Source organism: Pongo pygmaeus, chromosome 5 (genome assembly GCF_028885625.2).
Source record: "Pongo pygmaeus isolate AG05252 chromosome 5, NHGRI_mPonPyg2-v2.0_pri, whole genome shotgun sequence".
NCBI classification, from domain to species: Eukaryota; Metazoa; Chordata; class Mammalia; order Primates; family Hominidae; genus Pongo; species Pongo pygmaeus.
The window spans coordinates 94,735,232-95,311,947 of record NC_072378.2 but is presented as its reverse complement, the minus strand read 5'-3'; the positions used below and the strand labels follow the sequence as shown (position 1 = coordinate 95,311,947).

General features: G+C 35.0%; 1 protein-coding gene, 2 long non-coding RNA genes and 1 pseudogene across 4 annotated transcripts; 3 read left to right on the top strand and 1 right to left on the bottom strand.

Annotated features, from left to right (window-relative positions):
• Positions 1 to 49,360: 49,360 nt before the first annotated feature.
• MANEA (mannosidase endo-alpha) lies at positions 49,361 to 81,248 on the bottom strand. The gene is made up of 5 exons (XM_054492471.2): positions 81,084 to 81,248; positions 71,537 to 72,118; positions 61,658 to 61,767; positions 53,925 to 54,001; positions 49,361 to 53,091 (listed from the first exon to the last, which is right to left on the bottom strand). The coding sequence occupies exons 2-5, from the start codon at positions 72,078 to 72,080 to the stop codon at positions 52,434 to 52,436; spliced, it is 1,389 nt and encodes a 462-aa protein (XP_054348446.1). The 5' UTR covers positions 72,081 to 72,118; positions 81,084 to 81,248; the 3' UTR covers positions 49,361 to 52,433.
• A 60,200-nt stretch (positions 81,249 to 141,448) lies between these two features.
• LOC134739741 (uncharacterized) lies at positions 141,449 to 227,502 on the top strand. Of its 2 annotated transcripts, none has more exons than XR_010126749.1 (4): positions 141,449 to 141,492; positions 146,676 to 146,730; positions 175,981 to 176,103; positions 215,553 to 227,502. It is a non-coding gene; the product is annotated as an uncharacterized LOC134739741 (long non-coding RNA). The 2 variants fall into 2 exon arrangements; XR_010126750.1 differs by having other exon boundaries at positions 214,521 to 227,502.
• A 69,728-nt stretch (positions 227,503 to 297,230) lies between these two features.
• LOC134739742 (uncharacterized) lies at positions 297,231 to 557,029 on the top strand. Its single transcript, XR_010126751.1, has 6 exons — positions 297,231 to 297,285; positions 410,368 to 410,391; positions 422,568 to 422,666; positions 497,204 to 497,316; positions 521,562 to 521,679; positions 556,906 to 557,029. It is a non-coding gene; the product is annotated as an uncharacterized LOC134739742 (long non-coding RNA).
• A 12,357-nt stretch (positions 557,030 to 569,386) lies between these two features.
• LOC129039087 (glyceraldehyde-3-phosphate dehydrogenase-like) lies at positions 569,387 to 569,895 on the top strand (annotated as a pseudogene).
• The last annotated feature ends 6,821 nt before the right edge of the window (positions 569,896 to 576,716 follow it).

The window sequence follows — 576,716 nt, the reverse complement described above, 5'->3', positions numbered from 1 at the left end:
TGGCTTTCCCTCCTGTTTCCCTGTTACCCTCTGACTGGTATGGCACTCCTCTTCCCTGATAATATTTCTGAAAATAATCTACCTGCCTATTAGAAGGTACATCTTGGACTTTATTTCAAGACGGATACCTTGAATATGACATTCTCCCTGATGATCTCAATGGAAAGCAATCACTTCTTCTTTCTTATCTATTGCAGTAGGTATTTTACGCTATTTTTTTATGTCTCTTTGTACTTGGCTATACAATTGTTTAAAGTGGAAATTGTGTGCTATTCATTTTGATGAGCACGATATTATCACACTGTTTTTCATATTATAGGTTTTCAATCATTTTCTGGAGGAAGATATATATTTAAAATTACTTGAAAGTAGATGACATAGCCAATACATATGCGTGTTATCTAAAAACTTGATAAATACTTTTTTTTAAATGTGCACACAACAAATAGTTGGTCAATGAGACAAATCAAATTCAAATTGTTTAAAACTAAATTCTCAGAAAGGATGCAAACTGTGTCCACCTGGGTTTTAGGAAGCATCTTTTCTGGAAAATTATAGCCATAGATTTATGGAGAACTTTCAGGGATTTTATGAATTTATGGAGCCTAAGCATCTTGGGAAGATCATCTGATCCTGTGTCTATGAGATATCAGGACAAAGAAAATAACTTAGAAAATAATCAGATTATTATAGAAATAAAAAGCATTATCTTAATCAACCACATCATTTCCCTTTGTCCTGTTTTATAATGTTTGGCAATAATAATGAATAGTTCCTAACAAAAATATCCTACTTATCAATTGGTTAATCAAGTTTCCCAAATTCCCCCAAAGTTAATACCTTTCATTTAAAAAATTTGTAAGTTATGGTTGCCCCTTTTCTCATTTGATTTTCTTGAAATAAATCTCCCACACACAGTAGCCAAAATAATTTTTAAATATATATCAGATCATGTCATAACCCTGCTTAAAACAATGGCATGTCAGAATCAGTTTCCCTCTTTACCCTGAACTCACAGCCCTGCATGATCTGACATTTACTTGCCACTCCCACCTTTCACAGCATTCTCACTCTGATTACTCCGCTAGTCACACAACCTGACATTCTTTAACACTGAAAACCTTTTTATTTCCAGGACTTCGCCCTGTATCTGGAATGCTCTTCTCCTATCTTTTTGCATGTCTGAGTCAGTATTATTCTTTAAGTAACAGCTCACTGTTACTTTCTTAAGATAATTCTTCCCTGATCACCATATCTAGTAGAACTAAACTCAATAGTTTCTTTCATAGCACTTTTTACATTATGACTTTGTTTATTGTTTCATTATTTATCTGTTTATTATCAGCTTTCCTAGTCTCTGTACTTCCCTCTTCTCCCCCAACCAGGCCAATAAAAACAGGGACCTTGTCTTTTGCATGCATTGCTATGTCTGTAATGCTTTTCCCATAACAGTAATATTCAATCCATTTCTGCTCAATAAACTAACAAGAAACAGTATAGCATTGTAGGGAAAGCATGGGCTTTGAAGTCAGACTGTCTGGCTTTGAATAATCTCTCCACTGCTCACTATAGTGACAAAAGACTTGACCTCACTGTGCCTCAGTAAAATGAAAATGATAAAAGGACCAACTTCATAACACCGTGTGAAGATTAAATGCGCAGAACTGGTCCAGAACAACAAGGACTCAATAAGCATTAGCAATTATGCAGGATGGATTAAAAAAGAAGAAAAGAAAATAAACAAAATAAATGTAAAGAAGATAACATAGCTTTATTTAATCAGATGAGAGGTGCCTGTATCTCCACCAATCATTTGTAAAATTAGGGACTCTGCTAGGTAGGGCATGTAGGCAGGGAGGAAGGAGAGTGGGAGTGGTACTTTTTGCTTATTTCATGTAGAAAGGAACAATTTTAAATTCCTCCTTCAGTACAGCCCCTGAGGAAACTGACTCTGATCACATGATCATTTAGAAATGGCTAAGAAAAACTTCTAGGGGGTGGCGGTTAATGTTCTTGGAGCATCACATCATAATGACATGTGGGATTCTTCCGGAAAAAGGAGGAAGGTGGGGAGATGCTAGCATTTCCTAAGCTTAACTCATGAAAAGATTGGATTGTTTTCCAAAAGATGCTTTGTACAGAAAAAAAATGAAACCAGAAGCAACTAATTATGCTAAGTTTAAGATTAGTTTTCATTTTTCCAGAGTCTTGAAATTAAGATTGGATAGTAAGGTTAAAATCAGTAACAGAAAACAAGATTACATATTTTATACATCTGAGTTATAGTGTATAAATTTTGAAATTCTAGACACACACTGTATTAGTCAAAGGCCTATGTTCTCCAAAGAAAGAAACAGAACCAATAGGAGATACAAGTGTGGAGATATAAGTGTGTGTCTGTGTGTGTGTGGAGAGAGAGAGAGTTTATGAAAATTGGCTTAGGCAACTATGGAGGTCAAGAAGTCCCATTAGCTGCCATCTGTAAGCTGAAGGACCAGGAAAGCCCATCATGTCATTCATTCTAAGTCCCAAGGCCTGATAACCAGGGGAGATGAAGTCATATCTCCCAGTCTGAGTCAGAAGGCCTGAGAACTTGGAAAGTGGGGATGGAGAAAAGGTGGTGGCAGGGGACATTGGTGTAAGCCTCAGCATCTAAAGGCTGGCAAGAATCAGGAGCTCCTATGTTTGAGGGCAGGAAAAGATAGATATACTAGCTCCAGAAGAGAGAGAATTTGCCCTTCTTCCTACTTTTTGGCCTTTTTGGGCCCTCAACAGATTGATGGTGCCCATTCAAGGTGGTGAGGGTGGATCTCTTTACGCAGTCTACTAATTCAAATTCTATTCTCTTCCAGAAACACCCTCATAGGCACTCCCAGAAATAATGTTTTACTAACTATCTGGGCATTCCTTAGTTCAGTCAAGTTGACACATAAAATTAACCATCTCAAACATGCAAACACACTCATTTACAACAGTTCTTAACAGTATTTAAAGAAATACTGCAAATGAAATTGACCAATCATGCCATGTCTGTCACTAAGAAGAGATTTGCAGAAGGATTGCAAAGATAGTACAGATACTTCATAGAACCCACACCCCATATTAACATCTTAGTTTTGTTACAATTGATATATTCAGATTTTGCTATTTTTTACCTTTTTTTTTTTTTTTGGAGAATTCTGAGTTTCCTCATTGCGTTTAGATGTCGTGTCTTTTTAGGCTTCTCTTGGCTGTGACAGTTTTTCAGATTTTTGTTGGTTTTGATGACCTTGACAGTTTGAAGAATACTGGTCAGGTATTTTGTAAAATGTCCACATTAAGTATTTATCTTATGTTTTTCTCATGATTATATTAAGGTTTTGGATTTTGGGGTGGAAGGGCCATTCTCATCACATCATATCAAGAATACATACTATCATCAACATTACTTATCACTATTAATGTTGTCCTTCTGCACCTGCCTAAAGGAATGATTGTGAGGTTTCTGCATCATAAATTTACCTCTTTTTTTCCTCCCTTTTCACACAGTAACCTACATAATAAAGTCACTGTCTGTAACCCACACTTAAGGATTAGGGAGTACCTACGTGTGTGCGGAATGTCTGCGTAAATCACTTGGAATTCCTCTGCATAGGGGATTTGTCTGTTTTCCTCCATTGACTTACTTTTTTCATTATTTATTTATATAAATTTGAATTATATTATAGTTTGGATTGAATTCAATATTACTTTTTAAAAAATTCAAATTATTCAAGCTTTACTCAGTGGGAACTATTTCAGCTAGTTCCTGTGTCCCTTTAACATACCCCTCATTATTTTTTGGAAAGCCCTTTTTGTCTTTCTGGCACTACAAGATGCTCCAGGATCATCTTGTATAAGTCCTGCCCCAGGCCTAGATAGTTATGTATTTCTTCAAAAAGCAGATGTTTTCCTCTATTGAAGAATTGTATTAGAAACCAAAATCTGGATGGTAGGTGTGATCACTGCTGCTAGGCTATCATGATTTTAGGTTCTCTCAGCTTTTAGGACAAGAAAATGTGTGTGTTTGTACTAGCCAATATATTTACAGGTATACATGAATATTTCCATATGTCACACTTGTGTCTATATTAAGTTAAATATGAATTCACATTGATGTCTCAAACTCCAATTATCAGGTGGATACTTTTAGATTCCTCCTCTTGCTTATCTGTTATCTCCCACCCCAACAATGAGAAATCTAGCTCTCATTAAATGCCATTCGTTAATACAGTCATTCAATTTCAGTATACATGTAAAGCATTATAATAATTCTTAACCTAATCTACCATATGAAATAACTTTCTTAACTAGAGTACAGTGTTGATGTGTGGCTTCTTTGCTTTTAGTCTTCCTACACTCTTTTCCAAAATGGCTTAAGTCAGCAACTTTTCACCCCACCCTCTTCAATAAAGTTATTTCATGTATTAGTAATAGATTATTTTGTTACCTTCTTCATTATATCTTGTAATCTTTTCATTAGGTTGGTGCCGAAGTCATTACGTTTTTTGTTATTACTTTTATTTTATTTTTAAAATTAGCATAGGTAAAGTCTTAATCTGTGCTATAAATTTTATGGGTTGAAACAAGTGCATAGTTTCATATATCAACATTACAGTATAAAACAGAATAGCTTCACCTCCCTAAACATTTTCATTCCCTGTTCTTCAAAGATTCAGCTCTCTTCCACCACCATCCAACTCCTGGTAACCACTAATCTTCTTACTGTTTATATAGTTTTATCCTGTGCAGAATGTCATATAATTCAAATAATACAGTATGTTGCCTTTTTAAACAGGTCTCTTTCACTTAGTAATATGTATTTAAGATCCATCCATGTTTTTGTGTGGCTTAATAGCTTATGCCCTTTATAGTTGATTAGTATTCCATTGTAACAATATAAAATAGTTTGTTTATCCATTTGTTTATTGAAGGACATCTGGGTTGCTTCCAGCTTTGAGTAGTTAGGAATAAGGTTGCTATAGATATTTGTGTCCAGGTATTTGTGTGGATATACATTTTCAAATCACTTAGGTAAACTTAAAGGAGTCTGATTGCTGAGTTGTATGTTAAAATTATGTTCAGCTTTGTAGGAAACTGACATTTTCCAACATGGCTACACCATGTTGCATTCCCACCAGTTATTAAGGAGAATTCATATTGATCTACACCTCTCCAGCATTTTGAATTGTCACTTTTTTAGATTTTAGCTATTCTAATGGCATATATGATATTTCATTGTTGTTTTAATTTGGGTTTCCCTAATCTTGATGTTAATTTGGATTTTTCTTAAAATATTGAGCAACTTTTCATATATTTCCTATCTGTATACTTTTTTGATAAGGTCTCTGTTCAGATCTTTTGCCCATAACTTAATTAACTTATATTTTAGCTTTAAGAGTTATTTGAATATTTAGCTCTATTTTATCATGTACACGTTTTGCAAATACTTTATCCTAGTCTATGTCCTCATCTTTAATTCTCTCAACAATGCCTTTCACAAAGAACTTTTACACTTTTAATCAAGTCCAAAACATCAATTTTTTAATTTTATGATTCATTATTTTCATGTTACAGCTAAAAATTAACCATCAAACTTAGGGTCACATAGATTTTCTTATATATTTTCTTTTATAATTTTATAATTTTTATTTTATATTTAGAATATACTTTTTATGTCAGTTATACATCAATACAATTTTTTGTTTGGTTGTTTTCTGGGGGATTTTTGTTGTTTTTGTCAAGATGAGTCTTGTTTTTCAAGACATTTTTGCCAAGTGCATAACTCCTAGAGATTGAACCGGATAAAAGACAGGCTGTCTTCTGCTCCAAGCTAGCCTGAACCGAGCAAGATCAAAACTCTGGTAACATTTTTTTCTCCTTCCCATATTCTGGTAACTGCCAGGATACAGGATACATCTTCGTGTTATCAGCCCTTGAGTATCAGTCTGTTATGTCTCCCTCAGGATGCCAATATCTCTGGGTCTCTGGTAAATTTGAGGACCCCTGAAATTTTGGGTTTATTTTTTGAGACTATCATGGTGAGGAAGGTGACAAAGGACAGATTTGTTTGTATGTGGCATACTTTCAAACTCTTAGGACCATAATGCTTGAAGCATAATACTATACATGGATTTTTATGCCAAATTTTATGTCTTTTATAAGGTAACTTGAATTGATTATATAAACTAAAATTCTTCTGTTCTTGTGCAAATCTTACTTAAATAATTGATAACCAGGAAACCAGATTCATAGACTCCTTGGAAACCACAGCATGGTTATCAGAAATGCAGGCAGTTGGGCATAGCTGATATTTGAAAAGCCAGATTTATTATACAGCCAATTTTAATGTTGAAGTACTCTCCCTTGGGTTGAAAATTAGATTTTGTTAATTAAAATCCCATTTATCTAAATTGTATTAGGTTTCCTACAAATCTGAAATGTGAAAAACTGCAAGTGATACTGACATTATAAAGCCAAGTCTGCACAGGATTTGGTGAGTTATAATTTTCAGATGTGTCCTTGGCCTAGACCTCCTTATGAGGAAAATAAGCATATAATAAAAGACAAAATAAAGTCCAACATTACACTCTGAGAAGACACACAATTTAGAAGCAAGTGGATATCACCATATTGATAAATCCTTATCCTGAATTATTTTGCAGTGGATATTTGAAAGCAGTAAAATGTTATGATAAATGAAAGTTCTGAAACCAGATTTATGGGTTTGTATCTCAGCTCCAAAAATGACTGGATCATTGATGTTGTATATGTTACTTAATCTCTCTGTGCCCCATTTTCTTAACTAATATGTAGCCATAATGTATCAGGGAACCTGCCCTGATGGTCACATAGGTTCTTTTCTATTTTCCTTAAGCATCAGCCGGCTTGAGAAATAAAGGGACAGAGTACAAAGAGAGAAATTTTAAAGCTAGGCATCCAGGGGAGACATCACATGTCGGTAGGTTCCATGATGCCCCACAAGCTGCAAAAACCAGTAAGTTTTTATTAGGGATTTTCAAAAGGGGAGGGAGTGTGCGAATAGGTGTGGGTCACAGACATCAAGTAATTTACAAGGTAATAGAATATCACAAGGCAAATGGAGGCAGGGCAAGATCACAGGACCACAGGACTGGGCCGAAATTAAAATTGCTAATGCAGTTTTGAGCACCGTTGTTATTGATAACATCTTATCAGGAGACAGGGTTTTGAGAGAAACCGGTCTGACCAAAAATTTATTAGGCAGGAATTTCCTCTTCCTAATAAGCCCTGGGAGCACTATGGGAGACTGGGGTCTATCTCACCCCTACAGCCTCGACCATAGAAGACGGGCACACCTAGGGGGGCCATCTATAGGCCTATACCCCCAGGCACGTATTCTCTTTCCCAGGGATGTTCCTTGCTGAGAAAAAGAGTTCAGCGATATTTCTCCCATTTGCTTTTGAAAGAAGAGAAATATGGCTCTGTTCTGCCTGGCTCACCGGCGGTCAGAGTTTCAGGTTATCTCTCTTATTCCCTGAACAATTGCTGTTATCCTCTTCTTTTTTCAAGGTGCCTAGATTTCATATTTGTTCAAACACACATGCTCTACAATTTGTGCAGTTAATGCAATTATCACATGGTCCTGAGGTGACATACATCTTCCTCAGCTGACAGGATTAAGAGATTAAACTAAAGACAGGCATAGGAAATCACAAGAGTATTGATTGGGGAAGTGATAAGTGTCCATGAAATCTTCACAATTTGTTTAGAGATTGCAGTAAAGACAGGCATAAGAAATTATAAAAGTATTAATTTGGGGAACTAATAAATGTCCAGGAAATCTTCACAATCCACGTTCTTCTGCCATGGCTTCAGCTGGTCCGTCCATTTGGGGTCCCTGACTTCCTACAACAATAATGGGTTCAATTGCGGCCTCTGCTCACAGGAAAATACCTCACTAGTGTAATTTAGTGCTAATTTGGTAGGAATGAGTTTCTTCCTTCACCCTTATTTTCATCAGGATGTCCAAATTCCCTCCAGGTCTCTTCAGGGGAAGCTTACAAGTGTCCAGGACTCTTGAAGATCAGGTGTTCACTGTTGATAGTAATGCAGGATTTTTTGCTCCTTAGCTCAGCTAAAATCTGTGTTCTTGTCTCATGATCAGGAAAATTAGGCAAGCGGACACATGGAAAAGTGAGGAGAGCAGAATGTATTAAAAGAAAGCTCTTAACAAAAAAAGAGGCTGTCCTGCCAACATGTTCCCACCTCACAGGCTGAATACCAGACCACCACACATGAGCTGAAGAGACCCGGCTCCTACTCCTACATAAGGTGTGAATTCCTGGTGACTCCACCCCATTCTTCCAGTGTGCATACAGGCTGTTAGTTTGAGCCACTCCATATTGATTTATTTCCCTCACTGTGCATGATGTGAAGGGATAGAATTTTTCTCCATGGTCAGGTTTAGGCAAGTCCCCTGTGCAGGTTCCCTCCTCAGCCTCCTACATCTATCAATAGGTTGGAAGACAGGGGTCCACAGTTCACCACAGTTTTATCTCAGGGGTTGCCCAAATCATTTTGTCATTCCTGTTTAATTGTCACATTTCTTTTTCTTCCTCATTTCCACAGACCAGTTTTATTTAAGGAAAAATCTATGTATCCAAAGAAAACCATCTTCTTCAGTTTAGATTGGCAGTTTCTTTCCACCTTTTTTTTTCTTTTCTGTAAGATGGAGGGAGGAAAATTGGCCTTTGGGTGTGAACCCAAACATATCTGAGACAGATCTCAATCAACTGGGAACGTTTATTTTGCCAAGGTTAAGGACGCACCTGTGACACGGCCTCAGGAAGTCCTGATGACATATGCCCAAAGTGGTCAGGGCACAGTTTGGTTTTGTACATTTTAGGGAGACATGAGACATCAATCAGTATATAGAAGATGTATGCTGATTTGTTCTGGAAAGGCAGGACAATTCAAAGCAAGGTAGGAGGCTTCCAGGTCATAGGGAGATAAGAGATAAATGGTTGCATTCTTTTGAGTCTCTGATTAGCCTTGAACTGAATATACAATTTACATGTGAGAGAAGGGTAGAGGCATAGTCATATATGCTTTAGTCTGGCTTAGTGAAACAATAGGCTAAAGGAAGTAATCAGATATGCCTTTGTCTCAGTTGAATAGAGGGATGAGTTTGGGTTCTGTCAGTCCTTTGTCCACAAGGAATTTCCTTGTGGGAGAATTGTGAGGGAGGTATGTAACTTTCCTTTATTTTCGTAGCTATCTTATTTTGGAATAAAATGGGAGGCAGGTTTGCCTGACTCAGTTCCCAACTTGGATTTTCCCTTTGTATTAGTGTTTTTGGGGTCCCTAGATTTATTTTTCTTTCACATTTCCCACCTTTTCTTTTGAAAATCTTTCAGAGAAAGCATTTTAGATGAAATTGAGTCTCTGGTCTCAGGTTTTTTCCTGATCTCTCATGCATAGAATGGTTTATCCCTAAATGGGTATATCCCATGTTATTAGGGAAGCTCATTTTTAGCAGGTTGTAAAGTCTCACATCCTGAAAAGAAACAATAGGAGGAGGAAGAGAGAAAAGCAACAACAAACAAACAAATAAACAAAAAGTAAAGAACAATTATAGAAAATAGATATAGGCCATATTATTCTGAAGTCCACACATCAGTAGGCAGGTGTAAAGATGGTTTATGAAGGTAAATAGGTTGCTATTTTTTTTTTTATCTTCAACTATTATTTTAAGTTCAGGTGTACATGTGCATGACAGGCAGGTTTGTTGCATAAGTAAACGTGTTTCATAGTGATTTGCTGCAAGGATCATTACATCACCCAGGTATTAAGCCCAGCATTCATTTGTTGTTCTTCCTGATGCTCTCCCTTCCCCACCCCACCAACAGGCTTCAGTGGGTGTAGTTCCCCCTCTTGTGTCCATGTATTCTCATCACTCAGCTGCCACTTATAAGAGAGAACATGTGGTGTTTGATTTTCTATCCGTGCCTCAGTCTGCTGAGGATAATAACTTCCAGCATCATCCATGTCCTTGCAAAGGACATGATCTCACTCATTTTTATGGCTGCATAGTATTCCATAGTGTATATGTACCATATTTTATTTTTACAGTGTATCATTGATGGGCATTTAGGTTGAATCCATGTCTTTGCTATTGTGAATAGTGCTGTAATGAACATATGTGTGTATGTAACTTTATTATAGAATGATTTATATTCCTTTGGGTGTATACCTAGAAATGAGACTGCTGGTCTAATGGTATTTATGCCTCTAGATCTTTGAAGAATTTCTACAATGTCTTCCACAATGGTTGAACTAATTTACACTCTCATCAATGGTGTAAAAGTGTTCCTTTTTCTCTGCAACCTTATCAGTATCTGTTATTTCTAGACTTTTTAATAATAGCCATACTGACTGGCATGAGATGGTATGTCATTGTGGTTTTGATTTGTATTTGTCTAGCAGTCAGTGATATTGATGTTGAGCTCTTTCATATTTTTTTGGCCACATGTATGTCTTCTTTTGAGAAGTGTCTGTTCATGTACTTTGCCCACTATTTAATGGGGTTATTTGTTTTTTTCTTGTAAATTTGTTTAATTTCTTTGTAGATGCTGAATATTAGACCTTTGTTAGAAGAATAGATTGTGAAAATATTCTCCCATGATGTAGGTTGTCTGTTCTATCTAATAATAGTTTCTTTTGCTGTACCAAATCTCTTCAGTTTAGTTAGATGCCATTTGGCAATTTTTGCTTTTGTTGCAATTGTTTTCAGTGTTTTCATCGTGAAATCTTCACCTGTGCCTATGTCCTGAATGGTGTTGCCTAGATTTTCTTCTAAGATTATTATAGTTTTAGGTTTTATGTTTGTCTTTAATCCATCTTGCATTAATTTTTGTATATGGTGTAAGGAAGAGGTCCAGTTTCAATTTTCTGCATATGGCTAGCCAGTTCTCCCAGCACCATTTATTAAATAGGGAATACTTTCCCCAATGCTTGTTTTTGTCAGGTTTGTCAAAAATCAGATGGTTATAGGGTACGTTCTTATTTCTGAGTTCTCTATTTTGTTCCATTGGTCTATGTGTCTGCTTTTGTACCAGTACCATGCTGTTTTTGTTGCTGTAGCCTTGTAGTGTAGTTTGAAGTCAGGTAACATGATGCCTCCAGCTTTGAACTTCTTGCTTAGAATTGTGTTGGATATTCAGGCTCATTTTTAGTTCCATATGAATTTCAAAATAGTTTTTTTCTAATTTTGTGAAGAATATCAATGGTAGTTTAACATGAATAACATTGAATTATAAATTACTTTGAGCATTATGGCCATTTTTATGATATTGATTTTTCCTATCCATTAGCATGTAATGTTTTTCCATTTGTTTCTGTCCTCTCTGATATCCTTGAGCAGTAGGTTGTAGTTGTCCTTGAAGAGGTCCTTCACTTCTTTTGTTAGCTGTATTCTTAGGTATTCTATTCTTTTTGTAGCAACTGTGAATGGGAGTTCATTCATGATTTGGCTCTTTTCTTGCCTGTTATTGGTTGAAGGAATGCTAGTGATTTTTGCAATTGATTTACTCTCCTGAGACTTTGCTGAAGTTGCTTATCAGCTTAAGAAGCTTTTGGGCTGAGACAATGGGGTTTTCTAACTATAGGATTATGTCATCTGCAAACGCCACAAAGATAGTCTGACTTTCTATCTTCCTATTTGTATAACTTTATTTATTTTTTTTTTTGCCTGCCTTATTACCCTGGCAAGAGTTTCCAATACTATATTCAGTAGGAGTGGTGACAGAGTGCATCCTTGCATGACAGTTTTCATGGGGAATTCTTCTAGCTTTTGCTTATTCAGCATGATATTGGCTGTGGTTTTGTCATATATGGCTCTTATTATTTTGAGTTATGCTCCTTCAATACCTAGCTTATAAATAGTTTTTAACATAAAGGGATGTTGAATTTTATCAAAGTACTTTTCTGTGTCTACTGAGATAAACATGTGGTTTTTGTCTTTCTGTTTATGTGATGTATTACATTTATTTATTTGCGTATGCTGAACCAACCTTGCATCCCAGGGATGAAGCCAACTTGATTGTGGTGCATACGCTTTTTGTTGTGCTGCTGGATTCAGTTTGCCAGTATTTTATTGAGGATTTTGCTGTCAATGTTCATCAAGAATACTGGCCTGAACTTTTCTTTTTTGTTGTTCTATCTCCACCAGGTTTTGGTATCAGGATGATGCTGGCCTCATAGGATGAGTTAGGGAGTATTCACTCCTTTGTGTTTTCTTTTCTTTTTTTTTTTTTTTTTTGGAATAGTTGCAGTAGGAATGGTACCAGCCCTTCTTTGTGCCTCTGGTAGAATTCAGCTGTGAATCTGTCTAGTCATTGGCTTCTTTTGGTTGGTAGGCTAGTTATTACTGCCTCAATTTTAGAACTCATTATTGGCCTTTTCAGGACTGAATTTCTTCCGGTTTTGTGTTGAGAGAGTGTATGTGTCCAGGAATTTATCCATTTCATCTAAATTCTCTAGTTATGTGCACAGAGGTATTTACAGTATTCTCTGACAGTTGTTTGTATTTCTGTGGGGTCAGTGGTAATATCCTCCTTATCATTTCTGATTGTGTTTATTTGATTCTTCTCTCTTTTCTTCTTTATTATTCTAGCTAGTGGTCTATTTTATTAACTTTTTCAAAATACAGTGTTTGGATTCATTTATCTTTTGAAGGGTTTTTCATGTCTCTATCTCCTTCAGTTCAGCTCTGATCTTGATTATTTCTTGTCTTCTGCAAGCTTTGGGGCTTGTTTGCTATTAGTTCTCTAGTTCTTTAATTATGATGTTAGTATGTTAACTTGAGCTCTTTCTACCTTTTTGATGTGGGCATTTAGTGCTACAAATTTCCCTCTTAACACTGCTTTATTTAGCTGCATTCCAGAGATTCTGGCATTTGTCTCTTTGTTCTCATTAGTTTCAAAGAACTTCTTGACTTTTGACTTAATTTCATTCTTTACCAGAGTCATTCATAGCAGGTTATTCAATTTTCATGTAACTGTGTGGTTATGAATGAGTTTCTTAATCTTAAGTTGCAACATGATTGCTCTGTGATCTGAGAGATTGTTTGTTATGATTTCAGTTCTTTTGCATTTGCTGAGGAGTATTTTCTGATTATGAAATCAATTTTAGAGTAAGTGTCATGTGGCAATGAGAAGAACGTATATTATGTTATTTTGGGATGAAGATTTCTGTAGATACCTATCAGGCCCACGTGATCTAGAGCTGAGTTCAGGTCCTGAATATTTTTGTTAATTTTCTGTGTAGATGCTCTGTCTAATATTGTCAGTGGGGTGTTAAAAGTTTCCCACTATTATTTTGTGGGAGTCTAAGTCTCTTTGTATGTCCTTTAGAACTTGCTTTATAAATCTGATTTCTCCTGTATTGAGTGTATATATATTTAGGAGAGTTAGTTCTTCTTGTTGAATTGAACTCTTTACCAATATGTAATGCCCTTCTTTTTTTTTTTTTTTTTTTTTTTTTTTTTGAGATGGAGTGTCATTCTGTTTCCCAGGCTGAAGTGCAGTGGTGCAATCTTGGCTCACTACAACCTTCGCCCCCGGGTTCAAGCAATTCTCCTGCCTCAGACTCCCTACTAGCTGGGATTAAAGGCATGCACCACCATACCCAGCTAATTTCTGTATTTTTAGTAGAGATGGGGTTTTGCCCTGTTGGCCAGGCTGGTCTCAAACTCCACCTCAAGTGATCCACCCACCTCGGCCTCCCAAAGTACTGGGATTACAGGTGTGAGCTACTGCACCCAGACTCTTCTTTGTCTTCTTTGATCTTTGTTGGTTTAAGTCTATTTTGTCAGAAACTAGGATTGTAACCCCTGTTTTTCTGTTTGTTTGTTTTCTAATTCCTTGGCAAATTTTTCTACATCCCTTTATTTTGAGCCTATGTGTGCCTTTTCATGTGAGTAGGATCTCTTGAAGACAGCATACTGATGGGCCTTGGTTCTTTATCCAGTTTGCCATACTGTGCCTTTTAATTGGGGCATTTAGCCCATTTAAATTTAAGATCGGTATTTTTATGTGTGAATTTGATCCCGACAACATGATGCTAGCTTGTTATTTTGCAGATTTGTTTATGTAGTTGCTGCATAGTGTCACTGGTCTTCACACTTCAGTGAGTTTTTGTAGTGGCTGGTAATGGTTTTTCTTTTCCATATTTAGTGCTTCCTTCAGGAGTGCTTGCTAGGTAGGCCTGGTGGTGATGAATTCCCTAGCCTTTGCTTCTCTGAAAAGGATCTTATTTCTCCTTTGCTTATAAAGCTTAGTTCGGCTGGATATATGAAATTTGGGGTTGAAAATTCTTTTTTTTAAGAATGTTGAATATTGGTCCCCAATCTCTTTTGTCTTGTAGGAATTCTGCTGCGAGGTCCACTGGTTATTCTGATGGGGTTACCTTTGTAGGTGACCTGGCCTTTCTCTCTGGCTGTCCTTAATATTTTTTCTTTCATTTCCACCTTGGATAATCTCATGATTATGTGTATTGGGGTTGATCTTCTCAGAGTATCTTACTGGGATTCTCTACATTTCCTAAATTTGAATGTTGGCCTGTCTTGCTAGGTTGAGGAAGTTCTCCTGGATGATATCCTGAAGTATGTTTTCCAGCTTGGTTCCATTCTCCCTGTCTCTTTCAGGTATCCCAATCAATAGTAGGTTTGGTCTTTTTACATATCCCATATATCTCATAGGTTTTGTTCATTCCTTTTTGTTCTTTTTTTTTCCCTATTCTTGTCTGCCTGTCTTATTCCAGAATGATAGTCTTCAAGCTCTGAGATTCTTTCCTCTACTTGGTCTATTCTGCTATTGATGCTTATGATTGCATCATGAAGTTCTTATGTTGTGTTTTTAGCTCCATCAGGTCAGCTGTATTCTCTCTAAGCTGGCTATTCTGGCTATCAGCTCCTGTACTGTTTTATCATGATTCTTAGCTTTTTTTTTTTTTGCATTGGGTTACAACATGCTGCTTTAGCTCAGTGAATTTCATTATTAGCCACCTTCTGAAACTTACTTCTGTCAATTCAGCCATCTCAGCCTCAGCCCAGTTCTTTGCTCTTGCTGAACAGGTGTTGCAGTCATTTGGAAGAGAATAGGCACTCTGGCATTTTTGTGTTGATTCTTCCTCATCTTTGTGGACTAACCCATCTTTGATCTTTGAGGTTGCTGACCTTTAAATGGGGTTTTTTGGGTCTTTTTGTTTGATGTTGCTGTTGGTGTTTTCCGTTTGTTTTTTCTTCTTTTAGAATCAGGCCACTCTTTCATAGCACTGCTGCAGTTTATTGGGTGTTTACTCCAGATCCTAGGTGTCTCATTTATTCCCATACTTGGAGGTATCACCAATGAAGGCTGTGAAATGGCACAGATGGCACCCTGCTCCTTTCTCCGGAAGCTCCATTCCAGGGGGTACTGAACTATTGTCAGCCGAATGTATTTGTAGGAGGTGACTGGAGACCCCTGTTGTGAGGTCTCACCTATTCTGGAGGAACAGAATCTGGAACCCACTTAAAGAAGTAGTCTGGCTCCTTTTTGGTATATCAGGTGTGCTGCACTAGGGAGAGGGAGAATCCTTCCTTTTCTGGACCATTTGGATTCTCCAAACCTGGCAGGCTGGAATGGCTGAGTCAATAGAACTTCACAGATGGCAGCTGCCCCTTTCCATGGGAGCTCCATTCCAGGTAGTGTTCAGAGCTCTGTTCATACAACCCTGGCTAGAGTGGCCGAAGCCCTCACAGGGAGGTCCTGCCCAGTGAAAAGGAATGAATTGGGGCCCTGCTTTAAAAAGCAGTCTGGTCACAATCCGGCAAAGTAATTGTGCTGTACTGTGGGTGATGCTTCCTTGTCTGGACCATTTGGATTCTCCAAATCTGGTGGGCTGGAATGGCCAAGTTGACCAAACCACAGAGATGGTGGTGACCTCTCTCCCCAGAAACTCAGTCCTTTCTCAGGCAGACTCCAGCCTGTTGCCATTGGCTGACTGCAATTCCAATCCATTAGGTCTTAACTTATGAGGTGCCATGGAAGTGAGGCCCAGAGAACAATGCTGCCTGGTTCCCTGGATTCAGCCCCCTTCCTAGGGATACATACAGACAGATTTCCTGCCTTGTCAGGAATCTTAGGGTGGAGTATGTAAGACTCCTGGGTCTCTGTGTGTGCCTGAGTGACTACTCTGCCGAAACTCCATACAGCTCTGTTTATCAGACCTAAGGCCTTGGTGGCGTGAGGTCACGAGGGGATCTCCTGATCCACAGGTTGCAAAGATCCATGGGAGGACCCCTGCTTTCCTGAGCAGAGTTGCATAATCACTCACCACTTCCCTTGGATGAGGGTGGGAAGTTGACTCTGACTCTGTGCCACCTGTAGGTGGGCCATCACACCACCATGCTTTTCTTCATTCATCATAGGTCGAGTGGTTTGCCTAGTCAATCCCAATGCAAGAACCTGAAACACACAATTCTTTCCCAAACAGTCTAGCTCCAGAGTCTGGACTCATAACCGCTTCACCATGCTCCATCCACTGGATGTACACTTTTGCTTCATGAATTGTTTTCCTGAGCTGCTGTCCACAGTGTCCCCAGTGTCTGCCAGAAGGTCACCAAAGTTGCTAATATTTTCTTCAGAAGTTTTTCTAGCTTCAGTTCACAGGGTTTTAAAAAAGCACATCTTAAGTTTTAGTAATTTCAATTATGGATAAATGGGGAAAAAGAAATAAAAGAAGGAAATAATTAAACTGTAGAAAATAATAAAAAATGAAAAACATTAGGCAAGACAAGAGTCTAATAATAGGTGTACTATAGTTTATTTTGAAATATAATTCTTCTCTCTCCAATCCCTGTTTTCATTAATGACAAATCATAGGACAAAGTTATGTCTAAAATACATGTTAGTCTTATCATACTTGGCCTGAATATTTGCATAGAGTCAGCAAGAATAATCATTTGCTATATAGGCTCTTTTTAATGGCTCTGCTGGAACTTTATTTAATAAGGAATCTCAGATTAGACTTTAGTGCCTTGAGCCCAGCCTGTGCCTGCAAATACCTGTATTAATTGGGTGAATTCCTCACCACAAAGTCTCAAAATGACTTGGGGAGCATGGACTGGTCAGAAAGTGATGCTCTTTATTCACCACAGGTCAGGAAACTGTACAGGGGCTGTGTAGAAAAGGTATGAGGTCAGCTTTCCCAAGGGTCTTTTATTGGCTCTGTAAGTCAACTCAGATCCCATAAAGCAATGTGTTTATATCTGAAAGTATGCCATTAAAATTAAAGTCCTTCAGGGGCTTTGCGGTCAATAAAAAAACAGATTCTTATTGAACTTATGTAAATAACTGTACTGCAATACATGAAGTATACTTGCAGATAGTTTTCAAACTTTGAAGAAATACGGTAGAGAGAATTATTCTTCAGATTTTGTGCACAGGACTGTAGTTTACCCAATTGTTAAAAGCCGTAAATAGCTCACAGACAAAGGGTTTTCTGGACTCTGAAACAAAAGAATTACCAATATTTCAAACAAAGTCATAAAGAGGATTATTTCAATCTTCCATTAGTTTTAGTCTATGTAATTAACTCCTCGTCTACTTCATGTTTATGAACACATTAGCTCTCTATGGGAGTCTTGGAAGTTTTTCCTCTATTCTCAGGTCACAATCTCCAAAGTTATCAGAAACCTGCATTCAAGAGCATCTGTCAGAGTCCTATAGCTGATTATAAAAACATTTATTGAAAAAGAGAAAAGTAAAACAACCGTGGATTACAAGAGTCTCAAAACAGTCAAGGTTAAACATACAATTCACAAGGAAATTTTGTTACTTCTGTGACATACAATGATCTTATATAATAATTATAATTACTACTAAAAATGTATGCTAAGACATATTAGAATCACAGGAACCTCATGCAATTCTGGAACACACACTAATAACACATTTATATGAATATAATCCAAATAAGGTTAAACCTCATTTCATATTTGACAATACAATAGCCTGAAATCCAAATGAAACATATTCAGCTTTGTTATAATAAAATGATTTTATTTGACAATGATTTTATTATATCAAGCAAGCCAAATATCTCTCTTTTGGACTTCAAGGGGACCTAACATCAAAGTTAACGAGGACCAAAGTTAGAGTTTGATTTTGGAAAGTTTGTCAAATATAAATAGCTTAAAACACTTGATATCACAAAGTAGAATCACAAGTTATTGTAAAATAAGTCATTAATTTAGCCAAAGTGATAAGTCAAAGATTTTTAAAAAAGGCAAAAATCTCATTCTTCGAGAGAGGAGGCTTTATTTCCCAAACAATAATCCCTAATAATAAAGACAGCATGAGGCCAATTAAACCCATCTCTCAAAATTTTATAAACAAAATCTATTAAATTTTAATCATCTTGGTCATAAGATATGATTTCCATAAATCTTTTTATAATCTTTATAGTTATTTATTAAGGAGTGGGTTAACGCTCGAAGAAAACCTTGTTAATCTGACACATGGGCCCAAATGTTGGTTTTGCGTCACTGTGCCTTTGAAAGTAAGTTAATTTATTTGAAAACAGAACGAATTTTATGTCTCAAAATTGGCCCTTACAATCTTACACCCACCTCTTCCACGACAGTCTCTGGGCCTTGAAGATTTGAATAGCTTTAAATTCTGACCCTATGTCTCACAAACACAGTTTATTTTGGTTGGCATCTTTTATTGGGTCTAAAGATGAGGCTTTAACTACTGTCATTGTTTAAGATTTAGCAGGATTTGTTGTTTTTTTTAAACCCAGGAGTCAAAGCGCTGTAACTTAATGGCAGAGGACTTTGAAAGCAAATACAGAAAATTACATGGATATAATAACCTTAATTAATTTTTTTTCTTTTTTTATTATTATTATACTTTAAGTTTTAGGGTACAAGTGCACAATGTGCAGGTTAGTTACATATGTATACATGTGCCATGCTGGTGTGCTGCACCCATTAACTCATCATTTAGCATTAGATATATCTCCTAATGCTATCCCTTACCTTAATTAATTTTTTAATCTCAGTTTTTTTAAACAAATCAAAACTTAGTAACAATGACATAGGAATTATTCTGATAAATGGTTAGGCCAGTTACCAAAAGGCAAAAGAAAAGACATGCAGTGATTGCTGTTCTCCACAGGGAGTCCATTTAGTTAACCTGCAAATCAAAACTAAGGAAAAGGGTATTTGAGTTAGTTAAACATAGGAGGAATGTTTCCTGGGTCGTAAGTGAAAATTTTCAGATTCATAGAACAATTTCAAGCCAAGAGCACAGAATGTTATGTTGGAAGAAAACATTTCCTTTAGATCTTTAAGATAAAACATTTTTAGCATCAGACCACAACAGCACTTAGAACCTAAGGGAGAAAGAAAAAAAATTACAGAAGCTAAAAATGAGTTGAAGAAGATAGTTATTATTTCAGGCTTTTTTAAAGGTGAGAGACTGCTGAAAACAGCAAGACACAATAAAAGTTTAACTTTGCTTTAAAAAATAAATGTCTTGTCATTTTATTAAGATGTGCTGCAACTGTGAGAGCAGAGGACCACATATAGAATTAGAGAAAATAACAAGATTGATTAATACTTCTATATGTAATTTCCACTATATGTTAATACCCAGAGCCCAGTGACTGATAGACACATAGTAAGAGTTCAACAGACTTATGTTACTACCTAATCACAATCACCCCTGTGATAACACAGGGTTATTTTTTTAATTTGAAAGTTCAGAAAATATTATGAATCTCCTGGCTAGAGATACGCCAAAAAGGAGAACTCGATTGACCATTTGAGACAGCAACCAATAATAAAGAGACTAAAAAACAGAGTGAAACAGGGTTTGAAGGAAAGAAGGCAGAAAATTTCTGAATGCATTCTTTAACTGACTTTTATTTTCTCACCAAATATCAGTGCCTTGATGTCAGATCCAGGAAAAACACAATCAGTTCTGCTCGGGAACCCACATATATTTTGCTAAGTGCCAATGGAAAGTTATTCAACGAACAGCAAGAAAGGCAACTTGCTTGACTTTGAGTATCAGTCTCTCTAGAGCCTGGAGCTGACACTGGATGTTCCAGATGGTGCCAAGTCAAGGATTTACTGCAGGAACCAGGTAGGAAGGCCTCTAACATGTTTTTTGTTTGTTTGTTTGTTTTTGTCGTTGTTTTTTTCCAGCCCAAGTAATTTGCAAGTCTCTTCTGGGTAAAGCAAATTTAAAAAAGAGAAGGAAAATTATTTTACAGTATTAATTGATGGCAATCAACCAGACAAATAACTGTAGCTAAAAGATTGAACCCCCCCCCCCCGCCACTTATATATTCAGTCAGTTTTGTAACTTATGTTTTATTTCTTAAGCCATACTTGGGTCAGTTTTACATGTGTTTATAAACTAGAGTCGTACATTTTACTTAAACAGATTATCAAGCCCACATCTTTTCCTTAAATTTTCATAAAACTCTAGGATAGTCTCTTGGGCTATCTTGAGGCTAAAGTGACTTGATCATATTTTTAAATTTGTTTTCAATAAACATGCAGATTTTTTTGCAAGGAAACTCAGCTTGATTTTTACATAATAATAGTCTATTGCATATGATTTACATGTTAACTATTATGCTGTTACTCTATTTGCTATAATTAAAGTTAGCATTTTATTATAAAATCCTATTACCTAAGTTTTACAGCATGACAGTAAATATTCCCTGAAGCTAATAATAACCTATCCAATTATTTGCATTTATTTTTTATATATTGAAATGTAAATTTGTTTCTGGGTATTTTCTCAAAGTATGGGGATGGTAAAAAGTTTAGAAAGTTTCATATGTGTTTTATTTTAATTTCTTAGTTTTAAGTTAAGGTTTACTCCGGTTTTATTATTATTGAGCATTTTCGTTAACTGTTGCTTTATCTTTACTAAAATTAGTTTGGGTCATATATATTTGAAGTAGTATTTTCTATATGAAAACCACCTTTACCATCTGTGGTACCATCTTTACCTCATCATTTGTGTGGGCTCTGAACAATCCAACTAGTTCTGAGTAGTGTTCTTGTAGCAGAGATAGACCTTTTCAGAACTTTGCTAAGGGCCAACACTCAGCCAGTCTTAAAAATTTACAGACACAAGGACAACTCCAATGCACAAATGTCACTTACTTTCACTTTCCAAAACATAAACCATGTCCACTCTCTCTTGTAAATCCACCTTTCCTACCTTTGAAGGAAATATTCTAAAAAGAATTTGTGATAACATGGATTCATTGTCAAGAGGCCTAAGTCCTAGCTGGCAGTCTGTCCAAGAAAAAAATCTTTTGACTTCTGTAAAATTCAGTTCACAGTATGAAGGTTTTGACCAGATAATTTATTGTCTTGTTTTGTTTTAAAATTTTCAGATTCTAAGAGTTAAAATTTCAATGTCAAAAAACCTGTGTCTAAGTCCCAAATCTATTCTGATTAACTCTGTTAGCTGGCCAATTAACTTTCCTGAGGTTAGATTTCTCATCTGTGAAACAAGATATTGATGGCAGCGGTGGGCTGTCTGGAGCGGTCACTGCCATCACACCAGCTGCAGTGGGAGGCAAGGTTGTTGGCGGCAGGAGTGGCTGCAGGAGCAGCAGTGGTAACAGTGCCCTGTGCCCTGCATCCCTGAGGCAAGCAACTACACCACCCCCACTCTCGCATGGTTGAGCAGGACACACTCCCAGGCCCAGAGCCTCTGCCACTCTGAACCCTGGCACCGCATCACCGCTCTCCCCTGCTGTATGCTGCAGGGTAAACATGGAGAGAAAGCGAGTAGTCCCCAGAGCCTGAACCTGGGAACAGCCTCCCAGAGCCCGCTGCCCTGGGAGCCAGCGCATTGCTCTTGGCAGGAAAGCAGTGTGGTCAGGTATGGAGGAGCAGGCAGAGAAGGACCCAGTGAGGACCTGGAGCCCCCACCTTAGGCTACAAGGAGGCATGGCTGGGGCTGCATGCTCCACAGAGCTGTCAGGAGCCCGGGACAAGTGAGATCCCTGCCCCTTTTGAGTTGGCAGGGTGAAAGCTCGCCAGGTGCAGTGGCAGCCTCTGTGCCACCACCATGGACCCAGGCATCTCTGCACTCTTAGGGATCTACAGAGGCCCTCTGCCCCACACAGGTTCAGAAGTGTCTGCTTCCACTGCCTGGCCTCTCCCTGCTCCTGGTGTCTGCTCTGATCTCAGAGCAAGTATGGGCCTGGGTGCTATCACAGCCAGGTCGGGTGTGTGCACACTTGAGGCACTGCTGGCATGCCAGCCCCCTGCTTCCTTAGCCCACTCCAGACTTTGGGCACCAACGAGCACGGGAGGGAGGCTGAGGTGAGAAGGACTGAGGACAGCCCAGAGCTGGACTGCAGGTGCTCTTGACATGAATAGCCTGCGTGCCATGAATGGTGGCAGGAGGCAGACAAGCTCCTGGGTAGAAGGAAGTGGATACCCAGTGAAGCCCTACCTTCAAGCCTGAAGCCTGGGGGCCAGGCAGCCAGTCCTCTGGACTGGAGTGGGAATGTGTGGTGCTTTTCCCTGGGCCCATGCATGGCCTCCCATGGACCAATCAGCACACATTTCCTCCCCTCTGAGACCCATAAAAACCCTGGACTCAGCCTGACTTGAAGAAAGGGCAGAGAGAGGTCAGGGAGACGATGGGTCAACCAGCTGCAGAGAGGAGCTGCCCACCCCAGGTTCTCCTGTCTGCTGAGAGCTGAGGAGACAATGGTACGACTAGCTGCAGAGAGGAACTACCCTCTCTGGTGAAAGCTGAACTCTCGTCAGGATGACCTGCCAACCCATAGTTGACCACTTGTCGGGACACCCTGGCTATGGAGAGGAGCTGCTCACTGCAGGCCTCCTCTGAGTTCTTCTATTGCTCAATAAAGCTCCTCTTTGTCTTGCTCAACCTCCACTTGTCCATGTACCTCATTCTTCCTAGATCAGGAGAACAACTCGGGGCCCATTGAATGGAAAGGATAAAAGAACTATAACACAAATAGGACTGAAACATATCTCCTGCTTGCCACATTTCAGGGAAAAAGAAGGAGAGAAGAGCTGTGGCCCTTCAGGGATCCCAGACATAGGAGCTCCCCAAACAAAGGCCGTGACTCCCTCTTTGGGACCCTGTGGTTGCTGGTGTCTCCAAACTTCCAGGCACCACCACATTCTCTGGTGCCAGCTGGGGAAGCTGCTTGTGGTGCCCCTCGTTCAGCCGCAGCCTCTCAGCGAGCTGTCATCTGTACCAACACTTGGAGCTGCCCACTCCATGACAGTAGCCAGCACATCTAACTGTGCACAGTGGCCTGACCCCACACTTGCTCACACATCCCTCACCGCTCCATGCCTGACTCACAGTCTCCCTTGGAGGTGTGGGATCCAAGCTGGTAGTGTGAGCCCAAGTGTAGTCTGCCAGGCTGAGAGGGCAGCATGAGGCCAGTGGGCCTAAGAAAAACTTGGACAAAGGTGCCGCTAGCCACAGAGTTTTCCAGCCAGAAAAGCAACGCCCCAAAGATCTCGTAACAGTAACAGCTCTTCACATGCTTTTCCAGTTAAAATATAAGTTATATAAGCTGCCACCTGGGGCGGACAGCTCCTCTCTGCAGCTGGTTGACTCATCATCTCCCTGATGTCTCTCTGCCCTTTCTTCAAGTCATGTAGTTATGTATCTTCTAATGTTATAACTAGTAACATAAGTTACTAGATTCATATATAGTAGCAGTGAAATATAAAGAAAACTACAAGTGATGGCATGTTGGATGTATATATTGTATTCTACTCCTTCCTTAAATACTATTAATGACACCTGGAAAAAAAATGTTTACGAGGTAAAAAATAACAAGGACAAAGAGATGGAAGAAGACACAATGGCAAAAAAATGTAAAACTGGAAAGCTGAAATAGGAAGGATGACTGACTGGGTCCACCCAAGAAGACTGAACCCTAAGGCAACAATGAGCAAAACAGAGAAATAATCATATTTATACCTTGGAACCTATAAAAGGCTCCAGAATTACTTTAATAGTTACCCTTGGAAGTGGGCAAAAGGTAGGACTGTAAATGGCGGCTGAAAAAATCTTTGTGAGGTGCAGTAGACCTTCATGTACCCTATTCTTACAGGCATGTAATGCTCCTGCTCTATCCAGAAAGGGATTAAGGTTCTAAGTTTCTGTATTGGGTCAAACTAAGGGTTTCCGGACTGGAGGAAAACAGGCCAAGCAGAAGATTGGAGTCCATAAAGAAAAGAAGTAAATAAAATACATGTATTATTGAGTCTCCAAAGTTTTTTTCTCACTTGGCCCCTGGAAAATTAGCAGCCAGGCAAGAAATTGAAAGAAATAATCTTGAATTCTTTCAAGGGTAACCTGACATTTGAGGAGTGCACTTGACATGAAATACAGAGGCCAATACAAACACTAAAAACAGAGTAAAAAGGTAACTTGGAGGAAATACTGGATGATGAGAAAAATACCTTCAAAATGACTAGTTCTAACCTCTCCAGAGACGTAAAAATTATATAGCATCCACTAGGCCAGAATAGGATGCTATTAAAAAAGGAGTGTTTGGAGGAAAAAACACTTCTTAAAAATTAAAAAGTATATAGAATAAAATAAAATTTCGATGAAAAGATGAGAAGTTAAAATTTAGGGCATATATTAAGATATAGAGCAAAAGGGCTAAAAGATGTAAAGAACAAAAGATATTAAAATTAGAAAGTCCAGGAGTTACCACATCAAAATAGTAAGAGTTCTAGAAAGGGAGAACAGAAAGAATACAGCATAAACATAGCGTAAAAAACAACAAAGAAGAAAATCATGAAAGAAATAAATCAAAAATCAATTATAGAACTGAGAATATATCATTTCCTTTTGAAATGGATCACAGAGAGTTTAGCACAATGAATGAAATAACCAACACCAAGACATGTGATTGTGAAATTTCAGAAGACTGGGGATAAAAACCATCTTATCAGCTTCTAGAAGTGGAACAAAAAAACAACAACAACAACAACAACAGTGACCCAAAACAAAAACAAAACCAGATTTCATAGAAACAGCAAGATTAATATTGAACTTTTCAAAAGTAACACTGGAAACCAAAAGCCAAGCAATTTTTTACAAAATGCTGCAGAAGTTCACTCAAAATTTCAATAAACAGGAAGCATGCAGGAGTGGGTGAAAACACGGAGAGTGAACGCTAAACAATGGTCCATAATAAGAGTAAACTAATAATGCCTAAAACTGATAAAATTAACAAGTGGCAATATTAACATGCTACTTAGAGATATAGAAGTAAATTCAAAGAGAATCAACTTAAAGATTTAAGAGTGGTTGTTTATAGTGTAAAGGAAACTGGGTAGGAAGGGAATACAGTTTTTTCATAAAATAATTCATAGAACTATTTAATTCTTTAAATCACATGGGCACTTAAAATAAAACTAAGTTTAAAAAAAACAAGGTGACAGTTACCAAAAAGATTTGGAAAGATGAGGGGGAAACATAGGGTGGAGGAATGCAAATGAGGAAGAAGAGGAGGAAACAAAGAAAGAAAAGGAAGAGAAGGAGAAAGAAAAAGGGAAGGAGGAGAAAGACTAGGGCTATTCTCTAGGCAACTAATGTAGTATCTTACGCCAAAGTTTGATCAACAAGAGTCCCAGAATGGGGGAAAAAAAACAAAACTTTTTAAGTTATTGACGAGTCCTCGTAGTTATTTTAAGTCTTTCTTTAACATGAAGAAATCAACAATCAAAATAAAGAAGGTAAATTTCAGGCTTAAGGAATGTTCACAGAAACACCCCAAACAAGATTTTACAATGTACTTTAATCAAAAGCCTATTTTGCTTATGGTTATTTGAATTCATGGCCTCAATTTTCTGCTTAATTTTACTACCAGAATTCTGGCTGCAGTGACATGAATATGCTAATATTTTTCTTCTTTGCCTGTTTTGGAATTCATAGAGAGGAAACCCCCAAATGACTTTCTTATATCTATCTAAATCCTGTGAAAGATCTGCAGGGGTGATCCTACAGGCTAGCATACATCTGTATTGGTGGAGCCACTGATTTACTCCTTGTCATTCACATAACATTGTGATGAGGGAAGCGGACATATTGAAGGTGTGAAGTCAGCAAGGACTGTAGCAGATCTGTCTGAGAAAACAGTACAGTAACTCAACGGCAAGAAGAAATGGGGGAGTGTATCCGTTCGTTTGCACATTGCTGATAAAGACATAACCAAGAATGGGTAATTTACAAAAGAAAGAGGTTTAATGGATTTACAGTTCCACATGGCTAGGGAGGCCTCATAATCATGGTGGTAGGCAAGGAGGAGCAAGTCACATCTTACATGGATGGCAGCAGGCAAAAAGAGAGCTTGTGCAGGAAAACTCCCGTATTTAAAACCGACAGATCTTGTGAGACTTATTCACTATGACAAGAACAGTACAGGAAAGATCCTCCCCCATAATTTAATCACCTCCCACCAGATTCCTCCCATGACACATGAGAATTATGGGAGTTACAAGTCAAGATGAGATTTGGGTGGGGACACAGCCAAACCATATCATTCTGCCCTGGCCCCTCCCAAACCTCATGTCATCACAGTTCAAAACCAATTAAGCCTTCCCAACAGTCCCCTAAAGTCTTAACTCAATTCAGCATTAACTCAAAAGTCCACAGTCCAAGGTCTCATCTGAGACAAGGCAAGACCCTTGTGCTTATGAGCCTGTAAAATTAAGAGCAAGTTAGTTACTTCCTAGATGTAATGAGGGTACAGGTATTGGGTAAATATAGCCATTCCAAATGCGAGAAATTGGCCAAAAGAAAGTGGCTACATGGCCCATGCAAGTCTGAAATCCAGCGGGGCAGTCTAATCTTAAAGATCCAAAATGATCTCCTTTCACTCCATATCTCGCATCCAGGTCACACTGATGCAAGAGGTGGGTTCCCATGGTCTTGGGCAGCTCCACTCTTGTGTCTTTGCAGGGTACCACCTCCCTCTCAGCTGCTTTCACAGGCTGGTGTTGAGTGTATGTGGCTTTTCCAAGTGCACAGTGCAAGCTACAGGTAGATCTACCATTCTGGGGTCTGGAAGATAGTGGCCCTCTTCTCACAGTTCCACTAGGCAGCACCCCAGTGGGGACTCTGTGTGGGGGCTCTGACCCCACATTTCTCTTCTGCACTGCCCTGGCAGAAGTTATCCATGAGATCCCTGCCCGTGCAGCAAACTTCTGCCTGAACATCCAGGAGTTTCCATACATCTTCTGAAATCTAGGTGGAGGTTCCCAAACCTCAGTTCTTGAATTCTGTGCACCTTCAGGCTCAACACCACATGGAAGCTGCCAAGGCTTGGGGCTTGCATCCTCACAGCCTAAGCTGTACCTTGGCCCCTTTTACTCACAGCTGGAACAGCTTGGATACAGGGCACCAAGTCCCCCGGCTGCACACAGTGCAGGGACCCTGGGCCCCGCACATGAAACCATATTTTTCTTCTAGGCCTCCAGGCCTGTGTTGGGAGGGACTGCCATGAAAACCTCTGACATGCCCTGGAGACATTTTCCCTGTTGTCTTGGGGATTAACATTCAGCTCCTCATTACTTACGCAAGTTATTGCAGCTGGCTTGAATGTCTCCTCAGAAAATGGGATTTTCTGAGGAGAAATTTGTAGCCGTCGATTTGTCAGGCTACAAATTTTCTGAACTTTTATGCCATTTCTCCTTTAAAACAGAATGTCTTTAACAGCACCCATGTCACATCTTGAATGCTTTGTCACTTAAAAATTTCTTCCACTAGATACCCTAAGTTGTCTCTCTCAAGTCCAAAGTTCCACAAATCTCTAGGGCAGGGGCTAAATGCTGCCAGTCTCTTTGATAAAACATAACAAGAGTCACTTTTGCTCCAGTTCCCAACAAGTTGCTCATTTCCATCTGAAACCACTTCAGCCTGGACTTTATTGTCCATATCACTATCAGAATTTTGGGCAAAGCCATTCAACAAGTTTCTATGAAGTTTCAAATTTTCCCACATTTTCCTGTCTTCTTCTGAGCCCTCCAAACTGTTCCAACCCTTGCCTCTTTCCCAGTTCCAAAGTTACTTCCACAATTTTGGGTATCTACAGCAGAGTCCCATTCTACTGTACCAATTTATTATATTAGTCCATTTTCACACTGCTGATAAAAACATATCTGAGACTGGGCAATTTACAAAAGAAAGACATAATGGGCTTACAGTTCCACATGGCTGGGGAGGCACCACAATCTTGGCAGAAGGCAATGAGGAGCAAATCATGTCTTACATGGATGGCAGTAAACAAAAAGAGCTTGTACAGGGAAACTCCCATTTTTGAAAACATCAGATCTCGTGAACTCATTCACTATCATGAGAACAGCACAGGAAAGACGTGCCCCCATAACAATCACTTCCCACTGGATTCCCCCCATGACACGTGGGCCTTGTGGGAGTTAAACTCTAAATGAGATTTGGGTGGGGACACAGCCAAACCATATCAGGGAAAGACTCACTTCATGGTCTGACGCCCCAGCATGAAGCATCTAGCTGTGCTCATGAAAATAAATCCAGATGTACAGAATGTCAAACCAATCATCCCCCTTTTCTTTACTCGAAACAGCCCTGTGTTTGAGTTTCTTTCCAATGGTATTATGCAGGAAGAGTGAGGCCCCAGGCTCAGCTTAACACTTGCCAACCTTCCTGCAATACAGGGGTCCTGCTCAGAGTGTGAAGTCCACTGGGCGAAGCGCCCACATCCCTGTCTACTGAGTCAATGCACATTTTACACATTTTGACCCCAGTGCTTGGCCAGGCCTAGAAAACTCTGGAAGGAGCGTAGAGGCTTTGCTATGTAAATAGGTTTGAGAGCAATGGAAGATGCAGGGGACAGCTATTTTAATATATTCTCTAAAAAAGGAAATCAATATGGTTCCTGTGTTTTTTTCCTTGCCACTGCTTTTTGATTAGTATGCAGGAGGCCAATTATTCCTTCTTAAAACACCAATATTTAGTTGATGGGTTTTACCTCATATTTTTAGATGTGGACATTCTATTTAACTGTATAGTTTGGCCTTGATCGTTCTTCCTGTTCCAGCATTCCCTACTTACTTCACAGAGGTGGAAGAGATGGTCACACTTCAGTGAAGGATCCTTCATCAACTGCAAGTGAGAGTTTGAGAAGCTGACATTTGAGAAGCCATGCTGTGTTTCCATGGAAACTATCTGCAGTTATAAGAACAACTTTTAGTGCCAGATTTTAATCTCAAATGCACGAAGCACAGAACTACACTTTCTAAATGGGGGAAGAGAAATGGGGTAATGGGAAAAATGCTAATTTGAAGCCATTGAGTGATTGTTTTCTGCAAGTTTAAAGCCTAGTTCTAAAGTTATGTGTATTTGTTTTATGCAAATAGTTTACAAACAGTGTGTGCAAGTTTGATATTATCAGAGGTCTAGGCATATTGAAAGTGAAATGTGGCCGGGCGTGGTGGCTCACGCCTGTAGTCCCAGCACTTTGGGAGGCTGATGGGTGTGGATCACCTGAGGTCAGGAGTTCACAACCAGTCTGGCTAACATGATGAAACCCCATCTCTACTAAAAATACAAAAAATTAGCTGGGCGCAGTGGCACGCACCTGTAGTTTCAGCTACTTCAGAGGCTGAGGCAGGAGAATCACTTAAACCCAGGAGGCGGAGGTTGCAGTGAGCCAAGAAGGTGCCACTGCCCTCCAGCATGGGCGACAGCATGAGACTTTGACTCAAAAAAAAATCAAAATGTTTTTAATAAGAAACTCTCATCTTCAGAGGGAACTCAAGAAAGCCATTTAAATGTAAGAGCACTACAAAGGACAGTTTTGTGTTTATATTATTCACTGTGGAGTTGTGAAAGCATGGCATAGACTCATCTTTGTGGAAGCATAACACCATTTCTAGGCACTAAGTGACAAATTGGCTGTGTGTTAAAAACTTACTATGAGGATAGCAGGTATGTGAGAGTATGTTAAACAAACAAAGGCTCAGAAAAAGTGAGTAGTAGGATTCTTTTGTAACATATAAATAATAAAAAAAATTGATGAAACAGAAAACATTTGTGATATACTCAGAAACATTCTTGGGTAAATTGGCACATTTAAAGAGTAAGTTAGAAGGAGGTAGGACAAAAAAAATTCTTTAAAAAGTGTTGAAAAATCGTTTTAATTTTTTTTATCCACTGGAAAAGATCACAGCTAATTAGAGGATTACTGATTAGGTAATAAATTTTACAAAATTTCCTAACGAAATATTTTACCTCAGGGAAAGGCCTAGCACACAGAGGGATCAAATGATGAGAATTTTTTTCTTTTTCCTCCCAATCTCAATATTTTTTATATTTTAATTTTTCTCAGCAAATACTTTTTTTTTATTTCCAACTTTTTGGTTAACAGGGTACATGTGCAGTTTATTACATGGGTGGATTTTGTATTGTGGGGGTTCAATTTACAGATCACTTTGTTACCTAAGTAGTGAACATAGTACCCCTTAGGTAGTTTTTCCATCCTTCCCTCCTTCCACCCTGTACCCTCAAGTAGACCTCAGTGTCTGTTTTTCACTTCTTTGTCTCCATGTGAACTCAATATTTTTCTCGCACTTACAAGTGAGAACATGGTGGTATTTGGTTTTCTGTTACTACATTAGTTTGCTTAGGATAATGGCCTCCAAGTCCATCCATGTTGCTGCAAAGGACATGATCTAATTTTTGTTATAGCCACATAGTATTCCATGGTATGTATAAACCATATTTTCTTTATCCAGTCCACTGCTGATGGGCATCTAGGTTGATTTCATGTCTTTGCTATTGTGAATGCACATACACATGCATATGTCTTTATGGTAGAATGATTTATATTCCTTGGGGTATATACTCAGTAATGGGATTGCTGGATCAAATGATAGTTCTGTTTTAAGTTTTTTAAGAAATCTCCAGACTGTTTTCTATGGCGGCTGAATTAATTTACATTCCCAGTAGCAGTGAATAAGTGTTCCCTTTTCTCTTCAACCTCACCAACAGCTGTTACTTTTTGACTTTTTAACAATAGCTCTTCTGATACTGAAATGGTATCCCATTGTGGTGTGGAATTGCAATTATCTAATGATTAGTGATGTTGAGCATTTTTTCATGTTTAATGGACATATGTATGTCTTCTTTTGAAAAGTGTCTATTAATGTCTTTTGCCCATTTTTAATGTTTTTTCTTTTTGGCATGTTCAGTTGTTTATGTTCCTTATAGATTCTGGATATTAGATCTTTGTCAGATGCATAGTTTGGAAATATTTTCTCCCCTTCTGTAGGTTGTGTATTTACTCTGTTGATTGTGTGTGTGTGTGTGTGTGTGTGTGACTATGTGTGCTGGGCAGAGCTCTTTAGTTAGTACCAATTGTCAATTTTTTGTTTTTCTTGCAATTGCTGTTTGAATCAGGTCCTATATCCAGAATGGTATTTCCTACCTTGTCTTCCAACGTTTTTATAGTTTTAGGTTTTCATGTAAGTGTTTAATCCATCTAGAGTTGATTTTTGTATATGGTGAAAGGAAAAAGTGTAATTTTAATTTTCTTCATGTAGCTAGCCGATTACCCCTGCACTATTTACAGAATAGGGAGCCCTTTCTCCATTACTTGATATGATTAACTTTGTTGAAGATCAGGTGTTTGTAGTTGTGTGACTTTCTTTCTGCATTCTCTAATGTGTTCAATTGGCCTGTGTCTATTTTTGTACCAGTACCATGAAGTTTTAGTTTCCATAGCCTTGTAGTATAGTTTGAAGTTGTGTAGTGTGAGTTTTCCTGCTTTGTTCTTCTTTGCTTTGGCTATTCGGGGCTCTTTTTTGGTTCTGTGTACATTTTAGAATAGTTTTTTTCTAATTCTGTGGAAAATGTCTTTGGGTAGTTTGATAGAAATAGAGTAAATTGCTTTTTAACAGTATTGATCCTTCCCATCCATGAGCATGGAGTGTTTTTCCATTTATTTATGTCATCTCCAATTTCATTCAGCAGTGTTTTGTAATTCTGTTTGTAGAGATCGTTCACATCCCTGGTTAGCTGTATCCCTAGGTATTCTATTCTTTCTGTGTCCATTGTGAATGGGACTGAATTTTTTTTTGGTTCTCAGCTTGGATATTGTTAGTTTATAGAAATGCTACTGATTTTTGTACATTGATTTTGGTCAGAGACTATGGGGTTTTCTAGGTACAGAAAACTGATTAGAATTTTTTAACAACCTTGTTATATACTGCTTTGACAGTTTGCTAAGTTATAAGAGGGGTTATTTTAAGTGACTCATGATGGCCCGGGACAAGGAGAATGGAGACAAAGCCTCCTACCTTCCAGAAGAAAGAAGGAAAAAAAAAAAAACTATCAGCAAAGTAATAAGATCATTGAAATCACATAAACAGCTATAAATAAACCGTGACACTCAGGTAATGGATCTATTGCACAGCAGCAAATTCTTCATCAAGCTAGAAAAATTTTAAAGGAAACCTATCTTTTCTGTAATTCACCACATGATGATAATTTGGTATTTCCATTTTTATGATTTGCATCTATGCTCATGCTTCACCCACCCTCATGAAGTCGTCTGCATTGCATTACATCAGTGAGTAAACAAAGGACCCAGCAGGATACAGAGCTAACATTCCACAAGAGGTGGCAAGCTCTAAAAACATAGCTATATAACATTGTCTTTGGGGGAAAAGACCCTCGAAGAAAAGCGAAGTAATGAAGGAAATAGAGAAAAACTGGACTGCTACTTTAAGTTGTCCATTGTGAATGGGGAAAAACTTTTGAGCAGAGACCTAAATGGAATAAGGGAGCAGAGAGCCTTGTGATTATTTTGGGGTACAATCATTCTGGGAAGCGGAAAAAGCAAGGAGAAAGGAAGCAGGAACCTGAAGATCACACCTGCATAGAAATGTTCTAAGGATAGCAAAGAGGTCTGTATGGCTGCGGTTGAGTGAGGAAGGGGAAAATGAAGGAAAAATGGTCAGGACAGAAGCATAATGCCATTTCCAGGCACTAAGTGACAAACTGACTATGTGTTAAAAACTCATTGAGGCTTTATCAGCTACTGTAAATACTTAGAATATTATTCCTAGTGTTGAAGGAAGTCATTGGATGGTTTTGAGAAATGAAATACCATGATGAAACTTAAGATTTGAGAAAGGATTACACAGCTACTAACAGAAAGGTTTGTATTTACAACATATTCTAAAAGTAGAACCTGAAGATTCTGAACAAAGGAATGGATATGAGCTGTGAAATAAGAAGAGGAATCAAGACTGATTCTAAGGATTTTGGCATGAGGAACAGAAAGTATGCTGATGCCACTTCTTGGGAAAGCAAATGTTTAGGGGATGGGAAAAATTATGAGTTCAATTTTCAAAAGTTAAATTTGAGTTGTCTATTAAAAATCCAACTGCAGATTAGATGTATGAGCCTGGAGATCAGAAGAAAATTCAGGGTTACATATACAGTTTTGGATATTATATGCATATCTATGATTTTTAAACCCATGTAATTAGAAAAGACCATCTAGGAAAGGAATGTGGATGGGGAAGAGAAGATGTGCAAGAACAGAGTTATGAAGCATTGCAAGCTTCAGTGGTTAAGAAAGGCAGGAGGGGCCAGGTATGGTGGAGACTCACTTCTGTAATCCCAGCACTTTGGGAAGCCAAGGCAGGAGGATCACTTGAGCCCAGGAGTGTGGGTGATGTCACCAAAACTAAGGGAAGAAAGTGCTTCAAGGAGAAGGAAGGGATCAATTGTGTCCCAGCTGTGAGTTTCAATAAGATGTAGACTACGGATTACCTTTTGAATTTGTCAATTTGGAAGTCATCAGGGAGGTTAATAAGAGACTTTGTAGTGGAGTGGTAGGAAAATAAAATTAATTGGATCCAAAAGAGACTGGCAGGAGAAGTAGGTAAGAGAGTAAAGCCATTATTCTGAGAAATTTGTTATGAAAAGGAGCAGATGGTTGTATCTGGCAGGACATGGGGTCAAGAAAACGTTTTGTTGTTTTATGATGGCATTATTACACATTCTTCTACACGAATAGGGAATATCCCATCGGGAAAAAATGTGATGGTGAAGATGATGGTGAGAGAAAAAATAATTCTGGAATCAAAGCCTTGAAGAAGCAGTGAGATAACGGGATCAAACATACAATTCAAATCACGGTCTTAGGAACATGGAAAGTTCATATACTATAAGAGAGAAATGGTTGAATAGTAAAGAAAAATATATGTAGGATTTTGTAATACTTGCTGATGGGAACCTGTAGAAATACTTTTCTGATGACCTCTATTTCCTGAGTAAATTCCAGAGGCATTGATAGAGTTTCAGGGATTCAGGAGTATATAAATTGCATATTGCTCAGTATTAATATTATCATAAACTCAGCAGCTTAAAACAACATACATTTTTATCTTCCAATCTCTGTGGTTCGGGAGCCCAGTTATGGCTTATCTGATTCTCCTCAAGACGGCAGTCAAGATTTCAGCCATCAGAAATACCTTTTGACCCAGCAATCCCATTGCTGGGTATATACCCAAAGGAATAGAAATCATTCTACTATAAAGACACATGTGCTCATATGTTTATTGAAGCACTATTTACAATAGCAAAGACATGGAACCAACCCAAATGCCCATCAATGGTAGACTGGATACAGAAAATGTGGTAATATACGCCATGAAATACTATGCAGCCATAAAAAGGAATGAGATCCTGTAATCCCAGCACTTTGGGAGGCTGAGGTGGGCAGATCATGAGGTCAGGAGATCAAGACCATCCTGGCTAACACGGTGAAACCCCATCTCTACTAAAAATACAAAAAATTAGCCAGGGGTGGTGGCTGGCGCCTGTAGTCCCAGCTACTCGGGAGGCTGAGGCAGGAGAATGGCATGAACCCGGGAGGCAGAGCTTGCAGTGAGCGAAGATCCCACCACTACACTTCAGCCAGCCTGGGCGACAGAGCAAGACTCTGTCTCCAAAAAAAAAAAAAGGAATGAGATCATGTCCTTTTCAGGGATATAGATGAAACTGGAAGCCATCATCCTCAGCAAACTAACACAGGAACAGAAAACCAAACACCACATGTTCTCACTCATAAGTGGGAGTTGAACATTGAGAACACATGGACACAGAGAGAGGAACAACACACACCAGGGCCTGTTGGGGGTAGAGGGAACTTAGGGGATGGGTCAGTAAGTGCAGGAAGCCACCATGGCACATGTATACCTATGTAACAAACCTGCATGTTCTACATATGTATCCCGTTATTTTTCCTTTTAAAAGAAATAAAGAAAAAAAACCCTGATGATCTCTCTAATTCAGACTTACAAGAATTCAGCTCCTCCTTTCCATTGAGTTATAGGTTTACATTTACTTTTATTAATGATAAACTTTGCCTTCTATATATATATATCGTATTTTGAGATGTAGGCCAATGATAATATGAAAACATTGTGTCAAGCAAGATATTAACTAATATGAGATATTTCATCATTAAATTATTTTTCAATTAAAAAAAAGATTTCAGCCAAAGCTATTTTCTCAAGACTTGACTGGGGAAGGATTCATTTCTAAGCTCATGTGGTTGTTGGCATGATGTGGATCCATGTAGATGGGTACATTGTGGGCCTTAGTTTCGTGCTGGCTGTTGACTGGTCACCCTCAGTTCTTTGCCATGTAGGCCTCCTCAGTAAGGCTTCATCAAAACCAACAGGGAGGAGGGTCTTCTAGCAAAATGGACATTACCATCTTATGTATCATAATCACAGATATGATTATGCCATCACCTTTGCAGTATTGTGTTTTGTTATTAGAAGTAATTCAAAGGACACATCCACTCTTGAGAGGAAAAAAAAATACACAAAAACTTCAGTACCAGGAGGTTAGGATAATTGGGGGTCATTTTAGACTCATTTGCTACAGGGAAAAATGACAAAGTATTGTTCAGTGCCATTTGGAGATAAGTTGAGGAAGGATATGCAGGTTTGGACTTCTTGTCAAGGACTAAGATAAACAGGGTTGTAGGACACAATGGTATTGGTCCTGATGGTATCTTATGGAGAGATAGATGAATTAACTCTAATTGTATATCCTTCTTGGAAATAGGTTGGGGTAACTGGAGAATGGCGCCGTGGTCATAGTGAGAGTAAGACAAGCTCTGTTGCCCTCCCCTCAATCTAATAGAGAGCAGTGCAGGAGCTAGGGAGGGTGATTTTTCCAGCAGCAGTGAGCTTTTGTATGTCGCTACAGCACAATAGTTTATAGTTAAGCACACATGCTTTAGAATTGGACAGATTTAGATTTAAAAAGCCTTGGTCCTTTCTCCTGTTAGCTCAGCCACTTTAGGCAGGTTACCATGCATCATTTATTTCAACTATTACCACATCACTCCATGAGGTAAGTGCTACTATTATTTTCATTTTATAGGTGAGGAGAATAAAAATGAAGCTGAGGATAGCTCCCTTGGCAGAGGATGCTTTGAAGGCTAAAGAGATAACAAAGTTAAAGCATAGTTGGTAGGAACTCAAAAATATTAGTCATGAATTTCATCTTCATCTATGATAAATCAGTAATCAACATGCTGTAACCAAAATATATGTAGGAAGTGATGTAATATCAAGCTATTATCTTATTCAGAGTTTGTAATTTATGAAAAAGTGTGATAGACCATAAAACTAAAGTTTACTTTCAAAACCAATAAAGTTAAGGCACATTATAAAATGTAAAAATTAATTTGTCGTTTTGATTTATAAATTGAATAAAATATTTTTAAAAGCATGACATCCTGCATTTCATCTCAGTTTTTCTTCCTATAACAAATCTGGTCTGAAGGAATGTCATTTGTAACACTAGACTGTTTTTTTAAAAAGAAACAGAGAAATTAGGAAAGAAAGAAGGGAGGGAGGAGGGGAAGAAGTAGGAAGTAGGTGGAAAAGACAGAAAGCAATGAAGGAGTAAAGAGAAAGAAGGGAAAAATGAAAGAAGAAGAGAAAGAATTCTAGATTTTTTAAATTGGAAAATGAAGTGTTTTTTAACTTATTCCCAAAGTGCTTAGGTTTTAGTGAAGTACCACTAATAAATTGTCAACTTACTCAAGGCTAGTTAGATAAAATTCATTTTTCAATTCATAGTTTAAAATGTTTTATTTCTTAGAGCACAGTAATTAAGATGGCATGATGCTTCTAAATGGTGAATAAAAACACATTCCTCTAGTGTTCATGGAAATATGTGCACAATAACGAAGAAATATCTCACCTTATGAATTCTTGGATTAGTGCCTGTGAAAGTTAAACTTTGAAAAAAAACCAAAGTGTTTCAGGGCATCATTAAAGAAAAACAATATATTCTCCATTTTTCCTTAATAATATATGCTGCCATAATACTGAGCAATAAAAGAACAGTTGTCAATTAATGAAAGACACTTTAAAGGAAAAGTTTGGGGTGTTTCATTAATGGTAAAGAGATGTCTGAGATCTATCCATGGTACTCTAATCACATTTGCAGCTAATCAGTTATTGTATTAGTCCATTTTCATACGGCTATGAAGAAATACCCAAGACTGGGTAATTTATGAAGAAAAAGAGGTTTAATGGACTCACACTTCCACATGGCCGAGGAGGCCTCACAATCATGGCAAAAAACAAAGGAGGAGCAAAGGCATGTCTTACATGGCAGCAGGCAAGAGAGTGTGTGCAGGGGAACTGCCCTTTATAATCAGATCTAATGAGACTTATTCACTATTACAAGAACAGCCCAGGAAAAACACACCCCCATGATTCAAGTATCTCCTACCAGGTCCCTTCCATGACAAATGGGGACTATATGAGCTACAATTCAGGATGAGATTTAGGTGGGGACACAGCAAAGACATATGAGTTAGTATTTGAATAGAATGAATGACTTATTTTGTAAGAGGAAGATGTACAAGACAAAAAGTTAAACAAGCTAGAGCAAATAGAAAAATGACCCCACTGAGACCACATATCAACTGTTATTAGATGTTACCAAATTTTGTGAGCAAATAAAAGAAACCTGGAGGTCTCTCAAAACTGACAAGTTTTATAGGAGTATTCATGCATCTTCGAAAATATATGTCACTTTTCCTTAAAGAATTTAGCACACTATTTTGTTAAAATGAGACAGGATGTGGTGGCTCATGCCTGTAATCCAAGCACTTTGGGAGGCTGAGGCAGGAGGATCACTTGAGCCCAGGAGTTTGAGAATAGCTAAGGCAATATAGTGAGACCCCCATCTCCAAAAAAAGACATTTAAAAAAAGTAGCTAGGTGTGATGGCACATGCCTAATCCCAGCTATTTGGGAGGTTGAGTCTGAAGGATCACGTGAGCCCCAGAGTTCAAGGCTGCACTGAGCCATGATCACACTACTGCACTAAAGCCTGGGCAACAGAGTGAGGACCTATCTCAAAAAAAAAAAAAAAAAAAACCTCAAAAATAAACAACAACAAAAAAACATTACCCTAAAGTTTCTCAAAATATTTCTTATTTGATTCACTAAATTGCACTCCTAGAAAAAATACCCCCTAACCCATCCAAGCTGGTGTTGTCAGCATTACCTGGTTAAATATGTCAGCCACACTAGAGGAAATGCTTGATTCTCATAAGGATTTGTATACAATTGTTCATGCTCCTCAATAATTGCTCTAATCAGGGAGTAGAAGCACACATGTAGCAGAAAACTGATCAATCAGATAATAGTAATTTTTCTCTTATCAGCTATGCAACATATCTGTTTTCGCCTTTGGTCTTCAGTATATTCTTCACCTTAATTAAACCAAAGTTAGATGGTTTTAGACAGCTCAAGTAATTCCTCTTATAAGATATTCCAATTCATAATAAAGACTTTGTGTACCACTTTCATGAGTTATAAGAACAAAATGGCAAACATTTTAAAAATTACATATTATAAAATTTGTTTTCTTGAAAATAGCATCCTATGGAATTCAGTGGATAAGAATTTAATTCTCAGATATAAATTTGCGCAAGTTTACTTAACTGCTTTCCCCCTCAGTTAGTAAACTGGTGAGAATAATAAGATCTAATCCATGATGTATGTAACATACTTGAAACAGTGCCTGGCACACAGTAGGAACTCAATAATTTAATAAGGTTGTTCCTGTGCTTGTTCATATGTTCTTATTGAGACTTTAAAACTTAGGGGTGACTCCTCTGTGAGTATTTCTTTGGCATTTCAAAAAATATTGACTCTTCCTTATGCTTCCACCATATCTACCTCTATTTTAAGACTTATAACACTATGTAAGATTTTATTAGTAAGAACTCTTCCAGTTCCATAACATAAAATCAACTTAAATTAGCTTCATCAAAAAAGAAAAGTTTATTGGCTAAGGGAATAGAGAGGCTAAAGGCAGACATGATCCAAGGTAGAATTTGAGGGTTCAAAATATTTCATCAAGCTGTCTTTTTGCCCACCTATTGCTTTTGCTTTCCTCTCTGTTGGTTTTGTTCATAGAAGTTTTCCATGTGGGACAAAATCTATCTGTTGAGTGCTACAAGCCTATGTTATTAAAGGTCAATGGGGCTTGGTTCACATGCCTCGCCCTGGAGCTGTCACTGTGGGAAAGGGAGTAGATCAATTTGCCAGTTAATATCATATGTCCACCCTAAAGGTCCAGAGATGAATGACCCCACTGAGACCACATAGAGTAGGGAAGGGCGGTTCCTCAAATTTAAAGGTGAGATTTTTTATCAGAAAGTGTTAAAAAACAAAACAAAACAACAACAAAACACATGGCAGAACAATGAAAAAACAAAAACCAGATATCTTCTGAGAAAATTATTATTTTGCTTCAAAACTCTGAACTCCTTGGGAATGGAGAATTATGTTCATTTTATTTCCTCATCATAGAAAAGTAAGCACACTGTGTATGTTTATTAAATAGAAGTAAGGGGTATGATCTTTAATAAAACAGAGTGTAAAAGAAGGCCTTGCTGGGAAGATGGTATTTGAGTAAGATCTGAAGAAAGTGGGGTTGACCATGGTATATTTGTTGAATCTAAGAAACTAATATTGGTTACCTCATACTTTCTTCAGATTTCAGCTGTTCTTCCCTAATGTCCCTTTACTGTTCCAGGATCCAATTTCAGATACTATATTTCATTTACTTGTCATATCTCCTCAATCTCCTCTGGCCTATGACAGTTTCTCTATCTTTTCTTTGTTTCATAATCCTATGTTTTATGTACTACTGGTCAATATCTTGCAGAATGACTCTCAATTTGGGTTTGTCAGATGTTTTTTGTACATGTCTAGTCTGGGGTTATTTTCTTTGAAAGAATACCAGAGGAAGCATGGTTTTTGAATTTGGAAAAAAACAGATCCTATTTGTGAACTATTTACCAGAGAAGAGAAGGGGTAAATTAATAATGTAGGTGTGAGAAAGGACCATGGTCATAGAGATGCCTTTGAGCAGACATGAGGAAATGGGATTTAGAACCCCAAAGAGGGATTGGTTTTGATGAAGAAAAGGACAGTTTATTCACAGTGAAAAGAAGGGCTGGCAGAGCAAAGAACACACATGTGCAAGAGGGTACTTTGGTGGTAGAAGCATATAGATATTTTCTTTTGATTGCATATTAAATTTATAAGGCCATGTAACAAATTATTGAAATTTAGTAGCTTGAAACAATGTTTTTATTATGTCAGTTTCCATGAGTCAGTATATCAGGAATGGCTTCACTAGGTCCTCTGCTCAGGGTCTCACACAGCTACAATTAAGGTGTCAACCAGCACTGAGGACTCATGTAAGCTCAGGGTACCCTTCCAAGCTGACTTTTATTTTTTTTTGGTTCTTTTTGGGTTGTTTTTTTTTTTTTTTGGCAGAATTTCTTTCCTTGAAGTTGTAGACTCATGGTGGCTTGCTTCTTCAAGGCCAACAGGAGAGCATCTCTAATTTCTTCTGTCTCTAATCTCTAGTTCTGTTTTAAAGGGCTCACCTGATTAGGTCAGCCCACCCAGCATTATCTACCTGTTGATTAACTTAAATTGATTAAAGCTCTCGATTACATCCTCAAAAGCCTCCATCTTTGCTATACTCTGTTACAAGTAAATTACAGATTCGGCTCACACTCAAAAGAAGGGAATTATATAAAGGATGGCTCATTAGGTGTCATCTTCAATTGCTTGTATTTTTCTCAGTTAAGTAGGAAGCAAAATTATCAATTCTAAGTGAAGATAGAGGAGAAAGTAGTGACGGTTTCAGGAAATAGGAACGTGAATGAAATATATGAGTCTATCTTTTGACTCTAAACAATATCTTCAAAATTTGCAGGGCTTCTCCATGTGATTTCCTAGAATAACTGCTTATCCAACCCAATTTTCATACTTAGGTCAGTTACTAAATATTCTGAGTAGTGTTTGTAGGACTTTGTCATAAACAAAAAGAATTGGTTCTGCTCTCCTTTTAAAGAATTATTTGTATATTAGGAATCATGATTAATGAAGAAATGAGGTTAATATTCATATTGTTTTCTAAATTGTTATACTGACTGAAAAGCATGTCAATATTTACTCTTTAATAATTTCTAGTGCATGTTCTGTTTTAATAGCAGTGTTAGTTTTAGCAAAACATTTAGTGAAGAGAGCACAGGGATTATGCAAATAGGTTGGAAGCTATGAGTATCTCAAACATTATACTCTTAAAGTAAATGACTGATTGAAAGTTGGTTTAAATGGGCCACTTCCAGAATTTCTGCCACTAATATGTTATATCAACACAGTAGCCTTATTTATGCAAGCAATTATTATTTTGTTTATTGTTTTTGATTGTTTTTATATCTTTCTGAAATTGACTTTGTATAAATAGCTCATTTATTAAAAAACTCCTGAAGTATAACTACAATTTTATTATTAATATTTTATTTAAAGAAGATAAAGGGAAATTATATATGCCAGTATAGTATTATTTGGCTATAACCATCAAATCATGGAACTCATGTACAATCTTCTTGCTGTAGAAAATAGAATAACAACTAATAAGAAATATTCATGAACAGAAACTTCTTATAGCACATTTTTTTGTATATGTAAAGCTTCGTGTGAATTTTTTTTTTCAATTCAACATGCACTAAATTTGCACCTACTTTTTTCAAACACTGGAATATAAAGGCAGCAGAGAAAGGGAGGTTGGGGTCTCCTGTCTGCAGCTCTCCTGGGCTGATTCTGTAAGCCGGCATCGCTATAGTTCTTGGGTCTTAGGTGTGACCCTACTCCCAGGGCTCCACTGAGCACTGCCATTCTCTCTCACTATTGTCTTCTTCCCAGTAGGAATAAACTAGTATGAGTGGCATTGCCACTCTCTGTGGTGGCACAGAGAAACCTCATTTTTCTGCTTAGCAGTGCTGTGATAGGGGCTTTCTGTGATGGTCTGGTTCCGCTCCTGTGACAAGTCTCTGCCTGGGCCCTCATGCTGTCCAAGACATCCTTTGAAATCTAGGTAGAGGAAGCCATGCCCCCACCACTTACATTCTGTACACCTGCCATGGTTTATGACTTGTACCCTCTGGAGTGGCAGGTCGAGCTGCACCTGGGACCACTTGAGCCATGGCTAGAGCAGCTGATGAAAATTGCACTTAAATATAGGGAGCAGAGATCCAAGATGGGAATACCATATACTGGGTAATTTATAAAGAAAAGAAGTTTATTTGTCTCAAGGCCCTGGAATTTGGGATTTCCAAGATTGAGGAACCATTATCTGGTGAGGGCCTTCAGGCTGCCTCATCCATAGTCAAAGGCAGAAAGGCAAGAGACTGCAGAGCAAGGAAGGAACAGAAAGAGAAAGGCCAAACTGACATTTATAATAAATGCACTCTTGTAATAACAAACCCACTCCCATGATAATGGCTTTAATCGATTCACAAAAGCAGAGCCCTCCTGACCTATTCACCTTTGCACATTTTCACCTCTCAACACTTTTGTATTAAAGATTAAGTTTCCAACACATGAGTATTGGGGCATATATTCAAACAACAGCACTGTTTTCTCTTTTCTATCTATGACATTTTATATTCTTAAATGAAACCAAAGATATGCCTGACCCTCAGGGTGCTTGTAGTAGAGACAAATATATTCTGGTATGAAGCTTATCTCAATAGAATATAGTAAATGCTGGAATAGAGGTGTACTCTAAGTGCCTAATGTCTGTGAGAGTAGGAGGAGGGTTGGGTGTAGGGAAATATTTCTGGATGAGTTGACCTTATAGTAGAAGGACAGTTCGTTCAGATTCATCTCTTTTCAGATGTGAGACATTGGCAAGTTACAACATATAGTTTCCTTAACCATAAAACAAACAAAACTTAGAATGTTGAATTAATATTACATTAAATAACATGTACAACACCTAATACAGTCTTTGACACACATTAGATACTTATTAGAAATGTTTATTTCTTTTCCTCCTTTGCCTTCTCTGCCATTCTTGCCCTGTTTCCAGTAGAAGTAAACTAGCGAGGAATAATGGAAAATACATCACACACACAAAAGTGATCTTCATGAGGTTATGAAATAACAAGTTGTGTTGATTATCGAGCTGATGTAAAATATTAATATAATAGAAACCAGGAGATGAGACTGCAGTTGTGGGCATAGAATAGTAATGGGACATTTTATATACCTTTTGAAGAAGTTTGTGCTTCATTCTGCAGGCAATGTGAAATCATTGAAAGATTTGAAGCAAGAGAATTACATAGACTCTTATTCTGGATATTAATTTAAATTAAGCAATACCATAGATATAAACAAATTAGTTACAATATAATAGGTCAAGTGGACAACGATTATGTCCTGGACTTGGTCAGAGACAGTACAGATGGAGAGTAGGGTAAACACTTAAGAAATATTTTTGGGAAAAAAGAAGTCATATTTAGTGCTATATGGAATTTTGGGCATGACAAAGTGTGATAAGGCAAAGAATGACCCTAAGGTTTATAATTTTATAGAATTTACTTTTTCCCCAAAACAGCTTTATAGCTGTTTTAGAGAAATGCACTCTTTTTTTCCAGTTTTCATGACATTGATATGTTTAACATAAAAATGTTGTTAATATTAAATAGCAATCTCAGCAGGCATCCAGTGCAATGACTTCATTTTAAAGATATGGAAACAGGGCAGATCAGTCATTAGCAAACATTGTTGCTTATTTTTTGATTTATGAGAAAGGCATAACTAATTAGACTTAAGGAATCAATAAATATAAATCTACTTGACCAAAAATGAAGTGCTTTAATGGTTAAAAACTGTCAACACCATGAAAGCAGGAAACTAGTCTTATTCATACATATACTCCCTTAACTACTACATTCCCTGGCAGAAATTCAAGAAATATTTCATTAATGAATACTCAAAAAAAATGCTTGAAGGTACGTGGGCATCTTACACACACACACACACACACACACTCCTCTTCCAAAAGAATTACTTTTAGTGAACCGTGCTTTGGTGTGATATCGTAATCACATACTATGAAGATATTTATAGGAAAGACTTATGAAATTTGTCTTTGTCTTATTTTAGGGAATGTGCTGATCAAGATAATGTATATTATATTACAGTATCTTCTTTATGAGAACCCTCAGAAGAATTCTCCTTTAATACCAAGGCAATTATACTTTTCTTGAGAAATTTGTTTCTTATACTATGAACATTGTATACCATGTAAATGACTAGATATCCTTTTTCACATTGGCTATTCAAAGTCTTAAATTTGTGACCACCAGCCTAACAATGTATGTTATAATATTGTTTTCATTTAATACTGGGCTCAATGTGGACTCAATAGGTATGTTCCTATTCTTGCTCTACTTTTGACTGAAACTATATTGTCATATGCTATTCAGTCTAATAAATCACATCCTTTCTGAGAAACAAAGCAGATAAGAAAGAAAGGCAGGTAAGATGGGAATGAGAAAGAAAGGTCAAGTGGTGGGCAGGCAGGCAAAAGCCAAATTAGAAGGAATAATAGAGATTAGCTAAGAGATATTCATCTAGCTCACTTCTTTAGATGCTTTAATCTATGATTTTGCATCAGATAACAGCTGAAGGAAACTATCCCAAAAACAGAGCCCCTCATGGATTCACTTTCACTGACTTGTTTTTTTATTGTTATATGCTTAGAATTTATTCAAGTCACCATACAATGACTCCCTTCTCAAGGGAGTATTGTATTCAAGTCACCATACAATGAAATTCCCTTCTCAATGTTACAAAATGTAGAGGCCATTTTTCATAAATTACATAGTTTTATATTCTTTGTATCACAGGTCTCAAATTAGTGACTCATTAGTGAACCATTAGCTGGATCCAACCAGAGAACATTTTAAAAATATTTTATAATATTTGACCAAATTATAATCAGAAAAATTAACAGACACACACAGCAAGATATACTTCCTCATTTTAGGGACCCATAGCAACAAAGGGGCAATGATGACAGGAGCTGTTGAGAACTCCTTCTGCCACCATGCCCAGCTAATTTTTGTATTTTTAGTAGAGATGGGGTTTCACCATCTTGGCCAGGCTGATCTTGAACTCCTGACCTCATGATCCACCCGCCTCGGCCCCCAAAGTGCTTGGATTACAGGCGTGAGCCACCGAGCCCGGCCGAGCACTCCTTTCAGGTGAGAATTGTCCACAGTCCCTGGGACTCTCTAAGGTTTTAAACCTGATGAATTCACTTACATTCCCTGACAGGTTCCCATAACCATTTGCATTTTTGACCCTAGGTGTAATTTCTACTTGAGAAATTTATGTTAAAATGTATTGACAAGGTAAAGTTTGCCTCCAATGGGAAAGGAAGTGCTTTTTTTCTGCCAGAAAGAGCCATATAGCCTCTTGGACTGACTACCGGGCAACTCAATTACAAACGTGTACTCAATCATACATACCACCAGCACTATATATAGGCATTCTTTTAAAAAATTCCATCCATCATTATTTATATATTAATTTTGTAATGTTTACCTTTGTAGAAAAATACTTCAAATCCTTTTTGCAAAGACAGTGACTGTATTCTAATAACAGGAAGCTTTATGTAAACACTAAGAATGAATCAAGGAAACAAATGAGAAAATAGTGTTGCATTACGAGAATATTTCATCTGGGGATTAATTTAAGTCTTTAGCTACAAACACATAATACTAATAGGTGGAAAAATAGGAGAATTTGAGCTCAGTTGCTGTTCATATAATGATTGCCACTAAATATTTTTAAGATATTTATAAGATACCTAATCAGAGCAATTTTCAATAATGTACTTTACCTAAATATTACAGCAAAGCAGATTTTCAAGTAAGAATTTAGCAAACAATCATAATTGCAGTTAATTTTTTACATAAAATCAGAGATTAGGCTGTTCCATTTTAATATTAATGGCTGAATATTCTGCCATGTGGCTAATATTTAAGACTGGGTAATTAAAAATGATATATAGAAAAGCAGCATTCAATAAATATAAATTTAGTATATGCAAAAAAATAGCTTTAATCTAAACTTCCTTTTGATTTTAAAATTCATAAGTGAACTTTGTGAGGTTTTATAACAGATTTTTCTATAGGACTGTACATAACACTTGCTAAATACTATTTATTTGTAGATTATTTCGAATTTTATACATAAAAAGTATTTCATTCACTAAATCATTCCTGCTTTACTGCAGTGGCTAGGACCTCCACTACAATGTTGGGTAGCATTCATGAAAATGGGCAGCCTTGCTTGGTTCCCTATCTCAGAGAAAAATGGCAAGTTTTACCGCTAATTATGATACTTGCTGTAGGGTTTTTGGTAGATATCCTTTTTCAGATTAAAAATGTTCCTGTTTCTAATTTGCCAAGAGTAAACATGTACAAATATTGAATTTTATCAATTCCTCACAACACTTTATCTTTAGTCTGTTGTTAATGTAATTCATTGCTTTTCTCATGTTAAAGCATTTCTTTCAATCTAGACTAACTTCAACTTGATCATGGCAGCTTTTCTTTACACTGTGGCATTTGATTTGCTCGTATTAGAATTTTGCTATCTATGTGAATAAATGACATGGTGCTATGATTTTATTTTGGTGTTATGCTATACCAGCCTCATGAGGAATGTTCCCTTATATTTTTTGGTTATGGCAGATGCATTCTTAATATCAGAGTAACTACTTTTTAATGATATATGTTATTTGTTTAGTTTCTATTTCAACATTTAATGGTTTTCTCCAGTTAATGAAATTTTTCTTATTTTCTGTATCTCTCAAGATAGAAATAACTGAAATAGCATTTGTTATCCTTTACATTGTTTTCAGGTATATAAAAATAAATGCACCATACTGGCACTTCTTGTTCCCATTTGGTTTCTGACCTTAAGAAACAATTAATTTTTCAAGAAAAAGAATATTTCAAGAGGCTTTTCTCTGGAAACACTTCTTTATGTAACCACAAACAATATTTAATGAAGGGATGTTTTTACTTGCCAGTGGTAGGCTTGAGTAGTTAACACAATTCTATCCATCTACCTATCTATCTATCCACGAATCATCTATCTATAATTGGTGTTTTCTTAATATTTCAGTTTTACAAGATTAAGGGTTTCTATTAATTTGTTTTCTAACCCCGAAGAGATGCATAGTATTTTAACAGAGCGGAAAAACTAAATCCTATCTAATATCTTTTTAAAAAATTGTGGCATGCTACTCTTTTAGGTGACCGAGTTCAAACATAAAAATTTCTAAAGTTTACTACATGCACTTCAGCTGAATTTCTTCCAAATAGGTTTCTTTTTTTTTTTTTGTATTTGATATTTTCAAGGCAATTTCAGGACTAAATTTGTATGATATTAGACTCTATTATCAAAGTAACACAACTAGAGCATTTTGATAATGGCTTTTGGTAAAACTCAAAAGCACTTTTATACAATAACAATTGTAATCATTTATTCTAAATATAATTGAGTAGTTCATAATTCTTATTGTGCTTATAGTGATCTTTGCTCAGATTTTAACCTATTATTTTTAAAAACGAAAACACAAAGGCATAATACAGCCTTATACCATAAGTTGAATTGTAAGCAGTTTTATCTTACTACAGGGCATCATTCTCTTCTATCATAAAATATTTATATGGGGTTTAGCTTCTAAAGATTTTTTGACTTTATGGTAAAATTTATGGGTAATTTAATGTAACCTGAGAAACCTGAAATTCAGTATCTTTTAAATGAAATATAGAATATCCAATATAAAAGAAGTGCCATTGTTTTGATTTCAATAAATTGTAGATGTATGACTATTTTTGCTCATTAGCCCTTACTTTGCCTTTTGATACCGTAAGTAGTAATGACATAACAACTAAAAAAGCTAATCACTTTGAAAAATGTTCCTCCCTTCACTGAGAGTTGGAATATAATAGTGCTACTACTCAGTTCTTTGGTTTGACTAAGGATGAATGAGTCTCTATAAGGTAATTAAGCCAAAATAGTACCTAAATTCCCAAGAATGATAATCTGGCAACAAACCCACAATATTTAGCCTTTATGAGAATATACAACAACATAGTATAAAATTTAATTTGGAGTACATTTTTTTAAAGACAAAAAGTGTTAGTATTTTTAAATTTTATTAATATTTTAATATTTAAAAAAGTAATGCTTTGAGCCATAAAGCCTTTTTGCTTGTGGCTACATCAAGTTTTCACTTAGAAATTATAAATATTTCAAAAATAACTGAAATCTTGCTGGTTGTAAATTATTGCTTTTCTTCACTATGGTATGTGACAGTGTAATTCAAATTTTAAATACAGATTTTTAAAGACTGTTTCTGTAAGCACTGTAGAGTTTAGGAGCAGTCATGTTTAAACTGGCTAACTGTGGTTAGTTTGAAAAAGTGCATGAACTTGGTAGGTTCTCTACTGGTTTGTTACTTTGCTGTTTTAGAAGATTAATTTCCTAACGGATGTCGGAGCTAATATATGATTATACCCAAAGAAGAAAAAAAATAGAAAAACAGCTCTCAAATGAAAAAACAAAAAACTTTGCGTGCATGTATGTGTGTATATTAACCTAACAGAAGTTTATAGATTTAAAAAGTATGTGCAGTTAAAGACATCCACTTTGTAAGTGCTGCATATCTCAAAAGAGAAAACATATAAAGAATGATGACTGGATACTCCTTTTCACTTGTTAATCGGAAATCAAATAAGACATTTCATAAAGAGAAATGATAGACTTTAATATCTAAAATACAATGTATTTCATCTATGTTTTTATTAGGTAAAAATTAACCATTCCATATAACAAAATAGTAATCTTTAATTACAATCTTAAAACAGAAAGAAGTTAAACAACTCAAGTAAATGTTAATAACAGCAGTTTTTGACAATATTAGTCCTTAAAAGAAACAGTAAAATATTTGGTTTCTATAACAGTCAAAACAATTAGACTGATTAAACCATAAAAAAATTAATAACTTATAAAAGAATCCATTATGATTCATGCATTGTATGTATTATACCACTTTATTATACTATATTGAATTCAAACGTATAGTTGTTTTGAATTAAGAAATAAATTGTTTGCTCTTATTTACTTGTTATCATAACAATTTAAACTGTGTTACAACTAAAATGGTAAAGGCAGCTGTAATGAATACCTGAGGAAGATTTTGAAAGCTTTCCTCTCTAAGAATTAACAGAATTATTAGTTATTTCCTAATGCAGTTGGCTCACCTTATTTGTAGGTTCTACATCCATGGCCAAGAAATTGCCGACTGAAACTCTGAAGATGTACAGACTTTTTTTTTTTTCCATGTTATTATTCACTAACCAGTATAGTATAACAACTATTTACATAGCATTTACATTGTATTAAGTGTTATAAGTAATCTAGAGATGACTTAATGTATACAGGAGGATGTGCATAGATTATATGCAACTACTATGCCAGTTTATATCAGGGACTTGAGCATCTGCAGATTTTGGTATCTATAGGTGTAATTGGAACCAATCCCCCACAGACACTGAGGGATGACTGTAATTATTTTATTAAAAAGGGAGAAAAAACAGATATTAATATAATTATAAACTAGTAATTATGAGATCAGATGCCATTCTTCCATTGAGAATAACTTTTTGCAATGAAGACAGAATCTGCTTTATCTTACTCTGAAATCTGTTACTGCTGGCTGGTTAGGGTAATGTGTTGAGGAATCACAACAAAGCTCAGAGATGAAGTATGCTGTGTGGATTTGCCATGTCTATAATGGGAAAAAGATAGAAAGTGGTGGTATCTGTGTTGAGAATATGCTGACCTTGTTTTTATAGACTTTCCCTTAATCTCACAACTATTTCCTAAAATTTACTTTCTGTCATGTTGGGTTCAAATACACAACGTACACAATGACAAAAACTCCTCTGTGGTAGATGATACTTCTCTAACAAAACTTTAATGAAATATGGTATATTATAAAAGATTATTAGGTGTGATATTTATAAATTATACCTAAAATAATATATTCTAGTTAAATGGATATAAGAAAATCCACAGGTTGTATCTATATAGTGATTACCATGTAAGTGCTTGGTTATATCAAAATATCAGTATAGTGATTTATTCTTTTATTTTCCCCTAGAAAATGATTACTACTACTGTATTAATTTCCTAAGGCCTGATCATTCTCTGAGAAATGGCAAATTCCAAAATTTTAAATAAATTAAACATTAATAATGCCTCTTTTCAATAACATAATTTGTGTCAAAACCACTGTTTAAAAATAAAATAAATTTTGCCATCTGGTCTATTTTATAAAAAATTTAGTGCTAATTTTTGTTTCTGAATGGATGTCTTTATACTCTGAAGATTAATAGGCATTATTTTTTAGCATTATTCTATTGCTCTTCTCAATGGAACACATAAGAAATAACATTTATGTAACAGGATATATATTAATTTTTTACTATAGTTTTACAAACATTAACTGTAAGAATACAGTGCATTTTATTTAGTTTTTAAGGAGATTTATTTTTCGTACACAAGTGATCAATTTGTCACAATATGACAAGTTATTGATAACAAGTATTTTAACTTACAGGTATGATAAAAGTCTAACATTTACAAAATGGGGATATTACTATATAAAAAATTGAAAGTATTAGTTTTTATGTAAAATATTAGTTTCTTCATTATGATACAGTGCTAAACTTAATGTAAAGCCAAACTTCAGGACCTACCCTAGACATAAAATAATTTTCATTTCTATGTCTCTAGAATCTAAAATGGTAAGTAAATTTTCTCTATTACTTTTGGTCAAAATAACTTAAAATATTAAAAGACAACCTAATGACAGTAATAACATTTTTCTTTCCTAAAAAATATTTGGCCTCTGATTTAAAGACATGAATAATACAATAGTAACAACTTAAAGATCGACAAGATATACTAAAAATGATATTTGGGCATCATATCTACATAATAATTGTGAAACAACTGTTTTCCTAATAACTGAGAAGCAATCATTAACTTTTTCATAAAAGGACTTTCATAGCTTCTAAAATACGGAATTCAGCACTGTAAAGCAGAAACACTAAACATGTCAAAACACCTAGCATGGTATAGGTAACCACAAATCTGCAAATGACACACTGTGCTATAGATAGCAAGCCTTCCTAACACAATTTGGTCATGGTAAGGTTTAATTTATGTAATTAAATTAAATAAAAAATAAAAGTATTAATTTAAAGCCATTTCAGGTTCACAGCAAAACTGAGAGGAAGGTACAGTGATTTTGTTATTCTTAAGAATTTCCTCATTATTGGAGAGTTATCCAGAGTCTAAAATACTAAGACAATAAAGTTGATTAAATTATTTTAAAGATACGACATGAAGCATGTACATTATTTTAAGGGTTTTTTTTTCTTCAATAGATATCCCAAATATACACACAATCCCATTTCTTTGGGTCTAGGATGTAAATATAATTTAACTGTGTGCTAAGTGCTTTAGGTAACACAAGCATTTATCTATTGTAAAATGAAAATTCAATTGCCATCAAATCAGAATTTTGATTTCAGTCAGAAATGCAGTAAATTATGCCATAAGGAATATATTTGTATACATTTTGTCTCAGATATTTTCTCATGTGGTATTGTGAAGGGTAACAATTATAATATTATCTGTAAAGAATTTAAAAAATATATTTTTAAATATAACTAATAGTATATACTGATTTTGACAGTTTTCTTTCCATAACTCAAAACGAAAGCTATTTTTAAAAATTAGGTGATTTTGATAACTATTAAACTTTAATCAATGCATTAAGAAACAGGCAGCTGGTGATCTAATGCATAAGTTGCTCTTTCCTTACTGTATTTTTCAGACCACTTGCGAGTCAGTTCTAGGTAAAGACCTGGTTTATGAGGACGGTAATCTAGGTACACTGTATTACTGGTTCTTTTGGGAACAGCTTTTTCAATCTGAGTTCCCTCATGCCACTCATTAAAAGAGGTGATAGAAATTAAGCTGGGGTGTGTCTGAAGTGCGGCACTCAGAGCAATTTCATAATACTTCCCATTGATTCGGTTCCGAGTGTTTTGTGTGTTCCATGGACGGATGCTGGTATCTATGTATCCTGGGCCCACACTTGGGATAAATATTAAGTTGTATTTATCACAAAATAATTTTAGGCTAGCCCAATTCTGATGTGATGAGCCATAAGTAAAGCCATTTGTGGCAAAATATGTGTAAATTCCATCAAAACCACTTTGAAGAATATCATACTTATGTTTTTCTTCTACTAGAAGGGCAATAAACAATCCATCATAAGGAGAATTGCGAATACTCCAAGACCCTGAGGTGGTTAACAGATTGGCCCATTTTTCAGGCTTGGTAATATAGGAATCATAGACATAAAACATAGGAAGAGCATTGCCAGTCTTCGTCTTGTACCTGTAAAAGGCTGGATGATTTCCATATCTAGAAAATAAGCATATATAAAAGTGAAATGAATATTCACAACTAATTTGCCACAGGTAAAAACTGTTTATGTACTGAAAATGAAGGAATCGGTGCAGTTTGAGCACACTGCTCCATTTCTTAGGGGAATCAGTTGTGTAAGTGTAATAATTAAAAATGCATTTTTAACTTTACACATTAGAAAATGAGATACTGGATGCATTACCACACAAGTAATTAACTGTCTCATATTGAGGTTTACAAATGATGACTAATGCCATAAAAAGCCTATGATTCTCTACATTAATACATAAACTGCTTTTTTATCTATCAGTGATAAATGTTCTACTGTTGCTGACAAGTTTCTTTGTAAGACTATGGCATCTGTCACAGACTATTATCAGTAAAATTCTTTCAAAAAATGAAAACTGTATTAATAAATTCTTTTTGATCAGGCTAGATATAAATGAAAATATCAGCTCTGGGTCTACTGCGTTAAAAGAAGTAATTCACTTTTAATAATCTGAACCTTCTTTTTGAAAAGATAAAGCTATATTCCGAAGGTTTAGAAAATAATGTCAATTTAAAATATCAAAATTACAGAAATCATAAATAGCCTATAAACCTGTAAAACAGTAAAAACAGCAATCTTCCAAAAAGAAAGTGAATTGTAAGGAACTTCAGCAATGTTCCTCGAAATGATGGTGACATTCATTACAATAACAATTTAATTTTATTAAAAATAGAATAATCATAAATCATTCAAATCTCAAATATAATTAAATGTACTACTCTTAAAACAATAATTATCACTGGATAATATAACAATATTTATAAATATTGAAGAAACTCACTTGTCTATAATATACTTGACATTTTTGTACATGTTTTGATCATCTCGATTGCTATATGGTTCTATGTGAAAAGTAACCTAAAACAAACAATAAAATCAGTTAGAGGATAAATTATCTATAATGTAAAATTAGAAGTATATTTAATAAAGTAACTGATTTAATCACCTTAATTTAAGATGAATATTTATTGAACACAGAAACTACCAGAGAATTTTTACCAATAAAATTTACTGCTAAATAACATGCTAAACATATTATTATCTTGGTTAATCTTCACAACTCCCTAAGGTATTTCTGTTTTCTTAGTGAGGTAATCAAAGATAGACAGAACCTTAAGAAAGGTTCAGTAAGTTGTTCCAGGTCACCCAGTTTGTTGGAGGTAATATTGATGATCTGAATTCCGAGTTCAAATGCTTAACTGCTGTGCAATGCTTCTTTTTATGTTTACTCCTTATAAAAATATGTTTCTTACATATTTGTATCCCATATAAGATATATAGGAAATACTGTATATTCAGATATGTTTCTTTTAGGAAAAAGACCAAAAAAATAATGGTCCAGAAAAATCTGGATTTTTTTCAGGCATGTGACCATTAAGCTTAAATTTAAATGGAAGTCATTAGCAAATTTATTTACATATAAATTCTTCCATATCGTTAAAACAGCATTTTACAAAATAATATACATTAACTTCTATTAAAGAATTTATAATGAAATCGCTTAAAAATAATATCCACTAGTGTTATAAAGGACAATTTTCATGATGCCTAGGTATTTATGGTTTGGATATACTATATATATATATATATATATACACACACACACACACACACACAAACACACACCTACATACATATATACACACACATACATACATTATATACATATATGTAAACATAGAGAGCAGTAATTACAAATATTTTAAAAATACTGTGCACAGACTAAAATTTTTTAACTTAAGGTTGGCTATACATAAATCAAGACAAACTAATTACGGCTAGTAAAACCATTCTGTATGCCACTTCTAACTAGTAAGGTAAAAAATACAGAAGACACTTCTCTTAGATGACAATCTACTTCAGATTCATAAAACAAAGAATGAGGATTTTCACTTTTATTCCTAGTTTTACTGACTTACCAACATCAATTAAAAATCTTTATGGCAGTCTAATAAATGTATTGATACTGTCTTAATTTCAGGTTTCAGGCTCTATGACGTATTTATGGAATGAGAGACTTCTATTGCAATATGAAACTCCTCTGTTTTCAATTACCCAATTAAAGCAAAATGTATTTTACATTAATCACTGCTACTTGTTTTCACATAATTAATTTTAAATAAAATTTAATAAAAATATAATTTTCTACTTAAAATGAGATTACAGTAATATTACAAAAATAAGTTTTTGTCATAAAAAACTAAGGTCAAATTCATTTTTTGCAGCATATTGTTAGTACTGCCAGGGTAGTAACTGCTAGGGCAGTTAGATTTCTCAATCACTTTGGTATTTGCTTTTTAAATTCAGTTGAAAGAAAACTGCCAAGTGTATAGGTATTTTCATACTATTACATAATGTTTCCTTGGGTAATTCTTCCTTCAGATGCATCACTGTGTTTACTGAATTTCCATTTTATACATAAAGGACACCATATTTAAGCAATATCCAACTTGAAATATCCTATATCAAAATGAATTTGCTTTTACAGCTGCAAACACCAAATAGCATGCTATTTTTGTAAAGCGCAGATCAATATATTTAAAGTAAATATAGTATTGATAAGTACAAAATATTTAAAATTTTCCCTCATGTATTTCTAATTTCTTAATTATAATAAAATTACTTTGCAATTTTAATTAATGATGTGATCTAGTCTCCATCTCTCTATTCCATTTGGAAAAATCAATTAGATCAATGTTAAAATAAATTTTAAAACAATAGAATTCTATACAAAAAATGAAATGTCTTTCTTATCGTTAAAGAATAAGAATATAAACATTCCCTCATTTCATGTTTTTAATTTGGGCCTTTCCTGTCTCTTCCCTACCCTGCATTTTAATAACTTTAATAAATAAATTTTAATAAACAAAATGAACTTTTTTGAATGAAAATCTGATAATTTTCTCCTTCTCCATTCCCTACCTTCACCCCTGCACACTCCCCTATCCCCTGCCACAACAAAATTGAGGTAGGTCTTCCTACTCCTATGTGGTGCCATAATATCTCATACTTTTCTCTTCCTGAAATTTACTTGTCTTTGTGTCTGACCTCCAGTAGATTACAAAGCATTTTAGGGACAGAGATAATACTTTATCCTTCTTCTTAATATTGTCAACATCTGGGATTGTATCTGACACGTAGCAGGTGCTAAATGAATGAATGCATGCATAAATAAATGGACTAATGATTTGCATGCAAAAACGAACAACAGTTAAACTCTTTAAGTCTGCCACTTATACTGGGATTTAGGTAAGATTCCCGAAGTTTCTGCCATGAATTCACAATATTCATTTAACAAGGAAAAAGAAAAAGGAGAGGCCATGACTAATATAACGTGTTTCCAATGTAGGTGAAAATCATTTAAAAAAGAATCACGGACATACTTATATCCATGTTTCACACGGTTGAAATCTGCATAAGCCTGAAAAGCAGATAAAATGACTCTAGAGCCATATGCAAAGAAATAATGGATGGTGATAAACCTAGTATAAGAAATGTGATTTCTGCATAAAGTAGAAAGAAAATATGCTACTTTAAAATAACATACTAAATTTATTAAAATGAAAGAAGATCACCAGGGCTGAGTTGGTTCTTTCCCCTATAATCCTAAGCAAAAAAAAAAAAAAAAAAAAAAATCACTAAATCTGCCTAATTTTCTTTTACTTAGATGAATGATTTAATTCAGTCAAGTTTTGATTAGATAGTGCCATGTAACAACCCCACAATCTCAGTGGCTCTAAAAGACAAACATTTGCTTTTCGAACATAAAATCTATGAACTGGCTTATTATGATGGTTCTGCTCCAGGCTGGTTCAAATCAGCTCCATGTGTCTGTCATTCTGAGTCCTAGGCAGAAAGGTGCATGCTTTTCTCATAAAAGAGAATAGGAGCATAATCATGCAAGCACATAGTATACATTATCTTTTCTCACATCTCATCAGCCAAAGCAAGCTATAAGGCCAAACCCAACAACAACAGGGCAGGAAGTATACTTACTCTTTGCATGCAGGGGAAGGAAAACCAGATTATTTGCTAAACAATGACAGAATCTACCAAACATCTCTGTCATGTGTTACTCAAAAAATCGTTCCGTTGCTGTGTTCTTAATGGTGCAGGATAGAGAGGATATAGAGGAAGGAATCCAGCCCTGATTTTTACACTCTCTGCAAAACTAGCTTACTAAATGACAGTTATAAGTGCAACAGCCTTTGCTCTAGCAAACATGCGGACAAGTATACTTTGAAAGAACAGAAACTAAATCATTTGAAAAATCAAGATTTAAATTTTAGTTTCACTAATTTACACTTCAAAAAAAAACCTAGTCACATTTGCTAAAGATAATGAAAAATAACTAAAGCAACAATCATTTCCTTTTCTTGCACGTTTGTTTATAATTTAAAAGGCACTTACTTAAAATAACTCTTGGTTGAAGTTAACAAATCAAAATTACAATTACAAAATATTTAATGACTAATATTAGTAAAAACATTATATAATCAAAATGAATGAACTATAACAAAAGCTTAACTGTGAGACGAATTGATTCACTAAAAATTCTCCATCCATTTAGTATTTCCATGCTTTGAAGATTAGCAAGAAAAAAGAGATGTTACTAATGAACGCATTTTACACTTAAAAGTTTTAGATGTGGTCAGTTATGTGCATTGGAGGCTCCAATTTGTCAGCACACAATCTACAACATCATTAATCTTTTCCTATCAGACTGCCTTAGCACATTAAATAATTCTAGTAAGGTACTGTCATTCATTAAACATATTAAAATGTCCTTATATTAGCAAGAAAAGGTAAAGTTTTCCATTCTTTAAAAAAAAAAACAGGATTTACTGCATTTTATTGAATTAGGAAAAATGTGTGTTCCACAACAACAGAAATCATAGACAAATCCAATAAAACTATCTTATGGTTGCACTGTCATTGTACAAATGAAGGGGACAAGCCAAGAAGATCAAGGAACTAATATAAGATTCCAGAGCTACTCAGTTGGAACAAGCTCCAGTCTCATGATTCCAGGTCTATTCTTTGTCTATACATAGTTCCTCACCAGACACGAGGCCAAGAAACTGTTCTAAAAATTTTGGAAAACATTAGTCTATCGTGTTCCAAGTTTTTCTGATCATTAGATATAAAATCCATAGCACAGAGAGATCAAGTATGCTGGCAACATTAAATAGGCAATTAATGGTTGAGCTCTTTGCCACACTCTCCTTCTCTACACAGACACTGTAAACAGGAGAAAAAGCCAACCAATCCTCATATATCGTAACATTTTCATTTTCTCTTTCAAAACTTCCTGAAAGTACTAAAATAGCCAGTTTCTTGAGCTCCCATCTTCCAGGATTTTGGCAGGGCCTGGACAGAAGAGCAGCTCTTGGGCTTGTTTTGTGGAAGATAAATCAATCACTTACCCAACCTCAGCCTGGGCACCAGAACCTGGAGGCTTGCCTATTTGTAGATTTCAAATGCCAATAAGAACTCACTGAAAGGCACCAAGGGACATGGCAGGTGACAGCTCTTGCTAGACAGCTAATTTGAGAGATGCTGTTTTAACAGTTTCAGGATAGTAAATTAGAAAGAAGAGTCAGCTTTTTGGACAGGAATAAAAAAATGCTTGCCTATTTAGCTCTTTCTGACTCCCTAGAGTTCCATTTCTATTCTCCAATAACTACTCAATCTCTAGGCTGCAAAAGGAAAATTAAGACAAAACTAATGTTTCATATTTTTATTTGAAACGAAATATTTCAACAGTGGTCCATAACATATCTTACAGGGCTCAATTACCAGTATTGGACAAATCAGATTGTCCTCCATTAGAATATAACTGCAAGAAGTTACAGAGCAAATAAAAAGCTTCAGCAAATTTTAAGAGTGGTTGCAATCTCAGAACTCAGAGTAAGTGGTCTCTAGTTAAAAGACCCTACATCACTTTTTTTTTTTTTGAGATAAACTCTCACTCTGTCGCCCAGGCTGGAGTGCAGTGGCACCAATCTCAGCTCACTGCAATCTCTGCCTCCCAGGTTCAAGCGATTATCGTGCCTCAGCCTCCTGAGTAGTAGCTGGGACTACAGGTGTAGTATATCCATCAGATATAGTGTTTGAAATAAGATACTAAGAGACACCCTTTATCAAGCTAAAGAACTTTGGTTACTAAGGACTTCATTAACAATGAATTTTTATTTCCTAAAATTTTCAGTATCTGTTAAGATAACCATGTTTTACCTTCTTTAAATAATCAATGAAGTTTTATTTACTTAGTGCTTACTCTGTGCCAGACAGGAATCTATGTTTTACATATATTATCTAATATAATCTTTATAACCACTCTGTGTGTAAGGAAGGTTTTGTTGCTATTTCCATTTTAGAGATGAAGAAACTGAGACACGAGTCATTTATAAAGCTACAAGGTGGTTGAGCCAGGATTGAATGCAGACCTGAATTTAGATTCAGATTTCATATGATTGGAACCATTCTTAAATCCTTGCTAATAAACACTTCTTATCAAAATTCCCTCTAGGAATTTTGAATCTATTTTCATTGGTAAGATTAGTCTGTCTCTTTCTTGTTCTATCCTTTCTTAGTTTTAAATAAAAATTGTGCTATTGTAGAATAAATTTGGAAGTTTTCTGTGGTTGCCATTCTTCAAGGTGGCCCCCCGATACCCATCTCCCGGTATTCATAACTTTGCAGTTCCCTCCCACATTGTGCCATGGTTGTTTTATCAGTAGATAAAACAACAGAATGGGACAGAAGTGATAATACATCATTGCCAAGATTTATGTCAAAAAACAAAACAAACAAAACAACCCTGTAGCCCCTATATTAGACTCTCTCTCAGATCTTTCACTCTAGTGAAGCCAGAAGCCCATATATAGAAGTACAGAGTCTCCAGTTCACCTGCTGCAAAGAACTGAGGTCTGTCATCCACCACATGAGAAAGTTTGTTAGTGGATCCTCCAGCCTCAGATGACTGCAGCACCAGCCAATAGCTTGCCTGTAACCTCCTTGAGAGACCCTGAACCAGACACTCCCAAATAAGCCACTTCCAGATGCTTGACCCTTAGAAATTGTGTGAGGTAACAAATGTTTATTGTTTTAAGCTACCAAGTTTTGGAATAATTTGTTATGCAGCAATAGATAGTGAGTATACTTGACACTGTATTTCAGTTATCATAAAAATCAACTATTCTGAATACAACTGAGAGGTAAACCTGACACTTTGGGGAAGACATTTGTTCAATTATCTTTTATACGTTTTTTTCTAGGATAGTCAATTCAGATTCTTTAAACCTCTTTCTGCACCAAAAAAAATTAATTTTAGTATTTTCCTATAAAACCACCATATAAATTTTAAATAACTGACATAAAATCTTAAACTCTCTACTGAAACTATAGGTATATTTCTTTTCAATTTTTGCTGATATGTTTTCTCAATTTCTTTTCTTTTTTAATCTCACCAATGGCTTGCCTATTGTTTTTTCCCCAAAAGTGGACAATAGTAAAGATTAATTTATCCAGACTACTAATTTTGAAGGACTTGTATACTATTTAATTAATTTCACACTTCATCTATCATAGTTCTTTCTTCTACTATGTCTTTTTAGGGCCCACTGGTATTGATAATGCAATAATCTTAGTGCTATTTATATCACTTAAATTTCAGAGTTATTCTCAATTATGTTATTAAAATTTTAATAATTTTATACTTTCTAAATGGTTTGGACTTAATTATTAACATTCAATGGTACTGAATGTGGTCAGAGAATGCAGACTCTATGGTTATAATTTTTGTGAATTTATTAGAATTAATGTTGCTACCTAATACATGACCAATTTTTAAAAAGTATCTTTGGATATTAAAAACAGTGCTTATTTACTTGCTATTCAGTATAAAATTTTCTTTTGTAGTGCTATTTAAATCCTTTTAACCATCACTCCTATTTGTTTCCATGATTCATTAATTTCTAAAAGAAAAATCTTAGACTGTGAGAAGTGTTCCCTCATTTGCAACACACCTTAATTTCTGCATCAAATATACTTGATCTTTCCGCTGTATTCTATATTTACACAAGTGTGTATGTGTATGCACGTTAAATAAGGTTTAAATGAAAATCGGATTTTGAAAAATATTTGAGCAAGTTTATTTTTTAACTACTTTATAAATATGCAAAGTTACATGGGTTAATACTTGTTTTTAGATTTTTGACATCAAAGATATTTAGAGATATCAATCTTCACTACTATATTATCTTCAAAAAAAGAACCTTTCAATCCCTTTCTACTATAAAAAAAAATTAGAAACATAGTAAAGAATCTCTAAAATATAATTTAGATAAGATTGAAATTCCTATTATAGAAATTTTCTTTAAGGAATATAGTATTTAAAAGATTCTAAGTCATTATCATTTTTAATTAAAATTACTATTTCAAAAATTGTTATTACTATCCTCTTGTCCAAAAGAATTAACTTATGTATAGCTTGAAAATAAAATAAAATACCTTCAGGTTATATTTATGAGCTTTATCCAAAATAGTGGGTACCAAGTTATCAGTAGGTTCTCCATTTTCATCATTTACATCAGGTGGGTACCAAGAGAGGGCTAGTACACCTAATAGAAAAGACCAAAAAGAAAGGGAAACGACAAGAACATGAATGCAGATATTCTTAAAAAGACATAGTAAGTACCAAAGAGTTAACAACAAAAGAACATATTTATACGAGGTGGTTTTGTTAAGTTCCTTCAGAATACATATGGCTATTTGGTCACTTTGTCAATATTTATGACCTCTTTATCAGGCATTAATAAGCTTTTGTAAAAGTGAACAGACTTTACATTTTAGAGTAAGTTTTAGGTTTACATAAAAACAGCAAAGAAAATATGGAGTTCTCATATACTCTTCCTCCTACCTGCCCCTACCCTCCACACGGTTTTTCCTATAATTAACATCTTTCATTTGCTACAATTGATGACCCAATATTGAAAAATTTTTATTCACTAAAGTCCATAGTTCACATTAGGGTTGACATTTTGTGTTGTACAGTTCGACAGGTTTTGACAAATCTATTATACCATGTGCCCTCCATTAGAGTAGCTGAAAAACTAGTTTTACCAGCTCTATAAACCTCCTGTGCTATACTGATTCATCCCCGTTCCCTCTCCCCCTCACCTCTGGCAATAACTAAGCTTTTTGCTGCCTATAATTTTGCCTTTTCCAGAAGGTCATATAGTTGGAATTACAAAGTATGTAGCTTTTTAGAACTGGCTTCATTCATTTAGCAACTTGAATTTTTAGGTTCCTTCATATCTTTTCATAACTTGATAGCTCATTTCTTTTTACTGCTGCATAATATGCCATTGTATTTATGTTTATACATTCACCTAATGAAGAACATCTTGGTTGCTTCCAATTTTTGGCAATTATGAATAAAATTGCTATAAACATTTATATGCTGTTTTTGTGTAGATCAATACCTTTTAACAGAAGATTCTAACATAGTAAAATAATTACTGTTCCTCTCTGTAGTGCCTGCCTACTTATTTTTGAACTGATAAATTATGTGTTAGAAGCATAAATTACATAACTGGAGACAGAATATTTCAGATGAATTAATTCAAAGCCTCATTACATATACAAAGAAATGGACAGTCATTAGAAAGATTGCACAAATTTCTAGATAAATAAACAGACTCTTTAAGGCAGGGAAATAAATAACAATGGTACCAAAAGAGAAGCATGTGGAAATTAAGAAATTAAAGGTAAGAAACTGCTGGAGAATTAAATTTTAAGACCTAAGTTTTGTGCTAGCCACCATGTACAAATAAGTAAGTCCCATCTACGACAACAAAATCAAAGTTAATGGAAAAGTAATCCTTATGTCCCCTATCCACTCTGAAAATAAGAATGGCAACTAGAACAAAAGATAGAAAAAATAACCTATAACACATGAGGCTTTAGGGAAACTGGCTAGCCAGAGGAAGGCATATCCTAGAGAGAAATGCTGGTGAGAAAAGTGTCTGGGACAATTAATCCAACATTTTATAAGCGATCACTTAACAATCTTGTAAGACTACTAGCCCAGCTTATAAGAAGAATATCACCAGTGAAAATAAGAATGACAACAAAAAGTTTTCTCAACATGGGACCTACCAAAAATTATTTTATGCACAAAATGAAAGAAACAAAATGAGAAAAAAAATAAATATTAAACAACAGAAAGATTATGCTATGAATCACATGAAAATTATAAGCAAAACATTCTTCCATAAAAGTAAAAACAAAACAAGATTCCTGTTTCTAATAATAGCGGACTAGTTTAAAATAACAGTTGGTCTAATAGTAGACCAAGCACTCTCCATGAAAATAACCATTATTATTATATAAAACACAGGGAGAAAATGTCTTAAAGAGCTGAAGAGAGTAAGAAATGTCCTGGCCAAATTGAAGGGAAAATGTGAAACCAGAAAGATAAGTGAGCAAGGAGGTCTGTTTGCCCCAAGCAAAACTGGTACAAGTAAACCAACTCTCAACAACAGTGAATTAAACTGCAGGTTCACAATGCTTGTACAGTCCTCTAGCTTTAGACCTAATTTAAGGTAACCAGAAACGGTAGTCTAAACAGTCACCAGGCAGAAGCAAAAGAAAATCCTTCCTGGAGGAAGGCATCTTCTTCCTGGGCCTCAAATTATTTACAAAAAGTATTTTTTAAAGAACAATAAACAGTATACAATCAAAGATAATTAAGAACACAAAGAATAAAACACCATGCACAAGAATCGGCAGAAACAAGACAACAGCAACATGCAACAACTTCAGGTATTGCCATTACACACACTTCTAAAAATTACCTTCATAGTTTAAAAAAGGCAAAAAGCACTTACCTTGAAAAATGCAGAAAATCATTATTACTTTTGTCCTTTTCCTAATTCATCTACTACTCTTCTATTTTTTTTTTTTTGTGAGAGGCAGGGCAGTATAGTAGAATACTCACGCGCTTTGAACATGTATTCAAATATCTCACCACTTAACAGCTACATGAACTAAGGACAAGTTAACTTCTTGCTTCTGTGGCCTCACCATCAAAACACAGATAATTCTTACCTTTCAGGATATATTTTAAGTACATACATAAAATTCCATTAACTAGACTACAGTATTGAAGAAATATTCGTTCCTTTAACTACAATATTCTCTGTTTTTTTCCTCACATTTTTCCCTCCCTCTTCAACCACACCCCTCTCCTAGCATGCACATACATATGTACACACACATGAGCTTTTGCCTTTTTTTTTTTTTTTTTTTTGAGACAGAATCTTGCTTTGTTGCCAGGCTGGAGTGCAGTGGCGCAATCTCGGCTCACTGCAACCTCCGCCTCCCAGGTTCAAGTGATTCTCCTGCCTCATTCTATCGATTACAGATAGAATCCCTCCTCTGGGATTACAGGCGCCCACCACCACACCCGGCTAATTTTTGTATTTTTAGTAGAGATGGTGTTTCACCATGTTGACCAGGATGGTCTCGATCTCCTGATCTCCTGATCCTGCCGTCTCGGCCTCCCAAAGTGCTGGGATTACAGGCGTGAGCCACCGCGCCCGGCCAGTCTTTTCCATCTTAATACTATCATCTCCATTCCACCATTTCTTTACTCTCTTCCTCAAGCTTGATTACATTCTAGTCCTATGCTCTCCAAAATAATACCCATATCTACCATATAAATTAAAATTTAAAAGAATTAAGTTTTCTTGCACACTCAACTAGCTACATTTCAAGTGTTCAATAGCCACATATGACTATGTATCTACTGTTTTAGGCAGCACAGATAAGAGAATATTTTCATCATCACAGAAAATTCTACTGGATAGCACTGCCATATTATTCTGATTCTCCTAATAAATTAACCATCCCATTCTTGGTCTAGTAATTTATCTTCCTTTTATCCTCTTTGCAAGTATACTCTATGGCTTTGGGGGAATGTTCTTTCTTCTCTCTTACAATGTTGTTATGTTTCAGCTTCTTTATTGCATCAATTATGACTTCCAGATATCTAATTCTATCCCTATATTGTGATCCACAGCCCAATTAATCATTATACAGTGTCTTTTGGACTGTGGCACTGAATAAATACTAGCCTGGGAACCATGCCAGTGATTGTCTTACTTCTGAGGAGTTTTGGGAATTTACAATGGCAGTGAATCCTTGATAGTAACCAGAGAACTGTCTATAAAACAAGCCAACTGAGTATCACTTATAAGTAAAATCTACTACTCTGTATTTCTGTCATCCTAATTGCTTAGCAAACTCTAGGATGCTCTTTGAAGTCCATTCTTGAAATATTAGCAAACTAAATGCAAAAACTCATGTCATGTTGCTCATGTCACCCTTCCATGTCACTTAACAGGACCTTCAATATAATTGATAGTCAATTTTTTTTGTTGTTAGTAAAGTGATGCATTCAAATAGGATAACAGTTAAGAATAGAGGGTATAAAAATCAGATAGGCCTAGAGAATCGAGTCCTTATTCTGTTATTTGATAGATGAGTATCTTTAGATAAGTTATTTTACTTAAGTTTCCACATCTGTAAAATGGAGGATAAGGTCTGTTTTAAAAAGCACAAATGAGAGAATGCATTACGCAGAGTAAAACACCTAAAAAGTGATTATAAATAACATTTAATAACAAGAAGACAGTATAATGATAGATAAATTTGGATACCTTGAGCCCCAGAAAACTTGTTATGTGTTCATAGGAAACTTAGCACCTCTTTTGAACATCTCAAACATTCTTTCAAACTAAAGCTTTAAGAGAAAAAAAGGCAAGCTCATTTCTAGACGTAACACAATTTTCACTATCTTACCCAGGGTGACACACTTTTAACAAAATATTACAAGGTACAGAAAAAAAAGCAAGAAAAACAATTCACTGACAAGAAACAAAGCAATCAATAGAAACAGACTCACAAATGAGACAGATGTTGGAATCATCAGAGAGAGAATATAAAATTACTGTAATGAATATCTTAAAGGATCTAATGGGAAAAGTAGCTAACACACAAGATCTGGCAAATTTCAGCAGAGATATGGGAACTACAAGAACAAATAAAACAGAAATGCCAGGAATGAAAGACTACTTAAAAAGATGAATTAATGTCTTTAATAGGCTCATTAACAGAGCTGAGGAGATAATCAAGAAACTTCAAGGCAAGTCAAAAGAAATTACCTTATCCAAATTACCATAATGAGAAAAAAGACTGGGGAAAACAATAGAACAATGCATTTAATAGTTGTGAGATAAATATCAAAGTTCTAGTACACATGTAATTGGAAACCCAGAAGTAGGAGGTTTATTTGAAAAAATAATCAGGCTGGACATGGTGGCTCACACCTATAATCCTAGCACTTTGGGAGGCCGACGCAGGTGGATAACGAGGTCAGGAGATCGAGACCATCCTGGACAACATGGTGAAACCTTGTCTCTACTAAAAGTACAAAAATTAGCTACGTGCGGTAAAGCACATCTGTTGACCCAGCTACTTGGGAGGGTGAGGCAGGAGAATTGCTTGAACCCAGGAGGCAGAGGTTGCAGTGACAGTGAGCTGAGATCAGGCCACTACACTCCAGCCTGGGCGACAGGGTGGGACTCCATCTCAAAAAACAATAATAATAATCACTAAGAATTTTGCAAAATTAATAAAAGATACAAAGCAACAGATTAAAAATTCAGAGAACACCAAGAAGGATAAATAACAAAAAAAAAACAGAAGTAACAAATAACCATACCATGTTTAGACTGCTAAAAAACAAAATATAAAAAAGAAAAAAAGAAAAAAATTAAATGCAGCCAGAAAACAACAGCAACAACAACAACAAAACATATCCATCCAAGAAAATGAGGATATAAAAAGATTTTTTTAAATTACAGCAGACTACTCATCAGAAACCATGAAAGACTGAAGAAAAAGAAGAAAAAAAGAAATGGAATACATTTTCAAAATTCCAAAAGAAAACAATCCCCTAAAACCTACCCATTGAGAATTCCACAGCTGATGAAACATCTTTCAAAATAAAGGCTACAAACAAAATTTGAAAATATTCATTGCAAGGAGACCAGTAAAACTAGATAAAAGAAATTTTTAAGAGAGAAAGAACATGACACTAGACATACACTTGGATCTACATTAAAATATGGATGGGGAACACTGGAAATGGAATAAATGTAAAAAACATCCTTACTTTTAATAACTGTGAAAAACAACTGATTATTGAAAAGAGTGATCAGCAAACTATGACCCATGGGCCAAATCTTGCCTTTTACAGGCCAATTCATCTATATATTTGTCTATCTATTGCTTATAACCATTTTCACACTATAAGGATAGAGCTGAGTGGTTGCAAAGAGAGAGTGAGGGACTCACAAAAACAAAAGTATATATTAGGTAGTCGTTTACAGAAAATGCTTGCCAACCTCTGGCCTACAGCAACGATAGTAAAATATCATTTCTTATGTGATAGAATTATGACAATAGCAAAGTATGGGAGGGAAACATAGGGAATATCAGTGGTGAAGACCTTACATTACACATTAAGTATATATTATTTGCAAGTAGACTATCTCCTTGCAATGAATACTTTCAAATTTCGTTTGTAGCCAAAGGTTGGGCATCTATAGCAATATGAAAGCTTTATGGACTATCACCACTCTACAGTTATAAATATAAACTTTTAAACGTAACGCAAATAGTTATTATAAAAGGAAATTTTATGACATCATATTAGATGTTATTAGGTACATTTAAACTTTATGTGTCTAATTCATCTCATTGTGACTTCTACTTTTATGTACAAATTTTTAAAGGCAGGAGATGCAGAAGTAAGAATTGTAACCTTACTAAAATAAATATGTCATACTTTCAGGAAATATTCTAATGTTGAAATCCATCCAGTGTTTTTAAAGCAACAATGATGAAAACAAAGGAACTGGGAAATGTGACTTGCTCATTTTCATGTCCCTAGAATCTAGCACAAGCTTGGAACATCATGGAAAGTCAATAAATATTTAGTGCTAAACTGAAACAATGGGAACACAATTTTAAAGTCATAGAGTACATTATGTTTTGCTAAATGTAGCAGTTCTCTATTTTGCCATAACAAATTATCACAAATTTAGTTGCTTAAAACAATGTAAATTTATTATCTTACAGTTTTGCATGTCAGGAGTGTTGACATGGGTCTTAATATGCTAAGATCAAGGCCAGGTATTGGACTGGATGACATTCCTTTCTGGAGGCTCTAGGAAAGAATCCCTTTCCTTGCCATTCAAGCTTGTAGAGGCTACCACATTCTTTGGCTCATGAACTTCTTGTTCCATCTTCAAAGATAGCAACAGGGGGTCGAGTCTCTCAGTGCATCCCTCTGACTCTCTTTTCCCTCTTCTTCTATTTATAAGGACTTATGTGACTAGATTAGCTGTACCCAAATAATGAAGGATAATGCCATCTCAAGTTCAGATGATTAGCAATCTTTTGCACCTGCAACCCTAATTCTCTTTCGCCAAATAATATATTCACAGATTGTGGGAATTATGATGTCCACATCAGAAAATGGGGGCCATTTTCTGACCAGTCTACTAAAGTTTTAGTAAACTGTATAAAAATAAGAAGGGATTCATCTGGTACTTTTAGAGTTGTAATACAGCAATACAAGAGGACAGAATACATGATACGTAATATTTTACTTAAAAGACTTGAAAAGGATACAAATCTACCATATGCCATTGTAACATATCTGATACATTATATATAATAATTGGATTTTAAACATAACATTAATAGTTCATTTTAATTTTATCATTCTTTTCAATGAAGGGTTGAGCCATTAGGATTTATGCCCACCACACTTCTAATTGTAAAAGCAGAAAATCAACCAACTTGTACTCTGCGATATAACAATATAATTACTTCACACAGCAATTCAATTTAAGATTAAAAAAAGGCCATTTATATCAAAGGAAAAATATGAATGTTAAATATGTAGTCAAAGCATAGTCAACCATACAACAACTTAAACAGCCTTCATTTACTATCTTCTTCAATTCAAAGAATGCCAGAGTCAGCATGCCAGCTCCATGGATTAAAGTAGGGTTTTGAGTCAGTATTCCAACAGTCAAATTATTTTCTGCCTGGTATCAAGGGTATAATTCAATATTTAACTCATTAAGAAATTATTTCTTTATTTACAAATTGATTATGTCACTTTTATTATCAAGTTTTTTTTTTTAATTTTGTCTAGGAGAAAATCCATCAAAAAGTAAAATATTTGCATCAGTAATGAAGCTGTCAACATTTAAAATTGAAATGACTGTATTACTGTCAATGTTTAGAAATAATTAATGTTCATACATGATACAATAGTAAAATATTATACAGGAAAAAGGTCTTTATAAATATGAGATAGGCATAAAAATGTTAACTGAAACTTTTCTTCCTGATCACAAACTATACCAAACACAGTGTAACACATATATTATTTATATCTAAAATGTATATTTACTGCATATATTATTTATATATGTTTATGTATTACAAATATGTATTAATATTAGTTATATTTATAATGGAGGGGAAAAAACCCTCATTGTATACTATTCAAATTGCAAATGAAAATTAAAACTTTAAAGAACAACCATTTTCTGTCAATCTAGCATAGTTTTTTTAGCCATATCAAGACAGTCTTGAATAAAGACTTAAATGTGATACAAATTTTTTGTAAAAAATAGAAAAAATATCATTTGAAAAGATTCTCCTCCCAAAAGCAAATTAGTAAATAGAGACAGACATACACATACATATTGACCACACAGAAGTCAATGCTGTCTTAACTGACCCAACCTATTTTATGTCATAATACATATAGAACATAGAAACTAAAGCTCTAAGTATACTATAAAGTTAAATTTTATAAATACTTGAAAAAAGCTAGTCCATACAAGGAAAACAACTCATCTTGCACATATCTGATATAGATTCATAGAATTCTACATTGTTTTGTTCATCAAAGACTCTTGTGTTTCTCTAAATACATATCAGCTCCATGGTGAATTCATGCCTTTATGTAGAGCTAGAAAAATGTAAGAATACCCAATTTCTTGTTCTAGCTCTACTGGTAGAGGCACTAAAAAGATAAATGAAACTGAAACTGGAAGGTTTGACAAAGACTATATTAACAAACTGAAGAATTTTCAGGCACCAAGTTATATTTTTTCTGTAATTCGCCTGTGGGACAATATGGCTCTATCTAAATATATGTAATTGGAGTGCCAGAAGGAAAGGGAAGAGAAAGATGAGAAGAGGTGGGAACAACAATAAGAATCAGTTAAGTTAAAGGGGTGTATTGTAAAAAGGTACAGTTATAAATAAAACAAATGAATAAAATAAGCCAGAAGAAAATATAAAACAGAATACACATATGCAATGTAAGAGAAGGAAGAAAAAGAAGGAAAAAAGAAACAGACGTGTGGGACAAATGGAAAATAAACAGAAAAATGGTAGATTTAAAATCATATCATTACTACATTAAACATAAATGAAATAAACAGACATTAAGACTGACAGAATAACTTTAAGAAACAGAAAAGCAGGACCAAATTATGTGCTACGTGCCTAAAATTTGAAACAGCCCAAACACCTATCAACAGGTGAATATAAAAGCAAATTTGCCAAAATCAAACAATAGAAGACTTCTCATCAATAAAAATGACTAAGCTATTGATATAGTTAAGTGCATTTCAAAATATTGTGCTGAGCAAAAGACATACACACATACAAATGCTGAATGACTCTATTTTCATAAAGTAATAGAACACTCACAACTATTCTCCAGTGATAGAAATCAGATCTGATAGAAATCAGATACAGCTGATATGTATACAGTTTTCAGCGGTAGGGGAGAAGGTAGGCCTGAATAAAGGAATTATGATGAGACTTTTTGGGCTATAGAAATATTTTACTTCTTGATTGGGGTGGTATTCAAACAGGTATATACTTTTGAGTAACATCAGTGAGCTGTAAACTTAAAGTGGGAAATTCATTGTATTTTATGTAAATCATAATTTAATAAAATTGAGAAAGTGAATTAAATTAGAAATCAACAATATATCCAGAAATGCTCCAAAATTTAAAAATTAAACAATATACACTAAGGGCAGTGTTAAAAGGTGGTTGCCTGGATGTTTAAGATCATACATACAGTTTAATTTGGAGGTATGAGCTTAACAATATAATTAATAATAATGAGAAAATTAACTAGTAATTTAAAGTTACACAAAAAATCATTTATATGCATATATACAGACATAAACACACATATATATATACAATAATTACCAATTGAAGCTGAGCGCATTTGCCTCATGTGAGTTTCTATGACAGAAGGATCCCGAGAACTGTAACTTCCCAATTCAGGATAAAAGCTGGAGCCAATGTCATCTGGAGGGTTGTGTCTCCCTTGTGGATAATTCTTGGCTATTCTAGGGTCCCAATGCTCTAACACTGGATGATTCCAATGTATATATTTACCATCAAATTGTGGATTTCCATACCAACTGTAATAAAATACATGTAGATAATTGTTCAGAGGTGGTAGTTCATCCAAGTTAAGTTCAGAGGCTTTGGAAGGTTTCATAGTGATTTCAACACTTTTTAAATTCTTCGTATTTGTTTCACTGTTGATTCTGTCACTCTTTTGGAAATCAAAACTTTTCCCTAAATGAATAGTTCGTTGATGAAGTTCTGGAAGAAGGTCAAGTCCAAAAGGAGCTCCAAAAGTAGCTGTATTTGGTCTCAGCATTTTTAAACCCATCATCAGAGAGAAAATAAATAGAATAAAAAGTGCCAAAATGATGCAAGTCCTTCTCCGAAACTTTGCCATGATGACATACTTTAAACTCCAAAATAGTAAGTGTTTTGCTGCAATTTATTGAAAAAAGATAATTAGTAAGTGTTATCAACAGTATTTTCCAATGTATTCAACATGAAAACTAAAATCCATAAATTTCATTACATTGAATAATTAATACTGATTTCATCATATACTGGTGAAATTAAGAAAGTGAAGTAAGGTATTAATTATATCATAATATATAAATGTCTACAATAAGGGTCTATGGCTAGAATAAATGGCAATATTCATTTGGATGTATCACCATGTATATGCCAATTACGTTTAGTCAGACGAACCTTTAGGAAATTTTATTTAAGAAATTAAAATATGTTTTTCATTATTTGAACAGATTACATGTATACTGAATGTAGGAAGGGAACATTCTATATATGTGAACTAAAATTCTTTTTAAAAATCATTTATTTATTTACTGTAGAGACAAGGTCTCACTATGTTGACCAGGCTGGTCTTGAACTCTTGGGCTCAAGCGATCCTCCTGTCTCAGCCTCACATTGCTAGGATTACAGGTATCAGTCACCACACCCCTGGCCTGAACTAAAATTTTCTAAATCTAAGTGTAAAATTTACAAATCACAGTTAATAAAAAGGAAATACTTACTAGTGTATAAAAAACCCAGTCATTAAGCAGATTTTCCAAAAATTTTTTAACTAACAATTTCATAAAAGGGAAAAATTACACATTTTAAATAACATTTTGAAGTGAAATAGAATCAGACAAAATTTTTTAAATGACAGTAGAGAAAAAAAGAATAATCACAAGTAAGATATTCCCAATTTTTTAAAAAAATTCATTAGGCTGGGCATGATGGCTCATGCCTGTAATCCCAGCACTTTGGGAGGCTGAGGCAGGAGGATCACTTGAGTTCAGCAGTTTGAGACCAGCCTGGACAACCACAGGGAGACCCCATCCCTATAAAAACTTTTAAAAAATTGGCTAGGCATGGTGGTGTGTGCCTGTAGTTCCCCAGCTACTCATGAGGCTGAGGCGGGTGGATTGCTTGAGCCCAGGAGGTCAAGGCTGCAGTGAGCCATGATTGTGCCACTGCACTCCAGCCTGGGTGACAGTGCAAGAAAACGTCTCCAAAAATAAAATTAACTTATGACTCTGAAAATCTTACTGAACAGACGTTATAAACAGTAATTTATAACTTCTGAAATGGTATTATATGTGTTTTTGTTTTAGTAAGTATGTTTATGGACATATATTAATGCAGTGCTTCTTGGCTGATTAAGAAAAGACATTATTGTTGTGTGTGCATATATATATATATATGAGTATAAGTATATAGGTACATATACACCGTATGAATGAAATATTCAAGTCTTTTTATATACAAATTTATTAGAAAGGTATTTGGCACAATGCTGACATTGCTTTATGAGTTCTATGATATGGTACTGTTATTCTAGAGAATTAAGTTAAAAAAGACTTAACTCCAATAGAAAAGACAGACAAGTGAAACTTCCTACAAACTGCTGCTTCTATTCTATCGGGGGAACCCACCCCCAATATTTCAACATAGGTTCTGTTTTCCATAAATGTCGACCAGTCTGAGAAATAAGAGAGTACAAAGAGAGGAATTTTACAGTTGGGCCACTGGGGGGTGACGTCACATATTGGTAGGACCGTGATGCCCACCTGAGCCACAAAACCAGCAAGTTTTATTAAGAATTTCAAAAGGGGAGGGGGTGCAAGAACAGGGAGTAAGTCACAAGATCACATACTTCAAAGGGCAAAAAGGAGAACAAAGATCACATGCTTCTGAGGAAACAGGAGAAAAGGTAAAACAGAACTACTGATAAGGGTCTATGTTCAGCTGTGCACCTACTGTCTTGATAAACATCTTTAACAACAGAAAACAGGGTTCGAGAGCAGAGAACCGGTCTGACCTCAAATTTACCAGGGTGGGGTACCGGAGGAGACCAGGGTGTATCTCAGTCCTTATCTCAACTGCATAGGACAGACACTCCCAGAGCGGCCATTTATAGACCTCCCCCGAGGAATGCAATTCTTTTCCTAGGGTCTTAATATTAATATTTCTTGCAAGGAAAAGAATTTAGTGATATCTCTCCTACTTGCATGTCCATTTATAGGCTCTCTGCAAGAAGAAAAATATGGCTCTTTTTGCCCGACCCCGCAGGCAGTCAGACTTTATGGTTGTCTTCCCTTGTTCCCTAAAAATTGCTGTTATTCTGTTCCTTTTCAAGGTGCACTGATTTTATATTGTTCAAACACATGTTTTACAATCAATTTGTACAGTTAACACAATTATAGTGGTCCTGAGGTGACATACATCCTCAGTTTATGAAGATAAGAGGATTAAGAGATTAAAGTAAGACAGGCATAAGAAATTATAAGAGTATTATTAGGGAAGTGATAAATGTCCACGAAATCTTCACAATTTATGTTCCTCTGCTGCAGCTACAGCCGGTCCCTCCGTTCAGGGTCCCTGACTTCCCACAACATTATTCTACATGTATTTAAGAAACACTAAACTAACCAAGTATATTTATTTAACAGCTAAAATCATAAGAATTATTTTTAAGGTTAATCTTGTTTAATTGTAAATAGTGAAAAATATAAAGAATAATATAAAATAATAGTATAAAAGACATGTCTAGTTTAAAACATATAAAGTAAACATTCAAAAAGAAATCTGCCAGCTTAAAAGCTCCTTTCCACGTCTTGCTTTCCCTCTGAATCACCAGTCCTGCCCTTCTCCCTGCCTAAGGGCAACTGCTTGAATTTTGTGTTTACCATTACACCTCTTCTTTCTTTATAGTTTTCCCACCACACAAGCATATCTAACTAAAGTTAATTGTATTTTGTCTGTTTCAAACTTTAAGTAAATATGGTGTGTGTACATATATACATTATATATGTATATATATGTATACTATATATATGACATGCATACTGTAAATATATCAAGGCATGCAGGTACATACATAAACATGTGTATGTGCATATGTACACATACATGCACATATATGTGTATTTATATATTGTGCATTTTATGTTATACATGGATACATGTATGTCATATATATTTATGTATAACTATGTATGATTATATATACATAATTAAATGTATTTACATTTATAAAACTCTTGGGAAACAATATTAATTACTAAATCTTTTCTGACACTTCACCTGGTATCTTAACTCTTCCCCATCCCTGCATTCCATCACATCAGTTCCCTCCCTCTCTAATAAAAAGCTATGTAAATGAACTTTTAGTAAAGGAATAGGTAGAGAGGTCTGGAGATTTTGTTTTAATAACTATATACATACTGGCAAAATGTTCCTCCAGAAGATATCTAATTAATTACAAATGGGGACATAATAACAGTGGAAAACCTACCAAAACACCAATTTAAACTACGGATCAAAATTGACTTTATCAGTTAATTTGGATAAATAAGTATGGCCATTAGTCTCCAGAGAAGCTGTACTGAGAAAAACACAGAATCACTGCTGTGGTACTCTTGTTAAAAATTAATCCAGATCTAATCACGAGGAAGCATGAGACAATATATTAAAGACAGGATACACACATACACATAAATATATATTCATACATATATGTACACCACACACATACACTATATATAAAATGTATGGCTTACATACAATGCAACATATAAGTAAGGGTGTGTGCGTTTGTGTATAATGGTAAGCAAATCTGGTAAAATATTACCATTTGGTGAATGTGCAGGAAAAGTAAACAGAAATTGTTTGTGCTATTTATCCCAGCAGTAAATTGAAGAATGTGAGCTGTTAACATACCTGCTTATTTCTGGAAAGGGCTAAGTCACAAAGTCTTTCAAATCCTGCACTACATGACTCTGCGAAGTGAAATTTCTACATGTGAGTTGTGGCAGTCCTGTTGCACTAATAGGTATAAAAGGATGGGCTGGGCGTGCTGGCTCACACCTGTAATCCCAGCACTTTGGGAGGCCGAGGCGGGCGGATCACGAGGTCAGGAGATTGAGACCATCCTGCCTAACACAGTGAAACCCCATCTCTACTAAAAATACAAAAAATTAGCCAGGCATGGTGGTGGGCGCCTGTAGTCCCAGCTACTCGGGAGGCTGAAGCAGGAGAATGGTGTGAACCTGGGAGGCAGAGCTTGTAGCGAGCAGAGATCACGCCACTGCACTCCAGCCTGGGCGACAGAGCAAGACTCCGTCTCAAAAAAAAAAAAAAAGATGATACAACCATTTTGGCATGCCACTGTAATTTGTTGTCCTGAAATTTGCAAATTATTGACATCACAACAAACATTTCCCTTTGCTTAAAGAAAGGGAAAATTTTGATGAGACATGAAGCAAAAATAATATTTTGGATGTACTATATCAACTATTATGATATATAATATCATATCATCTGTATTAAAGATACACACAGAAGAAATATACTTAAACATGTAAAATAGTTATATCTGGATGAGACAACAGTGATATTTTCTTACTCTGTTTTCTAAAAGTAGAACATAATACTTCAGAAGGAAAACGTTTGGATAGGTATTCTATAAAGGAAAAAAACAATGGTAATGAATGTTGAAAGAGTTACAGAGAAATGAGAAATAACTAACAGATTTATAAATTAGTAAGGCATTGATTTTTGAAATGTTGACTTCAGCTAATGGTGAGATTCATGAAAGATCAAGATATATAATAAATATGAAGATGTAAATTCAAATCAGTCACACTTAGTTGTGTGATCCTGGGTAAGTCACTTAGCCTTTTCTTAAAAGAGTGTATCTGTTTTGCCTACTGATAAAACTGTTCTGTGAATCATGCAAGACAATTTGAAACAGTAATGTTTTAATCAAACAGTAAATACTAATGAATTTATAAATAAATGAAAAGTGAAGAAATATTGGAAACTTTAAAAAACTTCTTAGGTTCATTTTCTGGATATACTCATGAATACAAAGCACAAAATGTCCATTTATGGAAGCTGTTTTTTTTTTCTCTTTCTCTCTTGCCTATGAATGTAATTTCTTAAGCTGATCCTCTGTCTTCTCATTTTACATTACTTCATTCATTCAATTAAAATGTTTGTTTATCACATCATTATAGATGACACACAAGCTCAATTTTAAGAGATGATCTGCTGGCTCTGGCTCAACCTCCATATCTCAATTAAGTTATCTCAACCTAAATAAACACAGATGGGCATTGAGATTTAAAATATGAGCTCTGTAGTTCAAAAGCCTGAGCTCAAATTCCAGCTGTGCCATTTTTTAGTTATCTGACCTACAAAACTGACCTGATCTTTCTGAGTTCCTTTCCTCACCTATAAAATGAGTTATTACTTCACTCATAGGATTTTTGTCAGGATGAAATTAGTTAATATTGTAAAACTCTCAAAATCATGTGGCTTAGTATAAGACTAAATAAATATGAGCAATTGCTTATGATGATGATTAAAGATGGGTGTCCGACAAGCAATTAAAATATAACACATTTTATTCTAAGTGCCTATTCTCTATATGACCAACTATTGAAATACCCGTCACCTTCCAGTCAAAGTTGAAATGCTGCCTCTTCTTGATACCTCTCCTGATTCCACAGTGAAAAATACTTACTCCTCATATATTTTATTGTTAACAGTATTTACTTTTTAAATTGTCATTTTTTTTTTTTTGAGACGGAGTCTCACTCTGTTGCTGAGGCTGGAGTGCAGTGGCGCGATCTCGGCTCACTGCAAGCTCCGCCTCCAGGGTTCACGCCATTCTCCTGCTTCAACCTCCCGAGAAGCTGGGACTACAGGCGCCTGCCACCACGCCTGGCTAATTTTTTGTATTTTTAGTAGAGACGGGGTTTCACAGTGTTAGCCAGGATGGTCTTGATCTCCTGACCTCGTGATCCACCCGCCTCGGCCTCCCAAAGTACTGGGATTACAGGCGTGAGCCACCGCGCCCAGCCAAATTGTCATTTGTTATGTATTATATCATGCTGTGCATTTATCTTTATATCACCTACTAGATTGCTCCTTAAGTTTCAGAAATGGAGTCTTTATCTTCACATTCTAGTAGAGTATAACATATCTTTCATAGTGTTCATTAAGTGTTCAGCTTTCAAAAAGTTCATTTCTGGCTCTGCTGTTTCATTGGTATTTAGGCAGTGTATATATACATATACACATATATATACATATACACGTATATATACATACATATATATGTATTTAGGCAGTGTATATATATATACGTATATATATACATATATACACATATATACATACATATATACTATATACATATATACGTATGTACATACGTATGTATACACGTATATATGTATGTGTGTATATACGTGTGTGTATGTATACGCCTGTGTGTATACGCGTATATATACGCGTGTATATATACGTATATATACATACGTATATCTGTGTGTGTGTGTGTATATACGACTACTGACCATACACACACTTGATAAGTTTACAGTGTATACTAAACATAAAGAATGATAAAGATCCAATAATTTTAAAAATCCAATTTAATAAGAAAAATCATCTTCAACACTGCAAAACCACTACGACCCTGGAGATGCCTAAAATGTCTGATCTTGCAGGAAAGGGGTGGAGGAACTAATTTAGCTTCAATAAAAGAAAAGTTTTATAAGTCACCATACGGAAAAAATTAGAAGTTTATTGCAGATATATGTTTCCAAAGCAGGGACCTACTCAAAGTATTGGCTACTGAAAATCTGTTTTCTCCTCAAAAGGCTGTTTACATTACTCATACACAATAGGTTCTTTTGAACCTATAGCTTCTATTTTTTGAGTTTTGTGCTTTTAATCCTTTGAAATGCTGACTTGAAGCTTAGTGATGTCTAATAAAAAATTATTGGACATATCCAGCCAGCTAAGAGACCCCGAGAGATTCAGAAGCAGGGTGGTATGAATTAGTACTTCAAAAATTATTTGCTTTTATCATGTAACTCACAAAAGCCAAAAAGACTTCCCTTTTAATTATTATTAACTAAATTAAATCACACAGACTTCTGGTGCTTTTTAAAAAATATATACTTTCTTCTAATTTTATTTTGTATGAAGCCACTGGAGATAAATATAACTCAATACTAGAAGACACATCTGGAACTTTCAAAATCAGTTTCAAAACTCAATCCTTGCCCAGGTCAGTTTTATTGTAAACACTTGTACCCTCTGGTTAACAGAAATTCAGTGAGGTTTAGTGTTTTTTTTTTGAGATGGAGTCTCACTCTGTTGCCAGGCTGGAGTGCAGTGGCGCCATCTTCACTCACTGCAACCTCCACCTCCCGGGTTCAAGCGATTCTCCTGCCTCAGCCTCCAGAGTAGCTGGGACTACAGGTGCACACTACGACGCCCAGCTAATTTTTGTATTTTTAGTAGAGTCAGGGTTTCACCATGTTGGCCAGGATGGTCTCGATCTCTTGACCTCATGATCCACCCGCTTCAGCCTCCCAAGTGCTGGGATTACAGGCGTGAGCCACCGCGCCCGGCCGCAGAATTTTTTTTAACCTCATTTTACAAATGATGAAGCTGAGCAGTTGGTAACTTTTTCAAAAATCTCTGGGCCAGCAAATGGCCAAGAAACCAATCCAAGGTTAATCACCTAGCAAGGAGCAGATCGAGTCTGGCTCAAGAACTCAAGTTCTTGTCCATGCTATTCTGCCTTCCTTCAAGGTATTAGACAAATCAAATTTAGAGGATACACCACAGTTATTTTTGTGACATAAGATGAAAGCTGCTGCTATATGGTTATGTTTTCAATTAAGGATTATGTACCTAATAAACAATGATTAACTGTTACCTACTCCATAAACTGTGCCCAAACTTAATCTAAAGACAGCTTATTCTATTTTATGATCATACATTCACTATTCATCACAAGAATAACTGCAATGGCTCTGGAAATGGTGTTTTCATTGTTGTGATTTTTTGTTTTGGGGGGTGTTTTTCTGCATTGAGCCTGAAAATCCACAAAGTCACAGCACTCCTGTTTTTTTCAGGTGTGATACACCTGAAATAGATGTATTGTCATGAAAGTGATTTGCAAACAACGTAACACAGTATCACCAATATCTAGGTTTTACTTTATATTTTTGTTTCAAACTACTGCCTCAATACTTTAACGTGAACAGCCTATTCCAGTCTCATTTTTCTTATTTTCAAGTTCATAATCAACATTATCCCCTCCTTGTTGTTGTTTTACAGCACTTCCACATTTTCTCCTAACACTTATCCGTAGGGTCTTGCAACAACAAAACCAAAGTTATAACTGCTTGTACTTCAAGTTGCTTCTTTGGAAAAAGGAACAACAAAAACACTAATAAAGCACTGTTGCATCCCCAGACTTAGCAAAGGCTAAGAGTCTAAGATGACAGTGCCAAACACGTTAACAGGTGAACTGAAAAACCATCTCTAGCGGCCTCGCCATCCGGCGGTCTCCTCCCGATGCCCAGAGGCGCTGAGAGAGGCGACAGCTACCTTTCCGTTGCACCCTGAGCCCAGCAGGCCTCGGTCCTTCCACTCTCCCGGTCGGCTCAAGGCCCAGAGGCAGCCTGGGGGCACAAGGAGAAGGTGCTGAAAAAGGCTTCCATCCGACCCGAAATTTCCAACTTATCAGGGAGACAAGGAAAATCCGAGGCGACAGGAGGTACCGTTTCAAAGAGGAGGCGGCGACGACGCCGCCGGTGAGGTGGGGATAAAGCAGTGTAAAAGGCAGTAAAACTAACGCAGACTAAAACAGGCGTAAGAGTGACAGCGTAGGTTAATCGAGGGGGCTACAGGCTCGCCGCTGGGCGCCACCAGCGCCTGCTAGAGGGGCGCCGGGTCAAAGGGCGCCCGGAGGAAAGCGGCCACCAGATTGGCTGGCGGGCTAGCGCGCAGGCGCCGGCGGTGGAGCTCGTGCCCGCCGCCGCTGCTGGCGCCGCCGCCTCTAAGGGGTCGGAATCCTGCAGCTACTCACCAGGGTCGGGTAATTTACTTCTTGCAAGGACTCGGCCAGAGGAGAGGTTGAGACCGCGAACATAGAACTGACTGCCGCCGCGCCCCGAGCCCAGGCAGCCCCTCCTCCCCGAAGGCGTGCGCACAGCGTTCCGGGAGCTTTCAGGGGCGGGACGGGCGCGGGCGCGGGGGCGGGGGCGGGGGCGGGGTCACGGATCGGGCGGGGCTCGGGGTCTTCCGGAGCCTCCGGTCGCCGGTTTAAGACTAGGGCGGGAGCGGCGCGGAAGAAAGAGAGAATTGCGTTTTGGGGCGTTCTGCAAGAGGGGAAAGACGTGTGGATTGGAGTCAGACTGCACTCCTGCCTTATTTCTGCAAGTAGAACTCACTGCCCTTAGAAACGGTCTTCTGAGGCTCTGTTGGGAGGCTCTGTGTTACAAAGGACACTTTTTTTTTTTTATGTGAAACATTCAGAAGTTGCTTCCATCAAGTGCTTCACGAGTACACTGGTTTTCAAACTTTTTAAGTTGAGGAACTGTTTTGATTTTTTTTAAAATAGAACTTTACTTGGAAGTCCAAGGTAGGCAGATGCAGATGGCGTTTTTAATTTGCGAATGTACTCTATAAAATCACATCTGTACTGAAGTACTAGAAATAATTGAGGATAAGTCAGATGTGAAGAGCAAGAACTTTTGAAATAGGATTACAACTGAAGGTTTCCATCTTACATTAGCTTCAGAAAACAAGAAAATGCTATCTTTTGTTTGGTTACATAGTAACAGGAAGTCCTTAAGCTAGAACTTGCTGATGTGAACAGTTTCATAAGGGCTCTCTTTAAAAAGATTTTGTACACCAATCGAGAAATATACATATGAGTATATCTCATGTGCATATCTTAAAGAAGAATGAAAAATGCGCAGGTACCCACTACAGAGGTTAAGAAAAAAAAGAAAAATGCCAGTATTTTTGAAGCCTTCTAGAAAGGCCTCTTTAAAAGCATCTCCTTCCTTCCATTCACCATTATGCTGAATTTTATATTACTCATTCAGTTGTATTTCTGAAAATAGTTACATATGTACGATTCCCTAAAAATACTATTTTTCTAGTTTTATATTTTACATGTGAGTCATTCTTCATTTTTCCCCTTTTTTCACTAATTTAGGTTTTGAGAGGTTTTGAGATTCGTCTGTATACAAGTCCATTTCCCATTAACTAGACTGGCACATCGTTACCTTTATGCTATTGTTAGACTTTTTAAGTTTTTGCTGACAAGAGCATCTGATTGCTCTTTTAATTTGCATTTTCCCTTTTGCCAAAGCCTGTTCTTAATTTTATCTCATTTTTTATTAAATTGCTTGCTTTTGAAAATTATTTTGTAGATAATATTTATTTTTTCTAGTTTAATTCTCTCTTGTAAGTTACATGTGTTGCAAATGTCTTCTCTTAGTTTATGGACTGTCTTTCCAGTTTTTATGATGTTTCTTGATTGCCAAAAGCTTTATGCTTCAGTATACAGCTTTTGGAATTTAATAATATTTTACATTTTAATTTTATGCTTTTTGCTTTCTTGCTTACAAGATTTTTCCCAACATAAGATCAGAAACTATTCTTTCTTCTACAAGTTTAAAAGCTTAATTGTAGCAATTTTAGACACAGAAAGGACAAATAATAACATAATGAACACCCATGCACTCAACTCTATGTATTAAAACATTTTGCAAACCCCTCCTCCTAATGATTCTGGTGTAAAATTGCCTTAACTATACTTGGCTCTTTACTCTTTCATTGAAATTTTAGGATGAGCCAGCCAAGATCCATTTAAAAAATTGGATTTTAATTGGACATTTTATTCAACTTGAGAATTGAATTTAGAGATTTTGTGAAATGTCTTCTTATCTATGAACATGATATATTTATTTTATTCAGGTACTTTATGTGCTACCATGCTTTGTAATTTATTGAATATCTTTCATTATATTGCCTCCTAGTTTTATTACTAAAATTAGAGATCTCTCTCTTTAAACTCTATTTTCTAATTGTTTAGTAACATTGTATTAAAAGAGCATCAATTTCAATATCTTGATACTATCTCCAGAAGCTTTGCTGAATTTTTTTGATTGCTTGGTTTATTTCCTTGTTACATCTTTGGATGACCTATATAGGTAATCATATCATTTGTAAATAAGAATAATGGTTCCCTTCTTTCTCTCTTTTCAAACCACTTATTCAGTTTTTTCTTTAATTTATTAACAGAGCATCCAGTGCAATGTTTAATGGAAGTAATAATGGCATTCTTGTCCCATTCCTCACTTTCCTGCGATACTGCTAACATTTTATAATGATAACAATGTTTGCTGTGGGTTTTTGGTAAATACTTTATCAAGATTATTAAGTGTTCTGTTTCCAGTTCATAATGTATTGTTGTTTGCTTTTTTTTAACCATGAGTGACAGTTTAATTGATTAAATGCTTTTTCTGCATCTATTGAGATAATCATTGTTTCCTATTCTAATATATTTATGGGAATGATTAATACATTTTCTGATGTCAAATGAGAGGGAGAGGATTTTATTTTATAAATATGTTAATGCATGCTTACTTGCTTAAAAACTGGGTACTTTATGACTGCCAGTGTAAATAAATTAGGGCAAGTAGATTCTCATTGCATCACACTCTATCCATTGCACAATGGTGTTTATAAACTGGATTAGAATTGCTGCTAGTGCCCCATCTTGTAACTCTGACTGCTCTACCTATCCCCTGCTATTGTCAGGGAATGTTGAGATGGCAATCTTAGAAATAATGTTAATATTCTTTTTTTTCTTTCACATCACTTTTTTTCACAAAGTGTTTTTATGTAGATTTTTTTTTTTTTTACTTGACATCACTGGAAAGTAAGCAATGTTTTGTTGTAATTATCACATATATAATGTTTTTACATTCTGAATCTTGATTTTATTTTCAAATATGGGATGGCCATAATAACTGCCACATCCAATTTTTTCTCTCACATATATACATATATACATATATTTTTAATTAGTTCAATAATTTCCTGAATGTAAACAATGTAGAATTTAGTAAATAATAAGCACTGATGGGAAAGGTCTGCAAGATAAATGAGCAAGTGATTAGTATGTTAATACTTACAAGAGAAGTTCACATTATATTAACTTTTAAATATATATATGCATGTATGATATATAAAAATATCTGAAAGGATATATGCATTGTTACCTATAGGGATGTAACGGAAGGGGAATGAAGGAGAATTTTCTTTTTTTACTCTCTGTAGTGTTTTTTTTTTTTAATATGAGCCCATATTTATGTATTTTTTAAATTAAAAATACAGCACCAGAAGAATATGCCATTCATCTAATAGATGGTTTCTTGGAAAGAAAAAGAACTGCATATAAATTCATTTGTGTAGTAAATAGACATTTTAAATGTGTTGCATCAGGGGTAATCAGTCACTGAGAGTCCAAAGACAAAAATGATCCAAAGAAGGAAGAATGGAGAAAAAAAAAATCCCCCATTTTTGTTTCTTTTTTGTCAAATTCTTGTTTGGAAAGATTTTAACACAATAAACTAATAGTAGCCTTTGGTTTATCCTAATTAGCATTTATTAAAATCATAGTCCCCACCCCACAAGATCCTTCAGGTTAATCCTATCTTGCTACTAGAAAAGCAGCAGCGATTTATCTTATCTTTTGGCATCAGCATTGAAGAGTCTTCTTTGTATTTCCCAGACCTAAGCAAACAGTTATACCTTCAACCATCTTTTTCTTGCCTCCATTTCAATGGGCCCTATTGTTTGTCTCCTGATTATTTCATGTCTATTTTTCCCCTGTCCTAGAAGTTTCATTAGTATTTCCTAGCCATATGCCGTTTATACCTTTGCTCATTACTCCTCTCACTGAAGAGGAGAAATCAATTTCTGTCCATATCCTCTCCACTTACATTAATCAGAGATATATTTTGTAAGCAATAGAAATTGAATCTGGCAAACCTAAAAACAAATAGACTATGCAAAAAGTTACAGAATTTAGCATGAAGATGAAGGCTAGTACATTAGGTAATAGCAATGGATAGGAAACAAGAGGGGCTAGGAAATTGGGAACACAGCCTCATATAACAGTACAGATTAGGGCACTGCTGCTTTCAGGGCTACACTGAACTCAATGCTGCTGACACCACTATGAGTGACTTCTCAACTCTGTGTTATCTACCTCATTGCTTCAAGATTCAAATTTTGGATTGAGATCATTTGATTAGCTTACTCTAGGCTGTATGTCTTTTCCTCCTTAGCCTCCTTGAAGTAGAGCCCAGAACTTTTGGCTTTAATGGGAAATTGGGCACAAAACACACAATACATTATTCTTCCAAAACCTGAAGGATTTTTAGATTCTAAGTAGTAACAAAATAAAATAAACTAAATCCCCAAACAATAGTCCAATTATCCATCACAGTATACTTCACTGTCCATATAAAGTCTACTTTCTCCCTTACTATTTTATACTTACTGTTTTATTCTTTTAATCCCTATACATTTATAGGGAGTAATATGAAACAGCAATAATTTCTTAATGAACTAAATTGTTCTGTTCTTTTTATCGTATCTTGTATCTATGAAGGTGTAACTAGGGTATTCCTTGACACAGTTTGGAATGCAAAGAATGTAACTCCAATAAGTGCCATGAGTAAAACACTGAAGTTTCCACCAGTTTATAGCAGCAGATAATTCAGAGAGCCAAACTCATTGTTTCCCCTAATGCTCTGATCCTTTCACTATACCTACCAGCATCCTGACAGCAAGGAATCCATTCTAACTCTATCCCACATAAATTCACGAACTACTATCAGACCAAGGAAAAAACTTTCCTTGGTAGGTCATGATTAAAATTCACTGGCCTCGCAGTGGTCACAGGTTTTAGGGTGACTTCTTGATGCATTAGATAAGGCTCTTCTAAGAATTGATGTACATAACCCAGAATTAAACTCAGTGTAGGTAACTTCTAACTAAACAGGCCAAGCCCCTTTGGTGAAAGTTTTTCTCATTCTCTGATCCAAGTACTTGCCCAGGTCATGGCCCTCCTGAGTGACGGAGATGGGAGAGCGTTCTGCCTTCCCAAATAAAGAAGGCAGAAAGTTCACCTCTGGTTGAATGGTGCTGTTAGATGCTAATGCATTGATTGACTAGATATGGAACATTTCTCCTTAAGGAAACCCTATCCTGAAGGAAACCCTATTCTGCAAACAGGCATGGTGGCAGCTAAGGCAGATGCATGTCTTTAGTGGAAACCAGAGGAAACAGGGAGATGTAGCAGTTCCTGAGTTCAGAAATGACTCCACCAGTTGATATAGGGCCTCTCAGTGTGTTGAAGGAAGGAAGTCCTATGTTTTATGATTGAGCATTACTGTCATACTACAATCAGCCACTCCCCAAATGTTGCATCACTCAAACTCCAGGTTTCACAGAGAATTTCCTAAGGTATTAGGTTTGAGTTTCTTCCTTCGTAGGATGCCATGGGTTCTTTAACCAAACCAACCTAATCTTTCTCCTGCCATAATACCACCTTCTCCTGCCATGCAAAAAGAAGCAGTTTGCAAAAGCCAGTAAAAGAAAAAAAAATGCCTTGTTTCTCAAAATAGATGAGCTCACTTGTCTTCTGTTTATATGAGAGAGACCACAGTAATTCTTCTCAACAGTATCAGCTACAAGGTGATTTTCTGTGCCTGCTTACTCAAAGAAGTAGCTGGCAATTTCTCTTGTTAAAAGAGAAAAAGAAAAAAACATGCATTTACTCACTGATAAACATTTTTCTGTTAGAGAACCCAATTAAATAGCAGGCCTGTGTTGTGTACATCTTTTATACACCCTGTAATGCCAGGTTCCATGAAGGCAGTTCCAGAGATAGTCTAATTCAGAGCTGGGGCTCCAACTCCCAACACATAGTAGGTGCTTATAGTAGGATGATAATAATTCCCAAAGATACAGAGGTCCTAATCCTCTGAACCAGTGAATAATAATTCAGATGGCAAAAGGGACTTTGCAGGTGTGAGGAAGGATCTTGAGATGAGAGTTGTCTTGATGGGCCCTAAATATAATCACACATGTCTTTATAACAGGGAGGCAAAGGGAGATTTGACACAGAAGAAGGCAATGGGACTACTGAAACAAAATGCTAGGCTGCTGGCTTTGAAGATCAGACTAGGGACCAAAAGTAAAGGAATGCAAGCATTTCATTCAAGCTCTAAAAGCCAGAAAAGGCAAGAAAAACCTTCAGAAGGGAGAGTGACCATGATAATACCTCAATTTCAGCCCAGTTAAACTGACTTCAGACTTCTGACCTCCTGAACTGCGGGAGAATAAATGTATGCTTTTTAAGCAACCAAGTTTCTGGTAATTTGTTCTAGCAGCCACAGGAAACTAATACAGTGTTCAACAAATATGTGTTGAATAAATAAATCAATGAACAGTAGGGATTCAATAAATATTGCATTAATTATAAGATGCCCAGATTGGTTCTTTGAATGTGAGAGAAACAGCATTCTTTAAACGTTATCTGCAAAGTAAAAGCTAATTGCTTTAATATAAACTGAGTTCTTATTTACCAATTTTTATTCTCGTTGTTTTTGTTTCGGTTTGTTGAGATGGGCAAATATGTTAGCTTCATAATAATTGATTTTATTTGATTATGCATTTATTCACAATGCTGAGGGGTACCTACTTTCAGAATACATATATTCATCACAAATCTCTACCTCCTAGGAGTTTGCCATCTACCAAGAAACACAGAGATATACAGTGTGTGGTTTATATTGATTATCTGCTTTCCACTGTTTGGGTTACCTTAATTATTTTTGTATATGTCTCTATCTCAAAAGAGTTTGTGCCCCTGCAAGGCAGTCTTTTCTGCATTTATCTATTTACAGCATCTATCACAATGCTTTCCACATAGCAAGACTTCAGAAATATTTAATTGAATGTATCTAGTGGCCAGAAATTCGTGCTTTATTGACCGAATAAGGAATGAAGGAAACACAGTGTAAGAGTGTGTGTGTGGGAGTGTGTGTGTGTGTGTGTGTGTGTGTTTATACATATGTATGATAATTTGGTGGTAGCATTTTGCTGTTCTTCTTTCAAAATAAATTCCCTGAGTGTGATGTCTACTCATCTGTTAAAATAAAAATATGCAACAATAAAAGCAAAGCTTATCAAGTTACCATTTATAATTTTACAGCAAATATTTATATATATAAATATATGTATATAATATAAATTATTTTTATATAAATGTATGTATTCATATAATCTATATGTATTTATATAGAATTTTATATGTATTGTATATATATGCTATCTGTAGTATTTTATGATTCATAGAAAAGAATAATGTGCTCCCAAAAATATGTGCTAAAAATACATAATACAAATTTCGTACATACATTTGCACTGCTTTTGTGGGTACGGAATTTGTTATGAGATACAGTGTATCTTTATTCCACAACATTGACTTTTTTTTACAATTTATATAACTTGATCATGAAAAGTATAGGAATAAAGATCAAAAGAATGTGAAAATGTTGAGTATAAAATATTTTTCAAGTGAATATCAATATTATTTCATTGAAACACAAGATAAGGAAATTTTATTCTGGGTTTACTTACCAAGGAACAAAATATTTTGGCTTCTCTTAATTTTTTCTCCTTGAATTGTGATTTCCTTCTGCATATGTTCAAGCTCCCCAGATAACTCTCATCTTCCTTGTTGTTCCTATGGCATTTTTGCATCGAGACCTGAGATTTATTTTCCCTCAAGCTCCTACTGTGGGCAGCTCAGTGGTATTCCCTGTATTCTAATCTGTAGCTCCAAAAACACTTACTGCCTGGCGGTACCTGGCTTAGGCTACTTATTAACTTCCTGTCTAATTTCCACAGTCTTACAACTGCTGGAACATTGTTGGATTTATGGCAACTCATAGAATTTTAGACTATTAAGAGACATTAAGTTTGAGCTGGACACTGTTTATTTTACTTAGTAGAAGAATCTCGTCTACAACATTCCAAACAGGTGGTAGCCATGCATTGAACAGCCAAGAATAGGTGACTGATTCTCAGAAAGTCAGGACGAATTGCTGCAAAGCTTTTATCAAAATAATTCTAAATGAATTTCCCTATTCCATACAGGTTTCCTAGCTCTCTTTATTGAGCTTTACAAAATACCATAATACCTCTTCTACAACAAAAATAAATAAATGAATATGTTTCTAATTTTCTTTCAAAACATTTTGACCCCTTTAAAAATTCTCTGCAACTTTGCAAAACATCTTGATAATATCTTTAAGTGTGACAGCCAGAATAGAATAAAGAAATGAGTTGCTGGTACAGAATACAATCCATTTTAGAAAATATTGTCAGTGCAACCTGGTATGCCCATTCAGGAGGAAAGAAAAGGCACTGATTCTTCATATCAACCCTACTGTAAATTTTACGGGGAAAACTTCTGGTGAACACAATTCTGGGTGAACAAACTAATGTGGCTACACAACCTCTCTCCCACACAAAGAAATGCTAAATCAGGTGTAATTTTAAAATACTTGGTTTTAATATGTAGCCTGAGAGGGAGAGAGAGAAAAAATGAGAGAGAAAAAAATTCTAAGTATCAAGAACAAGTAGAAAATTTGAAGCCAGTGACTTGGTGGAGAAGATTAGACGTGGATGAAAGACTCTTTCCTAACTTCTGAAGCTGTAACATTCAGCCAAGGAAATGCGACAACTTATTCTTGCATCATAAGAATTTTTTAAAAACTGGACCAAATTACAAAAAGAACTTGCAAAGTTAATAATCATATTGAGATTGGTAACATGCTTCTACCAGAAATAATAGGTAAAGTATAAAAGTATTAGAATATAGATTATTTCAACGAAGCACTTAAGGGAATTTATTTATTGTACATACATATCATCTTGTACCTGAAAAAATAATTCACTTTATTTTAAGAAAACATTAGTATGTACAAAACCTTAGCACATTCTAGGCCACTAAATATTGTTTCAGGAAATACCAAATAACAACATGTAAACTGTATTCTTTGACAAATATTTAATGAAATTAAAAAACAATAACAAAACAGTAGCCATTCATCAGGTATAGGAATGAAATGACGCAGACCGATGATTGAAGGATTAAAAAAGAACTAAAAGTAGAGATTATATTTAGAATAAAATTATTTTAAAAGGGCTTCATATTAAAATATGAGCATTAATGTAAACCCAAAAAGTCAAAAAAAGGGAGAAATAGTGATAACAGGAGAAAGTAATAAAATAGAATAAAATAGAAAATAAAGATACCAGAGTCTTTAAAAAAATAAACTATTAAAAATAAATAGGCCTCCAGCAGAAATGAGGGGGAGGGCAAAAAGAGAAAAGGAACAAATAATATCAGGAATGGAAAAGGAGTAATAATAGTACTATAAGCTTTTAAAAAGTCACCAGAGAATGCTAAGAATAAATGCCAGAACATTTTAAAACTTAGATGTTAATTTTTTAAAAATGTATAAATGATCAAAGCACACTCAAGAATAGGAAAACTGGCCATGCACGGTGGCTCACACCTCCCAGCACTTTGGGAGGCCTAGGCGGGTGAATCACGAGGTCAGGAGTTAGAGACCAGCCTGGCCAAGATGGTAAAACCCCATCTCTACTAAAAATAGAAAAAATTAGCTGGGTGTGGTGGCGGGCACCTGTTAATCCCAGCTACTAGGGATGCCGAGGCAGGAGAATCACTTGAACCGGGGAGGCGGAGGTTGCTGTGAGCCGAGATGGCACCACTGCACTCCAGCCTGGGCGATAGTGCGAGACTCCATCTCAAAAAAAAAAAAAAAAAAAAGGGAACCTGAACACACCAATAAAAATAAAAGAATGGGTCATTAATCAAACATATACTCACACTAACCAAAATAGTCATAATAATAGCATCAACTGCAGAGGCAATAGTGTAATAATAATATCAAGAACCCATTAGGCATACAAAGTTTTACAAGAGGTAACTAAAAAATATTCAGGGAAACAAAATAACTTTGTATCTCAGGCAAATAGGGCTAAATTTTACCTGAGTGGTGGGTACATGCATTTTATAGTTTAAGCAAATTAAAAATATTTTGTAATTTAAAAACTAAAGGAAGATTAGTAGGAATTTGGGAACACTTGATAAGCAAGAATAATTTTAAGTATATTCTCCATGAAAGACTTTTCTAAGACTTGATTGGAGACTTAGCTTATCTCAGTGCATATTAGCTATTAGGTGTTCATAAATTATCCCAAGTCGCCTTTCTGTTTTCATTTAGGTCGCTTAGAAACTAGTACTCTCAGAACATGGAGTGGAACAGGTGATCATGGTAGCAACACACTGAGGAGTGAATTTGCACTTGAGATAAGTGTAGGTAACTTTATCTACTGTGGTACAGGAAGTGTCCGGTTGAACGCAAAGAGTTAGCTGCCTAGTCAGTTGAGTTTAAGCACCAATCTTCCGAGACCTAGGAGTATGGACCTTTTTATTAAAAATTGTCCTTAAATGTTTTCTGAATTAATAACTTTTATATTGCCAATTCATCTTAGTAAGAATATCTACTAGGGCAAGAGGACAGTCTTATAAAATCCTGAGTAGATCTCTAATGTGTCTCATTAGAATACATGTGAGAGTCATAAAAAGAAGAAATAAAGGTACTCAATATCTATAAAAGTAGTTTTGAGTCCTGGAAAGGACAAAGGCCATGGCATTAAGATGACTGATAATATCCAGTTGTAGCCAGGATGTGGAATATGTATACTCTCACATTTTATTGGTGGGAATATTAATTGGTAGAACCTGCTTGAAGGGAAGTTTGGCTGCACTACTCTTTGAGTGAGCTATTCTATATTTAGCTATTTTTCCTACAAAACTATACTCATAATGAGAAAAAACTGCACACAGTGAGCTGTCTTTGTAAATGACATGAAAAGATGTCCATGTATAATTTTTAAGAAGAATGAATTTGCAAAATTATGTAGGTAGCTGTATAAAGATATATCTGTATCAATTTTATATGGTTGGCATAATAAATTACCACAAGTTAAGTGGCTTAAGCAACGCAAATTTATTATCTCACAGTTCTGTAGGTCAGAAGTCAGACATGGGTCTCTCTATGCTAAAATCAAGGTGTCATCAGGGCTGCCTTGCTTACTGGAGGTTCTTGGGGAGATTGTTTCCTTGCTTGTTCAATTTTTTTTTTTGGCAGATTTCAGTTGTATAACTGAGGTGTATGTTTTCTTGCTGGCTATCTATTGAAGGCAGTTTCCAGTTCCTAGGGGCCTCCATGTTATCTGGCTCATGGCTCTCTGCCTCCATGGTCAAAGCCAGCAATGTCAGATCCAATTCTTCTCACATCACATTTATCCGACCCACTCATCTGCTTTCCTCTTTCCCATTTAAGGGTATCAGATTATATTGTGTCCAACTGAATAATCCAGGATAACCAACTCATCTCAAAATCTTTAACCTCAATCACATGTGCAAAGCTCCCTTGTCATGTAAAGTAACATAGTCACGGGTTTTGGGCAATAGGGTGTGTACATATTTGGGGGCCCATTATTCCACCTATCCCAGTGTCTGTAAGTACATTTAATATAAATTATATTATATAAATATATAGGCATATACAAATATGTATACATACAGGGATGAGGAAAGAGAGAAAGAGAGAACATCAACAACAAAAAACAAATGTGTATGTGTCTAAATTTTTAGAAATAAACATACCAAACACTTTAACAGTGTTTTTTATGGAAAGTGGGTTTCAGTTTTTATATATACGTTTAAGAATGGTTTGTATTTGTACAACAAGCACACATTAATATTGCACTTTAAAAGGTAAAAAAAAACAATGAATTCGTCAATTAGGCTCTGGCACTTGATCAAATTCAGTTGCTATATTTCCTAGTATAAACACCTAGGGAAAGAAACAATCTCTAAGTAAAATATGTGTTCCATGAATTATTCATCAAAATAAATGGCAGACTTCACTGTAGGTGTTATGCTCTAAATTGAAGAAATTAACCTTTAAAGTATTGATTGGCTGAATTGCTGCATGTCTAAATAGAGTGGCAATTCTCAGTACTTAGTAATCATAACAGTACTACTACTACTAACTCTTGCAATCATAGTAAAAATATAGTTTCTTTTATATTTTATCACTCAAAACATTTTCAATTACATTACTCTTATAAATTCTGAAAACAATCTTTAATATTAAGTAGGCAGCATAGAAAATTATCACATTTTGGAAGGAAAAATATTTAGAGGACCTAGATAAGACTTGCTCAAGGTCCCATAGGCCAAAATTGTGCAGAACCAAAATATGTACTTAGATGATCTGTTTTAGGAAATATGTACAATATAAAAATAAGTAAGACTTCTTCCCTCATGAAGTTAACAGTCTATGAAGGGGGATAAGAAATGCATGTAGATGGCTTCACTCAAAGCAAAAAGTCATAAGTGTTATTTAAAAGCGTTCCAATGAAGTGTTGTAAGAGTTCAGAGAAAAGTTATTTGGAGGGGGCGGTTACTCACACAAGTACTGTTTATACTGGGTATTAAATAATAACTAATTATGGTATGATTTTCTATAAACAAGAATGGAGTCGTAGTGTGAGAGTATCAAAGCAGGATTGAACAAGAGTGGCTCTTTTGGAGGTAATGGCAAGGAGAAGCCAGAGAGAACCAAGAGTTATTGTGCAATTAGAATGAGCAGCAGAAGATAAATGAGAGAAAAGAATCAAAGGTGACTCTATATTGTTAATTCTAGATACATAGACTAATGGAGTTGCTGGCAAGGCATGGGAAACATTTTCTCACCTTCTCTGACTTCTCAAACCTACTGTACAATTGTTACTGCCCCCAGCACTCCTCAGGAATTGCTTTTCACAAAGTCTCCAGTGATTTCCTTTCACGAAATATACTTTCAGTCTATACCATACTTGATATCTTGACTATATTCAGCTCTATACTCAGCTCCATCCATCTTGAACATTTTCTCCCTCTAGTTTCCTTGGCCTCACATTCTCCAATTTGACATTAGGCATCCATGTAAAGTGCTTACTGCACTCAATCCTCTGTGCACACCCACATGTTCTAAACATATTACACTGAGTCCTAATATTATTTCTCTTACTTTTCTTTAACTCCACAGTTGCCCTGTAGACTTCTGTTTCTTGGTCTAGACCTTAAATAGACTCTCTTCTGTCTGGGCACTCTCTCATATGATACATACTCACTGTTGGAAGTCTCTTTTCATGTTCATGCCTTCAATAACCACTTTGTCCTCTTCTGGTTCATATCTCAGTGGAAAGTATCCTTATACATCTTATAGATCAGGCCATAATTATAGATCTTATAGATCAAGCCATAATTTTTGGCCTCTTTTTTCCCCTCAGAGAAAATACAAATCTTTCAAAATATATTTTACTTTAACTTTTCTCTATTTCTTTCTCTATTAACTTTAACTTTTCTCTATTTCTAATATCACCACTCCAATGAAATATTTTATTATCTTTCATTTAAGATCTCTCATTCTGATTGATCTTTCACCTGCCTTTGGCCCGTCAGTACAACCTCCACACTGCAGTCAGAATGATCTTTCTAAAAATCAAATTGATCATGTGATTCCTGTCCTTATAACCTTCCAGTACTTCCTCTGTCTCTCAGGATAAAGTCCAAATTCTATAACACAACATGTAGAATCCTTATGGATTTGGCTGGTGATTACCCTTTCACTCTCAACACTCACTACTCCATATTCCCTTCACTTTAGCTGTCATGAACAATTTTCTGTTTCTAGACTTGTTTGTGTGCCATGTTTGTTCTTACACCCACACTACTGTTCTCTCCTTCTCCCCTTTACATGGCTAATTACCATTCAAGCTTTAGTGCTCAACTTAGACATTATTCCTTTTAAGAAATTTTTCTGACACCCAAGTTAAGACTAGGTTTCCCATTTTGTTCTTTCATCCTATCCCAAACTCATTATATCTTGGCCTTATCATGTTGCATGGTATTTGTCTGCTTACTTATATGCATGTGTGTCTCTTAATTGTGTGCAAACTTCCGCGGGAGAATTACCTTATCTACCTCTTTCACTGATTACCCCCAGCAAAAGGACCTGATACAAAGGAGGTATTTTATAAACACAACAATGAATGAATGAACAAACGAACATCTGAATGAACAGGTAGAGACATTTGGGAAGGTAGAAGATGATGATCTCAGTATTGGGCATATTGCTTTGACTAAAGGCATTACCAGAATATTCAAGCAGGAGCAGGAAATCATCTGCGTGGGTAAACCAGAGCTTATGGGAAGTACAAAAGTAGAGAGTGAGATCTGAGAGCCATCCACAAAGTAGAGAGTTGAAGCCATAAGACTAGATGAAATTGGATATAGAAAATATAGATGAAAAGAGAAGACAGGTAATGATGAAACATTTGGAAATACCTATATCAATTTTTAGCTGAAAGCACAGTACACCTGAAATCAAGTGAGTAAAAACTCCATTAAGGATTCTAGGCCAAAAAAAAAGGACTCCAGGCAGTTAAAAATTAATAAGAATTAATGTTTGAGAAGAAGAAGCTGTTGACAATGACTTCCAGACAAATAAATGTATTAAACACTGGTGTACCTAAACACTTTGACTACCTAATGTTCTTAATTACCTGGTAATTAAAGACTAAAATGTCTAAAGGAACATAGTGAGCCTACATGGTGTAGGAGCCATGGCTAATCAGTCTACTTTGAACTTGAAGTAATTTACTTTAAAACAAATCAAGGAAGATGCATTGCTTCTTCCTAAGAGTAGTGTGACATTACAGAAAGTAAATACAGGAAATTCTGGTGCTTCATAACTTTCAGTAGGGAGAAATGAAGGCAATGGCAAACACAGCCTAGAGCAAACCAGACCCTTACTTTCTCTGATAAGCAGCTTTTGGAATTATCTGCACTGGGAGATGTACAAGAAAGTAAGCTACTCAAAAAGGAAATCAGCACTTGGTAACTTTTCTCTGATCTACCGATTCTTCCTAAAGCTTGGGCACTAACCTTGAAAAGGCAATTGGATACCATGATATTCCTAGACTGAAGGCTGGGCCAAATGGAAAAGGAGATACAGAGAACTGGTCCCTAGTTCAGCAACCTTATAAATGACAGAGAGGAAATTATACACAGATTAAATTGTTCCACTAAATCTGCTCATGCCCTACCCTCCTTTTAATTGTTTTTAGAATGCTGGATTATTAAAACTGACACTAATTGCCTTTCCAGTTTAAAACATTAGAGAGATGTTCCAAAAAATATACTTGGCATATTGTATGTATATACATACATATGCGTGTGTGTGTGTGCGCGCGCATGCAATGTGTCATGTGTAATACACCTGAAATATATTTCAGGGGTGCAATGAAGACATCAAAAAGGTTTTCTCCTATGTGCTGTTTGGACAAATACCAGGTCATAAATGACCCCTCTTCATTCAAGAAGGAGAAACAAAGATGAAAATACAAAAAGGAATTGATTTTTCTAATAACAGTAGTAGAACAAAACTGTCTAAAGATTGTTCTCAAAAAAATCTTCCTTGAGAAACAAAAATTTTTAAAATGGGCCTGTATTATACTGTCAAAAAAATTCACAAGGACTCTTACAGCAAAAATATAAGATGAAGTGATGAACAAAATACTGAGTTCAAATTCTACAAAACACTCTTTAATATTGCTTAATTTTATGGGATTTGGGCTGAAGATGCATATTATAAGTGAGACTTCATTCCCCACCACCTGTCAAAGCAAGCGACTATGGACGTCAGACTGTATGAATGGCTAGACAGGAAACTACCTATAGGAATATACTTTGTTATGCTTCTCTGGTCTGGTGGTGGGCTAACAGTAGGGGTTTTTATAAGATAAAGGGGCGTGTAAAACTTGGATAGAAGGGTGCACCAAAATTGCTTAGACCAAAATCCATAAATAAAGACCTACAGGTAAAAAGGTAGAAGTAAAGATATGGGGAAAACCAAGAGAGATCAGACTGTTACTGTGTTTGTGTAGAAAGAAGTAGACATAAGAGACTCCATTTTGTTCTGTACTGAGAAAAATTCTTCTGCCTTGAGATGCTGTTAATCTGTAACCCTAGCCCCAACCCTGTGCTTGCAGAGACATGTGCTGTGTTGACTCAAGGTTTAATGGATTTAGGGCTACGCAGAATGTGCTTTGTTAAAAAAAGTTCTTGAAGGCAGTATGCTTGTTAAAAGTCATCACCATTCTCTAATCTCAAGTACCCAGGGACACAATACACTGCGGAAGGCCACAGGGACCTCTGCCTAGGAAAACCAGGTATTGTCCAAGGTTTATCCCCATGTGATAGCCTGAGATATGGCCTCGTGGGAAGGGAAAGACCTGACCGTACCCCAGCCCGACAGCCGTAAAGGGTCTGTGCTGAGGAGGATTAGTAAAAGACGAAGGCCTCTTTGCAGTTGTGATAAGAGGAAGGCATCTGTCTCCTGCTCATCCCTGGGCAATGGAATGTCTCAGTGTAAAACCCGATTAGGAGAAAACCACCTTAGGGCTGGAGGTAAGACGTGCTAGCAGCAATACTACTCTTTAATGCACCGAGATGTTTGTATACACGCACATCAAGGCACAGCACCTTTTCTTAACCTTGTTTATGACACAGAGACCTTTGTTTACATGTTTTCCTGCTGACCCTCCCCCCACTATTACCCTATTGTCCTGCCACATCCCCCTCTCTGAGACTGTAGAGATAATGATCAATAATTACTGAGGGAACTCAGAGACTAGTGCTGGTGCAGGTCCTCTGTATGCTGAGCGCCGGTCCCCTGGGCCCACTTTTCTTTCTCTATACTTTGTCTGTGTGTCTCTTTCTTTCCTCAGTCTCTCATCCCACCTGATGAGAAATGCCCACAGGTGTGGAGGGGCCACCCCTTCATACAGAGGAAATAGGCACTCATGCAACAAAGAGAATACCAACATCATGCTATTATTATTTTTGTCTCTTCAACAATGTGGCAAATTTTCCATAAAATGGACGAACAATTTATATTACAAGTTCTTGCAACATTTGGAAATACCTATATCAATTTTTAGCTGAAAGCACAGTACACCTGAAATCAAGTGAGTAAAAACTCCATTAAGGATTCTAGGCCAAAAAAAAGGACTCCAGGCAGTTAAAAATTAATAAGAATTAATGTTTGAGAAGAAGAAGCTGTTGACAATGACTTCCAGACAAATAAATGTATTAAACACTGGTATACCTAAACACTTTGACTACCTAATGCTCTTAATTACCTGGTAATTAAAGGCTAAAATGTCTAAAGGAACATGAAAATAGTGAGCCTATATGGTGTAGGAGCCATGGCTAATCAGTCTACTTTGAACTTGAAGTAATTTACTTTAAAACAAATCAAGGAAGTGGTGAATATAGTATCTGATGAAGTAATTTAAAAAATAAAAATCCTGTTGCTCGATAGTCTGAAATAATAGGTCTTACTCGCCTTAGGCAGCTAAACAACTAAGCAGATAATAAAACGTTATACTCCTCCATCCCCTTCAACTTAGTTCTACGTGAATGATAAAATGAAGCACAATAAATAGAAGACTTAGAAGAATTCTACGAAATTCTTGTATCACAAAAGTTATTTTCTTTGCAAATTGCAAATGGTATCCTCTCTGGGCTGAAATATAGTAGAAAAAAATCCTTTCCTTTAGCCTAATCAAGACTTTCACCTAACCTCACTCTCTTTCACCCTCCAGTTTTGTCTTGCTGTTTTTCATTGACGGAACCCAACTGGAAATCAGAATACAAGGGCACTCAGTTAATTCATTTCACAGAGGACTTCTTCCTGTGGCACAGAGCAGGGTGGGGAAAGGTACAAAGTAGACCTTGAGAAACAAACAGCATGGTGACCAGTCACAAAATGTATACAGAAAATTAACAGATTTTTTTTTCCTTGAAGAGATCAAATCTAAAAAACAGTATAAAAATAAGAATGTGCAGGATCTATATAAAGAAATCTATACTCTACCAAGGTACCTGAAAAAATACACAGATAAATGAAGGCTTATGGCTTGATTTTAGGTATAAAAAGTTAATGTTTAAAGACATCCATTTATCCACCTGGATAAACATGGTCATTGTTTTTTAAATCAAAGTCCCAAGAGTTCCATTTCACAACCTGAAACTATTTAAAATCATGTTAGAAAATTAAATAGTAAGAAAATACTAGAAAAAATCAGAAGAATGAGTAGAATCATAGAGCTACAATAATTAAAATAGGATGGTTTGGGGGGAAAGATCAGTAAGTTAGATCAATGAAATTGCATAGAAAACAAGAACTTGATTATTATATTTCTATGGGCACGTGAAAACTGTGGCATTTCTAATCACAGGGGAACTTATAGATTATAAGATAAAAGACATTAGGTCTATTGGATAAGTAGTTTAGAGAAAAGAAAATTCAGTTAAGATATGACCTCAAGAAAAAATGTAAACAGATTAAATATGTTTATGTAAAATCAAAAAAATCATGAATATATAAATAAAATTCGATAAGTGTTTCTATAATTCAGATGTGGGACTATACAGTAATTTTATAATAAATCAATTAAAAGATATACTAAAATTATTTTAACTGGGTGAAAACCATTTTCACTCACTTAATTTTTTTAAATGGTGAAATCCACTGACAAACAGTAGCCAGAAATCAAAGTCAGAAGGCCAATATGTATTTAAAAAGCTAAAGGGTTAGCTTTATGAGTGTCCAACCTATGGAGTCACACAAGACCATAGTTAATAATGGCCCCATACTTGGTTTGATATTCTGCTGTCATAGTCTTGAAATCCTTAACAATTTTTGAGCAAAGAGCCCTGGATTTTCGTTTTGCACTCAGTCCTGCAAATTAGGTAGCTATCCTAGTTAACCTTCCCATATACTGAGTGAAATACAAATTAAAACCTGAATTTAAAAATTGTTTTTAGGTTGAAAACAGTAAAATAAAAACACTTATGATATCATACAACATCAAGAATGCAGAAAAAGAAACACTCATATAACTTTAGTTCAACCATTTGCAAATACTCAAGAATCATGTATCAAAATTTAAAGTGAATACTTTTTATTGAGCATTTTCTTCTACAGGAATAGATCTACAGGAACTAATTGAACCCATACATAAAAAAAAATAAGGATATTTATCACAGTATTGCTAATAATAATAAAAATATGTGAACCAATCTAAATGTTCATAAAAATTGGTTATATATTGAAGGATACGTTTCTGTAGTTTCATTTATGCTTCAACCTGAAATGTGATTTAAATATACGTATAAACACACACATTTGAAATGTAGAGATGTACAGTATAGTGATATGGAAAGATACTCATGATTCATTGTTACGTGGAAAGCCGACTATGTAACAGCAAGGATTGTGAAATGCTACAGGTAGCTGTATAGAACTTTTTATATATAGGTATAAAAATGTGTGAAAAGAAAAACAAAGATATTTTTATCCAGAATTACAGGAATTTTTATTTTCTTGTTACAATTTTAGATAGCCTTCCTTTTAACAATGGACTTTTATTTCTATTAAAATAGAAAAATAAATCAGCTTGAACTAATAAGAACTGGGTCATTTATGGCTGTGATCATTTAAATATTTAAATAAATAATTTCCAAAAGTAGTTATAATTTTGTATAAAACAAAGGAATTAATATAAAAAGTTTGGAAAGAAAAGTTGAATAACATTAAAAAGTTATGTTGTTTCAAACATGTCAATTATACAGCTAAAAATTAGGAGGTATAAGTATAAGCATACTAGTTTCCTAATCTTAAAAATCAGCAATTACATCTATACTGCTTCAGCCTTGACACAGATAGTTAGAAGAATATAGATTTCATTTTATTTTTGCAAAGCATAAAGGTAGTCAAATTTATAAAGATTTTGAGAAGCATAGAAAATAATTTCAGATGGTACATGATTACGAGATAGAAACATGAGGTAGTATGTCTTGAACTGGAGTGAAGAATAGTACTTAATGTGAAAAATAATAATTTATACAGATTCAAATTTAATTAAAAAGAAAGGAAACCATATCACACTTAATGAACTGCAGAAAATTTTAGTCTTTCATATAAAATGAGAACACACAGAATGCAGCTGAATCCAGATGATGTATTACAGTCATTGAGTTAATTCTCTATGCTGATTAAAATAAAGACATAATCTCCCATAAATTGCTTCCTGATATTCCTTTAAGTTGTTTTACTTGAAAGAGATTTAAGATGGAGAAATATAGCAGACATCTAAATGCAGGACCACCTGCAGGTTGAGTCTCAGAAATCTGATGAGTAGAGATACTTCAGTCAGGTGTCTAATGCAAAACATCACATTTCTATCATCATTTTCAACTGGAAAGGGGCTTCTTGGAGGTAATCTAGGACTATATGGTAGTCAGATTGAAAAGTAACATAATACAAATTTCATCTGTATATTTGAACTATTAAAATTTACTTTAAAAAAATTATTGGATGTTTAGTCATCTTACCAAAATCACTTAAAGTATATTAAGTTACTTTATGCACTCTTTGGAAACATTTTTACCTATGTAATCAAAGTGGTAGAATAAGAAAAATTATATAAAAATTCAAAAGTTGAATCCATTTTGTCTGTATTCATTATATTGACAGCTGGGTAAAATAAAATAATTAAAGAACTTATGCCTTTCAGAACATTAACTAACAGTTTCTAACTGCTTCAGTTATTCAAGATAAGTTCTGGATATCTATACAGCATAGTGATCATAAGTAGCAATACTATTTTATTGTTAAAATTTATTAAGATAGTAGATCTTATGTTAATTCTTTCTAACACACAAACACACACAGATTAAAAAAAAGGGAGTGGGAAGAAACTTTGGGAGGTGATGGATATTTATAACCTTGAAGACAGTGATGGGTCATGGATGTATACTTACTCCTAAACTTATGAAGTTGTATATGCTAAATATGTACAACTTTTTACATGTCAATCATATGTCAATAAAGTGGTTTAAAACAAAAACAGAAACAAATCTACATTAATTGTAAATGCTTATAAATTATCAAAAGCAATACTGAATTAACCAGTGGTGATTTGTGAAAAATGTTTTTTTTTTTTTTAATGAAGCTGATCCTATACATAGGTGGATGCTTTAGTGACAAAATTTGTTGATGCTTGCGAAAACTTCAGACAATAGGTGGCCAAATGAATAAAAAACAAAACTGCTGCTGATTTTCTTCAGTGGGTTTCTGTAGATCATAAGCATAAGGAGTAGCCGTTGTGTTTTTTAAAAAATTCAGATACTCATACTGAATGGGCAAAAGCTGGAACCATTCCCCTTGAAAACAGGCACAAGACAAGGATGCCCTCTCTCACCTCTCCTATTCAGCATAGTATTGGAAGTTCTGGCCAGTGCAGTGAGGCAAGAGAGAGAAATAAAGGGTATTCAAATAGGAAGGAGGAAGTCAAACTTTGTTTGCACATGACATGATCCTGTATCTAAAAAACCCTATAACTCAGCCCCAAAGCTTCTTAAGGTGATAAGCAACTTCAGCAAAGTCTCAGGATACAAAAATCAATGTCCAAAAATTGCTAGCATTTCTATACACCAACAACAGTCAAGCAGAGAACCAAATCATGAATAAACTCCCATTCACAACTGCCACAAAAAGAATAAAATACCTAGGAATACAGCTAACAAGGGAAGTGAAGGACCTTTTCAAGGAAAACTACAAACCACTGATCAAAGAAATCAGAGATGACACAAACAAATGCAAAAACATTCCATGCTCATAGATAGGAAGAATCAATATCATGAAAATGGCCATATTGCCCAAAGAATTTTTAGATTTAATGCTACTCCCATTGAACTACCATAGACATTCTTCACAGAATTAGAAAAAAACTATTTTAAAATATGGAACCAAAAAGGTGCCAGAATAGCCAAGACAATCCTAAGCAAAAAGAAGAAAGCTGGAGGCATCATGCTACCTGCCTTTAAACTATCTACAAGGCTACATTACCCAAAACAGCATAGTCCTGGTACAAGAATAGACACATAGACCAGTGGAACAGAATAGAGAACCCAGAAGTAAAACCACAGACCTACAACCATCTGATCTTTGACAAACCTGACAAAAACAAGCAATGGGGAAAGGATTCCCTATTTAATAAATGGTGCTGGGAGAACTGGCTAGCAATATGCAAAAAAAATGGAACTCGAACCCTTCCTTATACCATATACAAAATCAACTCAAGATGAATTAATGACTTAAATGTAAAACTCAAAACTATAAAAACCCTAGAAGAAAATCTAGGCAATACCATTCAGGACACAGGCATGAGCAAAGTTTTCACGACAAAGATCCAAAAAGCAATTGCAACAGAAGCAAAAGTTGACAAATGGGATCTAATTAAAGAGATTCTGCACAGCAAAATAAACTATCAACAGAGTGAACAGACAATGTACAGAATGGGAGAAAATTCTTGTAATCTATTCATCTAACAAAGGTCTAACATTCAACATCTACAAGGAACTTAAACAAATTTACAAGAAAACAACAGGCAATCCCATTGAAGAGTGAGCAAAGAACATGAACAGACACTGCTCAAAAGAAGACATGCATGCGATCAACCAACTTATGAAAAAAAGTTCAACATAACCTATCATTAGAGAAATGCAAATCAAAACCACAATGAGATACTGTCTTACACCAGTTAGAATGACTATTATTAAAAAGTTGAAAAAACAACAGATGCTGCCAAGGTTGTGGAGAAAAAGGAACACTTCTACACTGTTGGTGGCAGTGTAAACTAGTTCAACCATTATGGACAACAGTGTGGTGATTCCTCAAAGACCTAGAGGCAGAAATACCATTTGACCCAGCAATCCCATTACTAGGTATATACCCAGCGGAATACAAATTGTTCTATTATAAATATACATGCAGATGTATGTTCATTGCAGCACTATTCACAATAGCAAAGACATGGAATCAACCTAAATGCCCATCAATGATAGACTGGATAAATAAAACCTGGTACATATATGCCATGGAATACCATGTAGCCCTAAAAATGAACCAGATCATGTCCTTTACAGGGACATAAATGAAGCTGGAAGCCTTTATCCTCAGCAAACTATCACAGGAACAGAAAACCAAATACCACATGTTCTCACTTATACGTGGGAGCTGAATGATGAGAACAAATGAACACATTGTCGGGGGAACACACACTGGGGCCTGTCGGAGGGTGGGGGATAGGAGGAGGAAGACCATCAGGAAGAATAGCTAATGAATGCTGAGCTTAATTCCTAGGTGATTGGATGATCTGTGCGGCAAGCCACCATGACACACGTTTACCTATGTAACAAACCTGCACATCCTGCGCATGTACCCCAGAACTTAGAAGTCGGAAAAAAAAAATTCAGATGTTTAGGCCCTGCTTCAGAATTACCAAATAGAAATTTGTGGGGTAAGACCTAGGAATCTGATATTTTTTGCCCAAACCTTACCAAATCCTTGAAGTAGCCTTGTACATTAACCTCTGGGAAGTGCTGCTTATAGGGTCATAGGCAAGAATTAAGGGGAGAGGAAAAAGGAAAGTCATGGAGGAGTAAACAAGGGTCATCAGTTGGTTCTTTGAGAGCAGCTGACTTCAGATGTCTCATATGCTATGCTACATTAAGTCTCGATTCTTTGAAGACAACATGATGAGAGTTAAATGGAGAGTTAGGTGCACAAAGTAGGGTGAGGGTGGAGGGTGCAGGAACCTGCTTTATCAGCAGTTTTGCAGACAAAAGTTAGGATGGAAAGTTAAGAAATTTCATTTATATTCTTACCTGCTACATGAATTTTGAAAAAAAAATTCATTTCACTGTTAGCTCTAAAGGAATAAAAAATAATAGTTGCACCCTTCCAGCCTCAGATAAATATTCATATGAACAATTAAGAAATATTTCAAAGAACTCTGGCATATCTTCAGAAATGAGACTCTTCACAGCCCTACAACTTGTTATTATATTGTTCTCTTTCACTAAACTATCTACGCCCTCTCCCTTTTCTTGTATGTGAAGAAAATATTGATAGATTTCCTCACAAACTATTTTCACAGAATACCTAATATTGTCACTAGACATATAATTTATTAATAAGAAATATTTAATATTATCGGTAAATTGCTAACATTTTATTTCCACTTCATGTTCACCCCAATTTTTCTTTATCGAGCAAATATGCTTGAGTCTCTGTTCATTCAAGATACTGGTAGACCCTAGTCAAGAAGTGATGTGCTAAACCTACACCATCATGAAGTTTACAGGATAATATCAGAAACAAACATGAAACAAATATTCAAAGAAATACATTATTCAAAAAGTTAATGCCGCCAACAAAAAGTATAGGGTGCTCTCAGAGAATCTAATCTGCAGGGTGCTAATAGAGTAATCTAATAAGGAAATCAGTAAGGGACCTCTTAGAGGGTATGCCATTTGAGGAGGATAAAGGATAAATTTGTTAGCATTTGCCCACAAGAGTTGAAAGCAATCCAGACAGAAGAGAATATAAATAAAAATCTTGAAAGCAATCCAGTGTGGATGGAGCATAAGAGAGAAAGTTGCTGGAAAAGAAGCTGAAGATGAAGACGAGTCACAGCATAAGCTTAAAGAATATGTGAGGCCAGGCATGGTGGCTCATGCCTGTGATTCCAGCAGTTTGGGAGGCCCAGGCAGGAGGATCTCTTGAGCTTAGGAGTTCAAGATCAGCCTGGACAACATATCATGTCCCCGTCTCTACAAAAATTTTTGTAAAAATTAGCCAGGCATGGTGGTGGCTGTGGTTCCAGCTACTTGGGAGGCTGAGGCAGGAGGATTGCTTAAGCCAAAGAGATCGAGGCTGCTGTTAGCTGTGTTTGCATCACTGCACTCCAGCCTGGGCAACAGAGTGAGAACCTGTCTAAACAAATTTTTTTTTATTTTAAATAATAAGCCAAAGAAGTGGGAAGTCCCTTAAGGGTTTTAAACAGAGGAGTGACTGGATTTTTTGACTGCCCTATAGAGAAGAGATGAGGCCGGAGCAGGAATAAACAGGGAGAACATTGGAAGCTTTTTTATCCTAGGTAAAGGATAACAGTGACTTGATGTAGGGTCTTCTAGTGAAGTTCATGAAAATTGGTCAGCTATAAAATACATTTTGCGGCCAAGCATGGTGGCTCACGCCTGTAATCCTAGCACTTTGAGAGGCCTCACCTGAGGTCAGGAGTTCAAGACCAGCCTGGGCGACATGGTGAAACCCCAACTCTACAAAAATACAAAAATTAGCCTGGTGTGGCGGCGGGAGACTGTAATCCCAGCCACTCAGGAGACTGAGGCAGAAGAATTGCTTGAACCCGGGAGGCAGAGGTTGCCGCAAGCTGAGATTGCGCCACTGCCCTCCAGCCTGGGCGACAGAGTGAGACTGTCTCAAAAAAAAAAAAAAAAAAAATTTTGCATGAGAAACCACCTAAATCAGTGATCAGTTGATTGTATGGTGGCTGGAACAAGAAGGAAGAAACTGCCTAGTATAACCCAGAGATAAGAATACTGAACTATCTGGAGTTTTCTCATTTTTAATATGATCATGTATGGCTGAACAGTAGGGGTTTGAATAACCCTAGAGGAACCTTGACCTAGAGATGAGCCTAACCATAGTGGTGAAATAGAACTTACTGCTGGGAGTTAGGAAAAGTGCATTTCAGGACATAGAGTACAGTGTTGAAAAGGAATCACAATAGATGTTAGTTTTGGAAGCTGTGGTGTCAGAGACAAAGCATGCTGTTAGGGACGCATTTAGCAATCCTGGATGGGAGGCAGAGAGGCAGCCAAGAAGACAGACAGACAGGTGGCATCTGAAAGTCCCCCTCAGACCAGGCAACAGACTTTGAATGTCAAGGCAAGACTACAATCCCTCTCTTTGTCACAGGCGTGGGTAAACCCAGAGGATCTAAAGTATTGGGAAAGTAACCAAGAGAGGGAATTGAATCCACAGAGGGAAAGGCAGGGGCCCAGTTCTTCAGAGCTTCATGTGAGAATGAAGGCAAGACAAATTTTCAAAACAACAGCAAGACCAGTGGCACAGATGACAAAGCTCAGTGTCAGATGGTTGGACGACATAAAACTATCTAGGTAAAGCTTGCCCTAGAACCTACAGGGCTATGGATGGGGGTTAGGAAACCCCCACTGTTAGAGAACAGGGAGCAGAGGGTAGCCAGACACTTACAAGTGAAAAATACTGAAAGAGAAACTTCAATTAATGGGTGACACTGACACTTATTTTGTCTCTTGAGGAATATTAAAAGAGTAAACCTACAGATCATTAGTCTGCATTGTTCTGCCATGACAGTTTCTTGCCTCAATGCCCAATGTCTGTACTAACCGCAACAATAACCTTTTAATCCTCTAATATTGTGGAAGGAGCTGTTTTCTAAAATGTTTAAGACCACCATATCATCCAATTTGTCCCATCTGTGGCTCTTTCTGTTCATTTAAGAAATAAAATGTTCATTATATTATTCCTGCCAATGACAGACATGGAAGGCAATTGGTGCTCTCTGCTGAGGCATGTGGCAGCAGCAGTAGAAGGTACTGTGGTTGAAAGAGCTGCAAAGCCCTGTATTCTGATTGCTCCCATTTCCCTCTCAGTGTATCTGAAGAGCCAGAGAATATTTCCAATCATCGAACTGTAAATTATCCTTTTCAAAAGACAACCAGATAGCCAAAAAAGATAAATGTCTTCTGGACATAAGAAATTTTGATAGAAACTCTGCAGGTCCATAAACTCTCTGGCTCAAAATCCACGTGAGGGGAGGTTGTAACAGAGTCAGATGGTCTATAATTTCACCCACAATGTTTATGGAAAAATATCTTGTTTGAATATATATTTTCCTCATCAGGATAAGCAGATATAAAAGATATGTGAGTATACTGGCAAATGCTACATAAAAGAAATATAGCAGCAGTTAAGCTGCAAGGACATACTTTGGAAAATGTTTATTATCAGAAATTTAAAGTACATTTTTTAAAGCATCTGCTTGTGTCCTTAGTACAATTTTTAAAATATGGTCTCTAGTACAAAAGAAGAAAATACAAGATGAAATATCAACAGATTGACAAAAGAAGGATGTTAATTGAAAGGAGGAAGTTAAAAATTGAAATGACAGACATAATAACAAGAACTCCATGAGGAAAAAATTACTGAAAGATGTACATATATACAGGTAAGAGATTAATTCACGTAAAAGACTAAAGAATGCTCAGTGTTAGGCATTATAAATGGTGAAATCAAATAAATTGAACTAAATATTCTAAATAGGTTTTGAAACAAAATACAAAGGAAATTCATAAAATAGAATATATGACATGTGAAAATGACCATAATAATCTACACCTCAAATTTCTGATTATAAAAATCTCATTTCATCCAACTGAGAGGTGAATGAGAGCTAAAGGAAGCAAAGTAAAATAATACTAATATTCAGAATTCTATCAGGTGGTATCAAAGCATTATTTGGTTTGTGAAACTGATCACTGGAATTTATTTTTAACTTTTATGTATCTGTAAAATTTTAAAATAAGATGTATATTATATGAAGCGTTAGCAATAAAGATGAGAACATTGTATTCCATAAGGATCCAGATAAGAAAAAGACAGTAAAGAAGCGTTTTTTAAGTTAAAATTGAAAGGACAAATGAACAAAGTTTTCAGATATAACAACTTAAAAGTTTTGAATTTGAATGGGTTAAACTGTTCTATTAAAGATCAGTCCAATTATATGTGGTTTCCAAGGGACGTACCTAAGGGAATATGACCTAGAGAGGTAAAAAAAGAAAGAAAAGAAAAATAGAAAAAGAGACTGGCATAGATACATCATCTAAAGGCAAACAAAAGAAAGATCATAACATTAAAATCAGCTATATCAGATTTTGAGGCAAAGAAGTCATCATAAAATATAAAAGACTTCAGTTTTATGTTTAAAAATGATATATCCACAATGAAGATATTAGAATCATAAACCTTTATATGAAAAATAACATAGCTACAAAATACTTAAAGTAAAAGCTGTGCTATAAAATTTTACAAAATGAAGTTAGAAAAGAAAAAATTTTAGCTTTGAAGAAACATCTCCCAGGGTTTGAATACTCATGTAAGAAAAAAGGAAAGGCTATATAGTATTCTAATTTATAGATTTTTTAAATAAAGGACCAAGTATATTCCAAATAAACAGAATATACGCTTTATTTTAAAAGCCAATGGATTTTTTGTAAAAACTAGTCATCTAATAGGCCAGAAAAATGTTAAATCAGTTACAAAAAGAAAAGCTGAAGTTGTGCATGCCATATTATTAGATCACAATACAAAATAGCCATTAATAGCTAAGATTAAAAATTAATTATTTGGAAGTAAACAATGCATGGCTCATTAACACAGATCAAAGGGGATTACAGATTGTTTACAAAGCAATACAAACGACAATACTTCATTAAATATTTGGTAGAAGCTTTATGTCCATAAACCGTCTGACTCAAAATCAGAGAGGTGGAATGTATTAGCAATAGGTAGATAGTAAGACAAGGACAGTGCATTTATAATGTTTATAAAAAATACCATGTGTGGATATACTTTTTCTCATGGAGATTAAACAGATTTTTAAAAAATGAAAATTTGCATTAATATAGTAAATATAGCACCCACTCGACCACCAAATCATGTGCAGAGTTTTTAAATGCTTTCAATATAGAAACAAGAAATAAAAGATATACGTACAAATAAAATCCCAACAGAAATAAATTAATCATTCAAACAACCTAGTCAGTTTAAAATGTAGATTGCATTATTATTCAGGTATTGTGAGGCCAAAATCAGGAGACAATTGCCATTGTATAGACAGTTTGTTCCCAAGAGGAAGGAGTATGCCATGCCACACAAGGCCATGCTGGGAAGCACCAGATTCAGTCAGGAGGCAGAAGGATTTGAGGGGTGGTGGAGAGCGTGAGCAAGAGCCTTTATTTTGGTTTCTGCAGCAAGGTAAACAGGTATAGAATTGGCTTGTTTAAATAATCCCAGCAGACTCTGGGGTATAGGAGCTGTCCCTAGTTGTCTAGTATTTCACTCTGGAGTGATTAGGGCAGGGGATAGTGGCCCTGAGTGTGACAGCCTCCTAGAGGAGGTTGTGGGGTGTGAAAGCTCTGCATTGTTGGTTTGCATATGAATCTTACAGTCCCGGGCCAGTCATTTACTATGTAGGAGATGGCTAGTCCTGGAAGGGGTAGCCTTTCCAGGATCAGCAAAACCCCGAGATGTCAAAGCATCAGAATTGCAGGAAATGGAAAGGCATGACTTCATACACTGTTGAACCCAGCAGGTGGTTGAAAGCAGGGTTCCCCCTGCATCGGGGACTCATCTGGCTATGTTTCTTTATCTCCTTTCCATAATCATGGCAGATGCTGTGACACACTGATCCATTCCTAGTTAGGAATAAAGAACTTATTACCACAGCTGCTGTAAGTGCTGTCAGTAGACAAGTCTCAGCTGAAGAGTTTCCTAGTCCGCATCACTCTTCCTTCCTAGGTGGGCCTCCATCCAATGATTAATCTGCGTAGGACAGGGTTTCTCAATCTTGGCACTATTAACATTTTGAACAGGATAAGTTCTTGTGGTGAGGGCCAATCCTGTGCATTGTAGGATGTTTAGCAAAATCTGCCCCACCCCCCCGACTAGATACTATTAGCACCCACCCCAGTTATGACAAACAAAATGTCTTCAAACACTGCCAAATGTCTCCTGGGGGGCAAAATCACCTATGGCTCATAATTAATGATGTAATTGAACTTGCATATATTCACTGACGTGTAAATACCTTCAGATCTATATTCCAGCCCAGATCTCTTACCTAAGCGTCAGCCTCTGTATAGCTCACTGCCTATTGCCCATGACATTTTATCAAAAGTCCTTACATATTTTATTCTTAAGAATATGAATTTTAGAAGTGGCTGCTTATGTAAACATCTCATTTACTAGCTTTGTAACACTGAGGTTCCACTAAGCCACTAAGCTTTTGTTTCCCTCAGTTTTCTTTCCTCATCTATAAAATGGACACAATAATAGGATCTGCCTCATAGGTTTGTTGTGAGAATCAAATTAATGCATGTAAATACTTCAGAACAATTCCTGGCATATTGCTAGTTCTCAATAATGCTAGCTATTACTATTAGTCAAGTGATGTCTTGCAGGTACGAAATGCAGTGTGTTCAAGTCCATCTGAATTCCTCATCTGCCAGCCCTGGTCATTTTTCTGCATTTGGTATTTCACTAAATGATACCACCAATCACTTATTCAAGCCAGGTGCTTAATCAATGTTACTATTGATTTTTCCATCTCCTTCAGCAACTGCCTCAATCACAAAATCATATTGAATCTGTATTCTTAGAATTGGTTGAATTTGTCAATTTTCTTCATCTCAATTGTCACTATTTTCATTAAAACGTGCTTCTTATTACAAGAACTATTGAAGAAATTGAGAACATGGACTCTGGAGTCACAGAGACTCCAGAATTAGGTTTAAAGTCCAATTCTACCAGCATCATGATATTAAGTAAATGACATTTTGTCTCTTTATCCATTATTCTATTTGTTTAAAACAAACAAACAAAAACAAAACAAAACAAAAGTGATAATGCTTACCTTAAAGAAATGCAAAGAATATTATGAGGAGCACTGTTTGTGTTACCCTAACTTGGAATAAAACAAATAACCATTAATAAGAGACTGAATTAAATAGTGACTTTTTATATAATAGAATACTGCATAGTAATGAAAAGCAAATGGCCACTGCACAATCTTAGAAAGAGAATGTTGAGCAAAAAAAAAAAAAAAATCAAAAACACACAAATCGATAGGTAGTATTTATAAAAAATTTGATATAGGAAAGACCCAACTGTATTGTTTAGCAATATGCACTTAGTGATAAAACTGAAACAACATGTAGTTGTGATTATTATAAAAGTTAAAGACGTGCACAAGACTAAGGAATATTGAGGAGTCTTAGTTTGGGAAGTAACAGCCTGGAGGCTTTGGAGGTGATGACAGTGTTCAGTTTCTCAATCTGGGGGATGGATACATGATGATTTATATATACATACTATATTTTACTGTATTTAATATTTTGTGTACCTTTCTGTTTGTGTTGTATTTCATAGATTAGAAATGGTTAGACAGAAGGATTGTGGTAAATGAAAACAATGTATAAATACAGATATTTTAAAAAGGTGATTAACACATCACATTTAACCACATATATACATACATACATACATACATATGTATGTATAAAGCTTTTGTGAATAAAGAGTTACTATTAAGCCCGCATATGAAGACTGCTTCAGAAAGATCTTAGATTCTCATAGGACTGTTTCCATGGAAACAGTAGTTTTAAGACAAATGAGGAATGTTTTGACTGGCTCATTTGTTTTGCGGAACACAACATCTGCCTCAGGTTAGAGGGGCTGTGAGTTGTCATGCACATGGGCTTTGAGCCTGTGGGATAACTATGGTATAAAAAGTTGGTGGGAAATAGAGGCTGCAGCTTCCATGTTTCAAGGTTGCACACACATCTTGGCAATCATTTGTGGCAGCCATGCATACATATGTGTGTGAGGATGTAAAAGAAATCTTTTTTTTTTTTTTACTACTTTTTTGTACTTGGGTAGCTGCTGAGATGAGGTGATGATGAGATGAAGATGCTACACCTGCTTCACGTATTGCCTGTTTCCTTCTATAATGCTAAGAAAACAGTATTATATTAAAGCTTGCCTGTGTCTCCTGACTCAGCTTGCTAGCCGAAGACAAATGCTGTGCTAGACAATGGTGTCAGAAGTAGCTGTGGCTTTCAGGCCCTTGAGTCAAATCATTGTGATGCAGGAAATAGGACAGGATAGGGTTGGGGAACAGATTTTGATGAACATTTCATGCCTGGATGGCTGAGTTACCTAGATTTATCTCTTAGGAACTGTTAAAATGGATAGTCAAAGAAAGGCAAGGGGAGGGGGCAGTTAAAGATATAAGAAAAGGGTGAATCAGATACAGCTGTCTTTGGTGGCTGTTAAGACACAGGATGAAAAGATAAGAAATTTATTGTTAAGACACAAGATGAAAAGATAAGAAATGTATTGAATTCTCTGAAAAGATTTACTGACTCATTATCACCAGCTGGGAAAAGGAACATTTGCTCCGTATCTGCCAGCTGCCTTCCTTAATGAATCCCGTGAGATATGATCCCTTTAAGCCAATCTATGTGAGTTTAACCCAGATTAGTCAGTCCTTTCTCTGGGAATAATCTGGCCTAGGGCCACTAGAAGCATTTCATAAATGGTAAAGAACAAATTGTCCTGACCCGTTTTTACTAGTAAAAGAAGCACAAAGGCTCAAAGGGCTGTTTGGATTCTGGAGGACACATACGTTGGCCCCAGTATACAAAGAAACTAGAAAAAGGAATGGATTTGAATGAGATCCAGAGAAGAAGGCAAGTCAAGCTGTCCCTTTGGTATTATATTTTATAAACCTGACATTACCAGTAGTTTTAGAGAAGTCCACTACTAAAAAGTCCAATGATGCTGTAAAAACAAAAGTTGTGAATAAACTTTGTGCTAACAAAAGTGCTGAATAAAGTGTGCTAAATAAACGCCATTGATAGAGACAGTAGAAACCAATAAGGATTAACTTGAAGCCTAGGATATTTTGTCCTATCCCACAGAGCAGTTCAAAGACCATGTGCTTTGGTTAAAGTAGAATATCTTAGGGTTGGTGAACAAAATATTTTGAGACAATTGAATATTGGTACATAAAGTGCTATAATACATGTAGGGAGCAAATCACAATGTTAAGAAGCCAAAGAGGAAGCTAAGGGCTGGGGTGGGAAGGAGATAACTGTGAGGGAAGACACCAAGGCCCTAGTAGAGCACCAGAGAGGAACATGATAAGGAAATAGGGGAAATAGATAAGAATAGTGCTGCTATTCTCTGCTTGAATGAATAACTGGAAAGGTTATGAAGCAAAAACAGAAGGCCTTGCCCTTCTTACTGGTCTATAGCTGAATGCTAGGGATCTGCCCTTTGCCAGGTTTTTGTCAGATCTGTTAAGTGGAAGGCTTTACAATTGCCCTTTTCTATAGTAAATATTAAACTGCATCATTTTCCAGGAAAGTAGCAGGAAATCTCAGTCGTGATTAAAGAGTTCATGGAAAGAGTTGTGCTCATCCCCATCAATTCCCTTCATGTTAGTCCTGTCTGTCCTGTGAGGAAATGCAGAATTAAATGAAACAATTTTCCCCAAAGTCTCTGTTATGCCAGACATGATTAAAAACTACCAGGAGGTTCGGCAGGGAATGTGCTTTGATAATAGAATCTGGAAAAAATGCCAAGCATCATTTCTATCTGCATGAGAGATATTTCATTACATATACTTTACTATCTTCCTCTAAGGTTATGCACATTCTCCAGGATTTAGCTACTGCACTATAAGACAAGATTTGAGTCTCTTCATTTCTGAAAGCCCATTGATTCATAAGTTGATGATATGATGATACCTCTCCTCTCAGAAAGTAAGCTGAGAATGGAGGCAAGGAGGATTTACAAACTATAGCTGCTATAGGACTAGATAAGAATGCCTGAAAAATCTGATTAAGATTCAGGACCCAGATTGGTCAGTCTTTTCTCTAGGAATACTCTGGCCACCAGAGACACTTCACACACAGTAAAGAACAAATTGTCCTGACCCATTTTTTACTAGCAAGAGAGACACAAACCCTCAAAGAGTTGTTTGGATTCTAGGACACATATGCCATATTTGGAAATCCTGTTGGCCCTGATATACAAAGTGACTAGAAAAAGCAATGGATTTGAATGATATCCAGAGCAGAGGGTAGGCCAAGCTGTCTTTTTGGGATTTTATAATCCTGTTACAACCAGTGGTTTCAGAGAAGTCCACTACTAAAATACACATAGACTTGACTCCCTAGCCAAAGCCTTAGAATGCTTCTTATAGGTGGTTGCAGGAGTTCTGGACTAAAAAAAAATTAATGATATTGTGTCTGACAACAGCCTATTTGAGATACAGGCATTAGCATGTTTTTTGGCTCTAGTAAGAAAGAGCCCTCATACCCAAAGAGCATCAGATTACATTGCATTACCTATGATGACTTGAGGCTTGAGTTATCTACAGTGTCATGGGTGATATAAAAAGAGATTCCAATAGAAAGGGAGTTGTACAACAGGTTCTCTGGTAAAATATGAATGATATATGGTATGGTTTGGCAGTATCCCCACATAAATCCCATCTTGAATCGTGGGGCTCCCATAACTTCCACATACTTTCTCATAATTTCTACATGTCGTGGGAGGGACCAAGTGGGAGGTAATTGAATCATAATAGCAGTTTCCCTATGCTATTCTCATGATAGTAAGTTCTTATGAGATCTGGTGGTTTTATAAGGGGCTTGCCCCTTCACTTGGCTCTCATTCTTCTCCTTCCTGCCACCATGATTTTAAGTTTCCTGATGCCTTGTCAGCCATGCTGAAAAATTAAACCTCTTTTCTTTATAAATTATCTAGTCTTGGGTGTGTCTTTATTAGCAGTGTGAGAACGGACTAATAAAATATATTTGGGAACATGCTAAAAAAGATCGACTCTGAGGAAATGCACTCTATCCATGAGCAGGTAACATCTCTGCCTCTACAGTGGCACTCCGGAGGAGCTACCCACTCTTATTACCAAAGGTTCTGAACGCTGCTGAGACAAAATATCTGACTCATTTGCTAATGAGAGTTCTTGCACTGAATGATGGGACTTTATATGGAAGGCTACAGCTAACCTCCAATGTACTGTAAAAATCTGAGCTGAAGAGACAATGATAAGCATACACAGTGGCCTGAATAGAGGTCAGTATATGTTATATGTTAATGGTTCAGGAAGAACTTGGTTCTTGGCCTCAGGGTTGTGTCTAAATATTAAAGCCTCCTGGGCTTTCCCTAGGACTGTGTTGCAGGGGCAGACAGGCAAATGCTTCCTTGATACATAGATACACAAGATCATCTTGATGTGAAGAGATGCAATTGTGGAAGTCTTTATGGAAACTCCTGGGAAGAAGCACATTTCTAGATGCCTACAAAGAACACCCGGAAGTGTCTCAGAGAAGTGCTAGAAAGCCAAAGTAGATGCCCTAGTCTCCCAAAGGAGAAAATCAGTTGAGTGTATGAAATGAGCTGTCACAGTGGTGCTCAAGCCATGCCACGACAATTGGAAGCAATGGCATAGACCAATGCTACCCAGAAAAGCCATTACTATTGTGACAGGCTGTCCTGAATGCTATCAAGAAGAAAAAAAAGTCCAAAAATGGCACTGGAGAGAATTCCCTGAGGTCAATGGCAAGCACATCACAGGCAGATGGATTATACCGAACCCAGTTCATTGCTCCTGGAGTATTCCAATGGGTCTTCTGGGGATAGACGAGTGTTTTGAGTCCCCCTGCTATATTTCATAGGGAATGAATTTCATCATGGCCAAGTTTCCAAAATGAGACAAAAAGAACCATATGTAATGGACACATACTCCTACCAGCCACATAGCAGTGGCTTAATTAAAAATTGGAATAGTCAACTAAAACATTCATTTTGAAAGACAGAGGATGCTAAGGAAGTGAAGGATAAGAAGGGCTGGCTGGGAAGCTTATAAGGGGGTATGTGCTTCACCTAAACATGGGGGACATTGAGGGGGGAACAGCCTTAAAAAAGCTTTTTGTGTACTGGGAATAAAGGGTTGGGAAATGATACTGTGACATAAATCTTTATCTTTCATACCTTACAAACTTTCCTTTTCTGTTATCAGATCAAGTGCATTAGACAAACATTGCATTTGCCCTTCTTCCAACTAAAGGGAGCATCCTACTTAAGATACTGTATTCCTTTGCACTTGGGTATATGCTTTCCTAAGGACATGTAGACAGTTATTTTGCCCAGTGTGACCAAGGTAGGACTGACCCTAAGTACTGCTTTATTGCCTAGTGGTAGAGGAGGACCTGTTATATTTTACCTTTGCAAACCTATCATCTATTTATAAGAGTGGGAAAAGGATTTGGTGAGGCTTTATTTTTATCTGGAGGGAAGAAAAGTCATTTGGGACATTATCCTGTACAAAACCTATAGGAGACAGCCTGTATGCTCATCCAGGAAGTGCTCTCTGCTACACTTTATTTCTATTGTGTTTAAAGGAAAATACCTGAGTGCTTTAGAAGTCCAAGCCGGACAGATGCAATATTAAAATGGTAAGGACCACCTGAACTATAGCAAGATGTCACTGGGACAAGTGTTCCTGTTATCATTCCCTTATAATATATACACCATGAATTTAAAAAGAGCCAGCATTTCCTGTGATGCAGTTAGTGGCCATCAAAAGACCAACACTGTGTCCTCTCTATGGGGTGAATTGGTTGTGCTCTACTTTTATATGTGGGAACCAGTGTCAATAAAATCCTGCTTCTTCATAGCAGAGGTATGATTAGGCCCCCAGGACAGAAAGAATTCTGGATTTACTGAATACTCTAGAGACTATTCCTGTCATTGAAAATGTATGGCATATGAGCAAGAGATAGTTCTGTTGGGAAGGATGAGGAAATTATGCTGTAATAAAAGTAAGTGTTTGGTGTGCTAAGTATTACTTTAATATCTGCTGCTATCTGCTGTAATGTTAACAAGTAGTTTGTGTGCTAAGCATTACTTTAATCTCTCATCTACTGCTATTTAGTATAATAAAGTATTTTATGGCCTCATATATGGAAATTAAAGGAAATAAAATGTATAATGATCATGACCCCTCAGGATCAAAAGATATTTTGAGACACTGATTTGAAATCCCCACTTGATGATAACCCCATAGAAAGTAATTGTCCTTAGAGAAACTAAACACATGTCTAAGTGTCCCTAAAAACTTTTAAAAGGTTTATGTGATATGGAGTGAGAGGGAGACTGTAATTCACTAATAAGACATCAAAAGACTTGTTTAGTATGTTGGTTAAGATGAACATGTTTTGGGAAGAAGATAACTATACTCTATTAACAGTACAAATTTGGTGGTCACAAGTGTAGTAGTTTGTTTTTTCCTGTGTACAAAATATTAGAGATGTGCCTGTCAGAAAAAATACCAAGGAACATTTAAGGAGTATGTTTTGTGAAATATTGACTTGAGGTCATGGAGATGAAACTGTAAGTAAGAATTTAACATTAGCCTGGTCTGATATGGACTTCTCAGAGAGTGACCTCAGTTTCCCATAGCACTCTTGTATTGGGAGGAATGAAGCAACAAAAATGAGAAATGGTATTTCTGTATATTGAGTGAAGTCACCTCTGGGTTAGGAGAGCTACAAGTGGGCATGCATGTTTGGGCCTATAGACTTGAACAGCACAAAGGATTACTGGAAAGCACAGCCCGTTGCTTTTACCTGTCAAGGTGATCTACACACATCTTGACTCTCATCCATGGAATCTAAATATCCATGTAGTGAGGCAGACAACCTGTGTACTTGGAAGTCGCTGAGCAAGAAAAAGATAAGTTGAAGATACTCTAGTTGCTATAGTTTCTGCCTGTATCCTGTCAAAAAATAAACAAATGTAGCAATAGATTAAAGTTGATCTGTGTCTTAGGAGTCGGCTTGCCACCTTGAACCTGGAACTGTAGCTGTGGTTCTTTGATATTTATTTCCCCCCAAAACAGAAAATAACTTTACACTTAAAAAAGTCTCCATTTAGTTTTTATAACAATAATTTTTATAAAGAGCTTTTGTTCTTTATTACAAAAGTTTTCTATTTCTAATAAATGCTATGCCAAAAATAATTAAATTGTATGAACTAATATACGAAAAATTATCTCTTTACTAATATATCCAAAGTATTCACTTACTCACTGCCACAGGGTAAGATTCATTAAGTGGTAGTAATTTTTTAAAAGCCTCACAAATATATCTATGGTTGAAAACCTCTAAATACTTCTCCCTTTATAGCTAAACACTAAAATCTATCAATGCTCTCAAGAAAACATCTATTCACTATATAACCAGTCTTAAATCCTTTCTTATAATTGTCACTCATAATCTCTGTATTCCTATCTATTAATTAGTAGATAAATAGGTATTTAAAAATACTTGTGTTTCCAAATTTGCATTTCCTCTTTTCCCTTGTTCTTTGTCATGTTTTCTCCTTTCTTTACAATCACCCACTTTCACCTTAAATCTTCCCTAGGGAGGCCAACATTCAAATTCAGGATATGCAGAGGTACTACACAAGGAGACCATCCCCAAGACACATAATCATTAGATTCTCCAAGGTGAAAAGGAAAGAAAAAATTTTAATGGCAGCCCGAGAGAAGGGGCAGGTCACCTACAAAGGGAAGCTCATCAGGCTAACAGTGGACTTTCCAGCAGAAACCCTACAAGCCAGAAGAGATTGGGGGCCTATATTCAGCATTTTTAAAGAAAAAAATTTCACACCAAGAATTTCATATCCAGCCAAACTAAGCTTTGTAAATGAAGGAGAAATAAGATTATTGTCAAACAAGAAAATGCTGAGGGAAATAAGTACTGCCAAACCTGCCTTACATGAGGAAAAGAACACTAAATATGGAAAGGAACACCAGTACCAGCCACTGCAAAAATACACTTAAGTACACAGACCAGTGATACTATAAGGCAACCACACAAAAAAAGACTGCATAATAACCAGCTAACAACGCAATGACTAGATCAAATCTGCACCTATCAATGCTAACCTTGAATGTAAAAGGGCTAAATGCTTTAATTAAATGGCACAGCATGGCAAGCTGGATAAAGAAACATGACCCAATGGTATACTGTCTTCAAGAGACCCATCTCCTATGCAGTGGCTTCTATAGGGTCAAAATAACAAGATGAAGAAAAATCTACCAAGCAAATGGAAAACAGAAAAAAAGCAGGGGTTGCAATTTTAATTTCAGACAGAACAAACTAAACCACCAATGATCAAAAAATACAAAGAAGGGCATTTTATAATGATAAAGGGTTCAATTCAACCAGACACCTAACTATCCTAAATATGTATGCACCCAAAACAGGAACACCTAGATTCATAAAGAAAGTTCTTCAAGATCTACAAAGAGACTTACATTCCCACACAATAATAGTGGAAGGTTTCAATACCCCACTGACAGTATTAGACAGATTATTGAGGCAGCAAATTAACAAAGATATTCAGGACCTGAACTCCTGAACTCAACATTTGACCAAATGGACCTAATAGACATCTGCAGAATACTCCAACGAAAACAACAGAATTTACATTCTTCTTATCACCACATGGCTTATACTCTAAAATCAACTGCACAATTGAACATAAAATCATATTCAGCAAATTTTTAAAAAATGAAATCATACCAACCACCCTGTCAGACCACAAAATGATAAAAATAGAAATCAATAATAAGAAAATTACTAAAACCCATACAATTACATGGAAATTAAACAGCTGCTCCTGAAATGCCTTTGGGTAAATAATAAAATTAAGTCATTAATGAAGATATTCTTTGAAACTAATGAAAGCAAAGATACAACATACCAGAATCTTTGGGACATAGCTGAGGCAGTGGTAAAAGGGAAGTTTATATCACTAAACGTCAGTATGAAAAAAATTAGAAAGATTTCAAATTAAAAACCTAACATCACAATGAGAAGAACTAGAGAAGCAAGAGCAAACCAAACCCAAAGCTAGCAGAAGACAAGAAATAACAAAACCCAGATCTTAACAGAAGGAAATTGAGACATGAAAAACCATACAAAAGATCAATGAATCTAGGAGTTGGTTTTTTGGAAAAAATCAATAAGATAGATAGGCCACCTGTTAGACTAATAAAGAAAAAGAAAGAGAATATCCAAATAAATACGATTAGAAATGACAAAAAAGATGTTACTGCTGACTGCATAGAAATACAAAAAAAAAAAAAAAAAAAAAAATCAGAGACTACTATGAACACCTCTATGCACACAAACTAGAGAATTAAGAAGAAATGGTTAAATTCCTGGACAAAAACAGCCTCCCAAGATTGAACCAGGAGGAAATTGAACCAGGAGGAAACCCTGAACAGATCAATAACAATTTCCAAATCCAAATTAGTAATAAAATGCCTATGAATAAAAAAAAAAAACTAGGCTCAGATAGATTCACAGCCACATTCTACCAGAAGTATAATGAAAAGCCTGTACCATTTTGACTGAAACTACTCCAAAATATTGAGGATAAGAGACTCCTCCCCAATTTATTCTATGAGGCCAGCATTATTCTGATACCAAAACCTGGCAGAGACACAACAACAATAAAAAGACTTCAGGCTAATATCTTTGATGTATATATATTTCAAAATCCTCAACAAAATACCTGCAAAATAAATCCAGCACACATCAAAAAATTAATCCACCATGATAAAGTAGGGTTTGTCCCTGGGAAGCAAGGATGGCTCAACATATAGAAATCAATAAATGTGATTCGTCACATAAATAGAACTAAAAACAAAAACCGCATGATTATCTCAATAGATGAAGATATGCTGTCAATAAAATTCAACATCCCTTCATGTTAAGAACCCTCAATAAACTGGATATTGAAGTAACATAATTCAAAATAGTGAGTTATTTATGACAGGCCAGGTACAGTGGCTCAAGCCTCTAATCCCAGCACTTTGGGAGGCTGAGGCGGGCAGATCATTTGAAGTCAGGAGTTTGAGACCAGCTTGGGCAACATGGTAAAACCCTGTTTCTACTAAAAATACAAAAAATTAGCCAGTGTGGTGGTGCACGCGTGTAATCCAGCTACTTGGGAAGCTGAGGCAGAAGAATTGCTGGAACCCTGGAGGTGGAGGTTGCAGTGAGCCAAGATTGTGCCACTGCACTCCAGCTTCAGAACCACCAACATCATACTGAATGGGCAAAAGCTGGAAGCATTCACCCTAAAAACTGACACAAGGATACCCTCTCTCACAAGGAGGGTATCTCATAAGGATACACTCTCTCACCACTCCTATTCAAGATAGTATTGGAAGCCTGGCCAGGGCAATCAGCCAAGAGAAAGAAATAAGTGGCAACCAAAGAGGAAGAGAGGAAGTCAAACTATTCCTGTTTACAGACAACATGATTCCATACCTAGACAACCCCATAGTCTCAGCCCCAAAGTTCTTTGATCTGATAAACAACTTCAGCAAAGTTTTAGGATACAAAATTAACATACAAAAATCCATAGCATTTCTATACACCAACAACATACAAGATGACAGCCAATTCAGAAATGCAATCCCTTTCACAACGGTGACAGAAAATAATAAAATAGGAATACAGCAAGCCAGGGAGGTGAAAGATCTTTACAAGCAGAATTGCAGAACACTGGTCAAATAATGAAACAATGAAACAAATGAATGGAAGGACATTCCATGCTCATGGATAGGAAGAATCAATATTGTTAAAATGACCATAGCCCAAAGCAATTTACAGGTTCAATGCTATTTCCATCAAACTACCAATGATATTCTTCACAGAATAAAAAAATAAAACTCTTTTAAAGTTCATATGAAACCAAAAAAGAGCCTAAATAGCCAAGGAGATCCTCAGCAACATGAACAAAGCTGGGGTATTGTGTTACCTGACTTCAAACTATACCACAGGGCTACAATAACTAAAACAGCATGGTACTGGTAAACAAACACATAGACCAATGGAACAGAACAGAGAGCCCAGAAATAGAGCTGTACACCTACAACTATCTGATCTTTGACAAAGCTGACAATATCAATCAATGGGGAAATGACCCCCCATTCAATAAATAAATGGTGCTGGGATAAATGGCTAGCCATTTGTGGAAGATTAAAACTAGACTCCTACCTTACATCGCATACAAAAATCGAGTCAAGATGGATTAAAGACTTAAATGTAAAACCTAAAACTATAAAAATTCTGAAAGGTACACTAGGAAATGCCATTCCGGACATAGGACTTGGCAAGGATTTCAAAACAAAGACACCAAAAGCATTTACAACGAAACCAAAAACTGACAAATGGGAACCTATTAAACCAAAGACCTTCTGCACAGCAAAAGAAACTATCAACAGAGTAAACAGACAACCTACAGAATGGGAAAAATATTTGCAAACTATGGATCCAACAAAGGTCTAATATACAGAATCTGTAAGGAACTTAAACAAATTTATAAACAAAAAACAATCCCATAAAAAAGTAGTCAAAGAACCTAAGTAGACACTTTTCAAAAGAAGACATGCATGTGCCCAAGAAGCATATTAAAAAATGCTCAACGTCACTAATCATTAGAGAAATGCAAATCCAAACCATGAGATACCATCTCACATCAGTCAGAATGGCTACTATTAAAAAGTCATAAAATAGCAGATACTGCTGGGGTGGAGGAGAAAAGGGAATGCTTATTCACTGCTGGTGGGAGTGTATATTAATTCAGCCATTGTGGAAGGCAATGTGGCATTTCCTCTAAGAAATTAAAACAGAATTACCATTCGATTCAGCATTCCCATTATTGGGTATATACCCAAAGGAATATAAATTATTCTATCATAGAGACACATGCACATATATATTCATTGCAGCACTATTCACAATAGCAAAGACATGGAATCAACCTAAATTTCCATCAGTAGTAGACTGGATAAAGAAAATGTGGTGCATATGCACCATGGAATACAATGAAGCCATAAAAAAGAATGAGATAATAATTTTTGCACTAACGTGGATGGAACCAGAGGCCATTACCCTAGGCAAACTAATGCAGAAATGGAAAACCAAATATATCATGTGTTCTAATTTATAAGTTAGAGCTAAATAGTAAGACCTCAGGGACACAAAGACAGAAACAACAGACACTGGGGTCTAATTATGGTGGAGGATGGGAGGATATAGAGGATCAGAATAAATATCTATCAGGTAGTATGCTTATTACTTGAGTGACAAAAAAATCTGTGTGCCAACCCCCCATGACACACAGCTTACTTATATAACAAACCTTGACATGTACCCCTGCACCTAAAATAAAAGTTAAAAAAAACTTTCCCCACCCTTGATCACCTCAGTTTTAAGGATATACTTTGTTATAAGTATTTAAGCTTTATCATGGCAAGAATGAATTACTTCTAAAGACCTTCTGTTTTCTTTGATCTAACTTTATGATCATCATATGATCTTCCAACCATTTGATATATTTTTCAAATATTTCTTTCAAGCACTTTGATATAATCAAGTGCCCAGCTGGTAGGCACAAGAATTCTGGTGACTAGTCTAGTATGTCGGTGTCCACATATTAACATTTGAAGTTAAACATCAATGCTTAATGACTGTATTAATGTCAACCAACACCTGAAGACCTTATAAATCTAAAAGAATTGAAAAGCCTGTTTCTTGCATTCACAAACTTAAGGACTATGTCACGAGCACCAAAGTATCTTGGCTAGCGAGGCTGCCTTATTAATGTTATCTCCCTCTAACTGCTCTAGTCAGGCTTTTATTTTTTTATTAACATATGTCTCCATAATTACATTTTCCTTACAATGAAGTTAATACCACTTTTATTCAATTTATCTAAGTCAAAGAGAACTTTACAAATAGGTACACATAAAATGCTTAAAATAAATAATTACAAATAAACACAAAATTTAGTTATTGCTCCCACATGGAAGACATATAGAGTTGTTGTTAGGACTGTGGAATCTGGAGTCATAAAATCTTGCTTGTGTCTCAGATCCACCTTCGTATTCATGTGTCCTGGAACACTTAAATTTGTGTTTCAGTTTCTTTATGTGTAAATTGGGAACACTAATAATAGCATCTTCATCATGGGATGGGTGTAGGGAATAAGTAAAATAATGGATGCCAAATGTTGAGAAGAGTGCCTGGCTCATAGAAATAAATTTTAACCCAATAAATATTAACCATAACATATTTTCAGCTGTCTTTTAATATAGGACTTGGGTTGCTGAAGTCATAAAATGATATTACAAATAAGGACTTCAGTAGCAAGGGAAGCTTTGGAATGTAGGTAACCAGGAATTCTGCTTAAGTGTGAAGATACTGTGTGAGTTATATGTGCTAAGTGGTTTCCATTAGTCTGATTGGTCTAAGTCACTGGCTTTCAATTAGTAGAATATTGACTTTCTTTGTAAAGTAAGTTAAAGGTATAGTGTGATGACAACCTAGTATTTTAAACACACCGTATTACTGGGACATGCAAAAATGTTGCTCTCTGCCAGACTGCTGCTCTGTGTCAGACTGTAAATGGCTTTACTCAAATAGCCAAACAGTGAATAAAATGTGACTAAATGAAGATCTTAAGTAAATGTGAATATAACTTACTAATTTCAAGAGTCTTGCCAAAAACTTGTGGCATATTAAAAGAAAAACAACACAGAAATTGAGAGCCACCTGACCAAGTAATAACAGTTGTCCCTTTAATTTGTGATTCCCATCATCTACTAAACATCTCATATTTTATCCAAAATGGCAAATCTCTAATGTATGCTCCCATTGCTGCCAGAATGAGCATCCCTTAATACGTATTTGCCCATTTTATTCCCCTACTTAAAATTCTTCTGAATTTCCCTGTTTTTAAAAACCCATTCAGGCCATGATTTCCAAACTTTCTTGCTTCTTGGAGTCCATTCTTCAAAGCACTTCTCAGCCAAAATAAATATTGAGCAGTTTTATGTATTGAGTAGTTAGATTCCAGCAACTTAACAGGGGTAGTGTTTATGGTGTTTCACAGATATTTCTGTGTTTCCTCCTGAAATTGAATGTATCCTATGGTGCTACTGAGTGTCTTCTCTGACATCCTGAGTTGCCTCGGTGCACAGTTCTGAAACTCTGGCATCATGGTGTATCTGTTCTTCCACCATCTGCTTGCATCTGCTCAAGTTAAAAAGCTACCTCCCCTCACTTTGAGTCTTGATCCCAAGCAAAAACTGTTTCCCCATTACAATTCTCAGATCTACTGGAGAATTGTATTCATCTATGATTTTGGTCGTTCCAACTCCTCTGCCTGACCTACCATTTCCTGTTCCTGTCCACCTTAAGAACATCTACCTCGTTAGCAAAGTTTACATCTAATATCACCTCCTTTATTAATGTTTACTTCCCTTTATCTCTGCCAGGTAGAGTGACTTCTTTATGTTTGCATTATGTTGTATACGGACTTCTATCATAGCAGCTATATTATTTTATTTGAACTATTTCTTTTGGCTTTTATTCTTATCTAGACTGTAGGCCCCTTACCAAGAAGTAAAATCATACCTAACCTGTCTTCATATTTCTAGTATTTCAGAGAGAACCTGGTGATTTAACAAAACTCTGACCAATGAAAAAAGGAATTTCTGCTGTTCAGTGCTGCTAGTCAGGATCCACTAGGAGAGTTTAGAAAGAGGTGATTTATGGCTATGATTTCAAGTTTCAGGGTTTTCATGAAGAACTTTAAAGGAATGTTTATAATTAGTGCATTCAGTATTTTAACTATAACTTCCTACAAAGATTATAAACTTTGTTTCCTCACCAGTAAGTATTAGTCTTATTTAAAATATGAATTTTCCTATCAAAATTTGTTTTATCTTAAATAAAAAGTTCATCTCTTCTCAGGCTGAAATTTTACAACTTACAAAAAAACCTTATAAACTTTGGGGAGGTTTTATTCAGTATTTATTTTATCATTTGCAAATTTTAAAACATTTGCTGATCACACAGGTTAGCAATATATTCATATGTATGTGACAAAATTAATTAGTATGTATCAATTTCTTAACGTGAAGAAAGGTCCTGCAAATATTAGATTAAATATTTTTAAAAATACTTTGACAGTGCATTGCTCTATAAAAGAAAGTGTCTTGGCTATGTCCCAGTGAAGCACTTGACTCTTACAGATATGGGCAAGAAATGAGATCATATTAAACTTCTCTTCCAGTGTTATAAGTATTCTACTGAGATATAATAGCTTCTTCTGTTTCCAAAGGGATACTGGGTTTTCCCAATGATTTTTTTCCAATTTAGCAGCTAATTCAATTGCCATTATATGGTGTCTTCTGCCCAAGACTCGAGAGTGTTTGCCTCCTGAAGCTACTGATTCTTACAACATCACAGAATATGAATTACTAACAATTCATCACATATTTAATAACAACAGTACTTTCATCTCGTGTAACCTAAAAAGATTTTTTTTCAGTAATGCAAAAAGCACCCTTGTGAGATAAAGATGTTTTCCAGTATTGTGTCTATTTCAGAAATGAAAGAGCACTGGCCCAGAGGTTCTACTAAGGTCACAGAAGCCACTGGTGCACTAAGGCATGGAATTCCCAAACTGGCAACTTCAAGAACCTTGTTCTAAACATTCAGTCATATGAGTTATATTATATGTGTTTGAAGGGAAAAAAGATGGTAGAGAATACAGATATTTTCCTCCTATCAGAAGATTTTTATTTTATTAAACTCTAAGCTTTATTCCAACAATCTTATGGGCATTAGGAGGAGGGAAATGGTATTTGACAGCTGTCTTATTTGTGCTAGTCAGTATATTAGATGTTTTACAATAATATGTTGTTAGATTTAGCCAAAGATTGTGTATGATGGCTATCACTGTTTTCATTTTACAAGACAGAAGAAGGTTACCATCTACTGAAGGTCACACACTTATTATGTGGCAGATTTGGGTCAGGGTGATTTCTGAAGCCCATACTCTCCCTAACTAAAAATATTTCCTTCTGCATGTTGCTGTATATAAAAATTGAGGAGTGTGTAAAATTATGTGATATACCTACTTTTAAGAAAATGACATACTAAAACCCGAAACTACAATCATTAATCCTAAAATTTTTTAAAAAATAAATTTAACTAAAATGCTTCATGTGACCCATCTTACAGTTGACCTAAACTGGCTTAACGTTCCTCTCAGCTTGACTAAACTTTAGACAGGTTTCTTACTGACTATAGGCCTCCATCTTCTCTTTTGTTAGAGCATTGACAAGAAGATTTGCAAGTATATATTTTTTCTCTGCCAATTTTAAATGTATGTAAATCTCTCTCAGCCTCTTGCAATTTTACAACCTAGGAGTGCTTTTCCAGGGGACCTGGTAACTAGCCCTTTGAAATGTAATCATTAAAGAAGAGAGTGCTTCTATCTCTCAGTATCTGTGGGAGGGAAGAAGTGGACACCAATTAGCAAACACAGATGGCCTAAGCCCAGAGAAAACCATTTGTGAACTCAAGAATAACTCAATGTACTCAACACATTTCATTGATCAACTACCCTATTAATGTCTTCCAGAACTTTTTTGCTAGGTCACTCCAGTGCTTAAAAACCCTCCAGCCCTTTATCTTGGTATAGACCTGGATCTTCATATCCAGAATTGCTCTGTGCTCTCTCCCTTATTGCTGTCAATAATATCGGAATAAAATCAACTTCGGTCTGCTGATCTTGTCCACTGCAACTTTTTTGCTTTAACACAGTAATGCCATTTCCAGGAAGTTATTCGAGAAATGTGCCTGTTGATGAAAACTCATATTAAATAACACTGAATTGTATTTTGCATTTCTTTGTGCCTAGTAAACATGCTTGTAAACAAGTTGTATTTATTTCTATTTTCATGAAAAAGGTATTTGATAGGTTTAAATAAAATACTGTTGAAGTATTATTGTACATATTTTTTCTACTACCATTTTAAGAACCTTACATTTAGTCACAGCAGCATTTTCTTTTTGGCTATTTTTATGCGTTGCTGATTTGAATGAATTGACACAAGACTGAAATCCATATGTAAATCCATCCATTGTGTATCTATGACCATTCCTTTATACTGATGAAAATTATTTGAAGTCATTAGAGTTCTAATGTGCTGAATGCAATATAAACTAAAACTAAAATATTCTAACATAGACCCCAATTTTTGTATTTTAGTGAAGAGACTTTTTAGGTTCAAATAAAAATGTAATAAAGAAAGAAAAGATTTTTTGAAGACTTATTATCACATTTTGAAAAACTTTATTTGTGAGAATACACTTGATTTTAATCAATGTTGAATTCTTTTTGCAGACTAAGATAATTATTATAGTATTTTAATAGCAAAATAATTAATTTACATTATAAAATATAAATTAAATTCACATTGAACTCCAAATAAAATATTACTTTCAGTAAAATTCTTTAATATCAATATTTTCAAGCCTCTCTTTTAATAAAACTACCCAGATTCTGTTAATTATCCTAAAATCACAATGTGAAAAGCTATGTTTATAATTTCAAAATTGGGATTTTTTTTAAATTTTTTGCCTTTTGGCATATAAAAATACTTCTGACTCCTTCATTCCTCTCTCAGTCATTTCCAAGGTTACTACTATTTTGGGCTCTCACAAGTGTCAAAGATAACTCCAGAGATTGATCATGTGCCTTTGAGATGGAGGCCATACTCACATTAATTGTGGTCTGAAGGCTGTTATTAGAGTATACTCTCTTCCATGAAATGTCCTACCCACCTGCTGGGATGTCTTTGAAAAGAAATACAATAATCTCATTTCCTCCTGAATACTATCCAATAATTTCCCATCTATCTCAAAATTAAAGCCAAATACTAACCCAAGGCCCCACTTGATCTAACTCTTGACTACCTCCTCAACCTTGCATTAGTTTGCTAGGGCTACCATAAACAATTACTGCAGACAGAGTAGCTTAAACAACATAAGCTTACCACAGGTCTATAGACTAGAAGTATGAGATCAAAAGGTCAGCAGGGTTATTTTTTTCTGAAGCCTCTTCTTGGCTTGTGAATTACTGTCTTTTTCCTGTGCCTTTTTGTGTACAAATCTCCTCCTATAAGGACACCAGTCGTATTGTATTGTGGCCCACTCTAATGACCTCATTTTAACTTAATTACTTTTAAACATCTTATTGCCAAAAACAGTCACATTCTGAGAGACTAGGAGTTAGGATTTCAACATATGAATTTTGAGGGGTCACAATTAGCCCATAATACACCATGTTCCCTAAGCTTTCTCTTCTTAGATCACAATTCTGTGGCTGGACAGCAGTTCTTGTTATTGAAAAATGCCATCTCAAGGCTTTTGCTGTTTCTTGTCTCGCCTGGAATGGTATTCCCCAGTTCTTTGCTAACTTACACTTTCACTTCATTCAGACATGCCCTCCCAGATAACCTCTCTGAAGTAATCCTCCTCACATGAACACAAACTCTCTGTTATCCTTACTTTCTCAAGATTTCTTCACAGCACTACCTGACACACTGTTGCATATGTGTTAGTCTGTTAGTTGTCTGTCTACCATGCTCCCACACCTTACAATATAAGATCTGTTTTATACTGTCTGCCATGTTAACTGCTACTGTGTTTTGTATCTTTTAGGTGGTCTTAATATGCTGTTGCTGAAAGAATGAATTTCTTCTAGGTGTGCAGGAAACTGAGTAGGGCTGAAGATCACCTAAGAATGCAGACACAGAAAGGGTGAATCCTGGATGGTCTGGATTTAGAGCATTCAAATAAAGTCTTACGGTGATCAAGATTGATTTACCTAAACAATCATCTAGAGAACTATGAAATAAACCTATAGTGACTTTTTTTAGCATTTTGGAGGCCCCAATCTTTCTTTAATGAGAACTACCATTCTAAGGACACTGGATATTCTTCTGATTGTAAAATCATTTTGCTATGGGCAGAACACACATCTGTGTAATTTTTAAATTCTAAGTTAAGTAATTACTCAATTTTCTTAACAAAGATTCAGAATGTGTCTCTTTAACCAAAAAGAATTATATCATAAAATCTTTTAAAAATGTATGCTTTTACATTGGTTTTGTCCTGTGATTGATTTGATACCCAAAAATTGTAAAGTACAGCTAAATTTGGGAGCCAAGTTATTAATAATTAAAGACTGATTTATCTTTGACAAAGAGTCAAAGATAGACTGACTTAATTACTATGAAATCTGGGGTTTTATGTGGTTATTTCACGAAACAGTATATTTAATGACAGATTTAAATAAATGAAATCATTTCCACACTAAAATACTTATCTCAGTTCAGCATATTTTCTGCCAGCTCTTTCCAAGTGAATTTGAAAACCTGGAGTCTCATGTGGACTATGATTCATATTTTTAAATCATGAAATATATTTTCTTCATTTCAGAATGCAATTTTCCTACAGATAAGTTGCATTCCTTCTAATAGAAGAATATAATTGCTGACTGATAAGATTATAAATTTGCAGATAAAAGATTCAGGATATATTTAATGAAACAGAGGAAGAATAACAACATAATAGGAATCCATCCTAGATGAAGTAGGATATTCCAAGTATACTGTGAATTTTTTAGAAAGGTTATATATGAAATAAAATACCTCAGAACATGAAACAGTTTGGAGCCTTTTAGATATACCAGAGAAAAATTTTCTGAGAAGCATGTGGTATAGAGCAATTATAACAGTTAAAAAAGTCTCCATTAAAAGTATTTTAAAAGTATATCATATTTTAATATGATAAAGTTACTTTAGTAGAATTTAAACACAAAAGTTTTATGTAAATATAGCCCATGTGTATCCACAGTAATGTTCTTTGGCTTCAAATAAAAGACCAACAAATGAGAAAAAAACTCGTTTTGATTTAGAGCAGACGTCTTGTCAGTGGGTGATTTTAAAGTTAGCTTTTCTGGACGTGCTAGACATTTCCAGTGTCCCAACTACTGTCATCGTGAGGTTTTCATCGGCTGTGCCATTTCCCAACGTCTTTTGGGATTTACATCTGTCTGTGTTAAAATAATCAAACGAAAAATCAGTCCTGTGTTGTCAGCATGATTCATGTATTTATATAGATTTGATTATTTTAATTTTCCTCTTTTTTTTGTAAATTTTATGTACAGATTTGATTTTTCATAGTTTTAACTAGATTTCCAAGATATTTTGTGCATTTCTTTCAACTGAATTTTGGTGGTGTTAGTGCCATTATCTAGCACCCTGATTTTTTTTTTTACTGTAACCAGGGCTTCACTCTGTCTTTTTCCACTGAAGTATGACATTTTGTTAGTACATTTCAGTGTAGTCATTCATTTCTAGCTATACATAGGGTGAAGGAGAGATCAGATACATGAACGTGTCTTACATGGGTTGCTGTATTTAGAATTACAAACATTTTTCATTATTGGAAAGTGTAACGGGGACCTTCTGCATACCTGTTTAGAACCAAAACCACCATGACACAGTTTTTATAGTGTCTGTATATTTGTGATGCAATGGTCTTGTAAAGGTTTTTAATGAAAACTACCATTAGCCAGTCTTTCTTACTGACAATAAATTATTAATAAAATTTAAAAAAAAAATAAAGTTAGCTTTTCAGTAAACAAGCTAGTGAGTAAAATGAGTACTTTTAGTGCAGCAGTGACTTTTTTCCCAAGGCTTGGATTTCTCTGTTTACAGTTCCATGACTGATTCCTCAGGTTTAGTTCTCTTATCATGCTACATATTTTTAAAAGCTTGAGATATAACTCACATATTATACAATTCAAAGTGTATGATCCAAAGGATTTTAGCATACTCATGGATATATACAGCCATCACCACAGACAATTTCACAACATTTTCATCAAAAAGAAATTTCTTTGTGTTTTAATGATACCTGGGCCTTTCTCCTGCAGTTGTCCTAAAGTGTGGATGAAGAAAGAAGGTTTACAGTTTGATAAACCCTTTACTCCTGTTACTTACCTTCTCCCCAATCTGAGACAAAGTGGGTTTACAATGGAAAAAAAAAAGAAAAGAAAAATAACCCTGTGTCGTAACTACAGTACAACAATGACAAATAGTGAGTCTGGATATATGAGAAATTTGAGAACCAATGTACTCACATTCACTTCCAGAACACATAGTCCTCTGCATCTATTTAAATGTGAAATATCTTATGTTTTCTCTCTGGGAGGGACGGAAATTGTGTTGAATTCTATACCTCTTGAATCTAAAGAAATATTACAATTCATTGAATCTTTTTGTGAAATTCAAATTACCTTGCCACTAAAACAACATTCCTATTCTTTCACATAACTTCAGTCTTGCCTTACAAGCCCTCATCATTTCTTTTTCCAACATAAAATGAATTACAAGCAATTTCCACAGAATTAGTTGTTCTTCACATATACCATCTTTTAATGGCCTATGGGTAAAATTTTTTAGTAAACATCCCTCTTGGGAACTCCTAATTTATATGAGTATAAAATGTCCCAAGAAGGTTTAGAGTGAAGACTTCTGTGTTAAAAAATCTTTTAAATATTCTTGGGCATAGAGCACTTTATTCGTACAATCTATGTTAGCATACAATGGAACACAGTTTGGAAAAAACACTGTTTAATTATTCTCCTGTTTTATTACCTATACATTGTTTGGGAAGAATGAATTTTTTTGTATGCAGTACTTTCATGCTTTGGGTTATATTATAAAGATAGATTTCTTATGCCTGAAGTAACAGATCAATATCATATACACTCTTAGACATTTTGTGTAGGAGTTGCTCAGTTTCTTCCAAAGGATTTCTTCTGGTTATAATATATTTCAGTTTCCTCCTTTGCAGTTTCATTTACATTTGTATCATCATATTTTAAATGTTTGTTAACATGAGAGGAGGAATGGGGTACTTTATTTCATTTGAAATTATTTTATGAAATGTTTGAAGAAAACTACATAACTCATGTCTTTTATTGACTCTGACATTTATATTTCCATATATACTTTTATTGAACTTGAAAACTATTCTTTCTATAAACCCTCATTTTAGTTAAAATAGTTCTCATTTAGTTTTGCTCTTTGCAATCAAACAAGAGTATTAATATCAAGTTCAAATAGAGTTCTCAATTAAACATTTTATGACCTTTAAAAATAACTAAAATTTATTAGGAAGGATCAAAAGATGTATAGAAAATTTTAGACATGAAGTCCTTGCCCATGCCTATGTCCTGAATGGACTTCATGTCTAAAACACCAAAAGCAATGGCAACAAAAGCCAAAATTGACAAATGGGATCTCATTAAACTAAAGAGCTTCTGCACAGCAAAAGAAACTACCATAAGAGTGAACAGGCAACCGACAAAATGGGAGAAAATTTTCACAACCTACTCATCTGACAAAGGGCTGATATCCAGAATCTACAATGAACTCCAACAAATTTACAAGAAAAAAACAAACAATCCCACCAAAAAGTGGGCAAAGGACATGAACAGACACTACTCAAAAGAAGACATTTATGCAGCCAAAAAACACATGAAAAAATGCTCACCATCACTGGCCATCAGAGAAACGCAAATCAAAACCACAGTGAGATACCATCTCACACCAGTTAGAATGGCAATCATTAAAAAGTCAGGAAACAACAGGTGCTGGAGAGGATGTGGAGAAATAAGAACACTTTTACAAAGTTGGTGGGACTGTAAACTAGTTCAACCATTGTGGAAGTCAGTGTGGCGATTCCTCAGGGATCTAGAACTAGAAATTCCATTTGACCCAGCCATCCCATTACTGGGTATATACCCAAAGGACTATAAATCATGCTGTTATAAAGACACATGCACACGTATGTTTATTGTGGCATTATTCACAATAGCAAAGACTTGGAATCAGCCCAAACGTCCAACAATGATAGGCTGGATTAAGAAAATGTGGCACATATACACCATGGAATACTATGCAGCCATAAAAAATGATGAGTTCATGTCCTTTGTAGGGACATGCATGAAGCTGGAAACCATCATTCTCAGTAAACTATTGCAAGAACAAAAAACCGAACACCGCATATTCTCACTCATAGGTGGGAATTGAACAATGAGAACACATGGACATAGGAAGGGGCACATCACACTCTGGGGACTGTTGTGGGGTAGGAGGAGGGGGGAGGGATAGCTTTAGGAGATATACCTAATGCTAAATGACGAGTTAATGGGTGCAGCACACCAGCATGGCACGTGTATACATATGTAACTAACCTGCATGTTGTGCACATGTACCCTAAAACTTAAAGTATAATAATGATAAAATAAAAAAAGAAGAAAATTTTAATGTAGCACAACTAAAAATCAGTATTTTTAGGCCATAGTAAAACTTAAACAGATGTTATAATAGTTTTCAAATTGAATAAAACTACATGAATTTCAGAATTTGATTTTGGGACAATTAGCCAAAGATGTCAAAAGGCTCAAAATGCTTGATCAAAACAGAGTCATAGGTCACTGCTGTGTCTGGAATTGGTGGGTTCTTGGTCTGACTTCAAGAATTAAGCCACGGACCCTCATGGTGAGTGCTACAGTTCTTAAAGATGGTGTGTACAGAGCTTGTTCCTTCCAATGTTCCGACGTGCCCAGAGTTTCTTCCTTCTGGTGAGTTCTTGGTCTGACTTCAAGAATGATGCCACGGACACTCACGGTGAGTGTTACAGTTCTTAAAGATGGTGTGTCCAGAGTTTTTTCCTTCCAGTGTTTGCACGTGTCTGGAGATTCTTCCTTCCGGTGGGTTCATGGTCTCGCTGACTTCAGGAGCGAAACTGCAGACTTTCACGGGGAGGATTACAGCTCTTAAAGATGGTGCGGACCCAAAGATTAAGCAGCAGCAAGATTTATCAGGAAGAGCAAAAGAACAAAACCTCCAGCCTGAGGAACAGGACCTGAGCGGCTTTTCTTTGCCGGCTTGAGTGGCCAGCTTTTATTCCCTTATTTGGCCCCACCCACATCCTGCTGATTAGTCCAATTTACAGAGAGCTGATTGGCCTATTTTACAGAGTGCTGATTGGTCCGTTTTATGGAGTGCTGATTGGTTCGTTTTGACAGAGTGCTGACTGGTGTGTTTACAAACCTTTAGCTAGACACGGAGCATCGATTGGTGTGTTTACAATCCTTTAGCTAGACAGAAAAGTTCTCCAAATCCCCACCCTACCCAGAAGCCCAGCTGGCTTCACCTCTTATTGTAATATTATATAATATTCATTTAACTAGAGTAATAATCAGAAGACTTCAAAAGCAATGTAGAAATTTACATGGATTACAAACCTTAATCCTTCAAAAGCTAAGAAGTTTTCCTAAGTAACCCAAAACCCAAGAAAGACAATGTAGCAATTATCTTGATAAAATTTATTATCTTTGTTTAGGTTAGTTACTAGAAAGGAAAGAAAAACCTATGCAGTCATTGTTTCCCCTTACAGGAAGCTCATTTAGGTAACCTGGAAATCAAACTTGATGAAAAAGATACTTGAATTATACTAGACACAGAAAGAATGTGTCTAAGGTTATGAGAGTACACTATATTATAGAGGAATGTAAACAAGAAAACTAGTATCTTAAGCTCTTAATAACAGCATGGGAAGTTTTCTGGTTACATGGAACAATTTAGAAACACAAAGACAAGCCAAGTGTATAGAATCTAATTATATTGGAGGAAAGCATTGCTTTTCTAGGTCTTTAACATAAACATTCTAGCATCAGGCCGCTAACACAAGAGTTAGAAGTGGAGAAATAAGTTACAAGAGTTGACCAAAAAAAAAAAAAAAAAAAAAGTTGAGAGAGTTATCACCCCAGCCAAAGGAAAAAGATAGCTTTTTAAGAGAAGAAAGAATAGAATGCCATTCTGTTGTGTATGGCCATGATTATGTAAAACCTGCAAATCGCGTGCACTGAGATACAACAAAATTTGAACTTCTGAGCTATAAATCTGAGAAGTTGCAAAAGGAAAACTTTATCTCAAGAAATGAAATTATCATTGTAAAAGAAAAGGGCAGCATTTTAAATTTGAAACTAGAAAAATTAAATACATCTCAGCAAGAAATGTGGCAGAAATAGAAACTGTCTGCAGTTTAGAAGATGGCATTAAAGAAAGAGATTTTAAAATAAAAAATCAAAACCTGTTGGCACATTTATTAAGAGCAGGCCAATACTTCAAGAAAACTTTGTTTGCAGTATATAGGAATAGGCCCTGGTACTATAATAGTGCTTCCTTGCCACCAATGTTTAATTTTTAGAAAAACACATAAACAATTTCTTTTTAGTCTCAGCTTATCGAGGCACACATAAAACTTCCTTTATAAGGCCCATCCTTTACAAATCCTCTTTGACTTGTTTAGACTGTTTATATTTTCTTAACCTCTAAGTCATTCATTTAAAAAAAATTTATTATTAATTTTATGTTAGGACAAAAATTTACTATATAAGGTTGTCATACAAAATTATTTTTTCTTAAATGTATATTTCGATTAGTAGAGCTAAATATATTTTTATCTTGTTTGGACATGACTAAGAAATTTAATTAGTATCTATTTGTTACTTTAACATAATTTTAAGATTTTAAATTACATAAAAGCTTCATTTATAAACATTTATTCCATTTACAATTACCCATTTTATTTAGCTTTTTAACAATTACACCTAGATTACTTAGGAAAGTTGAGTATTTACACAGAAATAATCATTATTTTAAGTTGCCCTTCCATAAATAAATTTTATAACCTATAAACAGAAGCCAATTAATGCAAGTGCTGAATATGCAAAAATCATATAAACACAAACATGGATGGAAAACAAAGTACATACTAAGAAGAATGGTAAGTCACCTTCTCCAACAAAGGAAAAAAAATCGCTTCACTGATGCCCCAACCCAAAGGGAAAAATCCCTTCATGCAGACCTGCAGCTGGGGTATGCCATGAGGAAAGAGTACTCCCCAACAGGAGATCTCTCAACCAAAGAGGAATATTAAGTGTTTTCCTAAGTAAGAATTTTAAAGTTAAATGGATAGGTATATTATTAGTAACTCAGAAGACACAACTATTTTTATTAAATCAACAATATTAAATTAATTGTTTTTATCAAAGAATTGCATAAACAAAGATCATTTTCTTTTAGTCTGGGTATACAGCTTCATGACCTTAAAACATCTAGCAGAGGCAAATACAAAACTGTTTAATCAGTGAATTAAGCCAGGCAAAAATGTACAACCATTATTGAAAACATTTCTAACTTTGTGAAATGTGAAAACATTTCTAATTTTATCAACAATTTTTAAACCAGTTAATTTATCAAAGACGTACTTAAGTAAACTAAAAAAATACATTTGAATTAATTACTATACATTTGACATGAGTACTCATTTATTTAAATGTATTCCTTAAAAGATTTCTGGCTGACTATGCCAGATTTATTATGTAGTCACAACATACAACATAATACATGTACATGTGGATAAGTATAATAAACACATATACATACCTATAAATAAAGATCTTACAGCTTTTACTTTAGAATTGTAGTCATGAGATAGTAAAACATAAAAACTCATTGGTTTATAAAAGACAGTTCGATCCAAATTATTTTTCTGACAAAATGAAATAAGACTAAATTTGAAGATTTTTAAAAACAGATAATCATATAAAGGCTGTGAACCAAATTTAGGGTATAGCAGTTTGAATTGGTTACCAATACAATGGATTGGACAAAGAATAATTAACTGTGAAAATGTGACTACATGACAAAAAGATAAGAGGTATTCTAACAAGGTCTGTATGGTATTTTCTTGGTCTCAAGTTTTTGTCCTTGAAGATAAGAATGTTGCCATTTCTTTTAGTATAGGGAGAGTATCTTTTGCATGGAAATATTTTCTTTTGCTTCTAGATATAAAAAAAAGTCAATTTTTTTTATATCTGCTGGTTTTCAATTGTTTTTACTTAAATAGTCAGTATGCCAAAATAGCTTAAGAATTTTGGAAACAGAGAGTTTAGCTTAAGAAGGATAAAGAGGAGGAACTGTAGAAAGAGGAGGGGGAAATTCCAGATAGGAAGCACATACTATTTCACCCAGCTTTGAGATAGTATTTAGTAGCAAGGCAAACTTCGAGTCCTGAATCTTGTTTGTTTTTCCTTTTTTTGTAAGTATCGGTATATCAATTGAGATGTCAGTCTTATTTGGAGTGTATGAGTTTTTAGCCATGGCCTTTTAGTATAGTTTTAAGAACGACAGACTGTTTGAATGAACATGTTACCAACTGGAGTCCCAGAAAATATTTTGTTATGTCTTTGCACTTTGGGAGCCCAATTCTAACTAAATTTATCTAGGTGATTTGGTTTAATGTCAAATAAACAAAAGCCAATTAAATGCAAGTGCTGAATTTGCAAAAATCAAATAAACACAAACACGAATGGAAAACAAAGTACATTACTAAGAAGGATGATAAGCCACCTTCTCCAACTAAAGGAAAAAAAATCCCTTCACTGACGCCACGACCCAAAGGGAAAGATCCCTTCATACAGACCTGCAGCTGAGGTATGCCATGAGGAAAAGAGTCCTCTCCAACAGGAGATCTCTCAACCAAAGAGGAAAATACCTCTCTCAAACATGAAAGGTAAGCCACCTCCCCAACCAAATCCCAAATAAAACAGAACTCAAAAAAAAAACCAAAAAAAAACAACAACAAAAAGTTGGGGGAGTTTGGTCCAAGAGAGATTCACCAGGGAGAAAAAGGCAACCCAGGAAAACAGGACGGCATCAAGGGGCCAAGTACAGGTACCTCATTTCATAGTTCTTCACAGCGATTCTCCCTGAGGTGATTCAGCTTTGAAACTATACTTCTGACACCAAGTATGTTTAAGTCAAATAAAATATAGAGACAAATTTTTAAATTTAAAATGTTTTGTCTGGGAAGCAAGAATTGTAATTTGGGGAATACAGATAGATTGAGTAGTCTTAGGCATGTCTGAAGAACAAAGAGGTTAGAGGGATTATAGAAAAAAGAAGTGTTGCTTATTGTCTTGAAAGAAAGTTAATTGGCACCAGTTAAGTTTTGACGAGCTGGCAAGCTTCTATTGATGAGTGATAACAGTGGGTAAAATTAGTCTTAAGAGTCACAGCAGGCCGGGCGCGGCGGCTCATGCCTTTAATCGCAGAACTTTGGGAGGTGGAGGTGGGTGGATCACCTGAGGTCAGGAGTTCGAGACCAGCCTGGCCAAAATGGTGAACCCTTATCTCTGCTAAAAATACAAAAACCAACCAGGCGTGGTGGTGGGCGCCTGTAATTCCAGCTACTTGGAAGGCTGAGGCAGGAGAATCTCTTGAACCTGGAAGGCAGAGGTTGCCGTGAGCCGAGATCACGCAATTGAACTCCAGCCTGGGCAACAAGAGCGAAACTTGATCTCCACCCCCAACCCTCCCAACCTCCCCCACCCCCCCAAAAAAATAAAAATAAAAATAAAAAGAGTCACAGCAGATTGTTTCAGTAGGTATTAGATAAAACTGGTTTCGGGCAGTTGCAGCAGCTGGGCTTGTAGAACATTTAATTCTAGGAGCAGGTGCTATGTGCCCTAAGTGCTTTATTTCCCTGGGCTCCTTGATGGCAGTGGCGGCCACTGTGAGGACGCCAGCTGCAGTGGGGGAGGCACAGCCAGTGCTGTGCACTTCACAGAGCCAGTGGGGACTGGGAATAGGTGATTCCAGCAGAAGCTCCAAGCCCTACCGAGTTGGTGGGGCAGCAGCCCGCGCTCCTGGGCGCAGCTGCAGCTCTGAATCTGGGCATCCCTGCATTCTCGGGGCCCCAGGAAGCCCCCTTCTTCCACAGGCTCAGAAGTGCCTGCTTCCGCTCCCCGACCTCTCCCTGCTCCCTGGCACCCGACCTGGTGCAGAGCAAAATTGTGTCAGAGCCCAGGCACTGTAGCAACCTAGCCAGGTGTGCGCATGCTCAGGGCGGCACTGACACGCCGGCCTCCTGCTGCCTTCGCTTCCTCCAGATTTTGGGTGCCAACAAGCGTGGGAAGGAGGTGGGGGAACTGAAGGGCAGGGGAGCTGAAGGCAGCTCAGCACAGACCTACAGGTGCCCCACAGCACAGACAGCCTGAGCGGCATAAACCGCATGTTGATGGTAACAGGAGGCAGACAGGTTCCTGGGCGGGAAGGGGCGGGTCCCCAGTGAAACCCCACCTTCAAGCCAGGGATGGCCTGAAGCCTGCAGGCCGGGCTGCCAGTTCCATGTGGAGTCCAGGACCCAGAGTGAGAACGTCATTGATGCCTTTCGGCCAATCGGATGGTGCTTTTTCCAGGCCCGCCCATGACCGCCCATGGACCAATCAGCATGCACTTCCTCTATTCTGAGTCCATAAAAATCCCTGGATTCGCACACACTCACTCTTCGGGATGACCTGCCTGTGGTAAGGATCTGTTAGGGTCTCGTGAGAGCTGTTCTGTTACTCAGTAAAGCGCCTCTCTGCCTTGCTCACGTCCAATTGTACACGTAACTTGATTCTTCCAGGATGCAGGAAAAGAACTCAGGACCCACCAAACGGCCAGAGCAAAAGGAGCTGTAACACGTTCCTGGCCAGCTCACCAAGCTGCAGATGGTGACACACTCCTGGACTGCGGGAGTAAAGAGTGGTGACCCTCCTGGGGGGTCCAGACCTTGGGATTCCCCTAGCCAGAGATGCTGTAACACTGTAGGCCTCCTGCTCTTTGCCTAGGCTGGGCAGCCGCCCCACACGACAGGAAGCAGTGGCAGGGCTGGGCCAGCCCAGGGGTGGCGGAATTGAAGGAGCTGTAACACAAACGGCCTGCACCATGTCCCACCTCCCCACCCGCCTCTCGCCACACTGGGCCACAAGGAGAGAAGAGCTGCGGCCCTACTGGGGGGCCAGAACTCGGGGCTCCCTAAGCCTAGGCTGTGACAAGCTGTAACACCCTCTTGGGGGCTCTGCAGTTACTAGCGTCTCCAAGCTTTCAGGCACCGCCATGTTTCCCTGTGCCAGCAGCCGAAGCTGCTTTTGGTATGGCCGGTTCAGCCGCAGCCTCTCACACAGCCAGCGCCTGTGCCGCTGCCTGTAGTTTCTCCTCCAGCCCAGCTGGTGCGCCTGGCTGTGCCCACTGACCGCACCCTGATCTTGCTGGCTCACGCACCCCTTGCCGCTCAGCTTTCCTTTTAGTTTACATTTAACTAATCAGCTTTTGTCTATTTTTAATATTATTTTATTTTTAGATATGTCTTTCTAAAGAGACTTCATTGTATTGTGCTCTTTTAAAATTCAAACGCTTAGTATTTCTTTTTTTTAATAGAGACATTTTAAAGCATTTATATTCACTTTTGTAATGTTATCTTTGGCTTAGCCTTTGTCACTTAATTATCATATTTTCTCTAATGTTGCCTTCTTATGGTTTTGTTTGTTTGTTTTTCTCTTTTGCTGGTGGACTAGGATTTATTATCTATTGAAACAATCTGGTAGTTCAAAATTTCATTTTTGTTTATCCTCACTCCTTTTTAGAAACATTTTTGTGCTTTCCTAATTATTTTATTAAAATCTGTGTACTTATTTTAGCTGTACTTTATAGAAAAAATAATTTTACATTGAATCAACTTAAAATGAGGCTTTACACCTTTTTCATAAAACTACATTTGGGTTTCTTTTTTGCATTTTCATTTTAAGTTACCTTGTGTATATATATTTTTCAAAATTAATCATTTCTTTATTAATGAAGGCAGTTTAAGTGATTTTTTAAAAGTGTTTACACTAGGAACATAGTTACTGTGTATATTACTCATGATTGTTGGGGCGCTTTTCTAATCAGAATTTGCAGCTATGTTTTCCCTTTAATATACACGTGAATGTACTGTGTGAATACCACTTTAACCAATCCAGTTAATCAAGTGTAGAAGCTGTCCAATAGTGGCTTCTCCTTCCATCAGCTAAAAAAGGTTCCTAGTGCTATGTCAGGGAGTGAGGCCATTGCTCTGGGTGTTGGCTGCCTCTCTGAGAAACACTGTCAACATTTGACTCGGTAACTGCATGTCTTTCCCATGGTGATTGGTAGTACAACAGATTCTCTAGCACAGCAGTCCCCAACCTTTTTGGCACCGGAGACTGGTTGTATGGAGGAAAATTTTTTCATAAACCCAGGTGGCATGGGAGGGGATGATTTTGGGGTGATTCAAAGTGCATTACATTTATTTTGCACCTTATTGTTATTATATATAATATATAATAATTTGTATATATAATTTATGTATAATGAAATAATTATACATTGCACCATAATGTGGAATCAATGGAAGCCCTGATCTCATTTTCCTGCAACTAGACAGTCTCATCTGAAGGTGATGGGAGACAGTGACAGATCATTAAGCATTAGATTTTCATAAGGAGCATGCAACCTAGATCCCTTATATGTGCAGTTCACAATAGGGTTCATGCTTCTGTGAAAATCTAATGCTGCTGCTGATCTGACGAGAGGTGGGGCTCAGGTGGCAATGCAAGCGATGGGGAGAGGCTGTAAATACAGATGAGATAATGTAAGTGATGAGGAGTGGCTGTATATACAGATAAGCTTTGCTCAGTGGTCTGCCACTAGCCTCCTGCTATGCGGCCCAGTTCCTTAGAGTCCATGGACAGGTACTGATCCATGGCCCAGGGGTTGGGGTTGCCTGCTCTAGCAGACAGGTGAGTCTGGAGAAATGTGGTTACCATTGCTCTGGTAGGTTACTGAATCATAAAATCCAGCAACTTTCAACTGTAAGAAATACCTTGCCCTAAAAATAAGGGTGGGAAAGGGAATAATAATAAAATTCATGTTATCTTCTTTGATAATTTGCTCTCACTAACACAGTCTTCTGATTAAAGAACCTGGGTGTCAAGGGTGTTAAATTAATTGTCCACAGATGGGCTGTGGAGGATTAAAGTAATTATTCTTTCTGTTGGAGAGATCTGGCTTACTATGGAATCTGTTGTTGACCTTAATGTATCCCAGGGATACTAGAAGGATAGTAACTTTCAAAACTGAAAAACCTGACCAACATCAGAAGTGAAAGAAGGCATGGAAATCAATATTTCCAGACTCTAGTATCAGCTCCTATACACACTAGAACTAGCTTTGAGATAGGTAGGTATAAAAAGTATCCTGGTTGTCTGGCTTAACTTCCTCATGATGTTTGCTAAATTGTCCCAATATATTTTAGTTACATCAGAATTATTGCAGAACACTATATGGTTTAAATCACACATGTCATTTTTTAAATCAAATTGCCTTGGATAATATCTCACTTAAATGCATGTTGAACCATTTCTTTTTTTTCTCTGCAATCTTTACAGCTAAATTTTATCCATTCTTGCCTTATATTTATCTGATGGTAATTGTAAAAAACAGTATACAATAATTTTTTTCCTAAAAAAGTTATTGCTATTACATTTTCTGAATCCTTAAATAAATTTTTATTAACACTTTGATCTGTTATGCATTAATTTAATTATAAACTTTGCTCCTTGAGTGTTTAAGGCATTAACATTCTTATGCAATTGGTAACATTCTTATGTCATTTGTCACTATTTTTATTTGTCTTTTCTTTCCTTATCTTTAACAAAGAGACACCTATGCAAATGCAATGTTGAAGAACAGGAAAAAAGGACCCCCATTTAATTTTGGCTAGGTGCTGGCAGGTTTTGCTTCACTCTTTTGAAGATGAAAGACAGGTAGTGAGTTAATGCCCAATACCGCGGATGACACAAACCAGATATTCAATAACTACTTTTTCTCCTTCTAAATGTGAGACGCCATTTAGAACTTCCCATTTTTATATACAGAGATCTTTTCTGGGTTCTGCAGTGGAAACAAGAATTCCCTTTCCAAGGAGTTCTAATTTGGAAAATGGCAGTATAGAATAGGCTCAAAGTATCTTTGAGAATTCTAAGGCATAGAGGCAAAATAGAGGATTAGGGATTTAATTTTTCTTTGGAAAGCCTTTCTATATTTGTGTGTCCAAGGTTAATAATGGCTCCGTTTTTCAGGTTGGCTTTCTTCCTATTTCCTTGAATTAGAAATTTTTGTTAAGCAAGTCAAAGACTCATCTTATTTACGTTCTTGTCCATTTTTATGGTGTAAGTCAAGGATAAGGATCCTAGTTACGTTATAATTGCCTAATTGACTTTTCTAATTATTGAGGATTTGGGAAAAAACTAATAAAATTTTATAAAATACTTTAATTCTTTAAAATACTTTACTTAAGGTTTTTTTCCCCTTGGTATTTGGATATTCTCATGGAAATTTATAAAACAGGAAGTTGACGTCTCTAGCAATTTTAGTGCTTCATTGTCATGCTGGAAGTCAGCCTTTCCACTGTCTTAAGACCCTTGAAGCCTGAGTGGTTTTCCTGAAGACTGATGGCTAAAGCAGAGTACATAACCTGAAAACCCTAGACTAAATCCGACCTGCAGATATACTTTAATAGGTCCACATAAGGGTTTGTTTTTAATGGTAAAATAAACATAGCGACATAAGCTTACCATTATAATAATTTTAAGTGTACTATTCAGTGACATTGAGTACATTCATATTGTTGTGTAACCACATCACTATCTAACTCCACAACCTTTTCATCATCCCAAATTAAAATTTACTCACTAAATAATAATTTCCATCTCTTCCTCCCCCCAGTTCCTGGTAACCACTATCTGCTTTTTGTCTCTATGAATTTGACTGCTCTGGGTACCTCAAATAAGTGGAATCATGCAACATTTGTTCTTTTGTGTCTGGCTTATTTTGCTTAGAATAATGCTTTCAAGGTTCATACATGTTGTAGTATATATCAGAACTTCCTTTTTTAATGTTGCTGAATAATATTTCATTGTATGTACATGTCATATTTTGTTTATTCATCTCTTCATGGATATTTGGGTTGTTGCCACCTTGTGACTATTTTGTGAGTAATTCTGTTCTGAATATTGGTCTGCAAATATCTTTTCAAGTCCCTTCCTCAGCTTTCAATTCTTCTGAGTATGTACCTCGAAGCAAAATTGCTAAATCAATGGTAATTCTATGTTTAATTTGGAGGAGAATCTCCAAACTGTTTTCCACAGTGGTTTCACACTTTTACATTTTTTTCCAGCAATGTATGAGGGTTCCTTTTTTTTTTTTTTGAGATAGAGTTTCACTCTTGTTGCTCAGGCTGGAGTGCAATGTTGCACTCTCAGCTGACTGCAACCTCCACTTCTCATGTTTATGTGATTCTCCTGCCTCAGCCTCCCAAGTAGCTGGAATTACAAGCACCCGCCACCACGCCCAACTAATTTTTGTATTTTTAGTAGAGACAGGTTTTCACCATGTTTAGCCAGGCTGGTCTCGAACTTCTGACCTCAGGTGATCTGCCTGCCTCTGCCTGCCAAAGTGCTGGGATTATAGGAGTGAACCAGCACACCTTACCTCATTGTGGTTTTAATTTGTATTTCTATATAGTGTTTTGATACATTTGGAAAAACTAGTCAATATTGAAATACCTAAAGATTTTACATAGAAACCTTGAATTCCAGCTTATCTTGAAAAACCAGAAGGTGTGATAATATATATTTCTACCTTTCAGACATGAAGCTGAGAACTGGTAGCCCTTGTTAGAGGAACACGTGCTTCCAGACCAGGTATATTCTTCCTATTTTGTCCCAAGCCACCCTATATGGCCCACTCATTTATGTTATTTGCATATCCATATAAATAGTAAGTTTGCAGTCTCTGTCATTTAATCATCCCAGATAACATATGTTTTCATCTGGGATTAGTCCATAAATATTCTGATACTTAGTTGTTATGGGGTGATATTTAGTTGCTATGCTGTGACGATAATTGACACAGGTCATAAAAAGTAACTTAGCAGGCTGAGTGAAATTATAATATTTCAGTTGTTATTGCCATTTTAGATCAATAAACATAAAGTTTGTGGGCAGGTTTTGACTCAGAATGTGTCTTAAATTCGAATTATCCCCAGGAAGGTTGCTATTTTGAGTGTTTAAACAATCTAATTAAATTAAAGAAACATTTGGAAATTGCCTACAGTACTTGAACAAGCAGTTTTTGTAAAAAAACAAGAAAAAGTAAATAGCTATTTTAATGGGAAAAACATCCAGGCATGAAGTCTATTTTTCTTGTCTTTGTAACAAAGCAGGTTAGGCTGGAGTCTATTCACTGCCACAAAAACCAGCACCTCCACAATGTCTGCTTGAATTCATTGAAACTTTTCCTTTCTGTTAAGAAAAGGAGAGAGATGAGATAATAATAGCAGTGATATGATGCATTCTGTTTCCCTGCATGGCCTGTTTTTCAGCCCTGAATGAAGGAGTTAAAGGCAGAAATGTGTAGAGTAATTTTGGGTAAAGTCAAAACTGCATTGGGAACAAGGAAAACATGTGTTGTACAGAATTAGGGATAGCATTTTTTGCGTCTCTGTGCAGAAAACAACAATGCAGCCAGAATCTTAAAAACATTTGTCAGTGTTTGGTGATAGCCAACTTTGCGTGAATATTATTTATTTTTCTGATGAGCATCACCAATGTTGAGGCTTCTCTGAATAGTGGGAAGAGGAGTTGGATAATCAGAAGACAGAGCAAAAGAACAAGAATAGAGCAGAGACTGTGCAGTAGCTATAGTTGAAAGAGTGATGTGTGGATCCACGTATGAAAAACCTATTTGGGAACAGTCAGAAACAATAGGGACAATTTGGAGGGTTTTAATTTTCAGGAATATATTCCTGGGACTCTTGCCATTATGATTTTGAAAAGAAAGAAATCTACAAAGTTACTTGGAATTATTGGGTTACTAATTTGTATCAGTTAAAATGCCATCTATTGTACATAACAAACAAGATTCTTTTCTCAATGGGATTGAAACAGTGAGAAAAATGATATATTGCATAACAGAAGTCCAGAGCAAGTGTAGCATTCAGGCATAGTTCACATTTCCGCAGTCATTTTGGTTTTGCCTTTCTCCCTAAGTCTGGTAATGGGGAATATACAGCCATTCCCGGTACCATATTTAGCTGTGTTCTGAGAAAAATTAAGGGAAAGTATTGCCAGAGGCCCTTATAGACTTCTCTTTGCATGTCGTTGGTCAGAAATAGGTGAAAAAGCCTATTGCGAGAACACAGTGGTTAAGGAAAGGAGAGTTCTGAGCTTAGCTTGGATATATCAGATTACCCTTCTGGGGTAAGAAGCAGAGGTCACCTTTCCCTAAGTCACATGGGATAGAGAATGAACTTGAACAGAAAAGGAATTCAAACATAGATAGATGAAATAGAAGTTATTTAGACGATTAGGAGTGTCCATCCTTCTTTACATTTTTCCGACTCTACTTCTCCCATTATTTCTATATATTATTATTTTGGGGGGTGTATTAGCGTTTGTAAGCTGTCCTTCTTACTATTTGGTATTAAAAATTATGGTGAGAATATGCATGCCAAAGTAAATAAAGGAGAGATTCTGAATGAGAGAGAGTTTGGGAGGTAGAAAAGAGTTACATGACCTTGCTGTAATGATTTAATATTTTATACAATTTTGCTATAAAATACTGCTTTAGATATTGGATTGTATATAGCTGAGAATTAGAAATCGATAATTATTTCATTCTTTATTTTTTCAATTCAATGCTTTCATATGAATAGCACTAATAATGTGTTAAGAACAGATCATATATCACCTACCTTTTCTTTGCATAACTCCTAACATGTTAAGTTCAATATAAATTCATATTTATTGTCAATCTTATTTATGAGAGCATTATTTTTCTGAAATTTACTTTAAACGTGTTTATACAGGTATAATGTATTTACTTTTTTATGTTCTTAATTATTAAGAGAGTAAGTCTACACATTAAAAAGTTTACAAGAGAATTACAAACAATTTCTGAAATAATTGGCTTTCCTTTTATGCAAACAGAATTAAGAAAATGTATAAGGTGATAATTTTTATTTAACTTCCACAATTTGTTCCAATAACTATTTGAGATATCTACAAAGTAACACAGTTTATATAGTACATGTTTCCAGAAGAAATAGATTTTGAGATCAGGGTTGCGACGATATGTGTCAGGCCAGGATTTATGTTAAAGAAGATGTGACAGGAAGGTCTCCTAATGGGTTCCAGGCAAATATCAAGGCAAGGAAAATTGATTTTTCTTGTTAGAAGGAGTGCAAGAAAATTGTTTGCTGCATTATAGGAACTGTGGTTCTTGAGATGATGAGAAGGGGAACCTTAAAGAAACACTGTATTGAAAGCTTCAGAAACCACTGAGTGGCCACTTACATTTGCTTGGTAATAGTAGTTGTTTGGGGGGAAAGATACAATACAATTATTCTATTAACTCTAATCTGCTATAAAAATTTTGCAGAAAGTAAAGAGTATCTATGTTAACTGATAGTGTTGGGATAAGAGCAAAGATATGTATTTTATTACCAATTCATATTATGGATGGTGCCTTAATTTCAAGGGGGCTTGATTGCACTTCATTACAGTACTTGAAAAAAAAGTTTTCTGTAAATTATTCAAATTATACAGTTTAATGTTTTCAATTAGCTATGCTTTATTGATTTCTAAGATTTTTGAAATCAGTGATGCACATTTTTATAACTTTATTTTTGTATTAATCATATTTCTAATTAGCTTGTAGTCCTATATAATTTCTTGATAACATGATAGACTCCTTTAAAATCCTGAAGATACATTTAACTAAATTTTCATCCAATTGACAAGCTGCAGTTTTACCTGACAATGATATTTTTTGAAGTACCTGAAAATATACTAATTATATTTTCCTCAAAAAGATTTAAAGTGATCATTAATTAGTGTACTTGATGTTTTATCTCTTGTCATTGCTAGTTATCCTGTCAAGATGGTAAATACAAACCTACAATTCTGTCCATTTATAATGAGCCATTAAGTTTGCAATACTTGATTTGAAATTTGAATTCCAAGTGGCAAAACCCCCATTAGAAATATTTGTAGAACCTGCAACTTATTTAAAAGTTCTATAGATTTAAAATGTGCTTAGCCATAAATATGTGATTATTATGAGAAGTTTTACATAGAAGTGCAAGTAGCCTATAAATGCCTTTACATTTTCCATGTTAATGTGGATGCTGCTATAAAATTGGAAAATATGCTGTGGCAATTTTTATCCAATTTGTAGTTCTTTGCTTTTAACATTGGTAACACACTGATGCACATAAGGCTCTCTTGCTCATTTGATTAAAACATCACCATATCTAGGTCCCAAACTGTTCATTTCAAATATATGTCCTATCATTTTATAGTTAGCTTGTTTCTTAGACCTAAAGGTATAGAAAAAAATTTGAAAATCCTTTTGTTACTCATAACCAACTTCAAATATTTTAAATTTATTTATTATAAAACAAAACTTTATTTCTCACTTACTAGATGACAAGTACTCTTCTACATGAGTGATAAGATAATAAGACATAAATCTTACAAATAAGTTTGCTTATAGATAAAGTACATGTTCCCTTGTGCTTTCTTAATATTATCAGTACTTTAATCAATAATTTTCTTCTCTAGTCTCATGAAAATTATTTTTGTAAATATTTTTTGTGTTTGAAAATTGCAAGAAATGCAACTACCCCTGTGGTAGATTTCAGTGGATATGGTATTTTGCAATTCATTACATCAAACAGTGGAATCTATTCTCCCACCCATTGAATCTTGATTAGCCTTGGGGTTTTGGATTGACCCACAAAATATCACGGAAGTAACAATTATGTGAATTCTGGAACTTAGGGCATATGAAAACTTGCAGCTTCTGCATTTGCCCTTGTGAAACATTGTCCTTGTGATGCCATGTAAAAATGCTAGTTTGGTTTACTGGGGGACAGGGGGACACGTAGAATTGTACAAGACAGCACACACTATTGGACATGTGAGTGAGACCATCATACCCCATCCAGTCCAAATGGAGACATCAGATGAGTGCAACCACTTAAGGTGACCCCAGCTAAGATCAACATAACAACTAGCTACCTGAGCCCAGATCAAGTGTTATACTGTAGACTCTGTAGCAAATAAATGGTTTTTCTAATTCACCAGGTTTTGAGGTGGCTTATTCTTTAGCAACAGATAACTGAAACTGACACATACACTTGCTTTAAGCAGACTCATTAGTCTCCACTGCCTTCATGAATCAGAATTTGTTCAAAGTTCTCTTGTTTCAGTCCTATGACATGCCTATAAAAATTGTCGGCAGTTCCTTTTCCCATATGTACACTATTTCTGTTCCCACGTGTAGACATTATTTTTTCATCTTTATGAAGAAAATTCCCAATCTTGTTTATTTCCCACTAAACATCATAAGGAAACCTAGAAAAAAATAGACATTAGAAAAACACGAATAAATACATAGTATGTGTGCCACAAATTCCTCTCACTTAAAACTGACATCACTAGTTTATTATTTTTTTCTCATGTAACAATGACATCGCTTAAGAATAAAAATTGATCTAAACTGGCACATAAGATACATTTTCTTATATCTAACCATTCTATTAGTGTGGCTTCTGCCACACTGAGACTATTCTAAATTCTCAGTTGAATGTTTCATCACTACAACGTAAATTATCTTGCTTATGTAAAACTATTGCAATTTTGACCTGTTAACCCTTATTTTAGGACAACATTATATTTAGTGCATTTCCACTGTTCTGTCGTGTTTCTAAATTTCATTTTGCTTTCAAAGTGTTTGAGGAAAAAAATATCTCTTTTGCTTAATCCTTGATTTTGGTATACCAAGATTAGACCAAGATTTTCGGAGTTAACATAAAGAGCTGAAGATACTAAATATCAAATCAATGTTTTATAAATATTCATCAGAAATCATTAAATTTAGGCTTTTAAAATATTTGATTTTTCTTTTTATTTTATTCCTTTGAAAATGTGGCAAAACTGATAAAAATAATTACCTAACATAAAGTAAAAATGCCTGTGAAGAAAAGCTGAATGTAAAATATAACTGATAAGGAGCATACTCAATAATTTGATAACTCCATTTGGAGCATTAGTCATCTCCAGCCACATTCTGAAATCTCAGTTATTTCAATGGCAGTTTTGTTAAGTGGGATGGAATCTTATTTGTCCTTCTTTTTTTGCTTGTGCTTTTGGGGTCATATCCAAAAAATCATTGCCCAAACCAACTTCAACAAGCTATTTCCTTGTTTTCTTCCAGTAGTTTTATAGTTTCAGATATTATATTTAAGTCTGTATCCCATTTTGAGTTGATTTATTTATAAGGTATGAGATACAGTTGCAATGCCATTCTTCTGCATGTGGACATCTGGTTTTCCTAGCACCATTTATTGAATAAACTATCCTTTTCTCATTGTGTGTTCTTGGTACCTTTGTCAAAATATAATTGTGCAAAAATACATGAGTTGATGACTTTTTTTCTGGGCTCATCTGCTTCATTGGTCAATGTGTCTGTTTTTATTCCAGTACTATGTTGTTTTAAGTAGCTTTATAATATATTTTGAAATAAGGGAGTGTGATGCCTCCAAATTTGTTCCTCTTGCTCAAGATCGTTTTGGCTATTTAGGATCTTTAGTGGTTCCATATAAATTCTAGAATTTTCTTTGATTTCTGTGAAAAATGACATTGAAATTTGATAAGGTTGTATTGAATCTGTAGATCACTTTGGATAGTATGGACATTTATATAATATCAGTTCTTTCAATTCATGAACACAGGATATATTTCCATTTATTTGTGTTTTCCTCCATTTCTTTCACCAGTGTTTTATAGTTTTCAGTGTATGGATTTTTCATTTTCCTTGTTAAATTTATGTCCAAATATTTTATATTTTGTTGCCATTGTAAATGGAATTGTTTTCTTAATTTTCTCTTTAGATAGTCTATTATTAGCTTTTAGAAACACCTCTGATTTTTTTCTTGTTGACTTTGTGTCCTGCATCTTTACTAAATTAATTTATTAGTTATAACAGTTGTGTGTGTATGTGTTTGTGTGTGTACATGTAATCTCTAGGGTTTCCTGTATATAAGATCATGTTGTCAGGAAACAGAGACAATTTCACTTTTTTCCTTTACTATTTGGATGTCTTTGATATCTTCCTCTTGCCTAACTCCTCTGTTTAGAACTTCCATTACTAGGTTGAATAGAAGTGGTGAGACAGGGCATTCTTGTTTTATTCCTGATTTTAGAGAAAAATCTATCAACTTTTCACTGTTTAGAATGGCATTAGCTTTGGGCTTGTCATATATAGCCTTTATTGTGTTGAAGTGCACTACCTCTTACCTAATCTATTGAGATTTTTTGTGAAAGCCTATTGAATTTTGCTAAGTGCCTTTTTTACAACTATAAAGATGATTATAAAATTTTAAATCTTCATTCTATTAATGTGGTACACCACATTTACTGATTCACATATGTTGGAACCTTTTTGCATCTAAGGGTTAAATCCCAGTTGATCATGATGAATGATTATTTTATTCTATTGTTGAATTCAGTTGCCAAGTATTTTATCAAGAAATTTTGCATCTGTGCTCATCAGGGATATTGTCCCGTAATTTTCTTTTTTGTGTATTGTCCTGTCTGGCTTTGGTATCAGGGTAATGCTAGCTTCATAAATAAGTCTGGAAATATTCCCTTCACTTCAGTTTTTTGAAAGTTTGAGAAAGATCAGTATTAAGACTCCTTTAAATGTGTGTATAGTTCAGCTGTGAAGCCAGCAGGTCCGGGGCTTATTTTGATGGGACGTTTTTAAAACTAATTCAGTTTCCTTGTTTGTAATTGATCTATTCAGATTTTCTATTTCTACTTGATTGGGTCTTAGTATATTGTACGTGTCTAGAAATTTATCTGTTTCTTCTAGGTAATACAATTTGTTGGTGTAGAATTGTTCAGAGTAGTGTCTTGTAATTGTTTGTATTTCTGTTACATCTTTTGCAATATCTCCTCTTTCATTTTATTTATTGGAGTCTTCTTTCTTCTTTTCTTAGTTTAGTTCAGTGTTTGTCAACTTTATCTTTTTGAAGAACCAAGTCTTTCTTTCATTGATTTTTTTTATATTGTTCTAGTCTCTAGTTCGTTTATTTTTGCATACATCTTTGTTATTTTCTCTTTTTTTGCTATCGTTAGACTTAGTTCTTTTTCTAATTCTTTGAGGTCTATCTTTAGATTACTTTTTCTTTTTTTCTGATATAGGCATTTATTGATACATACTTTTCTCTTGACACTGCTTTTGCTACATCTCATAAGTGTGGTATATAATGTTTCCATTTTCATCAGTCTCAAGGTACTTTTTGCCGTCCCTTTTAATGCTTTAACCTATTTTTTTCAGAAGCCTGTTGTTTAATTTCCACATATGTGTGAATTTACCTAGATTTCTTCTTTTATTAATTTCTACTTTAATACCATTGTGATTGGTAAAGATATGAGATACTTTTTAATCTTAAATTTGTTAAGACTTGTTTTTTGGCCTAACATATTATCTATCATGGAGAAGGTTATATGTGGACTAGAAAAAATGTATTCTGTTGCTGTTGGATGTGATATACTGTTTATGTCTTTTAGGCCCATTTGATCTAAAGTAGAATTCAAGTTCAATGTTTCTTTAGTGATTTTCTGTGTAGATAATCTCTCTATTGCTCGAGGAGGGATACTGAAGTTTCCTATTACTGTATTGTAGTCTTTCTCTTTCTTCTGATTATTTAATAATTGCTTTATACATTAGGTTCTTTATTTTGTGTGCATATACATATTTACAATTCAATTATGTTCTCTTGATAATATGTTCTCTTTATTGTTAGATAATAATATTCTTTGTCTCTTTTTACAGTTTTTATCTTAAAAGTCTATTTTGTCTGTTATAAGTGTAGCTACTCCTACCATTTTTTGGTGCTCAATTTGCAGAATGTCTTTTTCCATCTCTTTACTTTCAATCTATGTGTATTCTTGTAGGGACATAAGTTGGATCTTCTTTTCTAAAAATACATTCAGTCACTCTATGTCTTAGGATTGGAGAATTTAATTCATTTATGTCCAGGGTAATTATTAATAGGTAAGGACATGCTACTGCCATTTGGTAATTTGCTTTTTGGTTATTTTGTAGATCCTTTGTTTCTTGCTATCTTCGTTTGAGATTTGATGGTTTTCTGTGCTGTTACGCTTTGGCTTCTTTCTTTTAATGTTTATGCAACTATTACAGCGTTTGCTTTGTGGTTACCATGAGGCTTACATAAATCATTTTATGCTTATAAGAGGCTATGTAAGTTGATAATAGCTTAATTTTAATCACATAAAAACTCTATACTTTCATTGCTCCCTTTAATATTTTATGATTAGATATAAAAATTTACATCTTTGTATACTTTGTTTTCATCTGTAATTTTGTTTTTAAGTCTTATGAGCACACGTAATTTTTAAATTTGTGTATATCTCCTCTACTTTGATCCTTTTAATTTGGCAAAAGTACCATTCCCAGTCGTACATACACAGCAGTTCTACAGTTTTATGTTTCTGAATGGCTGCTTAAAGACAGCCTTAAATTATAACTTAGTCCGACTTAGATAGTAAAGAATTCAAGAGTGATGACATTTACCTTGCTATTTTTTAAAGCATCTGACCTTACAGATGATCGATAAAATGCGAGAAGTGTTAAATAATCTTTATTTGATATTACACAGAAACCACACTAAAATGCCTTTCAATAAGTAAAAGGAACCATTTTAGATACAGGGAATTCTAATTACATTGGCATAGTTAAGACCAAAAACATAAAGTAGACATTTGCCACCTTATCTTTAGCTCTTGCCTTTAAGACACAAATGAACACAAAACAGTTGAATCTTTCTTCACTCTGAGACAGTGAAGGAATTTCCCCAGTATTTAAATATATTCACATAGCCAGTTATATAAATCTAAATCTAAATATAAAATCAATCTCCAATAATTTGCCATCTTTGTAAAAAGTTGAACATTACTAATGAAGTCCAATTATGTCTTTAGAAGGAGTAAACAGTGACAGCATTTACAGAATCAGAATTACTATTAAAATAAAAAAAAAACAGATTCATTTAACCACAAACTGATCTTAGTTATATCAGGACTACCCAACAAAAAATATTCTGTCAGTCATTTATGATCTGAATTCTGGTGTATGAGATCTATTAAATTATGGTACATCTAAAAAAGTCATGAGATATTTCTCTTTTCTAATAAATGAGTCAGTGACCATTTATTACTCGTTAGTAGCTTTTTCCAAGATAAGTGATCAAGTCTGCCTTTTCTGCCTTCTTAGTGCCAGAAAACATCATCATTTTGTTCCAGGGATGTACTTCTTGAGATTCTCCAAATACTCCTTCAGTGTATCCTCTCCCCAGGTGATGCCTTTGTTCTTATTGGCGTCTGTAAGAGAATCCAATGACCTGACCTGTCTTCTGCCCAAAGAGACCATGGAGATTTAGCCCAGTCTCTGCTTGCCTTCCTTTTCCATGGTGTGCCACTGGACACACTTCTGAATAAAAATCTTTTTGCCTTTCTCAACATCACTCATATTTAATTCTGTCTTTTATTCCTTGCACTGCAAAGGTTCCCACTTGGAAGCCAGACATCCTGTTCTATCCTTTGCGTAATTTGTAGCACTTAACAATTTATTGTAGCTAAAGTTGTTTTTAGTAATTTTGTCTTATAACCCTCACATCATAGATAAAATTGCTTTATACACCACCTTTTAATATTAGAGAATTTTGAATATGACTCTTTATTATTTATTTTTTGAGTTATTTGCCTTCATGTGTTTTATGTTATTAATTAGTAGCCCTTCGTCTCAACTTAAATAAATCCCTTTAGCAGTTTCTCTAGGGCCGACCTAGTAGTGATGACATCTCTTAGCTTTTGTTTGTCTGGAAAAGTATTTATTCATCTCTCATTTCTGAAAGACAGTTTTGCTAGGTAAAGTCTTCTTGGTTGGCAGATTTTAAAATTTTTCTTCATCATTTTAAATATATCCTTCCACTCTCTTGTAGCCTGCAGGGTTTCTGTTTAGAAATATGATGACAGTCATATTGAAACTCCTTTGTATGTTATATGTTTCTTTTCACTTACTGCTTTCAGAATTACTTATTTTACTTGAATTTTGATAGTTTGAATATTGTGCATGTTGGTGAATTTCTCTTTGGATTAAATTTAATTAGAGATCTCTGAGCTTCTCATATCTGAATGTATGCATCTTTTCTCAGATTTGGGAAATTTATAGCCATTAATTCCTTAAATATAGTTTCTAGAACTTTTAAAAATTCTTCTTCTGGGCTTCCTTTCTGCAAAGGTTAGTTCTCTTGATGGTGTCCCATGATTCCTATATGCCTGGCTTTATTATTTCAATTTTTTTTTTTCACCTCTTTATAATTTCAAATGTTCAGTCTTCAAGCATACTGATCTTCTTTTCCTGTTGGTAAAGTTTGCTGTTGAAGGTTTATATTAAATTTTTCAGTTCAATTATTGTAGTCTTTATTTCTAAAATTTCTGTATAAATTTTTTATATGGAAATTTTTATTTTTTGTCAAATTTTAAATTGTATTTATACATTATATTCCAAAGAAATAGAAATATATATAGTATATATAGTTTATATATTATATATAAATATACTAATATGTATTAGTATATTTAGTATATATTATGTATATATATATAAAAATACATATTTACCTGTACTCCCTTAGGATGATTATTCTGAATTCTTTGTCAGTCATTTTATAGATGTCTATTTGTTTAGGGTTTATTATTAGAGCTGTATCAGTTTTTTTTGGTGGTGTCATATGTCCCTAGTGCTTCTTAATTCTTGGGTACTTGTGTGGGTGTCAGCACATTTCAGATAATGGCCACATATTCCAGTCTTTGCAAGTATTTTTTGGCAGTGATAGACCTTTATTATTTGGTCTCGCCTGGGATTCTGAATAGGCCAGCTGGTAGTAACCATGGGTAGGCAGACCTTAATGTTAGGTTCTTTGGTTGGGCTGGGACACTGACTGTGCTCTGAAGTTGAGTCGAGCTGCTGGTTGTGCTTTGTGTCACAATGATACCACTGGCTGGATTCTATGGATTCTATGGTCAGGTGATCACCTCTAATTGGGCCTGGTTGCAGGCTGCATTCCCTGGGTGGGCAGTACTGCTGTTCATAATTTGTTGTTGGGCAAGACTGTAGGCTGGACTTTGAAACTGGATAAGGCATTTGGGGCATTCTTAGTTGGCCACTTGGAATGGTTGGGGCCAGATGCTCCACTTTTCAGATATTTGTAGATATGCACATTCCTTCAGTCAAAGGAAGTCTTATACAGAGCATTAGAGCTTTGTGTAGTCACCACCTGAGCACTGGAGTGAGTGGGGCCACCAGATGTTCTCTTCCACAGATATTCACAGATGTGCACTTGTGTTCCAGACTAGAGAAGTATTAATTAAAGCACCAAAGCTGGCTGGAGAAGCTGGCTGGACACTCTACCCTGGTAGACTTTTTGATACTGCTTCTTGCAGAGCAATGCTATTGGCTGGTTTCTCTGGTCGGGTGCCTTCACTGGACATAATTCAGAGCCACCACCAAGATGATCCGATCTTGACAGCTTCTATCACCCTCCTTGCATTTTGTATGTCTTGTAGTTTGTTGTTTGAAGTTTGCTGTTGTGTGTAGAACAGTACAGACTGAAGTAAATTCTATTTATGCATTGAAATAGGGATCCCTCTTCTGCTAAGCCTTTATTGTGGTAATTGAGTCAATCTAGTTAGTTATTAATTTTTGTTTAGGTTTTGCTATACTCTATCTTCACATTCTTCTTAGTTAACTTTGTGCTTAGAGTGTGATTTGGATTCCTAGGGGGTTTTTCTCGCTGTCCATGTTCCAATCTAAGCTTTAATCTGTCCCTTTGATCTTGGACTTTCTTGCACTTACTCCTCCCCCAGAGATAAACTGTTGACACTTGATATTTTCTGCTTGCTGGCTTTTTAGTGAGGAGTGCAGGGCATTCCCTTTTGTCCTTTTGCATTCTCAGTCTTAGGCAGGCTATGTGTACCTCTGTCTTGGTTTCGATGGAGAGCTTTTTCTATTATGTTTCCCTCTCCAGTGTAGAATATAGTTAATCTGGGTACAGAAGAACAGAACATTTTCCTGCTCCTCCCACAGAGTTTCTTTGTTTGTTTTTTCCTGTTCCCTTACTCTAACTATAGTGGCTATTTTATTTTTACTTATTTATTTTTTTTAAGATGGAGTCTCTCTCTGTCACCAGGCTGGAGTGCAGTGGTGCCATCTCAGCTCACTGCAACCTCCATGTCCCTGGTTCAAGCAATTCTCCTGCCTCAGCCTCCAGAGTAGCTGGGACTACAGGTGCCCGCCACTACGCCCAGCTAATTTTTGTATTTTTAGTAGAGACAGCGTTTCACCATGTTGGCCAGGATGGTCTCGATCTCTTGACCTCATGATCTGCCTGCCTCGGCCTCCCAAAGGGCTGGGATTACAGGTGTGAGCCACTGTGCCTTGCCCTACAGTGGTTCTTTACCTGTGTCCTGGGGGTGACAGGGTTTGCTGACTTTCTTCCAGAGGATTGAGTCTTTTGTTCCATATGAGAGAAGATTACAGCTAAGGTTTCCAGCCCTTTCTGAAGCACTAAGAGAGTCTTTCTTTAGATTCCTGCATTTACCTCAGTCTTTTTTGTGTACAAATTGTGAGGTCCATGAAGTAGAACATACATGTAGGTGCAAACTCTCCTGATGTCCGAGGCTTTGTGGGGTGGGGGTATACTCATATTTGGCCTGCACTTGACTGAATACTTTAGTTTGGCAGCCTTATCTTCCACTTGTCCTCTGCCCCAGATAAGCCACTGTCTTGTTACTCATGGAGACAGTTGACTTTCCTTAGATTTCAGGCTGGTTGATGATGACTCTGTGACCTAAGCTATCTGATAGATTTAGCAAAAGGTACAATTTGTTATTTTTTTTCTTATTTTCTAATAACAATTCTTCCAACTTTCTATGTTTTAAACAGAAGCTGAAAATCAGACATCTTAAACAGAATCTGCATATAATTTGAAGATCAAGCCAAAAGCATTTGTTACTATATTAGATGAAGGTTTGAAGACACATATGAGCCAAGAATGTATAAATATTTTCTAATTATTCCCAATTGGTTCATTATCAGATTAAGTATATTTTATATTTTAGCATAGAAAAAGAATTGAGAAGATGGTTATATGAGAGGAAGGATAAGAAGTTTAAAATATAGATGATAAGGATGGATAAAAAACAAAATATGCTAAACTCTCCAGAATTGAAACACTTAAGTTACAATATCGTTCTATTATTGCAGTGTATTTATAAGGATTTATAATGATTGAGAAATAGTTAAGGCTTTGTTTTAAATGAGAAGGCAAGACAAAAGTGTAGAGGACATCAAAGAAGTTAGACATAGGCATGGAGAATTTATGTAACTCTGAATAATCAACATGGATCACACTAGCTAGAATAGAGGACTGTTAGACAACATAAGAGATGAGCCTGGAGAAATATAATGAGAAAAAATTGTGGAAGACACCAACATTTTGAGAGCATATTAAGCCTTTTTCTGTAGCTAATGTGAAGTCATTTAAAGCTCATGATCAGAGCAATGTCTACTGTTTACAAAGGCCATAGGAGCATGATGCTTGAAGTAAGAGTTAAGTGGAAAATATAATAAAACATTAAATGAAAGTTTTATCTGAGGCTTATTGCTAAGTAGGTGCTAGGCAACATGCAAATATTTTTAAAGCAAGTTACCAAGAAACAGCTAGAGTAACCTTTCATCTTTTAGCTTTTGGGGGAACATGTGAAAGACCATGCTATTATTTATAATCAAACACTTTCCACGTTTTAAAATTTATAATGGTTACTTTATTCTGATTATTCAATAAATGGACTAAATTATGGTGTATGGAAAATTATTATAATTATATGAACAATGGAATATACTGTACAGTGTAAATCTTTTAACAGATGGATCCTAAAACAAACAAGAAATAACTAATAAGAGATCAATAAATCAAATTGGAAGTTAAACAAAATAATAACAATAGACTTTTGGATAACTAAGAGTTATTGTATGGTAATGTGTCCCAAATTGGTGGGTTCTTGGTCTCACTGACTTCAACAGTGAAGCCGTGGACCCTCATGGTGTGTTGCAGTTCTTAAAGATGGTGTGTCTGGAGTTTGTTCCTTCTGATGTTCACACGTTTGGAGTTTCTTCCTTCTGGTGGGTTCGTGGTCTCGCTGGCTTCAGGAATGAAGCTGCAGACCTTCGCGGTGAGTGTTACAGCTGTTAAGGCGGCGCGTCTGGAGTTGTTTGCTCCTTCCCTCTGGAGTTGTTCATTCCTCCCTGTGGGTTTGTGGTCTCGCTGGCCTCAGGAGTGAAGCTGCAGATCTTCGCAGTGAGTGTTACAGCTCATAAAGGCAGTGAGGACCCAAAGAGTGAGCAGCAGCAAGATTTATTGCAAAGGGTGAAAAAGTGAAGCTTCCACAGTGTGCAAGGGGACCTGAGTGGATTGCCGCTGCTGGCTCGGGCAGCCTGCTTTTATTCCCTTATCTAGACCCATCCACATCCTGCTGATTGGTCCATTTTATGGAGAGCTGATTGGTCCATTTTGACAGGGTGCTGATTGATGCATTTACAATCTATGAGCTAGACACAGAGTGCTGATTGGTGCATTTACAATTCTCTAGCTAGACATAAAAGTTCTCCAAGTCCTCACCAGATTAACTAGACACAGAGCACTGATTGGTGCATTTACAAACCTTGAGCTAGACACAGGGTGCTGATTGGTGTGTTTACAAACCTTGAGCTAGACACAGGGTGCTGATTGGTGTGTTTACAAACCTTGAGCTAGACACAGAGTGGTGATTGGTGTATTTACAATCCTTTAGCTAGACATAAAGGTTCTCCAAGTACCCACCAGATTAGCTAGATTGGTGCATCCAATCAGAGTGCTGATTGGTGCATCCACAAACCCCAAGCTAGACACAGAGTGCTGATTGGTGCATTTACAATCCTTGAGGTAGACACAAAGTGCTGATTGGTGCATTTACAAACCTTTAGCTACACATAAAAGTTCTCCAAGTCCCTAAGTGACTCAGGAGCTCAGCTGGCTTTGCCTAATGAATCCGGCACCAGGGGCATGGGTGGAGCTGCCCGCCAGTCCCGCACCATGTGCCCGTATTCCTCAGCCCTTGGGCGGTCCATGGGACCAGGTGCCATGGAGCAAGGGGCGGTGCCCGCTGGGGAGGCTCGGGCTGTACAAGAGCCCACTGCCGGGTGGGGGCATGGGCATGGCGGGATGCAGGTCCTGAGCCCTGCCCCTCAGGGAGGCAGCTGAGGCCCGGTGAGAATTCGAGTGTGGGGCAGGCGGGCCAGCACTGCTGGGGAGCCCGGCGCACCCTCCACAGCTGCTGGCCCGGGTGCTAAGCCCCTCACTGCCCGGGGCTGGCGGTGCCAGCCAGCTGCTCTGAGTGTGGGGCCTGCTGATCCCGTGTCCACCTGGAACTCGCGGTGGCCCATGAGCACCAGGTGCAGCCCCGGTTCCCACCCGTGCCTCTCCCTCCACACCTCCCTGCAAGCAGAGGGAGCAGGCACTGGCCTTGGCCAGCTCAGAGAGGGGCTCCCACAGTGCAGCGGTGGGCTGAAGGGCTCCTCAAGCATGGCCAGAGTGGATGCTGAGGCCAAGGAGGTGCTGAGAGGCAGCGAAGGCTACTAGCACATTGTGACCTCTCAGTAATATGTCATTTTAAGTCATGCAGAAATTAAGAATTATATAATTTGCGTATTTATAAAAGTAATATTACATTACATAAAAGTTCTCAATCAATTAAAAATAAAATAAAACAAGAAAAAGCTATAAAAATTGTAAATTATTTGTATTTTTCACTGTTATGCACATGAAATGATTATTATATCAGTGAAATGCAATGAATAAAATGTTAGCTTCAAGAAGGCAAGGCTTTGTTTGTCTTTTCCAATAAATTATTACCTATACCTAGAACAGTTATTGACATAAACTAGAGGCTTACTGTATTTTTTTTAATGTCAGAGGGATGTTGAGGAAACCACAAAAGACTGAGAGGTTTAAGTACAATAAAACTGAAGGCTATAAAGCAAATTGTATATGATGAATGATGTACAACAAATCATACATAAAAAAATTAAAGGCCAAATAAAAAAAGGGAAACAATTTTATGAGTTGATATCATAATTAAAAAGCACATTAAATCCCTGAGAAATAATTGCATCCCATTAAAATAAAATATAATAGACTATAAACAAACTTTAATAAAGAGAAAAACTTACTTATAAAAACGATTAAAAAGAAGTACGTGTATAACACTGGTATTCAATGATACAACTGTGAAAAACAAATTTTTACTTCTTAAATATTCAAAGATTTAAAAATTATTATTCATTGTGATAAAGCTATGTAGGAAAATTAATTTAATTTAAAAATTTGCAGTCACAAGTATAAAATATAGGGACAACAGGACAATGTGTGTTAATCATCTTATAATTTTTATCATTATATACTATAATTTAACTTTTAATAATTTAAAACAAACAGTTTTTTTTTTTTTTTTCTTTTTTTGAGACGGAGTCACTCTGTCGCCCAGGCCGGAGTCCACTGGTGCGACCTTGGCTCACTGCAAGCTCCGCTTCCCGGGTTCACGCCATTCTCCTGCCTCAGCCTCCCTAGTAGCTGGGACTACAGGCGCCTGCCACCAGGCCCGGCTAATTTTGTGTGTGTGTGTGTGTGTGTGTGCTTAGTAGAGATGGGGTTTCACCGTGTTAGCCAGGATGATCTCAATCTCCTGACCTCGTGATCCACCTGCCTTGGTAAAACAAACAGTTTTTATATAAATATTTAGCCATAGGAAAATGTTTATTTTGGTAGTAGTTAAAATTGTGACGTATTACAGACAGTCTAAGAATCATTAAAATAAAGACTTGGCTAAATAAATTGTGATACATCTGTGAAGACAAACTGCATCAAATGTATGTTGGTGTAAACAATAATTCGATTAATGCATTCACACACAAGACTCTTAGATATTCATAAATAAAATCAAATCTTATTGTGCCTACATGACCCATGTGTTTCAGATAATCTCATGAATCTAATATATTCCTTGTTTGATTTCCACAGATACAGAATCTGCTGCATAGTCTAAGTTTTTCTTGTGTTATCTTGACAGAATAATCTAAAAATGAATGATATTACAGAGGAACATTGGATAACCATAATCACAATCGGAATACAATACTTTAAATACCTCTTTCAATATTCAATAGACAAAGCAAGGAAAAATAATGCTATAGAATATTTAATTGATGCTATTAATAATGCTCATTAACATTCATTGAATAGTGCTCGTTAACATTGAGCTAATAGACAAATAAAACCTGACAACAAAAGATACGTGCATTATTTTTTTGCTTTCTCTGTAATTAAGGTCTGCTCTTTTCTGTATTATTCCTTTTGTCACTTTCTTGAGTTTATTCTGATGTATATTCTCAGTTCCTAATTTGTATATTTCCTTAATTTCAATAATTTTTCTTGTTAAAAATGGAATTTGCTTACTAGTGTTGGATAATGAATTGATTTAGCTACCTTGGAAAATAATTTGCCATATTGAATACTGTTTTAGCTGCACATATTTAAGACTCAGCGCTTCTACTTAATCCTAGGAATATACTCCAGGGAATCTCATACAGGGAATACATACATACAAGGATATATGCTCAAGGATGTTTATTGTAATTTTGTTTATAATAGGGAAAAGTGAGGAAAAAAACCCAAAATACATCAAAAATGGCAATATATATTGTATAATTATCACATATTACAAAACTACATAGCAGTAAAAATTAATGACCTAGATTGTCATATGTAGTTTATAAACATGGATTAAAAAGTAAGCAAAATGTTAGGTGAAAAAAAGGAAATTCCTGAAAGATGTACAGTATGGTAGGTTATGTGATTTATATACATGTATACAATTATATATAATATATACATATCAAATGTATGTCCTATATTTAATACATTATCTGCATGTATGTGTTGTTGTGTGTATGGTCATACCTGTACAGTAAAACTATAAAAATTGCTTTGGGTTAATATATGCAAAATTTAGGATGGTTGTCATTTCGAAGTAGGAAATGAAGGAAAGAGATTGGGAACACTAGCAAAGGGGATTTAATACAAATCTGTAATGGTGTTTTATTTTTATTTTAAATAGTCAAAATTTAAGATGCAAAAATGTTAATATTAACCAAATTGAACTGTAGAAACATGAATGTTTCTTATATCATTCTATTTATTTAGACTTAAAATAGTTCATAATTTTTTAAAGAAGTAAACAAGGGATCATTGAACATCCTCTTATCCTCTCTTATTCTCATTTTTTTGCACCAACCTACTATGTACCCTTGGTGTCACCTCCATTCTTATCATTATTGTGTCTTCTCTCCCAAGTTAGACTGAAAACCCTCTGAGCTTAGGAACAATGTTAAAGAAGTTCTTTATCCTAAATGAAGTAATACAAAGTTTTGGGGGAAACATAAAAATATTGCATTCTTAGTAGTCATTTTTTGTATTGTCCAACTTCTAAACCATTCCTCCTTAGATAGCAGACAAAATAAATAATTTTACAAAGATATCACAATAATAAAGGACAGAGATAGATGAAAATATTTATTTTTGAGCCAAACATATTTTGCATATAATTGTTACATAGTGTTTTTAGAAGTGATTTTGTTTGTTTTTAAATAGAGAAAGAGGCTGTGCTATATCACCTAGGCTGGTCTCAAACTCCTGGGTTCCAGCAATCCTCCTGCCCCAGACTCGTGAGTTGCTGGGACTACAGGTGCAATCTTCACTTGTGAATGTGTAGGATAGATGTCAAACACCTGTACAAAAGTATAAAATTTAGTCTGTCTTGCAGATATTTCTGTATATTTTAGTAAAGTATAGACATAATAAACGTCTATAAATATGAAATGCATTTAGAAACCAAAAAATAGATCATTCTCTTTGGGACCCTGGGAGACCTCTTAAGTAGATCTCATAGTAAGAATAAGGAAAAATACGAACTGAAGCCTTCATGAGAAGCCATTAACAGTTTCCTAACAAAAAGAAACATTTTGGGAACTGTAAACCATATAGAACAGAAATATTGTATCTAAGGCTATGAAACAGTTTCTCTTTCTTTGTTTGCATTCTTTAATATTGCTTCCTCTTGGAGTCAGGGAACCTCAGATAAACTTTGTTTCCATATTAAAGAGAAAATTTCTACTGATTTAAACTAGTCACTATTCCTCTGGGTATTGCTTTTTACTTCTCTTTGCCTATAACTTTATGGTTTGCACCTCAAAGGGTTTTCTGACAATACCTTTTGTTATGTTCCTTTTAGAATTATTAAACAAAACTCTTTTTCCCTTTCTCTCTCTTTAATCACTTTTCTCTGAGTTCTGAGTTTCACCCTCTCCTGCTTGGGACCTCCCAGAGCTTTAACGATTGCAAATCAAAGGATATTAGCCATCCAGGAATAAAACTGTAAATGAGCTTTGAATCATAAGGGAATTGTGATTTTTTTCTTTACTAGCAATAGAAGTTTTTTTTTTTCAATGTTATGCCTTGAAATTTGTGTAGTTGAGATATGCAAGGTAACTTTTAAAATGTGTCTCACCAATGAGAAAGTACCTTGATTATAATGCTTGTCTGAGGTGTAAGCCTTATTTCGAAACTTCAAAAATGGAATTTTAAAAATATTCTGAAGCCTATATTTTCCTTTCAATAATTTAGGAAAATATCTCTTTTAGAGGATCATTTATGCTGAACAGAGTATCGATGTAAGTTCTAATACACCAACTTTAACTTACTTGGAAAATATCTTTGAAACAATTGATTATTATCATACCTGAGAAATATCAAAAGTTTTAAAAATATTTTATTATTTGAGGAAAAAGTTCTGTCATCTGTGATAGTTGTGTAATTCAACACAGTTTATAATGATTTTTAATTAGCAGAATTTTATATTTGAGAGTTATATCTGAGTGAAAAAGCAAAGTGATACTTAAACAACAAGACTTTCAGAAATAAACCAAATAATTTGTAGGTACACATTAGGATATTTCCACTGTAACTGAAAAATCTAATGCAAATTGGCTTAAATGGTATTTTTTAATATAAAATATAAATCCAAAGGTAAACTCCAAGGGCGAGATGAACTTATTTAAAATCCCCCAATCTGGGTTCTTTAATATCCACTCAGTCAACATTAACTTCACCCTGCCCCATTTTCCCATGCTTGCAAGAGATGTTCTGTTTACATTTACTATGAGGAATGTAGAGAAACCTCTCCTAAACAAGTGTAAAATAGTAGTTCTCTTAACACTAATTGGGCTAGCTTAGGTCACATGCCCAAACTTGAGCCAGAAACTATCACCAGAGACAGAGGTAAATACGTTAGTGTAAAGCTAATGAAGCTTTAGGCCAGAACTTGCATGAACTTTTACTAAGACCTGGAGAGGGTTCCTTAACAATGTGCTCACATGTTCACATTTTATTTATTTCTTTTTGATGAAAATTGTAAAATGAGTCATTTTAAACTTCAACTAGTTCTTGGTGTCTTTGAACTCTGACTTACCTTTTCTCACACTATTCTTCATGGCAGATGATGTTCAAGCACCTTTGAATATTCTGGGAGCTCCTGCTAAGGAGAATTTTGTTTGGGGTTCTCTTAGTTTGGGGTTAATGGGGCACATTTATGTGGTTTGCAGTCTACTTCCTCTTTAGTTGATACAGTGAAGTTTTTGCTAGACTTCTTCTGACTTAATGCCCATTTTGCATAGATTGAATTATGATATTAACATATTTTAACATGTTTGGCACTGGAAAGTTGTCATTAATGATGGAAAAAAAAGATTCAAAATATAAACATAAGAAACTAGTCTGTGGAATACTCTTCCACTATCAGATCAGTAAAATTGTGAGCTAAGGATTCAGTTCTCCTCTATAACTTACTAAAATGGAAGATTTTTCTTATTTAGAATACATGTCATACCATAGAATATACAAGTATTATTGAATTATACATTTTTCCCTTTTAACTGGGAATTACATGAAACAGAATTTATTAGAATTCTTCTATTTGTAGGGCACAGGCCAGTAGCAGAAGTAAAAACAAGTTATTAGCAATAATAAAAACTAAAGTTGAATTTAACTTTACTAGATAAAAGGCTGAAGTATTTTTTTTAATTCTGCTATAGGCATTGAATCTATAAAACTACAAGAAGTGGTGATCAAGGGCTATGCATTTTGAAAAGGAGAGAAAATGGGCCAGGCATGGTGGCTCACGCCTGTAATCCCAGCACTTTAGGGAGCTGAGGCAGCAGTATCACTTGAGCCCAGGAGTTTGACACAAACCTGGGACACATAGAGAGACCCTGTCTCTACAAAATTTTTTCAAAATTAACCAGGCATAACAGTGTATGTGTATAGTCCCAGCTGCTCAAGAGACTCAGGTGGGAGGATTGCTTGCACCCAAGGTGTTGAGACTGCAGAGAGATATGATTGTACCACCAAACTCAGCCTGGGAAACAGTGACCCTATATAAAAGCCAACAATAAAAAAAAAAAAGAAAGTAGGGAAAATGTACTGTAGAAATGAACTTCTTGTAGTTCATTAAAGTTATATTATTTTTCTAAATTCTGTTATGTTTATAGTACCTTTAGTCTGCTTTAAAATTTTTTTATTATTTTATTTTCAATAAATATTTAGTTGTACATATTCACAGTTTGTATTGTTTTTTAAAAGAGATTCCCCCACATTTTATAGGCCTTTGAGCCCCAAAGAACCTTACTCCACCTGAACAAAGGAATGAAATGCATAGGTAGACTACATAGGCCAATCGGGATTCTTTGGAAACAAAAATAAGATATATTACTGAACATGATTTGGGTTATTCTGGAATGGGAGGAAATAGAGGCTGGGTGACCTAATAGGAGTTTTCAAGTCAGGATAAATGAAATAAAATAGATTCAAATGAGTTAATTTACAGTTTTAAAAATACCAGTAAAGTATAAAGAAGAGGAGAATCTTCCACGTGTGTGCAAGAGCAAAGAAGATTCTACATGTTTTATGGCCATATTCCTTCTTCTTTTTTCCTCCAGACAAAAATATACATTAATGAGAAATGTATAATACATAAGTCTGAGTTTATAAAATAACTAAATAAAGGGAAGTGTTAAGTCAATAATATAAACATTCTGATTTTAAAAAGAATGCATATCAAGATAATTGATAGAGATATCTGTTTTGTATATAAATCTTGTCTCAACAGAAAACATATGGATCACTGCAAATAGAATAATTCTTGATGTGTTTAGTGACATAGACAAAAGGGAGACTATAAAGGCTACTAAAATAACCTGGAGTCAACAGCAGCTGACCTGGTACCACCCTTAGACTTAAAGGAGCAAGAGATAGCATGGTTATTGGAACCCAGAGGAATAGAATGGGATTTGGGTGACACTTATTGAAAGGATTAGCTAGTTTGACCTCATTTTGAAAGGGAAGGAAGAAGCCAGGTAATATTCTGACCTTACTCTCTGCTCTTCCTCTTTATTTCTTCCTCCAAACTGCTATGTTTCTCCACTGATCGGACTCAACTGGAAGCTAGATGAGTGAGAAACCATGACTGTGTGATTCATACAGATGAACCTCCTGGGTTAGAAAGAAGGACAGATAATAGATATGGAGGAGCAAAATAGGACTAGATACTAATGAATGAATGATACCCAAACAATTTCAATTTAACTATGTGAGTGAAACAGATTATTTGTGGTAAATAAAAGGTTAAATTTATTGTGTACTTCAGTTGATTGGCTATCTAATGACATGGAAAATGGATGGTCACATATATTCAGCTGTTCATAAGACAGTTATTTTTCTGAGTTGGGTCACCTGCTTCCAAGAAATATGTATCATCATTCAGATTTCTCTCATATTCATTATTTCTGATGTTATTCCTTTTTCCCATTAACACTTTCAATATTATACATAATTATAGTTGAAGAATCTACACAGTTCATTTCACAATTGCATTCATATCAAAAAAGAAGATACAAGAAAATTCTTTTTGAAGAGAAAAAGAATAGTTCCGTTACTTCTTTAGCTCAGTTCCTTAAAGAGATAATAAAAGGAGTACACTATAATTTAAATTTACAGAGTGATTATAAGGAATTTTTAATACAATTATTACATTCACTTGTGCTGTTAGAACACATTTTAAGAAAAATATTTAATCTGCTTATTTGATTCTTCCCAAATGAAAAGCTCAATCTAGATCCTAAAGCGAGATTTCACATTTCCCCCGGTAAGAGAAATTTACAGTGAGCTTCAGTTCATTTTATCCAAAAATAATTAAGGAATTATAGATTATAAGACAAATGAGATAAATGAGATTCAGTCTAAAGAGTTTCATGTATATGTTAACTGTGTGTGTGTGTGTATGTGTGTGTGATATATATCTACCACATATGTGGTAGATATATGTGATATCACAAATACTACATATGGGATATCTATACATACATATGTGTATGTATGTGTATGTGTATATATATATATAACTACACATCTAAGGTGGTGTAAGCACACATTTAAAAAATACAATGGACTGCTTTCTGTGTTCCTTCGTGAGCACCCATTGGAAGAAAGCTTTTTCAGAAGAAAAAGAAAAAAACCTCTGCCAATATGTTTATTAATTATCACTGGATTGCTTTTACAAACAGTTGTTTTCCTCCATCATTTCAGAAGGATTAAATTGTTTTAAGGATATTTTCATCTTCAGGCTTGAAAAAGCTGTATAGCAAACAAAATCAGCCCTTTTGGTCCTACTTAAATAACTTCCCTCACTTTGTGCCACAGCTGAGTCTGGGATTATGTGGCTTCTTGTTTTGGGGATTTCCAGCATTTTTGCCATTATTTAAATGAATGAGGCACTGCTTGTTGACTTCTACCTTTATTCTTACTCCCTTTTCCCTTCTTTCTCTACTTTTATTTTAAACAAATATTTATTGAGCACTGACCCAGGAATGGCTCTGCTGATATGATTGTGACATTATGTAGAAGATCTCTTACTTCAAAGCATTTTTATGTAGTGAGGATATGGACAGGTAGAGAGGCAGGATAATGAAACGTGGCAAATACTGTGGTACAGGAAGTTCAGGGTGCTGGCTGCACACATAGCATGCTCCTAACCTAGATTTGGCTTCCTGGAAGAAGTGATATCCAAGTTGAGATTTCAGTGATCAATAATAAGTAAGAATAAGTAAGAATCATCCAAAAAGAAACAGCTGACAGGTCAGGGAGGGAATTCCAGGCAGGGAGATCCATATGAACACTAGTGGAGGGGCAGGAAAAGAGAGAGAACTTGAACTAGTTGAATGAGATTTTTAATCTCCTCATTTCATTTTGCAGTGTCAAAGAACTCATATGATGCTTCTATTTCCTGGAAACAGGTTGTGCCACATCTCTTGAAGTGTGTTTCAGGTCTTTAAAGCATGTTTTTTTTTTTCTGTCTAAAGAGTATCCCTTCACAAGCTTTCAGTCTGTAGTAAGCCAATTCTATATGTTTGGGGTGACTGATCATGGTTTGCCATTTTATAATTCCTAACACTGTTCCAAAATCCAGGGCAAAAGCATTGATTACTAAGTTAGTTATCATCTGAATATTGATGAAACCATCACTCTATATTTTTGCTTCAAGTAGTGATGGGATGACATCTTCAAGTTTCAGCATCTCTTTTAGGTTTGGTGTCTCTAGCACGTGGTTTTCCTCCTAAGTAGATTCATATGAGCACTAACTCACATGGGATATCATAAAGCAGTTGAATTTAAGAGAAAACTGTTTCCCAAAGAAAATACATGTTCAGATGGTATGTACTGTCCTTCAGCTATGTGGTTACTATGTAGATAATCTATCGAATTTTAGATAGCAGAAAATGTGTATATAACACACAGAGACCTATTTTTACAGTGATAACTGCGGTGTTGTCTTTGACATATTCCACTGCATATGTTAACAATGTTTTCCTAAAAGTGAATTTGCCACATCAATTAGGTATTTTTACCATTCTTTAAAATTCTAACATCTATTATTAACAATTATTTAGCACTTTCATTATGTCAGGCATTGCATCATCTAATTTAATTGTCAAAACCTTATGAAGTTATAATTATTATTCTATATTTGAGGAAACTCAGACCCAGGAGGTTAAGTACTTTGCCTGAAATCACAAACCTAGGCTGTAAATGCAAGCGGTTTGTCTCCAGAATCTGTACTTTTAACCAAGGACTCCCTGTATTACCTCTCAGAGAGGAAATAGGCAAAGTAAGTGATTCTGATGACAATCAAAATTGCAATCATGATACACATGAAAAAAATTTTACATTATGATGACTGAGACTTGCTTATATGAAATTAAGCTTAATGAACAATTAAAACACTAATTTGCCTTTCCTGTGTGTATCAATGTCATTAAATTGGAAACTTTCTTGTATTTTTGTATTTTTTTGTTACACTCAGCATTTATTCCTCTTCAAAGATGTTAAGTATTTTATTTTTCTCTATTAATACAGCTATGGGCATAGGTGACTCCACCTTTGAAGTACTCAGGAAGCTTGAGTGGCATCTAAATATAACCATCTGGTAAATGATTTTCTGGAATCCATTTATAGAATCAATTTAGAGCTGTGCACACTATAATTTTGAAGTGTTTTCATTCCAGGAAAATGATAATTTTATTTTGGATAGTTATGCATAAAATACTTCATGATTGTACGGTTCCATTAGTAAATGTGCTGCTTCCATCTTGCCAACATTAATAACAAATAAGGATGCCTATCATATTGGCTTTCTTATTACTCAATATTTATTATGATTATTGCTATTGATTTTGTTAATGCAGAAGCATTCTGCTTTTATATAATTTTTGAAATGCATTCTGAAAAATTGTTTAAAATATAAATAGGTAAAATTTACAAACACTTTTGAGTATTCCATTTTTTAGAGCAATATACATTTACTGAGAGGACTTTATTTGTGGATAATGCATTTGATGTGTTGTATATAATTAGAGCAAGGAAAATTAGTTCAAGCAAAAGTAGAAGCTTGACTTTATTATTCTCACATCTCATTTTTCATGGCTTTCAGAATGCCCCATCTGAAGCCAATCATTCATCTCATGCTAATTTTGGGATTCCAGCACTGTACCTATAAGGTTTAATCTCCTCTCTTGCTTGAGCAAGTTTCTTCTCGCTGCTCCAATTAAAGCTTAGTTCTTCTCTGTCCTTTTATCAATTAATTTTCATAGTAGAAAATTTTCAAATAATACAAATTGCTAATGGTTTAATGAATTATGTGTCCTTACACATTGTATGAAAACTCTTCATTTTGAGGCCCAGCACGGTGGCTCACTCCTGTAATCTCAGCACTTTGGGAGGCTGAGGTGGGCAGATCACGAGCTCAGGAGATCGAGACCATCCTGCCTAACACAGTGAAACCCCGTCTCTACTAAAAATACAAAAAAAAAAAAATTAGCCGGGCATGGTGGTGGGTGCTTGTAGTCCCAGCTACTCGGGAGGCTGAGGAAGGAGAACGGCGTGAACCCGGGAGGCGGAGCTTGCGTGAGCCCAGATTGCGCCACTGCACTCCAGCCTGGGTGACAGAGCGAGACTCCGTCTCAAAAAAAAAAAAAAAAAAAACAAGAAAACTCTTCATTTTGATTTGATACAGGGCTGTTGGAAAGGGTAATACTTTAATCTTAAAAGACAAATATTTAAATGTGCTATATTGGCTCACATAAGAAGTATAGGCATATAAGTTTTGACTCTAGGTGTTTTTACAGAATTATTTTTATATAGATATTTATTTATGGTTATATGATTATCCCTGAAGGAGGATATCATATAATCAAGAGCTTTGAGAAACATGTCAAACAGGGTTGGAACAAGGTTAAGGTTAGTGAGAAACTTGGCTGGGGCACTATATATATATATATATATATACACACACACATATGTATATATATGTATATATACACACACACATATGCATATATATTATATATACACATATATACGTATGTGTATATGTATATATGTATATATGTGTATATATGCATATATGTGTGTATATATGCATATATGTGTGTATATGTGTATATACATATATGTATACATGCATATATATGTATGTGTGTGTATATATGCATAATATGCATGTGTGTGCATATATGCATAATATGCATATGTGTGTGCATATATGCATAATATGCATATGTGTGTGCATATATGCATAATATGCATATGTGTGTGCATATATGCATAATATGCATATATGTGCCCATATGTGTGTATATGCGCATATATGTGCCTATATGTGTGTATATGCGCATATATGCATATATGTGTGTATGTGCATATATGCATATATGTGTGTATATATGCATATTTTGCCCAGCATGGGTGTATTTTATTTTGTTTTTTAATTTTAAATTTTTGTGGGTACATAGTAGGCATATATATTTATGGGTTACATGAGACATTTTGATACAGGCATACAATGCATAGTAATCACATCAGGGTAAATCATATCAGATTGTTTGTAAAACAATCTGATATGGTTTGCCTGTGTCCCCACCCAAAATCTCATTTTGAATTGTAGTCCCCATAATCCCCAAGTGTCATGGGAGGGACCAGGCAGAGATAATTGAATCATGGGGATGGTTTACCTAATCCTGTTCTTGTGATAGTGAGTTAGTTCTCAAAAGATCTGATGGTTTTATAAGGGGCTTCCTCCTTCGCTGGGCACTCATTCTCCTTCCTGCCACCCTGTGAAGAAGGATTTGTTTGCTTCCCTTTCTGCCATGATTGTAAGTTTCCTTAGGCCTCACCAGACAGGATGAACTGAGACAATTAAATCTCTTTCCTTTATAAATTACCCAGTCTCAGGTGTGTCTTTATTTGCAGCATGAGAATAGACTAATACACAATCCAATTATATTCTTTCAGTTATTTTAAAAGGTAGAATAAATTCTTGTTGACTGTTGTCACTGTGTTGTGCCATCACATCTTAGATCTTATTCATTATGTCTAACTGTATCTTTGTACCCATTAAAGTATCCCCACTTCTCAACCCCACCACCCTTTTCAGCCTCTGGTAACCATCATTCTATTCTCTCTCCCTGTGAGTTCACTTGTTTTAATTTTTAGTTCCCACAAATAAGTGAGAACATGTGATGTTTGTCTTTCTGTGCCTGGCTTATTTCACTTAACCTAGTGACCTCCAGTTCAATACATATTGTTCAAATAACATAATTTCATTCTTTTTTGGTAGCTGAATACTACCCCATTGTGCCTATGTAGCACATTTCCTTTATCCGTTCCTCTATTAGTAGACACATAGGTTGCTTCCAAATCTTGGCTATTGTGAACAGTGCTGCAATAAACGTGGGAGTGCAGATACCTCTTTGATATACTGATTTCCTTTCTTTTGGGAAAAGAAGGAAATAAAAATAGAGCTACCATGTGATGCAGCAATCCTATGGTAGGTCTATTTTCAGTTTTTATGAGGAACCTCCAAACTGTTCTCCAAGCGGCTGTACTACTTTACATTCTTACCAACAGTGTATGAGGGTTCCCTTTTTCCCACATCCTCATCAGCATTTGTTATTGCCTGTGTTTTGGACAAAAGCCATTTCAACTAGGGTGAGATGATATCTCATTGTAGTGATTTTTATTTATTTATTTATTTTTTAAGATAGACTCTCCCTCTGTTGCCCAGGCTGGAGTGCAGCAGCGTGGTCCCGGCTCACTGCAGTATTAACCTTCCCTGGCTCAAGTGATTCTCCTGCTTCAGGTTCCCGAGTAGCTAGGACTACAGGTATGTACAGGCTAATTTTTGTATATTTGTAGAGACAGGATTTCATCATGTTGCCCAGGTTGTCTTGAACTCTCGGCTTCCCAAAGCGCTGGGATTACAGACGAGAGCCATAGCACCCAGCCTTCAAAGTAGTTTTGATTTGAATTTCTCTGATGATCAATGATGTTGAGTACCTTTTCATATACTTGTTTTGTACTTGTATGTCTTCTTTCGGGAAATGTCTATACAGATATTTTGCCCGTTTTTAAATCAGATTACTAGATTTTTTCCTACAGAGTCGTTTGAGCTTTTAATATATTCTTAATCCATTGTAAGACAGTTAGCAAATATTTTCTCTCATTCCATGGACTGTTGTTTCACTTTGTTGATTTTTTTTTTCCCTTAGCTGTGCAGAAACTTTTAAACTTGATCTGATCCCATTTGTCCATTTCTGCTTTAGCTGCTTGTGCTTTTTGGGTATTCCTCAAGAAATCTTTGCCAGTTCAATGTCCTGGAGAGTTTCTCCAAAGTTTTCCTTTAGCAGTTTTATAGTTTGAGGTCTTATATTTAAGACTTTAATCTATTATGTTTGATTTTTGTATATGGTGAGAGATAGGAATCTAGTTTCATTCTTCTGCATATGAATATTTAGTTTTCCAAGCACCATTTATTGAAGAGACTATCCTTTCCCTCAGTGTATGTTCTTGTAATCTTTGTCAAAAATGAGTTCACCGTAGAAATATGGATTTGTTTCTGAGTTCTCTATTCTGTTCAATTGGCCTATGTATCTGTTTTTATGACAATACTATGATGTTTTGATTACTATAGCTCTTGTAGTATAATTTGTAGTCAGGTGATGTGATCATTAGTTTTTTTCTTTAGTTCAGGATAGCTCTGGCTGTTTTGGATCTTTTGTGGCTCCATATACATTTTAGGATTATGTGTTATATTTCTATGAATGCCACTGTTATTTTGATAGGCTACATTGAATCTGTAGATTGCTTTGGGTAGTATGGACATTTTAACAATATTGATGCATCCAACCCATAGAAATGAAATATCTTTCCAATTTTCTGTGTCCTCTTCAATTTCTTTCAATGTTTTATAATTTTCGTTGTACAGATCTTTCACTTCTTTTATTAATTCCTAGATATTTTATGTTATTTGTAGCTATCGTAAATGAAATTACTTTTTAAATTGCTTTTTCAGATTGTTCACTGTTGGCACACAGGAATGCTACTGACTTTGTACATTTACTTTGTAACCTGCAACTTTACTGAAATTGTTTGTCATTCTAATTGTTTTTTTCTGGAGTCATTAGGTTTTTCCAAATATAAGATCATGTCATCTATAAACAATGATAATTTGACTTCTTCCTTTCACATTTGGATGCCCTTCATTTCTTTCTCTTGTCTGATTGTTCTTAGCTAGGACTCCCAAATTTTAAGGGTATAGCAAAATACACAGTGATCAATATAAAATATATTTCAATGAAATTTTAAAGAAATCAATATTAATGCAAGGACATCCATGATGAACCACATATCAAACATTTAAATAAAGAGCATTATTACTGAATTTTTATTTTGCTTCAATCTCCACATGGCACTGATGTCAAGCACTGACTAGAGAGACTTACTATCCCCAACGTGTAAATACTTAAGTACTAATTATTAATTAGAAACCAAAAACAGAATACTCAAAATGAGTTAATTTTTTTCCATGAACTATTGTGCAATTAAAAATAGCATGTATAAGTCTAGAGATGTAATCTACAGCATAAATGACTATATTTAATATTAAATTGTATGGTAGAAGTTTGCTATGAGAGTAGATGCTTGATGCGTTCACCAAAATAATAAATGGTAAGTATGTAAGGACATAGATATGTTAGTTTGACTGTAGTAATGATTTTATTGTGTACATGTGTATATATCAAAGCACCATGGTATATACCATATATACTGTTTTGTTACAAATAAATAAGTTAATTAAAAACAAGCACATAAAATGAAAACACAGCAGTGTTTTTCCGGTCAAAATGGCAGATTAAGTAGAATCGTTCACCTCCTAGGGCTATGTTACCACATTGGTGGAGCAGACCAATACAACAGGGCATTGTAGGAGGGTTACCAGAAGACAGTAATTATCTGGAAGGAGAAGACTGATGGAAATGTGTAATGAATATTAAAATAAGGTAGGAGAAGCAGATGTGAGGGTGTTGTAGGGGATCCTGGCAACCAGAAATTGGATTCAGAGTAAGCCACACGAGGAAAAGGGCAAATCTAGATCAAGGAACCTCTATCCCCATATAGATGTGGAGTAAAAGGTAACCAAGCATTTATTCCAAGGTCTAAAACCCCAGGGAACTTTAAAAACCTCTGGCATTTTGAGGGGCTCAAAGCTTGATGGACTCATTTGCTCATCAATGAGAAGCTGTATTTCAGTTCTCCTTACGAAGATACATCTTCCAATAGTTAAGGGTCCAGATTCTGAAGCCAGAGTGCCTGGAGTTTAATGGGGCTTATAAAAGGAATAATACATATACAATTCTAAAAATATTCTCAATGATAAGTGTGCAATATAATCAATTCCTGTTATTTTTATACATATCCATTCAGAAATTAATTATTATTAAGTGAGAAATAACCCTAATAGCATACCCATAGAGGAAGTACACTACTTCCTTTAGAAAGTACCTTTCTAAAACAGCTCGAACAAACTTTTTCTGTAAAGGGTCACATGGTAAATATTTTTGTCTTTGTGGACCATAAGGTCTCTCTTGCAGTTATTCAACTCTGTCTACACTATATCATAGGCAATACAAAAATGAATGGATGTGCTTTTATACAAATAAGTCTTTATTACAAAAACAGAGAATGGGCTAGATTCAGCTCTTGGACTGTAATTTGATCCTGCTGTTGTATAATGAATAAGTTAAATTTTTAAGTATAAGAACAACAATAAGATAATCACTAGACACAGGAGGCATAGAAGACCTTGTAAGGAACCTTCCCAGATACTCCTCCTCCAATGAAGGGTTTGTGACCCCAGCAGCAGGGAGGGTCATTGGAAGATAAATTTCAGCTGTCAACCTCTTCTGCCACTGCCATAGCTGCAGAGAGTGTCCTGCTAAGTTTGTCTTCAAATGGTTTGTCTGTATCCAATGAAATCATAGTTTTTCCTCCGTTATTCTCTTAACATGTGAATTACACTGATTTTAAAAGTTAATTGGCCTTGAATATCTAAAGTAAATCCTGTTTTGTTGTTGTATATTATTTTTGGTATATTCTACTGATCTAGTTGCTAATTTTTTAAATTTAGAGCTTTCATATTTATGTCCAGGAGAAGAATATATTAATTCTGTTTCAACTCATTTCCTGTTAGGATGTTGTACTGTTTAGAATTTGATCTTGGATGTCTGTTCTGCTTAATGTCTATTCTGCTTTGATGTCTATTCTGTTATGAATATTTTAAAAAATATTTGATCAATTCTTATCTCTGTATGTGTGGTGATTTTTGTTTTAATCTCATTGTTTGTGGAAACTTTTAGGAAAAAAATTGAAGCATTGGATAATAGAATCTACTTCCATAAATTTCAAGGAAGCAGTTAGAGTACTGCCAGATTACTGTTAATCTAACTATGAACTGAACTTCTTTAAAATGGGGTTTGGTTCTTCTGAGAACTGATCTAATTTTGTTTTATTTTTACTCCTAATGTAGAGCCCTTTTAAAGCTTGGTCTGTTCACTACAATCCCTCCTTATGGTTGGGCTTTAATTTTTAATTTCTGCTCTATTGTTCCCATAAGTTACAACTTTAAGTTACAACTGCTCTATTCCCATCAGTTACAACTTTAGAATTATGAATTCCTTGCAGAGAAAAGCTAGTGCCAAATATCGTGCTCACTTCTATGGACTTAATTTCCCTTTGAGATTTTGGCCCCTCAAGTCTTCACAATATTGGTAGCTTCACAATAAAATAGCTTTTTTGTGTTTTTTTGTCTTTGTTTTCATTTTCGTTTTGAGACATGGTCCTGCTCTGTCACCCAGGCTGGAGTGCAGTGGTGCCATCTCAGTTCACTGCAAACTCCGTCTCCTAGGCTCAAGTGATCCTCCTGCATCAGCCTCACAAGTAGCTGGGATTACAGGTGCACACCACTTTGCCTGGCTAATTTTTGTGGTTTTGTAGCAACAGGGTCTTGCCATGTTTCCCAGGCTGGTCTCGAACTCCTGAGCTCCAGCAAACCACCAGCCTTGGCCTTCCAAAGTGCTGGTATTATTTTCTGTGGTCAGTGCAAGGTAAGGATCCAAATTTATTTTCTTCTGAAATAAAAACTAATAATCTCAGTACCACACTATGCTAGTCTACCATTTCTATGCTCTTCTACAATTCTATCTCTATTCTGTATGAAACTAACATGTAAATAATTCTGGGTTCACAAATTACTCTTTATTCTCTTGCTCATTTTTCTGTCTTTGGGCCAATACAACATTCTCTTAATTTTATAGGTAAGGTGGAATATTTGTAGCATGCTTGTATCATTATGAGAAACATTAAATAGAAAGGAATATTTGATGATTTAGAAGAACAGGAGAGTATTCCAAGATTAATGCCTTTAAATAGGAGACAAGACAGGGAATCCAGTGCCAATTTTAACAGAATGAAAGGCTAAGTATGTGGGTATAGATACAGATTGCTTGATTTTCTGGTGCATATATGGAAGGTTCTATTTTCTCAGTCAAAAGGAAGATAGTCAGATGTGAGGATGGGCAATGAGGTATGAATATTTGAGAAAACAGAAGGAGATAGAAAATTGTGGTGTGGAAAATGGGGTTGTATGGGATTATGACAATGTAATAGGCATCTCGATCTCTCAAGGCTCAATTAAAATGAGTGCCATAACTTTGGAGACAGATTAGTCAGCGTAGCTTTTCTCTAGCCACTGTCAGATGCTCAGCTGTAGCATAGTGCAGATAGAGAATTAATCAGGGATATGGTGGTAACAAAGATGATACAAACGAAAGTCATCAGATAGGAATAAGGATGAGAAGTGTTCTGAGAAATGGGTTTCTTGGGATAAAAAGAGATGTTACAAAATAGCCTAATTTAAAAGGTAGGTAAATATGAGAATATGATAAACACAAGCTATCCTTTGCCCACAGACACACAGCACATACACAAGGTAATTAGAAATTCCAAGAAAAACCAAATCCAACACAAAACCAAAAAGCAAAAGACCTAGCTAAGAGAACCATGTTATAAATACGGAGCAAATTAAGGTGTTTGATCGTTTTGAACAATTGATGGAATTATACAAATGAGGGTGTTAGTAATCTTGATACTAGGCATATGGCCCTTAGAATATCCCAATATTGTGATATGGGAATATCAACACATCATCTGACTTTTTAGTAAACCATAGCTATATGCTTTTAGCTATATACTGTTATTAATCATTGTTCAATTTTAAGAATCAAGAGGGAAAGTAGAAGACTTCATTGCGATTTTCTATTTGAATATATATATAATATCTTAATATGAAATTATTGAATGAAGTTTCAAGGTGGAAGGGAAGAAGAAAGGGCTAAGTGTTCTGAGAGAAGAGTCTTTCTCAATAAATATAAATGTATTATTTAGTGTTTAAAAGGTAATGAATAGTGTAAATAGATGTTATCTAGTGGGTGTGTTAGAGCTGGCCTATACTGGATCAGAAGAAATGATTGCTAAATTTTTAGAGATTTTTCTAGCCAATCATCTGGTACTTTGAAATTGGCTATAATGGGAGTATTCACACTGCAGAAATTGGCAAATGCTGCAAATGAGGGCCTTTTTCTTCATCACTGAGCTTATTGTTAAACATTTACTAGCACTTTACTGATTATAGACATGGAACAATTTTAGATGTGGAAACAAGTGAATTAGATTTTTTAAGTCAGCTAAATCTCCCATTTTCAATTCTTATAAAGGAATAATTAGATTTTGCTTAAAATTGGTAAATCAAGAAATACAACCTTAAGCCATTTGTCAACAGCAAAAAAAAAAAAAAAAGACAAATATTTAAAAGAAGCTGATTCAAGAAATTATAATTGAGGTTAGAAAGATTGGGGTGGAAGATTATTTTTCCATAAAATTTTTTTCTATTCTATATGACAGTGTGGATGCTTTGATATTAGCAGGCCAAAACACATGCAGCAAGGAAATTATAACCTTTCTGAAGATATGCTTCTTTAGAGGGACAACTAGATTTTAATGCTGCAGCTGAAATTTAGTTTCAAAGAATATAAGATGTTTACTTCACAAATTACATGACCTCTTTCTCTTATTTTTGTTTTTATCATTAGAAAACTGTGGAATCTGTTTCTTACTGGCACTTTCCAGGAAAAAAAAAAAAAAACATTTGCATAGGTTTCTCATTTTCTGGTTGGTTTCTCATGTAAGTTTCAGTGTGAATTTGAGAACACAGCAGAGATTTAAAGATAAATTATTGGTGGGGAAACAAAGAATTTGGTTTAGCTATGAGTCATCTTGTATCCAAATTATATGAAAAGGGGAAAATATATTTTGGGGGGATATGTTTCACACATACAAAAAACTTGTATTGTGCAATCGATTTTGCTTATGAATGTGACTTAGAAGAAATGTCAGTACCTGAAAAAGAAATAATTGTGGTGAATAATTTTTTGGTGTGAGGGGACAGGGTCTGACTCTTGCCTGGGCTAGAGCTCAGTGACACAGTCACAGTTCATTGCAGCCTTGGCCACCATGCCTGGCTAATTTTTTTGTAGAGATGGAGTTTTACCATGTTTGCTAGGCTGGTCTCAAATTCCTGGACTCAAGCCATCTTCCCGCCTCAGCATCCCAAAGCACTGGGATTATGGGTGTGAGCTACCACACCCAGCCCGGGAATATTTTTAAGTTGACTTAAAACTTTACCTTTTGGTGAGAGAAAGCATTTATATTTAAATATACATTGTTAAAATTTTGAAACTTACCTATTTCCCTAAAAAGAAATAAAAGTATCTTAACTTATTTTTCAAATTCATGTCACAAGAAAATAATTTAGTAAACAGAAATTTGTCATATTCACTGGAAAAATTAGGTCTTATATTTAGTTGTCAAAATAAATAAGTGGAAACTCTAAAGCAAGGTTAAATTTTACCTTTCCTTTGTGTACAATAACATAGCTAATATTTATAGAACAGGACTATGGCGGAGGCATTATCTATCAATTTTTAGAGTTTAAAATACAACTGTATAACTGAATAAGAGAATATTTAAGAGAGGAAGCTTCTTAGTCATAATTTAATTGCTTTCCTCCAATTTAGATGTAATACAATGAAAATAAACATACACCTGCAATGTGTGATAAGTTTTATGTTGTGGTACTATTGAAGCAGAGGAATAGCTAACACAGGCTGAAGTGGTTTAGTAAAAAAAAACAAAACAAAACAAAAGAAAACCAACTTTAAAATATGCTGGCTCTTGCAGTCATCCAAGTAAATAAAGAAAGAAATACATTCTGAATAGAAGAAATAGTACACTGATATTTATTGAGGTAAAAAGGTCTGTACCACATATGTAGCTAATAACAGAATCTGAAAGTCAACTGGCTTTAATCATGAGTCCATATTTTATGTCACCTAACAGAAAGTAAAAAAAATATATAGTGGCCTACCAGTTGTAGATTGGTCTCTGGCTCTGTTTCTTGACTCTTTACATAGCTCTGGTTTCTTTCTTGAACCAAAAAAATGGCTACCAATAGCAGGTGGACAATGAGTTTATATGTTGAAATCTAATGAAAAAGAAAGGATACCTCTCACACAATATTGGAATGTAAATCTGTATTAGGTCATTCTTTCAATGAATACAAAGAAATAGCTGAAATAACAATTTATAAAGAAAAGAGGTTTAATTGGCTCATGGTTTTGAAGGTACAGATGTCATAGCAGCATCTGTTTCTGGGGAGGCCTCAGGAAGCTTCCATTCATGACAGAAGGCAGAGGAGGAGCAGGCACATCACTTGGCAAGAATGAGAGCAAGAGAGAGAGGTGGGGGGAGACGGCACACACTTTTAAATGACAAGATATCATGAGAACTCAACTATCACAAAGACGGCACCAAGACATGAGGGATCTGCTTCCATGATCCAAACACCTGCCACTAGGTCCCAACTCCAGCAGTACGGTTTACAATTCAACATGAGATTTGGGCAGGGACAAATATCTAAACTTTATCAAAATTCTTGAGGCTGATTGGGTCAATTTAGGCCATGTGTTTAAATCTGAATGCAACTCAATTGCCAGACAAATGTTTGAGTTAATTGGTTCTATCTTGAGATCCATTCCCTTTGGCAAGGGGATTTGAGTTTATCATCACTGACTAAGACAAATAAGTGTCACCTTGAATCTAGCACTGGGGTTGGCTCCCATGAATCAGAAATTTAATAGAAAAGGTGCATAACTTGTTATTGCTGGTACTGTCAGTAGTTTCTACACACAGGTACTGCACTTCCTATTCCCCTTATTCTGTTTTATTTTGTTTTTACATCGCTATTTATGAAAAGTTATATATTATTTTATTTTTCTATTTATTTTCTGTCTTTCTACAATGAAATGTAAACTCAACAAAAATGGATATTTTTGAAATCTTTTCTAACTGATAAATCCCTAATTGATAGTCAATAAAATGTACTTTTAAAAAATAATTTCAAGTTTTATTTTAGATTCAGAGGGTACATGTTTAGGTTTGTTACATGAGTATATTGCATGATGTTGAGATTTGGGGTAAAATTGAGCATGTCACCCAGGAAGTGAGCATAGTACCCATCAGTTTGTTTTTCAATCCTTGCCCTCCCCCATTATCCCCCTTCTAGTAGTCCTCAGTGTCTACTGTTGCCATCTTTATGTCCATGAATAACCAATGTTTAGCTCCCACTTATAAGTGAGAATAAAGGGTATTTGGTTTTATCTTCCTGCATTAATTCACTAAAAATGATGGCAGCTAGCTACATCCATGTTGCTGCAAAGGGCATGATTTTGTTCTTTTTTATTTTATTTGTTTATTTTTTGAGACAGAGTCTCGCTCTGTCTCCCAGGCTGGAGTGCAGTGGCGCGATCTCAGCTCACTGCAAGCTCCACCTCCCAGGTTCACGCCATTCTCCTGCCTCAGCCTCCTGAGTAGCTGGGACTACAGGCACCCACCACCACCCCCAGCTAATTTTCAGTATTTTTAGTAGAGATGGGGTTTCACCGTGTTAGCCAGGATGATCTTGATCTCCTGACCTCATGATCTGCCCACCTCGGCCTCCCAAAGTGCTGGGATTACAGGTTTAAGCCATCACGCCCATCCCAATTTTGTTCTTTTTTATGGCTGTGTAGTATTTCATGGTGTATATGTACCACATTTTATTTATCCAGTCCACCACTGATGGGCACCTAGGTAAATTCCATGTCTTTGCTATTGTGAATAGTGCTATGATGAACATATGAGTGCATGTGTCTTTTTGGTATAATAATAATAACCACCTGACTGTTGTGAGATGATATCTCATTGTGCTTTTGATTTGCATTTATCTGATTAGTGATATAGAGCATTTTTCATATGCTCATTGGCCACTTGTGTGTCTTCTTTTGAGAAGAATCTATTCATATATTTAGCCCACTTTTTAATGGAGTTATTTGGTTTTGGTTGTTCATTTGCTTAAGTTCCTTATGGATTCTGGATATTAGATCTTTGTTGGATGCATAGTTTTTGAATATATTCCCCTATTCTGTAGGTTGTCTGTTTACTCTGTTGATAGTTTGTTAAGTGCAGAAGCTCTTCAGTTTAATTAGGTTCCACTCATTAATTGTTTTGTTGCAATTGCTTTTAAGGACTTGGTCATAAATTCTTTTCCAAGGCCAATGTCTAAATGGTATTTTCGAGATTTTCTTCTAGGATTCTTATAGTTTGAGGTCTCATATTTAAATATTTAATCCATCCTGGGTTAATTTTTGTATATGGTAAAAGATAAGAGTTCAATTTCATTCTTCTGTGTATGGCTAGCCAGGTATCCCAGCAACATTTATTGAATGAAGAGCCCTTTCCCCACTGCAAAAAAAGCAAATCCGGAGGCATCACATTACCCAACTTCAAAATACTTTATATGGCTACAGTAACCAAAACAGCATGGAACTGGTACAATAGCAGACACATAGACCAACAGAACAGAACAAGGAACCTAGAAATGAATCTGCACACCAGTAGCCATCTGATCTTTGACAAAATTGACAATAAATATTTCTTGAATAAAGAAAATAGTAATTGCAAGTAGGAGGGAAAAAACTAAGGTTGCTTTCACAACATATATGTCTATGTGAATTTTGTGACCGCCAAAGATTTAGAAATTTAAGATAAGAGTAAGTTTGAGACAAATATGATACAGTTAAGGTGGAACATGTTAAGAGTTACCAGCTGTCTCAGTTTCCTGGACCTGAAGGGTTTCCCAGAATGCAGGAATTTCAGTGACTAAACTGAGGTAGTTCCTGGACAACTGGGATAGTAGGTACCCCTAACATAGAGATGCCTGGGAGAAATATGCCAGAGAGTCAACAGGTTACTGAGTTGTAGAGTTTAGAAGAAAGACCTGCGCTATAGAAATATATTTGTTGATTCGTCAACATTGGGTATTATGTGATTTTATAAGGGTAGATGAGTTTTCTAAAGACTGTGTCAATGTTAAAAAAAATTATCTTTATGTTCAATGTTAAGAGTGCAGGCTTAAGGCTTGCTGTGCATTTTGCCTTTCAGGGGAGATATGAGTTCCAGAAGAATCTTCTGAAGATTCCATAGGTCTGGTTCTGTCCTTGGTTTATGCATAAGAGTTAATCAAAGGTGTATGAAATTTCTACCCTATCAAGCTCAACTAACTAAGAAAGATTCCAGGCATGTGCCTCAGTATAAAAGGGAATAAAATATCATGGAGAAAGCATTGTGGAACCTAAAATAATTAGTTAATAAGCAAATTTTTTTTTGGAAAGATGAGCAAACTTTTCAGAGTGAAGAAATTCTAACTTGCTCTTATTTTAAAACTCAAAGGAAACCACATGAAAGGTATTGTTTTCTCTGCCTTGTTGGTAGCAGAGCTGATTGTACTGATTCCTAGGTCTGTAAGTTACATTGTAGGCTTGCAAATGATAAAAAATATTAAATAATAATAGAGAATGAGATATTGAAGTTTATGAAATATTAGCAGTGACACTGAAAGGCTAATGGATATATGGATCTTAAGTACATCTCATGAAATGTAGTCTAGGCTGTTGGGAAGCATTAGTGGGAACTGTTACATTCTGAAACTTTGTCCTTGTCTACCTTTAAGCATTTCTGAAAATTACCTCATAAATCTTTTATTCATTTTCTGTAATCCTGTTGGGTGTTGCACTCTCTTTAAATATGTCAGATCTGGCATTTTTCAGGTCTACATATTTTCTTCCAGTTCTGGCACTGGAGGTTTTTAACCACCAATAGAATTTATGAGAGTTGGGAGAGTAATTTTAAAAACTCCGTGGAATTTCTTTCTGACCCATGGAAGAAGCAGAAACACTTATTCTAACCTGTGCCATCCAACTTGGCAGCTGCTAGCTACAGGTGGCTATTGAGCACAGGAAGTGTAGCTAATTCTAATTGAAATGGGCTCTAAGTGTGAAATATACTCTGGATTTTGAAGACTTCGTATGAAACAAAATATAAAAAACTTTATCATTAGTTTTATTTAATAATGATTTAAATAAGTATAATACATTTATTTAATGAATTAGATAAAAATATAACATGTTTATTAAATATGACTAAATATCAAAATAATATTTTTGATATTGTTTTTTATTTTTGATTGGTTGTGTTCAATAAAATAGAATATTAAAATGAATTTCACCTGTTTACTTTTGCTTTTGTAATGTGGCCAATAGAAAATTAAAAATATACATATATATGTTGCATTTGTGGCTCACATTTAATTTCTATTGGGTGATGTTGTTCTACACTTTACTTCTTAATCCCTTCCCATTCAAATACAAGTGCAAAATGAGAGAACACATTGTATGAGCATGTGTGCGTGTGCGTGTGTATGTTGATGGGGTAGTTGGAGTTGTTAACAAGTTTGTAATCATGTTGTTTCTCTCAACTATCTATAGTTCTTTTCTGACCCTAAATGTAAAATTCTAAATACCAATGACATAGCCTAACAATGCCCTTTTGTCTCTTTCTACATATAAAACAAATATTAAATGAGGACTTTATGGACTGGGCCTACTATTTCATCCTTAAACAGAGAAAATGTTTTATAGATATATAGGTTAAATCTGGAGATACTTCCCCCTAATCTTTTTCAAGCACTCTCTTCAGAAGAAAACATACTTTAAAGCATGCATTATAGGTATTACAGGTATTATTTTATGACAGCTTTCAACTGTTGATACCTTTTTTACTTATAAGCTTGTGAACCGTGAGATAATGCTGAAATTCTTTAAAAATATATTATTACAGTATTCAAGTTTAGCAGTGTGGTATTTGCTGAATTTTATACGTAATTCTGAATTATAAATCATAAGTGAAAACTGTCCTCAGTTGTATAATGATAACACATATTCACATTTTCTTTCCATGAAAGGAATTATTTGAAAATGCTTATTAAATGCTATTGTGTGCAAAGTATTTTTCTAAATCCTTACAACAAATCTATGAGTTGGTCACTATAAATACTCCTTTTTATAGATCAGGCAATGGATACACTGAGAAACTAACTTACTTGAACGAAGTCACCCAAATAGCCAGAGCAGATTTGGCCCTGGCAGTCTGGTTCCAGAGTCATAACCTAATCATCATGAGATATTGTTTCTCTTGATGCTATTTTAATCACATTTCATATTTCAACTATTTTGCCATATATATGTGTGTATATATGTGTATATATATGTATATATATACATACAGGCGTATATGTGTATTATACGTTAACATTGATTAAGCACTAACAATGTATCAGATACAGTAAAAATAACTTTATATTTATTATCTTGTTAAATCTTACAACAATCCCTATGGGACTTGTGGTTTCTAGTTTAAGGACAGCAAATTGAAGACCACAGAGGCTGTGAGCACAGCTGGGGCTCAAGCCCTGATCATGTCTGTGGCCAAAGTCCTGTTCTTTATTATGACAGAACTGAGAGAGTTTGCAAGACAAAATCTTAGATCCTTGAAGGCAACCAAAATAGAGTGATTGTGTAAAGTTAAAATACAGGACCTGATGCAAAATTTAATGGGAAGTAAAGACAGGACAAACCACTGGGTATAGAAGCAGATAATTAGATGGAGAAAATGAATGCAAAGGTTTAACAGGAGATACGCTACATTTTAATAATTTTTTAAAATTATACTTTAAGTTCTAGGGTACATGTACACAATGTGCAGGTTTGTTACATATGTATACATGTGCCGTGTTGGTGTGCTGTACCCATTAATTTGTCATTTACATTAGGTATTTCTCCTAATGCTATCCCTTCCCCAACCCCACAAAAGGCCCCAGTGTGTGATGTTCCCCAGCCTGTGTCCAAGTGTTCTCACTGTTCAGTTGCCACCTATGAATGAGAACATGCGGTGTCTGGTTTTTTTTCCTTGTGATAGTTTGCTCAGAATGATGGTTTCCAGCTTCATCCATGTCCCTACAAAGGACATGAACTCATCCTTTTATATGGCTGCATAGCATTCCATGGTGTATATGTGCCACATTTTCTTAATCCAGTCTATCATTGATGGACATTTGGGTTGGTTCCAAGTCTTTGCTATTGTGAATAGTGCCACAATAAACATACGTGTGCATGTGTCTTCATAGTAGCATGATCTATAATCCTTTGGATATATACCCAGTAATGGGATTGCTGCGTCAAATGGTATTTCTAGTTCTAGATCCTTGAGGAATTGCCACACTGTCTTCCACAATGGTTGAACTAGTTTACAGTCCCACCAACAGTGTAAAAGTGTTCCTATTTCTTCACTCCTCTCCGGCACCAGTGTTTCCTGACTTTTTAATGATTGCCATTCTAACTGGTGTGAGATGGTATCTCATTGTGGTTTTGATTTGCATTTCTCTGATGGCCAGTGATGATGAGCATTTTTTCATGTGTCTGTTGCCTGCATAAATGTCTTCTTTTGAGAAGTGTCTGTTCATCTCCTTCACCCACTTTTTGATGGGGTTGTTTGATTTTTTCTTGTAAATTTGTTTAATTTCTTTGTAGATTCTGGATATTAGCCCCTTATCAGATGGGTAGATTACAAAGATTTTCTCCCATTTTGTAGGTTGCCTGTTCACTCTGATGGTAGTTTCTTTTGCTGTGCAGAAGCTCTTTAGTTTAATTAGATCCCATTTGTCAATTTTTGCTTTTGTTGCCATTGTTTTTGGTGTTTTAGACATGAAGTCCCTGCCCATGCCTATATCCTGAATGGTATTGCCTAAGTTTTCTTCTAGGGTTTTTATGGTTTTAGGTCTAACATTTAAGTCTTTAATCCATCTTGAATTAATTTTTGTACAAGGTGTAAGGAAGGGATCCAGTTTCAGCTTTCTACATATGGCTAGCCAGTTTTCCCAGCACCATTTATTGAATAGGGAATCCTTTCCCCATTTCTTGTTTTTGACAGGTTTGTCAAAGATCAGATGGTTGTAGATATGTGGTATTATTTCTGAGGTCTCTGTTCTGTTCCATTGGTCTCTGTCTCTGTTTTGGTACCAGTACCATGCTGTTTTGGTTACTGTAGCCTTGTAGTATAGTTTGAAGTCAGGTAGCGTGATGCCTCCAGCTCTGTTCTTTTGGCTTAGTATTGTCTTGGCAATGCAGGCTCTTTTTTGTTTCTAAATGAACTTTAAAGTAGTTTTTTCCAATTCTGTGAAGAAAGTCATTGGTAACTTGATGGGGATGGCATTGAATCTATAAATTATCTTGGGCAGTATGGCCATTTTCATGATATTGATTCTTCCAACCCATGAGCATGGAATGTTCTTCTATTTGTTCGTGTCCTCTTTTATTTCATTCAGCAGTGGTTTGTAGTTCTCTTTGAACAGGTCCTTCACATCCCTTGTAAGTTGGATTCCTAGGTATTTTATTCTCTTTGAAGCAATTGTGAATGGGAGTTCACTCATGATTTGGCTCTTTGTTTGTCTGTTATTGATGTATAGGAATGCTTGTGATTTTTGCACATTGATTCTGTATCCTGAGACTTTGCTGAAGTTGCTTATCAGCTTAAGGAGATTTTGGGCTGAGACGATGGGGTTTTCTAAATACACAGTCATGTCATCTGCAAACAGGGACATTTTGACTTCCTCTTTTCCTAACTGAATACCCTTTATTTCCTTCTCATGCCTGATTGCCCTGGCTAGAACTCCAACACTATGTTGAATAGGAGTGGTGAGAGAGGGCATCCCTGTCTTGTGCCAGTTTGCCAAGGGAATGCTTCCAGTTTTTGCCCATTCAGTATGATATTGGCTGTGGGTTTGTCATAAATAGCTCTTATATTTTGAGATATGTCCCATCAATACCTAGTTTATTGAGAGTTTTTAGCATGAAGGGCTGTTGAATTTTGTCGAAGGGCTGTTGAATTTTTTCAAAGGCCTTTTCTGCATCTATTGAGATAATCATGTGGTTTTTGTCTTTGGTTCTATTTATATGATGGATTACGTTTACTGATTTGTGTATGTTGAACCAGCCTTGCATCCCAGGTATGAAGCCAACTTGATCGTGGTGGATAAGCTTTTTGATGTGCTGCTGGATTTGGTTTGCCAGTATTTTACTGAGGATTTTTGTATCGATGTTCATCAGGGATATTGGTCTAAAATTCTCTTTTTTTATTGTGTCTCTGCCAGGCTTTGGTATCAGGATGATGCTGGCCTCATAAAATGAGTTAGGGAGGATTCCCTCTTTTTCTGTTGATTGGAATAGTTTCAGAAGGAATGGTACCAGCTTCTCTTTGTACCTCTGGTAGAATTTGGCTGTGAATCCTTCTGTCCTGGACTTTTTTTGGTTGGTAGGCTATTAATTATTGCCTGAATTTCAGAGCCTGTTATTGGTCTATTCAGAGAATCAACTTCTTCCTGGTTTAGTCTTGGGAGAGTGTATGTGTCGAGGAATTTATCCATTTCTTCTAGATTTGCTAGTTTATTTGCACAGAGTTCTTTATAGTATTCTCTGATGGTAGTTTGTATTTCTATGGGATCGGTGGTGATATCCCCTTTATCATTTTTATTGCGTCTATTTGATTCTTCTGTGTTTTCTTCTTTATTAGTCTTGCCAGCTGTCTATTTTGTTGATCTTTTCAAAAAACCAGCTCCTGTATTCATTGATTTTTTGAAGGGGTTTTTGTGTCTCTATCTCCTTCAGTTCTGCTCTGATCTTAGTTATTTCTTGCCTTCTGTTAGCTTTTGAATGTGTTTGCTCTTGCTTCTCTAGTTCTTTTAATTTTGATGTTAGCGTGTTGATTTTAGATCTTTCCTGCTTTCTGTTGTGGGCATTTAGTGCTATAAATTTTCCTCTACACATTGCTTTAAATGTGTCCCGGAGATTCTGGTATGTTGTGTCTTTGTTCTCATTGGTTTCAAAGAACACCTTTATTTCTGTCTTCATTTTGTTATTTAACCAGTAGCCATGCGGGAACAGGTTGTTCAGTTTCCAAGTAGTTGTGCAGTTTTGAGTGAGTTTCTTAATCCTGAGTTCTAATTTGATTGCACTGTAGTCTGAGAGACAGTTTGTTATGATTTCTGTTCTTTTACATTTGCTGAGGAGTGCTTTACTTCCAAATATGTGGTCAATTTTGGAATAAGTGTGATGTGGTGCTGAGAAGAATGTATATTCTGTTGATTTGGGATGGAGAGTTCTGTAGATGTCTATTAGGTCCACTTGGTGAGGCGCTGGGTTCAAGTCCTGGATATGCTTGTTAACTTTCTGTCTTGTTGATCTGTCTAATGTTGACAGTGGGGTGTTAAAGTCTCCCATTATTATTGTGTGAGAGTTTAAGTCTCTTTGTAGGTCTCTAAGGACTTGCTTTATGAATCTGGGTGCTCCTGTATTGGATGCATATATATTTAGGACAGTTAGCTCTTCTTGTTGAATTGATCCCTTTACCATTATGTAATGGCCTTCTTTGTCTCTTTTGATCGTTGTTGTTTAAAGTCAGTTTTATCAGAGATTAGGATTGCAAATCCTGCCTTTTTTTGTTTTCCATTTGCTTGGTAGATCTTCCTCCATCCCTTTATTTTCAGCCTATGTGTGTCTCTGCAAGTGAGATGGGTCTCCTGAATACAGCACACTGATGGGTCTTGACTCTTTATCCAATTTGCCAGTCTGTGTCTTTTAATTGGGGCATTTAACCCATTTATATTGAAGGTTAATATTGTTATGTGTGAATTTGATCCTGTCATTATGATGTTAGCTGATTATTTTGCTCGATGGTCTTTACAAATTGGCATGTTTTTGCAGTGGCTGGTACTGGTTGTTCCTTTCCATGTTTAGTGCTTCCTTCCGGAGCTCTTGTAAGACAGGCCTGGTGGTGACAAAATCTCTCAGCATTTGCTTGTCTGTAAAGGATTTTATTTCTCCTTCACTCATGAAGCTTAGTTTGGCTAGATATGAAATTCTGGGTTGAAAATTCTTTTCTTTAAGAATGTTGAATATTGGCCACCACTCTCTTCTGGCTTGTAGAGTTTCTGCCAAGAGAACTGCTGTTAGTCTGCTGGGCTTCCCCTTGTGTGTAACCCGACCTTTCTCTCTGGCTGCCCTTAATATTGTTTCTTTCATTTCAACCTTGGTGAATCTGACGATTATGTGTCTTGGGGTTGCTCTTCTCGAGGAGTATCTTTGTGGCATTCTCTGTATTTCCTGAATTTGAACGTTGGCCTGCCTTGCTAGATTGGGGAAGTTCTCCTGGATAATATCCTGAAGAGTGTTTTCCAACTTGTTTCCATTCTCTCCATCACTTTCAGGTACACCAATGAAATGTAGACTTGGTCTTTTCACATAGTCCCATATTTCTTGGAGGCTTTGTTTGTTTCTTTTTTCTCTAAACTTCTCTTCTCACTTCGTTTCATTTATTTGATCTTCAATCACTGATACCCTTTCTTCCACTTGATCAAATTGTCTACTGAAGCTTGTGCATGCATCACATGGTTCTCATGCCGTGGTTTTCAGCTCCATCACGTCATTTAAGGTCTTCTCTATGCTGTTTATTCTACTTAGCCATTCTTCTAATGTTTTTTCAAGGTTTTTAGCTTCCTTGATATGGGTTCGAACATCCTCCTTTAGCTTGGAGAAGTTTGTTATTACTGATCTGCTGAAGCCTACTTCTGTCGACTTGTCAAAGTTTCTCTGTCCAGCTTTGTTCTGTTGCTGGTGATGAGCTGCGATCCTTTGGAGAAGAAGAGGTGCTCTGGGTTTTAGAATTTTCAGCTTTTTTTGTTCTGGTTTCTCCCCATCTTTGCAGTTTTATTTACCTTTGGTCTTTGATGATGGTGACCTGCAGATGGGGTTTTGGTATGGATGTCCTTTTTGTTGATGTTGATGGTATTCCTTTTTGTTTGTTAGCTTTCCTTCTAACAGTCAGGACCCTCAGCTGCAGGTCTGTTGGAGTTTGCTGGTGGTCCACTCCAGACTCTGTTTGCCTGGGTATCACCAGCAGAGGCTGCAGAACAGCAAATATTGCAGAACAGCAAATGTTGCTGCCTGATCCTTCCTCTGGAAGCCTTCATCTTAGAGAGGCACCCAGCCGTATGAGGTGTCAGTTGGCTACTGACTGGGAGGTGTCTCCCGGTTAGGCTACTTGGGAGGTCAGGGACCCACTTGAGGAGGCAGTCTGTCCATTCTCAGATCTCCAACTCCGTGCTGGGAGAACCACTGCTCTCTTCAAAGCTGTCAGACAGGGACGTTTAAGTCTGCAGAAATTTCTGCTGCCTTTTGTTCAGCTATGCCCTGCCCCCAGAGGTGGAGTCTACAGGTAGGCCTTGTTGAGCTGCAGTGGGCTCCACTCAGTTAGAGCTTCCTGCCTGCTTTGTTTACCTAGTCAAGCCTCAGCAATGGCGGACACCCCTACCTCAGCCTCGCTGCTGTCTTGCAGTTAGATCTTGGACTGCTCTGCTAGCAGTGAGCAAGGCTCCATGGGCATGGGACCCTCCGAGCCAGGCGCAGAATATAATCTCCTGGTGTGCCATTTGCTAAAACCATTGGAAAAGTGCAGTATTAGGGCGGGAATCCAGGTACTGCCTGTCATGACTTCCCTTGGCTAGGAAAGGGTATTCCCTGACTCCTTGTGCCTCCCGGGTGAGGTGATGCCCCACCCTGCGGCTCACACTCTGTGGTCTGCACCCACTGTCCAACCAGTCCCAATGAGATGAACCCGATACCTCAGTTGGAAATGCAGAAATCACCCATCTTCTGCGTCGCTAATGCTGGGAGCTGTAGACTGGAGCTGTTCCTATTTGGCCATCTTGGAATGATCCTCTATTTCAATAATTTCTTTACTTAATTATATAATTGGGAGAAAAGAGAGCACCAAGACAAATCAGATGGTAAAGATATAGGAATATAGGTAAAATTGTCAGATATCATAGTATGTGAGACACTTATTATAGAGTATCTTTATAAATGACACCAGTTTTACACATTCACATTTGGTTTAACTAGATCACCTTCACTGTATTATTAAATACAAACTGCTTTTGATTCTTTGAAATTTATGCCCTGAGGCCTCAGACAGGTTTTTAGAACAAATAGGGATCATTTTATCCTTGTTACTATTTGCTAACTTCCTGTGGGTTTCACTTAAAGGTTAGTTGATGTAAATTACCCATAGGTATCTCCAGCCCAGAAAAATATTTTGTTCATTTGGCAATTAGTGAGATAGGGACGTCCAAAGTTGTGCAGATCTGGCAGCAAAGATTTTTCATGGACTGTCCAATATAGGAAAGTTATAAACACTGGATCGGATCTCTTTACCCCACTGTTTTTGTGTGTGGGCTTTAGGATATTGTGAAGTGAAATAAATGTTCGGTGTTGTGTGGCGTGTAAACTCAGATTCAGAGCAGTGGGAGGCAGGTGTGTGTTGCTATGTTTTATATTTACTGAAAGATTAATAATGGCAGAAAAATGAAACAAATGCAATTTTTGAGACCCTCTTTGGGATTAGATACTGCATGTGTTATAATTTGATATCCTTACAGTGACTTTCTAAAGTAGGTATTATTGCCATTTTTACATTTGGAGAAACTAAGGCTCAGGAAGCTTATGTAACTTGCCAAATATCACATAACAAATAATTGATGGGTTGAAGCTTAAATGCAAGTACTTTCAGTTTCAAAACCCAGCTGTTGCAGAGCAGAGAATCCCCAGGAGAGTAAAATTTAGCAGAAGACCTGGAGATTTCCACATCTTTAGTCTTTCAGAAAACACTTATCGTGTCCTTTTTGTAAAGGTCCATACTTGACACATAATGGATTAAAACTTTAAAAACAGTATTGTCTTCATAATCAAAAACATATTATTTGGACGTTGTCTCAGAATTACTAACCAATAAAAATTACTAGCTATGTCAAGGATAAATAGCATAGTGGCCAACAGGGCCATACGACTGAATGATTTTTATGACATTTTCTGATAATGCCATCCTGACATTACAATTTAGCAACTGTTATAAGAAACACATTTCTCACTCTTCTGATATGTTTTCTTCCCAATAGAAAGAAGTCACATTAGCATCACACACCTTGCACATTATTCGTCCAACTCACTCTGGCCCTGGGGCCTGGGAAAGAATGACAAAATAGGTGAATTTGGGAGGCATAATCTGTGCGTACAGGCTTGGCACTGTCCTTCTATCCTCTTGGGAAATCAGTCTACCTTCAGAAAGTGAACTTTCTCTCATGCTTCTCTAGGGTCTAGCCTCCTGCATAGGGCCAACCTGGCTGTGACTGGAGGCATAAGATTGTCCATTTCTGGGCTTAGGCACAAGGCCCATTTCAATCTCATATGAAGCTCAGTCCCCAAAATTAGACTTTATCAGCAATAATGTTGACATTTTAGCATTTATCCTTTAGTACTTTTTCTTATTCTCTTGTGGTTCAGTAATTGAAAAAGTAAAACAGATAGTATTTATTTTTTCTCTCAAAGCCTGAAACATTTGGTATATTTTCTGAGAAAACCGAAGAATAAAAGAGGCAGTGGATTTGCAGACTCAGCATGTGGAGAGGTTTTGTTGTGTGTGACTTTGAGCTTCCTTAAGTGGGCAGCAAACTGGGATTTTGGCAGCCTTTTAAGACTGACCATAGGCCTGTTTTTATCTTTTTAAAATTAAAAATAAATATTTGTTCATATTTATGGGGTACCTGTAATATTTTGATACATACATACAACGTGTAATGATCAAACAGGGTATTTAGTCTGTCTATCACCTGGGCTTTTATAACTGTGACATTTAAGATGTCCATCGGGTATTAAATCTTGGAGGATAGAAAGAAGCACTGTCCCATGGATGATGTAACATGGGTTCCCTTTCTTTAGAGGCCCAGATACACTCCAGGATGACACAGGAGTAATGATTAGGCCCAATGGGTTAAGGAAATTAAAAGCTGGGACTATTGTAAATGTCTTCCCTAGTTCTAACATTTTCTTCCTTGTTTAAGTAGCCCCATTTGTATAACACAGGGTCTCTCCCCACACATTTGTTCAACCCATCTGCTGGCAGGTGGAGTGATTTATCTGAATGTTATATTTGGGAAGAATAACTGGGTGTGTTTGGCTCAATGTCAGCCTTCTATCCTCTTTTGGACTCCATCTGCTCACAGACAGCAGGTCTCCATTTCTTTCCAGGAAAAGTTCTACTGATGTGTCAGGGATGCCCGCCTTATTCCAGCATTATTGTAATTTGGTAGATACGTCTGATTAATTCTTGCATTCAGTTTGCACACCTGTTGGTCTTATTTCTTAATTTATTCAAATATTCAGTAGGAATGAGGGACATTATTTATTTGGTCTTTTTAGAGATGACAGAAGCAATGAGGGCAAGGAAGAAGCTTGATCAGTGATTTAAATCAGTGTTTTCTAAACTATGCTCCATGCAGCATCTGTGTTTTACCTGACACATTTTTGAGATAGTTTCAGAAAATTTGTTCTATAGGCAAATATATTTGGAAAACATTGAATTAAACAAAGATAAACAAGGAATTTGTTTCATTTTGCTTTTCCTACCATGTGATTTTGCAAAGGCTTCAAGCTGACACCTCTATAAAAAAAAACACTAAAATACATAGAGTTTAAACATTTTGTTTTCTCATATTCTTTTTTACATAAATCATTTTTTATCTCTTTGTTATTTTTAAAATACTGATGTACAATTATTTGGTAACTTGATTACATATTTTTATTTATATTCAAATGAAACTTCCTCGGTGACTTTTAAAAAATCATACCAACTTCCAATCCCATACTCCAAATAATTTTTTGAATTTGTAGGTATACAGAATAACTACAATAGCTAGTAAAGACTATGACTGTGAAAAAATAAAGAACTATAGTTTCTGCACTAATGAAAACACTAAAAAAACAAATTTTAAAAGCTTTATATTAAGTTTGTAAAATGTGATGAAGACTTGGTTAATAAACTAGCCAGTACATTTAATCTCACACGTCACAAAACTCCAAATGAGAAAATGCACACTACATTTAACCTCATGAGCTAAAGAACTCCAAATGAGTTTCTGTGCATTGGCAATGACATGAGGAAAAAAATGCTTTGTTGTATATTTGCTAACTGTGGGAGGTTACATCTTGTTTTATAATGAGGATAGATAATGTAGTCTTTTTTTTTTTTTTGCATTTGGGTTTTTTTAACAAAAAGTGTCAAAGAGTTAGGAAAAGCAAACCTTGGGTAACCCTGAAACAAGAGCATCAAAAAGAACAAAGATAATAATAGAAATAAATATAACAGAAAAGGATCATCAAATAGATGAAAACATCAAATTCAAAAGTTGGTTCTTTAAAAGACAACAAATTGATAAAAGATAAACAAATTGAATTCAATATTAGTGAAGAAAAAAGAAAAGTCAGAATTAACATAAACAATAAAAAGGGAAATAAAACATGTAAAATAAGACTAAATATTACAAGTGAGCATAATAAACAACTCTGTGTCATTGTTTGAAAGCTTAGTTGAAAAGGTTAGTTTTCTGAAAGATTAATTTGAAAATACTGTCTCAAAAATTTAAAAATGGACAATGATAAGTTGTTAAACATTTCTCCAACCAAAATTTGAAACCCAGTTGTTTTTATAGTTAAGCTTCGATCAAGAAAGATAGGAATTGTTATGGTTTGGCTACGTGTCCCCATTCAAATCTCTTTTTTTTTTTTCCGGCAAAAAATATTTTAATTTTTGTTTCATTTTTATGATGATAAATAATTTTCAAGTTTATTTCCTTGTTTGTTTGTTTAAATACAAAGCTAAATCACAAACAGGTACAATCAAGACAATCTCAAATTTACACGCCTGTTGGATCCTTTTCTGATTTGCTGACCACTGACCACACTAGCGGGGAATAGGGGGAAGACTTTCTTAGGTAGCACCATCATGAGGCCATGGGTGGGGTTCGGGGAAATCAAAGAGGAGGACAGGCTCTCTTGCCTTTCTCCATTCACATTTACTTGGGATCAGGGTGGTCAGGAGACCCCAGGTCAGGGCTGCTGATCCCCGGTGCCCTGGACTGAAGGGACAGTGAGTGAGAATCAGTCCTGTGTAGGGAGGGAGGAGGCACTCACCTATTCCTCCTGCCCTCACAGTCAAGGTGAAAACCTTAGCCTTATCCTTGATTCCTAGGGGCTGCTGGGCTCTGCACACTCCACTGCATACCTGGATGCCTTTCTCTGAGGCTGGCAGCGGCAACTGGGGTTGGGAGTCCTGGGTTTGTAGGTTCACACCTCAGCTCATGGCTGTGTCCTCACAGGAGGGACACCAGTGTCTGACAAACACGAGGCCTCAACCTTTTAACCCCCAGCAGGATGGGGGAAAAATAAGCCGGGGGCAGAGGGAATGTTAGGTAAGTAATTCTGGTCCCACTACAACCAAATCTCATGTTGAATTATGATCCCCAATGTTGGAGGTGGGGCCTGGTAGGAGGTAACTTAATCATGGGGATGATTTCTGAAGGTTTAGCACCATCCTCTTAGTGCTGCCTGCTGAGAGAGTTCTCACAAGATCTGGTTGTTTGAAAGTATGTAGCACCTTCCTCTTCATTCTCTCTCTTCCTCCTGCTCCAGCCATGTAGGACATGCCGGATTTCCTTTTGCCTTCAACCATGATTGTAAGTTTCCTGAGGCCTCCTCAGCCATGCTTCCGGTACATCCTGAAGAACCATGAGCCAATTAAACCTCTTTTCAAATAAATTACCCAGTTTCACGCAGTTCTCTTTAGCAATGTGAGAACTAACTAATACGGTAGTGTTAACTTTTGGAAACTCTCTAGCTAATAGATAAAGCCATAGATTTACAATTCATTTACTGAGTGTAATATGACTTTGAAACCACAAGTGATCAAATCATAAAAGGAAAATTACAGATTAATATCATCTGGATATAATTAAAAATTCTACATACTTATTTACAAAAAATTCTGGGATATTTAAAAAAATTTTAGTAAGACTAAGCTAACTTGTAAGCAACAGAAAATTTATTAGTATAAATCTTCACATTAAAAGAAAATAATCAGATGATCAATTTTATTGCAGTGATTCTCTCTTCCTGCCCTCTCTCTGTCTCTGTATTATCTATATCTCATTCAATATCATACTCATTGAAATGCTAGAAACAATTCATTTCATTTTGTAACACAAAAAATTCTTAATAATGTCACTTTTATTAACATTTCCCTGGAGGTAGTGAAATAAATCAAGAGAAATAGATAAAATAAGAAAAACTAAAAAAGAAAAACTCTTAGGTAAATAATTGAAGAAGTTATACTGCCACACTTTACTACCTAATTAAGAAACTCAAAAAGTTTGAAGGACAAAAGACCCATACTTAGCAATAAATTGTATTTCTTAAATTAGGACTACCTTGTTAGAATATAAAGTTTTTTAAAAGAAAAAATTAATAATAGCAAACATATTATCTAGATTTTTTTTTTTTTTTGAGACGGATTCTCACTCTGTCACTAGGCTGGAGTGCAATGGCACAATCTCGGCTCACTGAACCCTCTGCTTCCCAGGTTCAAGCGATTCTTCTGCCTCAGCCTCCCAAGTAACTGGGACTACAGGTGCCACCATGCCCAGCTAATTTTTGTATTTTTTAGTAGAGACGGGGTTTCGCCATGTTGGCCAGGATGGTCTCAATCTCTTGACCTCGTGATCAGCCGGCCTCAGCCTCCCAAAGTGCTGGGATTATAGGCATGAGCCACCACACCCAGCCTATCTAGAAATAATTTTCGTAAAACTGTGTACATCTTTTGGGAGGCAAAATTCTAATTTTATTTGTTTCTATATAATTAACCATCTTTCATTGTATCTTCTATTGGAGTCATTCATTTCTTGACAGTCTAATAATACTACTTTTCATATATCCCAATGAAACTTAGTCCTAAAAAATAAAAAAGGCCTAAAAATTAAAAAGAAAACCTAGCTAAATAGGGATGTAATATGTCTAAAGGTGGGATGGTTTGATGATAGAAAATGGCTGTTCTCTCTCAAAATAATTTATAAGTTCAATGTATTAATAACAAAAATTCAATAAGATCTTTAAAAGAAATTGAAATGCAGTCTCCAAAATGTATGTGGTAGGGCAAAGGCCATGAAATATCAAAGCAATATTGAAAAAATATAATGATTAATGATTTACCCTGTTAAGTATCAAGACTTACCAAAAAACAATAGTCATTTTATTGGTATTATAGTTGCACATTGATTAGCAATTAAACAATGGAATTAAATAGATAAACAAAGAATAGACTCATATGTATTTAGTAGTTTAGTATACAAAACAGTGTACAAAGCAAATTTAAATTTCTGTAAACATATTTACAAAAAAATGCTGGAAATAAATGCTGTTTTGAAAAAAGATATTTTGTTCATATGGTAACAAATATAATTGGAAATATAATTCATAAATTGTATGAAAAAATTGTAAATAATGAGATACTTAATTTGAAAGTTGTAAGTTTTTTAGAAATAAATAGGAAATCATCAGTATGATACTAGATTATGGAAGGATTTGTTATATCAGATGTCTAAAACACTAACTACAAAATATATCGATAAACTTGATTACATTAAAATTCAAAATTTCTGTAGGACAGGAAAGTAATAAGGAATAAAAAATTAATCCATGGATTGAAAAAAGACTTGTAAATTTAAATTTATAATATATGAAATGCACAGATGAGTGGATGAAAAATCCTATTGAAAAATTTTCTAAAAGCATAAGCAAAAAATTAATAATAGAGAACACCTGAATGTCTAATGAATACATAGACTTTTCCTCAGCCAGTAAATACATTAAAACAAACTTTACTTTAATACAACAACAACAAAACCTAATATAAAAATAGGCAAATTATTTGAACAGATATTTCTTCAAAGAAGATATATGGATGATTAAGAAGAATATGGAAACATGCTCAACATCACTAATTATTAGGGAAATGCAAATCAAAACCATAATAAGATACCACTTTGCACACATTAGGATGGCTGTTATAAGTAAAAAACCAAATGGCAAGTATTGATGAGGATGTGGAGAAATTGCAACCCTTGTGCATTGTTGGTGGAAGTATAAAATTGTACAGCCACTTTCAGAAACCTTATGGCAGTTCCCAAAGTAATTAAACATAGCATTACTATGATCCAGCAATTCCACTTCTCTGTATGTAACCAAAAGAAGAAGTGCAACCAGAGATTCAAACAGATATTTAATGTCAATGTTCATAGCAACATTGCCCAAAATGGAAACAACCCAAATGTCCATTGTCTGAGAAATGGATACAAAAATGTGATATATACATGTAATAGAATGTACAGTTGACCCTTAAACAACACAGGGGTTTAGAGGTCCTATTCTTCTGCACAGTTGAAAATCTGAGCATAACTTTTTGCTTCCTCAAAACGTAACTACTAATAAGACTACTGTTGACCAGAAGCCTTACCAATAACATAAAGTCATTTAGCATATATTTTGTATGTAATATATATTATATACTGTAATTAATCTTACAATAAAGTATGCTTAAAAATATTATTAAGAAAATCATAAGGAGGAAGAAGAAGAAGACGAGATTGTTCTTCTTGTCTCAGGGATGGCAGGGGCAGAAGAAAATTTGAATATAAGTGGATTCATGCAGTTAAAATCTGTGTTGTTCAGGAGTCAACTGTATTCAATCTTAAAAAGAAATAAAATCCTGACATATGTCACCATGTGGATGAACTTTGGAAACATTATGCTAAGTGAAATAAGGCTAGATACAAAAGAACAAGTATTATTGTACTGTATTATTACACTTACATGAGGTATCTAGAGTAGACAGATTCACAGAGACAGGAAGTAATAGCTGGAGGGAAGAAGGGAATGGAGAGATATTGCTTAATGATTATAGAGTTTTATTTTGGGAAGCTAAAATGTTCCGAATATGGATAGTAATTATGGTTGCACAACGTTGTGAATATACTTAATGCAACTAAATTATTCTATATAAAGGAAAAGGGTCGAAATGGTAAATTTTATGATATACATATATATTCCTACTGATTTGAATAAAATAACACTGATATAGCACTTCCTGCACATCAAAATAGCAGAAAATAAAGTCTTCTGTTACCAGTCATTGGGGAGAATATGGAATAACAGGGTGCTAATCTATTTGGAATGAGTGTATAAATTGATACAACCATTTTGGAGAGGGATTTTTGCAGGTGCCAGTAAAGTTGAAGATGGGTATACCCAATACCCAGAAATTCCTTATCTTGTTTGTTGTTCAAGAGTTAGTCTGTGCTACTATTTAGTTATATGTCCCCTTTAAAACTCATGTTGAAGTTTCATTCCCAATGTAGTAGTACTGAGAGGTAGGCCTTTAAATGTGATTGGATCATGAGGGCAGGGCCCTCATGGATGAATTAATCTATTCATGGATTTGGATTAATGCATTAAAGGATTACTGAGTTTTGGGAGAGGGAAACTGTTGACTTATTAAGAAGAGTAAGAGTTCTGAGCTAGCACACCACCATGCTCAGCCCCCTCACCTTGTGATGCCACATGTTGTCTCAGAAATGTGCTGAGTCCCCACCAACAAGAAAGCTCTCACCAGATGTGGTCCCTGGAATTTGGACTTCTCAGCAACCATAATTACAATAAATAAATTCCTATTCTTTACATATTGCCAAATCCAGCTATTCTGTTTTAAGCAACAGAACATAGATGAAAAAGTCTGGTATGTGCTAAAGGGACACACTAACTTGTGTACCAGGATGTTCATTGCAAGTCTGTTTGTAATTGTGAAAAATAGGAAAATATGTAAATAAGCTGGAATTTTTGTCATACAATATCATGTTATACAGAGTTAATTTTTTAAAAACCTCAGCAATATAATGATTAGTGAAAAAGTTGCAAAAAGAAACAGAATAATTTTGTATCCAACACTAAATAATATTACTCATATATACTGCTATAGTTTGAATATGGTTTGTAACCACCGAATCTTATATTGGGGTTTGGTCCTCAATGTGGCCGTGTTGAAAGTTGGTGCCTTTAAGAAGTGATTAGTCATTAAGATGCATTAATATCTTTCTTGAGAGACTGAGTTAATCCTCAAAAGACTGAATTAGTTCTCTAGAAATCAGGTGGTTATAAAGCAAGGCTGCTTCTCATGGCTGGTCTCTTTGCCCAAGCCCTCTTCCCCTTCTGCTTCTCTGCCATGTTATGATGCAGCACCAGTCCCCTGCTGGAAGCCGACCAAATAGAGCCACCTGATTTTGCACTTCCCATCCTCCAGAATCATGAGCCAAATAAACTTCTTTGCTTTATAAATTACTTAGTCTCAGGTATTATGTTATAGCAATAGAAAATTAAGACAGATACATATGCAATAAAAGCAAAACTCATGATATACATCAACTTCGGAATGGTGGTTATTTCTAAAGAAAGAGCATATAGGATGAAGGGGGAACTTTCAGTGACTATGTAAGTTTTAAAAAACTTTCGATGAGATATGACTTATTTTTAAAATAATTTTTTAAACAGATCTGTACTTTCATATGTTACCATGAAGAATTTTATCTATCTTTTTTTCAATTGGTTTAAAGTATCTTTCTGGAAAGCATCACTTCATCATATGTGAAAAAAAGAATATAGTGCTTTGCTTTCTATTTTCACCGTGGTAAGACACAACTATGGAATATTTCTTTTCAAGAAGTTTCAACTGATCAAATCCTAAAGTCTCTTCAAGACTCTAGCCATAATTAGACAAAGTGACTTTTGTAATGTGAAACATAAAATATCTAACTAGTCTAACTTGAGATCAATTTATTGATCTTATGATTACTGGGATAATGTTCAAATCAATATGGATGGTAAACTTTGATTTTGTAATAACTCTTTCTCTTATATTCTATTTTCCATAATGCAATATTTCAAATATTTCACAAATAATATACAGCACCCTAAAATAACCCTGAGTGCAAATGCCTGTGCCCATTTATGGACTTCCATTTATGGACTTCATCAGTCTGTTGCCTGAATGTGCTTCATAATAGAAGAAGTGTACATTTCCCATGAGTTGATCTCAATTACATTTTTGCATCAACTGCATGAAGCTCATTTCAATTTTACAGTGAAGAAATGAGTCTAATAAAGCCTAAGTAAATTTCTCAAATGTGCATAGGCAATTTTTTAAAATGTCTCAGAAATTGTAGGAAGGAGTTAAACCCAGATTTGTCTGACTCTAAATTCTGGGCTGATTCCAACATACATTATGAGAACACACTTATGTTGGGTTATGATATCTTAAGGTGGGTATTGAGCTGTTTTATTTTAAACAGTATCATTATGGGGAGCAATTGATAAATGACAAAGTACATTCCAGCCTACTCTTGGGAGATTCTATGGTTTCCTGCTCTTTTACCTCCCGTACATTGCTTTATTTTATAATTTATTTTATCTAAAAATTTAAACTGGTAGTATTTTAATATCATTTTGATTAATAAATCATAGTTTTATACATATATGAAATACAGTATGATGTTTTAATATATGTATACAACGTGGAATTATGAAACCAAGCTAATTAACATATTCATCACCTTACTTTCCCACAATTTTTATGGTAAGATTTGAGATTTCATCTTTTATTTTGAAATATACCATACATATATTATTGTCTACAGTCACCCTGCTATACAATAGATTTCAAAACCTATTCATCCTGTCTGTCTAAAACGATGTTCCCTTTGATCAAAAACTCCCCACACCTCCCTCCTCAACACCCCTAGACCCCATTAACTATCATTCTATTTTCTACTTCTGTGAGTTCAACTTTTTTGATTCCATGTATAAGTGATATCATGGACTATTTGTCTTTCAGTGCCTGGCTTATTTGACTTAGCATAATGTCTTTCAAATTAATACATTGCTGATGACACAATCTTAAATATAGAAAACTCTAAAGACTTTACCAAAAAATTGTTAGAATTGATAAACGAATTCATTAAAGTTGCAGGATACTGCCGGCATATAAATATCAGTAGCATTTCTATATACTAATAATGAATTATCCCAAAAGAAAATTAAGAAAACAGTACCATTTAAAATGTCAACTGCAACAAAAAATACCTAGGAATAACTTTTGGTTAAAAGACATGTATACTTAAAACTATAAAACACTGCTGAAAGAAATTGAAAGAAACAAAAATAAATTAAAATATACCTCATGTTCATGGACATTAAAAGTTAATATTGTAATTAATTATTCATATGTCTTCAACATATTGATTTCAGTTCCTTTAAATATATACCCAAAATATATGTGGGTATAAATTTTGTCTGTACTACCCCTAATGATCTACAGATTCAATGTCATCCTTATCAAAATTCCAATGTCATTTTTCACAGAAATAGAAAAAAATCTTAAAATTTGTGTGGGACTACAAAAGACCCTGAATAGTCAAAACATTCTTGAAAAAAAATTCTCCCTGAAAAACAAACAGACAAAAAAACAAACAAGCAAAGAAGACAAAGCTGAAGACATCACACTTTCTGATTTCAAAACATATTATAAAGTGATTGTAAACAAAACAACATAGTACTGTCATAAAAACAGACATTTCAACCTGTGCAATGGGATAGAAAGTCCAAATATCAATCCAGACATTTATAGTTAATTAAATTTTGACAAAGTTACCAAAAACACACAATGAGAAAGCAAAATAAATAATAAACAAAGTGAAGCGACAACTCACAGAATGAGAGAAAATATTTGCAAATTATATGTCTTATAAAGGGTTAATATCCAAAGTATATAAGGAAGTTAAACGATTCAATAGCAGGAAAACAAATAATCTGATTTAAAAAATGGGCAAAGGAGTTAAAGAGACATTTTTCAAAAGAGGACATACAAATGGCCAACAGGTATATGAAAAAATGCTCGGCATTACTAATCATTAGAGAAATGCAAATTAAAACTACAATGATGTATCACTTCAGATCTGTTATAATGACTTTCATCAAAAAAATTAAAGATAAGTGCAGGCGAGGATAAGGAGAAAAGGAAACTCCTGTACTTTGTTGGTAGGCAGATAAATTAGTATGGCCATCATGATAAACAGTATAGAGTTTCCTTAAAAAAAACAAGAATAGAACTCCCAGATGATCCGGCAATCCCACTACTGGGTATATATTTAAAAGAACTGAAATCAATACATTGAAGAAATATCTGCATTTCCATGTTCATTGTGGCAGTATTCACAATGGCCAAGATATGCAACTTACCTAAGGTCCATCGTCAGATGAATAGATAGATAAAATTTGATACACACACACACACACACACACACACACACAGAGTACATTAGCCCTAAAGAAGAAGGAAATGCTGCTCACAGCTCTTGATCCATCAAATTCTTCTGGAGAGATGACCTTGGCAATAAAAGGACTATTTGGGCTAATATACTCTGAGCTATAAGAGTAGAAGGTATGGCTGCACATGGGTGGCTCTATAGGCTAATGCATCAAAATGTTTCTTCACCTTATGATTTTCTTTAATGCAGTCTAAGATTTGCTTGCTCTTTCTGTGTCTCTACCTTTAGCTTTCCTTTTGTTCTGTTTCTCATACACAATCTGTGGCATAGGTTTTCCCTGAGGATAAATTTTGATATAATTTATTTTTCATAATCAGATTTTCAGAAAAATATACCTTTTAAAATTCAACTATCTTCAGTGAAACTTTAAACACTGCAAAAATGGACAAGATTAGGGAGCTCACTCTAGGTTTCAATGTTACTTTTAAAAAGTTAATGCTTGCAGGAGTAAGGTGGTATTGCAATCCCATTACTGGGTATCTACCCAGAGGAAAAGAAGTCATTATATGAAAAAGATACTTGCACACTAATATATATGTGTGTATATATATATTTCTTTACCCACTCATTGACTGATGGGCATTTGGGCTGGTTCCACATTTTTGCAATTTTGAATTGTGCTGCTGTAAACATGCTTGTGCAAGTATCTTTTTCGTATAATGACTGGAGGCTCACTCCAGACCCTGTTTGCCTGGATATCACCAGTGGAGGCTGCAGAACAGCAAAGATATTTATGATGGAATTGTGATATATATATATATAATATACATATTTATGATGGAATACTACTCAGCTATTAAAAGGGATTAATTAATGGTAATGGCATTCACAGCAACCTGGATGGAACTGGAGAGTATTATTCTAGGTTAAGTAATTCAGGAATGGAAAACCAAACATCATATGTTCTCACTCATAAGTGGGAGCTTAGCTATGAGGATGCAAAGTCATAAGAATAATACAATGGAGAGGGCTGGCAAGATGGCTGAATAGGAACAGCTCTGGTCTGCAGCTCCCAGTGAGACCAACACAGAAGGTGGATGATTTCTGCATTTCCAACTGAGGTACCCAGTTCATCTCATTGGGACTGGTTAGATAGTGGGTGCAGCCCATAGAAGGCGAGCAGAAGCAGGGTGGGGTGTCACCTCACCTGGGTAATGCAAGGGGTCAGGTAACTCCCTCCCATAGCCAAGGGAAGCTGTGAGGGACTGTGCCCTGAGGGATGGTGCTATCTGGCCCAGATACTACGCTTTTCCCACAGTCTTCACAACCCGCAGAGCAGGAGATTTCCTTGGGTGCCTATATCACTAGGGTCCTGGTTTCAAGCACAAAACTGGGCAGCCATTTAGGCAGACACCAAGCTAGTTGCAGGTGATTTTTTTGTACCCTAGTGGCACCTGGAATGCCAGCAAGACAGAACCATTCACTCCCCTGGAAAGGGGGTTGAAGCCAAGGAGTCAAGTGGTCTTGCTCAGTGGATCCCATGCCCACAGAGCCCAGCAAGCTAAGATCCACTGGCTTGAAATTCTCGTTGCCAGCACAGCAGTCTGAAGTTGACCCGGGAGGCTCAAGCTTGGTAGAGGGGGGGTTGTCCACCATTACTGAGGCTTGAGTAGGTGGTTTTCCCCTCACAGTGTATGCAAAGCCTCCGGCAAGTTCAAACTGGGTGGAACCCATTGCAGCACAGCAAAGCCACTCTAGCCAGACTGCCTCTCTAGATTCCTCCTCTCTGGGCAGGGCATCTATGAAAGGCAGCAGCCCCAGTCAGGGGCTTATAGATAAAACTCCCATCTCCCTGGGACAGAGCACCTGGGGGAAGGGGCAGCTGTGGGCACAGCTTAAGTAGACTTAAACATTCCTGCCTACCAGCTCTGAAGAGAGCAGTGGATCTCCCAGCACAGCGCTTGAGCTCTGCTAAGGGACAGACTGCCTCCTCAAGCGGGTCCCTGACCCCCATGCTGACAGACACCTTATACAGGAGGGCTTCAGCTGGCATCTGGTGGGTGCCCCTCTGGGACGAAGCTTCCAGAGGAAGGAGCAGGCAGCAATCTTAGCTGTTCTGCAGCCTCTGCTGGTGATATCCAGGCAAACAGGGTCTGGAGTGGACCCCCAGCAAACTCCAGCAGACCTGTAGAAGAGGGGCCTGACTGTTAGAAGGAAAACTAACAAACAGAAAGCAATAACATCAACATCAACAAAAAGCATGCCCGTGCAAAAACCCCATCCAAAGGTCACCAATGTCAAAGATCAAAGGTAGATAAATCCGTGAAGACAAGGAAAAAACAGTGCAAAAATTCTGAAAATTCCAAAACCCAGAATGCCTCTTCTCCTCCAAAGGATCACAACTCCTTGCCAGCAAGGGAACAAAACTGGACAGACAATGAGTTTGATGAATTGACAGAAGTAGGCTTTAGAAAGTAATAACAAAAGTATATGTTTATTGCACCACTACTCACAATAGCAGACTTTGAACCAACCCAAATGCCCATCAATGATAGACTAAATAGAGAAAATGTGACACATATACTCCATGGAATACTATGCAGCCATAAAAAAGAATGAGTTCATGTCCTTTGCAGAGACACAGATGAAGCTGGAAACCATCATTCTCAGCAATTTAACACAGGAACAGAAAAACCAAACACCACATGTTCTCACTCATAATTGGGAGTTGAACAATGAGAAAACATGGACACAGGGAGGGGAACATCAAAAACCAGGGCCTGTTGGAGGGTGAGGGGCAAGGGGAGGGGTAACATTAGGAGAAATACCCTTACACATGTATGCCTATGTAACAAATCTGCATGTTCTGCACATGTATCCCAGAACTTAAAGTATTAAAAAAAAAAAAAAGAATGATACAATGAACTTCGTGGACTCGGGGGTAAGGGTGGGAGGGAGTAGGGATAAAAGACTACAAATTGGGTTCAGTGTATACTGCTTGGGTGATGAGTGCACCAAAATCTTACAAATCACCTCTAAATAGCTTACTCATGTAACCAAATGCCACTTCTTCCCCAAAAACCTATGGAAATAATTTTTTTTAAAAGTTAATGCTTACATTTAAAATGAAATTTGATTGCTATATGTGGCTTCAGATTGATCTTCAAAGTGTATTTCATCAATATGATTGAAGATATTTTGGGATTACAGAGAAAGCATCAGAATGTAAAGAGGTTTGTTCAGGGTCTTGATCATTTTAAGTGATCTGCGAAACTGGATATGTAGTGTACAAAGTTTGTAGAGAAAATTTACATATGAAGTTTCACTAATATATAATCTTGTGAAATAATGCCAAGTCTGCAATCTAAAATAAAAGTTAAATCAAGCAAACCTAGCGTGATTCTGAAGATGTGCCATGAAAATTCCACATCTTCCCTTATGTTATCAATTTTTTAAGAAAGAGTAATATTAAAAATAAGCTTCCATTAAGTTGGATTTTTTCTTTTTTTCCTTTTTTGTTTCAGCAGAATCACTATTGTCCTAAGAATAAGTAAAAAGGAAGTGAGATGGAATTGATAAAGAGTGTACGTTTAATTTTTTTCTGAGGTAAATTGGGATAATTCAAGTATACCATAATATTCAATTGAAGTAATGAGAATTTCTGATTGAGGACCCTCTATGACTAACTCTTAATCTCAATTAATCTTCACAGTAAAACAGTGAGTTCAGTAGTATTGCTATCACCATTTTTTAGGAATCTATAGAAGTTACTTGCCTAATGGAAGGCAGGTAATAAATGGTGCAGTCCTAATATAGACTCAGTCATCTTGGACTAGAGTCTGCACTGGCAGTTATGCTATAATTATTATATATAACGATAATTGTTATAGTTTATATAATTATAGCCATGGCAGGTTCTAAAAGACATTTTGAAGGCTACATTATGATTTTATACATATAATGAGGACTGTTTTTTAGTTTTAAAGACATTGAGACAAAAGCCAACATGCTAATCAGAAAGAAGTCACAGAGCCTTGTGTATTAGTCTGTTTTCACACTGCTGATTAAGGCATACCTGAGACTGGGTAATTTATAAAGAAAAAAGGGTTTAATGGACTCACAATTCCACATGGCTTGGAGGCCTCACAATCATGGTGAAAGGCAGAGGGCACATCTTACATGGCAGCAGACGAGAAAAATGAGAACCAAGTGAAAGGGGTTTCCCTTTATAAAACCATCAGATCTTGTGAGACTTATTCACTACCAGCAGAACAGTATGTGGGAAACGGCCCCCATGATTCATTTATCTCCCACCATGTCCCTCCCACAACATGTGGGAATTATGGGAGCTACAATTCAAGATGAGTTTTGAGTGGGGACACAGCCAAACCATATCACCTTGATATGTGCATGCATCAGAACCAAGTTAAAAGATAACTAGGGGGAGGCATGATTATTTGTTGTTTTAATATAAACATAAAGATAATAAGATATGATTTGAGTAACATCCAATACAATACAAATAAAATTATTATTAAATCAGCATCCTTGTGGTTTGTAGATGGAAGAAACTGGTAAAGAAAACTGTATCATAACAAGCATTCACCTAAAGATCATGCATTTTCTCATATTTAAATTTATATTAAAAATATGGTCTTTTGTCTTATTAGTGTCATCAAAACCATTCCCAAATCTTGTATTTTCACCAAAATTGTCCTAGCTTTTCAAAAACAACTGCTTTTTAATATGAAAGAGATATAAGTAATTTGATATTTTTCTTGGTGTGCCAGCTGTGAGTTTACCTTCATTTCAGATACAGAAACAGGATAGACATGAGTCCAAAAGTATGGATATAAATCACCCAGGCATTTAAAGGGTTAGGCTTTCTTCTTTTATAGTCAGCCCTTCTTTTTCATTAAGACAGTAACAATGGAAGGGAAAGTAATTTATATTCCAAGTCAAAGAAAAATGGAGATCATAGACCTGTTTGAATGAGAGAGAAGCCTGGAACAAGAAGATAACAATTTTACCTTCAAGTTTCTGAATTATTTCTTATATTGTGGAGGTTGAGAGGCTTAGTCCTAGTTAGAGAGATGAATAAGCAAGCTGCTCTCAGTGTTCAGATCCTCAGGTGCTCAAGTGTGGAATGGGCCCACCAGAATGCACATGAGCTAGAAACTGGCACAGAGTAAGGAGCTGGACAAAAGTGAATAGAAGGACTAGGTTTGTAGTGTATTTGGTCTATAGGTGCAGTGGTAGGATTCTCTGATTTTTTAAAGGGTGTATAGGAGGTATACTGGTAAGTGTGAAGAAATTAATGGCCTTTAAGTAACCAAATTAAAGTAAGCGAGAAAGGCGATAAAACTATCAAAATGGGATTTCAGACTTTAAAAATTGGACAGATTTTTAAGAATATATTTAACAAATTATTGGATTCATCCATCAATGCATCCATTTGCCCATTTAACAAAAACTCTTTGTGAGATGGTAAGATGCTAAAGATTCCACATGAATAAAGCAGATATGCTCCCTGTCTTACAATCTGTAGTGGAATAATCTTACAGGTTGTAGTGCAATAAATTAAATAAATAATTTTATATACTTAATAGTTGTAATTGAAATATGTGCTATAAATGCCAAAGACAGGATGCTGTGAAAAATAATTAATAGTGAAATATAATCTATCCTGAGGTTTTGGAGGTCAGTAAAGTGTCATCCTGAAATTGAAGAAAAGTTGCTTAACTTTAAAACAATTTTACTTAATCTGAGAGTGAAGGAGATAGCCAGGTGATAGGACTCAAGAAGTGAGCTTTACTGCAAAGGCCATGCTTATTTGAAAACGAGAAAGAAGGTCATTGTAGCTGAAAAGGTAAGCAGTGAGCGATTGGATCATCCAGGGAATGTTAGAACATTTTGGAATTATTGAACTTTGTTAGTCAAAAAATTCCTAATACAAAAATTGACATTAATTTACAGATAGAAAAATAACACAGCATTTTAGAAAAATAAATGTTTCAAAAAGCTGAAGTCAGAAATATTCTGGCTAAATTAATGAATATCAAGATAGAAAAAATAATTCTGCCTATTTGTAGGTAGAAAAAAGAGCCCCTTCCACTTAAAAGTGGGAACAACCAACCTGGCCTTAGACTTCTACCCAGCAACATTCAATGTTAGAAATAAAACTAGGAACATACTCATATGGTTTCGCTGTGTCCCCACCTAAATCTCATCTTGAATTGTAGTTCTCCTAATCTCCACATGTCGTGGGTGGGGCCCAGTGGGAGGTAATTTAATCATGGGGGCAATTACCCTCATGCTGTTCTCATGATAGTGAGTTCTCATGAGATCTGATGGCTTTATAAGGGGCTCTTCCTCCTTTTGCTCGACAGTTCTTCTTGCTGCCACCATGTGAAGAAGGACATGTTTGCTACCCCTTCCACCATGTTTGTAAGTTTCCTGAGGCCTCCCCAGCCATGGTAAACTGTGAGTCAATTAAAACTCTTTCCTTTATAAATTACTCAGTCTTGGGGAAGTCTTTATTAGCAGCATGAGAACTGACTAATACACATACACATATTTTTGAGTTATAGGACATATCAGCAAGAAATGTCAACCCAGCCTCAAAGTAATTCAAGAATAAAAATAAAATTGGTAGAGAAAATGCACTCAATTAAGTACTACACTGAAAGACATTTGAGTTGCTCCAGTCTGTTTCTATTACCAATAATGCTATAAACATAATTATGAAGGTCCACAAATAAATCTCTAGGATGAGTTCTCCATGATGGAATTACTTCTAGAATATTTTAAGATTTAATTTAATATCTACATTTTAAGCTTCATAGAAGCTTTTGCATTATAGTGACCTTCTTTCACCTAACAGTTTTTTAACCTAGGTTTCAAATTTGTCATTTATATATACAGGTTAAACATCCCTTATCCAGTAATCTGAAACTCGAAATGGTAAAAAAAAACCTGAAACTTTTTGAACAATGACATGATGCCACAGTTGGAAAATTCCACACCTGACTTCATATGACAGGTTGCAGTCAATAGAATGAATGATTGAAGGATTAGATAGCACAGGTGCACAACACACAGCTTATTCAGTGCCTCAAGGGGAAAAAAGACCCTCCTAACACCCATCAGCTATGATATATCTTTTCTGCACATGCCCAGATTCCCTCATGCAAGCACACTCACAAAAGGTAATAAAATGGCACATGTGTAGGCTGGATGCACCAAGGAAATTTCCTTACAATGGCCCACAAAGGGGTCAAGACCAACAGACATTACTCGTACTTTTTTTGCTTACTCTGCTTTTTGATGTAAAGATATTGTTAAAAAAGTCAAAAAGGCCTGCAGATACCCCAATGGGTAACAGCGATGAGAAAATAAGGAAACATTTTGTTTATCTATAGCACAGAAAGTCAAGCTGTTAAGAGAAACTGGACAGCAGCGTCTCAGTGTGAAATGTCTTCCAGAAGAGTATGGTGTTGGAATGAAGACCATATACCACCTGAAGAAACAGAAGGAAAAACTGTTGAAGTTCTATGCTGAAAGTGATAAGCAAAAGTTACTAAAAACTAGAAAATCCCTGCATACATTGCCCAATTGTGAAAGAGCCAAAATGGTTCTGAATCAAGGTGATTGTGATAATATTAACAATGAAGATGATATTAACAGTGCAGAGAAATGTGTCTGTAGACTAACATGGCAAAAATGTGTGATGGGCTTATAGAAGAACTAAAGCAGTGGGCAGTGATAACAGAACAAGAATTCATGTCAGTTTATAAAATCAAAGAGGAACTTCGAAGACAAAAACATTAATGAGGCAGCATTAATGAGGAAATATTTTTTAAAGCCAACAGCAGAATGCCTCTTTCTCCCTAGAGAACCCATTTCCTAGTCCCCCGACTGCTTCTGATGTTTCTTCTCACCGAAGGAAATAAAATACAGTGTATTTTAATCAAAACACAGCATTGCAGGTGGGGACTAAGTGCTTGCAGTTGTTTGCTGCTGCTCTTTCACAGCTGATAGAGGTGTTCTGGTGATGCCACTCTGCTGCTTAGTTACCCTAAACACATTATTTTTTCACTATATTAATGGTGTGCCATATTGTTTACTTTTAAGCACTTTTGTGTGAATAAGTGTAAGAAAATGATTACTTATTGTTAGGATATAAATTCAGAGTCAGGAATGATGGCAATGCCAAACAACCAGAGATGGTCCACATAGGTGGCTGAGAGAGTGACACATTTACTTTCTGATAGTTTCTTGTACATGAACTTCATTTCATGCACGAAATAACTAAAAAATATTTTATAAAATTACCTTCAGGCTATGTGTATAAAGTGTATATGAAACTTAAATGAATTTTGGGTTTAGACGTTGGTCCCATTTCCAAGATATCTCATTATGTATATGCAAATATTTTAAAATCAGAAAAAAACCCCGAAATTCTAAACACTTCTGGTCCCAAACATTACAGATAAAGGATATTCAACCTCTATATGTCATAATAAGCTTTCCTTTTGCTTCCATTTGCATTTTTGCTTTTTGAAGAAGCAAAGTGTACAACTGTCAAGAGCACAATTTCTGGAGTCAGATTGCTTGGGTTCAAAATGCAGTTCTGCCCCTTTTAATGGAAACCTGAGAAAGATACATATCTCTTTATCATTCTTGATTTTTGAAATATGGATAAATAATACCTACCTCATCGATCAGGGTTAGGCTTAATAAATTATTTTGTATCCAGTGATTTACATAGTGTTAATCTGAGGTAGATGTTGTTATTACATAGTAAGACCTGTATATAATTCACTTTACTTCCTAATCTCTGGAATTCTTTGGTTCCAAATGTACCTCTTGCCTCTTAAATTTAAAAAGGAAAATCTCTGCAATGCATGTGTATTTGACTCTTAGATTAGAGAACAAATGTAGCTAAATGTGAAATAAAAGTTTTGGGATAATACCACTTTTACTTATGCATTGATTTGAAGCTTTGTGATATTGTTAATATTCGATAATTTTGATCTGCAAAAATGGCAACTAAATATGCTTCAATCTAATACATGAATAAGAAGGGCCCTTTCATGACAGGTTAGCTGATTCATAACATAAGAATTACTTAATATTAAAAATGTCATCCTTTAAGATCCAGCTCTAATGTTATTTCTTTTCTAAATAACTTCTCACCTTATGCAAGAAGATTTGTCATTTGCACAAATGGACTTTCATGACACTTTACGATGGTTTTACCTTCATCTTTATGTTCTTACTCTGTAAATATGACTTTCGCTAATAGTAGACCAATTTTGTCACTTTATTTTTTAATGATCAGCACTGAGTTTTATATCTCTCATATAGTAGGTGCTCAATATACATTTATGTAGTTAAAAAATGGATGCATTGGTGTATGCATGGGGCAGGCATGAATAGAACTAGCTTTATGTGTTGGTCTGCACAATTAATACATTATCAAAAGCTTTCTCCCCCAATTAACCTCCACTTCTGATTTATTAATTTAAAAAGTGAAACAATTATATTATCTGCCCCTTGGTTTAAACCAGTGAATAGTTTGAACAAATGCCATAAGAAATTTTTTTTCAGTAGCTGTTATGAATGGGCCTTGTTGAGCCATTCCTTAGAACAGGTTTTAATTTATATATAGAAGTATTAACTAGATGGGAGATTTAGTAATATTAGAAGTGGGAGCCTAATAGGTAATGAGCAAACAATGAAAAATTGTATCAGTTTGTTAGATCTGCTTCTGGTAGGCAGAAGCAGATCTTGTCTTCTTTCTCAGATAAGAAAACCAGAGAGCTTTATTAGTAATGCCATATTATAAAAAAATAGCCAACATTTCTTAAATGTCTACCATGTAATAGACATGTCCTAAGCATTTTATATATGTTCCCCCATTTATTTCTTATTGAAGCTCACAAAATAACCAACACTATTATCTGCTCTTATAAATAGAGTAACTGAGACATAGGGAGGTTAGATGTTTTTCCTAAGGTCATATAGCCAGTTAGTAGAAGAGCTAAAGTTCATACCCAGACATCTACTCAAGAGCTGTGTGGTTAAGCATTATTCAGAGCAGCTTTTCTGGGATGGGTATCTTCTGTTTGACCTCTTTGCAGATACACTTTTCCTCCTTCTCAATCCTGCTTTCCTGGAGGCTGACCAAGCTGCTATTAATGGGCTCACTTGCCTTCTAGCCACAGGTAGGGTTTGGTCTATACGGCATAATAGCAGAAGAGAAAATGAGAAGAGAATGAGGTCAGGACTCTGATTAAGCCATGAAATTTTATTTTAAATGTGAACATCAACAAAATAATTATATTGAAACTTACATTGACCTCCCTAATCTTGACAATTTTTGAGGTATTTAACATTCCACTGCAGATAGTTGAGTTTTAGAAGATACAACTTTCTGAAAAATCAATGACAAAATTGGTTGCCCTGCTTCCCTCCCTGTTACATTACTGAGAATTGGCTGTGTCTCTGTATAAAGACCAGAGTTCCTTAAGTGATCTCCGCACATCATCACACCCTCCATATTCCAATAACTTTTGTCCCTTCAGGTATAGAGGTAGGAAAATCCCCCAGTGTTACTAGCCCTATGGGGTCTGCACTATCCCTTTTTGGATTATTTAAACCCTGCACATAACTTTTAAAAAGTGTCTCTAGTTCTTATCAAATTATCCTGTTTGTGTGTTCCAGTTATTTCCTACCCAAAATCATGACTGAATAATTGTCTAATAAAGCATTCAATTATATTTTTGAAAACATTATGCCATGATGTCGTATGATTATGCTTTTTTGCTCAATATATAGCAAGCACATTAGTGCTGAGCACATGTGAAGTGTTTAATTAATTAAGTGCTTATTTACTGTAAAATTTTAAGGCTTTTAAATTAAGATGCTAAAATAACATATGATTGTATTTAGAATTTATTATAATTTTGGTATTAAATGAAAATGATAAACCTTTCAAAAGGAACATGGGGAGATCTACTTTTCAAAAGAATAATGGTTAATCACTGTGGCATTATTTCATAAAGTATAATGTCTAGAAGGCTTTAAAGTCAAAACAGAGAGGCATATGAAAGAGCTGTATACTTTTGCCCAATAAGAGTGAAAGAAATTTTTATCAGCAATTGATTTTAGTGATAGCTTATCTTCACTTCATATTACACAACACCCTAATAAAAATATATGATAGAGGACTCATCATTGTGGAAAAAAATAAATGTTAATTGCAGGACAGTTCAAATGTTGGCCTTGGACTAACTCAGTTCTCCCTTTCTCGCTTGCAGTTCTCAAGAATAAGTGTAGAATGTTCTGGGAATGCAACATCCTGAAATACAGAGAAACAGGTTAGAATAGCCCAGTCTCCGTCTTTGTCCTTCCTGGGACAAGATATTCTACAAAACTTTAACCCATTGATTTGTGTAGCTTGGGGTTATAAAACCCAGGGCAGGTGTTTTTTGTAGTCCCTTAGCAATGATATGAGGTGGGGTACCTGTAGATGAGAGTCCATTTGCCCTGGGCAGCTTTCCTGAGCCTTGGGAGATGGACCCACTATGAATCTCAGGCTTCTACTCTCCCTTTCTGCCTATCTGTAAGTAATACAGTTGCTTTACTCAACTTGTGTGAGTATTCTATCCCAGTATACTCATACAAATTGTAGAAATTACAGCCCAAGTTGCAGTGGGCTGAAATGGTAACCACTGTGCAGTGATCCTGCTTTGCACTTATTTAACAAGTGATTGAAGGAATTAGGTATTATTTACTTAAAGATTCTCTAATCTCAAACTTATTTCTTGAAGTCCTGAGAAATAGAATAAGAGCATAGCTTTCTGGATTCCAAAATTACTGTTCTTTCCACTGCATCCCACCACTTTAATGACAGTATGCTAATGAACATGCACACCTCTGTAGAATTATTTATAATGACATTTGTGAAAAATTTTTATGCATTTATGTTTTAGGCAGATGCTAAACCCCATTGAACAATGGTTTCTTAAAGAGTAAACCCATTTTATCCAAAAGAGGTCACATGGCTGTGTGGTGTCTTGACTGATGCCACAAATGACATTCCTAGCCTTGGACCCAGGACCTCCTATGTGATATCCTACATTCCCTCTTTCTTTGCTTGCTGTCTGTCAGCCAAATATAAAGAATCCAGGAAAAGACTCCTAAGACCTAGGGAATGTACATAAGTGGATACGTGGTAAAGAGTTATTTATTCCAACCAGCTTAAACTATGAAATGAGCAAGAAATGTATTGTGTTAAGATTCTGAGATTCGTGGTTTTCTTTTATACTTAGATTTCCCTGATTGATACAGAAATTGAAGGTAACTTTCTTCACATGATAAAAGCTGTCTACAAAATAATAACATTATTATTATTTGCATAGCAATTGTAAAATACTAAAAGTATTTTTATTGAAATGCAAAATAAATGTTATCATTACTTCTTTTTTTCAAAATTGTATTAATACTTAACAATGCATCCAATCAAGAAAAATAAACAATAAGTAAAAAAAGAAAGAGTAAAATAAAAAAGTAATTAATGACAAAATATTATTAAAGTTAATATGAAGATTTAGCACAATTGCTAGACATAAAATCAGTCATAATTATCAGTTGCATTTCTATCCTACAGTAACAAGCATGTTTGTTGTTTACAAGATGACAATGACATATGTACAGTTTGAATATAACAAAGAATAACTGAAGAAATAAGTTGAACAAAAATATATAAGACCTTTATGTTGAAAAAATACAGTGAAAGAACTTAAAAAAAACCTGAAATAACTGTAGATATACAATGCTTATGGATAAGATGTCTCAGAATTCTAAAATTACTTTTGGTCCTGAATTGCTCTCTAGATTCACTACATTCTTAACAAAATGTTAACATGGTCTTAATGGATCATGTCAAGCTGATTTTAAAATGTATATTAAAGGCTGGGTGTGGTGGCTCACGCCTGTAATCCCACCACTTTGGGAGGCCAAGGCAGGTGGATCACCTCAGGTCAGTAGTTCGAGACCAGCCTGGCCAACATGGTGAAACCCTGTCTCTACTAAAAATACAAAAAAGTAGCCGGACATGGTGGTGGCTGCCTGTAATTCCACATACTCAGGAGGCTGAGGCAGGAGAATCACTGGAACCCAGAAAGTGGAGGTTGCAGTGAGCTGAGATTGTGCCACTGCACTCCAGCCTGGGTGACAAGAGCAAAACTCCATTTAAAAAAATTTCAAAAAAGAAAAAAAAATATATATATAGAAGTTCAAATGCCAAAAATTATCAACACTCTTTAAAAAGATTATCTCTTTGAGGAAAGAGGGTAGGCCAACTACTTATCAAGACTTGTTAAAAGAAAATTAAGAAAATGTTTATTAAGAAAATATAGCAAAGTTTATTGTCATAGGAATATGAGATTAGGCTAATAAAACAGAAACATGATATGACAGCCATCACTAAAGATCTGTGGTGAAAATTCACTATTCTATAAGTTGTACTGGGACATCTGGGTACTTGAAAAAATACAATGTGATCTCTACTCTATGACAAATAATTTTGGAAGACATATTTAAGAAGAAAACATAGGAGAATATCTTTACATCCCTAGGGTAAGGACTCATGATGTTTAAAGAGTGAAAACCATAAGGAAAAATATTGAAAATTTTGATACTTAAAAAAAAACTTCTATTTGTCAAAAGTCATTAGGAAATGTGAAAAGATAAACCATAATCTGGGAAATAGCATTTTAACATAAATAGTTCTAAATAGAATAGCGTAGCATATAGAATATATGCGAAACACCTATTTATTTTAAACCCAATGATTTAATAGAAAAAAGAGCAAAAGGAAAGGAAACATAAATGTTCAATAAAATATGAATCAACATTCAACCATATTAATGCTTAGAAAAATGCAAATTAAAATTCTTATGAAATGATTCACACCAAGTAGATTTATAAAAATGTAAAAAGTGTTACAATACTAAATGTTGGCAGTGTGGTGCAACAACAGAAATTATATCCTATGGTTGGGGAGTGTTAACTGATTGAGGCATTATGAAAGATAACCTGTCATTACTAAGTTAGGTTTAACATATATATACTTGATGACCCAAAAATTTCATTTTCATGTGCAAATCTTAGAGAATAGTTTATCTTGTTTTGAATATCTGAGACGGAATATTCATAATAGCATATATATTTTTGTTTGTTTGTTTTGAGACAAAGTCTTGCTCTTGTCCCCCAGACTGGAGTGCAATGGTGCCATCTCGGCTCACTGAAACCTCTGTCTTCTGGGTTCAAGTGATTCTCCTGCATCAGCCTCCCGAGTAGCTGGGATTACAGGCACCTACCACCACGCCTGACTAATTTCTGTATTTTTAGTAGAGACGGGGTTTCACCATGTTGGCCAGGCTTGTCTTGAACTCCTGACCTCAGGTGATCTGCCCACTTCGGCCTCCCAAAGTGCTGGGATTACAGGTGTGAGCCACTGCCACTGCGCCTGGACTTCATAATGTTAGTGTCAGTAATAACAAAAAAAGAAACCTTGAAACTACTGAAAGGTATGGGAACAGTAGAATGAACAAAAACAAAATTATAAGATATCAAACAATAGAATTTTCTACAGCAGTATAACTCAATGAATTGTGGATAAATGCGCCCACAGATTTCAACCTTAAAATTATATATTGAGAGAATATGCAAAGAATAGAGAATCATACATGTGGTAGGATTACAGTTATAAATGAGTATAGTAAAAAATAAAAGAAAATGCTCTTAGTAGGAATATACATGTTTGCTAAAACTATCAAAGAATAGCAAGGAGATAAGTATCTCAAAATTTTACAAATGGCTTCCTACAGGTTTAAATAGAAAAGTGACACAAGGTGACTTCAAAGGGCTGGGTATTATAATATTTCTTACATTCCATGTATAGAGGCATTCTCTTATTATGAAAACCTAGATAGATAGATAGACAGATACAGATATGTATAAAATAAACACTTTTATATGTGTAATCTTTCACAATTAAAAAAGAGAAAAAACTATAAAGTACCATTTTTCCACATTTATAGAAAGAGAGAGTACAACAACATAGTGAGAAGTTTTATGAAAGTGAGATAATTGAACTTGTTTACAGACTGGAAGGAAGGTACATAAGTGATGATGAAATTTATAATATTGGATCAAATTAAATTATGGATGAAGCAGGGTCTTTAAAGAAATGGAGTGGAAGTAAACTTCAGTGCATGTAGAGGAATATCTTTTCCCAGGAGATGGGACATCCCTTTGAGACCAGAATAAAGTGGCTGAAGATGAGCATAGTTACAGTAATTTAGTTACTCTGGAGTCAGGCATCTGAGAGAATTCATACTTTGTAGTTTTAGTTTTTCCTTGTGAAAAAAGAAGAGGCAAGTTCTTGCTCAGAAAGTGTGAGATGGCAGTAGAGGAGAGAAAAGAAGAAAAATATTTACATGGTCAACATAGAGCTGCTCATTGATACCTGATTCTCATCTCATTCTGGGCACCATGAAGCACCAAATTCCTGCCCTTTTGTTGTTTAATGGGACCAGACTTCTAATTCTGGTCAATGAGTTTTGGGCAGAAGTGGTGTGTGTCACCTCCAAGCTGGAGCACTCCTCCTGAATGCCAGCTGTACTTTGACCTTCCTCAGTAACTGTGGAAGAATGCGTCAACATGGATGCTACATTGGCCTTGATGCCTGAGTGATAATGAGGAACACAGCCCCTGGCCACTCTATTCAGACAAGTAGAGTGAGTGAAAAGCAAACATTTGTTTTCAATATTATGAACATTTCAAAATTGTTTGTTATCTAATGTAATATACCTGATACAGTTTAGAATAGTTTTTTGGCTTTTGTTTGCTTTATTTTTGTGAGGATTTTTGGATTTTTTTTTTTTTTTAAATGAGAATGGGAAAGTAACCTCAGGAGCAAGTAACATTCTTGCTTACTGGCACTTGGGATCTAGTTTTAGTTCCTGCAAAACAGATTATTTGGGTTTTTAAATTTGTTTCCTTGTTTCTAATTTTAGTTTTACTTTTCAATGTTGGCTTTTGAGGTATCCTTCTTTGATGCCTAGTTTGTTGAGGTTTCTATCATGAACGGGTGTTGAATTTTATCAAAGCTTTTTCTGCATTTATTGAGATAATAACACAGTTTTTATTTTTAATTCTGTTTATGTGATGAATCACATTTCCTAATTTGCATATGTTAAACCAGCCTTGCATCCCAGGAATAAAGCCTATTTTATCATGGTGGATTATTTTTTTGATGTGCTGCTGGATTTGGTTTGCTACTATTTTGTTGAGGATTTTTATGTCAATGTTCATCAGGACTACTGGCCTGAAACTTTCTTTTTCACTGTGTCTCCCAGGTTTTGGTATCAGAATGATGCTGGCCTGATAGAATGAGTTAGGGAGGAGTATCTCCATCTCCATTTTTTTGAATAATTTCAGTAGGATTGCTACCAGCTCACCTTTGTGCATCTGGTAGAATTAAGCTGTGAATCTATCTGGTTCAGGGCTTTTTCTGGATGGTAGGGTTTCTTTTTAAATTACTGATTCAATTTCAGAACTCATTATCAGTAAGTTCAAGATTTTGGTTTCTCTCTGGCTCAATCTTGGGAGGCTGTATGTTTCCAGGAATTTATCCATTCCTTTCATGTTTATAGTTTATAACAGGGTTTATTGTATTTCTGTGGGGTCCATGGTAATGTGTCCTCTGTCATTTCTGATTGTGTTTATTTGGATCTTCTCTTTTTTTCTGTACTAATCTATTAATCTGGCTAGCAGTCTATCAATCCTATTTATACTTTTGAAGAACAAATGTTTGGTCTTGTTGGTATTTTGAATGGGTTTTCATGTCTCAGTTCAGTTCAGCTCCGATTTTGGTTATTTATTTTCTTTTGCTACGTTTGTGGTTGGTTTGCTCTTGTTTTTCTCATTCCTCTATGTGTGATGTTAGGTTGTTATTTTGAGATCTTACTAACTTCTTCATGTAGGCATTTAGTGTTATAAACTTTCCTCTTGACACTGCTTTAGCTATATCCCAGAGATTCTGTTATGTTGTATATTTGTTTACATTCATTTCAAAAAATATTTTGATTTCTGCCTTAATATCAGTCTTTATCCAAAATTTGTTCAGGAGTAGGTCATTTAATTTGCATGTAAATTTATGGTTTTGAGATATCTTTTTGGTATTGATTGAAAGTGATTTATGTACCAGAAACAACTGGCTGAAGAATTGGAGAATCATCAAACTAAGGAAAGGATTTTCCTAAAAAAATATATACTAGTTGGACAATAAAAAGGAACATTGTTTATGAATAAATTTAGGAGGGTACTCAAAACTGAGAAGTAGAATCAATTTTAGAGTTTCAAGTAGAGATCACATGGATAGTTAATAGCATTCAAAACATGTAAATAATTTCTTAGTCACACAAATATAAAAATACCACTGTTGCCTTAAGAAATTGTCCTGTCACCCTGTCAAATTTCTATAAAAAGGCAAACAAACTAGTATATTTTTAAAACAAATCTCTACCAAATATTATTAACATTTGAATTCTTTTCTTCATGCTAAAACTTTTAAGCCAGATCACTTTATTCTTGGAGTAAGAAGACAAATGTCTTTAAAGAAGCTTCCAATTTATTCTAATGTAAATTTTCTGAAATTAGTTTCATAAATTTATAAATTATTAAGTGATGCAACATTCCTAGATATTCAAAATTAAATATGTTATACTGTGTATTTAATTACACTTATATATAAAGTTCAAATAAAATAAAACAGGATATAATTCTCTAGAATATTCAGCATTTTTAAACCTTTTCTTTGTACCATTATCTAATATCTTTGCATAGGTAAATCCTATAAATTCCATCTCAGAATAATATTTTAATACATTAAACATATAATTACAATGAAAAGTAATAATAACAAAATACATTACTAAAACACAGCCTTTGAAGGAATGATTTAATAGCTCTAGATTAAGAATCTAGAAAATATATATTTCATTAAAATGATTATTTTCACCTTTATATAAACTTGTTTAAAAGTTTTTAATAACGGATTAATGGTATACAGAACTGTTGATTTCTATATGTTCATCTTGTATGTGGTCACTTAATTATCTTTTTAGTTATAATAGTATTTCTGTTAACTCTCTTTTCTAGATACACAATACAGTAATAACATCTGCAAAAAACTTGTTTCAGTATTTAATGTTTATAAATAATATTTTTTGATTATGTAAGTAATATAAGCTTACTGCAAAAAATGAAAAAACACAGAAAAACATGTAGAGATGAGAATTGTCAATATTTAATGTACACATTTCCAGAAAGTTGGTATTGTTTCATTTTAATAAAATCCTGTTATTTCCAACAACGTTGATGAATTGGAGGATATTATGTTAAGTGAAATAAGCCAGGCACTGAAAGACATTCTCACTAATATGTGGGAGCTAAAAAAATATATATTGAACTCCTGGAGATAAAGAATAGAATGATGTAGAATGCCAGAGGCTAGGAAGGGTAGCTTGGGGGAAGGACAAAGAGGGGATGATTAATGCCTACATACATACAGTTGGAAAGAAGAAATAAGATTGAGTGTTCTGTAGTACAATAGAACAACAATAGATAACAATAATTTATCGTACACTTAAAAATAACTAAAAGGATGGCACTGGAATGTTCCTGACACAAAGGAACATTGTGTTGAAGTGATGAATATCCCAATTACCCTGATTTGATCATTACACATTTTTTGCTGTGTCAAAATATCAGGTGTACCCCATAAATATTTACAACTATTATGTATACATAGTAAATACAAATTTAAAAAATAAAAATAAATCTCTAACATATCCAAAGCTGGTAAAGAAACGGAGTGAAAGCCATTTCATTTGCCTTAGGCAAAAGGATCTTTACTGCATTGCTAATATTCCCTATTGACAGTTTAGTAATAGCTATCAAAAATTTTATGACTATACCTTTGACTCAGCTATTTTACCTTTAAGATTTCTTCTGAGCAAAAACCTCATAAAGTTGCACAAAAATTATCTACAACTATGTTTATGCTAATATTTTGAATAAAATTGGCTACTGTTTACTCAATGCTTACTCTGTGCCAAGTATTATGCTAAAACTTTTATGTACATCACCTCATTTCAGCCTTGTAAAAACCTCATTGCCCCTTTCTTTTTAATTTCCATTAACAGGGAAGACTATTTAAGCTTAGATCTTAGGTGAGTTAGTCAAGAATACACAAACAATAAGTATGTAAGTTAAAGTCATCCATCTCCAGAACCTGATAAAACAACAAAAGGGAAAAGGAAAAACAACAACTTAAACCATTTTTTTAAAGGTACATTATAGCATATTAAACAATAGATTGTTATGAAGACATCTGCAAGTGATAATGCAAAGAAAAAATTAAGACATTGTAAAAATGTCCCCTAAAAGGTTGATCATATATACTTTGTAATCTAAGTGTTGATAAAATATACAGTAAAATATTAATAGGCAGAAAATAAAATTGGGACAATACTAAATATTTTATACATTTATATTTTCTTAATTATATATTGTAATACTTTCCATTTCATTCAATGATTACTTAGAATTTTATGTATGGATAATAAAATATACTTGATATTATGTTGAACCTTTAGGCTTTCTAGTATTTCTCGTGATAAACAGTGCTGTAATGAGCATCTTTAAAAATACTATTTGATCACATTCATCTTTTATATTATTTTATACAAATGAATTTTAAAATACTGTAAAACACCTCTATATAATTAACTCAGTTTGAGGCTTTCATAGTTGTTTCATTATCTATTTGTACATTTTAGTACCAGAATAACATTAGTTATATTATAGCTTATCTATGATAAATTTTAGCATGTTTGTAACACAAGATCCTCATTATCACTTTTATTTTAATATGTACTATGCTTTCTCATCAATTTATGGTTTAATAAAATATTTAGAAATAGTTTTCAAAAATTTTAATGGTGATGTTAATTGGCATGTCTACTGCATAAATGTATCATGTATTTTTATTTCACTTGTTGACATGATAATTTTCATTTATCAGTGCTTTTTAATGTCAAAGTTTCGTGTTAGGTTAATTCATCAAAAGTTGACATATTTATTGCTATCATTAAAGTGTCTAATTTTAAATTTTTATCTAATTTATGTTGAAATACTGGAAAAATGCTTATTAAATTTTTAATAGTTTATTGGTTGATTCTTCTGGGTTTGTTAGGAAATGTCAAATCATCTGTTAATATTAATGATGTTTTGTTCCAAGTCTTTTCTTGACTAGCACATAAAAACACCACTAAATGATGCAAAAGCTTTGGCTATCTTGTTCTTGACTAAAATGGAAATGTATTTGATGTTTGTGCTGATGAAATTTGTTGCCTTTAATTTACTATAGAATTTTAACATATTTTATTATGTTAATAGATTTCTAAATATTAAACTGGTTTGGATTTCTAGATAAAAATAATATATTGCTAAACTCCACTTACCAATGTTTTTTGAATAACATTTTCATCATTTGTTTGTATTCAGATTTCTTTTTTTTTTTTTTTTTTTTGAGATGGAGTTTTGCTTTTGTTGCCCAGGCTGGAATACAATGGCACGATCTCGGCTCACGGCAATCTCCGCCTCCCGAGTTCAAGCCATTCTCCAGCCTCAGCCTCCTGAGTAACCGGGATTATGGGTGCCCGCCACCATGCCTGGCTAATTCTTGTATTTTTAGTAGATACGGGGTTTCACCGTGTTGGCCAGGCTGATCTTGAACTCCTGACCTCGTGATCCACCCGTCTTGGCCTCCCAAAGTGCTGGGATTACAGGCTTGAGCCACAGCACCCGGCCCTTTTCAGTACATTTTCTTTTCTTTTCTTTTTTTTGAGACGGAGTTTCTCTCTTGTTTTCCAAGCTGGAGTGCAATGGCACGATCTCAGCTCACCACAACCTCCGCCCCTCTCCCCCCTACCCGGGTTCAAGCAATTCTCCTGCCTCAGCCTCCCGAGTAGCTGGGATTACGGGCGTCCGCCACCACGCCCAGCTAATTTTTTGTATTTTTAGTAGAGGTGGGGTTTCACCAAGTTAGCCAGGCTTGTCTCGAGCTCCAGACCTCAGGTGATCCACCCGACTCGGCCTCCCAAAGTGCTGGGATTACAGGCGTGAGCCACCGCGCCCGGCCCATTCAGTACATTCTTTATCCATTCTCCTTTTTGTCTTTGTTATTAGATACGTTTCAGTTTCATAAAAGCAGCTGCTTATTCATTAAGGAATGTTGTACATATTAAAAAACACGAGAAGGCCAGAAGCGGTGGCTCACGCCTGTAATCCCAACACTCTGGGAGGCCAAGGCAGGTGGATCACGAGGTTAGAAGATAGAGACCATCCTGGCCAACATGGTGAAACCTCGTCTCTACTAAAAATACAAAAAAAATTAATTGGGCATGGTGGCAGGTGACTGTAGTCCCAGCTACCCGGGAGGCTAAGGCAGGAGAATCACTTGAACCCCGGAGACTGAGGTTGCAGTGACTGAGATCACATCACTGCACTACAGCCTGGCGACAGAGCAAGTCTGTCAAAAATACAAAATACAAAATACCAAAAGAAACATCAGAAATATAATGGATATAATGGACCCCATGCTGGATTGTTGGATTGGCCAGAAGGGCAGATGTATAGAAACCAGGGTAGGTCAGCTGTGGAAGAAGGAAAGGGTAGTAGGAGGACATGAACTGTTGTAGAATCAGTTCTGGGAGTAAGATGGACTGAAACTAGAAACTTAGATGATTACCATAGATAAGAGTTATAGGTGTAGCTAGATAAAATAGAGAGGAACATTGAGAGGCAGAAAGGCGTAGACAGCCGCTATTAAACTGTGTTAAACCAGAAGTGGATTTGAAGAGTGCAAATCACTCAGAAGAGTCTCAAAACGAATACCATATATAAGGGGTTTTGAACAGCTCTTGACAATGTCTAAAACCAATTTGTTGAGGTTATAATTGACATACAAAAACTTGTACATATTTAATGTATACAGCTTGTTGAGTTGGAGATACATATACACCTGTGAAACCATCACTGCAATCTATGCCATAATCCTATCCATCTCTTCCAGAAGTTTTCTTCTGTTATCTTTGTTAATTATGATGATGAAGTGATGATGATGATGATGATAAAGAACACTTAACATAAGGTATATACTCTTAGCAAATGTTTAGGTATATAATACAGTATTGTTTATTATAGACATTATGCTGTACAGTAGATATCTAGGACTTACCTTGTGAAATTAAAACTTCTAACACTTGGCAAATACCTTCCCATTTCCCCCTGCCCCCAGCCCCTGGAAACTACCATTCTAATATTTGCTTCTATGAATTTGACGATTGTAGATTCCTCATATAAATGGGATCATGCAATATTTATCCTTTGGTGTGTGGTTTATTTCACCTAGTGTTTTATTCTGCATGTTCATCTATGTTGTGGCAAATGGCAATATTTCCTTCCGTTTTTAATGTTCAATTGTTCCTTCCTTTTTAAATATTCAATTGTGTGTATATATCATATTTTCTGTATCCATTCATCCATCCATGAACATTTAGGCTACTTCCACTTTTTGAATATTACAAATATTTGTGCAGTGATTGGGAGGGCAGGTATCTCTTTGGGATACTGATTTCAATTCCTTTGGGTATATACCTAGAAGTGCGATTGCTGGATCATATGGTAATTCTGTTTTTAAATTTTTGTGGAACCTAAGATAACAAGTGCTGGCAAGAATGTGGAGAAAAGGGAAACAAGGGAAACCTTGTACACTGCTGGTGAGAAAGTAAAGTGGTGTAGCCAATATAGAGAACACTCATGCTTAGTAAGCACTAAGTGGTTTATAAACTCTATTTCTCTCCCTTGCCATATATATATATAATATTTTATATCTTTAAATAAAATAGTAAATAATATTATTTATTATTATAGGGAATAGACTTTCCTCTGAAAGAAATTATTCCTGAATTTGATTAGGGCTCCTTAATTATATCCTAGAGTACAGCAAAGGGCTTTTATATGTTTGAAGACACTTGATTCAATGACATGCTAAGATTTGTCTATGTTATTTATAATGGGTGATACTTTTATTTCCAAAATTTTGTTATCAAGTAAAGAACAATTACACAAATATACATCATTAAAAAGCAAATACATTTTGAAAAGTTTTAAACACCTCAGAAAAATTTTAAACAACTTTTTTTCTCCCCATTATTTGATAATATTTTTGATTTAGGATTTTCTACAATTTCTTTATATTGATTACCAAATTTGTTTGCTGATAAACAGTGACAGGTGTTGTTTAAATCAGGTGCAAAATGTTTAAAGTTTCACATTTATGAAAAAAACATTCAGTTGGGAAAAAGATAAAAACAAAACACATTTACAATATAGAAATATTTCTCGGGTCCTGTTGTGATTTTTTAAAGTCTAATTATGAGGGCACTATGTTGCGTTAACCATTTTAGTATAAGTTAGTTATATCTAGATGTTTAACCCTCCCTTTCCCCACCTGACACAAACTGTGATGATCACATTATATAGAACAGTCTGTGTTACCACTTCACTACATGTAGAATTTTATTTAGGATATGATTTTAATTTTCCTGTAGAGTGCTGCCCCACTGTGGATAGATTAGGAATCACTGAAGCCTGACAAGTAATTACTTTTTGCAAATACTGTCTTTATTAAATCTCCCGTACAAGTATTCCTTACGTGTAATACCTGCATAAAGAAATATCCACCCAATGGTTACAAGAAATGTTGTAAAATTTGATATCTTCTCAGAGAACTACTTAAATATATATAGGCCTTTTCTGAGTTACAAAATCTAAAAACTTTGCTTCATAAAATGTTTCTAAGGCATCAAACTGGAGTAGTAGAAAGACAAATTAACTTTTAAAGTCATAATCTCTTCTCAAACCATTAAACACATTTAATCTGTGCCACTGCAAATTTTGGATATTGCCTATTGTTATCACAAACTAATATTTTCACATTCAATTTTGTTTTTACATTATCTTGATTGATTTTAAGGCAGCCAGTATTGAACTTAAATAGTGAAGATGATGAATTTAGTTAAATTATTATGGCTGATTTCATCAGAGTTCATTGTGTAAAAATTTGACACTAGTAATAGAAATTATGATAATAATAAATTACAATGAGGTCATTAATTCATTTTATTTTTAATACATCTATGTGTTTATTCATAGCATCAACATAATTTTCCTCAGATTATAAAAGCATGTGCAACTAGACTGTCTAAATCACCTCTTCTTTGAAAGTTAAAGCCATATTATAGAATTGTGGCTTTTAGTCTTCACAATCTATTCTTCATCCAATATAACTCTGCAACCTTTAGTTATAGATGTAAAAATTATTTTCCTCTTCACTCACTTTTTTTATTATTATTATTATCTATAGTTGTAGGTCACAAAGGTCTTATATAGTGTGGCATAGTGAAGGTAAGTTTGGGCAGAAAGTTAGAAAACTAGAACTTGGTCCTATGTGTGCCACCAATTAGGTGTGCATGCTCTTGAATTTCATTTAAAAGTGTGTTGTAATCTTCATCTCTCATCAAAGGATATTAGACTAGGTAATTTTCTAGACTCTTTTTCAAATTATCTAAATTAGAAATTGTTTATCTTGCAGTTTGGGTTCATTTAATTTGATTCAAATCAATTCAACTCACATCCATTCAATTTAGTTGTATTCGAATCGAAGAGTATTTATTACAACTTTCTATAGACACAGTCATGCTATGAGCGCTGTACAGCCAGGGAACTCCTCTGTGAGGTGGGGGAATGAAAAAAGATTTGTAATGACTGATTTGTGACTTCAAAGTCCTCACTTTTCTCCCATTGATTTTTACTATAATTAGTGAAGTTAACCTCAAGAAATCATAAAGTCAGAAAAAGTCATCTTTGGCATGTCTTCTTTCTTCTAACTAGGTTCTCAAATAGATAAGTGTGTCCTCATTTTGAACCCAGGCCTCCCAGCACCTGTTTTTTTTCTAAGCAAAGCTCTGTGCTGTTCTAATACATGTCTTTCTTCACCTTCTCTCTGTTACATCAGCCACATTCTTTCATTTTCTTTGTGTCTCAGCTAACTTTGTTGTTTGATGTGACACTAATACAATTCTAAATCAGAAATACCTAATAAATCACCAACTTACTGGAGACTTTCTTCCACACTCTTTGTCCTAATAAATGTTCCATCTCTGGTAACTGCAATGACTCGCTCATTGCCTGCACTGTAATTTTTTTCATGGTTCACAAAGGAGCCAAGAGGACAGAGAATGGCACACGGTAAATTCATATACTTCAACTCTAAGTCTTGTGTTTGCTTCCATTCTAGTTTGTTTTAATGAGTTAATTTGTTCCTTACTTCTCAGTAATCCTGCTTTTGCAAAGATGCTGCCTTCAAGATACTCTCTTACAGAAACTAATATACACTTCTCTCATAAAAATATTCTGTGGAAAATATGCAGCAAACTAATAAAAAATTCTAAAATAATTTTAATACATTCTGTTTTCTTCCTTCTCAGCTCAACAAGACTGCAGCTCGCTGCTTGAGTTCCACCTTCCTAAGCCAGGGTGGAAAATGTTCCTAGGAAGGTGGCCAGGGTGAGAGTGCTGCTCACTTCATTTGTTTCCTTAAGTTCAAGGATCAGAGTCTGGGTTTTTTTTTTTGTCCAATAACTGAACAAAAAGTTTTTTTATGGTCATATATTTGGTTCAGTTTTAAAATTGTTTACAGTAGAAAAGCAAGTGTCTTCAGTCATTTTCCCTCATGAATGGAAATCCATAGTATTTACATGAGAGTTTGTTTACAGGTGAATTTAGTAAAGGTAGCTGTATTAGTCTGTTCTCACACTACTAACGAAGACATACCTGAGACTGTGTAATTTATAAAGGAATGAGGTTTAATTGACTCACAGTTCCACAGGGACAAGAAGGCCTTAGGAAGCTTGTAATCATGGTGGAAGGGGATGCAAACACATCCTTCTTCATATGGCAGCAGCAAGAAGTACAGAGTAAAAGGGGGAAAATGTTCTTGTGCAACCATCAGATCTTGTGAGAACTCACTCACTATCACAAGAACAGCATGGAGGTACATGGAGGTAATGGGCTCCCATGATTCAGTTACCTCCCACTGGGTCCCTCCCATTACACATGGGGATTATGGGAACTACAATTCAAGGTGAGATTTGATGAGATTTGAATGGGGCACAGCCAAACCATATCATTCCACTACTGACCCCTCCCAAATCTCTTGTCCTCACATTTCAAAATGTAATCATGCCCTCCAACAATCCCCTAAAGTCTTAAGTCATTCCAGCATTAACTCAAAAGTCCAAGTCCAAAGTCTTATCTGAGACAAGGCAAGTCCCTTCCACCTATGAGCTTATCAAATCAAAAGCAAGTTAGTCACTTCCTAGATACAATGAAGGTACAGGCATTAGGTGAATACATCTGTACTAAATGGGAGAAATTGGACAAAACAAAGAGGATACAGGACCCATGCAAGTTCGAAATCCAATAGAGTAGTCCTTAAATTTTAAAGTTCCAAAATGATCTTTAACTCCATGTCTTGTATCCAGGACATGCTGATGCAAGAGTTAGGCTCCCACATCCTTGGGCAGCTTTGTCCTTGTGGCTTTACAGGGTACAGGCCCCCTCCTGTCTGCTTTCATGGGCTGGTGTTGAGTGTCTGTGGCTTTTCCAGGTGCGCACTGGCCCACTTCTGCAGCAAACTTCTGCCTGGACATCCAGGAGTTCCATACATCCTCTGCTATCTAGGTGGAGGTTCCCAAACCTCAATTATTGATTTCTGTGCACCTGCAGGCTGAACACCATGGGAAGCTGCCAAGGCTTGGGGCTTGCATCCTCTGAAGTCAAGGCTTGAGTTGTACCCTGGCCACTTTTAGCAGTGGCTGGAGCAGCTGGGATACAGGGCACCAAGTTCCTAGGCTGCACACAGGAGGGTTAGCCCAGCCCAGAAAACCATTTTTTCCTCCTACGCCTTGGGCTTATGATGGGAGGGGCTTCCATGAAGGTCTGTGACATACCCGGAAAACATTTTTCCCATTGGCTTGGTAATTAACATTTCACTTCTTTTATGCAAATTTCATAGCAGGCTTGAATTTCTCCCCAGAAAAATGGGTTTTTCTTTTCTATTCTATTGTCAGGCTGCAAATTTTCCAAACTTTTATATTCTGCTTCCTCTTGAATGCTTTGCTGCTTAGAAATTTATCCTGTCAGATACCCTAAATCATCTCTCTCAAGTTTAAAGTTTCATAGATGTCTAGGGAAGGGACAAAATGCTGCCAGTCTCTTTGCTAAAGCATAGCAAGAGTCACCTTTGCTCCAGTTGCCAACAAGTTCCTCATCTCCATCTGAGACCACCTCAGCCTGGACTTTATTGTCCATATCACTATCAGAATTTTGGTCAAAGCCATTCAACAAGTTTCTAGGAAGTTCCAAACTTTCCCACATCTTCTTGTCTTCTTCTGAGCCCTCCAAACTGTTCCAGCCTCTGCCTGTTACCCAGTTCCAAAGTCACCTCCACATTTTTGTGTATCTTTATAGCAGCATCCCACTCTACCAGTACCAATTTACTATATTAGTCCATTCTCACACTGCTAATAAAGACATACCTAAGACTGGGTAATTTATAGAGGAAAGAGGTTTAACTGACTCACAGTTCTGCAGGGTTGGAGAGGCCTCAGGAAACTTAAAATCATGGCAGAAAAGAAAGCAAACACATCCCTCTTCACAAGGCGGCAGCAAGGAGAAGTGCAGGTCAAAGTAGGGGGAAAGCCACTTATAAAACCATCAGATCTTGTGAGAACTCACTCACTATTACAAGAACAGCATGGACATAACCACCCCTGTCATTCAATTACCTCCCACTGTGCCCCTTCCATGACACGTGGGGATTGTGGGAACACAGCCACACCATACCATTAGCCGTATGGACAATAACTGTACGATGTTAGAGTAATTCTTAAAGAAAATAGTTTCAAATATACTTTCTTTTTGAAAACCAAAAAAAAAAAATCTAAATTAACTCTAATTAAGACATCTTGATGTTTCACTGTTACTTGCATTTTGAACTCTTCATTTGGCTAAACCATACTAGAATCCCAACTCTTTGACTATAAGGATAAGTTCCCTCACCGGTAAAATGGGGACAATCATGCCAACCTAACAGTTTTAAGTGACTAAATTATCAAATAAAGTAATTTAGAAAATTTTTCAGTGCCTGACACTTAGCAGTAACTCAAGAAATATGGAATTGGTTATGGTTATGATTATTACTATCATTTCAGGTTAGGCTATTAGATACATAAGAAAGTTTGAGTTTTACAGGTTCCTAAATGCCTCTCAATGTATGCACCTTTGATGTATATTCCTCTACTTTGTTATATTATTATTTTCCTGCACAAATATATATATTTAACTATGTATATTAGCATGTCTCAACTCTAGTCCCAAAATAATCTAATCTGATGAAAGAAAAAGAAATGTTATAGTAAGTTTGGGAAAACATTGTGATCAACAGTCTCATTTTGAAGGTTCAGGTTTCCATTAATATATCAAAGGCACTGAAAAAACCTCCAGTAAAAAAAAAAAAATATATTAAAAAAATGTACAAATGCTATTATACATGCTATTATACAACATCTTTTAATAGTACATTTTATTAAACATGCATTGGGAGAGGCCAGTATATAAAATACCCTGGTTTTTGTTGAAACCGTTAAATGAATAAATATTTACATTTTTATTATAGTAGAGATTGGCATCTTTTATAACAGAATCCTTTTCTTTTGTAAATTTATGCATTGTTTATTTTGAAATATTCACTTATCAAAAGACTCATTTGTAGAGATTATGAAAATAAGCAGCACCTACAGTTTTAGAGTGAAATACTTTAAATGTATCTATATAATAGTTTAACAATTAGTTGGCAGAGATTACCTGAATATATGAGTTTTTAATATTTTTAAGCAAGAAGTAGAAATACAATTTGATGTAGTTTGACCGACCGTTGAAGTACTTGTATAAATTAGAATCAAGAGAGTTAAGCACTAAGATTTGAGAAAAGCAGAGAGAATGCTAAACCCAGGAATAACTGGAGGTAGGCCAGGACCTTCAGGCCATCATGACTTTCCTGTCCCCTTTTCTCTGTTTCTTTCAAGACATTGGCTTTGCTCAATGTCAGTGTGAAGCATCTTGTTCTATAGACCAGAACACATCTCACTGAGAGCTCTTGATTTTAGCAGTTTATAATTTTAGTTAAGAATGGCCAGGTGTGGTGGCTCATGCCTGTAATCCCAGTGCTTTGGGAGGCCAGGGCGGGCGGATCATGAGGTCAGGAGTTCAAGACCAGCTTGGCCAACATGGTGAAACCCCGTTTCTACTAAAAATACAAAAAAATAGCTGGGTGTGGTAGCAGGCATCTGTAATCCCAACTACTCAGGAGGCTGAGGCAGGAGAATCGTTTGAACCTCAGGAGGCAGAGGTTGCAGTGAGCTCAGACCACACCACTGCACCCCAGCCTGGGCAACAGAGTGAGACTCCATCTCAAAAATAATAATAATGATAATTTTAGTCAAGAACAGAGATCCTCATAAATTTGGTTCTAGAAACTTTGGAGAAAGGCCCTTAAGGTCCAGGTTAGGTTGAATGTCTCAAAAGTCAGAGAACATATCCACAGTGTACTGATGTCATTATGTCCACAAAACTCACCATGAGCAGTGCCCAGAAGAAAATATGGGCTGCCTGGGTGGCAGAATGAGACCCTATCTCCAATTAAAAAAAAAAAAAAGAGTTAATAGGGAGGGAATTCATAGAGATTCACTGTACCAGGATTAGATATTATTCATTGAGAAAAGGAACATACACTCTTTTTCAATAAACATCCTTAAAGGCCAATATCACCTACGTATCCTTCCCTTTGAAATTTAGGTTGCTTCACTGAAATCTGCTAATTTTGTTGATTGGTAAAAGTCCAGAGCTTCTTCATAATTTTCTGAGTTCTGGCAGCTTAGGCACTCCTGGTTCCCTCTAGCTCTGTCTTGGTGCTTTTTTATCCATCCACTCTTGTTGAGTCTTCACAAGAAGCCCAGGCTTTTCACATTTTGTCAGGGAAAGGAGAATGGAAATACACTGGCACAAAGCTGCATGTGTGGCAGGGTGGAGAGAAAGGGAATTGAGCTTTTACAAGAGTTTGTAGTGCAGTTGGAAAGGAAGACTCAGACTGCTGAGTGCAAGCACACTGACCCTGTGTCAACACCCACAACCCTGTCCTCTCTTTTCCCCCTGGTTCGGTTAGAAGAAATCTTATTCTGCTCAAATGAAGTACATTCTGTGTCCAACAACCCTTACGTCCTCCAATCCTTGAAGTCTTATTTTCTACCACAAGCACTCATTTACTATTTTCCCAGCAAAATCAGTTTTTCTTTCCGAAAATGAATTCTGATGGCTAAAGTGTTCTCAATCTTTTTAGCTTATTGGAGTCATCCATTTCAATGATTTCTGATGTGTTGTTTGAGTGATCTGGGTTCCAAGCTGAGGCTTCCAATCCTCTTGCTATATTAGTTATATATATTTTTATTAACTATGTAATGTGAGTCTCTGGGAGCTGTTTTGAAGGTAGTGGAGGTGGGTATAATTGAACTTTAGCAGAATACACTGCTAGTATTCAAGAAGTGATACAATAATAATAGTACCAATAATAATAACAACTGGCCCTTATGTAACCTCTACTATTAACTAGTCACAGTTCTGAGTACTTTACGTACATTAAATATCTTAATCGCTACAGTCACCCTCTGAAGTAGGTATTATTATTATCTATATTTCACAGATGGGGAAACTGAGAAGTAGAGAAGGTAAATCTTTGTTCAGATTTCTCAGCTTATGAGATTTAAGCCTTGGCAATCTAACTCCTATGTCTCTGTTCTTAAAGAGACATTAGGATAAATATAAGAAGATGCAGAAAATGCTAATCACTGGAGTCCTTGAAGAGATGATAAAGGGAGGTAGCTTAGCAGGGCTACTCACTGGAATTGAAGATGCCACTCTAGGAGGCTGCAGTGTATTTCTTGGGGGTAGTGGCTGGGATAGAGAAGGTTTATATGGCAGGACTGGAGATTTTTGAAAGGGACATAGAACATGGCAGATAGATTAAAATGATGAAGGACCCTGAGTAGTGTAAGATGTGCCATTCCATAGTGCTTCACTGCAGGTATGAAAGATACATCTTTAAAACAAGAATTAGTAATTTATTTTGGAAAATATCAAGGTGGCCACATTTAGCATAATGGCCAGTGTGGGACTAAAGCATAACTTACTTTAATTAGGTGTGAGGATAGAGGAAACCATGATAAAATATCTTTAGGAATTCACAGATATCAGTGATATTTAAATATATGTATATCAAAACTTGGAACATATATTAAGGAAAAGGATAATATATTTCCTGTACATGTGTTAAAAATTGAGAATTGTTTGCAAGAAGCTATGCCAAAAAAATCTTGTGAAACAGATTTTTACATCAAGTCTATAAGGATTAAGAAAGTACACATTGTACTTCCTGCAAAGCCTAATTAAAAAGCCTTAGACTTCAGAAAGGACCAGTCACCCTTCAAATTTCTGATGTCAATGAAATTAATTGGGAATGATTGGGGGAAAATAAACAAGATATTGAGGAATCTGTTTGTATTTAGAAAGCTGGGGATGCTGTGGTAGCCTTGCCCTTTAGAAATCAGATCTCGATGAATAGGGACATGATATGTGGAGCTAAGCAGATCATCTCTTTTTAGTGAGAAGTCTCTCTAAAATAAGCCATTGCTCCCAGGGGAGGCCCTGACTTGCCTCTGCTTAATGAGGCTTCACATAATAAAACATGAGTGATGACCCAGAAGCTCTAAGTAATAGCTAGTTACAAGGCTGGGATATAATTTTTGAAATGCCATAGGAATTCATGGGAAAGAGAGGTATCTCCCAAAAGTCAAAGAAGACTTCATGGAAAAGGAGTGTTTCACTTGGGTTTTGAAAAATAGGTATGATTTGAACAGAGATATGTAGAGGTTTTTTTTTTTTTTAATTTAAAGGAACAACGACAAATAAAATATAGAGGAAAGAGAAAAGTTGGGGGTGGTGAGATGTTGAAAGAGATGTTGAAATTAGCTAAAACATCAGCTACAAATTAGGAAGTTGTGAGTGATAAACAGGAAAAAGAAACATTCAAGTGATTTTATGGAGAATTTAAATATTGGCATATTAAATAAAGTTGATTCTTATAAATTATATAATAAAGTAGGATGAAACATTTCAAACAGGGGAATAACATGATTGAACTATAATAGAATGCCTGGAATTTAACTTGCTCCTAAAGTGGTTCATTAAGTGTTGAAAATAATCATTGTAAAATATTTTCAGAACTCACAGCATGGATTGTAAATTAGCTGACTAAATGTACTTTTTAAATCCTCTTATTTTGTTGAATAAAAGACTGGTTCTTTTAGAGCCAAAGCTGTAATACTAAAAAGGCTATATATAAAAAACTTATTTTTTTATAATAATCACATTCATCCTCTTTTAAGTAATCCTTTCACTTGCTTTTTTTTTAATCAAATGTCTTGCACTGGGATCATTCATCAAGTCTGTATTTGGAGTTTGTGCTTCATAATTCAAATTGCCAACAATCTTACATTTTCTTCCATAAGTACAAAGGGGCTCTGTTACACATGTGCATTTATGTAATGGCACAATTGTATCACTTGTTTATAAATCTTAACTTGGTTATTTTTAGGATAACTTTTATTATAGTATAAGATACATGTAGCATAAGATAACAATAGTAAGATATATATTTTAATATAGCATAAATTAACTATACTACCTATACTTACAAAGACCTATACTTAACAAAATATACAGCTCAATGAATTTTTTGCAAAGTGAATACAGCTATGTAACCACCACCCGGGTCAAGATGTAATGTAATGTCTACATCTTGAAATGTAGCCCAGATACCTCCTCATTTCTTCTCTCAATCTTTAACCTTGACCCACAAATGTAAACATTAGTCTCATTTCTATCACAATAGATTTCTTTGAGCTCCATATATATGTGAAATAATATCAAATGTATTTTCTTTGAGTTCTTCATTCAATATAAGCATGTAAGTTTCACCCATGTTGTTGCATATAGGAGTAGTTAATTTAATTCTTTTTTTTTTTTCTGTATGTTGTGGTACTATATGGATACAACAATGTCTATGTAACTATATGTAACATATGTAACTATATGATATGGATTGGCTCTGTGTCCCCACCCAAATCTGGTCTCAAATTGTAATCCCCAATGTTGGGGTGGGGGACCTGGTAGGAGGAGGTGATTGGATCATGGGAGTTGATTTCCCCCTTGCTCTTCTTGTGATAGTGACTGAGTTCTCATGAGATCTTGTTGTTTGAAAATGTGTAGCACTTCTTCCTTCAATCTCTCTCTTGCTGGCCATGTGAAGATGTGCTTGCTTCCTCTTTGCCTTCAGTCATGATTGTAAGTTTCCTGAGGCCTGCCCAGAAGCAGAAGTCTGTACAGTCTGCAGAATCATGAACGAATTAAACCTCTTTTCTTTATAAATTACCCAGTCTCAGGTATGTCTTTATAGCAGTGTAAGAATGGACTAACACAGAAAAATTGGTACCAGAGAAGGGGGGCATTGCTATAAGGATACCTGAAAATGTAGAAGCAGCTTTAAAACTGGTTACTGGGCAGAGGTTGGAACAGTTTGGAGGGCTCAGAAGAAGAAAGGAGAATGAGGGAAAGTTTGGAACTTCTTGGAGACTTATTGAATGGTTGTAACCAAAATGCTGATAGTGATATGAACAATGAAGTCCAAGGCTAAGAAGATCTCAGATGAACATGAGGAACTTATTGGGAACCAGTGTAAAGGTCACTCTTGCTACGCTTTAGCAAAGAGACTGGTGGCATTGTGCTTCTGTTTTAGAGACATGTGAAACTTTGAACTTGAAAGACATGATTTAGGGTATCTAGCATGTGAAATTTCTAAGCATCATTGTTCAAGATGTGGCCTGGCTGCTTCTAAGAGGATATGCTCACATGTGTGAACAAAGAGGTGGTCTGAAATTGGAACTTATATTTAAAAGGGAAGCAGACCATAAACACTTGAAAAATTTGCAGCCTGGCCATGTGGTAGAAAAGAAAAACCCATTTTCAGGGCAGAAATTCAAGCTGACTGCAGAAATTTCTGTAAGTAGGGAGGAGCTGAATGTTAATAGTCAATACAATGGGGAAGATGCCTCCAAGGCATTTAAGAGACCTTCAAGTAGTCCCTCCCTTCACAGGCCTGCAGGCCTAGGATGGCAGAATGGTTCTGTGGGCTGGGCCCAGGGCCCCACTGCTCTGTGCAGCCTTGGGACACGGTACCCTACTCCCAGCTGTTCCAGCTCCAGCTTTGGATAGAAGGGACCCAGAAATGTCTCAGGCCACTGCTCCAGGAGGTACAAGCTGAAAGCCTTGGCCACTTCCACGTGGTGTTAAGACTGTGGGTGTGCAGAGGGCAAGAGTTGGGGTTTGCAAGCCTCCGCCTAGCTTTCAGAGGACATATAGAATCACCTGGATGTCCAGACAAAAGTCTGCTGCAGGGGCAGATCCCTCATGGAGAACCTCTACTAGGGCAATGCTGAGGGGAAATGGGCTGGAGTCCCCCAACAGAGTCTCCACTTTGGCACTGCCCAGTGGAGCTGTGAGAAGAGTGCCTTAGTCCTCTAGACTCCAGAATGGTAGATTCACCAAGAGCTTACACCATGTACTTAGAAAAGTTGCAGGCACTCAACACCAGCCCATAAAAGCAGCTGTGGGGGTTACACCCTGCAGAGCCACAAGAGCAGAGATCTCCACAGCATTAGGAGCCCAACTCTTGCATTAGTGTGACGTGGATGTGAGACATGAAATCAAAGGAGATTATTTTTGTGCTTTAAGATTGACTGCCCTGCTAGATTTCTGACTTGCACGGCACCTGTAGCCCATTTGTTTTGGCCAATATTGCCCATTTGGAGGAAGAGCATTTACACAATGCCCTGTACCCTCATTGTATCTTGGAGTAACTAACTTGTTTTTTATTTTACAGGCTCATATGTAGAAGGGACTTGCCTTGTCTCTGATGATATTTTGGACTTGGACTTTTGAGTTAATGCTGGAATGAGTTGCAACTTTGGAGACTGTTGGGAAGGCATGATTGTGTTTTGAAATGTGAGGATATGATATTTGGGAGGGGTCAGGGGAAGAATGATAAGGTTTGGCTCTGTGTCCCCACTCAAATCTCTTATCAAATTGTAATCACCATGTGTTGAGGGAGGGAGCTGGTGGGAGGTGATTGGATCATAGGGGCAGATTTCCCCCTTGCTCTTCTCATGATAGTGAGTGAGGTCTCATGAGATCTGGTTGTTTGAAACTGTGTAACACTTCCCCCTTTGCTCTCTCTCCTGGTGGCCATGTGAAGACATACTTGCTTCCCCTTCACCTTCTGCCATGATTGTAGTTTCCTGAGGCCTGCCCCAAAGCAGAAGCCTGTACAGCCCACAGAACTATGAGCCAATTAATCATCTTTTCTTTGTAAATTACCCAGTCTCAAGTATGTCTTTATAGCAGTGTGAGAACAGACTGATACACCATAATACTATTAATTGTCTTTAATATTGTTTTTCAATTTATAATATAAATAAAGTTGTAAAAGACAGTCTTATATGTGTCTCCTTATGCATAGCTATACTCATTTATGTTAGCTATAGCAGGGAATGTAATTATTGGGACATAGGGTAAGCATATGTTCAGCTTTAGTTTAACTTTATTCTTTTTATCTACCCTGTTTAGAGGTTATTAGAGGATGCATTATCATCATTCTGGTAGAATATAAATGGCTTCCTTCTTTCTCTTAAAACATCACTGATACTGATGTATTCAGCACTTCTTTTTAGGACACTACAGAAATTTTATATATACATGTAGAAATCAAGACAGCAAAATATAATGATTTTATTGAAGTCATGCATAAAGTAAATAAGAGATTTGGAAATATACCTCAGAATATGCAAACCCTCAAGTCATCATAAAATGCCACTTTAAAAAATTGAATCAAAAGTCAAAATATTCTGGTAAACAATCATCCTGGAGTGGATGAAGGCAACATGCTATTCAATGTAGTCTTTCTCACCACTAAAGGAATTGACTTTTGAAAGGAGTGATAAGTCTGGCATACAGTGATAGACTGATCAGAAACATAAAGTCATTTACATTGTGCACAGACTATGATGGTGGATGTGTTGCTATTTCTAGTGCAATGATGGGTCCAGGTAGCAATGGTGGCAATCTGGCTGGTGTAGACTCATTCAGCAGCTTGATTCCAGTTGGTTTCTTCAGAGAATAGGCCCCTCTAGTAAGCATCTGCATGAGTGAACTAGATGGTTTGATAGAAGCAGCAGTTTATTTCCACAATTTGCAGCCCCAAAGGGGTTGCATTTAATTGTCCAGTAATTTTTCAAATAGGAGAAAAAAATAGACTGGCCATTGGCAACAGCCCAAAAGCCAGAAAATAAATTCAACAGGGTTATGAATGGGGGTATGGACCAAAGCTATAAGGACGATCTTGAGTTTTCTCCACTGAACGAAGTGACCAGATCCATTTTTACAGAGTGGCCCCAGCCTCAGTTGCCAACCATTGGATCTCAGCATAGCCAAAATTTCAGTGAACCAGGACCAGCCATTCAGAGTACAGTGGCTATACTTCAGATTAAGGAGAGGGGAATAAAATTTTCCACATATGTATAATGAGTAATCACATTACACATTTACGCCTATAACAAAATATCCTATATTTCCCATAAATATATATACCAGCTATGTACCCACAAAAATTAAAAATTAAAAGTTTTAAATGAAAAAAAAAATTCCCCCAAGAGTCAGCTGCTGCATTTCATATAAAATTGAGGGTTGCTGGGACCTAATCATGTGTTTTCTTTTATATGCTATTTCCTTGTAACAAACATGGATTTTTGGGTCTTTCCCACATTGTTAGTGGGTGAGTTTCAGTTGCCTCACTTTAAAATGGGAACGTTGAAATAAAGAACCCCAAGGGTCATACAGGTCAGGACCCAATAGCAAGCTAATAGCTGTCTCTCTAAAGTGTTTTACTTGATAGCTGCTTCTGAGTGGTGACAAATACCCAAAGAGGCATCTTCCTTTGTCAGAGACTATAATTAGCATAATCACAAATACATGGAGCTTAAAGGGCTCATTAGGGCTGTGGGGCCTGGAAGATAGAAAGAATGCCACAGCTTGCTAGACGGCTTTCAACTCAGACTTCCTAAAAATGCTGGTTTTCAAGATGATTGACATAAAGGCTTAAGTAGAGTTCCCCAGTTAGGTATGTTGTGTCTCTAAAACCCAATGGTCCAGTAAGGTGCTGGATCTCCCTTTTCTTGGTTAGGGGCTGAGCACAGAGCAGTTTTTCATTGATTATAGAAATCTAAAGGAATTGTGGGGAATTGTTTCCCTATACTTAGGAGTTGTAAAATTTAATAAACTTTTCAAATATTTCTGGCTTTCAACTTTGAAATAGACATATTGTAAATTTGGAGCAGGGATGTATAAAATGTATAAAGTCCCTATTATACAGTAGGTATTCGACAAAGTAGTAGAAAAATTCTTCAGGAAAGAGAAAATTGAGTGAACACATTTTATAATAAAATATAACCAATATGTATTTAATATTATATAACACTCAATTAGAATTCAGCATTTCTATAAGGCAACTGATAACATTATTTCTAGCAATGTAAATTTATTATATCATTCATGACTTAGAGCTGATCGTGAAAATGTCATTCTATTAAGTCCCAAACCTCAAAGTGTTCTCTTAAATAGCAGTATATATTTCCCTACTTGTACATATATTTTTAGTTTAAATGTACCTACACGTACATGTGCTGTATTAGTCTGTTTTGTGTTGCTGTAAAGGAATAACTGAGATTGGGTAATTTATAAAGAAAGGAGTTTTATTCGGTACATGGTTCTGCAGGCTGTACAAGCATGGCACCAGCATCTGCTTAGCTTCCAGTGAGGCCTCAGGAAGCTTTCACTCATGGTGGAAGGCAAAGGAGTAGCACATGTGTCATTTGGTAAGAGAGGGAGTGAGAGAGAGAGAGAGAGAGAGAGAGAGAGAGTCTGAGTCTCTTTAATAACCAGATCTCACTTGGACTAATTACTGAAAGGAGGGCACTAACTCATTCATGAGTGATCTGCCCACATGACCCAAACACCTCTCATCAGGCCCCACTTCCAACACTGGGGATCATATGTCAACATGATATTTGGAGGGGACGAATACTCAAACTACATCACACACACATATTTATAAATCCAGGCAGCACTCAAGGTAATTAAAATTAAAAATCAGGTCTGTACTGTCTAAGTTCACTTGGCTTGGCAGGAAATTATTTTAAGTGTATATGTGAGTATATTTCTCCTTATTAAAATCAACATGCTGTTCAGAAATAATTTTATAGACTTTTTTAACTGTTAAGCTGTTAGAACTGTCTTTATGTCTTCATATTTGTTTATTAAATTCATTCATTCAATTCACTCATGAATGCATTGACTTAGTATACTAATGTATCATCCACACAGCCAGAAAATTGAAAGGCTAATAGGAGATATAAGTAATAATTTTCACTGACCATAAATTAGTAATATGATCATGGAAACAAATCTGTAGTGAAAGAAGATAAAGGTTAGGTGTAAAATAACATTAAAGAGAGAAATGATGGATTGATGTAAACTAGAGAGGTTCAAGAATGCTACAAACAGAAGGTCAGATTTAAGGAAAAGTATAATTCACAAAAGACAAGTTTAAGCTGTCCAAATAAAGATAACGCAGAACACAGAGAGCATGTAAAAGGAAAAGTACTGTGATCTGTGAGGAGGCTATCTTGGCCTTAGGAAAGCTGTTGTCATTAATACTGGTGTAGGTTTAAATTCTTTGGATTATTGGGGAAACCATGGTTGAGCCAGATATGAATTTAGGGAAGGCCATGAAACAGATATTTAATAAAGTTAAAATAAATATTTTCCTATAAAATTATTATGTATGGAGTAATTATTAGCTATTTAATATTTGTGGCCCCTTTCCATTAAGTACTTTTGCCCTAGGAAGTGGCTAGCCAGCCCAAAACTGTATATTTTCAGCTCCCACCCAGTCCCCTTACATCTAAGTGGAGACATGCGATTAGTTCTTGCCAATGGAATGTGAGGGGAAGTGATGTTTGCTACTTTTAGACCCTTCAGAAATGACTAAGAAGTGAGTATAGATGTATGTGTTTCCAGTAGTCTCTTTCTCCATCTATTAATTTAACAGAATATTTCAAGACCCTTCAAAAAGACAGAGGAACAAGATGGGAACCTGAGTTTCTGAATGAACATGTGGAATGATCTAGGGCAGCGAGAAATAAATACTATTATATTACATTACTGAGTTTATTTCGGAGTTTATTTTTACAGCAGACAGCTAATATATCAGTCTATTTGTCTCCATTTATTAGACAACTAGATATGAATCATCATAATATCAAAGCACCATTTTAAATTCTTCATTAGAAAGAGAACAACCAAAATTTGACTCAGTATAATTCACTATAAAAATTTATTTTAATATCTTATATTCTGAAAGGCAAGGTTCTAAAGCACAAAAACGACCTTTTTGAGAAAGAAATAAATTTATATGTAGAGGCAAAACAAAAATTTAAAAGAGCATGTAGACTAGGAAAGCCAAACACTAGCCTTAGGATCTGAAGAATGGCATGCTGAAAATGTAAGGATAGATAATGCAGGGGAACTTTGCAGAAAATGTTTATTTCAAACTGCTGCAAGGTGATTTGGAATGCATTTCCGTTTTATAACCTCATTTTAGGTAGTTTCTAGTGTCTCTTAGATAATTTAGCTGCTTCAGTGGATTTTATTGCTTCTTTCTAAATTTGTCAAGTCCTCCTTTGCCAATAGCATGAGGTTAAATGGATGTCAAGAGATTGCCTCTAGTTGTGATTGCTCTGTTTCCTATGATAGCACTAGTGCTCAGTGTTGAGGCTGCTCCCAAGTGCTGTTTCAACACCCAGGTTCAAATATTGGTCTGTTTTGTTATTACTTGGCTGATATATGATACAAAAAGTTCATCATTTCAGGCAGCTGATCCTTTGTCATTGTGTCCCTATGTCCTTTTTCCCCAAATTTCCACTTATGTCCTAAACATTTGCGGCATTATTTATATTATAGATTGACTATTCCTTATCAAAATGCTTGGGACCAGAAGTATTCAGGTTGGATTTTTTTTTTTTTTTTTTTGCATTTGGAATATGTGTATTTACATAATGTGATATCTTGGGAATAGGACCCAAGTCTAAACACAAAAGGTATTTCTTTCTCATATACACCTCATACACATAGCCTTAAGGTAATTTTCTACAATATTTTAATAATTTTGTTCATGAAACAAAATTTTGATGCATTTTGACTGCAACTCATTACATGAGGTCAGGTATGGAATTTTCCACTTGTGGCAACATGTTGAGACTCATATTTAGGAGCACTTTAGATTTTGATTTTTGCATTAAGTATACTTAGACTATACTGGCAAATATGGCTAATTTAAAAATATGTGGTTCTGTTTCTGTCTCTCTCTTTTTCTATATCTCTGTCTCTCTCTCTGGCAATTACCAGTGATAGCTACATTGTTTTAGGATCTGAAAAGGCATAGATACTTTTAGCTAACCTGTCTTATTAGATGTAGACTTGTAAATTTTAAAATCTGCAATATTTAATTTAGAAAAGTAATAAATGTATTTAAGATGGAAATACTGTGTAGGTGTAAAGCACAAATTTAAAAAAATAAGCATATCTTAGTTTATAGAGATCTGATAAATAATGGCTACTTACTGATTAAGAAGATCAAACTAGGATTTGCTACACTAACTTAATCCTAGGTGACCTTATGTAAAGATGATGTATCCTTGCCATACAATTTTAAATTACAAACACATATGTGGGAGTTTACAAGTATTCTATTTTTAAAATACGTATATTATGCTCCTTTTTATAAACAATTTGAAGAAACTTAAATAAAAAGACCGATTTAACATACCTAACCAAACAAAAACACAAAGGGAAATTAAGATCAAGGTAAAGGAGCAAGCAACTGTTCTCAGTATAGCTACTCTAGTGTTAAAAAGATGAAAGTGCAATTTGTTTCTGGGCTACCACAAAGCCAAGCCAAGTTAGCCATGTTATCACAAAAGCACCAGTCCAAACGTCAGGAGGCTCATGTTCAAGTTCTAGCTTCTGCAGGAAGGAAACCTTGAGCAAATCACATCACTTCTCCCAGCTTCAGTTCCTTCATATGTAAATAATGGGCTAAAGCTAAGTCATTTCTAAGATGTCTTCTTTAGACAGAAAATTGATCCTGCCCACACAAACCTGTAAATCTTAAAAAATGAATTCATGAGGATACCGGTTCAGGAATTTGCTGTTTGTTTTCGTAGCTGTCATGCTTATGCCCCCAGTCTTCCTCCCCTCCTCCCACACGCATAATAGAGAGAATTGTACTAATAAATCCCAGAATATGGATACTTATTATGGAAATAAATATTTTTGTTTTAACTAACTTTTCTGTGTCTAGGACTTATTACAGTGAACTTAGAAAAACCAGATCTTTTAAGATTGGCAATGGAGGCAAATAAGGAACAGTCCTCCATCTGGCTAAGTAAAAACCTAACATTCTGTGTATATGGAAGAAAATATCATTTAATTGATTCTCATCAATCTGAAATGGAAGAACCCTTGAAGAGAGGATGATATTTTTCCCTTTGTATTATCCTTGTACAAAAAGACTACTTGAGCAAAAATGGTTTGGAAAAATTTAGTATGCATTTCCTAAACCAAAGTGTGGAGGAAATACCTTTCAGCATTTTAGAACCAACTATTATTACCTATAAATAAATTATACCAAATACAAAGGACACTAAACTCATGAATAGGTTTTTTCCAAATTGTCTCTTAGATAGAAACAAAGTAATAATATCCATATCCCTAGATACTTTCTCAAAATTCTACTTTAATTCCAGCTTTTTAAAAAGGCTACTTTGTTTGACACAGCTTGGGGTTTGATCTTCATGAACATTTTGTCTAGCTACCACAATATCTTTGATTGTAGGATCCTCTTATTGACAAATAATTTTTATATTCTGTGAAATGGGCCTCTATTTACAATTCTATTATTTGGTAATCTTTTTGCATTGGTACCTGACTCTTCTTGTGTTCTCTGAATAAATCAACAAACCGTTCTTTATACCATTAAACTATATGCTTTTACTGTGTTGTTCAGCTGTTTTGTACTTTCACATCAATAAGCAACAATTGGTCTATCAATATCTATTTGAGTTTCTTAACTGTATTAGGGCAGCTGAATAGATTTGATTATTGCAGAAATTGATTTTTCTGTGAAATTATCACATGGTTTAGATGCCTTTGCAGAAGGTTAAGTATGCTAAATCATATTTTATTTTATTTTTGGTAACATTAATAATTTTAACAATTGTTATCAAAGTAAAATTAGATGTACTAGGTGTTAAATTACAGAAATGACTGCATTTATAAGGAATGGTATCAGTTAGAAATATTTTTGGTTGTGAGTGACAGAAAATCTAATTAATAGTAGCTGGCATAACTCAGGAATTTATATATTTCTTCCAGCAAGACCTGTAGGTGCAATGCTTTGTTGTGGCTCTATAATGTCATCAGGCCCCTATGTATGTTCGACCTTTCTGCTCCCCTGTCCTAAGTGGATAGTTCTCATGCTTAGGGTAAGGAAGCACATAGTACTGTATTTTCAAGTATAAAGAAAGCTGAAAAGGGGAAAGGACCAAAGATGCATAGTCTATCAATAGCTAGCCAAAGCTGTCTACTGAAAACTCTAATTACATCTTCTTGTGTAGGGGTAGAGTCCAGGCCAATCTCAGTTATAAGCAGATGGGTGTTTTAATATTCCATGCTCTGTAGAAGGACATAAGGGAGAAAGGTTATAAATACCTTTGTGGTTAACCAATTTGCAGGATTTTCTCAGAGAATGTTCACATTTTTATTTTTCTAAAGAACAGCCATTTGTGCCAAAACACTGTATGCCAGAGCGTCTCTCTCCTCCTGCCTCTCCCCTGGTATGTTAGTCTGATTTCTTCAGATAGACAGAATCAAGAGCTCTTGTCCCATGATCTGAAGTTAGGAAGCTGGAGATTCAGGAGAGCCAGAGGTATAGTTTTAGTCTGAGTCTGAAGGACTGAGAACCAGGGAAGATGATGGTGTAAGCTCCAGTCCAAGTCCAAGTAGAAGGCAGGAGAAGACTGATGTCCTGGCTTAAAGAGAGAGAGAGAGAGAGAATTCTCCCTTACTCCACCTTTTTGTTTTATTCAGGTTTCCAATGTACTTGATAAGGTGCACCCACGATGAGGACAATCTGCTTTACTCAGTCTACCAGTAGAAATGTTAGTGTAAACCAGAAACACTCCCACAGTCATACAAAATATCTGGGCACCTCATAGTCCAGTCAAATTGACTCATAAAATTAACCATCATGCCCACTTACTCTGAATGCTTGAGGGACAACTCTTAAGCTCTTCAACTTCCACATGATGGAGAGGTCAATCTCTTAGCTACAAGATTATAGCCTAAAGTAGAAGTTTTGGCTTCACTGAGTTTGATATTAATGGAAGGCATGGTACCATTATCTGATAGGTTTAGAGTGAAGGATTCTAGAGCAAGGAAAGTAATGTATGCCCAAAATTGACAGACTTAGTTGAGGGCTTCTGAGTAGAGTAGCTGGCCCAAAGAAAATACACATGTACCTTGGAAATCTATAATCAGAGATTGCCGTTAAGTGCAGTGTAAGCGGGGACTAATATTTCCTAAGCTGTGGCTGTATCCATCAACTAATAACTGTCTAGTGCTATAACATGACATGACATTGATTCTGTCTAACCTGGATGTGAGGAAGAAGGGTTTTTCTTGGCCATTTAGGGATGCCCTGCTAAATTGGATTTCCTTTCTTCTTCAAGTCTCAGTCCCAGAATCAAACTCTCAATGATAACTTTTCAATTCACTATTTTTTAGAAACCCTATTAGGTTCTTGTGAAAATATAATTCCCTGGGGTCTCACCAAATATTTAATAATTCCATATTGACTGTGTTTCTCAGGTCTCTTTGGTTACCCTAGCTAAATAGAATTGTACAATTATTTTTCTCTTTGTACCATGGATAAAGTTTCTCAGAATGAGCTGAAATTACTTATTTATTTTAAATATATTGAATGTTCCTCTAATATGTCATGTAAATTTTTACTCAGGATATTCAATTTTATAAACACTAGCAGGGTGATATGAAATAATTTTTGCATAATCAGAATATTTAAAATAAGATTGCTGGTTTTGAGATGTTAGATGTACACTTTGATGTAAATTTTCAACTGTGATGACCAAGGAACTGTTCATAAGATAAAATAAATGGTGCATCTAGAATGGATAATATTTAGGTTTGTGATAGGCTTGGAATCAAAGTTCCGTATTTCAATAAATTCAGTACCACCCCCAATAACAACAAATCAGTCATAGATATTTAGTGAGCATTTTATTTCTGTGTAAGTATTAGGTGGAAATGTTTTCACTTTGAAATCCCAGTTTCATACAATTTCTTGTTATTTATTTAAGTTATAGTAAACAATCTGTGAGAATAGCCATATGTAGGTGGGCATATATTGCCATGGTTGGTAGTGTTGGGAATGAAACCCATGGCCTTGCTGACCTAGCCTAATGAGCTTCAGGGAGGATGTGAAACAGAAAACGATTATTTCTGAATATTGGTGACGATCTTGAGAGGCATCTGATTTTGACTACTGGACGTATTCAACATGACTGCTCTTTCCAACCCTGTTTATTAGGCAAAGGGCAAAAGATTAGTTCTTGTATCCCACTGAGTAACTTTATATGTATGTAATTGTAAAATAAGAATAAATAAGGCCTCAGAGACAATTATAAATGATCATAATTGTCTGAATAATTCAAGGGCAAACGAAACAGGATGCTAAGTTTTTTTTACATAATTTAGATAATTGAAAAAAATCACAAGAGTGTTTTAGTACATGAATCTCTTGAAAGTTGTCAAGTCTTTTATGCAGTTCAAGCCATGGAGTGCTGGTGGTTATTTCAGATTGTCACAACAGGAAAATGTATGATTTCTGCTATTACTAATCAATATCCCATAACAAATGCTTAGCTATTAAATCTACACAAAATGCTTTCAGCCATTTAACGCCATTGAAATAGCAGATCTCAAAACTGAACACGCTCTATCTGACTCTCCACATTAATTTTCCTCTATTACACTATCTCCACATCAAAAGGATATCGCAGCTAAATACAACAATTTAGGTTCTTAAATTATATCTACCATTTGTAATCAATTCTTTATACATAAAGGATATTATAATTATAATTATAAAATGAAAGGAAAAAGTGCCTAGTAATATAAGTACCAAAGATCTTTGCCTGTTTATACTTTACAATGTGTTTCTATAGGAACATTTTGTTGCGGCTGCGTCTAATATTCTGGGAAGTTGCTATACTTCGAATATAATAATAAAATCACAGTGTGAAATTGGTTTTTAGAAGGATGTAGGAAGCTATTTAATTTTGTCCACCATCTCCCTTGTTTAGTGTTAATACCATACTCCTAAATTGATGTTGATTGGACCAATAATGACTGTTCATACCTATTTAAACACTCTCTTAGAGATGACTGGGGTTCCCTTGCAGACTCCCAGTTGGACTGCTACTCACCACTCTGGGTGGAACCAACTCTGTCATAGCCAGAAAATAACTTAAAAGAAGGCTAGTACAATTTCTCCTGTCCTCTTGATTCAAGAGAATGAGCCTCAGCCATCTGTCTTGGAATTTTCTTCCAGAAAGTGGATAGAATAAGCAAGAAAACATCTTTTTTATTAGCTACCTTGACATGACCATTTAGCAGGAGCGATAACATGTCTATGGTACCCCAAATTTCTTTTGAATTTGAAAACTTGAGTCAATTCTTTCAACTTCCATTTAAATTTCTTACCATCTGTCTTTAGCCATTTTAAATATTTTTATTTATTTATTAAAATTACACCTTTTATTCTAGGTAGAGGGAGTACCTGTGCAAGTTTGTTATATGGGTATATTGTATGATGCTGAAGTTTGGGGTACAGATCCCATCACCCAAGTGGTGAGCATAGTACCCAATAAATAGTTTTTCAATCATGCTACCTCTCCCCTCCCCTCTCTAGTAGCCTGCAGTGTCTGTTGTTCCCATGAGTATGTCCACGTGTGCTCAGTGTTTAGCTCTTACTTATAAATAAGAACATGCAGTATTTGGTTTTTGGCTCTTGCATTAATTTGCTTAGGATTATGGCTTCCAGCTGCATCCACAATGCTGCAAAGGACATGTTTTTATTTATTTATTTATTTTTTACAGCTGTGCAGTATTCCATGGTATATATGTACCATGATTTTTTTTTAATTCAATTCCCACTGATAGGCACCTAGGTTGATTTCATGTCTTTGTTATTGTGAATAGTGGTGTGCTAAACATGAGTGCATGTGTCTTTTTGGTATAATGATCTATTTTTATTTGGGTATATGCTCAGTATTGGGATTGCTGTGTTGAATAGTAGCTCTATTTTAAGTTTTTTGAGAAATCTCCAAACTGCTTTCAACAGTGGCTAAACCAATTTACATCCCCAACCAACAGTGTATAAGCATTTCCTTTTCTCTGCACCTTGCCAGCATCTGATGTTTTTTGACTGTTTAATAATAGCCATTCTGACTATGGTTAGATGGTGTCTCATGGTGGTTTTAGTTTGCATTTCTCTGGTGTTTAGTGATCTGGAGCATTTTTTCATATGTTTGTTGGCCATGTGTATGTCTTCTTTAAAGAAATGTCTGTTTATGTTCTTTGCCCCATTTTTAATGGAGTTACTTATTTTCCACTTTTTCAATTGTTTAAGTTCCTTATCGATTCTGGATGTTAGACATTTGTCAGATGCATAGTTTGCAAGTATTTTCTCCCATTTTGTAGGTTGTCTGTTTATTCTGTTGATAGTTTCTTTTGCTGTGCAGAAGCTCTTTAGTTTAATTAGGTCCCACTTGTCAAATTTTGTTTTTGTTGCAATTGCTTTTGGAGATTTAGTCAAAAATTCTTTGCCAAGTCTGATGTTGAGAAGGGTATTTCCTAGGTTTTCTTCTAGGATTTTTATATTAATAGTTTACATTTCAATGTTTAATCCATCTTGAGTAAATTTTTGTATATGGTGAAAGAGACCTATGGGATGGCATGGAAAACTCAGAAATAAGGCCGCACACCTACAACCATCTAATCTTTGACAAGGACAACAAAAACATGCAATAGGGAAGGGACACACCCCATTCAATAAATTGCGCTGGGATAACTGGCTAGACGTATGCAGAATAATGAAACTGGACCCTTACCTGTCTTTTAGAATGGAACAACCTCCTTCAAAATGCCTCCCCAGACTTATTCCAAGGTGAAGCTGTGAGAACACAAGAAGGCTTAGCTTCCAACTAATGCTTACTTTATTTCCGTCTTTTAAGATATATTATTATAATAGCATTATTAGCATATTACAGGAGGAAAACCATTTCTGTAAGTAGCTGGGAGTAATTATGTGAACAGTTTCAGTTTTTCCTGAACATTAACAATACTCAATGTTAACTCCCACTTGTGTCTGGTCAAATAAATACAAAATATTTCAGTTTTAACTTCTTTTTATCCATAATGTTCTCACTCTCTGTTTCATTTTTCCTCATCAACTAACATCTATGCCTTTTACCTATATAACAGATACTCCAGTTTCCTGTAGGCATCTAATATCTCTGTCCACTCATGAATCTCATCCCAATGGGAAGGATAAAAGTATTAAAATAAAAAAATCAATTAGGGTTTTAAAATAGCCTACTTTGTGTATTTTAAATACTTAGTGTAGATGGTATTTTGTATGTTGTGATTGGAGAAATGTATTTGCATTTTATAAAATAACATTAAAAATGCTAATAAACCAATTTATACTTGTTCTTATTCTTTGGCAATTTCCTAGTTCCTTTCACATTTGAAATCTGAGCACTGACATCCAGAGATTGTGGTGTGAAAAGCATTATTAGTACACGTAAACTCTTGTAGGTTTACTTACTGTACGTTAAACTTCAATCTCAACCTCAGAATTTCTAGATTCATTTGACTAAACTATCTATATTTATCCCTTAATGCCCAATTGACCTTAATTGTCATTAAGTTTATCAATCTCAGATTCTCTTCTAATGACATTGTAGGATAAATGGACATGTTGTGTTATGTATCACGTGCTTTGAGTGTTTAAAAATATCTCAGTAACGTCAAGAGGGAATCGCCAAAATAAATAAGAATTGGAGTCTCATTAATGGCACACCAAATTCTCAGTAGAAAAACTTTGAGTATTGTTTGCAATTTTTATTGGGTCATGAATTCGTAGTTATTTAACATTTAGAATGTCATCGATTCTGAATTTCAGTGGGTAAAATACTACATTTGGATTAAATAAAAACCAAAACTGTTGTTTGTGTATGTATGTTCATGTGTGTATAAGCAATGCTGTAATAAGATCTTAATGTTGGCCAGGCACGGTGGCTCACACCTGTAATCCCAGCGCTTTGGGAGGCCGAGGCGGGTGGATCACGAGGTCAGGAGTTTGAGACTAGCCTGACCAACATGGTGAAACCCCGTCTCTACTAAAAATACAAAAATTAGCTGGGCATGGTGGCACGTGCCTGTAATCCCAGCTACTCAGGAGGCTGAGGCAGGAGAATTGCTTGAATCCGGGAGATGGAGGTTGCGGTGAGCCAAGATTGCACCACTGCACTCCAGCCTGAGCGACAGAGCAAGACTCTGTCTCAAAAAAAAAAAAATGTTCTGGGCATCTAAAATACTTTATTTAAGAAAACATATATTTTACTATGTACATATTTATTATTTATTATTACTCTACACCCATTAATTATTTGGGGTCTAGATAAGATAGGCTATTTTCATTCTTTCTAGAACAAACACTTATAATCTCCTTAGTAGTCATGTAACCTTTTTGTTGTTGTTGTTTTGAGACAGGGTCTCATTTTGTCACCCAGGCTGGAGTGCAGTGGAGTGATCACTGCTCACTGCAACCTCAACTTCCCAAGCTTAGGTGATTCTCCCACCTCAGCCTCCCAAGTAGCTGGGACTACAGGTGTTTGCTACCATGCTCAGTTAATCTAAACATTTTTAATGCCTTTCACCATTTGTATGTTTGTTAAATTTTAAAAGAATGTCATCTTATTTCCAAAAAAATAGCAGTTTGTTGCAATTCAATCAGAACAACTTAATTGTTATACCCCCAAAGGCACTTGGCTGCTTTCTGACCAAGGGGGGAAGAACTTGAATTTCAAAACAAGTAAGTACCAAATAACTAAATATGCCTCTTAAACATCTCATCTGGATTTTAACAAATAACTTTCTCCCAACCTATATAAAATAATAATTGCATACTTAAAACAATAAATGTATATTTATTTTATAAAATAAAAAATGGGTGCTATTAACTGACATTTCTCCTTTTACAGTCTAACCAAAGAAAATGAAGACATGATAAAAAAAAAAAAATCCTGGCTTTTGCTACCAAGTTATAAAAAAGAAATCAATAAACTTTATAAAACTTTCTGTCTGCTATTTGAATAGGATTTCTTTAAACTATGTAAGATGAAGAACCCTGTAGGGATCCTAGTTTTCATTTTCAGATTATTATCTTTTTTTCTTCAATTACTTAAACTTTTTATTAATTTTTATGAGAATAAAACACTGGAGATACTCAGTTTTTTTTTTACCACAATAAAAACTTACCTTTTTTCATTGACCTCTTCATGAACAATTAATTTATAAATTGGCAAGAGTCATCCTCCTCAACTCAATTCTGGAAAAAGGCAATTCCTTGAACACTACTGTGATAAACACAGAAAATACACTTTTTCGGTGTAGCATGGTGGAACAGAATTAGTCACAGTAAGAAAACTAGAGTGATTCAGTGAAGATGTCAGAGTTATTTTGAAGCATAAACTGAGGTGATATCAGAAGCTGAGAAACAGGTGCAATTGCTGCTGTTTTCCACAATGCATGTGTATGATTGATGTGAAACTTACTTTCTGTTCATAATATCACCTATTCAGGATTGACTTGACTATACACACTTTTGTTTCCACTCATAAGCATAATATTTTAATATTTAATAAATATTAAAATATTTATTATTGCATTTTAAAAATTCTTACTTTTGAAATAGATGTTTAGCATTTACTAGATTAAGGACACCTAATGTTTCAGTCATGGACATTTTATAATCAGATGAAGGTTGTTTACTCTCTCCTAGAGAAATATGAATATACCCACATTTTACATACAGTTTTCAAGAGCTTACTAACTCCATACAGCCCATGGACCCAGGTTACAAACTTGTGTCTGAGATTACAAGATGTGAGATTAAATTTAAGCATTAAGGAGTTGCAATTAAGTAATTGTTATTACCTTGTGTGCAGTAAAAACTATGTTTCAATAAGCAAGCATTTTCAAAGTGTTCTTCAGATAAATAGGTTGTTGCATGTGAAAATATTTGAGGCTAAAAGTCTTGCCTTGGCTCTATAGTCAAACATGCTTTTAAGAAATGCTGCGTTAAACAAATGTTAACAACTATAAACAACTTTCTTTTGATCAGGATTCCTCAGAGTCTTTATTACTCGAATGTGTATTTTGATTCTCCAAGAAGAAAGATAAGTTCAGAAGGTTTGAAAAATATATTTCCACATTGACTTTTTTTGCTGAACCTATCACAAGAATATATGTTTCTTTGAATCTCAAGAATTTGAGAAATATTGCAATGAGTTTTTCAAATCAGGCAACAAAAAATTTCTTTAGAGATACAACCCCATTAAGCAGCCCTTGCAATCATTTGAACATCACCGAATTACATTTTGATGCAAGCATATTGATACATTTTAGAAACCCTCACAAATGAATTCAGTAGATATTTCAAACTTTAAGTGGTACTGATGTGCAAACTTTTCAGTTGGGCACATTCTGTAATGGTGGCATTTCTCTAATAACTACAATTACATGCCACTTTAGAGAACACAGGAACCTGAATTAAATGAATATGAGGAAATTTTGAATGCACTCCATGGATTAGACCATTGAATAAGAAGTAAAATTGCAAATTCATTTTTTAAGAAACAGAGCCAACATTGTGTCTAGTATCTGAATGGAGGGCCCTGTAGTCAGACCCTCCCTAAAGTAATTTCAACCACTCTTGATTCTGTAACTGGGTTTAAAAGGTAGTCACTTTGTGTTTCAGACTACAGACAATTTTATGTACTTGTAATTCTACTTATTTGGTTTATTTGGGATTATATTACATGCACATGAAAAGAGAGAAATGTTTTATGAATCTAGGAAAATTTCTAGGTTACTAGAACATTGATAGTCCTATTCAGCATCCAAAACATTAAATATGTATAAATTCAGTCAACATGAGTTTGTTACACTACAAACTGATGCAGTGATAAATAGACTGAGCCTATTTACCTAAGTATATAAGTTTTTTCCATGGAATAACTTCAACAGTTTTGAAACAATGAATTTATTAATTCATGGCATTTAAATTCATTACTTTGGTGACTTGATAAATTTAATGATGATTTCAAAGTAATTATCTTCATTTGAAAGCTAACTAGGAGAATTTAGGACAGAGCATATGAATGTGCTCAGATATCTTTGAATACAAGTTTCAACTTCTCCATCTTGGCCTCAATTTCTGCCTTTGTCCATGCCTCTTTCTTTGATAGATATCTCTATATCCATATACACAGCTACATGGTATATCAGTATATACAACCCCTCTATCCCAGCCAGGATCTTGGGAAAAATGTTTCTTTCCTTTTGTAGACTTTCGTCTTTTCACAAATTACTCTTTTTCATATTTATAAAACATTTCCAAACAGGAGTTATCCCTAACTTCTAAATTAAAAATGTGATTTTAATATCTTGGTTCCTTTATTTCCCAGGAGGTTATATTCCATTATAGATTAGGTACAAACATATTCTATCATGACCCATAATTAGAAATGAAATTGCTTCAGAGTAGTTTTGTCTGTGGCAGAACTGTCTTACTTTTAGTTATGTGCTTGAACGGATGCAGCCTAATTATCAGCTCTCAACTGAAAATGAGTACCCCAAGCTCCAGCTGCTATAGAGCCTACATTTTATTTTATTTTTTATTTTTTCTCATCAGTGAGGCAAGTGTAGCATCAACCTGTGAGACACAAAACTGATCGTGGAGATTCAACACTTTATATGGCTATATTAGGCAGAATGTTTTAAAAGCAAACACATTGCTGTCTGTGAAGTTAAGGGAATGGAGTTTATACAAATCCAATATTCTGGTCAAGAGAAAGAGTAGGTATATTATAACAGTATAAAATTATAAATTATTGAAGAATTAGAATGCAATGAAAAACACAACTATAGATGAGTGACAATAATAATTTGACTTCTCTTTGATAAAATGCTTTTGGTCTTGGTATTACTATTAACTAGTTACTGTAAGAAAAATTTCAGAAGGATTACAAAATAGACATTTTAACATTTTAAATTAATGTCATACTAGAAAAATAAAATTTGATATATATTATGTATCAGTAAAATGTGCCCTGAAGAAGTTATTTTGTAACCTTTCAGAATATATGAATTTGGATGGGAAAAAAATATGTCTGAATGCACCCAGTTTGTCTACTCTTCCTTTAATTGGCAAATATATGAGAGATAGATAATAATCAGATTTGCTTGGTTTTCTATACATGGATTTATGCCTTACATTCTGTCACAGGTTGAAGTTTTAAAATTCTAGGTATGTGAACATGAATGAGAACTGTGCCCTGAGAATCAGAAAACAAGGAATATTTAGCGTGGGAATTCTGTTATACTTACTTCTAAGATTAATTTTCCGCTTGAGAGAGTCACAGTGGGTTGCTTTGAGTAGACAAAAGCCAAAACTGCCTAATTTTGACTTTGTGAATTGAATTTTCCTAATTATTGTATACGCGACTGATATACATCAGATTACTACTTAACCGCTGTGTTGTTCTAGGTTGACTTAATTTGGAAAACAAAAGCAACCATTTAGACAATGGTATAGAGTTTCACTAATACCAGTTTAATGCTTTCACAGATCAGAATTCAAACATTAATTTTACCTGTCTTGTTTAAGATTTGCCTCTTTTATTCTCCATAAAATTGTTGCAGATCCTCTCTAATAAATTTTCTTTCAGCAAGTTATTGATTAGATTTTTAACCTTTGAGAACTGGATTCCTGTTTTAGCATACTGCATTTCAGCCAAGGTATATATTAGTGTCATCACTGATCATCTGTAAAATCCTCCATGGATAATTTAAATTTTTGCTAGATGTGTTGCTAGAGTAATTTATTGGAAGGAAAATCCACAGTATAATTATAAAACAGCATGGGTGAGCTATTTTTCTCACTTTTCATTTTTTCTCCATTGATTTCATTTAAATGTGTCTTTATCTTGTTTTTTAAACTTCAAGATGGCACTGTATCTGCTTCAACTGAAAGTATGATAAAGAATAACACAATGAAAACTATGGGGAAAAAAGCACTTGTAAATATGTTTTATCCTAGTGATTTGAGTTTGGGGGAGAGAGGGGAACTCCTATTTGTTATATAATTATAATCCAGGCTGCTGAGAAACATTTTCTTAAGGCATTCAGTCAAGTTGTACAAATAGAACATAATTATTAACTAAAGAGAATAATATTTATTTAATTATATTTTAGATTTAAATAAAGCAGACATGTATGTAACCATTTCTCTAACCAAAATGTATGGTACCACCGTAAATCTAACAAGTAGCGGAGTTTTTCTCACTCACCAGAGTCAATCGTTACTCTTTGAATAAAGCTGTTTTCTAAGGCTCACATGTAAATAATCTGGAAGTTCCGTCATGGTGGTGGGAGGGGGACTATGATCATTTTGCTTAAATTCAAATGAAATATTTACTGAATGCTTATAATTTGGAACAGCAAACTGCTAGACCAGAGGGAGGGTTACCCTGAATTGACCATATCTCGCCTATTGGTGAAAATTTATATGGATCTCTCAGCCACAATCTAAAATTGTAACAACAGCAGCAGATGGAGCAGGGCTTGCACTCCGGGAGATAGTAGAAAGACCTCAGAAAGGATTGGTCAATTGCTACTAACAAGGGCTGGAGTTTATAGTAGATTTAAAAGTGTAAATATATTCTGCGTTAAAGCACAATTCATCTGATTGCTTTTCTGCCTCATGTAACAAGACTTCTGCCTATAATCTAGTAAGAAAATTAGGCATTTAGATTAGAAATTATACCCAAAAGAACTTTATAAGACTCCTTGATACATTGCAAATTGCCTATTTCTTAAATTTTGTTATTTTTTATTTTTTTCAGACTTAAGATCTTGAAATAGTAAAACAATAAAGGAATTAGTAATGATTTGGTGTCTGGGAAGGACACATCTATGCTCTTCCAAGATAATCTGTGGAGGAGAGAGACACCCCAAGATGGAGAAGAAAAAAAAAATAGATGTAAATAGGAAAGGGAAGTGCTTCTGAGTTAGTTATAAGAAAATGAGGGCTCCACAGGATATCTCTGGTACCCACTGTCAGGGAGACTATGCGTTAGTGGAGAACATGCCACTAAAGTGGCTGTTTATTACGTTTACTGCCTAGATACCCTGACTAATTGAGGAGTTCCAGCACAGCTAGGAAGTATGACCCCTACCAATATTCCATCTCCCAGCTCCTAGGATGCATGAGCATTAGCTAAAATGCTTGGATACTCCTGTTCAGGACTTTAGATATGAGGTAAGTGATGCCAGAAAAAAACTAAAGATCTTATAATTCATTCTGGAAGGAACAGCAGAGGCAGCCTTTGGTGCTGTGCCATTTGTGATGGCGGTACATCCACGTTCCATAGCAGTCACAATGGTGGTGTCAACAGGGGCAGCATGTGGCCTACCTACTATTCCTTTGAAATGGTTTTGGCTGCAGTTCTTGTTCCCTAGTCCATTTCAACTCTTGCCAGTTTTCGTAGTCTGTTTCTTTAGGCTTCTTATTGATTCTGTGACATACTGCCATCTTTTCAATAATTTCTTTTTCATATTACATTAACCAGGGTGTGGCTTCTTATATTTTCAAGTAGTAATTCGGACTGATGAACAAACTTAACAAAGATGAAATAATGTTGGAATAGGAGGAGGAAAACCCCTCCTTGGGAATAAAGATACAGAAATGATGCATTACATATAAAGAGGCAGGGATTTCTTAATGAAGATGTTGCCTGGAGTGGGTGGCAGTGTTCAAATCCAATCTTTATCATTTAGTTCCTTTATGAAAATTGCCTAACCTCTTTAGACCTACCTGACTTAATTATCATTATTCTCTTTTATAGAGACCCTAAGCAGCTTGACCAAACCTGTAGATAGAAAATGCAGAGATTTATTTGAACATAGATGTATCTAACCCCAAATCACATGCTTTTATCACCACACTAAATGGCCTCTCGTATGCAGAATGAAGTTCAAATTCCTTTCATTTACTCCCTTCACTTCACAATCTTGTCCAGAACTCATGATCCCCTTATGTTTAACCTAGAGTGGTGTCTTAGTTGGTCTATAGAACTTGTCCATTCAAACAAAAGTAATTTCAAAATAACTTATATTAAAGGACAAAAGCACAACTCCAAAGATCTTCACAGAATATGGTTGATTTGACAGAAAAGATATAATGGCAGTTAAAGAAGAAAACCAGGGTCCCATATCCAAAAAAGATATTTCTATGAGTAGGTCACACAGTATAAGCATTGCCAGGAAAACATTCTCATAAACTTCTTCCTGAGTTTTAACACCTGAAAGCGTACTAATGTGTTATATCATATGGTCAAGGTGATGTGTAGGCTGTTTTATCTCTGAGTAGGTACTAAAAGTCTATTATGTAACATGCTCACTGTTTTGCAGTCACATACCTGCACCACAGTATTGCTTTCTATCAGCTTCCACTCCTCTTAAACTCTGAAAAATGTATCCTCTGACCTTGAGATGTATTTCTCATCATATTATCCTCTTTATTATTTTATAAAATCACTTCACCTTTAATAATCTGAGGAGAAGCCACTTTAAGATTTATTAAAAACAAAAAAAGCAAAAATTGTGTGATGCAAGAGGTCTCTCAATGGAAAGCAGGAAGAAAAATTTGCGAACATTCATGTTAGTGATATTTAGCCAAGTTCCCTTGTAGCCGATTGTAACAGCCTGCTGTCCATTTTTTTGTAAATGATGTTCTATTGAAACATAGCTCCTCTCATTTATTTAAGTATTGTTCATGGTTGTTGTTATGTTACAGTGGTAGATTTCATAGTTGTAACAGATACCATGTGGTTCATGAAACCTATAATATTTGTTACCTGACCATTTACAAAAAAAAAAAAAAAAAAAAAAAGCTAACCTCTGGATTAGAGGGATAGATGTGTTGGATTAGGAAGAAAATATGAAAAGAAAGCTGAAGAGGCCTGAGCCTGCATCTAAGGAATGTCTGTATACTAGGATTTTTTTCCCTTTCATTTTGAGGATATTACTGGCACTTTTACATTTACAGAGAAAGGCTAAAAGGTTCATTAAAGCAGCTTTCTAAAAGGATAGTAGAGCTGGAAGTGCACCCTTTAGTTCGGACCTTCTTTCTTTCTATCAGGGAAATAAAAGTAGGAACAGGGTACCCCATTGGTTTTCAGCATTTAGCTTTAGGAGGCTGTGCAATTTCTGGCTATGGGAGGCATTTCACATAGGTAAAATGCCAGAGATTTCCTGCAACTGGTTTTATAGCTAAATCAGTAAGTGTCTATTAGTCAAAAACTTATGAGCATAGATTCTAATCCATTGTCCTAACAAAAATATATAAAAGAAGGGATAGGTGAGATAGTTTAACACTATGCTGTAAATTTTAAGCTTCACTACGAAATTGAAATGACAAACAGATGAATTTGGGTGATAATGTTTTGATTTACCTCTCTATTTAAGGATCTAGCCTAATCACATTGTCTCCAACAAGGAAGACAAGGCTTAAATTGCAAAAGGAAATTTGGAAAGACTGTCAGCAGTTGAACTAACTATTCCACACATGGGTGACTTCTCAATGATTCCACATCTAATACTGTCTCTAAAACTTTCCATTAAATTAAATGAGTGAATAATTCAAGAAAGAGGCATCTTCCTTAACACTGTGATGTGTTCTCCAGAGTATACTCTTGATGATGGTGTTTTGGCTTTAAGGCTGCATAGGTTTTAAGTTTGCACAAAAACTTTAGATCTCAGAGATGCATTCTAACTGGGAATGTTGTCTCTGAAGATTACATTTCTATTTGGGCATCTGCTCCTACGTAAGTATTACTACAATTAAAAAAATGCCAAAACATATTTAATAAAAATATTTTAGCATCTAAGTGCCCGAAAAAAAAGTCAATTTAAGGAAACAAGATTGTTATCTGATTTGGTGATTTCTTATTTAATTTGGTTCATTCCCATTTCATGTTGAGTTTTTATAAGAGACTTTTAAAAGCCTATTACTTGAAAGCAAATGAAACAAGTTAAAATACATTTTCTATTTTATTACTATGGAAAAAGCTGACATGATTTAAACAAATAAGTTCTGTTTGTATTTTTCTAAAATATTTAGACCATAAAATAAATTCTTTTCTCTAAATATTCAAGTTTTTTTTTTTTTTTTTTTGAGATGGAGTTTTGCTCTTTTTGCCCAGGCTGGAGTGCAATGACGTGATCTTGGCTCACTGCAACCTCCACCTCCCGGGTTCAAGTGATTCTCCTCCCTCAGCCTCCTGAATAGCTGGGATTACAGGCGCCTGCTGCCACGCCTGGCTAATTTTTTGTATTTTTAGTAGGGACGGGGTTTCACCATGTTGGCCAGGCTGATCTCGAACTCCTGACCTCAGGTGATCCACCCGCCACCTCAGCCTCCCAAAGTGCTGGGATTACAGCTGTGAGCCACTGTGCCTGGCTTTTATGTATGCATCTTGATGTGTTCAACATGAATGTTTGTTTTGATTATTGACAACTTGCTTAAGATCACAAATAAAAATGAATAAAAAAGTATGTTTCTCTGAGAGACTTACAGGAATAATGTAATAATGGTTTTCCATGCAGTTCATTCTTGACTTTCTGAAGTTCATAGTACAGTTTCAAGATGAAATTCCAGTTGAATTTATAAAACATTTAAACATCAGAAACTTAATAAATCTTACTTACAGATTCTAGGAAGAACATTTTTCATGCTCTTCATATACTCCAATCCTCACATTCAGAATCCCTGAGCAATAATGTGAACTAACCATCTTCATTTAACTAAATGTTATTTATAAATGTGTCAAGACTAGCTAAATAAAAGTCACATTCTCCAAATGACTCTGTCTTAGGAAATATCTGTAATATAACAAACAGTCTCTCAGACCACAGTGCAATCAAATTAGAACTCAGGATTAAGAAACTCACTCAAAACCGCACAACTACATGGAAACTGAACAACCTGCTCCTGAATGACTACTGGGTACATAACGAAATGAAGGCAGAAATAAAGATATTCTTTGAAACCAATGAGAACAAAGACACAACATATCAGAATCTCTGGGACACATTTAAAGCAGTGTGTAGAGGGAAATTTGTAGCACTAAATGCCCACAAGAGAAAGCAGTAAAGATCTAAAATTGACACCCTAACATCACAATTAAAAGAACTAGAGAAGCAAGAGCAAACACATTCAAAAGCTAGCAGAAGGCAAGAAATAACTAAGATCAGAGCAGAACTGAATGAGATAGAGACACAAAAATCCCTTCAAAAAATCAGTGAATCCAGGAGCTGGTTTTTGAAAAGATCAACAAAATTGATAAACTGCTAGCAAGACTAATAAAGAAGAAAAGAGAGAAGAATCAAATAGATGCAATAAAAAATGCCAACAGACATATGAAAAAATGCTCATCATCACTGCCCATCAGAGAAATGCAAATCAAAATCACAGTGAGATACCATCTCACACCAGTTAGAATGGCAATCAATAAAAAGTCAGGAAGCAACAGGTACTGGAGAGGATGTGGAGAAATAGGAACACTTTTACACTGTTGGTGGGATTGTAAACTAGTTCAACCATTGTGGAAGACAGTGTGGCGATCCCTCAAGGATCTAGAACAAGAAATACCATTTGACCCAGCCATCCCATTACTGGGTATATACCCAAAGGATTATAAATCATGCTGCTATAAAGACACATGCACACGTATGTTTATTGTGGCACTATTCACAATAGCAAAGACTTAGAACCAACCCAAATGTCCATCAGTGATAGACTGGATTAAGAAAATGTGACACATATACACCATGGAATACTATGCAGCCATAAAAAATGATGAGTTCATGTCTTTTGTAGGGACAAGGATGAAGCTGGAAACCATCATTCTGAGCAGACTATCACAAGGACAGAAAACTAAACACCACATGTTCTCACTCATAGGTGGGAATTGAACAATGAGAACACATGGACACAGGAAGGGGAACATCACACTCTGGGGCCTGTTGTGGGGTGCGGGGAGTGGGAAGGTATAACATTAGGAGAGATATCTAATGTAAATGATGAGTTAATGGGTGCAGCACATCAACATGGCACATGCATACATATGTAACAAACCTGCACATTGTGCACATGTACCCTAGAACTTAGTATAATAAAAGTATAATAAAAATAAATAAATAAAAAAGAAAATATCTGTAAGGATACTAAAACCAAATTGATTCCGATATATCTATGGGTGAAATTTGCTACCAATATGAATACAAAACGAGAAAACTGGCATTATTTCATATCTTAAATAGTAGGAAAAATCTGAATTTATTAAAAATACTGAACAAAATATTTTAAAACCAACGAATACTATCCAAAATTTCTAAATCATCTAGTTTTCATTTCAGAAGATACTATTTTTCAGTCCTCCCTCTGCTCTTCCTTTATTTATTGGAAATGGCCACAGCTATTTAATATGATGTGCCTAAAGACATATTTTGTGAACTGAACACACCATTTTCTATAGTGGCAAACATGCTAGAAATGCATTTTAGACCTGATATAAGTAGTTTAGTTTATTCTATTTTTATTTGCCTATGTATACTCACTTCTGCAGCTCAGATTTCTCTAAGGAGAGAATAAAGTAGGAAATCTAATTTAAAAGTATAAGCTGTGAGCAGTTGAGGTTTAATTCAGGAATTTATAGACTCACCACTGGCAATAACCTCTGAGGAGTACATCTAATATAGTGCATTATGGCATCATCATTCAATGTGTTGTATTTAAGTGCTTGTCAGCATTTCTATTTTAGACTCCTATTTCCTGGTGTTCATGATTTGATCATTAAGAATTGCTGGGGCTTGAACAAACAATTTGTGAAGATTTAGTTTTGCAGCAAATTGTATAATTTTCATTTTTGAGCAGTAGAATGAATAACAAAGTTGCATGAAGAATACAATAAAGTCAACGAAGTTGTACTTAGGACTTCACCTTGTAAAAGAAGCAGAGGGAGAAATCATCTTGTGTGGATTGTGCACTAAATATTCTGAATAAATAAATGGGAGAATGTATCAAGAAGTTGAGCTTGGAATTAAGAGGAAAGGCCAATTGAAAATGAAGAAAATCATTTTTTCAAAGCTTTGTTGCAGTATACAATACACATTTAATGCAATAATCTTTGTTTAGTAGGACAATGCTATGGAGAGAAATACAATGGTAAGCTTTTGGGAAATGAGTTATATAAAAACGTAGTCTGTTAATATCGGACAAGTCCAGGAATAATGAGCTTTGTGCTCCTTTGTGGTTGTGGTCAATAAACAATTACTCTGTTGGAGAGGCTTACATGTCACCTTAGAGAGTGGTGACTCCAAGCTTACATCCCAGCATTAAACCAGACAAAAACACAGACAAAATGTGTCTCTTACTTCTTTTGCTAGAGCAACAAGATTAGAAAGCTGCATAGTAACAGTAGATGTAAAAGCCAATAATCTGATATTATAGTATAGAAAGAGACAGAAAAAGAGTCCCGTAACATTGTCATGCTATAGTCTATGGTTCCCTTAACCAACTGTGGACACCAATTGGGTTTAATTAACTCTCCTTCTTTTCAGGAAAGTACCATAATTCCAACTTATTGAATTTTCTATGTATGTTCATAAACTATGATTCCATTCTATGGCATAGTTACATACTGCAGATTGGGTTCCAGATCTAGCTAGGTCAATTACAATCTCCTTCCCAAGAATTTGGAATTAGGAGCAAAAGAGAGAGAGACAGAGGACAGTATTTTGCTCAGAGAAAGACAAGGGAGCAGACATGCAGAGAGATGTAAAGATAATAGATCAGAATCCTAATAGGTTCCTGGTTCTAATTTGTTCCTGAGGTTGAGCTGCCTATCTGTTCTTGGATTCTCTTGATACTCCAGTGTCCATTAAATAAATCCCATTCTTGAGCTAAAGCTTCTTAGCTTCCATTACTTGAGCTGGGATCCTAACAAATATACAAGTTAACAAGGCAATACCGATAAAGTGGCAGCCATTCAGTTTCACAAAGTTATAAGACTTGATTTATTTCTTGGATCTCCCATATATTCATCTTTACATACTGGGGATCAACTTGATTAACTATTAACTATCAATTGGTTAATTGATCTTGGTGTCTTATTCAAAACAATCCAAATTAATTGAAACCTACTTTTGTCACCATGATTTTTCTAATTTCCCTCCTCTAATTACCTATTGCTTTACTTGTTTCTTAGCATAATTTTTTTTCAATATCTGAACTCTAAAGCCCTATTATTTAGGTGAGATATAAAATCTTCAGTGTGATCTATGTCTTTGTGTTTAGATTCTTTTGATTATAGAAAATAAAGGTAATACAGAAAGAATAAAAACCTCAAATTGAATTAAAGAATAAAGGGTATTTTTCAAATCTGGGCAAAAAGATAGTAGTTATTTCTGAGAAAACCAAATCTAGTTACATTTTTAGGCCCCCATCTCTCGTGGCCCCCAAAAATTCTAGATTCTTTCAATGAGGTAACAAAATGACTACAGTAATTCTAGCTTTCCTATAACACATTATACCACACAGAGAAAAATTGAGACTATTGTCCAGTAGTTCCTGGAAAAGGCGTGGGATTTTTTTCTATGCTTTGTCCTATACTGGGTCAGATGACCATCTGGGCCTAAAAGAATAAAATATACAAAATTTATTTAAACCAGTAAGGCTTCACTCTTAAAGTCAAGAAAAAAAGAAAATTTCAACCAAAATGCAGTTCTGATAATAGGGAAGACAAAACCTCTCAAAAGATAATTATACCATCCCTAGTGATATAAAGAGGAAAAAGATGTTGGGAAGGCAATTAGTAAATGTTGATGGTACCATATGTCTGCATTGTTTTACAGAAGCCAGGTCACTTTAGAGATCTTGGATCAGGTGGTATGAAATCTCCTCCATTTGTGTAAGAAGATAAACCATGGATGGGCTTCTGAATCAGAAAGATGCAGGATATAGGAAATCTTATGGTGACATAGGTAGTAATTAAACAAGCAGGGAATTGTGAGAATACAGATCACTAGAACCAAGACAGGAAGGGCACAGAACCGCTAAAGCAGAAAATGGCAATAGTAGGAAAGCTGGGAGAATGTGAGCATGCCAGAATGGGATTGAGCTCCCTTGGCCTCAGGAAAATGGAGGAATCAATCTTGAAAGAGAAGAGAGTCTCAGAAGCATTTGCTAATATGCAGAATATTATAATTCGCAAAATGGAGGGAAGGATTGGGTTCAAACTTCAGAATGTAAATAAAATTATACCAGATGACAGATATATTCCTTCATCCCTTCACTCACCCATTTTACAAGTTTTTATTGTGTACCTACTCTGTGTCAGGTTCCATGCTGACTTCAGAAAGCACAAATGTAGACCAGACAAGATTCTGACATGATAATGCTTATAGTTAAGCGGATTTACAATTACATTATAAAAGATACTCTGAAAATGTCTACCCAGGTTACTCTGAGAGAAAATAAGAAGGGCAGCTCATTCATCCTACAGATGGAAGTCTTGGAGGGCTTCTGACAGTATGGATTCTGAGCAGAATCCTGATAAATTAGTAAAGCTGGGCAAAGTATTCTGTACAGAAGAATTGCTTTTGTGCAGATAGATCCTGATATAATAATCAGATCAGTCCTCTTCCTATTTTCCCCTCCAGTGACAGAAAATAATTATATTATTCAAGAGGAATAATGGATATGATCTTCATAAACTGAGGTCTGAGAACTCCCAAATAGTCTATAAAGGTCCTTGTTATGGACTAAATATTTATAACCCCCTCTCACAACACACATGTTGAAACCTAACACCCAATGGGATGGTATTAGGAGGTGGGGCCTTTGGGAGGTAATTACATCGTCAATTGGAGCTCTTATGATAGGATTAGTGCATTTTAAGAAGAGAAATGGGAAAGCTTGTTTGCTTTCTCTGCTTTCTGCCATGTGAGGACTCGGCAAGAGATGATTATTTGCAAACCAGGAAGAAAAGCCTCACCAGATACCAAATTGCTAGGTACCTTGATCTTGGAGTTCCCAGACTCCAGAACTATGAGAAATAAATGTTTGTTGTTTAAGCTACTCAGTCTTAGGCAATTTGTTATAGCATTTTGAACTGAGTAAAACAGATTACAAAAAGTCTGTGAAGTACCATTACCCCCGCCAAATGTGTTTGTGTGAGGGGTCTTTATCTGAACAAACATTCTAACACAATTATCGTATCTGCACGGGAGTCTATGACACAAAACAGTTCATGAAGAAAATTTAAAATTTCTGCTCTGTGGAAGATACTGCCAAGAAAATGAGAAGTTGGGAGATGACAGTTGTGAAAGATATATATGATTTTAAAAAAAACCTGTTTCCAGAATATATAAAGAACACTTAAAAATAAATAAAATAAAATAATGAAATAAAGTCTCAAAAATAAAATAATAAACAACCCAATGAAAAATGGGCCAAAGACCTCCATAGAATCTCACCAAAGAAGATATACAGAAGGCAAATAAGCATATGAAAAGATATTGCACATCTACGTCATCAGGGAAAGGCAAGATTAAGATGACATGACAATGGGACATCACTACAAACCTATCAAATGGCCAAAATCCACAACAGTGCCAAGAAGAAATGCTGGCAAAAATGTGAAGCAACAACGAAGTCCATTCATTGCTGATGGGAATGCAAAATGGTACCACCCACTTTGGAAGACAGTTTGTCAGTTTCTTACAAAACTACACTTAACTGTTACCCATACAACACTGCAATCCCTCTCCTTAGTGTTTACCCAAAGGAGATGAAAGCTTATATCCATACAGAAACCTGCACATGGATGTTTATAGCAGTTTTATTCATACTCACAAAAATTTTGAGCCAATCAAGATGTCCTTCAGTAGGTGAATAAACAGTGTTGCCTCCAGTCAATGAAATATTACTCAGTGCAAAAAAAATAATAAGCTAACAAGCTACAAAAATACATGGAGAAAACTTAAATGCATACTACTAAGTGAAAGAAGTCAATCTGAAAAGTCTACATGCTATATGATTCCAAATATATGACATTCTAGAAAACGCAAAACTATGGAGAAAGTAAAAACCGCAGTGGTTGCCAAAAGTTGGAGAGGGAGGGATGAATAGGCAGAGGACAGAGAATTTTTAAGGGCAGTGAAAATATTCTGTGTACTACTATAATGCATATCATTAGTATACATTTGTCCAAACCCACCTTGCACAAGAGTGAACTTTAATGTAAACCATGAACTTTGGGTAATAATGTGTCAGTATGGGTTCATCAGTTGTAGCAAATCTACCACTTGTTGCAGGATGTTGATAGTGCGGGAAAGCAGAGAGCATATGGGAACTCTGTACCTTCCTCTTAATTTTACTGTGAACCTAATACTGCTTTTTTTAAAAAAAGTAATAATAAAGTCTTAATTTTTTTTGTAGACAGAAAACTTCAACAATGCCAGCTTTTTAAATGTTCCCTCATTATTTATACCCTTTAAAAACTTTAATTCTACTCTTAGAACAGAGCTTTCTGCAAACTGCCTCCTCTCTCCTCCTCTCACTTTCCCAGATTGTATTTTCTCCTTGGGACTACTTCTCTGGTGTTTTGTTTTGGAAGGCAGAGAGAGAAAACTGCAAACATTGCTTTTTGTTTGACTTTAACTACTGCTGTAGTTCATTTTATTTGGACGTGAAATGGAGGTAGCACCAATGTGCTACACTGATGAGTGGCCTGCCTCCATGGAGATCCTGGAATCCTAAAGAGATGGGCTGCCTGTCCCTACTGAACTCCAAGTAGTGACATCTCAACACCTGCTATGACACATGTGCCTCTTTGTTTGCTATGCAGTCTAGTCTTGGCACTTCATTTCTTCTATCCTCTTTACAGACATGATGGATCCATGGATTCATTCCATAGTCTCTGGAAGCTAGGAGTTGGGAAGTTAAGAGTGTGGTACTGATCATCTTTCCATATGGTAGTTTCCCCTCCAGACCAACTGACCCAAGTTTTTTTTCTCCTGTGCTAGATGTGGTACAGAGAATTTATTAAACCTACTGCCTAAGCAGACTATGCAATAAGGAATGAAATTTTAGTCCTCCCTTATTGAAGAAAACCCCAATATCTTTGAGCCTTTTTTCTCCACTTTCTTTGTCCCTTTCCCAATTTCTCTGGATTAGAAGAGGAATATTATCTCTCCTGCTCTTGGAGGAGGGAGAAAACAGCCTTTCTTCATAAACAATGTACTCCTCACAAGGTTGAGGGATTTCTTTCTTTTACTTAAGATGATGGGGTGGTGATCTAGTGGAGGTAAATTCTGGCATCTGACAAGAGACCCAGTAAATGTGGTTTCAATTGCTAGAGGCTCCTTTACAATATGGCATGGTTTGCTATTTTCAACATACTCATACCTGGATTACTCTCTCCAGGGCTCACAGCTGGGCTCATTGTTCAACGTACTTGAAGATCCAGCCTCCTTCAAGTTCACTAGACAATCAAGAGGGAGAAATGGAAAAGTACAGTCAAGCACCACAGAGTGAGGCATATTAACAATTAAGCTTCTCTCTTTTTGAAGGTGTATATAAAGCCTTAGTATAGATCCATGTGCCATTATTGATGAGATGCAGGTATTTCCCAGTTACGCTAGTGTGGCTCTAAAGCATGCTGAGAACTGAAGTTGATATTGCAGATTCATTGCCTTAGGTCACATGGGCTACACAGTGTCTTTGTGAGCTGGAAATGAGGAGTGGGTGGGACAGAACACAGCACTGTGCTCAAAGGAGTGGGAGTCACCATTGAGTCCCCGCTGAGATGGCAAAGGAAATATTTAATAAGATGAACTATGGGGTCTGTGTTGATCCTGGTCTACTTTTCATTTACCTGATTGGATAACTGACAGCCAGGAGGCAAGCATTCTATTCAGCAGCTACTTTGGATATTACTACCAGATTTTTAAATTTAATCACAGACTGAGACAGACTGCTGCTGCCTATTTCCTCTTTCAAAATTCCTTTTTCCAATTAATCTGTAAGTGACCTCATTTTAGACTCTGTAGTGGAAAATTACCACTTATTATTTCCTATCCATAACCTGCACCACATTTCCCATTTGTAGTGTGGGGAAAATTATCTTATGTCTTAGTGAAAAGCAGAATTTGCTACCTAAACCCAAGGCTGAAAACATGAATGCTCACATTTACCAGTGCCTCTTTGAAACCTGAGCATGACCACCTGACCTAGGCTTGGCTGCTCAGATGCACCCACCCTGAACACTGATGGAAAGAAGCAAGGTGGTGGTGTGTTGTGGAAAGTCAGGGACCCCAAACGGAGGGACCAGCTGAAGCCATGGCAGAAGAACATAAATTGTGAAGATTTCATGGACACTTATTAGTTCCCCAAATTAATACTTTTATAATTTCTTACGCCTGTCTTTACTGCAATCTCTGAACATAAATTGTGAAGATTTCATGGACACTTAACACTTCCCCAATCAATACCCTTGTGATTTCCTATGCCTGTCTTTACTTTAATCTCTTAATCCCATCATCGTCATAAGCTGAGGAGGATGTATGTCACCTCAGGACCCTGTGATGATTGCATTAACTGCACAAATTGTAGAGCATGTGTGTTTGAATAATATAATAATAATATAATATAATAATATGATATAATATAATATAATAATAATCTGGGCACCTTGAAAAAAAGAACAGGATAACAGCAATGTTCAGGGAACAAGAGAGATAACCTTAAACTCTGACTGTCAGTGAGCCAGGTGGAACAGAGCCATATTTCTCTTCTTTCAAGAGCAAATGGGAGAAATATTGCTGAATTCTTTTTCTCAGCAAGGAACATCCCTGAAAAAGAGAATGCGTCCCTGAGGGTAGGCCTCTAAAATGGCCGCTTTGGGGGTGGCTGTTTTTTACGGTCGCAGCTGTAGGGATGAAATAAGCCCCAGTCTCCCGTAGCGTTCCCAGGCTTATTAGGACTAGAAAATTCCTGCCTAATAAATTTTGGTCAGACTGGTTGTCTGTTCTCAAACCCTGTCTCCTGATAAGATGTTATCAATGACAAAGTGTGCCGAAACTTCATTAGCAATTTTAATTTCACCCCAGTCCTGTGGTCCTGTGATCTTGCCCTGCCTCCATTTACCTTGTGATATTCTATTACCTTGTGAAGCATGTGATCTCTGTGACTCACACCCTATTCATACACTCCCTCCCCTTTTGAAAATCACTAATAAAAACTTGCTGGTTTTGCGGCTTGTAGGGCATCACAGAACCTACTGACATGTGATGTCTTCCCTGGACACCCAGCTTTAAAATTTCTCTCTTTTGTACTCTGTCACTTTATTTCTCAGACTAGCCAACACTTACGGAAGATAGAAAAGAACCTATGTGAAATATCGGGGCTGAATTTCTCCCAATAGTGGTGGGTGATAGCTACACTGGTGGCAACATCTAATCTCCAGGTCCAGCAATGGCAGATTTTTTCAGTGGGGCTTGAAGTGCAGCCCGTCTGGTTTGGACCAATTTCTGAGCTTGTTTACCCAGCATTCCAGGTGATTCTGTGAACTATTTCTAATCCTATTCTTCTTAAATCAGCCAAAGACAATTTCTACACTTGCAACTAACATGAGAAAGTGAAATTTTTCTCAACATGGCTTAAGAGGAACACCATATTCTTCCTGGCTGAAAAAGGTCAGTGAATTTCTATTATCCACTCTTTTTTTTTTGAGACTGAGCCTTGCTCTGTTGCCTGGGCTGGAATGCAGTGGTGTGATTTTGGCTCACTGCAACCTCAGCCTCCTGGATTCAAGTGATTCTTCTGCCTCAGCCTCCCAAGTAGCTGGGACTACAGGTGTTTGCCACTAGGCACTGCTAATTTGTGTATTTTTAGTAGACATGAGCTTTCACCATCCTGGACTCAAATGATCTGCCCACCTTGGCCTCTGAAAGTGCTGGGATTACAGACATGAGCCACCTTGCCTGGCCTCTACTATCCACTCTTACTGCTGACTTTTCTCTCTAGTGATTTTCTTACCCAGGGCTATATTCTGGTCAGTCATTTTATTGGGTAGAAAATAAACTCAATAAATGACAGATTTAGAATATAGAAGAAAGAATATTAATATAGTTTTGTTTATTAGGTAAATATCATTTTCTTAAGGAAATACTTTAAAAAATTAATTGTACTTATAGAGGTGAGTGCATTTATTAGTGATGATGATAAAGGTGCACATATACATCAAAACTTATGTGATGATACATTTGAATATGTGCAGTTTATTATATGTCAATTATACCTCAATAAAGCTGTTAACATTTTTATAGCATGCAAATTCTTCATTAGTAAAATTTACTTTTGTAATTAATATTTATAAATCTTTATATTATATAAATTGTCCAAAGAATATTGTTACAAAAGAATTTATAAAGAATATACATAATTGAAAGATGTAAATGTTACAGGATCTTTGGGGTGTCGCTTCACCTGCCAGAAACCTCTGTCGCCAGTGGTGCCTTTCCCCGAGTTTTGCTCAAGGCCAATGGGCTTTTTCCACCCACTTGGCCTGGCAGGCTGCACTTGGCTTGTGCTACTGGCATGGATCCCATACCTGTCAGGGGCCAGCCAGGTATGGAGTGGTGAGGGATGTGTGAGTGAGTGTAGGGTCTGGCCATTGTGCACAGCTAGGCATACCAGCTGTGATGAGGTGGGCAGCTACAGGTGCTGGCACAGGCACCAGCTCCCTGTGATGCTGTGGCTGGACCAGGCATACCACAAGCAGCTTCCACGGTTATGACCGGGGAACGTGGTGGTGCCTGGAAGCTTGGAGATGCCAAGAACCTCACAGCCCCAAAGAGGGTGTCACAGCCCTGGCTCGCAGAGTTCCTAGGTCTAGGCTCCCTGAAGGGGCACAGCTCTTCTCTCCTTCTCTCTTCTCTCCTTCTTGTCATCTGCAAGGTGCTGAGCAAGGGGTGTATTTCAGCTGTGTTTGTGTTACAGCTCTTTAGTCCCACCATTTGGCTGGTCCTGAGTTCTTGTCCTGCATCCAGAAAGAATGAGGTATGCAGACAAGTGGAGGGAGAGCAAGGTGAAGAGGAGCTATACTGAGTGACAGAACAGCTCAGAGGAGACACACATTGGGTAGCTCCTCTTTGCAGGCAGAGTGTCCTGAGTGTTCAGCTCTTAGCAGAGAGGAGACTATGGGGTGGGTAGCTCTTCTCCTCAGCTGGTCATCTTGTTGTTTCCTCGAGTCTGGCTGAGTTTTGGGCTTTTATGGGCCACAGAGGGGAGGAAGAATATGCCAATTGGTCCATAGGTGGCCATGGGTGGGCTCAGAAAAAGCACCACAAGTTCCCGTTCCAGTCTATGGGACCAGTAGCCCAGCCCCCAGGCTTCAGGATGTCCCTGATTTGAAGGTGGGGCTTCATGTGGGAACTGCTTCCTTCCATCCAGGAGCCAGTCTGCCTCATATGCTGCTGTTCATGGTGCTTAGGCTGTTCATACCAAGGGGCACCTGCAGGCCAGCACTGAGCTGCCCTCAACACCCCCTTGACCTCCTTCCCATGCTTGTCAGTGCCCGAAGTGTGGAGGGGGCTGAGGCACCAGTGGGCTGGTGTGTCAGTGCTGCCCTGAGTGTATGCACACTCAAATGGGCAGTGACAGGGCCTGGGCTCAGTCTCAACCTTGCTTGGATATCAGAGTGGGCACTGGGAGTGGGGAGAGGCCAGGCAGTGGGAGCAGACACCTCTGAGCCTGCAGTGGGGTCCTTCCCAGTCCCTGAGAGTGTAGAGATGCCCAGGTCCACAGCCACAGCTTGGGTGCCTACAGCTGCACCTGGGAGAGCAGGGTTTCTGCCTGCTCCCGGCCCCCAAGAGTACAGGGAGTCCTGGGTCCACAGCTGTGAGGTGGGTGGCTGCAGCTATGCCCAGAAGGGCAGGGCTCCTGCCTGCTCCTGGCTCCTGCAAGCTCCCTGGAGCACACAGCCCTGGCCGTGCCTCCACAACTGAAGCTGGTGTCACGGCAGCAGCCACTCTACATGGGCCACAGCTGCCATCATTAAGTGATATTTTGACATCGTTAATTGCCTTAATGTATCATTTGGGGAATATAAGAGCCTTCTCAATGAAGGAATTTTTTTCTGATAAAGGAAAAAGTGGACCCTGCCGGAAGAGATAGGCCTGGCACACTTACAGCTGGCTGTGATGTTTTCTTATTTAACATTAATAATTTCACAGAGAAGGCCACTATATAACGATGATGGATTAAGACAAAAACAGTATCAGTTTGTAAAAATCATAAACATTGTCCAAGCCAAAATACAACTAAAGATCTCTCTGCCCTAGCTAATATGAATAACTTTTGCTTTTTTGCCAAGTCGCAGTCTAAGTCCCACTGTATTCTTCTCAGCTCCTAGAAAAAAGTTTTCTGGACAGCATCTGTTCTACAACAGAGCCCTGCTACCTGAGTGCTTTTCCATACTTGCCTAACACAAGCCACAATCCTATAACAAGTCCTTCTTAACACTTTCTTACTAAGACATCCCACATCTCCTATGATGTGCTTTTTCCTTTGCAATAAGTGAATAAATACAAATTTGTTCAATTACAGATATGTTTCTGTTAGTCATTGATTGAAAGGCATTGGTACTTCAAACGTAAATTTTGCTTAGTTTAAAAAGTACACCTTAAAGGAAAATCATATCTGCATTTATCATGAATGCTGCTTTTCAGGAACATTTTTCCAATCAAGATATTATATGTAATGAGTAAAGTGTTCTCAAAATTTTCTCAAAATTACAAAACTCTATGTGACACAAATAGGTAATGATTTATGTTGTCTACCAAAAATCAGAATTAAAAAAATACATTTTGCAGGTGTCTTTTTGTAAAGATGTTTTTCTCTGCTGCCTTGTTGTTCTAGTATTAATTTTAGAATCATAGAAGCAAATTATACTTGTAAGGAAGAAGGCAGGTGCTATTCTGTTGCCTGAATGTCACTATGCTCTTTAGATTTAACTCTAAATGTAATTGTTAACATGTAGAAAAAGCCCAGATCATTTTTTTTACTTCCATAAAAAAATTGTAATTGAATCTTTTATTTGAAGATAATCTTATTTATATGACAGAAAAGCTCATATTCCTACCATAACAAATCTAAAGAAAAGAATTCTTTTGGCCTAACAAAACTGAATTTGTAAAAGTCATGTTGATATTACTATAATTTTTAAATATTTCCGGCCTGGAATGTAACTGTATATCACCTGTTTTCTTTGCTAATATTTAAAAACCAATATGCAGGTGGGAATAGTTATAGATTTCTCATTAAAGGTAAATTTTATGCTGAAGAAATATGCTTTTGCCTTTCATCAATCATGTTGCTGTCAGCTATCAGCTTTGCACAAATCTTTATAAATTTTACAGAAACAAGGAGTGGAAGGCCTCTGAGTGAAAACAATAAGGGTTGGGGGGGTATAGTGCCACCAGTTATGCCTCAAATAGAGTGACTCATGATGCCTCGACAATACAAAAGGCAAACCTTTTTTTTTGTTTTTTAGTTTTTAGTTTTGTTACAGTGAAAGCTTGATACTGGGAACTTATAATAAAAGGTCTTTTTAAAAATCCACAAAATATTTGGAAGTGCATTCAGGTATTGGGAATTCATTAGATTTTTAAAAGAAATTATTTTCTATATGTATATATGATATAGTTTAAAGGGATTTATAAGAGCAGAAAAATATCAGTATATTTGCCTGTGCTCACAGATAATAAAATTTAAATAATCTAGGCATATTTAAGTGTTTCGATTCTTAGCAAATACAATTTTTCCTGAGTTATTACTTGAAAAGAGAAAGGCATACTCTTTTCCTACAACAAGAAATGTTAAGAGCTCATTTCTTATTTAGCACAAATGTCTTGATCACCAAAAGCTTCCATTAGTGACTTGTTAAAAGTAACTTATCAATTGAGTCACATTTCTTAAAGTACATCAATTAATATTTCTTCTCTAAAATATTATCAATAGTTTAATTCACAATACATCTGAACAGGAGCTAGTAAAAAAAAAAAGCTATGCATTGGTTGCTAGAGATATCTAAAAAATAACTTTGTAACTGAAGATTGATGGAAACCTACAATCTTTCTTTTGAGTTTAAGGCTTTGGAAAGGAGAATGAGAAGGCTTGCCTTTATCTGTACTTGTGAGAGATGAGACAAAACATCTAGTACTTCTTGAAAAAGACCTAGAGGACGGTCCAATAATACTTTTGTTTTAGGTGTGCTCTTCTATCCTGCTTATCTTATCTGAGAAAAGATTTGGTGTAGGTATGCTGTATTGATTTACCAAAGGGGATTTTTTAAAATAATAATTCTTTGTTTTGTTCTACTGCTTCTCTTTTGCCTTCAGAAATTTTAGTTTTTTGTTCAAAATTCCTTAACATCATTATAATAACTATGATTGACACAATTACCAACCCTATATTCTGTCTGTTCCAAGTAGATTTTCACTGTTTAATCTCTAACCTTGTCCTTAAATGAAGGCCTCAGACACAACTCTCCCATACTCTGTACCAACAATCTAAAGCTTAGACAAATTAAAGAGTGTACAAAAGTATAACATTAAGAATTGTGGCTACCTGCTGTTCCCGGACCGTTTCCCCAGTGTTTTCCACTTTTAGTAGTTTCTCATAATTCCTAATAATTTCCAGAAAAAAAATGTGTTTGCATATTTATCGGTATGGTTTTAAGGTCTCATACAGCAGGAAATAAAATTCAGTTGATTTAAGAGAAGAAACTTTTTTTTAGCTTGAACACGGTTTTATTTTTATGTATTTATTTTTATATTTATTTATTTTTTATTATACTTTAAATTCTGGGATACATGTGCAGAACGTGCAGGTTTGTTACATTGGTATACACGTGCCATGGTGGTTTGCTACACCTATCAACCCATCATCTACATTAGGTATTTCTCCTAATGCTATCCCTCCCGTAGCCCCCACCCCCTGACAGGCCCCGGTGTGTGATGTTCCCCTCCCTGTGTCCATGTGTTCTCACTGTTTAACTCCCACTTATGAGTGAGAACATGTGGTGTTTGCTTTTCTGTTCCTGTGTTAGTTTGCTGAGAATGATGGTTTCCAGCTTTATCCATGTCCCTGCAGAGGACATGAACTCATCCTTTTTTATAGCTGCATAGTATTCCATGGTGTATATGTACCACATTTTCTTTATCCAGTCTATCATTGATGGGCATTTGGGTTGGTTCCAAGTCTTTGCTATTGTGAAAATTACTGCAGTAAACATATGTGTGCATGTGTCTTTATAGTAGAATGATATATAATCCTTTGGGTATATACCCAGTAATGGGATTGCTGGGTTAAATGGTATTTCTAGTTCTAGATCCTTGAGGAATCGCTACACTGTCTTCCACAATGGTAGAACTAATTTACACTCCCACTAACAGTGTAAAAGCATTCCTATTTCTCGACATCCTCTCCAGCATCTGTTGATTCCTGACTTTTTAATGATCGTGATTCTAGCTGGCCTGAGACGGTATCTCATTGTGGTTTTGATTTGAATATCTCTAATGACCAGTGATGATGAGCATTTTTTCATTTTTTCATGTGTCTGTTGGCTGTATAAATGTCTTCTTTGGAGAAGTGCCTGTTCATATCCTTCACCCACTTTTTGATGGGTTGTTTGTTTTATGCTTGTAAAGTTGATTAAGTTCTTCTAGATTCTGGATATTAGCCTTTTGTCAGATGGATAGATTGCAAAAATGTTCTCCTATTCTGTAGGTTGCCTGTTCACTGTGATGATAGTTTCTTTTGCTGTGCAGAAGCTCTTTAGTTTAATTAGTTCCCGTTTGTCAATTTTGGCTTGTGTTGCCATTGCTTTTGGTGCTTTAGTCATGAAGTCTGTGCTCATGCCTATGTCCTGAATGTTATTGCCTAGGTTTTCTTCTAGGAATTTTATGATTTTAGGTCTTATGTTTAAGTCTTTAATCTATCTTGAGTTAATTTTTGTATAAAGTGTAAGGAAGGGGTCCAGTTTCAGTTTACTGCATATGGCTAGCCTGTTTCCCCAACACCATTTATTAAATAGGGCATCCTTTCCCCATTGCTTGTTTTTGTCAGGTTTGTCAAAAATCAGATGGTTGTAGATGTGTGGTGTTATTTCTCAGGCCTCTGTTCTGTTCCATTGTTCTGTATATCTGTTTTGGTACCAGTACCATGTTGTTTTGGTTACTGTAGCCTTGTTGTATGGTTTGAAGTCAGGTAGCATGATGTCTTCAAACTTGTTCTTTTTGTTTAGGATTGTCTTGGCTATATGGGCTCTTTTTTGGTTCCATATGAAATTTAAAGTAGTTATTTTTCTAATTCTGTGAAGAAAGTCAATGGTAGCTTGATGGGGATAGCATTGAATCTATAAATTACTTTGGGCAGTATGGCCATTTTCATGATATTCGTTCTTCCTTTCCATGAGCATGGCATGTTTTTCCACTGGTTTGTGTCCTCTCTTATTTCCTGGAGCAGTGGTTTGTAGTTCTCCTTGAAGCAGTCCTTCACATCCCTTGTAAGTTGTATTTCTAGATATTTTATTCTCTTTCTAGCAATTGTGAGTGGGAGATCACTCATGATTTGGCTCTCTGTTTGTCTATTATTGGTGTATAGGAATGTTTGTGATTTTTGCATGTTGATTTTGTATCCTGAGACTTTGCTGAAGTTGCTAATCAGCTTAAGGAGATTTTGGGCTGAGACAATTGGGGTTTTCTAAATATACAATCATATCGTCTGCGAACAGAGACAATTTGACTTGATCTTTTCCTATTTGAATACCCTTTCTTTCTTTCTCTTGCCCGATTGCCCTGGCCAGAACTTCCAGTACTATGTTGAATAGGAGTGGTGAGAGAGGGCATCCTTGTCTTGTGCTGGTTTTCAAAGGAATGCTTCCAGCATTTTCCCATTCGGTATGATATTGGCTGTGGGCTTGCCATAAATAGCTCTTATTATTTTGAGATATGTTCCATTAATACCTAGTTTATTGAGAGTTTTTATCATGAATGGCTGTTGAATTTTGTCGAAGGCCTTTTTGTATCTATTGAGATAATCATGTGGTTTTGTCATTGGTTCTGTTTATGTGATGGATTATGTTTATTGATTTGCGTATGTTGAACCAGCCTTGCATCCCAGGGATGAAGCCAACTTGATCTTTGTGGATAAGCTTTTTGATGTGCTGCTGGATATGGTTTGCCAGTATTTTATTGAGGATTTTCACAATGATGTTCATCAGAGATATTGGCCTGAAATTTTCTTTTTTTTGTTGTGTCTCTGCCAAGTTTTAGTATCAGGATGATGCTGGCGTTATAAAATGAGTTAGCAAAGAGTCCCTTTTTTTCTGTTGATTGGAATAGTTTCAGAAGGAATGGTACCAGCTCCTTTTTGTACCTCTGGTAGAATTCGGCTGTGAATCTGTCTTGTCCTGGACTTTTTTTGGTTGGTAGGCTATTATTTACTGCATCAATTTCAGAACTTGTTATTGGTCTATTCAGGGATTCGACTTCATCCTCATTTAGTCTTGGGAAGGTGTGTGTGTCCAGGAATTTATCAATTTCTTCTAGATTTTCTAGTTTATTTGTGTAGGGGTGTTTATGGTATTCTCTGATGGTAGTTTCTATCTCTGTGGGATCGGTGGTAATATCCCTTTCATCATTTTTTATTATGTCTATTTGATTATTCTCTATTTTAAGAAGAAACTTTTAATACAAGTTTTTTTAAGGGTGTATATAATGTTAGGAGAACAGAAAAAAATGATAAGGCACCAAGAGTTTGCAAAAACTGGAGACTGGTTCTCTGTTAGGGATGAAGACAGAAACGGAGGAAATTGAGATATGGAAGCCCAGTGAAAGCTGGAAACGTTCAGGGAGCTCTGAAAATGAGTGGTCACGGAAGTTGCACCAAACCGTAGAAGAAATGAAGTGTCCAACCTGTCTCCCTTCCTGCTGGTCTATCTCTAGGTAGTGCCTTCCATTGCCTTTCACAACTACCAACTTCTTGGGACCACAGTGGAAGCAGACAGGGCCCATGAATGGATCTGGTGGGCTAGGAAACAAGAGAAAACCAACACATATATGTATTTTAAATATACATATTTGAAATAATATATACTATTGAATAATGTATTATATATTTAGTAATATATATTATTGAATAATACATGTTATTGAATAATGTATTATATATTGAATATATAATATATATTTCAAATATATATATATTTGAAATACCAAATATATATACATTTGAAATACCAAATATATATACATTTGAAATACCAAATATATATATATTTGAAATACCAAATATATATATATTTGAAATACCAAATATATATATATTTGAAATACATGTGTGTATTATTATATTATGTATACACACATATGTGTATGTATATGTACCAAAGAAATTAATAGATCCTCTGGTAACATTTAAAAATTTTTATTTTAATTACATTTGTCAATCTTGAATGTTTCATGATCACATTATGTAGGATTTTTCAGTGAATTTATTATTTTTTCTTTTTCTTTTTTTAATATTTTTTTTTCTGGAAAACTTTCTCCTGCAGATTCTTGCCCTATTCATCTAATCTTCTTCACAACATGTAATTTTTTTAAATCTATGGAGTATCTTTTTGAATCACACTGTACACTTACTTATTACATAATATATTTGTGTGTATATATATACACACATACACAGTTGTATTTCTTGTCATTTATACGTATGTGTTTATTTGTAGTTCTTGTCTTTTCCCATGATTTATGTTTCTTGCAATGTCATTTTTTCCCTGTTTAGCTCAATCTATCTAACATGTTGGAGAGTTTGGTAAAAAATTATAGACCCTTGCTTGTTTATATTTTAGAGTGTGGCACCTTAAATGTTGATTGGGAGCTCTAAATATCTGTGTGGTTGGCAAGTGAGTATCACTTTGAAGCTATCCCATGAATTAGACTGACATTCTTAAAGACAGCATGCTGGTTGACTTGTAAAATCTACAATGTGTAATTGTTTATATATTTTACTTATTGTTAGATTCAGGTTAAACATTTTTAGCAGTAATACTGCATAAGTGATAGCTGTTACTCTCATTACCATTACATCAGAAGGCATATAATGTGTGTGTGTCCCATTAGTTTGACACCAAATCTGTATTTTTTTTCTAATTAGTCAGCATTTGTTGAGTGATACTTTGAGGACCTCTGAATATCAACTCTTTAATAATTTCACCCAATGCCACAAATAATAACCTTTTCTGGATTAGTTGCTGCATTGGTGGTCAGAAAGCCGTGATTTTCTACCATCATTCCAACTAAATAGTTATTTGGCATTCTTTGGTAAAGAGAAGATTTTCCATTCCAATCTGCTTTTTGTAGCAATGGTTTTGGATTGTTTATTATTATTATTCAGTATGACATAATCTTTTACTACTGTCATCCTTTTTAATGCTCAACTTGCCCAAAGTTGACCACTGGAAGCTTCTTCAAGATAATTTCTATCAACTTTCAATCTGTACCCATAAAATTTTTACCACTTCTTTGTTTTGTGGCACAAATTGTTCCAAGTCCCCTTTTAAGTGATGAGAACTCCTTGTAGACATTTCAGGCTAGATCTGGGTGATTGGTGTGCTTTTTCTTACTAGGTTGTAATTGTTTCTAGACTATTTCAGTGGTCAGAGAGAGAAGTATTCTTAAATAAATAATGAATTCATACTGAAGTCTCCAATTCAAATCAAATACCATAGACCCTTCCTCACTCTTTCCCAGTTATTTAAAAATTAAACCTGCACATTGTGCATATGTACCCTAAAGTTTAAAGTATAATAATAATAATAAAAAAACTTAAAAATAAATAAATAAATACAAAAAATATAAATTAAAAAATTAGGACATCTAAAAAAATTAATTATGTCACTGCATCTAATTGCAGAAAGGGTTTCAGAGAGTAATGGCTGCTGCTTCATTTCTGTCTCTAAATATGCAAATTTTGGAGGGTCAACCTCTAGCAGGAACTACACTGGAAAGGGAATTCCGGAAAATTTAGATCTCTTTCTAACAAAGCTGTGTAAACTAATAAAATGCATTACTATTTTTCCTTTCCATTTCTGTGGTTTCTGCTTTATAAATTCAGCTTTGTCTGATATCAAGATTGCAATCCTATCTTTTTATTGTTTGAAATTGCCTTGTATACGTTTATCATTACTTTCTTTTAATCTTTCTGAATAACATTGCTTTATGTATCTCTCTATACAACAGAACCCAAAACCCAGCAGAATTTCATTTTGCTTAGAAATTATTTTTAATAGGTATGTTATGCCTGACATAGAATCAACTTTGTGATACTATTTTTTATAGTTACCATACATATTGTTATATTTACTGTGTTTCTTCTATGTTGTCTATTTCCTTTTCTCTTAATGTTTTTCACTTTTTATCCCTTTGAAAATGCTTCTCCACTTTTGCTTTGCTTTGTATTTTGTATATTGCTGTTATAAAATCTGATGGCATTTGATTTTCTTCCTTTGTAAATGTCTTGGAGATTCAAACCATATTTTATCTTAAAGCTGAATTGAGGTACTTCGTTATGTCTCAGAATTGACTGTTCCATGTCAGTTTTTCTAGGTATGTGGTAAAATTTTTCAATACGTAGATTTTGGTCTTCTTTTGTTTCTGACAAATTTCTTGGATTGCATTTATTTCATTGATTTGTTTTTCTTGAGACTCCAATTAATTTTATATTAAGTTTTCTTTGCTTATAGTCTATGTCAAATTTGTTTTCTGATCCTGTAAAACCCTTTCTTCACTTTATATTCTCTTAATTTTTATTCTTCTATTGAATTCTTGTTACACTTTTATCAAAGGCTACCTTGAATTCATTGGGATTTTTTTCCTTCTGTTTTTAGATTTCTTTTTTTCTTATTTTTCTTCTATCCAACTTTTATTTTAGGCTCAAGGTGTACATATGCAGGTTTGTTACATGGTTAAATTACTTGTCACAAGGGGTTTAGCTTACAGATTATTTTTTTCAGCCAGGTAATCAGCATAATACTCAATAGGCAGTTTTTCAATCCTCACTCTTCTTCCACCCTCCACCCTCAAAGAGGCCTCAGTTTCTATTGTTACTTTCTTTGTATCCATGTGTACTAAATGTTTAGCTCCCATTTATATAAGTGAGAACATGAGACATTTGGTTTTCTTTACTATGTTAGTTCACTTAGAAAAGCGGCATCCAGCTCCATCCATGTTGCAGCAAAGACCATGATCTCCAGCGAAGACCATGACCTTTTATAGCTGCATGGTATTCTATGGTGTAATGTACCCCATTTTCTTTATCCAGTCCACCATTAATGGGCATCTAGATTGATTCCATGCCTTTGTTATTATGAATGATGCTGCGATTAACACAGAATTTATATTCCTTTGGGTATATACCCAGTAATGGAATTGCTAGGTCAAACGGTAGTTCTGTTTTAAGTTTTTTGAGAACTTTCCAGACTGCTTTTCACGGTGCCTGAATTAATTTACATTCCCATCAGAAGTCTGTAAGTGTTTCTTTTTCTCCACAACCTCACCAGCATGTTATTTTTTGACTTTTTAATAATAGCCATTCTGACTGGTGCGAGATGGTATCTCATTGTGGTATCTTTCTTGTTTTTTTCACCTTTCATGTTACTTGTTGCAAGTTTTTGTCCTTTTTTCTGGCTTTTCGAATTTTGTATTCTTTTTTATACTTAGAAATATTATTTAAGGATATATAATTCATATTGTGTTTTTGTGCTACATTTTTCTTCTTGTTTATGGTTAGTTTGGATGAGAGAATTATTATCAGCTAATATGGTTTTTCTTATTTTCCCATGTGGATGTTGGCTGCTGTTACCTATTCATTTTAATTTATGTTGGATTTTCTTGGACCAGTATTGTATTAGTCAGGGTTCACTAGAGAAATAGAATAAATAGGAAGTGTGTGTGTGTGTGTGTGTGTGTGTGTGTGTGTGTGTGTGTGTGTTTAGAGAGAGAGACAGACAGACAGACAGACAGAAAGAGACAAAGACATTTCTTATGAGGAATTGGCTCACATGATTATGGAGACTTAGAAGTCCCATGATCTACTGTTTGCAAGCCAGATAATCAGGAAAGCCAGCGGTGTAATTCCAGTTTGAGTCTAAAAACTTGAGAAGTAGAGAAGTCAATGTTGTAAGTCCTATTTCAAGAGTAGAAGACCAGTCTCCCAGGTCAAGCAGGCAGGCAGGAAGCAAAAAGCGGTAAATTTAGCTTCTCTGCCTTTTTGCTCTATTTGGGCCTTCAATGGATTAAATGATGCCCACTCACTCTGGGGAGGTCAATCTACTTTATTGAGTGCACCAATTCAAATATAATCTCATCTGAAACACATCCAGAAATGATGTTTAATCTGGGTACCACTTAGCACAGTCAGGTTGCCACATAAAATTAACTGTCACAAGGATTAACATGCTTTTTCTGTGTATATAGGAGGGAGATAGTGGTTTCAGCAGTTTCTGTATTTTTCGCTAAACAGTGCCCTCTTTGACTGCTATCATGGAGTTAAGTTACTTAACATATGGTGTGTTTTGTTGGAGAGATGGTTTAAGTTGCTGGGCCTTTTAATTTTGTTCTTCCTTTCAAGTGTTTAATAAAACTTAGTTTCCACATGTGTTTCCATCTTTTCCTTCATTTTCAAGTCTTCCAGGGAGGGATACTTCTCTCTTTCATGTCATCTCTGTCTTCTTTCAAAACATTGTCTTCCCAAGACTGCCTCCCAGGTCCTGTGCACTTTGAACCCCATCTTTTTAAAGCCCCAGTGCTAGCACAGATTTCAGACCTTTTTTCAGTATTCATCCATTAATGGTGAGGCTCATTTATTCATTTCATCCTGTGTTTCATCAGCCACTAGGCACACTCTGCCCTCTACCTTTTCCATTCAGTCTCTGCTCTTTAGCTGGCATCATACTTACATATAACTTGTGAGCATTCTCTGACATCTAGCTATGCATAAAGGTCGCTGGACATGTCTTTATTTCTGTAATACACAGTCTTTTGGAGCATGTCTAGATACATTTAGATTTAGGTGGCTGGCATTATCATATCAGAATCATGGGGCTTACAAATTGATTTGTTTGGAGTGATCTTTACCTTTCTTAAATCTTAACTTAAGGCTGAGTTAGATAAGAAAAGTTGAAAAGATAAACAAAAATGAAAATGATTCAATATTTTTTCTTCTTGTAACATTTGATAAGGATAATGCCTATCATAAAGTAAAAGGTAAATAAATATTTATTGAATATTAAACAAAAGTTACAGGAGAAAACCATCTGAATTATAGTCTCATAAGTATTTTTTTTTTTTTTTTTTTTTTTTTTTTTTTTATTATTATTATTATTATTATTATACTTTAGGTTTTATGGTACATGTGCGCAATGTGCAGGTAAGTTACATATGTATACATGTGCCATGCTGGTGCGCTGCACCCACCAACTCGTCATCTAGCATTAGGTATATCTCCCAATGCTATCCCTCCCCCCTCCCCCTACCCCACAACAGTCCCCAGAGTGTGATGATCCCCTTCCTGTGTCCATGTGTTCTCATTGTTCAATTCCCACCTATGAGTGAGAATATGCGGTGTTTGGTTTTTTGTTCTTGCGATAGTTTACTGAGAATGATGATTTCCAATTTCATCCATGTCCCTACAAAGGACGTGAACTCATCATTTTTTATGGCTGCATAGTATTCCATGGTGTATATGTGCCACATTTTCTTAATCCAGTCTATCATTGTTGGACATTTGGGTTGGTTCCAAGTCTTTGCTATTGTGAATAATGCCGCAATAAACATACGTGTGCATGTGTCTTTATAGCAGCATGATTTATAGTCCTTTGGGTATATACCCAGTAATGGGATGGCTGGGTCGAATGGAATTTCTAGTTCTAGATCCCTGAGGAATCGCCACACTGACTTCCACAAGGGCTGAACTAGTTTACAGTCCCACCAACAGTGTAAAAGTGTTCCTGTTTCTCCACATCCTCTCCAGCACCTGTTGTTTCCTGACTTTTTAATGATTGCCATTCTAACTGGTGTGAGATGGTATCTCATTGTGGTTTTGATTTGCATTTCTCTGATGGCCAGTGATGGTGAGCATTTTTTCATGTGTTTTTTGGCTGCATAAATGTCTTCTTTTGAGAAGTGTCTGTTCATGTCCTTCGCCCACTTTTTGATGGGGTTGTTTGTTTTTTTCTTGTAAATTTGTTGGAGTTCATTGTAGATTCTGGATATTAGCCCTTTGTCAGATGAGTAGGTTGCGAAAATTTTCTCCCATTTTGTAGGTTGCCTGTTCACTCTGATGGTAGTTTCCTTTGCTGTGCAGAAGCTCTTTAGTTTAATTAGATCCCATTTGTCAATTTTGGCTTTTGTTGCCATTGCTTTTGGTGTTTTAGACATGAAGTCCTTGCCCATGCCTATGTCCTGAATGGTATTGCCTAGGTTTTCTTCTAGGGTTTTTATGGTTTTAGGTCTAACATTTAAGTCTTTAATCCATCTTGAATTGATTTTTGTATAAGGTGTAAGGAAGGGATCCAGTTTCAGCTTTCTACATATGGCTAGCCAGTTTTCCCAGCACCATTTATTAAATAGGGAATCCTTTCCCCATTTCTTGTTTTTCTCAGGTTTGTCAAAGATCAGATGGTTGTAGATATGTGGCATTATTTCTGATGGCTCTGTTCTGTTCCATTGATCTATATCTCTGTTTTGGTACCAGTACCATGCTGTTTTGGTTACTGTAGCCTTGTAGTATAGTTTGAAGTCAGGTAGCGTGATGCCTCCAGCTTTGTTCTTTTGGCTTAGGATTGACTTGGCGATGCGGGCTCTTTTTTGGTTCCATATGAACTTTAAAGTAGTTTTTTCCAATTCTGTGAAGAAAGTCATTGGTAGCTTGATGGGGATGGCATTGAATCTGTAAATTACCTTGGGAAGGATGGCCATTTTCATGATATTGATTCTTCCTACCCATGAGCATGGAATGTTCTTCCATTTGTTTGTATCCTCTTTTATTTCCTTGAGCAGTGGTTTGTAGTTCTCCTTGAAGAGGTCCTTCACATCCCTTGTAAGTTGGATTCCTAGGTATTTTATTCTCTTTGAAGCAATTGTGAATGGGAGTTCACTCATGATTTGGCTCTCTGTTTGTCTGTTATTGATGTATAAGAATGCTTGTGATTTTTGCACATTGATTTTGTATCCTGAGACTTTGCTGAAGTTGCTTATCAGCTTAAGGAGATTTTGGGCTGAGACAATGGGGTTTTCTAGATATACTATCATGTCATCTGCAAACAGGGACAATTTGACTTCCTCTTTTCCTAATTGAATACCCTTGATTTCCTTCTCCTGCCTAATTGCCCTGGCCAGAACTTCCAACACTATGTTGAATAGAAGTGGCGAGAGAGGGCATCCCTGTCTTGTGCCAGTTTTCAAAGGGAATGCTTTCAGTTTTTGCCCATTCAGTATGATATTGGCTGTGGGTTTGTCATAAATAGCTCTTATTATTTTGAGATACGTCCCATCAATTCCTAATTTATTGAGAGTTTTTAGCATGAAGGGTTGTTGAATTTTGTCAAAGGCCTTTTCTGCATCTATTGAGATAATCATGTGGTTTTTGTCTTTGGTTCTGTTTATATGCTGGATTACATTTATTGATTTGCGTATATTGAACCAGCCTTGCATCCCAGGGATGAAGCCCACTTGATCATGGTGGATAAGCTTTTTGATGTGCTGCTGGATTCTGTTTGCCAGTATTTTATTGAGGATTTTTGCATCAATGTTCATCAAGGATATTGGTCTAAAATTCTCTTTTTTTGTTGTGTCTCTGCCAGGCTTTGGTATCAGGATGATGCTGGCCTCATAAAATGAGTTAGGGAGGATTCCCTCTTTTTCTATTGATTGGAATAGTTTCAGAAGGAATGGTACCAGCTCCTCCTTGTACCTCTGGTAGAATTCGGCTGTGAACCCATCTGGTCCTGGACTTTTTTTGGTTGGTAAGCTATTGATTATTGCCATAATTTCAGCTCCTGTTATTGGTCTATTCAGAGATTGAACTTCTTCTTGGTTTAGTCTTGGGAGGGTGTATGTGTTGAGGAATTTATCCATTTCTTCTAGATTTTCTAGTTTATTTGCATAGAGGTGTTTGTAATATTCTCTGATGGTAGTTTGTATTTCTGTGGGATCGGTGGTGATATCCCCTTTATCATTTTTTATTGCATCTATTTGATTCTTCTCTCTTTTTTTCTTTATTAATCTTGCTAGCGGTCTATCAATTTTGTTGATCCTTTCAAAAAACCAGCTCCTGGATTCATTTATTTTTTGAAGGGTTTTTTGTGTCTCTATTTCCTTCAGTTCTGCTCTGATTTTAGTTATTTCTTGCCTTCTGCTAGCTTTTGAATGTGTTTGCTCTTGCTTTTCTAGTTCTTTTAATTGTGATGTTAGGGTGTCAATTTTGGATCTTTCCTGCTTTCTCTTGTGGGCATTTAGTGCTATAAATTTCCCTCTACACACTGCTTTGAATGCATCCCAGAGATTCTGGTATGTTGTGTCTTGGTTCTCGTTGGTTTCAAAGAACATCTTTATTTCTGCCTTCATTTTGTTATGTACCCAGTAGTCATTCAGGAGCAGGTTGTTCAGTTTCCACGTAGTTGAGCGGTTTTGAGTGAGATTCTTAATCCTGAGTTCTAGCTTGATTGCACTGTGATCTGAGAGACAGTTTGTTACAATTTCTGTTCTTTTACATTTATTGAGGAGAGCTTTACTTCCAAGGATATGGTCAATTTTGGAATAGGTGTGGTGTGGTGCTGAAAAAAATGTATATTCTGTTGATTTGGGGTGGAGAGTTCTGTAGATGTCTATTAGGTCTGCTTGGTGCAGAGCTGAGTTCAATTCCTGGGTATCCTTGTTGACTTTCTGTCTCGTTGATCTGTCTAATGTTGACAGTGGGGTGTTAAAGTCTCCCATTATTAATGTGTGGGAGTCTAAGTCTCTTTGTAGGTCACTCAGGACTTGCTTTATGAATCTGGGTGCTCCTGTATTGGGTGCATATATATTTAGGATAGTTAGCTCTTCTTGTTGAATTAATCCCTTTACCATTATGTAATGGCCTTCTTTGTCTCTTTTGGTCTTTGTTGGTTTAAAGTCTGTTTTATCAGAGACTAGGATTGCAACCCCTGCCTTTTTTTGTTTTCCATTTGCTTGGTAGATCTTCCTCCATCCTTTTATTTTGAGCCTATGTGTGTCTCTGCACGTGAGATGGGTTTCCTGAATACAGCATACTGATGGGTCTTGAGTCTTTATCCAATTTGCCAGTCTGTGTCTTTTAATTGGACCATTTAGTCCATTTACATTTAAAGTTAATATTGTTATGTGTGAATTTGATCCTGTCATTATGATGTTAGCTCGATGTTTTGCTCGTTAGTTGATGCAGTCTCTTCCTAGTCTCAATGGTCTTTACATTTCGGTATGATTTTGCAGTGGCTGGTACCGGTTGTGCCTTTCCATGTTTAGCGCTTCCTTCAAGAGCTCTTTTAGGGCAGGCCTGGTGGTGACAAAATCTCTCAGCATTTGCTTGTCTGTAAAGTATTTTATTTCTCCTTCACTTATGAAGCTTAGTTTGGCAGGATATGAAATTCTGGGTTGAAAATTCTTTTCTTTAAGAATGTTGAATATTGGCCCCCACTCTCTTCTGGCTTGTAGGGTTTCTGCCGAGAGATCCGCTGTTAGTCTGATGGGCTTCCCTTTGATGGTAACCCGTCCTTTCTCTCTGGCTGCCCTTAACATTTTTTCCTTCATTTCAACTTTGGTGAATCTGACAATTATGTGTCTTGGAGTTGCTCTTCTCGAAGAGTATCTTTGTGGCGTTCTCTGTATTTCCTGAATCTGAATGTTGGCCTGCCTTGCTAGATTGGGGAAGTTCTCCTGGATAATATCCTGCAGAGTGTTTTCCAACTTGTTTCCATTCTCCCCATCACTTTCAGGTACACCAATCAGACGTAGATTTGGTCTTTTCACATAGTCCCACATTTCTTGGAGGCTTTGCTCGTTTCTTTTTATTCTTTTTTCTCTAAACTTCCCTTCTCGCTTCATTTCATTCATTTCATCTTCCAGGGCTGATACCCTTTCTTCCATTTGATCGCATCGGCTCCTGAGGCTTCTGCATTCTTCACGTAGTTCTCGAGCCTTGGTTTTCAGCTCCATCAGCTCCTTTAAGCACTTCTCTGTATTGGTTATTCTAGTTATACATTCTTCTAAATTTTTTTCAAAGTTTTCAACTTCTTTGCCTTTGGATTGAATATCCTCCCGTAGCTCGGAGTAATTTGATCGTCTGAAGCCTTCTTCTCTCAGCTCGTCAAAGTCATTCTCCGTCCAGCTTTGTTCCGTTGCTGGTGAGGAACTGCGTTCCTTTGGAGGAGGAGAGGTACTCTGGTTTTTAGAGTTTCCAGTTTTTCTGCTCTGTTTTTTCCCCATCTTTGTGGTTTTATCTACTTTTGGTCTTTGATGATGGTGATGTACAGATGGGTTTTTGGTGTGGATGTCCTTTCTGTTAGTTTTCCTTCTAACAGACAGAACCCTCAGCTGCAGGTCTGTTGGAGTACCTGGCCGGCCGTGTGAGGTGTCAGTCTGCCCCTGCTGGGGGGTGCCTCCCAGTTAGGCTGCTCGGGGGTCAGGGGTCAGGGACCCACTTGAGGAGGCAGTCAGCCCGTTCTCAGATCTCCAGCTGCGTGCTGGGAGAACCACTGCTCTCCTGACAGCTGTCAGACAGGGACATTTAAGTCTGCAGAGGTTACTGCTGTCTTTTTGTTTGTCTGTGCCCTGCCCCCAGAGGTGGAGCCTACAGAGGCAGGCAGGCCTCCTTGAGCTGTGGTGGGCTCCACCCAGTTCAAGCTTCCAGGCTGCTTTGTTTACCTAAGCGAGCCTGGGCAATGGCGGGCGCCCCTCCCCCAGCCTCGCTGCGGACTTGCTGCTTGATCTCAGACTGCTGTGCTAGCAATCAGCGAGACTCCGTGGGCGTAGGACCCTCTGAGCCAGGTGCGGGCTATACTCTCCTGGGGCACCGTTTCCTAAGCCCCTCGGAAAAGCACAGTATTCGGGTGGAAGTGGCCCGATTTTCCAGGTGCCGTCTGTCACCTCTGGAAGGGGAACTCCCTGACCCCTTGCGCTTCACGAGTGAGGCAATGCCTCGCCCCTGCTTCGGCTGGCGCACGGTGCGCTCACCCACTGACCTGCGCCCACTGTCTGGCACTCCCTAGTGAGATGAACACGGTACCTCAGATGGAAATGCAGAAATCACCCGTCTTCTGCGTCGCTCGCGCTGGGAGCTGTAGACCGGAGCTGTTCCTATTCGGCCATCTTGGCTCCTCCCCCCAAGTATTTTTATATTAAGTGACTTTTTCAGCTAAATATAAGAAAGAAGTGGGATATTTAAAGGAAACAGAAATACCACACTGGAACTATAAAATTCCAGGATTCTCTCCATCCTCCCAACAAGTCTAGGGAGGTACTCTACAAGAAAACACATACCATAAGTGTCATGTATTCTAGAAAATATCTTTATGAAAAGTAACAGAATTTTCTCATTACAATTATTTATTTCACCAATTCCAAAAAGAAAAGGTTCTTTGTATTTTATTAAGTACAAAGCTTTAGTGATAATCAATGTCAATGATTCTCATAATATTCAGTATGAGTTTAATTTAATCATCTTATCAATAAACTTTTCACAATCTATACATCAATCAATACCAATAACAGCTCTAATGATACTCTCTGCTTATTTTGAATTTATGGTTATCTCTGTATTTCCCTTTATAATAAAGGCTAAAATTAATATATTATTTCAGAAATTTACTGCTTTTATGATACTGTACAGGTAGTTTCTTCATTTTTAAAATCTTTTTAAGTCTTTTAGGCACGTACATGAAAGAATTGTTAAACTGGGAGGATTCGTCAACTGCAGTGAGTCAATTTTCACTTTATTTTTATCCAGATGTTTTTGAGAAAGAGTCCTCTAATCACCATTAAAAAGCTGCTAATGAAAATAAAAGATGTATTCTGTATTGTTGAAATAATTATAAAATCGTACAAAATAATAGTCTGAGCAACTGTGGTTTATCAATGTAACCTTGTCTCTACTAAAAATACAAAAATTAGCCAGGCATGGTGGTGGGCACCTGTAATCCCAGCTACTCGGGAGGCTGAGGCAGGAGAATCACTTGAACCTCGAAGGGAGAGGTGGCAGTGAGCCCAGAGCATGCGACTGCACTCCAGCCTGGGCGACAGAGTGAGACTTCGTCTCAAAAAAAAAGGCTTATGTGTGTTCTGTTCCAAGCTTTTTAGAGAATTAATTTCCTGATAGGAAATGCCGTTCATGTTGCATCAGTTGATTATGGTAAAAAAAAAAAAAATTCAATTATTTTAAACTACTACAGCTTAATCATATATATTTTTTCTGCGTTCTCTTGTATTTTTTCACTGAGCTACTCTTGACCACTTTGTCCAATTATTAATTGTATATCAAGACTAAAAAAGGCAAAAATAATAGCAAAAACAGCAAGAATTCTCTGTAATTGACAACAATTGCATGTTGTCAAAAAATAGTGCAGTACTCCAGCTGTTCTAAGATATGATGCACCTGAATATATGTAATGCTATGAACAAAAATATTTTGGCATGTTAGATTTTTTTATCTGTCAAATTCCTGATGTTTTTTCCTGGAATTTTATTGTCTACTGCTTGAAAACTTCTTCAGGTAAAAAGATCTTCAGAGAATGACTTGCCTATCCCTATGAGACATATGGGAAAAAGAGCTGTCATTTATTCACAATATTTATGTTTTTGGTGAGTGATTATCAAATAATTATAAAAGATATGTGAATAAACTGCCATAAGTACTTTTTTTATGTGTATGAGAGATGGCTAATTTCCTTTACAAAAAAAGAACTAAATGTCTAAAATTAATAGAGCTTGTGACATAGCTGGAATAATACAATAATTGTATTATTAATTACTAGGAAAATACAATTTAAATTCCTTTTCAACCTCCTTTAAAAGCAATATTAGGTATTTTATCAATGAGAAGGCAGAAGTTTCCATATACACTATTAAACTTGGGGTAAATAACAGCTATCACTAAAAATAGAAGTCCGGGATCTTCCTGCTTTTTGATGAGCCCTTGGGGCAAGCCAAGCTTGGAGCACATCGAGGATGAAGCCACGTACAGCTATCTTGTGGTACCAACATCTGAGAATCCTTGAGACAGACAAATACAGTAGTATTTTCCAGGATATCCTAAAATGTCAAAACGTTCTTAAAATTTAATATATATTTAAATATTTATTTCTTTTCCTCAGGATAATTATGGCAATAATAAATTTTGATCATACTAAATATAACTCAAATAAGTCTGACCAATTTATGTATATACTCTCAGATAAATTTCACATTTCAGAACAAAATGAATTTGTAAAGCTTATCAGTTCTGTGAAAAATCTCTTTAAAGGTTGGTTCTTACTATTTATTGTTACACCTAAACAAGAAAGAACTATATATTAAATCTGACCAAGTACATTAAGACAATTATGATTGTGTATGATTGTACATCTCAATCATATCTCTGTCTCAGAGAGTTATAAAAGAGCCACGAATACCTCCCTCCTGTGAAATAACATGTAATTATAAACAATAGAGTTGTTTGCTTTAAAAATATGTGAATGTATACCACATTTTCTTTATCAATTCGTTTGTTGGTGATGGACACTTAGGTTCCTTCCAAATCTTGGCTATTGTGAGCAGTGCTTTATTATGCATTGCATGCCTGTGTCAAAATATTTCATGTACCCCATAAATATATAGACCTACTATGTACCCACAAAATAAAAAATAAGCAACAAATAAATCTGTTAAAAGTTATGAAAAAATATAAATTTCAGTTAGGTTTAAACTTATGGGAAAAAAGTTTAAATTTTTTAAGCGAGATGAAACACATGTGGGACTATCTAATACTGATTTTAGTGGAGAATATAGGTAAGAAGAATGCTACTTGTTTGTTTCTAGGCAACATTTATATCTGGACTATTTACCTTATTGCTTATTTTAAAAGAACTGATTCTTAGGCTCAGGCTAGAAAAGGAAGTCATCCCTAACATTTAGCAATTAATAAATGAAAAAGTTGGGGTTACCTGTTGTTGGGTTACCAGAAGAAGGATACATTATAAGATGACAGAGAATGTAAGTTATAGTAGGAAAGAAAAGCTATCTAAAAGTGAATTTAAATAGAAATGCAGCCGGGCGCGGTGGCTCATGACTGTAATCCTAGCACTTTGGGAGGCCGCGGTGGGCAGATCACGAGGTCAAGAGATCAAGACCATCCTGGCCAGCATGGTGAAACCCCTGCTCTACTAAAAATACAAAAATTAGTTGGGCGTGGCAGTGTGCACCTGTAGTCCCAACTACTCGGGAGGCTGAGGCAGGAGAATCGCTTGAACCCAGGAGGTGGAGGTTGCAATGAGCAGAGATCATGCCGCTGCATTCCAGCCTGGGTGGCAGAGCGAGACTCTGTCTCAAAAAACAAACAAACAAACAAACAAAAAGAATAGAAATGCAAATATGTTATAAACTACATGTAGTGGAATGTTGGAAAAGGAATATTAGTGACAGGTTCAAAATATATTCTCATTGGGTTATAGTTTGATTATTAACTTCTAACATTTCAAGTTGGCTATTGTGAACAGTGCTTCTCAAATTAGAAGTCCTATATTATATATACAATCAGCCAAGATATAGCTATCTGTACTTGTCACAATAGTACATAGACTAGAATTGATGAGGAACTTGGTTTCTCCCAAAAGACTATAAATGGAAATAACTAACCTTACAGTTAAAATACAGCTACTATCCATGAAAAGATATCCTCCAGGTGAGAAAAACTTATTTATTGATTTACAGTCTTATCTCATAAACAGAAAAAGCTTAACTTGGTGTTTCTTTTGTCAGTTGGCATGCTTTGCTGAGCAATTATGGAAGCTTATGTCCAATATTTTAATGATGAGTAGGGGCTAAAGCTATCTCCAAAATATAGAGACATTGGTCAGAGTTACATCAGTATAAATACTGATTATATTCTTGATTTGCTGGAGATAGTGCAGCAAAGGAGTAAGTTTTAATGTTCAAGCCATCCTAACTTTTCTGAAAGTCTCCAGGTATGTGTTTGAACAATAAGTACATAGTGATACTAACGAATGACAAAGTTATGAACTGAATTGTGTCCCTCCCCTCAAAGAAATTTATATTCAAAGTTCTACTTCACAATGTGACTGTATTTGGAGATAAGAAAAAAAGGTAATTAAGGTTAAATAAGGTCATAAGTGTGCAATTTTAATCTAACAGGGCTGTTTTCCCTATAAGGAGAGGGAGCAACACGAGAGATCATGTTCTCTCTTCCTGCAGACACACAGCAAAGGGGTTATATGAGGATATAGCAAGAAGGCAGCAGGCTGCAAGCCACAAAGAGACACATCTCTAAAAACCAGCCAAGATGGCACTTGATCTTGGATTTCTAGGCTCTAGAACTGTAAGAAAATAAATTTCTATTCTTTACGCCACCCAGTTTTGCAAATATCTAGAGTTAGAAATGCCATTTGGGGTCATGAGGGGATTTCAGAAACATTATAATTAGCAAAAACGGATTTCTTGGTTCTTTGCAAATTCCTTTACATATATTATTTTATTTTATGCCATTAATAATTTTATGTGGTATGTAGTCTTAATCTTATCAAAGACCAAAGCTCAGGAAAAGGTAAAGTAACTTGGTGACATTTGACTGGTAATTCTTCAGAGTCTGATTTCAAATCAAAGTCTACATGACTCTACAACCTAAATGCTCTATGACTCCACAAGCTTTGCTACCCTGTAACCTAATAGAATTTAAAGCCACCTTAACACAGTAATCAGTAGTTCCCCAAACCCATATTGAAAACTACAAAACTGCATCTGAAGAGCCTTGTAAAATTACAATTTTCAGGTCCTACCCACATTTTTAATTCAGTAGCTCTGGGATGAATCCTGTATTAGGCAGGATTCTCCAGGAAAGCAGAACCAATAGCACGTATACAGATATATATGAACGCAGCACAAAGACATTTATTAGAGGAGTTGTCTCACTTGATTAGAGAGGCTGAAAAGTCCCATAACATCCCCTCTGCAAGCTGAAGAATCAGGAAAGCCAGTGGTGTAAGTTCTGGAATCTGAAGGCCCTAGGACCAAGAGCTCAGATGTCCAAGAACAGGAGAAGTTGGATATCCAAGCTCAAGGTGAAAGGAGGAATTTGCCTTTTCTCTGCTTTTTTGTTCTATCCTATCCTTCAAAGAATTGAATGATGCCTGCCCACATTGTTGAGGCCATCTTCCTTACTCAGTCTACTGATTCAAAAGCTAATCTCTTCTAGAAAAATCCTCACAGACACACCCCAAAATAATGTTTCGCCAGCTATCTGGGCATTCCTTAACCCGAGTCAAGTTGACACATACAATTAAGAATCACAGGTTTCTAAAAGCAATTAGGATATTACCACAGTTTTTTTTTCATCTTTTTATTTGCAAGGTGATGTCAATAACTCTTTTTCTCTTTCACTACTTCTTTTTAGAGCTGCACTCTCCAATGTGATACCTACCAGCAGCATGTGGTTATTGAGCACTTAATGATGGCCTAATGTTAAGGGCTAATCAGAATTTAGGTATGAAATAAATGTAAAGCTTGTATTGAAACTTAAAGACCTAATAAAAATAATGAATGCAAAATAACTCATTAACAAATTGTTGGTTACCTTTTGAAATATTTTGGATATAATGTGTTAAATAAAATGTATTTTAAAATTAATATCACATTTCTTTTTTTATCTGATAGGATTACTTTAGATGATAAATTAAATATCAGTATAAAATTAAGTACTTTCTTTGAAAAGACATTTATTAAACAGCAAGAATTTTGTGGGAAGGTGATGAAAATGCCATTGGTTATATTTTGGAATGCCAGTCTATGAAATGTAATTATTTCAATTCAAAGGATCTATATATTCAAAAAGAAAAACTAGGTGATATTTTCTCTTGTGGTTCACTACCGTATGTCTTTGTATTTCTTTTTTCATGCTTGGAATTGATGTTCTGATGAATTACACAGTGCAACATTTATGACGAAAGTAGCTTTAGAAAAGACTTTTAAGAAACCACCATTAGCCCTAGAGTTCTTAGCAAAGTTATTGACATCAGAATGTTTTGTTATAATATTAAATTTTTCAAACAGTCCTGATACTATTTGTATAGTCATTCAAAGCAAAGCTAGCATGATATTTTTCTGTTTTGACCACTGCATTACAACTACACTACTTCTTATTGAGGCAGGCATTCACCTGAAGATACATTCTGCTGAAGCACAGAATTTCTTATAAACCTCCTAGGTCACGGATTTAATCTAATACTGTGCACTGATTATAAAACCTTTTAGTGTTCTTATATGTCATATTATTATATTTATTTTTCTTAGTACTACAATTTTGAAAGTTATAAACTTCCCTATTAATGAGACTCACATCTGTTTCAAGACCTCTCATTCTTAGCTACGGAACTCACATTATATATGTATTTTAGGTTTTTAAATATATGCAACATTATGGTTGTCTTATAGATTAAATGAGAGATAATTTACATTTTGAAAAAGATAAATGCTGGTAATGCAACTTGTTCACCCCTTCTTCCTCTTTTTCTCCTTTTCTTTCTCACTTGGTTATTTTGCAAACACTTTGTTAGTTTAGGGATTCACATGTTTGCCTCACATTTTTAAATAGTTGTGTTTTTATACAGAAAAAACAAAATTTCTACTTCAAAGTGTATACCAGTGAGCATTTGGGTAAGAAAACACCTCCAAAATCTAGTAATTCAAATCAAAACAACCATTTAAGTGATGCATCTGCAGGGTGTATATTAGGCTTGTATAGTAGTTCTCTGCTATTGCAAATTACAATTTTAGTAACTTTATTACAAATTTAGTAACTTAAAACAACAAAAATTTATTATCTTACAATTTTGAAGATTAGAAGTCTGAAATATGTCTTACAATGCTAAAATGAAAATGTCAGCAGAGCTGTCTTCCTTCTGAAAACTTTTTTCCCTTCCTTCCATTCTTCATCTTCAAGAGGCCACTTGTATTCTTTGGCTCATAGCACCTTCCTCTCTGTCTTCACAGCCAGCAGTGTAGCATCATTAAGTTCCCTTTTCTCTTTGATCTCTGCTTCTGTCAGAACATCTCCTCTGACATTCCTGCTTCTCTCTTTTAAGGACCCTTATGTTTACACTGAACCCACACAAATAATCCAGCATAACCTATTGATTTTAAGATTAAATCACATCTGCAATGTCCCTTTTGCCATTTAAAATAATATATTCACAGGTTCCAGGGATAAGAACATGGATATCTTTGGGGGACCATTATTCTGCCTTCTACAGCTGGTAACAGCTAAACTCTCTCATGGTCCTACTTTTGAATTGGGGATCAGCTAGGCAGCTCTGCTTCTGCAGCTAATTGCTGGCCCTCTTCCACTTGTCTCACCCTTCATGTGTCTATCACCAACCTGCAGGAGGCCAGGCTTGCTATGGACACATGGCATGAACAAAGATTAGGGGAGAATGTCAGTAGAAGCATGCATACTGCTTAAGGTCTGGGTTAGAACTGGCTACTCTATTACTTCTGCTTCTTTTTATTTTTTGGCCAAAGTAAGTAAAACTATACCTGATACAAGTGGTGGGAAAACAGATTCTGCCTTTTAATGGGAGTAGCTGCAAAATCAAATTGCCAAGGACATGGATTCAGGAAAACTCTTAACTGGGGCCATCCAGACAATCTGGCTATCACAATGGGTCACAAGTATTCAAGTTTACTAAAAATAATGTATAATGATTTGCACCAAATAAATTGATGATCTTGAATTTGAATCCATTTATTTTCTTCATGTAGCATAATTGTGTTAAAAAATTACAGTGTACTTAGGTTACATGGTTATAACTGATATCTCTCAAGTTATTAAGGGGGTTGTAGGTAGTAGTCACTCAAGAACTCAAAATGTCACTTGATTATAGCTAGGCCACTGATATGGTTTGAATATATGTCCCTGCCCAAATCTCATGTGGGATTCTAATCCCCAGTGTTGGAAGTGGGAAGTAGTGGAAGATGTTTGGATCATAGGGGTGGATCCCTCTTGAATGGCTTAGCCCAACCCTTTGGTGATAAATGAGCTTTCACTCTGAGTTCTAGTGAGATCTGGTCATGCAAAAATGTGTGTCACCTCTCCTCCCCTGCAGAGTCTCTCCTCTCTCTTTCCATGTGATGTACCTGCTCCCATTTTCCCTTACTCCATAATTGGAAGCTCAGGCCTCCCCAGAAGCATATGCCACTATGCTTCCTGTGCAGTCTGCAGAACCATGAGCCAATGTAAACCTTTTTAAAAATAAATTACCTAGTCTAGGGTATTTCTTTATAGCAATGCAAGAATGGACTAATACAGAAAATTGGTACTGAGGAGTGGGAGATTTCTGTAAAGACCTGAAAATGTAGAAGCAACTTTGGAACTGGGTAATGGACAGAGGTTGGAATAGCTTAGAGGGCTCAGAAGAAGACAGAAAGAGACAGAAAGGTTGGAACATCTTAGAGACTGGTTAAACGGTTGTGACCAAAATACTGATAGTGATATGGGCAATAAAATCCAAGCTGTAGAGATCTCAGATGGATATGAGGAACTTATTGAGAACTGGAGCAAAGGTCATGCATGTTATGCCTTAGCAAATAAATTGACTGCATTCTGTTCATGCCCTAGGCATCTGTGGATGTTTGAGTTTGAGATGTGATGACCTAGGATATCCGGCAGAAGAAATTTCTAAGCAGCAATGTGTTCAAGATATAGTCTGGCTGCTTCTAACAACCTATGCTCAGATTTAGGAACAAATGAATGACTTAAAGTTGGAATTTGTATTTAAACAGGAAGCAGAGTGTAAAAGTTTAAACAATTTGCCCCTGGCCATATAGCAGAGAAAAGAAAAGCTCTTTTGGAAGAGGAATTTAAGCAGGCTGTGGATCAACCTCCTGCTAGAGAAATTTGCGTAACTAAAACAGAGCCAAATCGTAATAAACAAAACAATGGTTAAAAGGCCTCAAATGCATTTCAGAGATCTTCCAGGCAGCCCTTTCCATTGCCGGCCCTGAAGCCTATAAAGACTGAATGGTTTCATGGCCCAGCCTAGAGTCCCACTGTTTTGTGCATCCCAGGACACTGCTCCACACTTATGCCTGCTCTAGCTCCAGCTGGGGTTCTAAGAGACTCGTGTATAGCTTGAGTTGCAACTTTGGAGAATGCGAGCCATAAGCCTTGGCAGCTTCTATGTGGCATTAAGCCTGTAGATGCACAGAATACAAGAGTGAAGAATGGTTGGTAGCCTCCACCCAGATTTCAGAAGATTTATGAGAAAGCTTTGATGCCCAGGCAGGTGCCTGCTGCAGTGGGAAAGCCTTCGCAGAAAACCTCTACTAGGGAAGTTGAAAGGAAAATGTGGAGTTGCAATCTCCATACAGAGTCCCTAATAAGGCACTGCCTAGTGTAGCTGTGAGAAGGGAGGCACTGTCCTCCAGAACCCAGAATGCTATATCCATCAGCATCATGGACGCTGCATCTGGAAAAGCCACAGGCATTCAACTCTAACCCATGAGAGCAGCCCTGGGAGCTGAACATGCAAAGTCACGGGAGCAGAGCTGTCCAAGGCCTTGAAAGCCACCCCTTGCAGCAGTGTGCCCTAGATGTGAAACAGAGTCAAAGGAGATTATTTTGGAGGTTTACGATTTAATGACTGTGCTGCTGGGTTTCGAATTTGCATGGGTTCTGTAGCCCCTTTCTTTTGGTCAGTTTATCCCTTTTGGAATGGGAATGTTTACCCAATGCCTATACCTTATTGTATCTTGGAAGTAAATAACTTGCTGTGATTTCACAAGCTCATAGGTAGAAGGAACTCATTTACAGATAAGACTTTGGATTTGGGACTTGGGATTTTTGAGTTAATGCTGGAATGAGTTAAGACTTTGTGGGGACTACTGAGAAGGGATGATTGTATTTTGCAATATGAGAAGGACATGAGATTTGGGAAGGGCCAGGGATGGAATGATAAACCTCTTTTCTTATAAATTACTAAGTCTCAGAAATGTCTTTATAGCAATGCAAGAAGGGCCTAATACAGCCACTCCTTAGTCTGACACCATCCTTTCTCAAACTGCAATCTGATTCAAATAGCTAGCACTTCTTTTTGTGTGTTCTTTGAACCTTAAAGATTTACTTGGAATATAACTACTACTTCAGAAGAAAGTGTCAGGTATCAGTGGAATCCAGACTCAACCACTCACCAACTTTGTGTCTTTGAGCAAGTTACATAATACAGTTTAAATGTTAAGTGCTCAATACATGCTACAAATTATCAAATGTACTTGTCTAATGATCCATGTTTTCCTGAGCAGCAGAGCACACCCAGGGAACAGAGAAAAAACTACAGGATATTTGTTAACTTAGGTCAGTATATACATATTTGTGCCAAGGTTAGATTGACTGTCAGTTTAGCTAATTATCAGATTTTCATAGCAAAATAGGAATTTCATGAAATGTATAACACATAACATGCTATGGTGTGACCTATCAATGAATTATCATTTTCAAATATTTTTTCAATGACAAAAAGAACTCTGTGTCGTATACAGAGATTTTCTCTTAAGCCTAGGTGCCAAAGTTTTAGGCTGAATTCCTTTTGCCTTATTTAGGGGTCAGGGAATAGGGAGCACACAGATTAGTTTAATCAGTAACTTATTTGTAAATTAGTAACTAGGAAACAGTATTTGTTTGATATTGAATATCGTTTTATGAAGATGCGGAATTGCATGTGACTCATAACATCTAATATTGATTCTAAAAAAATTGCCATGTTAAAGTTTAAAAATTACTGCACTTGAGTAGCTAAATTTAGGAATATATATAAAATGTGATTTTACCTTAATTTACCACTTAAAGAAAAAAGTTAGTTATACAGAAATTAGATTTCTATTCTCAAAATAGTCATTTTAAACACCTTAAATCTGTGCTATTACTATGGATGTAAAAGTGATTCTTGTTTCATTATAACGTAAAGCTTGCCCTCTAGTGGTTTCAGGCTAGTTATTTATTCAGGGAAAATAATTTAATAGAAGATTCACTACTCAAAACTCAACAATGGTATACCTCTTCTATTTCTTCAGGACTAGCATGCTAATAATATAAATATTATAAGCAAAATACAGCAACTCCTAAGAAATACATATTAGAAAAGTATATCTTCTATAGAGGCCACCAGTAATTTTTTAAAACCAAATATATTTTTAATAAACATGGAATATTTATTAAAAGTTAAAACAGAAAATGTTAGGCTTCTTTTTTTGTTTTAATTGTCAACAGCTCTACTAATATTGTGATTGACAGTAATGTCACATTATTAATATGTCATCCATTGTGGCATAAGTGACTTGTTGAGTCAATGGGATTAAGAAATGTGTTGCTAAGATTCAGTCTGTTTTACTAGCTTATTTGGCAGAAAGCACCAGATTTATTTTTTTAAATTGCCTACCTTATAGTGAGTAAACATGTAATGAATAGATAAATATTTGGCTGAAAGACATCTGTTTAAAAAATGAATGAATAAAGGAAAATGCTTAATTTTACCACCTTGGGCTCTTACCATAGTGTCATTCACTGTATAGGAAAGTCTTAAACTGTCTAACTCTTTAGCAATTTAAAAAGACAACTGGGGCAAGGAGGTCTCATCTACTTGTTAACTCCACTATTGAGATTTGAAAAAATAAGGTGGTAGTTTGAGACTCCAAGATACATTAGCTATATTATTTCGTTATCCAAGTTTACCTTCTGTTGCACACTATTGGCCCAGTTTATTTGAAACACTGTTCCTATAAGAGTGTTGCAAAATTTTCATGTTCCTTTACTTAGCTGAAATACATATAAACTAATACTTTAGAAAGAAACAATCATTTTTCTTACTCTGCATTTAAGAGAGTGATATATATGATATCTATTAATAAGCCTGTATTTTCCCCATAGTCACATGACTCATCTTATAAAAATAAATAAATATTATGGCTGAATAGTATTCCATATACTATCTGGTGTATATATATATATATGTACCACATTTTCTTTATCCAGTCATCCATTGATGGACATTTAGGTTTATTTCATATATTTGCTATTGTAAATAGTGCCATGATAAATATAAGAGTGCAGTTATCTTTTTCATGTAATAATTTATTTTCTTTCTTTTGGGTCGATAACCAGTACTAAGATTGTTCAATTGAATAGTATTTCTATTTTTAGTTATTTGAGAAACCTTCATACTATTTTCCATAGAAGATGTATTAATTTACATTCTCACCAACACTGTATAAGTGTTTCCTCTTCTCCACATGCTAGCCAACATCTGTTATTATTATTATTATTTTTTGGTATTTTAATTATAGTCATTCTGAGTGGTGTAAGATGATATCTCACTGTGGTTTTATTTTGCATTTCTCTGATAATTACTGATGTTAAACAATTTTTTCATATGCTTGTCGGCCATTTGTATGTCTTCTCTTGAAGTATGTCTATTCATGTCCTTTGCCCATTTTTTAATGGGATTATTTTTGGTTAAGTTCCTTGTAAATCCTGGATATTAGTCCTCTGTTGGATGCCTGATTTGCAAATATTTTCTCCCATTCTGCAGCTTGTCTGTTCACTTTGTTATTTCTTTTGCTGTGCCAAGGCATTTTAGTTTAATTAAGGCCCAGTTGTCTATTTTTGTTTTTGTTGTTTGTGCTTTTGCAGTCTTGGTCGTGAATTATTTGCCTAAATCAATGTCCAGCAGAGTTTTCTTTTGTTTTTTCCTAGTATTTTTATATTTTTTTCCAGTATTTTTATTTTTTCTAGTACATTTATAATTTCAAGTGTTATCTTTAAAATTCTACTCCATCTTAAGTTGATTTTTGTATATGGTAGGAGTTAAGGGTCCAGTTTCTTTCTTCTCCATATGGCAATCCAATTTTCCCAGCACCATTTGTTGAGTAGGGTATCCTTTTATGTTTACGTTCTTGTGGACTTTGTCAAAGGGCAGTTGGCTGTAAATATGTGGCTTTATTTCTGGGTTCTCTATTCTGTTCCATTGATCTACATGTCTATTTTTATACCAGTACTATACTGTTTTGGTTACTGTAGCCTTGTAGTATAATTTGAAGTTGGGTAATGTGTTGGCTCCAGCTTTTTGTTTTGTTTTGTTTTTCCTAGAATTGCTTTGGCAATTTGCATTCTTTTTTGGTTCTATATGAATTTTAGTCTTATTTTTCCTAATTCTGTGAAAAATAAAATAGACATTTTGATAGATTGCATTGAATCTATAGATTACTTTAGGCAGTGTGGTCATTTTAATGACATTAATTCTTCTGATCTATGAGCGTGGGATGGCTTTCCACCTGTTTATGTAGCTTACAATTTGTTTTATCAGTGTTTTACAGTTTTCCTTGTAGACATACTTCATCTCCTTCATTAAACATGATCTTAGGCCTTTTGTTTATTTTTAGTAGCTATTGTAAACAGTATTGCCTACTTGCTTTGTTTTCAAGCTTGACAGTTATTGGTGTATAGAAATGCTACCGATTTTTGTACATTGATGTTGAATCCTGAAACTTTACTGAATTCATTCATCAAATCTAAGAATTTCTTGTGGAATCTAGAGTTTTCAAATATAAGTTCATATTATAAGCAAACAGATAATTTGACTTCCTTATTTCTAATTTGGATATCTTTTATTTATTTATCTTGCTGGATGGCTCTTATCTAGAACTTCTAGTACTATGTTGCATAGGACTGGTAAAAGTGGGCACCATTGTCTTGTTCCAGCCATTACAGAGAGTGCTTTGAATTTATCCCTATTCAGTATGTCAGCTGTGAGTTTGTCATACATGTTCTTTAGACTAAATGTACTTAACAGACATTTACAGCACATTCTACTCAACAGTTCCAGAATATACACACTCTTCTCATCAGCACATACAACATTCTCTAAGATAGATCATATGTTAGGCCACAAAACAAGGCTCAAAACTTTTTTAAAATCAAAATTATATCAAGTGTCTTCTCAGACCACAGTAGAATAAAACAAGAAATTAATACAAATAGGAACTTTGGAAACTATAGAAATATATGGAAATTAAATACTGTGCTTCTCAGTCATCTTTGGGTCAATGCAGCAATAAAGGCAGAAATTTTAAAATGTTTTAAAATGAATGAAAATGGAAACACAACATACCAAAACTTATGGAATTACAGCAAAAGCAGTCGTAAGAGGCAAATTTGTAACATTAAATGTCTATGTCAAAAAAGTAGAAATATCTCAAATTAACAATCTAATATTGCATATCAAGGAACTAGAAACACAATAACAAACCAACATTGAAGTTAGCAGCAAAAGAAATAGGAAAGATCAGAGCATAATTAAATAAAATATAGACTAAGAAAACAACATAAAGGATCAAAGAAGTAAAAATTTCATTTTGGCCAGGTGCGGTGGCTCACGCCTATAATCCCAGCTCTTTGGGAGGCTGAGATGGGCGGATCACCTGAGGTCGGGAGTTCAAGACCAGCCTGACCAATATGGAGAAACCCCATCTCTACTAAAAATGCAAAATTAGCTGAGTGTGGTGGCACATGCCTGTAATCCCATCTACTCGGGAGGCTGAGGCAGGAGAATTGCTTGAACCCAGAAGGTAGAAGTTGCAGTGAATCAAGATGAGACCATTGCACTCCAGCCTGGGCAACAAGAGCAAAACTCCATCTCAAAAAACAAACAAACAAAAAATTCATTGTTTGAAAAGATAAAATTGATATACGTCTAGCTAGTCTAACCAAGAAAAGATCCAAACAAACAAAATCAGAAATGAAAAAGGAGAAATTACAACTAACACCACAGAAATACAAAAGATTATCAGAGATTATTATGAACAACTGTATACTCACAAACTGGAAAACCTGGAAGAAATGGATTAATTCTTCAAATCATGCAACCTCCCAAGATTTAACCAGTAAGAAATAGAAATCCGAACATACAAATAATGAGTAGCAAGATTCGATCAGTAATTTAAAAATCTCCCAACAAAAAAAAGCTCAAAACCAGACAGATTCACAGCCAAATTCTACCAAACTTTCAGAGAACTAATCCCAACCCTCCTAAAACTGCTCCAGAAAATCGAGGAGGTGGTAATTTTTTCTAACTCATTTTACAAGGTCAGTATCACCTTGATACCAAAACCACACCATAATACAACAACAACAAAAGAAAACTACAGACCAGTATTCCTGATGAATACAGACACAAAAATCCTCATGAAGATACTAGGAAACTGAATCCAATGGCACAACAAAAAGAATCATCAATTGAGTTTTATATCATGGATGCAAGGATGATTTAACATACACAAATCAATAAATATGATAAATACGATACATCACATAAACAGAATTAAGGTCAATAACCATGTGGTCATCAATAACCATATGGTCATACACATAAAAAGCATTTGATAAAACTCAGTGCCGACACCAGCTCAGTTGTGGAGACCCTAACCTGGTGGCGCTAGAGGAATTAAAGACACACACACAGAAATACAGAGTGTGGAGTGGGAGATCAGGGGACTCACTGCCTTCAGAGCTGAGAGCCCCGAACAGAGTTTGACCCACATATTTATTGACAGCAAGCCAGTGATAAACATTATTTCTATAGATTATAGATTAACTAAAAGTATTCTTTACGGGAAACAAAGGGATGGGCCAAAACAAAGGGATAGGCTCTGGCTAGTTATCTGAAGCAGGAATATGTCCTTAAGGCACAGATCGCTGATGCTATTGTTTGTGGCTTAGGAATGCTTTTAAGTGGTTTTCCTCCCTGAGTGGGCCAGGTGTTCCTTGCCCCCATTCCCGTAAAACAATAACCTTCAGCGTGGGTGTCACGGCCATCACAAGCATGTCACAGTGCTGCATAGATTTTGTTTATGGCCAGTTTTGGGGACCTGTTCCCAACAACTCAGCATCCCTTTATGATAAAAATCCTTAACAAACTAGTCATAGAAGGAACATAACTCAAGAAAAAAAAATTATCTCAGTGTTTATCAATTTTGCTGATCTTTTCAAATAATCAACTTTTGGCTTTGTTTCATTTCTGTTACTGTTTGTTAGTTTACTATTTCCTTAACTTATTCTCTATTTTTATTATTTCATCATTTCCTTTCTTCTACTTACATTAACTATAATGGTTGTTTTATGACTGTTTCTCCTTGCAGTTCTACCTGTTTTTGCTTCTGTATCTTGGAGTTCTGTTCTTAGGAGTAAAGAAGAAACTCTTGGTTTCATTGATTTTCTCTATTATTTTTCTAGTTTTTTTATATCTTTACATTCTAGTTTTTATAATTTTTCTTTCTTTTTCTTTATGTATTTTTGTTTTTTTTTTCCATTTTCTTATGGTGGAAAATTAGTTATTGATTTGCTATCTTTCTTCATATTGAATGTAGGCTATTACAGTTACAAAAAGCACTGTGTTTGCTGCATTCCATAACTTTAGTATGTCGTGGTTTTACTTTAACTCGTACCAAAGTATTTTCTATTATTTTTCACGATTTTTCCTTGACCCAATTTTTACTTAAAAGTGTGATGTTTAATTTCCATGTATTGGTTGATTTCCCAAATTTACTTCCTTGTTGATTTCTAATTTAATTTCATTGTGATTAGAAAACATTACTTTGTATGGGCCGGGCACTGTGGCTCACGCCTATAATCCCTGCACTTTCAGAAGCTGAGGCAGGCGGATCACGAGGTCAGGAGATCAAGACCATCCTGGCTAACACGGTGAAACCCCATTTCTACTAAAAATACAAAAAAATTAGCTGGGTATAGTGGCAGGCGCCTGTAGTCCCAGCTACTCGGGAGGCTGAGGCAAGAGAATGGCATGAACCTGGGAGGCAGAGCTTGCAATGAGTCGAGATCACACCACTGCACTCCAGCCTGGGCGACAGAGTGAGACTCCGTCTCAAAAAAAAAAAAGAAAATATACTTTGTATGATTTCAATTTTTAAATTTTTTTATGCTTGTTTTTAAAGCCTAATATATTGACTATCCCGTAGAGTGTTTCATGTCCACTTGAGATGAACGTATTTTATTCTTGGTTGGGTGGAGTGTTCTGTAGATGTTTATTAGATCCAGATGATTTGTAGTTTTGTTCAAGTATTTTATTTCCTTACTGATACTCTTCTTAATTGTTCTATCCCTAATTGAAAGAGGGATGTTGATGTCTTCCAATCTTATTATTAAATTGTCTATTTTTTCTTTTAATTCTGTAATTTTTTGCATGTATTTGAGTTGTTTTTATGTGCATACATAATTGTAATTATTATGTCATCCTAATTAATTGGCCCTTTTATTATTATAAAATGTTCTTTGCCCCTAGTAACAATTTTTGTCTTCAAATCTCTATTAGTGTAACCATTCTAGCTCTCTTTTGAGTACTTTTTGCATAGTATATACTTTAAAATTCTATTTTCCTTTAACCTATTTGTGTTTTTGAATCTAAAATGTGTCTCTTGTAGTTAGCATATGGTTGGGTAATATTTTTTAAATCCATCTGCTAATCTCTGCCATTGGATTGCAATGTTTTGTCTAATACATTATGGCAATTCTAACAATCAGATTCTTCCTCTTCCCCAGGGTTTTTTGTTGTTGTTTTCCATTATTACTGTTAGTTTTAAAAATGATTTTCTTGGACTAATTATATATAGTCTGTATTATTTCTGTGGCCACTGAATCCTGTTCTTGATTTTCTTAGTGGTCAGCTAATGACTGAACAGAAATTTGCTTAAATATGTAGAGCAAATTAGTCTCATATTCTTTGCTGAGAAGCTTTGTGTGTGTGTTGTGGCTTGATTTCAATGCTGTGATTGGCACTTTACCACTCTACGTTGCTTTTACTTGCACAGAGCCTTAAGATCAATCAGATGTGAGAGATTAGGGACTTCTCAGTCCTTTCCTGGGCATGTACACAGTCTTGAGTTGTGTGTAGCCTCCTAGATTTCTAGGTTATGTTTAGCTTTGCAAAGTTCCTCATGATCATGTCAGTCCTCAGTTTTTTCTTTTGTATTTTGGTCAAGTTCTTGTTCCTCCCAACAAATAAAGCCAGCTTAGGCAGCTGTGATGTTAAACAATTGCTGTTGATTATTTTTGGCAAAATCCTGAGAAGAGGGCTCTTCACAAACAGTGAAAGCTCCAACTTAGGTTAGATAAAGACAAAACCTGAGAATAGTGCTTTCTAACAAGCTGCCAGACACATAAAATAGTGACAAATCTCTGCAGACAGGACTTCTAGGGAGTTCCTACCTTATTCTGCCTCACTTAGTGGCTGCCAAACTGCTGGTTTTAATAGCTATTGCATTTGGAAGACAAGATTTCTTTTTTTAAAAAATTATATTTAAATATCTTTTGGGTTACAAATGATTTTTCATTACATGGATGAATTATATAGTGGCCAGTTCTGAGATTTTAGTGCACTGGTCACCCGAGTAGCATACATTGTGTAGTAATGTAGTAATGTAATGTGTAGTTTTTTATCCTTAACCCCTCTCCCACCCTTCCCATTCTAAGTCTCTGAAGTTGATCACATCACTCTGTATGCCTTTGCATACTCATAGCTTATCTCCCACGTATAAGCTTGTAAGTGGTTTTCTACTCCTGTGTTACTTAGAATAATGATCTCCAGCTCCATCCAAGTTGCTGCAAAGGACATTATTTCATTCTTTTTAATGGCTGAGTAGTATTTCATGGTGTACATATTCCACATTTTCTTTATCCACTCATTAGTCAATGGGCAGTTAGGTTGGTTCCACATCAATTGCAATTGTGAATTGTGCTACTGTAAGAAGACTAGATTCTCAATTTATTTTTTCTTTTTATTATTGTGAGAAAAAGTCTCACTTTGTTGTTCAGGCTGGAGTTCTGGAGTTCAAAGGTGTAATCATAGCTTATTGTAGCTTCCAAATCCTGGGATCTGCCTCAGTCTTCTGAGTAATTGGGATTACACATGAAAACTATCACATCTGGCTGAAAGACTTGATTTCTAGGGTTATCTTGAAGCTGAAGAGAGAGGGATGAGATTAGGGAAAGTTAAAATGCCATAAATTGCAATATTCTTACATATTCAGCCATTTTCTTCTTGTATAAACACTTCTCAAATTGTTACAACACTTTGATTAATGTCTAGAGTTCAGGAAAAGTTGATTTTGATAGTTTTTGCATGTGTTCCTGTTGCTTTCATAGAGGAGTAGATTTTCAGAGGTCTTACTCTGCCATTTTAGAAGTCAAAACTCCTCAAGTTTTAAAAGTACCATTTGTTGGTTCTTATTTGGTATTGCCCTAAACTAGTGAATTAATGTAAGAATTTTAATTTGTAGTATTTTCTTTTTCAATTCAAGTATATAATGATGCTTCATTTTTTTTTCTGTCTGTATATTAAATGTCTCAGTTAAGTTTTGTTGTGTTCTATTTTCTTATTATATTATCCAACTGGTTTATGCTGGTCTGAAGAAAAGCTATTGATTTCTTCTATTTTTTTTTACATTGCTGCTCTACTGAACCCTCTTGTTAATTCTAATAGCTTTCAGTTTATTTTCTTGGGTGGCTAGTGTAGGGAAAAGAAAGAGAGATCAGACTTTTACTGTGTCTATGTAGAAAGGGAAGACATAAGAGACTCCATTTGGAAAAAGACCTATACTTTGAACAATTGGTTTGCTGAGATGTTGTTAATTTGTAGCTTTGTCCCAGCCACTTTGACCCAACCACTTTGATCCAATCTGGAGCTCACAAAAACATGTGTTGTATGAAATCAAGGTCTAAGGGATCTAGGGCTGTGCAGGATGTGCCTTGTTAACAAAATGTTTACAAGCAGTATACTTGGTAAAAGTCATCGCCATTCTCTAGTCTCAATAAACCAGGGGCACAACGCACTGCGGAAAGCCACAGGGACCTCTGCCCTTGAAAGCGGGGTATTGTCCAAGGTTTCTCCCCATTTGATAGTCTGAAATATGGCCTCGTGGGATGAGAAAGACCTGACTGTCCCCCAGCCCGACACTCATAAAGGGTCTGTGCTGAGGTGGATTAGTAAAAGAGGAAAGCCTCTTGCAGTTGAGATAGAGGAAGGCCACTGTCTCCTGCCTGCCCCTGGGAACTGAATGTCTCGGTATAAAACCTGATCATACATTTGTTCAATTCTGAGATAGGAGAAAAACCGCCCTATGGTGGGAGGCGAGACATGTTTGCAGCAATGCTGCCTTGTTATTCTTTACTCCACTGAGATGTTTGGGTGGAGAGAAACATAAATCTGGCTTACGTGTACATCCAGTCACAGTACCTTCCCTTGAACTTAATTATGATGTAGATTCTATTGCTCACACATTTTTCTCCTTATTATCACCCTGCCCTCCTACTACATTCCTTTTTGCTAAAATAATGAAGATAATAATCAATAAAAACTGAGGGAACTCAGAGGCCGGTGCCGGTGCAGGTCCTTGGTATGCTGAGCGCCGGTCCCCTGGGCCCACTGTTGTTTCTCTACACTTTGTCTCTGTGTCTTACTTCTTTTCTCAGTCTCTCATCCCACCTGACTAGAAATACCCACAGGTGTGGAGGGGCAGGCCACCCCTTCAGCTAGCAGGAGTCTTAATTTTTATGTGCAATCTTATACTTAATGTTTGCTGTGTACCTATATTTTCCCATTAATTAAACCCAGAGTTGAAATAGATTTCTTTAAGGATTATGACTTTTAATTCTGAAACACTTGCTAATAATCTGAAGGGCCTATCTTCACATAGCTGTGTTAGTATTGGTCCAACTTACATGGTGAGGGCAGAAATCATCCTGGCCAATAAAATAGGTAGTTCTAGTTATGCTCTGTGGAATATGCCAAGCAAACAAAGGCATGTAAGAGGTACTTTTTATATTTATCTACTCTCTTGCAAAAGAGCTTGGAATGACAGTGAGAAAAGTGAGGCAACTGCCTCAGGCATAAAATTTAAGGAGTTACCACAAAACTCAACAATCAAATAATATCTCAAGAAATATTTAAATATTAAAAAGTAATGCAAAGTGGATGAATAAAATATCTAAGTTTTAAATGCAGACTAAGTTTTAAATGTGTATTAGAGCCTGAGGTGAAATAAAAAAAACAGTATATACTCCAGTTACCTCATACCTTAGTCCAGTCCCTGAAATAATTTATAATAGTAATTTTAGGTTTTTAAAAAATGTGATATGATTATATTGTTGAATTAGAAGAAATTTATTATGAGTAGATGTATCCAATTTTATTTAAAAATAACTGTACATGTAGTATTTTCATTGGCTATAATGTCATTGTTGGAGAAATATCCACACATGGCATTCAGTGGCACTTAACATAGAGCAGAAATTCTTCAAGACTTTTAGAATCACAGTAGTGAAAGGGATCTCCAAATGTTGCTACCCCAATTCAAGAGTACTGTTTCACTTCTTTATATGTAGCCTTCCTAGAAGATGGGAGAGATTATATTGAATAGATACTTGTGATTAAACAACACACAGAAGAAAGTTTTGAAGAATAACTTTGTAGTTTTGATTTGTTAACTTGACAAAAAAGCAATGAAGTCCTCATGATGCTCAGGAGAAATGGTTGATTGGAAATATAAATTTGGGGATAGAGAATTATTGTTAGATAAGATCGTCAGGAGAATGAATAGAGATAGATTAGGTAACTAAGAAATGAACCTGGGGAATGCCAACACTTAAAGATTGGAGACATCACAAGATCTGCAGAATGGACTGAGAAAGAGTGTCCTAAAAGGCAGAAGAAAACAAAATTATTATAGTATTTTGAATATTTAACAGAGGCAGTCATTGGTGCTATTAATAAGAGTTGTAGAGGGTATTGAGAGGAAAACTTAAAATAGTGGGTTCATGAGAAAAGAGGAATTGGAGATTTGAAATACAGAGAAATCTCTCAATGAATTCTGTTGTAATGGGAGGAGAGAAATGGTGCTGTCCCAGAAAGAAAAATAAGATGAAGAGTCATTTACATTTTATGATGACAGAAATAACAGTATATATTTGAGCTCATAAAATCATCAAGTATGAAAAAAAATTGACAATCATGAGAATGACAAGAGAATTTCTGGAACAGTGTTCATCAATAGACAAAAGAGCATGGGAACTATCACATATGAAAGGAAATAGCCTTGGACAGGAGAGTATTCATGAAGGCAGAATGCATGGGTACAGATGTAGAAGGTTGGTAGTTAGAGTAATGGGAGTCTATAAAAGATTTTCTCTGATTGTTTTAATTTTCTTAGTGAAGAAGAAATAAAGTCAACAGATGAGAGTCAAGGTCAAGAGTAGAGATTATTAGAGATTGAGGGGGCAAGACATAATCTCTCATGTTATTTCCCCCCAGACTTTTTTGCATCTCTAAAAATTGTCTTATAAATTTGTATTTATTTTTAAAATTTTTGAATTTTTGAGTTTTGGAACCAACGCAACTGGAGAGCATAATCTTACACTTCTATCTGACACTATTTTCTCCTCAGGTTTTTCTGCATCTTTCGCCTCTCTGCCTTCTGTCTCTGTCTCTCTTCTAAAATTCTTCCTCTTTTCCCCTTCCTTTTGTTCAAATTCTATCACATTTTCCCTTATGACCTTACTGACATAAATGTTTTATTTATGTAAATAAATAAAACATTTTCAAGTATTTTGGAAGCTAATTAATTATTCCTACAATGTTGTTCATGATCATGCAAATGATTGAAAATGAGCCATTTTTATTTAATATGGGACAAAATAGTGCAGTTAAAAGTAGCTGAAAAAATTCTTCATAAAGTATCTGTATAGTATATAGTAAAATGGAGACTATAAGGGCAAGTATTATGGAAATATCATATTTATTTCTAAATATAATAAATCTGGTATACTAAAAGGCTAATTTCTTAGGTTCCACTTGACATAGTGAGAGTCCTTTACTGGTATCTAAAGTTTATTTGAATGAGATTTGTCTTATAACTAATTATTAGGAGAGAAATGTAATATACATTAATTAAAAATAAGCAAGAGAGATGAGATTCTTCTGATTCTATTTTCAGAGGGTTTGTTAAATAATTATTAAGATAGATTTTATAAAATAGAATTATAGGAAAATAATGTAATTAAATTTTTTAAAATTATGTATTTGTTGTAAACTGTGCTTCACTAGGATACCACATGGAGAGAAAATTATTTTTACTTTTTGGCAATGCTTGTGCTGTTTTAATCTATTAATACTAATAATAGTACAGAGTTGATAGACCTTCTCATATTTATGCTATTCTGAAAATATAATTTTAATACCAAGACTATATTTACCTTGATGAATATTAAAGTCATTAAGTTTTCAAAGTGCACCCTCATTTAGACTGTCTACCAAACATTTTCGAGTCAGGCATTTATTAAAAGTGCATTTTTTACAACGAAATGTAGCTAGTTCTCAAATTTATGATTTAATGTACATATTGACCAGGAAGACATTTAAGTAGACACATTACATATACATATATGCAAATGGCATGAAGTAAGAGTACTGATTATCTGGTTCTGATTTCGGTGAGCAAGGGTGAATTACTTCACATAAACAATATTATATTAATGTGAATTCATGTGTTTTAGTTAACCTTGATTTATAACCTTGATTATAACCAAGTGTTTGGTTGGCATTTACACTATCCAAATCAGGAATCTTTAGTTCAGAATGTTTAAGCACTTCAATATTGTCATTGAAGTCTATATGGGGACATTTAATAATTGTCATTAGGGGTGCATGCAGTATTTTTTTAATTGATGAGTAATATTAAAACACATGCTTTTAAAACACATGATTTTACAGTTTCCCACCCTTGCATGCATAACAAGTAAGAAAATGGCAAGTCTGACATTCTCACACATAGGGAGTTCCACTTTAGGTTTAGAAATCTGTTTAGTCCTGGGCTTCTGATTAACTAGAATACTCTGCCAACCGATCTGACTAGACATGTGGTGTGGCTGATCCCGCCATCAGAAGAGTGTTAACTCTACCTCAGCGTGAAAGTTCTCGCAAGGTACTCCCTGGAATGTCTCAGGACAGAGTGAGATCTCCACTAAGCCTGTATGAACAGATTGCTTGGCTGTTTTGTTTCTTCTCAATGTTTGTATCTTTATCAGAAATTGGAATAAGACTTGCAGTTATTGTGACATACCAGCTGGCATAGAGATAATGGGAGAAAAGTTGAATAGCTCCCACCTACCTCAAACTGCCAAAGGCTACCAATATTTACTCAAAGTACATAACACTTGCTTCACAGACAAATTAACATAGGTCCATTCAATGCAACTAGATAAGAAGAAACTCCTGAAGGTGCTTTGCAAATTACTAAAGTTTTGGAAGCACAGACTTTTCCAGACTATCTTCTCTAATTAAAAAAGCCATCATTTAATGAGTGTGAATTCTAACTGTGTTTAAATGAGAGAAGAGATCAGCCATTAAGAATGGAATACATTTAAAGATCACTGAAGAATTTTCAATCACAACCTATTTTCAGTGGGCAAGAATTCAACTGAGGTTAGATAAAGCCAAACATTACCAGTGTCAGACAATGTTCAACTAGACGTAGAGGGCATTTTATGTGAACTCTTAGATCACACGTGTAGAGAGGCCATGATCCTAGAAAGAGATTTGTCAAAGGAGCACTGATCCTGGGCTGCTTTCTTTTTTTTGCTAATCTCAAAGACATTCTTTGTGTAACCCAGTGATCTTGCTACACTTCACAATCCACTCTTCCATATGACTAATTCATACTGTCTCCCCTTCTTCAACCTTCAACATCCACTTCTACACTTGCTTGATAAATTGGAGGAGAACTTTCACATGCTTCCATATCATGTCTACAAGTCTACAATCTACCTGTAACTGTACAAATACTCCTGGTTTTCCTCTTATTATTCTGAATGAATTTTCAGTGTTCCTAGGCAAAATCCTCCCTCCCTCCCTGTCCTCTCTCTCTCTTTCCTTTCCTTTCTCTCTTTCTCTCACTCTCTTTCTTTCTCTCTCTCTCTCCTTTCTTTCTTTTTCACTTATTTTTGAGACAGAGTCTTGCTCTGTCACCCAGGCTTGAGTGCAGTGGTGTGACCTTGGCTCACTGCAACCTCTGCAAGTTCAAGCAATTCTCCCTGCCTCAGCCTCCCCAGTAGCTGGGATTACAGAAGCCCGCCAGCATGCCTGGCTAAAAATCCTCACTTCTTTTGTGCTAGAATCTATCTGATTTTACTTAAATAATCCAATAATTCCAGTAATTTTTCTCCTCTTTTTTAGAAATCATATTTTTTCTTCCATTCTATGGATTTTTTAATATCTACTTTTATTTCTCAAATTCTAAAAAGAAGTTTCTTTTTATTCTAGTATTAAATGAAATAGTCAAATCTCAGTCTTCAATTTATTTGACCTATTAGTAACATTTAATTCAGTTGTTTACTTCTTCCTTCTTGAAGCACATCCACATCTTTCCACCTGGCTTACAGGAAAGCAAATTGCTTTTTATTTTCTTTTCCTCACAGGCCTCTAGTTGTCAAAACATTTAAATAGATATCTTAAACTTAACAAATCCAAAACAGAACTCTTTTCACTTCTAAATCCGCTCTTCCCTCAATCTTTCTCATCTAATCTGTGGCAACTTCATTCTTCCAATTACTCAAGTAAATATTAAAGTTACCCTTAACTCTTCTCTTTCTCTTGTCCCTGATATTAAATCTGTCTGGGCCGGGTACGGTGGCTCACGCCTGTAATCCCAGCACTTTGGGAGGCCGAGGCAGGTGGATCACGAGGTCAGGAGTTCAAGACCAGCCTGGCCAAGATGGTGAAACCCCGTCTCTACCAAAAATACAAAAAAATTAGCTGGGTATGGTGGCAGGCACCTGTAATTCCAGCTACTTAGGGAGGCTGAGGCAGAGAATTGCTTGAACCCGGGAGGTGGAGGTTGCAGTGAGCTGAGATTGCGTCACTGCATTCCAGCCTGGGCGACAGAGCGAGACTCCTTCTTAAAAAAAAAAAAAAAAAAAGCCTGTAATCCCAGCACTTTGGGAAGCTGAGGCAGGCAGATCACGAGGTCAGGAGATCGAGACCATCCTGGCTAACACAGTGAAACCCCATCTCTACTAAAAAAATACAAAAAGTTAGCCGAGCATGGTGGCGGGCACCAGTAGTCCCAACTACTAGGGAGGCTGAGGCAGGAGAATGGCGTGAACCCAGGAGGCAGAGCTTGCAGTGAGCCGAGATCGTGCCACTGCACTCCAGGCTGGGCAACAGAGTGAGACTCCGTCTAAAAAAAAAAAAAAAAAAAAAAAAAATCTGTCTGCAAATTCTGTTGACCCAGTCTTCAAGCTATACCCAGAACATGACTGTAGTATAAACACCTTTGCCCTGGAATAAGACATTATTATCTCTTACCCAGTTACTGGACACATTTTCTAATTTTCACTCTTTCTTATGGCTGTGTATAGTTTATTCTCAGTATTAGCAGCCAGCAATGATCCTTCGTAGGCTTTCTAATTCCTACATTAAGAGCTAAACTCTTTGTAATAGTCTATAAGGTCCTCCATGATTTGGTCACCCATCTCCCCTCAGCCCACATCTTCTATTTTTCTTCTAGTGTCACACTCTGCCTAAGTCTCATAGGTCTCCTGACTCTTTCTGACACTAGATGTTACCCGTGAGTCTTTGTTCTTAGGGCTCCCAAGATGGTTGTGAGCCGCTCCCAAGATGGTGGCTGGTGGCTCCCAAGATGGTGGCGGGCAGCTCCCAAGACGGCGGCAAGACTTTTGTTCTCTGACCTGGGGTTCTTGGCCTCACGGATTCTAAGGAATGGAACCTTGGGCCATGCAGTGAGTGTTATAGCTCTCTTAGAAGCTGTGGATCATGGAAGAGAACCGTGAAACTCAGCGACTAGTGTTCAGCTCTATTAGGACAAACCCAGGCACTTGGCCATGCAGGAGCAATGGCGAGCCTCTAGCCCAATCCGGAGTGGTAATGGGCGTCTTGCTGGATCAGGAGCACAGCAGAGACCCTGCCGGATCCGGAGGGGTGGAAGCCAGTGGCAGGTATGTGACAGTGGCAAACAGCAGTGGTGGACGGCGAGTGAAAGCTCAGCTCGAGCCGTAACAAACAAGACCAGAAGAGTGTGCAGTTGCAAGATTTAATAGAGTGAAAGAGCTCCCATACAATAGGAGGGGACCCAAAGAGGATTGCCCCCCAAAGTGGGTTGCCACTCCCGGCTCGAATGCCTGAGGTTTATATTCCAATCATTGTCTCTCCCCTCTGTGCTCTCAGATGATAGATGATTTGACTTTTCTTTACCTCCTGATTTTAGCCTAATTTGTATTTTAGTGAGCCCTCTTTACTGCCTGATTGGTCGAGTGTGAGCTGAGTTACAAGCCCCACGTTTAAAGGTGGGTGCAGTCACCTCCCCAGCTAGACTTAGGAATTCTTAGTTGGCCTAGGAAATCCAGCTAGTCCTTCCTCTCATGAATATGCACCTAGCAAGAATTATTCATCTACTGTGCCCCATACCTGAAAAACTCTTCCCCCTATTTATACATATGGTTTACTTCCTTGACATTTTTAAGTCTTTAAAACATATCACCACCTCTATAATACACTCTGATCACCCTTTTAAATTTGCAAACAGGCCCTCAACCTCTGGATCTATCTATCCCTCTTTCCTTTTCCATTTTTAACCCTTGCTCTTAACCCCTTCTCACGTTCTGAATATTTTACATATATATTTTATCATATTCTCCCAACTCAGAAATATTATATCCTTGAGAAGTTCCCTTCCTTCCTTTCCTCTCCCTTCCTCTCTTCCTTTGTCCTTTCCTTCCTTTTTCTGCTTTCTTTTTTTCTTTTTCTTTCTTTCTTTCTTTTTCTCTCTCTTTTTCTTTCATTTTTCTCTTTTTTTCTTTCTTATTTTCTTTCTTCTCTCCCTCCCTTCTTTTCTGCCTGCCTGCCTTCCTTCCTTCCTTCCCTTTCTTCTTTTTCTTTTACTTATTATTTTTACTTAAAAATTAATATGTGGCTCACGTTATCTTTCCTTTGGAAAGTACTGATCTAGACAATAGCTGGGAGGAAAAGGACTACCTGGAGAGACAGTCTTTGTAGGCTTTATAGTAAAGCCTTAGTTTGTCAGCAAAGATGACAGCTGAGCTTTTACATTAAGACCAAGATGATTAGGGCACACTCAATGACATTTTTAAGACAACAATTCCTGCTATTTTCTTCTATTCTTTTTTTTTTTTTTTTTTTTTGAGACTGAGTCTCATTCTGTTGTCCAGCCTGGAGTGCAGTGATGCGATCTCAGCTCCACCTCCTGGGTTCAAGGAATTCTCTTTCCTCAGCCTCTCGGGTAGCTGGGACTACAGGTGGCGCCACCATACCTGACTAATTTTGTTGTATTTTTAGTACAGACAGGCTTTCACCATGTTGGCCAGGCTGGTCTCGAATTCCTGACTTCAAGTGATCTGCCTGCCTTGGCCTCTCAAAGTGCTGGGCTTACAGGCATGAGCCACTGTGCCCGGCCCTTCTCCTATTCTTTAATAACCTAGAAAGCATCTCTTTGCTATTTTTATCGTCTCTATTTATGCAAATAAAAGTTTAAGAAACATTTAACGTGTCATTGAAATAAATCTCTAATAATATTGTGTACCTTGGTATCTTATCAAGCAAAAACTGAGTTACATTCTTTGACGAAAATTTGGTAAAATTGATACTTCAGTGGTTACCATCTCTACACAGGAAACATACAGGCTTAATCTCTTGACTTAAATTAATTATGGCCTGGATGTGTTTTTTGTAATGCAGTATATATTATTTACTTCACACAATCCCTCTTCAGCGTTACAAAGTGAATAAAGGTTGAGTATCCCTTATCCAAAATGCGTGGGGCCAGAGTATTTCAGATTTCAAATTTTTTCAGATTTTGAAATATTTATACAGACATAATGAAATATCTTGGGGATAGGACCAAAGTTTAAACACAAAATTTACTTATGTTTAATATACACCTTATCCACATAGCCTGAAGCTAATTTTATTCAATATTTGAAACAATTTTTTGCATGAAATAAAGTTTGTGTATATTGAACTAACAGAAAGCAAAGGTGTCACTATCTCACATTGGTGCTCAAAAAGTTACAAATTTTGGAACATTTCAGATTTCAGATTTTTGGGTTAGAAATGTCAATATGTATTAACATCACATTTGGCAAGATGCATCAAGGATTTCTGCCAGGATATGTTTAGCTTGATTGCTAGAAACGTATATGATCTGGGACAGAAAGCACTATCTAATTGATTTATAAAAAGTAACTAAGGGAACTTTTAGAAGATGAGGTTTTTCTCACTTCAATGTATGTCTGATGTGTGGCAATTATATGCCACATATTATTTCAAAAAGAATTGCTTAATTTTTTGTATAATCTGACAGTAATTTGATTCCTCTTCTGTGGAATATTTAAAACCTTAGACTACACATTATTTCTTCATCAAATATATCAAAATGGTATTACACTGCATGTGTGGAAGTGTTATACTGAGATTGTAACGACAGAGGCCAGTAAAGCACTAGGCTTTGTGATTTCACAAGATGAAATTGCCTTAATAGTAGGAAGAAAAAAAACCAACATGTTTATTCTGGAGGATAAATATAAAACATGTATGCTTATTCAACTCTAGTTATATATCAAAATACTTTATTTTCATGTAGAAGAGAAAATGAAAGATTTTTAGAAATGGAAGAGCTTGGCACAGAAACTGAAAATCATATATGAGCTCTGAGCATATGGTTAAAATTTAAACTTTCTGTTGTCAGTGAGAGTTTATATTCTTACTGTTTTATAATAGAGACTTTGAGGAAATGTACATTTTTCAATTCATCTCCCAATTTTGCTTTGACCTTTGAATATTAATAATAAAGAGTTTAGTTAGCTCCTATGAATCTCTTTTACAGTAATACAGTGAAATACATACAGCTTACTTACTACACATTTTTATGAGCCAGTGTAATCAATTAAAAGAAGGCACATGCTCTGCGTTCATGAACACTTCTTTTTTCTCGTCAACAGATCTGCCTCACAAAATACAATTTTGATTTAATTTCATTGGCATTTTAGAATGACAAAGAGCAGATTTTTAAAAATATTAACTTATTATATACTTCTTTTTTCCAGTAGAATTTATTATAGCATAATATAGATTTATTTACTTTTGCCAAAATAAATATTGGCAAAAATAATGGAGACTGGCTAATTAAATTAGCTTTTAAAAAGTATAAGTCCATTTTCATCTCAACCATTTTAGATAGGCCAATGGAAAAACCTTCAAGGCATAATAGATGAAAAATAAAGTTTTTAAGGTATAGTGTATGAGAAAAATCTGTTCAACACATGGCAGATCTAACTTCATGTATTAAAAAGAAATTGACATTTTAAAATTGGTGTTTTTATGTTCCTTTCTGATTTCAATAGTGACATAGGATACAGTTTGGAGGCACAAATGCTAGAGAATTGAAGTTTTCTCTTTCTGCCAAATCTAATGTATGTATCTTAATTACTTAAATCTTATTTTACTCATATTATTTCATGTTTGAATAAGAATGATGAGATGACCTTACAGGCTGATGGTAAACTCATAAAGTACAATTTTAATTTAATTTCATCAACATTTTAGAATGATGAAGAGCACTTCATTCTAAAGAATGACACTTTTTGGTGTTTGAAATAGCATACTGTGTTGTTGTTACTATATATATATATATATATATACAGTTTATATAAAATATTAGGACCTTCTTTCATAGAAACTATTCACAATAGACAGGGAAACCATTTAGAGTATGAGTCTACATTTATGTGAAATAGAAAAGGAAGCAAAATTCAATCACTTCTTGGCCTTTTGGCTAAGATCAAGCATAGAAAGCAAAATTCAGTTAATTTCAGTATAAATAAAGTTTTACCCAACTGACTGAGTAATAAATGATTCAAAATACTTTAGCCAATATCTGTTTGCCTCAGTATAGTGAAATGGTTGGCACTATGACTGCCTTAATTGAATATCATGAAAACAACAGCATCATGTATATTCTTCACTATGGACTTGATTATAAATTATTTAATGACATCTACCTTCTGTACACTTGCTGTTGATGGTCTTACTCTTCATGAAGTTAGAAAATTATTTGGATTGAAGTAAAACAATTAAATAATCATACATGCTGTTGAGTTTATGTTAGTGACTTCAGTTATTATATGCTCCTTATGGCCCTCAATAGTGACACTGTCAAAAGGAAGCCTCAGTTCTGCAAGACTGTATATGCTACCGTTATGATGCATTTGAATCAGAACCAGGCCAACTGGCATATCATAAATCTCAATAATAAATATAGATAATTGTTTACAAATTTAGCTTGGCTTAACTTCAGCCACAAGTAGAATATATACACATATTTCATGACAGAAACTATGATTTAAATAGATCTTTACTAGGGTTAGAATGAAACACATTCAAGACCTCTTGATTAATTGTCTGAGGGTCAGTTTAGGTCATTCATTTACTTGTGAATTGGACTGGTCTTAGAGTAGTGAATTAGAATTTAGAGCTTTCATACAATAAATTATATTTTCATTGCAGTCTTTATTCTTGGGGTTTCTTACTTTGTATGTATATATGTGTGTATGTGTATATTTATATATATTTAATACAAATAAATGACAAGTAGCACATTCCTAATATGGAAAAAAAAGTAAAATTTTTTTTTTAATGATTAAAAAGCTTGAATAAAGTCAACCCACATTTTTCAGTTAGGTCAGTTTTGCTATTTCTTCATTTCTACCTGGAGCTCAAGAATAAGAACTTTTGAACTGGGAATGTAGCCACCTGAGAATGCCAGTAGGGTGAATAGTTCAACAAAACTGTAATACAACATTTTGATGTATTTGGAACCAAGATCAATAAAGAACTGTTTAAAGTATTTCACTAGAGGCATTAATGGGGCTGTTATCATTGAGCAGCTTCTCTTGGTAACTCCCATAGTGCTAATAACATAATAATATAGAACAAAATCCTAACAGAATAATAATTTCAGCTAGCAACTCAGAATAGAAGCTAACTTTAATTATGAGTGCTGTGGGGTCATTTGTGTAAATGTTCCAAAGAAGTCAAGGGGTTGTTTGCATTAGAGTTACTAGGATTCCGGAACCTTTCAAAAAGGAAGCAATATGTCAGCTTATTTAAAACAATGTAGCCTATATATCAATTTGGCTAACTCTCTCTCCTCTCTCAAAGCTTTGCTCAAATCTTGCCCTCATATTGAAACCAACATACCAACCTTATTTACTACTGTGCCCCCACCACCTCAAGTCCCCATAGCCCCTGGCATTCTGATTTCTCTTTCTGCTCTATTTTTTTTCTTTTTCTCCATACCACTGCAAGACTTGAATTTTCAGAAAAGTGTGAGTCTTGTGAAATAGGGAATCTTTCAGCAAAATAAATATGGTATTTGAACACATTAACAGGATGACTATATTCCAGACTGTAACTTAGATATCTCTAAGTAAAGCTCTTCACCTAATTCAATCTTTATCTGATTCAAATTTCTACATTGTTGCTAATTTCCTTTCCCTTTCCATGATTGTAATACATCTAGTAGTAGCCGTGACATTTTTACGTCACATTGCTACATTTTAGTTATAAAATATATAGTTATTACAGTAATTTTAAAATATAAAATAAATTTGCTAGTATCGAAAAATGAAACCTGTTCTCTGATGATCCAAAGCCATTTATTGTTAACATCTTTGTATATCTTCTTCCATTATTCTATATTACTTATCATGTGAGATCTAATTTTATGTTGTGGATTTTTTTACATAACATTATAACACAAGTACTTCTTAAGTTAATGTGAGATCTTCAGTAGCTTTATTTTATTGGCTGCATCTTATCATATAAAATGTATAGGCCAAAATCAATCCCCCCATTTAACATTTTGGTTTTTTATTCGTTCTAGGTCTGCAGTAATCTTCAGTTCTGATCCTAGGGTTATCATCATGCTCAGATAATCTTTTGTAAACTGCAGGCCTCAAAGATTAGGCATTTAAAAAAGAAGAAAAAAGAAGAAGAAAATCTGTTGCCTTTTGAAAAACTCTAATTTTTCAAAGTCTATAGAAGTTTAATTTATCTTAGCCTGTTTCTGTGTATTTGTTTCTGATAATTTTCTGAATTTTTGACAGGGATTCAAATAGGGCATATTTTACCCTTTCCTTATTGCATTTTAAGGATAATACATCTCTTTTAGATAATTTTAAACATGTTTTTATATTATTGGTCATAATTGCATTACCATTCTCTGTAGTGAAAATCAGCATTATACTCATTTCATTATTGATATATATTCCATAATCATCACAATCCCCATTGATCTTTCAAAAACTTCTCCATCTAGCCACTCATTTACATGAAATCTTTCATTAACTTGTTATATAACTAAATATACCTCACATTTTATTATTTAATTATAATGCCTCATTGTCACTTAAGTATGAGGAGAAGTAGATATAATATCCACAATAGGTAGCGTAAAACTATTAATGCATAGAAATAAATATTTTCTAGGAATCAATACAGCACTTGAAAACCCAGCAAATCTTCCTCAATCTTATTGTAGTGTTGTAGGACAATCAAGTTTCAGTCTATGTATAGATTTACAAAAAAAAAAAAAAAGTAAATTCTGTGAGAGAGCAGATACATTCAGGTAAAATTACCTAGCAAAACTTTTCATAGAAGTGCTTACCATGGCCCAGTTAGGAAGGGCCCATTCCGCTTGCACATGACCTGTTTATACAATAGTGTCATATTACCAATGCAATTATATAGGCCTGGATGATTCATGGGACAAATTAAAGCATTGAATAAAGTGTTATGTAGTCATTATCCTTCATTGTAAGTGAGCATTTTCACAGCATTATATAAGTATTATGCATCATAAAGTTAATAGGGAAACGGTATTAACCATGTTTCTGCTTTGTATACAGATTTCCTTTGGTGTTTTGAGTGGTGAAATGTGTATAATGTATTATTGAAACCTTTACTACAGAGTAATAATTTCTCATACTGTGTTTAGGATTCATGCCCAATCCCCCAGGTCACTAATTTAGAATGATTGCATTTGCTGGTATATTCCAACTCCAATCTGCCCATTGTCTTTAGAACACATGCATTATATGCAAGAGGCAGAGTCTTGCTCAATTCATGTTAGTATCTGAATGAATATGAATTAATGGAAAATATATGCCTATATTAGATATAGATCTATATGACAAATATCTTATTTACTTCCTGTTTAATGTCTACTCACTGGCCACAATAGCTCTGACATCCCTTTGCTACATTCTGACTGACCTAGATCCAAGACTCTTGGTGGCAATAAAGAGATTATGCTGACAAGAGTGATAAGGAATAAAATTTACTAGTTTAAAGACATGCATTGCAGATTTTCTGAACCTGTGTTAAAGTATGTATTATCAGTAATACCTGTAGTGAAACCATCTTAATATGTATTAAAATTTTAATAAACATCAATGCATTAAATGAATTATGTATTTATTTAATGATCTAGGTAAGGAATTGCAAAAGATGCTAATGTGTAAAGAGCATGTCTAGCCACATAGAACAGCTCTCCTTCTCTTTTTCCAATACTACTTTTTGTTTGTTTGTTTTTTGTTTTTTGACAAGATCTCAGTCACCCAGGGTGAAGTTCAGTGTTGCAATCTTGGCTAACTGCCTTACTCCAACCTCTGCCTTCTGTGCTCAAGCAATTCTTCCACCTCAGCTTACCAAGTAGCTAGGACTACAGGCATACACCACTACACTGGGCCAATTTTTAAAAGTTTTTGTAGAGACAAAGTCTCACCATATGCCCAGTCTGGTATTGATCTCCTGGGCTTAAGCGATTCTCCCTCGTCAATCTTCCGAAGTGCTGGGATTACAGACGTGAGCCACCATGCTCAGCCAACTACTATTTTTCATTAGTTGCTATTGTTTATAATTCTCTTTTCCAGCTTCCTAAAAATAACAACATTGCCTGTAACGGAAGTGAATCTGAATAGTCGCTTAATAACCCGTCCAGCAATAAGTAGGCAGAAATATGCCTTGTATTCTTGTTTTTTTTTTTTTTAAGGACTGAACCAGAAGAATAAGCGTGGCAAAGTTGAACATTTGCCTTTTGATTATAGAAAACTGTTTGCATGATAGCAAAAACATATAAAGTTAAACCAAGTAGTGGTTTAAAAGAGTGAGCGTGAGGTTACTAGATGAATATATTGTGCAAAGACATAGTAATTCTTATTTTGAATACTGAAGTTAAATATATTTATATATGTAATTATAATTTAATTATATTAAATATATATTACATAATAAAATAAATTTATGAAATGTGAATTATATAGTTTTTTGTTGTTTTGGTTTCTAATCTCACAGAAACAATCTGCCATTCTGTGAGAGAAAGGCCAAGTGGCTGTGAGCTATTAAATGGTAGCTGTCCAAATACTATTACAGGAAAGCAGTGTTCATTCTCTCTTCTCTCCTTCAAACTTTAAAGTATCATTTTTTTAAATAAAAATGCAATGATCACTTAAAATTTAATGATAATATGAAAATAAATACAAAATTTTATCTAAAAACGTAAGATGTTTCAATACACATTTCAATGTACTGGAAACTTTCCATTTTATTCAAAAAATCTGCTCCATGTTAAAAGCCTTGATTAAAGAGGAAGTTTTTATAATCAAAAACAATTTTTCTTTAGATAACATTGTGTACAATGCTATATATCTCTCTCCCCTCGGCTTCCCTGTTCCCTTATACACAACAATATTAAAATTTGTTCAATTAATAACCATGCAATGGCCTCCAAGTGTTCAAGTGAAAAGAATAGTTGCAAGTCTCTCGATTTAAATGAAAAGTTAGAAAAATTAAGCTTGGTGAGGAAGATATGTTGAAAGCTGACACAGGCTAAAAACTAAGACTCTACTACCAAAAAGTTAACCAAGTTGTGAATGCAAAGAAAGAGCTCTTAAAGGAAATTAAAAGTGGTACTACAGTGAACAAGTGAGTGCTCAGAAAGTGTAACAGCGTTGTTGCTGATATGAAGAACGTTTTAATGGTCTGGATAGAAGATCAGACCAGCTTCAAAATTCCCCTAAGCCAAAGCCTGATCCACAGCAAGACCCTAACTCTCTTTAATTCTGTGAAAGCTAAGAGAGGTGAATAAGTGGCGGATGAAAATTTTGAATATAGCAGAGGTTAGTTCATGAGGTTGAAGGAAAGGAGCCATCTCTGTAACATAAAAGTGCTAAGTGGGCCAGGCATAGTGGCTCACGCCTGTAATCCCAGCACTTTGGGAGGTCGAGGTGGGCAGATCACGACGAGGTCAGGAGATCGAGACCATCCTGGCTAACACAGTGAAATCCCGTCTCTACTAAAAACACAAAAAATTAGCTGGACGTGGTGGCGGGCGCCTGTAGTCCCAGCTACTCGGGAGGCCGAGGCAGGAGAATGGCGTGAACCGGGAGGCGGAGCTTGCAGTGAGCCGAGATCGCGCCACTGCACTCCAGCCTGTGCGACGAGCGAGACTCAGTCTCCAAAAAAAAAAAAGAAGTGCAAAGTGAAGTGCTGATGTGGAAGTTTCAACCAGTTTTCTAGATGGTCTAGCTAAGATGATGGATGAAAGTGGCTACACTAAATGAGAGATTTTAAATATAGACTAAACAGCCTTTTATTGGAAGAAGGTTCCATCTAGGACTTTATAGCTAGAGAGAAGTCGACGCCTGGCTTCAAACTTTCAACCTTTGAAGGACAGGCTACCTCTTTTTAGGAGCTAATGATTCTGGTGACTAAGTTGAAGTCAATGCTCATTTACCATTTTAAAAATCCTAGGATCCTTTAATATTGTTAAATCTGCTCTTCCTATGCCCTACAAATGGAACAAGTCTAGATAATGGCACATCTGTTTATAGCATGTTTTACTAGATACTTAAGTCCGCTGTTGAGACCTACTGCTCAGAAAAAAGGTGCCCTTCAAAATATGACTGCTCATTGAAAATGCACCTGTTTACCCAAGAGCTCCAATGGAGATGTACAAAGAGATTAAAGGTTTTTTTTTTCATGCCTCTTAACACTCTGCAGCCCATGGATCAAGAAGTAATTTTGACTTTCAAGTCTTATTATATAGGAAATACATTTCACAAGGCTATAGCTGCCATAGATAGTGATTCTTCTGACAGATCTGGGCAAAGTAAATTGAAAATCTTTTGGAAAGGATTCACCACACTAGATGCCATGAAGAACACTTGTGATTCAAGGGAGAAGGTCAAAATATAAACATTATTGGAAAGTGAAAGAAATTGATTTTACCTTTCATGGATGGCTCTGAGGGGTTCAAGACTTCAGTGTAGGAAGTCACTGCAAACGTGGTAAAAATTGCAAGAGAAGTAGAATTACAAGTGGGGCCTGATGTGACTGAATTGCTACACTCTCATGAAAAAACTTTAACAGAGGAGTTGCTTTTAATGGACAAGCAAAGAACATGGTTCTTTTGAGCTGAATTCTAGTTCTGGTGAAGATGCTGTGAACATTTTTGAAATGACAACAGTCGATAAACCAGTGGCAGGGTTTAAGAAGATTTACTCTGATTTTGAAAGAAGTTCTACTTTGGGTAAAATGCTATCAAACGGCATCTCAGGCTACAGAGAAATCCTTTGTGAAACGGAGTCAATAAGTGTGGTAAATTTCATAATCTTAAAAAATTGCCACAACTATCTCAACTTTAAGCGACCACCATGCTGATCAGTCAGCAACCATCAACACTGAGGCAAGACTGTCTACTAGCAAAAAGATTATGACTCTCTGAAGGCTCAGAAGATGGTTAGAATTTTTTAGCAATAAAATATTTTTAAATTAAGGTGTGTACATTGACCTTTAGGCATAATGCTATTGCACACTTAATAGACTAAAGTATAGTGTAAGCCTAACTTTTATACGCATTGGGAAACCCAAAAATTTGTGAGTCATTTTATTATGGCAGTCTGGGACCAAACCTGCAATATCTCCAAGGTCTGTGTGAATTTACAAATACATACATATATACATAAGTGCATATAGACATAAATAGATACATACACATAGGCACAAATAACTGTGTTTATATATGTGTAAATATAAATGTATATTTTTATAATATAAATATAATATAAAAATTTGTGATTCACTTTGTTATGGCAGTGTGGAACCAAACCTGCAATATCTCCAAGGTCTGTCTGAACTTACAAATATGTACATATATAAATAAGTGCATATATACATAAATAGGCATATATACATATGTACAAATATCTGTTTGCATATGTTTATATAAATATACAAATATATTTTTTATAATATAAGTATAAAAATTTGTGGGTCACTTTATTACAGCAGTCTGGAACCAAACCTGCAATATCTTCAGGGTCAGTGAACTTACAGATATATACATATAAAAATAAGTGCATATATGCATAAATAGATACATATACATAGGTACAAATATCTGTATATATGTACATATGTGTATGTATCTATTTATGTATATATGTATATATATATATAGAGAGAGAGAAATGGCAGTGAGCTGTCTATAGAAAAGTAGAAAGGCAATTCAGAAACACCTGTTTCTGCTATCACAGGGTCCAGATTTACCATGGAAGCAGCTTACTGGGGTTTCTTAGTGGTGAGCAGAAAGAAGGAATGACTGAAGTCTGATCTGAGGCACCATACAGAATCACCCTTTTCTCTGACTTTGTATTTGACTTGTTTCTTTCTCCCCTTGGCAACTCTTTCCTAATGGAACTTTTAATTAGCATTTGCTTTGGAATAAAAAGAGCTTAACTCACCAAAGCTATTGTATTGTGTTCTTAAGTTAGAGCATGTTTGTATTTGCCTTCAGTTAACAGTCTTCTACCCTAAGCATAGACATGCCAGTAAATATGTGATACGACTTCCTCATCTCGATTTCAGTTCATAGCTGAGATGTATGCAAATGAGTATAACATTATATATGTGTGTGTAATACACACACATATATAATGAAATTTCCATTTTATGTCAAGTATTTTGATATTCTGATTTTCTATATATTAAAATTATTTGTAAAACCTGACAAATATTTTAAAAAGGTATGACTACTGGAAATTTCTGTGTTCTTTTTACTTTAGAGGATTAGTGTTCTTTAGCAAATCTATAAAATAAAATATATTTTTATGGAATAAAACATTTCTAACTTACTATATTTTTTTAGAGATAGGGTCTTACTCTGTCCCCCAAGCTGGAGTACAATAGTGTGATCACAGCTCATGGCAACCTCAACCTCCCGGCTGGGCTCAAAGAATTCTCCTACCTCAGCCTTCGAGTAACTAGGACTACAGGAGTGCACCATACATGCCTGGCTAGTTTTCTTTCTTTTTTTTCTTTCTTACTTTCTTTGTGAAGATGGAGTCTTGCTATGTTGATCAGGCCGATCTTCAACTCCTGGACTCAACAAGCCTTATGCCTTGGCCTCCCACAGTGCTGGAATTACAGGTGCAAGCCACTATACACAGCTGTAATTTTGTTTTTAAATAACAAATGAAAATTATAAAAATACTTCAAATTAGTGTAATAAATGTTTCTCCTGACTTGTAGTTCTGGGATATCAATTATTTATTTCTGTATTTCCTATGACATTCAAAGTCCTACTGAAATGAGCAAGAAAATATTAAAATATTTTAAAAATTGATTAGTATCCCCTGATAGTAAAGGTTTCAGTACATACCACCTTGAAAATAATAGTAATGGAGGCCAGGTGCGGTGGCTCATGCCTGTAATCCCAGCACTTTGGGAGGCCGAGGCAGGCGGATCACGAGGTCAGGAGATAGAGACCATCCTGGCTAACACAGTGAAACCCCGTCTCCACTAAAAATACAAAAAAATTAGCCGGGCATAGTGGCAGGTGCCTGTAGTCCCAGCTACTCAGGAGGCTGAGGCAGGAGAATGATGTGAACCCGCGAAGCAGAGCTTGCAGTGAGCTGAGATAGCACCACTGCACTCCAGCCTGGGCGACAGAGCGAGACTCCATAATGTAAATTGATATGTCAATTTAAAAGAACAATTTAACAATATATATACAAATTAAATAAGAACAAAATAGAAATGTGTAAATATGTATGCTCTAAGATGTTTACACGTAATTTCTGCTACAGTAAAAAAGCAATTGCAGGCAGAAAAAAATGCTTGTCAGATTGATCAAATAATCTATGCTTTAAATGTACACTAAATTGCTTTAAAAATATAGTGAACGAAGGCAGTAGTAAACAATTCAGCCATTAAAATATTCAAAGCATATGTATTACGTTAAATAAGCACTGTAGCGTGTGTGTATATGTGCCTTTGTGTTTATAAGTTCAAAAATACATGCCCAAATTAATTTGTTTTAGGAGTTAAAGAGATAAGTTACAGGATAAGATTATGAGAGGTCTTAAACTTCTATACTTATTTTCAATGAATAAACACATATTACTTTTATTAGAAACAAAAAGAAATGAGTTTCCATTTTTAAAATATGGATACATAAACAATTTAATATTGTAGCTAAGATGCATTTATTCATTTAATTTATTCATAATTCTATTACCAATATTTCTTGCCTGTTTGAGACAAGACCAGTATAGGTCACAGGATCAAGAAGTAGGACACTGATAAGAATGAATTAGAGAAATTGGGGTTAGATAAGGTCATCTTGCACCTGGAGATTTGTAGAGGTTAGCTGTGGTTATAAAGGGCAAACATGGAGTTTCTTGTTTTTCATAAATACCTTCTGAGAATGTCTTTTATCGATTTATTCTTTGGTCTTATGTTAATTCTTTAGCATTATCAGAAGTACTTAATCTCTGTGTTCAAACAGTTTGAAGGCATGGGTTATTCAGCATACAGTGTTCTGGTCAGCCAGGTGAGGAAATATGGAAGGCAGAGGAAGCTATGATCTATGGTTAGCTTCCTTGGAGGGCAGCTGCCTTGATGAATTCTGTTTTCTAGATCTTTAGGACCAATTTCTTAATAGTTTCTGTGAATATCAAAGTGCCCTTCCTTATACATACCAAGCAAATTCTCTAGGGGCTCCAGAGAAGTACTGCTACCGCTGCATTTTCTCCTAGGCAGCAGGACTTGTAGCCAGGGACAGCTTAGCACTCTAAAACTGGGTCCACACCCTGTTGCTGGGTGCCCCAGCCTGCTTGCTCTCCTGATATTGTGGTGCATGAAGGCCCTCTCAGCTCTACCCTTAGGCAGAAATCCAGGCATTTGGAGCACCCACTTGCCTGGTTCAGCAGCCTAAGCTGTCCATGCTTCCTTGACATAGATCTTGGTGCAGCTGGGCTCTATCTGCTCCATGTCCAGGTAGATCTCCAGGCATTTGGAGCACCCACTTGCCTGGTTCAGCAGCCTGAGCTCCCAGACCCTTCCTGGACAGACTATGATGCAGGGAGGCCCTCTCTGCTCTACACACAGGCAAATCTAGAGGCATTCAGAGCACCTACTTGCCTGATTCAGCAGTGTGAGTCACCCCACCTCTCCTGTGCAGAGATCTTGGTGCAGGGGGCCCTCTCTACTCCATGCCCAGGCAAATCTCCAGGCATCTGTAGCACCAACTCCCTGGATTGAGAGTATAGGTCACCCCCTCCCTTTGCAGAGAACGTGGGAATGAAGAGGATTCCCTGCTTCACACCTCTGGGTGCTGCCCACTGGTGGTTTCCTACTATTAATAGATTTTCTCTTGGTGCTGGTACCTGTGCCTACCATCAGGGAACCTGTAGAGGGACCTACCCAGTCTGGCCCTGCCCTTCATGATTCCTACCCCACAGGGCTGAACAAGGAGCTCAGACCACTATACATTCCACAAATCAGCCCATTACCTTAAGCAAAAGAGCTTATGCTAGTAAACAAGGATCAAGGATATACCCAGACACGTTGGCTGCAGCCAGCTTTCTGGAGATTTCTAGGTTGCACTCCACAACCCAATGTAAAGCCTGCTAAAAGAAGTGCATAGGGCTACAGAAGCAAAGCCAAAAGACCTTACCCAGTATTTTCTATAGTCACACCCCTGAGGGAGGTGAGAGAAAGGAATAATAATAATAATAATAATAATAATAATAATAATAATACAGGGAAAGAAAGAAAAAGAAAAATCTTACCCACAGGAAAATAATTACAAAATTTAGTATGAGAAGTAACCAGTGTAAGAATTCTGGCACTATGAAAAATCTGAATGTAGTGACCACCACAGGATTGCACTAGCTCTCCAGTAATGGTCTCTGACTGAAATAGAAACTTAGAAATGACAGATAAAGAATTCAAAGCATGGGCCAAGCACAGTAGCTCAGGTCTGTAATCCCAGCACTTTGGGAGGCTGAGGTGGGATGATTACTTGAGGTCAGGGGTTCAAGATCAGCCTGGACAACATAGTGAAACCCCATCGCTGCTAAAGATACACAAGTTAGCTGTGGGTGGTGTGTAATCCCAGCAACTCATGAGGCTGAAGCAGGAGAATTGCTTGAGCCCAGGAGGTGCAGGTTGCAGTGAGCCAAGATCACCACTAAACTCCAGCCTGGGTAACAGAGCAAGACTCTGTCTAAAAAAATAAAAAAATAAAAAAATAAATAAATACATAAATAAATAAAAAATAAAAAAATGAAAGCATGGATTGCAAGGTAGCTCAATGAAATCCAAGACTAGGTTACAAATTAAGACAAAGAAACTTCTAAAGGAATCCAGGAAATGAAAAAAGAGATAACCATGCTAAAAAGAAATAAATCAGACCTTCTGAAATTAAAAATCTCACTTAAAGAATTTCAAAATAAAATTGGAAGCTTTACCAATAGACTGGACCAAGCATAAGAAGAAATTTCAGAGCTTAAAGACTGGTCTTTTTAACTAAGTCAGACAAAAATGAAAAAAATGAATTATAAAACATGAACTGCCTTTGAGATATATGGGGTTATATAAAGCAACAAAATCTGTGAATTATTGGCAATCCTGAAAGAGAATGAGATAAAATAAACAATCTGGAAAATATAAAAGAGAGAATAATTTAACAAAATTGTCCTGATTTTGCTAGAGAAATAGACATTCAGATATGAGAAATCCAGAGAACATCTGCCAGATACTTTACAAAACGAACATCACAAAGACATATAGTCACTAGACTCTCTACGTGCTAAGGAAAAACTCTTAAAGGTAGCCAGGGAAAAATCCCATCAGTCTAACAGTAGATTTCTCAGCATAAACCTTACCAACCAGGAGAGATTGGGGGATGATTTTTAGCATTCTTAAGAAAAGGAAATTCCAACAAAGTTACATGCTGCCAAACCAAGCTTCATAAATGAAGGAGGAATAGAATTTTTTCCAGATAAGTAAGGGCTAAGAGAATTCATTACCCCTAAATCAGCTTTGCAAGAAATCCTTAAGGGAGTTCTAGGCATAGAAACAAAAGAACCATACCTACTACCACAAAAATACACATAAGTATGTAGCCCACAGACCCTACCAAGCAAGCATAAGATAGAAACTACAAAGCAACTAGCTAAAAATTTCACGATGGGACCCAAACCTCACATATTAACCTTGAATGGAACTGGCCTAATTGCTCCCACTTAGCTTTGAATGTAAATGGCTAAAGTGTTCCACTTAAAAGGCACACAATGGAAAGCTGGATAAAATATAAGACACGTCAATCTGCTGTCTCAGAGCAGACGTTGCTATTCTTTTTTATTATTATTATTCTTAAAGTTCTGGGATTCATGTGCAGAACGTGCAGGTTTGTTACATAGGTATACACGTGCCATGGTAGATTGCTGCACCCATCAACCCATCATCTGCATTAGGTATTTCTCCTAATGACATCCCTTACCTAGCCCCCCACCCACCAACAGGCCCCAGTGTGTGATGTTCCCCTCCCTGTGTCTATGTGTTCTCATTGTGCAGTTCCCACTTATGAGTGAGTACATGTGGTTCGGTTTTCTGTTCTTGTGTTACTTTGCTGAGAATGATGGTTTCCAGCTTAATCCATGTCCCTGCAAAGGACATGAACTCATTCTTTTTCATGGCTGCATTCCATGATGCATATGTGCCACATTTTCTTTATTCAGTCTATCATTGATGGGCATTTGGGTTGGTTCCAAGTCTTTGCTATTGTGAACAGTGCCGCAATAAACATATGTGTGCATGTGTCTTTATAGTAGGATAATTTATAATCCTTTGGGTATATACCCAGTAATGGGATTACTGGGTTAAATGGTATTTCTGGTTCTAGATCCTTGAGGAATCACCACACTGTCTTCCACAATGGTTGAACTAATTTACACTCCTACCAACAGTGTAAAAGCATTCCTATTTTTCCACATTCTCTCCACCATTTGTTGTTTCCTGACTTTTCAATGATTGCCATTCTAACTGGCATGAGATGGTATCTCATTGTGGTTTTGATTTGCATTTCTCTGATGACCAGTGTTGATGAGCATTTTTTCATGTGTCTGTTGGCTGCATAAATGTCTTCTTTGGAGAAGTGCCTGTTCATATCATTTGCCCACTTTTTGATGGGGTTGTTTTTTCTTGTAAATTTGTTTAAGTTCTTTGTAGATTCTGGATATTAGCTCTTTGTCATATGGATAGATTGCAAAAATATTCTCTCATTCTGTAGGTTGCCTGTTCACTCTGATGACAGTTTCTTTTGCTGTGCAGAAGCTCTTTTGTTTAAATAGATCCCATTTGCCAATTTTGGCTTTTGTTGCCATTGCTTTTGGTGTTTAAGTCATGAAGCCTTTGCCCATGCCTATTTCCTGAATGATATTGCCTAGGTTTTTTTCTAGGGTTTTATGGTTTTAGGTCTTACATTTAAGTCTTTAATCCATCTTGAGTTAATTTTTGTATAAGGTGTAAGAAAGAGGTCCAATTTCTGTTGCTATTCTTATATCAGATAAAACAGATTTTAAACCAACAACAATTTAAAAAAAAAGATGGGCATTACATAATGATAAAGAGTTCAATTCAACAAGAAGTCTTAACTCTCCTAAATATATGTACACTCAACAGTGGAGCAAAAAGATATATAAAACAAGTACTTCTAGACCTATGAAAAAATGTATACAGCCACACAATAATAGTGTCACCCCATTGACAACATCGGACAGATCTTTGAGATAAAAAACTGAGAAAGAAATTTGGAACTTAATCTTGACACTTGACCAATTGGACCTAATGGATATCTGCAGAATGTTCCACTCATCAATCACATAATATATATTCTTCTCCCTTGCACATTAAACGTACCCCAAGATCGAGTACACGCTTGGCCATAAAGCAAGTCTCAATAAATCTTTTAAAAATCAAAATCATACCAACTATCTTCTCAAACCACAGTAGGATAAAAATAAAATCAATGCCAAGAAGATGTCTCAATATCACACAATTACATGGAAATCAAACAACTTGCTTCTGCGTAACTTTTAGCAGAGGCATAAGGAAAAAAGAAAACTACAGGCCAGTAGCCCTGGTAAACATAGATGCAAAAATCCTTAATAAAATATCAGAACACTGAATTCAACAGCATGTAAAAAAGCAAATTCACCATGATGAAGTAGGCTTTGTTTCTGGGGTGTGAGGTTGTTTCACCACATGCAAATTAATAAATGTGATTCACCACAAGAATATAATTAAACACAAAAACCATCTGTTTATCTTAATAGATGTGGCAAAAGCTTTCAATAAAATTCAACATCCCTTCATGAAAATAAAAACCCTTAAGAAACTAGACTTTGATGAAACATACCTCAAAATAACAAGAGCCATCTATGGCAAACCCACTGCCAACATCACTAATTGGCAAAAACTGTAAGCATTCTCCTTTAGAACTAAAACAAGACAAAGATGCCCATTCTCACCACTCCTATTCAACATAGTATTGAAAGTGCTAGCCAGAGAAATCAGGCAAGAAAAAGAAATAAACAGAATCCAAATAGGATAAGAGAAATTCAAACTATCTCTCTTCGCTAACAATGATTCTATACTTTGAAAACCATAAGGACTCTGCCAGAAGACTATTAGAACTGATAAACAATTTTAGCAAAGTTTCAGGATAAAAAAAAATATACAAAAGTAAGTAAAATTTCTATACAGCAATACCATTTGGTATAGTTTGTATTTTTATCCCCACCCATATCACATGTTTAATTGTAATACCCAGTATTAGAGGTGAGGCCTTGTGGCAGGTAATTGGATCATGGGGTTGAAGTTTTCATAAATGTTTGAGCATTGTCTCCTTGAAACTGTCCTCATGATAGTGTGTGAGTTTTTGTGAGATCTGATGATTTAAAAATGTGTGGCACCTCAATCTCCCCTCCTTTCTTTCACTTACTCCTGCTTTACCTTCTGCTATGATTAAAAGCTCCCCGAGGCCTCCCCAGAAGCTGAGCAGATGCTAACACCATACTTCCTGTAAAGCCTGAAAAACTATGAGCCAATTAAACTTCCCTCTTTTTAAAATAAATTACCCAGTCTCAGGTATTTCTTTATAGCAATGAAAGAATGGCCTAATACAGAAAGTTGGTATCAAGGAGCTGGGCATTGCTATAAAAATACCTGAAAATGTGGAAGTGACTTTGGAACTGAGTAACAGGCATAAATTGGAAAGGTTTGGAGGACTTAGAATAAGACAGGAAGATAAGGAAAAGTTGGAACTTCTTAAAGACTGGTTAAATGGATGTGACCTAAATGCTGATAGTAATGTGGACAGTGTTCAGGCTGATGAGGTCTTAGATGGAAATGACAAACTTATTGGAAACTGGAGTAATGGTCATATTTGTTATGCTTTAGCAGAGAACTTGGTTGCATTTTTTTTTCACACCCTAGGGATCTGTGGAAGTTTGAACTTGAGAATGTATTTGGCAGAAAAAAGTGCTAAGCAGCAAAGCATTCAAGAGGTAGTCTGGCTGCTTCTAAGAGCTTATGCTCACCTGTGGGAGCAAAGAAAAGACTTAAAGTTGGACTTTATATTTAAAAGGGAAGCAGAGTACAAACGTTTGGAAAATTTGCAGCCTAGCAATATGCCAGAGAAAGAAAAAGCTTTTTGGGAAGAGGAATTTAAGCAGGCTATGGGGCAACCAGTTGCTAGAGAGGTTTGCATAAGTAAAATGGAGCCAAGTGCTGATATTCAAGAAAATGGGAAAAAAGGGCCTCAGAGGCATTTCAGAGATCTTCACAGCAGCCCCTTCCACCATAAGCCTTGAGGCCTGGGAGGACTGATTGGTTTTGTGTGCTGGGCCCATGGCCCCACTGCCCTAAATAGCTTCAGGACACTGCTTCCTGTAACTTGGCTGTTCTGGCTCCAGCCTAGGCTCAAAGTACCCCAGATACTGCATGTATTGCTGCCCTAGAGAACACACGTTATCATAAGCTTGGTGGCTACCATATGGTGTTAAGCCTGTGGTTGCACAGAGTGTAAGACTGATTGAGGCTTGGTACTCTGCCTAGATTTCAAAATATGTATGGAAAAACCTGAGTACCCAGGAAGAAGCCTGCTGTGGGGGCAGAGTGCTCACAGAGAACTTCAACTAGGGCAGTGCCAAGGGGAAATGTGGAGTTGGAGCCCCCACACAGAGCCCCCACTAAGGTACTGCATAGTGGAGCTATGCAAAGGGGGCCACTGTCTTCCATGTCAGAGAATGGTAGATCCATCAGCTGCTTGCACCCTGCACCTGGAAAAGTCGCAAACTCTCAACACTAACATGTGAGAGCAGCCTTGAGGGCCAAACACTGCAAAACTATAGGGGTGGAGCTGCCAAAGCCTTTGGGAGCCTACTCCCTGCAGCAATGCTTCCCATATATGAGACCTGGAGTCAAAGGAGATTATTTTGGAGCTTTATAATGGGTACAGCTGGAGGCCATAATCCTAAGCAAATTAAGACAGGAATAGAAAACAAATTACCACATTTTCTCACTTATAAGTGGGAACTAAATTTTGGGTCCTCATGAACATGAAGATGGCAACAGTAGACACTGGAGCCTACTATGGGGGGAGGAATAGAGTGGGGTAAAGTTTAAGCATAGTACCCAACCATTTTTTCAAACTATAGATATGATTTTTCAAATATTTTTAAATTGTGTAGAGCAATACCCAAAAGAATAATTGTGTTTTTAAATGCAAATACAGTTGGTTCCTTTTTTTTCTTTCTTCTTTTTTTTTTTTTTTTTGAGACAGAATCTCTTTCTGTCACCCAGGCGGGAGTGCAGTGGCATGATCTTGGCTCACTGAAACCTCTGCCTCCTGAGTTCAAGGGATTCTCCTGCCTCTGCCTCCTGAGTAGCTGGGATTACAGGCATGCACCACTGCACCCGGCTAATTTTTGTATTTTTAGTAGAGACAAAGTTTCACCATGTTGGCCAGGGTGGTCTTGAACTCCTGACCTCAGGTGATCTGCCCACCTCAGCCTCCCAAAGTACTAGATTACAGGTGTAAGCCACCGCACCCAGCCTGATTCTTAAAAATATGGGTTTGAACTGAGTAGGTCTAATTATACGTGGATTTTCTTTTGTCTTTGCCACCCTGAGACAGCAAGAACAACCCCTCATCTTACTGCTTCTCTTTAGCCTAGACAATGTGAAGATGACAAAGATGAAGACCTTTGTAATTATCCTCTTTCACTTAATGATTACTAAATATATTTATCTTCTTTATGATTTTCTTAATACATTTTCTTTACCTTACTTTATGTAAGAATGAAATATGTAATATATATAATATAAAAAGTGTACTAATTGACTAAATTATTGGTAAGGCTTTCAGTCAACAATAATGATTTGTAGTTAAGTTTTTGAGGAGTCCAAAGATTTTTGACTGTGCAGGGTGTTGGTGCCCCTAACCTCCATGTTGTTCAAGGGTCAACTGTGAAATGCTTTCAGTGAAATTTGTTTTGCCAGCTACTTTGTGATGTTAATCTGTCCTTAGAAGTATCAAAATTCAAGATCACGAGGTTGTTATTTATAAGAGATAATGATAGAATTTTCTTAACTGTATCTGTTTGTCTTTATGTAATACATTACTCAGCTTATTATTTATGCAGTGTTAGACAATACAGATTATTTTACATAAAGCCAGTTTATTTCTGTGAGAAAGTGTTTTAATTATGGAATTAAACTAAATTTTCTAATGTATGTGTAGAATATTGGACAGCACTACCATTAGAGAAACACATAATGGAAACCACTCCCTGCTATCAGTGATTCCAAAAGGGTGAAGGGTATAATGAGGCATGTAAGGCTCCCCTTCCCACAATGGCCTGAACTAGTTTTTCAGGTTAACTTTGCAATGCTCTTGGCTAAAAGGAGAGATCCATTCAGATGGCTGGAGGGCTTAGAATTTTATTTTTGGTTTACGATTAGAAGCTATAACTTTGGTGTACTGTTCAGTAAATGGTAGCATGAGTGACTTAAATAAACAAAAGTTAGCTTCCAATATGTATCTAATATTAATTTAAAAAGTAAATTTGTCATTGGGAAATTTGGTTATATTTCAATTAGCCTTAAAAACAACTATCACAAATCATTAGTTTGAATTATCATTACTATTTTACCACCTACTACTACATGAAATCCAAAGCCCTTTTAACAAAAGGACTTAACTCCACATTACTATTGCTTTTGATGAACCCAGAGAGTATTATATATTGCGGAAATAGAATTTGAGAAATCTTGCTATGAGCGAATTCCTAACCTGATAAAGAGAGCATAAACATTACTACATCTTCTTAAGTAACAGGAAATATGGACGAAATACATAGAATTCTGCCCTAAGACTTTATATTGCTTTCACAAAAGGCATTTAAGTTTAGCTACTCTGATATTAAAGTGTTAAACAAATTTGAACATATGCATGTGTTTATCTTAAGTTAAAATGAAATTTATACTAACTAAAAGCATTTTGGTTTATACTTTCGGAAATTGGATAGAAAATTATTTATTGAGAGGTAATATTACTTTACTGGTTCCCTGTATTTATACATCTGTGCAGTTCCTTCCCATTGAATCTTAGCTGCCTCATGACCTTCTTAACACAAGGCAGAAGAATCATAGGTGCACCCATTCAGGATCTAAGCTTTAAGGAAGCTTGTTAGATTATAGTTTTTGTGGTCTAGGGATTTCTAGCCACCACGTAATAAGTCTGACTACCCCAAGGCCCCATGCCCCATGCTACAAGCAGTCCAGCTTGCCCAAGTGGAGATATCACAAAAAGGATAACCTAAATTCCTAGACAGCAGCCTCAGCTGGGTCCCCAGTTGGCAGCCTGCACTAACATTCCAGAAATGTGAGAGAGGCCACATTAGAGGTGGACTGTTGACCTCAGTAAAGTCAACCTGTTGATGCCACGTGGAGCACAGCTGTTGATGTCCAAATTGTGAAACTGGAAGGAAACAAATTAAAAGTTGTACTGTTAGCCACTAAGTTTTATAAACCAAAAATAAAGTTCTAAGTCCCCCAACCAATTGAGTGTGTGGACCCTCCTCTCAGCTGAGGGCATTCCAAAGATAACCTGAAAAACTAGTTCAGGCTATGATGGGAAAGAGGGGGTCACGCAGGCCTCATTATACTCTCCTCCTTTTGGAATTAATGAAAAACTGACCAGCATTAACTTAAAAACAGACCTTAAGACTGATGAAACAGACTCTTTGTAGGAATAAGATACCAACATGACAGATAGTAAGTCCTGAAATAAGTCAACATTTTTTACCTCAAAATATATTTTTGGCTTATTTTGAAATAACCCTGCCAAGCTGTCTCTTGTGGGGGAAAATCCATAGTTTGTAAAGATTCCTCTTCTCTTTCTAAGTCTTTTCCCTGATCCAGGAGATAATTAGTTGTGAGTCTGGTACCTTTTTAAGTCTGGTAAAAAATATTTACAATCTATTCTCTCCGAAGCCTATTACCGAGATGCTTCATCTGCATGATTAAAAAAAAAAAAAAAGCCTTAGTCTCTACAACCCTTTAGCTTCCCCCCAGACACTTCTTTTTATTGATTACAGGGCTTTAGATAATAACAATTCTTTCAATCAATTGTCAATCAGAAAATCTTTGAATTTATTTATGATCTGGAAGCCCCACTTCAAATTATCCTGCCTTTCCAGAATAAACCAATGTGCATCTGACATGTGTTGATTGATGGCTTATGCCTTCCTAAAACATATAAAACCAAGCTGTTACCCAACCACCTTGGGCACATACACTCAGGACCTCCTGGGGCTATGTAACAAGTCATAGTCCTCACATTTGTCTCAAAATAAATGTCTTCAAATATTTTACAGTTTGACTCTTTTCATCAACAGTTTTGAAGCCCTTTCTTATGCAGCATTAGATAATTAAAAGAGATTATTCCATATTCATGTATTTTAATTATCATGCTATGACTGCTAGAGATACTGTGATTTCTTTTGAAATGTATTTTAAAAGTACATTTGTGAAATTCTCAAGTAGTGAGGCCAAGTATATTTTGTTATTACACCTTGCTGTGAGATTTATGTCTAATCACAATTTTAAATGTATATGGTAATTGATAGTTGTATGAATAGAACACTGAAGTAAGAGCTTGCTTCTTTAATTATCAGTTTGATATACAGCATAATTAACTAAGTGGTAGCAGTAAAATTACATAGCCATGTAATAATTCATTTTGTATTCATGCACCATGTCCAATTTTTTCTATGTTAAACTTTAACCTGCATCTTATCATTCACATTATTAATTTGTACAAACAGATGCCCATTTTATTTTATTTCTTAATTACATGAGGGATCTGGCATGATTATTTCTGCAACTACATTAATGAGGTGTAGCTTCAGAATATTTTGGTGAAAAGGAACAAAATATCCACTCAAAATATTTTAAAATAAAGATTGATACTTGAAAATAAATATATCAAAATAGATGATTAAATTGCACCAGTATTAAAAAGTGAATCATAGAATATATTCCCATAAATATTGGAGAAATTAAAAGAATAGTAAGAACTAAAGAACTGCTTATAATGTTTATATAACCACTTGAAGGACATATTTGTGTGGGGTGGTATAAGAGACATTGTAATCAGCCAACTGTTCCCTAATGACCAATTTGTACTGTTTTGAATGTGGATGTACTGATGAGTAGATTATCTGATCATACGAATTATTTACTTACTTTAGAATTTAAAGAACTAAGTTTGTAAAGATGGAAGGAAATGATGAACAGAAAACATGATTTTTCTGATCTATATAGTTTTTATTCATGTGTATTCATATAGCAATTAAGTGCAATGTAAGTAGCTGAGGCCAAAAAAAAGTTTATAAAAATAAATTATGATGAACTTATTTTATGCTTTGTGTGATTAAAAAAACAGAACTCTATTCTAAAGTGGGTAACTTTTCACTTATTCAAATAGGCTAATAGGTTAGTATTGCTCAGGCTGCATCTTCTTTCGTGATAATGGTCTAACTTCCTATGCAAAATGGCTCAGTAACCTAGACGTTTTGGTCTAACATTTAAGTGAGTTCATGTTATGTAAACAGATATATTCACACACACCATTTCTTTTCTCTTTTGATTTACTTTATTTTACTTAAATAATATTTACTGAACATAAATGAGGCATAATTAACAGAGGCTAGGAATGTTACAGTACAGTGATGGCTGTGTGGATCAGGTTTGCATGAGTATGCCTTATTAATCTTGTTTTACTTTTTCCAATGTTACAAAGTGTTTGCTTTATTTTGTATTTTGCCTTTTCTGTTCATAATTATTTAACCTATAGTCCTCAGTATTCTATTGGAAGAAACAGGAACTAATAATAATTTTGATTCATAGTACAAATAAATTTCTGGTGATCATAATTAAGAAACTATTCTAATTCTTACTTGACATAGCTAACTCTACAGAGATTTTGTTGATTGTGGCAAAAATAACTTCTTTTTTTTAATTTCCTTAATTTCTGGCGGTTTCTATTTAGAGACTGGTACTGTTACAAACTGCCACTAAGGCTCTATTATGGTTCTGCTGGGGGTTTAATTTATTAGATTTGGACCTAACCTTATCAAACGAGCTTCTAACTAATGATTATACTCTAAAGACCACTTTTACACTAATTGGCTTTCCCTGTTTAATTGTTTTACAAAATTGATAATTTAGTGGAAATATAATAAGCCTTGAATATTTTAGATAATTTGGCCCCTTTGTGGTCTTTAGAGGATTCTCACTTAATAGAAAATTGGAATGCACATTGTAAAATTTAGGTCTTGCTCTCAGCACATGACTTGTGAAGGATGTATGATAGCATAAAGAAGGTTTTAACAATGCTATGATTCTGCTGCAGATGTTGGAATAGTTATACATAGAATACCATATATTTTCTTTTAAATTTTGAATTGTATATGAACATTAAAAACTAATTTTGGGGTGGATGTCAAGTAATAATTCAATTTTCAGAAGGGCCTTTTATAATTCTTGTTTTTTTAATCAAGGTAAATGTCTGTTTTGATATTTTGCTTCAGTAAATTAAATCTTAGTGTCATTATTTACCCAATTTTACTTAGTATGACTCTAGCAAAACCAATTTCTGATTTACAGAATAATGCATTCTACTGGACATACGAATATAAGTTTAAAGATTCTTGAGTTACTTTAATATATTTATTAATACTACTTATTTTTTAGCTTTGATGAAGACTGGCTCTGAGTGCTTTCCTAACACTTGCTAACCAAGGTTTAGCATATGCTAGAAAACTATTTATTGTATTATTTTATGATAGTTCTCATGTCTTTACCTTCATCAGAATATGAGCTCCATAAGGACAACAACCCTGTAATACTTTAGCAAGAAATGGCCCAGGGCTCCCTACCAAACTCCTATACTAGTGAAACAAACTGTTTTTCCAGGAGAGATTTGGAATGGAAAACCAAAAATAGACCAACTGACCAATGTGAAGTATGGCAAATATGTCATGACTATATTTTATTAGAATAGAAATTGTAAGCAAATAATGGACCTCCTACCGTCTTATGGAGTGACCACCAACAAGATGTGTCATGCTATGTCCATGAAATAAAGGATGTTAAATGAGTAACGGAATGAAAGAATTTAGGGTGTTTGGATGGTGGGGAAGGAGAGGGAGAGCATCAGGACAAATACCTAATGCATGCGGGGCTTAAAACCTAAATGACAGGTTGATAGGTGCAGCAAACCACCATGGCAAATATATACCTATGTAACTAACCTGCACATTCAGCACATGTATCCCAGAACTTAAAGTAAAATAAAAAAATAAATAAATAAATAAAAATTTCGAGTGTTCGCCCGTTTCTGTTTTCTTGGTGAAATGCAGAAAAAATAATCTTTGTTTTTTGTGGGGGAGACGGGTGGTTGCTGGACTGACATTTCTTTTGGTTCCATGTACGTATATGAAAGCTAAATTTAGGACTTATTGACAAAATTCAATAGCCCTTACAATCATACTTTGAATTTGTTTAAAGCACCTAACAATACTAAAATAATATTCAACACTTCTGAAAGAATAGCAATACTCGATAGAAACAAATCAGATACTAAATGTACTGACATTTTGTTTGTTTCTTTGTTTGCTTGAGACAGGGTCTTACTCTGTTGCCCAGGCTGGTTTAGTGGCAAGATTATGACTCATTGCACCCTTAACCTCCCTGGGCTAAGATGATCCTCCTGCCTCAGCCTCCCAAGTAGCTGGGACTACAGGCATGAACCACCACACCTGGCTAATTTTGTATTTTCTTTTTTTGTAGAGATGGGGTTTCCCCATGTTGCTCAGGCTGGTCTCAAACTCCTGGGCTCAAGTGATCCACCTGTTTCAGACTCCCAAAGTGCTAGGATTACAGGCATGAGCCACTATGCCTGGCCTGAATTTTTAAAAGAAACTTGTCGGGCTCTATCACCTTAAAGTACATTTTTGTTCTTTACAGAAGTGCCCCCAAATTTAAACATGCATTTTCTTCCTTTAGTGTCTCTACATACACTATTCTGAATAGCAAACTTAGACTCCAGCTACTTTAAAGTAGCCCCAAATTTCTAAAAACCAGTATCTAGAATTGTGACTAACACAGCTGTAGACATGATTTAGATGTAGTTTACAGTATTGAACAGCATGTTCCATAGGGTACATCCCCCAAGCTACACCATCTAATCTCAAAACTCACCAAATGCCATCAATAAAGTAGGAAGGGAAGTTAATTACAGGCTCCTATTTAGTGTCCCTCTGCCACTGGTGGCCCATTATAATGAATCATTTTTCAAATTGAGAAGAGATTGACAGACATTTTATAAACTTTTCACTCCCTATGTCTTCCCTGTGTAATAAATGCCTGCTGTACACTGGGAAAGTGATTAAATATCAATTTCACAGAAACCTGGGAATAGTGTTTAAAAGACTAATGAGATGCTATTTTTACTGCTTAGGTACTGTGACTCCCCCATGATTCAGAAGAACGCCTGTCATTCTAATTAGTCATCATTTGGCCAGGCTCTTTTTTCTTTCTGTCTTTCTCTTTCTCTTCCTTAAAGGTCCTTAATTGGGTTATTTAAGAACTTTAAACTTGGTACCTCACTGGGAGGAATGTTCTTATAAGATTAATATGATTGCCATGTTACATTTTTTTAACTTTTTTTACACCAAATGTAGCACCAATTTTGTTTGAAAAAAATCATTTGTAATAAATCCATTTCCACCTAATCTTGTTGCCAATATAATACTTGCTTTATTAAAAATTCACTTTTTAAAACAACATGAAAAGGATCTCTTCTACCAAAATTATGACTATACCCTTATATTTGATATGCATTTAAAATTATTCTAATTATTCTATTTGAGTAAAAGGAACACAGTCTATCTCCTATAATATTAAGTGAAGTAGAACTAGTTCCTTAAAGGTGAAAGCAGACAAATTCTTTCTCCAACATTAAAATGAATTGACTACTTACAATAGTTAAATTGTTCTAATTTCAGAAGAATTTGTAGAACTATATTTTTTCGCTGAGCTTAGGTATATCACGATCATTTTAAAGACAGCCAGAGAGCCAAGAGTAATCTTTTCAGGAACAAGTAGATTTCTATCTGCCCAAAAAGATATAACCATTTTTACTCATAAATACTTTCAAAACAATCCTCAAATTTCTGGAGTAAAATACATACATTATAGAATTATTTAACTTCAGAGGTAGAAGAAAACCTAAGACAGTAATTTATTTCATTCTCCCATCCAGTGCTTTATACCCTCCCTATTATGACCTCAGAAAGTTGGAAGTATGTTTTGCCTCTCCTCCACTGTTTTAGCGGATTTTGAGATCGAAGTAAAAATTGACATTTATCTTTACCAAAGTTCTTGTTAGATATGGCCCATCAATCTAATTTCCAAAGGTGTTTTTAAGCCTTCGCTTCCTGCCTTGTATCAACTTAAGCATATTTGAGGATGCCACTAATGTCTCTGCCAAGTCTTTGACAAAAATTCTGAAGAGGATAGTGCTATAACATTGACACATTCATAAAACGAAATGTCTGGGTGATTAACTTGAGTATTTTCTTCCAACCTCATATTTTTCATTTTTTTTCACAAGTTTATTATGAGAGGCTTTGAAACATGCTTTGTAAAAAAAACATCTAGAAATACCTGGAAATCTAGAAAGGCCTCTCATATTCCAATAACTCCAATTAAAAGTCAAGTGAGGTCTGACACCAGAGATTTTTTGTGAAATGTTTAAAAGTCGGTACCTTTATCTGTTTACCTCCTTGTGGCTTTTTCCCCCCATTCTTCATATCTACTCAACATAGGCATAGGCCAACAATATTATCTGTAAGTGTCTCTGTGCTCTCTTATGAGAATCACAGAGAGAAAAAAAGGCACTAGTTCCTTCACAGGAGCTAACTTCTCTTACGATCACGTTAGCACTAACAATTACCTCAATCTTACCTCTTTTCAAAGTGAAATCTGAATTCTAAAAATATACACCAAGAGAATAAATGAATCACGATTTCCTTTTGTACAATATAAAACTAAATACTCATGAAGGAAATATAACAAAAAAAAACCTTAAACAAAAAAAAATTGTAAAGTTGAACTAAAAAAATGAAGAACTACGAACACATTGCTTTGCTATCTATTTAAAATTTTCAGGTTTTTTGGAGTTATTGTTTTTCAAACAAAGTTATCAACAATTGATGTATTAGAAATAAATGAAAACAATAGGTAAAAGCTATGTTACTTTCGAAAAATAGCAAAATTGGAATACGCACACACATGTACACATGCACATGTATATATACCTCTTAGATATGTAAATGGATTGGGTCATATATTAGGTATGTTTTCAGCAGTGCTTTGGATTATAGAACATACCAATCCTATTACAAAATAAACTGGTGAAGATAGTACATTAGTCTGAATAATCTATTTTGAGATTTTCCCTTTTGGTTAACTGCTAATTACTGAGATATTCTCCAAATTGGGCCATTTGGAAAGATGTATGCAAAACACACACATTTTACCAACTCATGAGATTTGGTGCAGCTGCTATATTTTCTTAAATTTACCTCATGAGAATCAGCAGCTTAAGTAACATGTCTTATGACATAATTATTTTACTATATCTTTTTGTTTTCATATCATCTATAGGTGACTAGAATAATCTACTAACTATGCTGAAAGTTGAGATGTCGAAGTAGATTTCACCAACCAAATCACTTTTTCCCTTGAGCAATCTAATATTATAATTATATAAAAACTATGACAAAATTTTCACATGTCTAATCAGGTCAGAACTACTGAAAAACCTCTCTGCTTTTTAAGTCTGAGAAGATAGAGTTCAACAGGTCTTTGGCAAACTTATTTCCTAGTTTTGCATGGTACTGATTCTGATCCCTGTGTATGTGATCACAATTATTTTTTTAAAATCTTGAAAATTCCAGCACTTAGTTTTAGTTCTCAAAGTACTATGCTCTGCATCTGAATTAAATTCAAAATGAAGATATAAAACACGTTTTCAAAGATGGTATGAAAAATCAAATGATAATAACCTAAGTATGATCATGATTTTTAGTAAAAGTCTTCTCTCTCCGGCACCTATAATTGTAACCATCTTTTCCTCTTAATTGTTAGAACTAAAACCATAAAAACCCCAGAAGAAAACCTAGGCAATACCATTCAGGACAGAGGCATGGGCAAGGACTTCATGACTAGAACACCGAAAGCAATGGCAACAAAAGCCAAAATTGACAAATGGGATCTAATTAAACTAAAGAGCTTCTACACAGCCAAAGAAACTGCCATCAGAGTGAATAGGCAACCTACAGAATGGGAGAAAATTTTTGCAATCTACCCATCTGACAAAGGGCTAATTATCCAGAATCTACAAGGAACTTAAACAAATTTACAAGAAAATATCAAACAACCCCATCAAAAAGTGGGCGAAGGATATGAACAGACACTTCTCAAAAGAAGACATTTATGCAGCCAACAGATACATGAAAAAATGCTCATCATCACTGCCCATCAGAGAAATGCAAATCAAAACCACAATGACATACCATCTCACACCAGTTAGAATGGCAGTCATTAAAAAGTCAGGAAACAACAGGTGCTGGAGAGGATGTGGAGAAATAGGAATACTTTTACACTGTTGGTGGGAGTGTAAATTAGTTCAATCATTGTGGAAGACAGTGTGGCGATCCCTCAGGGATCTAGAACTAGAAATACCATTTGACCCAGCCATCCCATTACTGGGTATATACCCAAAGGATTATAAATCATGCTGCTATAAAGACACATGCACATGTATGTTTATTGTGGCACTATTCACAATAGCAAAGACTTGGAACCAACCCAAATGTCCATCAATGATAGACTGGATTAAGAAAATGTGGCACATATACACCATGGAATACTATGCAGCCATAAAAAAGAATGAGTTCATGTCCTTTGTAGGGACATGCATGAAGCTGGAAACCATCATTCTGAGCAAACTATCGCAAGGACAGAAAACCAAACACAGCATGTTCTCACTCATAGGTAGGAATTGAACAATTAGAACACTTGGACACAGGGTGGGGAACTTCACACACCAGGGCCTGTCCTGGGGTGGGGGTGTGGGGTGGGATAACATCAGGAGAAATACGTAATGTAAATAACGAGTTAATGGGTGCAGCACACCAACATGGCACATGTATACATATGTAACAAATTTGCACATTGTGCACATATACCCTATAACTTAAAGTATAATAATAATGAATGTTATGAACTTTTCCTGATATTCAGGTTTTTAGAATTTCCCCACATATAATTCAATTAATTGCATCAAATTTGCTTAATTGAGTACTTCCTAAGAGAATAATTGCATTCTTATTGTTCTTCTGAATCTAGAGGATAAACTAGAGGATTTAATAAGGGAACTGTAAACGAGGATTTAATAAGGGAACTGTAAACTAGAGGATTTAATAAGGGAACTGTTTCAGTAGGAGAAAACTTATTGTTTTTATTTGCAAAAATGTACATTGACTTGAGTACCTTTTATGCTCATTACAGTAATTGTGTGAATGTTCCCAGTAGACTATACATATTTTTAATACAATATTTTGAGATAAAAGGTCATTGGTTAAAAAAAGTAAGAAATAATTTGGTAAATGACCAGATGTAAACTAATGGAAGAAGAGAGTGTTTAAATGGAAGATCAATTTCACAAAGCAATCAATTCCGTATGTCCTATAAGGTTATGCTAATTGTATTCATTACTTCATAATTTTAGGGGTATAGAGAAACAATACAAACAAAATAGCCAAGGAAATTAAAACACTTAAAGTGATGGATATGATTTTGCATATATAATAATTTTTTTTTTTCTAAATATCCTTATTGTTGGCTGTTTATTTCAGGGACAAAGGCATGGGATTTTCTTGAAGTAATATCTCAATTATATTTTCATAAACATTTCCAACAACTGATAAATGAGAGTAGTGAGGAAACAAGATGGTACTTATTGGGATGGTGGCTGAGAGTTGATTTGTTGCTTGCTCAGTGCTCCAATTCGACATCTTCTTTTGTCTGTATACTATTGGAAAACACAATCAAGATGTTCTAATCATTTTAGCATTCTTAGGTTTCTAGCAAGTGTACAATATATTATGAACAGATGTTCAGCTTAGCGGGAAGTCTCACTAAAGACCTGAAATCCTGAGCCTTTCCAGGAAATGTACAGCATCTGGCATGGTGGAAATAGAACTGATCTCATTTACTCATCCACAGAATGGTACTCCTGTGTGTTTAAATAGTATGACTCACTTTCCTGGGGATGACTTAACTCAACTTTTCTCATGAGAAATAACTTAAGAATTGTCGGGAAAAATATTTAAAATGAAGAAAACAGCATCATGTGTTAAGGCCATGGCTGGCAGCAGTATTTCCCTTATTTTGATTTCAGGTTGATGACTGGCACTATCAGAATACTGTATTTTAATTCAGATCTGTTTCACATATACTCTATGGAACAAGTTGAATTTCAAAGAATTAGCTATTTTGCTGATGTTCTTATCCTTCCAAGAGTCACATTCCGCTTTAGAGTGCAATTAAAATTGCTTTAATTTGTCTTTTTAAAATGTCAGGCACATATTTGTAGAACTACACGATTTATAATTCTGTGATTTTTTTAAACCACACTCAAATATTTGAAGATTTTCAAAACTCTCCTGCAACAACGTGCTTCTGTAATACTTATGCCTTCCCATTCTGTTGGCCTGAGATTCATTTGTATAGAAACAGTAAATTGTTTTATGTGAAGATATAAACCAATATTACATAATGATTAGAAATAATCATTAGTTTTCTATTAAATTGAGAAGCAGCATCACTAGTATTTGAAAGAGTAGAATAGAGGTGTTATTTTATAATAGCCTTAATACTTTCTAGAACCTCTTAAAGTATTTTAAACATACAGTTTATTTTTCTTTCTGATGTTCAGCATATTCATTGTTTAAGAAAAACATATTAATGTAGGAGAGAGAGGGGAAAAACAAGGATTCCCACAGTCAGTTTTGAAAGAAGTGAGAGCAGATTTTCAAAAATTGCTTGACCTGAGATGTGATTGGTCCTTTTGTCAATGGAAATAAAAATGCCCTCGAACTCTAGAACAATGTTCCTACAAACCAAGAAATATAATGGAAGCCCAGGAAAGGTAGAAATAAACAAATAGAATAATAGTGAACGGACAAAGGAAAAATCAATGATGTGATGCAAATTAAATAACAATAGTAATAGAGGAAGTAGAAAGTGAAGGAGCACCTGTGGAAAGCAAAGGCAGTGAAAGTGAGTAGAAAAGTCTTCAGGACTTATCCCCCTTCTGGAAGGGTGAGAAAAAATTTCATATGTATCAGATTTAATCTAATAAAATACTCCAGCTATCTGTAGGGCATTTAAATGTTCATTCTTTGCTATAATATAACCAATGACTAAACATTAAGTGTTTATACAATCCTTTTACTTTGTAGTTTACCTCCTAGACACAAAAAATATATAGAGATGGCTATAGTATATAGTAATACATCATAAAACATGGGTTTAGGATTGGTGTAACTAGAAGTGGGGAAAACTCTGGTTTAATCAAAATTAAAGTGTATTTCCCTTTCACATACAGTTCCACATCAGCTTTCCGGGTTGATAATGATGACTGCATTATTATCAGGCACTCAAGCACTGTCTACCTTTTTAGTCATCATACTCAAACACTGGGTTCTAAGTATCTTTCAAAGCAGCTCCAGTCACTATGTCTGATTGCAACTAGTAAAAAGGAGGAAAAGAGAAGGAATTGGACATGCTCACTTTTTAAAAAGATGTTTCCTAGAAGTTGCTTATGCCAATTCTGTTCACAACCCATTGCCCAAAATTTAGTTTCTTACAGATACCCTAGTTGCAATGAGGATCGGATATCATAGCATTTTTTCCAGGTGGCCATATTCTCAGCTAATAAATAAGAAGGGTACCTCTGTAGAAGGAAAGACTAGCATTTGCAAGACAAATAGCAACAACTATTATATATGTATTTTAAAAATATGTGCCAAATATGAGTAAAGAGAAATTAGAAAAAATAATGTATAACTTTTACAGTGCAATTTGGAGACAATCACACATGAATAGAAATTAGTGAAAATATGACTATTGAAGATTAGCAACATTTTTCCATAAGCTCAAAACTTATAGTTTTACAATTAAATATAAAAATTCAAAATGATTGAAAGTTGCCAATGAATGTTATACTCTGTGTTATTCATTTGGAAAACTTTTATAAAATTGGTCTCAGGAGATTAGAAATTGTCCCGTCTCTGTCCCAATCTTAATTGGAATTTTCAAATATTTTTACGGACAAATGCAACTGAATAAGCCATAATTTTTCCCAAACACAGTTTTGCCACTCTAAATACATTCATAATATTAGAAAGCTACATTTGATGGTCCATCAAAAAGAATAAATAAATCATGAAGCTTCAATATAATCTTGTGCCCTTTTCAGAAAACTGATTTCTAAATTCAGTCTAGACCCTTAGTAGTTTGACAATGCCAGTGAGGTTGGTCTATTTATTGTACTTACCATATTATAGCTTAGCATTTCATTGTGAATTATCTTCTCAATATTTAGAGAAATAGGTTCAGTTGGACCACTCTTGCGTGCTGTGTTTCATCAGACACAATCTTCAGTTTTGCAAATGTAAATAATCTTAAAAGCCATGATTTTCCATGGTGAAGACAAAAGTGCACACCCCAGAAGCACTTGAAAAGTACATTCTGACTTCATATATCCCCCACTGGTTGTGAGTGTGAGGGCAGAGGTGGAGGGATAGTGCAGAGTGTGATTTAAACTTTTATTCAATAATATTCACAATATAATTTGCCTTACTCTACTCAATTTTCACTTGATTTATCTAGTTAAGAATGGTTTTATATAAATTTAATCTCAGTGATTTATTTACTCATTTGGATGTCATCTATACATACAAAAATTGATCTATCTATCAATCTATCTATATGCATTCATGCCTCTTTCTATCACTCTATACTAAACTAGGAATCAGTTGAAGGAACTGTCTCTATTCCTTCCCAAATCTCCTGTGTACAGTTACCACAAATAACCCCCATGCTTATCCAACCCCACTGTTGCTCAAGTAGAATGTCACTATCCCACTCAACATCCTCCATCTCTCAAATAGTCCTGAAGACCAAAGTTGCTGTCACTCAGTCCTGGTCCTGAATCTGCCCCTTCTTCTCTGTGGGCTCCCATACTGGGGTACATGGTTCTACATGTTTTCTGGTTCTCAGTACCTTTCATATCTATAATTCACAGGACTGAATTGAGATGAGCTTCAAAGTGTGTGCCACAATGGAGCCAAAATCAGTGATGGGCAGATGGCAAGAATCAGAACAGATGGAAAACTGAAATCAGATTATCAGGGACAGAATAGAGTACTTGATTAATTTAAGAAAAAGATATGTCAAGGGAATAAAGGATTACCATTTCTCTCATTCTTCATCTGTTTTTCTCTCTGTCTCTTTCTCTTATATACTTTTATTTAATTTCAGGTTCAGGGAAGCTGCAAATTAAAACAAAACAAAAAATGTAGCTGTCAAAATTGAAATTAAAAACAGCAATGTTTTATCACATTTTTGCTTAATAAACAGTTAAAGACCACAATTTTGCTCCCCAGTTTTATGCTTTCCCCTTGCTCCGCTAAAACAATCACAATCTGGATTGTGTTACTGTTATGTATTCAGGAAGATGTTTACACTTTTTAATGTATTCATTAAATATAACTTGATTTTAATATTTTTATTCCTTTTAATTTGTTTTATGTTAAGCATTCTTTGAAAAGTTAAGAATATCATTAAAACAGCAATCACTTCTTATTAAATTCTAGTGGGAATAACGATGCCAATAATCAATTATCAACTTTTAAAACATCTTGAAATAAAATAAAATATTTAAAATATGACATGTAGACAAGGAGTGTCTGATAATAACAATGATTGTATTAGAAGTAAATGGAGCATTATATGGCACAAAACATGTATGTGTTGGTTAGAAGGGCAAGGAAATTGAGCAAGCAATATTAATCTGTCAGAAGAGCTCATATGTAGAAGAATCCCCAGCACAGACAGGTTGGGTTAAAAAAAAAAAAAAACTTCAAATATCCTTTTCCCAGCAGGTTATCTGCTTCTACGATCCAATTTTTTCTATTCTATGAAACTGAACTGAGGTTTTGATCCTAATCTTTATTTTTATGCAGGCTTCCATTTGTCCTAATCTTAACAATTTACCAGATACTTTGTTTATCATGGAGACATTTTTTGTAGCCTGTTTTGTAGCTGATCCAGATAAAGTTCAAGTATCTTGTATTCCTGATGTTGTTCACTACTTGTTCGAGCAATTTCAGACAGATATCCATCTCTTTGTTACCATCAGCACCTAATAAGTCAATCCAAGTACCTAGTTGTTACCCCGTTGATTGTTTGACACTGCTAATCCTGCCACTCTGATTAACCCTGCCATTCGGTTTGGCTCTACAACAAGGCTCTCACCCCATTCCACTGACGTTGTGCTAGTGATGCAGAAATAATAGATAATGTTTTAAATGCTGCTGACAAGGCAAAAGACATTGATAATGAGAGTAAAGAAGTTAACTTTTTGAAGAGCAAGAAAATTACTTGGAAGAAGGCTGATTCAGCCTTCGATTCACTAATTAATTTTTGAAAGACAGTGTCATGGAGCCCAGGAGGTCATGGAGCTCAACATTCTTCATTGTAGTTCAATAAGAAAGAAGTAAATGGAAACAAAAACTTGAAATCAGAGACTTTCTCAGTAAAATAAGTTTCACCTATCTTATGGAGCTAATATTTAGTCTGCCGTAGGTTCAACAGAATAAATCAAGCACCACAGAACAAAAATTGATACTTATTATGATGCCCTTTGGCCAAAACGTGTTGTGTTTACTAAGGCAGAGAAGTTTACACAATATTTTTTGAATTATATTTTTTCTCTCAAGAAATGTTTTAACATTAACATTTCATAAAGATTCAATCCCTTGAATTTTTTCTTATCATCCACTTAGCCAGAACTCCCAAGACTGACAAAAAATATTTACCAATGTTTAACTCACAGAATATTTTAATGTATACCTTCCAAAAAAGAGTCCATTGTTGCCAAGGATCAATTTTCAACTTTTGAAATATCATGAAATAAAATGGAATGAAGTATTTCAAATGTGAATTGGCATTTTAAATGATCTAAATGAATGGCTGATGTAAGTGAATTGACAGTGCTTAAATTATGTATTGTAACAGTTATGATTGTCAAAAATTAATTATGCATACTTTTTGATTAACATGAGTAGAATAAAATATACGTGTACACATTATTCAGAAATTTAAATAATTTCTTGAATATTAGTTAAAATTTCTTCCATTTTTGTATTTTATTCTTAGATTGAACAATGTATTTACCAAATCCATCATAAAGTCATGATAGTTTCAATTTTTAAATGATTTAGGCATTCTTCTTTCACTCCTCATAATTTTATAAGAATTTTAACTTTATACTATGATTCAGACGGTCTACTATTCTATTTTCTTATTTTGATGGAGTATAGTTATTTGTTAGTAAAATTTTTGCATTTATTTATTGTAATACAGATTATGTTCAACCTGATATTAGGATGTTAGCTAAAATTTCAGTCAAAACACAGAATGAGTTGAACCCAGTTAATGCTTAAAAAGAAATAAATTTATTTGTATTCAAATAGCAGCCATTAAACTTTTTGTAGAAAAAATGGAGAATAAAACAAATACATTTTAATGGTCGCTATATTGGAAAAACTTTGCAATAACAGGCATAAAAAGTGCTGTTCTGTAGTCTTTTTAAAGATGTCTCTTGTTTTATAAAATGGTAAAATTATATCATTGATTATAGCTAGAAAAAGAAGGGGAAATGTTAGTAAAGTTTCACAGGAAATATTATGGAATTTGTTTATCCGTTAATGTTTTCTTAAATTCAATAAGAAAACATGAATTAAAACAATAAAAATGAAGCAACCGGAAATGGCATCTCATATTCCTATCTCCAACACACAGGACAGACTACTGAGAGGAAAGGCCAAAGACCCAAGAGCAAGATTCATGAACTGTGATGGTGAATGAAAGACAGAAAGACCTCAAGGATCTCACAGAAGATTTCATACCTTGCTTATTTGTAACACTGGTAGTGGGATTTTTTTTCCAGGAAATTTTAAGAGAAATTTTAAATGTTAAAATAAATCTTAGAAATCAGTTGGTGATTAGTGGAAAGTCTGAACTTTCAGCAATTGCAGATAAAATATTGGGAATTCAGTAAAATTAACAAGGAGGAGGGATGTATATCCAAGTGCAAGCAATAGATCACCACAGGAGTCTGAAGAAAATCAGCCAAACCCAGAAATAGACAAATACAGATTGCACCTGCATAGACAAGATTCCTAGTATTTAGAATGTGCTGAGAAAAGCATTTAGAATGTATTGGGCACTGATTATATGCCAGACCCTCTACTATTTTCTATTCTTACATTAGCTGACCAATTGCTCACTGCATTTGTATGGAAAGGTTGCTTTTATTCACACCTTATAAATTAGAAAAATAAGAGTTTGAGAGATGGCAAGTAACATAACCAAGGAACTGACTGATCATTCTAGCAAAGAAAAAGAAAATTCTTATTCCTTTTTTTAAAAAATTATTTTTGTTTTATATTTGTATAAATGTAAGGAATACAAGTATAATTTTGTTACATGAAAAAGTTACATAATGGTGAGGTCAGAGTGTTTAGTGTATTCATAACCTGAATAATGCATATTGTACCCATTAATTTATTACCCCCATCAATTCCTCTCCCACTCCCCTGTCCTTTGAGGTCTCTTGTCTATCCTCCCATGCTCTATGTCCATGTGTACACATTATTTAGCTCCCGCTTATAAGTGAGAACATGCAATATTTTTATTTCTGTTTCTGAGTTGTTTCACTGAAGATAATGGCCTCCAGTTCCATCCATGTTGCAGCAAAAGACACAATTTTATTCTTTTTTATGGCTGAGTAGTATTTTGTTGTGTATATATATCACATTTTCTTTATCCAGTCTTCTGTTGATGGACACTTTGGTTGATTCTATATTTTTGCTATTGTGAATAGTGCTGTGATAAACATATGAGTGCAGTTATCTTTTTAGTACAGTGCTTTCTTTTCCTTCCTTTGGGTAGATACCCAGTAGTGGAATTGTTGAATCAAATGGTAACTCTATTTTTAGTTGTTTGATAAATCTCCATTTAGTTTTCCATAGAGGTTAATTTATATTCCCACCAACAGTGTAAGTTCTCACTTTTCTCCAGTTCCTCACCAACATCTGTTATTTTTTGTAGTTTTAATAATGAGATTCTGCATACGGGTAAGATGATATGTCATTGAGGTTTTAATTTGCATTTCTTTGATGATTAGTGATAATGAACATTTTTTCATATGCTTGTTGGCCATTTGTCTATCTTCTTTTGAAGAATGTCTGTCATGTCCTCTGTACACTTTTAATGGGATTATTTGTATTTTGTTGTTGTTGAATTGTTTGAATTCCCTGTAAATTCTGGATATTAGTCCCCTGTTGAATGCATAGATTGCAAATATTTTCTTCCATTCTGTGGGTTGTCTGTTCACTCTGATATTTCTTTTGTGATGTCCAAGATTTTTAGTGTAATTAAGTCCAATTTGTCTATTTTTGCTTTGTTGTCTGTGCTTTTGAGGTCTTGGTCAGGAATTATTTGCCTAGATCAATGTTCAGAAGAGTTTTCTCTTGGTTTTCTTCTAGTATTCTTATAGTTTCAGGTCTTACATTTAAGTGTTTACTCCATCTTGAGTTGATTTTTCTATATGGTGAGAGAGATCCGGTTTCATTTTTCTGCATATGGCAATCCAATATTCTAATGTCATTTATCGAAAAGCATGTCCTTTCTCATATGTATATTCTTGTGACGTTGTTAAAGTTCAGTATGCTGTAAGTATGTGTTATTTCTGGGTTCTCTATTCAGTTTCATTTATCTATATGCAGTTTTTTATGCCAGTACGATGCTGTTCTGGTTACTGTAGCCTTGTAGTGTGATTTGAAGTCACGTAAATGTGATGTCTTCAGCTTCCTTCTTTTTGCTTAGGATTGCTTTGGCAATTTGAGCTCTTTTTTGATTCTATATGAATTTTAGTATTTTTTTTTAATTAGGTAAAAAAGTATCTTGGTAATTTGATAGAAATTGTGTCAATTAGGGTATCTTTCATCAATGTGTTGTAGTTCTTACAGAAATGTTTCACCTCCTTGGTTAAATATATTCCTAGATTTTTTGTTTGTTTGTTTGTTTCAAAGCTTTTCTTGTTAGTATGCTAAAGAACTTTCCCTTCGTGATACAGCCTCTTTAGCTCAAGGTTTCACCATTACTCAGTGAAGAAACATTAATGCAACATTCATATTTTGTTGAATTTCACTGCCTAAGTGACTATATTATAAAGTAAAAATTCTTATTGCATGATGTCTACTAAATTATTTACAATTATGATTTCTGTTATCTTTATTAATACTCAAGTTAGAGTATCCTTTTAAATATTGCTATATATGGAGTGATGTCTTACCTGGATCTACTTCATAGAGAAGTCAAGATTCTGATTCCAGTAGGAGCTGACTTGGAAAGATACAATTCTAACAAAATACTAGCTGAATAAGGCCTGCTTTTAAAACATAAATTAATTAAGCTTCTTTTGTCATGCAGTGATGTTCTGCAGACTATTATTTCTGAAAGCAATTCACTTAATTATTATAGAACAAAAGTCGAGTATGTTGCCAAATAGAACAAATAAAAAATGAGGCATATAGGCAACTCTAGACAAGGTCTGGAATGGCTATTTACCAACCAGATTGGGAATATAAGAAAAACCTATGATTATTTAACAAAAGTATAAAACTGATAGAGGAAAATCTCAATGGCTGGACAGTATGGGGAAAAAGAATGAACTAGTTTACCAGTCTCCAAAGCTCTTCTCTAGTGATTAATGCAGAAGATGATAACTATAAAGAAAAAAAATAAAATGAGATTCAGGATTTCAGGATGATCCTTTCTTAGATTAACTTTTTGAAAATGAGAAAAAGTCTCTATTAGAACCAATCAAATTATGTTTAAAAGCCTGTGTTTTTCCTGAGGAGTATTTATATGAAAAATTTATTTTTTATTTAATACTTGCAAGCTTAAGCATTCCCTTTATAGATATGATTTTATGTGTAAGATATATTTATGCACAAAATTTATATTCATTATTCACTAATCATTTCAGACTTATAAATGCACTTATAATAATTGCATTTGCTTTTATAATGTCCTTATGCAATATGTAAGAGATAAGCTAATCAGTGTTGCCCTGCTCTGGTCACTGCTACAATCATCATCACCAACATGCTAGTTTTCTGATCAAGACCTTGACAGCCTTTACACTAATTACTGCTCCTAACCATAATGACTAATATATTTACTACAGTTAAGTTGGAGGCAACAATATGGTAAGTACTGAAATTTAAAGTGATTTTTAATAATACAGGTGACAATTCCATTTTCTTAATTTAAAATTCCCCTGTTATTTTATTATGATAATTAGGGTAAACTAACATTAATGGCAAGTTAGTAAACACAGTCAGATGAATCCATAGTTGGCCTATTGTTTTCTAAAGCCTGATGACAATTACTAACATACATCGGGTAACCAATCATTTAATAACCTGCTAGCCACATTAATGAATGGTTTACATATGCTGTCTCGTAAACTCCTTACAGCAATCCTAAGTAGGTTTGGTGATTATCATTTTCACTTTACAAATGGAGAAACTGAGGTTCAATGATGTTAGAAAAAAATGCCTACATTACACAGCCAAAGATGGGGAGCCAGGATTAAATTATTGATTGAGCTTTGGCTTTCGGAATTCTGTACAGACCACACATGCTACCATGAGAGCCTAACATGAGCAAATGATAGAACAAATGAGGGGAAAATCCTCATTTCAAAAGATCCGTTTAATGATTTTGCATTTTATTTTCAATAATCACTTTTAAAAAGAGTTGTTTGATTTTCATGAGCAGCATCGTGGAGTGAACAAGAGCTCAGACTCCAGTGCTATACTGCCTGGACCCCAAACCTAGCTCAATAAGTTACTTTATTGCTGTGTAACCTTGAGTAGGTTACTTAACCTCTCTCTTCCTGTAACAAGGCTGTTACAAGGATTAAACCAACCAAAGTACTTAGACAGTAGTTGGCATAAGTAAATTAACCACCTAGGTTATTAATATCTCAAGTAATATTTGGAACACTAAATGGGTATTGATGCAAAATGTCTGGAATACATTGCTAAATGATATCTGCTGCAAACTTAATACATTTATATGACTTCTTCGTATACAGAAATGGAAGTTTTAGAGGAGTGGGATTACAGCAAAAGTCTGTAATCATAAAGTTTTCAGCGCAGAGTGGTGACACAGTTTTCCTAAGCAGTTTGAAAATTTAAAAAATTAAGGGTAGAATCCCAGGAATTTAAGCCTGGTACTTTTACTTTCTAGAATCAATAAGTGTTCAAATGGAAAAGGCAGGTGTTGAAATGACAAACAGAATGGTAAATTTTAATGTAATGCATATAAATTTGCAGATAAACTTTTCAAGAAATATGCACTTATATTTAATGTAGTTTTTGATGAATAGTTAATTGTTCAGGCTGTTGTGGCATCACCTGAATCTGTTCCTATATACATTGCTATAAAGCTTTTTATTTTGAATGGATTTTGTGAATAGGTGTGCTTTGCATACATGGCTCCTGTCTATGGTCAATTAAGTTAAGGGGCGTGAGGGGCACCGTAACAAAGCATAAGGAATTATTTGCAGGCTAGCTTCTCCCCACTATATAATCATTCACAACTAATTACGTTTGCTTCCCCTTCATGAAGGACGATTGCACACTTATAAAAATATACTGATTATACTTTCTGTTTAGAACAAAACCACAGTAAAGCTTTATATAATAGAAAGCAGTTCCTTCGTGATAATAGCCTAAAATTATTTTCCCTTTGACAGGGAGTATTGAAACATCCTTGGATTAGATTTAAATCCCCACACTTCACTAATGATGAACCTACTTATCTTTTTATAATTCACAAGACTCCTAAAAAGAATCAGGAGTCAGGAATGCAATCTTTGACCTAGTCATGTGGTACATTGGTATAAAATCACATTTCATGTTTAGACTTCTTCATTAAAATTAGCATATCTGAAATTGTAATAATTATAAATTTTCTTTTAGTGTACTATATATACTTAAATTTTATATTCTTTATAACCAAATAATTCTCTTTCTCCAAGAAGCTTCTTGGTTTTTTTTTTGAGAGGGAGTCTCACTCTTTCGCCCAGGCCGGAGTGCAGTGGCGCTATCTCGGCTCACTGCAGGCTCCGCCTCCCTGGCTCACACCATTCTCTTGCCTCAGCCTCCCGAGTAGCCAGGACTACAGGCGCCCGCCACCGCGCCCGGCTAATTTTTTGTATTTTTAGTAGAGACGGGGTTTCACCATGTTAGCCAGGATGGTCTCAATCTCCTGACCTCGTGATCCGCCCTCCTCGGCCTCCCAAAGTGCTGGGATTAGAGGGGTGAGCCACCGCGCCCGGCCTTGTTATTTTTATAATATTAAATTTTGTTCAAAACTATAACTTATTTTCTCTTCATATTTTATAGGTTCTTCTGACCACTCCTTGACTTTATCTTGTTATTTACGTTTTTAAACAAAAGGAACCAACACATAATTGACTAAATAATAAAAAAAGTGGTGCTCAAAATATAGTTTGAAAGGTTGAGTTGAACTCTTTTTCAAAATTTAGTGACAGTGTTTGAACTAAAGAGAAAATTCTCAGAGATGACTCATTCACCTTACATTTATTCATCTTCTCAGGGGAAGATTACAATTTCTTTAACTGGCATAGTGTGTCACAGTTTCGAGTTGCTTTTATACACATTCTCTTTATTATGCAAAAGTGGGAGCTTGTGCTAAGCACTAGCTGTGACCAAGGGAGGCCATGACTCTTTTGCTATACCTGGCACAGAGAAGACAACTGCATCCTCCAGACTGGCAGAAAAATGTATCCGTGCATGCTGGTGGCCAGCTGGCTGTCCTATCCAGAGATGGTCCTGCTCAGATCCATGGATACAGGACAATGCTGGGTTGTACTTCTTCCTCCTAAGAAGAGAAGCGGATGCTTTAGGCAGTTAAGAAACAGAGGTGGGGTCAAAAAGTAAAGTAGGGATAAAACTTGATTCCATAAGCTTGATTCCTACTCAGAGCAAGCATTCAGGCTGGGATTGCTCTGAGATCCAGTCCCAAGCATTACATTACCTCTCATAGCTCAGAATTGACCATGTTTGTGTCCATTTACACCCAAAACCCAAGCTTATATTCTGTTGCCTCACCCCAAAATATCTCTCAGTGTTATCCTTTGAATGATAAAAATTGGCTACTTTTCATCACTTTAGCACTCTGCTTTTTCCACCACACTGTCTTTGTCTACATGTTTTCTCTCTGGCTGGAGTTTCACTTCCTAGGCCCTCCAGTCCTCCTTGAAGTACAAAATTCACAGCTGGAGAAATCCTATCTACCCTTACAAGAAGCAATATGCCTCTGTTCTGAATGTCCATTGCTCAATGGAGATTTATGTACACAAATTACTATACCCTGATTTTTCTTTTTATTAAAAGCCAAGTCTTGAAGACATTATTTATTCACCTTCATATTGTGCTGCACAGAATATCACAAATGCAGTGCATATGGAGAAAAGATAGCCTTATATATACCTCTGAGTTCAAATTTGAGTTCTGTCATTTATTAGCAACATGAGCTTAAGTAAATTTTTGAACTTTTGGTAAATTTTTTTCTCATATAATTGTGAATTATAATACCTATCTTACTAGGGTATTGAATAGTTAAATTATAAAAGATGTATGTAAAATATATATAGCACTACTTATAGAACACAATGTTTCTATTTCTTCTCTTGTACCTCCCTTCTTCACTATTTTTTCTCCAAATTAAATGACTATTTGCTCAATTAACCTTGAGCTATCACAGCATAATGAAGCAGCTGCTCTGTTGAACTAAAAGCAATTGCTTAAAATAGTGTTAATCCCTCTGTAAAAAAAAAAAATATATCATTTTAGTCATGCCTATTCTATTAAAAATACTGACCATAACCCTCCCCCCCCCAAAAAAAAAGAAAAGAAAAATAGAGTCGACTTTCTCACTGGGGCTATTTTTATTTTTAAATTGTTAGATTCGAGAGTGACTTTGATTTATTTATGACTTTTGTTTTTATGACTCATACATAATTTACAGAAATATATTGGCACTAGGTAGGCAACATTGAATGAAACTTTGTAAAAACTTTGCTTGGGTTTACCAAGTATAGGACCTGATTGAAAACAGACACTTAGACATTTATTTTAAGGTATACATCTGCTGGAATAGTCTCTATCCTTTGTTGGCTAAACAACATAATCAAGGGCTTATGAATGGTCTTGAATTTGCTTTCTAACTCTATGTGGCTGAACGATAACCACATTTATGGTTGTATGGCATCTAAATCTTTTGTTTCCCTATGAGTTAGATTTTATTTTAGGGAAGATTCAATTACTGAAATTGAACATTATTACAGAGTAAGTGTCATAAATGTCTAGAAGAAGCATCTTAGGGAGCTGTTTCAAAGTTGTCCTACACAACCTATGGGTGATAAAAAGTCAAAGACACTTGCTCTAATGTCCTCTCTATTCTTAGCTCTGCTCAGTAACAAAAAGAAGGTCTAAATAAAAGAGAGACTGGAGTCCTCAAGAGCAATGGAGAGACTTGATGGAAAATGCTTACATTATGTTCAAACTTGGTGCAAAGTGTTTTAAACTAAAAGTGCCCTAAATATTTCTCTTTTACCCAAGTAAATAGCACAAAGATGAAAATATATTTACTCCAAATAAAAGTAGTAATCTAGTAATATTTATTAATATCTACTTTACCATTAATTTTAGAGATGGATTTGCATAATCATAGCATCTCTTCATCAGCTTATGATAGGAGTCATGAGATGTGAATTCCAACATCACAATAATGAAAGAAAAAGTGAAAAATACAAAAATCAAAGTGAAGGGATGCTTGCTCTTATATTCCTGCTTTTTATTTACTTCTACACCCCAAGTTAGACTGAGTCATCTTATAACGAAATGTTTTTCCCTTACCAGGAATGGGAAAATCTCATTCAGCTAGCGTATATTAGTGTTTAATGTATCACAGGCATTGTGTATACAGGCATGAGCATGACTTGGTTCCTGCCCTTATCTTCTAGTGGAGAACAACGATGAGTAAACATATTATTAGGATTCAACTGGTCTAAATACTTGAGGAGAAGTGGAAATCTGGTAATGTTGGGATGCCCCAGAGTGCTAGAAAAACTTCTGAAAATTTAAGGGAACCTAGCCTAGCATGGAATATTGTAATCTGTAAATGTGTAACTGTAATGGATACATTTATGTAGTGACTATTACCTAGCAAATCAAAGTGGTAAAGTTTCACTTTTTTAATAATTAAACTTAACTTGAACTTTCTGTTTCTGCCTAAGAAGATCCATATTTTTTTTACATTTGAACTAGGGTTTTTAAAAATTTTGTTCAAATATGAAATGAGATATTAAAAAATCAATTGTAACATATATAAATTAATTTGGTATTCCTAAACTAAGGTTAAATCATTAGTTAGTAAACTGGCACTAATTTTCTGTCCGTCATTGTGCCAAATACTGAGTTTTGAAGATATTTAGAATGGAGCATCTCAGCCCTAAAAGAGCTCAATTAGCCTAAATTCCATTGTAATATTACTATATTTATTCCTCAGATAACAGTTAAAGGAACATAAAACACATTGGCTCATGGGTTTTACAGAGTAAAGTTTTAAGGAAAATTGGGTATTTACTGAACTATTACAGACCTCTGAGCATTGTAATTTGCCGGTTATGATGGTACTGTGTCTTCCTCCCTTGAAACTACTTATTATCTTTTCGGAAATAAGATACTTCTCACATCATCCTCAGAAGAGAATAATGTCTTCTTTGTGTTTTCTAAAATAAATATATATTTTAAAATAAAGCCTCTATATGGAGTTTTGTTAGGGTGTAATATTTCTCTTGAGTTTTCAAATTATGTTTTTGTTATACTAAGCTTTTACGTGATTAAACAGCCATTTAGTAAAACAGTTTCTTTCCTTTCAAAATCAATGTTTATGACTGTACTGAATTCTCTGTATTTCTTTCAGCGTGCCCAGGTGGTCACTTGAATTTCTACTGTTAAAATGATGATGTCTTTTTTTGTGTGCATAAGGTTATTTTTATTAACTTCTACATTAATGCATCTTCTCTAGGGTTGTTTCAGGATAATCTTCTGTTGCAGTTAGTCTATGTTTTGCCACATATTCACATGAAGTAAGGCTATTAAGCATAAACAAAATGATACTTAAGGTGATGAAGTTTTGCATTCTCGAACATATATAAAATTGTTGAGAGGTGGAGAAATGAAGGGTTTATATAATTAAATATAAAACCATGTTTTCAGTCCGCTAAATTATACCTGAGTCTGTATGATTTCTAAACCCCAAACATTTTAAAAAGAAAGAATAAAAGGAGCAATGAAATCATCTAATCCAGAAAAAGTCAGACAACCAAAAAACATTGAAAATAGAAAACTAATTGAATCTGATGGTAGAAACAACACTCAATATTATTAGCAGTCACAGTAATTGTGAATAAATTAGTTTCCCCATAAATAGAAAAAATCATAATGCTGAGTGAAGAAACAAATTCTATTTGAATGCTATACATAAAGAAGTGAAATAAAAGACCTCAAATTACTTGAAATAAATGTTTGAGCAAAATATAATATATAAGTGCATATAAAATGTAAGACTTGCTAATATTTAATTAAGCCAAAATAAATTTCAAAATTTCAATATAGAATAAATGGTACAAAAATGTTTCTGCATTGACACAAGCCACAATTTATCCAATTATGTAGTAGTTCTTATCTTTTACTATCAAATACCACATTACATTATATACAGCAAAAGTCATCACAAACAAATGAATTAGACAAAATCCACATTAAAGAGGGAGATCAATCATACTTTTTTTTTTAGAATTTGACAATCACATAGACAGCACTAAAAATTAGGATACAGAGTAAATATATAAATGATCTACAACAAGACTGATGTTACATGGATGGTTATATGACAAAGACAGAGACAGACACCTAAAGAGAATGTAGATAGCATACACACAGAGAGAGTGTGTGTGTGTGTATTGGTGTTGAATATTCTGAACAAGGTGTATTTTCATATCACTTCAGAGATTACATTTTAAAGACTTATAGATAATTTAGAAATTTATTATAATGAGAACTAATAGGGAAATGGGCCCCCACAAATCTGAAGAATTTATAGGAAAGGATCTGGTCTTAGAGTTCAGGGCCAAGTTTACCTAAATCTCAAAAAAAGCAAGGGAAGATAAGTTACTATTTCCACCAAATATGCTACTAAAACAGAATAAATTTACAAATTTGTTAAATCAAGTCTTCAGAATGTAACAATGGTGTTAGGAGTAAGAGTCTAGTCAGACAAACGAAACTCATGCAAAGTAGCTCAATAAAGAGGTAATAACACATTGAGCTATTTACAAATTTGAACGTTAAAGTCCAAACAGAATATGGTGAGGCAATCCAAATGGAAAACTTGGCATTATCAAAGTTTGGGATGACAGAAGGGGATAGAACAGTAGGAACCGGGACTGTAGAAAGGGTCTATGCAGTAAAAGCTCAAGCCAGGGAGGGGACTTGGCTTCCGCTGGTTACTCTGCCCCTATCAGATTCAAGGAGAAAGGGGGTGAAATAACCTGGTTGCTGCCTTCTTTTCACTCTGTAGTCTTCCACCAGGCCTCTCATTGGCCAACTGTACCCAGCATCTAAATAGTTAAGGAACCTGGGACAACTGTTTTGCTGGGTTAGGTTCCTGAGAGAAGAAGCAGGGCAAGAAGGTGAAGGAAGTGGATGTGTTAGTAAATAGGCAAATGACAAGCATACAATGTTATCTATTTATTGGAGAAGCTCATGGTTTACTTTCATTTTTTCTTTATTGTACTCAGAGAGAAATGCATAACACAAATGTTTTACTATTAAACAAAATTATGCAATTGCTAAGACTTATACAATTACCAAGACTTATACAATTACCAAGCATTCTTAAGGGGGAAAAATTATTCCATTTTGGATGAAAGGCTATAGTTATACAATCACAATGATATGTTGTGTTGAACAAACAGCATATAATTCTTCCTAACACAATTTTACTTTTGCCATTCCTTTAGATTTTATTCAACTGGGATAATCTTATTCCACATAAGAACTGGGATAGATTTAGTGGCTTTTCTTCTCATCTTTGGCTAACTGAGAGTGCTATGTTTACTTTAAAGTTAAAAACAATCCTCAATTCAGTAATTACAATACTCAATCCCATTTAGTAAACAAAATTTCAAATTTGTCCTACTATTAATTCTTCTACACTCTTGCATCTCAGACCTTCTTCAAGCTGGGAAGTTGCTTGAGGCCAAGTCCTGCTCACTACTTTGTCCCAGTTAACTTCTGCCTTGACCAGCTGGCTATTTTTTCACTCTCCAAAAAGGTTGAAGGAGTTGATGGAAGATGGTGATTGGACCTGGCCAGCTTTTCCTTAGCTGAGTGGTTTCCTGCCTCTAAGCCTTGCAGATCTTTAAAGCTGTTTATTCTCTTTTGTCAACTGTTCTTTTCCCTAATGGAGCCATATGTCCTCGCATTCCCCTGACTCAAGCAAATACTTTTCTACACCCAAGTAATGTGAAACTCTTTCCTTAACTTCTGAGTACATGAAGGCATAACTTCAGCCTTTTTCTGCTGGGGATTTCTCACTTTCTAGCATCTACTAAAAGTATAGTTAGAATGAATAAGATCTAGTATTTGAAAGTATAACAGGGTAATTACAGCCAACAATAATTTATTGTGCATTTTAAAATAACAGTGTATAATTGGATTATTAGTGACACAAAGAAAGGATAAATACATGAGGCTGTGGATACTGTATTTACCTTGATGTGGTTATTACATATTGTATGTCTATATCAAAATATTGCATGTACCCCATAAATATAAACACCTACTATATACCCACAAAAATTAAAAATTGAAAACTTTAAAAAGATTTGGGAATCGGGCAACATAGGAAGATCTCAACAGAAGAACACAAGTATTTCACATTTCTTCCACCGTTGGAAAAGATAGATAACTAGTTCTGTATTTCTTTGCTCATTTGTTTCAAATTCTTAATCCCTTGGAGACAGATTCTGTTTAAACTTAGGTCCCTTGCCTGACCTTTGGCTTTATCTAGTTGGAAAGAGGAAAAAGTTCAGTAAAAATATACATCAAGGACCCTTCTGCTCAGAGAAGCACTTGAGCTCTCTATTTCACAAAAACAATGGGGACTTTGATTACTTAGTGCTAGATGACAGTGAAAGCACAAATGTATAAGCACTTATCAATGTTCTGCTTAAGTCCTGTTTGCTAATAATTGCATTAGGAAAGGTATGTTGTTGGGCCAAGCCCAGATGAAGGGAATTTATAAATAGATTATGCTTCTTCATGAGAAAAATTACGAAGCCCAACACAATGGAAACATGAATACATGGATGGAAAGAATGTGTATCGTTCTTTCGCAATTTGTCATGTGTATATCAATAGATTATTTTATGGCCCATATTCATTCTTTCACTAGATGTCTTCCAACACTTATTTTTGTATCAGGCACTGTATTGGGCAATTAAGATTTAATTATATATCCTAGTCTCTGATAAAACAGACTTTAAACCAACAAAGATCAAAAGAGACAAAGAAGGCCATTACATAATGGTAAAGGGATCAATTCAACAAGAAGAGCTAAATATCTTAAATATATATGCATCCAATACAGGAGCACACAGATTCATAAAGCAAGTCTTTAGAGACCTACAAAGAGACGTAGACTCCCACACAATAATAATGGGAGACTTTAACACACCACTGTCAACATTAGGCAGATCAACGAGATGGACGGTTAACAAGGATATCCAGGAATTGAACTCAGCTCTGCACAAAGTGGACCTAATAGACATCTACAGGACTCTCCACCCCAAATCAACAGAATATACATTCTTCTCAGCACCACATCACACTTATTCCAAAATGGACCACATAGTTGGAAGTAAAGCACTCCTCAGCAAATGTAAAATAACAGAAATTATAACAAACTGTCTCTCAGACCACAATGCAATCAAACTAGAACTCAGGATTAAGAAACTCACTAAAAACCGCCCAACTACATAGAAACTGAACAACCTGCTCTTGAATACTGGGTACATCCTGTACTGAGTACACAACGAAATGAAGGCAGAAATAAAGATGTTCTTTGAAACCAATGAGAACAAGACACAACATACCAGAATCTCTGGGACACATTTAAAGCAGTGTGTAGAGGGAAATTCATAGCACTAAATGCCGACAAGAGAAAGTAGAAAAGATCTAAAATTGACACGCTAACATCACAATGAAAAGAACTAGAGAAGCAAGAGCAAACACATTCAAAAGCTAGCAGAAGGCAAGAAATAACTAACATCAGAGCAGAAGTGAAAGAGATAGAGACACAAAAGCCCTTCAAAAAATCAATGAATCCAGGAGCTGGTTTTTCGAAAGATCAACAAAATTGATAGACTGCTAGGAAGACTAATAAAGAAGAAAAGAGAGAATAATCAAATAGATGCAATAAAAAATGATAAAGGGGATATCATCACCAATCCCACAGAAATACAATCTATCATCAGAGAATACTATAAACACCTCTACACAAATAAACTAGAAAATCTAGAAGAAATGGATAAATTCCTGGACATATACTCCCTCCCAAGACTAAACCAGGAAGAAGTGGAATCCCTGAATAGACCAATAACAGGCCCTGAAATTGAGGAAATAATTAATAGCCTACCAACCAAAAAAAGTCCAGGACCAGACGAATTCACAGCCGAATTCTTCCAGAGGTGTAAGGAGGAGCTGGTACCATTCCTTCTGAAATTATTCCAATCAATAGAAAAAGAGGGAATCCTCCCTAACTCATTTTATGAGGCCAGCATCATCCTGATACCAAAGCCTGGCAGAGACACAACAGAAAAAGAGAATTTTAGACCAATATCCTTGATGAACATCCGTGCAAAAATCCTCAGTAAAATACTGGCAAACCGAATCCAGCAGCACATCAAAAAGCTTATCCACCATGATCAAGTGGGCTTCATCCCTGGGATGCAAGGCTGGTTCAACATATGCAAATCAATAAATGTAATCCAGCATATAAACAGAACCAAAGACAAAAACCACATGGTTATATCAATAGATGCAGAAAAAGCCTTTGACAAAATTCAACAGCCCTTCATGCTAAAAACTCTCAATAAATTAGGTATTGATGGGATGTATCTCAAAATAATATGAGCTATTTATGACAAACGCACAGCCAATATCATAATGAATGGGCAAAAACTGGAAGCATTCCCTTTGAAAACTGGCACAAGACAAGGATGCCCTCTCTCACCATTCCTATTCAACATAATATCGGAAGTTCTGGCCAGGGCAATTAGGCAGGAGAAAGAAATAAAGGGTATTCAGTTTGGAAAGAGGAAGTCAAATTGTCCCTGTTTGCAGATGACATGATTGTATATTTAGAAAACCCCATCATCTCAGCCCAAAATCTCCTTAAGCTGATAAGCAACTTCAGCAAAGTCTCAGGATACAAAATCAATGTGCAAAAATCACAAGCATTCTTATACACCAATAACAGACAAACAGAGAGTCAAATCATGAGTGAACTCCCATTCACAATTGCTTCAAAGAGAATAAAATACCTAGGAATCCAACTTAGAAGGGATGTGAAGGACCTCTTCAAGGAGAACTACAAACAACTGCTCAACGAAATAAAAGAGGACACAAACAAATGGAAGAATATTCCATGCTCATGGATAGGAAGAATCAATATTGTGAAAATGGCCATACTGCCCAAGGTAATTTATAGATTCAATGCCATCCCCATCAAGCTACCAATGACTTTCTTCACAGAATTGGAAAAAACTACTTTAAAGTTCATATGGAACCAAAAAAGAACCCGCATTGCCAAGTCAATCCTAAGCCAAAAGAACAAAGCTGGAGGCATCACGCTACCTGACTTCAAACTATGTCACAAGGCTACAGTAACCAAAACAGCATGGTACTGGTACCAAAACAGAGCTATAGACCAATGGAACAGAACAGAGCCCTCAGAAATAATACCACATATGTACAACCATCTGATCTTTGATAAACCTGACCAAAACAAGCAATGGGGAAAGGATTCCCTATTTAATAAATGGTGCTGGGAAAACTGGCTAGCCATATGTAGAAAGCTGAAACTGGATCCCTTTCTTACACCTTATACAAAAATTAATGCAAGATGGATTAAAGACTTAAATATTGGACCTAAAACTATAAAAACCCTAGAAGAAAACCTTCGCAATACCATTCAGGACATAGGCATGGGCAAGGACATAATGTCTAAAACACCAAAAGCAATGGCAACAAAAGCCAGAATTGACAAATGGGATCTAATTAAACTAAAGAGCTTCTGCACAGCAAAAGAAACTACCATCAGAGTGAACAGGCAACCTACAGAATGGGAGAAAATTTTGCAATCTACTCATCTGACAAAGGGCTAATATCCAGAATCTACAAAGAACTCAAACAAATTTACAAGAAAAAAACAAACAACCCCATCAAAAAGTGAGCGAAGGATATGAACAGACACTTCTCAAAATAAGACATTTATGCAGCCAACAGACATATGAAAAAATGCTCATCATCACTGCCCATCAGAGAAATGCAAAACAAAACCACAATGAGATACCATCTCACACCACTTAGAATGGCAATCATTAAAAAGTCAGGAAACAACAGGTGCTGGAGAGGATGTGGAGAAATAGGAACACTTTTACACTGTTGGTGGGACTGTAAACTAGTTCAACCATTGTGGAAGACAGTGTGGCAATTCCTCAAGGATCTAGAACTAGAAATACCATTTGGCCCAGCCATCCCATTACTGAGTATGTACCCAAAGGATTATAAATCATGCTGCTATAAAGACACATGCACATGTATGTTTATTGTGGCACTACTCACAATAGCAAAGACTTGAAACCAACCCAAATGTCCATCAATGATAGACTGGATTAAGAAAATGTGGCACATATACACCATGGAATACTATGCAGCCATAAAAAAGGATGAGTTCATGTCCTTTGTAGAGGCATGGATGAAGCTGGAAACCATCATTCTCAGCAAACTATTGCAAGGACAAAAAACCAAACACCACATGTTCTCACTCACAGGTGGGAATTGAACAATGAGAACAATTGGACACAGGAAGGGGAACATCACACACTGGGGCCTGTTTTGGGGTGGGGGAAGGGGGGAGGGATAGCATTAGGAGATATACCTAATGTAAATGATGAGTTAATGGGTGCAGCACACCAACATGGCACATGTATACATATGTGACAAACCTGCACGTTGTGCACATGTACCCTAGAACTTAAAGTATAATTAAAAAAATACATAAATTAATTTTAAAAAAGATTTAATTATATATTAAAAAAACTCTTATTCTTAAGAATAATTTACTCTGAGGAGATAAAGACAGGCAAATAAAAAGTAACTTGAATATTATATGCTATGTTTTATGTTAAGAATATGCACAGTGTTGTAAGACAACATTGAAGGACTAGTGAAGGAGCAGTAGTGTTACTTCCGGCAGAGGAAGGAACAAGGGTAATGCATTTTTGAAGGACTAGTGAAGGAGCAGTAGTGTTACTAATGGCAGAGGAAGGAACAAGGGTAATGCATCTTGGAGAAGATGACCTATCAGTGGAGGTTAGAAGACCAGGAGAGCCATGCCTGGTGGTGCACCCTTGTAGTCCCAGCTACTCAGGAGGCTGAGGCAGGAAGATGGCTTGAGCCCAGGAGTTCAAGGCTGCAGTAAGCCATGATTGTGCCACTGTACTCCAGACTGGTTACAGAGCAAAACCCTGACTCAAACTGCCTCAAAAGAAAAAGAAAAAAAAGAAAGAAAAGAAAAAGGAAGATGACCAAGATGCTCCTTATCATTTATCCTTATCATTATTATCATGTACCTTTACATGTCTCATTTATTATTAACAATATAATGATAAATGTGAAGACCCCAGTGCGATCCTCAAAATTAATAGGTGCTCAAAAATCAAAGCTACCCTTATTAAATAAAATTTACTGAATGTGACAATTAATGTTAAATATTAAGGAGAAATAGAAAAGAATTAAGCTAACATCAAAATTTCCAGCAATGGAATCTGGCAAGCAATTGTGCCAGGAAAGGGAGCGGGGTCTCATGTGAAAACAAGTAGGAAATGCCAAGTAGACTGTTGGGTAAGATGTTCTAGAGCTCAGGACAGAGACTTGTACCCAAGTAAAGAATTGTTAGTCATTAGTGTTCAATGAAGATATATTTGAGACAATTCAAATATTAATACAATAACTTTTAAGTATACATTAAGAGATACAAGAAAGGGGGAGGGAGGGAGAGAGAGATTGAGACAGAGGGAGAGAGAGAAAGAGGAGAAGAAGAAGAAGGAGAGAGAGAGAGAGAGAGCCTTTTAACTTGTTCAGGTTTTTAAAAATGTCTAATGTTTGGTTATTTAAAACCAGGTGTGACTCTTACCTCTGAAGCTTTCTTCTGCCCCAAATAGCTTCTCAGCCTCTTAACTATTAATTATATCCTTATTATCTCCATTTAAGCCTCTTTACCATAACCCTAGTTTAGATATCTATAAATTCTTCCATGAGTTATTGCAGTGGCCTACTAATTGGCTTTCCTATTCTAATTTCATACACATTAAATACAAACATATTTAAATATGTAACTCTCGTCTGTCAAAATGTGTCAGATAATTTCTATTACCTACTTCATAGAAATCTCAAATTCTTAGCATATTGTGAGTTAACTTCACTGACCTTCCATGCACATCTCCACTCAATGTTGGCCTTTCTTTCCAAATTGCCTCCCCTTTCCTCCTTACAGTGAGAATTCTTGCTATCTTTGAGTTCTTCACCAAATTTTCTTCCCCAATTTTACTCCAGTCCTCTCTTTAGCCTATTCCGGTAAATTCTGGTACTATTTCTTCTGTTCTTAAAATACACTTTGTAGTTTGTTTTAGATTGATTATATTTCAATTGCTTTACATCTATTTCTTCACTGCATTATTAGACACTTGAGTAAAAGTACTAAGCCTTTACAGTACTTAGTATAGGAGAGGTTCAATAAATGTGTAAAACATGCCAATTAATTAATAGAATATTTTTATTCTTAATACTTTGTTTAATTCTGTAAGGCAGGGGAATAAAAGCACATAGTCTGATTATTTTAAAACTATACTCCAAATAATTGATAAATGAAAGATTTTATTCTATAACCAGAAACTAGTATGTACTCTTAGTTCTAACTAAATGATTTTTTAAGAATATTATTTTCCTTGTAAATATTGAATTTGTAATTTCTACCTTATAAGATATTATCAATGGTCTAAATGGGTTTTGAATTTAAATTATAAATGTTCCTTTAAATATTAGATGTATTACATCAGATGCCTTCTATTACCTTTTTGAACTACCATGTGGCTTCTGTCACAAAGAAAAACATTGTAGACATAAATCAAAATGTTACATTATGTTATTTAAATGAGACTTTATATATACACTACTTCATACTATGTCTAAAGTATATTCTAACAAAAACATTTTTCTTCTATTTGTCACCTTATTTTTCATTCACAAATGACAACAAAATGAAAGACCCATTAAGTTAATATATATCAGATAAAACAAAGGTAAATATTACCAAAACAATACAACACTTTCAAAGTGCATTGCTCTTCTTTATTCAGTTACAATATAAAAGGAAATAAGGTGAAACTTTACATTAGTAGTTATAATGTTTATTATGCCTTAGGCTTTTGTTGCAATATACCTTTAGTTAATGGAATACTTTTCCTTTTCTGAGGACAGTAAGCACAATTTGTTTGGGTAGTTGAATTTCATTATGGAATTTTATTTTGAAAAATGAGATAAAATTATAAAACTTTAATTTTTTCTTCATGTGTACAATTTTCTTGAGGTACAGCATGGAGGAAACTTTCTATTTGCAAAGTACTTCTGCCCATTTTTGTAGAAATCTACTTACTAAATTTGATGCTAAGTTTTTATTTACTAATACATGTAGGTTTTATTATTTAAAATATAATTTTAGAATATTCAATATTTTATATCATCTATAATTCCTCTAAAGATTTTAAACTTATAACTTAAAAATTTTGAAGGCAAAGTTAGAAATAAGAGGAATTTATTAACTCTTAGAAATACATGTTAACTCTTAGAAATATTTAATTTGAGATGTCATTAGATTATAATAGGGGAAGAAACATGGCAGATCTGACCAAGAAATTCCTCCTATTTATAAGGGCATAATCATGAAGAAAAATGGTAACTTCCATTTGTTAGCTCTGACTGACTTCTCCTGGGAAACCAGTACTGAAATAAGGTGAATTAGATTGGCAGTTTGGTCTGCTACAGAGGTCAAAGCACAAAAAACAAACCCAAACCTGAATCTTAATATTATGAGTATTTTCTTCATCTTAAAAAAAAGTGACAGAGAGACAGACATTAAATTTTAGAGCTTTTATGTTTCATAATTTAAAATTATTTAGTGTTATGTGTTATGAAGCTTCTATTCCAAATAATGGCCTAGGTAAAAAGGTTCCACGATGCTATTTGTAAATATTTGCCTGAATTTAGGTCTGATGTAAGGAGTAGTTCAATCCCAACTAATGAAAATTTAAATAGGAAATAAATGTCAAAAAGTAGTTTATCACTTTTGTGTTAGTTTTCAGTTACTAGGGACATTCTGATATATTGTCAAACAAATGTTATCAGAAAAAGGCAACTTACCCCTTTGATAGAAATCTAGGTGGGTGTGCAGAATTTCTCAGTTTCAGGGTTCCTTATTACCTTGTTATATTTCTATATCATTGTGTTTTGTGCCTCCTGTTTTAACAAGTACTCCATTATAGGTTTAAAAGTAACAAATGTGTAAATAAAAATTGTAGAGACAGACTTTAAAATTAATGATTATAACCCTGACAGTTGTTAGTGAAAGTGAACTAAGTGGGTAAACTAACTGATTGATTGTGTCAAAAGTGTGCTCATCTGATCCTCACAAACCTGGGATTCTCACTCAGTATGAGTTTGTGACTTCCTGAAGCATTTCATTTTAAAGAAAAATAATCAAATGGTTATTATCAGATAATTATTAATTATATATTAATAATATCTTATGTGAATATTAACAGGATGCCAGACGAGATGATTCTTTTGTGCCTTAATGTTGGCTAAAACACAAACCCAATAGATATCCGACAGTTAAGCGAATATTAGGAAAGCTTTACATGCAGAATTTACAAAGCAAATGACAAAAAAAAATGTGTTCCCTTATTTGTTGCCTTTTCTACAAGATTTAAGTTACAAAAATAGATCAGATTGATGACAGGAGAAAGTATTTTGGGGAGACTTTTTAGAGAGAGCTCTCTTAGGATGTGAATTTCTAAGGGGAGGGTGGTCTGTCTCCTTTTCTTTAGGTTGGCAATGCAGTGGGACCACTCATGGTTCTGAAGTATGTTTCTTGAAGGTGTGAGATATAGATGACAAGAAACTGACTTATACAGAAATCTGAATAATAAGAAATGGGCTAACCTAGTACTTTGAATGGGAAGAGAGCAGCTTTTTTGTCGTCAGTCTGGAGATGCCTATCATAGTGGCCTGAGTTTGTAACCCCAGATTCAATCTTTCTCAGGGCAAATGATGTGTGGATCTTTCCTGTAGACAACGTTTGGGGTGTGCATAAGGAGGACAAGAATGATTCATGGTTTTGCTGAATAAGGTTACCCGGAGGAGTGAGGAACTCTGATTGCAACAACCCGCAGGTGAACATTAGACTTCTAGAAGCTAAAGGAGTAGTTGAAAGTGACTACCTAAAAGGGATTCAATCACCAAAGTCAAAGGAACTATCAGATCGAAATCCCCAGCAAAGGAATCTCTAAAGGACTCTGAAGAGAAAGAGTCACGGGCACACAAAGGAGTGTAAACGCAACTTGTAGTAAAACCTGTTTAAGCAAGATCTGTCTTGCCTTTTATCTCTTCTTATCTTCCCTTACATTCCCTCCACCATGCCTCTCATCCCCACACTGGGTCTCAATCAGAAATTGATTACAAAAAGTAAACATAATCAGAGAAGTTAAATTTACTTTTTTTTTCCCCATAAGCTTACAGGTAAAAGTAAGCTCAAGATAGGAAAAAAATGGAGATTAAATCAAATTTGTACTATTGAGTATATCTTGTATCAGGTATCAGACAAGATGGTGTTTGTTAGCTAATGTGACTGAAACATCAAATACCTCAAACAAGATGGTGTTTGTTAGCTGATATGACTGAAGCATCATGTACTAACAAAGAATGGCAGCAAAAAAATTTATTGCCATGGGTGTGCTAGCATTTTCATCTAATGGACACAATAGGTAACTCGCAGTTGAATAAATTTAAAATCAATAATGGAAGACAAAGAATTAATTTACATTTTATTTCCTCAGCTAATCTTGTTCAAATATTATTAATATATTATATGATTATTTGATTTTTTGATGTGGTACATTCTTAAAAATAAGGAAAAAAAATCCTTGGGTGCCAGAAAGGAAGAGGAAAGCCATAGCTGAGGAGACAGCATCCACGTGGAATTTTAATTATACTGCATCAGGTACCTGCATACATAGGGAATGGACTTTGGTATTCTTGTGAGCCAAAGTGAGGCAACAGGCCATGTGTGCATGTGATGCACATATGCTGGAAAGCAGGGGCTTGAAAACAGTTTCCCTAAAGCTAAAGTCAGGAAATGAACAGTTTACTTTGTACAAGTTGAAAGAAATAGTCCACTGGCCCACCGCCCTATAGATACAGCACAAAAATGGGCAACAAAACTTCAGGAATGATAGGAACAGAATCAACCCCAGAATCAGAGCTTTTAGCCTGTATCTTGTAAGAGCATTATATTAATTTTATAAAATTGTCATGAAAATTATATAAATACCCGTAAGGATCCCGGAAATATGCTTGGCATACAGTATGTCCTAAAAAATTTTAGTTTCTTTCATGCAATAAACTGCTGAATTAATTTCATATAGATAAAATATTTATTTCTGCAATAATTATCTAATAGTAATTTTTCATATTTCAAAATTGGCTTACTGTCAAATATTTATAAATATTTATCACTCATATAATATTTGATGAAATGTGAAAACACACAACATATTTAAAGTACATATTAAAAAATAGGTAGTGCCTCAGAAGCAAATCTAATTATTACCTCAGTAATAATGCCAACAATATCAATCCAGAAAGCTATAATTTAATTTTTATTTAAAGTACATTACTGTAGGTGGTTTATCTCTGTTTGTTAATATACACTTCTACGTCTTCTATCTAATCTTAGCATAGAATAGTCTTACATTTAACTTTGAATATTATTATAATTGGCATTGTTGGCTTGTATAACTTTATAAAGTTTTATAAAAATGTCTTTAGTACATTTCTGATATTCATTAAGCCAGTAGGAGCAGGTCATTGGATGGAAAAATACAATTTGGTTACATGTGCCTAAAACTTAGTTTTTTGATTGACTCACAGTGATATATTTTAAACAATTCTAATTTCTATCATTATAACACAATCTTCATGCCATAAAGACTTAAAATATCATCAAGTTCTTATATATTGAAGAAATACCAATAAGATAATTTTTCTTTGGATTCTGAAGGTGAATATTTTAGACTTCATTATCTATATTAGTTTAAGTATTCGCCCATAGAATTAGAACAAAGACTCTTACCTTCCTGAATTTGAAATGAGGAACACCATTTACACTTGATTTTAGAATGTATGCCAAAAATAATTAGCTTCTGTAACAGGGAATGACTCTGAATTTATTGGGAGCCATGACTATAGCATAGAAAAGTACAGCAAAAGCAACAGAAATTCTAATGTTTCAAGGACATTAAGCTCTGACTCAGTCCTCAGAAATGAGGTCAGGATGTAATTTAGACCATACCCTAATCTTGAGATTTAATATGGTTTTAGACATTCTATAATATGGAAATCAAACATAAAATTCAACCAGTAATGGCAGCACCTTTCAGATGTGGGAGCAATTATGTACATAAAAGTTTGAATGAGATGTAAGAATGGGTTTTTTTTTCTTTTAAAGTATTCCATTTCTGGTCATCTCTACTCTTCACTCTCTCTATTCTGTTCTTCACTGGTGGTCATACTTGACTACTTTTAACTAAGGTCTTATACAGTTTTGAAACTTGGAGGCTGTCCATCACTGTATATAGCTCACATATATATTCATGGCCTGTTTCTGACATTTATCTACTTCATTATTTTATATGTGTACATATTTGTTTTCTAAAAATTACATTAAGTTCTTTTGAGGAAACTTATTCCTATGTGTATTTGCCCCAAGAAACTCACAGAATCTCTTACAATATAGTAGACATTCACATTATGCTACAAAAATAACAATCAATTCATAGGGCACTAAATCTGGGGAAGAACGTTTTTCAAAGACATGTTATGTGTTCTCCTCTTGGTAGTGAGGTGTATTGAGGAGATGGGTCCCATACTGGATCCTTGTAAGAAATCAAAGATTGTTCTGTCATGCAGCCACTCAGAACCTGAGTGGGTCAACCATTTACATATATCTTCTAGTTCATTCAGATCTAAGTGTTAGCAGCAGAAATTCTTTATGTTTCATGAAATTCTAATGTCTACCAAAGTATTGATTTTTATCTTATGCCTTTTATATTGTAAGATTTTCATTTATTTGTTTCATTTTGTTTTTCTTACTTGTATTTCTTAATAAATTCAGAATGAGGGCAACTTCACAGTTATTCAGTACATTTAATGACATAGAGACATTTACCTACTCATTCCTAGTCACAAACATACACAGATATTTAGCAAACTGTATTAGTTATTGATGTTCGTTCTCATTCTGCTAGACAGAAGGAGAAATACTTGGCTAGGGGTCAAAAATGTTCTTATAATGTTGAGAAACATGGGCACATCATTTGATAAGGATATCAGGGAAAACTACATGAATATTATGATGTGTGAAGGCTTTTGAATGACAGTAAGGATATGTTAGAGAGTGGCATAGAAGTGGAGCTATACAAATGAATTTCAACCCAAAGTAAGAGCTACAGTAAACATTTGGAGGTGAAAACATGATGATGTGTAAAGGAAAGAGCAAACAGTCTTACTCAACTGGAGGATAGAATTTGAATATTGTAGAAAATACTAGATTTTGTCTTATGTGTAATAGCTCTTTGGGAGGCCATTTCTATTTCTTTCATTCTTTTTAAGACAAGATCTTGCTATGTCACCCAGACTGGAGTGCAGTGGTGCCATTAGGGCTCACTGCAGCCTCTACCTCCCAGGCTTAAGTGATCCTCCCCTCTAGGTCTTTCCAATAGCTGGGACTACAAGCACACACCACCATGTCTGACAATTGTTTTTTTAACCTTTTAGCCTTTGGTAGAAGCAGAGTCTCACTGTGTTGCCTAGGCTGGTCTCAAACTCCTGGATTCAAGCGATTCTTCCACTTCAACCTTCCCAAAATGCTGACATTACAGGCATGAGCAAGTTGCCTGGCTCATTTTTATTTATTTTTATCCAAGAACTGATAAGCTATGATCTGTGCATTAAAAATATGAATATGTCAGTGGCATATACTGCCATGCTTATTTTTATTTGACTGAGAGCCACAGAAAGAAATATATTTTATGTCATCAGTATCTTGTATAGACATATACACGTAACACAAAAATTTGCATATAAATTACTTATCTATACTTATACGAAATGTTTTTACCTGTGTTGTTATTCTGTTGTCTTATATTTTTGTTCTATATCATTTCATTTTTAAATTATTTTTGTGATTATACATTGGGTCATAACCACCAGTTTGAAAACCCCTGGTATTGGATATATAAGTATTAGAATGAATGAGTTTTCAGATAAGAGGACTAGATAAGAAATAATTATGTTAATTCCCCCAAATTAAGCTTATCTACATGTGAAGGGAAAAATTAGAGAATGCATCAATGTGAGAGAAATTGAACAGGGAGTATCCATGAGGATATCATACGAAAATCTGTGAGGATAAGGAAGTTGAAGACAGAGGAAATAATTCCAAGATTTGAGATTTGGGGAATTAGTAAATTCGGAGAGAATATCTGATTGTGTTAGAGAATCAATGTGGAAGCTATATGATCAGGTAGGTGCTTAGATGTTGAGTTTGTTTTTAGATACATGATCTAAAATATTGATGGTCACTCAGATAAAATTCAAAGGATAAAAATGAAAGGAGAGAAACAAAATGTGGTGGATAAAAGGAATATGATTCTCTCCTAAATAAAACTCCTAAATTTCAGTGGCTTCACTTTACTTCTTGCTTACTTCATAACCCAAAATGGTATTCTGGTGAGGTTGCTCTCCTCCAGAGAATAGTGATTTAGGGACTAAGGGTCCTTGCAGTGTGTGGCTTCTCCATCTTCAACATATGCTTATGTTGTCCTGGAAGCATTCTTCATTCTAGCCAAAAGACAAAACAAAAAAAAACCCATGTATGGATAGTTTTAGGATCAGGACTGAAAAAGGTATTGATCACTTCTATCCACATTCTTTTGACCAGAAAACTCACTTAATTTTGAGGGAGGCTGAGAATGTCATCTACACGTGCACCCGAAAGAAAGAGGAAACTGAATTTGGTGACTACATACTACATACTAGTGTCTTCCATATTGTATTACTTAGGTAGGGCTTCCATAACAACATACCACACATAGTGTGGCTTAAACAACAGAAAATTGTTTAACTCCCAGTTCTGGAGATTAGGCTTTCAAGATCAATGTCTCATTGAAATGGTTCTTTCTGAGGGGTGTGAGGGAGACATCTTTTCCATGTCTCTCACTTAGCTTCTAAAGATTTGCTGAAAATCTTTGGCATTCTTTGATTTGTAAAACAATCATTCTAATCTCTCTCTTTATCTTCTTCATATGTCTGTGTCTAAATTTCTCCTTTTTATAAGGGCACTAATCTTGTTGAGTCAAGGGCACACCCTATTCCAGTATGACTTCATCTTAATTTAACAAATTACATCTACAACAACCCCATTTGCAAATAAGATCCCATTCTCAGGTACTGGGGGGCTAAGTTCTTCATCAATGCAATTTTCAGAGGTAAAGAATTCAAGTCTTAACACATGTAAAGAGAAACTTGAAGTGCTAAACACACAAGACATGGAGTCACTTGAATACATATTAAAGACTAATTTCACCAAGGAAGTATTTGGGGCAGAACTTTTGGGAGTGCTTACAGTGGAAGCATGAAGAGGAAGACAAAAGTAAACAAATTCCCCCATGAGTGCCAGAGGTGAGGGTCAGATGAGAATATTCCAAATGAGAATGACAGTCAAATGAGAGTCACAGAATCAAGGACGGAGAGGGTTGCGTTTGAGGAGAGTGCTTCCTAAGGGAGGAAGTCACCAGTGCCAATTGTTGGAGCTGCTGTGCAACTCATAGCCAGATTTGTGTTCAGGACTTTCTTTGTATAATGAGAACATTCTCATACAGAGAACAATAGCTTGCCCAACATCTTTTAATAAGCTACTTGCAAAATTGGGATTGGCAATGAAAGCTCACAAGTCTGAAATAAGCCAAGTTTCTGGCTCTCTAATCTATATATACCACCTGTCTGTTTTTGCTGGAAGAAACAGTGAGAGAACACACACTTGTCTCTATAGGATTTTAACTTGTGAAATGTTTTGGATTGCCTATTTAATCTTTCTGTTACTTTTTCAGGGCCAAAAAGTTTATCTGGATCTATTTCATGGCAAATCAGGATCTACAAATTAATGTAGTATGGTCCTGTTATTGCATCAGTGTCTAGGGAAGTAGCATAGCATATGGAAAGCTTGCCAAACTGGACATAATGTTTCCTAGGCTCTTAATTCTTACCCCAAGGGTGTGACCTTAAGCAGTCAGATAAACACTGTGAATTTCCATCTTTTCATGTGTAAAATTAGTAGACAAATGTCTAAAATCTAGGATCATCCTTGGTGTTATCCCCCCTCCTTATGTTTCATACCTGGATTAAATAAACTGAAAGCCCATATGACATAAGGTGCACTATTCTAGGCATTCTCACATGCATTATTTAATAATCTTTTAAATTTGATTGATTTAATAGTGAGAGATTATCCTCTACAATGTATATTCATAGAGCACAACTTAAAATTGATAGACTGGTGTAAAATTTAATCAAAATATTTTTCTGTGTCATTCCACCATGTGTAATGAAAGCAGAATGCACTACAAATACAGAGAGAAACAAACCTTTTTAAGCCAGTGTTCAGTGAGAAGCAAGATATGCATAACTTTTTTCTACTCTTGGCACTACAAACCTGCAGATATTGCCCACTGGGTTCAGGTTTTTTTATATAGCAATACCTGGAAGGATTCCTTCCTCACCTTAGCACTTTAAGTAAATATCCAAACAAACTGTAAAGGATAATTAAACCTGTATTCTTAAATTACAACTATATGTAATTTACTATATATTAATTTTAATATGTGTTTATTTATAATTTATAATTATAATTTATAAAATTATAAATTATATTTATAATCATAAATATATAAAATATATAAAAATTATAAATATATAAAATATAATTTATTTTAAATTATAAAAATATAAATATAATTTATAATTTACAGTTAATAATGATATGTATGGATGTGGGCATATTGTTTCATATATATGTTTATATGTGTGTGTGTGTATATATATACGTATATATATAAAAATTCCATAAATGCTATGAAATCACTTTTCATAAAAAGATTTACAGCAAAACAATGACATTAACCTATATCTGTTTTTCTGCTTTGGAGAGTTTACTTTAAGAAAAATATAATTCACAGAGCAATTTGGTTTGCAACTTTAGTATTCAGTCCCTTCAAATAATTTATAATATATAATGTTATTTACTCATAAGAAATATAATCAGGTTTGTAGCAGCTGTTGCTGTAAAAACCGAAAACTTTGTGGGTTTCAAAGTAACAGGCACACATGCCCTGCTCCCTGGCAGTGCCCCAAGGCAGATGGTGAGCCTCAAGGGATCTGGCTTAATGGTGCATACTGAGTTTTAGATACTGGGATTTCTAGCCACTACAAATATTTTCATGTCTTAAGGATGGCACAAAAGCACAGACCCCTAAATCAAAAGGACCATGAAAACTTTCTCACTGGGTATCTTGGATATAGCTGGTGTGGATTGAGGACTAGTGCCTGGAAGGGCTACTCCAATATCTTGACATTAACTCTGATTCTTGGACCTTTGCACAACTCTTGGGTATAAAGCTTCAAGAATAACATGCAGAATGGATTAGGGTTTTGGATTTCTCTTGAAAGGAAAAAATGATGTAAATATATAAATATTTTCAGTTTACTAGTCTTTGTATTGAGAGAAATTGCTAGCCAGGGACTCAGGGAATAATCTGAGTTCTATTCAGCTCATACTGATCCTCCTGTGTTTTATCTGATGGCATTACTGTTTAATTATGTTTCAAGAATCATTTTCTTCTTTTATTTTTTGTGCCTTCTGCTATTTTTGAAAAGTTCTTGCTAGTGACACCCATATATGCTCATAATTCACTTTATATGCTGAGCTGTTGCCAATTGATTTCCAGAGCAGTTTTATCCCACCAATACTCCCAGTGAAAGGAGGGTAGCTAGGTTGGCTTGTTAACAATGGTACCTGAGTGACTTTTGTGAGTTTTGTTGGCTCTACAGCTTTTTCTATAACTTGAGTAGAGGGGTCAAAATATACTCACCCTTTCGTATGATGTGTGAAGAAAACACTGATTCTTTATTTGCAATAACTGATCCAATTTTCCTCCTACCTCAGTCCCCACCCCCTAATTTAATTAGGGGGAAAACTAACCTTAAATTTGCCAAGTTATGGTATTATTGGCCCTTTCAGTTTAAATAACTTCTGGGTTATTTGGGCTTGGTCTTTCCATTTCATTCTTGTCTGCCAAATTGGATTTCTCTCAAACATGTTGCCTATGTAAAAGAACTGCCAAATAGAAATGCACCAGATACTTGTTAAAAATGACGGGAGGAGTTTATCCAAGACTCTTGCATTAAGAGTCAAAACTATGGAATAAGGGAGAATGAACTCAACTCCATCAAAACAAAAAGTGGGAGGATGTTTAAATGCTAGGATGAACTAATAAAAAATTACTGGAGGACATTAGGGAGGAGGTTAGCCAATGTGATTAGGTTATCTGTGTTTGCTAATTGGCCCTTACGGAAGACAGGCTCCTTTCCTCCCACTGAGATTGGGAGACATCAGCCTGATCTTTCTTAATGAATACATTTCAAAGAGCTAGCTCCCAGATCCCCAGAAAGACGGTCTTAATTGCAGAAAATTTGCATCTCAAAAGGGCAGAGGAAAAAAATTAACAATTGCAAGTTTTCTAAAGTAAACACTGTAAGAAAAGGGAAGTCAGGGGCCTAAGGTCAGGAAGACACCTGTCTACTGTTTGGTCAATTTGAGGGGAATGTTATAGTCACCTTGGCCACCTGTTTTATATGTGGAGTGATTGTGACTACACAATGGTAAAGGGGAGGGGAATCTCTGCTCCAAATGTGACCCTTTAATTTTTATTGGTTTCTGCTGCCCCTAGGTCTACTGCGTATAGAACTCTGTAGTGTGAGTCCTCCCTGGCCATGAACACCTCATTCTGACCCTGTGCAGGAGTCCCTTTTTGATTATTGATTTCGATGTCAAATTTCTTTATACTATGCTATTTTCATCTTTGTTTCAAACATTTCTAGTCCACCAACACTTTTATTCCCCCTCAAACTTCTGACCACAGTGGAGGGAATTGCTGGTTCCTCCTCATGCTCTGCATGATGATGGAAAATGGGGAAAAACAAAACAGAAACAAAGCAAAAAACATTGCATCAAAATCTTTTAATCCAGCCACCTGACCCCAAAATCCAGCTTGCTACCTCTCTATGAAAAGCTTCTCTTTGAGTATTGGAGATTTCCGGACTGTGGATGGGAAGACATGCCTCGGACACTCTGCCTATCCCCAGCACTTCTTAGACATCACAAAGCCAGCCTGGATGTTTCCACCTGCCTCTTCTTATCTAGTGTGTCTGATATATGTCACCTATCTCTGGTTTCCACACTCCACAGTATCAGAGAAGATGGAATTTCAAGTTTTGAGCATTTTTCTTCTTTCCATTACAGTGGAAAGGTTGATGAGGAACACGAAATATCAAGAGAGAAATGAAAAAAAAAAATAGGTACTTTGAAAATAATGTAACCACTAACTCTTTTCCCTTTCTTGGTGATCTTCATACTGGGACAAAGCGTACTGTCACACATCCATCTTTCCATACACACTAGTGAGTCTACTTTTCCTAGAAAAATACAGTCATGCATCACTTAACAATGGAAGTATGTTTGGAGAAATGTTTCCTTAGGCTATTTAATTGTTGTGCAGACATGATAGGTTATACTTACACAAACCTAGGTGTTATAGCCTACTACACATCTAGGCTATATGGCAGAACCTATTGCTTCTAGGCTACAAACCTGCACAGCATGTTCCTGTATTGAATACTGTAAGCAATTATAATATTTGTGTATCTAAACATGGAAAAGGGACAGCAAAAATACAGTATAAGAGATTAAAAAGAAAAAAAGGTACACCTGTATAGGGCACTTACCATGAATGGAGCTTGCAGGACTGGAAGTTGTTCTGGGTGTCAGTGAGTGAGTAGTGAGTGAATGTGGAGGCATAGGACATTACTGTACACTACTTTAAAAAGGCTGTACATTTAGGCTACTCTAAATGTGTTTAAAAATCTATTTTTCTACAATAATAAATTAACGTTAGCTTACTGTAACTTAACTTTATAAGTAATTATTTAACTTTTTGACTCTTTTAACATGGCTTAAAAAACACATTGTACAGCTGTATAAAAATACTTCTTTCTTTATATCCTTATTCTATTAGCTTTTTAATTGTTTCTAAAACTTTAATGTTTACTTTTTAAACTATTTTTTAAAAAAACTAAGACATGAGCTCACACATTAGCCTAGGTCTACCCAAGGTCAGGATCATCAATATCATTGTCATCCATCTCCACATCTTGTCCCACTGAAAGGTCTTCAGGGGCAGTAACATGCATGGAGCTGTCATCTGTGATATGATGTCTTCTCCTGGCATATCTCCTAAAAAAACTGCCTGATGCTGTTTTACAGTCAACTTTTAAAATTATAGATAAATCAAAGGAATACACTCTAAAATAATAATAAAAAGTATAGTATACACAAAACAGTAACATAGTTGTTTATTATCAGTATCAAGTGTTATGTACTGTACACATTGTATGTGTTATACTTTTATATGACTGGCATGGCAGTAAGTTTGTTTACACCAGCATCATTACAAACATGTGAGTAATGTGTTGCACTATGACTTTAGATGTCAAGAAATGATATTTTCTTAAAGTAAATTAGACTACTCAGAGTGAAATGTGTATAGTTAATTACTTCAATAGTGAGAATGTGTGATTTTAAAATTCTACATATATATGAACCCACAAAATTAAATAATATGTTAGATTTTTGATGATATTTTTGTTTCAGTGACATTTGGCTATTCGTGAAGATGTATATTTAGATGCTATATGTACCATTAGATGTCATCTTGAACTAATCATTACTAGTAATAGCTAGTAAATAACTATCGATCAAATTTCAATAAAATTATGCAAAGATATTTACAGAGGCCAACAGCAAAATAAAAATGAAATTAAAAGCTTGTCCTTTTTTGTATTAGGAAAAAATAATGATCCAATATTAAACACTTTTATAACACTTTTCCTCTTTTCCCTTTTTATCATTTTTTAAAATCTATTCTTTGGAACAGTTTAGAACCATTGCATTTGAATACATTGAAATTCTGAAAAAATCTGATTTTTGTACATGCCAATTCTTCATCTAGAGGTTTTTTTTTTGGAAAAAAATTACATATGTAGAAGTTGAAAACAGGTGCATATATAAAACAAAGAAAAGATCATTGGAAATGCAAAACACTTCTTACAAATTTTGTCATGAATTTCTATGTAACACTTGGAAAGAACTGGAGAGAATATCAGTAAAAATTTAAGAAACAGTTTTTGAGTATTGTAGGGTGTCTCTTTAATAAGAATTTATCACAGTCAATTTTTAGCTATTTTAAAACAGAGCCTATTTTAACATTATTTCAATAGTCCCACTCTTTTATCGGAAACAATGTAGCTAAAAATTTAAGAGACACTTTTTGGGAAATTTACTCTGGCCAATGTTTTAATTATTTAAGAGTAGAAAATGCTTTTTATATTCTTTTTTAATCTTTTATTTCAATCATGCATGTACTCAAAAGAATTGTATCACATCTTTGCTAAGCTTTTTATTAAAGAGAAAGGTATTGAGTGCCTACTATATGTTAGGCACTTTATCTTGGTATTAGTATGTAAAGGAAGCAAAGACCCTTCTTGTTTGGGATGAAAATAAAATAAGGAAACTAGAAAATAATATGTATAAACTAAAATATATAATAGAAGGAATGTAAGGCTATTTTAAAATGGGTGTCAAAAAAGTCCCTGCTAAGTCCATTTAAGCTGAGAAAACTAGGATGATGAGTAACCATCACGTGAATACATGTGAGATGTGTGTACCCAGTAGATGAGCTAATGCGAAAAACCTTAGGAGGGAAGGACTCAAAATGTTGGAGGAACAGAACAAAGGTCAGTGTGGTTGAGCCAGGATGCAGAGACAAGGAATGTTGGAAGCTAAGTTCAGTCTGGTTGACTTATCACTCTTCACTATGTAACAGTAATAACGCTGTTGAGGACCGTTCAAGGGATGCCAGTGGGGCTGTGGGTGCTAGATCTTCTATCTTTGAGCATAGAGGGTATTTCAGCCTCAAAGGCACAGAGTTAGGAGATGTTAGCAGCTCTCTGAAAGATGTGAGAGGACTTCATAGAGTAGATATATGAGAGATTACAGCCAAGGACACGATGCTACACATATTCTTCCTGACTCCTTGGATGACCTTCCCCCAACCTCTTGTCAAAGCAAGTTGTTGGGAGAAGTAATTGGGAGAACTTGAACCTGGAGAGTAGCTGAGAAGAGTTGCTGTGGAGAAAAGGCATTTTTCTATTTTACTCATGTTAATCAAAATTATTTTATGGTGAAACTAACAAGTGTTCTTTCAATAAAAATTATCCAGATTCATTAAGACAGATTGTTAATATTTTTCTTCTAAATTGCATAACATTACTGAAATGCTGAAGGTTTTACAAAGGGAGTCATGGCACCAGTACCAATACTCAGTCCACTTTTGCTGAAAGAAATGTATCAATCAATAAGTAGTAATCAGGCATTTAGTCTATGCAAAATAGATTGACAAATCCCCGCTCTGCAGAAAATTATCCTCTATTCGGGGAGAAATAATATAGGCTAACAGAAAATGTAATTAACACTGAGTTGATTCAATATCATTATACTTATCGCCCACTTCATAATATCAAAAATAAATTTATTGAGCACTTACAATGTTCAGAAATGCTTCTCAGTGCTTCTAAGCACAGACCATGTAATCTAATCTTCACAATAATTCTATGAGGTACGTAGAAGGCATTATACCCATTTTATAAATATGAAACGGGGAGACAGAAGAACCAAGAAAACTGCAGAACTGACAAAAAGAAATGCAATAGGAATTGAGAGAGGAGAGGGTCCTTTCAGCATGAGGAGAAGTGAAAGAAGCTTTCATCTGGGGCTTTAAGTACAGGTGGATTTCTGAACAGGGGAATTGGGGAAGGGAAAGGAGAGAAGAGAAGTGGTACATTCCGGGCTGAAGGAGTTTCTCAGGAGAACTTTTGGAGATCAGAGATCAGATCTCAGGTGTACCAGAGAGGAAGGATCATGGAGGGCAGTGCATTGAGAGATACTGAGGTGTTCACCTTTGCAATTTTTTGTATGAGGCTGTGTTGAAGAGTTAGAGTTAGGAAATTATTACCATGGTTTAGAGGTGGTATGACAAGGACGGGAATTAGTGTGGAGCTACTGGGTCTGGAAATGAGGTAGCAGATGTGGTCAGGAAGCTTTGCAGGGAATAATCCATAGGCTTTCAAAACTAATTTGATGTGAGAGCTGCCCTGGGTCTGGTTGTGAAGCACTGAGTTGCTTAACAAGTGACCACAGGATGGAGCTTTCCATTAAGTAGCATAGAATGGCATCCCAGGTCTTTCAGTAAAAAGGATGAGAGATAAAACACAGGAAAGATTTGCACAAAGGTTTATGAAAATAAGGTCCAATAACTACAATAAATAAAAAATAATAAAAATAAGATTCTAAACAATACAAATTTCCACAAACAACCACTAAAACACATCTCCTGAAACAAATTAAGAATTAAGCACTAGAATGTGAGTAGAAATATATTTGTACTTGAACTAATGATCATAAAACTATATATATAAAGGAAAACTGTATATAGATGGATGTATATATATATATATATACACACACACACACACTTTGATGTGAAAATTTTTATCTAGGAATTTATCGTAAATTAAACTATCGATGGTAACCATAACTCTGTGTGTGTATAAATGAACATACATACGTTCTGTACAGTGCTACTTTAATGTAATTTAAAAACATGATACCTAAATGGCCAATGATAAAAAATTGGTTGAATTAAACAAATTATTATATAGTAATTTAAGTTACATTTTCAAGAATATTTAATGGCTTATGCTATTTCTAAGAGATATTAAATACAGAAAGCAGAGTTTATTGAGAACTATATAAAGTATGATCCATATTTACAATTTATATTTTAAACATGTGTATGTGTTTATACATATGTACAAACATATATATATATGTATACATCAATGTGATTTGAAGGCTGTAAACCAGATTATTTAAATAGATTGTCTTCAGATTTCTGGGTTATGGACAAGTTTTTAGTTTTAGTTGTTTTTCTAATTTTGTGTCATAAAGATTCTCTAATAAAGCATGGTTAAAAAATAAACTTTACTGTGTATAAATTATAAATTACAGTACTCCTATAATTTAGTTTAAAAATTTGGTCACAAATAATACTGAAGCTCAGCTCTATTAATGTAATTGAAGCCTCCCTCAGGAGTTTGCACATTCAACCTAGTCGATTTTAACTGCAGGTATGACTACTCTTTGGCTACTTTGAGATTCTGGAGCGATGTCAGGAAGACAGCTGTGCAGCTGTGCAGCTGTGCTGCTACAAGCTGGCCTTGACTTGAAATATCCACCAACTGGACTGCACTTGAATTTATCCTAGCAGGACTTTTTCCTTGCCATTTGTGATAGTAAAACAAGAATGTTCTGAGCATCTGCTACATACTTAGTTCAGCTATAAAGTTAGCTCAAAACACAGGAACTGTTTATGACCTGCTTTTTATTTATTTATTTTTAGTGCAAGAATGTTGTGGGCCTAGGAATTTGGGTAGCCTAAAGTTACCTGATTCTTTTTTAAGCCTTTCAATTTAAGATATGAGGAGATGCTGCATATAGAGTTATGAAAAATATACCTTCTTAATCTAGTACCACATTTCAAGCTTACTTTATATTTAAGGGTTATAGCCTTCATAATAGTATATCTTGGTTCATTTCCTAATAGCAAGAAGTTTTTACATATTAACTGTGCTAGGCATTTTTTGTGTCTTATGACATTTAATCTTCCTCAGGTTTATGCCAGCCAAATATAGCTAAACCATTTTTGTAAAAGAATTATAGCTCAGAACTGATAAATAACTTACTCAAAATCACATAGCTACTTACTTGGTGAAAAGAGAGGAGTTCTGGATTTATGCCTATCTACATCCAAGCTTCTTTGCCTTCTGCCAAGATTCCTTGTAAACCCTCTGGACACTCTTCCCCATGTCGTTGTTACTAATTCCACTTTCTCCTCTTTAGTTGTAAACATCTCTTGAGATCTTTTCTTCTGTCTTTTTCTGATACTTCTTGTTGAACTGAACCATCGGTATTGCTTTTATTATTCTTATATGGTTAACTTGCACAAGTGATACTATTGCTCTAGCTTCGACACTTAACTTCAACTCTAACCAATTACATATTTTTAGGTGAATTACGTTTTAAAAGTCAAACATTGTGGTGGACAGTGCAAAGGTGCTCCCAATGAGTTTGTCTCCTGGTATCCACCCTATTGTGTAATCTTGTCATCCAGAGTGTGGATATGACTTTGTGATATGTAGCCATGACAATAAAAACTATGCATAATTTTAAATTAAGGAACTATTCCAGGAAGTCAGATATCATTTCTAGGTGCCATGGCTTCTGCTCAAAAGCTTATAACTTTTACTTCTCACTCCATAAATTACATATGCTTGAGTTTTGTGTGGTGCAGCAAAGGGCTTAAGAGTTTAGAAAATCCTCTCTGTTGTCTCTCTCCTACAAGGCAGAATCTCACTGTTAATTGGCTGGTAGCTGTGTCATAACCTGAGTGCATCCTCTATATGGTAACTGCTGGAGAAGCGAGGCCATACACAATGATCATTCCTCAGCCTGTAATGACTTTGCATCCCCTGAGACTATTGCAGGAAATAATACCATGTCTTACGCAAATGTACAACTTTCAATATTTTTTCTAATCTTATCTTCTGGAGGAATAATTAGTCAAATTTAGGGAGCTTTATGGAAATGCCTAAGTAAGAGATGCCATGGTTGGCTGGTTGGATAGACACTCTTTTCCCAGCCAAATCAGAGATCTCTAGGTGAAAATGGCTGGTGAAAGACTATGGCCTGAAAAAAGTCTTCAAATAGTCCAGTTATTAACAAGATGAGGCGATGTCTTCACAGAAATAGAGCGGGATGAGGCATAAAACAAGAACAATGCAGAGGCTTTAGCGTCCTCAGGATGATGACATGCTACCTCTTCAGTTTCTGGGCTTATATTCATGGAAGACACTTAGATATTGTAAGGTTATCTGCTCAATTGACACAGGTTACATGTGATTATTCTATTTCTGGTAATAAAGCTATATTCCTCATCTTAACACTGGGACTGCTTATACTTGCAAGGCTCTAGTCCACACCTTGTCCAAATTCCTCAGAATTTCTCAGGCCACAGGCAGACTAGGGCTGTCTGATTCCACAACTCATTTTATTTTCATTAAATTGGTAACACAGTTTATTTTCCCAAGGTGCAATTAAATTCTAGGAGAAAAAAATAAGTAATTTTTTACAATACATTTGGAAAAGAAATAATACTAACTATAAGTAAGGGTATGACAAAGCAAAGAAAATGAAGGTGAAAGACAAGCAACGGGAATCAATGATACAAAGTATAGAAGAAGAGATTGGCTCTGACTTATAGGAGGACCATAGACAGGAGTAATATTTTGATTGAGATTTCAACAATGAGTATAATTTGAACACAAATATTAGGGGAGAGGCATGGCTCTGAGATAGAATGTGAAAACATTCTATAGGCAGAAGTAACCTTTTATTAGAAGTGATAGAGGTAGAAAAGCATAAATAATATTAAAAGAAAAGGCTATCTCATGAATGGTAGATATATAAAAAAATAAAGATGAGAGTAGGTTGAAATATTGGATTAATTCTCTAGGCACTCGGGAGATATTGCAGGTATTTTTAAAATCAGTTGCCATGAAGCAAAAAAGTATGATATTTTGGCTGGAAGAATAAAAGTGAGTGGAAATGGAAAGATCAGTTTAGAGACTATTCTTAGTTAAAGTTTGTAAGGGATTCTACCAGGACAGTTACATTTAGAATAAAGAAGAAGAAATGCCTAAGTAGGTACAGCCAAAAACCCAAATGAATTTGGGATTTGGGGGATAGAAAAGCATTGATGAAGAGAAGAGACTCAGAGTCTTTAGCTTATATAAATAGATGATGCTAGAAATAGGAAAGTCGTGAGGAAAAGGAAGCCATGAGGTGATCTGGGCAATATGTAGATAACATTGTTTTTAGGAATGTTAATTCTAAAGAAATGATAAACACATTTTCTAACTAGGTCTAAATGAGAGAGACTTGTGTGGCCATCAATAACAGGAGCACACACAGAAAGGCAGGCTATTATGTCAGGGCCCAGTCATTGTATTAAGTGGGTTACTATATTTATAGTTTGTGGTGAGATTTACAATACAGTTGTTCAGTTATGAACTTTTACAATGAAATGAACAGTATTTCCCAAAAAAAGATGTTCAAGTTTTTTTGGAGCAATTTCTTTCTTTCAGCAGGGGATAGACAGCAAGGACTTTCACCTAAAAATGGCAGGGCTTACTAACAGGTAAATACATAATTTCTCTTTCCATGAAAAAAGTCAGAAAGACAAAATTGATGAATAGAGAAAGAAATAACCTGAACAGACAGGAAAGTATGGTAAACTATAAGTGGTGGAGGCAAACAGAGGACACAGGGGAGAAAGCCCGACATTTTGGCGCAGAAGAAAAATAGTAATGGAAGCTTCCCTGGGCATACTTCACAGTGCATGACGTACGTAGAACATGTACAAGACAAAGTTGAACTTCAGAAAGCACAGAAACACAATTATGAGGCTTTATTAGCGGGTAGCAAGCCCTCAAAATTATGGAAATATCATGCTGGGACACTTATTGAGGGAGTAGGCAAGCCCCCGGCAGTGCAGTGCACATTGGAATGAAGATGGAAGTCTTCTGAGACAATGATTAACTCAGGTTGTGGTATCAATGGTGACTAACCAACTTCAGAAGATGGACAAGGACAAGAAGACCAAATAAATAGAATAAAGCAGGATTGTATTCTAAAAATAGAATACAAATTAGGCTTGGAAATTATTATCAACCCTCAAGAGAAGAGGAATAATTGTAAAACTCCAATATATGATGTATTGTTTTCTTGGAGGCAACTGAAATTCATTGTGTGTCTGTAATTTAGTGCTTTATTAAATTTCATCATTTAAAAACATTAATAAAAATTTGTTTTTCAGTTATTCCCAGATAATGAGCTCAGGGCCCTGAGTTGTCTAGCAACCAACGCACTGCTAGTGCCTAATGCAACCTTGGACAATAATAGATGACAAATATTTTTGAATTAGTGAATGAGTAGGTGAATGAATGGCTGAGTTTAGTCCCAAATTTGCCGTGAAACAGAAATCATGTAATAGAACTTACTGAGTCCAAGTGTACTCTGAGGAACATCTTGTCACTACGATAGTGTCAAAGTAGGAGATAAAACTCTCTGATCATGTCTACCTGGACTTCTACCAATATAGCAGGAAGCCATTCTCTGACAGTTATAGATCCAGGGAGTGTAGATCCCTTTTGAGTTGTTTGCTGATGACCAGAAAATTAGGACAGTGATTTAACATAGTAATAGTTTGGATGTAAGTTTTGAAAATGTTTAATTCAACATAAACCTGTCTATCAGACAGAATAAAATATTGTTTGTAAAGTTTTTCAATATTAATAATAAATGATTTTAAAATAATTAAACATGTTAATACACATATATTATAGGTTTAAGGAGACATTATAAACATAATTGCCCTAATATTGGTCATGAGGTATATTTTCTATAATGAACAGGAAAATTATTATTTCTGTTACCTGTAACAACTACTTTTTAACTGACTCTAATACACTATTTAAGAGATAACTAGATGGATAGACAGTAGACATGGTTCGATGATAGTATATATGGTTAGTGTTAGACCGATATTAGTTCCACATAAATAATTCTGTCTATTCTAAAGTGTTTTTCTGAAATCCTTTATTTTCTTTCTCTTAACTATATGCCCCAAATACCTTTCATAATATTAATAGAAACTTAAATTTTTTATTGAATATTCTATAAGGGCTCTTAATGCACTAGATTTTTTGGCTCTGTATTTTGGTTCTTTATACTTAAGCCAGCTGTATAAGGTTCCATTTTTGTACATTCAACTACTTTTAGCACAGTAGACTGCCAACTTCACTGACTTTTTTTTCATACTGCCTGCTCTATATTTATTATTCTCCTCAGAGTTTTCAAATTTAACAAATTCACAGATGCTTTCTCTGTCTAGGCTCATTTATGTAGATTTTTATAACAGTAAATATGTCTACTGACCCACTCAACACTTCTCTTCTTGCAGCTCTGGTAAATTCTCGGTGTTTTAATCATCTCTTTTACTCAGAAATTTGCCTTAGTGTAATCATTTCATTATGTGATGTTTGAAAACTGTTCTTAGCCATGATAGCGTAGAGGTTAGTAGGGCTTAAATTATTGTTTGCACAGAATTTTATGATCTCAACACACCCATTTGTTTTCTATTAAAAATACATTATTAACCCTCTCTATTTGAGAAGAGATCAATATAATTTTAAGTTTTATGATCAGCAGTACTTGGCAGGACACCTCATTGATTTTAGAGACACACTTGGACATATTCTTGATTATACTGGCAACTAATATCTCTGCAGTGAAATCGTTTTCTTGAACCATGGCCAACTAAATTTCCAGAAAATTGAGTTACTATTCAAGAAGAAGAAATAAGCTAAATGTATATTTTCCACTAGTAAATTTTATATTTTTCCTTTTGTCCATATCCTAAGCATTTACATTTTAATGTAAAATACAAATATAAACTACTAAAAGAAAGATGTGCTAGCTGTTACCTTGAAAATAAAGAAATAAAAATGTTTTTTAGTTATGTAAGTAGAAGAACTAATTCATCATATACTTGTTTCAATTTTACCACTTGCAAAATTATAGCTTTCTGCATCTCTCTACTGACATGATATTTAAGGACGTTATTAGAGAATGCCTATAGAATTGCAATATTACCACTTTGAACGGCAACAGATTTGAAAGATTTTATTCTTGGTATCAATGAGTCACATAGTAAATTTCATTTCAATTATTCATGATGATGACATTTCTTTATATTGAAAATTCCATGTCTGCATAGATGATGTTTTCTGACCTATAGTAAAATTAAACACTATTAAATCTGTTGTCAATCTATAATTCAGCACAGTTAATTCCACTCTGAAGTTACTGTTGATGATCTTAAGGTTAGAGAGAGAATTAGCTATGTTTCTGGAGCTAATTTTGTGTCTGGTAAAAATAATAGGAGTTGAGGATACAAATTCTAGTAAGGTCATAAATTTTCTTGCCTTTGATGAAAAATTGTTTTATTTATTATCTCATGAATTTATACTACCATTTTTCTGCCTATTATAGCTGGTGTTATATTCAGTAATGATTCTTTACAACAACCACTTTCCAAAAGATCTTGCTGCTTTTAGCTATCTAATTGAGAAGTTATTCTAGGATTTCATGAATCTTAAAGGAAGCTCAACTCATGTTATCTGTTTTTCCTAGTCTTTAGCATCCAGAAATTGTACCTAGAATACCAATCAGAACTGAAATCTCAGCATTCCAGTAGAGCTTAGATTGATAATGAATCCATAATTATAGCTCTAAGATAATTACTAGAATAAGTTGAAACACTGTTTTGTCCATAACTCCCACATTGTAAATTGTGATATAAAGTTTTATTAATATATAAGGATATTTTAAATTTCCAAAGGAAATAAAAATGTTGCCCACCACTTGTTATATCCTGCTTGCACTTTAGGCTATTGATATTTTCAATACATTTTCCAATAATTTTTATTAATTGCTGCACATAGTTTAAATGTTTCACTATTGTAGAGTGAAATCCTATTTGCTATAGCATACTTAAGGAACTTGCTTTGGTCTAAGAATTATGTATGTTAATCTTCTCCTTAAATTAATTTCTAGAAATAGCTTCATATCTCTCAAATGGTCATTAGATTCTTATACAACTAAATTATTTGGCAGCTTTAAAAATCATATCATATTTTAAATATGCATAATCTACTGAACAGTGGGAAAGTTATCTAAAGTTATCGCCTTTAGGGCTCTCACTTTTCATAAACATTCTTTTAACAGATATAAAACTGAAATTTGATCTCTAGGATATATGAACTGAAAGCACAGAAGAAATACAGCTAGTTAGTGTTTAAGTAGAAGATTAATAGAAGGGAAACCAAAGGTATGTCCTTGGCCAAAAGAAATAGTGAAATTGTTTTATTTCAAACTCGCAGATGAATGATTCATATAAAAATACAGCACATGTGGAAATTAAGCATTTTTAAAGTTATCAAATAATAATTTAAGGATAATATATTGTGCTTGGCAGCATAGAAAATAAACTAGACTATACTTGCTCTAAAACATTTAAAACAGATGATACCAAAAATGATCACAGAGTCATGATAATGAGTAAGAAGTATCATTTTATTTTGTAGAATTAATTGAAAATGAGACTATAAAGGAAAACATAGAGGTTGGTTTAAGGAATAACCAAGAAAAAAACTGAGTTATTCTTTTTGGACTGACCAAAGCTTTACCAGAAAAGTTCGTAAAAGGATAGCAAGAGATAGATATAAGAAATACTAAATAATAGAAATGCTATTTAGTTTAGAACTGGATATATATAAAGGATGGTAATATTAGAAAATTAACTTCACACTCAGTGATTTTATTATGGTAACACAAAATACATAAATCTCTGAGAGAGATGATTTAATAATACATCCTTTTAAGTGCACTTTTTACACATTTGTAATTGTAGTTATTCTAATTTATATAATAAATTACATCAATATCCTACAGCAGTACACTATTTACTTATAGCACCTAAAGAGCTTAGAATAATACAGCTACACAATAAGCCATATAATGTATTAATACATTATATTGTTGTATTATATATAATATTTATAAGCACTATATATTATTGCTATTGTTCATTTTCAAAGACAAAAATTTGCATAACTTTTAAATGGTAGTTGTAGATGTGTTATTATTAATAAAACTTTTAAAAATCAATTCCTTCAGTTAAAATGGAGGGTATATAAAAAAGAATCAACGTTTTTATTTAATATAACACATATATAGAATATCCAATGTATATACGATTTGTACAGATTTCTCCCAGCTTGGAGACTTTACTCTTGAGAAGTTTTAAGGGAAATATTATTTAGGAAAAAATATATTCCCAGATTTCAAGTGTTTTTGAGAAGCTTTTATTCTGCTGTAACTTGTGGGGTATGAGTCAGAGCAAGTAGTCTGACCCACAAGGGGTTCCATGCTTTTTGGCAGAACTCTCAGTAGTAGATCAGTTCGTTCCCATTCCAAAGATCACTAAGTAAGTAGGCTGCTTTCCTTCTAATTTCGTGCAGGAAGAGTCCTGCAGAATGTCCTTAATAATTGGGCTTTTGGGGCAGTCAATGAATTTCAGAACATAGAGTCTTCCAACCCTAGCAGAGGCTTCCTCACCTCTCTCTCACACAAGGCAACAGACTACTCATGAGTGAGGAGTTCCTCTGTGCCAACCACATAAGGCGTCAAAAGTGAAACAGCTTTGAGAATACAACCATTGCATTGCTATGTTCAGATTAGCATCAGCATTAATCATTCATCCAATTTACTCTTTGGACTGTCCTCAATGGCTGGTGGAAATTATAAAGCATGTGCCAGAACACTGCTGTTTCAGTGTTAGGGGCATATGGACCCTAGCATGAGAGCCTGAGCTGGAACATTCAGAACCATTATGCTTTTTAAAAGCATTGAAATACTATGAAGACTTCAGTTTTTATATTTCATTTTTCTCTTAAAATGGGTTTTTTTCATCAAATTCATTATACAAAAGTCCAGTTAATGGTTGAGTGATATTTATTACCATAAAATAGTAAATTTTTTTAACTTTTAATACTGTTTCTATTTAAGAATGAAATCTAAACCCTTGTGTATTTTAAATTTTATTCAACTTTTTAAAAACAGAGGTACCCAACTTCTTATGAATGAACATAAACCATGATATACGTATGATAGTTTTCCATGCCACCATACTTCAGTCTTGTTATCCCATTCATTTCTCTAGTTGCATGTGGTTGTGTTGGTGGGGAGGGTGGCATGGGGGCAATGGAGGCAGGTGATGATGCTAAATCATCCTCAGAGATAGGTCTGAAATGAACTTATTTCCAAATATATGAAAATTATTCATAGCCAACTAACAAAGTGTCTCCATTGGAATAACTGTTCAATTATAGTTAGAGGATCTGTAAAGGATTGAGCTAAAGGAATCAATTAACAAGTAAGTTCCAGATCTGCTATAAACTCCAATAACACTCTCAGGGTTGAGGGTAGGGTAGGATGGTGCAGGGCTAAATTTAGTCCCCTTAATTCTAAACTTAATCTGAAAAGGGGATTGGGAGAAACAGTTATTAGGTTTAGCAAATATATATAAGACACTCAGTTAATTGAATTTCAGATAGATAATGGATTTTTTTTTAAGTATAAGTAAAGTATGTCCCAAATTTAGCATGGGACAAGCATATACTATAAAAGTTACTCAGTGTTTATCTGAAATTCATCTTGTATTTCTAAATTTATCTTGTATTTTATTTGGCAACCCCAAGGATTAGAAACCCTTCTGACTACTTCACAGGGAATTGGCCTTACTTTAACACTTAGGTTGTGGTGTTCTCCTATAAAAAATAAACAATTTCACAGAATACCAATGTTAGACAAGGAGTCACTCTAACCACCATGGAGTGAGCAAAAATAAGACCATCTGTCACCATGTCTGAGCACAAATTAAACTGAAAAGAACAATTCAGATTTACCAACTGCAAGTTTCTTATTCCTATACAACTTAAAAGTACTGTTGCATGGTACCTGGTAAAATTCTGCATTTCTTTCTGTATCTTTAAAACCCTAAGTACCAAGAATAATGGGCTCCAACTCCATCAGAACAGAAAACCAAATACTGCATGTTCTCACTTGTAAGCGGGAGCTAAATGATGAGAACACACAGAGACATAAGGGAGAACAACACACACTTCGGCCTATCCGAGGGTGAAGGATTGGAGGAGGGAGAGTGTAAGGAAAAATAACAAATGGTACTAGGCTTAATACCTAGATGATGAAATAATCTGTACCACAAACCCCCATGACACAAATTTACCTATGTAACAAACCTGCACATGTACCCCTGAACTTAAAATAAAAGTAAAAAACAAAACAAAACAAAACCCTAAGCACTGCTTGCTCAACAGTCATGGCCTGAGGATCTTTGTGATGCATGGTTGTTTTTAAATAAACCTTTCCTTCCAGTTTTCAACAGTGTTGGTAGAAAAATTTCCCACATTGTTAAAGAACTCCTTGGTTTAAATGAACTTGTTTTAACACTTTTTCTCAAAAGTTATATCTGCAAAATAATTAGTCAAACTCTATTTCTTCTGGTATTTTTTGGTCCTTTTGCAATATGCTGTTGTTCATCAAGACGCAATCTCTCCTTTATCCATAGTGAGAATGATCCAGATGGGCTTGTAGAGGGGAGTGCTCTGAATGTGCTTTCTCTATATAGACTCATAGCTGTGATACAACTTAGACTATGCAGATGAAGAACACATTCTAGGAAAGGGCAGAGGAACAAAGTGGAACAAACCTGTGTTCTGAATGAGCATGGGAAAAAGAAGAGCCTGCTGAAATTCACCCGGCCAAAGTGTCAGAGGAGAAAGAAAGAAATATCCATCTTATTTACATCATTGTATTATGGGGGTCCTCAGTAACAGCAATTTAGCTTATACACTTTTTTTTTTACCACTCTATACTGAGTTTTTGTTAGTTACACTTGGTTTTCTTGAGCTTTTAATATTGTTTTTTCAAAGTTCTTATTGTAATTTGCCTAGGTAAAAAATGTCAAGAAAATAATATTGCATGTTAAAGATAGAATCTGAAGTCAAATATCCTGGGTTAGAATTCAGATTCTATACTTTATAAAATATTTGTGTTTGAACTAGTTATTTTAGCTCCGAATGTCTCTGTTTTCTCACTTGAATAATCATGACATTAATTATACCTGCCTCCTAGAATTATTTAATGAATTAAATGAGGTAATATATATATAACAAATTGAGTACATTTTCTAAAACATAGTATGTGCTCAATAAGTGCAATAATCATGATGATTGTCATACATTTTTTCAAGGAGCAGTATTTATTAATAATAATAGTAAAGCAATAATTTACACATATTGAGTGCTGACAATATGCCAGATACTTTTCTAAAAACCTTGCAAGGACAGATCACATTTCATATTTTTATAAATTCAAGAGATATTTATTGAGTGCCTAATTTGTGCGGGCTCTGTTCTTGATTCTACGTAAAGTAGTGATAAAAACAGACAACCAAGCTTACAGGATTATTTATATTCTACTGGACTAAATGGAATATTAACAAATAGTTGAATTTTAATGTGTTAGTGACATGGAGAGCAATCAAGTAGGATAGATGAAAGGATGTTGAAATTTATATCATATAGAAATGTATAGGGCCGTTAAGAAGGAGACTTTTCTGATAAAGTGATATTTGTGGAGAAACCGGAAGGAAGTGAGGAGAAAGAGCAGTGATAATGGAGAAAGATGTTCTAGGCAAAGGGGGCAGAGTATTCAAATCTCTGAAGGTGGAGCTTACTTGGCATATTTGTGGAGTTCCAAAGAAGCCAATGTGACTGGAGATGTGGGTTAAGGGTGAGGAAGGAGGAGCTTAAGTTAGAGCATAGTGAGCAGGTCCCTATCATGAAAAATGTTGTAGGCCACTGTTAGGACACTGGCTGTCGGTCTGTATGTTTCAGAAGTGGGCTTCCATACATATCTGTATGCTGTGTGCTTTAGTTCTAGCCTTCCTGGGGTAATATAAAAAATAAATTCCACTACGTTTGGTTATAAGAGTGACTTTTCTACAACTGAAAGTGGAATTATTCCCTTAAGCAAAAATGTGAACAACAAAACATGTCTTGGGTAACATGATGAGCTATCAACTTTAACTGTCGCAGCCAAGTCATGAGAGTTTAATTTTTACATATTTCAAAAATATCTAACATCTATTTAGTGTTGATGATATACGACGTTCCATGCTAAGTGCACAAACTTGAATTGCTGTCATGACAACTTTATGGGGTAACATTAATTTTTTTTTCAACTTTTACAGATAAAAGGCTAAGTGATTTATCTGGTAAGTTTTGGTGGCAGCGCCCAAACATAGTCAATGTGACCTATCACTGTAGCATGTAACCTCTACTTTCTGTGCAGCATTCTGTCTCACAACCACTACTGAACAAGCTACATTTTTTAGGGGATGTTGAGGTTTCTTTGGCTATTAATTTCAAATTTCTAAAACTTGTCTTTCCAGTACTTTTGTGTTTGTTTGCTACTTGTCTGTAATTTCCTTGCCTGTGGTTTGCTTTCAGTTCTATCAGCTATTTTGATGTCTGTTTAATATTGAATTAGCATTTGAGCAATCTTTCTGCCAGTACTAAATTGGCTCATTTTTCCTTCAACAGTTCAGTACACTGACCATGCACAGCAGCCTGTGTGATTTGCTAAATTGAGTCACTTGTGCTGTTATTTATGCTTATTATTAACTGTTATTTGCATGGAAAACTGTAATCTTGATTTACACTGATAACATTAATTGACTGTATTTGACTGTGCACCTTAACTCTACATAATTTGCCTATAAATTTTCAGAATATTGTAGTGTTTTTTAGCATGGGAGGCTCGATCATTTCTGCAAGGTTGTCATATCAATGTTGTTTTCACTAATTGCTTATATGTAGTATACAGCTTAACTCTACAGAAAGGTTTGCAGTTTTCTGCGAAAACAAAATTCCCCTTTGTCCTCTCTTAACAATGTTTACTTCTCCTACTGCTTTCTAAATCACAAGGCCACGAGACCACTGGTTTCTACCTGTGGCCAGAAAAACTTACCGTTCAGTCCCAAACACAAATACCCTTGAAAATATAACTTAAGCTAATATAAAAGGTGGAGATTAGTAGGTAGTTACAGTGGCTTTTCCATAAACCCTCTGCACCAGCAGGCTTTAATAACTGACATTACCTACCTCAGTCCTCATATCAGTGCTCTGCACACTGGCTCTGCCTCAGAATCGCCAGTGGAGTTTAAAGTGGCATATATAGTCAAGAGCTTTTCATTCCATTTCCTAGAGAGGTGAGGATGAATGCTGGCAAATCTATATATCACATCAGGGATGAATCTAATGCATAGCTCAATTGAGAATTATCTTTCTCCATAATCAGAAGGTAAATTGAGGAACAAGATTGGAACACATGGTTTCAGAACCCTGACCCATTTTGGTGAACTTGTGACCAGACCATATTTAAAGAGGTTCACAGCCCCATAGGAATTGCTTTGAGTCATTTATCTACTCTCACTCTGCCCTACCACACCCTCAGGACACACATTTTGTGGTTAGCTCCACATAACTTAGTGAAATAGCTGGGGTAAAAAGGAGACCACTAATGCTGAAGACAAATCACAAGCCCTGGAGTTTTGTGAAGTAAGTAGTCTGCCTATTGAGGTGATTGTGTACTGTCTCACCTTTCTTCACCTACTTCCTTTCTCTTCCACTCCAAACACCTGGTCACCATGGGGCAATTTCTCTAGTTTGTCCTAACCTGGATATGACAATAAGCAACTATTTTTCTCTTCTCAGGATAAACTCCATGCTGTTTAAAATGCTTAATACTCCCAAAAAGATTTTACACACGGACATTGTGATCAGCTCATTTGCCTATTATTCCATCTGGTTTGAGCAACAGAAGATAAAATAATTTAGAAAAGTAAAAATAAATGAATGCAAGTCTATCTAATGTCACAAAAAGTTCAATTTGGTGAAATACACCCTGAGCAATTTTACTCAGTTACAATTGTAAAACTGCAGCAGGAATGTTTACCATGGCTATTCTGTATAGCTCTTCAGAAATAGAGTAATTAAAAGAAAGATTATTTTACAATTGGATTTGATTATTTATTAAAGATTACCACTCCCTCTCTCTTCTAAAAATAATAATTAAAATGCCTAATTACAAAGAAAGACATAGTCTAGCATCTGAGAAGACTTTTCCCATATGATGCTCTGTTTGCCCCTGGAGTTAGTGAGGAAGACCTCACTGTTCAAAATCTTGTTCCCTTTTTTCTTAACTTGTTGCATTTGATACTTACTTTCCTCATCTGTGCTTTAGATTTTTCTCTTCCAACTGAATGATTACAGCATTCAGATATGCCCTAGGATTCCCCCTTATTAAAAAATAAAATAAATCAAATAAAAAAACTCTTTGACAAAGATCACATCTAAAATATAAAAACCCTTTCTGTTTTTATTCATGTAAGTTTTTCCAAAAAGCCATTTAGAATTATAATTTTCACTTATTCTGTTCCCTTTCACTCTGAAATTTACTTCAATCTGGTTTCTACTCACATTGTTACAGGAAACCTGCTCCCTCATCAGTCCTTCATGACTAAGGCATTTAAATGACCCTGCATTTACTCTTCAGCCATAAATCTGCTAATGAGTTGCAAATTTATGTATTCACGAAAACATTTGACATATTCACTAAATGCTTCTCAGTGATTTCTAGCTCAAAAGTTTAACTAAATTATTGCTTTTTTTTTTTTTTGACAGATTTTGCTGGTTACTTTTTGCTTTGTTTTATGGTCAGAAGGCAGGGAAATACTAGGTAAAAAAAGGTGAGGTCCCTGGTGAGGGTTGCACCCTCAAGCCTTGACCTGCTGCATGAAATGAAAATTTTACATGTCCACTTTCCCACCCTATTGTTGCCTTTTGGCCCACCATGCCCCCTACCCTGTGCCCATAGGAACTTCAGGCCCCAGATTCAGGGGACACACACACAGAAGAGAGAACTCTCTGAATGTTGAGAGTAGTAGAAGGAGCTGGACATTGAAGACTACAGTCAGGGAGGAGTTTGGCCAGGGATGGTTGGGGAGAAGTTTGGTCTGGGACAGCTGAACTCTAGAGGAAGACCACCTTCCCACTCCATCCCCTTTCCACCTCTCCCCATCCCACTAGGAGCCAGTTCCACCACTCAATAAAATCTCCCCATTCAACATCTTTCAAGTCTGTGTGACCTCATTCCTCTTGGGCACTGGACAAGAATTCAGAATGCACTGGGTGCAGGAAGCCAAAAAGGCTGTCACACTGGCCTTTTGCCCTTGCTGGTGGAAGGCAGCCACCCCATGTGATGAGGCAAAAGGCTCACTGAGCTGGTAACATGCCCTCTGGGGCTTTGGGGATCACAGGCACCCCCTCCTGGATGGCAGATCTAAAAGAGCATTGTAACACACTTGGATGCTGCCACATGGCCTGTACAAGTCCTGCTCTCACCAGAGAGAAGTGGCCAGCAGTTCCAGTGTTTATTCACTCCAGTTCCCACTCCTGTCTGCTCATGTGCTCTGTCCCATAAAGGGTAAAGAGTGGTGGACGAGTAAATGAGCCACCTTTGTTGCAAGTCTTGCGAAGGGTTCAAGGAATTCTCTTATTTCATCTGGGGACTTGCCCAGATCTGTCACAAGGGTGAATTCAGATGCAGAACTGTCTCTTTTCCAAGACCCTGCCACCTCTCTCTTTCTTTTGGGTGAAAGAAATGTTGGCTCTGTTTCCCTTCACGGAGGTTTAGCTGTTGTGTGGGGTGAGGACAAGGTCCTGGGGGCACTGAAGTCATCAGCCAAGATGCCCAGATTTTCCTGAGGTATCTTTCCTTCCTTGTTTCACAGTTAGAAATGGCTCCTATCTCTTCCTTTATAATGTAAAGGGTTTTGCTACAGACTGTGGCAATGATACTAGGCAGAATCTACGTTTGGCCCACCCATCAGAGGTGCAGTTCAGAACAATGTGGTTTCCCTTTGTTCTTAGAGGAGCCATTCCCACCCCCGCCCCAACAGCTGCAGGCACGTGATGCACAGCAGCTCCCCCGACTTCCCACTCCCCTCCTGGCTTGGGTACTTGGGCATGTCCACAGCGTGCATGAGCCACACCCAGTGGCCTCGAGGGGTGGGAGAGAACCACAGCTGCTGCCAAGGCCCTGCACAGCAAGATGGGTGGCATCTTCTGCTTGCCATCCCCTCCTGCCATGAACCGGTGACCACAGAGCCTTTTCTCCCATGGTTGAAGGATCCTTACTTGTCTAAACCAGGGAAGGAATACAGTAATTGAAGAAACTCATTTGCACAGAGCAAGAGGCTCTCCCCCATCCCCCCATCCTTTTGTATTTTAAGTTTTTTTTTTTTTTTTTTTTTTTTCCCCTAAGGGAGATAATTCTTTTCCTCAGCATTCTGCTTATAATAAGGAAAATCATGGAGGAGCCCCACTTCTGGCTGATAACTGCAAATTTGGCAGGGCCCATCTGGAACTTAATCTAAATGAATTCATGCACCCTCCAGACACCTTTTTGTCCCAAACTCAATTCTAAACTTCAAGTTGCAGCCCTAGAAAGGAAAACCAGATCTGAGGGACCCAACGCCAGGCAACAGGCATGGTGTAAATGGGCAAGACTGATGCCTGCCAATTAAGCCCCCACTTCATGGCAGGGGCCATTCTCCACGGCATAGATGAGGCCAGGGGAATTCAAATGTTGTCAACAGTATGGGGGATGGAAGCATAGGTGAGTGTGGATAATTCCTATTCTCTAGACCCTCCCTGATTCATGGGTGCAATCCACATTGACACCCATGGGTGGCATCTGCCAGGGTGGCTGGGACTCAGGGATAAAAGACAGAACAGAAAGGGGACACCCACTTTCTCTCTCCCTCATACCCCAGGTTATCACTGAAAGAAGGAAAAGAATGAGGGACGCCTATTCCCCATCTTTCAGAATGAGCAACCAGCGATCTCCACCATCACCAGTTTATACTCCTCTGGAGTGCAGCCTGAAGTCACTGGGACTACTTTGATCCTCAGACTCTAAAGGAACAAAGCTTTGTAGCCCTTTGCACAAAGGTTTGGCCAAATTATAAAGAATTGGCTTGGCTTCAGGAAGGAACAATTCATTTTGATACCATCTGGCAGTTGGACCTTTTCTGTAAACATGAAGACAAATGGTCTGAGGCCCCATATTTGCAGGCTTTCTTTACCTTGCAGGGCAATCCAGACCTTCACTGACAGTGTAGAATTGATCCAAGCCTTCTGTTTGCCATCTCAGGAGAGGCTGCAAGGGGCAATCCCAGGGGGACTAAAGAATCGAATCCCAGAGGCACCCCCAGCAGGGGAGCCAGCTGCCTCTCTACCTGCTCCTAAGGGTGAGTACAGATGCAGAAGCTCATCTTCCCTATCCAGCTTCTCTCTGTCGATTGGCACCTCCTAGAAATGCTCACCCTGGACAAGCCCCAATCTCAGTCTTACCCCTCCAAGAGATGCCTGGTAAATTTGGCCCCAGTAATGTCCAGGTCTCCTTCTCTCTACAGGACTGAAAGCAAATTAAGGGGGATCTTGGCAAGTTTTCAGATGATACTGACAGATATATAGATGCTTTCCAGAGTTAAGCCCAAGTATCTGAAATCTCTTGGAAAGATATGTTACTTTTTAATCAGACCCTGATGAACACTGAAAAGCAGGCTTCCCTACAAGTGGCAGAGAGATTTGAGGATGAGCTTTGTATCAAATATGGTGTCAGGAAAAAGACTGAACTTTATCCAACTGGAAGAAAAGCAGTACCAGTGGATGACCCTAAATGGGATCCCGATGATGAGATGGGAGAATGGAAGAGGAGACATTTTCAGGTGTGCATAGGATTAAAACTAAGCCTCTCAACTATACCAAGCTATCCAAGATCGACCAGAGATTTAAGGAAAATATCACTGCCTTCTAGGAGAGGCTAAGAGAGGCCTTGGTAAAGCACACCACTCTATCTCCTGATTCCTTTGAGGGACAACTAATCCTACAGGATAAATTTATTACTCAGGGAGTCTCTGTTATAAGGAGGAAGTTGTAGAAATGGACCCTGGAACCAGGTAGTACTTTAGAGGACCTCCTGAAAGTGGACACCTTGGTCTTTTACAATAGAAATAAGGAGATACAAGAAAGAGGCAGAAGCTTTAATAGCCACTATGCAAACCCACAAACCCCAGAATTCCCAAGGTACCCTGTTAACTGCTACAGATGTGGAAAGAACAGTTATCTCTCTTCTACTCAGGGTACAATGTTGTTAGTATATTTTACTTCTTATTTCTGCAATCATTGACACTAGATTCTTTCTCTGTATAATACACATGTTTAACCTATCTATGCTTAATCTTATAAAACTTGTTTTTTTTTTTGGCTGGGCGTGGTGGTTCATGCCTGTAATCCCAGCACTTTGGGAGGCTGAGAAGGGCGGATTACCTGAGGTCAGGAGTTCGAGACCACCCTGGCCAACACGACGAAACCGCGTCTCTACTAAAAATACAAAAATTAGCTGGGCATGGTGGTGGGTGCCTGAAATCCTAGCTACTCGGGAGGCTTAGGTAGGAGAATTGCTTGAACCTGGGAAGGGGAGGTTGCAATGAGCCGAGATCGTGCCACTGCACTCCAGCCTGGGAGACAGTGCGAGACTCCATCTCAAAACAAAACAAAACATATATATTTTTTTCCTCTCTCTTGCGTAGAGGCCATCAAACTCCAAATGGTCAGGCAACCAGAGCCTTGGATGGTGGCTCCCTTTTGCCAGAGACCCTTGGGTAGACCTCTGGGAGGAATCTGACTTCTGTTTCCCCAAAACAATGCCCCTGTCAGCAAGAAATCCCTAAGATTGGTCATCGTCCATATTCTAACATATTTCCCCCTCAGAGGGGGGAAATGATACAAACAGGAGGCAGGGAAATACTAGGTAGAAAAGGGAGGGTTCACTGGTGAGGGTTCCACCTTCAAGCTTCGACCCTAAATGAGAACTTCATATGCCTGTTTTCCCACCTGAATGTCACCTTTTAGCCTGCCATGCCCTGTATCCTGTGCCCATAAGAACCCCAGACCACAGACTCTGGGGACATACACACACAGAAGAGAGAAGTGTCTCAACATCTAGAGGAGAAGAAGCAGCTGGATATTAGAAACTATGGTTGGAGAGGAGTTTGGCTAAGTATGGTTAGGGAGGAGTTTGGCCTGGGACAGCCAAACTCCAGGGGAAGACCACCTTCCGACTCAGTCCCCTTTCCAGCTCCCCATCCCACTAAGAACCACTTCCTTCACTCAATAAAATCTCTGCATTCACCATGTTCCAAGTCTGTGCAACCTCATTCATCTTGGGCATTAGACAAGAATTTGGGACATGCAACATGCAGCAACCCAAAAAGGCTATCACGCTGGCCATTTGCCCTCATTGGCAAAGGGCAGCCACCCCACGTGATGAGACAAAAGGCCCACTGAGATTGTAACACGCTCTATGGGGCTCCAGGGGTCACAGGTATCCCCTCCTGGATGGCAGAGCTAAAAGAGCATTGTAATATGCTTGGATGCTACTGTGGGGCCCGCAAAATGCCTGCTTTTGCCGGAGAGAAGAGGCTGGTGGTTCCAGCGTTCGTTCACTCTGGTCCCTGCTCCTGTCCACTTGTGTGTTCCTTCTCATAAGGGGTTGAATAAAGGAGCTACCCCTGTTGCAAGTCCTGCAAAGGGGTCAAGGGAAGTCTCCCGTTTCAATATTAAAGTGAATGTCACAAGGTAAATGTCACCTTCATAATACGGATACTCAAAATAGGTATTTTTGAATTATTCTTCTCACTTCCTGATCTCATTTTAAAATATCTAATCTATTACATATTTTTGACAGTTTTATGCACCCAACATTTCTTGACTAGGTACGGTTGTTTGCATTTCTACTGGCGTCACTCTAACTCAAGACACTATATTTTTTTTTCTGGACTTCTCTTTGGTTTCGTTGTTTTATTCTTGTCTTCAAATAAGCTATTATTCACAAATTTCAAAATGATACTTTCCAATTGTACATTTAGTCATATTATCACTTTATTAATAACCAACTTCCATGCTGTTCAATTGGGTTTCTGTAGCATACAGATTTGAATACCACCCTAACTTTATTTCCAAACCTTCTCTCCCTAACTCAGTTCTGCAGTAACATTGTCCCTCTTGCAGTTCCTTGAACTTACGAACTGACTGCCTATTCCAGGCATTCACACATGCTAGGAGCTCTCTGGAATGTTCTTTACCTGCCTGACTTCTAATTAAAGGCCAGATCTCAGCTTAAATTTTGCGCCTAAGACCCATGATCCAATTCTCTAATTTAAACTTACAAAACGTTGCTTAATTCCTATAGGTGATTTTTCAAGTTGTTTTTATTTGTGCTCTTATTTGTGCATTTATATATTTATTCATTTATTTATTTTAGTTTTGTCTTTCCCACTAAAGTGTAAGTTTCACAAGAACATAGCTTGAGTATTTTTTTTTTAGCATTGTATACCTAGCATTTGTCATAGAGCCTAGTAAATATTAGACTCCTTTTCTGCAGGGCGTATATTCAAGACCCCAGTAGGTGCTTGAAACTATGGATAGTACCATACCATATATATACTATGATTTATCTTATATATACATAAATACAATAAAGTTTAATTTATAAATTAGGTTCAGCAAGAAATAAACACATAATAAAACTATAATTATAACAATATATTGTAATAAAAGTTATATGAATATGCTTGCTTGCTCTCTCTCTCTCTCAAAATATCTTATTGTACTGTATTCACCTACTTTCAGAACACAGTTGACTCTGAATAACTGAAACCATGGCTAAAGTGAGACTATTGCATTTAATTATTATTTGTTGAACCAATAAATAGATTGAATGGATGAACAACTGAAATAAACTTTGCTTCCTTCTTTAAATATCACAAAATAGCATATGATAATGCATCTATGCCATATGTTGCATCATATAAAGCTAATAATACGTAACATTTAAGAATTCTAAATTTATTGTAGTAAATTAATGTAACCTTATTATAAATTGCTTGGAGTTATCCATTTACAAAATAATGCTACAAATGTGAAAATGAAAGCAATGGGAACTGATTCTGATTTTAGAGGAGAACATTTTGAATGAGAATATTAAAATTTGCAAGGACATTTATTTTCAATTTTTATCAAGATGACTAACTGGCAATATGCAGTTTTACTTCGTGTATGAAGGTGTAGTTGGTTGATTCAGTTTATGCACTGGAATGAATACATCATATACTAAAAAATGTTGAATCCAATTCCTCTCATTTCTCAATCTAAGCCCAGAATATGTTGTAATAGAGTCAGTATCTGCTTAATGACACTGTGACTTCAGTTTTATAAGTTATAAATTTTCATCCTGGCTCCTGTGTAAGGTAGTGCACCCTATTTAGTAACTGAAGATTCTAAGGACAGAATGATTAAAAGGATTTTGCAAGGTGGAAAGTTCAAGGTTGGCTTTCACAGGAATCTGATTCCAATTCACATACTTTGGTCCACTAAGCCATTCTGCCTTTTCTTACAAGGATCCCTGAAGCCGTATATTTAAGTCCTAAACTGAAGTTAAATGTCCCAAGGAATTTTCTGGGCTTTATATTTTAACCTTTCTATGTTTTCAAGCTGAAATTACTAAACTTGATTTTCTGTGTCAGAAAAGGCCAAGTGGGTACCTGTAAGGTTTTACATTTTTTGTAGGTAACAAGAGGTCTGGTGGGAGGCAGCTATTTGAAGAATTTTTGTTAGCTTTCTGTTATTAAAACAAGCCTCTCACTAAGAAAGTTCAGATGTTTTGCAAAAATTGGAAGCCTAGCTATCCTGAAAATGTGAAATTAGGAAGACACATTAAAGGTGTTAACCACTTATATGAGCCTATTAATGACATACATTTATCTTCATGTTTCAGAAGAACATTGGGCACATTCTGTGTAATTTAAAAGTGTAGTATCAACCGGACATGGTGGTGGGCACCTGTAATTCCACCACTTTGGGAAGATGAGGTGGGTAGATCACGAGTTCAGGAGTTCGAGACCAGCCTGGCCAAGGTGGTGAAACCCCATGTTTACTAAAAATACAAAAATTAGCCAGGCACAGTGGCAGGTGCCTGTAATCCCACTTACTCAGGAGGCTGAAGCAGGAGAGTCACTTGAACCCGGCGGGGTGGAGGTTGCAGTGAGCTGAGATTATGTCACTGAACTCCAGCCTGGGTGACAGAGTGAGACTTTGTCTCAAAAAAAAAAAAAAAAAAAAAAGAGTAAAGAAAAAGTGTAGTATCTTTCATGATCTTTCCTGTTCTTTCCTTTTTGGGTTTCTGCAGTTTATCCTCTGATAGTCAGAAATGGGGCTAAGAGAGAAAAATGTTACCTACTAAAGAGCTATGTCCATTAGTTACAGGAGTGGTTGGAGAGCTCCATGATATGCCTTTTTCAAATTTCACTGTAATTTTATTGATTTTAATACTTAGGCAAAAAATATATATATTTTCTCTATCATTACAGATTGGGTTATGCATTGGCAACATGATGTCACTATTTTTAGCAAAAATTAGAAAAGTTACATGGTCTACTAAGAGTCCTTTATCTTGTGTTTTGAGATTTATTCACAATCAAATGTCTTGCCCACTAATAATGAAGTATTTTCCTCCTCCATTGTCATAGCCAGGCTTTTGATAGAGTTGTTGATATAAAAATATAAATTCCCAGATATTTAGGTTATCTCAACAGCCCCCTTCCTGTTTGAACGTTCAAAAAAAGGTCTTTGTTATCACAGGTTGATCCTTGAGTCACATCTATCCAAGGCAAATGCCTGGTATTTGCTATTTTATATACACTCTATATACTTGATATTTGGCAGTAAAATGTAATAACATATTTTACCTGCCATTGGGGAATTTTCTAATTGTTATGATTTTTCTCTTTTGCTTCAAATTTAACTAAAGAATTCTGAAGAAAACTACTTCCATCACATTTTTACATTTTATACATCTTCAGAGTTGGTCTGTTTAGCTTTTCTTAAGGGAAATTTCAGTAAAAGTCCAAATGCCCCATTAACATTTTATTAAGTAGTCATGATTGTTTCTGTGACTGCAAGACAGAAAATTAAAGGAGAGAGAATTTTGAAAGGTATTGGTGAATATGAGACAGCTGCCAACCTATATATCAAATATTATAAAATAATTTTATCTGACCTGGACTGAGACATTGAGTAGAATGTTCACAGATACTGGCAAGTATCATGAAGTCAATAAAGCGTCCCAAGATTTGGCAAAATAAGCTTGTTTTACGTTCTTTACATCACAGTAATCAATATCACAACCATCTCCCGCATCTCTACCAGCATCGTGACTCCTGCTACTATTATTAATCATTTAATAATAATAGTACTACTATTACTACCACCACCCTAAATATTTTACATACAGTATATTTTGCTCATTTATGCCTCACACATATTGTGTAGCTGGAAATTTTCATTGTCTGCATTTTTCAGACACAGTAACTTAGAGAAGTTAAGTAACTTGTCCACCAAATTTAGAGTTTCAAGGTTAACCTAAGTCTGCCTGACATTTAAGGCTGAGTTTTAATCATTGAATTGTATGATGTCCCAAGTTCCAAGAGGCCAGAATTATAAAACTGCATGAGAAGATCCTGATAGTAGAAAAAATAAACATGAAAATGCTTTCCTTAAATCTTGCTTGTAAGGATCAATTACAAAGGTGGAATCTGATGCCCCATCTCAAGCCTTCTGATTCAAAATCTGCATTTTAACAAAACCCCTGGATGAATTGTAAAGTTTGAGGGGAAATATTTTATCTTTTTGAGAGAATATTATGAATAATAGTGTCAAAATCTTTACTAAAATCTAGAGTTTCTATATCTACGTGATTTTCTCAACATAACAGGACATAAGCAATTTATTCATAATTTATTTATTCAATATTTCTTTATTCTCTATAGATTTGTCTTGTGCAAGATATAAACATTGTACAAGATACTAAGATTTTATTGTATTCAATAACATTTTATTCTAGTCAAGGAGAAAAATATGATCAATAAATAATTATTTATAGTATATAATAAACACCATCGAGAAAGTTTAGATGTAGGGAATATTTTAGAAATCAGGAAATTTATTAAAAAATTCGTAAAGGAGGTATTTTCTATCTACAAATAAATATTTTTGGGAAAATATTTTCTTGGTGTATTTATTCCTATTGTGGTATTCACTATTTTCTATGCTTTATTAGCACACTTAGTCATAATGAGGAAGGTTTATTCTGAAATGCGTTTTCAGCTCTGTGGAAATTAGAATTGCATTTAATCTCTGCTAATGTGATGCCTCTCTTGCCCTTCACTCTTATTTTGTATCTTTTTGTTTTGTTTTGTTTTTATAGACTGCTGTTGCTATGTTGCTCAGGCTGGCCTCTAGCTCCTAGGCTCAAGGGACTCTCCCCATCATCCTGCCTCAGCCTCCCAAGTAGCTGGAACTGTAGGTAGGTACCACACTGCCTGCATGAACCTTTTTTCTAGAGATAATGTCTACTTAAAATTCATTTGTAATTATACTCAGAATATATTTTTTTCAGTTTTCAAAAATTTAAATAATCTAGGGAGTCAAACATTGACTTTCCATTTCATCTTGTGAAATAACAAGAAATTCAAATAGGGAAAGAGAGAGAGATTTCACTCGAAAATCTAAGTGTTTAGTTCTTAGAACTTCAAATTTTGTAAAAATTTTAGATTGAATAGCAATAGTCAGTACTTGGTGAATTCGATGATACTCTAGATTGTCTTTCATGCATCTTTGTATTCTCAAATAAGAAGCTCAATATCTGCATAATCATCCCAAGTGTCTTCTTCAAATGATTTATGAAACAATGAGAAAAAATGAGTGTTGTAATTTTGAACAATATATTTCTAAATGATAAAATATGGATTTTTAGAATTTAGCAATTACATTAAAAATGAGTGGTAGAGTTAGATGCACACAAAAGTTTAACCTTCATGGAGGAAACTGACCTTGATCTTTTCCTTTCAGAATTCATAGGGTTTATTTTACTACTTCATACACAAAAGGAGTATTTTCATTCAATCATTGTTTCTTCATATATTAGGTGAAATATTTCTATTAAGAGATAATTTCTTCATCTAGTCAGATAGTATTTGGTTACCCAGTGGAGTGATTAGTATAAGGTGGGATAAATGATTGATTCTTTCTTTTTTTATTTTAATAATTTCAAAATAAATAATGAAAAATTTCAATGGTAAACAATCGGTGGATGGAGTTCCTTTTTTGTTTTATTTTGTTTTGTTTTTTAGTCTCATTACAAACTCATGTTAGATGTTTGGTATGTTTCAATCTATTGCAGTTAATCCTCGAAATTTCTAAATCCAAGTGAAACCTTTTTCAGGATCATTTCTGAGTAGTTTCAATACAGCATTCAAAATATCTTTGAAAGATTCCTTGCTCTCTGATATGAAAATATTGTCCATTTCATCTTGAAGTTCTCCTGCTACAGTCTTTTCTCCAAGAAGCCCTGGTTCCTTCCAGTGAGAATGTATGTGTGTGTTTGTGTGTGTGTGTGTGTGTGAGAGACAGAGAGAGAAATGGAGAGAATATCTATAGAAAGATACACATGTTTTATGGTCAAATCTAGATTCATTGTAAATGGTTGGTCATTGCTGCTGTTTTTTCATTGAAATAGATAAGAAATATGCTTATTTTGAGGAAGATGTTTTCTTAAATATATTTTTATTAAAATATCTCATTAATTTATACCACTACATTGAATTCAAATTCAAGACCTCCAGGGTTTTTATTTTAAACTCCTTCCTATTAATTATTTTTCTGTTATGTCTATGCTAAGAATTCCAGTTCTCAGTAACACTGAGATTGTAGGACTTCAAATAAAAAATAATTACTCATTTGCTTTTATCCCACATTACACATGTAAGTATATCAGTATTAAAATACCAACACTAGGCCTGGCACAGTGGCCCATGCCTGTAATCCCAGTATTTTGGGAGGCTGAGGTGGGAGGATCGCTTGAGACCAGGAGTTTGAGACTAGCCTGGGCAACATAGCGAGACCCCATCTCTACCAAAAAAAAAAAAAATAGCTGACATGGTGCTGCGTGCTTGCATTCCCAGCTACTTGGGAGGCTGAGGTAGGAGGATCACTTAAACCTGGGAAGTAGAGGCTGCAATGAGCCATGATCCATGATCGTGCCACTGCATGCCAGCCTGGGCAACAGAGTGAGACTAAAACAAAACACTAAAACAAAAACATGAGTGCTTAAATGTTTGAATTTTCTTTTGTAGATTTTAAAACAGCCTTATTGAGGTATAATTAACACACAAAGAACTGCACATATTTGGTGTGCACAATCATAGGCAAACACTCACGATACCATTACCACAATCAAGGTAATAGTTTTGTCCTTAACACATATCCCTCTGGGGGATTACTATGCCTTAAAGTAACTTTTAATATTTCACTTCTTTATACCACCAACTGAAAACACAGTTAGGTTCATTTGTTTATTGCTTATTTTTGTAAATTTCTTTGAAGGAATGTAGTTGCGTTGCAAAAGTACATGGAAAAATGTTGATCAGTTTCCAGAGGCACATCTCCAAAACAAGGCATAGGCAAGGAAGTCTTGTTTCTGAGCTAGTTTCTCTACCCTGTTTCTTCTCTCCTCTTAGGGGTAATAGTTCCACATCCCCTTTAATGTTTACATTATTCTTCAATTGTGTATTAATCTTTCTGTTCTTAATATAGACAGATCTTTCTTTTAATTTTTTTTTTTTTTTTGAGATGGAATTTCACTCTGTCGCCCAGGCTGGAGTGCAGTGGCGTGATCTTGGCTCACTGCAACCTCTGCCTCTGGGCAATTCTACTGCCTCAGCCTCCCGAGTTGCTGGGATTACAGGTGCCTGCCACCAAGCCCAGATACTTTTTGTATTTTTAGTAGAGACGGGGTTTCACCATGTTGGCCAAGCTGGTTTCAAACTCCTGACCTCAAGTGATCCACCCACCTCAACCTCCCAAAGTGATGGGATTACAGGCATAAGCCACTGTGCCCGGCTCTTTTTAACTTTTTTGGTATTTAGGTAGTCTCATTAATTTTTGTTCTTGTGGTTACCTTCATACTAAGTACCTTTCCTAGCACTCTTAATCCTCCTTTTTTTGATTATGGTCTATTCGTTCCCTATTGTGAGTAATAATGAAATTAGCTACTAAATTCTTTCCCATCCTCTCTTCCCCAGCATCTGATCTGAAGCAATTCAGTTTAATTCACAGTTAATAACTATAAGGTCATCAGCAAGCATGTTCTGTCCTCTATTTAGAGTCTAATAATGTTCACATTAATATAGCTTTAATTTTGAATCAAACCCATTCCCTAAATATTCTCCAATTTTTCTTTCTTCATTTCCTAGAAATCATAAGTTTGGAATATTTTAAAATATTATTCCCTGAATATACCATATGTTCAACTTTGAATCATATTTATTGAATATATTATCTAATTTTAGTTTCATACTTTAATGAAGTGATTAAATGAATTTGTTATAATTTAATATTTTACCCCATCTCATTTTTCAACTTCCGGAAGACTTTGAAATAGTTACAGAATATAGGGGTTGACTTTTTCTACCAATGCATCAAGGCAGTAGAGCTCAAAATCAGGTTAATATAAGAATCACAGTGGATAGAAACTGAACAATTGTCAAGCTTTATAGGAGAATGAATATTCTGGAAATTTGAAGTTTTGATAGAATCAATAGTCACTTACTACCCTAAAATAATTTTCCCAGTTCCCAGACATATTTTTTAAAATTCCTCTATAGATGAAATAAAAACCTAGATGGATTCTCTACTTGTTATTGTTAATAATTTTGTACTTGCAAATGACAGAAAAACCTTGCAAAATTTTCTTGTATGGAGAATATTTTAATTACATAATATTCTTATTTCCAACCTTTGTTTAAATGCCTACATATACATATGTTCTATTTTAATATGTATTTTACATCAAATAAGATTGATTTATTAATTTAAAAGTATTTATTGAGCCCCTTTTTGGTAAAGTAGGTGTTAAGTTAAACTAACTCAGAAGATTAAGACAAGAGCAATAGTAATTAAAATTATGCTTGGGTTTGACAAAATATTTGTACCTCTTAGTAGATTACAGTTACTCCACAGGCTACAGAAAGTAGAAATTTCCACAACCCAAGCCCCATTTTTAAAATTCTGATAAAAATAAGCAGCATGCATACCATCCTTAAGATTGATAAAATAAATAATGGAAGGATCAAAATGCAAGTGGGTTACCTGTCTGCTACTTGGAACTATAAGGACAGATACATTCCTTTTTTCCCTTTTCACTAAGTATATCATACTTTCATAACCATGAGTAGGAGTGAAGCTTGGAACTTCAGCTTTGTGAACTTTTTTACACCACATACTCCTCACTCTGTCAGTTATAGGAGAAAATGTATTTATAGAAACATATTTATTGAGCACCTCTTATGTACCAGTCACTACTGTAGGCACTTGTATTAAAACAATAAGCCAGATGCGATGCAAGCCTTCTGATACCTTCCAGAAGAGACTTGCAAACAGACACTTGTAATGCAAAGAAGAATGTTATAAGTGAACTTTCCTTATAGAAGATTAGATTATAAAGCAATCAAAGATATGGGAAGTGAAATTCCAGACACCTGGCTGCGCTTAAGTATTCCTATAATATGCTTTGATTTTATGGCATAAAATCAAATCTTAAAATGCAAAATATAAGGTCTGTAACCCTACTTGGCAATTGTGTATCTGTGAGAATAATACTGTGTTGGCAAGGAGAAAAATAAGATATGTTATTTGACCTTAAATGTTGTATTTCTGGCCGAGAATTCAAATATATCTTGAAACAATTGATCTAGAAATCATAATACAAACATTACTCTGGCAATCAAAAACTCATATAATAACTTTTAGAAAGTTTAGATTTTGTGCAAATACATTTTATCTTCTTTATTGTTCTGATGAGTTGTGAATTATATTTGTTTGAAATATGCCATAATTTAGACATAAGAAAATCTTTCAAAAATATGATATATAATACACATGAACTTTTAAAGAAACATTTGAATATATTAATGTAGTGCTATGCTGTGCTTCACAATTTTGCTGAGTTATAAACATAAGTATTAACTTAGATTTCAGCAGTATAAGGAAATCAGTGAACACCATTTCATAATCCTGGTTAAGAGTTTCAACATCTATGCATATATTTGTTAAGTATTATTTTTGTGGTTAAATTTATTTAAAAGATACTAAAGAAATGCCACAGATTTCTACTGGGAAATCTCTAATAATTTTAATTAGGTGAATTAGTTTATATGTATATATTTATATGATAGCAAAGCATTTGTTTATGTACTTCCATGAACTTAATAACTATCTAAAACATCTACCTACCTTATAAATTAGGACATATGTTTCATTTTGTATGTACATATGGTCTGATGGAGTCATAAAATAACATAGTTGGGGAGATCTCAACATTTAATCGAATTATCATTTTTGTGAGCTATGACAGACAATTTGCCATTTGATAGCTATTACACAATTTAACATATTTTTCTGCATTTGGTTGTATCGGGGTAAATTTATAGCTAAAAGTATGTATTTTGGGGGCATAAATACAGTGGTATCGGTTTAGCGGTTTAGTAATTACACAGGTGAATCTAGCACAGAGCAGGCCTGTAATTAAATTTTATCTACTTCATAATATGACGCTTACTACATATATTTGAAATATGTAAACATCTGAATGTTAGATATTTTAAAGAAGCTGTAGCTTTACTTCAGGATACAAGGTGGTGCTGTTTCATTTTACAAACAAAAACTGCTGCTGCAAAAAGCTAGCACAGCTAGAATGAGGACATCACATCTTATAAAGAGAGCAACACTACAGAAGACAATTCCATACCTCTACTTGCCAGTTATGATTTTGTTTAATGGAAAAATAGATAAATTATATCTATATCCAGTGCACAATGTGACTACAGAGCAATAACAATATTCAACCAAGGATGAAATGTTCATTTTTTTAGTAGTTTACCGAATTCTGTGGCCCGCAGTATCAGGAAGAGGCTGGCAAAGGCCTTGTCCTTAAGGGAATAAAATACATGCCTTGTGAAAAATAAGTGAAAGTTAAAAAGTATTTCTAGTTTTTTTTTTTTTTGACTTTCATTTCACTGGTTTTGTAAAGGAAAATCCAAGCTCATCTTTTATTTCTAAATCTACTGACCTGTGATATTAATGAAGACCAAAGATTCTACTGCCTTCTATCTATTCAAATGCTAATCACCATTGTCAACTGACTGTGTGAATTGAAATGCTACGAGAAGTGAAGCTTTTTTTCCATATTAACTTTTCTTTATATTTATTATTACTTGGCATAGAGAATATAAATAAGAACTCAACCTCCTGTGTGGCATCAATCAAGTTAAATAACCTTTCCGAGCCTAATTTTTATTACATTTTAAAGAGATGCTCAATGCTAACATTTTCACTGTAGTTTGTTGAGGTGATTTTCAGGTTTGTAAAACAAATTGAGAAGGTATTTTTTTTTTAATCACAGATGTATTTGTCTACTGCAAATTGGCGATTTAGAGAAATTTGGATGTTTTGTGTATGTTGATATCCCCAGTAAATGTTTTGCAAAAATGATTGACATCTTTAACAGTTTTATCTGGTGTTTCTTTATGCCTCAACCTATTTATCTTATATGTGTTGGCTACCAAAAAGAAAACTCTGAAGCTCTGCTGAGGATTTGTGAAATATTATATGCTCTACTAATATTTTTAACTCAGGCTTTTACCCTGACACATCAGTTATTTAAATGCCACTTCAAAAATGGCATTAATGCTAATTTGCTTTTCTTTTTTATACTTTCATATTTTCTTTACTAAAAGCTGACTTGTATTTTTCAATAATAGAGAGAAAGGAATTGTACTATTTACTTATTTGAGTATAAAATAGACATTTAAATAATACTTTATACTTGGCTTTACTGACAACATAAATAGTAGACTCTTTTATTGATGATACTATATATATGCTGTTATTTATTCTACAGAATAAAAAACATCACTAATATAATCTTGAAAATAGGTTTATACCAGAAAGATTTAAGTGAATGAAGATAAATAAGGCAAGGTAGTTCACTTAGCAACAAAAAACAAATAATAAAAATGTTTAATATACAGTAACTAGGCTGAGCCTGCTGAAAGATCATATAACCTCTGATTTTCTAATTTTTTTTTTTACTTTTTCCATAAGAATTAACGTCTAGACACCGTAACACAAATATTAGAGATTTCTCTTTTTAGAAGAGCATCTAATATCTTAAGAGGCATTATTGTGTTGGGATACAAATTATATATTTTAATCACATAGAACCCTGGATTTGAATAGGTATGCAGCTTGTTATGTGGTCTTGAGAAAATATACCTCTGTATGACTCAGTTCCATATATGTGTGTGTGTATATATATATATATATATATATGATACAAATAAAATGGAGGTAATATCTACTTTCATTTCAGTTTGACAAATGATTATATGAGATGATTTATATTTACTGCTTACCGAATTGTATTACATAATATGTTAAAATACAGTAAACTGGGTTTGGCATATTAAGGACATTTTGTACTATCTTGCAAATTTTTTATAAATTTAAAACAATTCTAAAATAAGTATTTGTTACATAAAATTAGAAAAAATCTAATTGACACCATTTATCAATTCGTCTGTCGAAATAAACATTTTTCCCATTGCAGTAATACTTACAAAATGATTTAAACATAACAATATTTTTGCTTATAAAAGGAATATAAATTTGTTTTAGAAACTTCAGAAAGCAGTAACAAATTGAAGAAAATTTAAGAGCTGAAGTTCCAAGCTGCACCCCTACTCATAGTTATGATAGTATAGTAACTATCATAACTATCTCTGAAATTCTACTTCCAGGTAATAAGCATTATTAGCATTGTGTCAGATACCCTTTTGTTTCTTATATTTATATAAACACATTTTTAAACAAAAATTTTACCATATACCTGGGGTTTCATTTTGTGTACACTTTTCACATAACAAACAATGGATCAATGTCTACCCATGACACTAAACTTTCCTTTATCACAAGAATAGAAAATAGTTTAGTTTTAACCTGAATGCTGACTTTAATCTATTAGAAGTGCTTGGTTGAGAAGCAACCAGGAGCCATGTCTTGAGTCACTGGGAAAGACTGACATAATTGGGCAATAATGTCTACCGTAGACTCGAGGGGATACTCTTGCAGTATGTGCCATAAATATCTTGTCCCATATCTATATTGTTTTTCCTGGTTGTATTCATATTTTAAAAAATAAACAGAAATATCAAGAACAACATAAAGAACCCTCAAAGGTAGGCTGGGCACAGTGGCTCACACCTGTAATCCCAGCACTTTGAGAGGCCAAGGCAGGCAGATCACAAGGTCAGGAGTTTGAGACCAGCCTAGCCAATATGGTGAAATGCCGTCTCTATTAAAAATACAAAAATTAGCCCGGTGGGGTGGCGGGCGCCTGTAATCCAAGCTACTCGGGAGGCTGAGGTAGAAGAACCACTTGAACCCGGGAGGCGGAGGTTGAGTGAGCCGAGATCGCGCCACTACACTCCAGGCTGGGTGACAGAATGAGACTCTGTCTTAAAAAAAAGGAAAAAAAAATCCTCAAATGTTACTGTTTTCCATATTTGCTCACTTTTTTGCTGAATTAATTTAAATTAAAACAGACATAAATTTTACCTCTAAATTTTTCAATATGCATCTTCAAACACGCAGTTATTTACCTATGTAACCACAATCCTGTTTTCTACAAATTATTTAAAAACTTCTTGGCTGGGCTTGGTGGCTCAGACCTGTGTTTCCAGCAGGTTTGGAGACCGAGGTGGGTGACTCACTTGAGGCCAGGTGTTTGAGACCAGCTTTGGCCGTGGTGAAACCCATCCTTACAAAACATATAAAAATTAGCTGGCTGTGATAACGTATTCCTATACTCCCAGCTACTTGGGAGGCTGAGGAGGGATTGCTTGAGTCTGGGTGGTTGAGGCTGCAGTGAACTGAGATTGTGGCACTGTACTCCAGCCTGGGTGACAGAGTTAGACCCTGTCTCAGATAAATAAATAGACATAAATTACAAGTAATACAATAAAATAAAAATTTCCCTAATATCATTTATTACTCCTAGTCCTTCTCCTAATTTCTCAAATTGTTCCCAAAATATATCTTACAGTTAAATTTGCTAAAAATAGGATCTAATTAAGAACTATGTGTATTTTTCTTGGTGTGTCTCATATGTCTCTTTCAACCTAGTACAGTCTTGTTATTTTTATTTTCTACAAAATTTCGAAGAGACCAGATAGATCTATAAGCGTCTCACCTTCTAGATGTGTCTGTGTCCTCAAGATATCATTTAACTTGTTCCTTCACTTTTATTACTGTTAACTATATTAGATATGAAGATGGATCAGAGTCAGAGTAAATATGTTGAGGAATAGTATTTACTGAGTGGTGTTTTTGCTGCTTTGCTTTTTAGGTTTTGCCAGAAGTCCTAATTGTATATTTATTTGGGTGTTTATTTTTAAAGAATTTCCTTTTTATTCAAAATTCATATGTACTCATTGTAACAAATGCAGAAAACATCAAAGAAAATTCACCATATAGTTGAAGGATGGTGCCAAATGATATGCTGGATTAACATTTCCAGGCCAGTTCATTTCTCAGACTTTCTTCCAATAGTCTCGATTCTCTAGAACTAAAGTTATAAACAATTTATTTAAAATTATGTAGATGTTGCTTTGAACTTTGAGCACAAGTATTTAGTTGGTTATAATAAAGTGGAATGATGTAGAAAGTAAATAACCTGGGCCCTGGGGAGTGGTGGGGGGAAATTTACATGTGTAATGAACTCTCATACGTTGAATAGCACTGTGGGATCTTTAGGTAACCAATATGAGATCCTACTTCTGTCCTGTATTACCCAGGGTTCCCCAGAGAAACAGAATTAATAGGACATATAGAGATGTGCAGAAAGAAGTTTATTATTAGTGATTGGTTCACATAAATATGCAGGCTAGGCAGTTCACCGATCTACTTTCTGTAATCTGGCAATCCAAAACATCCGGTGGTATAGTTTCATTCCAGACATGAAGGCCAGAGAACCAAGAGCACTTATTTCCAAAAGCAGAAGATGGATGTCTCAGCTCAAACAGAAGGAGCAGATTTGTCCTTTCTCTGCCTTTTTGTTTTATTCAGGCCCTCAAAGGATTGAATGATGCCCACCCACTTTGGTCAAGGTGATCTTTCCTCAGACTACTGATTTACATGCTAATCTCTTTAATCACGGGCACATCCAAAAATAATGTTTTAGCAGTTATCCGGCATACTTTAGCCCAGTCTAGTTGACACATTAAGATTAACCATTATATGTGGCGTTCAGTAGCACTGGCCAATTCCAATGCCTGTGTGAGACTATGGAACATGTCTTCTGGCTATGGGCATCATTCCTACTTCCTTGAGCCTGCTCACTGCAGAGATGGAGGGAAGCTTCAAAAATAAGTAACCATGAAACGTGTGCATGTGAGTATTCCTTGTCATTACACAGAATTAAAAGCATTAGAATCTGAGTCACATTCTAATCAATTCTCTAACTTGAAAGAACTTGGCCATCATTATCACAATCGTCCTGAAATAGCTATCATTAACATTAGGTGATGCCATCCCATACATTAAATACTTTCCCACCCTAAGCAGAAACATGAATTAAATAATGGATAGATTGAATAGATGACACATTATTTTATTAAAATGAGATGATAATATATAAACTCTATTAATGAATGTTATATTTAATTTTATTTGATTAAACAGGAGAAAAATAAACAAGAAAAACTGAAGGATCTGATGAACTTCAGATAAATGTTTCTTCATCACAGGATGTTATTTGATAAGGATAGGGGTTTATGAGCACATTATGAGGTTGAGTCATTATGTGTATTTTTTTCATGTAGCTTCAGTTTTTACAGTATCAATTTACTCTTGCTGTAAATGATGAGGTAATTAGCTGCAGGATAGGGCTTATTAATAGGCCTATTAACATGACTGCCTGTGACATCTAGGTAAATGATCCATGTTGTTGTTCCAGACCTGGGTTAAAGAACGTACTTAAATCAGGCTGTATAAGCCTAGAGAGGGTGATAAATGATATCTGTGCTAATCCTGGGTGTATGAGACCTCACTTTGTTAGTATATTTTATATTATGTAAACTCTAAAATTGATGGGGAGCACTTGGCTCAGACGAGATGGTCCTGGGCACATATTAAACTCATTTGAATTAACACTGGTCCATGTTTAAGTATAGAAGCTTATGTTTACAAGGAAAAGCTGGGAGGAGGGTAGAAAATATGGAAAGTAGCACACATGCAATCAGAAATTATCACTGACAACTCCTTTTGAAGATTTTGGGGTCTAAATTTTTATCTTTCTACTGGCTCTAAAACATGTTGATTTCTCCCTTATGTACTCTGATATTATTGACTTTCTTCTGCATTCTTCAGATAAGTAAACTCTGTGTCATGGATCTACATGATCTGTGTACTTGGTCTTTCTATTAGTTTGCTCCTACTGTTAACATTGATAATAAAGTGGAAATACATTATAATTTAACACTTCTTTCTTTCTCATAAGAATTTTATAAATTATGTTATTATATTTTATTATTCCAGTTCAGGGCATTTATTTCTCTTCTGTAAGCATCACTGCTATAGTTGTTTTGTGATATATGTGTGTGTGTATATATATATATATGCCTACTTACTTTGGTGAAGGTGATCTTCACTCACCTTTACTCACCTTTAGGAGTAAAGGTGAGCTTTATTCCTAAAGTTGTTTTGTAAGCATTATTCCTATAGTTGTTTTGTATTATAATATATACATATATACACACAGGTATGTGTATACAAACACACAGATACATATGTATGTATGTATATATGATGCTTAATTTTGATTCTCCTTATGCCAGTATTTTCACTGCAGTTTTTATATTTTGTTAATGTGTTGATTGACTTTGTATAATATTTGGGAGTTTTTTTCACAAAGCGATCATAAGAGTTGTATTTCTTTCCTTCCTTCCTTCATTCCTTCCTTCCTTCCTTCCTCCCTCCCTCCCTCCTTCCCTTCCCTTCCCCTTGCCTCCCTCTCCCTCCCCCTCCCTTCCCCTCCCTCCCACTCCCTTCCCCGCCCTTCCCCTCCCCTCCCCTCGGCTCCCCTTCCCTCTCCTCCCCTTCCCTCCCTTCCCTTCTCTTCCTTTTGTTTGATTGAATCTCACTCTGTTGCACCCAGGCTGGAGTGCAGTGGGGTGATCCCAGCTCACGGCAACCTCCACTTACTTGGTTCAAGCAATTCTCCTGCCTCAGCCTCCCAAGTAGTTGGGATAACAGGAGTGCACCAGGACACCTTGCTAAGATTTTTTTTTGGGGTTTTATTAGTGGAGACAGGGTTTCGCCATGTTGGCCAAACTGGCCTCTAACTCCTGACCTCAGGAGATCCACCTGCCTCAGCCTCCAAAAGTGCTGGAATTACAGGTGTGAGCCACCACAGCTGGCCAAGAGCTGTATTTTCTTAATAAGTTCATATTTGAGAAAATATCTCTCTTGTTTTGTAATTGAGTTATATTTCGGCCAGTGTCCAAGGAGTCTTTGGTGCATGTTGATTTCTTTCAGAACTTTGTGTACACAGATTTATTATTTTCTGGTACTGAATGTTATGAAGTCCCATATAAGCCTTATTTTTCTTTCTTCCTTTAAGTATTTTTATTAATCTACCAGGATGACTAAAAACCCTCTCTTTATTCTCAGGGTTTAATAATACAGTTTGCAGATGACCCACTGTTAACTCTACCATATCAAACTTTTCCTAGAAAATAATGTGCCACACAAGTCTACTGTGCTTGTGCCTTCTTCCTTCATTTCAGGCATCTTTTTTATACCCTGCATAATTGAATAATTTCTCATTCTATGTTATCTGCTTCATAAATTTTCCTGATGTATTATCTGAAGTGCCCAACTATTATCTTCTCTCTAACTGCTTTAATTTATCTGCGTTCATTGTGGTTATTTCAGGGCTTACTTCTGTATCAGAATTTCCATGTCATTTTTTTCTATCCTGTTCCTTTGTTTCTAAATCTACTAGTTCTCCTTTTATTTTGGCAATTTATTCACTTAACTCTGTAGTACTTTAAAAAAAAATTATTATCTTTTTTAATGTACATGTTTTTATGTTTCTTTTAGTAATTTCATGTTCTTATTTACCTGTTCGACTACACCAAGCTCTCTGGGAAATAACCCATTTGAGCTAATTAGGGGCTTATTAGATCCAATAATAAAGAAAATCTCAAAATATAATTGTTTAAACAAGATATAAGTTTGTTTTCCTTTTATTTAATGACTCAGGGTGGATGTCCCAGCTTGACAGGTGGCTCTCCACATTAATATTCGGGGACTTGCAATAAATATGGCTCTGGATCTTTCCACACATAGCTTTCAGGTTTGTTTTAGTCTTTGACAGTCTTCTAAGGCAGAAGTTAAAAAAAAATACATGTCCCCAGGGCGAGAGATTTTCCCTTTAGCAAGAGAGGCATACATTCCATATGTTATATCTGTTCATTCCATTGGCAATGGCTTAATTATAAACAGATGCCCACAATTGATTGCAAGGGCAATGTGGTCCTTAGCTGGAGTTTCATGTACGGAAGAAAACTGGACCCTGTTGTACAATGGTAGTTTCAATCACACCTTCTATTCTTTGGTTTACATTTTTTTCCTAGACTGAGTAATAATTTTTAAAAATTTGTTAATTTCACAGTATATTTACATATTTCCTATGTCATTTTGTTTCTTTTTGGTGATATTTAGAGAATTTTGCCCAGCATTTCTCAGTGTACTAATGTAATTTGTTAAGCATCTCCTTAACTTTCTTCTGAGAACTGTTTAATTGCCTCTCTGAACTAACTTTTACAGACCAAATATTTTATATTGTAACCACATTTTTAAGCCATCACATCTTTAAGCAGGGGAACATGGGAGTAAAGTTAGAAGTAATGCCATGAACCTCTAAATTCTGCTCTTTTTGCCCTTTGTCATCACTTTTTGAGGTTTATGGCATCATATTATTCTCTTTTCTTTTTGAGCAATTGCAAATATATTCTTATTTTTAAGCTACATTTATATTTCACGGAGTGTTAAGGAAGGATAGTACTTATTAGGCTTTAATAAGAAACCATTATCTTTACCAAGTTTTAGTATAATTAAGTTGTAATGTGCTTTGTGTGAGTGTGTGTGTGTTTTTGTGTAGTTTATGAGAGTAGATAGGGGCAACTTGTTTCGCATTGCAGTATAAATAATACTTAGAACATTGTCTGAATAGTAAATGGTCAAAACATAGCTTCATGTCTCAATCAAGCAGTAATACACAAATGGTCACAAACTGGAAGATGCAAGTCCTAATTAGGTATTTTCTTTAAGAAGATTAAATATGCATGCCTTAAGTGAGGCATACCTGAGATTCCACTTCTAAGAGATAATAGAGGCAAATTTTCCACCCATCATCTGGACTTTCAAGGAAAAAACCAACACCCTCTAGGTAATCTTCATTTCCTACATGGGAAAAACAGCTGCAAGTAATTTCTATCCTTTGTGGAAGTCCTTAATTATTTTAGTAAATGATTGAATCATTCCTAATTCTAAATACAAGGGTTTATGAAACAAAGACAACTTACTTAGTTTGCTTTAAAATTTTGATGCTATATGCTTTTAGGTATGAGATTGCCTTCAAATGCCAAAATGCTAATACAATTTTCAAAATATTACTACTACTAACATTCATAAGCATCAAAATAAAAGGAGGAAACGTTTAATAATAGTTTAATTAGACTGACAGCAAACATTAATTTTTATTTGGTTTAGAAAGCAAAGTCTCTGTAAAAGGACCTATAATGAAACTACAGCCTCAATTATACATGGAAAGGCAATTCTGTGTGTTGGGAATACAAGTCCTGAGTTGGAATTGTGATTGCCATGTGCAATGCACTCCATGTACAGTTTTTTTTTCTTTTTTCTCTGGTTTCATTTTTATAGACTGTCATATACTATATATGAACTCATTTTTACACTAAACTCTTTGGCAAACTCACCTCAGTATTTAAGGAATTGCCTGTCTATTTGAGAAGTTGGCTTAAAACAACAAAGGGGCAAATGGTAGAAAGATGGCAAAAATCTGCTTTTAAATTAACAGCCAATGAGCAGAAAATAGACATTTACACACAAGTTAGTCTGAGTTTCTAAAATAAGCTATGCTTAATTATAAACTATGTAAATCTTTAATTTGCATGAAACCATAGGTTTTGTTGGGCTTTCACGTCTTTGAGGCAAGGCGGGTTCTGTGTGTATTCAATGCTGGGGAAAGTTGTCACCCTAGAACTGTTTCATCATTTAGAAACCTTCGCAGTGACATTACCTAAGACTTTTAAGGCATCCTTGATTATTTTGTCCCTTTTTTTAAATTTGACTTTTTCAAATGACATGATTTTGGTCCCAATGGTTTGTTAAACTGATTTAAATTTTCTCTGAATTCCTTAGATTACAATAATACATATGGGTGCTTGCATGATAGCTACATTTCTTAACCAGAAAACTAGTTTTCATGATGACACAATTTAATCAGTAACAATATAACTTAATATGTGTAAAACTCTACTTATGATTCTCCTGACTCTGCAGGTGTGCTTCTCACAGCCTTCTTCATCTCAGCTGATGACAGTAGTTCATTCTCTCCAATCTTGCATTTAATTTGTACCAACCTCCTATTGTCTCTACTTTCAAAATATATCCTATAATCTGAACATTATCATCCTTCCAACACCACTACTCTGGCCAGGCCACCATGACCTTCTGCCTGGATTATAACATAATCTCCTGTCAGGTCTCCCAGATTCCACCCATTCCCTGAGAAGCTATCTGCAGCCCAGCACTCTATTTCCCAAAGCGTAAATCACACCGTGTCACTAGAAAGCCTTCTTACAAAGTAAAGGAGTATGAGATATTTCTAGCTATATATTATGATCCTTTCAGGCTTAGCTCAGGTAAGGAAAAATTTAGATACTTATCAATATACAGATTATCATACAAGACACATGCTCTGTGTTGAAAGGCGTTGGATGAAGAGGCAGACTAATCTAAATTCACATTCAATTTCCACTATCAGTTGACATAAATTAAAAAATCAGGTTAATATCTCTAAATCTCAATTTACTGATATATAACATGTGATCAAAATGACAACATACCATTACATATCTCTGTGATAATGTGTAAGACTGATATATCAAATTGCAATCAGAAAGAACTTAAAATGTTTATAGCAGGGCATTTCATCCTGGAAATTGGTTGCAGAGGTAATGAGGATTTGGGGAACCATGTAAGGAGTGATGGGGTAATCTAGAGATTATCAATAGTAGAAAGCTATTACTACTCTTAGATTGGAGGGATAAACAGTGATAATATTAGACACCAGAGATCATCCTGTCAGTACTTGAGCCACCATAGGCCTGTCAGATGCAAGCTGGAACCACAGAGAAGCCACATTTGAAAACTGCTCAGCAAAGATGAAGATGAGAATACCTTGGCTTCTCTCTTCTCACTGCCTTCCAAAAGGCACCCTCACCAGTGTCTCCACTGTTGAAGGCAGCCAGAGCCAGCTGGCTGTGGATCATGAAAAATGCAATCCGAAGAGGTGGGCTCCTCTCATACAGAGTGGAGCAGGGGAATAGAGAACAGATTAAGAACAATCAAGTCCAAGACTAGGACAATCTATCACCAAAGATCTTAAAGTTGGCTGTGTAGTACAGAGGATGATTAAGTGTTCTTGCAAAGAAGCAATTTAATATTCCCATGGCATAGATAAACTTATCTGAATGGTAAAGGAAAGGAAAGTTGTTGTTATGGGATGGAGTTGATAGATGTGAAAATTAACATTGAATTGCCAAGGTAAATAATTCTAGCAAAATACTGATATTGGTTTTTGCTTTTTATTACTTGTACACCTCACATGTCTAATAAACCTTCTTAATGAGAATAAAGATTACTTGCAACTGTCAACCAAGAGAATATACTAGTAATTAAATTTTGAAAAAAAACCAGTAGTATTTGAGGTTGTTTATTGATTTACAAATGTGAAGCAGTCACTGAGACATCTGAGTTATCTAAATGTGAAAAAAATAACTTTTAAATAACCTAAGTCCAGATGCATACATGAAAAAGAGCAAAGCTGCTCATTGAGGTGGATACACAGTCACCATCAATTATAATGGGTTTCATTCATAATCAATGGGAAAACAAGTCCCTTAGGAAATTAAATTCATTATCTATTGTGTTTAATGATGCATATTTTTAAATGTTTATGATAATAACCTTAGAATGTAAAAGTATGTCTTGGAAATATATTGTTGTTAATGTCTTCTTGCATTGTGGTAATGTTGCATTTCCATTAAAGAAGTTGAAAATTCAAGTACTGCATTTGAAACACCTGAAATTTCTAGTTTGGACATAAGCTCAGCCTAGTAATATTATAAGGACTTAGCTTTGCAGTTACTCCAGGTCAAAGAGATTAGCAAAGCATTTTCTTACCATGTTAACATGAAGCTCAAGAGTCAACCAGGTAACACTAGATAATTCTGAAGAAAAAAAAATTGCTATCACATAGAAACTCAGTTTCAGTAAATTAAGAACTAAATGTATATCTGCAAAAAAATTTTGCCATGACCAATTTTTTCAAACTGTGATTAAGCAAGATTAGGTAAATCACAAATATTTTAGGTTGCTTTGGTTAACTCCACAGATATGCTCTGTTATTGTAATTAGCAACATCAGTTATAAAGTTTACAGAAGGAAAAACATGAAGCTAATGCTCTAGGTTAGACATCAGTTTAAGAACAAAGAAGAAAAATATGTGTTCAATTAATGCCAAATCAAATCTCTGGTGGTAAGATGGAGGACTTTATTATTCAAGATGAAGCTTTTTAGAAATAAGACTTTACAAACTGTAAGATCCTGGTCAAATTTTATTTTGCTGACTTGAGGTTAAATTTCTTTGAGCTTTCAATAAGTGTCTTTTGTACTATGTTTGTATTATAAAGTAGTAATGATAATATGGTTGTGTTTCCTCCTACAATATTTGATTTGAAAGTCACATGTTTTTGTCAAACAGCTTGCAAATGAACTTTGCAATCTTGGAAGTAGAAAGCAATAATAAATGGAAATAACTATCCTTGCTCACGTATTTTCAGTGAAATGCCAAGATTAGTCTCTTTCAGAATTACATAGAAATATTGACAAGCATACAACTATTTTAAGCTGTAAGCCACTATTATTAGTGAACTATCCCTTATTTTTGTTTCTGGAGAATTGTAAAAATTACATTTGAATTTCTCATCACACTTAATAGTGCCTGAATGAGAACATATTCTGTGAAGGCTGAGGAAAATTCTAAAATGCTGATCAGACTTTGGGTAAATTTTATCACACACAAAAATATTCCTTTCTGTTCCCTCTAGAATATGTAATGTGGAGTAAAATCACTTATCACTAAGTGCCACTAATTATATTCCACCATAACCGTATTATTTTAAATTATTGTATCTTTTTGATTTAAATGATCTCTAATGTGTTTAAAGTTAATATTTGATGAAAACTTGTTAATATTTAAATAGTTTGCCTAATGCAATAGTTTCTACTGAAAATTGGAATGTATCATGTGATCATCTCGAACTGAGTAAAAGGAAAACCCCAAATGATCTTTCTGTTGGTCAATTACACTTAACTATTTTGAGGACTTTAGATTTTTCAGAAGTTTACAAATATGATTGATATGAATTGGAATGAGTCTATAATCTTCAAGTGTTCATTTTGAATGTTATTTTTACTGTATTTTGGTTAGTTTCTAGAGATTTTGACATTTATTATAGCCTGTATTTTTAATAGTAGAAAACTTATAATCTTACCAATAAAATACAAAAGATTAGTAGAATGTATATTTTGATTTATCTGGAATCCATTTATTTAATTAAATTGGTAACTTTATTATTGACTCATTTGAATAGTTCATTATTTTTAGGGGGTAATTATTATTTTATCAGTAAAATACAAGAGAAATTTAAATTGTTTTGTGTTGAAAATGTAGAACAGTGTGATTCAGAGCATTTAAGGAGTCCTAACAGAGAGAATGTCAACTATAGTGCTAGAAGTGTAGTTACATGGTTCAAGGAAATGACCTTAACATCATAAAAAATGAATGTGGTTGGACTCTGGCTTGTTTACATTGATATTCTTTCAAAGCATGCTTCATAATTTGTTATTAAACATAAGCCAGGCTTGGAAAGACAAACTTTGCCTGTTCTCACTTATTTGCGGGAGCTAAAAATTAAAACAAACCCATAGAGATAGAGAGTTGAGTGATGGTAGGGTGAGTTGGAGGAGAGTGGGGATGGTTAATGGCTACAAAAATACAGACTGACAGAACAAGTAAGATCTAATATTTGATAGCAGAATAGGATGACTACAGTCAAGAATAATTTGTTGCACAGTTTTAAAAAACTGAAAGAATATAATTGGATTGTTTGTGACACAAAGGATAAAAGCTTGAGATAATGAATACCCATTTACACTGATATTATTATGCATTACATGCCTGTATCAAAATAGTTCATGTACCCCATAAATATATACAACTACTATGTACCCATAAAAATTAAAAAATAAAATTTTAAAAAGTTGACTTTTTGTGTGTGTCAAATGGCAAAACTTCCTAGATTCACCCCTTACCCAGAACAAGGCTGGGGAGGAAATAGAGGATGGCAGATGACTTTTTTTTCTTTTCTTTTCTTTTTTTTTTTTGAAGTGTAGTATGTCCTCACTTAACATGGTCGAGAGCTTCTTGGAAACTGTGACCTTAAGTGAAACAACGTATAACAAAACCAATTTTACCACAGGTGAATTAATATAACAAGAATTAAGTTCCCATGGCATATTTCTCATCACAAATACATCACCAAATTTCCAAATAAAGATGAAAACATTTCTACTAATAAACATTGAAATTAAAGTGAACTATGCATACATTTAAGAAAGATTAATAAAATAAGTAAGATGATTATTTACCCGCATATTCCAGTTCAAGGCTGTGGGTGGCCGGAGCCCATCCAGTGGCCAAAGCAGGAGCCAGCAGTGGACGGGATGCCATCCCATCTCATCACTGGCTTACATACCCCCACCCTCACTGAGACTGGGACCACTCAGAAATGTCAGTTAACATGCACAGCTTTGGGATGTGGGAGGAAACCAGAGAACCCGCAGAAAACCCACGCAGACATGGGAAGAATGTGTGAACTCTACACAGACAGTGGCCTGGACTGAGAATCAATTTTCCTTCTCATCAATGTTATAAAGAAACGGCGTGTAATGAAACAGTACTTGAGGACCTGCTGTACTTGATGTTTTCTGAATAAAAAAGATCATCTAGAGGGCTTCCCTTGTCTCTTTGTAACTAGTTAGGTCACAAAAAAATGAGAGTAAACACCTCTCTGACTTTCACGGTCTGTCCATTTTCTAGCCCCTTCCCAGAATTGAGGTGCTTTTTATACAAAAAGTAGTTATGCATCAGTAATACATTCATATTTTGTATTTCTCAAGAACTTTCACTCAAAAATCCATATCACTATCTTAAATATACATGAAGAGTTTGACAAAAAAGCCTGCTATTTTGAATGGTAATTTTCAAAGTTTTTTTTGTACATTATTCCATTTGTTACTCAAACTTATAGAAGTTCTCATGAATATAGATTAGAGAAGATGTCCTTTACAGGGAAAGAAATTGAAAACTCAGAGAAAAATGGTTTTCCAAAATAAATGAAGTGCAGTGCTCTTTGAAATCTGTGTTGTTTTGATTTTGGATCGAAGACACCGCAGCAGATACTTTACTATGCCAGAAATCCCAGTGAAACTGATTCTCCATGCCAATAATGGAGATTCCCTCTCCTTAGAATATTTTTGTCACCTTTGGAAACATTAACTTTCCTCTAGAATTCCGCAATTGGAAATAATCTCTCCTTTTCCCCTTAGGCTCTTTCATCATGGAGATTTTTGTCTTCTTTCCATAATGAATGTCTTCATTATTCACGTTCCTGTTTCCTCTAGACTGCAAAGTCAGGAACTAGGATTTATTTATCTTTTTGTTTTCCATAAGAAAGTATTTTTCACACGGTAGTGCTTTATATGTATTAGTTTATTTAATAAAGTATATCATTATGATTTTGATAATCTATAAGAAAGGAAATTAATGTGAAACTATGGATAAAACAAACAGCAAATCATTAAGGAACTCTCAGAAGTTTAATAATCAATGCTTACATTATTTCTCTAACAAGGTGGGCAAATAAATCAAGTATCTAAACTGAAGAAAGTTTGTGGGACTATAAGTAAAATAGTTATAATAAGAACCAATGAAAGAGTCCTTATTTAAAAGGCCAGATGGAAAATTTACATTTAACTTGCATGGCGGATGATGTGAGGTGGGGAGTTATGCGGAAGTTGAGCAACTTTATTTGGATCCTGTAAACTACTGAGAATAGAAATATTCCTGTGATGTGTTCATTTTATAAAAAATTTGAAATGAGTAGAAAATGACTGCATAAGGTGCTGAGAGCTCTTAGGGCAGAGTTGCATGAAAGAACTAGTGTAGAATCCTCCGAATTTAGGTACTTTTGATGATGAAAGTTTGGAGTAAAGTAACATGTTGTTACACTTATGCATTGTGAGTCATTTTTAAAAATGTAGTACCTTGAGAGTGGAAATACTAAATTTCTTGACTCATAAAATAAAAGCAGGCAATCTTCTATCCTTGAGGATATTGCTGTCTATAGCAAGAAGAAAAAGGGGCTGATACCACTGCTGTTGTCACAGTCATATATATTCCTAAGATTTCTTAATTGTAACCTTATGGTTTATACAAATTACATATGTGAAAATGTTTCTGAATGGTTCACTTTCCCCCTAGATGACTGCATGATGATTGAGTTACAACATTACGTAGTAATCTTGTCTCATTTAAATCAAGTAAATCAGAAAAATCATCCAAGTTTTAAGCAAAGTCAAACATATTCCAAAAATTGTAAAATAATTTACAGTTAAGCACCATAGATATTCCACATTGCTAATTCAGAAGGTTTTCTATTCTTTCAAATAGATTCCTTTGTTCTCATGGCTCTGAGTGGTTACTACATTTGTTTAAGATATTTTCAATGAAATCTGGAGATTTAAAAATACTTACTGTGGTGTGGTTAGAAAACATCTTTTCTTTTTATAGAAACTTTATGATATTTTGTAGATCAAGGATGTTATTCTTTACCATTCATTTGATGTCACAAAGACCAACACATTCAATAGTATTCATGTATTTATTTAAACCAGAGGGATTGGAATCCTCTAGGCTCATTTTTGTTAATGTGTATGTCTCTCTCTCTCTCTCTCTGAAGTTCAGAGGTTTTTAATTCACCTCATTATTCACATAACATTATTATAATAATTCTTAAATACTCAGAAAAAGAGTATTTATAACATTAAGAGGCATTTAGTCATAAGCAGATGCATTTTAGCTAACTTGATTCATGTGTTAAGAATCCTTAGAGAAGGCCCACATGTGATTCATATCTGAAGCCTTTCCTAAATATCTCACAGAGATGGACATAAAGATTACCAATTACGTTAAACAAGTGTTTACTATTTTAAACATTACAGTTGACATGCTATTAAAAAAGCATGGGGGAACAAAAGCATTGAAAAATTTGTTTGTGTTTTATAACTATTCAGCATTAACTCAGGATCTTTTTCTTAATGTTTTGATACAGATGCATGTCTGTCATTTCAAAAGATGTTTAATCTGTTGTTTATATATGCATAATTTAAGTTAAATGATTTGAATTAGTTTCCAATCACTAGCATTGGACAAAAATCATATATGTATACTTAAATATATATTAGTAATACATAATGACTGGGTTCATATATAATTATGATTTAAAATGTTTCATATGGCTCCCTTTTTAGATTATTTATTAATAGGCAAAGTGATGAGCATGAAAAGCAAACTTTACACAAGGCATTGAAAAAAATCATATACTTTAGAATTTTGAACTGCTGTAGACGTTTAGTAGTATCCAAAATATAGTGCAGAGATTTTTTTAACACACAGACTGCTACACCAATCCCAGTCTTTGCTTGAGTGTCACCAAATGCACCAAACGACAGAGAGCTTATTACCACATAAGACATTCTGCCCCATTATTGCATAGCTCTAATCTCGGAAAGATATTATTTATGTTAAAATGAAATTGCAAAGATGTTCTTATGCTGAGGCTATTAGGATATAAAAATTATAATTGTGTTACTTCTTGATATTATTACTCTTAGTGCCAGGCACCAGGTCAAAGAATCACAAAACATACGGCAAAGGGTATGGGTTTTTGACAGTTCTGTGATTTCTTTACTGCAGCACCTAACACTATATTGTGCATATGAAATTTCTAAAAGAAGAAAATGATATGCAGCATTTATTAGACTTTATATAACTGAAGTCACTCCTAGTAGATCTTCTTCCCCAAAATAGCAGTTTGTGAATTGCTGAGGAAGAGAGCTGCTCAGTCTCTGGAGCTCCTTGTTATGGCTCACTTGTTCCCCTGAGATGGGAGATGTATTAGCTAGGGTGGATGGCTGTGTAGGTTATCAGATAGCCTCAGTTCCCATTGGCAAATGTCCATGCTGGTTGACTGTATTAATAAGGAATTTTCCATGCTTCATTGATTCATAAGTATATTGAATGTTTCTATAAATATCTTTCATTTCTTAACCTAAATATGTAAGAGAGAATTAAGGAAGGAATATAAGACAGGTATTTGGGAAAAGAGAAGAGACTGCTAATGGCTCTCTTTTTTTCTTACCATATTTAGAGACAAATTAGTCATCTCTGTTTATTTTAATAAGGGAAGAGCATATTCTGTTTAGAAAAGGTTTTATTGGTGGGAACAGTCATTAAATCAAGACAAGCATGTTATAATATATGAGAATAATGCTATAAATTTTCTCCCTTTTTTTCTTTAAATGTTATGTGGAATTTCCAGGAAGAAAATTTAAAGTTAATTTAATAAGTTTTACTCCATATACTATGATTTTTAAATTATTTTATTTAAAGTATTTACTTGCTAAGAGTAATGCCTTGACAAATTTTATGATAAAAAGTTTGTTTCATTTTAAAATAGAAACAATACTATCAAGATTATTGTTCATCGTAGCAGATAAAATGAACTGACCCTGAAAAGGCTTATTTTGTGAATGTGCATCTGTAATTATTTGGTTTAAAAAGTTCATTGAAGTAAGTAAAGTGGAGAGTTAATAGCTCCCATTTGTAAATAGGTGACATAACTTATTGTAATGCTCAATTATCTCTGGTCCATGGATTGTTCTATTATGCCAACACTCATCTGCCCAAATAAATACTCATTAAGGTGAGCATCTATGCCAAAAATACAAATTTTCTGTATTTTAACTTTTATTTACATAGTAAACTCTGGAGAAATGAACAAAAAGCACTAATAAAAATCTGGGAGTTTAGGTATAATTTGAAAAATTAGATGCCCATTAAAGAGCAGTAAAGTAGTTTGTTTAGAAAAATGTTTAAAATTATTTTGTTAGATACATTTCCTGATTGGAGAATAATAAATGAACCTTACATTAACCCCCAAATCCTATTTTTTTAGACTAGAAATGGTCAAGGGTGAAAGAAATAAGAATAGCACTCAAGTCATAAGTTAGAATAATAAATAGCACACATGCCCGCACTATAAGTTCTTCAAACTGAGTGAAAAAAGGAGAGTTCATGCATCTCATTCAAACTTCAAAGCTAGTTTCTCCTTTTTATGTTTAAACCAAAGCTTTCAAGAATGGAGGCCAGGTTTCCTTTACAATTTAAAATTCAAAGAGCACCACTTTGAAATTTAATAGAGCAGTGTTTGCTAAAGTAAACATTTTAGTCACAGTGAAGGCAGATGCCTCTGTGCATCCGCAGCCTTTCTGCAGGTATTAAAGCAGTGCTTCAAACTACTGCAATGTCTCTTCTCCAATAGCCATTCAAAAAAGATATAGATTTCACGGAATGCAGAATTCCACTTCCCCAAACAAAATGTACCTTTATTGTTAAAGCAATTTTGAAACTTCAAACTTCTGATGGTAATTTAAAAGTAGTGCCTTAGAAAAATCAAAAAGAAACACTGAAAATGAGGATCTCAGATTCCTGTTAAAGGTTTTTACTACCACTACCCCATCTACAACCACACTGGCTTGCAGAAAAATGCCTCTGGGAGAAAGGAGAGAGAAGTGGGTTAGACAGGCATTTATGGTGATCAACACGTGGTGTGAGAAGCCTTTTGTATTATTAAAAAATGGGTTACTAACACTGCTCAGTGAAAGGCGCTGTTTCTTTTACAGTGCATACCAAATCCAATTATGGAGAAAGAACAGTGGAAATTCTTTTCTTATTGAGAGCTAAACCAGCTTACTAGACCATGTAATTTTTTTCCAGTAAGCCTAGAACATAGACATGTATATGTATTAAAAGAACTTTTCTCCATGCATTGACTACTACACATTATCAAATATCTTCTTTATTCCTGCCAAATATTTATTTCTCCTTGTTGTTTTATGGTTTTAATTATTTTTCATTCAGAATATATTTACATGGATAAATAAATTGAAAATGAATAATAGAAGAACTTCAGAATCAAGTGATCTAGGGAAAAATGCATTTGAAAATATTGTTTTTATTTAAATATGTTTACACTTCTGGGTCTTTATATTGGAACACATATTATATATATGTATAAATTAACAAATTAATTTAGAAATTGTATGTATACATAAAATTATAAATATGTATACAATTTTTATTAGGAAGATATTGATTTGTAAATTTGATATATAAATATGAAGTTTTATATAAATCTAAAATTTTCAAATTTTATATGTGTTAACATAAAAGTATGTTTGTTAGTAGTCAGATTTTTCCAAGCAATAATTTGGATTAATTTCTCTTATTATTTTCCATATAACAAGCCAAATATGTTTTGATTTTTGTAAACATACTGTATTTATGAATATATGGTTGGCATTGTACAAAATCCAAAATTTTATTGACAGTCCATTGATAGCAATAGGTAAGTATCATACAGACTTATATTTAATTTTATAAGAGAAATTTTAAAAAATTTATAATTTTTCATATTAGCCACATATTTTTACCTTCTTAACTGTAAACGTACATTGATCCCTAGAACTGTTAAGTCCTTTCAATCTAAGGTATGTTAAAGTACATTGTATTCGGCTATAAATATAAACTTCTCTTCAAATGAAATTCAATCAATAAAATAAAAAATAGAAAAGAAAGGAATCATATTTCCAAGCACACAAGAGGCAAATTCAAATGCATTCTTCTATTTGTTGTGCTATTGGTTGAGTATGTTTTCCCCCGGCACAATAATTGTAGCATTGCAGTTTTCTGGCAACAAATGGCTGCTGGGGGTCACCAAATGTCTCTGATTTGCTAAAGCATTTAATCTTCCACAAAAGCTGTTTACTGCTTCATATATGCTGAACGCCAGGAACATTATCTTTTAAATCATGCCTAGCTGCTAATTAACGGATGTATAAACGTCTAACAGCCAAGTCTTTAAACGGAGCCACGAGTGAGTACAGCAGCCATTCTGCACATAGCTAAAATAGAGATCTGATGAACCATAAACTCTGATTTTTCTACATAGCAATTGTCATGCTGTGTATCTAACCAGACTGAAGTGCATTTGAGAAATTTACTTTAAGGCCATCTGAAACTGAAAATATATTAGCAGCGCTAGAAGGGTTCAGTAGTGTATTATTAGGTTACTGGGCTACATTGCTGTCTCTCGTTTCCCTTGGATGTCTGCATTCTAGAAGCAAAACAAAGGCTTAAGATTCTGAATTTAATCCCCAGATTTGACTTTATGTCATTGTGAGACTTTTGTCACCACAATTTCTTGAACTTATTTTTCTAAAACAAATAGAAAATACTTTCAAAATATTTATTTGATGTCTTTTTTTTCTTCCAGGTAGGCATAATTTGACCTGACCAACACAGCAAATTAACAGAATCACCTAGGACATTTTACTGCATTTAATATTTATTGAGCATCGCCACTGGTTGGCACTGTACTAAATACTTTTACAGGCATAATTTCTTGCACTCCTGATAATGATACTATATGCTATAAAGGAGTTATTAATATCTTTAGTTTCCAAATTAGAATACGTAGAATTTGGAGACTTACTCAGGCTTTCATGACTTACTAAGAGCAGAGAGATCAGAACTGGAATCAAACTGTGCACTGGCTGACACCAAATCTTTAACAACTAGATTACACTTCCACTAGTCTTGATACATGATATGTTCATGTATTAGCAAGCTTTTTGTATCACAATGAGAAAACTGCTGGGAAATAAAGAGTAACCCAAGAGTAGCAAAGGAAGGAGCAAAGCATGGCTAAGCAGACAATATAGAATGGCAGAAGAAAAAAGTGCAAGGGAATGACTCTAATTTTTCAAAATAGTACTACATGACCCTCTTATTCTAGGAATTATCTTCAAATTTAGAAAACGGTAAAAAGGTAAATGTAACAGACAAAATATAGAGTACCACTCCCTACCTATTGAATTGTGAAGATAGAGCAGAAACAGTAATGACTAAACATGAACTAAAATTCCACCACTAAAATTTCTTTATTATTTTTTCCTAAGAAATTTCATTTATCTCTCGGAGCCCTTGTTTCCTTGTCCTTCAAGCAAAGCTTATAAAATGATTATGGAAATGACATAAGCATATATCTGGGGAATGAATGAACTGAATGAATGATTTAGAATGGAAAGTTCTGATTTCACATCTACTATGTCCTGGATTAGCAGTAATGTCTCTTTAACCATGTTACTTCAGTGCTCTTTCTTCATCTGCAGAAAAGGCTTAATCATGCTCGATTTTATGCATCATTATAAGAATTCAATGATGCAATATTTGCAAAGTACTCCATAAAATAGAAAGATCTTTAATGATTCTTTTTCTTTGTTCTTTGACCTTATCCCCATGCCATCCTGTGTACCTTCCTGCTGTTCTAAAGTGCCACACATCCCACAGCAGATCTCCCACAAAAACCCTGTTTCCCAAATTATGTGTCTTCCAACCTGTTATAGCAATTCTCAGTCGCCTAATATAATGAATGTAATTAATGATCCAAGAAACTTCAGAGTTTTGCTCAAATATTTTTTATTAGGGAAAGTTTCAGTTAGGGTTGGAAAATAAAACAAAAAAAAATGTTTCAAGAAGATGAAAGGATGATGGCTACAAAGAAAATAGACCCATTTTATGCAAGGACTAAGCTCACTAACATCATGAGATCCATGGGAGAGGAGAAGGCTCCTCCTCTGGCACTACTGTGTACTCTCCTCTTATCACTGGGTGTCAGACCAAGAGAGAGGAAATCTAAGAAATCACTGTGAGAAATAATCCCACATATGAAGATGACAAGAGCAGTGGTACTTCTCCCTGTAAGAGTGTATGAAATGGGGTATGTGTGTGTGTGTGTCTGTGTGTTTGTGAGTTTGCATTAGACCGGAGTATGATTAACTCCGTCTGTATGAGTTCATTTAGCCGGAGAGCATTTTTACAGACAGTTTATTATGGGATGACTTATTTAAAATTAATGATTAAATTTTGGTAAGAACTTTAAAAATTTTTGAAATTATGCAAAAAAAAGCTTGGCAGCACTCTACTATGTCCATGAGATCAAGTTTTTAGCTTCCATATATAAGTGAGAACATGTGATATTTGTCTTTATCTCAAAGAAAGAGCTTATTTCACATAACACACTGACCCTCAGTGTCCATCCATGTTACTACAAAGAGCTGGGTTGCATTTTTTTTTATAGCTGAATAGTACTCAGTTGCATGCCTATATGCTGAATTTTCTTTGTTCATTCATCCACTGATTTTTTTAAAGAAAGCAACACTATATATGATTCTCTTTATGTTACATTATGGAAAAGGCAAAGTTGTAGGCATGAAAATCAAATGAGTTGTCAGCTGGTAGAAGTGGTGTAAACAATTTACTAAACGGGGGCATAAGAAAATTTGGAGGGAATAGAAATATTCTATATCTTCACTGTAATAGGGGTAGCATAATATATACATGTAAATATACACTTATCAAACCTCTTAAAATTGTCCACGTAAAAAAAGGTAAGTTTTATTGTATGTAAGTCATACCTCAATAAACCTGACCTTAAACGAACAAACAAGGAATAATCTTAGAGTAAAAGGCACTATAAGATCATTTGATACTAGATTCTCTGTGGTACAGACACATTACCTTTGGTGACAGGTGTGCATAAAATCTACAAGGATGGGGCCAGGCATGGTGGCTCACGGCAGTAATCTCAGCACTTTGAGAGGCTGAGGTGGGCGGATCACTTGAGGTCTCGAGTTCAAGACCAGCCTGGTCAAAATGGTGAAATTCCGTCTCTACTAAAAATACAAATATTAGCCAGGCGCAGTGTCTCAGAAGGCTGAGGCATAAGAATTCCCTGAACCTGGGAGGCAGAGGTTGCAGTGAGCTGAGATTGCGCCACTGCTCTCCAGCCTGGGTGACAGAATGAGACTCCAGACTCCATCTAAATAGATAAATAAATAAATAAATAAATAAAATTTAAAAAATCTGCAAGGATGGGAAATGTGTTACTCTAGGAGATACTTTATTCCGATGAACAAATTCAACCAAAAATTCTTAATGCTGAGCTAAATTTTTCCTCCCTAGGATAATTCCAATGCTTATTTCTGAGGCAACTCCAGCATGCATCTGTCTTCTCCATGATACTATTTTACACATTTGAGAACAGATGCCATTCTTCATTTTATCTTCTTTCTAAGCAGTCCCTTCAACAATTTGTCAAGTAACCATTCCCAACCTATTTTCATATTATTCTACTAATGCTCTAGACACAGTTCTAGTTTGTAAATATCCCTGTATGGTGACACAGACTCAACATAACATCTACTATTTGAACTCATCATCGTAGCTCACAGAGGGACCCTTATGTCCTGTGATAGGGACACCAAACTTTTATGAGTGCAGATTAAAATTGCTTTAGCTTCATTACTAGTCAAATAGTACTTTGGGTCATATTTTGTCATCAGATAAAACCTCCAGTTATTTTTCACATGAACTGTTACTCGATATGTCTCCCACATCTAGATTTTGTGCAACCGATATTTTAAAACATAAATATGGTACTATGTGTTTATCCATACAAATTTTATTTCAGTACTTCAGCCAGCTGAGATATATTTGAATCTTGCTCTGTCATCTGTTGAATACATTAAGCATCATCTGCAAATCTGATAAAGTGTCTTATTTAAACATAACAAAGAACATTCAGTTGGTGTTTTTGCATTTTATTCTCTTTGGTGTATAGTGCTTTCCTTTAGAAATAAAATTCAGAGAAAAATAGAATATATTCAGTTAAATACAACAAATAGATATTAAACACTTATGTTTGAATGCAACTGAAAAGAAGATGCCATCAAGGATTATCAATACAGTTGGTGAGTCATATATGCAAAATAATGGTGAAAAATATAGAAATTATTAAAATAAAAGTATAACCAAATTATATAAAAGAAGAAGTAGGGGGCAACTAATTAAGGTGAAATAAATTAGAAGTGGGTATCACACAGATGATTCTGGAAGAATGAGTAGGCATTCATCTGGGACAAAAAGGAAAGTAAATAATTTCCAGGCAGAGAAATAGGACAAAAATTTTATGGCAAAATATGTTAAGCAAAACTTTCAAATTACCATCCATAGACCACCTGAACTATATCACCTAGTGATGTATGGGAACTACAGATACCTAGTTTTTACCCCAGACATCTACAACAGTATCTCTGGATGGGGCCAAAGAAACTACACTTCCGTCAAACTGCCTTGGTGATTGTTATTCATGTAAATATTTGAAGACCACTGTTTTATGGCAGAAGAAATTGTTCAGTATCTTGGAGTACTGGGTATATGCTGTTGAAAAGAGAAGCAGCTGGTAAATAAGCTCATGCTCTGACTGTGGAGGATTTCATGCCATTCTCAAGAGTTTGGACTTTGAGAAGGGAAACTACTGAAAATGTTCTGCAGGACGGTGACATAGTCACTTTCGTCTTCAGGAAAATACAGTCTGGGTTCAATGGCTTGCTCCTGTAATCCCAGCAATTTGAAAGGCCAAAGCGGGCAGGTTGCTCAAGCTCAGGAGATGGAGACCAACATGGGAAATATGGTGAAACCTTGTCTCTATAAAAAATACAAAAATTAGTCAGGCATGGTGGTCCAAGCTACTCAGGAGGCTGAGATGGGAGGATCACTTGAGCTCGGGAGGCAGAGGTTGCAGTGAGCCAAAATTGCACCACTGCACTCCAGCCTAGATGACAGAGCCAGACACAGTCAAAAAAAAAAAAAAAAAGAAAGAAAGAAAGAAAAAGAAAGAAAGAAAGGAAAAGAAAATACACGTGGTGGCAATGTGAAAAATACACGGGGCAAACCAGTGCACAAAGATATGGCGGTCTTTGTAAGATGCTAAAACCATTTCCAAGTGGCAAAATCTTAAGCTACATCAGAGACCAAAAGATTGATGAGGAAGACTGCTGAGGAAATTCATGAGAATCAATGAGCATTTTAAATTTAAGCATTAGAGAACCTGGTAAACAAATGGGTGTGTATTTAAGGGAAGAAGGTAAAGAAAGATCCAACAATAATTTGAAAGTTTCTAGATATGTGATGCTGATATCTATTAATATGTGTATATAAAATAATTAGAAGTAGATCTCTGGTATAGAGGGAGAAAATTAGTTCAGCTTTTGAATGATTTAATGTTACATTCTTGAGGTTTGTTTATAAAATGCTATCCAGCAATCAACTTATAATGTGAATCTGAATGTAAAGAGATGTCTCAGAATTGAAAAACTAGATTTGGGGCCCATCATCAGATGTTGGTTGCATACATGAAACTAGAAGGATGGAGGTTGCCATCCATCCATTATTGCATCGTGCCATCAATGGTAAGACAGTTGAAAGAAAGAGGACAGTGGATGGTGATAGGTTGATGTCAATGTTGAGAAACAGGGACAAAAAGGAGGCACCTGAACAGGAGTCTTAGAAGAACCAACCCAGAGGCACAAGGAAAAACACAAGTAACCATGCCAATGAAAGCCAAGGGTGGAGAGTTACAGAAAGAATAATTGTCAAGAAGGTCTATTACAGATAATAGCATAAAAACTGAAAAGAGACAAATGGATTTGGCAAGAAGATTACTGATAATTTGTTAGGAACCAAGAACAATATTTTAAAACAAATTTTCTATGTTGGTTTTGTTTTTAAATACTTTTTTACATGAATGAAAAGAGTCTTAAGATGAAGAAGTGATATTTAAATTAAATCATGTTTTATTATTTTAAAAATAGTTTTTCAATATTTAGTTAACCATTTCATTTGTAATAGTAGTTTTCAAAACTAGTATCTAAGAGATTTCAAATTATATTTCTGGAATGAATAAATAACATCAACACTTCAAAAATGTATCATCAATAGTGGGAAAATTTATGCTCTCAGCTTTAGGTGAGGTCTTATGATCTTTGCTTATTGAAGTGCAGCATGTAAAATCATTGCTTCTCTTAACCTTTAAGTAATATTTAGGTTGCTTTTCACTTCCCTGAAATATAAAAGAGAATTGAAAAGATGTTATTTACAATTTACAATTATAAACTGTGGTAACTTTTGTAATATTTACCAGTGTTCCCATTCTTTATCTAAGCAGCTGGTAAGAATGCACCTCCTGGCCCCTCCTGAAGTTAGGTATGGTCATATAACTAACTTCAGTTAATAAATGTTAATAAAAGTGATATGTCTCACTTCTAGGCAAAAGCCTTTGAAAGCCCATGTGCAATTCACCATATACGTTTATCTACCATAGCATCAAGCAATGCTTTAGTTGTTGGATACATCATCAAGCTTAGGTCATTGAGAAAAATCCCTAGGCAAGCCGTGATGTACATATGTACACATAAACATTAATTATTTTATGTCATATTGGCTTAAGAGTTATCCATTATCTCAGCATAACCTAGCCTATCCCGACTAATACAGACATCATTGCATGATGAGTATTTTGGTGAAAGAGTTCCTTCTTGCCTAACCTCAGAGAACCCCTACTCTGAGTGGTTGTCCTTGGTTCTCCCTTCATTATTCCAGATATCAGATATGGTATGAAGGTAGAGAACTGTGTAAAGATATCAGGATTATCCCTAAAATTCTCTGGTTGTGCCTAAAATATATAACTGAAACATATATTTTATCAGTGGAAATCTTCCAGATCAGTTACAAATTGGTGTGCCTTTTCAGAGAATGGACTGTATTTTTGCTTCTTTGAATAATAGTTTAACCCAAAGAGATTCAATCCAAACACTGGAGAAAGTTTGCTGTTCTTTCTTCCCAGAATTTCTATGTCTTCAAAGGTTAGGCCTTGAAGATAAGGATGGAGACACATTTAGCCATGTGTTCTGCAGCGAAAACACTATGGTATGCTTGTAACGTATTCTGACATCTTCCCTGTACAAGGCAGATCGTGCCTTCCTGATTGAACACTTAGGCAAATATTGAGTTGCTTTTACATTTTGAAGTCACATGTAAGTCATGCTGCAGCTATTGTGTTTTGAGTTTTTCCCATTGTGATGATATGTGTATACTGACTAACCTATATTGGACCATTTTATTTTTCTTACTTGGTTATAAACTTGATGAAATAATAATTTTCAAAGTTGAAGAGTTATTGCATAGAAGTAAACTATGCTCTCTATCCTCTTAAAATTTGGTCTATGGATACTTTTTCAGCAGGAAGAGTATTAAAATGTTTGTTATAATGCTTGTTTTTTGCCTATCATTTCTATTTCTGCCATAATTTTGGCACATTGACTTTCTTGACCTCTATCTTGTGTATGTGTGCTTACTTCTAAAACTTTCTCCAGTTTGAAAAAAATAATTTATGTTAATGTCTGGCTTCTCTATGTTCCTTGAATTCTGACAGTTTTCTTTGTACTTATTTTTAATTCAATCTCCTCCCTGGTACATCTCAGATTTGGAGCATAGCTTGGTTATTCATTCAAATATATTAAGAAATTACCTTATGCTAGGCACTGATCTAGGCTCAGAGATCTTGGGGTAACACAGAACCCATAGTCAGGACAGATGTGGTGGCTCATGCCTTTAATTGCAGCACTTTGGGAGGCTGAGGTGGGAGGATCAATTGAGCCTGGAAGATTGAGGCTGCAGTAAGCTGTGATCATACCACTGCACTCCAGCCTAGGTAACAGTGCAAGACTCTGTCTCAAAAACAAAACAAAACAAAAAACAAAAAAAAAAACAACAACAAAAAGCAACTCATTATGAGGGATGAACAATGCCACAAGTGGTTATATTTAGATTGTGTTACAGTTGGCGCATGATGCTATAATAATAGTGTCCGTTGCTCTGAGGGAGCACAGAGCTGCCAAAGGTTCAGAATGGCATCTGACCTGAAGATGCATCTTGCAAGATATGGAAAGTGCTTGGCTTGGTTAATCAAAGTTTTGCTTTTCTTGAAAAAAGTACATATGTATGCGCATATATACAAATATATATATATAATGTATATATATATTTGTCTAGGTACAATTTATTTCATAATTGCTACTCACCAGTAACTAATGTATGGAAGAAAACAAAAAATTTGGAGATTATGAGTAGGAAAAACTAGTTTGGACAAATTGACTAATTATCCAAGTATCTATGTTCTCCTCCTCTTTCATCTATCCATCATTCTGGAAACATATTAGTCACCATTCATGCAAAGGATATTAATTATTGCATTTGCATTTGTGGTGTTTTCTTAAGGCTTTATATACACAGATACACACCACACACACACACACACACACACACACACAAACAAATTTAAAAAAGCCTCTGGGTGACAAAAGAAGGCTTCCAGTGCATTGCAGAGTCCCAGAATTGTGAATTGGTTTGAAGCTTGATGTAAAATGAGTGCGTATTTTTTAAAAGATTTACTTCACAAAAATATACAAAGTGAATATATACCAAAATAGTACTGTCACTAATAGCCTCATTTAATTTAAAATGTCAAACTCTGACCTCATTAGTAGAATTAATATAATGGGGGAAAATAATGGATAAAACAATATTCATGGATTTTCAGTTTCCATATCAGGTGAATGAGATCCAACTATTTTTTCAATACACACAAAGAAATTACATGCTGGAAAACTTGTTAGAGAAATAAATCTACAGACACAGATGATTTCAATTTGCTGAAGTTACTCAATTTGCTAATATTTTAATGTACTAAACCTTGGTGAAATCTTGCCAAAGTTTTCCATTTTCACTGCTCTTTCTCATAGTAAAAAATAATCATTAAAGGTATGTTTCAGATTTTGTAAATCTTAAATGCCCTCTCAAATAAAACGACCATAAACTTGCTCAGGTTAATCTCTTGTTACTTGATAAATAGCAATGTGTATTTTTTATTTGTCTATGATTAATAGACTATCAGAACACATCATCAATCCTATATTTTTTCTAGTACCTGCAAGATAAAAATGCAAAGCATCAGTATGACCTTTAAAATCAATTTGCCTCTTTGTTTGGGGGTATACTTTGCTTATGCAATTACATCATAGAAAATTTATTATTAAAGAAAATCTGGCTTGTCAGTTATTTTCTGAGTTTAACTCTGTTGTTGTTTTGTAATTTTATAAAATTACAGTACTTCATTTCTTTTTGTTCTGTCATATATTTAAAACTCTTATTGTTGTTAATAATTCTACTGAATGTAACCTTCATACATTTGAGATGCTTGGAATTCGTAACGCCAGAATACATTTTCACTAAAATGTAAAGGCTGATATTTCTTAAAGGTAGCCTCCGTTAGTAAGAGAAAAAACACATTTAAGCATTGGGTTCTGCTATTTATTTCTCTCTGTAGGATATGCCTCTAAACAAGTTATAGCTTTCTCAGAATACTTCATGTTTCTCAGAATAGATAAGTCACCCACCTCTTGGTAAGGAGGGAGGGTTATATGTAATTATTTGTTGTTATTATTTGCTTATGAGTGAGTGTTTGTGTTTATCCCATCATTTTACCCTTCCCCTTCCTTTCCGATTTTTGGAAGATCTTCAAGGGCAGAGCCTAGGTTCTTTTCATAATTTATCTTCACTTTGTTTATTGTAGGCACTTAAAAATAAATTCATAACTTAAAAAATGGTGAAGAAAAATAGGATTAAGAGTGTGTGTGCAGGGACTGGCCTTCAGGGTAGGACATTTTTTATTTTGGTGGTGGTGGTGGTGGTGGTAATTGGTTTTTTTTTATTGATCCTAGAAAGAATGTTAGGAAACGGATTTTGAGGAGTGGACAAGAATATGTGTGAAAATTCATATTTAATTTGGGTATTGTCCTTTCTAACGTAGGAGGTAAGGTCATCTACTGAGATTTATAGGGTTGTGAATGGGAAATGGACAGGAGAAAGTCAAGAGTTTTTTTGAGAGGGATGTCTAGTAGTAGATCGGTGAATAAAGTATCAGGGTATCAGGAAAAAAACATATTAGACACCAATTTGTGCTAGTTAAGTGAATTTGATGCTTTGCCTTACCACAATATAGGCAGAAAGTCTAGTGTATTTCTAAATGATTTTGGATTATTAAAATTAAGATTGACTGAACTTTTGAAGGTCCTGGCAAAGAGTAGGTTGGCAGATATAAAGCAGTGGAAGAGATGATAACAATTTATGTGCAAAGACAGGGGCAGCACATAAAATACTAATGATAATGTTAATCATTTACAGTTTCTTCTCTGTGCCAGACACCAATGGGCTTTTTACATGTTTATCTCTAATCTTCTTAACAACTTTGAAATGACAATTATCTCTATTTTACAGATGAGGAAAATAAATTCAAAAAGGCTAAATAACTAAATATGTAGTAGAGCTGCGATGATCATTAGCATTTAGATTTATCTGACTCTAAATTACTTGTTCCTCTGATTATGGCAAGCTGGAGAACTATAGACACCTGCCAAGGCTGAAAACAGCAGCAGTTTAAGCCTCTATTCACTCACTGTCATGACTTTACCTCCTGGGATTACTGAAGCAGTATGAACTTATAACATTCCTTCCATTAGCTCTATACATATTTGTTAAATCATGAGTCTCAATTTTAAATTTAAAATGTAATGTAAATCAAATGCTACCAATTCAGTTTCTTTATTACCTGCTGAATTGTATTGTATGAAAACAGATAATAATGCCCCTAGAGTCCCTGAAACCATAGGAACACTCCTTTGATTACCATATGGAGCACACTAAAAATGTTACCTAACATCTTCCTTACCTTGGTAAGGCAATCCCAACATTTTAGCTGGATACATAGCCACTCAAAATTTACTCCTTTAGAGCTGCTGGGGCCATAGTCAATTAATGCAATGTGTTAATACAATTGCACGGACTGTGCTGTGTTCTTTCAAGAGCACAACTAAAATGGTAAAGAAAAATAGAATTTCTTTCAAGAAAGGGACTGGCCTCACTTCCATTTCACTTTTCTCCCTGGCTGGAATGCAAACATGGTGAGCCCTCTTGAACCTAGACCTAGGCAATCCCTTAGGAATGTCGGTGCAACAAGATTATATCTTGTTTAGTGGAAAACAGAGTGGGGTTGAAGTAAAAAGTAAATATATTTGAAATTTTGAATGAATTGAGAAGTATGCAAATCCAGGGGGTGTCATGGAAATGAATGATTGCAGAGGTGAAGGTATCTGGAGCTGAGTACATTAAGAAATTATGAAGCAAATGTGTTGGATAGACACATCACACAGAATTTTGGTAGGGTTAGAATGAAGTGTGAACCAAATTTTAAAATGTTAAGAGCAGTGACACAAAATAATTGATGCTGGCAATGCAGAGGGGCAGAAAGTTACTTGGCTGAGAATGTAAGAATCTCTTAAGAGATAGTACTTTTACTAAAGCCTGGATGTATAACAGTTTGCAAGTGACAATGAAGAAAAAAGTATAACCATTAGATTTCACAATATTCATAAACTTATATGGTAGAAAATATCTACCCCTCTTGATGAGAAAAGAGGTCAAGCTGCAACAAAACCAAGCCAATACAATATTTTTGAGGATATTATTTAATGTAATAGCAAAATACGAAAAGGAGAGAAATAACATGAGTGAGGAGTAGAATGTGCTTAGCATTTATGGAGTTATATTCTGGTGAGATGAAAGCAAATGGTGAAGACTTAGAAAAAGAGAACCCTCAAGTTCAGGATGAGAATTGATGAAATACTAAAGTTTGTTATTTGAAGATGTGTACTTGAATCTGAAAATTAAAGAAATTAATCATTTCTCTTCCATTATTGTATTAGCTTTCTATGGCTATGTAACAATTTATTACAAACTTAACAACATAAAAACATGAATTTTTAAATTTCACCATTTTTATGGATCAGGTTCTGTGTGGGTAATTGGGCTGTCTGCTCAGGCTCTCACCTAGCTACAATTAAGGTTTTGGTCAGGACTACAATCTCATCTGAGGCTAGGGATCATTTTCCAGGATCATCCATATTGTTATTAGAGTTGAATTTCTTGCAGTTGTAGGACTGAGGTTCCCATTTCCTTGCTGTGTCTCAAACTGGGGCTACTTTCAGCTTCTAGAGGCTGCCCTTCGGTCATAGCCATGTGGCCTCTCACAACATCATAGATTACTTCTTTAATGTCAGCAAGATAATCTCCCTCTATTCAACTTTGATGGAATCATAAACACAACATAATCACAAAAATGACTAACATATTACCTGGGCCTTACAATGCGACCTAATCAGGGGAGTTACTACCCCATCTTCTACACAGTTCCCAGCCACACACAAGGAGAGGAGATTGTTCAGGGTGTGTACGCCTAGGGGACAGAATTTTGAGAATGATCTTAGAATTCTGCTAGCCACGCTGATTAAGTAGGTCCTGGTAAATTGTGTTCCCAGAGGTGACTGCAACAATCTCCCATTCCATATGCTGTTTCTCAACATGATGTTTCCCTTTACATAAGTCAGGTATATTTTTCTTTCTATTTAATCTGAGTATAAATGAGGACATAGACAGTAGCCCTAGCTGAGCTTCTACCCCACAGTCAACACCAAACTCCATCCAAGTGAGTAAGACCATTTTGGACTCTTCAGCGTTCCTAGTGCCCCTAGCCAAAACCATGTGAAGCAAAAAATTGAGTCAACCCAGTGAGTTATTTAAAAAATAGTAAGTTAATATTTAAATCAATTGTTGATGTTGTTTTGGGTGCTTTGAGATGTGGTAGGAGTAACCAAAATATGGGCAAAATCACACAAAGTTTAGGTACCTGTAGTAAAAGGCATAAGGGAAAGACAGTCTGTGAAAGAATAAAAAAGTGAGAATGAATACATATGAATAACTAGGATGCTCATATAAGTTTAACATGCAAATAGTAACATGATTGAGTGAGGAAAAAATCAGAATGAATGTTACATCAAGATGACCAGCAGAAACATGGTATATATTAAATGAAGGGGAAAAGGCACAATAAGAAAGGCTGGTTTTATTGTCTTGTGAAAAAAAATTATGTAAAAATATGTTAGCATGAGCCAGGCGCAGTGGCTTACACCTGTAATCTCAGTAATTTGGGAGGCTGAGGAGGGTGGATTGCGTGAGGTCAGGAGTTTGAGACCTGCCTGGCCAACATAGTGAAATGCCATCTCTACTGAAAATACAAAAAATTAGCTGGTCATGGCGGCAGGCACCTGTAATCCCAGCTACAAGGGAGGCTGAGGCAGGAGGATAGCATGAACCCAGGAGGCGGAGGTTTTAGTGAGCCGAGGTGGCGCCATTGCACTCCAGCCTGGGCAACAAGAGCAAAATTCTGTCTCAATAATAGTAATGATAATAATAATACATTAGCACAAGCTACAGTTTATAAATACTGAAAAAGAAGAAATGCACTGCTATGGAGCATAATATTATTTCAAAAGTATTTAAAGGCTATCCAAACACTGTTTAATATTACCAAAAATATCCAAATACACCAGAACCACTAAAACACTGGCTGCCAGAGAGTTTGGTAAATCTTTTGAGGCTACCTAAGTGAGGTTATAACTAGAAACACAGAAAAATGGTTCTTTTTTTCAGTTCAACAGAATATCTCAGAATGGAGCCCGAAGGACCTCTTATGGTAAAGCTTCCTCTGTGTATTATCTTTTCACTAATAGAGAGGCACAGAACTGAGCTTACTTTATGAAACTAAATCTTTTTCTGTTTTTAACTTATGGCTATTTTTTACTTGTGTAAAATATGATTATATATGAGAGTTAAAAGTAATGTTTTGATTTGACGACAGTAAAAGTAAATGATATATATATATATATAAAAATTGGTATATATGTTAAATATTCCAGAATTTATAGGTAAAAATGGAGTCTAAGTGGTTTTAAGATATTTTAAATAATTGATAAGACTTATTATAGATATTCTTGAATAATGATTTATTCTATTCTAAATATTTTCCTTTTCACCTAGGATTCATTAATATCTGAAGCTTAATATATTACAAAAGTTTTTAGACTCTTTAATTATCAAAATAATTATTAATTCAGCTGTCCAGTTAAGCTTGATTAGTCTAATAAAAGGATGTAAGTGAAAGATTACAGAGAATTTAGGTATAAAGAACAGGATTACAGAATCAGATGTTTTACTATCAGTGTTACCTTTGGCATTTAAAATACATACACGCAAGTCCTATTTTTAGTAAGTTTAATGTTCAAATTTACAAAAAATCTAATGGGCTGGCATCAAACTTCATTGACTTTCTTGATTGTTATGAACTTTATAATTACTACATTTCAGCAATGCCTGCCAAAGCCACTAAGAATCTTGACATCAGTGGGAAGTGTTCCACTTTGAAATCTTAAATTCAACTGCCAACTCTTTGTCCATCACCTCTTTCTTCCAGGGTTCTCATCCCTGACACTTTTAACACGTGCACTTTGACCTCATTAAAACTTCCCAGTCCCTTGACTTGTCCTTCTTTAATCATTAAATAAGCTGAGCCTTATTTTATGTTTTCCCACTAAACGTAGTTTTTAATATGCATTTCATAGACTCCCTTTTCTCCACACTCAATTGCCTTTGCCAAATCTTTAACCAAACCTCAATATTAGATCAACTGTAACGTTTTCACAGACATTCATTAATTCTACAGTAGGCTTTCTGTTGAAAATAGTAAAATATGGCATTCCAGTTACTTAGAGATAAACGAATTAATGACTTCAACCTCCTGCAATTGGAGTATAAGTGCCACTGAACAAACCATTTACTCTTTTTTCCAATTATTCAAAGGCTACTTCAATATTTTAATTTTCTCCTTGAGTCTCCTACTTTAACATAAGCACTGGCTTGCTTTGGATGAATTAGATGCTTACTTTACAAAGAAAACAGAATATATCAGGAATAAAAATCTTTCCAGTTTTAAACATACACACATACACATACACACATGCACTCTTTTAAAGATTTATTTATTGAGGTTGATGCCAAAATCATAATGATTCCTTCTTCTTTGGAATGACTCCTTCCATTTACAGGGGTGAAACTTAAATGCACTGAGTGTCTTGTATTTTAAGTAGATGGCTGGCTTAAACTGGGGCAATCTAATTTTGTCTTCTGTAAATTTATAATCGGGATAGCACTTTAGTCTATGTAGGTGTTAAACATTATAATAAGTGAATTCAGAAGCTATAGGAAGCTTTATTCTTTCATGTAGACTAAGAAACAGAGAAAGCTGTTTTCCAGTTCTGCACGCACAGAAAATGAGGAGAATAGAAATGAAATGGTAACTTTGTGCTTTAATCTTTCAGGTTTTTTTTTAAGTGCCTCAAGTGCCTAGGTTACATTTCTGCCAATGGATTGCTGGCCTCTTTTCTCAGAAATATTCCCTTTTACTTGGCTAAACTAGCCGAAATTAATTTTTATCACGTACAAATAAAAATTCTTAAATAAGACACATGCGCTTCTCTAAAAAAATAACTTTTGCATATGTAAAATTTTGAGGGCATTGACAAGTAATATGATGGATATATACATCATTTCCAGATTACTTATGATGCTCCTTCTATGTCCAGTTTTTAGGTAGATATGTGGGTGGGTCAGCTTAGGTGAGTAATTTAATTTTGATAATTATTGTGAAATTATCCTCCAAAATGTTACTCCAATTTACTTACATGGAGACCATTTGAAGGTGTCTCTTTCTCCATAACCTACTTATAAGAAAACAAAACATATTCTAAATTGTTTGTCAATATCTTGGAATAAAATGATATCTCCTTGTAATTATATTCACTTATATCATTATATATTGTCTTATGATTATATATTTATTAATAAGTGAATATAACAAGGAGATATCATTTTATTCAGTTTCCCTTTAGCTGGATTTTAGGAACACTTTATACATTTTAGTGATTAAATTTGTATTACATAGTGTTTCTGTTTCACTCTTTCTCTCAATTATCTTAATATTATTTTTGGTATCATTAACAGTTTTCTATTTTAATTGTAAGCATTTATGGTTTTGAGATTTTTTTCTATGCTAAGAAAACCTTTCCCCTTTTCAGATAATGGTAAAGGAATCCTTACTTCTTCCAGTAGTTATTCAGATTATCTTCCATTTAGATACATAAAAAATATATTCAGGCTATTTTGAATAAATGGTGTAATTAACGGATCAGTTTTAACAATCTGTTTCCAAATTACCTCAGTGCCATTCTTTGGCTTGCTTTTGCTTTTTCCTCACTGATTGGAAGTGCCATTGCTAAGAATGAATTAGATGCTTGTATGTACTATATGTTTCTTGATCTTATTTTGTTCCTTTCTGACCCTGGGTAAGTACAGAATTGTTTTAATTATTATAGAATTTCAGTATGCTTTGGTATGTGGTAGTACAAACTTTCTTATTTTTTAACTTAGTTTTTCAAATTTATCTTGATCTTTATTGAGTATTTTATCTTCAACAAGCACAACTTGATAGTTTTTAGATTAGGACTAAATTTTATTTTTATATACTGAGAGTATGCTCTTTGGTATATAAGCGTCCTGAATATGTAAATTATTTGATTTATTATTTTCTATTAGAAACCATTTTTATTTGTAATAATACATTCTTGCAATTTATTTTGTATGATTTTTAATAGATATATCAGCTCTTTCTCTATACACATTTATGTACTATTATTACTTAACTATACCTGGATCTTTTTTATGACTTAGGGTGCTTGTTGATTTAGCTTCCCTAACTATCTGCAAATATTGTCTTTTATTTGCAAGTATTTTTCCACTTGCATTTATTACATTTATTATTGTTAATATAGTTAGGTAAATTTCATCCATAATATTTCATTTGAATATGCTCCCAGAATGGTTGCAAGTTTGTTTTTGCCAAGAATTCCAATGATATTCCTGGTCCTAAGGTTTTATTTTATTTTGGTAATTATTTTCTTAAGACATTTTCCTAAATTTAGGTATTATAAATTCTAGACTCTCATGTTTGTGAAATAAAGTTAATTCTCAAGGAAATTTCTCCTTTTCCCTCCATATGCCTCCCAATGATTAGGCAGAAACATACATGAATACTTATTGCTTGGTGTTTTAAGACAAGATTTGCTTTGTCCACTTTTCTAGTGAGATTATAATCGTTTCACAGTGTAGCTTTATGTATAAGATCTCAACTCCAGCTCCCACATCACTTTGTCCAAGAGCTTTACCCCTGTCTCTCTGTGGGAATTACATCTAGTCAATCTTCCAATTGCTGAGACAAGAATCCTTTAAAACCCCAAGCAGCTATTACTTGATTATCACTGGTTTTTTAACATGAAGATTTTTTCCTAGCAAATTTGGTATGTTTTATGTTTTTGTAGCAAGAGGAATTTCACTTAGTATCACCTGTCATTTCTAAAACTGGAAAGGTTCAGTTTTGTTGTTTTAACTTTAAGTTAAAATTACATAATAGTGATTATTACACATTGTATGCCCATATCAAAATATCTCATGTAGCCCATAAATATATATACCTACTGGGTACTCACAAACATTAAAAATAAATAATAATAAATGATACCGAAATTGTCTCCTAAATGAAACTATCTAAACCTGCTTTTTGAAGTTAGAAATAAGTAATAAATGATACTTAAATTATGTCCTGAATGAATGAAACTATCTAAACCTGATTTTTTTAATCTGGGATATATCTTATTGCTTTTATTCAAATACAAACTCCCTGAATCTTTGGTACAAAATTACTGAAAATTGATCAAAAATTATTCTTATTAATAGAGGAATATTTGAAATAACGATTTCTTTGGGTTCTAGTTAGAGCACGTTTTCAGTAACAACAAAAATTTAAAAAGCAATATGGCAAAATCACAATTTCCTTTTCAGTTTAGAGGTGCACCATACTGTATCACAGAAAATTTATTCATACTGCTAGACAAGCCATCATTTGTGGAATAGACATATGTTCAGATACCTCCAAAAGTCTAGTAGCATCCACTGTTAAAAAGTCTCAAAAGATATGCTTACTTCAGCAATATTGCTGCTGGTAGGAATTTGTCACTCTTTACATTGTTAAATTTAAATGCAAAAGAATAGAAACTTTAATTCCCATTGTAATCCTTCAAAACTTCTCTCTAGTGATTTAAAAAAAAAAAAAAGCCTTTTAAACTAGGCTACAATAATTTCCCCCCACTATTCTGTAATAGGAATGGAACACAAATTAGACATAAAAAAATCCCGTTCAACTTTTGAGCACAATTTTAAAGTGAAAGTTTTATTCTGAATTTGAAATTTGCCAAGGTCTGTGGCTGAGTTTCAGATATCCACTTCCCTTCTTGGCAGCAGATAATTTGGAAATCAGAAGTCTGCACACTTGAGATATTTCCAGGCTTGGAGTGTCAAAAAGACAAGATGACATATGGTGAAGTAAAAGGGATTTCTCACTTTCAGGAACACATTTCAACTTCCAAAACATAAAAATAAATAAGTGCTTTTTCAAATTCATAAAAGAAATAATGAGAATTTTGCCCAAATATTATAGACATATCAACGTTAAGCAGCAAGATGTTTGAGTCTATCACTTCCTGCAAGCTTTCTGCTAAATAGATAAGTTCAAATTTCAGGATTGTCATGTTAACTTTGGCATAAACGTGCTTTTATCTTTGGCAAAGATGACAGTAATCCCCCTCAAAGAAAAATTATAGTGTAATTAAAGTATACAATTTGATGTTTTTATACCAACGTTTCTCTGGTGAGTTTCTTCTATACTCTCCTTGCTAATTTTAAGCTCAAATGATCAGAGTATGAAGGGAATTGAGTTGGAGGAGACAAGGTCTGTGAAAATGATTCATTCTGTTGTCCATTTACCTTGCTCATTTTTTTTTTTTTGTCCTTATTGCCTGATTGTTACAAAGGCAGAAGTTGATGTAATGTGGAATTTTGCTACTCCAGTTATTTTAATCTATTGGTCTTTAGAACACATTGATACATGTTAGCACTTCAAATGACAAGTAGTTACAAATTAAATTAGTCAATTTTGTAACTTCTTTCTGACAAACTATTGGCAGAAGAATTTTGTTTTTTTTAAAGATTCACTGTGGAGTGAAGGATTAAGCATGCTTGCAGATCTCCACTAGTTAGACAATTATTATAGATTATCAATTGTTTCATTAGTATAAATACTTCAAAAATATTTTCTTTTTAATTGCAGAATAACTTAATTGACAATAGTTGTGAGATGATTTGAGAAATTATGTGAAGAAATACTGCAAGTTTAACAAGAAAATTTTATAAAATTGCCCATATGAATCTTTTTTGTTATTTAGATTTATATAAGGGATATCTTAGTGTGACAGTTTCTTTAGAATATGAGTGCAAGGCTAAACACATTCGGAAAATGACATAAAGTTATCAAAGAAAGTAGCATATTGTAAAAACTCATTTTATAAAGCAGTTTTTCCAAACTGTCAGATTATAGAAAGCATTTGTACATGGGTAGAGTAAGATTTTTCCCCCACATTTATTTTTAGATAATGAGAAATGAACTGTAAACTTTTTAAATGTCTCACTTTGCTAAGCCATAAAATATGGAATTCAAGTCTCAAAATAGCTCCTGATCTTGAGCCATTAATACTCTAGATTCTGTAGTGTTAATAGATTATATTAAAGATAAAAATTGATGTCTTCATTACCTCCAATTTTATGTAAGAGGAAAAGAAAAGGTAAAATAAAATGTATAAACCTGTATAATAAAATGGTCATTTAAGCCATGTGGGCTTCAATAACGTATCAATAAAAATAATTCATTATACACGTCATAAGATAAATTAAATTACACTTAGGAGGCAGAAGCACCCTGAGCTCTCTAAGAGAAGCACAGTATTGCAAAAATATGCTTGCTTACACAAGCTATAAATTATTGGCAGATTAAGGTTACATGTATGTTAGATAATTTGTTTGTAGAAATCACCCCAAGTCACTATTTCTCTTAGTTTCGTTATAGAAAAAAATATGTTTAACTTATATCTGAGATCATAATATAGCCCATGAACTAGGAATAGAGAAAATCAAATATAGATTAGTATGTATAACATTGTTACCAAATATCCAGTACTATTTTCCAAGCTGACTGTTCCCCTCTATGATGATACTTATGCCTACATTTCTTTACGTTTCACAAGGAACAGATCAGATAAATCATGTATTTTTCATTTATCTTCAGATTACACTTTATCAATAGACTTCTCATAAGACCCTCTTCCCTGATGATGTCTTGCCAAATAGACATCACAACATTTCAGAATAACTTACAATTGTCTAAAATTCAGTGTTTATACCATGGAAATATCTGAGGTCTTCCATAGAGTCACGTATTAATGTTTCAGCAAAAAACATATATATATAAATATGTGTGTATATACATATATATGTGTATATACACATATATATGTATATACATATGTGTGTACGTATATGTGTGTATATACATATATATGTATATACATACATATGTGTGTATATATATGTGTGTGTATATATGTATGCATATATATGTATGACACTAGTAGCTTAAGTTTTTCTGGGAACAACTTTAAGCATGTATCTGTATCTAAGATTAATGTCCTAAATATTAATTTCAAATTGAGAGTAGTATGCAATTATCCAACCTAAAAATGAAAACAAGCTATTTTAAATATATGATTTTAAAACCCAATGATTTTGTGCATTACTTTGCCAATTTTTCCTTAGAAATGTAAGAATAGTCTTGCAATTCTGATACATTTCTCTCTCTCTGTGTATACACTCTGTATATACACACACACATACTGTAATACAAAATAGAGTATATTTTAGTACTTAATTACATACAAGCACACTACATACACATATATGTGATTAAGTACCATTTGGAAATGAGGCTTTGAATATAGTAAAATAAAGATAGTGTGGTAATATGTTTACACAGAAGTCATTTTTTGCATGTATGATTATAACCTTAGGATAACTCATTAGAAGTAAAATCTCTGGCTCAAAAAACATGAACTGTTTTCAGGATCTATCTATATTAACACCCTAGGTAATTTCATTCTCTTTTATGAGTTTAAAAAGAATTTATACACGAAACACCCAACTGAGAAGCTCCAATTCTGGCTTCTCTCCTCAAATCTGAAGTGATGGGTCCAACTAAATGATGCCTCCAACTGACAATGTAATAAGTATTTAAAACTTAAAATGTCCAAAAAAGGAAAAAAAAAAAAGGCCATTTGATTTTATAAGCAAAAGCATGTTAAAATCTGAGTTATGTCATATATCCCTATTCAAAATCTACTTATTTCTATTCATCTGAGGGAATGAAAGCCAAAGTTCTACATGATATGAGGCATTCTCTCTCTGCACTTTCTCTCTTTCAGCCTACTCAGTGCCATGTTCATTGGCCTCCTTGATTTACTGCTAACGTGTCTAGCATGCTCCTTCCCTAGGCACTTTCCAAGCACTCTTCTCTCTATCTGGATTGTTTGTGTCCCAGTCCACCAGATAGCAACATGGCCTATTCCCTCCCTTCTTTCAAGTCTGCTTTTATGATTTCTCTTACTTACCTGAGACAACACGGTTGTGATCCATGATCACCATTTTTAATATGACACCCTGTATCCTAACACTCCCTTTCATTTTATCTTATTTATTTATTTATTGAGACAGAGTCTTGCTCTGTCACCCAGGCTGCATTGTAGTGGGGTGATCTTGGCTCAATGCAGCCTCCACCTCCCAGGTTCAAGCGATTCTCCTCCCTCAGCTACCCAAGTAGCTGGGATTACAGGCATGAGGCACCACGCCTGGCTAATTTTTGCATTCTTCGTAGAGATGGGCTTTCGCCATGTTGGCCAGGCTGGTCTTGAACTCCTGACCTCAGGTGATCCTCCCATCTCGGGCTCCCAGAGTGTGGGAATACAGTCACTTTATTTTATCTTATTTTGCTATATATCCCTCATATACACCCAGGCTATTAGACTTTTGTTGTTCTTTTTCTTTCTCCACCCTCCACATAATACCCGTGCTGAAGGCATGGGCCTTGTCACTTGTATCCAGAGCTGCACTATCACCTTTAGGACATTTCTAGGCTGTGACAGGTGTTCCTAAAATATTAATACAGTTGATAAAAGAATGAAGATATTTTAGGCATATTAACAAATAGGTTTCTGCAAGTTTGAATCATTTTAGTCAATCACATCTTTTGTTTGAAGGTGCCCTTTCAACTGTGCTTTAATCAATATTTGAAATGTAGCCCTTTCTGCAACCAACACACACACACACACACTCACACACATGCCCAGCCCTCTGCAAGGCTGACAGGAATGAAGTATAGAAATGATGCAAGAATAGGGCACTTTCACCTTTCACTGTGAGTCGAGTACTCTGTATAAATGGTGCTTTAAGTATTTAGAAGAGTTGCTGAGGATTGAAAGAGGAGAGAGACAGGAAGGGTGAAGACAAGTGCAAAAGATAACTGTAGAGAGAAATAGCACACAACAATAGAAAATAGACTTGGCAGAACTATTTTAGCCAAGAACTGAGACGGGCATTGGATTTTCACATGTGTCCCAAAGCATTGATTACATTTTTTCACCATTTCTGTCAATGTGCTCTAAAAGCTAGCACAGCAAAAGGAAATCAAGTTTTTGCTATATATGTCTTGGAATAGTGAAAGAAAAATACCACAAATAATGAGCCATGATTTAAACTGGATAGTGAAATGATGGTTTATGTTTTACAATGAAATACCTCACTCTGTTTTCTCAAGAACGCTTTGGTTAGCTTCTATTTTTAGTATATAAGCATCTTGTCTTAGATCTCAAAGATGGAGCCCAAAACTTTTCAGTTGAATAAATTTATAGAGCATTTATACATTATATTTTCAGACAAAATAGTCTCTCTCTCTTTCTCCCTCTGATGTTTCTATCTATCCACATGTACATTATAACTAGTCAATTCAGAGACTAATGATGAAAATGTGCAATAAACCAAGAATTATGATTACTCTAGTTCTGAATACATGAGTTTCATTTAAATACAATGTTACAGGAATACCTCATTTCATTAGTCTTTCCTTTATTGTGCTTCACAGATATTTCATTTTTCATAAATTGAAGGTTTGTGGCAACCCCGCATGAAGCAAGTCTATCAGTGCTATTTTCCACCAGCATGTGCTCACTTCCTGTCCCTGTGTCACATTATGAGAATTCTCAAAATAGTACAAACTTTTTCATTAAAGTTATATTTGTGATGGTTATCTGTGAACAATGATATCTGGTGTTACTATTCTAATTATTTTATAGCACCATGAACTGGGCCGATATAAGGTGGTGAACTTAATTGATAAACATTCTATGTGTTCTCACTGCTCCACCTACTGGCCACTCCCTGTACCATTCTCTCTATTCTCTCTATCTCCCTCCTCCCCTTATCCTCCCTAACCCTCTCCCTCCCTCTCTTCTCTAAGCCTCCTTATTCCGTGAGACACAACTATATTTAAATTGGGCCAATTAATAAAGTTCCAATGGACTTTTTTGTGTTCAAGTAAAAGGCAGAGTTGCATATCTCTCAATTTAAATCAAAAGTTAGAAATGATTAAGCTTAGTGAGAAAGTTATGTTGAAAATCTAGATAGGCCTAAAGCTCATTTTCTTGTGACAAACAGTTAGCCAAGTTATAGATGCAATGAAAGAGTCCTTGAAGGAAATTAAAAGTGCTACTCCAGTGAACATGAGAATAATAAGAAAGTGTAACAGTTTTATTGCTGATATGGAGAATGTTTTAGTGGTCTGGATAGAAAATCAAATATTTCCACAAGCCAAAACCTAATCCAGAGGAAGGCCCTAACTCTCTTTAGTTCTATGAAGCCTACGAGAGGTGAATAAGCTACAGAAGGAAAGTTTGAAGCTGTTATTGCAGAGATCTGTTGATGAGGTTGAAGGAAAGAAGCTCTCTCCATAACATAAAAGTGCAAGGTGAAGCAGTAAGTCTGTTGTAGAAACTTCAGCCAGTTACCATGAAGACCTAGCTAAGATAATTGACATACATGGCTGTGCTAACAACAGATTTTTAATGTGCACAAGACAGTCTTCCATTGGAAGGAGATGCCGTCTAAGACTTTCATGCCTAGAGAGAAGTCGATGTCTGACTGCAAAGCTTCGAAAGACAGGCTAACTTTTGTTGGGGCTAATACAGCTGATGACTTTAAATTGAACCCAATACTCTTTTACTATTCTGAAAATCCTAGGGCCCTTAAAAATTATGCTAAATCTACTCTTCTTGTGCTCTATTAATGGAGCGTCAAAGCCTGGACAGCAACACATCCATTTACAGTATAGTTTACTGTGTTTTAAGCCCAAAGTTGAGACTTACTTCCCAGAAAGTATACATTCCTTTCAAAATGTGGCTAATCATTGACAATACATTTTGTCATTCAAGAACTCTGATGTAGACGTACAAGGAGATTAATGTTGCTTTGGTGTTTGCTAACACAATATCCATTCTGTAGTCTGTGAATCAAAAAGCAATTTTGACGTTCAAGTTTTTTTATTTAAGAGATACATTTCATAAGGCTATAGCTTCCATAGATACTTATTCCTCTGATAGATGTAAGTAAATTGGAAAACTTTGGAAAGGACTCACCATTCTAGATGCCTTTAAGAATACTCATGATTCTTCAGAAAATATCAAAATATTAACATTAACAGGAGTTTGGAAGAAATTAATTCCAATCCTGATGAATGACTTTGAGGGTTTCGAGATTTCAGTGGTGGATGTGGCTGGAGATGTGGTGGAAATAGCAAGATAACTAGGATTGGAAGTGGATCCTGCATATGTGATTGAATTGTGGCAATCTCAGAAAATACTTTAATCGATGAGTTGCTTTCGTGGTTAGAAGAAAAAGTAGTTTCTTCAAATGAAATCTACTCCTATGAAGCTATTGTGAACACTTTTGAAATGACAATGAAGGATTTAGAACATTACATAAACTTAGTTGATAAAGCAGTGGCAGGGTTTTACAGAATTTACTGCAATTTTGAGAAAAGTTCTACTATGGCTAACATGCTATCCAACAGCACCTAATGCTATAGAGAAATCTTTGCAAAAGGAACAATCAATAGGTGTAGCAAACCTTATTGTTGTTTTATTTTAGACCTTGCCACAGCCACCCCACTTTTAGCAACCACCATTCTGACCAGCAGTCATCATCATTGAGACAAAAACCTCCATCAGAAAAGATTATGACTCTGAAAGCTCAAATGATTGTTAGCATTTTTTTAACAATAAGGTATTTTTAATTAAGTTATGCTCACTTTTTTTTTTAGACATGATGCTATTTCACACTTAATAAACTCTCAGTATAGGGTAAACATAACATTTATATGCACTCAGAAACCAAAAAAAAAAAAAACACACATACAAACACGTGTGTGACTGGCTTTATTACAATATTCCTGATAGGGTTGGGCTCTGTGTCCCCATCTAAATCTCACCTTGAATTGCAATAATCCCCACATGGCAAGGGTGGAACCAGGTGGAGATAATTGAATCATGGGGGTTGTTTTCCTCATGCTGTTCTCCTGATAGTGAGTGCGTTCTGAGGAGATCTTATGATTTTATAAGGAGCTTCCCCCTTCACTCAACACTCATTCTCTCTCTTGTTGCCCTGTGAAGAGGGGCTTTCTGCCATGATTGTAAGTTTCCTGAGGCTTCCCCAGCCATGTGGACTGTGAGTCAATTAAACCTCTTTTCTTTATAAATTACCAAGTCTTGGGTATTTATTCATAGCAGCTTGAGAATGGACTAATACAATCCCCTTGATTGTGGTGGTCTGAAACTGAACATTCAATATCTCCAAGGTATGCCTGTATTTGTGTATGGTTATATTGTGATTGATACCACTAATGATTCAACCTTAGGTAAGTATACTAAATCAGTCATGGTAGTAGTTCCATTGTCTTTATCACTGATTGGTTAACATTTTGATATGCTTGAAACTATTTGGGCCAATAAGAGACCAGGTAAAGCATTTCTACAGCAGTTTGAAAAAAAAGGAAACTTGCTCCTTTGGATAAAATCAAAGAAGAGCACTTCCCTCTGAAATGCTAAAACTAATATTGGGTGAATCCAATATCTGGCAAAGGAGTTATACAAAAGAGATAGACATACACCCAGAGACATACCCCACAACAAAAGAAAGGCAGTCATCTCCATGGCAACAAATCGGAACTGACAAGAACAGGCAGTGAAAACTTCAGACTTTAAGACTGAGTTTTATTCTAGAAATATTTGAATGATATTTGGCTTTAATTGGCATTTTATTATGGGCAAGATTGTTTCATCACTGCTCAGTGCTTTTGAGATTCAATAAACAATGTTGATAGCAGGCATTAAAAATAAAAGCAAATGAAATAAATACCCAATATTGTACATAATTGAGTTGTGACTATTCAATATATCTTATAATATTTGAAATATAAATCAGTTATTATATTAATTTTTAATTACATATTTTTGGTAATGTGGACACTACAATAGTTATCAGCTGATTTCCACACATCTGGAATAACTATTGTTTACCAAACATATTTATGTTAAAAAGTTACAACTATAGTGAAATACGAGGGCAAAAATTATTTAGTACTATATTTATAATATGTAAATTACTGTTAATTGTTCATAATTAAATGTTTTTGAAAGAAAATGAAGAATTATTATAAGTCATATACATAGCTCTATACTGAGAAAAAGTATGTTTAAAAGTAGGTTTAATTAATGTAATCATAGCTTGATCATAGTGTTATTCTTCAATAGGATATCAAGAAAGAAATAGAGTTTAGCTTGGCACACAAGGATAAGTGGGATCCTGCCTATTACCTGTTCTCCTATATTCACCAAAGGAATCCTTGGTTCTAAACAAGCAAAATTTTAAGTATTTTATTTCTTTTTTAATGTCTTAACTTTCCTTTCTCCTTTTTCCTTATTCTCTTATATCTTATTATAAACTTTTCCTACTTTCTAATCTGACCACATGCCATTTACCTCTGTCTCCATAGTATCCCGTGCCTATCATTACAATAGATTTTGTCATGCTTCACAGCACTTCTCTAGCTGTCCATTTCTCCCACTATAATGGAAGTTTTCTGAAGACAGACTTTTCCTTAACTCTTCATCTCTTCTGCTTACCACAGTGTGTAGCATATAGGACACAGTTAATAAATATTTGTTAAAACCATGTGTAAACAAATAAATGACATTAATGAGGCACCAGTAAACTCTGTGTGTCCGAATGAAAAAGAGAAACAGGTCACAATTTAAATTTTAATTTCATATAATGACTTTTGCTATTATTAAGTAAACTTCAAAATTATTATCTAAGCCATCTTCCCAAATAGAATCAAAATGGTATTAATCTGTTCTCATGCTGCTAATAAAGATATACCTGAGATTGGGTGATTTATAAAGGAAAGAGGTTTAATTGACTCACAGTTCCACATGGTTGGGGAGGCTTCACAATCACCGCTGAAGGCAAATGAGAAGCAAAGTCACATCTTACATGGCAGCGGGCAAGAGAGCTTCTGTAGGGGAGTTTTCCTTTATAAAACCATCAGATCTCTTGAGACTCATTCACTACCATGAGAACAGCATGGAAAAGACCCACCCCCATGATTCGATTACCTCCTACCAGGTCTCTCTCATGACACATGGGAATTATGGGAGCTATAATTCAAGATGAGATTTGGGTGGAGACAGAGCCAAATCATATCATTCCAATTCTGGTCCCTCCCAAATATCATGTCCTCTCATTTCAAAGCCAAACATGCCTTCTCAACAGTCCCCCAGATTCTTAACTCATTTTAGCATTAACTCAAAAGCCCACAGTCCAAAGTCTCATCTGAGACAAGGCAAGTCCCTTCCACCTATGAGCCTATAAAATCAAAAGCAAGTTACTTACTTCCTAGATACAATGGGGGTACAGGCATTGAGTAAATACACCCATTCCAAACGGGAGAAATTGGGCAAAACGAAGAAGCTAGAGACCTCATGCAAGTCCGAAATCCAGTGGGGCACTTAAATCTTAAACCTCCAAAATGATCTCCTATGACTCTCTGTCTCACATCCAGGTCATGCTGTTGCAAGAGGCAGGCTCCCACAGTCTTGGGCAGTCCTCCACCGTGGCTTTGAAGGATACAGCCCCCTGCTGGCTGGTCTCACGGGCTGGCATTGAATGTCCTCAGTTTTTCCAGGTGCATGGTGCAAGCTGTTGGAGGATCTATCATTCTGGGGCTTAAAGGACGGTGGCCCTCATCTCACAGCTCTACTAGGCAGTGCCCCAGTGGGGACTCTGTGTTGGGGCTCACACCCCACATATTCCTTCCACAAGATATCATACTGGTGGATTACATTGATAAAATTACGCTGATTGGCTCCCGTGAGCGAGAAGTAGAAACACACTGGACTTATTGGTGAGATACTTGTGTGCCAGAGGATGGGAAATAAATCCAACTAAACTTTGGGAAACTTCTACCTCAGTAAAATTCCTAGGGGTCCAGTGGTGTGGGGCCTGTTGAGAGATTTCTTCTAAGGTGAAGGGTAAGTTGCTGCATTCGGCCCCTCCTACAACTGAGAAAGAGACACAAGGCCTGGTGAGCCTATTTGGGTTTTGGAGGCAACACATTTCTCATTTGGGTATGTTACTCCAGCCCATTTATCAAGTGACCCAAAAGGCTGCAAATTTGAGTGGGGTCCACAAAAGGAGAAGGCTCTGCAGCAGCTCCAGGCTGATGTGAAAGCTGCTCTGCCACTTAGGCCATACAACCCAGTAGATCCAATGGTGCTTGATGTGTCAGTCACAGATAGAGATGCTGTTTGGAGTCTTTGGCAGGCCCCCACAGGTGAATCACACAGAAGGCCTGTAGGATTTTGGAACAAAGCCCTCCCACCTTCTGCAGATAACTACTCTCCTTTCGAGAAACAGCTCTTGTCCTTTTACTGGGCTTTGGTGGAAACTGAAAGTTTGACTATGGGTCATCAAGTCACCATGGGACCTGAGCTACCTATAATGAGCTGGGTGCTATCTGACCCATCTAGCCATAAACTGGGGCATGGGAAACAGCATTCCATCGGCCATCGACTGAAGGCTGCACTGTTGTTTCCCTACTTTTGAGGTTTTGGGACTCGGACTGGCTTCCTGGCTCCTCAGTTTGCAGACAGTCTATTGGGGACTTCACCTTGTGATCGTGTGAATTAATTATCCTAATAAACTCCCCGTCATATATACATCTATTTTATTAGTTCTGTCCCTCTAAAGAACCCTGACTAATGCAAAGTTTATAAAGGAAAGAGGTTTCAATTAATTGACTCACAGTTCCACATAGCTCAGCAGGCCTCACATCATGGCTGAAGACAAATGAGGAGCAAAGTCACATCTTACACGGTGGTAGGCAAGAGAGCTTGTGTAGGGAAACCCCCCTTTGTAAAATTATCAGATCCTGTGAGACTTATTCACTATCATGAGAACAACGTGGGAAAAACCCACCCCATGATTCAGTTACCCACTGGGTGCCTCCCATGACATGTTCGAATTATGTACAATTCAAAATGAGATTTGGGTGGGACACAGCCAAACCATATCAAACACTATCCTTAATTAATTGTAGACTGTGTATACCAAGTATGTTCCCAAAGTTTATATTAAAACTATATTTTATAAATATATTATGTCAATGGATGAAACTATGAAGCAGATATGATTCTTTCATCCCATGTTTAAAAAAATGAGGAAAATGACATCTTTATCTAGTTAATTAAAGAGCATAGCTGAGAAATGTACTTGGGAAAGCAGCCACCTAAAAAGCAATATATAAGCAGAACTACTGTATGTATAAAGGAATCTACCCGTATTCACTTAACCAAATAAACAAAGAATATTTGGTAGCTTCAGGAGGGAAGGAATAGCTAAAGAATCAGCCCTGTGGACACTAACCATGGATATTAAGAGTAGAAAGGCAGGCATCATCTCTCTTAGAAATTGCTATTGAATGTTTCGACCCAAGTTAGCCTTCATCTTTGGGGTGTGCATTCATGATTAACATTCTTGGGAAAGGAAATCTGACCAGTCAACTTTGGAAATTAGGGGACATATGGTTCTGTGATTAGCAAACTGGAACCACACGGCACATGTGGTATGTGTGTGTTTGGGCAAAGGAAGAGAGAGGGCAATAAGTTCTCCAAAGGTCACAGATCAGATCCAAAACAAAACAGTTCAAACCAAAACCAGGTGACCACCATAATCACTTATGCTCTCACATTTAAAGTATCTCTCAAGTTTTTTTTTTTTTTGTCAGTAACGAAGAAGAATGGTTTAAACAGGCAACAGAATTAACTAAGTTGATTAATATTTCAAAAGTAGATTATGGATTAAAAATTTTATTCAATATTTCGATTAAAATTATCTAATCTCTAGAAAAGTTAACTCTCGCTTATGGTAGTCTATCAAAATAATCAGGAAATATAAATTTATTATCTATTTCAATGAAGAGAATTTGACATCATAGGAAACTGGTTAAACAGGTGTTTGAAGGATTAAAATGGAAAAAAAATGACATAATAAAATAGTAATAACTCAGGGAAAGAGACACTACCCATCCAGTTGGAGAAATAATGAAGATTTAGAATCTTGGAGGAGGTCCTCATGGAATGATGTCTAATACTCTGGTAAACAGATTCTATCTGGCTCATACTGGTGACTGTGAAAGAATTAACTGAAGCTGGTTCTAGAAGTACCCAGTGATGCAGGGGACTGAGATAAACAACTGCAGGGCTGAAGGGACTTTCGTTACTAGGAAGAACAACAACTGAAAGGACAAAAGAAAGTCTCTTTTCTTTTCAACCATACTTTTTTCTTCATATGTCTCTACAGATAAAAGATAATTTAAGACTCAGCTTACAAAGAAGAGTGTAGAAGGGTAACAGGCAGGGGGGTTGAAGCTGAGAGACAATAGCTTCGTAACTAGTACAAATAACATTACATTTTGCCAAACCGATATTTGTTCTAAATCATCCCTTTTTTATTGAAATTTTCATTTGAAATCGTTAATTACATGTTACTTTGTGCAATACTAATAGTATACGTAAAAATCCATTATACTTTACATGAATTTAATGTTTGTTTAGGTGAAAAAGTTATCCTGATAATTTCTAGCTTTTTGACTAGAGAGTAGTTTTATAATATATTCATGCTTGTTTGGCTCTAGTAAATGAAGCCAACATTATATATTTTGTTGCCATTTTTTCATCTTCCATTAAGAATGAGGATAATATCTACAAGCCTGCCACACCAGATATGGCCCATTAGTCACAAAAAAAAAATAGACAGCTGTATGTGGAATGGATCAACCCAAATTCATCATGACCACTAAAAAACAACGCAAAGCAAATATCCTATTAGTGATGTGCCAGCAGCTTGATCATTGCCAGTGAAGGATGGCACATTAATGAATTTATATAAAGGCAGCCCTCAAATTCACATATTTCAAATTAATAGCAATCAGTCAATTACACGCATGATATTGACTTACTTCACATACTGCCCTTGAGCGGGCTGGAAACATACAAATGAAACTGAGTCAGATTTATGATGGATTTGCAGATTCCTAATTTAATTCCTAGCAAATACTTTATCTTTCTGAAATGCAGAGCCATGCAGCTTTAATTAAAATAATCACCTCAAAATACGTACAATCAATGGCTAAGTAGATATGGTGGGAAAACAAATGACAAAAGCAACAACAAAAATTCGCAACTGAGAAAAATGGAAAGGCATTGAACAGGGAATCTTTGTCCTTTTACTCATCACTAAATAATAGATTATTCTATTATTTAGAAAATAATAGAGAAAAGTAAAGCTTACAGAAATATATGCGATACATTTCTGAAAGGATTCCAAAAATACATGGAATGAAGGTAGCACTGCTAAATAAATACATATATTCTTAATGCTATTATTTCAATAGAGGAGACCAATTTCAAGTTATGTTTTATTTGGTTAAAAAGTACAGTGTTTTAAATATAGTTATGGACCAATTGAAATTATCCTTTTAAATCCTTTAAAGCATTTGATAAAATATAAAAATGATCTCCTTGAGATCTTTATGTTTACTCCATGTCTGTTTGGGAAGGAGGTGAGACACAGTTAATTAAAACAATGATACCGTTAGTTGTTATTTTAAAGCCAAATTCAGCAGTTATGGTTAAGCAATTATACAGTTTGTAAATTTTGTTTTTTAACTCCATTCATCAAAGTAGAATATTCAGATTTGTATGCCATTAAAGCAAATTTTTGAGGTCTTTTGATTTAGAGAAGCAGCATAAGTAGTGAACATTCCAAAGATGAAATAATAAATTGAATAATCAAGTTATGTTTCATCAATGACATATGTTTTATTGCACCTTTTTTTCCAGCTGGGTTTTATGTGCATCTGTTTGTGGGACAGAGAAAGATTCCTTGGGTCTTTGTTTGATTATAATGAGATTTTAGTTTTATCTCTTTTTTTTCCCCCCCTTGAGATGGAGTCTCACTCTGTCGCCAGGCTGGAGTGCAGTGGTGCAATCTTGGGTTACTGCAACCTCTAGCCCCCGGGTTCAAGCGATTCTCCTGCCTCAGCCTCCCGAGTAGCTGGGACTACAGGTGCACACCACCACGTCCAGCTAATTTTTGCATTTTTAGTAGAGACGGGGTTTCACCATGTTGGCCGGGATGACCTCGAGCTCTTTTTTTTTTTCTTTTTTTTTTGAGACGGAGTCTCACTCTGTTGCCCAGGCTGGACTGCACTGGCGCGATCTCAGCTCACTGCAAGCTCTGCCTCCTGGGTTCACACCATTCTCCTGACTCAGCCTCCCTAGTAGCTGGGACTACAGGCACCCACCACCACGCCCAGTTAATTTTTGTATTTTTAGTAGAGGCGGGGTTTCACCGTGTTAGCCAGGATGGTCTGGAGCTCTTGACCTCATGATCCACCCGCCTCAGCCTCCCAAAGTGCTGGGATTACAGGTGTGAGCCACCACGCCTGGCCACATCTTTTTAATATTATTAATACTAATTATTATATTTAATATTAACTAAATTAATCATAATTACAGTTTTTGGTTAGGTTCCTACCTCTTGTGAAAAGTGTGAATTTGGATGGGACTTCAATTCATGCTACAGTTCTGTAATTTGTAATCCTCTTTCCTGTCCTCCCCTGCAAGTATTGTCTTTGAGGAGACAACAGCCCTCCTGAAGGCTTCCCTGGGCTAAAAGTTGGAGATTTTCTAATATGATTTGTATTTATTGGGCACTCTTTTAAGGAGCTGTGTTTTGTACAGAAGCCCTATTATGGTATGCTGGCCCCCATTTGGCCCAGGACTCTGGCTTTTTCTTCCCATATACATTAAAGACTTGGCCCCAACCTCTACATCTGCATTTGACACCCTTACCTTATGGTTCCTGATGGATGGCATCATGGCATCAGCTCTCAGCTGAATATTCTCTGTTTTGTTACTTGGTAGTTTCTGGTTTTTTTGTGTGTGAGTTTATTTCTCTCAACTTTGGCTAACTACTTATTTTTTTATCTGATATTTATATTTGGTATTATGAGTGGTAGGAGTTGGATTTGTCCACTCTTATTAGCTTAGTCCATTATACTGAGGAAAGACACTGTATATTTAAAGTACATGTGAAATGGCAGTTGCTGTTGGTAATGAAATGAAAACTCCCAAAGACAAGAAAAAACCCTATTTATTTCAAATGTTCAGAACAACAGTCAACACTTTGCTTTTTAGTATTTTTATTTACTACTAGATCCTTTGCAGCACTGGAAGAAAGAAAAACTAGTCTGTTTGAATTTGCTATTTAGAAAGAGTACTGTAGTTTCATGTAAAAGACATTATATTCAATGCACATATTACTTTGCACACCAAAAAATGTATCATAAGTTGTACTATATTTTGGGGTATACACAAAATATAACATATGCACATTGACCTCATGTAGTTTAAATTATGTTAAGGAAGCAGACCCAAGTACACTAGCTATACAACTCATCATAATACTAAAGAAACTGTGAAGTGTAAAGATAAAATGTTCAATCTGACTGAGAAGTGGTTAAAAATTCTTTGGAAATAAAGCAATATTTCTCAATTCTCTGTGTAATAAAATTTCTAAGCCTTTTAGTGACTCCAAGACTTTTGTTTCTCCTTAGCCCTTCCTTTAGTAGTGATCACAGAAAATGAGGAAAATAAAAGTGAAATTTACCTAGTGTAATTCCTTAGAAATTCATAGGTTTGGCAAGTTGACTGGTGAGGAATACAGACACAAAATCAAAATAATTAACTTTTGTTTAATTTTACTCTTTGTCAGGAAGTTTCCTAAAAATCATAGTTTTAATTACCAATGCATTTGTAAATAAGCATTTCCTGAACCAGGCTATGGAGCACATACTATGGTGTTTTTCTATTCATTGATAGCTACAGATATAGATGCAGACATATCTTTCTATCCATTTTATCATAAGTATGATTACCAGATCCTTTTGCCAAAGAAATTTTGTTGCATTTCACTTCATTAAAGGATTGTCACATTCACCTGGAAATACAGTGGTTAGCTTTATCTTAATTGGTAAGCTTACTAAAAATCTGAGAATTTAAAACATGAAATAGAAAGATTAACTATCTAGTATTGATAGAAAGATATGAACATTTCTAATCTAACTAAAACTTCAAACTAATTTGATCTGAACCTTTGAAATTTACAGCAGGCTGTGTGTGTATTAAGTTGCACGGCATTCGGCTAATAGCCAGGAAATAGTCTAGTGCTACTCTAATGCATTTGGCATGTACTTAGGGCTCAGATACAATGAAAAAAATATCGTGCTTGGGTTCAAAGAAAGTACATGCTTATTTAACTTACTGCCATGGAAGATTTTTATTTTAATTTGTTTTATTTTGCTTTTTAACGAATGTTAAATATTTTCAATAAAGACAGCAGGTCCCAGAGAAGGAAAAAGAAAAATTAATGGTGTTTGGTTGTTTTCTTCTTTTTTTGTATCCCCTTAGCTGTGAGTCAATTGACTAAGCTGTAAAGATTTCCTAATTAGTCCAATGGGGGTTTAATATTTCCAGTGTTGTTGATAAGCCTTCTCATAAAGGAGTACAGTATTATAATTACTTGGCAAATGAATTACTATGAACACTAACTATTTCCCTCCACATGTTAAGAAAAGCAATCATAATGGTAATCTAGAAAAAAAAATTCAACTGGGAGTCAGAAAACCTAGATACCACAGTTGGGACGGATAGTTAACCTCATTCACCAAAGACATGCCTTTTCATTTATCTATAATATGGTGAGTTCAACCATATGATCTTTAAAGTATGATCTTTAAAGGTTTCTGTTTGTTGTTTCTACACATGCATCACTGGGAGAATACTAGTGTTGTTTTGGAAGCAGAGACAGTGGATTCACCCTGACTTTGGAGGTTTTTTGCTTATTCTTCTTTTAAACAATGATGCACATTTACATGACAGCCAGCCTATTTGGAGAAAAAGAAGTCACTGTCGTAAAAGAAAAAGGGTTAAAAAGTAGTCTAACTCTGACTTAATAGCCTACTATAAACAAATGACTTTTCATTTGGAAATTGTTGAATGTAATTTTTTATCCTTCCTTAGAATGTCTTTAACATTTAAATAATATACTTCCAGTACAAAGAAATAAAAATATTAAAAGCATTTTATCTATTTATTTGTCAGTAGATGCAAAAGAGTGATAATTGCATGACAGGTGTGATAGATATGGAGCCTCAAACAACTCTCCTTGAGTAGGAGCTACACAATTTGGATCATATGAACATGTACATTTCCTGTTCTTTGCCGTCTATCATTTATCCATGCATCCAAATCATGACCTCCTTCGCATCTCCATGACTAGAATGAGATAAATCATGTTTTGTTTTTTGTCTAGGGATACTTGAGAAATCATTTAATCCAATTTTCTCATTTTGTGGCAGAGTAGAGAGCCTTGGGCTGGAAGTCAAAAGAACTGGGAATTAGTTCTTTATGGTGGCTCCACTTATTACTTCCTCAGCAACATTTGGCCATCTACTCTTTCTAAATATATTTCTTCCTCTGTACGATGGGACTTATATCTATTTTTATCTCATTGGGCCATTTGTAATCAAAGTAGATAAGGGATATAACATCCCTCTCAACAGCCCACTGTTAATGGTTTTTCTCCTCAAAATTCCATAGTCTTGGTTTTCAACCATTATGTAGCTGTGGAGGTCCTGAGCTTGGGGGAAGTTGAAGGGGTGGGATTATAGCTAGAAAAAGAAAATGTTCATAAAAGTGCAACCTGTTTTTCCTTTGTGCCAGACTAATGTGAACTACCATTACTGATGAGATTTGTTATGCTTGTGAATAATATTCAATGGCTGTGTCAGTTGGAAAGAAGCTGAAATCTGTTCTGTAACATTGATTCTCATATTCTCAAAGACCTTGCAGATGGGCTACAGATTTATTGAAAACACAACTTCCCGTTTACTTCTTACAGTTTAATGATTCAGTTCCATAGCCATTCATTTACTGTAAGATTAGGGCTACTTCTTAGTAAACAGTGAGTATACATTTTAGTATTCAAAACCTAAAATTCGTGCATTTTTTGAATTTTCTGTAGAAATTATACCTGCCAAGTAGCATTGTACATTATAAATGTTCTTTGAAATCACAAGTTTTCAAGAAAAAAATTTTGTTTTAAGTATATTGTTAGTGTAGTCTTAAATAAGGTAGGTTTTTCAGCTGCTACTCATTTTATTAAATGTCTCTTTGTATAAACAACCTGAGTCAATCATAATCTTTTAAACATTTCTTCAAAGAAGTTAACACGCTCATGGTAATAAAAATGCAGAGTTTAAAGTTAAAACAGACTACTTTTTAATATGGATCATGCACACGAATATCATTATAAAATTCTAAATGAGAAATTAACATAAAATATAACTGAATGTTGAAAGTATATATTAGTACTATTCCCAAAATGATGTTCTAATATTAATAAATGTAACGATATAATTAATAATATTAGATATGCAAACTTCTCCACTATTCTTTATGATACAGAGATGTATTAAGTTTCAGAATGGAAATTGAGATGTGAGTGTGAGAAAGTTCAGTCTAGCAAGGTCTCTCAGGTGATTACCAGTCCTATCAATTGAGTCATTTGAATCTGCTCTAGGGGCAAACTCAGTTTCACTTGACAGGAGGAACTGTAGCTGGCCAGAATGCCCAATCTAGAGAATATGTCAAGTGTTGAAAAATAACAATTATTGCCCAGCAACCAAAACAAACAAGCTTCAATCCCCTGAAGGAGCTTATGTTCTAGCAGGATATGTAGAAAATAAATACCAAATATAATAAGCAGAGGAAATGTGTTATATGTTAGAAGGTGAATTAAAAAAAAAAAAGGTCAAGCAAAGTAAAGAATGGTGCCATGGTTGGGAACGGGAAGAGAATGTAGTATTCCATTGGGTGGTTAAGGTAGGCCTTATGGAAAAGATGATAATGAAGGACTTAAAAGACATGAGGGAGGGAGATAGACTGGAAGACATTTGGGAAATAAGTGTTCCCAATAAAATGAACAAAGTAAAATAGGAAGATACTTTTTTGGTTTAAGAAAAAGCAAGAAGTTAGTGTGAGTGATATGCAGTGATATGCGAGATATGTGCAAATAGTCACAGAAAAGGGTCAATTAAATTGGACTTTAATGACTCACTCTGTGTAAAATGTTGAGCCATCAAGTGTATTAAATAAAGGAGTGATGATATCTAGGATCCATTTCAAATGGGTCATTCTGGCTGCTGCATAGAGTATAGATTATGGCAGAGAAGGCATGAGTTGAAAGAAATAAGTCAAACATGAAATAAGTACAGTCATCCAGATGAAGTATGATAGTGGTCCAATTGGGGTGGCAGCAGGATATGTGGTGAAAAACAACTTGATTGTGTATATATTTTGAAGGTAGTGTTGACATGATTTTCTCACAGCATAGATGTGTAGTGTGACAGAAAGTAACTAATAAAAAAAGATGAGAGTTTAAATAATAATAATTCTTATTGTTTTTGCCATTAACTGAGATTGAAAACCAACAAGTGGTACAGGTTTTTCAGGGGAAATCAGTTCATTTTTAGATATTTTAAGTTTTTAAAAGTCTATTACACATCCAAGAAGAGATCTTAAGATGCCTGTAGTGTCTGTAAGTCCAGAGCTTTGGGCTGTAGTCATACATTTTGGGGTTGTCAGCATATTGACGGTATTCTAAAGACATGGGAATCACTGAGATGACTACAAGAGCAAATTAAGGACCAAAGACTGAGCTCCGCAGCACTACAGCACTAAGGCATTACTAGCTCAGGAGAACTAGGGAGCCAGTTCCTAGGATTGGGTGACGTGAGATCAGATAGAGAAAAGGGAAGAAGCTCATTTCTGGAACTTGGTACATGTTTAGTTAAAATAGCTACAGTTTACTAATGTTATAGATCTACTTAACTACTATTTCTTAACACCCTATAAGGACATTTATTGATTTCAGCGTTAATTCCTTTTTACATGCCTTTGGTAGTGAATGAGGAAGAGTGAGAAGAGTGGTAGTGGCACTAAACCAGGTCAGTCAATGTGCTGACAAATATAAAGCTTATGTTCTTTCTTGTTGTTTCAAGTCTGATAGACATGAGGGAAGTGGTGAAAAGAATAAGGACAAAGATCCCTAGAAAAGTTATAATTCATAAAATGTTTGAGAATAACTGACATGCCAATAAAAATAAATATCCATTAATTTTCATTCTGTAATAATTTTAGTCATGAAATAATAGCAAAGCAAAGTAATATATCTTAACTTTTTTATTTTGATAGAAAAATACTCACATGTACCAAATAGTTCTTGTAGATATGAAAACCAAAACACTGTTTTCCCTAATTTAACAGGAACACTCTTCTTGGGGTATTCATGGAGTCTTTGAAACATTGAAATACCATTTAATAAAAAGCTAATTCATCTTTCCTAATGTCATTCAATAAAATTGTCACTTGGTAAGGCCGTCATTAATTACTCAACTGGCAGAAATAATTATTTTTAGATATTCTCCTTTTGGAAGCTCAGCAAAAAGAAAGCAAAAATTGCCTGTGCAGAATAAGCAGCTGGAGGCTTCTACATAGTCAGCATTTAAAGGTGACTTCTGATCTGTTGTTAAGAAACACTCCTTTGGAAAAAGAGCATATGGTACTTTCCCCTCACCTTTTGCTTACTTTACAATTCATTCATAGAAAAATTAGAGGCTTGACAACAGCATAATTTAATCCTTGATACTTGCTATTTTTTCCCTAAAGATCTACATCAAAAATGACACTGGTGCAATGGGATTTTACTTTCCCCTTACAGAGCAAAGATGTTGCTGATTATACAGGTCTGAAAATGAAAACACCAAGATAACAAATTTAAAGGATCCGGGAATTTAAAAAGAAAGTATACATGCTGTACATTGAAATACCTTAGAATATGCTTCAGGATATGAAAGTCATAAACTCCTATGTAGGGCTGACTTTTTGATTTACAGCTAATTTTCTTTTCCTTTTTTTTTTTTCACAAGCACTTGACTTGTAAACAATACGTACTTACAAATGGAAGCTATGAAGTCAGTGGAGCGCTGCTCTGTGTTTCTCGATTTAGATTAAGTATTAATCAATCTGTCTTGGTAACTTCACTTACATGGCTCTAGAGGTAAAAAACACTTAACAAATTACTGGCACCCATATTCTCTGTAATATGTAAGAAGTGTAAAAGTGTTGTGTTTTCTATTTCAATGAAATTTAAAAATAATTACCTTAAGAATATATCTGAAACATATTCTGGGGTACATTACAATTAAGTACTGCTAAGTGAGATCAGTATACACAGTTACTGAGAGATCAAAATTGTTAAATAATGAAAAAAACAAGGTTGAGTGCACACGATGCATACTGACATCAAAGAAAGGCCATAGTTCAAATAGAAAAGAAGAGTAGGACAATTGAGCCATCTCCTGGTCCTACAGTGTATCAACTTTCCAAAGTCAAAGAACCTGTAATGAGCCAGTAAACATAATATTCACATTTGGAGTAGTAATATAATTTCTGAGTAAAACACCATTCATAGTATTAAATTGTTGTTCTAAATTTTAATTTCGATAATTTATACATTTTTAAAGTTCATAGATTTTTAAGACTTCAAAATTATTAACATAATAATTTTATACTGTTTGGGAATATTGTGATGAAAATAATTTGTCAAAAGATGGCAGAATAAAATTGGATTACCGAAGTCATAAAGATAATATCTAATGAAATAGACACACACACACAAATACAAAATAAAATAAGATACAAACAATTCATCAGCAAAAAAGCAACAAAAAATGAGTTTCAAATTCATGCCATAAAATCTGTAACATGAAATCCAACGAAAAGTTAGTATCTGCAAGCTCTTGATGGAGTGTCTAAGCTTTTCATCCAAAAACAAAATAGTAAAAATAGTAGAGAGGAATCTGAATAATTATTAGTTGTTTGGAGTTACAGGAAAATAAATTTATGCAGATAGGTAGCAGAAAGAGGATTGAGAGTGACAGAGATAGAGAAATAGAAAGAGACAGAGACACTGAGGAGGGTGGGAAGAGAGAGAGACAGGAGAGAGAGAAGCCTTTGTAACATGTGATGAGATCTAAAGATGTCAGTAGAGATTAGATAACCAGGGCTTTGCATTTCCAATACATTCACAGTAAAATTAGTAGTGATATGGAATTTGAGCATACCCTCTTGGGTAGGACACACTTACTTACTAATGCGGTGAAATCTTTTTACAGACAGTTTAGAAAAAACATAAAATCAAACTAGGCAGTAAATATTTCAAGTTCTCTAACAATTGTTTACAGCGCTAGTTGTGGGCATAATTACATGACAGCTATGAAACAATATTATCAAAAAAGAGAAGAAAGAAAATATGACTGGAAAAAGACAAAGTATCAAATTGTTAATTTTTTGAAAAAGAATATTTTTGTGAATACCTCCTACCTTAGAGGAACTTAACCAGAACTTACTTCAATAGAATAATAATTCAAAGATACGTTAAGAAAATAGAAAATGATATTTCTGAACTATAAAAACAAATTTAGGAAAAAACAGACATAATTAACTGAACAAATAAATCAACTATGTAAAGACAGGATTGGAAAAGTAAAGATAAATCTCAAATAACTGCCACAGAAGAAAGGAATGATATTATTTTTAATGCAAAAGAAAAAAGACAAAGATATTAAAGCAGTTGGAAAGATATAAAAGTTAAAAAAATCACAAATGTAAGCAATTTCTGCTGTCAAATATTCAACAAATGGAACAGAAAAATACATTCACAGATACATTAGGGAAAATAGTGCTGTGAAATGAATAACTGATTTTAAAGATGTAAAATATCACACCATGTTTTATGAAAAATTGATACAAAGTGGAACATACTGAGACATATTCTAGTTTAGTATTACATTTCAAAGACACCTGAATAAATTTTCATGCACACAGGAAAATGCAAAAGAGAATGTAAGATGGAAAATCAGGTTTGCTTCAGACTTTCCACAGCTAGGTTAAATATCGAAGAAAATGGAGTGATCTCCTCAAAATTCTAAGGAGAAAATATCCAAAAATATAGCCAATTCATAATTCAAATTCATAGGTACTTTATATTTATGAAGGCAGTAGGCAATTACTATGAGACACAAAAAGTGTCTCATAGTAAGGGACACTTACTTACTTACAATAAGGGACACTTATTGTCAGGGAAAAATAATACCCTTAAGTTACTCCTGAAAAACTGCTTACTGTTCTAATCCAGCTAACTAGAAGGTGAATCAAAAGTTGCAAATCAGGAATAAAGTATAGAAACGGAAAAATGAACTGAGAGTAAGTATTGAATTTCTCACGCAGATATAAAACTGAGCTTAAACCAACTGAGAAACTTGTGTCTACAGAAAATAGTAAAAGTGTCATGAACTTTGATAATTCAAAATTGAAAATACAATCATTTTAAAGCAGGAATTTGCAGAAAGAAAGAAAGAAAGGGTAAAAACATGAGAATTCTGGTTTCCTCATCCTTTATAGTAGGTAGTCATTTTGCTAATATAAAATTGAAATTTGGAGAAAAAATAATGGTTTCAGTTCTTTATAGTCTATCTCAATCTTTTACTCTTAACTTTAAATAAATATTTTAGGTATTACAATCATTTCGTTTTATTTAAAGAAGGAATAATTTATCTGGCACTTCAATTTCAATTTATTTCCTTTTTATCCTAAAAAATCAAGAAATACTACATTTAATACTTTTAAATAAAATGTGTGAATATAATATCCTTTTTAATGAAATATTTTATTAATTTGTGACTCATTTAATTTGTTAGTATGCACACATAGAAAGAAACTGGAATAATGCTCTGTCAAGTATTTTTTCTTGGTGATGAAATGCCAAAGGGTTTTATAAACTTTATTCTTTATACATTTTTTGTATTGTGTGACTTCAAAAAAATGAACATATGTGATTCTTTATAAATATGATAAAATCATTACCCCAAAATGAAAAGGGATCTGTGCAATACACATGTTTGTACAACATCAATTTAACACTGTGCCACCAGAGGTGTGTGCCAGAAGTGTGCCACCAGAAGTGTGCCACCACTGTGCCACCAAGACTGTTAGGCATTGCCCTGGGTAATACAGGAGTCTGAGGACTTTTTGTTCACATAATTTTTGATCCTGATATCATGGTACATGCTATTCTTAGTCCTACCTGATGGACAAGGCTGTGAAGGGTCTTTTATCAAGTTTTTAATGTAAGACAAAAGCAGTCAGCCTGTGTGTTTGGAAACCATGGTGTATTAGTCTGTTTTCATACTGCCATAAATAACTGCCCAAGACTGAGTACTTTATAAAAAAATGAGGTTTAATTGACTCACAGTTCAGCATGGCTGGGGAGGCCTCAGGAAACTTACAATCATGGTGGAAGGTGAAGGGGAAGCAAGGCACCCTTCTTCACAAGGCGGCGGGAAGAACGGCCAAGCAAAGGAGGAAGAGCCTCTTACAAAACCACCAGATCTCACGAGAACTCACTCACTATCACAAGAACAGCATGGAGGAAACTACACCCATGATTCAGTTACCTTCACCTGGTCTCTCCCTGGAGATGAGATTTGGATGGGGACACAAAGCCTAACCATATCACGTGACCAGTGTCCTTTCAATCCTGCCAAGCACTATAGTCTTTCAATCTCATTTCTTAAAAGTCTACTTTTATGTTTAGTAAAAATCCGATGGTAAACCACAGGATATGTTGGCATATCTCCTGTCTTTATCCAACTAGTACCAGTCCTGAATGGAGGACTAATAACCTGGTAGAAATCAGAGGACAAGAAAGAAAAGCAGTATTAATTTTAAAACACGTATGTATATGGTAAAACTAATGATTTTAAGATTATAAATCTGCAAAGTCTGGCAAATATTCAAATATCCTTCATTCCAATGGAAAAATTCACTGATTGACAGTGAGATTTTGTTTCTTGTCAGCTACAGCAATAACCTTTAGAAATGATGCTGACATCAACACACGACAACAAGCTCTCTGTTAGAAAGCAAACAGAGCCATCTCCACTTCAAGAATCTTCAATGGCTATTGCACAAAATCATTTATCCAATAACCCTAATGTTTTAAATGCCTAAATATTATAGCCTTAAATGTCTCATAATAACAACTCCTTAAATGTGTTTATTTATATTTTGATTCTTGTTTTGAGTGGAAGAGTTATTCCTGAAGAATAATTTTTGTAGAATCACCTTCTGGAAACTTGGTGGATATGTTTTAAATGCCTGCAGTATTATTTCAATTTAAAGTAATATTCTTCAAAATAAATGGATGAAAAAGGGCAGTAGAATCCTTCTTCATGTGACATTGGCATCTGAAATTCTACTTCTGTATTTTATTCTTTAGAAATATAAATAAATTAAACAATTAAAATAATTTACTTTTATAACTCCCCAAATATCTACCAACTCTGAGGAATCCTTCCTTCCCTCCCTCCTTCCCTCCCTCCCTTCCTTCCTTCCTTCCTTCCTTCCTTCCTTCTTCCTTCCTTCCTTCCTTCCTTCTTTCTCTTCGTTACAATGAGACTTTTTTTTGCAAGCATTTATTGAGCACTATGTTTAAACATTGTGCTAAATACTAGGAATATATAAAATAAGTATAGTCCATGTTCTTGCTTATATCAAAATTCAATTCTGGATAAGAATTGCTAAGACTCAAAGACTGCAAGGCTTTTGAGGTCATAACTCCATTTTTTAAGTACAGTAACATCTTTAATGATTGAAAGGAACTGTTGATGTTATATATGCATATATTTTGTTCTCACATTTTAGTTTTAAGCATCTTTGAATAATATTTTTCCCATCGTCTGAATAACTGCCCAATGTGTCATTAATAAATTGTGCTGATTATCTCCTCTAAGTTTTCAATCTTATGTCTCTGCCCTGGAATACTCCTTCATACCTCTTCTACATGGAAAATGTCTTCATTTTCTTCAAAGTGCATATCGATCATGAAAAGTTCTTTAATTTCAATAGGTCTCATTATTTTTTAATCTATAAACAGATCATTTATAGATAGTAAACACAATTTAACAAACAAACTATATTGCATTCTTCACATGTTAGTCTTATATCCTGAGTGGAATGTAAGTACCTAAAGAGATCTCTTTGTTCTTATAAACTACATGACAGGATCTTGAGAACTACTTATTCATTGAAATACTTCCTCTTCTAAATGCATTCATTAAGAGGTGTTGGAAGTAGGGTTTTCAGATTAAGAAAAAATACAAAAAACAGGACATTTAGTTTAATTTGAATTTCAGATAGTTAATTTTTTGCATGTAGGCTTGTCCCAAATATTACATGTGACATACTTACACCAAAACATATTATTTGGTGCTTATCTGAAATCCAAATTAAATGTGCATCTTGCGTTTTATATAGCAACCCTTGTTGGAAGCAAAAATTTACAAAAAATATTGTTAGCTGTTCCTGTTAGTAGATTAGAAGCTCTGTGTGTGTGGGGGTGGGGGCGGGGTGTGGGTGGGTGTGTAGCATCATCTTCAAAGGAAAAAATACAAACAGCAGTTTTTACTTTTACTTTTTGGGGTAGGGAGTTTTTCTTTATGTGTGCGTGCAGGAATGTGTCTATGTGTGCATACATGCCATAGTCTCATTGTAAGAGCACCTGACACTACTTTCAGTTTCTACAGCACTCTTATAAACCGGCAATAGAAAAAACAAAAAACAAAACAAACAAACAAAAAAATCCCACCTGATTCCTAGAGGCATATAAAAGACATCTAGTTGTAATCAGATGCTAGAAAACAAAGCCCTGAAAATTAAGATCCATTATTGTAGTAAAAGATACATAAGCCTTTCTATAAGCTACATTTCATTTAAGAAAGCATATCTAACTGTTTCAAATTCATTTTGATATATTTTATTTAATTCTTATTTGACTATTGTGCCAATTCATGGCTAAAAATCTGGGCAATTATTTATTACATTTGGACTTTGTCAAAATGTTGGGTTCAAGGAAACATTTTCTGCCAAGTTCCTCTACATTCATGCCAAGTAATTTTCAATTGGTTTATAAGCCCATGTGTATTTTAAATGAAATGAATACATGCATTTTAGATTCCTTTACCGTTAACTCACCCAGATGGTTCAGAAGACATCCAATAAACCTTTGATTCATATTATAAGAAATAGATTGCTTAAAGGTTTTGGAAGTCAAGAAGTGAGGCACCTCATTTGCAAAGAATAAGTGGACCCAAATGTTCTAGCTCCATGTGTATGATGACAGTGAGAGTTGCACTCTTCTGAGGTTGGAATGAAGTGTTGGACTGAAACTCACTGAGGTAGTTTTAGTGCTTGGTTAAATGTTTAAACCTAATAATACTATACTTTACATTTAATATCTGCATGTCTTGGATCACACTAAATTCTTTAACCGAACTGATATATATATAGTCTACTACTTGCCTCATGCACATACTGCCAACATGTGAAGAGTATTGTAAAAATTGTTATATTCCTGTTTAATATTAGATTATTTTAGTATGTGAATTTGCTTCAACATTGCATTGGAAGTCAGTGATGCAGATGTAACTAAAAAGCAGAAGAAATGACTTCATCCTATCATGTATACCTGAGGTCTTTACAAAGTTTTAATGTCTAGAGTCTAATGAATCATAGGTAATAAGAAAACACTTTTGACATTTTATTTTGATTTTTAATTAATTATATGCTAGATATGAACCTCTGGAAGAACACAGCTATGCACGATACATATCATTTTCTATAATGAAATTATTTTCAATTTCTCCCCTTATTAACCACTTGGTGGAAACTCCTTCTCAGCCAAGACAACCCCCCTTTTCCTAGTGTTGGGCCATGTATTGGAGATGAAGGGACTTACAGAGTGCCAAGGCTTTGTAGGAGGGACTAGTTATCCTTTTGCACCTGACACTTGAGGAGATGTTCCTCATTGCATCTGCTGGGTCTTCAGTCCATATAGATTGCTACTGAGATGTTTCTTTTTCCTGTCCTCATGCTCCTTCACTTCTAGTAGAGTGCTGTGTTATCGTTACCGCATGGAAGTATGTGGAATTTAGATATTTTTACATTACTATGGAGCATGGAAATCTTTCATTCTCATTCTGCATCTTGAGTTCTTTGTCAGTAAAGCAGGGCACTGGACCTGCGAACATTTATGTGATCCTTTTTTCCCTCTTATTTTCCTTTCTGTTTCTCCCTAGATTCAGAAAAATGTGTGTGTATGTGTGCATATGTGTGTGTTTTCTATTTGGTATCATCTTTGACAGAAAGGTACAGTCTAGTTCTCTCAAGGACTTATGAAATACTTTGTCTATGCCAACTGACCTCTCTAAAGACCAAGATTTAAGTAAACCAAAACCAGAAAAAGCACAGACCACCAATTAGCCTAAATGTGTGAATTGGTGTAAGGACTGAGGATAGAAAGGAAAGGTGTGGTATTCTGGGAAGCAAAACATCTCACCAGCTTAATCATTACTTTTAATTTTTTTTAAATTTTACCTTGAGTTCTGGGATACATGTGTAGAATGTGCAGGTTTGTTACATAGGTATACATGTGCCATGGTAGTTTGCAGCACCTATCAACCTGTCATTAAGATTTTAAGTCCGCACGCATTAGGTATTTGTCCTAATGCTCTCCCATATTTTGCGCCCCATGTCCCAACAGGCCCCATTGTATGTTGTTCCCCTCCCAGTGTCCATGTGTTCAGGAATTTATTCCCATTATTTACTAATCTATCAATACCTTGCAGAGAACACTTTTACAGTAAAATAGTACTGCAACAATGGACTTGAAATCTATGAATTCAAAGTCACTGAAAATAGATTTGAATCATGGCTATTTAAAAACACAAAAATAATTTAAAAGCAGTACCCTGAAATAGAGGTGCTTTAAAATTAGCCTAACATAAGGGATGCGAGGGATTGGGAGGCTGCTTTAGAGGTGAGTGAGATAGAAAGGGTTCAGCTTATGCTCAAATTTATCCTCTCTAGAATAACTTCTGATGATTCAAGAAGGAAAATAAGTTATTTTCATTCAGTCTATATAAATTATCAGTATTAAACTGGAGAATAAAAAATAAGTTGGAACACATTCAAGACCATAAAAATTAGAAAAATATCTGTTCAAAATATATTATGTGGATTTAATGAACATTATAACTTGAGTTCCTTTCAGTAAATAAAGATTTCATACTACAGTTGACCCTTGAACAACACAGGCTTGAACTGCATGGTCCACTCATACACACATTTTCTTCTGCCTAGGTCACCTCTGAGATAGCAAGACTAACCCATCCTCTTCCTCCTCCTCAGCCTACTTGATGTGAAGATGATGAAGATAAAGACATTTATGATGATCCACTTCCACTTAATGAATAGTAAATATATATTATTTTCCTTATGATTTTCCTAATAACATTTTCTTTTCTTTAGCTTACTTTGTTGTAAGAATATAGTATATAATACATATAACATACAAAATATGTGTGCTAATGAACTGTTTATCAGTAAAGCTTCCTTTCAACAGTAGGCTATTAGTAGTTAAGTTTTGGGGAAGTCAAATGTATATGTGGATGTTTCACTGCTTGGGGTTAGCACCCCCAACCCCCACGTTGTTCAAGGGTCAACTATATTTGTTTTAAGGTTCTATGCTGTATACAGAGGTGCAAACTAAAAAATCTTCGGGAGCCAGACAAGTAAGTTAAATGTGGATAGGTTCAATTCTAATCCCATAGGTGTTGATGGGAATTGAAAATTTAGCTCTATGAAAAGATTCACTGCGTAGGCCAAACAGAACACATCTGCAGGCAACATCAGGGGCTCTTAGGACACTGACAAAGCAATCATATATCTTGAAAATGATTAGGAAGAATTTAAAAATAAATTATGAAGTAAATTAATTACCTTGTAAAGTATGATATCTAGGCTTGAAGTTTTGAGAAGGAAATTCCAAAACAATTCATTTCATTATTATGCAAAGAAACTTTTGTGCTTTGCCTCTCCTTTGAGAGTCTGCAGCTCTTACGTTAAAGCTCCCCTTTCATCTTTTCAAAATAAACAGTAGCAATATCCTTGTAAAGAATCGGGATTTACACTTTTTAAAATGTGATTCTCACTATATGAAATTGGCACACTTATTAAACTATAAGAGCCAACTAGAATAAAATGTAAATCTATGTTTAAAAATATTTTAAGAAATGGAGAGACACTGAGCTACTGACCATTGCAGACATCGCTTGGTTTACTGACAAATTTGGATATAAAAGTTTCCATATACATCTTCCTTCCATAGGCTTGTCATTACTCTTCTATTGTATACCATTGGCAGTACGTTTGAAAAATTATCGGTATTATTTCTAGATTTTTACATTTTCCATATTGTATTTAAATATGTTTTGTCATCTGAGCTTCACCCGACCACAACTTTGTCCTTACTTGAACTTACATATAAGGAAACTGAAATTCTACGAGATTATGTGATTAAATGTAGGCATCAAATCAATAGTAAGAACAAAACATAAACCTGAATTTTTTCTATTTTAGACTGGTTTTTATCATGCCTGGAGACTTCAATAGAAACACAGTTATATTTTATTATCTTTCTCCCAAACATCTTTTAACTTTTTTTTTTAACTTGTCTTCTAAACCTATCTGTGAAGGAAATATGATTGGTCTCAGAATACGGTCATGGGAAAGAGACATTTAGGAAGTTTAAGTTCATACTAGAAATCAAACAGTGATTCAGAATAGATCCAACAGAGAATGAAGATTTTCTGACTCCTCTCAGGAAGCTTTGTTTTCCGTTCTAGCATGAGCCTTGCAAGAAAGCAGTAACTCTTCATTTAGCTTGATATAATTATTCTGGATTCACTCACCCATAGACTAAATGGCTCTGTAGTTTACATGCTCTTTTACTTACAGTTTATGGTTTTAATTATAGCTTTCATCACTTTCTTTGACCTGTCATTCCTTTGCAAGATTCTTTCATTCCCATTGGCTGTTGATGGCAATGTTGCAGATATTTTACTTCAGGCCTGTATTATTGTTCCATTTATGCTAATGACAAATCCTACACTTCTAACATGCTACTTAGGGTAGAATTCAGTGGAGTTAATTATATTCTCTGCATAATGTAATTCTGAACTCCCTGGGATGAAAATAGCATTAGAATTTTCTATAATTTTATGTTTGCTCTCTCATTACTTCTGAGATTTAAACAGATTTAGTTTAAGTGACCTGAAGTTCAAGGTTTTCCTAAGTGAACTGAATGAATTATCTCTGCTTTTCATTTAGCAATGATGTTTATAAACTGACAATGAAACAGGATGACAGTCTCCTAAGGGTAGGGAGCCAGGCAGGATACTTGTCAGCACCATTACATGTTCGTTGGTTTGTTTTGTATTTTTTCACTGGTTCTTTGTTCATGAAAGTCAAATCACAAAATAATCCTAAAGGATCTTGAGGTCAACCAGGATTGTATTAGCTGTTCTCACATTTCAAGTTTCTGATGAGAAAACATAAAAAGAAAGAAATACAATTATTTCTCAAGCAAAAATAGCCTGTTCATTTATGTCCTACCTATGCATTCATGTGGAATGGTAAATATTGATTTTTGCAAGCAATGATGGCAATTTCTTCCAGTTTTCTCTATGGCCACATGGTGTAATAGAACAAAGACTTCAGCATCAGACAGCCATGTATTTGTCTGGTGGATATACACTATTCCTGCAAGGACAGACTACCTAACAGCTTTAAGTTTCATATGAGAAACTGAGATAATAATGCCTATTTTACACAGATTGTTATGTAGGTCAAATATGATAACATACATTGAAGTTACTTAAAAAAATTAGTAATTATTCCTAAGTTTTGCACTTATATATTGGTGGTAGTTATTTAGACTAATTTACCTACCCCAAATTTACAAAACTCCAGAATATTCAAGAAAGAAAGTATCCTTAGGAGTGTCTAAGTTATCTTGCATCATGCTTACTCCTAGCCACACTAGGCTAAACACAGTGTTAAGTTTTAATAACAACAGATCCCATTTTCAGAGTCTCTGGGACCCATGCCCTTTGAGTTCTTCCATTGTGGTTCAGGTAGGTCAGCAGAGTTTCACAGGGCCTTTCCAATGGTCAAAATTTACATTTTCTTCCATCAGAGCCGTGTCTTATCTGCCATTTCTAGGTGAACTGACATCACAACCTTATATATCCCCTGTCATTTCTGAGGTTGATTGACAGACTCTCAAGCAATCTGGTCATCTAGGTGACTTTCTCACATTTCTAATATTATGAAAGGTGTTATTATGTAAATAGATATTGAGCTGAAATAGTAGAACATATTCTTCCCATACCCAACTCCACCCTGAAGAATTATGTTGTAATCCATTACTAGGCCATAAAATATAATTGCATTTTTTAAAATCTTCTTAAACTACATGTAGTGATAGAGCTTTTTCATTTCACTCACTTTTTTCTCTATAGGTACCAAGGAATAAGCCAAAAGAAAATCTGACATGCATCATTACTAAAATAAAAATTTTCCTTAGAGCCAACCCTAATCTTTATCCATAATTGTGAACCTCAACTGTATCTGTCCTCTGGCTAGCTTCCTACTTTATGAGTTATTAATGCCTTAAAAATTGGGCAGCCATTAGTCTCCAATCAAAAGGCAATCAATTGTTTCATGAATACAAGAATGCCAACTGGTCTCCATAATTCCTCCACACATTTTTAGATTTAGATAAATTATCCAAGGTACAATGTATGATTTCTCTTCATGTTAATGTGGCTACTTAAGATATGTGAGGATGCTAGTCTTTGTCATATAATTGTGGTCAAAATTTATTAAAAATACCAGAGCCCAATTTACATATGCATTATTGACTAAACTAATAAGCATATATTATGATAGAGCTATTATTATTTCCATTCATGTTTTTTGCAATTCTGTTCTTGATGTTAGCTTTATGTTATACTTATCTGGTCTTGAATTACAAATGAATCATATTTCCCAGGTGGCTGGATTCATATTCAAAACATTTATCAGATATCATTGTAAAAATGACAGGTTATTTAGGAGGCTGGAGGTTGGAAGGAGGGATAGGATATGGAAAAATAACTAATAGGTACTAGGCTTAATACCTGGGTGGTGAAATAATCTGTACAACAAACCCCCATGACACAAGTTTACTTGTGTAACAAACCTGCACATGTACCCCTGAACTTAAAATGAAAATTAAAAAAAAAAGAAAAATCATGGACTAAGCTAATTTTAAATGTACTCTTTTACATAAACTGAAAGTATTTTCTAACTTCCGGGGCTCTAATGGAGAAGGTCATTATATTTGTATGTTCATACGACACACTTGCAACTATACCTGTGGAGTTTTAAAAGTTGAGTCAGACCTACCTACGGCATATAGAATTTTGCATGGGCTTATTATTTGTTACAGAACATCATAGGGTTTCTAGGGAAGCAAAAGTATTTTCTTCCTAAATATAATTGAATTGCTAGCCTATTCAGAAGAACCTATTTGCATTAAAGTAGTGATGTCGCCTCCTAACCTCCCATGAACTACTAAAAATGTCTTTGAAAGATTTGAAATGTGGGATTCTGTACTATCACCTGTTACACTAATGTTGAAATTAAAGATGGGCTTGGATAAGAGATCTTATTTTCTTTTTAAACAAATACGAGTTTTCCATTAGATTATTATCTCTATGGTTGTCCCACTGAGCTGTAAATTATTTCATTATTGTATCATGTGCTTCATTTCTGTTGTCCCGGAAACAAACCATAATTGCCTTTTTAATATTTATGTATTTGATTCAAATGCTTCTTTTTTAACCAAAGGAAAAATGAACTCTTTAACAAATTGAAGGGCATCTCAATCTCTATAAAACTTCTTTTTTATTTTCATTTTTTACCTTTCTTTTGTATTTGTTCTATAATATGAACTGAAATAAGTGCAGACGCTAATGCCGTTAACAAATATTTGTATACAAATTGTATATTCAACATTAAAACTGTTAGTATTTATTTACTAAAAGTAAATGTGATAATCAAATACTCCAAATTATATTAAATGTCATTGTTAGTAAGTTGAAAAAGATGCTTGGTAAGTCACACAAATTATTAAGTCACACAAGCTAATTCTCACCCCTTAGTATTATCTATTGTCATGCTGCAGTGCTCACATAGTGGGGATACAATGAATAAAATCACATATTGTTATACTGGAAGGCTCATTTAAGACTGGCTGTTTTAAAGAAGTTTATCAACCTCTTAACCTGGCCAAAAGATTATCACTTCATACAAATTTAAAACCAATTATGTTAAAACATCACTTTTTAAAAATAGTATTTTATTTCAATATCTAAGTGTAATTTCATGAATCACCTGTAAATATTCTGGGAATATTGTAGTAAGTGGTGATATGGCACATTTGTGTCTTATCCTACTACCATCGTAATTTTAAAAAGAAGAAAAATAGAATGTAATCTAATATGTAAAATAGATATAAGTATATATTGTGTAAACAGATTTTAGTTTTTAAGAATAACATTATTATATAAGCTAGAGACATACAAAAATTTTCTAAAAATTATTGAAACAGCATAATCCTAAACTTTGAATGTAAGCTCAGTACATATCAATCACCTCACAGATGTTTTTTGAGTCAAAGAGTATTTTTTAAAAAACTTGCAAACTAATACTGAATATAGAAATAGGAAAAATAAAATTAAAGACAAAAATTTATTGAGCCGTGATTGTGCCATTTGGGCAACAAGAGTGAAATTCCGTCTTAAAAAAAAAAAAAAAAAAAAAAAAAGACAAAAATTTCAGACAAAAGAAAAAATTGAATAATAATATTTATAAACATTTCCTAGTTTGAAAGTAGTCAGTTCTTATGGTTTACACATAATTTAAGGAGGAACATCCATACAAGTATTCCTGCCTTTCATTCTAGTCTGTTGCATCTTGTAGGAAGCTTATAAATCTTATCCAATATATTACAAAAATTATATAACAACATTTATGTTTGGTAGTTATTTTGTCTATTATTTAGGCAAAATAATGATTTAAATGTAATTTAGAATATTCAGTACTTACTACTAATTAATTGCAAGATTAAATTATAGTTTCTTCAAATTACATATTCTGTCTTTCAATCTAACCTTAGATTATTTGCAAGTGATTAGAATTTTTAACAATTTTGAGCTAACAGAAACCACAAATTCTGATTCAACTCATAACTAAAGCAGTGTCCCTTTAAAGATATCACTCTGTGACTTTTGAGAATAATTTCCTGATGTATTTATATGCCAGGAGTAAATCCATGTATCTAACAGTTCTGATCACCTAGGAGGGTCCAAGCAGTGTCCCGTTAAAGATATCACTCTGCGACTTTTGAGAATAATTTCCTGATGTATTTATATGCCAGGAGTAAATCCATGTATCTAACAGTTCTGATCACCTAGGAGGGGCCGCGTCCTGTATTTGAGTTCTGACCAAAGGAATGTGAGCACAAATGGGGTTTACTTCTTGCAATCTTGAAGGATCTTTCATTCCCTCTTACTCCCAATTCTTTCATTTAGCAGCAAACCTACTAGGTAGATAGAGTATAAACATCTTTAGAGGAAAGCCTCCTCAGATTTCTGGCTGACTGCCTTGGAATATGACAGAAATGACAAGTAAATTTCTATTGTGTTAAACCACAGAGGTCATCAAATAACGCAGTTACTATTATCATCCTGAGCAATACAGAAGAACAATAGTTACACTAAGAATCTCCAAAAAATTGTTTAAAAAACCAGTTGTTTGATTAAGTTAAAAGGGCTAATTATTATAGCATTTTAAACTTACAATAACATTTTTTCTTGTACAAATTGAATGATGAATGTGTTTTAATAGCGTTAGGTTTATACTTATGAAATATAAATGTCACAGAATATTTAGCACTTGTTACTTCTTGTCTACCAAAAGCCCATTTTGTTATATTTTTGAAACATCATAACACTATCATTTAGACAGCTTTTTGCAGACCTTTAATCAACTTTAAAAACCTTTGTTTTGATAAACTAAACAAGGATAAAAAATATTTTATATCTTTTGCTTGCTTAGCATATCTTATATTCTTATCAATTAGACTTTTATACTCTAATCACTTAAACATTTATTAAATTCATAAAGCTATAGATAAATTACAGTGGAAATACATGTACAAGTAATTAAATGATCAGAATGTATTTGTCATATCAATTATATCTTTTTCTGATTTCTTCCTTCTCAGCCAATCAATTACTAAAAAAGTGATGTTTTACTCTCCAACTCTATTAGTGGATTTTTCTATTTCCCTGTAGTTCTATTTTACCCACACATATTTTAATGTTTTGTCTGGATACCTACATGTTTATTTTTCCTCTTTACCTGCTAGAGTTAGAACTTCATTATGAGAACCTGGTGGGCTTCCTGGAAAAGAAACCACATAAAAGTGTGCTGAGCCCAAAGGCGGCAGCCCCTTCAGGATGTTCTTACTCTTATGCTAATCTGTATTCAGTCTCCAGTAATTCGTCAAAATTATCATTTAAGTGTTCTTACCAGTTTATGGCTCTATTCCAGTAAGGTGGATCCTGATTATGACTCTGTATTACCATGTCTCTGTTTTCCCTGAGACTTCGGATATGTCCAGAAAACATAGTTGCCTTTTTAGTTTTCTCAGCTTTTTCTTGTAATGACAGGTATGATGACCTTGAAGGTATTTTTATGTTGGGCCCCAAACTGAAGTTCCCAGAATATATTTTAAATGAAATGTGTCAAGTTGTCGAGGGCCAGACATTATCTGACAAAATTGTAAAAACCATGAGATTTCATATAAAAATAAGGGTTTGTCCTTTCCCTTTAAAATTACAACTGTTGGCAATGCTGAGTGTACAATTCTCCACAAAGATATAAGCTGGACTCAGTGACAGATGCCTCCCTGCAGACCAAGTGTGTATTACTATATTTATCATATTAAAAATTTATTTTATTGATGTAACCTTCACCAATCCAAGCATTTTGGTTTGCCACTGAAATGCAATTCTGACTCTAAGTATCTGCAGCTAGGTGAAATTTCACAGATAAGGACAGTTTCCCACAGAACTACCCTTACTTCAGACACTAGCCACAAGCACCTATGCTCTGACAAAACAGTCTGAAATTTGAGAGTTCCTGCTAACCCCTCAGGAATTCAATAAGTCACTAGAAGGACTCAGGAAATTCAGGAATTCAGGAAAGTGCTAGTAGTGTTAACAGTTTTATTATAAAACATGCAAATCAGGGCCAGCAAAATAAGAGATTCATAGAGAAAGACCTGGGAGGGTACTAGAAGCTCCCTTGTCCTCTGGACCTGTCACCCCCACATCCATGTGGATCACCAACCAGGAAGGTCTCTGAACCTTCAATTCCTAGAGCTTTTATTCGGATTTTGTTATGAAGGCATGAGTTATTGAATCCTTGGCTGTGTGGTTCGACTCACTCTCCAGCTCCCTCCCTTCCCAAGAGGACAGGCTGATATTGCATGGCTCAAAGCCCCAACCCTTTAATCACATGATTGGAACTAATCTCCAACCTGAGTCATCTCATTATTATAAACTATCTAGAAGTCAATCATAAGTCATCTCATTAGCATAAGCTCATGTGTGCTACCAGAGGACCACCATGAATAACAGACATTCCTATTGCTCAGGAAATTCCAAAGGTTTCAAGGGTTCCAATCAGGCATGGGGGAAAAGGCCAGCCAATTTCTTTTATTACACAACAGTAACCTGTATTTTAAGGCAAGTTCTTGAAACATATAAAACTGCAAGCAAGAAATTCAGTAACAGTGAGAAAGTATCAGTGAGAAATATCAGTGAGAAAAGATAGAAGTTAGTGTGTCAATAAAGAGGATTAGAGTCTACTATACAGATGCTAATTATTAGTAGCTAAATAATTGTTATAGTTGAATTCCAAATTTAGCAGCTTCATTAAATTTTATAACTCAATCTAGTCAACTTCATTTTACTAGAAATCATAATATATAGCATTTATGGATTTTCCAGTTTGCATAGTATTAAATATTTTAAATATTTATCTCTAAATCTCAGAGCAGTTCTGAGATAGACATTGTGATTCCAATTTTACAGATTACATATATTTTCCTCAATGACACATATGAGAAAGTGGCAGAACAAGGATTGAATCTACCTATAAGACAAATTGAAACATTTGAATACATTTTGCGAATATAAATTAATGTGCCTGTTTAAGGTACTCTAAAGTCACAGAATTGATTGTTAAATCAAAGAGAATAGTATAAATAATAATTATATGTGAACATTTTTTAATTCCATGAGAAAAATGGAAAAACTTCTCCTTTGCTTTGCACTTTGTTTAATAAAGTGTTTATAATCTACACAGAAGTAAACCTAGAGATTAATTGTAGTGGAAAAATATAATTGGATAATTTTATGAGACTATGTTTATATTTTTAGTTACACATGATGATATGTATATATATATATGTATATAACTATATTTCAGAATATATGCTTATTACCATATTCAATGCGCTTCTGAATAGTTGCTTGGGTGCATTTTATTGCACCTTTTGTTTAGTTTTTACTACTCAACTTATACTTCAGGCTGTAGATAAAAACTTTAAATTGCAGGTGAATGATTCACAGTATCAGAAAACCTTGAATCAATATTTATTCCAATATCTTGAGAGCTTGCATTATTTTTTTCCCAATTTTGAAATAGGTAATAAATAATGCAGTCAGTAAAATCTTGCAAAATATTGTTTCCGATTTTTTGAGGTATATTTTTAATATATCAAAATTTTGCCCTCCATTGTCTGACTGCTATCTAATTCCCTATTACTTCTATATAAAAAAGACTGGAATGGATGCTGCAAGAAAGGTGCACAAAGAATGATATAAGATTATGTGGGAGAAAATTCTTCACTGCCTCATAAAGTCAAGATAGGCTACATAGAATTAAATTTGAGCATTTAAACATAAAAATTAAAAAGGAATTTAAAACAATAAACAAGGAAAATTAATAATAAAGAAATAATATTATAAAAATGATTTCATGTGATGAAAATAGAGGAAAAGATGAGGCTAGATCTAGGCAGAAACTAGGTTATGAAAGATCTTTTATTCTATACTCAGAAACTTGTGTTTCAACCTATGGTCAATGGAAAAACGGAAGGATTCTATGCAGGACAGTGTCATGATAAAATGTACTTCCAAAATTATTCATGTGCTAGCATCAAGAGGTAATTTTTATCATTTGTAAAGTGGTGTTAGTAAATAATTTCATGAACTATGACTGATAAAGGAGTGCAGAATTCATAATTGTATAGCTTGATCAGTTTTCACCACATGAGTGTACACGGAACCAAGACCCACATCAAGACAAAGAATGGTGAGCATTGCAACCACACAATAAAAACAAAAACTGGTTATTCTCCCAACCACCTACATTTTTCCTCAAAGATATAAAAAATCCTGTCCACTAACATAAAAGTTTAGTTTTTTCTATTTTTGAACTTTCTAGAAATAAAATAATATGCACATTTTTATTCTAGCTTCATTTCACTCAGAATTTGGTTTGCAAGATTAATTGATATTGTTATGCTGAGCAATGGTTTGAAATGTTGTGCAGTATTCCATTTTATTAATTCACCTCAATTTATGTATTTATTCTATTGTTGTCTGGGATTTATCAGTTAGGAGTAATTATTAATAATGATACTATGAACAGTCTCATATATGGCTTTTGGTGTCCCTTTGCATACATTTCCATGGAGGCTGGACAGGCTTATGGAATTCTGAGTCAGAGAGTATGCCTTTGTTCAGGTTTTGTATATATGTCAAACAGATTTCCGAAACATATTGAGTTTGAGATATCTGTTAGTGTATAGGTGGAGAGGTTAAACAGCAAGTAAAACTATAGCTTATGCTGTCAAATGGGCAGTACAGGACAAATAAACACATGTGAGTTAATCCAGGTGGTAGTTAAACCCATAAAGAGAGGTGAGATTACTAGGAGGATAATATAAAGTCCAAGAAGAAAAAAAACTACAAGAAAGAAACCTATGAATTTTTTAATTTACCCAGTGGACTGAAGAGAAACTCATAGAATCTGAGAAGGAAAAGCCACACAAAAAGTGACATTAGGCAAAGTATACATATATTTCAGGAATAGCATAGTAAAAAATACACATTAGGGAAAAAGTTAAAGGCAAAATGGACAGAAATGTCATTTGAATATAGTACCTAGGAAGTCATTGGTAAACTCATAAAAACCACATTAATACAGGTAGAGATTTATAGACCAGATGATTACACAAAACTAAAGAGGGAATTCCAGGTGAGGAAGTGGCAAGATTGCATTTAGACTTTTTTTCTGTATTGGAATAAATGAGTACATGAAAGATATCTCAAAGGGAAGATTGTGAAAGTAGCTTCAGAAAAAACATTTCTTGTCTCTTAGGCAAGTTTAGTGGTGCATGATTTCTGTTAGTTTATTTCTTCTATTTATGGAATAATATACCATCTGTATTTTGTTTTATAATACCAGTTGGTTGTTGATATTATTTATAGCAATACACTCTACCATGGTGATGTTTATTAAACAAACCCCAAACAGGCAAAAATAAAAAAAAAAGAAAGAAAGAAAGAAAGGAAAAATTGCCAGTATTTTCCCTATATTAGCAACATCCACAAGTTTGTTTAAGATTTTCCCCAAGTTGTGCCAGGGATGCTAATAAATGTTGCACACTGGTTCTGTCACAGCAGCACTGTTCAATAGAGCTTGAAATTAGTGAGAGAGACAGGGCTCTCTGACAGTCTGATCATGGCCACCAATTCTGAGCAAATAGCAGCAGCTTATTTTGCTCCCAGGAGAAATAAGGTGAGTGGAAAAAATGTAAATGCCACTGCTTTGCAGTAATTTGGCTCTTTGTGATTCATGTGTCCTAATTCAGAAACCTACAAATTGAAAGCTTAAAAGCCATATTTCAGAAAATGTCTCTTAAGTACCAAAAAGAAGCCAAATGCCTATTGAAGTAATCAATTGGCTATTAGTTTCAAATATTGTGTGTTTGTATGTAAGGTGTTTTATGTTTGTATGTAAGGTTCAAGATTCTCTTCTAAAATAGTGCACTGAAGCCATCAATTTCTATAGATTTTAGTTATTAATGGTATATTTGTAAGTGTGAATATGTGTATATATGACACATGCATACATAGATACATATCTATAGTGTACGTAAGTACAATAATTACTTTTTTACATGTATATGTGCTTTAAAATATAGCCTTTGTCTTCTTATGTTTTTCTGCCATTAGGTAGTGATTGGGTGAACTTATTTCCTTGAATTTGTTTTTGTATATATAAGGGTATATAATTTGTTGACAAGTAAATTGCAAACATATTCTTATGACTGATCAAATGTACATACACAGAATTAATTATTTGAGTCAAATGTAATTTTCTTTGACTAAGAGTCACAAAATTAGTCTATGTAATTAAAGAACAACTGAACATAAAGAATATGGTACTAAATTGAAAATCAAAGTATTCATGAGGTACCATCATACCAGTCTCATTTTAATATTAAAATAGAGCTATAACAAAGCCTCTGAATTTTATCTGTGCAATTGATATGCTCCAGTATTGCTAACATATGTATAATGATATAATTATTTGGGAAAACAATATGGCAAAACATTTTTTTTCCTGAAAACTGTAAAGATGCTTATCCCCTTGATTTACTAAACTTTTTCCTGGGGATTTATTATAAAAAGTAATTCAAAGATCTGAAATACATCTCTACTCTGGTGCAGTCTATGTAGCGGTATCTATTACATTAAAGTGCTTAAAAACATCTAAAATAGTGCTAAAACTGTATGTATTCTTCTGCATGGGTTTCCATAACAAAATATTACTTACTGTGTGACTTAAGTAACAGAAATTTATTTCTCATAGTTCTAGGATCTGGGAAGTCCAAGATCAAGGTGCTGGCCAATTTGATTCCTTGGAGGGCTCTCTTCCTGGCTTGCAGATGGCTGCCTTCTTGCTCTGTCCTCATAGGATGTTGAGAGAGATTGTCTCCTCCTTTTCTTATAAAGACACTAATCCTATCTGTTCAGAGCACCATCCTAATTACCTCACTTAACCTTAATTACGTCCTTTGAAGCTTCATCTCTGAATACTGCCACACTGGGGATAAAGGCTTCAACACGAATTGGGAATAGACACACATGTTCAGATCATAACACAGTGATATGAAAGTAAGACTCTTGGGCTTCATAAAAATAATATTTGGTAAGATTGGGCTGGGCATGGTGGCTCACGCCTGTAATCCCAGCACTTTGGGAGGCCGAGGCAGGTGGATCACTTGAGGTCAGGAGTTTGAGACCAGCCTGGCCAATATGGTGAAACCTTGTCTCTACTAAAATACAAAAATTAGCTGGGCGTGATGTAAATTAGCTGGGCGTGGTGGAGTGTGCCTATAATCCCAGATACTCAGGAGGCTGGGGCAGGAGAATCTCTTGAATTTGGGAGGCCGAGGTTGCAGTGAGCCAAGATCGCATTGCTGCACTCCAGCCTGGATGACAGAGTGAGCCTCTGTAGAGAGAGAGAGAGAGAGAGAGAGAGAGAGAGAGAGAAAGATTGAGTAAAAACGTGAGAAAATGTTTAGATCACACATTAAATGAAAAACACAAGGGTCTATATATTTTAATAGATTTATTTTAGTAGTATTCCTTTGAAAGAACCTTGAAAAATATAATTAAAAATAAAAATAACCTTTCCAAGTGCTTTATTTAGGTTCTATTATTTATGAGTAAAATATAGGTAACCTGATAGATACATGACAGAACCATCATTTTAGATAAAAATCAATGAGCAATATTTTTTCCATGAGGATATATATATATATATATATATATATATACGTGTATGTGTGTGTGTGTGTGTGTGTGTGTGTGTGTCTATATATCATATATCTGCCTATTTCTATCCTATACCATAGGGTACTATCTATTTCATAAAGATAGAAAATTCAATATAAAAGGAAACTTATGGAATGTTAGAAGAAAATACTGTAAATAATTTTTTTGACCTCATGGTAGAAAAGGTATTTCAGTAAGATATATAAAATAGAAAATCTATTTTTAAAATAAGAATACATTTGATTACATTGAACATAAGTACATAACTACTATTCATGAGTAATTCTTGCAGGTATTAGAAGGAAAATTTTCACTTGGAACACACTTTGCAAAACATATTCACCTTTACAATATTGTTGACAATGGATTAATATCTAGAATTTATAAAGGTCTCCTATAAAGTAATACGAACAAAACAAGCAATTGAATGAAGACAGGAGTGTTCAATAAGTATAAATATGTATTCAAACTCTTTCATAATCATGCAAATACACAGTAAAACCGCAATGACTTATTTTTCATCTTCGCAGATTGGCAAGATTAAAGAAGTCTGATAATATCAGTCATCAGTGAGATATGAAGCAGCCAAATATTCACAAATAGTTGAATATTACTTTGACAAAGGATCAGCATTATAGATTAGAATGAAAAATGTTCATACCCTGAACTCAATAATCCATTACTTAGTTTATAGCCTAGAGATACTCTTGCACACTTGCTCCTGGAGATTTATACAAGACTGTACATGGAAGTACTATCTATAATAGGGGAAAAAAAATAGAAACCACACAAATACCCATTCTCAATAGAATGTATAAAAAATTGGCAGATTCTTATATAAAATTAAAGTATGCAAGAGTGAAAATAAAGTACTCCAATAAACACGAACAAATCTCAGAAGACAACGTTTAGATTAAAAATCAAGTGAAAGGAGAATAAAGAAATCATTATTGTACTTTTATGATCTTAAAAAAGCAGATAGACCTAAATTATATGATAATACATACCAGACATGATAAGATGATGATGAGAAACACATTTAACCAAAGACTGAGGATGGAGTTGTGAGAAAGGTTCGTGTAGTCACTGAGGAGCGCACAGGATTTGAAGATCATACTCAATATCTTACATTGTGGGATAGACATTACTGTTTGCAATATTACTTTTCTGCTTCATAATGTATATATAATCATTATATATGTACACACATGTATACACACAAATACATACATATTTATAATGTTTTGTACTTGAGCTCTTTCAAATAAAAATAAAAACTTCTAAAATTTGTTGTTGTTGTTGTTGTTTTTGTTTTTTTGGGTTTTTTATGCAGAGACAAGTGAACATTTATTTTTGTGCCTTTCTTCCTATGTGTATTTCAAGTTTTTTCAAAACAAGACCCCAGGAATCTCTATATTCAATTATATCCCTGGGCTCGGTCCATTGCTTCAGGAGTCCTGCTTTCTTGCATCTTCTGTCCTGGGGTTTAATGTTGGTAAGTTAGTAACTAAAGCATTTGTAAAAATGGTTTTATTCTCTTGGAAAAGCAATATATTTGAGAAGGTCTTTCCTAGTTCTCTAAAGACATGATCTTCTAAAACTATAGAGGCAATTTCAATTTGACCACATTTATCCTGCTATTTTGACATCAATAAATTTTTATTACAAGCAATTAATTAGAATTATACAAATATTGATGTACTTGTTTTCAGAAATAATTGGCTGGACAACCCTAAAGCCAATTTAATTACTGAATTAATAAAATAAAGATAAATAATTTTGGAATTTTTAAATTTCCTTTTTCATTTTCTAAGTTTTTTTGAATGAGAGTAAATTATTTTTTCACTTATTTTCAGATGAGCTTTAAATTATTAATCAGCCTTTGTTATGCATTAAATTATCCTGATTATTGGCCCGGTGAGTATAACAGTATGGGTCTGAGTTGCTTTTCCGTATTTTTGTCTACAGACTCCCATTTCTCCAAGTCCAGTTTTACTTCACTAAACCTGGCATTGAGATTTTATTTTTATCATTAATATTATTCAATAGTAAATGTTACCAATTTTATTTTATGTTTTCTACCTATAGTCTTTATAATGAATTATTCAAAAGGCCAATTTGTCTACTATTTACTTAATTAATACAAAAATTATGGATAGTTTTAAGGCAAAGGGATAGAAAAAGGAAATATTCATAAAACTAACTCAAAACTGAAATTCAAATAAAGAGAGAGTAATAGCAATAGAGAGAATTTACTCCTCTTCAGAAACTGATACTAACTCTTGACAGCAAGGTAATGTCTAAATGCTCCTAGGTTCATCCTGGATTAGGTTAATTATTGTATTTAACATCTAATTACCACCTGTTAGATAAAGGCCAGTTTATTATAATGTTCTTCATGTTGAAAAATAATGTTATATTTTAATTCTATATTTGTTCTTACATTTGTTTTCATGTAGAAAGTGTATGTAATCATGTGAGTAGTTAGGGAAAAATATACAATGGATTGCATATTGTCATCCCAACACAGAAACAAGTTGATTGTCAGGGACTTTTAAAACTAGATAATATTATTACATTGTTGATTCTGCAGTAACTTAAATTTAAAAAGTCAAAACAATGACGCTAACAGTTTTTCAGTGTCATATTCCTAGGTGATAACAGAAATTTTCTGGAACAGAACTAGCCAAATTGTTGTCCCAGTGTCTTAACTGGTTTAGCATTTGCCCAAATTGTTAATTTCTTAACAAAACATAAAAGCTAAAAGTTGCATAAAAGCACTTACAGTTGACACTTGAACAACATGTGCTTGAATTGCGCAGGTCCAATTTTATGGACCTTCTTTGACAGTTTGTTACAATTTGAAAAAACTTTACAGACAAACTGGGCAGGCTAGAAATATGTATATATAAAAGAAAAAGTTAGGATGCCATGAATGCATAAAATATATGCGGATGCTAGTCTATTTTTATCATTTACTGCATAAAATATACAAAAATGTATTATAAAGTTAAAATTTATTAAAACTTATGTGCACAGTTACAGGAAATATCTGATATTATTCACAGTCAAGAGAAAAGTAAAAAACTTAAAGATGCAATATTAAATCAAAACTGCATAAAATTAATGGTAATACACACTATACTAATGTAATAATTTTGTAGTCACCTCCTGTTACTATTGTGGTAAGCGCAAATATTGCAAATGTAACGCTAATCATTTCTTCATGAGCAGTTCATCTCTCTAGTAAATTGCATATCACAGTAAAAAGTATCTTGCGCTCTTGCTTATTTTTTTATGATATTTAGTGTAATATCTTAAGCCTTTAATAATACCATGCAACCCAAACAAAATGGCACTGGTGACGCTGGGAGTGCTCCCAAGCTGAGAAAAGTCATCACATTACAAGAAAAAGTTGAATTGCTTGACATGTACCTTAGATTGAGGTCTCTAGCTGTGGTTGCCTACCATTTCAAGATAAATGAATCCAACATAAGAACCATTGTTAAAAACAAACAAACAAAAAACCCAAAAACCAAAAAAAGGAAACTCATCAAGCTGTCACTGCAGCGCAGCAGGCATGACATTGCACTGTTTTTGGAATATCTTTTAATCTCACGTTAAAATGCAGCTTATGTGGGTATAGATTGCTATAAGAAAGACATACCTATAGACACTAATATGATTTTGGAAAAAACAAATTCATTATTTGAGAACTTAAAACAAAAGGAAGGTGAAAGATCTAAAGTTGAAGAAATTAATTCCAGCAAAGGATAGTTTGATAATTTTAGAAAGAAGTTTGGCTTTAAAAATGTCAAGATAACAGTTTCTGTATACAAAGGGGAAGGTTCCCAGATGCCATTAAAAAAATTATTGAGGTGAAAGAATATCTGCCTGAACAGGTTTTTAATGCAGATGAAAGTGCCTGATTCTGGAAAACAATGTCACAAAGGACACTTATGAGTAAGACAGATAAGCAAACACCAGAAATTAAGGGAGAGGCTATCTTTTCTGTTCTGCACAGATGCAATTGGGTTTATTATTAGGACTGCCCTTATCTATAAATCTGCTAAACTCTGAGCCTTGAAGGGAAAGAATAAACACCAGCGGCCAGTATTTTGGTTATACAACAAAAAGGCCTGTACAACAAGAATCTTTTTTCTAGAATGGTCCATTGATGCTTTGTCCCTGAAGTCAGGAAGAACCACGTTGGGAAGGGATTGTCTTTTAAAGTTCTTTTTTTTTTTTTTTTTAATCAAAATTTCAACAAAGTTTATTTGTAGGTAAACTTATTCTGAAATTTTTATGATGCCCCTCTTTATTCTTTTTTTTTTTGAAAAAGAAACTTTATTTGCAGTTATTCTATTTAGTTATTTTTCAAATATGCCACATCATGCTTCTAGTCTCCTACTCTTTATTTACTCTTTAAAAATTTAAATTCATTTTTGTTTTTTCTTAATCTGATATTCATATCTCATATCTCGAGGTATAATTATAATAATTTCTGGTTTTGATAATTATTATTATTTTTAAAGCTTTCTAAAAATTTGTCTTTTTATTTTTATTTTATTTTTTATTTTTATTATTATTATTATTATTATTATTAAACTTTAGGCTCTATTGTACATCTGCGCAACATGCAGGTAATGGGACAATGTCCTTGGCCACCCAGAGCTCAGTGAATTCAACATGAAAGGGGTAGTTGTCTTGTACTGAAACACAACATTTCTAACTCAACCTCTAGATCAGGGGTCATAAGGATCTATAAGTTTCATTAAAAAGTACTCTATGAAAAAGATTGCCAATGCTATGGAAGTGCACCCTCATAGAACATCATGAAAGTCTGGAAAGATTAAATTATTGAAGATCCCATCATTTTTACAGAAAAAGCCATTAAAGTCATCAAGCTGCAAACAACAATTTCTGTTGGAGAAAACTCCGTCCAGATGTTACACATAATTTCAGAGGATTTATGACAGAGCCAATCAAGGAAATCATGAAAAAGATTGTGGATATGGCAAAAAAAAATGTGGGAGACGAAGTGTCAAGATACAGATCTTGGATAAATTCAAGAGCAAATAGACAGCACAGCAGAGGAATTAACAGACCACAACATGGTAGAGATGAGTGCTTCCAAACCAGTGCCAGATGATGAGGCAGAAGATGGAGAAGCAGCAGTGCCAGAAAAGAAATGACATTAGACAATCTGGCAGAGAGATTCAGATTACTCAAGATTGCTTTTTTTTTTTTTTTACTTCTTTTACAAAATGGATCCTTCTGTGATATGGGCAATAAAACTAAAGCAAACAGTGGAAGAAGGATAGGCACTATATAGAAATATTTTTAGAGCAACAAAAAAAGCAAAAAGGCAGAAATAATTATATATTTCTGTAAAGTTACAGCAAATGTACCTTCCTCTCCAGCCTACCCTCCCACCTCCTCTACCTCTTCCCCCTCTGCTATCCTTGAGACAATCCCTCCTTATCTTTTTTTTTTTTATGCTTTAAGTTTTAGGGTACATGTGCACAATGTGCAGGTTTGTTACATATGTATACATGTGCCATGTTGGTGTGCTGCACCCATTAACTCGTCATTTACATTAGGTATATCTCCTAATGCTATCCCTCCCTCCTCCCCCCACCTCACAACAGGTCCTGGTGTGTGATGTTCCCCTTCCTGTGTCCATGTGTTCTCATTGTTCAATTCCCACCTATGAGTGAGAACATGTGGTGTTTGGTTTTTTGTCCACCATCATCCTCCTCATCTTTCTTTTCTCAGGCTATTATTCAATGTGAAAACAAAGACCTCTATGATGATCCATTTCCACTTAATACATACTAAATATATTTTTCTTATGATTTTCTTAGTAACATCTTCTTTTATCTAGCTAACTTTATTTTAGGAATACAACATATAACACATAAAACTTAAAAATGTATGTTAATTGACTGGCTATGTCATTGGTAAGGTTTCTGGTCTACAGTAAGCTATTGGGTACTCAGTCAGCTTAAGCTTTTGGATACTCAAAGGTTGTATACAAATTTTTGACTGAGCAGGGTGTCAGAACCCCTAATCCCCACATTGTTCAAGGGTCGATTGTACATTGAAGTTCCATATAAACTCAGCTAGCAGTAGGAGACACATGTGGTTAAATTTGAAAGATAATTAGAAATATAATATCTCTCTCAACCCTTTCTAACAGTATAACTAACATTTTCCCTTCAAAAAATTTTAAGAATATCATGCAGGGAATATGGCGATATTATCAAGCACACTAGGACCAAAGTTAACAGAGACAGCTATTTCCTCGTGGTTTGGGGTTGTGCTGCTGTCCAATGCTACTCATTGTATTAGTTGGTGCTCAAGCCTGAGCGGTGGACTGCAAGATACCTTGCTTGCTATGGACAGAAACGATGACGCTGATCTGATTAAATGTATGATTCTGTGCCAAACATCATTATTGTATTTATGTTATTTTAAAATCAATGCAAATTTTAAAATTAATTTTACTATATATAATTATACTTTTAATTTTTATGATTTTCAAAGTAATTTTTGAGTTGAGCTATTTTATACACTCATCAAAATAATAGAACATTTATCAATCAAAACAGTATAACAATTTATCAAATACATAAATATTTCAAATATTATATATTTTTCTTATTTCAGCACCCTTTTTTACTGTAAAAAATAATTGCAATTGGACAGTACTTAAATGGTTATTCTACTTTCTTTCCTTTTTGTTACCTTTTTGTTTAATTTATGCAATTTTAAAACATGTTTCCATGTTTATTGAGCACCAGTTATATTTAATCTTCACATCAATCACATTATTTAACTATTTATAACTATTGTTCCTATTTGATAGATTGGAAAACTAAGGGCTAGTGAGATTTATTTGTTTATTTATTTATTTATTTGAGACGGAGTCTTGCTCTGTCGCCCAGGCTGGAGTGCCGTGGCACGATCTCCACTCACTGCAAGCTCCGCCTCCCGGGTTCATGCCATTCTCCTGCCTCAGCCTCCCGAGTAGCTGGGACTACAGGCGCCCGCCACCACGCCTGGCTAATTTTTTGTATTTTTAGTAGAGACGGGGTTTCACCATGTTAGCCAGGATGGTCTCCATCTCTAGACCTCGTGATCCGCCCGCCTTAGCCTCCCGAAGTGCTGGGATTACAGGCGTGAGCCACCGCGCCTGGCTGCTAGTGAGATTTATTAACAACCTCACCAATTTTTCACAGCAAAGAAGTGAGGGTGTTAGAACTTGAGTTCAAGAAGTTCACATCTCATGCTCTTCACCATTCTGCTTTCACTTGTGTATTCTTTTCTGCAGCCATGAGATCTCTAAGTGCCAGGAAATATCAGAAAACGGGAAAAATACCTCAACAGACATGAATTGAACTTAAATAAAATGTGATGAAAAATGCCTAAGTTACTTTAATGTTGTTCTGATCATGGGAGCCAGAGAGGAGTGTAGACCTGTTACATAATGTATTCCTGTTTCAAAGACATATCTATGTGGGATGCATTATGTGTGAGGTTTAGAGGGTTGTAATAAATACAAAGTCAATAAAACATGCATCTGGGTATGTAGCATTTCAAATAAACTATGCAAATGGTCAAAAAACCACGTTATAGCTCTGTTTATTCTATAAAAATGTAAAAAGTAGATGTTTTTCCATTGAAAGAGAAAAAACAAGAAGATAACTGTAACCAGCATCTTAGTTTTGAGCTGTGGCTCCATATCACATTGTGACCATCATCACAGATTTTAGTGAGGCAATGATACTATTCACAGGAATACAGAATTGGTCTCAAAACATCTCTGTCTACTTGCCCAAAGTAGCAAAGCCATGAATTATTCTAGAAGAATGGAAGATGTTTGATATAACATAGCATGAAGGAAACAAAATGAAGTAATTAATTCTCAGAAGTGATAGTTAAAAAAAAAGAGATAGCATACATTAAAGCTGATATCCATCTTTGGGAGCTTAGGTGTGATAAAAGAATAGCAGCCCATGACAACAGGCTCTAACTACTGAGAAGGGATAACATGAGCAGCTCTACAGAATCAAGCTGGCGTCATCCATTTGCTTCCAAAATTGTCACTGTGATGTTTCAAGCATCACTTTGTACTCTGGACACAATTTGAATAGAAATTGGATTCTTTCTTTCATTTTATTCAGCAGCTCCACCAGTTCCAGAAGCAATACTCCATCCCCTACCAACTCCAAACCAACCCCAAACAAGGCAAATGGTGTCTTCTTTGTGGGGCTAGAGCCTCACTGGGAACCAGTAGGACACTATTTGGCTGTCTTGGGTATCATAAGGCAAACACAGATTATAGGCTGAGTTATGTCAACGTCACTTTTTTTCCTTTCAAAGGACTATATTCTCTCCTAAATACTTGGATTCTGGAATAAAAATAAAATTTCAAGAAACAACTACTAAATATTTGATTACTTAACTTGAAAATAAACATCGTATTTTAATAAAGACAATCAAAAGCTTGACAAAAGCTTGGTAAATTCTCAAGTAAAAGCATTTCTTTTGTATTATTATTTTATATATCTGATTTCCATTACCATGGAAATGGAAGAGAAATAGCAGTTGGAGGCCAGGAGTAGACTGGAAATCCTTCTTCTGGCTTTGTAAGCTGTCTGCCAGAGGTGATAGACACTGCCAGTGTGTTATGGGTGAAAAGAAAAAGAAGACCTCCACGATTCAAAGGGCTAGCATTGTTGGTTGATAAAACCTAAGGAAAACTCTTTAGTAAATGACCATATACAAAAATATATTCCTTTTCAGTAAAGGTCATTGAATAATTTGAATATATTTTTTGTAGCAACAAAAATATAAGATACAAAAGAGATTTTAAAGTTAATTTCGGTAAATGTCAATAACCTGAAGTATCACTCATTTTTAATGAAGTCAAATAAGTATAAATTCAGAAAAAGCATTGAAAATAACGAAGGAAATTTAAAAAGTTAATCTTAGAGCTTTCTGTATCTTCTGCTGCCTAACCCCAGCACATATGCACATAGACAACTAAATCTTGCCTTGTGGGAGACATATCCTCTAAGATTGAATGCACTGTTTACATTTAAAAGTTTTGATAGTGTTGAGACACTTTAAGCCTAGATTTGATGCACATAGTCATTCTGACCAAATAAAATTGAGTATTGAGTATTTCACTCACATCCAGAAAGAATAACAGGCTTCTGTAATAGAAATATTTTATGATATTCTGTGTTTCTTTCCATGTCCAACAACCATATATAATTCCCCTGAAAAGGCACCAGAACTCACAATTACTAATAAATAATGGATACTGATCCAATTGATGAGAGAAAATATGCCTTGCTAACTACCAGAAGTATGTAAAAATACTAAGTGTCTTTTTTTTTTTTTTAAATCTAAGAAACTATGTCTCCCAACCAGGTAAGATTCAAATATCTCAAAAGTCTCTCTCTTCTTTTTTTATATTATTATACTTTAAGTTTTAGGGTACATGCAAACAATGTGCAGGTTTGTTACATATGTATACATGTGCCATGTTTGTGTGCTGCACCCAGTAACTCGTCGTTTAGCATTAGGTATATCTCCTAATGCTATCCCTCCCCCCTCCCCCACCCCACAACAGGCCCCAGTGTGTGATGTTCCCCTTCCTGTGTCCATGTGTTCTCATTGTTCAATTCCCACCTATGAGTGAGAACATGCGGTGGGTGTTTGGTTTTTTGTCCTTGCAATAGTTTGCTGAGAATGATGGTTTCCAGCTTCATCCATGTCCCTACAAAGGACATGAACTCATCATTTTTTATGGCTGCATAGTATTCCATGGTGTATATGTGCCACATTTTCTTAATCCAGTCTATCATTGTTGGACATTTGGATTGGTTCCAAGTCTTTGCTATTGTGAATAGTGCCACGTTGAAGGCCTCAATGATGAGATCAGGAAACACATTTTCATGAGAAGTTATTTTAAGTAATATTTTTGTAAGCGATGTGTGTTAAAGTACCTGAAATGAATACAGAAAAATTATAGAATTAAAGTTATGATTTGTAAGAACTTTTTTATTTCTATCATTCAGTGGTTAGATTCTCAAAGCATTAACTTGATCAGTTATATTGTCAAAAGTCTACACACATTTATGCAACTTTTAACATAAAATAAAGTATGCTCTTTTTTTTCCTCAAGGGCATGATTTTTTAAATTCACCATCCATTATTTTTGGGTTATTCAGATAAAACAAGTCTAATTGCTAATTGAATAATTATCCTTCAATTCAAAAATAATGATTTTACTAATTTTTTACTGTTCCTTAATTTTCTTTTCTTCTGACTTTAAGGTATCATGTGTCTGTTTATTTATGTAATTATTTAACACTTTTATTCTGTAACTTTATGTCTTTTCCATATTCATGTTTATTGTAAGATGTAAAATTCTAAACATAGATATTGTGCCAAAAAATTTATTTCTCACAACCTTTAGAATGGGGTCATGTGAATTACATCCTGAAATTATAATATTTATTTTTATACTTTAATGTATGAGGATATTAGATTTTCTAGTCCCTTTTAATTTTTATTTATGTATTTATGTATTTATTTGCTTATTTTTACAGGGGCTCCCTCTGTTACCCAGGCTGGAGCACAGTGGTGTGATTATTGCTCACTGCAGCATCAAACTCCTAGGCTCAAGCAGTCCTCCTGCCTCAGCCTCCCAAGTAACTAGGACTATAGGTATGTGCCACCATACTTGGTTGGTTGTTTTTAGTTTCTTTCCTAAGGATAGGGTCTTGCTATGTTGACCAAGTTGGTCTCAAACTCCTGACCTCAAGCAATCCTCCTGCCTTGGCCTCCCAAAGTGCTGGGATTACAGGCATGAGCCACTGTGCCCAGCCCAGTTTTAGTCTTATGCTTTATTTATTTCCTCCCAAGCTTAGAACATTTCTCATTTTTAACCTGGTTTTTGAAATCTTAGAATCTCATAGCAGGAGCAGGAAGAGATTCAGAAAATTCTGAATCACCAAAATTCAGAAAATTGGGAACTGTCAGTTCATTTTCTGTTGCTTTAACAGAATATCAGGGGCTGGGTAATTTATAAAGAAAAGTTTATTTAGTGCATGGTTCTAGAGGTGGGGAATTTCAAAAACATGACAGTGGCATCTGGAGAGGACCTTCTTAGTGCATCACAACATGGTAAAGAGCATCACAAGGTAAGGGGATAAGAGTAAGAGATCCAGAGAAAGCTCACTTTTATAACAAAGTCACTCCTGCAATAATGAATATACTCCTGTGATAGCAATATTAATTCATTTATGAAAGCAGACCCTCGTTTAGGATAGGAGAGGCATTAAGCTGCTAACACATGAACTCCTGGGGGATACATTCAAACTATAGCAAGTTCCAATTTGGTATGTATTGACATGGCAAGTGCACTATTACTTCCATTATATTTTTAAATTGTTCGTAATTTAGTGCCGAAGATTCTTTAATTCACTATGTACATGTGATGGGCTATCATTACCTGTGCAATCAGTGATTGAGCATGGAAGTTAGCATTCTGTTACTCCTCTACTATTCAATCTTAATATGACACAAACTGTGGATGACTGGAGTTTCAGCTCATAGACACGACCTTTATATTTCAGTCAAAAAGTCACAACTCACCAGAATTTAGCCTTAGGGATGAACTCATCTGTTACCTACAATATGATGCTGTTACAGTTTCTATGATTAGTATGATGAAAATACATTCAAGGATGACCTTTTAATATTCCAATGGTTCTTACATGAAGTGGAATGAGACATCATGCACATATTCTTGTAATTAAAGATTTATTTATTTATTTATTTATCATTTTTGGTCTGTGATTTAGTAATGCTAAAAATAAGTGTACAAGACCATAGTAAGTTTATATTATGCGTATATGTGTGTGCAGTAATTCACTTCAATGTATTTTACTACTCTACACATCTCACTATTCTATATTTTTTCTTATTTAGAATTTCTGATACAAAGTGGTACTAGCCATTTTAGTCCTTCCAGGAATATCATTAAAGATAAATAACTGATGCTCTGGCATGCCATTAGAACTCACAGATAGCATTTTAACCTTATCTTTTTAAACTTCACATATCATTTGATGGGGAAATATGGTTTCTTCATAAGCAGCAGTTTGGAAGTTTTTGAACACTAAAGTTTTTGTATTCTGAACATGATAAAATAAAATATTTTATGAAAATAATTAGTCATAGAAATCTATGTAGAGGATTCTGCCAGGCCTGCAAATCTTCAACATTTATCTTTACTCTTAAGTGCTCTGTCCTCAGATGTTCTTCCCTTAAAACACAAAAGCTTGGACTTGCTATGATGAGTCTCTATAATAGTACCTCTACCTTATAATTTGCCCTAATAAAAAGCTCATGTTCCTAGTCAAGAGATAATGGAAACAGTTGGGGGAATGTGGGGAGGGAAGGAAAAAGAGAAATTATTTTCCTAGTCCTTAGGATTCTTGGATGTTATATGCAAATTTAATCCTTGGTTACTCCCTGGTTTTTATTGTCATTGTGGCTTTGTGCTTATGCAGTCAAACTAAAAGGAGAATAAGAATTTACCACAATTTTTTATACATAATTGTCCCTTGGTATCCAGTGTCAATTGGTTCCAAGACTTTTCCTGCCAATACCAACATCCACGGATATTCAAGTTTCTTATAGAAAACAGTGCAGTATTTGGATATAACGTATGTACATCCTCCCATATATTCTAAATTATATCTAGATTACAGTATGCAATACAATATAAGTAATTTGTAAATAGATGCTATAGTGCACTTTTATTGGTATGTTACTTTTATTTTATTTTTAGATTTTTAAAAATCCACATTTGTTTCAATCTGAAGATGTAGAAACCTCAGATATAGAGGGTTTACACTTGCTTATCCTCACCATTTCCAATTATAGTTCTGGGTATCAGAAAAAATAGATTAACATAGGATAAAAACATGTAACAATTGCCATATCACTCTACCATTTATTCCATATTTATTGATAGACTATGTGCTGAAAACTGTTCCAGGTAGTGAATAAGAGACAACAGGCCCCCAGCCTCAGGGTGCTTACATTCTACTGAAGAAGACAGACAATAAACAAATACATGTCATGCAATTTCAAATAATTATAAGTGTTATCAAAGCACTTAAAAGGATAATGAGAGAGGAGAAATGTTAGAGGAAATGTTGAGGACAAGGAAGTGTCAAAAGCACCAGCTGATCAGGCATCCAGAAGATATGATAGCGGGAACGATGTAAATGTCTAAAAGAAGAGTATTCCACAAAAAAGAAAGCAAATTCAAAGATTAAAAATGAGAGTGGAGTTCCTGTTTGAGTATGGCTATTGTAGAATAAGTTTAGGAATGTTTCAGAAAGTACACACTGTGGCCAAATCAGACAGGGCTCAGTAAGTCATGTTTAGAAAATAGACTGTTATTTTGACTATGATAAGAGGCCTTTGGTGAGTTCTAAGCAGGAGAGTGACAGCACTGATTAGTCTTTTAAAAAGTGACTCATATGAAGGAAATATTATTATCAGGGCAAGAGTGGAAACTGGGAGTCAATAAGTAAATCCAAAGTTGCCTTGGACTAGAGTGTCAGGATGGAGGCAGTGAAAATGCTCAAAAACACTACTTGCTGATGGTCAGTATCTTGTGCATGAAGGTAAGAGATGAATCAATGAGGAATTCAAGGTTATTGAGGTAAGCAACTGCACAGAAGATATGGCAAGAGGTCTTGGAAAGTAATAAAAGATTCTGTATTGAAGATAATTCAACAATTGTTCTTACTATCTTCTATGAGCAAGTCCTATAAATATTACACATATAAATACAATAATATTTATAATATAATTGCATCATACTACAATAATAGTATATATAATATAATCGTATCATAATATAATTAAATATTAGGGCATGGCTCTTGAATTTCTGTGTGGATAGACTGGTAGATATAACTAGAACACAATATTATGGTACGTGTGGTAAACGCCATGAAAGTAATAGAAAATAAAAACAGCAAGTGATAGGAGTTTGGAGAATGGAGAGACATCTTTTGAGATGTACATGAACAAGTTTTACAGTGAAGTTTGCATTTGAAAAATCATATACTATGGTAGAATTTTAATCTGCTGAGTTATGTAGGAAATGCATTCAGGAGAAAGAAATTTCTTCAGAAAAAAAATGAAACTGTAAGAAAAGTAAAGACAGCAATAAGTCTAGTTTGGTTAGAGCAGATGGTGAATATATATTTGACCCATGTCTGGAGCTAAAGCTAGAGAGATGGGCTGAGACCATAATGTAAATGACCTAAAATGCCCATTAAAATTATTAAGTAGGCATTAAAAAATGGCTTTGAAATGTAAGTAGTGGCAAAGAAAAGTTGCTTGTACAATATTGAGTGAGAAACTAGTATTCAAAATTATATCTGCATCATGATCCCAACTGTACACATACATATAAAATAAATGGCGTAGTGGTTTTAGAAATGCCAAGTTTTTTCAGGATGATAGTAAACCTTTATTTTTTATTTCTCTACTTTATAAACATTCTGTCATTAATGACATATTCTATGTCATTAACATAGAATATTATTTAAATGATTCTAAATATGGAATTGGAAAAGAAAGAGAATTGGCCGGGAGCGGTGGCTCATGCCTGTAATCTCAGCACTTTGGGAGGCCAAGGTGGGTGGATCACCTGAGGTCAGGAGTTCGAGACCAGCCTGGCCAACATGGTGAAACCCCGTCTCTACTAAAAATATAAAAACTAGCCAGGCGTGGCGGTGGGTGCCTGTAATCCCAGCCACTCGAGAGGCTGAGGCAGGAGAATTGCTTGAACCCAGGAGACGGAGGTTGCAGTGAGCCAACATGGTGCCACTGCACTCCAGTCCCCGACACAGTGAGACTCTGTCAAAAAAAAAAGAAAAAAAGAAAGAGAATTTAAGAAGAATAATAAAGAAGACTGTGAATAAATAAACAGTAATGTCTTCAATGTATATATTAGATACCTACTAAATACCAGGGTTGTACTAGACACTAGTAATATAAAAATTAATGCAGGAAATCCAGCTTGCTGTGGACATGCACATGAGTGGTTAAAAACTATTACTATATTAATAGTTAAGCCATATACCCCAAAGGTTGATATGCATAAAAATCACCTGGGTATTTTGTGAAATGCTCATTCTGATTTAGTACATGGTGGGTGTGTCTTCTGCATGTCTATCAAGCTCTCATGTGATGCCAGTGCTGCCATCTATGCAACACACTTGAACAGCATGAGGGTAAAGGAAGTAGTTCTGGAGAATATCACACTTCAGATGAGATTGGATAAACTCAGTGAAATTAGCCAAATGAAAAAGGGAGATAAATTGGGTCCTCTACTCTCCCCACTTCAGAATTTAATGTTGTCTTTGAGACCTAAACTAGTAATATATGGCTATAAAGTATGGTCTCTGTTTTCTATAATAGAAACAAGTAGAGGATGTCAATAAATATGTGATTGAAGAGTTCAGTAAGCCCTGAATTGACAATGTAGATAAAGACCAAGAATGTCAGGAATGGCAGGCAATTTTAATTGGATAGATGAGTATCTGATCAATTTTACTTACATGTGTGTAGAAGCATTTCATGAAAAGAAAAGTTTTATTCTCTGGAAAAGTACTTCTCAATATTGTCAATTATTGCAGTCTGGAACAATTTAAAACAATACCAATTCCCCACCCTACTTTAGATGAATTAAATCAGACTGTGGTATCTTAAACAATCTCAGATGCTTCAAACCAGAGTTGAGAAGCACTGAGGTAGAGGAGAAAATATAAAAAATAAAAAGAATCAGAGGTTGGCCATATTGAATAAAATAACCAAGAAAATCGGGGCCATAGCACATGAAGTTGCAGAGATCACACTTTCAGCCCCATAAAAGAAAAATTGCACTGGATGGGTTAAACAGAAAAATCAGACTTTATTGAGGACTGTTGCAACAGGGACCAAGACTAGTGTAACAGCAAAGAAAAATTAAACTCAGGTCTACTGAAACAAAAGGTGGGTGAGTTTTTAAGTGCTGCGGTGAGCTAGCGGAAAATTCCTTGAAGACATTAGTGGGGAGATTGGTCGATGTGTTAGACTACCTGTTTTTACTAGTTAGCCCTTATAAAAGTTAAGCTCCTTCTCTTCCACAGAGAATGGATGATCGAGACTGGGGACTTTATCTTTCTGATGGTTATATTTCAAAGCGATGACTCTCAGGTCCCTGAGAGAGACATTTATGAGTGATAGAAGGTCTGAATCTCAAAGGAATAAATGCAAACTCTAAAATAAAAGACAGATATAAACTAAAAATAAAATTCTACCACCCTCACCCACCTAATGGGTCCCCTTGTGGGCCAGGGGACCCCAGAAGAACCTTAAAGCTGAGTTCCTGGTCATGATGCGATAGGAGGTCAGACACACCTTGTTATATCCCCTCCCTTTTGTGGTTTACACACAACACAACTGACCAGTGTTAATGTTAAAATAGAGATCCTAAGACTGACAGAAAATACTTTTTGTGGCAATAAGATACCAAATTATAAATAGGACCTAAGGCGATGCCTGGCCAGGGCTAAGTCATGCATCCCTACACTTAAAGATAAATGATTCCCTAACAGCCATAAGATTTTTCTTTTTCTCTAGCAGCTTAGCAAGCATTGGCCTCAATATAAGCAATATTAAAACAATGTGTAGCTGCACCAGTTACTAAATGACCCCTAGTTCCTGTTCCACAACTACATGTAACTACAGCTTTGATTGTCAAGAGATGGATTTCAATAGCTTTCTTTTGGTAAGAAGACTGGAGACTATGGACTGATTCTGGCTGGTTTACAGAAATAGTGCACTTGCATGAATTTGTGTCCTGAAAATACCAATTGGTGTATAACACCAAAAACTGTAATACACTTAAATGTTGTCTCCATCCCAAAATAAACATAGGTCATATGTTACATGCATATTTGTTCAATACCCATGTGTCAGGACCATTTTCATTAATAATCAGAGCTCCTTTTGTAACCACTGAATATGTATGTTCAGAATAAAACTCTTGCCCCAGCCTCCCCTCCTTCCAAGTACCTGTCTCTGGTCCTGGCTGGAAGCCTGCTTCTCAGCCTGTGAGATGGCCACCTTACAGGCTGTAGCACTTCATGTGAAATAAAATCTCTTTTTCTCCTTTCCTGATTATAAAATATAAAGTTAACACAGATTAACAAGAGAAAAACATATAAATGTATTTAAATTTATTTAATATAAAATTTATGTGACATGGCAGCCTTCAGAAATGAAGACTTAAAGACCCAGAGAAATTGTGTATTTTTATAGATATTCAGGGCAGAAATATACTTGGAGTAAAAGGGTATCATCTAACAGTAAGAAACTGGGGGGAATTTAGCAAGAGCTGTTTGTTCAGATTCTTCTAGGCCTCCAGTATAGAGAAGGATCACTCAACTGAGCATCCTATGACCTACTTTCAGGGAAGGTAGGTCAGATAATTATTTTACAACCTGCTTCAAAAGAGAAAGACCAGAGGAAGTCAAAGAGTGATCTTCCTGCTTCTGTGGTTTTCCCAATTTCCTGCAGCTTAAAATACTCAGTATTCCAAGGTAGCATATTTTTTTAGTATCATTTTCTGAGCTCCATCAGCCTATAATCAGGAAAAAGCCTATCTAAAGGTTAGTCAGGCTAAGGAGAACATTAAGAGAATTCCGGCCTACCTTCATACATTAGAATCAGACAATTGCCCACCTTGTTCCAGTTCTAGGGTCACCATACTTCTGGTTAAAATTTGGCTTCTTGTGGCCACCTGATTAGAGAAAAAAATCACGATCAGTTCGAGTAGACCATTCTAGTATTCCATTCCATAAAAGTGTTATTTTATTAAAGTGGATTATTATAAATTCCTGAAAAAAAAGTCTGTCTAATATAATGAAGTTCATAGTTTTATCAATGTCCAGAAATCTATCAATATTTTAGACTTTCAATTTCAGAAATTTGCATTAATATTCATTCTAAGTTACAAAAAACTCAGAATACTATTAAAGCATAGTTTAACAACAACACATTATGAACTAGTATTACATTAAATTTTCTGCAACTTAGCAACTCATAGACATATATAATAGTAGATAAAGCTCCAGTAGTCAACATTGGCTATTATTTTCTATATACTTACAAGGGTTAATTCAGTTAACACTTAAAAAATATTGGAACAATGTAATTATTATCATCTTTCATACATAAGTAAAATGAGGGAAATATATTTTAAAAAATAACTTGCCTAAGTCACAGGGTCTAAATTAACATTGCTCACTTTAAGACTCTAGTAATCTACATTATTTGCAAATTTTGTTTCACGTGCTTATTATATTTGTCTCTCCTTCTCACCTTCAGGCAGCCTTAAAGGAATTTGTTTCTGTCCTCTGGAACCATTAAAGGTTGTACGTCCAGTCTACCTTTCAAACCGCTGTTTTGTATCCCAGTATTATTATTACCATGTTCTTAAAGAAGAGTCTTTTCTTATTGTTATTTTGCTTCATAATTTTTTGTTATTGAATCTTACCCCCTACTTCTTTACATGTTCCTCTTTATTAATGTTTCCATGATGTCTTATAGCATTATTATCATTGCATTTTTGTCTGTCACTTTATTTGGAAGTCTGGATTTCCACATGTGATGTAGCTGTCAGATGTAGGCAGCTACTTCTTTGTTTATTCTGAGTAAATGGCAGTAAAGGGAGGCTACTACATGCACCCATAGGCCACTCCCTGAGTAAAGAGTTTTGTTTCTCATTAAAATATCCCTTTTTTTTTTTTGAAGTAACCAGATGTAATTTCCTATCTTCATCTTCATTACGGACATATGACCAACATAATATTACCTTCCAAATGACTTGAGTAACTGGATCTATTTTCTTATTCAGGTTCTCATTTTCTCACTTCTCATTCTACAATAGGTTTATTATTGAACTAGGGAAAGATATTCATTGCAAAAGGTGAAAGGAGATTTTCGGTTTTCCCCTTGTTCTCTGAAACTCTGGACTGTGGACTTGGGAAGAAAAGTGGCTCAACTACCAGGACTGAACACATTAAAACAAATTTACTGTAATGGGTTGACCTTCTGGTTCTTGGTTTGAAGTGGGTATTATGAACAGGGGACTCTATTTACCATTTCTCTGAGAGTAAGGTCTTGTTCCTGTGGACATTAGGATAGGATGCAGTGGTTACACTTCAAGAGAATTATTTTCCAAATTGCAGAGCCCTGAAGAAACTTGGCTGAACCTTGAGGGGTTTGTTGTTGTTATTGTTGTTTGTGGGATGGATTTATTAGAAAACTGCTGCAATAAAAACCTAGACCTGAAGATATTGTGAAAAGAAAAAATATATTTTAGAGTTAAAACAAGTGAATCAAGACATCTAGAAATCCATATGATAATCTTTATATACAAGTTTAAGTGTGCTATCATTTTTACTTTACAGCTATGACTGACCTTCCCTCAGCAAGACATGCCATTTGAATTTTCTAGCTTTTATGATAAATAGATTAAACTATGCCTGTTCTTACCCAGACTCTCTTTTAACCCAAATGAACCTGCAAGTAGACATCATTGGCTTGGGCTCTTTTCACTGGGGGTGATGTTGGCAAGAAACATATATAAGGTTAAAAGAAAAGGAAAACTACGAATCAATGAGTAGAACCTTAGACAGAAATGGAAGGAGAAGCTGACCTTTTCTTGTTAAAAACTAATTATTAGGTCAACAGAGAGTGGTAAGAAGTAAAAGGAGTCCTCCAAGCATATCCACTGCAACCACTTTGTAAGTTAACTGTTATTAAAGCATTATTTAGTTACCCACTGAGACGAAGGCAAGATCACCATCAGGGGATGACACACAGCATTTTGACTATTTCTTCACACAATGGGAAATTTGTGTGTGTGTGTGTGTGTGTTTGTATTTTTAGTGCTACTTTATAAACTCTAAATTTAAAGTGTTAAATATATATGCTTTTCCTTCTGCCTTAAATAAAATGTGGGATGGCCTTTGAAATAAAATGTAATCACAATTTAAGTGCCAGCTTCTCTTAATTACTTTTAGGTATCATGTTATTATTATGTGTACTAAGAATATTAAAAAAGTCTATTGGATGACAAGCCATTCTTGTAATGTGAGGCAGGCAAACCCAGAAGTTATTAAAAAAAGGAGCATATCACCAAAAGAATTATTACTGAGTCAGTGAATAGAGACATTATGAGAAAGAAGTATCTTATCTTAGAGTGACAAGGCTAGGAGTGACACTACCTATGGAATAAATGAAAATTACTTGATCCAAATCAGAACGAATCCTGAATCTTGCTCTCCTAAGTAATATGCTGTACCTAAGCTTAGGTATGAACAAGTTAATCTCATTCATGTAATGTCAATTAATACAAAAATTCAAAAGACTTCCACTTGTGGGTATCACTGTGCTTGTATAATATCAGTGTGCCTTGGCTATTAGGAAACGGTTTAGTAGAATAAATGAAAATAGTTTGTGACTCATTTTAATCCTTTTCCTTACAGCCAACACTTCTGGAAGGAGGAGCCAGTAATAAATATGAATTTCAAACTGAAAATAGCTGAAAGAAGCAAAAAGCTCCAAGACCATAGGGCAGGGATTAGAATCAGAGACTAAGCTGAGAGGATCATAGTGCCCATGTGAACTGCTTCAGGGAAGGGCAAAAGCCTGAGCATGCTAGAAAGTGAGACAGCTGGTGACTGGGAACACATGGTAGGAGAGCTGCATGGATAATTGTTGGCTTCAACAAACGTAAATTCACTACAGGCACTGGGGAGTAGATATACACGCACCCAGGCTTACATCTGTGTGTGTGAGAGAGTGATATGCACATAAGCAGGAAAATATCTGCAATTCCTGTCATTCTACTTTGCTTTCCTGTCAAACATCAAGTTAACAAATAAGCAACTGAAAACCATAGGCTTTCCACAGATGGAAGTAAGGTGGTTGAAAGTGATTCACCAACTAATAGATAACTATTTCTCAGTGGAAGCTTCAAGGGGACATGGGCTTTATTCTGCTAGAACACAGATCAAAGAGATTGAGCTAGTTGAGAGCTGTTGTCTGAAAGACATTGGACCAAATTATACTGACGTTATCTACACAAACACAGATCACATCAGATGCCAGGAGGCTGGCAGAAGCGTGGATGACAGTTATAGAAAGAAGATGCCTGAGACTGCAGATGGGGAGGGGAGAAGACAGAGGACTGAGAACATGACTATACCTACCTTTACCTGAGTTCATTTTTTGCTTAATGTAGATATAGAGTGAAGAAAAAGAAAATGATACAGCTTCACTTTTAGCTAAAGTTTTCACTGATAGCTTAATATTAAATGCAGAGAAAATGTAGTAACTATCAAAAAAGTAACTGGCTATTAAAAATGGAAAGATGAGATATATTATAAAGACAGGCAGTATTATAGGGTCAGGTTGATTAAATCCAATGCAATTTCCTTGTTCTCTGTAGTTTCCCTTATACCATCTTGACAGTGCATGCCTTTCACGTCAGAGAATTTCATAGTAAGGAGTGTTCTACAGTGTTTTATGAAAGCCAAGAATTTGTGACCAAAAGCAAGCACCACCACCACCACCACCAATAACAACAAGAATAAACAGTGTTGTAATATGACACACTGGTAAAATATACTTCTATAACATGATCAATAAAATGGTGATAACAAGGACTTTATAGAGTTAGCATGAGAATTAGATGAAAATATACATGCATATGTATGTATTTATACATATGCATTATATATACATATAATACATATAATACATATGCATATAATACATATACATATAATACATATGCATTATACATGCATATGTATGTATTTATGTGTGCATATGTAGGTGTGTATATATTTAAACAATGCCTGTCTGACTCATTTTAATAATTCAAGGGAAGTGATTATCTTGCTAAGCCATCAGTTCTCATGAAGGAGATAATGCCCATATTGCTGACTATCCCAAGTTACTCATGTCTAAATGCACAGGGAGTGCTTACTAAATATTTGTTAGAAAAATTTAATATTAAATTGAGAACATGTCTATAAATTATGTGACAGAACTTTCTAAATGTTATATTCTACTTAGTTACTATATTTTTAATTTGACAAATAAGGGTAATACCAACTGTTCAACTTTTTATATAATTAAGAAAATACTTTAGTGGTTATTTAAATAATTAACCGTCAAAGTTTAGAGGGATATGATATTAAAATAATGTAACAGTTATTGTAAATTGATTTTATGACGGATTTTTGATATCTCCTTTATGTTATTACATCACATACTGAAGTTAAACTGTTCCCTTTGGAAAAAAATAACAAAGAATTAACACTTTACTATAGTAGATAATGAGCAAGCTAAAAACATTTTTAAAATCTAGTGTTTTGAGTATAATACTGGAAATTACTTATATAGCTGAGAATTAGTATATATATGTGTCTCTATAAACCATATACAACAAAATGATTTTTAATTACATCAGTATTTGCAGAAGATATTATTTGATTATTACTGCTATAATTTCAATAATAATTCTGAGTAGTAACTATAATATTTTATCTAAATGACATTAGTGCAAGTAACTACCTTATAAAATAGTCTAATTTAAACTGAACTAAATTATTTTATTTTTAAAAGTGGATGTTTAATCAACTATTAAAATATTATGCTTATTTTATAAATACATACATAAATCAAGTGTTACATGATGTTTCTTAGACCATTCCATTCATATTTAGTATTGTACAATGAAAAATTATTTTTTTGAGAAATTAAAATGTTTAGTGGAAGCTTCATCTGTCAGAGATTGTAGGATCACTGGTATGGGACTAGTGCTTTCACCAAATAAAATAAAATAAAATCTGAACAAAATATGTAAGACAACTAGTTTCAGGCATAGAATCATAGACAACTTGAGATTGCAATCCCTGAAAAAAGGGAACCCTGCAATCCCCCCTCAAGATGGGCTATACAGCCTCCACACTTCTGCACCTTTGGACTATGTTCCAATTTGTGCCAGAGAGCTTGAACACAAGAAAAGTGCCGTGATCCCTCTGAGCTGAGAAAGCAGAGAATAGAGCTTGTGGCTTCTGAAGCAGCCAGAATATAAGATATATAAGATATTGAAGTCACCAGACAAAGGGAGTCAAGAAGAGTTGAATTATGAAGAATTTGTTTTTGAGGCCTTAATTTCATGCTGAGCTGCACATATTCTGGTAGGGACTCAATTATTACAGAGTTGAGAACAGAAGAGAAACACTAGGGTTTGAGCAATGCTGAAAGATACTGGAATTCTGGCCCAGCAATAGAGGAGAGTTGATATCCCAGGTATTCAGCTAAGACAATAAAAAGATTATGCATTAGGAGTAAGAACAATTTCTTATAGTCTACTCTAGAGTAATGATAAAAATTCCTAAAATCAAGCCTAATAAAGTTCACCTGGTAGAACTTTAGATTCAGAAAATGTTTCCTGTGGCAGACTGCCACAGTTACTGCTTGAGACTGTCACTGTGACAGTTATTATTGTTACTACTTGAAACCATCATTACAACAGTTACTACTGTTACTACTTGAGACCCTCATTACAAGACTGAAGGAAGGGACAAACCAAACATAGAAATGAAAACTTAAAGACAAAAGTAACTGTTTTAAAGGAAGGGGCCAGGGGAAGAAGAAAAGAGCTCACTGCTTCTAGTGAGCAAAGGCAGCCGCCACACTGAGCTTCCACAGCCTTTTGTATTTATTGGGTAGAAAGAGCAGGCAGGAGGAGCTAACAATTGGTCAGCTGCTTGATTGATCACAGGTTCATATTATGGCTAACAGGCTTCAGATGTGCCTAATCAGAAGAAATACTAGTGCCTGGGTCGTGACTACCCTCAGGATTCCTTCTGGCCGGCAGACACAGTTTGTCAGTCTGCTAACAACCTGCTTTCATGAGAACAGTTTGCTGTTTACTCATACAGCCTCCAGTGGTATACTGAGTTAATCACGACCCTCACTCTTTCGGCCTTCAACAGTTTCCTATACAGTTAGAGGCTTAAAAAATACCTTATGTTTTCCACAGGTCCACCCTAATGATATGTTGAAAATAAGCCTCAACAAGTTAAAATTATTAATATCACTTTCTTCTGATATATGTGGTTTCTGACCTTGACGATCTCATTGATTTTTCATGTTATTACATTTGGATCAGCTCAATATCATATCCATGAGAATTAGAACAGTCTAACAAAAATATAAAATGCATTTTATTATTTGCTTTTTAAAAATGTCTTCATGGAAAGATGAGAATTTTCCTCTTTACTGTGTGTAAGTGTCTGCCAGCCATGGACACCATTATTAAAAAATAACACAGTAATATTCTTAAGGAGCAAACTCAGTATTCAGAATAGAATGCTGATATTATGCAGCATGCTTTTTCTTTTTTTCTATTTTTGGTTGCTTCTTAATTCAATTAAAAGCATTCATAAGTGCCTAATATTTATCAGTTTATATACCAGGCAGTTCACTTATAACAAAACTTTGTATGTGTTTATATATACACACACGTATATATATATATATATATATATACACACACACACCACGTATATTTTGTATAAATAAAAATGTGCTGTATGTATTTTTATATATTTAATTGGTGTCTATACATTTATATAATAACCGATGAGTATTTATAAAATATATATGTATATTTGCATTATACACACATATACACATAGATACACTATATATATATTACAGGCGAGAGATACATATATATATATTACACATAAGAAAGCTAATACTCTGAAATGTTAAATAATTTGCCTAAGGCCAAATAACAGTTCATTCCAAGGTCTGCAAAATTTAGATTTCTTGGATGCCAAGAAAATAGAAGCTGGTTGAGGACTGAAGACTTTAGGAGAGTAGATAAAACATATACTATTTGCCCTAGTTTGTTTCATGCTGTGATAACAGAATGCCCAAGGCTGGGTAATTTATAATGAACAGAAAGTTATTGGTTCAGGACTCTGGAGGCTGGAAATTCAAGATCACGGGACAGGCATCTTGTGAGAGCATTGTTTTGTCATCTCATGGCGGAAGAAGAGAGAAATGGGGAGAGAAAAAAGAGGGCCAAGCTCACTCCACTGCTGAGATAAGGAAGTCAGTCCTACAATATTGCAGGAATGACATTAATCTTTTCATGAGGGCAGATCCCTCATGGCCTAATCATCTCTCATTAGGCCTCATTTTCCAACACTGCTAAATGAGGTTAAGTTTTCAACAACTGATTTTTGTGGGACAGAGTTAAACTATAGTACTAGTGTATGAATAGTGAGAATCCATCGCCAATTACCACACCTTCACTCTTTAAACAAGAAGTTGTTAGGGACAATGCCAAGTGTCTGGATAAGATTTTGAAGAGTTTTATATTGTATGTAACATTATTTGGTAGGGGGTAATTTATTTATGTAAGTGGGAAAATTACATGAGGACTTAAGTAACATTTTAGAAAGACTCAATAGAAACTCTCTGAATTGTACTTGGCCAAAAATCAAACTCTATAAAACTCAAACTGACAAATTTTCCAAACATAGTCCAGCAGGTAAACAATTTGCTTTATCAGTGTTTCTGATTCAGAAAAACCGAACTGATTCAGTTCAATTATGTAACACTAATGCAAATATCTTACTGTTTTTTAATAGCAAATATCTTGCTGTGTGTGAAATTTTAGCTCTTGATACCTAACAAGTATAAATCTACAAGCTCACCAGGCAATCTCAGACATTTTAGGTTAGAAATAATAGTGTGGGCCACATGGGAACCTTGACGTGAAATTGGAATACATAATCACACTCCTTGTCCATCAATGACTTCATTGCATCCCATTTTTCTCTGTTTCATGGGATCTATATAGTTCCACACATCTCCACTTCTTATTCCCCTGTAGCGAAGGTCCCTAGAAAACATTCAAGGTTTGCTTTTTACATAAAATTGATTAATTTTGATCAAATGTGTGGATGTTATTATTACTATCCAGAAATTTATTATAATCACATGTCACAATACTTTTACTTCATTTATTGCATAAATGGAGAGTTTGGACATTATGCACATTAGTCTCAGAGGGGCAGGTTTCATTTTCTTCCACATGTAAAATTTAGAGTCGTCCTTTAACCCATTGGTTAAAATTCCAAGCTGAAGTCAGTTGTAACACTAATATGAACTTGGACAAGTTACCTGACTTATTTGTGGTCCAGGTTCTACATCTGTGGATATTAATCAGCCAGAAACCTAAATGAGTTAACTGATACAAAGAACACTGAAAATGACTGAACGCTTAATTATTACACAACACACATTGCTGCTTGTGTCACCAATATTATCTTTGTAACTGAATCTTATCTTTATGCCTTAACAATTAACCAGTCATTCAAAATATTTTCCATTTCCATACTCTGAACATTTCCTAGCTCTGAAAAATGGACTAGCTTTAATTTAAAAAAAATTAAAAGATATTTTCTTTATCAAGTATTCAAGAAATTACATTTTTGGCCAAAAATATCTTCTTCTTTCTGTGGAATGGTTTAGTGAAATGGATACACATGCTGCTTATTTTCAAGAGTTCAGTTATGTAAGACTAATGCAAATATCGTGCTGTTTTTTAGTAGCGAATATCTGGCTATTAAATACCTGTTTTATTGGTGTCATAGAATTGTTTGAACTAACATAAAATATTGTGACTCATGCTCTGGAAATTATTTATTCCTTACAGGATGATGGGGATAGTGAAAGAAAAGTTCACTGATATGTTTCTTCAACTTTTCAGGCAGGAACAGAAGACTTGGGAAACTATCCTTGTGGCTGATATGTATTCTTTCTTATAAAATCTAAAAATAAACAAAAATGTATACAAACAGAGAGTCTAAAAGAGATAAAATGAAAGCTTACATACAGTATGCCTTGGAGAGAAGAGGAGTATTTATATTGTATTTAGTTTGGCTGGAGAGAGACATCATGTGACAAATAAAGCAATAAGTACAGTCAGTTTCAAAGCTTTTGTTGAAACTTTGAAAAATCTTTCTAAATTATAAATTATCAAAAATATTAATTTAAAACCAGTTGTAGTTACATTTGTAAAAGTACTTATGAGTTATAATATTGATTTTCTCCTATTTATAATTTAAAACATTTATTCATATGTTATATTCCATGTTTATACCACAGTATCTCTATTTATTTGCTTCTTCTTTCCTTAACCAACATCTAGATATTTGAAAAGATTTTTTAAGTAACAATGCTGAAACATTAGGGAAAATTATGCATGGGAATTATATAAATTTTTAAATTATTTTCTTCTTTTCTATGAATAATCGGGAGACCCCTGTATATTTTGATAATATCTATTTTGTATCTTAAATCGAGTTACTTTGTCATACAGTCATGACAATTTTAATGCGTAAGTTTTACATTTTATACCTCCCTTGCCATTTAAAGTTCTATATCACATATGTGATCAAATTAGTCTAAGTGATCAAGACTATTCTTATTTTTAACACAACTGTCTAATCTTGGTTTTACAGCTTCTTCTACTTGGGCAAGTTGTCAGAACTCTTTATAATATAAACCTGCAGTCTCACAGGCATATTGGCATTTCACATCAAAGCTACACAGTGATATCTGCTAAACTGAGTAACAGTTGGGGATCAGGGTAAACTCTTTGGAAAGGAATTTATAGACTTGCATGTATTATGTACGTAAGTTATACTGTGAAATTATTGTAGTATTGAGATCAAGAATCATCACAGGTAGTATATCTTCTCAGTCAACCTAAATAATTTGTGATTGTGATAGCTGAACGTGCCTAACACACTATTCTGTATTCAGCATAAACACATGGCTTTTCAGGTGGTGAAAAGGAAATGCACTATGACTGGAGTCACTACTTTCCTCTGCCTGTGGGTGGAAGCAAAACATTTGTTTTGAATCAACAATTGTCTATTGCACATGTGGGCATTTATCTTTATGGAGTGTGTGTGCGTGTGTGTGTGTGTGTGCGTGTTTGTGTAAATTTACTTGTACAACTTTTGATTGAAATTACATATCTCATTATATTGTGTTGTTTTCCCCAATATGTCTTTACTGACTCCACTTGAAGGAGAAATATTTAAAAAACAATCTAATGAATTGTATATTTTGTTTGCTTATTTATTTGTTTCCCATCATAGGTAAGTATGGATCTTGTCTTATGGACCTTAACATTCTATGTTTGATGCTGGCCCTTCTCTCTCTTCTTAATCCTTAAGACTATCCTAGTGTATCAGAATCTGTGGTTTTTGTTGAGTGAAAAAGATTTTTTTTTTTTTTAAATTAGAGGTCATAGGTTTATTAAAGTAGACAGGAAAAGCTATCTTTTAATATGCTGGGAATTTAAATGATTACAAAATGTTCTTCAAGTTTAGAATAATACATATTTTCTATACTACTGAATAAGAAATACTAAAACTATAATCTTCTGAAGGCAGTATTTTGTTTTCCAGGGAAGTACTTTAAATCCTCAATACTAGGGAGGATGTTTGGTAGGAGAAAACAAGAAAAAAAATAATGAAGGAAATCGTGCTTATATAAATTTGAAGAAAGACTTCCAGGCACTACTTAGACTAAAGTGGAAACAGTGCATGTCCTATAGTAGTCACTCAATAAATATTTAATGAATGAAAAATGCTGTCAAACCTTTCAATCACATAGAAGACAGTGTATATAATCAGAAAGCATTTTGCAAAAGCTATTTAAGAAAGGCTGTTAAAGAACTTATTTTCACTAAATGATAAGTTTCTGAATTTCCAGCGTTTGCACAGATTTGTGCCATTGCAGCAAGACAGGAAATTAGCTAGAGCTGTGGCAATAGAGTCATGGGTATTGTATGTTTGAAGCAGCAATTTTCTGTAATTTCAAGACCAAACTCTGAATGAGTCCAAAAGATTCTAAGGACACTGTGATTTACAAATGAGTCTAGGGTAAGAAAATGTTTTGTGCATATGGCAAATATAGATGCAGCATGGGGCTTGAATTTATAGAATTAGAAGGAAGAAGACAATGACTCCCCGAGAGCAACGATATTCTGGTCACAACTGGATTGCCTATATCATATATGAAAATAGATGATTATTACATCACCTTCTACTCATGGCCAAAATGGTTCAGGACATTTCACCTATAACTTGTCTCTACAATGAGCTCCTCACAAAAACTACTAGCAAATATGAATTGGCTTGTGAGTTAAAATTAGTAATTTCTCACCAAACTATTCAAAGATGTGAATGTATTTTACATTAATAATAAAACACATTGGAGTTTTTTGTCACAATGCTTATTTGTGGTTTTCAAATCAATATTTGTGTGTGTGTGTGTGTCTGTCTGTGTGTCCATCTTTCTGCCTGCATGCTTAGAGGTTTATTCTCTATATATAATTTATTTCATAAGTTCTGTTTTTTTTTTAAGTGAAAGATTGTGTGATATATCAAAAAAGAAAAGAAAGTTTTCAAGGGCTGTAAGCAGAAGTAACTGAATGGAGTGAATCTGTTCAAAAATTTAAATTATTGTCTTCCTGTACAGCTTGCGTTGAAGAAAACAAAGATACTATTTTTAAAAATATTGAAATATTCTGTTCTGATTTCCTCTTAATTATACTTTATTTCTAACTTCAATCTCCTTATTTGGGAGGGCCCTTCAGGGAAAGGGGATAGGTAGCTAAGCTTAGAACAAAGCATTAGCTTGAAACCAAGATTTGTGGCAAGAGAGAGTTGCTAACTTCCTAAAGCTTCTAGATAACATATTGTGGACAAAGCCTGAATTATATATTATAGATCTATAATCTATAATTATATAGATTATAGATCTATAATCTATATAATTATATAGATCTATAATATATAATTATAGATCTATAATCTATAATATATAATATATGGATCTATAATATATAATAATAGATCTATAATACATAATTATATATCTATAATATATAATTATATATAATATATCTATAATATATAATTATATGATATATATAATATATAAATATATAATAGATCTATTATATATTTATATATTTTGTATATATATAATATATATTGTATATTATATATAATATATAATTATATATAATAGATCTCTAATATATAATTATATATAATAGATCTCTAATATATAATTATATATTATAGATCTCTAATATATAATTACATATAATATCTATAATGTATAATTATAGGTTATAGATATTATATATCTATAACCTATAATTATATATTATAGATATTATATATCTATAACCTATAATTATATATAATGTATATTGTATATCTATAACATATAGTTATATATATTATGTATATTATATATCTATAATATATAATTATATATATTATGTATATTATATATCTATAATATATAATTATATATATTATGTATATTATATATTATATAATTATATTATATATAATAATAAATTATATATTATATATAATAATAAATTATATATTATATATAATATATATAATTATATATTATATATGATATATCTATCATATATAATTGTATATATGATAGATATAGAATATATAATTAAATATATTATAGATATAGAATATATCTATAATATATAGATATATTCTATATATCTATATAGAATATATAGATATAGATATATTATATAGAATATATAGATATAGATATATTATAGATATAATTATATATATTGTAGATATAGAATATATAATTATATATTATATATAATTATATATATTATATATTATATATTATATATAATTATATATTATATATAATTATATATATTATATATTATATAATATATAATATATAATTATATATTATATATTATATATAATTAATATATTATATTATATTATATATTATATTATATATTATATTATATATTATATAATATAATATATAATATAATATAATATATTAATTATATATATAATTATATATTATATATAAGTATATATATAAAATTATATATATAATTATATATTATATATAAGTATATATATAAAATTATATATATAATTATATATTATATATAAGTATATATATAAAATTATATATATAATTATAGATATATTCTATATGTATAACATATAATTTTATATTCTATATCTATAACATATAATTATATATGTTCTATATGTATAATATGTAATTATATATCATATATCTTTAATATATAATTATATATATTAATATATAGAAAATATATAGAATAATATTAATATATATAGAATAAATAAATATTCATATATAGAATAATATATAGAATTAACATATATAGAATCATATATAAATATATGGAATATCTATATAGAATATATAATTACATAATGTATATTCTATAATTGTATAATTTTATAATTCTATATGTTATATAGTATATATATTATATAATTATAGAATTATATATATTTTATAATTATATAATTAATATAATTATATATTATACATGATATATATGATATATATCATGTATAATATAATATATATAAATTACATATAGAATATATTATACATAATATATAATATATAATATATAATTTTATAATTCTATATAATTCTATAATTCTATAATTCTGTAATTATAATTATATAATTATATGTTCTATATAGATATTCTATTATACATAGTATATATATAGTATATCTATGTATAATAGAATATCTATATAGAACATATAATTATACTATATATTTACTATATAGTATATTTAATATATACTATATATTTACTATATAGTATATTTAATATATACTATATATTCTATATAGAATATATAATTATACTATATATAAATATATAGTATATATATCTATATATAAAATAGAATATATAATTATACTATATATAAATATATAGTATATATATCTATATATAAAATAGAATATCTATATAGAATATATATATAATGATATATATAATATATAATTTATGGGAGAATCACATATTTCTGCTAAATAAGCTTAATCTGAGGCTGGACTAAAAGAAGAATGAAGAATGACACAAAAGGATAAAAGTATAACCTTACCAAGAATGGTGAAGAAAGCGTTGTAAATAAAAAAGGCAGGCTGTAGCATTCTTGGCTCCTTCTTTTTCCTTCTCATTTGGAGACCAGTCTTGAGGAAAGAAAGAGGTGTTACAAGCTTCCAGTAGGTATGCTAAACCCTGCAAGAAGAGAGAATTCTGTTGACTCCCTTCCCTTGTATAACTCTGGAAGGAGGCACTGGAGGCACAGCATCCTCAAAACATCCTTGCTGGATCAGAGTGATGAGCTGAAAGAGGGCCTGGAAATGTGTTTTTCTCAGCTTATGTAAGTGTCCAGAAGTTCTCATGTACTTAAAGACAGACAGAGAAGGTGGTCAAAGGGACTGATGAGGAGTTTCTCAGTGACAGTCACAGCTAAGGGAATGAGTGATTGGAGAATGAAACCTACAGGGAAGACTGTATTCATCTTGAGATCAAACAGGCCTGGTCTCCGATTGGCCCAGACTTCATGACAGAAATTGGCTACTGTTCCCTAAGGGTGTTTTATGAGCTTAAAAAAAATAATTTTAGTTGTTCTCTTCTTTATTAGTTCAGTCATATCCCCAAGATATTGTGTGTGCCATATAACCAGCTACATTTTAGAAATAGTTATTTAATACCAAAATGGCATAATTTTAGCTGAGATATAACTTCAGTACACAACCAGAAGGAAAAAAGAAACAGATGCAAATTGGAGAAGAATTTGTTGTGCTAAAGTGTGACCAAGTATGAGCTTTAACAAGTTAAAAGCAGTTACTATTTTAGTTATATGTTGTTATTATTATCAGTTAAGGTATCAGCACAAGAACTTTGGCCTTCCCTAGTGAAATTGTACACGTTAAGAGAAAGTAATTTCTGAGTCAGTCTATAAATAGACGGGGATGTCATTAACTACAACAAATTTAAGAAATGAAACATATATATTAATGGTTTTAAAATCAGATCTAAGAGTTCACTTTGCACCTCAGATGCCATGAATCAAATAATTATGGACTGTAACATGTGATGGACTAGTTCGCTACCATTCTGAATAAGTATAGCACAAGGAAATTGAGTTTAAAATTTAAGAATAATTTATTGAATAAGAATCTAATACACATCAGTGAGATAGCCAGAAATGTCTTGTTCTGATGGTCTTTAGAATGTGATTTAGTTTTTATGCATAGCTAAAAATATGAGGAAGAGCCACACGTTTTCTGAAGTAATTTCTTTCATGATTTTTTAATTTTGAAATATTTCCTTATATTTATTGTACTCTGTGTTTTACAGGCTGTCTCACTCATTCAGATACACACACATCTACAATCTTTTAAACATGGCTAACGCTTAAGCAAAAATGCTCATGATTAATTATTTATATATGAACTTCTCTAAATTTTACCTCACAAATGTTTAATCTAAAGGTGAAGTCATTGCTTAATTGCTGTCCATATAGAAGAAAATGCTTGAGAAGATCTTACGGATATGCTGATTTCTCTTTCTCGCAAGTGATGACATTATACAAAATTTGATATTAATCCTTGATGTATTTTTGTATTAAAACACAAATATATTTCCACAGCTACTTGTAAATAAAAAAACCTGTAATTCTATAAATTCATCGGTCCTCTTTACATTAAATAGTAATGATTTCTGGTGAGATTTTTAAATAATTAATATGGCCTCTTAGCTGAACAGCTTATTCCTTCAACTGCTTTTATGAATTTATTTTCTATTAAGAATCACGAAGCAATATTTAGTCTAATGCAAGACAGTATTCCAAGCTACACAATTCCTATGAGAAAGGGGAAGATAGTAAACTAGTCTGTATCTCATAAAGAGAAGGAATATGAAGTAGAAAGATTATATAATTTGTAGCTCACAACTAGATATTGGTAGAGTCAAGAAATCAGATTATCCTGCTTTTCTAAGCATAAATCAATGCTTTCTCAACGTGCAAACTCAATATGGGTTAAATCAGGAGCAACAGATTCTTCAGTCTAAAACTTGTGATTTGGGACACAAAATGTCATACAGTAAAGCAGAATTTAATCTCCAAACTCTTCAATGTAGTTAAGTTAAAGAATTTAAGATGAGTTTGTTTCAACTGTTGAGTTAAAAAATGGACGTCTGAATTCACTTCATTATCACTTTGATGTGTGAAAATTATGGAGGAACTCTCTTCCAGGAAGACTTCAAGACTATGCTGTTTTTGAAACAATAATTCTCACTCCTACTCTTCTTTGAAATGAGGCTGTTTTGTCAGCCTCATTTCAAAGTGGGGAGTGGGTGCAGTGGGGAGAATGTTGCTTCATGTAGCCGTGTGATATTTCAGGTAAAGGCAGAACTTGTGAGAAATTCCCCACTGAAGAGAAAAGCAAATCTACACAAAGGAACTGTAATTTTTCAGATGTTATATTTTGCAAGTCATCTTTGTTCTCCTACCTACCCTCCTTCTTGAAGCAATGGTTAAGCTTTTCTTTGCCAGCGGCTAAATTAAGGTGACAGAAAGTGAAGAAATGATAAGTTTTTCCGGAGGTCTTGAACTTGTGCCAGTTCGCCTGTTTGACTATGCATGAGGGATGGCAGTGCTCTGTCAAGAAAGGCAATGTTTGGTGTCATGATTTCAGTCTGGTTGCATTCCTTTTCCTTTGGTGTGGGCTAGGGTAACTCACGATGACAGGCAAGAGTAGGGATAAACTTTCAAATACGTACACCAGACTATAAAGAAAAAAAGATGTTGTGACTAGTTTAGTTCCTTTAAAAACAATGAAGTCTGTGCTAACTCTTATAGAAAAGTTTGAGACACTTGGGATAGAATCTCAATAATACATGGAAGAAAGGATTAAAACACAAGAAATTTACATTTATAAGGTGAATTTTATCCCTATGAAAAATTGATATTTTCATAATATAATCATTTATCTTCCTGGTCCACTTTAAATCTCATATGTAATCTGCTATTTTTTCCTTTATAGAAAAAAAAACAAATATAGAACATGTATTTTCTTTATAAAAATGAGCTCTTACAAACTGTATTTTACAGACAAGAAAATCAAGGGTCAGAGAGGTTACGTGTCTTCTCCAGGTCACATAGTTAATAAATGTTGGAGTCAGATTTCTAACCCAAGTAGTCTTGCTCCAAAGTCTGCACGATTACCTACTTTACTATATAGGTTAAATAATTGAGATTTCTCACACTGACATGAAACCAAAAGGATATTGATACACAGAGAGCAAATAAACATCTTAATTTGGTTTGCAGGTTTGAGTTATGGGTTTGGGGAGGGAAAAAGTAAGCTTGTAAAGTTATGACAAAAGTGGACATCAGAGTTTACATTTTTAAGCCCTAGAAGCCCTAGGTTGTGGCAAGGTCCAGAGTGTCCCCATGCATTGGATTGCTACAGCAAAGAGGTGCTGGAAATTAAGTGTACAGTGTCTAATGAGTCTTACAAGCGAATTTTCATTTTACCCTGAAACAAATATTGGATTAAAATGTGGTCAAAAAGAGGGGTTGGAAAGGGTAAGTCATGTGGTGTGGCCCCAAAGAGAGGTATTATTCTACAAAAGGAACTTGTAATAGTTTGAACACGACTAAAGAGGAGTTAACTTGTCTTCTGGCAAGTGGGTTGCAGCCATTGAAGTAGCCTGTGGTATATATGGGAAGGCTGTGTATACAAAGAAAAAAATTGCCATTAATCTGTAAATGGCCCCGGACTCTGGCATAAACCTAAACAGACTTCTTTTTGGAGAGAAAACCCATCAAAAACTGATATGTAAATTAAGAGAAAAAAAACCTTCACCTCTTTTTAACCTCACCCCTAACATATGTCCTTAGTGGTATAGCTATAAATAAATGATGGAACTATGTTAACTACACTAACTGTAATCTCAAAGGCCTTTTCTTAAATTAATGGTGTTTTTCACAGTTCTCCACCTCTGTAATCAAGTTACACTTATGGAGTTGATTGAAATAAACAATCACACTCTGAAATGTGTCCCTAAATTATCATAAATGGTAAATGTAACAACAATGCAACAGGGAAATCGCCTTGTTCAAGAATGATATGATGTTTATAGATAAATCGCTTAAATGCAAAAGATATCATGTGTTCCAATGACCGTCTCTTCTTTTCAATATTATATTCTACAAAGGAACAAATGCACATGCATTTTTGTATCTGCTTCAGGGAACTCTCACATATTTTATTATCTATATTTTTAGTGGTGCTCCCTGACTGCTCACACTGCTGGAGTGCCTGGCACTGGGGACAGAAAAGCAATGTACCGTGGTCAAGAGTAACTATAATAGTAGTTTCATTTTGAGCAGGCTCTTTGCCCAAAGTCCTAATTCAAGTGATGCTAAAGAGCTCTCTAGAGGTTGTAAAGGAAGGCAATTGCAAATGCGTAGCCCACAAAATTACTTTTACTTGGTTTGAAGGATACTTACTGAAAAGTTTTCATTCTACTGTTCTTCATTGTTAGATACTCAGATTCTACAAAGTGGGCAAGGCAAAACGCTGCAGTATTTGGCCAAGAGGCCAATTGCAAAAATGGGAGATCATTGTATTATTTTCTTAAGAAATGTTTTGTATGTACAATAAACCATACAGTCCTCTGAAACAAAGATTTTATTTTCTCAATTTTAACAGATGAATTACAATTTATATGTGGTTCATAATAAATGAATATCACTGGGCTTGAGTTTCTCAATGGAAAACGTTTAGTACAGTGTAGGTGATCCTAGTTTTGTTCTTATTTTAGTTCACATGTAATTTAATATTTATTTCTTTAGAAGTATCTGCATTTGAGCTTTAACTTTTATTTATGATAAAATATTAATGCAAATATTCTATTAAAACAAGGCAGATATTTCCATATTCCTCTCCTCATTTTCCATGGTATCTTCCAGTTCTTGATTATCATGAGTAAGCTCATTTTTTTACACATGTGTAGTAATAGTCTGGATAGACTTTTATATTTTACCATGTTTTCTCATCCATCTCCTTTCACCCCACATTGCAGATATCCATCCATGCCAACATCATTAAGTAAGCCATCCTTTTTCCATTGTCTTGAAATATTACATTAGTGCATATTAAACTTTCAAACATATCAGGCCTATTTGCACTTCTTTTTTATTTACTTGAGTTTTTAATTTATTTTTCAATGTGATGCCATAGTAGTTTAATATTGGTAATGCCATCGTTTCTCTTCATATATTCTTTATATTCTTTATATTTTCTACAAATTATCTCTTATAGACAAAAGATACACAGTATCTACAACCCAACAAAACCACAAATCTACAACCCAGGTATGTTTTCCCATCTTTGTTTTATAGTTTCCATGCCCATTCTTTGAAGATGTTTTTTTCATCCAACTGTCTAGTTGATTAATCATATGATCTCCATTGCATTTTTCAACTCTTGCAAGTTATTAATTAATGTTCTTTTCGTGAGTATATAATATTTTCATTTGTACACTTGACTTAAAATTTGAAGTTCGTCGAATTTGTCATCCCTTTCTTAACCATTCATGAACATTAGAACATGTGGACTCTGACCTGACTCTCTCCATCTTCCATATGATTTTATTATATTATTTTTGTTTCATCTTGTTTTTAATTCATTCTCTAAGTCAATCATTTATTAATTTTGCTTTAATCTAAAATGGTTATTTGGAATTTACCAGAATGATTTCCTTCCTTCCAGGTCTTCTTTCCTTCCTGTTGACATATACGCTTTAGAATTACTGAGAGTCAGCATCTAGAAAAGATAAAATCTCTAAATCTTTCTCTGAAAAGATATTTGATTGTCATTACTTTTGAAAGAAAGTGTGAATAAGCTTAGGTTTTTCTTTTCACCACCCCATTCTCTCAGGGCTTTGAGTGTACTGCTGTAGGTTCAAACATGCTCTTGATGCAAAGCCTTGTTCTGCTTCCCCTCTGCTCTCTTTCTCCTTCCTCATGTGTGCTCTTGGTTCACTTCCTAGATTTATTCCTGCCTTGCTCAATTCTCTCCTCCTCAGAGAGGACATCCCTGGACCCACCTGCTTTCACCTCCCACACTTTATCAGGGTGCATTATCCTTTTTTATCTGGGATTACATAGATATTACCTGTCTCTCTCATTTGAAGGTCCAAGTTCTAGGACTTTATTTCATTTGGTGTAATATCACTTGTGCCTAGAACACTGTCTAGGTTATGGTTGGCACTCAAAATTTGGTTGCTGAAAGAATTTGTAAAATTTATATAATTTATAGTCGATATTGTACTACATTCTTATTCCTCTGAAATAGTGATTATCAATCCTGGTTGCAAATTAGAATCGCCCAAGGAATTTTAAAAACGTACATGTATCCATATCCCACTCTGAACTTTCTGATTCAACTGAGCTGTCTGGTGGCACAAAGTCAATGTTTTTAAAAAGCTACTCAGGATTTTCATTTCTCTCGCTGTTTGCTTCTCTGAACAGAATGCAAATCCATTTGTTAACTTAATTTCAATTTATCAAATTTAAAGCACATTTCTTACTGCTTTTCTAGTTTACACCAAGGCATATTAGCTATACCTTTAGAATGAGATAATCGTTCCCAACATCACAAAACTTTTTCTATTTTCCCTCTTCTTTCCCTCACATTGACAAAAATCTTCAGAAGCTTATTTTCCTTCCCACTAGCCTACATACAAATAGAGACTATGAGACATTTAAAATGCTCTGTTTTGATTTTATATTCCCCACATCCTTTCCAAAACTTTGAATTTTTTGTGCTTCTTAAAAAATTTTAATGCCATATTATATATAACAATGTGTATAACACACACTTTTGGTGATTTACTCAAAACCATTTGGTAGTTCTTTCTTGCTTACCGGACTCCATGATTTCTTGAAGGGCAAAGTGCCCACCTCTAGTCGATAAATTATTGTCAGCCTAAGACAATCATAATCAGATTCCCCTTTCCCAAGGATTGTTTTATGTATGGACATACCTTCCAGTTTGGGCCAATCAGTGATTACAGGAAGGCTGTTATTGTGCTTACGAGACAAATGTTTTTCTCTGATAAGAGATAAGCATCAGAAAAAAATGACCATTACTTTTCTGCTTCCTTTTTTTCTGTAAGAATGTGATGCTTGGTTCTGCAGTAGCAATCCATGACCATGAAATGATAGCATCATTAAAATGTGAAAATGGAAGGATAGGAAGGGCCAGTAAAACCAAAACCAGCAACAGCAGTAACAGCCACCACAGCAAGAGAAGCGTGGGACCCTTACTACCAGAGTTCTTGGAAAGTACAAAATAAATGTTTATTCTTCTGTTATTCAGAATTTCTGTGGCTTGCAGTTTAACACAATAAAACTAGACACAAATTTCATTTCAGTTTCAAAAGCCTCTTATTTAACATATTTTTAAACTGTCAATCACATTATCATCACCAATTTGAATTCAACTATAGTACATTGTAAGATTCATCACTCACCGCTGTTTATATTCCCTTTTCTCTTCCCTCATGTTGAAGTTAGAGCATTTTATATTGACACTTTACTGAGGCACCTTTGAATCTTTGCACATATGTGAACATAAATTTCCTGTGCTTTAACGATGTATTATTCTTTTGTCCCAATCTTTTTGCTAAGAAATCTGAAAAGTAATTGCATTGCTTTTTGGCTTTTAGTGTTGCAGATTTAAAGCCCCATGATAGTCTGGTTCTCTTTTCCTAGACCCCTTTATGTCAGGAAGTAAATAAGATTTCCTTTCTCTTTCAGGATTTCTAAAGGGGCGTTCAGGGGGCCTTATATTTTTACTAATCTTCTCTAGAAGTTTGCCTCAATTTGTTCCTTTACTTCTTCTAGATTTGCCTGGTAGTGTGGCTGATGCCTGTAATCCCCATGCTTTGGGAGGCCAAAGCAGGAGGGTTGCTTGAGCACAGGAGTCTAACACCAGCCTGAGCAATGTAGCAAGACTCTGTCTCTAATTTAAAAATATACATATTTTTAAAACATTTTAAAATGAAATCTCCTCAATTTATGCTTCAGTAGTCTCAACTTCTCTCTTACTGTACCTTTGCACAGTGTCATGAGATACATGTTTTTGATCTTCTAGGTCACTGTTTCAGTTTATTTTAATTTTTTTTATTTTTTAGACGGAGTCTCACTCTTATCACTCAGGCTGGAGTACAATGGTGCGATCTTGGCTCACTGCAACCTCCGCCTCCTGGGTTCAAGTGATTCTCCTGCCTCAGCCTCCCAAGTAGCTGGGACTACAGGCGCCTGCCACTATGACTGGCTAATTTTTTGTATTTTTAGTAGAGATGGGGTTTCACCATGTTGACCAGGCTCCAGGCTGGTCTCAAACTCCTGACCTCAGGTGATCCACCCACCTCAGCCTCTCAAAGTTCTGGGATTACAGGCATGAGCCACTGCACCCGGCCTGTTTCAGTTCTTAATAGTGATCATCTTCTCATTAAATTATTTGATAAAAATATACTGAATGTTATTTTTAAAGTAAATATTTTAGAAGTCTACTTGAAAGCTTTGTTTTCCAATGTTTCCCAAACCCTTACGTTTTAATGAGGTCACATATTCTGGGTTCGAGCTTGATTTTCCTTTTTCTGATTATTGAGTTTCTTCTGGTTATTTATGTATGTATTTCTTTTATCTCTGCTTGCTGAAGATTTTTCCAGGCCAATCTTTAGTATCACTGACCATATAGTAGTAAAAATAAGAGTGGTCAATGTCTTGTGGGCCACTGGTAAAGATTTGACAAATCATGTATTCTTTGCTGAGAAGTAAGGGGAAGGTGTCTCTGCCCCCAGATTTCAGTTGATACAAACAGCAGTTGTGTCCCAATCTCAGGGCCCAGAAAAGATGGTCAGAACCAGCAAAACACTCAATAGCACAGTCAAGTTTGACTGGCTGGATAAGTTGCAGAGAGTCTTAATTAATTAGCCCATGTATTTTAATTTATGGTTTTATGGTTTCCCCATTTTTCCCAAAGAAACATTTGTTTTTTACTTCACCAATCCTTTAGGAAATAAGGCTTGAAATACATATTCCAGGATGTAAGCCTCTTTCCATCTAAAGAGGCATTTAAGAAGATGTTCATAGAAAGATGAAGTTAGGGATAGTTTCCAAGAATTCCAAAGCTTAGTATTGTTATTTCTGAAGCCTATTTTAAAGGACTTTATAGTTTAAAATGTCATCTGTTTCCATATATCATATGTAGTTTATATCATAACTGGAAAGGATAAGTGAAAATAGAAAAAATTTCTTTAAAGTACAGACTGAAATTTAAACTCAAAATTTATTATTAGAACTATATTCAGTATCATTTATATTATTGGCTACTATGTCAAATATGCTTTGTGGTATATGAATGCACTGAGTGCAAAGAGCACAGATTTTCTAAGATTTTGTTTAAGATGCATCAAATGGATATGCTCGCTTATAAAATACATAAAAAACATATTTTTTGAGATTAATGAATTAATTTTATAAAATAAAAACATTAAAGTATCTAATAATTTTTTGATACCTATATAAAGTGAAACCTGTACACATCTATAAAATTATTTTGATAATTAAAATGATAATATTAAGCTGGAGTAAACTCATGCGGTATGCACCATACTGAATTTCCCTAAATTGGTGGTTCTCAAACATTCTTAATGTGTGTCAGAATCATCTGGAGAGTGCGTTAAAACAAATATGGCTAGATGCCACCCACAGAGTTTTTGATTCAGTAGTTCTGGCATAGGGCCTGAGAATTTGCGTTTTTAGGGATTTCCTAGGTGGTGCTACTTTAGGAAGTCTGGGGAATACAATTTTTTAACCATTGCTCTAGACAAAGATGTCCTTGAGTCACTTCAAAAATTCATTAAAACCTTTGACAAAGCAATAGCATACTTAGTTGTTCACATTTTGTTTGCTAATCTTTTGTCTTCCCTTTTGGTTTTACTTTTTTAAGAAAAACAAAGCAGCATGGTTTCTCTACTCTGCTCCTTTCTCCAGGTTTCAAACAGGAAATGCACAAGGGTAGATTTCTTTGTTAGTTATAGGGTGAATGTTCAGCCTTGAAGAGCTGAAGCAGTGTGCTTTACTGACAAAGATGAACCATAAAGCGGCATCGTCCTTCCCCATGATGGTCTGTGATGAGTGATCTGCGGAATGGATAAAAGCAAAGTAGCTGCTGTGTGGCATTCACTTTTACTGTAAATGATATCATATGTTTGCATTTACTTTAAACGTGATCAAATGTAATAGGAGACAGTGTTGACAGATGCTGAAGAAGTGTTAACCTTTCCTTTTATCTTTCTTTCTTATGTGTATCTTGTACCATAATGCTTCTTGGATAGTTTTATTAGCTGATAGGTGAAATGTTGTACAAAATACCCACACAAAGAGTTCCATTGTTAGAAAGAATTGTTTGTAATTCTACAAATGATACAGTCAAACTGCTTGGTTCATGTATAGTAACACCAGACTCTTTAAATAAAATGGTTTTGTATAAAAGTGCATTGTTAAAAGAAAATTAATTTGTTTTGAATGTATACTGAATTTATATTAAGTAATTGAGTCCAGACATATAGACAATTGGTTTATCCTATATCAGAAAACTATTTTTCAAGAATTCTAACTCAGTTGGTTTATATGAATTGAGAGTACAGTGTTTTTTTCTTAAAATTTAACAATAAAGCTATGTTAAAAGATTATATTATTACTTTGTGTACTATATATTTATTAAACTAAATAGACATCATATAAAGCAAGTGTTTGTAGGCCTTCCTTGAAGCAGATCAAAGGATTCTGTTTCACTCTACAAAGTTAATGTAGAAGATCTCTTGGGAATGTATAAAGACCCTTGCTCTATAACATTGAACATATATATTAGGGCATAAACTTTATTTTATACTGAATGAAATGAGACAATATTTTGGAATATTAAATTCATCCATTTTGATTTTCCTTGTATCTTTCTTGCCTTGCAATTCCAATTCTGAAGCCAGAAATATCTAAGATAGGAAAAGTTGGTTATTTGGCCTTTTTAGCAAACGAAAGCAAAGAAAACTTCTAATTATCCTGGGAGTATTTTATTTTATTTTATTTTTCATTTTTTTCCTCCCCTGTAGTGTCAGGTGATGCCAGTGGGTCTGTCGTGGGGTCTGTTGTTAGAAAAAGAGAAGCTACTCTGACAGAAGTTGAAGAGAAACACATGAATTAATGAAAAGATAGAGAACAGGACAGGTACTAGGGAATATATACCAACCTCAAGAGCTGAGGGAATGTCAGATCAGCCAATAAAGGCTCCTGGCCATAGTCAAAGCCAAAACAAATAACCAGGAAAAAACAAACAAACAAAAACCACTTTATGAATTAAGTCCAACACCAAATTTATCAAGGAAAGTCAAAACTATTTCATAACAGAGGAGACAGAAGGCATATGGGGACTCTCGCATCTCAGCGTAATTTGAAACTACCTGCTACAATGCTCTACAACCCTATTTTTGAGAAAAAAAAGGAAAAGGCAAGATTGAGAGATATTGAGCATTTATTTTTCAAAAAAATTATTTAAGTAATCCAAATGAATTATGGTTTATACCAGATAGGGAGTTTGTTATTTTGACTCACCACCTGGATTGGGAAGAGAGCTGATTAGTTAATACAGAGTGTCTACATATCCTGGTATAGTCAACCTGGTTTGGAAACCAGAATTAGTTCTGCTAATTCCTGTTATCCCAACATCGATCTGATTGATCATTTGTCTTATTTACATTTTTTGATAAAGATTACTATTTGTAGTTGCATCACAATAAACTGGAATAAATATCCAGCTTTCTCTACACATCATTAGTAGTATGTGAGATACATGTGCAATGAATGGAATTCTCACTCTAATGCATAGTTAAATCTTAATGACCCAACTCTCTTTTCTCAGCTTTCTCCAAGGACAGCAGGCACAGTTCTTGCTGATAAAATGCTGTTCTGGGATAGTTCGTTCTTCTGATATTGGGTGGTAGTAGAAGTATTTAATGCTGCTCCTTTTTGAACACTTAGCACACGAGTGAGTTGTGTCTTGGCTACCATTGCAACCTGGGAGCTCCACAGATATGAAAGACTGTTAGTGGAGTCAAAGGAAAATAAAAGGTATTATAGGTCAGGTACATGAAGAATATGCTCAAGAAAAATAATCTGAGCTGTCTGTCTGGCAATAGAGAATATAGATAATGCCATTTGCCATTTATCATGTGGTATAAATCTATAATTATTTATCTTATTGTTTGGTAATGTTTTGAATATGCAATGACCACTTTTGGCCACCCTAAGTGCACAAAGATTCATGTTTAATTAAAAATTAATAAGGTATTTTCCTGTCTCCAAAAGTTGATGATGAACATGACAATATATTGTCCATATTCACAAGCCACCATGTAGACTTATGAAAACCATTAATCATATTAAATATGGAAGACACAATTCATCTGTGAAAGCTTCAGCATCTATTTAATAAAATTAGTCCTTATGGTAAGAGGACTCTGTAAGTTGCAGATAAATATAACTCTGATAACTGACTTATCATTTGGATCAAATAGGCATTTTAGTCTAAACTCATTTTACTCATTTGATTTCAAGTTTTCTTGTGCATTTACAAATAATGAGGCAATTGCTGTTCATGCTGGCTCTATTAGCAGAAGAAAAACTTCTCAAACAGTTAAGTGACACCAGTTTTATGTCAGTACTATCAGCTGTTAGAAATTTAATGTAAGGTTCATTTTTCTCTATTCGTTTCATGGAAACAAAGTAAACCATGTTGGCAGTTAATTCTGTCAAAAATGAGACATCTGATTTTATTGTGCATGCCATTGTATGTTCAATAAATATTTCAATGTGGTAGCTATATCTTTGTTGCCTTGTGGTAATAAGTTTAAAAATTTGGTGGCTCATGGTATTATAGAGAAACAATATGTTTACTAAATTACCCAAGAAAAATAGTCTGAGCTGTCTGTCTGGCAATAGTATTTATGCCAGAATTATTAAAAGTATTTATGGACTTGGTTGTAAATGCACTTGCTTGTGAAGCACATGTAGCCCATGCTTGTATGTCATCAGATGTAATATTATACAAATTAATCCGTAATTATTAAAATGTTTACAATTTTTTGTCAAACTAACACCAAATGAAAAAGAAAACTTTTAACTTGGCAATCTGCACCGTTTCTTTTTTGGTTGCTGCCCATCCAGAAGTTAATTTAGCTTACATTTATGTATTTATAGATGCTAGACAAACAAGTAATTTCACAACATATAATTTTGCCATAGAACTCTTCTTATAAAGAAATAATTACTCAAAATAGAAAATATAGTCAGCAGAAGGAAGAAAATGGGATGAAGAGAAACTGTATATAAGACCTCTTCTAGGGTTCTTAATTTTGAAATTCAGTCATTCAGAATTTAGTTGTAATATCTTGGAACATACTTTGAGAGGATGGGTTTTAATGTAAGTGTAGCCAGAAAGCGAGCTTATAGCTAGTTTTGGAAAGCAGACGGCAGCTTAACTCATTTCGGGAACCCAGAGCATGGAGCCATGCTGGTCTCCTGAACTCGACTGACCCAAAGTATAGCCACATGGCTTAATCCACATCAAAATCATATACCAAAAAATGTGTCTCTCTTTCACAGATGTTAGTATCCTTGTATAAAGGCAAAGTTTTTAGATAATCATATCTAGAAAACATTTTCCTTCTCTTCATAGAATTTCAGAAGAATGATGAAGATTATCACCTAATGTCTGAAGCCCATGGTTTGCAAAAATGACTGGAGAGCATGATAGTGTGACAGGCTGTATAAATCAATCTTGGGGGAAGAAACAACTCAACAACCAGCAGAAATCCTGATAGTAACTTTGATCTTGGGTTTTGTCCACATAGATCTGATACCTCTCTGTTTTCTCATCATGGGTGTTGATGAATAGGTTTGTGGTTTTCTTTGTCAATAAATAGATGAGTAATAAGCTATGTGTAGCTGTCAGTCAAGTTTTTATTAGATATAATATTATTGACCTTTCAACTTACTAACCATGGAAGATTTTGATTCATAAGACATATAGGATGATAAAAGACTCTGAAGATCCTAGGAGATCTGTGTATAACCATATTGAGTACATATGAAAACAAAAAGTCCTGTAAGTTAAAATTAATTTGAGCTCCTTTAAAAATTTCTTTCCAGGCACATATTCCATGTATTTACTCATGTAAACCTTTCTATGTGGAACTACTTACATGTAACAATTTAGAAATTCAGATGTGAAAGGTCAAATAATCACATCCCTACCATCATACAGAGAAGAAAATAGGTATATGAAAATTATTTGCTATACATAAGATCACATTTTTTTAGTATTGACAATTCTAGAATCAGGATTTGTCTTTTCAGAATTTCTGTTTACTATTATTTTTCACTGCATTTAATATGTATTTCTATATTTGTATTTAGTGTCTGCTTTGGGAGTAAGCAGATACATTGTTTATAAAGGTAGTTTACAGAGAGTAAACAATGATTAACCACTACAGTCCATGACAAATGACATCTAGACCATTAATTTTGTTGTTTATTTTTTACTACTTCACTTGTAGATATTTATAACTGGAAAACAGCTTCCTTTCCATCCTAGACATTTAGAAGAATGATGAACAGATTGTACCACATAAATTTTAACCATATTACTTACATAAATGAATTAACAGGAATACAGTTTTAGGTTTTATAAATTAAGTTTGAGGGAGAAACAATGGGTTAAAATTAAATCATGCAATAATAGAGAACAATATTAATTTCTTCTACTTTTTCCTTTGAACAAGTGCTCCTCGTATTACTGTGTTCAAGTGACGTTTTCCCATAATCTTATATTAACGACATCCTCAAACTATATTTACATACTTTTCTATATATTTCACTCTGTTCCTCTCAATATAATGTTTATTTAATCATTATCTCCAATACTTTTCTCCTGTTTCTGGTGCAACCTGTTCTCTTTTTCTTCTTGAAATTTTTTGTTTTGTTACGTGGTCTCGCTATTTTGCCTAGGCTGTCCTCAAGCTCCTGGGCTTCAGTATCCACCCACTTCAGCCTCCCCAGTAGCTGAAACTACAGGTATGCCTCACCATGCTAAGCATCTCTGGACACTCAGTACTAGTTCCCAGTTAGCATTTGAGAGAATATTCCAGTTTGTTGTCACTCTATGTGACTAAGATGTCCTTTAACCTATGAACTCTAAGTGGTACAAATATAATTCAGAAATGGGAAAAAATGTCCTGTAGTAACACACATCCCCAGGAATTCAGTTGCTTAGCACAACAAACGTTTTTCTCTCATGCTGCTTTTCTAAAGCTGGTTGTAAGTAGGACTCTACTCATAAGTACTCAAGACTGAGGTTGGTAGAGGTTTCATTTCAACACAAGCCTTCACAATGCCTAAGGCAGAGAGAAAGGAATATGAGTTGTGTGCTGGCTTCTAAAACTTCCTCACAGAAATTGCACATGCATTTCTACTCTTATTTCATTGCCAAGATTAAAACACATTGCTGTACGTAACTTCAGATGGGAATTGGTAGGGTAGTGAAATTCTACCTTTGCCTGAAGAGAAGGCTAGATCACTTTTGATAGAGGGTCATGTTCTATGTACTCCAACCTTAGATTCCATTTTCACATTTGTGCTAGGTAGAATTCTGAGAAGACTTCAACATCCCTATATTGGAGTATAATTAGCATAATCTCCTTTCCTAAAGTGTGGACAGGATCTATAAATATAATGAGAAATCACTGCCTTGATTAGGCTTATTTAGATGGTAAAGGTGAAGGGATTTTGTAGATGTAATTAAAATTCCAAGCAAGATGATTTTGAATCAATTGAAAGAAAGATGATCATGAGTGAGTCTGACAGTCAGGAAAATTTATTAAAATAGGGACTGGGCCTTTTCTGAAGAAAGAAACTCTAGCTATGAAAAAATGAGCTTCCAAGTTGTGAGATGGCCTGTAAGAAATATGTTTGGGAGAGGGCCTTGTGGTAGGGAACCGCCTCTAGAAACTGAGAGATGTCTCTAGGTGATAGCCAGCACACATTGCAACCTAGGGAGACCCTGAACTTAGAACCCGGCTTAGCCGTGCCTAGACTTTGGAGCCACAGAACCTGTGAGATAGCAAATGTATGTTCATTTAAACCACAAAGTTTGTGGTAATTTGTTATACAATAATAGAAAAATAATACATATTTCCATGTTCTCTTTCATATTCCCTTTATTCCATCTATTATATATTTTTTGGAATTTACTAGATTATATCTTTATGAATGTAATATATATAGTATGAACGATATAAAACATACATAAATATGTAATTGAATAAATTTCGAAAAAAAATGTAGAGCAATTAAGAGACAAGGTATTGCACCATTGCCTAAACTATAATGTAGGAGTATGATTACAGCTTATTGCAGGATTCAGCACCTGGGCTCAAGTGATCCCAGCCTCCTGAGCGTCAGCCTCCTGAAATGATAGGACTACAGGTATATACCACCACACTTGGCTACTTTTCAATTTTTTGTAGAGACAGGGTCTTTCTATGTTGCCCAGGCTGGTCTCGATCTCCTGGTCTCCAATGTTCCTGCTGCCTCGGCCTCTCAAAGCACTGGGATTACATGCTTATGCCACCATATCTAGCCTGTGAATATGTTTTTAACAGATATATTTTGATTGCATAATCCATCATTTCGTAAGCATTAATGTATGCCTATTATCAGCCAGAAACAGTGATATTGGTGATATTGGGCTTAAAAAGAAAACAAAGGCTTAAAGTTTTTATAGTGAACAGGGACAAATAAATGTGTTATTAATAAATGAAATTACATTAATAAAAGCATTTTCTAAATGTTGAGCCTTTCATAAAGTGGAGTGATTTATTCATGTATTCATCTTTTTTCTGCTAATACATACTGAGAATCTACTATATTCCAGGATATAAGGAGCAGCTAAAGTTTTATAGAATAGGTGATATGCGAGCTGGTCTTTAAAAGGAATTTGCATCTGCCACATATTAAATGAAAAGATGAAAAGTACATGACCTGATATGTACACAAATAATACAAGTCCTTTATGAGGTGAAGGTCATGGTAAATACTCTATGTTCTGAGGATGGGAAAGGCCAGAATCTAAGTGGTCATGGGGTAGGGGCCCTTTTAAATCTTGATGCATCAGTGACTTTGTTGTTATTCTACTTGGATCTGAGAGCAGCAATGAAGGTTAGTTGAAGAAGCATGTTTTAAATTCCTTCTCAGGATTTAGTCATTATTCATTCTTTAGAAGACTTTAAATTTGAGAAAGATCTCCCTGAGGATAGTCCAGGTCCACAGGTAAGAACGTGGCATGAAATTCTCTAGTGAATTTTATTCTTGAGCTTCTGAGGCTTAGAGCAAGGCAGATAAAAAGCAGCTGAGCAAAAAATATCAGAAGACAGTAAATTTTACCCTAATTTTTGTTCAAGTTGTTTCTGGGTTAACTATAACTTTTAAGAGTGTAATAGGAAAGTTGGTGATAGGAATGAGGATAAGAACTAACCACCCTGTTTTATTTTTCACCTTCAGTCAATCAAGAGAAAGCTTGTTGTCAATAGCCTTCACCTCCGATATCTAGTAAAGCAGCCTCCACTACAGATCAATTCACAATTGAACTATGTGTTCACATGATTAACCTACTCATTCACACCTGAGCCACATTATCACTAAGAAATGGGGAAACTTTCACTTTTGCAGTTCATGATCACTCCTGTGAAAACGGGCCTCATCATAACATTGCTCTCAATCTTACAGCTGTCTACTAACAGGAAATTAACTTTAGAAGAAAACAGGATCAGTTACTAATTCTATTATTTAACATTTAATTTTATAAACTTATTTTCATCTTTACATACACATTAACTCCAAATTATACTTTTAATTTTTAACACCTGAAAAAAATGAATGTATATTAAATTTAACAAAAATGATTTAAAATTCACAAGTGAGAAAGTTATTTGAAAGAAAGTAAGTCTGGAACTTCTTATTGATATTTTTGGCATTCTTTTAGATAAAATGCAATATGTAGCCTTCTGAATGTTTCTAATGTGGTAAAATATTAACCTCATAGAAAAATAGTTGTACTATTGTAGAACTTTCTGATTAAATGTTTCTCATCTGTTACTCAAAGTTTTGGAAACGAATTTAGTTTCTCATCTAGAGTTGTCACAATGCTTTTGAGCTAAGTAAAATTGGCTAAATTAAAGATATTATACTTAAATTAAAATTGTACCCATATTATAAGAATCAGCTGAAGCATAATCATTTCACTTAGTTTTATTATAGTTTAAAAATACAATACATGCCATATAATTTCGTTAAGAAATAGTATGAATTCAAAGTCATTTGTGGGTGTAATAACATTATTCATTTTTTAATTTTTAAAATAAATCCCAGTCTCTAAACCATAGTTAGAAAAATGCAGTCATGAAGCATGCTGACATCAGTTTTAGGTCCCAAAAGAAAGACAAAAGTAATCCCCCCAAAAGAAGTGCCATTTAATCTCCAGTGACTGCCCATTGTGTTATGTCTCCTCCTCCCTAAATGCCCACTTTGGTACTGATATTGCACCCTGGCTGAGTTTGTGCCAGCATTTTGGGGAAAATGTACAGTTTTATCCCTTTGGTCAAATGAATGTATTTTCTACTCTAGGAGCCAATCTCACTATTTCAGGAGAAATTTAGATTTTCACCACTACCTCCAAAATGTGACAAGGTCAAAGGAGTGTTAGAGGTAAATAGAAATAATGTGGGATGTTCAGAGTCTTCATAAATACAATGTTTGCTAAGTGGCTATTATTTTGCATTTTATGAAAGTTATGACATGTACACAGTGACAAAACTTTGAGGTTAAAATAGCAAAATGCAAAGTTAAGTGACAGGAAAATGTTACTAATATGCTTGACAAAACTTTGAGGTTAAAATAGCAAAATGCAAAGTTAAGTGGCAGGAAAATGTTACTAATATGCTTTACAGGGTAGAATTTAACATAATTTTACAGTGTACAATCATCATATTTTAGATAACATTTTGAAAAGAAACTAATATGAACCAATGTATTACTAGCCAAGTTATAATAGAAGAATACTCAAGTTGTATTTTTTTTGCTTCCACTTAGTTCTAGGTTTCTTACATACCTTATTTCATTCTCTAATAATGATTCTTCAACTTGGGGATCCCCCTCATCGTTGATAGATGAGGGGACTGAGGTTTAGTATGGTTAGGTGTATTTGTACTCATTTATTTATTCAAGAAGTATCCTTATTTACTTGCTTATGATTCTTTTTAGGTATTGATTACCTAACTACCTGCAGGGTACAGTGTTAGGTGCTACAGAACCCTGACAGAATTCTAAATCTAGTAAACAGCAGTCCAAGAACTGTGAAAAGAGAAATGCTTTCCTCAGATCTGTGATTCTAAAATACCCTATATACTATGAAGAATAGACTACATTGAAATGTTCATTTAAAATATATGTGCTTAAATTGCAGCAGTCTTTAGAACCTAAGAAGAATCTCAGTAGCCCATACAGCACTTTAATGAAATAAGTCGAGCTCTTAGGCTGCTGACCAGCAGAGTGCATTGGTTTGTTCCCTGTCTTAGGATTCTTCGATCTTGTCATAGGTTGTGCTGTTTGGGAACTCAGCTGAGCCCAATGTACAGTTGCTTCAATAAAGGACAAATGTGAAGGATCACTTGCTGACTTTTGACATATTGCTACACTCAAACAATCACTGTGGTCACTGGGATACAGCAATAGGTCTGAAGAATTCACTGAAAAGTGGAGTCTTTGGATAGGACAGGTTCCCTTTTGAATCCTTGTCTCTGGCACAACGTACGTTAAAAGGTCCAATGTGGGATTATAGGTCTACTGGGAAATTCACCAAGGACTTATATTGAAATTAAAAAAAAATCTCGAATCAGGAAAGGCAATTTCTGTGAATAAAATAGCTAAATTAACCCTCATTTCCTAGGTTGAGGAATTCTGACAAACTACAATGTTGTGATAATGCACTTAACAAATAAACAATACTGTGAAATGAAGCAAGACTTTATTAAAAAAAGTAACAAAATAACTAATGTTTTAACATAGTACAGATTTTAATGTATCATAAAAGAAATGATGTGATAATATATTTTACTAAAGAGTTTAGCGGTGGGAGTAAAACTCAATTAAGGCCAGACTCATTGACATTTAATTTCATTTGGGCCTTTATTGCTTGTAAATGTGTAGTTTCTTAACTTTCTCATTCACTCTTACTCATAATTCTGGTGAGCCATACATCTTTCATGGATGACAGTGCTTCTCTAAGAAACTCTCACAGATGAATTTTTCATTTATGAAGAGACGTACTTTTTTTTTTTTTTTTTTTTTTTTTTTTTTTAAGAGCTGACATCTCCTGATTTAAGAGAGCTAAGCTAGTAGGGAAGCAGATACTTGTCATTGTGAAATGATCCCAAGTGAATTGCAGTAATGGAAGGAAGATGCAATTTTGACATGTACCAGTAGTTTCATACACGTGGCATAAATAATGCTTGCAATTTTGGAATAGGCAAAATACCACTGGATCTAAGCCAGTCTAGGATTTTAGGACACCTGTAAGTAGTCTGACTTTCCATGTGAAGTACCTATTTCAAAGCTGGAAATAGTACTATTTATTTGAGAAATAAAGCATTATAACAATGTTTGTATTGAAGTTAGGAGAAGATATGTGTTACTCTATTTCTTTGGTATTTCACTAAAGAAACTTAATGTTCCAGTATTCCATAGATAAATAAGGAAAACAGTGTATTATTTTAAGCTCTTATTAAAGCATATAATTATTATATATCTATGCATAAAATCCAAAACTTAATATTACAAATACTCATGTAACCACAGTCTAAAATCTAATAAATGTTAAAGCTTCATCCTGATAATTTCAAAATTATTTTTGAGTCAGTAAGTATTACAGATAAAGTTAAGGAGGTAACATTCCCTTGGTACCTGTGCTCAATCCTATTCCACTCCTTCCTTCACAAAAGCAACCCTTACAGTGAGACTGATTGGTATTCATGTTGTAACACTTTTACTAGTGTTATTTGTATACATAAGTAACATTTTGGATTGTCATACACGTGTATTGTGGATTGCAAGGACTCTACACAGAACAGGATCTCTTTCGAAGTCTCATGATATGGTGTCATGATATACTTTTCATTCTACAGCTTGTTTATTCATCTTAGTGTTTTTGAGATCTATAAGTTTATATGTATAAAGATAAAAAAGATCATTCTTTACATATCTTCTAGTTAATTATATTTCCAAGTATACTGTTTTTGTGTAAATTTTATGTAAATGTAGAAAAAATATATTATTACTAACATCTAGATTTTTACATTTACTATTTTTTCTCTGATTATTGTTCCCATCCTATCGTCCATTTAAATTTTAGTCTCATTTTATCTTTTCTTTTTTTTTTGAGACTCAGTCTCGCTCTGTGGGCCAGGCTGAATTGCAGTGGCGCTATCTTGGCTCACTGCAACCTGTGCCTCACTGGTTCAAGTGATTCTCGTGCCTCAGCCTCTCGAGTAACTGGGATTACAGGCACGTGCCACCATGCCTGGCTCATTTTTGTATTTTTAGTAGAGACAGGGTTTCACCATGTCGGCCCAGCTGATCTCGAACTCCTGACCTCAAAGGATCCACCCCCACTAGGCCTCCCAAAGTGCTGGGATTACAGGTGTCCAAGTATATACTTTTAATGGTTACATTTAAATGTTTTAATATAAACATATAAACACAATAAATTTACTAATTAAATATAAAGGTTTTTTATATGCGTACTTAAAATGTACAACAGGATTATCTTAATTTATTTTTCCCATTTTCAATATATTGTTTTCAATTTTATTATACTTGCTTTAATCCCTACCTATAATACCAGTGTTTTTTTTCCCCTTAATCAGTAAGTACTGATTAAGATTTAATAAAATGTCATAGCCATTTATTTGCTTACTATTGCTTTTTTTATCTATAACTTTTTTCTCAGTTCTTTTTTGTTCCTTACTAACATATTTTCATTCATCATTTTTTCAGTGAGGGTCCATGAAATGTAACATTTCTGTTTTTTTTTTAACGTCTGAAAATATTCATTCAGCTTTCACATGTCAATGTATTTATTTTAGTATGGATTTCTAGTTTGACAACTATGTATTCTAAACATTTTTAGAATATTATTATTTTGTATACTAGCTTCAAATGTTTTGCTGAAAACTACAGTAAAATTGGTTGTAATTTCCTTGAAGACAATCAGTCTTTCTTTTCTCTTTATTTTTTTCCTTTGGTACTTTAGAATATTTTTTTCTTTGTGTCATGTTGCGCATTTTCACTACAATGTAAACAGATATATGCATATTATTTATTTATTTACCTTGGTTTTCTGTGTGCTGCTTCATTCTGCGAATTATTTTTTTCTCTCTTCCTTTAAATTCTCTTTAAATTTTTAAAATTTTCTTTTATATCTACTTACATGTTATCTCTGTTCTCTAATTCTGGAATTCATATCAGTTGTATGTTGAAATTATTTCATCTTTCTTTTTTTATTATACTTTAAGTTTTAGGGTACATGTGCACAATATGCAGGTTACTTACATATGTATACATGTGCCATGTTGGTATGCTGCACCCAGTAACTCGTCATTTAACATTAGGTATAACTCCAAATGCTATCCCTCCCCCCTCCGCCACCCCACAACAGGCCCCAGTGTGTGATGTTCCCCTTCCTGTGTCCATGTGTTCTCATTGTTCAATTCCCACCTATGAGTGAGAACATGCGGTGTTCAGTTTTTTGTCCTTGCGATAGTTTGCTGAGAATGATGGTTTCCAGCTTCATCCATGTCCCTCCAAAGGACATGAACTCATCATTTTTTATGGCTGCATAGTATTCCATGGTGTATATGTGCCACATTTTCTTAATCCAGTCTATCATTGTTGGACATTTGGGTTGGTTCCAAGTCTTTGCTATTGTGAATAGTGCCGCAATAAACATACGTGTGCATGTGTCTTTATAGCAGCATGATTTATAATCCTTTGTGTATATACCCAGTAATGGGATGGCTGGGTCAAATGGTATTTCTAGTTCTGGATCCCTGAGGAATTGCCACACTGACTTCCACAATGGTTGAACTAGTTTATAGTCTTAATGTTAATTTCAAGTCTTAATGTCTGAACTGTTTTGAAAAGTCTGAGAATGAATATAAATCTAAGTAAAAAAGGCATTCAATTTTTTTCATCTTTTAAAGTAAATAAATTGGCCTTATTTCCATTTTTGTCACAGGTCACAAAAAATAATTTGAAAATAAAGCTCTCTATCATAAATGGGAATTATGTCAAATTACAGACAACTCACTGTAGAGATAATTAACAAAATAGTAACAATGCTAATCAATTTGGTTTTGGTATGCTAATCATTAATTATATAATTTCATTATTATGTATTGAGTACTTAGTGCAAGTGAGACACAAAGTCATGCACTGAATTTGTGGATGAAAAAGACTTAGAATTTGTCCTGAGACATCTGAGATTCTTGTGGTGTAACTTGGATAGGGTGCTGAGAATGACTTGCCTGAGAATTAACTTATTGTATTCAATATTCCTAGAAATCACCTCAAATCTATGTCTGGGAATTTCTGGAGATGAAACCCTATAATATTTCTGTTTGAAATTCATGTTCTACTGGATCCAGAGTCAAAATGGTTAGGTTGAACTAGTTTAATTTGTGTTAACTGTCCTTTAAAATTCAATGTTTATATTTTTTATCCGTCAATGCCATTTTATTTTTTCAAAATGGGCAATTTGAAACAAAGGGGAAATTTCAAGAATCATGATTGCAATTTATTACATTACCTTAGCTTGTATACCATAAAAATCTCTCCCAGAGAATAAGCCCATTTATATAAGTATTATAGTAAGGACAATTATTCATTTAATATATAGTATGTACCAGGATCTGTATGTATATTGCCTCATTTAATTCTCAACAATTCTATGAAGTAAAAATTATAACCTCGATTTATAGGTGATGATACTAAGCCTTGGGAATTTAATCAATGTTTGAATCTTGGTCATTATAACTCCAAAGTTTTTCTCTTCACTACTAAGCTGTTTTATACATTACATATGTTCCCATGGACTGGTTGGATAGCACCATCTTGATCACTAGATCAAGTCTAAACTTACCGCTCTTAGCCACAGTGTATCCTTTGCAAGATGAAGGAAGATTTATTCATACAAAAATGACCCTAGAAATCTATTAAAGAATACATTTAAAAAAAACTTGAAATGTTATTTTATTTAATAAATAATTATGTGTGGGCTTACGACTATGATTATGATTATGTGTGGCTAATTTTTGAAATACTTTACTCTTTTCTATTTATTCCTAAATAGTTTCATTAGAAAAGAATGAAAACTACTTTGATCATTTAGTAAATTATTATTCCCTAAGAAAAATGGAAGTTAAAGTGGATACAAATAATAATTAGGAATGCAATATGAATTATTCTAAACTCTAATAATTGTACATAAAGTTTTCTTAATTATAGAGGATTCTCCCTCATAGTCAGTGAAGTTGATTAGAATCACTTGTAGACATGAGAATGCTTACACAATCAAATGAAAGTGATGTGGTATTTTAATTACCCACACCTGCAAACATTCGAAGGAAAACACCCTAGTGATTTTTTTTCAAGTGTTAGAAATGAATATACAACTTGTATTCAGTCTGAAATTTATAAGAATGCTTCCAAACTTTATTCTTTTATGAACCATGAAAACTAGTATTTCCTTGTAATTCTAAGATTTCTTCCTAATAGTTCACTTTTTATCTAGTTTCTCCTCCATCTCTTTCATTTGCTACTTTATTGTTAGAATTGTCTTTCTCCAACTACGTTTTTTTAAAAAAGGTACTATTATTCAATTTTATATAGAATAATCTGCAAATTTCTTGGCATAGTTTACGCAGTCATTCATAGTATATGTGGTTACTTAAAACGGATCCAAACCCATTAAGGATGATTTTGCTTTAGGGAAAAGAAATCTATTAAAATTAGTTATGAAATCATTGAAAGATACAAAATTGTTACAAGACTCAAGTCCAAAGGCGCAGATTGGTCTCACAAACCAGAACTACCTCTCTGGCTTCGTGAGCCCCAGATACTGTGGCTGATTTGTTTCTCATCCTGATTATTCTTTATATCTTCTTTCCTCTCTTTTTCTGCAGTCCAGATTTTCTCCTTTAGTTTACAGAAAACAGCCTTTTTATTTATGAAGATATACTTCCCCTCATACTTAAATCTTACTGCTGAGACTCACTTTTTCCTAAATCCTAATCCTCAAAAAAAAAAAAAAAAGTCAGTTGGATCCATTTGAGGGCCATTGTCTACATTGTTCTAATCAGTTGTAGCGGGCTGGCAGGAAGTGGCATGGTCACTCCAAGCAGAAATGGAAGTGTGACCCAGCATTTTAGAAAGAACTGCAGGTAACAATTATCACAGAAGGTAATGCAAGCCAGACATAGCACCTTCCCCTCAGTGCCCAGCCCCAAAATGTGTCATCTCTAGGAGCATTTTCATAGCACCATGATCCTGGATCTGTGATCCTTCTCGTTTGACAGAGAGATACATTTCCTCATGCAGTGTCAGCCATGTCCCTGAGATGTGATGGTGAAGGCTCAAGTAAATGGATTTGGCAGTATTGGGTGCCTGGTCATCAGGGCTAACTTCAGCTAAGTAGATATTGTTGCCATCAATGACCCCTTTCTTGGACCTCAACTACATGGTCCACACAGTCCAGTGTGTCAACCCATGGCACAATTCATGGCATAGTCAAGGCTGAAAATAGGAAACTTGTCATGAATTAAATCTCGTTTTCCTCTTCCATGAGTGAAACCCTGCTAATATCAAATAGGGTGATGTTGGTACTGAATATGTTCTGGAGTCCACTGGAATCTTCACTATCTTGGAAAAACCTGGAGCTCACTTGAAAGGTGAAGCCAAAAAGGTCATCTGTGCCCCTTCTGCTGATGCCTTCATGTTTTTGCTGGGCACAGACAATAAGAAGTACGAAAACTTCCTCAAGATTGTCAGTGATGTCTCCTGCATCACCAACTTTTAGCCCCCTGGCTGAGGCTATTCATGACAGCTATGGCATCTTAATGGGACTCATGACCACATTTTGTGCCATCTTTGCCACCCATAAGATCCTGGATGGCCCCTCTGGGGAAATGTGGTGAGATGGCCATGGAGCTGCCCAGAAATTATCCCCTGCATCTACTGGCACTGCCAAGGCTGCAGGCAAGGTCATTCTTGAGCTGAATGGGAAGCTCGCTGGCATGGCCTTTTGTGTTTGCACAATGTGTTGGTTGAAGATCTGACCTGGTGTCTAGAGAAAGCTGGCAAATGTGATGACATCAAGAAGGTGGTGAAACAGCCATTGAAGGGCTCCCTAAAAGGCATTCTTGGCTACACTGAGGACCAGGTCATCTACTATAACTTTAACAGTGACACCTACTTTTCCACATTTGATGCCGGGGCTGTTTTTACCTTCAATGACTGTTTTGTCAAGCTTATATCCCAGTGTGACAATTAATTTGGTTAAAGCAATGGGGTCAATGGGGTGGTAGATTTTTTAGATCACATGGCCTCCAAGGTGGCCTCTGTACCACCAGCACCAGAAGGAGAATAAGAGACTCTCAGCTACTGGAGAGTTTTCACATTCTAACATATTGAAAGTCTCCCTTCCTTGACACCGTTTCCATCTCAGGCCCTCTGAAGAATGGGAGGGGCTTTGGGAGCCCTACCTTGCCATTTGTCATTAATAAAGTACACTGTGTCCAGCCAAACAAACAAAACAAAACAAACCAAAAAAGAAACAAAAAAAGAACCCCAAACCAAAAAACTTGGCATGATCCTAGGATCCTTCCCCAAACATAGCCAGGCAATTGTATGAAGTATCTATACCCAGGGAAGCATGCTTGAGTCTCAGCGCCCAGGGATTTTATGCGAAGTTGATCATCTAGCATGATAACAGAAACTCAGGAACTCAGCAATGAAACAAGGTATATCAACAATCAGGATGTACAAAACAATCCGGATAAATCTGATAATCTGTTGAAGCATGTCTAATTGCTCTAAGCTTATACAACATAATCAATAAGTAACAGAAAAAAATTTAGGGTCACATTCCCAGGGGTTGACCAAGAGTCAATCAGGTTTGCAGATTCCCTAGGAGCCATTCAAGGACTGACCAATCAGACCTGCTATGTTAACTCTTTCCTCACAGTCACATTGTCACTAGGCAGTACTCCTGTAAGGTGTTTTTTCTTTGTGACACTTTCCATCACCTAACATTGTTTGTTTCTTGATGGTCTCACCTCAAATAAAAATCTAAGAGGGCAAGGATTTGTTTTTATATTCCTATCTATCATCTATCTATTTATCTATCTATCTATCTATCTATCTATCTATTTTTTTTGTCCCCAGGACCCTGGAATAGTACATATATAATCAATAAATATTTGTTGAATGAGAAAATGAACATAGCCTTTTTATCTTATTAATTTTAATTACTTTTTATTTTAGTTACTTATTTATTTACCTATCACCCAAGAAGACTGGACACTTTTGGAAGTTACAAATATATCTTCACCTTTTTATGTCCAATACCTAAGGAATGTCAGACATATTGTGGGCTCCCCACATAGATTTGTTAGATCATTGAAGAACAAATAAACCAATAAATGCCTTATTATAAGAATAAAATAAAAGCCATTTTGTAATTACAAAAGAAATATGTTATTTTATCAGAAGGGGATAAATAAGTACAGTAGAACCTTAAGGCTGAGGGAAAATGGTATGGCTAGAATACATAAATTACCCATACCAGCCATGCTGATGTAACATCTATTCAATTTAAATTGTGTCACATTATTATAAAAAGAGAATTCATTCTTAAGTTTTGAAGGAAAAAAAGAAACTTAACAATTACTTATTAATATTGACCACTGATAAAAGAAACAAAATTTATGTTCAAGTAATGTTATTCATTTTTAATAACATGAAAATTCCTCTGAAATGCTTAAGTGGTTCTTACAAGGGTATCAAATTTTATACTGCTAATGTATTGGGAATACCTTTATGTCTACACACACAGTGGCATAAGGAATACCACATTTTTCTAACTATTTTAATAAATCAAAATTCAATCCTATATTTGAGGAAATTTTCCAAAATGTCAATCTTGTTTATATTAATTTTCCTCTTTCAGCCTAAAGAAAAGTCCCTGAAATTTAGGTTGATTTAGGCACTATAACATAAGCTTTCCGGATAGAACTTGTTTGGGTTCAAATTGTGTGTTTGTTCTTTAGATACTGTGTGAACTCGAGCAAAAAATCTTGGCATTTCTTTGTCTTTGTTCTCTCAGTTTTGAAATGGGATAAATTCTAATACTATCGGGTCGAGAGGATTAGACGTGTTAATGCATGTGTAATACATGGTAAATGTCAGTAGACGATAGGTCTTTTGTCAGCCCACAGGTTACCAACAAGACATGAACTTCTCCGTTTGTATTGGCATTTATAATTTGGCAGCATAGCTACTTCTGCAACACTTTTGATTCATAGATATCAGAGAAACCACAGTGACAAATATTTTCTCTTTCTTGATGAAACATTAAACTTTGTAAGCTCTGTGGGTTGCTGCCACTAAGCGATACAAAGATCTCAGCTATTCTAGAACTTCTCAACTCCTGTCTTTTACCTCATTTTAGAAAGCCTGCCTTTTACCTTGTTCCCCAAAGTACTTTCCTTTCTCCTACTCATACACATAGTATCATCTCGTCTGAGTCTCCAGTTTTTAAAGGAGTTTGACTGTCTCTGTGATTTTTTCTGCAAAACATCCTGAGACATAGAATTTCAAAGGGCCTGCTTTTAATACCCCTTTGAACAGGGAGAAAGGGAAACTATTAAGGAAAACACAGACATTGATATGTTGAGAATGATCCTGCCATGCTGCAATGTTCAACTTTATATTTTTCCCTACTTACCATAGTTTTAGCAATTACTAAGTTGGTTATATCCATACTTTAGTATTATGTTTTAATTCACCTCACCCTATAATTTACTATGTTTGATTATATTAATTTAAAAATAAAATAAGCAAATTCAAAGAGCTTCTTTAAGATCATTCATGAATTAATAAGGAAAATTACCTTCTGAAGAGATAGAAGCATAGAATATCTAGGAGTAAGAGTTGCAGAGTCAGACAGCTGTGGAATTCAATAGCCACTTACTAACTTCTAGCCAATAAAGATAGGTATCAGATTTGGGGTTGCAAAGTGGTTGTGGATGGCATGAGAAATTGACCACAAAGGGGAACAAGAGAACTTATGGGTGTGATGGATGTATTCTATGTCTTAGTTGTAGTAATTTGAAAACACACACACACACACACACACACACACACACACACACAAAACACTGTACCTCTAAAAAGGTATGAGTGTTACTGAATAAAAATTATACCACAGTAAACCTCAGTGAAAAGAAATGGGATGATGACTTTTCAAGGGTGTATTTAACACCCAGTGAGCACTCAGTAAATATTAGCTTTTATTACCATTATTACTTAGTATTCTCATAAGAAATAGTATTTTCCTTGGAGAGATATGTGCAGCATTTTGTTATAGCATGTAAAAGTATAAATTGTGGGGAACTGAGGGGGAAAAATATTGGAAATACTTCCTACAGTCTCAAATCTGTGGATATGGAGAAATGATTGGATTGACATGATGTTGAGACTGGTTCAAAGGTGAAAGTGAAAAAAAAAACAAAAACAAAAACAAACAAACAAACAAAAAAAAACTGAAGAAAAACAGAGAGAAAGTCAGATCATTAAGCACTTTGTTTCCTGAGCTTTAAGAATTGTTTCTGGTGTGTGATGTTCCCCTTCCTGTGTCCATGTGTTCTCATTGCTCAATTCCCACCTACGAGTGAGAACATGCGGTGTTTGGTTTTTTGTCCTTGCGATAGTTTGCTGAGAATGATGGTTTCCAGCTTCATCCATGTCCCTACAAAGGGAGGGGGGAGGGATAGTATTAGGAGATATACCTAATGTTAAATGACGAGTTAATGGGTGCAGCCCACCAACGTGACACGTGTATATATATGTAAGAAACACACGTTGTGCACATGTACCCTAAAACTTAAAGTATAATTTTAAAAAAAGTGAAAAAAAAAAAAGAATTGTTTCTGGTTTCTCTGTCACAGGGATTTTGGGAAGCAGGGCACTGCCCCCTATTCATATACAATGGGCTTTTTTTTTTTTTGAATGGCCTAGTTAAGCTGCCTGTTAGCTTAAAACTAGAAATATAGAGCTTCATTTTAGAATGATTATATACTAAAAATGGAGTAATATTTTAATATTACACTAAGCTACTTATTCAGAATTTAACTGAAGTGTGTAATTGCAGTGTTAGGGAATATATCTTCAATGCTCGTAGAATTCTAGGGGTTTTTGACAACTTTCTATAAATTTAGTATGTTTATTTCTGGATTAGTTTAGTAGAAGTAGTAAAAAATGTATAACCTCTTCAGTAGAAATACAAACCTTTTTTTTTTAGATAGCTTAAGGTTTCTTACTGGCTAACAACAAATTATATAGCTGGGTTTTGAATAGAAGAACAAGTAGGCCAGAAACTTTCATAGGCTCATTTCAACAACTCATAAATTTCTCTTACCTGGCCATTGGGTATTAGATTATTCATCATTACTTGGAAACTGAAGATCTTTAGGGATTGTTTGAATAGGGGAATATACACCTTAACTGAGGAGCATTTAATTGTAACTATCTTTTGATTTTAGCTCTTTTAACTTACTGGCCCTGTGACATGGGACAAATTACTTAACTCCGAGCTTCAATTTCCTCTTCTGCAATAGTGCAAGAATTACTATACCTACTTCTATCTAATGCTGGGAGGATTAAATCCTATAAATCAAGTAACGTACTCAGGAAAATGCCTAGACATAAGAACTCAATAAGTGCTACTTATGTTATTATTATTTTTATTTAAATAATTTGGCACAGGTCAGAAAAAGCAGATCTAAACATAAAATTTGAAAGAAAAGCAAATGTTAAATAGGAATAATACTTTCCAAATCACATCTATTAATTTATTTTTCTTTCTGTACTTTTTGTTTTATAGGGGCTAGAATTTTGTGTCTCTAACTTGAATGTTTTTATGGGGTCGAAAATATTACAAAAGGTAGCAATAAGTAACATCTATGAAACACTTATTTATACCAGGCCCTGCTCTAAGCACTTTCCATATGCTTAGTAAGCCAGTCCTCACCAGTCTAAGAGTTAAGTACTATAATTATGTCCCTTTCAGAGGAGAGACAGGCCTTGTACTAGTAGTTTGTTCTGATTACACAAAAATAAAATGGTTCAAAGAGTCTTTGGTCTAAAAATGACTTCAGAAAATAAATAGAAACCTAAAATTGTGTTATGTATGTGTGTGTATTCTTAACACTGGCATTCCAATCTTCTTTTTCTTACTCTATTCTTCTTTTTTTTTTCCACTGCTACTTATGACTTGCTCACTATATTCCTTTGATGGTACCAGACGGTTTCAGTATATTACCTCAACTGATGTACATGAGGAAATAATGTTAAAATTGTCAAGTTTACAGCTGAGGAAACTGAAACACAGAACTCAGAAACCTGCCCATGTTTATTAAGAGGTAATATCTGGTTTCATATAACATCTACTTGCTTGCATAATCTGATACAACTACTGGTATGTCAGTGAAAAATATGATAGAAATGTTTTCTGACCACTATTTTTAAATAGCATGACATTGAAGGCACAACTGTTAAATCATATTGCCAATTTCATTCATTCATAATACCCAATATAACATAGGAAGATGGTGGCTGAACCAGTGACTGTTATAATTATTGTCATATATTATATGCTTAATAATTTGTAGACAAAATATGATTGTTTATCTTATCAAATTTACTACTAGAGAAGCAGATTTGTATGTTTCGTTCCATCTTTGCATAGTGTTACCTGCTTCCATCTCTGACTTTAACTTCTTTTTCCATTATATTAAATTCATATACTGCTAAAGGGATATGGACTCTCAGGGGCTTATTATTTTCCTTTTGCCAATGCCCTCAAGGGTGCTGCAGAACAACTCCTGCCTCCTCATCATTACCATACACCACATATGACTGGGAGCGGCTGCACATCCTCACACCATGACCAACACATACACACTTACACACACACACACACACACACACACACCCCTACATGTACGTTTGCCATATTTCTTTTTCAACTGAACAAGGTAATATAAAGAAACTTCATTTCTAAAAATGGCTTCAGATTTTACTTTTCTCGTGTATAATGAAAGAAGAAATGTCTGACAAAATAATTTCCATGTTCCTTGAATTTTCTCAGTCATTCCCACCTTGACCTGAATTCTATAATCCTTTATCCCTTCAGTCATCTCTATTTATATTCTATCTGGTAGATAATTCTCTCAAATGTGTCAAAAATAACTAAAACCTTGTGTTTTATTACTTTGTTCTTGTCAAGAGAAACAAAGGCCACTCTTACCTAATACCAGATCTTGTAGCTCACATTGTGTAGTCTGATGCTTGAATCAAATGGAGATTTAATTTTAGATGTTTTCTGTTTAGCTTATTGACTTTATATTTTTTAAAATAAATTTTCTTATTTATCAACTTTACATAGTATTAGTAGGCCTATGTTATAAAATATTAAGTAATGAAATAATTTAACTTTAAACTATAAAAATTACATTAATATTCTTTATAATCTCAGGTTTCACCTCCTATTTTTGTTTGGTGGCTGTCCCATTTGTGGTCATTGCAGTCTTCTGCCTTAAACGCATTTTATGTTGAAGAAAAATCTGTGGGGTCTTTTTTAGCTGCAATCTTGGCTCAGCTGTTCACAGGCGAGGTCCTCATCTTGGAAAGTCTGACTCTCCTTTAGCAATTCTTCTGTTCTCTACTCCTGGAGATGGCTGCAAAGACTATTTTCTATATATGCTTATTTTTCTTGGAATTTTTCAGGGCTTACATGGTCTCAGTAAAAACTTTAAGGGGTAGACAATTATAACATTTTTAATATTAAAATATCCATGAAGTTGTTGTGATTCCAGTAACAACAAAATAAGAAATTCTTAACAAGAGAGACACTAATTAGTGCTATGTTATTAGCACACATATTTAAAAATTTTCCATGATATTTTAATTTTAGCAAACCACAAAATGGAAGTGCCTTTTGTGACTCTTAATTTGAGGCATTAAAACAAAGCAACTAAAATGATAGATCTATGAAATTTTATATTTTTATTACCTGTCTAAACTCAGAACATATTGGTTTAG

Coding starts and splice junctions, on each gene's coding strand:
- MANEA (XM_054492471.2), bottom strand. CDS start 72,080: ATGGCAAAGTTTCGGAGAAGGACTTGCATCATTTTGGCACTTTTTATT. Junction 61,768..71,536: donor AATGCGCTCAGCTTCAATTG/GTAATTATTGTA, acceptor CTTTTCTATTAG/GTGTACTAGCCCTCTCTTGG. Junction 54,002..61,657: donor CTCATAAATATAACCTGAAG/GTATTTTATTTT, acceptor TGTTTGTTTTAG/GTTACTTTTCACATAGAACC.